The 576716-nt window shown below is 42.4% G+C and overlaps 3 protein-coding genes, 2 non-coding genes and 1 pseudogene across 7 annotated transcripts; 2 read left to right on the forward strand and 4 right to left on the reverse strand.

Moving 5' to 3' along the window:
- Positions 1-2253: 2253 nt before the first annotated feature.
- Positions 2254-188029, reverse strand: LOC126188035 (tyrosine-protein phosphatase non-receptor type 23-like). 3 transcript variants are annotated; one of them, XM_049929460.1, is made up of 19 exons: positions 187811-188029; positions 163614-163816; positions 159738-159915; positions 151019-151163; positions 113974-114086; positions 109471-109647; positions 108154-108395; positions 105085-105217; positions 100396-100530; positions 78587-78821; positions 78279-78478; positions 75619-78189; positions 69788-69991; positions 64921-65064; positions 53198-53326; positions 38116-38300; positions 24610-24914; positions 9736-9882; positions 2254-3140 (listed from the first exon to the last, which is right to left on the reverse strand). In XM_049929460.1, exons 1-19 carry the CDS (start codon positions 187895-187897, stop codon positions 2791-2793), a joined length of 5883 nt encoding a protein of 1960 aa, XP_049785417.1. In that variant the 5' UTR covers positions 187898-188029; the 3' UTR covers positions 2254-2790. The 3 variants fall into 3 exon arrangements, with proteins under 3 accessions (XP_049785417.1, XP_049785418.1, XP_049785419.1); XM_049929462.1 differs by having other exon boundaries at positions 2962-3140; positions 9741-9882; XM_049929461.1 differs by lacking the exon at positions 9736-9882.
- A 36-nt stretch (positions 188030-188065) lies between these two features.
- LOC126188039 (protein transport protein Sec61 subunit beta) lies at positions 188066-204082 on the forward strand. Its single transcript, XM_049929466.1, has 4 exons — positions 188066-188215; positions 188304-188401; positions 200630-200734; positions 203847-204082. Exons 1-4 carry the CDS (start codon positions 188213-188215, stop codon positions 203935-203937), a joined length of 297 nt encoding a protein of 98 aa, XP_049785423.1. The 5' UTR covers positions 188066-188212; the 3' UTR covers positions 203938-204082.
- LOC126189839 (small nucleolar RNA Z195/SNORD33/SNORD32 family) lies at positions 202371-202440 on the forward strand. The gene has a single exon (XR_007538244.1). It is a non-coding gene; the product is annotated as a small nucleolar RNA Z195/SNORD33/SNORD32 family (small nucleolar RNA).
- Positions 204083-204215: 133 nt separating the features above from the next.
- Positions 204216-291770, reverse strand: LOC126188036 (transcription factor Sp4-like). Its single transcript, XM_049929463.1, has 12 exons — positions 291625-291770; positions 290757-291362; positions 290381-290633; positions 288550-288761; positions 275079-275510; positions 261974-262120; positions 257790-258149; positions 244398-244804; positions 223217-223385; positions 212789-212905; positions 212599-212694; positions 204216-208012 (listed from the first exon to the last, which is right to left on the reverse strand). Exons 1-12 carry the CDS (start codon positions 291682-291684, stop codon positions 207872-207874), a joined length of 3000 nt encoding a protein of 999 aa, XP_049785420.1. The 5' UTR covers positions 291685-291770; the 3' UTR covers positions 204216-207871.
- A 210328-nt stretch (positions 291771-502098) lies between these two features.
- Positions 502099-502171, reverse strand: Trnaa-cgc (transfer RNA alanine (anticodon CGC)). Its single transcript has one exon. It is a non-coding gene; the product is annotated as a tRNA-Ala (tRNA).
- A 45226-nt stretch (positions 502172-547397) lies between these two features.
- LOC126189110 (5S ribosomal RNA) lies at positions 547398-547515 on the reverse strand (annotated as a pseudogene).
- Between the last annotated feature and the right edge of the window lie 29201 nt (positions 547516-576716).

A 576716-nucleotide genomic window follows, 5' to 3' on the forward strand; every position in this document is an offset into this window, starting at 1 on the left:
AACAACAGAGTTAAAGATCTGTGCATGGTGAACACAATTCACATGAAAGAGGAGCTTATGTTTCTGGGAAAGAAAGAATGCTTCATGTGAAATGTTATAATTTGCTGTTTGTCAGTTTTGGAAACACATGAAGACCTAGATGTAAGTTTAGAGAGCTTCAGACTACTGCACAGAGTTGCAGGGGGTTTGTCTCTATCTTCAATATAAGAAATATATAGCTGCTGTAAATAATATGTTAGACTTAGTAGCATAATACCACACAACTAAGTTACGATGAATGTTCATTACATAAATAGTCACCACTGAAATTCTGATAACATGATTTTTACATCATCTCCATTAATGAACATTTTCTCTTCATTTAAGAGCCAAATTGCATAAACAAATTGGTTGTAGGTTGGTGACATATCTTGAAAGAATGGGCCTTATGAATGTTAAGGCACAGCGCCATACAACTCACTCTTGTTCTCACCATTGTTGTGAAAAACTTAATTTTGATGCCTAGTGGGCAATCCAACCGCTTAATCCTCAGGTCCAAATACATTTTATCAGATAGGCTGCAATACTTCTCAGCATCCCTTGTTTCAAAAATTTTAAAGGAAAGCTGCTGCCATATTCAATGCAAAAGTTTGATTTGTCATATGACAGTGATGTCAGACATTATACTGGTGTTGGCATAACTTCAATCACATGATAGCAAGATGTGTGTGAGCAAATTTGATAGCTGCCAAATAATTGTGGGTTCTAAGCATATTGACCATTTAGGCCCTTTGATTGCTAGAATTTAGGATAAAGTTGTTTCCTCAACCCAGTCTAGCTCATTTGCCTGTGAGTATAATATAATTCTTTCTTTCTTTCTTTCTAGTCCCTTGTCACACGTCTGTGCTCCAAGAGGAATTTGCTCTGTGTGTGTGTGTGTGTGTGTGTGTGTGTGTGTGAGGGAGGGAGGGAGGGAGGGAGGGGAAGGAAAGGAAGGGAAGGGGCTGGCACATCGTTCAAAGACTTGGGAATCCTTGGTGGCTATAGCTCATTACCAAAGTTTTGTCTTCAATCTGGTTGTACAAGAGCTTGATACTAATACTCACATGTACAGTTTATGCTAAGACTGTGTATATTGTCCTGGTTGGATTTGTTACACTTTTGACAGCTGTAAACTCACAGACAATAAGAAAGTACATGTATCCATGTTGCGCCTAGATATCAACATAGTGTTCCAGCAACAGATTCCTATTCATCTTTTTCCTCTATCTTACTCTCTTTTTAAACAACAGTGAGAAAGCACAACAGGAGCAATATTGTATGGGCAGTCAAGAGTCACTGAGCTTTACAGGAACTCACGACAACAATGCCCAAGAACTGCAACAGTACACCCTGGATTTTAAATATGCACTCACAATATTTTTAAAATTCAGGAAATGCATACCGAACGATCTTATCTCTGTCAACAGGGGTGAATAAAAGTTTTTGTGCAGTGTAAATTTTTGTGTTGTTGCTTTAAAAGCAGCTTGCTTTAAAATTGCGTGCATTCACAGGTAAACAGTAATGTGTAAATGTGAAGTAGCAGTAATCTGATGAATGTGTGTTAAGATGTTTGTCTGACAGACCGTTACGCATTTAGCTATCGGCCAAAGCCAAAACACACACACACACACACACACACACACACACACATTCTTTCACATAAGCAAGCACACCTCATGCACAAATGACCGCCATCTCAAACCGGAATGCATTCCGGTTTGAACTGCTGCAGATTTGAGGAAGGCTTTGGCTGAAGCTAAATGTGTAACAGTCTCTTCAATCTGCCTGTCGTGAACTCAATGTGTTATCTTTATGGTGAGTAGCAATCTACTCTTTTCCTTACATTGTTGATATTAATGTGTTATCTTTGTGGTGAGTAGCAATCTACTCTTTTCCTTACATTGTTGATATTAATGTGTTATCTTTGTGGTGAGTAGCAATCTACTCTTTTCCTTACATTGTTGATATTCCAACTTGGGAGTTAACACTCTTTGAGATCTTCTGATTGTTTCAGCATTTACGTGATTTGCAGTTTGTATCACCTTTGAAACAAACATTTTCTCAGAATACACCTGAAGTTCCCCCTTGTCCACCTTGTTGATCAAAGGACTCCTCTGTGCTATCTGGTTTGTGATCTGATCTAACCCAGCCATTTCCAAATAATTCTGTACTATTCTAACATGCAGTAAGTTGTATCTACCAAGTAAATACACTTAATAATGAAACCTGAAATAGTAACAACATTAGATGTTTTAATTTCATTTGTGACAGAGAAAAAATACTTTTACAGCCTTTTACACACTCCAGCCTTAAACAACAAAGTATTAAACCTGTGGCCCCAGCTTGCATCATTCTCCTGACAGATCAGGATGATGCTAACAATATTTTTGCAAAGATACCAGGATACATTGTTAGGATAAGGAATAACTCTACAATTTAAAGAAAGAGACAGCTTTCTTTCCTTTTTTACCTTTTTTTTTTTTTTGGGAAAAGATAGTCCATGCTGTAAGTGACTGTTCTCTCGTTCCACGCAAAGTCACTAAGGAAGTACAAATACTGGTGAAACAATAAAATCAGAATAGCGTATTTATAAACTATCACATTAAAATAATTTCTACAGCTTGCCTAGATAAAAATAAATCATAGTTAGTTCCAAAAACCATGATTTGTACCTAAAATATTGCCTACATACTAAAACTGACTAGATAAATACAAAATATAAACATTATCAGGCTTTGTAACAGCTTTTAAAGCCGTGGAACTATTGTTTTACTGTCGTTTCAGAGGCCACAGTGGATCTATCTTGCTCAGTGGATCATCTGACATATCTTTCCCAATGTCCAATTCTGTTACATCTTTTGATTTCACTTTAAAATTTTCACGTGAATACCTCCTGCGCATCTTTGTCCCAGAAGCATCTGGCTTTAAGTTGAATCGAGCAGGATCAATCAAGAAGAACGGTGTTGTTGAAGGAGACGGTGGAGAGACCAAGGGGGAGATGCGACCAGAAGAATTACAAGAATTATCAACACTACTGCCAGCACTGCTAAGAGGAACTTTTCTTTCGGCAACATATGGAATCTCATTCAGTTCAGTTTCCTGTTGTTGTTTTGCTGCATCTGAAACACAATACAAAATTTGAGTAGATCAAAATATGAACTATGCAGTTAAACTCTGCAGACATATGAGAAACAAGCAAATCTCCTGTTATCTAAGTTGCATTTACTTTCTGCTTGGAAACAAGAATGCTTACTACAGGATATCATCCACATTATGCAACAAGTACATGAGATCAGCAGCCAATTGGCTTATATAATGTATCTGCATAGAAATTTGACCAGTCCGTTCATACAGGTCTGCTTGTCAACCATACAACTTCTCACCCTTATTTATTTTTCCTGACAGCAGAAACCATCAACCACATTTCCTGCAAATCACACAATTCATAGAAAGATTTAACAAAAACCTTCAAAACTGAAAATTGCTACAGCAAGAAGAAAGGTGACCATGTATTCTTGCAAAGAAAACAAAGCACCCTGAAGAGAATGCATTACAAAGAGTCATTGGGCTGTGAAGCCATCTGTTTTGTTAGAAGAAGTAAAACTAATGAACAGACCTTGCTGCCAATGAAAATGAACAAATGCACCTAACCAATAAAATATTTATCATTTGTTTTTCAAAAGCATGAACATGATAGTGGAAGGAAAAAAAGACATGCACTGGAAGATGGACCATTCCAATTCAATTTTCACGAAAATATTTGGTAGTTGTATTAATTTTTTACTGAAATTAATGCTTGGCTCAATTAATACCCAAAACCATTTGGAAAAAAACTCATATAATCATTTTTATCACACGAACATTTGTTTTTATAAGAAAGAGAATTTCTTAAACTATTTTTCTATGTAGTTGTCACCATTGCTGAGACATTTGCTACAGCAGGACACCAACTTTTCTATGCCCTCTTCATAGAAACGTGCCACTAGTGAAGACCGCCACTGCTGAATGCTGTTTCTTGCATCACTGCTGCCAAAGTAGCTTCCCCCTACATCACGCTTCAAATTCAAGATCAAATGCTAGTCAGAAGGTGTGATATCAGGGCTGCACCGGGGGTGATTGAACTGCTCCCAACCGAATTGCTGAATAAGGTTTTGAGTGACACCAGCAGAATGGGGATGCGCATCGTCATGAAGCAAAACAATTGTCTTATTTGAGCATTCCACACAATTTATTCTGAATTTTACAGTGAAGTTTTCTATGTGTTTTACAGTATCATACCACATTGCCACATTGACAGTTTCACCCTTTGGGAAGGAACCTAATACCTGTAATCAGAAAATGATGCAAACAAAATGGTATTCAGCAGTTGCTGCCTTCACTGGCAACATCCTTCTACAAAGAGAGCATAGAAAACCTGGTTTCTGCTATGACAAATGTCTCAACAATGGTGGCAACTATGTAGAGTTTAAGAAATTCTCTCTCTCATAAAAATAAATTTTCATTTCAAAAATGTTTTTATGACTTTTTATACCAAACTGATATTTACTTTCCAGCGCATTTCATAAATGGCATATCACAACTTACCAAATTGCCTTTTTTGCTGCTCAGCATCTCTTTTATTTGACAAGCAGTGATCCATCTTCATTTGTATAATGTAACTCAAGGAAAAATATTTACGGCCAAAACTAGCAATTTGTCTTGGTTTTGCATGGGCAGCACTAAGTATCTACACCTGGGAAGTTGTCTGGCATAGTGTGATAAATTATATACACAAATCTTCCTAGTGAATTAGTCTTGAGTATCATAGTAAACCATATCAAAATCCCTACAGTAGTTCCTGCAAATGTTTCAAAACATGACAGCAACGGTACCTACTCATGGGTTCTACTGCAATAAAGAAAAGGACCTGCATTCATTAAAATAGTTGTTTTCAAAATTGCACAGAATGTTCAAAAGAAACAAAGATGAACACATCATAAGCAGTTGCCTCTACAGTACCAATTTCACTTTCAAATATTTGCATACGTTTCACAATTATTCTGACACAGAAACTTTCATAATATCCTCAGAAGTTTGAAAAAATCATTTCTTACTTAATGACATGAGCATCCACAGAACCACATCATCAGTTCCAAGATAAAATTATGCAAAGAGACAAGGAGCTCTGAAAGTAAAATTAAAATCTTTGTCCAAAATATAATTTTTGTTTACCACCACAGAAGGCTGCAGTAGATCAAAATAAATGACATAAAAGGGGCAGATGGACTTAACACTTCTGAACCTGGAGGTGTTCTGTGGTTGGCAATGTTAACACATCTTTTTCTATCCACCCTCATATTCCTCTGTCTTCATATGAAGTATCTCCTTTATCCCAAAAGCTTCGGATTGACTGGCTTTTTTATGTCACACAGTTGGCTGTCAAAGATAACTACTCACCTCGGCATTATATCCTAGCTGAAAGTTACAATATAATTAATTTAATTCTATACTAGAATGAATTCTGGCAGAATGTGACAAAAACCTCCAGTGGCAAAGAATATTCCTGTTATAACATTCGCGAAATATTATCTGATCATATTGAGTTAGCAGTAAACAGGGTGAGGCAGCTAAGTCATAACACCCCTTGTATCTCCCCAACTGCAATAGATACAATGATGCCGTTTGGACAGTGAATGGCAGGAACAGGGGCTACCTGAATACATCACATTTCATGTTTGTGCTATTTTTTATTACAGGGATATGAGGCCATCTTTGGTTTTCTTAAATGGAACCTTATGTTAAATTTTAGCATAACATGATGGGCTTAAAAAGATGGTTTCAAATATGTGTATATCATCATATTTAGGCGAATAGTTTTTGAGACACAGATGTGTTCCCATATCGTATTCGTCCTTCGAAGTGGCGCTGTCCAATGTGACCTGTCCTGTTGACCACTGAGGAACTTAATGGGGAAGGCATTGTTTTCCTGCTTCTTGACAATGCCGCAAGGTGACACATGAGGTAGCTGGGGAGAAGGGTAGAAATGTGCTGCTGGGGTAATGAGACATCGCATTTCCATCACAGTTTCTTGGAGCAGACATGTACACCAACGAAGAAAAGTTAGATATGCTTCTAGTGTATGGTGAAAGCAGAAGGAAATGCTGATAGAGCAATAAAGCGACATGGAGAGCTGTATTCTGACCCTGAGTGTCCTACGCGCCAGCTTCTTGCACGAATTTTCAAGAAACTACTTGAAGGGATCATGGAATGCCATACAGAGGACAAGGCAGAAAACTGCAACTGGTGAGGTACATGAAGAGGGCATTCTAGTGTTGACACGTAACGACCCTACCGTTTCGTCGCGACGTATTGCCTCGGAATGTGGTATACGTCAGAGAAGTGTTCTACACATATTGCACCAACATAGATTTCACCCGTTTCACCTCTCATTACATCAAGCACTCTCCGGTGTGGATTTTGAATGGCACCAGCAATTTTGCCGGTTTGCTCTGCAGTGCCTACAAGATGATCCAATGTTTTTTCAATGGATGCTTTTTACTGATGAAGCGACTTTCACCAACCACGGTAATGTGAATTCGCATAATATGCATTACTGGTCAATAGAGAACCCTCACTGGCTTCGACAGGTACAGCATCAGCAACCGTGTAGTGTTAACGTGTGGTCTGGCATCGTGGAAATGTCATTGTGGGGCTGTACGTCATTCCGGGTATACTAAATGGCAATAACTATGCACAGTTCCTGCGAAACGTTCTGCCCATTTTGCTGGAAAAGGTACCATAACTACAGGTCAGAGCATGTGGTTCCAACATGATAGCTGTCCTGCTCACTCTTCCCATGTGGCTACAGAGCTGTTAAATTAGAAGTTCCCGGAATGTTGGATAGGACGACATGCTGAAGTGAAGTGGCCAGCCCAGTCTCCTGATTTGACCCCTCTTGATTTTTTTCTGTGGCGAGCAATCAAACATAAAGTGTACGCTTAAATACCAACTACGCCAGACGATACGAAGCAACGTATCACTGAAGCGTGCGCTGATATCTTATGTGACACTCTTGCAGCCGTTCACAAATCATTCGAATGGCGACTACAAATGTGCATTGCAGCAGGGGGGAAGCAGTTTGAGCACATGCTTGAGTAAACTTTTGTACCATGTAAACTATGTATTTTGCATCTTTATGTGTATTTGATTTGTATTGTGATCAATAGTAAATACACTCCTGGAAATTGAAATAAGAACACCGTGAATTCATTGTCCCAGGAAGGGGAAACTTTATTGCCACATTCCTGGGGTCAGATACATCACATGATCACACTGACACAACCACAGGCACATAGACACAGGCAACAGAGCATGCACAATGTCGGCACTAGTACAGTGTATATCGACCTTTCGCAGCAATGCAGGCTGCTATTCTCCCATGGAGACGATCGCAGAGATGCTGGATGTAGTCCTGTGGAACGGCTTGCCATGCCATTTCCACCTGGCGGCTCAGTTGGACCAGCGTTCGTGCTGGACGTGCAGACCGCGTGAGACGACGCTTCATCCAGTCCCAAACATGCTCAATGGGGGACAGATCCAGAGATCTTGCTGGCCAGGGTAGTTGACTTACACCTTCTAGAGCACGTTGGGTGGCACGGGATACATGCGGACGTGCATTGTCCTGTTGGAACAGCAAGTTCCCTTGCCGGTCTAGGAATGGTAGAACGATGGGTTCGATGACGGTTTGGATGTACCGTGCACTATTCAGTGTCCCCTCGACGATCACCAGTGGTGTACGGCCAGTGTAGGAGATCGCTCCCCACACCATGATGCCGGGTGTTGGCCCTGTGTGCCTCGGTCGTATGCAGTCCTGATTGTGGCGCTCACCTGCACGGCGCCAAACACGCATACAACCACCATTGGCACCAAGGCAGAAGCGACTCTCATCGCTGAAGACGACACGTCTCCATTCATCCCTCCATTCACGCCTGTCGCGACACCACTGGAGGCGGGCTGCACGATGTTGGGGCGTGAGCGGAAGACGGCCTAACGGTGTGCGGGACCGTAGCCCAGCTTCATGGAGACGGTTGCGAATGGTCCTCGCCGATACCCCAGGAGCAACAGTGTCCCTAATTTGCTGGGAAGTGGCGGTGCGGTCCCCTACGGCACAGCGTAGGATCCTACGGTCTTGGCGTGCATCCGTGCGTCGCTGCGGTCCGGTCCCAGGTCGACGGGCACGTGCACCTTCCGCCGACCACTGGCGACAACATCGATGTACTGTGGAGACCTCACGCCCCACGTGTTGAGCAATTCGGCGGTACGTCCACCCGGCCTCCCGCATGCCCACTATACGCCCTCGCTCAAAGTCCGTCAACTGCACATACGGTTCACGTCCACGCTGTCGCGGCATGCTACCAGTGTTAAAGACTGCGATGGAGCTCCGTATGCCACGGCAAACTGGCTGACACTGACGGCGGCGGTGCACAAATGCTGCGCAGCTAGCGCCATTCGACGGCCAACACCGCGGTTCCTGGTGTGTCCGCTGTGCCGTGCGTGTGATCATTGCTTGTACAGCCCTCTCGCAGTGTCCGGAGCAAGTATGGTGGGTCTGACACACCGGTGTCAATGTGTTCTTTTTTCCATTTCCAGGAGTGTATTTTCAAATAAAAAACAAACACATACGAAATTATTGTGACCAATAAGGGTCTCCTCATTTACATTTGTATTTCTGTTACTTAAAATGTATTAACATCTTGTAGTATTTTAATACGTATGTTGTCTACTATTTTGGTATCACAGTTGTCAAATAACTGATAATATTTAGGCGACATCACAATTAATTTTTGCGTAAAATATCGCAGTATATATTACTATTGTCGGGTAAATGGGCGTGTTTATGTAAGGATGGACTCGCGATGCTTACAATGTACTCTACACAACAGGAAAAGTTGCATTGGACAATGCCGCTTCAAAGAACTAACACAATATGAGAACATATCTGTGTCTCAAAAACTATTTGCCTAAATGTTATGATATTTGAAACCATTGTTTTAAGCCCATCATGTTACGTTAAAATTTAACATAGGGTGCCATTTAAAAAAAAACAAAGATGGCCTCATATCTCTGTAATAAAAAACAGCACAAACATGAAATGTCATGTATTCAAGTAGCCCCTGTTCCTGCCGTTCACTGTCCAAACGGCATCTTTGTATCTATTACAGTTGGGGAGATACAAGGGGTGTTATGGCTTAGCTGCCTCCCCCTGTATAAACAATGAATGCATGTGGCAACAAAGAACAAATGTGTGCAGATACCTGCTCACATACTTCCATGAGCGCTTAATTGTCTGCGGGCATGCTGAAACAGATGAAGAAAACACACACACACACACACACACACACACACACACACACACACACACACACACACAGAGAGAGAGAGAGAGAGAGAGAGAGAGAGAGAGAGAGAGAGAGAGAGAGAGAGAGAGGAGTTCTTAAGTTACTGATCTACCACACACTAATTTTATTTCATAGTCTCTACTTAAAAAAAAAAAAAAAGCGTTATATAATTGCAATCATGCTCTCTTTAAGTCACGTTATCGCCTGTGCATTTCGGTTTCCTCCCATTCAGTGAAATGTAAAGCATGATCGTATCTAATGATGTACTCTAAATGACTGCAGCTAAGCAAGCAAGGAAAGTTAGCAGGGGCTAAAGCAGGTACAGAGTAGAAGCTACCTAACCCCATTTTCTCGAGTCCTGATTGTAGCTGGCTAAGAGCAGTGGGTGGCCCGAGCAGGAAGTCTTCCGAAGGATGTCGTGTATGGCACTTTCCCCCTCGGCTGCGCTTGTCCTCAAATGTTGAACAACTTGTCAGGATTCCCCCTGAGAGCAATATGTAAAGCTAAGTTATGAATAAAGCATGATAATCACTACTGTGTATACAGGAAATACTGTTACTGGAATATAAAAGACTAATGAAATTGCTAGATTTTGCAGTCTTGGCCATCTTTTAATGTCCAAACCACATAAAAAAGGCAAGCTGCAAAAAGTAATTAAATGGCCCAGATGAAAGTAGCATTACAAAAGTTTGCACTTGGGTAATGGAAATATTATTTTCCATTACTTCATAGGTAAGCTGTTGCAAACTTACAACATTTAATTATTTTTTGCGGAAAGCCTCTAATGCAAACCATCTTAGCTACTGCCACTAAAACAATGGTCGTTTTACACATTATTAAGGGAATAGGCTAAAATTATGAAACACTAAAAGAAAACTCAGATCACATACATCATTCGCCAAACCACCTCCCAATATATCCAGGTATATTTCCAACTAGAACTCACACATGGTGCTGCATTTTATAACTGAGAACCAAAGCATATACCTGTTCAGCAGACTCAGTTACATGTGGGAAAACACACACTGTTTCCCAGTTCCATTAGAACTGCTTGTGTGAAATTCCAAACTGCACTGCTATCTCGTGGTGAGTTGTGGTGCTACGATCTTTGAAGTTCCAACAACAGCCATGTAAAAGATCAAAGCTCTAGCACTGTTGTGGCAGGGGTCCCCACCAAAAACATAACAGTATGAGTCTGACACTCATCATAAAATGGTGGTGGAGCAATGAGGCAACATCAAGTTGTGTGTTAAGTTTTGTGATTGTCAGTGAGAATTCATCAAATCTGACCCGAATACTAGGAAATACGTTCCTGGTCACTCCTCCACGACAATGCCCCAACCCACAAAGCGAAGATCACACATGTGTTCTTGGCCCGCAAACAGATCAAGTCCTGGGTCACCTGTCATATTTGCTAGATTTGGCACCAGTTGGCTTCTGGTTCTTCCCGAAATTCAAATTGGCAATGAAAGGACACCTTTACGACAAACTTAAGTATATCTAAGAAAATTGTACTGAAGCACTAAATGCAATTCCAAAAAAGGACTACAGTGAATATTTCAAAACACTTTTAAAATGATCTCTGCTGTTTACTGACTGAGGAGGGGACTATTGTGAATAAATACAGTGATTTTGTGAACATAATTCATGATTTTTTTATGTTTCACAGCCACAGTCCTAATGGAAATGGAACACACTGTGTATGAGTGTATGAAAATTTAAGCATACTCAGGAGTGCATCAGCTTGGTGGCTGGATGACAAAGGGGAAACTTTCTTCTTATTGCATGTCAGTATAACAAGAAGAGGATGTGAATTTCATTATGTGCTCTAATATTGTTGACTGATTGTTATTTACCTGGGATTATTGGAGATAGGTAATGAGACATTAATTCATTCTCAAGTGTAAATAGCAGAATAGATACAATGGCACTGGATTTGCAAGTGATGGGAACCCATTTCCAACGCCAAATAAAACAACTTTGTTTGTTTGTTGAACAAATACTCATGATAAAATGTCAGGATATTTCTTGAAAAAGACCACATCAATTACATCTTGACTCCCTGAGGCATTAATTAAACATTATCCCACATCCTCCTCATTAGTTAATAGGTAGCACTCATAATTAATAACTTCACTGTGGCTACTAAAATTCACAAGGTGCACACCTTATAGACAACATAGAACAGAAATAGCAAATACAATCTGAAAAATAAGGCAGGCCGTTTTCTGTTACATATAATGTATTTTATATGAGCACAATATAATTCGGAAATATGGGTAAGAACAACTTTCATTACATACAGTGCATTTTACATGAGCAATCAGTTTAAATAATGTAATTACCAGTAATTACATACACGACTACAGGATGGCTATGAATTTTCATCAAGCAGGGAAATTATTTACAGGGTTTATTGGAAAACATCAATACCAGAGTAATTTTTATACTTTTATCAGGTAGCAATTGTTGGTCAAGTGAAACATGTATTCTTGAAATAGCTGCACAACAATGTGGAGCTTTATTCTAGTGCAATGGTTCCCAATCTGGCATTAATTAATCCCCAAGGGATAAAACGAAATTTTCTGAGGCATAAACACAAAAGGGCTCAGTTGCATTTCAGACACAAAATGACATTATGTTGTTTCAGGTGTGTGTGTGTGTGTGTGTGTGTGTGTGTGTGTGTGTGTGTTTAATGAAGGCCTTAACGGCTGAAAGCTTTATTTGTGACAGTCTTTTTGTTATGCCTATCTGCCACTCAGCATCTCCAATATATGGTGAGTAGTAACTTTCCTTTTTACAATACTGTTGCATTCCATCCTGGGTTTTCCACTGTTTGACATTATTTTTTGGAATATCATTACTATTATCACTAATCTGTAAGGCTGTGATACTGACAAGTTACCAAAATTTACATTTTTTTTGTTTCTAATGTTAGAATTAACACGTAAAAAATGCGCTGGAGTTTCCAGCAGGTGAAGCGAATGTATGGGCCTCTTCTTCACATAGTCCACCTACTACACATACTCTGTAACATCCATCTACGGCAGTAAAATTGAGACATGTATTTCACATATGCTTAAATATCTCATGAAAATGCCTTCTCTTAATTGCAGGTAGTTTACAATGGACCATAAATAGCTTCACCACTCACTCCACAACAATAAGTGAACAAATTGACTGCACAACACAACAGTAACTATGTAATGGCTACTATTTTGCTATATGGCATTTTTAAAATGAAACTGTTCAAACAAAATTCTTTTTTTATTCTCAGTTTTGATTACATATTAATGTTGAGGATGGTGAGTGGAGAGGGGTACTAACTAATATCTGACTGCACTCAGCGGTAATGATGTGAGAAAGGTTGGGAACCGCTTTTCTAGGGGGGTACGGTTGATTATTTAGCTTTAAATAATGTTGCAAATATCCCTTCCCAAGGAAATTTTGTACAATCTGAAGCTGTCACAGTAAAAATATTAGTTATAATTATTGAGCAAAGAGACTCTTATTTTTTATTTATTTACAGAATATAATATTTAAATGGTTTTCACGAATGCACCAATGCTGCTTTTCATTGCATTCACTGTCATTTACTTGGAAACAATAACAAAATGAGAAATCAAGAGAAGAGAACAAAGTACAAAGATTATTTCAACCACTGAACACAATTCTGACATTAACAAATGAATGGGTGAAACACAAATTAATGTATCATTATATTCTGTAATGATTATAGTGTCACAGAAGAAGCTGAGTAGCACTGTGGTGTAGTGGTTACGATACTAAACTGTTGCATGGAGGGTCGTGAGTTCAAAACTCACCTGGACTGTACAATTTTAATTTCTATATTCGGTTTGAGTACATTCTAGAAGTATCCACAAATGTCAAGCACCATTGTACTGGAATGTTCTGTAGCTGTATATATACTGTATGTGCTCTGACCGGAGGCAGTTCGCTCTGTGCTCTTGTATGCGCAAGTGCTGAATAAACCTACGTTAAGTGAAGTTAGTATTCGTCATTCATCTAATTACACCATCTTCTATGTGAATGTATTCTGGTGGAGACACTGGGTATTGGAACTTGTGATAGTGCACATTAGCGATGAAACAGTGGCTCCCATCAGGCCATGACAGAGCCCCCGTTTACGTGGCGAGAAACCCGAGTTCGAGCCATATTCAACAGATCGCAATCTACCGGAGAAAGAAGAAGAAGAGGACATTACGATGGCAGCAACGGCGTGCCACCACATGAGACATCCTTCTGAGTACATGAGACATCCTTCTGAGTTCTCTGGTAACGATGGCCAAGATCCAAACAAGTGGCTTAAGGTATATGAGTGTATAGCCAAATTTAACAAATGGGATGACACCGTGTGTTTGGCTAATGTATTTTTCTACTTGGAGGGCATTGCCAAGCAATTGTACGAGAACAAAGAGGAGAAGTTCACAAGCTGGGAAGTATTCCAGGCGGAACTGCACAAGTATTTCAGCGACACACGATGACAGAAGCGCAAGGCTGAAGATAAATTAAAGTGCAGGGCACAGCATCCAGGAGAAAGTACAGCATCCTACATTCAAGACGTCTTGGAGCTGTGGAAAATAGTGAAGCCTAGAATGAAGGAGGAAGATAAGGTTGCACATCTCATGAAGGGTGTTGCTGAGAACATGTATCAAGCCCTATTCCTGAAGGAAGTTTCGACAGCAGATGACTTCATAAAATGGTGCCAATATATCGAGACAATGCATCAAAAAAGAATTACATGCAAGAAGTTTGAACTGCTTCCAAATGTCATGTAGATGTCTGTGATGGAGGAAGCAATCGATTTCACATGTGTTCTTCGTCAGATAGAGAGAGAGGAAGTTCAGAAGGCACTTTGATTGCACGGCGAGCAAAAAAACGAGATTCTTCAAGAGGTCATAAGGGAGGAAGTGGAACAGACAATGAACCCAATCTCTCGCCCTTCATTTCCCTTTAAAACAGTGAAAACATCGAGTCCAGGCAAAGTTACATTCCTACAATGCCGCATGAGGAACCTGTTTGGGCACCAAGGAAGACTGACGTCTAGAGGACCCAGGATAACCAACCAGTATGTTTCCACTGTGGACGACCGGGACATGTGGTGCACTACTGTCGAGAAAGGCAGCGGATATTTGAGGACGCTCGTGCCAAAAGACAGCAGACCAATCTTACGATGCCAAATTCGGGATGACAACGATGAACAAGAAGATATGGGTGCAGGACGACATAAGTCACCATCACAGCAAGCTATCCGCTGGAGAGGACACTCCCCAACATGCCGAGCAAGGTCTCCATCACCATTTAGAAGCTCCAGCTGATCACCTAGCCACCACAACCTGGATAACTAAAGGGTGCGACCGTCCTTGGAGGTGAGGCCCCCGAAGAGAAAATCCTCTGCCGTCGATCACTACAAAAATGATAGGAAACTACGTCAATATTCTCATGGATGGCCGACCAGTGCTAGCTTTTGTGCACTCTGGACCATCATATTCAGTCATTTCGGAGAAGTACTGTTGCCAGTTGCAGAAAACCGTATTTGTTAACAGCAAAAAGTAACTGCTGAAGGTAGCTAATGGGAAATATGTAAAACCTACAGGAAGATGTACCATTCGTGTGGTTATAACTGGCCATACACAGTCCTTAGAATTCATCGTCTTACAAGAGTGTAGTCATGAAGTCATTCTCAGATGGTACATTTTGAATGCTTCTCAGGAAATTATAGATTGTGGTCGCTAAAAGATTATGCTAGACGAGATGAGATACTGTGGACAGGAAGATACGCATCCGAGTGTGTGGAGACTATGTGAGCTGGATGAAGTGATCATTCCTGCAGTCAGCACTAGAAAGGTAACTGTCATGTGTCATGCCATGCATCAACCCATGGATCTAGTAGTAGAATGTAAGAGAAGCATACCACTGAAGAATAACTTGGTCATCCCAGACTCTGTCGTCTCGTTTAAGAACAGATTTGGTGAATTGTGGATAGTTAACTGTCGCCGAGAACCGCAGATCCTTCCAAGACGCATGTGCGTAACAAACGCTGAGCCGTTAATTGAAAAAAGCTGAACGCCTTGGCCAACATGCTATCAATGTTCATCAATGCTGAGCAGAGCAGCTGGGATGAGGTGCTACCTTTTGTGACGTTTGCCTACAACACCGCCAAACAAGACACCACGGGATTTACACCCTTCTTCCTGGTGCATGAGCATGAGGCGACTACGATGATGGACATTGTGTTTCCGTTACATCCTGATGACGTGGACAACGGCTACATTGGCCAGGTGTTAACCAGAGTTGAGGAAGCTCGGCAGTTAGCTCGACTCTGCATACTGCAGGCTCAAGAAAACGATCACCGAAGGTATGACGCGAGCCATCGCCCTGTTATTTACCAGCCTAGTGACCTCGTCTGGATCTTCACTTCTGTTTTGGAAGATTGGTCTCTCTGACAAGCTCCTCAGAAGGTACTTTGGATCTTGTAAGGTTGTAAGACAGTTGTCTAATGTTACTTATGAAGTTGAAGATTTCGACCCTGACACAAGACGACAAAAGATCAGAGATACAGCCCACGTCCTTCGAATGAAGCCCTACAAGGGTCCTGCAACCCAGGGTAAATTCAAAGCTCCAGCGACAGGCAACAAGCGGAAAGGTGATGAAGAGCGTAGCAGCAAAAGAATTCTAAGATGATCACCGCCAGGGTGAGCATCAGTCATCAGGAGCCGTGGTATGCAGGACCGATGACTTGTTCCCGGACTAGGACAACATAACACAGAGACGCTGTTCTCTTAAAGAGGGAGCAATGTCACAGAAGAAGCTGAGTAGCACCGTGGTGTAGTGGTTACGATACTAAACTGTTGCATGGAGGGTCGTGAGTTCAAAACTCACCTGGACTGTACAATTTTAATGTCTATATTCGGTTTGAGTACATTCTAGAAATATCCACAAATGTCAAGCATCACTGTTCTGGAATGTGCTGTAGCTGTATATGTGTTCTGGCCGGACATTCATCTAATTACACTGTCTTCTACGTGACAACAGCAACAACACTTTTGTAGGTGCATTTAAACTTACACTCTGCAACTTACTGTAAAGTATATGGCTTAGACTATCTGGTATCAGCAACAGTTGTCCCCTCTCCATTCCCTTCAGACATGTTGCACTGATGAAAATGATTAACACCTAAATAATGTATAGAAAGTTCTGGTCGAGAATAATGAATTTTTTAGGGGTAAAGGAGACGATCCACCTAAAGGCAGAATTGCTGCATCGTCGACAGATACACACAAAAAAGGTGTGTGTGTGTGTGTGTGTGTGTGTGTGTGTTTGTTTGTGTGCGTGTGTTTTCTCCTGTAGCTTGAGAAAGGAATTCTATTCCAAAAACTAGCAAAGTAAAGCTCCGTACATTTTGTGTGTTTATCTGTCAACAATGCAGAGCTTCTGCCTTTAGGTTTACACCTAAATATTTTCACATACTGCCCATATATAAAGTTTCACCACTTTATGCAGTGTGTGATGTTAACATAGCAGGAATATTTGTTTTTCAAGCTCTTTTGCCATTGTCTGGTTCCAAACCCAAATGAGAAAGATGATTAAGTTATGCCAAGTGAGAAAGTTGGAGAGTTTTGGCAACAAAGTAGAAAACTGCTAATGACGTGCATTGGGCAGGGGTAAATAACCTAATAATCTAAGGGAGCCAAGGGCTTCATGCAAATAGGGCCATTAGGGGCTTTGATGCTACCTCAGTTAACATTCAGTGGCATCTGTTCTCCATGTTAAAAGGCAGGGATTACAGATGACAATACAGTGTGTAGCACCTGAAGGAGATCACTGGGTTTTCGTCATACAATCAAGCAGAAAAACTGAACCAACAACTTGGCTGCACACCAAAATGCACATCATTAATAATCCACTTGTCTAGCAGAGCTGTAACAATGCCTTTGTCTGCAGATAAGATAAAAACATCATGCTCCACCATGAGAGAATGCAAAGCAGACCTCTCTGCTGCTGTAATATTGCTCTTGAACTAACATGTCCTTGTCAACACACAATATCCTCTCCTAACCTCCTTGGCAACATCCCAAAGCACTTTAAAAGCAACTGTTTGACAGAACTAGAAAATCAACAACTGGAAAATGTCTGGGCGTTAGTGCAAATTAAAACCTTTTCCTAGCATGGATAAAGCTGCACCATCCACAGATTTCTTGTGAGCTGTATCACCAAACATAGATAAGAATAAGAATCTTTATTAGCCATTCAGTATTTTCTTATACAAAGGGCTTCGTCAATAAGTTCAATTACAGTATAAAGATGGTTATATTCTCATAACAATGTATATATAAATCATATGAATGTTAGTGTGGTACAACAGCACACATTTGGTATTTTATATATTGTTAATTTTACAATAAAAAAGAAAACATTATACAGATTTATATTAAGAGGGGAGTATTCATGTTGATGACACTATGTCATTGTCATATACATGTTGATAACACTATGTCATTATCCTAAGCTATTGATACAAATATAGAGCACTCGAAACAGGTCTATTATGCCTACATGTTAGATATTGTTTTTCCAAATTTAGGTCCTACTACAGGCAGAGGTACCTTTCTCTATGTTAAAACAGCAAATCTGCCATATTACAATCTTTATATTCATCAACTGAGTAAAATGCTTTACCTTTGAGCCATTGACCCAATGTTGTCTTAAATTTATTTTTTGATACTGTTTGTACAATTTTAGGGAGCATATTAAACAGTTCGAGGCCTACATATTTATAACTATTATGTATCTTGGACAGTCTAGAGTATGGCAGATCAATTGTGTGGTTTCGTCTTGTATTGTGGGTGTGGACAGATGACCTAAGGGAATATTGAGCTATGTTTTCTTTTACGCGTAATAAGCAATAGTAGATGTACAAACAAGGAACTGTCATGATGTTAAGTTTTTTGAAATGTTCCCTGCATGTATCCCTAAGAGATAAACCCACTATACATCGAAGAGCTTTTTTTTTGGCATCTGAAAATTGATATTGAATTGGGAGAATTTCCCCAGAGCAGAATACCATATGAAAGATGGGGGTGGATATAAGCAAAATATGAATGCATCAATAAGTTTTGGCTGACATTACTCCTTTGGCTGACATTAACCTTATAAAGTAGGAACATAGCACGTGCAAGTTTGGAACAGACGTATGTAATAACTTTATCCCAGCTAATGTTATGGTCAATCGTCATTCCTAACAGTTTAACGGACTTATTTTCTTTGTTTGATACCTTCAAATTAAAGAATATTTCCTCAGTTTTTGTTTCATTTATGAATAGGGAGTTTGCACTAAACCAATGAACCGATTTTTCAAATATTATATTATTTTTTTCTCGTATAGATCCAAGAGTCTCTCCTTAATTGATAAAAGTTGTATCGTCCACATAGAGGACTGTTTTACAGGGTGTAATTTGATTATTGCCAAGATAAAGAAATTCTGCTTAGAATTGGTTTAACATCACTGGGAGAGTTTTAGTGCTATTTGATGACCTGTCATTGGTTTTTCACTGCTGGTATTGTCTGTTGTTGGTCATCTTTAGCTGTGTGATGGTGCTGACTGTTTATGTTCTGTGGTGTACTTATATGTGCACCATATTTTAGTTTGTATGTCAGCACAGCCCTACTCACTAAGGGTTTACACTGCCATGCACGGCAACCTCTCGTCACATCTATGCCTTGAAAACTGATGGGTTTCACCTATTAAAATACTGACAGTTGTCTAGGATGTTACCTAGCCGCAGTCCTCTATGTTATTTGATATGCTGAGAGCCACTGAAGTTTCACATTTTTATGGGGAGAATATGTACAGTTGCTAGAAGAAGTTAGATAAGTTTCACAACAGAAGAATCAGAGTGCAATGTGCACTTTAGTTTTTGTTGGGGTGTCACCCATAATGTTGTCAGAATGTTTGCCACAGTAGGCCATCATATTAATTCTCCTGCCACTGATCAAATGCAATGAGCTGGCTTAGCTTCTGTTCATGACAGGATGCACACTGATAGTTTGATTTTGTTTCTACAGAATTATTTCAGTTTCACTTAGGATTCCGGAATTTCACCCACTGCACCAAGAGTGAAAGATAGCAACAATACTATATGGACTTTGGGTTCTTGCACACTATTTAAAAAAATGCTAATGTACAGGCTGATCTCTGAATTTTTTTTTTAATGAACTGACACTTTTGAGGTGTGCCTCAAAAAATGAAGCAACAGGGGAAAATAAATTGTTATACTTTCAGAAGCAGATCATGTTGCAAAGTCGGATGTTTTATTGCCAACACAAATTTATCAGAAATTTGTGAATGTTTAGTAATAGTCTACTATATAATTTTCAACAAATAAGAAATGAGTGTTCAATCCAAAGGTGCCGTACATCTTTTGAAGATGATCCATGTGAAAGTCAAAGTCCATTTTTACATTAAGGATTAATTGTGAAAATAAATGACAAAAAAACTGATTTTGAGAACTCATTTGTTACAGTGCATCAGGCGTGAGTCCAAAATGCTATGCTTATAAATGAAAATAGAACTGAAAAAGTGGATGAAGATTGGTAGTTCCAGGCTATTTGTAAGATAGTATATGGCCATTTTTTTTTTTTCTGGGATGTAACAACGATTCTTCTTTGCTTTACCTTACATAGGGTTGAATAATAAATGGCAAATACTACACAAGTCTTCAGGAACAACTACATGGGGAAAAAAAATAAAATAAAAATGAGAAGACTTCAATAAAGTAGTCCATGGAGCAACAAATAGGGACATTGCAGATGATCAGGTACCACAATTTAGGGATAGAACCTAATCATTGGGAAAATTGTGAACAAAGTACATAGACCTAAAATGGGACAACACTTACAAGTGTACTTTCTATTTTTTTTAAAAATGCCTTTCACTTCCAACTTAGGAACTTTACATTTAATGTAAACTGACGAAATTACAAATTTATGAAACAATATCACTTACAAACAGGTATCAGAGGCACAGAAGATGCATTAACAATAAATGTAATGATTTCCTGATTTCAGATTCATGACAGAAAACTGATATGTAATTCAGAAGTGTATACAATACATAAAAATGAATATTAGTTTGTCTTCGTATGTGTTCCTATAGCAGTCATCTGATTACATTCAAATTTTCTTGTGTGTCGGTTTGCATGCTTACAAAGGTTTCTGTGGGAGTAAGAACTATCTATTATTCATACGGCTGTGGGTGAGAAGAGGGTGACATAGAAGTTTATCTCAGGAACACCAGGAGCAATGTCAGCCAAATTTTATACACATTTATTGGAAGAGGTGGGGCAAAGGCAGTTACATATCAGTATATCTCTGTAACACCTGAAGGAATTTCTACCAAAATTGTCACATGTATCACCTGATATCAGGAAAATTTCTTCCAATGGTAAGACACCGATAGTGCCCCTATGGGTAAGTATGCATAAAAGCCTAACTCAGGAACATCTGGAACAATTTCAACCAAATTTGGTTTACATTTCTCATTATATGAAAAAAAAACATTATTGCTAGGACTGGGGTTGGTGATGAGAAGGGGTGTCTGAAAATGACCAATTGGTATTTATTTCCTGTAACAGTCGACTTAAAATACTTTAAAGACATGAAGCACTGTCTATCTCTCATTTTTGGGTTCAATGTATCAATCACATTGTGGAAATGAGCACTGCAGTAAGTCAATAATTTTGCCATGATGTTTTCAGGCCAAAGACGATGCCACACAGTTCAAAACCACAGATACATTGAATGTCCTTTCTAGAGTTGCACAATGCAAAAGTAGCAAAGTATCAGAGTGTTGCCAGTAACAGTAATTTTTCTTGAAATGACAATGACTGGCACAATTACGTTTCCTCAGAAATCAGATGAAACTGCAGGGTAGAAATTTGTTAAAAAAATGGATGAAATATGTGCCAAAACTCACATTAAAGACCGAAATACGCTAAATCTGCAGCGCAATGCTTCATCTATATTTTCAAAATGGCTACTGGACATAGGTAATGGAAAAGTACTGGTAGATGCCGGCACAAAAGATATTTCATCTCCATTGATTTTTCATGTAACTGTTTCATTGACCAAATAATTACCGTATTTACTCGAATCTAAGCCGCACTTTTTTACCTGATTTTGTAATCCAAAAAACAGCCTGCGGCTTAGAATCGAGTGCAAAGCAAGCGGATGTTCTGAAAAATGTTGGTAGGTGCCGCCACAACTAAGTTCTGCCGTCGAATATATGTAGTGCTACACAGGCATGCTTTGTAGGCACAAAGATAAATACTGGCGCCAAAACCTCTGCGTCAGTAAATAAATTAAAAAAAGGTGGAAGACGAGCTTTTTTTTCTCCGCCCCGAGTTTCGACCACTGCATTTTCATATATTACCCAACGAAGTAAATACAAATTCTGTATTGTTCATCTTCGAATGTAACAGAATTTCAATGTACTATGAAAATCCGACTGGCAAGACTGTTTGGGATGTTTGTCAATGTGGCCAACTCTACGTTCTGAATTTTTTCCTACCTGTGAGAAGAGATGTTTGCTAATAGGAACCTGATGAAATGTGAATCATATGCAGTATTCTCTTCACCATAAGAATAATACGAATATAAACATTTTGCCATGTATTCTTTCGTGTTTGCTGCTATCTCATTTAAATCCTGTCTGCCTAATAAACTATGAAACTAGAGTGAGACAACAGCAAACGCGGAAGAACATACATATCGTATCATGTTTATATTTGTATTATTCTTATGCCTAATAGTGAGACAGTCAGAAATGACGCACGGCAACTGACTAGATTTTTAAATCTAAGATGACTCCAATTTCTGTGCAGAATTTGATGTTCTAAAGAAGCGGCTGCAAAGATTTTCAAACGGAGAAAAATTTTCGCGTAACTCTCGTTCAGAACATGTTCTATCATACGCAGTCTATTATTTTGTTCTTGTTGATAATTATCAAAGAAAGCAGCAGTGTAAGTAACAACAAATAGCAGTCTCTTGCCATTGTTTCGCTAATGAGATGATTCCTCTCTTTTTTTTTTATTGTAAGCGGCGGTAGCGTGCACAAAAGCAAGCCATGCCGCGAGCGGCGACAGGCCGTAAACACGAACTACCAGAATGCGACAAACAATGCATGACACAGTACAGTAATGCATTTTCAGCTTAGAGTGACGTAAACACCTATAACAAAGAAAATGGCACTTATCAGATCAAAGCAAAATAAGCAATCGATTCAAACCAGACGAAGCATGTGAAAAAGGAAGGGTACCCGTATTAATACGGACGGAGCGCCTGACGCATAGCAATGGCTACCTGGTAAAGCTTAACTGCTAAGCTTACGACTCGAACCAAACTACTGTGGCTGTATCATCATTCATTCGACCTAAATTGTGTCTCGTATTACAATGGACCAACTTTGTTTCGATTTGGAGGTGCGGCCTAAAAGTTCTCTCTCCCCTCGAATTTCGAGTCGCAAATTTCACGTGCGGCTTAGATTCGGGAAATTTTTTTTCCCTTTATTTCGAGTCTCATTTTTCAGGTGCGGCTTAGATTCGAGTGTGGCTTAGAATCGAGTAAATACGGTAATTCAGTAAGTTTTCCCATAAACTGTCACCAATTGCAAAACTCACCAATTGCCCAGCACAAGTACGATTTTGGCAGCAAGAAACACTGACATCAAAGTTATCAACTACACTACTTACGAACAAATTGCAGATGAGTCTGTCACCTACAAACTGATTGACAGTATCAAGAATGTGGATAAAATTTTAAAATGTCCAATCGAGTTTTTAAATTTGTTGACTCTTTCTGGTGTGCCCCCACACAGATTGTTAATCAAAATCAGTGCACCAATAATTCTTTAGCACTACATTAATCCACCATGATTGTGCAATGGGCCAGGCTTGCTGCCAAAAGCTGATCCCAAACATAATTGCAGCAACAATTCTGAATGGCAAGTCAAAAGGAGAAAACGTGTTTATTCCACGCATTCCCATCAGTTGATTCCAAATGAGTGCAGTTCCTAATTTGTCTTATATTCTTAATAACCTTCAACAAGGTATAAGGTCAGTTGCTTCTGGAAAGTCCATGGTTTTTACATATTCAATTGATATGTTGCATGCTCATGAGTGGGACAGCAAAATTTTTTTTTCCAGAATATGGGAAGATCAAATGTAGTGTGTACCCCAAAGCATGTGAGTGAACTTTTTCTTATTTAAAGTAACACACAAAAATCACTGTCTTTCATTTCAAACAATGGAAAATCCAGGATGGGATATAACAATATTATGAAAAGGAAAGTTGCTACTCACCATATAGCAGAGATGCTGAGTCGCAAATAGGTACAACAAAAAGACTTTCACAAATAAAGCTTTCAGCCATTAAGACGTTCATTAACAACACACACACACACACACACACACACACACTGGAGAGAGAGAGAGAGAGAGAGAGAGAGAGAGAGAGAGAGAGAGAGAGAGAGAGAGAGTGTGACAGTCTTTTTGTTGTGCCTGGCCACTTTCCTTTCCATAATACAGTCTTTCATTTACTTTGTATGTGTAAATGTGTCTGCTTTGTAAATGTATACCTACTTAGAAAGCAGAAGAGGCTTTGCAACACGTGCCTAGCAATAATTTTTAAAAATCATACAAGAGTTACTTTCTGAGCTAGACTTAGGGATGGTCCAGAAATCCAGACTGCATATCAAACTTCCAATTGAAGCAAAGGAAATACAACAAACATCTTAAAGAGTAAGATAATAGAGGTAGTGTTGCTGTAACATGATTTAACAAGCAAAGTGGCAATGTTTCAGTTACTGCACATTTGTGTAACTATAGGACGGAATCTCCACTGTTAGTATACAGCTGAACAAATATAAAAATAAATATGGCATAACATTAATTTTACAATGGAGAAGCAAGAAGAAACATGGGCACTGCAGTTGATGGTGTAGTGTCGAAAATAATAATCCACAATGGCTGACTTTTTAGGATGAATAAACAAAGTACCACTCTCTTCAAATGATGCAATTAAGTGATCACCTTTCTTCAGGCTCAGCACAAAAACATAATACACTTATGTCTGTTACAAAGAAAATGACAACACAGATAGAGGTACAATTTGCTGATTTATTGTTGTTACTCACGTTTCATAAGCAGATCCTGTGCATAATAAAGAACAGACTGATATGCAAATTTAAGGTGTTCACGATCGCGCAGAGAACCTTTGCGGTTAGTACTCATAATAGCGGTGGTTGCCACCAAATCCAGTAATCCATGGCCAGCTCGCACTTCACACACTGCTGCACATACCAGACAAAATAGACCTGTCCGGCCAACTCCTGAGAGACAGTGAACAACAACTGGATGAGCAGTATTACGCTGCTGTTTGTACAGGCTGAGTGTCTCTGATACAAAACTGAGGAAAGGTCCTGGTGATGCTGGAAATGAGCTGGAACATACAATCCATGTCTAAGCTGCCAAAACGTAAAGTAAACATGGTAAGTATAAAATATTATACTTAAAATAACTTATGTATGTGGTGAAATAAAACATTGGAAAGTCCAGACTGGAATAACAACTACATGGAAAGGACAGATTGTGCTCACCTCAAAGAGGAAGCATAGAGTCGCATAATATATGTACAACAGAAAAAGACTGTGTGTCCTTTATCCAAAATAGAAAACACACACACCTTCACACAAGCACAACTCACACACAAATGACCAATACCGCTGGGTGCTGGGACCCGACTGCGACAGTGTCTGATGTTAGCAGCAGTCTTCAGGGATGGGTGGGTGGGTGGTGGTGCTGGTGGTGGTAAGGAGTTGGCATGGGGAGAGCAGAATAGGGTGGGGGAAGGTGTTGTGCTTCCTGTCGGATCATGGACATGGTGGGGACAAGAGAGGGTTGCTAGGTAAGTGTCATGAGACTGTGCTTGGAAGTGACGAAAGGGGGAAAGTGGGGTGGGGGGAGAGCGGGGTGGGGGGGAGAGTGGGGTGGGGAGGAGCGGGGTGGGGGGGGAGAGCGGGGTGGGGGGGAGAGCGGGGTGGGGGGGAGAGCGGTGTGGGGGGGAGAGCGGTGTGGGGGGGAGAGCGGTGTGGGGGGGAGAGCGGTGTGGGGGGGGAGAGCGGTGTGGGGGGGGGAGAGTGGGGTGGTGGGGAGCTTCCTGTCGGGTCATGGACATGGTGGGGACAGGATAGGGTTGCTAGGTAAGTGTCATGAGACTGTGCTTGGGGGTGGCGAAAGGGGGAGAGCGGTGAGGGGGGGGAGAGCGGTGTTGGGGGAGGAGCGGTGTTGGGAGGGGGAGAGCGGTGTTAGGGAGGGGGAGCGGTGTTTGGGGGGGAGCGGTGTTGGGGGGGAGCGGTTTGGGGGGAGCGGTGAGGGGGGGAGCGGTGAGGGGGGGAGCGGTGAGGGGGGGAGCGGTGAGGGGTGGAAGCGGTGAGGGGGGGAAGCGGTGAGGGGGGGAAGCGGTGAGGGGGGGGAAGCGGTGAGGGGGGGAAGCGGTGAGGGGGGGAGAGGGGTGAGAGGGGTGAGGGGGTGAGAGGGGTGAGGGGGGGAGAGGGGTGAGGGGGGGAGAGCGGTGAGGGGGGGGAGAGCGGTGAGGGGGGGGAGAGCGGTGAGGGGGGGAGAGCGGTGAGGGGGGGACAGCGGTGAGGGGGGGGACAGCGGTGAGGGGGGGGGAGAGCGGTGAGGGGGGGGAGAGCGGTGAGGGGGGGGAGAGCGGTGAGGGGGGGGAGAGGGGTGAGGGGGGGAGAGGGGTGAGGGGGGAGAGGGGTGAGGGGGGAGAGGGGTGAGGGGGGAGAGGGGTGAGGGGGGAGAGGGGTGAGGGGGGGAGAGGGGTGAGGGGGGGAGAGTGGTGAGGGGGGGAGAGTGGTGAGGGGGGGGGAGAGTGGGGAGGAGGGAGAGTGCTCTCTCTTTTGGAAGAACGACTTTGCCCAAAAGCTTGAAATATTTTAGCAGTCTTTTTCATTGTGCCTATCAGCAACTGAACACCACCGCTAAGCAGTGAGTAGCAATCTATCTTTTCCATATTTTTTATGTATGTGATGACATACATAAAAATTGATAAAAGCTTGTTGTATTTCACCAAAAGTTTATAGTTTTCCTTTAGTTGGACACAGATCTTGAAACGTACAGAATGAATACCAGCAGCAAGGAAAATTGCATCTTCCTCTTTCTCATTTAGTTTGGAGCAATTTGGTTGCAGCACAGTGTTCAAATAAATTTCCTGTCTTTTGAAATACATCAGAGAGTATAAATAACAGTAAGGCGATAATACAAAATGTCTGCATGCAACATAACAAAGTTCATTTGATATCGATCCTGTCACATTCTAATGACATAATGATAAGAGTGGTCATCTTTGGCTTGTATTGTGTTCTTTTTAGAAAAATGTTGTTGGGAATAATAACAAATATAAGGATCATTAGTAAATAATGCCTTCTGTGTTATAAAAAAAATTAATAACATACATGTAACAGTGGAATTAGTGCAAATAACAGCCTGAACTGTCCAACCACTCAGCAGAGTCGTCAAGCATTTGTAAACATTTGCAAAATTGTTGAACCCAGGTATCAAAGCAAATGAGGAAAAATTAAGAGTTTTCCTTCTTCCCACTTTTTAATATTCTACGTGATATCCCCAGCTAAGTGCATTCCCATGCCAGCTTCATCATGATAACATACATGCCACATGTCATTTTTCACAATCTAAGTGACAGCAAAAATAGACGGGTTGGTGGTGCCTCATGCAACCTACAGCAACCTACAACCCTGATTTGGTCCCATCTGTCTTCCACCTGTTTGGGACTCTAATCCTACATGGTTACAAATTCAAAGGCTTGGGTGAGGCTAAAACAGCTTTAAACTCATGGGTCATGACGTCTGAATTCAGCGATGATGCAAATGTGTACAGCTCTGACCATGTTGAACAGTGTTGTTTAGAGGACAGTTCACATATGATCTTCACTAATTCAATTGTTACTTCAACTGTTACATGTTCATTATTAAATTACTCGATTACTTTTTGATCCACTCTCATATTTTTACATACTATGAAACAATTCTATTGTCTTAACTCTTCATGTGAAACAATTCCATTGTCTTAAGTATTTATCTTACAGAAAGACCACAATGGCAAGGGATTCAGACATGCAGTTACACAGTTACTTTTGTTTGACACATATAAGACTAGAACAGTAAATCGACTGATTAGTAATAGTACAAGTACTTGCTACTTCTAAGTTGCAGCACTTAGTTTTTGGAAAGCATTTATTTTACTTAATACAATAGAAAAGAATGTTTGGTAGCTTTTATCTGTGTGTGCTATAGCGTTTTTCTTTCCTTTTTTGGTATCTCCAAGAGCTAGCCTTGTGTGAACAAATTCTGTAATGTGGCTCCAGTCAAAAATAGGTACCACTGTACCTCATTTGGGTGTGTCAGCCTTTTCAAAGACTTAGCTCACTACTGCCTCATCTGTCAAGTAGGGCATATATAGAGCGTCACTTACAGCTGTTGCAGTGCTTAATTTGCACATCATATTTAGTTCACTAGTTTTTACAGTGTGTCATTTCTTTAGATTCTTTCAGATGTGTAGACTGTTTTATCTTATGATGCAAGATGCCAATCAACTGGATTTGTTGTATGCGGATGGATGGGAAGCTGACTGTCATCTTAATGGAGTTAGAAGCTGTATTGGTCACGGTTAACAGAATTCAGCTGTTTCCTTGGACTGTAGCAGCTATCAGGTGCATGCAGTGGCATATCATTATCCAAACGTGAATGACAGGGGGCCGGGAGGGCACATGGGTCTTAGGTCAGATAGCTAATGGGAGAACCGATTGGATGTCTGCCTCTGTATGCTGTAACTACTGACATGAAGTGTTCCTGTTGCTGATAAGATGCCTACACCACCAAAAGTCACTTTTCTTTTATGACATGGACTACCTTACAACTACATTTAGACTTAAACAGATGGAGGAAATGTTCACTATTGCGAGCTCCAATATTAAGCGGATGATGGATCCCATAAAGAAAACAGTGATCAGTAAGGAACAAAGACCAATGCGGACTTGGTATATATATGTCAGAAAAGTCTCATAGGAGAATCTACTGGCTGCTGCTGAACACAACTGATGCAACTTGCAAGCTGTGGTTCATACTACCACCAATGATAACTTTGCTGGGTTCAGGAACTATCCTCAGCTCATTTTGGCGTCTACACAAATTGATGAGGAAGGCTATCACTGATTGCAAGGTGGAAGAACAGCATACATCTCGTAATGTAATCTGTTGGACTGAATGTTGTCCTCTGGTTTGAAATTGTGTGGGAGGCTTAAAAGGTGGCACCATCAATTCTGCGACTTTCCAAAATCCAAATTCATTGACCTACACTATTGGCTGGAAAACTGTTGAGTCACCTCAACAGGACAGGTGTCCAATAGATTCAGTGTAGTAACATGACAACTAGAGAGACAGAGATAGGAAGGGCTGAGGGGGAGGGGGAAAGAGAGAGAGAGAGAGAGAGAGAGAGAGAGAGATGGGGGCGACCTCTAACAAGTCAATAAGCTGGAGAGTTAAGAGTAATTCACCTGCTGTTTCTTATAGAAGAAAACAACTTTCTTTGAAAGAAAAAAGCAACCTAATATTGTTATCTGCAGCGGTGTTTGTGGTAATTTCCCAGACTTATTCTCACTTATTAATGGTAGTGATGTCCAAATAATACCTGGAACAGATAGCTGGCTGAAACCAGGCATAAATAGCAATGAAATATTTACTTCCAAATGGAATCTGTATGTGTAAGACATGCTGAATACAAATGATGACTTTGCATTTATTGCAAAGAAAAGCCCAGTTACCGAGCAAAATTCTTGAGAGTGGAATAAACCAGGGGATGTTTAGTCCTTGATAATAACAACAATGCAGTGACAGGAAGCCGAGTAATCTCTAATATGATAAATGGAGTTAAGACGCATGACTGAGATTGGAATGAAGTAACAAAGGTATGCTGAAAAAAGTACTTGAATGTATTTATCGTCCATTCACAGCAAGTATCAAAGTAGTGAAGTATTACAGACAAAGCCTGGCACATATCGTGTACATTTACCAATTATGCTATTATAAATAGTGGGAGATTTCAATTTGTTAGTTACAGATGGGTGACACAGATGATTCGGAGCAGAAGTGAGGGGACAAAGCTTGTGGCATGGTACTGAATTCTTCTTTTTTATTATGAAAATTGCCTTGAGAATCTGGTTAGACATCCCTCACACACAGGGCACACATTGGATCAGCTAAAAGCAAAAATGTCTGTCATTTTCATGGCAGTGAATGCAGAATTAGCAATCATCAATCATAAAGGTATCATAGCATTATTGATCACTAGTGTTACAAAAATGTAAAGAAAGGTAGCAAGTAATTTATCCTTATCAAGCATGTCAAGAAAATGATAAAAAATACAGCCAGCAGCAAACATTCAACTCTTGGAAGAAGTAGTTAGATGATCTCTGGCAAAAATTCAAAACTGTTATAGGCACTGTGCTAGATATGTATGTGCCATGAAACATAGTGGATGTGGGAAGGACCCATCATGGTCAATAATATTATGAAATTATTATAAAACAGAAAGAAGTGCACAAAAATTCAAATGAAACTACATCCTTGATGACAAGCAGGAACTAAACAAAATCAACACAAATAATGTGTGTCCCAGAAGGTATAGCCAGTGTTCAGGGATATGACAGAAACAATCACTCGAAGCAGGAGGATAAAAAAAAAAACCTAGTAAACAGATGCTCTAACATGCATACCTTATGAGCTACGAACACTTGTTCAGTAGAAGAGATGAGTTCCACAGTATTGAAGATAAAGAAGAGCTCATAGCTCTTGAGGTATGCATTTTAGAGCCCATACTTACTAAACCTTTTCTTCAAATGGTCATTCCTGTCACATCCCTGAAAACTGACCATTACACCTGGGATACCTTGTATAGTGACAACTATGTTAGAAAAAGTTCAATGAATTTAAAAGCAAGAACTTATCTGCCAAGTTGCCTTTATCCTTGGTTTTTGTCCAATGTACACTCCATTAATCAACGGATCAAAAATTTCTGCCCAAATGTCTGTTTATAATAACGGCAGACAGAAATAGATCAAAAGTGTGCCTAGATGTCTGCTGATAACAACAACAGCAAAACGGAAGATAAAATGAAGGCTGAAATGTTACAGTGTGTCATACAAAATTACTTCACCGTCAAAGATCATGAAACAAGATTTTACTTTTAACTGCAGCACAAATGGAAAAAAAACAAAAGATACACAACTACCTATTTCCACAATTAGACACAACTGGAGACGCATGACAGAGAAAAGAGTATTGGCCCCAATGGTGTACCAACTAGATTCTTCATTCATATGTTGAGAAACAGGCACTCTTCTAGCAACAGTCAATCATAGGTTGGTAGAACAACACAAATGGAAAGACACAAAGGTTGTTTCAGTCTTTGAGGAGGGACACAGAAATTGTAAATTGTGGGCTTGAGAAGTATGTGCCTAGTAAGTGGATTGAGGACGGAAGAGACCCACCACAATTTAGCAACAAAATTCAGAAAACACAGAGGTAGCGTTCTCCGTTCAAAATAGAATGTGCAAATGATGACAGGGAAAGGTTAGTAAAGATTTGTGCTTCTGAGAAAAGCTCTGTGCACAAAGCATAGAAGTATTACCATCATACCTTTGCAAAAGATCTGACCAAGAGTCCGTGAAAACTGTGGTCATATGTGAAATTGGTAAGTAGGTCTAAGCCTTCCATCCAGTCACTCGTTGACCAGTCTGATGTGGCAGTTGAAGATGGCGTTTAAGAAATTGTTCACACAGGAGGATCGTACAAATATAATATCATTTGACAATCTAACAGACTCCCATATGGACGACACATTAATATGCATCCCTGGAGTAAAGAAACAATTTAAAGAGTTGAAGACAAACATGTCATAAGGTCTGGATGGAAACCCAACTCGGTTTCACAAAGTGTACTCTATGGCATTAGCTTCTTACTTAGCTTACATTTACCATGAATCTCACCCAGCGCAAAATCACAAGTGACTGGAAAAAAGCGCAGACTCCCCCACATAAGAAAGGTAAAAGAACAGCCCTCAAAATTTCAGAACAATATCCCTAAATTTGGTTTGCTGCCGAATTCCTGAACATATTCTGAGTTCGAATATAACAAATTTCCCTGAGATTGAGAATCAGCACGGTTTCATTTATGTGAAACTCAGCTTGCCCTTTTTCTCAAGACATACTGTGAACTATGGATGAAGGGCAACACACAGATTCCATATTTCTAGATATTTGTGAAGTATTTCTGTTAGTAAAAGGGTGAACGGCCTTTCAGACCATGATGCACAAATTTTAAAACTAAAAGCCTTTAGTACGCAAACAAATGTCACATTAAATTTCAAACTATGTAGGAAAGTTAATCCAACAACAATAGAGAGTTTTTTAAACCTTGTCAAGGAACAAGAGTTGCAGGATGTTTATAATGGCAATAACATAGTGGTTCATGGTGTGGGTTCCTGTAGTCATGTCCTAGTTCATGAACCACAGGCAACGTATGAGTGGCCAACAAAAGGTAATGAGATGGGGAGCTATTAATACCAATGGGGGCTACTCTGGGAAGAAGGTAGAGCTGGCAGAGGCTGCAAGTAAGATGGAACTGGACGTTTTAGCTGTTAGTGACATTCGGGTAAGGGGTGAGAAAGAAGAGGAAGTGGGAGAATACAAGGTCTACCTGTCAGGAGTCAAAGCAGGAATAGCACAATGGGGTGTAGGGCTTTACATCAGGAAAGAAATGGAACCCAGCGTAGTTGCAATAAGGTATGCAAACGAACGACTGATGTGGATAGATTTGACAGTGTCTAGCAAGAAAATTAGGATTGTGTCAGTATATTCGCATTGTGAAGGGACAGATCAAGATAAGATGGATAGTTTTTATGAGGCACTCAGTGATGTAGTTGTTAGAGTAAAGGACAAGGACAGTGTTCTGCTCATGGGTGATTTTAACGCCAGGATTGGAAATCGAACAGAAGGGTATGAAAAGGTTATGGGTAAATTTGGAGAGGATATGGAGGCCAACAGGAACGGGAAAAAACTCTTGGATTTCTGTGCCAGTGTGGGCTTAGTAATCACAAACTCCTTTTTTAAACATAAGAACATTCACCGGTATACTTGGGAAGGCAGGGGAACCAGAACTGTCATTGACTATATAATAACAGATCAGGAATTCAGGAAGGCTGTGAGGGACACACGTGTATTCAGGGGATTCTTTGATGACACTGACCATTATTTAATCTGCAGTGAAATTAGGATTGTGAGGCCGAAAGTGCAGGAGGTCAGGTCCATATGTAGGAGGATAAGAGTGGAGAAACTTCAGGATAAGGAAATCAGGCACAAGTACGTACCAGTAATCTCAGAAAGGTACCAGTTACTTGAATGTAGTCAATTACAGTAATTGGAAAACGAATGGACAAGGTACAGGGACACAGTACTAGAAGTGGCTAAAGAATATCTTGGAACAGTAGTGTGTAAAAGTAGGATGAAGCAAACAGCTTGGTGGAATGACACAGTCAAGGCAGCCTGTAAAAAGAAAAAGAAGGCGTATCAAAAATGGCTACATACTAGAACCCAGGTAGACAGAGAAAATTATGTTGAAGAAAGGAACAAAGCCAAACAGATAATTGCAGCATCCAAGAAGAAATCGTGGGAAGACTTTGGAAACAGGTTGGAGACTATGGGTCAAGCTGCTGGAAAACCATTCTGGAGTGTAATTAGCAGTCTTCGAAAGGGAGGTAAGAAGGAAATGACAAGTATTTTGGACAGGTCAGGAAAACTGCTGGTGATTCCTGTGGATGCCTTGGGCAGATGGAGGGAATATTTTGAAGAGTTGCTCAATGTAGGTGAAAATACGATCAGTAATGTTTCAGATTTCGAGGTAGAATGGGATAGAAATGATGATGGAAATAGGATCACATTTGAGGAAGTGGAGAAAATGGTCAATAGATTGCAGTGCAATAAAGCAGCTGGGGTGGATGAAATTAAGTCGGAACTCATCAAATACAGTGGAATGTCAGGTCTTAAATGGCTACACAGGATAATTGAAATGGCCTGGGAGTCGGGACAGGTTCCATCAGACTGGACAAAAGCAGTAATCACACCAATCTTTAAACATGGAAACAGAAAAGATTGTAACAACTACAGAGGTATCTCTTTAATTAGTGTTGTGGGTAAAATCTTCTCAGGTATTGTTGAAAGGAAAGTGCGAGTATTAGTTGAGGACCAATTGGATGAAAACCAGTGTGGGTTTAGGCCTCTTAGAGGTTGTCAGGACCAGATATTTAGCTTACGGCAAATAATGGAGAAGTGTTATGAGTGGAACAGGGAATTGTATCTATGCTTTATAGATCTAGAAAAGGCATATGACCGGGTTCCTAGGAGGAAGTTATTGTCTGTTCTACGAGGTTATGGAATAGGAGGCAAACTTTTGCAAGCAATTAAAGGTCTTTACATGGATAGTCAGGCAGCAGTTAGAGTTGACAGTAAATTGAGTTCATGGTTCAGAGTAGTTTCAGGGGTAAGACAAGGCTGCAACCTGTCTCCACTGTTGTTCATATTATTTATGGATCATATGTTGAAAACAATAGACTGGCTGGGTGAGATTAAGATGTGTGAACACAAAATAAGCAGTCTTGCATATGCGGATGACTTAGTTGTCATGGCAGATTCGATTGAAAGTTTGCAAAGTAATATTTCAGAGCTAGATCAGAAATGTAAGGAGTATGGTATGAAGATTAGCATCTCCAAAACGAAAGTAATGTCAGTGGGAAAGAAATATAAACGGATTGAGTGCCAAATAGGAGGAACAAAGTTAGAACAGGTGGACGGTTTCAAGTACTTAGGATGCATATTCTCACAGGATGGCAACATGGTGGAAGAACTGGAAGCGAGGTGTAGCAAAGCTAATGCAGTGAGCGCTCAGCTACGATCTACTCTCTTCTGCAAGAAGGAAGTCAGTACGAAGACTAAGTTATCTGTGCACCGTTCAATCTTTCGACCAACTTTGTTGTATGGGAGCGAAAGCTGGGTGGATTCAGGTTACCTTATCAACAAGGTTGAGGTTACGGATATGAAAGTAGCTAGGATGATTGCAGGTACTAGTAGATGGGAACAATGGCAGGAGGGGGTCCACAATGAGGAAATCAAAGAAAAACTGGGAATGAACTCTATAGATGTAGCAGTCAGGGCGAACAGGCTTAGATGATGGGGTCATGTTACACGCATGGGAGAAGCAAGGTTACCCAAGAGACTCATGGGTTCAGCAGTAGAGGGTAGGAGGAGTCGAGGCAGACCAGGGAGAAGGTACCTGGATTCGGTTAAGAATGATTTTGAAGTAATAGGTTTAACATCAGAAGAGGCACCAATGTTAGCACTGAATAGGGGATCATGGAGGAATTTTATAAGGGGGCTATGCTCCAGACTGAACGCTGAAAAGCATAATCAGTCTTAAATGATGATGATGATGATGATGATGATGATGATGATAGGTAACACAGTTCTCATGCTCTTTGAGAGTTGCTTTCAATTAGAACATTCTGAATGTGGTACTAGCAGCCCGGGTGGCTGACTAGTGGAATAAGGATATCATGTAGAACAAAGTGGGAGTTACATCAAAATGTTAGAAGTAATCACAATTAAAATACAGCAGCCCATTACAAACAGTATTGTGAGGTGCTTAAAATGTTATTAGGAAGGCAAAAAGTATGTGGCGTGCAAATAGAACAGCTAATTCACAGGATAAAATTAAAACCATATGGTCAGTTGTGAAGGAAGTGTCTGGTCAGCAGCACAAGGTATCTACATCTAAATCCATACTCTGCAAGCCACCTGATGATATAAAGTCAGTTCGCAGTAAAAATATTTCTGTTACTGATAAATCAGATATATGTACAGTTTTTAATATTTTCTAAGCAATGCTGGTGAATTAAATAAAAATTTAGTTTCTACAGGGAATCATATAACTTTCTTGGCAAATGCCTTTCCGAAATTGATGTTTGAAATATTTCTCTGTGATACAGACAAAAGGGAGATTGAGTCAACAATTAATTCACTGAAGACCAAGGACTCTCTTGGTTACGATGAAGTGCCTAGTAGAATATTAAAGTACTGTGCTGCACATGTTATCCCTGTATTTAGCCTTATTTGTAATTTTTCCTTTAGGAAGGGTCAGTTTCCTGAGCAATTAAAGTACTCCTTAGTGAAGCTGCTTTATAAAAAGGGATAAAGGGATAATTTAGATAATTTTAGACATTTTCTATGCCATCAGTGTTTGCAAAACTTATTGAAAAGCCTGCATATGCAAGAATAATTGATCATTTCATATAATACAATATGCTATCAAATCTACAGTTCGGGTTAGAAGTCTTTTAACAACTGAAAATGCTATTTTCTCTTTTCTCTGTGAGGTATTGGATGGGTTAAACAAAAGGTTTCGAACGCTAGGCATATTTTTTTATTTAACTAAGGCATTTGATTGTGTTGATCACAAAATATTGCTCCAGAAGTTGGACCGTTACGGAATATGGGGAGTAGCTCACAATTGGTTCACCTCTTACTTTAGCAACAGACAGTAAAAGGTCATTATTCACAATGTTGAGAATGGCTGTGATGTGGGATCTGAGTGGGGTACAGACAAGTGGGGGGTGCCACAGGGATCAGAGTCGGGGCCAATCCTGTTCCTTATTTATATAAATGATATGGCCTCTAGTATTATGGGTAACTCTAAAATATTTCTCTTTGCTGATGACACTAGCTTGGTAGTAAAGGATATTGTGTGCAACACTGGCTTGGTTTCAAACAGTGCAGTTCATAACCTAAGTTCAGGGCTTGTAGAAAATAAACTAACGGTAAATCACAGTAAGACTCAGTTTTTACAGTTTCTAACACACAATTCAACAAAACCTGACGTTTTAATTTCACAGAATGGCCATATGATTAGTGAAACTGAACAGCTCAAATTTCTAGGTGTTCAGACAGATAGTAAGCTGTCGTGGAAAGTCCACGTTCAGGATCTTGTTGAAAGACTTACTGCTGCCATTTTTACTATTCGAACGGTGTCTGAAGTGAGTGATTGTTCGACATGAAAATTAGTCTACTTTTCTGATTTTCATTCGCTTATGTAGTATGGTATTATGTTTTGGGGTAGCCCGTCCCATTCTAAAAGGATATTCTTGGCTCAGAAATGGGCAATACGTGGTGTAAGTTCACGAACCTCTTTGACAATAAGTGGTATAAGTTCATGAACCTTTTCTCAAATCCTGTTCATGAGACTGCGTATTTTGACACTGGCCTCTCAATTCCCAAGAATAAGCAGCTTTCACTTAGTTAATACTCGGCAGAAATCAAACCAGCATTTGGATCGCACTTCCTTAACTCTTGTGCAGAAAGGTGTGCAGTATACTGCTGCATTCGATTTTCAATAAGCTACCACTTGAATTCAAAAATCTTAGCAATAATCTATGTGCTTTCAAATCGAAACTGAAGAGTTTCCTCATGGGTCACTCCTTCTATTCTGTCGAGGAGTTCCTTGAAAAATTAAGCTGATTCTTGTTGTACTGTTGACTGCGTTTACTTAAACTTATGGACTGTCTTTTTTCGGGTTCATAAACATTTATTTTTATCTGTTGTTACTTTTATGTTGTGATTTCATGTACTGACATGTTCCATGACCTTGGAGATTTGCTCCTCAATTTGGTCCTACGGAATTTGACATGTAAATAAAATAAAACAAAATATTTGACATGATGCCTCTACACAGATTGTTAACGAAGGTGGAAGTATATGTTATAGGTTATCAGGTATGTGACTGCTCAAAGACTTCGTAAGGAATAGAATCCAGAAAGTTCTTCTCAATGGCAGTGTTGATCAGAGACAAGTGCATCATCAGGAGATGGAACCACCACATACATCTAGCTGTGGAAAAAGCACGTTAGACTGAAATTTATTTAAAGAAGCCTAAGAAAGTGTAATTCATCCACAGACAAGGTAACTTAAAAATCTCTGGTCCGCTGAGTTATTTAGAACTGTTATCAGTCTGAGACTGTAACAGAGGGAATATTCAAAGAACAGCTGCTTGCTGCATCACAAATTTTTTTAGACAGTTTAAGAGCATCTCAAGAACACTCAAGTAACTGCAATGGGAGACCCTACAAGAAAGCCTCTGTGTATTGCCTTTAGAAGGCAAATCTGAATACTGCCGATAGAAATAAATAAATGAAGAACAAATTTCTTAGGCTTCAGAACTATTAATCCCTTCCTCGGTAATGAAAAAGGGATATGAAGTTTAATATTGGAAAGGAAGGCAGGTCATTCAGACGCCATGATGTGAAGTATCTTAACATTATTAGGGCAAAGGGAGACTAACATTAAGGAGGAGGTGTCAAATAATCAACACACTTTGTTTGAGTAAAGGATAATTCATAACTTCGTTGGGTAGAGTAAGAATGGCTGCAGATTACACCAGATTATTTCTCAACAAAACATGAGGGCACATGAAAAACTGTTAAATAGTCGTAAAACTATAATTCATACTTCCCCTTACCTCCCAGGCCAAGCTGTAAACTGCAAGTGAACAATCACTCTTCTCGCTCTGGTTTCACCAAGAGACACAGAAATTATTCTTTCAATCCAATTTGGGCGAACATTGCAACTTTGTAAACTGAGCTTCATTCTTCCCATTGTCAGTTCACTTCCCTTCTCCTGTGGCCAATAAATCTGTCCTTCCAACTGGAAAAAAAAAAAAAAAAAAAAAAAAACACACACACACACACACACACACACAGAAATTAATATGCATACAAAATTACAGAAAAATAGCTTATCTGGAGTTGTAAAATATTTATTACAAAAAAAGAAAAGTAATCATTTAGCAAGAAAGTGGCCATTTACAGACAACAAAATTCTGAAAGTTTAATGTATTAACATTGTTTGTTGTAAGTGTGTCAGTTCATGACATTCAATACATATGGAAAAGCAGTAAGGGATGAATGGGTGCGTCACATTGGCTCAATACTGGACACAGGACTAATTGCATGCATTGGAAAACAACTGTATATAGCAATAAAATTATACAAGGGCTCTCAAGACCATCAAGCATAAAGACAATTCAGCCAGTACAGATAGAAAAAAAATAACGGCATTTTTTAGAGTGTAAAAAAAAGAGACATACTGTGTTTCTCCGCTTTGCTGAAGTTACATAAGTTGCAAGTACAAATAAAGTCAGCTGGGTGTAGGGGGAAAATAAAAAATAAAAACAACTTTATGAAATCATATTTTACAAAATATTTCTGAGTTAACTTATTGTCAATAATACCAGTAATAATGATACTGGTGGTGATGAAACGGTAATGATGATAATGATAATAATAATAATAATAATAATAATAATAATAATAATTTCTTTTACACAGCAAAAGTCTACACATATTACAACGATTTGCTTTACACATGTGAGTATATCCTGACTGGTTCCTCAGTGCCCTTAGCCTGCATTCAATAAGGTAACTTTCAGCATTGTTTCTTCTCACAAAGAATGTAGCAGCAGAAAACATTCCCTATCCCCGCTGATTAGAATTTTACAGTTATTTCCAAAGTGTTTCTTTAGATTACCCACTAGACTCTCAATTTTTTTTGGATAGTTTGCGCATTTAAGGCTAGTATCTCTCAGTCACATATTTCAGGACTAGAGTATGAGTTTAGTAGATTACACACACACACACACACACACACACACACACACACACACAACGCCACCTTAAAAACTGCCTAACTTGCTAAATTACTCTCTCAACTTTTAACATCATTCGCCACAATGACCATAACACCATCCCTCCAATCTCTGTGTCTAGCTAACATCACACACTCCTTATCCACATAGACCAACAATACTGTCATCAACTTGATCTTGATAACCTCAATCCTGCATAGGCTTAATTCCCATTCAAGGGCCTAACTTTTATCCTTACCTTACATTCAACCTGCCAAAGAAGTACCTTCCTTCATCTGATAATACGGCAGAAACATTTCTTTCTCACCCATCCAACAGATCACAAATAACCCCTATCTACCACCTATAAAAAAATAAATTGTTATCTCCACTGACAAAGGCTGCACTACTGATTTTGTCAATACATTAGATAGTCAGCAGACCTCCCTGAATTTTCATGGACAATGCTTCGCTATTGGATAACTGTAAGGAAACGCAGAACAAAGACTACAGTAATTACAATTGGTTTGAAAATGGAAACTCTGTTTAAGCATAAATGAATGCAAGACAATGGTCATAACAGATGGAAATATACCAGGTGTACCGGTATGAAATGAGCGTTAAGATACAAATGTGTTGATAGGGAACATTTGTTGTGAACGAGCCTTAATTATTTTTTTCTTTGGTTGGTATGACATCTGTCAAAGATATTTAGTATACATCAAGTCATGGAACAAACATCATATGTTTTCATTGTGTTAACAATGTCGAATTTTGTATCAGAAAGTGATGATTTGTGGAAAGCATTAATTTTTTGTTTTCATTTGAAAAAAAGTGCTGCAGAGTCGCATCGAATGCTTGTCGAGGCATATGGTGATCATGCTCTATCAGAAGCAACATGCAAAAGATGGTTTCAACAGTTCAGAAATAATGATTTTAATGTAAGATATGAAGAATATGGAAGGCCACCAAAAAAGTTCGAAGACGTCGAATTGCAAGCAATATTGGATGAAGATGATACTTTCTGAGTCAGAAGCAAATGGCAGCAATGCTAAATGTTGCACAACAAACAATTTCTGACCGTTTGAGAGCTATGGGAAAGATCCAAAAGTGTGGAAAATGGGTGCCACATGAATTGAATGAAAGACAGATGGAAAATCGGAAAACCATTTGTCAAATTTTGCTTCAAAGACATGAAAGAAAATCAATTTTGCATTGAACTGTTACTGGCGATGAAAAATTGATTTATTTTAAGAATCCTAAACGGGAAAAATCATGGATTAATCCGGGACAACCATCAACATTGACTGCAAAACTAGATCAATTCGGCAAGAAGACAATGCTCTGTGTTTGGTGGGATCAGAAAGGTGTGTTTTATCATGAGCTTCTAAAACCGGGTGAAACTGTGAATACTAATCGCTACAGACAACAAATGATCAATTTGAACTATGCATTGATCGAAAAAAGACCAGAATGGGCCAAAGACATGCAACGTTTTTACACGACAATGCACCTGCATACAAAGGAAAACTGGTTCAGGATACAATAAAAACACTCAGCTGGAAGCTGCTACCCCACACGGCGTATTCACCAGACTTGGCCCCTTCCGACTACCATTTGTTTTCATCAATGGGACACACATTGGCTGAGGAACATTTAAATTCCTACGAAGAAGTCGAAAATTGGGTATCTGATTGGTTTGCTTCAAAAGACGAACATTTCTATTGGCTTGGTGTCTACAAATTGGCAGAAAGGTGGTCAAAATGTATAGAAAGCAATGGTCAGTAGTTTGAATAAAATGTTTTTACTTTTCAATTCAAAATTAGTGTTTCATTTTCACAAAAAAACGCTCATTTCATACCGGTACACCTGGCAGAAATAACCCAGTAGTAATTGATTACAGAATTAGTGGTAAACTTTTGGAGGCAGTCACATTGCTTACATATCGGGGGGTAATATTACAAAGCATTATGAAATGGAACATGGCCCCCCCCCCCCCCCCCCCCCCCCGCCCCACACACACACATACGAACCATGGACTTTGCTGATGTGGATGGCTTGAGTGGAATCACAGTGGAGGGGTATCTGTATAACGGTAATGTAGGAGTATGTCTAATAATGAACAAGAAAACAGGAATGTGGGTAAGCTAGTATGAACATCACAGTGAACATATTATCATAGCCAAAACTGACACAAGGTCAACCCCCACCACATAGTACAAATTTAATTGCCAATTAGCTCCTTATACGATGAAGAGATTGAAAGAATGTATGATGAGATAAAAAAAATTATTTGCATATTTAAGAGAGAGAGGACAATCTGTTATGCGTGACGAACTCAGCAGAAGGAAGAGGAAGAGAAGAAATAGTGAAGGCAGCAGAGGACCACACAGGTCTAAAGATACACCCTAAAAGAAATCTTTGGATATAACAGGAGATGCTGAATTTAATTCACTAAAGCAGAAAATATAAAAATGAACAAATGAAGCAGGCAAAAGGGAATGTTGTTGTTGTTGTTGTTGTTGTTGTTGTTTTGTCATCGTCCTCAGCCCTAAGAAGAGTTTGATACAGCTCCTATGCTACTTTACCCTGAGCTCATCTCTGTATCTCCCAGTAATTACTGCAACCCACATCCATTTGAACCTGCTTATTGTACTCTTCTCTTGGTCTCTCTCTACAACTTTTATCTCCAGTACTTCCCTCCTATGCTAAACTGATGATTCCTTGATGTCTCATAATGTGCCTATCAACTTACACCTTCTTTCAGTCATGTTATGGCACAAATTTCTTATCTCCCTAGTTCTATCCTGTACCTCCTCATTAGTTACACAATCTACCCATTTAATCTTCAGCATTCTTCTGTAGCACCACAATTCAAAAGCTTCTATTTTCTTCTTGTCTGAAACGCTTATTGTCCATGTTTTACTTCCATACAAAACTACACTCCATAAAAATACTCTCACAAAAAGACTTCCTAACACTTAAATCTATATTCAATGTTAACAAATTTCTCTTCTTCTGAAATCTTTTTTTTTTTTTTCTTGCCATTGCCATTATACATTTTGTATCTTCTCTACTTCAGCCATCATGTTACGATAGCAAAACTCATCTTCTACTTTAAGTGTATCATTTCCTAATCTAATTTCCTCAGCACCACTGATTTAATTTGACTACATTCCATTACCCTTGTCTTGTTTTTCTTGGTGTTCATCTTTTATCCTCCTTTAAAGACACTGTCCATTCTGTTGAAATGCACTTTCAAGCCCTTTGCTGTCTCTGCCAGCCTTTAATTTCATTGGTGAAGCTCAAAGGTTTTATTTCTTCTTCCGGGAACTTCAATTCTGTCTCAAAATTTGTCCTTGCTTTCCTTCACAGTCTGCTCAATGTATAGATTAAATAACACTGGGGATAGACTACGATCTGTCTCACTCCCTTCTCAACCACTGCTTCCCTTTCATGCCTCTCGGCTGTTATAACTGCTATCAGGTTTCTGTACAAGATGTACACAGTCTTTCACTCCCTGCAATTTACCCCTACTACTTTCACAATGTCAACATGTGTATTACAATCAACATTGTCAAAAGCTTTCTCTAAATCTACGTAGGTTTCCCTTTCTTCAAGTTATCTTCTACGATAAGATGTAGGGTCAGTGTTGCCTCACATGTTCCTACATTTCTCTGGAACCCAAACTGTTCTCCCCTGAGGCTGGCTTCTAACAGTTTTTCCATTCTTCTGTAAATAATTTGTGGCAGTATTTTGCAACTATGACGTATTAAACTGATGGTTCTGTAGTATTCACACCTGTCTACACATTTCTTTGGAACTGGAATTATTACATTCTTCTTGAAGTATGAGAGTACTTCACTGACTCATACATCTTGCACGCCAGGTGGAATAGTTTAGTCATGACTGGCACTCCCAAGGATATCAGCAGTTCTGAGGGAACATCATCTACTGCAGGGGCCTTGTTATGGCTTAGGTCTTTTACTGCTCTGACAAATTCCTCTTACAATATTGTATCTTCCATCTCATCTTCATTTACTCCCCCTTTCCTTTGTATAATATTACCTTGAAGTTCATTTCCCTCATATAGCCCTCTACACATACCTTTCACCTTTCTCTTCTTTGCGTAGTACTGGTTTTCCATTGGGCTCTTGATATTCAAGTACCTACTTCTGTTTTCTGCGAAGGCCTCTTTAATTTTTCTGTATATGGTATCTACCTTTACCCTAGTTATACCATGGATCCAACAAGTCTCTCTGCATCGGCGAGCTCTGCATGTCTTGCCTTGCAGGGCACGTAAGGTTGGCAGCGTATTCAAGCCGCTGTATAAGCTAGGGGCCGGGATTCAACATTATTACAATTAAAACAATGAAATTAATTAATTATATTAACTACAATTAAATACTCTGTACTTGCTAATATCACAGTAGGTACTGGAAACGTTTTCCTCTTTCTTGAAGGCATAGTGCAACAAATTTATATTTATTTGCGAACACCTTTACCACGTCACGTGTAATCGAATGCAGATAATCAAGTATTGCTGTCTTCGGTTCACCTACTGTATTTTGGTTATTTTGATACACAAGTGTTTTAGCCACACCCCAGATGAAATAGTCGGTCAGAGGGAGATCCGGTGAGTGTGGCTGCCACAGACCTTTCATAATTACTGTGTCTCCAAAGATTTAATCTAAAAGTTGTAAGGACTGTTGTGCTGTATGGGCAGTAGCATTATCTTGTTGGAAAAATGGATGATTGACCTCATTTTCATTCAGCAGAGCAATAAATGGATAAATTATCTGGGAATACACGACACCACAAGTGATGGTAGTATTGTAAAAGATCGGCCATATAATACTCACTCGTGTTATGGCGACCCACACTCCAATTCTCTCTGCATGCAGTGACGTTTCTCTTGAGGCACATGGATTTTCTAATGACCAAATTCGTGAATTTTGGTAATAAATGGCACCAGATAGGTGAAACTAAGTCTCATCAGAGAAAAAAGGTTTGATGTAAATCATCATCTCCATGCTGGCTAACAAACTGCTGAAACCAATCATAACACGATATTCTTTTGCGTGGTCAATACAATGTAATTGTTACACAGCAGTAATTTTATATGGATAATCCGCAGCTCTTTGGTTACAGCCTTATGTGTAGTCATACAAGCGATTTTAGCCTCTTGCAATAATTTCCTCACTAATTATGTTGGACTCCGCAACACAATGTCCAAAATGTCATCAAGCTTAAATTCTGTTATATTTGTGGGTCTACCAGTTCATGGAGCATCATGAACTAGACCCTTTGCCTGGAATTCAGGAATTAAATCACGTACAGTGTCCAGAAGTGGACATTTTGAAGCAGGTAAATGCATCTAAACTGATGCGTCACATGCTCCTTAAAGTTTCCTCCTGCATGGGAAACCTCTTCCACTTAATGCTCTCTCTGCGATAGTAAGCATCCTCACTACACTCAGCTAACACAAGAACTAGAGAAGAACACTACTAACAGCTGCAACACACACATAACACTACTACCCCTACCCTATCACCGCAGGTTCATGGGACATGGGCAGACGAGACTTGGATGTGCTGCCAACCTTATGTGCTCTGCAAGACAAGACACGTGACGCTTGCTGCTGCAGAGCGACTTGGCAGATGCAAGGTATATGTCTCTACAAACTTACTTTTGTCCTATAGCTACTTTTGCTTAGTGATTTTGGACTTTGCCATCTCCTTTATCATATGTTTGCGTTCTCTTTTGCCTGTCTCATTTGCTGCATTTTTATATTTTCTCATTTTGTTGATTACATTCAATATCTCCTAAGACATCCAAGGCTTTATTTTAATCATCGTTTTTTAACTATTTGATTCTATGCTGCATTCACTATTTCGTCTCTCAAAGCTACCCATTCCTTTTCCCCGTTTCAGTCAATTGTTGCCTAATGCTGCCTTTACAACACTCAACAAACACTAATTCTTTAAACTTATTTATGTCTCATCTCTTTCATTTCCACCTTTTCGTAATTTATCCATAACCAACAAATTATGGTTAAAGTTAAAGATATCAACTGACGCCTGGAAATGTCTTACAGTTTAAAATCTTGTTCCGAAATCTCTGTCTTACCATTATATAATCAATCTGAAACCTTCCCGTGTCTCCAGGTCTCTTCCACATATAAAACCCCCTGTAATGATTCTTAAATGAAGTGTTTGTGACAATTAAATTATACTCTGCACAAAACCCTATGAGATGGCTTCCTCTTCCATTCCTTTCTCCCTACTTCATATTTTGCTACTATTTTTCTTTCTGTTCCTCTTGGTATGGCCAAATTCCAGTCACTGCTCACAATTAACTTTTCCTCTCTCTTAAGTATATGAATAATGTCTCTTATCTCATCATACATTCTTTCAATATCTTCATTATCTGTCAAATTAGTTGACGTGTAAACTGGCATGACTTTGATGTGTGTTGGCTTTGCGCCTATCTTGGCTACAATAATGAATTCACTGTGCTGCTCACAGTAACTTACCCATATTCCTGTTTTTTTATTCATTGTTAGACTACTCCTGTATTGTCCATATTTGATTTTGTATTTATGATCCAATACTCACACACCCAGAAGCCCCGTTCCTCCTGCCACCAAACGTCACTAATTCCACTACATCCAATTTCAGCGTATCCGTTTCCCTTCCCGATTAAGGGTTCTAACAGTCCAAGTGAATGCAGTCATCACTTAACCACACAGCAGAGCTGCATGTCCTCGGAAAGTAAAGGCTGTAGTTTCACCTTGCTTTCAGCCATTTACAGTACTGCATAGCAAGGCCATGTTGGCTGACATTACAAGACTAGATTAATCAAACGAGACTGTTATACCAGCAACTATTGAATATCTCTGTAATTAAAGGAGACAGAAATACAATTTTATTGGTAAAAATTTAGAAAACGGTGAAAAACACAACAATGCTTTCTTTTGTTTCAGGATTATCCGCATGGAACAATGGAAATGAGTGCTAAAGTGTTACTGAAAACAGAGACTGTAGTGCGATACGCTAACGCTGGAGAGTTGAATTTGGAACACCACCACTGACAAGAGTAACAATTACAAGAATCAGAGATAAATTTGAAGTTGAAGGAACAGTGCACAATATGGAGAAGAGAGACTGGGGTCTGCAGAAGCAGTGTTCATACAATTTTGTGGTCTCAGAACTTTGAGCATTACATTTCCAGACTCCTCCATGCTCTTAACGAGGATTATCCTGATAGGCGTACCGAATTTTATGAGTGGTTCATTAACAGATGTGAAGAAGAGCAATGTTTCCATGATCTAATTCTTTGGTCAGATGAAGTGATGTTTAAACTTGATGGAACAATTAACCACCATAATTGTGTATACTGGGCTAGGGAGAATCCATATGTAACCGAGCAAAGGCATGTTAATCTACCACGAGTCTAGTGTGGTCTGTCTTCTAGAAGCTTAATCAGGCTGTACTTCTTTAACAACACTGTCATGGGTGACTCGTACTTGAAAATGATAACTCCTGGTCTTAGTGTTGAGTTTGGAAATGAAGATTATTACTTTCAACAGGATGGGGCACCACCTCTCTTTCACCTGCATGTGAGGGCATTTCTCAATCATACATACCCCGCCAGGTGGTTAGGATGAAGAGGGAGTGTGGAGTATCCCACTCTATTTCCAGATTTCACTCCTCTAGACTTCTTTCTGTGGGGGTACTCTCAAGAACAGTTTACACTGTGAGACCACACATACTGGATAATCTTAGAGAGCAAATTGTGCAAGTCTGTGATGCCACTCCGTTGGAAACAATAAAGTTGGCATGCCACTCAGTCGTAAGTCGTCGTCAATGGTGTATTGTGATGGACAGAAACCAGTTTGAACACTTACCACCTTAAGTTGGACCATGAGGCACTTAACACCACTAAAATTGTATTTATAACCCCTTTCATTAAAGAGATGTTCAGTTTCAAAGAGTGTATACATTATTTTGGGACACCCCGTATATCTAAAAAATGAGATTGACAGAAAGTGCGAAATAACTACATAATCACATCTAGTGGGCAAATGTAAAGCTGTAGAAGCATGTATAACTAGGAAAAGATAGATGCCACCAACAAGGAAATTAGAGAGACCTTTGGAATAAAGAGAAGCCACTGTATGACTATAAAGAGCTCAGGTGGAAAGCCAGTCCTAACCAAAGAAGGGAAAACTGAAAAGTAGAAGGAATACACAGAGTGGCTATACAAGGGAAATGAACTATATTATTATATTCTAGACAGGGAATATAAGACGGGAGATATGTATAACAACAATAGAAATTACTGGATGGAACAATACACAAAATAAGCCGTGGGACTGTGCATTTGAATGCCCATGTGGTCGCATGTGTGAATGTGTGCACTTTTGCTAGAAAAAGAACAAGAGCTTTAAAGTTAGCGCGAATACTGGTTTCTGTTGTATGTGTCCATGCATTACATATAAATCTGCTATAGGTGAGTGGCTGCCTTTTCCCTTATTTTACAGATCAGAGATACGATACTATGAGAACTACGACAGAGAACTAAAAGTTGTAAGTCAAAACAAGGCCTCTGGGGTAGATAATACTTCCTTAGAATTACTGAAATCCTTGGGGGAGTCAGCCATGACAAAACTACTTCAACTGGTCTGCAAGATATAAGAGATAGGTGAAATACCCTCAGACTTCAAAGAAAAATCTAATAACTCCAGTTTCAAAGAAAGAAAGTGTTGACAGATGTGAATACTACTAAAACATTAGTTTAGATTGTAATTCACCATAAAGATGACACACTGAGTTGCAGACAGGCACAACAAAAAGACTGTTACACATATAGCTTTTGGCCAAAGCCTTCTTCAGAAAAGAGAACACACACACATTCACACAAGCAAACACATCTCACACACATATGACCGCCATCTACGGCAAGCTATGTCTGGAATGCAACTGTTGCGTTGAATGAAAGTAGCAATCTGGAGTGAGAGGACAAGAAGGGGCCATTAATCTGTGTGTGTAGTTTGCAATTGGTCACTGTTCTACAATGGTTGCAATGAAACAGCTGGGACAGTTTTTGTACTTGGGTGTTCCTCAGAGCTATAACATTGGGGTGGGGGCTTGGGAAGCAGAAATGTTTTAGGGATGGACCAATATCTGGGAAACAAAATATCATTTCTGGAGGGGTGACTTGGAATATCGTGGACGATATCCCTCATTTTGAGGCACAATGGGATTTAGTTAAAGCACTTTCACAGACTGTGGTTTCTACTGTTCTATCATTAGAGACTCTGAGTGGTGAAAGGGGCACTATTCTATGACAGATGTGTATGAATGCAGTTACATGAATTATATAAGGCCAATCCACTATGTTGTTGTTGTTGTGGTCTTCAGTCCTGTGACTGGTTTGATGCAGCTCTCCATGCTACTCTATCCTGTGCAAGCTTCTTCATCTCCCAGTACCTAATGCAGCCTACATCCTTCTGAATCTGTTTAGTGTATTCATCTCTTGGTCTCCCTCTATGATTTTTACCCTCCACGCTGCCCTCCAATACTAAATTGGTGATCCCTTGATGCCTCAGAACATGTCCTACCAACCGATTCCTTCTTCTGGTCAAGTTGTGCCACAAACTTCTCTTCTCCCCAATCCTGTTCAATACTTCCTCATTAGTTATGTGATCTACCCATCTAATCTTCAGCATTCTTCTGTAGCACCACATTTCGAAAGCTTCTATTCTCTTCTTGTCCAAACTATTTATCGTCCATCTTTCACTTCCAAACATGGCTACACTCCACACAAATACTTTCAGAAATGGCTTCCTGACACTTAAATCTATACTTGATGTTAACAAATATCTCTTCTTCAGAAACACTTTCCTTGCCATTGCCAGTCTACATTTTATATCCTCTCTACTTCGACCATCATCAGTTATTTTGCTCCCCAAATAGCAAAACTCCTTTATTACTTTAAGTGTCTCATTTCCTAATCTAATTCCCTCAGCATCACCCGACTTAATTAGTCTACATTCCATTATCCTCGTTTTGCTTTTGTTGATGTTCATCTTATAGCTTCCTTTCAAGACACTGTCCATTCCATTCAACTGCTCTTCCAAGTCCTTTGCTGTCTCTGACAGAATTACAATGTCATCAGCGAACCACAAAGTTTTTATTTCTTCTCCATGGATTTTAATACCTACTCCGAATTTTTCTTTTGTTTCCTTTACTGCTTGCTCAATATACAGATTGAATAACATCGGAGAGAGGCTACAACCCTGTCTTACTCCCTTCCCAACCAATGTTTCCCTTTCATGTCCCTCGACTCTTGTAACTGCCATCTGGTTTCTGTACAAATTGTAAATAGCCTTTCGCTCCCTGTATTTTACCCCTGCCACCTTTAGAATTTGAAAGACAGTATTCCAGTCAACATTGTCAAAAGCTTTCTCTAAGACTACAAATGCTAGAAACGTAGGTTTGCCTTTCCTTAATCTTTCTTCTAAGATAAGTTGTAGGGTCTGTATTGCCTCACGTGTTCCAGTGTTTCTACGGAATCCAAACTGATCTTCCCCGAGGTCAGCTTCTACTAGTTTTTCCATTCGTCTGTAAAGAATTCGTGTTAGTATTTTGCAGCTGTGGTTTATTAAACTGACTGTTCGGTAATTTTCACATCTGTCAACACCTGCTTTCTTTGGGATTGGAATTATTATATTCTTCTTGAAGTCTGAGGGTATTTCGCCTGTTTCATACATCTTGCTCACCAGATGGTAGAGTTTTGACAGGACTGGCTCGCCCAAGGCCGTCAGTAGTTCCAATGGAATGTTGTCTACTCCCGGGGCCTTGTTCCGACTCAGGTCTTTCAGTGCACTGTCAAACTCTTCACGCAGTATCGTATCTCCCATTTCATCTTCATCTACATCCTCTTCCATTTCCATAATATTGTCTTCAAGTACATCGCCCTTGTATAGACCCTCTATATACTCCTTCCACCTTTCTGCTTTCCCTTCTTTGCTCAGAACTGGGTTTCCATCTGAGCTCTTGATATTCATACAAGTGGTTCTCTTTTCTCCAAAGGTCTCTCTAATTTTCCTGTAGGCAGTATCTATCTTACCCCTAGTGAGATAAGCCTCTACATCCTTACATTTGTCCTCTAGCATCCCTGCTTAGCCATTTTGCACTTCCTGTCGATCTCATTTTTGAGACGTTTGTATTCCTTTTTGCCTGCTTCATTTCCTGCATTTTTATATTTTCTCCTTTCATCAATTAAATTCAATATTTCTTCTGTTACCCAAGGATTTCTACTAGCCCTCGTCTTTTTACCTACTTGATCCTCTGCTGCCTTCACTACTTCATCGCTCAAAGCTACCCATTCTTCTTCTACTGTATTTCTTTCCCCCATTCCTGTCAATTGTTCCCTTATGCTCTCCCTGAAACTCTGTACAACCCCTGGTTCTTTCAGTTTATCCAGGTCCCATCTCCTTAAATTCCCACCTTTTTGCAGTTTCTTCAGTTTTAATCTACAGGTCATACTCAATAGATGTGGTCAGTCCACATCTGCCCCTGGAAATGTCTTAAAATTTAAAACCTGGTTCCTAAATCTCTGTCTTGCTATTATATAATCTATCTGATACCTTTTAGTATCTCCAGGGTTCTTCCATGTATACAAGCTTCTTTCATGATTCTTAAACCAAGTGTTAGCTATGATTAAGTTGTGTTCTGTGCAAAATTCTACCATGCGGCTTCCTCTTTCATTTCTTAGCTCCAATCCATATTCACCTACTACGTTTCCTTCTCTCCTTTTTCCTACACTCGAATTCCAGTCACCAATGACTATTAAATTTTCGTCTCCCTTCACTATCTGAATAATTTCTTTTATTTCATCATACATTTCTTCAATTTCTTCGTCATCTGCAGAGCTAGTTGGCATATAATCTTGTACTACTGTAGTAGGTGTGGGCTTCGTATCTATCTTGGCCACAACAATGTGTTCGCTGTGCTGTTTGTAGTAGCTTACCCGCATTCCTATTTTCCTATTCATTATTAAACCTACTCCTGCATTACCCCTATTTGATTTTGTGTTTATAACCCTGTCGTCTCCTGACCAGAAGTCTTGTTCCTCCTGCCACCGAACTTCACTAATTCCCACTATATCTACTGTAACCTATCCATTTCTCTTTTTAAATTTTCTAACCTACCTGCCCCATTAAGGGATCTGACATCCCACGCTCCGATCCGTAGAACGCCAGTTTTCTTTCTCCTGATAACGACTAGTCTACTGTAAATGGATAGATAAAAAGTCTACTCAGCAAGTGACGGCATGGGAACACAAAAACAAAAGAGTTTAACTTTTACAAAGTTTTGGAGTCAATGGTTCCTTCTTCTGACAGAAGAGTTGAAGGGGAAGGAAGAGGGCTGAAGGAAAAGTACTGGAGAGGTTTAGGGAAAGGGGTAAAGTTCAGAAAAGTCACCCATATCCCCGGGTCAGGGGAGACTTACCGGACGGGATGAGAAAGAAAGACTCAATCCAGTAGTCAATGTCTTGCTGAGGCTTATGCAGATAAACTACCTGCCCACCTTGTTCAGAAACAGATAACCCGTATCTCATCTGCAGACCACAGTCCACAGTCCTTATATATCTACTGATCAGCCACACAACAGGACATCTTCCATCAGTCAAAGTGATCTAGGACTGACAATATTATACCATATTTTCCACCACGGCTCTGACAGCCTCTCATTTAGCTCAGAAGTAAGAAGTGCTCACCCCACTCATCCCCAAAACTTCCAAAGTTGTGTTCCATCATCTGCCGAATCTATACAATATTCTTGTCTATCCCTACGCAAGTCGTGTTCAAGCCCTCTTGCTCCATAGGTCTGCTTAGAAGACTCAGAAGGAAAATCTGTCACATACATGTGCCCACTTCTTCCTATTCCAGTTCTGTGACTGATATTTATTATCAGGTCACAGAGAGTCAGCAGTGATTGCAGGCACATCATATACCAATTTCTTTGCAACCAACACACAGCATTCTGCATTCCATTTTTTTCCTTTTCCTCTTTTCTCATTTCTTCCTGTCTTTGAATTTATTTTTGCCATTCTTTTTTCCTTTGACCGACATAGTTAACAATACACTTTTTGTGTTCATCATTATTTTGTTTGTATTTGCAGCTTGTATTTCCTTCCTGTTTGTTCATTCCAAATTTACTTTTTAACCATCCCCAGTTCAATATTAAGCACCTTCTTGACTCTATTGTTAGCCTCTAACCACTTCCTGTATGTCGTCTCACCGGAGTCATAATCTGACATTACTTTTTCCTTCCCCTATCCTGTCACTCATTTTCAATTATGATGAAAGAACCGATTGTCAACTCTGTCATAAATATACATTTTTATCATTCTCGTAAATAGATTCACACTTGAATAATATTCATTAATGTTGAAGAAGGGGCAACATACTGTTTAAAACAAGCTATTCCATTGCTGCTACATGGGTCATGGGCACCTGTAAGCACCTGTCTGTTTGCCCATGGCCAGGTGCAGGCTAGCTGTCAGGTAGATCTACTGCACAGTGTTCACTCCTTGTTCTGCATGTCTGCAAGTCACTTGGTCACCTCTGCTCAAGGGTGCTCAGCTGAGGTGCTACAACTGTGTAGGCTGCAGACCAGTTGACAGGCTGCCTATGGCATGAGCACACAAACAGGAACAGCCTGATAATCTTGTGGTGCTGCAGTTCTACTTATTTTCAGGCTTGCTATAAAAATTGAATGAGGAATTTTGCCTTAGGCAAGACACCTTTGCAGTTTTGTTTTACCCAGACATGTTTCAGCATTCTTGCCCAAGGAATAGCCTGGTTTAAACATCCGGGGAATATTATTATGACTGCAGAAATTACCTCTGTGTCACTAAGAAGACACACAACAACTTCAACTTGCTGTTCCCAAACCATCATCCAGAAGTCTGCATACGTAGATGGCAATGGAGCCTGTGTAGCAATAAATGATGGTGTGTTTGGTGTCAAGTCCTGCAACACAATCATCACATTTAGAATACTTTCAAATAAAACAGAAAAACTCACAGTTTTATCATACAGTTAAGACAAGATACAAATGAATAACAACATTCTTCTTGAATTAGAAATAAATTAAAACAAAAGAACAGGATTTTGTGTGAAAGGGAAAATTCATCCAAGAAAATTACAAGAATGATTTGCTGGCCAGTACTTACTTGCAGGAGGCAAAATACCTGTGTTGCCGATAGGCATGTCACTAGCTTACGTTTCAGAATAAGTAATTTCTTCCTCAGGGAGAAGACAGGGATAGGTTGAGGAGGTTTGAAATGGGAAGAGCAAGGCTCCAAGACCCCTCACAAGGATAAATACCTCAATTCACAGAACCTCTGACCCCACCCAAACCACACACCCTCACCTTTTACCTTCTTCCTAATATCCACAAACCCAATCACCCTGGATTTCTCGTGGTTGCTGGCTTCAATGTACCTATCAAATATATATCTGCCTTAGTTTAACACCACCTGCAATCTATAGTACAAAGACTTCACTCCTATATTAAAGACACCAACCATTTTGTAGATCATCTGAAATCTGTACCCAGTCGACTCCTACAATGCACCTTGCTTGTCACTATTAATGCCACCTCCCTCTACACCAACATCCCTCATTTATATGTTCTGTATGCTGCTGAACATTTCTCAATCAGCACCCACTTGATTCTGAATCTATGAAATCCTACCTGCTCATTTTAATTAACTTTATACTTACCAACAACTACTATACCTTTGAGGGTCAGACAAACAAAAGCCATGGGAACCATGATGGCCCTTCCTACACCAATCCATTCATGGGTTGCTTGGAGCAAGCCTACCGGGATCCATAAACCTTCAGCTGCTGGTTTAGTTTAGATACATTGATTGTATCTTTGCCATATGGACTCATGGTGAGGCTAAACTGTAAAAATTCTTAGACTCTCTAAATACTTTCACCTAATTAAATTTCACATGGTCCTATTCCAAATCCCATGCCATTTTCGTTCATATTCACTTGAACCTCATCAAAGGTTGGCTACACGCTTGGCATTTGAGGCAAACATATTTGTTTAGATGCATACACTTTACAGCAATATACCACCATTATTGCCTCAGCCTTCTGGACGTAATTGCCCTACCAGCCTAGTTCAAAAGCAGATTTCCAGAGACATTGCATCCAGTCCTGGTGCTGCTGATCCCTCTTGTAACTCAGTATTAAGCTAGTCTTGAAAGTATTAATAAGCTACTTCAACAAGGCTATGACTTCCTAAAATTGCGCCCTAACATGAGTTCCATTCTCTCTGACATTTTGCCCACCACACCTAGAATAGCTTTTTATTGCCCTTCCAATCTCCGCAATATCCTTGTCAGACTCTATGCTCCTCCTGCAACCATCGCCCTACCCTACGGCTCCTGTGACTGTCCCCGCTGCAAGACGTGCTCTACGTACCCTCCTACCACCACCTATACCAGCCCTGTATCTGGTGAAACGTATACAATCACGGCAAGAGCCACTCGTAAAATGACAAATGTCGTATACCAGCTGTTATGTAAACACTGTTTGGCCTTTTACAATGGCATGACTACCGCCAGATTATCTGTTAGGATGAATGAGCATTGGCAGAAGGTGTATGCTGGCAACATACTATATCCTGTTGCACAGCAAGCTCTAAAACATGACAGATTTGACCTCGATACCTGTTTCACCATGTGCGCCAACTGGATTCTTCCCGCAGACACCAGTTCTCAGAACCCTGCAGGTGGGAACTGGAATTACATCATGTGCTTGGTTCTCGCCATCCACCTGGTGTTAATTTCTTCTGTCTTAGCATTTCTTTACAGTAACCATTCCCGTATTCATTCTGTTTCATTTTCTGACCTGTCTATTTTTCGCTGCCACCCTCCCACCTTTATCACATACAACGACCAGAGCTTTCCACTCTTATTAACTTGTGCTCATTGTTTTGGCAATAATCTCTGTCTTGTGTACACAAGAAGATTTTAAATTAGAATAAATTATAGTTACAAGCGATGAACTAGCAGTTTTGGTATACCAAAGATGAAATTTAGACAGGAACAGACATCAAACAAGTCACCAGCAGAATGGCCCAGTTTCTTATTTCACAGGATAAGTAGAATATGAAAGAAAGCGTCCAGCTGGGAGGTATTATGCATCTATCTTCGATATGATATCTGCAGCACACAGTCCATGATGATTGTTACCATAATTCACACACTTGAAGTAGCCATAAAAGGGGGCCTATAAATAGTCTGAACACATTTGGTTCACTGTTGTCATCAGCAAAGCAAGGAATTTACTGAATTGCTGAGAGTGGTGACCATGGTATTTTGAGTGAAATTATAGATTTTGTGAATGGTTCGCATGTCTTGGGAATGGAAGTTATAAGGTTTGAACTATTGCCTCTATTGTGAATAACTGTCATGGAAATTTCAGATTTTCATGTCACATTGCTGTCAAAAAGGACCGCAATGATGGATTATCATGTTACATTGGATCAGCTAGCTACCTAAAACAAAGAGGACCTATCAGTTTCATGTCTTCACAACTGACAGATGTCTTCACATAGTGACAGAAAATTCTGTTTGATAAATATCAAAAGTGGATTGATGTTGACTGCTAGGTGGAAGCCACATGCCAAGAGGAATGTTTCCTGGTAGGTGGCACTGTAATCGGTGTGAGAGTTAACAGTGACTGGACGGAAGAACATACTGAAATCAGTAACCCTGATGATGAGATTCAACGGGACTGAGTGAAATCAAGCAGCCTGACGGTGTAGGGGCTCGAGCTTAACCCCAAAGGGAACAGGAAAGTACATTATGTTAAATGTAGCTTATTTGGCGGATTTTTTAATGTCTAATTGTAAAACTTTTTCTGTACAATCAAATTTGCAAAACTAAATTAAATTTTTAACAATAATATTAACTGTTTGACACAGAAAGTTTACATTTTTATCAAAAATGTAAAGTAGGATTAAGTGAGTCTGTTCTCAGTTGCAAAAATGGGAAAAATTAAATTTTGTCAATTACAGCTCCATCTGCCAAAAATGAAAGAAATGCTTTTAGTAAACTCTAGGTTTTTTGTCATAGAATGAGAATCTGCAATAAAATTGTGCGATTTCTATTTGACAATAAAAAATTGATCCCCCCATGGGACAGGGCAGGGTCAGGTCAGGGAGTGGCCAGTTTTAAACCAGACAAATGTTCCCCTTGAAAATAGTAACTTTTCATCTGCAAATTTTTTTTCATACAATGCATATTTTTGTGATATTAAGTTCTGTCATCTTAAAGAACACCATATATAAGTGAAAATGTAAATGTTCATTTGTTCAAAATCTTAAATCTCATAGTTATTCAACGATTTCTTTGAAATTTTGACACAATGGTGCATCTGAATACACATGTTTTTATATATTTATGTGGGACTCCAGCAGTTATATAAAAAAAAATGCAAATGTGAATGCAAAATTGTGTCCAAACTTCAAATAAATCAGTGAAAAACTTCCATAATTTTAAGATTTTTAATTAATGAACATGAGAATTTTGCTAGACAAAATTGTCTCTCTGACACTGAGCATTGTTTATTGTTATTGCCAACAAAACCTAGCTTTGGAAATGAAATTGCTTAAAATGAATGGGAAAAACTGATTGTGATCATTGGTATGTGTGATATGAAAGACCTCTCGCGCTGCTGGATCTGTGAGGATAGGAGCTTCATTGACAATATTTTGCAGTGTTTTAATCTGTGAATGGGTAGGATTACGAAGTTTTGGATGATCCATGTTCTGTAGTAGTATGCTAATCATAATCTGATAAGCCCTAAATACAACTTTTCCATTGTACATTAAAACACATTGTGAGAAAGAAAACAGAATAGCACATACAATAGTTGGGCGTGCAATTTTTGTTTAAAATTATGTGTAAAGGAGAAATAATGCATATAGGAGACATCAGAATGTTATTAGAGTGTCATGTAAAATATGAAGTAAGCAAGTTGAGAACTTTTCATTATTTTTGCTGCTGTTTCCCCATTATACATTATACAGGGTGTAAATATTAAGTTGACAAACCAGAATAACTCGAAAAATAAGCTTCACAGGAAAAAATGTGTAGAATCCAAAGGTGATTATTTTCGAGGGGGACATCTGCTGATGTTAAAATTACCCCGCCACCCCAGCCCCCTGGGGGTGGGGCGGGAGGCAACTTTTAAATTTCAAATGGGAAACCCCATTTTTTGTTGCAGAATTAGATTCTACATAAAAAAAGCTACATACATTTTGTCTTAAACATTTATTTTGGTTCTTGGTAGTTGGCACTGTAATTCAAGAAAGTCCATGTTCTCATTTTTGCCTGGAAAATGGTTACAGATAAATAAAAAATACTTATTTACTTTGTAAATTTTGATTTCCTAAAATTAAAACTCTCCCTCTCTCTCCACAGGGTGGGGCTTGAGAGAGAGGAATTAAAGAGTTTTACAAATGTTGACCCAAATATTAATTTTTTACGCAAATTCAGATAAGTTTTGTTTGTTTCGTGGTCAACATTTGTAAAACTCTAATTTCCCTCTCTCAAATCCCACCCTATGGGGAGAGAGGGAGAGTTTTAGTTTTAGCGAATCAAAATTTACGAAGTAAATAAGTATTTTTGATGTATCCGTAACCATTCTTCACGCAGAAATGATAACACGTAGTTTCCTGAACTATAGTGCCAACTAGCAAGAATCAAAACAAGTGTTTAAGACAAAATGTACATAGTTTTTTACGTAGAATCTGATTCTACAATTAAAAAAATGGGGTTTCCCATTTGAAATTTTAAAGTTGCCTCCCACCCCCAGGGGGCTGGGGTGGCGGGCTAATTTAACACCTGCAGATGTCCCCCTCGCAAAAATAAACAACTATGGATACTACACATTTTTTTCATGTGGAACTTATTTTTCGAGTTATTCTGGTTTGTTAACTTAAAATTTACACCCTGTATATTTAGGTACCATATACTGTGTGTTTCAAAATTAATAAAGGGATTTTAAGGCTCTGCAGCAATTATTACATTAAACTTACAATTAAAAATAAATAATACATCGTATGAAGGAGCAACTTGAACAGGTCTTAAAAGCTTGTAACAGGTATACAAGCTGGCACACCATGGTCTACAACTTGAACAGTGTTCTGTTGACCACGATTAGTGTGCCAACTTTGCAAACAAAATGTTGCTGCATGACACAGATTTTCTGGACTGTGTCATCTTCCGTGATGAACTGACACTTCATCTAAATGGAAGCGTGTTCACACATAATGTGTGCATCTGGAGGTCAGCAAATCCCCAAAAGACTGTACAGTTACTAAATTGAATGTTTTTTGTGCATTCATGGCAAAAAAGTTCATGGGCCTTTCTTTTTCTGTGAAGGTATTGTAATCGGTGTTTCTTATCTTGGTGCATTAGAACTATGGCTCTTTCCTCTGGAAGAAGCTAACCCACAGAACTTTATTTTGCAGCACGGTGGTGCCTCATTGACATAACTCAGCATGCGGTCAGTTAATGACATTGTACCTGAGCACTGGATTGGCTATAAGGGGCCAGATAACAGAATTTATTTCACATGGAGTCCATGTTCACCCGATAAGATGCAATGTGATTTTTACATTTTGTGCCTCATAAAGGATGATGAGTATGTGCCTCCTCTACTAGCTGATCTACCCAACTTGAGAAACAGGACTGAAGAAGTTGTTGCAACAATTACTCCAGACACATTGATCAAGGTTAGGGAAGATCTCGCTTGTCGACTCAGTGTGTGCCACATGATGAATGGTGCTCACATTGAATACTTGTATGAAAAATTGTTCGAATTGCTCTTTCATTTGCTGCATTATTTATAAATGTTAGTTGAATGTAATAACTGATACAAATCCTTAAAAAGTCTGATACTCATTATGAAGCACCAGGTATATTAAAAAGTATGTAGCTTATTCGTATCTGAAACTTTATTAGACTGTCTTGTAAAAATTTGTATTCAAAACACTGTTTCCCTGATATATAATCTTACATCACTCCATTAGGTATATAAAAATGTGTATATCGAATACAAAATTTTGTCATCATTTCATAGCAGTCAGTGTAAAACTTTCAGAAATTTAAGACGCTGAACAAATTAACGTTTACATGTTCATTTATGCTTGTTTTAAATTGTAAAATTTAGTAGCTCAAAAAATATGCTTTGGACAGGAAAAAAAACCTCCAGTAGTTAATGTTCTCAAAGGGGACATCTGCATGTGGTCAAATTGACTGCTCCCTAACACCCACTGGGGTGTCAACTTCTTATTTTCAAACGAGAATCCCTCATGAGCCATGGCGTGGCTCATGTGCCCGCCATCATGTATTTTACACCCTGTTTTTAACTTACTTCCACCTCACTACATTAATTTAAATTATTACTGTCACTGAGTTGCTGATTTGCATGACCGCCAGCGGGCGCTAGCAGCGCGTATCGATATATCCCCTCTCGTAGTGTCTTTGCTCAACTGCTATTACTGCCCGCTCGTTGTCTATTGTAAGAGAGTTGGTCGCAGTTCAGGTTGTGAGTTTGGGTCTGCCAGTCAATTGGAACGTGTCTGGAGCGCAGCCCGGACCTGCCCGTCGGGCACTTGCAACGCGGCAATAGTGCAGTTAGGTTGAAGCAGCAGTGGGATCTGCATTGGCATGGCTTGCCCTACCATCGCCGCCACGCATCACTTGAGCCTGGCCACGGTCTTGGTTGTGCGCACGCAATGATTCTGATATGTATTCATGTGTGCTTAGTTACTGTTGCATATCGTTCAGGTTTTTGTGCAAGTGTTTGTCACGTTGTGTGTGTAGTTCGCGTTATTTCCTTTGACAAGCCTCTGAGAGGTCGGTCATCTCATTCGGCGACGTGTAACTGGTTCTCTGAGCGCTTCTGGGCCCCTTCGATTACCTTCTTGTGGAACTTTGGTTGATCCTTTCCTGGTGCAGGGATGTGATTTTGCCAGTGGGCGTATTTCCTCAGCATGGTTGGGTCTGAGGCAGTGTTTCTGTCGTCGTGTGTCTGGAAGTGACTGGGAGAAGCACCAGCAGTGAGTTGCGATGGAGCAGCAGTCGCGGACGGGCCAGTGGGCAGTCAGTCAGTTGCTGCGGACCAGGGAAGATATCTCTGTGCAGTGCAGTCGGCTGGGTCCGCTGCCAGTCCCTGCACAGTGTCAGAGCATGTGTGGAGCTGTCCGATCGCTACAAGCTTTGTGGTTCACGGACCCAGGACGTCAAAGTTAAGTAGTAGTTTCAACTACCCAAGCCACGTCCATTCATGTTGTGTGCTTCGAAACTTTTGTGTGTTTGAGTTCTCATGTACTGATTGGTGGCAAGCAAGTCGTCATGTCGGTCGGTCCATGGCTGTCCCCTGGTTGGGTTCCGACGGATCAAGTGTAGTTGGGCTTGGCACCTGTCTCGCCTAAGTGAATGAGGGCAGACCAACCTCCCTGGAGGCTTCTGAGTGCCACCAGTGTTTAATTATCTGTTGTCAGCTACCTTAAATGCAAAGCTTATGGTTATTTTTTCTTTTTCTCAAAAATTTTGCAAAATTAATTCATCAATTTACCTTTCAATCTTAAACATTGCGGCCTTCTGCCTTTAAAAGATTATGGTAATATATTTTAAAATTTTGAAACTTAATTGTGGCCTTCAGCCATTGGTATTGCACTTTGCATATGTATGTTCTATCTGCTTAGCCTTAGGGCTTTCCACAGAGCCATGATATGTTTTTTATTTATTTGATTTGCCTCTTTAATTGCATTTTAATCTTGTTGATTTTTAAGATTTTTTTGTTGTTAAACATTCTGGCCTTCTGTCCTTAAAAGTGTATGGTAACATAGTCTAAAATTTTAAAATTTAATTATGGACCTCAGCCATTTGTATTGCACTTTGCATATGTTTGCTGGCTTATTTTTAAAATTATTTTATTGCTATCTTAATTGGATTTTTATCTTGTTGATTTGTTAAGACTTCTTGTTTGGAGGCCTTCGACCGTGAAAGAGTTGCATTTGGTAAAGGTCCAGCTATGTGCTGCTTTGGTTGTAAAGTTTATTAAATTACAATAAACGACAACTGGAAGGAGAAACTGACCTCAACCTTTGACCCCTTCCACAATCCTGTTACCTGTTCTGACCAGTGGGTTTAGTGGGCATATCACCTCATTTAAACTGCAGATTTGAATTTATGCCAAAAAATACAAAGGATTTATCTGAAAAATATTTTCCATTTGTGGTAGGTGTCACTGTAACTGGAGGAATAAACTGAAATAAGTAACCCTGATTATGAGATTCAAGGGGATTCACTGAACTCAAGCGTCCTGATGGTGTGGTGACTCTCTGAAATTAACCGTGAAGGGAACAGAAAAGTACATTACATTAAATGTAGCTTATTTGCCAGACTCTTAAATGTCTAAATGTAAAAGTTTTATTGTAATGTGTACTGAATGAGGGCATGAATGTGTGTTCCTAGATAACAGGACGCAGCATGTTATTCTCAATGGAGAGAAGTCTTCCGAAGTAAGAGTGATTTCAGGTGTGCTGCAGGGGAGTGTCATAGGACCGTTGCTATTCACAATATACATAAATGACCTGGTGGATGACATCGGAAGTTCACTGAGGCTTTTTGCAGATGATGCTGTGGTGTCTCGAGAGGTTGTAACAATGGAAAATTGTACTGAAATGCAGGAGGATCTGCAGCGAATTGACGCATGGTGCAGGGAATGGCAATTGAATCTCAATGTAGACAAGTGTAATGTGCTGCGAATACACAGAAAGATAGATCCTTTATCATTTAGCTACAAAATAGCAGGTCAGCACTGGAAGCAGTTAATACCATAAATTATCTGGGAGTACGCATTAGGAGTGATTTAAAATGAAATGATCATATAATGTTGATTGTCGGTAAAGCAGATGCCAGACTGAGATTCATTGGAAGAATCCTAAGGAAATGCAATCCGAAAACAAAGGAAGTAGGTTACAGTACGCTTGTTCGCCCACTGCTTGAATACTGCTCAGCAGTGTGGGATCCGTACCAGATTGGGTTGATACAAGACATAGAGAAGACCCAACGGAGAGCAGCGTGCTTCGTTACAGGATCATTTAGTAATCGCGAAAGCATTACGGAGATGATAGATAAACTCCAGTGGAAGACTCTGCAGGAGAGACGCTCAGTAGCTCGGTACGGGCTTTTGTCAAAGTTTCGAGAACATACCTTCACCGAAGAGTCAAGCAGTATATTGCTCCCTCCTACGTATATCTCGCGAAGAGACCATGAGTATAAAATCAGAGAGATTAGAGCCCACACAGAGGCATAGCGACAATCCTTCTTTCCACAAACAATACGAGACTGGAATAGAAGGGAGAACCGATAGAGGTACTGAAGGTACCCTCCGCCACACACCGTCATGTGGCTTGCGGAGTACGGATGTAGATGTAGATGTAGATGTACACACATGTAGTATGGGGTGTACAAAAGCCTGGAGTTATCAGCTGAAGGGAGGATAGTACAATATCAAGGCTTCCATAAAGTCAAGATTAAGCAATATGTTGTTATGGCACCATCACGATAGACAGTCCATGTTACGGTCTAGAAGCTCTCTATGGGAACAGACACTCAAAATTTTAATTGTATGACGAGTCTGTAAGTTGTATCTTATGATGAGATGTTAGTGGAGATATCAGTAGGAAATTTAAGTTTCAATTTGCTTAGTCTCTTGCACAAGATTACTTGCCGAGTGTGGTACCCCTCGTGTGACAAGAATGTGAGATTTAAATCACCAGAAGTTGAATCACACAAAAGGTTGTGGTATGTCTGAGCCTATGCTGGGGGTGATGGCTGCGGAACATTTCATGGTGGAAGCACCCTCATAATGTAGAGTATTTGCCCAGCCCTTATAAGATATACATTGAATCATGAGAGTATCTACTTCATATTACATTATTCATATATGGGAAGGGGAGGGAGGGAGAAGGAGAGGGAGAGGGAGAGGGAGGAGAGAGAGAGAGGGAGAGGGAGAGGGAGAGGGAGAGAGGGAGAGAGAGAGAGAGAGAGAGAGAGAGAGAGAGAGAGAGAATGTTGTAACTTACAATACAGGGTGAGTCACCTAACGTTACCGCTGGATATATTTCGTAAACCACATCAAATACTGACGAACCGATTCCACAGACTGAACGTGAGGAGAGGGGCTAGTTAATTGTTTAATACAAACCATACAAAAATGCACGGAAGTATGTTTTTTAACACAAACCTACATTTTTTTAAATGGAACCACGTTAGTTTTGTTAGCACATCTGAACATATAAACAAATACGTAATCAGTGCCGTTTGTTGCATTGTAAAATGTTAATTACGTCCGGAGATATTGTAACCTAAAGTTGATGCTTGAGTACCACTCCTCCGCTGTTCGATCGTGTGTATCGGAGAGCACCGAATTACATAGGGATCCAAAGGGAACGGTGATGGACCTTAGGTACAGAAGAGACTGGAACAGCGCATTACGTCCACATGCTAACACCATTTTATTGGTCTTTTTTACTGACGCATATGTACATGACCATGAGGGGTGAGGTACACGTACACATGTGGTTTCCGTTTTCACTTACGGAGTGGAATAGAATGTGTCCCGACATGTCAGGCCAATAGATGTTCAATGTGGTGGCCATCGTGTACCGTGATGTGCCTACAACCCCAGAAGATATGAAACAACGTATTGTGGCAGCCTGCGGCGACATTACACCAGATGTACTGCGGCGTGTACGACATTCCCTACACCAGAGACTGCAATTGTGTGCAGCAAATGATGGAAACCACATTGAACATCTATTGGCCTGACATGTCGGGACACACTCTATTCCACTCCGTAATTGAAAACGGAAACCACGTGTGTACGTGTACCTCACCCCTCATGGTCATGTACATATGCGTCAGTGAAAAAGACCAATAAAAAGGTGTTAGCATGTGGACATAATGTGCTGTTCCAGTCTCTTCTGTACCTAAGGTCCATCACCATTCCCTTTGGATCCCTACGTAATTCGGTGCTCTCCGATACACACGATCGAACAGCGGAGGAGTGGTACCCAAGCGTCAACTTTAGGTTACAATATCTCCGGATGTAATTAACATTTTACAATGCAACAAATGGCACTGATTACGTATTTGTTTATATGTTCAGATGTGCTAACAAAACTAATGGGGTTCCATTTAAAAAAATGTAGGTTTGTGTTAAAAAACATACTTCCGTGCATTTTTTTATGTTTTGTATTAACCAATTACACTAGCCCCTCTCCTCATGTTCGGTCTGTGGAATCGATTAGTCAGTATTTGATGTGGTTTACGAAATATATCCAGCAGTAACGTCAGGTGACTCACCCTGTATATGCAAACAACATTCCACCATTATATAATTCAAATTTAATATCCTAATTAATGTACTTATCTACATCATTATGTAAATGAATCTCAAGTATTAATGACAGATTTTAACAATTCTGTACAAAACAAATGATAAATAATCACTATTACCTTTACGAATGAAGCATTTATGTAATCATCCTTGGTAGAAGGCAATTCAACACGAGAATGATCATAGGGTAGAATATCTGGGAAACGATTTTTCATTGGATAGCACCGAGCAACTGAAATGCTTCTTTTATGAGCATCCTTTTCCTGAAATAAATTTAGTAACAAAATTATTGTTTGCTCCACAGGATCTCTTTGCAGTGTTTTACTTTACATGAAATTCAGGGAATAAAAATATGAGATTTTGTACTTTAAATCATACTCTAAAAATGTGGATTTCCTTTTGAACTTAATATGAGTAAACAGCATTTAGAACTACTCTTTGGCAGATAAAAATCTGCTTTACACTTTCCGAAGAAACAGCCTCTTCTCCTTTCCTGTTACCTTTATAAGTGTTAACCAAACTTGGCTCAAATCCTAAGAAATAAGAATAATATGAATCAACCATAAATGAATAAGAAACATAAGAGATCCCTCATGGTCCACAAAACAGGTTAGAAAATTATTGCAGAAGAAAGAAAAAACCATGGCAGATTTCACAGAATCCAACATCTCCAGGATTGGCATGGGTTAAACAGAAACTATACATTAAATAATGACTTCAACATGTGATTCTGTCTTGAGATCTAGCAGAAAACTTAAAAATATCTAGATGTATCTGAGGTATATGAGTGGTGATGACAGACCCTTACCATCACAGAGAGAGAGAGAGAGAGAGAGAGAGAGAGAGAGAGATCGCAAGCAATGGTTGTGTTATGGTAGTACCACTAAAACAGGGTAATCGACCACAGTTTTCCGAAATTCCTTCAACAAAGAAGAAGAAGCAGTAAATACTCCAGAATTTGAATAAAGAACAACCAAACATGGGTAATTTGAAAGTAGACTTTCTTGGTCATTTAATAAAGGAGAGTTTCCAGTCCACATCCTCCACAAACCACTAAACTTGCCAAAGTAGTATGACTTGTAATGCCTCAATGACACAGGTAACCATCTTTAGTTGCAAAACTCATCAGTGCGGTATCTGTGGACAGGCCACACTAATCTATTGTTGCTGACGAGACTTACAGCTACCTTTTCAGTAGTTACAATGGAAATACCCTGGGTGATGACTAATCTGTTCTATTACCATTATCCAAAATGGCCTTGCAATGTTGGTATTGTGACACAGCTGAAAACAAGGGGAAACTATACCCATTATATTTCCAAAGAACATGGCAGCTTTATTGTATGGTTTAATAATATCCTCCTGGGCAAGATATTCTGGAGATAAAATAGTCCCCTATTTGGCTCTCTGTTGTGGTCTGCTCATGAGAATTTTCACAGGAAAGATAAATAAATAAATAAATAAATAAAATTTAAAAAATCTCATGTTCTGCAGGTCGGAATATGGAACATTAGCTCACATAAGCAGGTAGCTTAGAGAATTTGTAAAGAGAAACAGATATGTTGAAGTTACGCGTAGAGGAACTTAGTGAAGTGCAGTGGCAGGAAGAACAGGATTTTCTGGTCAGGTAAGTACCGGGTTGTCACAACACCAAATCCCACAGGAGTTATGCAGGAGAAAGTTGGAACAAGACAATACGGATGCAGATCAATTACTATGAACAGTGCTATGAATGAATAATTACAGCCAGGCCACAGCCCACCACTGTAGTACAAGTATATATTCGTACTAGATCAGCAGAAGCTGTATAGCAAGTAACATAAAAAAAGTAAAGGTGTCACCTACCTTAGACTAGTTTGAATTCCATAGTGTTTTTATATGCATACTCCTATTAGAGGTGGTGTGACCTTGCCTTCCTCCAATCTTTAACCTGTCTTACTTAGCCACTTTAACGTTGACTCCGAACTATGGTGCAACTTCTTGTTTTCCCACATTAATAGATTGTTGCCAAAGGTGAAAGAGACAACAAGTGAGAGTAAAAATCCTTGGTTTGACTGGCAACTAACCCTCAGACCTTTTGATGTGTATTCAGACACTTACCTTTGGTGTCACCAAACCATATTGAAAAGTATGTATGATTAGGTAAAAGAAGTTCTTCAGTACAATTTACAAGATGAAAATTTGTGATTGGCGTCTGGAATTCAGTAGCACAAAAAGGTGGAGTAAAAAAATAATAGGAGAACATGGACTGGGAAAAGGAAGGAATGAAGGTGGGAGTTCTTGGTAAAATATTGTACAGAACATAATTTAATCATTTCTAAAACTTTGTTTAAGAATCATGAAAGAAGTTTGAGTACATAGGAGAGGCATGGAGACACCAGAAAGCTTAGACAGAGCATGTAAGACATATATTTAGAAACCAGATTTTGAAAAGCAAAGAATTTCCCATTTAGGTGTGGACTCAGCGCATATGTTATTGGTTATACAATGCAAATTGAAGCTGAAGAAACTGCAGAAAGGTTGGAAATTACAGAGATGGAATCTGGAACAAGAGGTTTGTCAGAGTTTCAAAAGAAGCATTAGACAATGACTGACAGAAACAGGCAAAAGAAATACAACAGAAGAACAATGGGTATCTTTTAGAGATGAAAATAGTGAATACAGCAGGGGGGGGGGAAAAAGATACCTTTGGATAACACACAAGGTAGTAAATGACGAAGGCATTTGTATCTTCTTTCAGATTACTCTGGCTTCACCAGTACTGACTACTTTTTAGCATGCTTTCATCAAAGTGATATCCTGCCACACGTGTGTGTGTGTGTGTGTGTGTGTGTGTGTGTGTGTGTGTGTGTGTGTGTGTTTTACCTAAAGATATTGTTAAGAAGCTTGGAAATGATGCACCAATTACACTACACCCCTACCAGTATTAATATGTGTTGATTGTGTTTTATTTACATGAAATTGTAAGTACAGTGGCAATTTCTCAAGTTTATGCCTTCCCTATGCTAACTGAAATAGCCTGCAAGTGCACCTCTGATGTATCTACTCTAACAAAGAATCCAACTTAGGCATCAGAGTTAAAGTGTTCCATGTTTTGACCATGTACCTGTCTACTGCAGTATGCTTCCTTTTTTGTTGGGCAGCTGCCTTTTCTCATGTCATTGTTACTGTACTTACCCTATTATGTACCTACTGCTGCTGAGATAGACATTTTTACAGTGTTTAATTGATTAATATAGGGGTCGTCTTATATTTACAGATGAAGCTTTGGCTATTAAGGTTTCGTATAAATTTATTTTGGAGAGCTCCATAGGGTAGAGCTTAGCACACAATACTTTCATTTGAATAGGCTCAAGATTTCCCGATACGCAGAAGCACTAGATACAGTATTGATCTTGTTCAATCAATCACGTGACTAGTGCAATGGGTGGATACATGAGAAACTATGAAGTAGAAACTACAACAATCTAATGCTCTGCTTAAAAAATGTCAATTTTGTGAAACACAGGAGGAAATAGTATTAAACTCTATCAACTCACAAACTTTTGTTGTTTTTTAATAGATTTGCAATAGAAGTTCGCATACATGTATTGACACCATATACATACATTTATGCTGCTTTTTAAGTAAATAAAGCCTTTACATGATTATGAAGCTAAGTCAGTATTTTATTTGGTTATGAGAAACTAATGATTCATGAAGTTCGTTGCAAATAAAAACTCAATAGCTATTCATGTTTTAGAATACTGGGGGAATATGTTACCAGCTTTGAATCAGCTTTAGAACAAGATGGTGACATTCAGATGAAATCTAGAAGAAAATTAATCCAGAATTAGATGTGTAACAAACAAAAGAAATCACTTTAAACTGATTGCAATTTTTATCATATAAATAAATTATAGTTGAAAGAACTTTTGTGGAGATAGTGTCAACAGACGGCACTAGATTGTGGGACAAGCGAAAGTTCATGAAATGGACTGAATTGTGATTGCAATCTTTTATTTGTAAATTAGTTGCTGTTGTTACGTATGACCTGCATCCTAGAAGATATGGCTGCCTCTGTGTTTCACTGTTGAACAAGCACAGCACTACAGAAGACTTGGAGGGGGAACAGTGACACGAGCTTAGCTGAGAACAATAAAGAGTGTTGGGAGGGGAGTGGTGAGCAGGCATCAAATTTCATCTTGCTGCCAACCATCGGAATCTTTACTGTGTGCTTTGGCTTTTTATGGACATCTACTATGTTTAAAACGCAGTTAGCCTGAATCCATTAGTACTCTGAATCGAATTGATTTCAAACTGGACAAATACACAACAACAGCTTACATTTCTGCAGGAGATGCTAAAAATCTAGCCTGGGGCCAGTAGCACACTTAATGTTGTCAATGCTCAGCGTGAGGTATGATGCAAATTTAGGGGGTTGTGTGTCAGCTGCTGGATCTACACAGGCAATGACAGAGCAGCGGGCAGACAAAGTGTTTTTGTAGCAAAAGACACTGTAACACACTGACATCAATATAGAACTGGTACCACAGACAACAGGCTAAACAAAAGAGGCAATGAAGATAAAAATTAACGTAAACCATATCTGTTGGTTTATTTTATTTCTCCTTTTACCATCAAAACATAGGCAATCAATAAATGGCATATGGTTAGATTAAGCATTTCTATCATTCTTTGAATGTATCCTGCTGCTTCTTGTGATTGCTACAGATGAAGGGTCTGGTCTGGACACTTCAGTGTCTTTTAAATAAAATTACCTGCTGCCACAATCTTTAATTTGTGCGCAAAAATGATTCACACTGTGGTACAGACATAACCAGATGAAACTGTGTATCAATAAAGAGGGAATGATCAGATCTGTTAACTTAGACTTTATATTAAGGTGTAATTTAAAACTGAACTCTTGGGAACATGCAAAGCTTAACGAGCTAAAAATTTACATTTACAAACCAATGTATTTATTTTAAAAAATCAAAATCAAACCTGTAGTTCAAGAAGTTCTTTCCATTTCATGTCAAGTGGTGTGGGCCCATTTAAGGTTTTTGTTGTAAGCCCTTCTACAAATTTTTCATACTTTTCAACTTCCAGAACAAACTGGTTTAGTACCTCTGGGTCAGCAAATGGATCTTTTTCGAGGGTTTTTGAAGGCTGACGATCTTCTGCAGAAACTTCATTCTGTTCAGGAACCTAAATGTAACACAAAACTTAAAATGAAATCACAATAATGATAATGAGGACGGTGATGATAAGTGATTTTGTAGTAAAAAAGACCACCCCAATTCCTTGTTTTCTGTCCTCAGGTTAGTTTACCAATGCTGCTTTGACTGGTCGTAAAAAAAAAAAAAAGGTGATCTTTGATAAGCACAGCCCTCTTCTGCTTATTTACTAGTGGCATTACTCATTAAGAAGTGAATAAGTTCACTTTCCCTGCAGCTTATTGTGTCAAGGTGGATCATTTCAAGAGCCATCTCATTCCAAAATTAAGTTCAGTGCTGTGAGTTCACATGACCAACACATTAACACTTTGTGTGTAACTAACATTACTGAGGAATATAAAGTTACTTTTAGTTGACTTCACAGACCATGCTTTCTTCAGTATTTGCGGCAGTACAAATAATGGAGTTACTGATAAATTTTGTTATACAAACTGAAATTCTTCTTCCAACATATGTGAAATAAACAGAGGCTTAGTTGGGATAATTTTTATGATAAATTTAATTTTAAAGATTTATTTGTAATAACCATAACATCTTTTGGCACCAATAATCTACATACACCAAATCTTTAATGTGTCCCCACAGAAAAAAAGTCACATGGAGTGAGATCTCGTGATCGAGGAGGCCATTTCATGAAACAGCTGTCCTCTTCTGTAGCACAGTCGATCCATCGATGTGACAGCTCCATGTTCAGGTATCCACGAACTTCATGATGAAAATGGGGTGGTATAAAAAAAAACTTTCAGGGTTCCTCTTCAAAACGACATACCGTATTTACTCGAATCTAAGCCGCACTCGAATCTAAGCCGCATCTGAAAAATGAGACTCGAAATCAAGGAAAAAAATAAATTCCCGAACCTAAGCCGCACCTGAAATTTGAGACTCTAAATTCAAGGGGAGAGAAAAGTTTTAGGCCGCACCTCCAAATCGAAACAAAGTTGGTCCACTGCAATATGAGACACAATTTAGGCCGAATGAATGACGATACAGCTACAGTAGTTTAGTTCGAGTCGTAAGATTAGCAGTTAAGCTTTACCAGGTAGCCATTGCTATGAGTCAGGTGCTCCGTCCGTATTTATAAGGGTACCCTTCCTTTTCCACGTGTTTCGTCTGGTTTGAATTGATAACTTATTTCTCTTCGATCTGATAAGTGCCGTTCTCTTTGTTATAGGTGTTTACGTCACTCTAAGCTGAAAATGCATTACTGTACTGCGTCATGCATTGTTTTCGCATTCTGATAATGGGTGTTTACGGCCTGTCGCCGCTCGCGGCATGGCTTGCTTTTGTGCGCGCTACTGCCACAATAGACTGTGGATGATAGAAGATGTTCTGAACGAGAGTATAGCGAAAATTTTTCTCCGTTTGAAAATCTTTGCATACGCCTCTTTAATACATTACATTCTGCACAGAAATTAGAGTCATCTTAGATTTAAAAATCTAGTCAATTGCCGTGCTTCATTTCTGACTGTAGCACTATTAGGCATAAGAATAATACGAATATAAACATGAAATAAGGATATAAATATCCTTCCGCGTTTGCTGTTGTCTCACTCTAGTTTCATAGTTTATTAGGCAGACAGGATTTAAATGAGATAGCAGCAAACACGAAAGAATACATGGCAAAATGTTTATATTCGCATTATTCTTATGGTGAAGAGAATACTGCATGTGATTCACAATTCATAAAAGTTCCTACTAGCAACCATCTCTTCTCACAGGTAGGAAAAAATTCAGAACGTAGAGTTGGCCATATTGACTAACATCCCAAAGTCTTGCCAATAGGATTTTCGTTGTTCATTGAAATGCTGGTACATTCGAAGATTTACAATATGGAATTTGTATTTACTTCGTTGGATAATGTACGAAATGCAGTCGTCAAAACTCGGGGCGGAGAAAAAAGCTCGCCTTCCACCCCGTTTTTTTTTTTTTTTTTTTCTTGTTAATTTATTTACTGACGCAGAGGTTTTGGCGCCAGTATTTATCTTTGTGCCTGCAAAGCATGCTTGTGTAGCGCTATATATTCGACGGAAGAAGTTAGTTGTGGCAGCACCTGCCAACATTTTGCAGAACTTCCGCGTACTCTGCACTCGATTCTAAGCCGCAGGCGGTTTTTTTGATTACAAAAACTTAGATTCGAGTAAATACGGTATGTATGATATCTGTACAATATTTGGTTCTTGTGCAATACATAATTGAAAATGTTACCGGGCTTTATGTACACCCTTTAGAAAGAATGCAGGTAAATTTTGTAGTGAATGAATTGTGAACCATTGGCTGGGATTTATTTTTACTTAACTTACAGTGTGATTACTGGACTGGTTATGAAGTCCCACCTCAGTTACAGATTCAGCAACATTAGGAAACTTTTACCCACTTTCACATGAATGACACTGCACATAGGCAGTTGGAGTACACACAATCCATCCTGGGAGGGGTAACTAATCATACTAAATTCATTGATAACCATGCTAACCCTGTGTTGATGCAAGGGGGGGAAAAAAAAGAACCACAAGAGAAAGAATACTCCCTTTTCCCAATTATTTTCACTAACTTCCTGATATCTATTACATTTACTACTAATGAACCCTGTAGATATTTTCTCTTGCAGTCATAATACATATTTTTATACTGTTATATTCCTTGTAGTAGTGCACACTGAAGAAATATCCTTTCTGTAGTATATGCAGGGCTGGGCCCCAGCTGCAGCCACCACAGCATTGTAGTTGGGGTGAGAATTAGGGTGGGGGTGGGGTGCAGATCATGGTAATCAGCACTGCAGTCCCAGACATATATTTGTATACGCACTGTCACATGTTCACACGATGCTGCACCTGTATTCCACTGCAAAAGGTACTTTGGTTGCCACTCAGACCCTCCGCAGCCAACTCCAGACCAACTGTCGGCCATCTAAGGTCTACACTTTGAAGTACAATGCCTGCAGCTGCTGCTGTCTATCAGATAGTGCAGCCTCATGCCTTCACCAGGATCATCAGCCGCTGGACGCTCAACAGCTGCTCTCACACTCGGACCTGCAACCTGATGACCACAAGCTCACAGCCTTGTGGTACACGGTTGCTGATCATCAACAGTACCTCGGCTCACCACAATCATGGATCTCGCCATGGAGGCACTGGCTACACATAATCAAGATAAACTTTCCAGTTGTACTTAAGTCTGGACTGTCGTCCTCTGAAGCTGTACTAAGTTTAGTCCAAGGTTAATAAATAAAGTTATCATTGCAACAGATAAGTTCAATCTTTACCAGTCACACAACTCAGCTAAGGTCATTTCAGTGGCAATGTGGCTGACTCTATGTAACACACAGTACACGTCAATACTCAGTACAGGGCCTGCTAAAAATTTGCCCTCTCTAGCACACCACTCAAGGTATGCTGGTTGCAGCACCAACTCCTGGTCTCGTCCATCATCTGCTCACCTTCACAGAAAGCCCGATGCTGCCACGCTGACCACAAGAACATGCACACATTTTCCTTGGATGTTGCAGCTATGGCTCGCCCTCTTCCCAAGGGTGTGGCAGTGTTGGGCAGGACAGGGACGATGAGGCCACTTCTTCCTGTGTATTTCAGTGTTTCTTGGTGTAGTGCTGGAACATGGTTTTGTTCTTTCAAAATTTATCGTGTGTTTTGGAAAACAAGTACATTTTTTCTTGTCTGTTAGTGTAACTTGGTGGGGCACTATATTCCTGTTTATTTCGTTGTGATAGTCTGTATTTAAATACTAGAAAAGAGTGAAATTGCTCACCATGTTCTGAACACAGTCTGTTCTTTTCTAGGTTTCTGTAACTTTGTTCAATTGTGAGGTTATTTCAATTTTGGTAGATGTTCATTGGCAATTGGTTCGTGTTTTCTCAGTAGAAGCAATTTCTTGGCATATTTGGATGGTCTGCACACATTTTGTTCAATAGTTCCTTTGTGTAACTCTTGCCTTTCTGTGTACCATGTCTTTTCAATTGCCGGAGCCATTGTTGCCTCAGGCCCTTCCTTTCCGGAATCAGGCAATTCTAGACTTGCTCACTCACATTCTATAGGTTTTCCCACAATTCTAAAGTGGGCATGATCACAACAAGTGTTCAGAGGGGGCTTCCAGGAGTTCATGTGTGGGATTGTGGGCCAGCTTCTGTCACCCTTGTTTGCAATGTTGTCGTGCCTTGTGGCACCCAGTAGTTGTCCATCCTGCTGTTTGGCGTAAGTCCCAATGGTATGGGCCCAGCCCTTCCATGTGACACCAGATGCCATCAGATGCCAAGCCTTTTGTTGTTGGCCCTGTTGAAAATGGCCCTCCTGTCCTCACCACTGTCAATGCTGAAGCAAACACTTTTGCTGGCCTTGTCACGGCCAGACCTTCAGTCATTGCCAGCATATTGTAGCCAGCCCCCGTGACCCTGTTCCTGGTCACCGCAGCTTCAGCCATCCTTGTGGCTGCTTTGGAAGTCTCCGCTGGCCCTGAGGCAGCTGGAACTCTTAATACTGTTCCTGGCCACTGCCTCCTTCATGGCCATCCTGCAGCTAGCGTGACCATCTCCGCTGATGCACCTGACCCCATTGCGTGTCTTCCCAGGCCTTGGATGGCGACTTCTTTGACACATGCCCGGCCTTCCCCATCACCAGTTATGGCAGCCACTGAGTGTTTCCCTATGCTAACATGGCATACTTCTTTTGTCAGGATCCATTTTTTGGTGTTAATTGACTGAGTGCCATGGTGTTTTGTTCCAGTCTCCTCTGGTGGCTGCTCGGTGCCTCCTCCCATGGGTGCTGCACTTGTCTGAGGTGGTTGCACCATCTCTGTTAAAGAGGTGAGGAGTGTAATCTACGCAATAAAGAATAGTTATTGTGACTGGTGAATTTAGTCTTTACCAGTTGCACCATTCAGCTAAGACTATTTCATTTCCAATGAATGTTTAAACCACCTAAACCCCAACTGTTGCTCAAGCTGACTGTAGACAGAGAACCACTGGAAAATGTTATTGCAAATAAATTCACGAGCTAAAAATAGGCGTAGAAATGCAATACACACCACTCTTATCTGTTTAGTGTTTCTCACTGTCACTTTCCTGATACAGGTCATATGTTACCATATAATGTTTTATTTGTCATTTCTATGTCTACTCATCTGTGTTCTCTGCCTTTGTGGTTAGTCTCATTAATATCCATAATTTTCCTAGTTTAATGCATGCTATTATTCTCAATATGCAAAGTAAAAATTAATATTTTCATAAATCTTGTGTTCCCAGTTCATAATTGTGTCAAAACAGTGTGCCAACAATCCTAGTTTAATCTGTAAAAAAAAATCAGCAAAATTACTTGCCAGGCTTTTGTTGAATCATCATCTACATTCACTAGCATGTGTGTCAGTAAATTTAAAACTAATCTCTAAATCTATCATCCAGTCTTTTCCTCATTAAATCTTCCTATTTCTCTTAAGGAACAGCCTTTGATAGTTTTCTATCTCAATTTTCCATTTTAGTTAGTCCTATCATTGCAGCATACAACTAAGATTTATTACAGCAAATACTTTCTGAGTGTGAAGGAATTGTCATCTCGTAAAAACAAATAAAAATTTTTATGGCTGTAGGTTTACCTGAATTGTTGGCAGTACTGGGGGTTTCTTCTCTCCAGCTCCCGAAGCCTCATTAACAACAGAACTGATTTGTGTCTGCAACATCGTCACAGACGGTTGCTGGGCAACAATCTCCTTTTTTGGTGAGAAGTTGCTACCATCAGTTTGCTGCACTGAGGAACCAGTCTGCTGTTTTGCAACACCATTTTGTTGAACTTGTTGCTCTTTTTTTGGTGACACATTTGCAGGCTGTTGAGGAACAAGTGGCTTTTGATTCAACGAGAAGTCCAGCCCTGCTAAAAGATCAATATTAGATGACACTCCACTATCACTCTTGCCCTCTACTGAAGAACTTGATGAACTTCCCTGAAGGCTGAAGGTTGTATTTGTAGCATCACCTGGGAACCGTGCTTGCATATAGGTCATTGGAGAAGGAGCAGCAGCTTGTTGAGCACTTGTACCTTGCTGATATGTATCATTTTGCACTGTTGGTTGAGATTCTGATTGAATCGTTTCTGAACCATACTGATAACCATATGGTGCAGTGTAGTAATTAACATGAGAGTATGCTTGACTTGAAATTGGTATAGTTGTGTTGTATTGGGATGCATATGTCTGACCATCCACAGCTGTTTGGAATGAGCTCGTTTGTGACGTAGCGTACTTCCCAGCATTAGTATATGACGACGTTCCAGCTCCTGCCATGTATTGGTACTGGGTTGCATCAACAACGTTGCTGCTGCTTGCCACTGAAGCCTGCACAGAATATGGAGGTGAAGCAGCATACACTGTACTATACATGTTATCATAATATGGTTGCTGCTGTGGCATGCTAGATGGTTGGGTTTGTAAGGAAGAGGTGGATCCTGTAGGTGCAACACCAGCACCTTGATACTGGACTGCACTTGAAGTAGGCCCAACATCTGAGGAATTTGCAGAATATGAAGATACAGTTTGATTTTGTTGTAGTTGCGTCTGCGATTGTGCCTGTTGCCACTGATACTGAGGATATGTCACTGGTGGTTTCTGCACAGATGGATAACTCTGAAGATGAGGTGGTATTTTCTGTTCTGTATCATATGACCCCATCACAGTTTGCTGGTTTTCTTGCCATCCACACTGGGCTGCCTGTTGTTGAGTGTTTCCTGAGTAATAAGGAACATTAACAGAAGAATCCTGTGCAGCATAAGCTGCCCCATATTGGTAAGGTTGTGACTTGCTGTAATCATATGTGGGATATGAGGTACTGTGTGCTGGATATGAAAGTTGCTGCTGTTGAACAGCAGTGTCGTGCTGGGGAGTACTTCTGTATTGGGAAGTGGTGCTATGTTGGGCAGCAGAGGAGATACTCGACTGTGAAACTCCACCTTCATTAGTTATATTCATTGCAGGTATTCCAGAAGTAGATGTTTGTTGAGGCACAGTGCTATGTACAGTTGTTGGTACTGTTGGTGGTAAATATGCTTGTTGAGTTGTTGAATAATTCTGATGTACTTGTGTATGATAGTGTTGTGGGTACCCAGCATACATTTCCGAAGTGTCTCCAATTTGTGGTTGTGGTACATTTGTTGACTGAGCTTGTGAAATTGCTGGTGTCTGCAAATGACTGTATGGGTTTTGCACTGTATCTGTACTGTGGTATGCTGAGCCATACTGATAAGCTGGGCTTTTAGCAGCATGATGGCTAGTTGCATCTCTTGACCCAACACTGGAATATGAACCAGGTCCTCTAGGAGTAGATGAAGTGGGAGGAAAAACATGAGAACCTGTTGTCTGGTGCTGATAGTATTGTTGTGTTTGACCATACGCATAGTCTGTATATTGATCTCCTGTATATGGCATTTGATGAGGTGGTTGGTATCCTGAAGTGCTGTAAGTATATTGTGGAGCACTAGAAACGTATGCAGGTGTCTGGTGACTCATTTCAGGTTTGGCAATACCAGGAGATGTAGTGGGTTGGTACAGTGTGTCCTGCTTTGTAATTGTGCCGCAAGTTTCAGTTGTACCTTCTGAGCCCACAGGAGCTGGTCTTACAGGTGGGATCCATGGTAATGGACCTGCGAGATTCTCGCTGCTCCCTGCACTTTCTGCTGTATAGGAGGCTGGAAGTTGCCCTCCAATTCCTGTTGTACTGCTTGCTGGCATTGCTGTGCTAGAAGGCAGAGTAAAAATCTGAGAGGTAGAGTAGCTTCCAGTGGGCAATGTACCCTTCATACTCTGAAGATAGTCTCTCAACTTTGGACCACCAGAATCAATACTTGGCTTCTCTATATCCTGTCTTGGTATCTTCTTATTGTTCTTTGCAAGTATCTGTTCACGTTCCTCATCCTGCACCTTGCAGGTTCCTTTAACTCTCTGCAGTAGCTTCGTAACATTAGTCTCCAGTTTTCGATAAAATTCGAGACCTTTGTTTGATTTCGCAAGTAGGTCTTCATATGCATCATAAGAAGATATCAATGCATTAATAGTGGCTTCACGTTTTCTGATTGTATCCATAGCAGCTTTTCTTGGGCCTGCACACTTTGCATATGCTTCTGTAAGTGCTTTCAAAATATTTTCTTGTGCAGCTAAATTCTGTTCAATAATGGTTTCCTGTAAACAAGATAGCAATAACAACAACACTTCGGCTACAATGCAACTTGTATTATGTTCTCAAACCTGTGGCTTGTCATATTACTTACATATTTTTGATGTTTTTGCATCTCCTGACTGAATATGGTTTCAAGTGACTCACCAGTGCGAGTAACAAGCTGACGAGTAATGTCGTCCTGACAGACTGACTCTCTCAGCTGTGCAGCTAAAGTAGCTCGCTGTTTTTTCATTTCATCTACCTTGTCAATCAAATGTTGTAATTCCTTAATAGCTGCTTCATCCTCAGGAGCTGCATCAATAATAATAATAATAATAATAATAATAATAATGTAATGACACAATTACCAAATCCTCCATATTTACTTATAAAATTTAAGCAATACTAAGAAATACATACTGTTCATATTGCTGATGGTTGGTATTTGTTTCTTAAGGTCTGGTAATGGAAGAGAGAGAATTCGCAAATTGCTAATATGTAATGTCATTGCCTTGTGAAGTGTCTGGTTTGATTCTGATGCTTTGGCATGGGCTTCATGATATTTATTTGCCTCCCGTGTGAGATCAGTTGCAACAATTGATGGCGGTCTCTTCCCCATTAATTCTTGGTACTCCTTTTCTTTCTTATCTTCAAGCTTTGGAAAAAGAAGCAAATTTTATTGAAAAGGCAGTTATGACTGAAGAAAGGTAATCTGCTTCACAAAATGCTGATATTTTTACAAAATCTAATTGTAAAGGAAAAATCAAAAGTAGAGAATAATGAGAACACATACAGTTAATCATACATCATTAACTATTAAATGTAACAAAACTGATAAAAAGTATGAAGATTTCATACAAAAATACTAACTTTTGAGAATAAATTAAAATTAAAGCATGTAACCATCAGTGCAGAAATGTGGCATTAGAAAAATTATATCATCAAAAAGATATAGTCAACAAATACAAACTATACAAAATACTTTAAATATAAATCACACTGTCAGTGTTTGCTACTAGATAGGTTATAACAGAGAAGTCCTGCAAACAAGTATCGGCTAATGTATATACGAGAAGGAAGACAGAATTGTTGCAGCTCAAATAACCAACAAGGAAATGTTTTGAAGAAATGAAAACACAATAAATAAGAGAGTTTTCACTTGTTTCATCAATGGTCTACAGCTCCTCAAAGAAGATTCAAGTAATGTCATGCAGGTACGTTTGTTGGTGACTCAGGAGTCCAATGCGGGGGCCCACTTGGTGTCCACATGTGAGTAAGTGCATGCCACCCCGAAAAAAGGGGTTCATTGTAAGCAATTGTCTACATGCTCATTTCAAAGGCTCTGTCTTGGAACTTGCTTCAGTCCTTAATGAGTTTCACCCATATGCCACAGTCTTCACAGAGCTCCTCTCATTTAATACACTTGATATTAAAAGCATTTATATCACGTTTGGTACAATCTTTCACGCACAATGCAGGTCTTCTATGTGGTCTTTTGGCAAGCGCTATATCACCAAGTCGTGTGCGTAGGGGAAGACGCAAGTAGTTCATATGAAGTTAGTGTCCTAGCCACAAAAGGCAATGTTAGTTGAGAGTGGCAGTGACAATGGGCAGCTTTATGGTGTTCAGGACTTTCTTATGTGTCACACTGTCTCTCCATGTTATGCCTAGAATATTTGTAAGCTTCACAGATGAAAGGGGTTGAGCTTAAGTTCTCGTTTAGCAGTGATGTCCAAGTCACCATAAAAGAGTGTGCTCAGCAAACATGCTTGATAGATGAGAGGTTTTTTGTGGCCAACGTAAAGTTTTTGTTGTTGTTGTTTAATGCCTGCCACTGACTTCAAAAACACGTATTTTCGCCAACAATGTGAGGGCACATTGATGACAGTGCCAACTATAATTGTATAACTGGTGTTCCTATTTAAAATGAGACTAGGGTTAGCAGACATCCGGAAATTCATGGACATGCCCTACATTTTAACCGTTTGTATGGCGTCCGGGGGTAATTTTTTTGGAAAGTCCTACATTTTCAGAAACAAACAGTGATAATTAGAAATGAACTGGCAGATGTGAAAATAGAAATGAATAATTGGTTATTAGCCACAACTGCAAGTCACTATGGCAACACAGCTATAGTGATACAGCATATACATTCCATAGTAACAAAGAATGATGGATGTGGCTATGCAGCATTTGAACTCTGGGTTAAAATGGACTTCAGTGTCGGCGGTGTCTGCATGCTGTGCAGATGTTGGTAACAGTGCGATGAATGACGGGAAATCGAGACAACAAATCATAATACAGATGTCGAGAGCCAATGACTTTATTTTCTCTCTCTTCCATTTGCAGTTTGGTTATCGAAAATTAAGAGTGTGAAAAGTCAACAGTTAATTCACAGTGCTTTTTTTTACAAGCCGAAATGCCGAAACGAAAATCCAAATTCAATGATGCATTGTCATTAATGCATAAGTGTTTCAAGGAGGGAAGAAGCGAATACAAAGCACAATGCCTTATTTGTCCTCCAGGAATGTATCTTGCACACAAAGGTAAGGTTATCAAATAGTTTTTATCTTTCGTCTTACTTTGATCGGCATATTGCTATGGCGATTATTTAAAGAGTTTTAATTTATAATTGCCAATTTTGGTATATTATCACTATATTAAGATGGAAACATTTCTCTTGTAGGTGCACAAGATTTGAAAGTACACCTATCTTCCGAGAAACATAAAACATCTCAAAATTCTGCTGGTACTTCAGATATTAAAGGTTTTTTTGCTCAGTCCACACAGTCAGCATATCGTGTTAGTGCTGCAGTAGCAACGTTTGCATTTCATGTTGTTAATCACCAAGCATCATACAAATCCATGGACTGCACACCAAAACTAAACGCAAAACTATACAATGATTCTCAAATTGTGAAGAAAGTTTTGTGTGCAAGAACAAAGACCGAAATGATTATTAACAAAGTCCTTGCACCATATTCTGTTGACATACAATGTCTGGAAGAAATTTCTTTTTTTGGCATTAGTACCGACAGCAGTAATCATGGTTCCCAGAAACTAAATAATACAAACTAAATAATACAAAAATGTACCAAAATACATGCAAACACAAGTATATAAAATAGGGAGGGTTATTAAATTAAAATGTCTTGGAGAAACCACACTGCAAAATGGACTGGAGAAATTTTCAACAGATGTGAGAGTTAATAAAATGCAAGAGCACACCAAGTGGCAGCAGGAGAAGAAATTTCCAAGTTATCTGAGCCAGTGACTCCTCCTGGTAGAAAGGATGAAGGGGAAGGAAGAGGAATGAAGAAAGAAATGGGGAAAGTTTGGAAAAGTCGTCCAGAACACCAGATCAGGGGAGACTTACTATAAAGGGTGAGAAGGAAAGACTGATCATTGGGGACAGCACCAGACAAAGATTTTAAAACCTAAGAGCTTAGAGGTGGATGATAGGGTAATAAGCAAAGCAGAGACTACTGCCAAAATATCATTCAAGGGTTAATAAGAGCTAATGTTTTGTCAGTAATCTGTGTATTGCTATCTTCCACCTCCAAGCTCTCACATTTTCAAATCTTGTCTGTTGCAGCCTCCAACAATTCCTTCTCATTCTGTCCAGTCCATCTCCCCTGACCTGGAATTCAGGGTGACTTTTCCAAGTGGCTCTGAGCACTATGGGACTTAACAGCTGAGGTCATCAGTCCCCTAGAACTTAGAACTACTTAAACCTAACTAACCTAAGGACATCACACACATCCATGCCCGAGGCAGGATTCGAACCTGCGACCGTAGCAGTCGCGCGGTTCCAGACTGCACCGCCTAAACCGCGTGGCCACCGCGGTCAGCTAACTTTTCCAAACTCCCCTCATTTTCTAAACCCTGCCAGTCCTTTTTCTTAATCCTTCTTCCTTCCTCTTCAACCCTTCTTCCAGAGGAAGGAGCTATTGGCTCCGCAAGCTTGCAAATTTCCTTAACCTTTATATGTGCATGTTCTCCTGCTGTCACTTTGTGAGTATTTTTTTATACATGCCATTACATTATATTTTCAAAAATTCATTAATTTTCTTGGATAAAGGATATGGTTTGACAAAAACAAATACGATAAGAAATGCATATCTTGAAAAACAAAACTAAAACACTGTACCACAGTGATAAGACCAGAATGTTTATATGCATATGAATGCTTAACAATGAACTGTAATCTGGACAGAATCAAGATATTTGAAAGATGCGTTATTAGAAAAATATTGGGTGCAATACAAACAACAGATGGCTGGAAAATAAGAATATCTACCATAATACACATAAAATATCAAAATTAATGGCACAGTGAAGGTTAATCATCTTTAGACATCACTACCACAAGAATGAGAACAGGTTAACGAAACAAATATTCCTGTTTTTCAGGAAAAACAAATCAACAATAGCATGGATGACAGAAATAAGAAAAGAACTAGGAACGAACACTAAAGAATCACAAATACCAGAAAGAAACCTTTTTAAGAACAAAATTCTAAGTTTAGAAGGCTTTGAAATATGCTGAAATATGCTGAAGTTAAGCCACTGTTTAAGAAGGGAGATAAAGAAATAGCATCAAATTTCCGTCCAATTTCACTGTTGCCAGCATTCTCAAAAATTTTCGAAAAAGTAATGTACAGTCGTCTTTATAACCATCTCATCTCAAATAACATACTGTCAAAGTCACAGTTTGGATTTCTAAAAGGTTCTGATATTGAGAAGGCTATCTACACTTACAGTGAAAATGTGCTTAATTCATTAGACAAAAAATTGCAGGCAACTAGTATATTTTGTGATCTGTCAAAGGCATTTGACTGTGTAAATCACAATATCCTTTTAAGTAAACTAGAATATTATAGCGTAACAGGAAATGCTGCAAAATGGTTCAAATCTTATATCTCTGGCAGGAAACAAAGGGTGTTATTAGGAAAGAGACATGTATCAAGCTATCAGGCATCATCCAACTGGGAACTAATTACATGTGGGGTCCCACAAGGTTCCATTTTGGGGCCCTTACTTTTTCTTGTGTATATCAATGACCTTTCATCAGTAACGTTACCAGATGCCAAGTTTGTTTTGTTTGCCGATGATACAAACATTGCAATAAATAGCAAATCAAGTGTAGTCTTAGAAAGATCAGCCAATAAAATATTTGTGGACATTAATCACTGGTTCCTAGCCAATTCTTTGTCTCTAAACCTTGAAAAAACACACTACATGCAGTTCAGAACTTGTAAGGGGTGTCCCAAGAGTATATGTCTAACATACGATGACAAGAAGATAGAAGAAGTGGACAGTGTTAAATTCTTGGGATTACAGCTTGATAATAAATTCAACTGGGAGGAGCACACCACAGAACTGCTGAAGCGTCTTAACAAATCTCTGTTCGCAATGCGAATTTTGTCAGACATAGGGGATATAAAAATGAAAAAGCTGGCATACTATGCTTACTTTCATTCCATAATCTCATATGGGATTATTTTTTGGGGTAATTCATCAAGCCAAGCTAAAGTTTTCTGGGCACAAAAACGTGCAGTAAGAATTATATGTGGTGTGAACTCAAGAACATCCTGCAGAAGCCTGTTTAGGGAACTAGGGATACTAACTACAGCTTCCCAATATATTTATTCCTTAATGAAATTTGTCATTTAAAATATATCACTTTTTCAAACCAACAGCTCAATTCATGGAATCAATACTAGAAATAAGAATAATCTTCACAAGGATTTAAAGTCACTTAGTCTTGTACAAAAAGGTGTGCATTATTCAGGAACACACATTTTCAATAACTTGCCAGCAGCCATAAAAAGCTTAACAACCAATGAAATTCAGTTTTAGAGAAGCCTAAAGGATTTATTGGTGGCCAACTCCTTCTACTCCATTGATGAATTTCTTAGTAAAACCAACTGATTTGTATATAAGTACAACATAACTTCTGCAAAATTTCAGTGCAGTAATGTGTTCACTGAAAATTTGTGTGTGTGTGTGTGTGTGTGTGTGTGTGTGTGTGTGTGTGTGTGTGTGTGTAAGTATAATCTAACTTCTGCACCATTTCAGTGCAGTAATGTGTTTATTGTAAATAAGTATTACAGTAGTTGTATTACATGTTTATTATCTTATAAATAAATAAAAAACGTTTTTATTTTAAATTCAGTGCATTAGTATTTGTAAAATGACTCTTAGTGTTCATTAAAAAATGACGATCATTCCACTTGGGACCTGTGGAATGGTACATTAGCTTATTTGTTTTAGTTGTAAATATTTGTCATGTATTGTTGTTTTTCTGACATGTTCCACATCCTGGAGGACCTCCTCACTACGGATCAATTGGAATGAAAGTAAATCTAAATCTAAATCTAGAAGGCAGAGTGAATAAGAAATCAGGAACAACATGGACAAAAGATACGAAACGACAGCATTTGGAGAAGATGGAGTACGGGAAAAATAGGGAACAAAGAAAGAAGAGGAAGTGAAGTTGCTATATGATCCTAGTTGGTCAATACAAAGACAAAGAAAAAAAATGTTTTTATTTATTTACTGCAAACGTATTTCCCAGATCCATACAGCGATGAGCTTGTCCAGGTGGACATGTCAGTACATTAGAGGAAGGCAAGGACATACTACCTCCAATAAGACAACACCTAGTAAAGCACTGTTTTGTTTAAACCAGTTTTCAAGATGACGGTAGCTTTAATTTTTTACATCACATACTAATTCAGTTCTTAAGCAGATTACCGATTGAAAATATCAGAATACAAAACAGTAATGAGCCGTTACACCCTTACAAGATGAGATGTGACTGTTACTGTCATGCTACAGGGTTGATATCTACCAATAATGCACATGGAAACACTATAATGATTGAACGATAATAATATGGTACACACAATACTTCCAATAACACTAGAACTGTCAGACAGATTCCCTTACTTGTTGAGCTTGAGAGTTAATAACAGGAGTAACAGTGGAACCTTGTGCTGCAAGTGACTAGGTGAGGAAATTTGTGAGTGTATTGTCAAGTGTTGCCAAAAGCCATGTGGGGAGCCGAGGGTGGCAATGTCTGCTGTGGGCTGCAGCTTTCACCCCCCTGAAGAATAGGGTACACATAGGACTGAATAGTTTTTTTAAGTGCATTATCTGAAAACTACCTTGAGCAGTTAAACATAGAACCGACTCGTGGCGATAACATATTAGACCTTCTGGTGACAAACAGATCCGAACTATTTGAAACAGTTAACGCAGAACAGGGAATCAGCAATCAAAAAGCGGTTACAGCCTCGGTGATTTAAGTCAAAAACAGAAATATTAAAAAAGGGAGGAAGATTTATCTGTTTAGCAAAAGTGACAAAAAGCAGATTTCAGAGTACTTGATGGCTCAACACAAAATTTTTATCTCAAGTACAGATAGTATTGAGGATCAGTGGGACAAAGTTCAAAACCATTGTACAATATGCATTAGATGAGTATGTGCCAAGCAAGATCGTAAGAGATGGAAGAGAGCCACCGTGGTACAACAACCGAGTTAGAAAACTGCTACGGAAACAAAGGCAATTTCACAGCAAACATAAAAATAGCCAAAGCCTTGCAGACACCCAAAAATTAGTTGAGGTGAAATATAGTGTGAGGAGGGCTATGTGAGAGGCGTTCAACGAATTCGAAAGTAAAGTTCTATGTACTGACTTAGCAGAAAATCCTAAGAAATTTTGGTCTTATGTTAAAGCGGTAGGTGGATCAAAACAAAATGTCCAGACACTCTGTGACCAAAATGGTACTGAAACAGAAGATGACAGACTAAAGGCCGAAATACTAAATGTCTTTTTCCAAAGCTGCTTCACAGAGGAAGACTGCACTGTAGTTCCTTCTCTAGATTGTCGCACAGATGACAAAATGGTAGATATCGAAATAGATGACAGAGGGATACAAAAACAATTAAAATCGCTCAAAAGAGGAAAGGCCGCTCGACCTGATGGGATACCAGTTCGATTTTACACAGAGTACGTGAAGGAATTTGCCCCCCTTCTTGCAGCGGTGTACTGTAGGTCTCTAGAAGAGCATAGCGTTCCATAAGATTGGAAAAGGGCACAGGTCATCCCCATTTTCAAGAAGGGACATCGAACAGATGTGCGGAACTATAGACCTAGATCTCTAATGACAATAACTTGTAGAATTTTGGAACATGTATTATGTTCGAGTATGATGCCTTTTCTGGAGACTAGAAATCGACTCTGAAGGAATCAGCATGGGTTTCAAAAAAGATGATCGTGTGAAACCCAGCTCACGCTCTTCGCCCATGAGACTCAGAGGGCCGTAGACACGGGCTCCCAGGTAGATGTCGTGTTTCTTGACTTCTGCAAGGCGTTTGATACAGTTCCCCCCAGTTGTTTAAGGAACAAAGTAAGAACAGACCAATTGAGTGATTGGATTGAAGAGTTCCTAGATAACAGAATGCAGCATGTCATTCCCAATGGAGAGAAGTCTTCCGAAGTAAGAGTGATTTCAGGTGTGCCGCAGGGGAGTGTCGTATGACTGTTGCTATTCACAATATATATAGATGACCTTGTGGATAACATTGGAAGTTCACTGAGGCTTTTTGTGGATGATGCTGTAGTATATCGAGAGGCTGTAACAATGGAAAATTGTACTGAAATGCAGGAGGATCTGCAACAAACTGACGCGTGGTGCAGGGAATGGCAATTGAATCTCAATGTAGACAAGTGTAATGTGCTGCGAATACACAGAAAGAAAGATCCTTTATAATTTAGCTACAATTTAGCAGATCAGCAACTGGAAGCAGTTAATTCCATAAATTATCTGGGAGTAGGCATTAAGAGTGATTTAGAATGGAATGACCATATAAAATTAATTGTCAGTAAAGCAGATGCCAGACTGAGATTCATTGGAAGAATCCTAAGGAAGTGCAGTCAGAAACAAAGGAAGTAGGTTACAGTACACTTGTTCGCCCACTGCTTGAACACTGCTCACCAGTGTGGGATCCGTACCAGATAGGGTTGATAGAAGAAGTAGGGAAGCTCCAACAGAGACTAGCACGCTTCGTTACAGGATCATTTAATAATCGCGAAAGCGTTACGGAGATGATAGATAAACCCCAATAGAAGACTCTACTAGAGAGATGCTCAGTAGCTCGGTAGGGGCTTTTGTTGAAGTTTCGAGAACATACCTTCACCAAGGAGTCAAGCAGTATATTGCTCCCACCTGCGTATATCTCGCAAAGAGACCATGAGGATAAAATCACAGAGATTAGAGCCCTCACAGAGGCATACCGACAACCTTTCTTTCCACGAACAATACGAGACTGGAATGGAAGGGAGAACCTATAGAGGTACTCAAGGTACCCTCGGCCATGCCAAGTATGGATGTGGATGTAGATGTAGATTACACTGGAGGCATGTCAATGGGGAAGAAGCAGAGTAGTTCATCCCCTAGTTTCGTAGAAATTGTGTGCTGGTGAGACACCTCCAAGGTTGACCGTGTGTCTTAAAACAAACCACAAAAGTGGACACTGTTCTCTTTCATGTGGGCAAAGGGATCATTTGCTTTAGGTGCACTTTGAGCTAAATGGATAGTTGTATTATTCACATCACACATTCTGAAGACTACAGCGATGGCAATGGAATATATGTCTTAAATGCACTATGAAGGGCCACTGCATTTTGCCATAGGTAGGTGTTGCTCACATGCTTTTGAATGAAAAAAGGGGGAGGGGGGTCCAGCAGAGCTCGTAATTAATAGTTTCGTTGTATTTCGAGCAAAACTGATGGTATTTCGGGAAGTGCCACGGGCTGTCCAGGCAATCCAAGATGCTTCTTAAAAGGGCCCACCAAAGGACATTGACTCTTCAAATGCTCCGATTGATCCCACACTTTCAAACCCAAGGGTGGAAAAGCTGGCAGAGTGCATTAGTTATCTGTGTTGTTGTTGGTGGTGGTGGTGTATTTGTTAAATACTACAGAAGGATAGGCATCAGAGAAGTGGCCCGTCTTGCATAGCTTCAAAAAGAATTGTCTGTATTGTTAACTCTGCTTGAGAAAGGCCACCCATGTAAGGTTAAAAAATGTCAGGACAAACAGCATTAGAGTGACTGTTCCCTTTTTGATTTTAAATCAATGGTCTTAGTGTCTATCAGTGAAATGTGTAGAACATCTACGTATGGAATTTTATGACAAAATTAACTCATGGTAATGGAATAATTCAAGATAACACAAGCTTCTGGATGATTAGTTCTGATAAATTTATACTGCTTGGTATCATTAAAACCAGCATTTAAATGTGATTTAGAATATAACTTTTTTTAAATTATAGTTGTTAAGGTTGGTCACTTTGGTCCTACTTGTATACATTTGTATATGATGGCATAGTGCAATGACAAAATAGATTGGTGGGAGAGGCACAGAGACTGTCAGCTAGTAGAAGATAGACTGAAGGGTATGGAGGGAATACTGCCAAGTTTAACTGGTGACTGATATGGAGACAATATGGGGACTTCAGTGGGGACTTGAGTTAGTCCACACACACCCGTTTTAGGAGTAATGATGACCCATGGATTAGCAGATTGGGGACTTCTCTTTGTGACTTAGAAGGATCATGATATTTTAGGTTCTAGCAGGAGTGAATTTGGGCCATGGACTTGAAAATGTCAAAACCATCAGTCATAGAAGGAGCTGAGTTTCCCAAAATGTGTGTGTTTCTGAACATTGCTTTTTCCCTAGAGTATACTGCGATTTAGAAGATTTCTGTGTGGTTGAAGTGTAAGAGCCTTGAGCATTCAGTGGGTTCATCTCAGCTTGGAATACATACGCCAGTGGCATAATATCTGAGCAGTAAATGACAGCTTTCAGCCTGTTTGGTAAGTTGGCCATAGCTGAAGTGACAAGATAATTAATACCATTGGTAAACTATTTATATTAAATAAACAAGAGCAATTTAAACAGGTTCATGGTGTCAGGTAGTTGTATTTGCCAAATCCAACTCCAGGTACATATATTTAATTATAACATAGCTGCCAGGTCTGCTAGGACATTAAAAATTTGAGATCATCATAAAGAGAACTATTTTGTAGTGGTGTACAATCAGTCCTAGGCATAGTCTAATGTGTCAAAATTCAGACGAAATAAAACTGTATATTTACATTTCCTTCCCCAGGAAAAGTTGGAGCTCCTAATAGGGAATCATTAGTCGCAAGCTAGCATTTACAAATTTATGCATTTGCAACAATGCATTGGATGGAGGACCAGCAACTAAGCAACTATTATTTGTAACTGTGACAGAAACCTTAATAAATAACTTTTAAATCTGTCAATAGACTAAGAGAGAAGAACTACATAATTTGGTTTCAAAAATGGGAGTTACTATTTCTTAATCATCTAGGTTCTGTGGAAAACAAGTTGAAAATTTTGATATCTGCAGGTTTAGCATCTGTTGTTGTTGTGGTCTTCAGTCCTGAGACTGGTTTGATGCAGCTCTCCATGCTACTCTATCCTGTGCAAGCTTCTTCATCTCCCAGTACCTACTGCAACCTACATCCTTCTGAATCTGCTTAGTGTATTGATCTCTTGGTCTCCCTCTACGATTTTTACCCTCCACGCTGCCCTCCAATGCTAAATTTGTGATCCCTCGATGCCTCAGAACATGTCCTACCAACCGATCCCTTCTTCTAGTCAAGTTGTGCCACAAACTTCTCTTTTCCCCAATCCTATTCAATACCTCCTCATTAGTTACGTGATCTACCCACCTTATCTTCAGCATTCTTCTGTAGCACCACATTTCGAAAGCTTCTATTCTCTTCTTGTCCAAACTAGTTATCGTCCATGTCTCACTTCCATACATGGCTACACTCCATACAAATACTTTCAGAAACGACTTCCTGACACCTAAATCTATATTCGATGTTAACAAATTTCTCTTCTTGAGAAACGCTTTCCTTGCCATTGCCAGTCTACATTTTATATCCTCTCTACTTCGACCATCATCGGTTATTTTACTCCCTAAATAGCAAAACTCCTTTACTACTTTAAGTGTCTCATTTCCTAATCTAATTCCCTCAGCATCACCCGACTTAATTTGACTACATTCCATTATCCTCGTTTTGCTTCTGTTGATGTTCATCTTATATCCTCCTTTCAAGACACTGTCCATTCCGTTCAACTGCTCTTCCAAGTCCTTTGCTGTCTCTGACAGAATTACAATGTCATCGGCGAACCTCAAAGTTTTTACTTCTTCTCCATGAATTTTAATACCTACTCCGAATTTTTCTTTTGTTTCCTTTACTGCTTGCTCAATATACAGATTGAATAACATCGGGGAGAGGCTACAACCCTGTCTCACTCCTTTCTCAACCACTGCTTCCCTTTCATGCCCCTCGACTCTTATAACTGCCATCTGGTTTCTGTACAAATTGTAAATAGCTTTTCGCTCCCTGTATTTTACCCCTGCCACCTTCAGAATTTGAAAGAGAGTATTCCAGTCAACATTGTCAAAAGCTTTCTCTAAGTCTACAAATGCTAGAAACGTAGGTTTGCCTTTCCTTAATCTTTCTTCTAAGATAAGTTGTAGGGTCTGTATTGCCTCACGTGTTCCAGTGTTTCTACGGAATCCAAACTGATCTTCCCCGAGGTCAGCTTCTACTAGTTTTTCCATTCGTCAGTAAAGAATTCATGTTAGTATTTTGCAGCTGTGGTTTATTAAATTGATTGTTCGGTAATTTTCACATCTGTCAACACCTGCTTTCTTTGGGATTGGAATTATTATATTCTTCTTGAAGTCTGAGGGTATTTCGCCTGTTTCATACATCTTGCTCACCAGATGGTAGAGTTTTGACAGGACTGGCTCGCCCAAGGCCGTCAGTAGTTCCAATGGAATGTTGTCTACTCCCGGGGCCTTGTTCCGACTCAGGCCTTTCAGTGCACTGTCAAACTCTTCACGCAGTATCGTATCTCCCATTTCATCTTCATCTACATCCTCTCCCATTTCCATAATATTGTCTTCAAGTACATCGCCCTTGTATAGACCCTCTATATACTCCTTCCACCTTTCTGCTTTCCCTTCTTTGCTCAGAACTGGGTTTCCATCTGAGCTCTTGATATTCATACAAGTGGTTCTCTTCTCTCCAAAGGTCTCTTTAATTTTCCTGTAGGCAGTATCTATCTTACCCCTAGTGAGACAAGCCTCTACATCCTTACATTTGTCCTCTAGCCATCCCTGCTTAGCCATTTTGCACTTCCTGTCGATTTCATTTTTGAGACGTTTGTATTCCTTTTTGCCTGCTTCATTTACTGCATTTTTATATTTTCTCCTTTCATCAATTAAATTCAATATTTCTTCTGTTACCCAAGGATTTCTACTAGCCCTCGTCTTTTTACCTACTTGATCCTCTGCTGCCTTCACCACTTCATCTCTCAGAGCTACCCATTCTTTTTCTACTGTATTTCTTTCCCCCATTCCTGTCAATTGTTCCCTTATGCTCTCCCTGAAACTCTCTACAACCTCTGGTTCTTTCAGTTTATCCAGGTACCATCTCCTTAAATTCCCACCTTTTTGCAGTTTCTTCAGTTTCAATCTGCAGTTCATAACCAATAGATTGTGGTCAGAATCTACATCTGCCCCAGGAAATGTCTTACAATTTAAAACCTGGTTCCTAAATCTCTGTCTTACCATTATATAATCTATCTGAAACCTGTCAGTATCTCCAGGCTTCTTCCATGTATACAGCCTCCTTTCATGATTTTTGAACCAAGTGTTAGCTATGATTAAGTTATGCTCTGTGCAAAATTCTACAAGGCGGCTTCCTCTTTCATTCCTTCCCCCCAATCCATATTCACCTACTGTTTCCTTCTCTCCCTTTTCCTACTGACGAATTCCAGTCACCCATGACTATTAAATTTTCGTCTCCCTTCACTATCTGAATAATTTCTTTTATCTCGTCATACATTTCATCTATTTCTTCATCATCTGCAGAGCTAGTTGGCATATAAACTTGTACTACTGTAGTAGGCATGGACTTTGTGTCTATCTTGGCCACAATTATGCGTTCACTATGCTGTTTGTAGTAGCTAACCCGCACTCCTATTTTTTTATTCATTATTAAACCTACTCCTGCATTACCCCTATTTGATTTTGTATTTATAACCCTGTAATCACCTGACCAAAAGTCTTGTTCCTCCTGCCACCGAACTTCACTAATTCCCACTATATCTAACTTTAATCTATCCATCTCCCTTTTTAAATTTTCTAACCTACCTGCCCGATTAAGTGATCTGACATTCCACGCTCCGATCCGTAGAACGCCAGTTTTCTTTCTCCTGATAACGACGTCCTCCTGAGTAGTCCCCGCCCGGAGATCCGAATGGGGGACTATTTTACCTCCGGAATATTTTACCCAAGAGGACGCCATCATCATTTAATCATACAGTAGAGCTGCATGTCCTCGGGAAAAATTACGGCTGTAGTTTCCCCTTGCTTTCAGCCGTTCGCAGTACCAGCACAGCAAGGCCGTTTTGGTTAATGTTACAAGGCCAGATCAGTCAATCATCCAGACTGTTGCCCCTGCAACTACTGAAAAGGCTGCTGCCCCTCTTCAGGAACCACATGTTTGTCTGGCCTCTCAACAGATACCCCTCCGTTGTGGTTGCACCTACGGTACGGCCATCTGTATCGCTGAGGCACGCAAGCCTCCCCACCAACGGCAAGGTTCATGGTTCATGGGGGGGGGGGGGGGGGGGTTTAGCATCTATTTGCACCAATGACATACTCTGTTTTAACACAGTGGATGTCATTCCTATGCTTGGTGCTGAGCATGTGGACTTTCATGTTGCTTACAGAGATTACGGTTCTTAATAACAATGCACATAAAGGAAGCACATATTAGTAAGTAGTTGTGAATATTCCCAACTGCTAAATAACTTGCGACAAGAAGTTTTTGGACTTGCTCTCGAAATAATTCTAAAGACACTTCTTTGCACAATGTTTTGAGAAGGAGAAGAAATTCCAAGAAATAATCTACTTTCTGCCACTGCTAGTTATAGTGTACAGTATCACAGTAAACTACTCTGGCTGTACTTGGTAGGAAATCTGTAGGAGAGTAAAATTGACGAGGGAATCAGAGACAGTGGTTGTGTGTGAGTTGCGTTTGTTTGAATGTGTGAGTGTGTATATTGCCTAATTCAGAAGGAGGCCTTTTGGTTGAAAGCTTACTCGTCTACCAGTATTTTCGTTGTGTCTGTCTCTGACTCAATGTCTCCACTATACGGTGAGTAGCAGTCTATACATTTCATAATATTGTCATTATTACATCCATTCTTATGACCAATGAATGATGTCCACCAATCTCTCCATTCATCTCTTCGCTTATTCCTTTCTGGGGTGAGATGGCCAGTGTTGACCTAGATTGGTTCTCTAGATTTTAATCAAGTGCATGGTAAGTTGTTGAATGTTTCATGAACTGATAAATCTCTCGGTCTTTCGAATTTCATCAATTCATGTGCTACTAGAAGCAGTTGTACCTATCATTCTTTAGAGAAGACATGGCATTCACATTTCTCACCACAGGTGGCAGTGGCTGGGACTTGTCCTGTTGAAGAATAACATGCAAATTTGCCCGAAGGAAGGGCAGTATCCACAGCACAAAATCTCGCTCATGTAAAAGTCAGTGTTTAGATTGCTCACACAGGGTATATACGCGGACAAGGAAAAAAAAATTCCCAGATTTCCCAGTTAAAAATACACTTTCTCCCGGACAAAAATACACTCTTTCCATGTTAAATGACAGGATACTTTCCCTCAGAGCTGTAAAACTTATCAATCCTTTGAAGGGTTAATGTTTCATGCACTGGCTTGAAATTTCCGGCACGTTAGTAAACGACTGCGAGCGGGAAAAAAAAATCATATGTAGCCACAAGTACGCTGCATATTTTCATATTACAAAAGTAAAAATTCGAATTCCACCAAACTTGGCAAGTTACTTTACGAAGCATTGAAATCGAGTTTACGGTGCGCTTTTGTAAGTCAATCATAATGCCACGTGATCTCGCCAGCCAATGAAGGCAGGTATTCAAAGCACAGAACATGTGTTGTAGTCAGTCAACAGCAACATCACTGTTAAATAGCATGAACACATGAGTAGGAAAAGTTAATGGTTTAAATTAATATACAAGTGTGGCTGCAAGGGCAGCTACGCTTTCACTTATAATACTGGTCTCGAAGATCAATTAGCCAACAGAAAAGCTAAGGTTTCACATATAAATTGGTCTTTTTCTACGAGTGTTATAATCCAAGAGCATCGGAATTTCGTAAACCATACTAAAATACCCAATTCCACTTAAGTGTACATTCGTATGTCCAGATTGACAATGAAGTAGGTCCCAACCTGAAATTAAGCTTTTCAGTCTGGTTTTCGGGATGTAAATTTTCTTGGAGTATCAATACTGTATTATCTCATGTTTGATTCTTTATAATCATGGTGTTGAATGAAATAAAGACTTGCACCTGGTGGCCGAACTTCCCGAATAGGGGCCTCCCGGCCAACGATGCCATACGCTCATTTCATTTTATCGATAGTGACATACGTGCCAGAAGAAGAAAACGTGCACTTATAATCCAGAAAACAGTTGAAACTAGTCAACAGTATGGAACAAAACACTTCGTTTCAAATAAATTGACTGCCTCAGCAGGAAAGATTAACAACAACTAAATTTCTTTAGTAAACCGACGAAAATAACTTCACCGTTCTGCAAGGTGATTAATGCTTGACTGTTATAAACCTGGAATTAAAATAAAACCAAAAAACTGAAATGAGTAATGTATTTTAGCCTTCCATAGTTATGTGATTTATTTTATCTATGAAATCTATGAATTGATGGCTCCCGGCCACAAAACTCCATTTTGTTTTCATTTGACGTGAAATCTGTAAACAAAGACGAAATAGCAAAATAATTAAATGTAGACACTACGTCCCAGAAAAATTTTCCAGTTAGCATCTGGCTGCTTGCTACAACCACACTTCCAAGTAGCCAGAAGTGGGAGAATGCACTGTTCATAGGCGACTGGCATCTACTCTAATGAAGCTAACGTAAACAATTGTGACGTCACGCTCATCACAAGCAGTTTGCTGTTATGAAATATTGCGTAGTCTTTCGTCCTAGTGCATTTAACACATTTTGTTGTTGGCAGACATTTGCGTGTGCAGTTTGTTTTCTTGTAAATGGCGCATTTCCTTTGCAACTTTTTAAGTTTTACTTAATTTTTTTCTCCCATTTATGTTTTATTGTTGCAATATAATTCTGCAGTAGCGAGATAGAGTAATATTCTTTGTTAGGCTATCAGTTGTTAGCAATCAAAATTACAAAAATTTAATTGAAAAACTAAAACTCTGAAAAATTCCCGAAGTTCTAAAAAATTCCCGTGTTTTCCCGGTTTTTTCCCAGATGAAAAAATTCCCAGATTTTTTCCGTATCTCCCAGGACGTATACACCCTGTCACAATATATAATAATCAAAGATGCATGGTATATTCACTAATGTCTATCATACATGGCATTTGTCCACTAATCTGTTCAAGAGTGCTGACTGCTAAACTGGAGTAACCCAGGGGGATGTCCAACATATGTAATCATTGCTATATGACAGGAGCAAATATGACTTGCCAAAAAAACACTACAATATTTCACTCAATAAACCAATAAAGGGTCACACCATTAGCAGTCTGAAGTGTTTGTGGTTTCTGGAAGATGGAAGCTATCACAATTCCAAACAAGCTCACCAAACAAAAAAATTAGTCAACCCAAAAAGCAAACAAGCCTCTACCTGAGCATACGGAAGTAGCGATCAGTGAGACACGTTTCGATTGGACATAGAATGTTAACATGGGTAAACATAAGGACATGACAGAGTGGCAAAAAGGGGCAATTGTGACTGGCTATGCCAGTGACTATGTGGTGTGTGGAGTTGCTGAATTTGTTGGTGTTTCACGGTGCATTGTTCAATGTATCCCCAAGCAGTGGTGCGACACACACGGCCACAAAACACAACATGAGAATAGTGGTCGGAAAAAGACCCTGACAGAGGGAACAAAAGACAGTTCATGGCTTGTGAATCAAAATCACTTCCAAATCTGACAGGAATTACTGCAGGTAGAGAATAAAAGTCCATCCCTGCCTGTTAGTGAGAGAACATTGTGACGGTAGTGGCATGCAACGAACATTTGAAGTCAGTCGCCTCACTAGAGGCCACTGCTGACACAAGCACATAAAGATGACAACAGCACACTTCGTTGGGCTGGAAGAATGTGTGCCCCTATTGCATCTCAAATGGCCCACAAAATCACCTGACCTAAACCCCCCACATAAAATCTGAGACACATGCTGCAACAGTGGGAAAAACACCATCAGCATCCCTGAAATTTGGCAGAATTGCACAACCAAATCCAGTGAGTGGCATAACGTGGATGTAACATACCTGAACAACATTGTGGACTCCTTTCCTAATTGAATCCAGGTGGTTATCAAGTCCAGAGGCAGAATTACACATTATTAAATGATGTCTGTAATGATTTCTCTAGGGATGACTTTTTTTTTTTTGGTCCGGTGAGTGTTACAGAACTCAAGTTCACAGCAGTGCAGTGCCATCAACGCAGTTTAGCTCACACTTGTTTTGGTGTACAACTGCTGAGCAAACACTGAGGATAAAGATTTAACCAGTTACACATGGGAGGGCACTGTGCACGATGGAACCAGAGAAAGATGGTACCTTGCTCTTCCTTCAAGTACTTGTCTGCCAAATACTCTCACAGATATTACTGAAAAGCAAGGGGAAACTACAGCCACACCTGAGGGCATGCAGCTTTACTGCATAGTTAAATGATGGCATCCTCTTGGGTAATATATTCCAGAGAGGACATCATTATCAGGAGGAAGAAAACTGGCATTATACGGATTGGAGTGTGGAATGTCAGGCTGCTTAATCAAGCAAGTAGGTTAGAAAATTTAAAAAGGGAAATAGATAGGTTAAAGTTAGATATAGTGGGAATTAGTGAAGGTCGGTGGCAGGAGGTACAAGACTTTTGGTTAGGTGAATACAGGGTTATAAATACAAAATCAAATATGGGTAATGCAGGAGTACAAGTTTATATGCCAACTAGTTACGCAGATGTGAAGAGATTGAAGAACTGTATGATGCAATATAAGAAATTATTTAGATGGTTAAGGGAGATGAAAATTTATTAGTTATGGGGGACTGGAATTCGATAGTAGGAAAATGAAGAAAAGGAAAAGTAGTAGGTGAATATGGACTCGGGGTAAGAAATGAAGGAGGAAGCTGCCGGGTAGAATTTTGCACAGAGCATAATTTAATGACAGCTAATACTTGGTTTAAGAATTATGAAAGAAGGTGGTATACGTAGAAGAGACCTGGGGCCCTATTCTGAATCTTTCCGCCATTTTGCCAATCGGTTCAGTACGCAAACTCACCAAACAGTCTTGTTTTCGAAGGTGAGCCGCAACATTATTCTGTAACCATTTCGGAAGCTATGATGAATGGTCCTAGTGAACCAAAACATTTATCAGTTCTGCTCGCTCCAATCAATCAAAAGCAATCTGCCTCAGATCCGCCCATGTGCACTGCCGTGCCACAGTGGCACGAACCCAAAGTGGCTAGCAGCCGACACAGGCGGGCTATTCTCCACAGTACTGAAAAGTGTGATTAGAGTATGTAATACTGTTCAAATTTCGCTGACCATGTGCTTTCATGAAGGAATGATAATGATAGAATATTGACTGTGTTCTGGAAACTGTCATAAATGTCATGACATTTTATTCTCATTCACACTGATGTCTTGTTTTGGATTTTACGTTTTGGAATATGAGTTAGTAATGGAGTGTAGTACCACATTGTATAAATACATGTATACAAACACCTGAAAAATTAATCATTTTTTCTGTTTTCCGTTGTTCCTTAGTTGCTTCAAAATTCATGGAGGTACGTTATGTCTTTGCAAATAATTTGAAGGCAGTCTGTGTATTGCCATACATGTTTTGCTTCTTTTATTCGTGAAGCTGCTTCATAAATAAAAGAAGCGAAGCACATATGGCAACAAACAAACTGCATTCAATAAGTTGCACAGATGGAGCACATCTACACGAACCCAAAACATTGTTTAAGAGACAGGTTTGTAGCCTATCACCGACATTACTCAATCTGTATATTGAGCAAGCAGTAAAGGAAATGAAAGAAAAAATTGGGAGTACGAATTAGAATCCATGGAGAAGAAATAAAAACTTTGAGGTTTGCCAACAACTTTGTAATTCTGTCAGAGACAGCAAAACACCTGGAAGAGCTGCTGAACGGCATGGACAGTGTCTTGAAAGGAGGATATAAGATGAACATCAACAAAAGCAAAACATGGATAATGGAATGTAGTCGAATAAAATCTGCTGACGCTGAGGCAATTAGATTAGGAAATTTGCCACTTAGAGTTTTGCAATTTGGGGAGCAAACTAACCGATGATGGTCCAAGTGGAGAGGATATAAAATGTAGACTGGCTATTGCAAGGAAAGTGTTTCTGAAGAAGAGAACTTTGTTAACATTGAGTATAATTTAAATGTCAGGAACTCTTTTCTGAAAATATTTGTATGAAGTGTAGCCGCGTATGGAAGTGAAAATTGGACAATAAATAGTTTAGACAAGAAGAGAATAGAAGCTTTCGAAATGTTGTGCTACAGAAGAATGCTGAAGATTAGAAGGGTAGATCATGTAACTAGACAGGATGTACTGAATAGAAAAGGGGAGAAGAGGAATTTGTAGCATAACTTGTCTAGAAGACGAGATCCGTCCGCTGTCCATGGTAATCAAACACCCCGTTAAAAACAATGTCCCACCTTTTGCAATGTCCAGAGGGGTCATCACGAATCGCGGTGACTTCAGTGTAATTACTGTCTTCGAATGAAATTGTTATTTCTGTTCGTTTCATTGCGTATTTCTTTTAGTTACCTCCTGTACTACATAGAAGCAGCTCTTTCTCTGTACTGTCCAAGACTCATTGACCTATCAAACAACAGAAACTCCAGGTTGGAATCTCAACAATGAAAGGAAAAAGACAGATAGCTACTTACCATAAAGTGACACACTTAAGTTTTAGACTTTCACAATTACAACGCCCTTACACATGAGTTCCTGTGTAACTTATGTACCCGCTGTCACCAACTCCACTTCCAGACTGCAATGTGACTGGTTTACTGCAGAAACTTTTCCAGCTCCTGTCAACAGCAGGCAAAGCTGTCATTGAACTGTAAAGATGATACATGTTAGGGCTCAACGGCAGCTTCTCCTGTTGTTGACAATAGCTGGAAAAGTTTCTCCAGTGAACCAGTCACATCAGAGTATGGAATTGGGCTGGTGACAGTGGGTACACAAGTTACATAGAAGCTCATGTGTAAGTGTCTTATAATTGTGACAGTCAGCAACATAAGGTGTCATCTTTAAAGTAAGTAGCAACATATCTTTTCCTTACACTGTTGACACTCATCAAGCTATGTCACTTGGCAGTGACACATCAAAGTAACCTTTAGGTTCAGCACAGCTTTCTTTTTCCACCATTAGTTTTGCACCTGAGCCTGACTTTCATGTGTGTTACCTGTTCAAAGCTCAGTACAAATAGGCAATATTAATCCCATAAAATACAATTATTGTTTGTTCAGGTTGGAGCACTAATAAACTAATGTAGTGTGTTACAAACACTCCCTCTTCAATTCACACTACATATGCAGAGTAAATGTATTACAGTGGTGTTTGCAACTGCCACCCAAAAAGCTGTCTCATAAGCTACCTCCTAATATGAAGATATTCAAACTCTAGAACTTAGGCAGAAATAACTGTTCTTTTAGAGACACTGGACAAATATTTTGTCTTCTACAATTCCACTACAAAAATTGACTCATCTGTCATTGGCTACTCACAATGAAAACAGCAGTGTCACCTAGGATTATGTGGACCTAGAGGGATTCGAGACTGATCCCACATTTTAAATATCATAAATAGCTCGCTAACTGAAGAAAGCAACTATGTGATGATTTGTGGGGGTTGAAGGGACCACACTACAAAGGTCATCAGTCCCAGCAACTATGTGAAAAAGCAATATATAACAGAACAGCGCCCATAAAATCAAATATTATTTACTAGGACAATGTGATCGGAACACATACCTCGAGCAATTCCTTCACATCCTGCAACATGGCTTCCACATCCTGGTAAGTATCAGCTAATTTGTTCATAGAATCTATCAGATTCTGAATAGCATCCGGCTTTGCACTGAATGCTGCACATCGGTCGACCAGTTCCTGCAAATATAACACCACTGACCTAACTTTTCAATTATTAAAGTTACAAACATTTTGAAAACATATCACATAGCAAGTAACATATCACAAAAATATGTTTGTGACCAGTAAAATATAAAGAAACACTAAATATCATAATTACCTGTCATATGTAAGAAAAAAATGGCTCTGAGCACTATGGGACTCAACTTCTGAGGTCATTAGTCCCCTAGAACTTAGAACTAGTTAAACCTAACTAACCTAAGGACATCACAAACATCCATGCCCGAGGCAGGATTCGAACCTGCGACCGTAGCGGTCCTGCGGTTCCAGACTGCAGCGCCTTTAACCGCACGGCCACTTCGGCCGGCTGTCATATGTAAGAAGAAAGCTACATATCTGAAAACATAATTAATACACTCCCACATATCACGCTGTCTACTGTAAAATACCCTTTCAATTCAATCCCACTTATCTTTTATTAAGAGCCTACTAAAGTATTTTGTCCCTTTAATGCACTTCTTTCCTTACACAAAATGCACTGCAACTTACCAGACAGCACAAGGGACAGTGTCAGCTATTATTAACAGGTGGATAAAATATTCGCAATATTCAAGTCATTTAATTTCAAATAAAATTTTTGAGCTCTGTTGCTATGAAAGAATCTGAGAACAAACAGTAATAAGCACCACAAACATCTCTCTTAGTCACACTCCTAATCTCCAGTTACTGATCACATTTCTCAAGTAAAGTAGGGAGAATGGATGGAAGGGAAGGTAAGTTAGGGTTAGCAGCTTGTTGATAACAATGTTACTACTCATTAGGTACACAGCACACCCATAGATTGGGGACATATAGTGAATAAAATTGGCCATATCCTTTTCAAAGGAATCATCTTGACATTTGCCTTAACCTAAATCCGACTGACTGGATGCGGATCTTCCTGAATGTAAGTTCGTGTCTTACCAATGCACTTTGTCATAAGCAAATTATAGTTTGTTTCTCAACAACACGCCCAGATCTGACTAAGTGCTTGGTGAAGGAAGAATGTTTTCATGTATGCACAGTAAACAATGTTTAGAGACATGCAAAGAGAATGCATAAATAACACTAGCATTTTCAATAATGAACAAATTACAAATCTATGTAAGCATCGTCATCTTAGCAAGGCATTACTAGCACATGAAAAGACCTTTAACTAATTGCTCATTAAGGATCTAAAAAACACCAGGAAGTGAAAGCTGGATAACAAACTGCACTGAAAAATGTTTAACTACATGGATGCTCCAAATTAGCATAGCATCAATTTACCTGTTGTATGAGATCAATTAAGTAATTAAGTCAAGCAAAGGCTAAAATGTGAAGAGAAGCAGAAGAATGAGACAGTGTATGGAAAAAATGCTGTCCTAGAAGGCTTGATGACCAGTAGTAGAAGTGTGACACATTTGATGAAGGCTGTTTTTCAAACTTATGCTTGTCTTATGTTACACAGCACAAAATAAAAGTTGACATGGTCGCAAGCTAAGCAGACATACAGAGAGAGAGAGAGAGAGAGAGAGAGAGAGAGAGAGAGAGAGAACCGATGGTGCACGAGTTGCTCATTACTGGTAATCCTGTGTAACTTCATTGCTTCAAGAATGTGTGAAGTTTCCAATGGGAGTACACAAATTAACATAGGTGACAGGAGTGTCATTTGCCACATGACAAAATGGTGAAAATAGCAAGATTTTTTTTCCCTTGTAGAACTCTTAAATCACTCATCTGGAAGACATTCCAGTAAAAAAAACATGTATCTTTCATTTAAACATATGAAACAAACTTCAGTCCATTGCTCAATGAATTATTTTATCACAAGTGCCATGTTCAAAGGCTTCTTGAAGACATTAAAGTGCCACAAAATGTGAAGATACTTAAGTGTCAGAAAACGTGAAGCTACTGGATGTCCTTACGCACAAAGGTTTTTGATGCCATGTTGGATACAATGGAATTTTAACTCACTGTATCTGTTTTTGGAATACTGGAGAAGTTCAGTAATGTATCAGTTTTATTTATTTATTCTTTTTTTAGGGGTGGAGGGGGTCGTAGCAGTGGGTAATTCTTAATAGCATGAAACATAGATTTTTTCTTTTTATTAAGCATCTAGTGTGATATTAATGATTCTGAAAACTAACATGACAGGCATTCCAGGAAAAATTTAGTGATATCCAATTTCAAGAATTTACTTCTGTTGACAACAGCATTATATGACAGTATTGTAACATCTTCAATAAACCACACAGATGATAAGATAAATGTGTTGAAGAGGAAGCAGAGTTCCTATGAAATGTCTGGTACTGGACATAGTTTGATTTATAGATATATCTTCACAGGGAACACTGAATTTACAATACTTCCCACTCCATGGCGTTTCTGGTACAGTAACCGTGTGTAGTATTTTGAAAGAAAAACATTCTTGGTTGCAGGGGAAACAATACTTTTATTGACACATTTTGCCCTTTTGAGAAATATGTGTAGACCCATAGTTAAGCTTGCTAGGTCACGTAAAAGGTCATAAAACAGGCAAAGAACGTCTTTACAGATCACAAAGTATGCATGACACATTTCAGAATTATTTCCATGTTCAGAAATCCAAGTACACAGGTAGCACAAGAACAAGAGTGTAACCATTTGTGCACTTGGATTTCTGAAGATGGAAATAATTCCGAAATGCATCATGCATACTTTCTGATCAATAAATTCATCTTCACCTGCTGTATGACTTTTTATGTGACTTAGCCACCTTAACCACAAATCTACACATATTTACTAGAATGGTTGCTATCCTCCTACGTCACTTTATGTCACAACTTTATTATTTTAGGGCAATCATTAAAAAACATAATACAAAATTTACATCTGTAAAATCTGTGGGGCACAGTGCTTTTTCAAATGCCACCAGAGTGAGTAAGGTGCACAAAATAGTCCCCACAAATGTAAATTTTGCAGTACATTAAAATTTTCTGATAATGCTGCGGAAGGGTGACCCATGTCAATAAAAACATTGTTTTCCCTGCAAAACACTGAAATACCTGACTAGCTTAACTGTAGTCTTGAATATATAGAAAAATGTGTTTAAGCATCCATGCAGAGTGAGGCAATCGACACGTGTAATTTCTCTGCTTCCAGAAAAGTTGTTTGTATATTATTATTGTAAAATGCATTTATTTCTTCTTATAATATATGAAATTTCTAATGTAAGTGTTTATTACAATTTCTACGATACCAAATATAAGTCTGCTTGTGTCTGTGTATATGCGGATGGATATGTGTGTGTGTGCGAGTGTATACCTGTCCTTTTTTCCCCCTAAGGTAAGTATTTCCGCTCCCGGGATTGGAATGACTCCTTACCCTCTCCCTTAAAACCCACATCCTTTCGTCTTTCCCTCTCCTTCCCTCTTTCCTGACGAAGCAACCGTTTGTTGCAAAAGCTTGAATTTTGTGTGTATGTTTGTGTTTGTGTGTCTATCGACCTGCAAGCACTTTTGTTTGGTAAGTCTCATCATCTTTCTTTTTACAAATATAAGTTCTGCTTAATATGTGCTTTACTCGTGGACCCTTGCAGAGCATCTGAACAATGTCTTCTTGTAAAGTTTACTTCCTTCTACTCAAGTAATGTTCAATGATGTAAAAAAAACTTCTGTGAAATATACAGTCTAACAAAAATCAGCCAACAGCCATTTTACACACTTATTGGAATGAAAAACGGTTTGATTTTAAATAGTTAAATTTTCATTAAGCAACATTTGCCTCATAGTTTCACATTTTCTGCCAAAGATCAATTGTGAATAAAAACAATACAACTACAATCCATTCACTCAATCTAATAATGCAACTACATTACACTGATTGAGCAAATTGTCTTCAATTCAATCTATCTACTGCAAAGATCTTAAATAAAGTGACTTTTCCAAATAAAGCCTCTGTCAGGCCCTGATCTTCTGACAACTGTACACTTACTGTCATTCTTCCAGTTACAAGGTATGAGGAAATGCCATAAAATATACTTCTCTCCTTGTATTCTCATCAAAACAGTGGTTATTACATATAAAATTTTGAAATATAAAAGTAAGAAGACTTCTGTGCTTTTTCATAGTACAAAATGATAATATGTGGACACTTGAACATGGCAGTTTTAGATGGTGGTGGTGGTGGTGGTGGTGGTGGGTGTGGGAAAGGGGGGGGGGGGGGGGTGTTTTAAATTATGGTTATGTAAGATACCAGAAGAGGTCAAAGCTTAACTACCTCTATGACACTGCCAACTTCAGCAAGCATCTGCAGCAGGATAGATGTCGCCAAATGCTTTACATACTCCACCTTGCTCCACATTGGGTGTTGTTCATTTTCTTTTCTTAATTTGAAATGAATTAAGAAACTATTCCCAATCTACCAAACAGTTCGAGTATGACTCCCATGACACCAGGAGGGACTGGTGATCCCTGTCATCACGTGTCAGTCCTTGTCTTTTGCTTATGCTCGCAGCAGATTGTCACCTTAAGGTATTCACACTATAGTCTGGTGCTTCTTTTTCAAACATACCTGTGGAAGTGATTCTGGCTCTGAATGCAGTTTCAAGTAGTCAAGCTGAAGTGAGGCCATGAATACATCCAATTCTTGGTCCTTCTCATCAATCTTAGTACCAACTTTTCGTAATAGTTTTGCCTTTTCTTCACTGCAAAAGACATTTTTAAAATCCAGTTGTTACAAACAAAGGCAGACAGACAAACAGACACACACAAACAGACACAGAAAAAAATAACAGGGACAAGGAGAGAAGAATTACATGTCTAGTAATACACATAGTAACTTTTTTTTTTGCTTAATTTACAAACCTGAATCTTTATCCAGATTTACCTAACTTTTTCTGTCCCTTTACTGACGGATGACACAAAACAAATTTATACAAACTTTAATAGGGGACATCCATGTAGTACCTTTAGAAGTAGGAACTACTACAAATCAATAAGTAGTATGGAGATCCTTTAAATGTGTCACTAGTGTTGCTGTTGGAGTTTTAAGTTAATAAATAAATGTCATGACTATTGTTACAACAAAAAAAAAAAATGAAATTTCAAATTAATGTTATAAAACTGAAAATGTTATTAAAGTTTAATGACAATGGAACATGACTACGGAAAATAACCACCAAAGCAATTTTATGCACACCCCATATGCCAGATTTGGCTAGTATGCAATTTCTTATGTATTTTTGAGTTTAATATTAGTATGTTTACATAGTTTATTGTGTGTATGTATTTTCAGTGCCCTTTAGTTTAATAATTTTTATGTTTCATAGATCACAATTATGACATCTCGGCATGATGTGAAACGAGTTACTTTTACAATTGTAGTTCACGTTCTCAGTGGAAAATACGGCAACATGCTGACCATTTACATGACTGCCTTAATTATGATGTTTTTAGCCGTGATTTATACTTATCTATGTTCAATATTCTCTCTCTCTCTCTCTCTCTCTCTCACACACACACACACACACACACACACACACACACACTAGTAACATTGGAAGATAACCTTGATTAAAAATTTGTCATGTCCATGAGACATCACATTATAACCATGGAAGATGACCTTTAGGCTTGAAAATGGCAACAAAGAGAATCTCCAAAACTCTCTTCAGATGTGTCATATCCAGCTGAAAATACTCATTGATGATTACATGCTGCAGATTACTCATTGTGAGAATGTCAACCGCTAAGTTTGACCCACTGTTCCAAATAGTCTCAAATATTGATTACACCTGAGAGTTTTAGAGGACCAGTTGATGTGTGATAAGAGTGCCTGAGTTTTTGGCAAAGCAGGAAAGTATGCATGTAGCACTGTGAACATGGCTGCTATCATCTTTAAACACGGGAGTGTCCACAGCATACTCAACAAGAAGATGGTCATCAAGAATGAGAAAACAAACATCCCGGTTCATTTCACAATAACTCAAAGGAGGGGGTCGAAGTTGTGGTATGAAAAATACCCCATACCATCAAAGAACATCTCTGCTCTGAACGACACCCTCCACACACTGTGAGCTGAATGGTTCAAATGGCTCTGAGCACTATGCGACTTAACTTCTAAGGTCATCAGTCGCCTAGAACTTAGAACTAATTAAACCTAACTAACCTAAGAACATCACACACATCCACGCCCAAGGCAGGATTCGAACCTGTGACCATAGCAGTCGCTCGGCTCCAGACTGTAGCGCCTAGAACCGCACGGCCACTCCGGGCGGCTGTGAGGTGAATGCTTCGATCCATTCGACACTTTGCATCATTTGCATAGAAGCAATATTGAGACTTGTTGGACTACACTAAACGCCTCCAGTCAGCTACTGTTCAGTCTGTGTTTTTTGGTTCACTAAATACATGCTGGTTTATGTGGCAATATGAGCAACAGCCTTTACCAAGATGCCCACTGCATACAGTTCACTTGACAATGTTCACTCAGAAATTGGTCGAGATGGCTGTGCATTTGCTGACAGCTGCAGTTCCTGTCAGATCTCAAACTGATTGGCTTTGACAAGGCTTTTTCAAGGTATAACACACCTCTCTGGTTTCTGTGCTTTGTAACAAGACTGGCAGCTAATTGCAAATGTACTGACAATTTATATTCAGGAACATTTAAATCTTTTTTGAACACAGGTGATAAATCACTAGAGTCAAATTACATCAATCAAATATCTAAAGCAAGTGGTCAAAGCAATAAAATATGGATTAGGTATGAGAAAGTGAATGTCAGACACTCATTCACTGACAAAATCCTGAGAAGATATAGCTTTATTTGTAAAGGATGTAGCTTATGCAACTGATTTAAAATGTAAGGGTGCTGTTCATACGGTATGGATCCTCCGAAAATATGAGTGAATACCTGCAGAATTTACAATGAAGTACAATCAGAGATTTATTCATCTAGGGGCTAGATAAGAGGTAAGCCAAGGAAACAATCACTAACACTGGTACCTGAAAGTGTGAACATAACTCAAAGTGTGGTTATGATACTGCTACACCATGTATCATCTGACAAACACAGTATTTGTTTGCATAAGGGAAAACAATGTCGTATACTGTGTAATGTGTCTAAAAATAAACTAGAGTCTTGGATGTAGAGCCACTAAGCATATTATGAACATTAGCATGTATATATCCATATCTTTGTGCCAATTTGAAGAGCCTTAAATAGATTCTGAAATAAAACACAACTGTCAATTTTGAGCATGCCACAATTAAGATAATAATATCTTTTGCCTCATTTATTTAACCAGATGACAATCACAGATTTTACTTCAACGATTAAAACTTGAAGAAATATCAATAAAGTTGAGTGACCACAATGCTGGCATCAGTCAGTACACATTTCAGCAACATTTTTGTTCTTAAACAACTATATACACACAGATGTGCTCATACAATTGCTATAACTACAATAAATGAAAACTTTATCTCATATACTGACTGGCTTTCAATGGAATACTTCGATTTTTCTGGATTCAACATAAAACACCGATGTACTTTCAGTAAGCAGATATATAGGCAAGACTAATTTTGGAACTCTATATCTACTTATGACTGAATGCACAATTTTATACAATCATACTACCTGTACAATGAAGATGCTTCATGTGCCTTCATGGGTACTAGTCGAGCAAATATGTCAGCTCCTGCTACTTCTGGATCATTAACATTAAACATAATGCCTTTCACAAGAGATGCACCTTTAACCTCTGGAAGAATGTCCAAGGGTGGGACCTCTTCATGATAGATGAACTCATTTTCATTTTTTGCTGCCTTTTTCTTTCCTTCCACAACATCATTTGTGAATGTTAAGGCTTCATTAATTGCCTATGTAAGAAAGAGTAGTAGATTTAAAATACAGCGGTTTTCAGTACCAATTTCATTACAGTATATATTACTTAGGGAGGGGAAATGTACAAATGTGTGTGCATTCTTAAGGGACCAAAATGCTAAGGTCATTGATCCCTTGACTTACACACTACCTAAACTAACTTAGGCTAAGAACAAAACACACACACACACACACACACACACACACACACACACACACACACACGTGCCTGAGGGAGGACTCAAACCACTGGCAAGAGGGGCCGCGCAATCCATGACATGGTGCCTCAAACTGCGTGACAACTCCGCTTGGCTAGGGAGGGGAGAAAAACAATAAATTATGAGACAGAATTGTTGGTCAATATTTACATTCAGGGACAAAATTGTATAGTATCGCTGATAGTCACATCATGTACAAGTATAAGGGGCAGACTACATAGCCTTCAGGAACCGTGTGTTCATTTGTTGGGGACAGGAGAGGAATTTGGTGGGGGAGGTTGGAAAAGGAAAGGCAGGTCACTCATTCCTCTCCCGTCTCATCCTGGGGACTTTCATGGGGGAGGTTAAAAAAGGAAGGGCAGGTCACTCAGTCCCCAGGATGAGACAGATCCCCATCTGTATTGAGGACAATGATGTAGGAAGCTGGCGGCAATGTTTACCCCTTTCAAGTTTACGAATATTTACATTATGTAAGTCTATTGGACATTCAAAAAGCTTCAATGACAGGTTACTCTTCTTTTACATTATTAATTTACAAGACACATTTGTAAATGTGGTAAGTGAATAACACATTCCTGCAGGTGTCAGCTGTTGGATACAGATAGCAACAATCACAAAATAACTAACTCAGACACTAATCAATCTGTTCATAAACACATTAAAAAGAAGAAGAAGAAGAAGAAGAAGAAGAAGAAGAAGAAGAAGAAGAAATGTGTTCATGCTTGGGTTAACTTCTACCTTGAAATAGTTTGCCATCTATAAGGTACAAACTCTGATTTTAAAAAAATAAACAAATCAATGCATTTTTGTTTTGGCTACTCGAGTAAATAATATTCCAATATTGACCACATACATCAATATTATCCATTCCTTTTGAAAGTTTGACAGCTTCTTCTAATTTCTCTGCTGCTGCTTGGTAAAAAGTAACTCGTTCACCCATTTTCTGCTGTTCTTCTGCCTGCTGACCACGGTACAGTAAAGATATACACGTGTGGTATACCATCTTGAATTTTACATAACGTTTCCAATTCTGTAAAAAATAACATAACAAAAACCATGTAACTGATCATTCGATAAAATTTAAAAATAATTACATAAAAATAATCAGCAAAGTCTTCTTCTATTGCACATCAATTCACATTTTCTAATAATTTATAAATACAACATATAATTTATTGTTGTCATGTGAACTATGAAAAAATAATTATGATAAGGATAGTTGCTACTCACCGAATAGATGAGATGCTATGTCACAGACAGGCATGGCAAACAGCCTGTCACAAAGTAAGCTTTCGGCCAATAAGGCCTTTGTCAAACACACACACACACACACACACACACGACCACAGCTGGCTTCAGCTGCCAGAGACTGTGTGTGTGTGTGTGTGTGTGTGTGTGTGTGAGAGAGAGAGAGAGAGAGAGAGAGAGAGAGAGAGAGAGAGAGAGAGAGAGAAGGCCTTGTTGGCTGAAAGCTTATTTTTGTTATAGTCTTTTTGTTGTGCCTATCTGCGACTCAGCATGTTCGCTATGTGTTGAAACAAGTATGTGAAATATAAGAAAAAGTTATATACCAACTAAACATCATGTTCTTTTATCTGATGCCACACAATTCAAGAATTCTCATGGTGTATCAGTGCAAACAATTTATTTTAATGTGCCATACCTCCCCTGCCAAGTATTATGTAGAACACAACCATACATCAGCACACAGTGAAACTGATCAATTGCTGACATAATTTCATTCACCGAGATGGCATCAAAGTTTTGAATAAATGTCATTTTTATGGGATTTTGTTGCACGAAATGATATTCAGATCCATCAACAAATAAAGCAAACAAGACTAAGGGAATATACACGACAGGTATGTTCACATATACTCACCTAAAGATGTCATTTCGCATTATGTAAGTACTGATTCTGTAATAGACTTGGTACAGTGAAATTGTTTGCAAGCATGATTCTTTATGGTATCAATGATACAGTAGACATATTAGGAACATACTGTAACTTAATTTATATCTAGCTGACTTTTCATTTCACAAAATTCTGTGTGTTTCTGGCATTATCAACCAGATGGCAGTGACAACCACCCTCTTAGATTTTGTTTGTTCTTTCCATTATAAAAGAATGTGGGCACTGTTTGCTTCTTGTTTCAGAGTTATCTTCAAAATAAAAACTGAACAACATCTATCAAGTAACACTATGTACTCCAAAAAATGTGTAGTTAATACAACACAGCTACAGTGAACACTTATAGCATAATAAAACAGTGTAACCAATGTCCTCATTATTAATCTGTTGTAATTAAATAAGGTAACATGCATGAAATCGATGACACTCTACTGATATGAAGTAATAGCGAAAACTATTTGGAAGTGGTGAACACACTGTGATTAATAGAAGTTTATGCCAGACCAGAAATCAAATTCTGTTTTCTTCCTTTTTGTGAGTAGTCCCCTTAATTGTTACACTATCTGGGCATCCATTCAGGCCTGATTCAAACATTCATTATCACTTATGTTCCCTCCTATTTCCTTAAATATCAGTTGTCACAACATATTCATTACATAGGAGATTCAGCACATCTGAACATTTTTTGATGTCATTATTTCATATCACAGCATCTTCAATGATTTCATTCCCACTGCCTCCATTCATTTCATTTCAGCGAGTTTACTTGAATTAGAAATATAGATCCCTTGTATCAGGGTAAGCCAAAGGCTTCCACCAAATCTGTTCTCCTGCAGCTGCAGTCCCACATACCCTGTGGAGAACTACTACAGTGGTTGATTGGTCGATTTCAGGGAGGGGACCAAACAGTGAGGTCATCGGTCCCATTTCGGTCCCATCAGATTAGGGAGGGAAGTCGGCTGTGCCCTTTCACAGGAACCATCCCGGCATTTGCCTTAAGTGATTTAGGGAAATCACGAGAAACCTAAATCAAGATGGCTGGACGCAGGTCTGAACCATCGTTCTCCCGAATGCGAGTCCAGTGTGCTAACCCTTGCACCACTTCACTGGGTCACTACAGCGAGTGAGTGGTAATTGCTGAGGGAAATATAACTAACAATGAAAGTTTGAGTCAGGTCTGGAAGCATGCTCAAATAAGTTTACAGCTAAGGCAACTATTTGCAAAATGCCCAGATGACAGTTAAAGTACTGGTATGAGAAATTTGCATTAATGCATTTATTTGCTACCAATGACTGATATCTGGTAAACCCTCATTCGAGGTAAGAATAGAAATTTTGCATTCATAAGATCATTTGTGCCTATGCAAAAGGTAATAGGATTTTTAACTGTATTTACCACTTTCTATTGCTCTAACAGTAAAACTGTCAGTCCACAGATCGTCGTCGTCGTCCTCCTCCTCCTGCACTTGTTACCACATTCACCCAACTACAATATGACACTAAATATAAGGCAACTACTTTCTTTTGACAATGCTCCCCGAGAAAGTGTATTTTTTACATATTCTGACTATCAAATTTAGAAATTGTTTCATATCAGTGAATGCATACTAGCTTTGAATTCCACGACATATGCAGTTGGAAAATTCCTCTTTATTTCTATTGCCTTCAGCTGGACAATTTCTTGCATAATCAGAAGTCTAAATTACATTTATCTCACAGATACTGAAAAACTTGCTGCTCCAATCTGTGAAACCTTTCTTGATTTGGTCTCCTGAAATATTGATGTGTGGAACTTGAATTTATTCTTCATCCGATGCCACCAACAAATATTCACTTTGGGATATCAAATTTTCTTCCTGCTGTATATTTGTTCGTGACTTTTGCTTCAAGAATAGCCAGTGACTCAAAATTAGTGTTGTATTTTCTAGATGAACCAATTGTGAACTCTGCCTTTCTAAACAAATTCACAACTGTGATTTGCATCCATTGTCAACTGTTGCAATTTACCACTCTTACAGCTTTAAGCAAACTGAATAACAACAATATGTTATTCTCTCGGCTGCCTAGTGCTGAATCAGCAGAAATGGGACCACTTTTCAGCCTAACAGTACACTTCATTCGTTGCCAACCTCAAAAATCAATACTGCTGTCTAAAGGGTTCAACACTAAAAGTTTTGGGTTGTTAGGCTGATTGGAATGAGATCTGATGACATGTCACCTCTAAAGTTTCAGTGGGAGTAAGGGTAGGAATGATCTGAGATAAGAATAACTGAAAATTAGGAGTATGAATGTCAGCCTCGACAGTATCTACACTTTTAATACTTGTGAATAAACTATTGTTGTTTTTACATGATACATGAATTTCTTTCCTTTTACTGATATATGATGTAGGGGGAGGGGAGGGGGGGGGGAGGGAGAGGAACTGGAAAATGCTGAGTAATCAGCTAGTTATGGGATGAAGTCAGTAATCAGTGAGCTGTTAGTGAATAGCAAGGCATTGCTCAGCATCTACTATGGGTCTTACCTGTTTATCCAGCGAGTTGTAGCAGTAAATATAACAGACTCAACACTGATTTAAAAAGTTTCTCAGACTTTATTCCAGATAACAAGTCACTTCCACTCCTTATTTAACACCCATATGTTAGACACACATCTGTACAACAGTAACAACATCACCACCATAATAGTGGTGGCTAAGGTGAGCGGCTGATCCAGTAAACCATGTTGAAATGCAGACATCACACAAAGACCTTAGTATTATGATCTGATACTTTTTCGTGCAGCCACGAAGTCAAACAAAGAAAAAGCCTGTTTCATAATAATATAGCAGGGTTGTAAGTAACCAGAAAGTGGGCTCAAACAATAACAACAAACAGCATTCAATTGACAATTAGCACTGAGAGGTAAGAGGAGGATGGCAGAATGCACAACGATCATGAGGGAAAAGATACCTGAGACTGCTGCTTTCAGTTTTAAAATCTGGAGAACTTAACAATCATTGAACAGATATGAATTCATTGACTTTCATGAGAAAATATTCGGCAGTCAATATGTACATGAAAAGCAGAGAACATTTTGAACTCCTGTTCTTCAGAGAAGAAAATTTGAAATACACAGACACAAAAATACTTGCAATAGCATGGTACAAAGTTCATGTGTACATTCGTATCTCCACGTCTTGAGGACGGACAAGAGTTCAAAAGCAACTACCTTTCTATTGTTTTGTGATTATTAACCTCTCAAATTTCTTTTAAGATGATGCCACTTCAAACAATCATGGCTTCTACTGTGTCTGGGACTTTTCGTAAACCAAAGATTTAGCTTTTATTGCATTCATCAATGAAGATTTCTTCTTCATTTTCTGGTACATGTTTCATTTTTGCAAATTTATTTACAAGGGCAACACAATCTTTCTTGAAGTGAACTTGCATACTAAATACAAACCTTATATATTTTTGATCCTACGGTTTCTGCAATGGAACAGTCATCTGCACCTCCTTGTTCAAGTGTGTTGAGGGCTGAGCTGTAATAATCTACTATCTGAACAGCCACTTTTGCTGAAAAAATTGAAATATAGCTGTAAGTTTTATTATTAAAAGAAACAGATCACTAGAAAGAGAAGGCAAAAATGGCTAGCAGCCTTGAGCGGCAGAGGGAAAATGGGGGGTGGGGGGTGAGGCAGCTGGGAGAAGGATTAATTTAAGACAAGTCCAAGGATCCGAAAGTCATAACGGAAAAATAAAAAACAGAACAAAATGAAACTGTGTTTCCCTGTGAATCAAAATTCTACTGTAGAACAAATTAGAATGGGATTGTGAGAGAGGTAAATACAAACATCGACATAATACAGAAATTGTAGAAATCAAATGGAAATTTGTTGATTTGTTGAGAGCAATTAGTTGTAAAGATGACAAAACCCCTCTGTGGGCTGAAAACACCTTGTTAAAACCAGTTTGCACACCTGACAAAGTCAGTTCAATAGCCAGTAAAAATAACAAAACTGAATATGAGAATAGCGTAAGTATACATTTTGGTTTCAACGTTCGCTTAATGTATGTTAATGGTTCAACGTTCGCTTAATGTATGTTAATGGTTGCCACTGTTTCCTTATACTATACATCAAAATTTGTCTGTTCATTCAGTTTCATTCTGGAACACACACACACAATGTTTCAGACATACAGCATTTACAGGGTATTCCACTCCATTTATATGATGACCACCTGCCTGTGGAATTGCAAGCCGGCCACAGAAGTTGCGCCTGCTGATTGAATGGATCCCACAGGGCCACACTCCCTTTTTTTGTGTGGTTTAGCCTGAAGGCCTTACAGACAAATGCACCCTGTTGGTCAGCGACATTCGAGCAATGAAACAGGTATCACGCATGTAACAGTGAAGTTCGTGAACGCAACAATGGCAAGAGCCACAACAAGTGTTTATTTACGATTCGTGTGTGCTTACGGAGTCAGCTCATACTGTTCAGAGGCTGTTTGAACAGAAGTTTCCAGGTGTTTGAGTTCTGAGTCATGATGCAATTCACAAATTAGTGAATAAATTTTGTGAAACAGGAAGTGCTCAAGACAAGATGCTTAAATGACAACGTACAGTGCTCACAAAAGCTTGTCTCGATGACATTGCATACAGCCTCAGGGTGTATATGTGGACAAGGAAATAAAATTCCCGCATTTTTCCCGGATTTCCCTGTTAAAAATACACTTTCTCCCAGGTGAAAATACACTTTTTCCGTGTTAAGTGACAGTATACTCTTCCTCGGCACTGTAAAAGTCATCAATCCTTTGAATGTTTATGGTTTTATATACAGATGTAGAATTTCCTGGCACTTTAGAAAATGAAACTCAGGGGGAAATACACGTTTTGAAAGACCTTTGATGTGCAGCAACATGTACACTGCATATTTTCGTATTACGAAGGTATAAATTTGAATTCTACCAAACAACGCATGCCACTTTCCGAAGCATTGAAATCGAGATTGCGATGCGCTTTTGTAAGTGTCATAGCTCATTCACGTCATCTCGCCAGCTGATGACAGCAATAGGACATGTGATGTAGTCAGCCAATAGCAAGATCACTCCTAATTAGTGTGAATACACGAATAAAAAAAGTTAATGGCTTAAATTAATATACATAGCATTCACATATAATATTGGTCACTAAGATTAATAAATTGGAAGAGAAGCTAAGCTTCCACATATAATGTTGATCTTTTTTGGGCGTGTTACACTTTAAGATACATCACAAAAATGTGCCAGTAAAATTTTTAATAATGACACAAACGTCTCATCTTCTGGGCTCGAAATTCTTCTAAATGGTCATCCTCAAAGAGTTGTTTTTGAAATGAGAGTCAAACGCTTTGTGATTTAAGAAATTCATCGTATATTCTCGCACATAGTTCATCTTGCGTAAAAGGAAATCTGCTTTGAATGTAACACTTTTCAAACCACTATTCGCAATATTTTCCCGCAACCTGTTAGAAATAGGTTCGTTTCAGCAGCTGCAAGAAAGCGCCAGATAACTGGCATCACAACGCTTGCACAGCTACGATGACGCAGGAAGCCCGTATGTTTGTACGTGTAAAACATTAAAAGATCTTACATTATGTCATAAAAGAAACAAGACATCAAAGGATACTTCAAGAGTGCCAGGATTTTGAGAACCATACTAAAATGCATAATTCGACTTAAAATGCACATCCATATGTAAATTTTCTTGGAGTACCAGTACTCATGTTCGGTTCTTTATTATAGCATAATGCTATGGTGCCGATGAGATTGACACCAGCATTGATATGCGTTCGTCTTTGGCCTCTGAGCATTGTCTTTGGGCTGTTCCGCCATGTTCAGTTCTTTGTGAGCCTTGCATGTGTTTAGGTGAATAAATGAACTACTGCTAAATAGGTGTTGTTTGGTGTAACCAACCCGAACTTCTCCCTCACTGGTGACCCCGAGTTATAATGTCTTCCGTTTTTGCCGACCTCTGCATCGGTTATTTTTGTGTGTATTACATCGACACAGCATTCGAACAATGACTTCGGCCCAGCGCCTAACGCCGGATTTTGTGATCGACATGCATTGTGTTGCGGGCGATGTACACCCACCAGGAATGCAACATGATGCCTCACACTAGATGATTCTGTCGATTTCGCCAGACGTTTTCGAGCCTGCAACAGTAAGTGAGGTTAGGAGTGCGCATAACTCCGGCTATCAAACGTCTTTGTTCCCGCCACATGTGCCCTCCCTCATCGACTGTGCAGTTACCTCTTATGGATCTCCGTGCAGTGCGGGACCAATGCCGATTTCTGCAAATGCTTCGTCAGACAACCTACTACCGCCAGGACAACGATTTGCCATGCCGAAATCCGTGCAGTACTACGCAGATACCTGCCATGTGGTCGGAACTGCTTCGTCCACAGGTCAACTTCCTCAGCATCTGACCACGCCCGTGCCTGCCTCGGTTCAGCATCAGTGCATGCCTTCCTACTTTGATACCTCGTCCTGCAACAGGAACAATTACTTGTTATCTGCGCCTGACCCCCACCTTCATCCCACCGCTATGCCTCGGTGTTTTGTGCCACAACATTCACCTTATCTGCACACTGTTTTGAGTGGAGTGACTATGAACAGTGAATTTTCACACACCCCGTCCCATGTTCGACATCATTTCCCACACTGTGCTTCTGGACAGCCCACACCTCCGCAGCCTCTCTGCAACACAGGTGGCCCCGGCTTTGGTCATACATCGAGCTTTTCGCGGACTAACATGCTTTCTCAAACTATGAACTTCTTCTCACCTGTCGCCCCCGCGCCGGCTCCAGTCGAGCTTCTGCTACTGTTCTCGGCACATCTCGGTGCCTCATCCCCATCGGTCTTCCGCAACACATCAATCCAAACACACCCGAAATGTGTTGAGCTTCCGCAACCACAACTGACACATTACAGTGTCTCACCCGCGTCGGACTTCCGCGTTGCGACGAATCGTGCTCAACCACAACGTGTCACCTTCACGCTACGACCCGAACAGCTGTCGTTGCCTCATCCACTGGAGGCACACTCTCCTGGAATACTACAGCAACAACAGCTCGATTCAGGCAGTGCCCCGATGAACTCAACTCAACCTGTTCTTCCGAACATTCTACAACACTTACCGACGCTGCCGCCGTTTAATCCTGACAGAGCAACAACCTGGTTCAAAATTGTGGACGAAGTGTTCAACCATTACAAACTCGACGTATCAACCAGTTTCTGTGCTTCATCACCCACCTGCACGACCAGAAGGACTTGATTGCTGACCTGGTCGACACCCCGGACTCATCTACCCAGTACACTCTAGCCAAAAAGACAGTTCTCCGTCTGCTTGCACGCTCAACTGAGGTAGCAATACAGCAAGTGCTTCACATCGAGGAACTAGGCAACGACAAACCTTCCCAGCTCTGGAGAAGGCTATGTGGCCTGGTCAGCGCCAATCTATCCTCTGACACAGCTCTCCTCGCCATCTGGTCAGACAAACTATTGGAACATCTGCTTTGCTCTGGCTCAAAGGTCTCCTGAACCTATCGAGCATAGAATGACAATCGCTGACAAGCTACACGATGCATCACTGCTCTATTTCGCCAGCCACTGCCTACCTAACAAGTCTCAGGTTCAGGCTCATCGCCCTGCAGCCGGACACTGGCAGGGCCGTACTGTGCTGACTGTTCCGCGAAGCAGTAAACAAGCAACTGGGACGCCACCGGCACCCCCCTCCTTCAACCAAACCTGCTGCGGCCACCGAACCTCGGCCACTGCCACTGGCAACGAACTTTCCGCAGGAAATGCAACCGCACTACCCGTAATGTTACTTCCACACACGGTTTCGTGAGGCGGCATGGAACTGCAGACCACCCTGCTACTTCCCAAACGCCAATCGCAGGTAGGTCCGGGTGCTGCCTCCTGCGCACAACATGACAGGCACCCCCCAGTGCTCCATTCTGTCTGGGAACGACCAGATAATTGCGATCGACTTCACATTAAAGACATTTTGCCGAGATACCTTTTCCTAGTGGAAACAGGCACCGATGTTCTGCCTACGTCCTTAGTGTCGTCTAACATCCGCCTTCATCATACTTCACTGCAAGCCATGAATTCAACTAAACTACAATGGTTGGGTTCAACTTCCCAAGTCATCTCTCTCTATGCAAACTGCAAACTCGAGTGGACTTTTTTAGTGCGCGAAACTGACAAACCTATACAAGGCATTGACTTCTTGCGACACCACAAACTTTCACCGGAGCTAGTGCGAAACACCGTGTTTCATCATCCGTCCAAGAGACTCACTTCCCCTGTGCTCCGTCGCGTCGAGCAAACACCCCCCCCATGCGAAACATCGGTCCGGGCTCATCTCATCCGTACATGCTCGTCTCTGTCGACGACATTGCAAGAAACCACGCACAAGTGCCTAGTCGAGTTTGAACACGTCGCTCGCCTACACAAGGAAAACTTCGAGCTCTCCCTCCGGCTCCACGAAACACTGCTCCAGCTCTCCGATGCAGCAAAGGCATTACAGACACTCCAGCAAGGACAAAGCAAGGTCAGTAAGTGCGCCGAATCTGCTTGCAATCCCAACAATCGAGCCTCAGTATGTTTACCTCCCACTACCCCTCAAAACTGTGCTATCAAGACTGCCATAACGTGTACTGACAGTTCCGCAGGGCCACACACCCCTAACACGGCAGCATTTGACACTCGGCCAGACACAAGTGCGCATGCGCGATGAGCGTCACGTGTTCCAGAACTGACGGCTCCTACCCCGCCCCTTGCGCACAGCACTCTCAAACTATGCAACTTCGGCTCCTGCGTGCTGCCGTGCGACTGCCACTGACAACACAAACAGTGAACTCGCGCCAAGTGTTTCGCCCAAGACCGTGCTGCCACAGGCCGCACCCTCGGACAATGGACTCACTAACGGCTCACGAACTCTACCGAGCTCACCCGACCACGGTGCCACTGCTTTGGGCCGGTAGCCATCTTGCCACGTTGACTCCTGGGACACTTCGCCGCCTCCGCTCCCGTCGGATCCGCCGAGTGGCTCCGAACACCACGACTACGCCTCGCCTGCCCCGCCCACCACAAATTGTAAACAAACCGGCTCCCGTGCCACCAGCAACATTTCCGTCGTCACCAACGGCACGGTTCACAGGCTTTGCCTCACGCCGGGTCTCCCGATCTCCAACAAACCACGTCAACTTTGTCCCGAGAGCCCCTCCGACCTTAAAAATCAGATTTCTGAACTACTAAGCTCCGGCGTCATTGAACCCTCTGCCAGTAGCTGGTCTATGCCCATACATATGACACCCCATGAAAGATGGGTCCTGGCGCATGTGTGGAGACTACTGTCGACTAAACGCACGAACAATCATGGACACCTACCCCATACCCAACATTGCCGACTTCACCAGTTCCCTCACAGGTGCGACCACGTTCTCTGTCACTGATTGCAAACGGGCCTACCACCAGATCCCCATGGCACCTGAAGACATCAAGAAGACAGCAATCACCACCCCAATTGGGGTTATTTCAGTTTCGATTCATGCCCTTCGGTCTGAAAAACACAATCCAGACCTGGCAATGCTTCATCAACGAGGTGCTATTCGACCTAAAATTTTGCTCTGCATATCTTGATGACATTCTTGTGTTCAGCTCCTCTGTCGAGGACAACATTCGACATGTGCAAACTGTTATGAACACTCTCGTGACAGCAGGCATCGAGACCAACCAGGACAAATTGCAGCTACATCAACCAGCTGTCACTATTCTTGGTTTTCGGGTCTCTGCTGACGGCATTTCATCGCCTGCTGAGAAAGTACAAACAATACTAAACCCACCCAGACCTCGTCATTCCAAGAGCTCTGGTGTTTTCTGGGGACGGTTAATTATTATCGCCGACGTCTACCTCGGGCTGCGGAGATTCAGGCTCCACTGATGGATGCCTTGGCAGGCACCAACACTTCTGGATCTCGGCCTATTCCATGGACCCCTGCTATGACTGACTCTTTCATTGCCCTCAAAAATCTTCTTGCCAAGGCCTGCACCATCAAGCATCCTCATCCCAATGCACAGCTTTTCATCACCACAGATGCGAGCGATACTGCCATCGGCGCTGTCCTTAGCCAGACAATCGATGGCCAAACTTTGCCTCTGCAGTTCTTCTCGCACAAGCTCACCTATGCACAATGGAAATATTCTGTGTTTGACAGGGAGTTGCGCGCGGTCTACGAAATGATTAAGCATTTTAAGACTGACGTTGAAGGACGCCCTTTCTATGTTTTAACAGACCACAAACCCCTGGCTGCGGCCATTACAGACCCGCCAGCTGACCGCCCTCCTCGCCGCTTCAGATACATGGACTTCATATCTCAGTTCACCACTGATGCCAGACACATAAAGGATGCTGACAATATAGTTGCTGATTTCCTTTCACAAGTCGACGCTGTCCATTCGCTGTTAGACCTCTCTGAACTGCCTAACCTCCAACCTGTTGACGAGGAAACACAAAACCTGATTTCAGACTCTATTTCTTCACTACACTTCGTCCGCAACACCTTCCCTGGCATTTCTGGTGAGATCTGGTGCGACGACAGTACGGGGACGTTATGCCCCTCATCCCAACCACGCTCCATTGAGCTGTCTTCAACGCATTGCATAATTTAGCCCACCCCAGTGTTTGAGCGTCCGCCTGCCTCGTAGCAGAGCTACTCGGCATTCGTGCGATCTATGAGGAAGACCTCAAAGGCACAATAGCAGAGTTCGTATATGGCCAGAACATTGTCCTCCCTGGCAAACTTGTGAGCCCTTCTGCTTCTCTCCCTCAGTCTGACTTACCTTCCTTCGTGGACCGCGTCAGACGCCACTTCATCAACCTCCATATCCCTCCGCCCACCAGTCATTCCCGCCCTAAGGTTCACGTCCCGAAATCTCTGGACAATTGCGAGTACATCATGCTCCGAGATGACACTGTCCGTGCTTCCCTCCAACCTACGTATAATGGCCCGTGCTGAGTTCTCCGGCACTCAGCCAACACCTATGACATCCAGATGAAAGATTCAGCTGTTACAGTCTCTCTCAACAGACTTAAGCCTGCTCATGTCGAGCCGCCTTCTACTCCCCTCAGGCCACGACCACGCCACTCACTGTCATGGCTCATGTCGCTCTGACCACTACCTCCATGTCGGACTTACACACTCGATCGAGTACCTTCCATCTCCAATCGTCGAGCTCTCCTCCGACCTCGCCCTCTACGCTGGTCTCACACACTCCGTCGAGTGACTTCCAGTTCCAATCATCGAGCTCTCCTCCAACCTCGCCCTCTACTCCGGTCTCACGAACTCTGTTGAGTGACCACATGCTCCCCACGTCAAGCTTACCTACGATCATGCCCTCGCCGCCGGGCCCTTCGCTGGTCCCTCCGACCTCTCCACCGTCACCTGCCTCGCCCTGTCGAGGTCTCTCACACCCCCCCCCATCTTGAACGTGCCCTTGCTCGAGGTGTTTGTGCCTGTCCCCCCGGACATAATCCACAAACCTCTCAATAATACTGCACGAATAAACACTGTTCGTTGTCTGTTTCTCTTCATCCTGTGCTCATGACACAGCCTCCACCATTCCCTGCCACCTGGTGGAATGTGTTCCCCTCCCGCCCGATGTCGACCTGGACATGCTTCGTGTATTTCGCCACGCCCACCGGAGACATCGTCGTCATCGCTCCGTTCCACCCACAACCTGCCGACCTACCTGTCGCTGCACGACCAGCACACCCAGTACAACGCCCAGCTCGCTTCAACGACTTCCAGGTTCAGTGGCCGAACCTTCCTTCACAACATCTACCCACAAAGCCAGTTCCCCAATGACGCTATCGAGCTGACCTTGGTCCGGCTCCTGTGGACCACTCCAGCCGACCCCTTAGTCACCCCCCCCCCCCTCTCCCGACCTCTCAAGAGTACTCCATACTGCGGAGTGGGGGGGGGGGGGGGGGGGGGCGCTATGTGGTGCTAATGAGGTCGACACCAGCATCAATATGCGTTCGTCTTTGGACTCTGAGCATTGTCTTTGGACTGTTCCGCCATGTTCAGTTCTTTGTGAGCCTTGCATGTGTTTAGGTGAATAAACGAACTATGCTAAATGGGTGTTGTTTGGTGTAACCAACCCAAACTTCTCCCTCAATGCCATATGTGCATTTGAAATGCAGGGAACAGTTGAAACTAGCCAATAGTGTGAAATCAAACACTTCGTTTCAAATAAATTGACTGCCTCAGTAGAAAGGATTGATAAAAGCCAAATCTCTTTAGCAAACCGGCAAAAATAACTTCATTGTTCTGTAAGGCGATTAATGTTTGACTGCCAAAGTTGGAAATAAAATCTGAAACTATTAACAGATTTTAGCCTGCCATAATTATGCGAAAGTGTTTTAATTCATTTGATAGCTCCCAGCCACAAAAATCCATTTTGTTATCATTAAAGTGAGAGCAGTAAACGAAGAGGAAACAACAAAATCACTGAACGTAAACACAGTTCACGTGTAGACGACACACCTCCCCACCACAACTCTGATTGCTCTGTGTATCAGCCCCGGATCTACAATATTTCCGAACAGGGGCAATATTAAGTAGTGGCGCTCAGCCACACTTCCGTAACCAGAAGCAGGAGAAGATACTACTCATACGCAACTCAACTGTGCATGCACAAGAGCCCGCCCGCAACTGCTCAAACCAATCTAATTTAAACAGTTGTCATGTCACGCTCATCAGAGGCAATTTGTTGTTATAAAGCATTGCATAGTGTTCCTAAAGCCTTTGACACACTTTACTGTTGGCAGACGCTTGTATGAGCACTGTTTTGTTATTGTATACGGCACATTTCCTTTGCAACTTAAGTTTTTTTATTTTCGCCTCCCCCCCCCCCCCCCCCCCCCCCCTTCCCGTTCATGTTTTGTTGCTGCAGTAGCAGGATACAATAATATCCTTTGTTAGAGTATTGGTTCTTACCAGTCAAAATCACAAAAATTTAACTGAAAACTAAAACAATGAAAAATTCCCGGGTTTTTCCCAGTTTTCTTTCGGATGAAAAAATTCCCGGGTTTTTCCAGGATCTCTTGGTTGTCCCGGGTCGTATACATCCTGAGCATGGAAAAGTCCCCTAAAAAGTCTCTTCCTGGATGTCTTTCACAGCAACCACAAATACTGTGCAGCTCTGTACAAAGAGGTGCTAAACTGCTTGGGCTAAGACTCTATAAAGTATGAGTAGTACAAGAACTTTGACCTGGTGTTCCTGTGCACAGGCTTAAGTTTTGCAAATGGGCTTTCAAACAACTGTGGGACGGTGAAATGGATGCTTACCTCATTCTGTTTTAAGACGAGGCTTGGTTCCATTTACATGGATATGTTGATTCCCAAAACTGTCGACATTGGAGTGCAGATAGACCTGCTGTGCTTCATGAGGAACCCCTCCATAATCAGTAAATAGGGGTGTGGTATGCAGTTAGTGGTGGCAGGATAATAGGCTCAATGTTATTAATGACACAGTTACAAGTGAAAGATATGTGCAGAACATTTTGCGACCATTTTTTAATGAACTGAGAGAAAGATAATGAAGCTTCGCATTTTTTCACAGGATTTGGAAAGGGCTCATATGGAAAATGTTTCTTCGCACGCAATTCTCAATGTGTTCAATGAAAGAGTGATTAGTAACAATATCTGGTCAGCAAGATGTGCATGGAAGGAGAAAGTATACAAAACAAATCCTCACACAATAGAGGAACTTAAGGATGAAAAATATTCGTGAATCACTTAATTCAATATCTCAGAGAGAATTACACGGTGTGATTGATAATTTCTTGAGTAGATGTCAGAAAAGTGTGGAAAATAATGGCAGGCATTTCCAGCAGCTCCTTGTGTGACATGGGTGAGTACACAATTTATTTGCTTATATTTCAAATGTAGTCATGTTGTAATGCTGCAATAGATGGGCAACATGGCATCTGATCGCCGTGCAACAGAGTACTCGCTGCCCGGCATCTAGTGCGTGCACAGGTGGTCATCAGATAAATGGAACACCCTGCATATACTGACTTCGATATTACAATTTCTGGGACACACAACAGAACAAAATGATAAAATTACGTATTTCTCTAGCCTTACTTTGGACAGGGCACTAAATTTCACAAAGGATCCCTCAAACTGATATTGCCTAGAGTCCTATAGATGAAGACTTAACAACTAAATGCAGCCATCCTGGTTCAGCTAAAACACAACTATCTACTTTATTCTTTAGCTCTTTCTTTTACTATGCCTCTCTGCAATTTCTTTCTTTGTGTCTATCCAGTTTCACCACTGTCCCAACACTACAACTTACGTCCTGTATTTATGTTTTCTTCCTTTTTTCGCTCCTGTAAATTTCCTTTGCAGACTTTGTGGTTCTTTAGTGGATATATGGGCAAGAAACAGATGCACTCCATGAAAGAGAATTTAGATATTAAGTTATTCTACATATAATATAAAATAGTGGAAGTAATACATAACTTAATTTGTTGTAATTGCAGAGTCAATTGCTAACAGTAAATCTGAATGTTTAAATACTATATATACAGATACAAAAGTTTACAATTCAGTCTTTTTCAATATAATGACAATTCCACACATGACGAGCTCTGACTGGTGTGAAAGTCCGTAAATGATACTAAATGGCAAACACACAAAATGGGCTCTGTGCATTGATGTTTCAACTTGAGGAGCTCTGGAGAGGGGATGCTTGGACTTTATTGGTAGAGCGTAAGCATGGTGGCAGTGCTCTCATGCCGCAGTGGTGGCTGTAGGAAACATGGTGTGACTGCGGTTGCATGTTTTAAGGTGTGGCTGACCAGATGGTGGCCAATACTGCACCTCCATTGTCTTAAAATCTTCCTTTGCTATTTCTTCATTCCATCAATTATCTTTTAATTTTTTCTGTTCAAAATTACTCACTTTTCATTCAATATTTCTCCTCACATTGCATATATCCTCCTCAATAATGACTAAAATAAAAGCTCTTAGTTTTCTTCCTTGCAGAAGCAACGTATCACCTGTTATTAAGCTGACTGCATTTTTTTGGTGTTTTTTATTTTATCAGAGCTTCATATACCCATGTAGTCATTTTAACAAATTGTAGCAATGTGTGCCAATGCCTCAATATGGACTGGCACAGCTGCATGATAATAGATTGCCTGACAAAAGAAGTAAGGCACCCATGAGGAATGGTCGGATGTCAATGTAACTATATATACATAGATACTCTGTAAGTCACCGTACAGTGGGTGATGGAGAGTATCCTGTGCCTTCCCTACTACTTGTCATTTCAAGCACTTTTCTACTTGCAAACAGAGCAAGGGAAAAACGACTGTCTGTAGGCCTTCATATGAGCCCTAATTTCACATATCTTACCTTCGTCACCCTTACGCACAATGTATGTTGGCAGCAGTAGAATTGTTCAGCAATCAGCTTCAAATGCCAGTTCTCTAAATTTTCTCAATTATGTTTTTCGCAAAGACTGTTGCCTTCCTTCCAGAGATTCCCATTTGAGTCCCCGAAGCATCTCTGTAACACTTACGTATTGTTTGAACCTACCAGTAACAAATCTAGCAGCCCGCCTCTGAATTGCTTAGATGTCTTCCTTCAATCCGACCTGGTACAGATCCCAAACACTTGAGCAGTACTCAAGAATAGGTTGCATCAGCATCCTATATGCGATCTTCTTTACAGAAGAACCACTCCTTCCCTAAATTCTCTCAATAAATTAAAGTCAATCATTTGCCTTTCCTGGCACAGTTTTCACGTTCGTTCCACCTCATATCACTTTGTGTTATGTATGGATATTTAAATGACTTGACTGTGTCAAGCAAGAAACTAGTAATATTGTATCTGAACGTTACAGGTTTGTTCTTCCTACTAACTGACACTAACTTACATTTTTCCACATTTAGGACTAGATGATATTGATTACACCAACTGGAAATTTTGTCTAAGATGTCTTGTATCTTCCTACAGTCACTCAACTTTGACACTTTACCATGCATCATGGCATCATCAGCAAGCAACCGCAGATTGCCGCCCATTCTGTCCACCAAATCATTTATGTATATAGAAAACAACAGCGGTCCTATCACACTTCCCTGGGGCACTCCTGACGATACCCTTGTCTTTGATGAACACTCGCCGTCAATGACAACATACTGTACTGTACTGTACTGTACTATTGTTTAAGAAGCCTTAGAGCCACTCACATACCTATGAACTTGTTCTGTATGCTTGTACCTTCATTAACAGCCTGCAATGGTGCAGTGTCAAATGCTGTCTGGAAATCCAGAAATATGGAATCTTCCTATTGTGCTTCATTCACAGTTCTCAGTATATCATGTACAGTAAAGTATGTATCATGCGAGAAACTACACACACATACACATTATCGGGTGAGCATGTACGACAGAAGATCAAATATAAACGAGATTTTATTTTTTATTTAAGTTCATTTATTGAAAATCTCAAGGCAATTATAATTTAGTTTTCCACACAGTCTCCTGCTTTGAAAATGCATTTGTCCCAGCATATGGGCAGCTTTTTGATGCCCTCATCACAAAAAGAACCGGGTTGTATCACCAGCCAGTTGCACACGAAGTCTTCCACACTCTCGTTATCTTCAAATCGTCGCCCTCCTAGAGCTTCTTTAAGTGGTCCAAATAAACGGAAATCACAAGGCGATAAGTCTGGGCTGTAAGGAGGATGATCAAGTGTAGTCCAGTGCATTTCCTGTAGCTTGTAGATAGAGCTGCAGCATGGGGTCGCGCATTGTCGTGGAGGAGGATGACCTATCGAATCGATTGGTCTCGTCTTTTGCAACTCTTGCCTTGCTCAACAGTTTGCAGTAGTAAGAAGCATTGATTGTGCATTGCCCATGCAAAAAATTAATCAGCAAAATTCCTCACTGATCGAAAAAAACGTTTAAAGAACCTTGCCAGCTGACAGTAGAGTCTTGCCTTTCACTGGTGCTGCCTTCTCTTTCCTCCGCCACCCCTTACTGACTTGTTTGGATTCTGGAGGGTAGTGGTGAACCAGTGTTTCATAACAGGTGGTGATCCGACTCAAAAATGCATCACCTTCTTCTGAAAACCTTGCTGTAAGCCTCTAACAGCCTCTAAACATCTCAACTTAAGATTTTCTTTCAAAAGTTTAGGGACCCATCTGGAACACACTTTATGGAACTGTACGTCGTTTGTGATGATTGCTTTACAGCTCCTATAACTGATTCTCTGACTTTTTGTGCAATTTCTGATACTATTGCCCATCGATCATTGTCAATAATGTCTTTAACCGCACAAATGTTTGTTTGTAATGCTGGTCCAAGGACGTCAATTGTGTTGTTTATTTTCCACACATTCTTGTCCTTCCTTGAACTTTTTATGACAGGCAAATACACGCGGTCCTTGATCATGTTTTATCACTGAACTGTGCAGTCAATCACTGGCAAATTTCCACCGCTGTAACTCCTTCATGAGCAATAAATTTGATAATTATGTGTTGCGCAATGGAGGGGTGCTCCTGTTGCTCAGACATCCTGAGTGTTACTGATGAAATTGCAGGAAATATCTCACAGCACACTATCCCCTCACTTCTAATGGTCCCGCCTAAGCATAGAAGAAGCAGGGCCAGTCCTAACAACTGTTGATGTTCAGGAACAAAACTCCCATTTATATTAGATCCCCCCTTCATATACGATTTAGAATTGCAATATTCTGTGACACACAGAACGGCTACCGAACTACCGGACTGTGTTAATGCTGTTCATGTTTAGTGTGGTTACCAGGCCTGGCAAGGGCCGTGAACAGCATCAGATGTTGAGTGATCACTGTGAAGGACACAGATATGCTGCAGACAAGTTCAAGATAGTGTTATCAGCACCTGACAAGAGTTTGAAAGGAGCCTCATTGTGAACCTCCATTTAATAGGCTGATCGAATTCTGGAATACTAAGATTTGTGGGGCTTTGGATGAGACAGTGGGTTGATGTTGGATGCTACAGGAATGAGAGTGCAGGAACATTTGTCATCAAGGTTTTGGTTGACCACATCTGACTACCACATGAGAGGTTCACCAAACTGAGCACCATGCACATCATAACCCCTTCACATCTGCACCTACCATCTGAAAACAAGTAATGGACATTCTGTGTCATCCCACATAATCAGTCAGAGACTGACAGCAGCTGGACTAGGGAATTACCATCCCACAGGTAGGCTGTCATTAACACCACAACACAAACAGTTATGTTTGGAGTTGTGCATGACCAGGAAGCATGGACTGTAGATGAATGGCATCATATTGTGTTCAGTGATGTATCGTGATGCTCTACAACTCTTATAACCACTGACACCGAGTATGACTGTGACCAGAGAGATCACCTCCTTCAAATGTTTTTGAGAGGCACAACATTGTTACTCGTGGTGTCTTGTTGTTGGAAACCAATGGGTCTGGCTTCAGGTCATGAGTGGTACTGACTGAAGGCACTCTGATGGCGCAACTGTATGTCACCAACATCCTCTGTCTTCATACATTACCTCTAATGTGGCAGTGTAATGATGCCATTTTTAAACAGGATAATGCTCGCCCACACATAGAACGTGTCTCTATGAACTGACTGTATGATGTTGAGTTGCCCCTGGCACCAGCAAGATCCCCAGACTTATCCCTAATAGAACATCTGTAGAAGCAGTTCGGGCACCAAATCTATATCACTGCTAGTATCCAGGATACCGAAGGCCATGTCCAATAGTTGTGGGCCAGCTTGTCTTAGGAGGGGGATACAACAACTTCATGACACCTTTCCCAATTGAATCAATGCATGCCTCCAGGCCAGACAGGGAGCAGTAGCAGACTGTTAAGTGTGGTCGTATTGATAAGTTCTTTACAAACTTAAAAAACTTGACTCAGTTTTGTAATCACTGAAATAACATTACATGCCCCCTCAAACTGTTGCGTTTCATTTCACTTCCACCTTCCCTTCCTGGTACTTCACTTTTTTGTTAGGCAGTGTACCTGCAGTTTAAGTTGAACACTAAAAAACAGTCAAAGTTGGAATTTTTCACATTTAACAAGTCACTGTCTGAGATGAATGAAGAGATAAATGATGTAAAAAGTCCTAGACCTATTGAGGGCTGAAACCTGTGTAATGTTCTGACATAAAAATTCATTATTCAGTTCTGATAGACTTTAATTGTTTCAAAATATTTCAAAGTTCATGGTAAAGGTCTTTTATTATTTGTGAAGTTAGTAAATGGTAAGCTTAGCTTGTGGAACTAACAGTTCCATGCTCAACGAGAGGAGAGGGATAAGTTGGGGAAGGTTAGAAAAAACAAAAAAACAAAAAAAATGGGAAGGTGACAAGAGGGACCCAACTTTAGTGAGGGATAGTACCATTTCCTTCTGAGAGAAAGTAGCCATTAGTTCTGAAAGCTTATGTGTGTATCCAGTTCTCTGTAAAACAAGAATTCCTTAGTAAAACTAACTACACCAAAAGAATAAAAAATAACAAATTAATGCCTGAATAACAAGAATATGGAGAACATAGCCTGTGAAGCAATTCTGATATGTACTCGATAATTGTTGCCCAAAAGTAAATTGCAAAGGGGAAAAAATTAGCATTTCTTTACATGAAGAGCAGTAGCACTATGCAATGTTTCACCCAGACCTTTGGATAGTTAGTACGACACTTACACATTTAGCCAAAAACATCTCCACAGATCAGACTGCAAATTCTGTTTAGTGTCAAGAATTTTCCTGAACAACCACTACTTGGGCTCTTTTGATGAGTTGGGTCATAGTGATCCATTCTGATCTCCTGAACAAATGGGAAATAAAGAACTTTACTCAACACCACATATGCTTCAATGAGGCTAGCATAAACGATGTGAAGCAAGTGCCTTGTTACAGAAAAAAGTTTGTCCCACCTTGACAACCAAGCTCAGAATTTCATTCCTACGATTTACAATATTTAAGACAGATTAATTAAAGTAAAGGTCTGTACATTCATTGCTATCTGGACAGTAAAACAAAGATATACATTCTTAAAATACATAACATTCCACCGTAATGTCCTTGTGCTTATAATATGAATGAATCACAATTACATTGAGTTACCTCACATAAATTATGGGGCTATAAAGTATGATGATCAGACAGGTTCAGTAGCAAGTAAAACAGATGTCAGATTTCGGTTCATTGGTGAGATACTGGGAAAATTCACTGCCTACAAAAGAGATTGCTTACAAAACTCTTACATGACACATCCTAGAACAATTTCTAAGGTTTTCTCAGTGTGACTGACTAATGGTGTACTTACAGGTATTCAGTCAAGTTATTGTTTCCATTTTATGCACAATATTTCAATGACAGAGCCAATCATCATCTTAGCCAATCATCATCTTCAGGGGCTGTAGGTTTTGCTGTTATGTGTATTTGCTGCCTAGATTCCAACCAGACAAAGAAAAGCTTCAAATTATTATGTCACTGCCTGTACTAACTTGATTTATCAATTAGCGAGTTCTTTTTGGTTCCGTTCGTCAAACAAAAAATGTGTGGATGGTAAATTTCACCATCACAAGAAAGTTTGACTCCACCTGAAATCATGTTTTTGGGTGCCAACATCAGAGTGGAAAAAGTGTTTCTGAAACTGATTACAAAACATGGTAAGTACATACATTTTACAGACAAATGTTCTGAGAAACCATAAAAATATTTGTCAAAACAATGTTTTTCCTCCTCCTCCTCCTCCTTCTTCTTCTTCTTTTGTTTCACTATCTGAGGACCACATTAATTCGTGTCAATTTTCTTTTTTTTTTTTCTTCCCCTCTCTTTCTTGTCCAATATCTTTCATCCTCATAATTTGCAACCGTCTTCACTTTTCTGTCCACAATGATTTTGTTCTGGGTTTAGTTCAGTTTTGGAAATCTGTGAAAGTCCGAGTTTTTTACTTAACAATCGCCGTGTTGCATATCTCTGGTTTCTGTAACCCATTTCTTCTAGATCCCTTTGTACCTCTTGGATTCAGCATACTTTGGTTTTCTTATTCACCAGAAACTGTATTATTTGCTGTGTTAAGCTCCCCTGATCCGTTCTTCAGATGTGTCTGAAGAACATGCTGCTCCTCTCCTTGATGATATCCAAGATTACCTCCATTTTGATACACAGTTCTCGGTTTGCTCATCTTCTAAACTGACCATTCTGTTTGAGGTCCCAACACCCTCCTGAGAATATTTCATTTCACCAATCCTAGTCTTTTAAGTACTCCTGTTGTTACTAGGTTACATGCTGACATATATTCACGCAGGGACCACGATGGTAAGATATGAGAAATTACGGCTCATATGGAGGCATATAGACAGTCGTTTTCCCCTCGCTGTATCTGCAAGTGGAACAGGAAAGGAAACAACTACTTGTAGTACAGGGTACCCTCCACCACACACCATACCGTGGCTTGCAGAGTACGTATGTACATGTAGATGTAAAGAGTTTCTGCTGCGTATAAGGCTTCATGACAGATCACTGTTTTGTAGTGTCTCAATTTTGCAGTAATTAAAATATTCTTTCTCCAATAGATGTTCAGAGTTAGTTTGTATGCAAAATTCATTATGTTTATTCAAGCTCCCACTGCTTTCCTTTTTGTCAGCATAATTTCTGTTCATTCTATCAGGTATTTAAATCTTGCCACCAACTTAATTTTCCTTCCGTCCACTATCATCCATCTTGGGGCTGCCTTGATGCTTGTCATATAATGTGCCTTCCTGACAGACAGAGGCCTGCTTTAGTTGCTTGTCTCTATAGTTGTGTGGTTTACTTAACTGCCTCTTGTAATGATTCCAACAATATCGCCATATTGTCTCCATATGCTAGCGAATCTACCAGTACCCCGATAACCTTATCAAGTAGAGAGTTAAAGAGCAAAAGCCACAGTCCATCTCCTTGTCTTGCTCTGGTTTTGATTTTGAAGGCCCCTGAAAGATTTCCTTTGAACATGACCTTGAATGTTGAATTGCTTAATGTCTGTTTAATCAGTTCACTGGATTTTCTATCCAAACTCACCACCTCTAAAATTTGTAACAGTGTTCATCTATCTACTGAATAATAAGCTTTCTTGAAGTCTATGAGTGTGAGCATGAAATTTTTGCTTTCGCATTTTTGACACGCAGTTCCCAGCTTCAGATTCAAAATATGTTCTGCGCATTGTCTTCCATTCCGAAGCTTCTTTGGTACTCGCCAATTTGTGGATTTAGTTGTTTTTCCACTCTGTTCAGCAATGCTTTTGACGCCACTGGTATTAACGATATTCCTACGTAGTTCCCAGGCTCCAACTTAACTCCTTTTTTCACATACTTCAAGAGTTCTGCAATGATCCTATCTTCCCCAGGAGCTTTATTATTCTTCAAGGCATTTATGATGCTCCTTACATCTTCTAAAGTTGGTGGTTCTGAGTCAGGATTTGGTTCTTTATCATAGTAGCTGAATGTCTCATAGGGCACTTCACAGTTCAAAGCTACTCGCGGATGTTCTACAAAAGTCTTGTGTAAAGTTCTTTCAGTAGCCATCCTCTATTTGAGTTAAGCACTCGTTCTAAAATTTGCTCCTGAGATTTCTGATAGTTTTGACAGTGTCTTTAGATTTTTTGTCTTTTCTTAGGACACCAATCAACCCATGCTTTCAGACGCTCTTCAACTGCCTTATCTCCTTCTGTTGACCATGATGTGTGTCTCCAGCTATTCTCCAGGCATGTTTCCTTTGCACCTTTTAACAGTTTCCAGCCTTTATAATCCTTCTGATTCCAGTTCATCTTATAATCTTTGCCAGTTCTAAGTTTCCCTGTGTCAAACTTCGCTATATGGATAGTATTTTTAGTTTGATGGGCTCTTAGTAGAATTCTGACCTTAATTTTGGAGAGAAAGTGATCTGAATCTCAGTTTGGTCCCCTTGGATTTTTCAGTTTCATTCTCTGTACATCTTGATATTGCTACAGGGTCAATCCAGAACTGAGAGTTGGGCGATACACATGTTTTTGGTTTTCTTGGAAGATTTTTAAATGCTGTCAATTTCATTATCAGATAAAAACTCTCACAAATTTCCAATAGTTGTTCGCCATTACGATTAGTACTGTTGTCGGCTGGATAGTTCCCAATGATATTCCTGAATTTCCTTTCTTGAGTGTTGAAATCTCCAAGAAGTAGCATTCTTGATTGGAGTCTTTAATAGTGCCTCCTCCAGGTCTTTCCAAAAGTCTTCTACTTTATCCAGAGCTGTTCATTTGGTTGACTGGTTGGCTGATTGAGGGGACCAAACAGCAAGGTCATTGGTTCCATGATCTAAGGTGGCAAAAACCAATGGAGGAACAACACAAACACCACGGTCCAGTCAAGGGGAAGAGAAAATGGGCAAACAAAGAGGTGAATGTAACATTGGGGCAGGACGAGGAAAGAACAAGTGGGGTGTGGAGGGAAACGATGAGAATAGGGGCACCCCAGAGACACTACATGTGTCAGGGCACCAGCACCACCAACAAACATTCCCAATCCCCACACTACATCATGAGCAAGACATATTGGGGACAACACCTGGTGAAGAAGGCACAAGAAAAAGAGGAAACAAAATGGCACAAAGGATCAGACAAAATGCAGGGAAAAGGGAGGGGGTGGGGGGAACCCGGCCGGTGTGGAGGCAAGCCAAGGCCTCCATAAGCAACACTAATTGAGAGACTCCAACTCCAGAAGGAAACTGCAGGACTTAAACCTGGGAGGGCAAACCACTTTTGTGAAGGAAACCAAGAACAGATGTAACATGCAAGGGTTGTCCGCTAACACCCAGGATAAGGAAAGTGGGAGGTTATATTTAGTGCAAAGGACCAAAAGGCGGGGACAGTCTAACAAAATATGGATCACCATGATGGGAGCCCTGCAGCTACAAAGGGGGAGAGAGAGAGAGAGAGAGAGAGAGAGAGAGAGAGAGAGAGGGGGGGGGGGGGGTTGGCTCAGTGTGGGGTAAGAAACCATGGTTAAAGCTAGTACGGCCGATATGAAGACAGCAGAAGATGGCTGTTTTCTGCTGGGACAGGTGGTGGATAGAATGCCACACAATGGGAGTCTCCTTGATTGCATGAAGTTTATTAGACAGACGGCAGCCTCCCAGAGTCGGCCCACAATTGAGCAAAAAGGGATTTGACATAAAGCTGAAAATCCGGCCAGAGAGTGGTCACGGAGAAGGGGGAGGGGGGTAGATGCCCCTCCCCTCAATCAGACAGCAAGTCCATTATCCAGGATACCCACAAGGCGAGAAACCCAAAGGAAATCAACCGAACAAGCAACATCGCCGAGATCGGCAAGAAGATTGTGCATGGTAGAGACCTAGGGGTGGAGGAAAAACCACTGATTAATAGCCTGAAGGGCACTCACTGAGTTCATACATAACGAAACTCAGGTGAGAGAAGACCACCCTCACCTTAAGGGGAGAGAACTGAAAACCATACCATGGAAGCATGCCCGATGGTGTCCTGGAGCTGTCATACCCCAGAGGCCACTGAGTGGAAGCTAGCCCAAACACAGAAATCATTCACATACAGGGCAGGGATGATCAACGGTATAGCGAAGGCTACAAGTCAATTAATGGTGATGAGAAAAAGGAGGACACTTAATACGGAGCCGTGAAGAACATCATTCTCCCAGGTCTGCAGAGAGCTGAAAATGATACCAACCCAAACTCTGAACGACCATTGGGACAGGAACTGGTGAATGAAACTCAGGATGGAGCCCCAAAGACCCCACTCATGGAAATTAGGTAGGATGCGATGGTGCCAAGCTGTGTCATAGGCCTTACGAAGATCGAAGAAAACCATGACAAGATGACAGCATTGAGAAAAGTCCTGCTGAACTGCGGTTTCCAATCAAAGCAGAGGATCAATCGGAGACCGTCCCTCCTGAAACGCACATTGGTAAGGAGATAAAAGGTCTCGAGCTTCAGGGACCCAACTGAGCTGATGAGCAATTCTTCGTTCAACTAACTTGCACGGGACATTGGTCAGACTGCTGGGCTGGTAACTAACAAGGGACGACCAAACCTTGCCGGGCTTAAGGACAGGAACCACAATACAGTCTCTTCATTGAGAGGGAAAATGCCTTGGAGCCAAATACTGTTAAACACTTGGTGGAGATATTACTGTTGTGGATGATGAGGTGTTGAAGCAATTGTTTATGGATGGATCTGGGCCAGAGGTTGAACTGTGGGAACAATAGAGGACCAGAAGGAGTTCCCATACAGTAAAAGATTTACTGTAGGATTCCACCTGACAAGGCATAATACATAAGGGAGAAGCTTCAGCCCACTATTTCTGGAGGTGGGAAGCAGCAGGATTGGAGGCTGACACCAATGCCATCGTAAAACGGGTCATGAGGTGTTCTGTGAGAACTGATGGATCAGTACAATGGCCACATGGAAGGGAAAGGCCCGGAATGGAAGACTGCCACTGATAACAATGCAGGGTGTGTAGTGTAGCCCACACTTGTGATGAAGGGGCAGACGAACCGAGGAAGAAGATAAAGTGTTCCCAACACATCCACTTGCTCTGTTTTGTTAAGTAACGGGCTTTGGTGCAAAGACGTTTAAAAGATAATAAGACTGGAAGGACGGGTGCCACTTACAATGTTGCAAGGCACGACAACGATCATGGATGGCGGTGACAATGGCAGTGCTCCACCATGGAACTGGCTGACAGCGAACGGGGCCCGTCAAGGGGGGAACAGCAATGTCGACAGTGGAAAGTATCATATCAGACAGATCACAAATGACTTCATCAATACAATCTCACAAAGAAGGTATAAACATTACCCGGGAGATATACTGAGGCCAATAGACGTGGTGGAAAGCCGATTGGAGTAACTTGGCCATTGGGAGACAGGAAGGGTCAAGAGAATCAACAGTAAGTGGTCACTATCACAGAGGTCAGCTATGGCAACCAGTGCAGGAAAGGAAGAAAGTGAGGGGAAGTTAGCAAAAGATCAATTACAGAGAAAGTGCCTTATGTGGCACTAAAATGAGTAGTGAAACCATCATTAAGATGGAACAGGTCATGGTCCACAAGAAATTGGCCATTGAGGAGCCCCAAACTAGACGAAAAAGCACAGGCCCACAAAGGGTGACAAGCATTAAAATCCCCAAGGAGGAGGAAGGGAGGGGGGCAGTTGCTGAAAGAGGGAAGTTAGGGCAGCAGGCGTAGGTGCCCTGTCACGAGAGAGACAGAGATTGCAAACACTGATTGCAGACTCCAAGTGGACCTGGACGGCAACTGTTACCAATATGGTACAAATGGGCATCCATATACTAACAACGTCCATACAAATCAACGTGCACATGCCACTGGAAGCCCTTAAAGAGTGGGACCGGTTCCAACAGAAAGCACAGAGCACATGAAGGGTCAGTGAATGAGCATCAGTAAAATGACATTCCTGGAGAATGACAAAAGCTGCAGGGTAAAAGGAAATAGGAGATTGAAACTCCAGGAGGTGATGCTAGTATCCATTACTGTTCCATTGAATGAGCATGGAATGGGGGTGCAAATGGGAGGTGAATGGGCTGGAGCCAATCACGTTGCTGGGTCATCAGCTGTCACCAATAAGGATGGGGTTATTTCCAGAGGTCAGACTTAGGTTGCGAAGGTGGGGATGGACCTCCAGGGGCCTTGTCCTGGGACTTATGTTTCTTCTTCTTCTTCTTCTTCTTCTTCTTCTTCTTCTCCTTCACAGGCCAGAAGGGCAGAGCTTGGAGGGAGAGCAGGCTTCTGCATGACCTGGAACTGAAAGAGAACAAGCGAACTTGGGTGCATGCACTGTGGGTCCTGTGGCCGAGTTATGGCAGCAGGCCTCTGGCCTGGGAGACAGATGAGGGCAAGGCCCAGGGATGGAGCCCCATCACCGGCTGACACTAAAAATTGGACACTTCTCTGGCTGGGGAGGGGGATCACCACCAAGAGAGGAGGGCATGGGAACTGTACGAGAGATAGAGAGGAGAGGGAACTCTGACTGGGGTAAAGGAAGGGTGGAGAGGCAAAGGACATAACAGAAGCAAAAAGTTAGATGCTGCTGACACATGGTGAAGTCGTTCATATTTCAGATGAGCCTGAATGTAGGATAAATGATCATGGGGCTTATACTCCTGTATCTTATTTTCCTTTTTATAAATAAGGCAATCTGATGAGTATGGAGAGTGACAGCTGTGGTAATTAACACACAAGGGCAGTGGAATACAGGGGTTTCCCCTCATGGAGTGGGAGTCCACGTTCACCACAAAGAGGGTCCACTGTACATTGAGAAGACGTATCTGAAACATAAGCACCAAAAACACCTTTTGGGTGGCAGGACGTACAGCTTCTCATCACACTGATAATGCATAACCCTGAATGTTGCTGTGAGGGTATCTCCCTCAAATGCCAGAATAAAGGTGCTGGTATCTGTGCGATTGTCCTTATGACTTTTCTGAACACGCAGAACAAATTGAATTTCCTGCTATTCCAGATTGGCCCAGAGGTTATTAGTTTGAAGGATGAGATCCCTACAGAAAATGACTCCCTGAACCATATTCAAAGATTGGTGAGGAGTAATGGACACTGGGATGTCACCAAGATGGTCACAAGCACGAAGGGCTGCAGATTGGCAAGCAGAAGAAGTTTTGATCAACAGCGAACCCAACTGTGTCTTACTGAAAGACTCTACTTTGCCAAACTTGTTTTCAATATTTTCCACAAATAATATCAACTTGGTGATGGTCAACATGTCCCGTCAGTCCTTGTGCAGATCACATAGAGGGGAAAGTGTTTCACCCCAAGCCAGTGAAACTGACCCTCCTCCCACGCTGTAGCCAGGGAATGGAACGCTGCAGGGTCATAACAAGCAGCATTAAATGATCTATTACCAACTGAAATGATGGTCATAGAAGAATGGTCAGGTTTTTGGAGCATAATGTTTCATACACAAAGCATCCACCCTGATACCATCCACTCCGGTCAGGGCCTTTCCTCATGGGCACCACCCAGCCACAGCAAGGGCTGTCAGTCACTGCACCCAATGCCTTGAGTTCCAATGCTCCAGAATAACAAGCAACCACTCCTAGGCATACATGGGGAGGCAACAGCTTGGGTATCAGAAGAATGTGTGTGTGTGTGTGTGCGCGCGCGCTTGTGCGCACGCGTGCGAACTAACAGAAGAACTAACAGAAAAGCACAGTGACTGGCTGACCACTTACGAAAAACTAGGGTGAGCCAGCCACCATTTGACACATTAAGAACATCTTCTTCAACACCTTGTTAAAAATGATGGGCAATTCACAAAACTTTAAAACCCTAACCACAATCATTTGATCATTACATAAAACAGACGGCAGATCCACCAGCAAATCTGCCGCAGTACGCCGGTCAGCAAATAAAATGTAGACCAATAAAATGTGGCGCACCGTGATCTGCACGCCACAAGCACCACACATTGAAGGATCCTCTAGCCGGAGTAAAAATACTTGTGCCATAGGGCTGTGGTCTATGCGAAAACAAGTAAGAAGGACATCATCCAGCCGATGTGGCTGCACGGAAGTACTCCATGGCCGAGTTGTGGGCTTGATAGTACGGAGCTTGTTATCGGTCACTGCCAGCCACTCGTCTTCCCATCAACACATGACTTTGTACCTCAACAGCGAGGTGATAGCATACATGGAGATAGCACACCGAAATACCAGAGGATCACGAGACATCTCCTTGGCTGCTCGATGCACCCTTTCATTCCACGCAATTCCCACGTGTATAGTTACCCAGTAGGAAGATACCTCCTTCCCCAGTAGCTGTAGTTGTAGGAAGGCATCCTGGATATTCTGGGTTACTGTATCTGTTGGGTACAAATGTTGGAGAGAGTGAAGGGCACTCAGAGAATCTGAGCAGACGAGCAATCTAACACCGGGAGAACGACTCATCTGTTCCAGTGCTCTCAAGATCGCATATAATTCTGTGTCAAAGACAGTAAATTCTGGGGGCAGTCTGACCTAGTGGACACGATCCGGGAAAACGGCAGAGAAACCAATGCAGTCCTCCTGCTCAGACCAATCTGTAAAAAAATAGTACTGGTTGTGGTACTCAGATAAAATATCAGAGAATATCACATTAAAAATAAAAATGGAATCAGGAGTGCTATCTCTCCTGTACTGGACTAAATCTAAAATCACTCTGGGGCTCTCCAGTAACCAGAGCGGCAGACAGTTAAAACCCTGGGTTTGGGGTCATACTGGCTCTACACTGAGCGACTCCAGCACTCGCTGCATGTGGATCCCAAATGGCATTGTGGCTGGTGGACGGTTGGAAAAAAGGCATTCCAGAGGTGGACGAGCAGCAGTACGGTGTGCGGGAGAAGTTTGACACCTGACACACCATGAGGAGCTGGTACCGGATGGTAAGTGGCAGTTCCCCCACCTCAGCACGGATGCTAGGTCCTATAAGCACCCTCACGATGGACAGCGTCAATGATCTGCAAGTAAGAGGGCCGCGCTGACTCATACACCGTGCAACCGTAGTCCAGCCATGAACGCACAAAAGCCAGATAAAACTGATGGAGACGCACCCTGTCCACTCCCCAAGACCTGTGGCTAAGGCACTTGATGATGTTCAGTGCCTTCAGGGTTCTGGCTTTCAGGTCTCACAGGTGTGGTAACCACGACAATCGGGACTCAAAAATGAGGCCCAGAAACCGCACTGTGTCTAAAATGTAGGATGGTGTCCCCCATAATCAAGGCAGACAAATTAAAAAGATGACGAGAACGATTAAAATGAACACATACATACTTACCTGCAGGAAACTGGAAACTCATCTTTGCAGCCCACCCTAACTTCCACATTGTAAGTTGCAACTGGCGGCTCGCCACTGCAACACTGGAGGAGGAACAGAAAACACCAAAATCGTCTGCAAATAAGGAGCACTGTACAGGACTCCTTACAATAGATGTGATACTGTTAATGGCTATGGCAAAGAGGGTAACACTTAAAACACTGCCCTGACTAACACAATTTTCCTGCTCAAATCGATCAGACAGCGTCACCAACTTGGGTCCTAAAAAACCGGTGAGACAGGAAAGACCATATGAAGATGGGAAGGTGGCCACGAAAGCCCCACTGATGCTGTTGTACGAGAATACAGTGTCCACAAAGTACTATCATACGCCTTACTTGCAAAGGGCGTTCAAAAAGTTTTGCACAGTCCTCTAATTTTTTTATTTTTTGCAGGAGGGGGAAGAAATTTTTTGTGAACAATCATGGATCATTTAGCTATAAGTTGGTATATAAAAGTATTTTCTTTTATTTACAGGTGAGCCATAATGGACCGCGAAGTAGATGTCAGGTTGCGACAACGGTCGGTGATGGAGATCCTCTTCAGGATCGGTGATGACATCGATTCACAGGAAGTTGCTCCCTGTTTATGAGGAGGTCACAGTGGATCGCAGCAGTATCCAGCGGTGGTTGCAGAGGTTTAAAGAAGGTGATTTCTCTCTACTGGACAATCCACAATGTAGTAGACCATCGATGGCAGTGAGTGACACGAATAAGAAAACCATTGATAAAACATCCAAAATTACAGTTGTGTGACAGCACGACAGCTTGCTGAAATGACTCATTTGTCATGGGTAGCATGATATCACTGGTACAATCACTAGGGTACAGAAAAATCTGTGCACGTTGGGTGCCTAGATTATTGACAAGAGAAATGAAAACGATGAGGAAGAATGTGTGCGAGGGTCTCATGAAGACCCTTACTGAAGACTGGAAACAGTGTTTTGATGGAGTCATTACCCAGGACGAAACATGGTTGTTTTTGTCCGAACCTGAGAGCAAAACCCAATCCATGAAGTGGCGTCATCTGGGTTCCCCTCGGAAGAAGAAACCAAGACTTTCACGAACATCAGGCCGACAGGTAATGGCCTCCTCCTTCTGAGATCAGTGTGGTGTCATTTTCATTGACTTTTTGGAACTTGACTCCACAATTAACCAGGACCGTTATGGTTTGTCAGTGGACAAGCTGCGACGTGCCATTAAGACCCACAGACTACAGCTTCAGGGTCAGCTCATCAGACTACACCATGACAATGCCAAACCCCTTACAGCCCTTATGCAGGAGAAAAATCAGGAAAATGGGTTGGAAAATTGTTCCTCGTCCTCCCTACAGTCTGGACTTGGCTCTGTCTGATTTTTACCTATCTGGTCATCTCAAGGCCCACCTGTGATGTAAAACATTTGATAGTGAGAAATACCTTATTTCCTGTGTCAAGTGTTGGTGTAAAAGTCAATCCCCAGAATTTTAGCAAAGTGCCTTTACATCATGGAAAGAAATTTGGGCCAGATGTGTCACAGCTGATGGAGGCTACATTGAGTAGGCTCAATGTGTAGCTAAATGTTCCAAGTATATTCATAAAAAGTTTCATTCCACTCCTGCAAAAAATAAAATAAAAATTAGAGATTGTGCAAAACTTTTTGAACGCACTTTGTATATCAAAGAGTATGCCGATACAGTGATGCTTATGGAGGAAAACCTGTTGAACAGCCACCTCTAGGAGAGTCAGGTCGTCGACAGTGGACCGAAATCTTCAGAATCCACACTAAGAGCAGCTAAGGAGTTGCCTGATCTCTAACAATCAGATCAGACGATGGTTAACCATTTGCTTCAGGGTCTTTCCTACACAGTTTGTTAAGGCGATACTCTGATAACTACTGGGACACGTGCAGTCCTTTCCTGGTTTGAGGAGAGGGAACAGAATTGCCTCCCTCCACGAGTTGGGGAAGTTGCCTGTCTGTCGTATTAGATTAAAACATTCGAGGATGATTTCCTTTGATAGCACTGGCAAATGTCAAAGCATGCAGTACCAGATTTGGTCGCGACTGGGTGCAGTGTCACGAATCTCAGTCAGTGCCGATTCGAGCTCCCACGTGGAGAAAGGGGAGTTGTAGGCCTCAGAACTGTTGGACCTTAAAGTCCAACTTTTCCCCCTTTACAGTCGCACGATAGTGATGAAATGCCTGATCCTGGTTTGCATTGGCAGTAGTTTGAGCAAAATGTTTGGTGGACTGTAGGATGGAGAGGTCAGCGGCACAATGGGTCTCTTGTGTGATGTGGCCCACCCATCCTTGGATGTTGTCGCAGTGCTAGAACACAGCTAGCTGGCTGAAACACATCCAGTTAGCCTTGCTGACCATTTTGGGTGTGCAACTCCAGGTGGTGGGCCATTTAGTAGGTGAAAGACAATGGTCACTGGAATGAAGGTCTTCAATGACCTCCCACCTCTGGACAGAGTCAACAAGGGTGGGAGAACAGAAAGAGAGGTCGATGGCTGACAATGACCCAGTATCAGTAGAGAAATGTGTGTTAGTACCCATGCTGAGGATGCACAGCTCATGAGACTCCATGCCCTCACAAAACCCAACCCTGAGGGCAAGTATCGGTCGAGCCCCAAAGGACATGTTGGGCACTGAAGGCTCCCAGGAGGAGGAATGGTCACAGGAGTTGTGTGATAAGTTGCATGAGAGCCTCAGAGTCTAGAGCAGCTTACGGAGGTAAATAGAGTGAACAAACAGTGATCCTTCGACATACATGAATTTGAACTGGAACTGATTGCAGGTCAGTACCCAGGGGGAGAGCAGAGGAGTGGTGCACATTAGTGACAAACACTGCAACACTTCCCTTGGCCCTTTCCCCGCAGTAGGTCATCCTTGCAGTAGAGCGTATGTCCCTGTAGCACAGGAACATCTGTATCTTTAAAGTGCATTTCTTGTATACAAAAGCACAAGGGACCTAACTGTGCTAGGAGTTTCAGTTCCTCCACATGAGTCCTGAACCTATTCATATTCCACTGTAGTATGAAAGCCATGTCATCGGTACGGTTTTAATTTACTCCTATCTTTGCACCGGGGAAGTGGAGCACTTGAAGAGAGAGGGAGAGTGGAGGGGCTGCCTGGATCCAAGGCATCTAACACCATGATATTCCCCTCATCAGTCAGACAGGAGAGAACGACATCTGACAGCACTCGGGACAGCTTTTGACCTGAACGTCGTGAGCCTTTCCCTGCACCCTGTCCCTTTGAGGATGAGGGGGAAAGGGGGCATTGAGAGGCACTCTGCTTTTCTTGCACCTTCTGGATGCTTGCTGCGGATCTGTTGTTTGTCTTTCCTGATGCAGCTGCCTGGATTGCTTTGTCCTTACTCCTTTTCCCTTGACATGTACACATGTAAGTACAGGTTCCTGTGGTGGATACAGGCACACTAGGCGTCATCTGTGTCGAAGCGACCATCTTGGGAATAGGTTTCTGCACCAAGGAAGAATATTATTTTTTGGCTTTGGTATAGGGGATCCACTTGGTCACTTTTATCTCCTGTATTTTCTGTTGAGCAAAAATAGGGCAGTCTTGGCTCCAGACTGGGTGGTTCCCAGAGCATTTGATGCAGATCGCTGGAGATGGGCAGTCAGTCCCAGTGTCATGAGCGGCTTTCCTGCAGTTCCTGCAGATTGCTTCACCTTCACAACTCATGGTAGTATGGCCAAAACGCTGGCATTTATAGCACTGCGTAGGGTTTGAAATGTAAGGCTGAACGTTAAGTCGAAGGAACCCCACCATAAGATGTTCAGGCAGTGTCGGAGAATTGAATGTGACAATAAAAGTGGCAGTATTTTCAGCTGCTACATTATTCTTGCGCGTTCGTTGCTCCACATTGACTATTCGCTGGGATGCCCATTCTTGCTACAGTTCTGCTGTCTATCTCTGTAATATCTCGGCATGTGAAAACGCCCTTACTGGAATTGAGAGAGGCGTGCATCTCAACAATGATATCATAGTCACCCACTTTCTGCCATTTCTTAAGAAGGCCTACCTGCTTTGACCTGTTAGTTTCGACCAACAATGAGCCATTACGCATTCGTTTTATAGATTTTAATGTTCCAGCAAGGCCTTCCAAACCCTTATGGATATAAAAGGGGGACCCCTTTTCAAATGTTCCCTCCTTCCTCTTTATCACCAGAAACACATTGTTATTCACGACTCCATGAGTCCTGTTACTGCAGTCCAAAGTATTCTTATTATCAGGAAGACTAGCCTCTCTCATTCTTTTGGATGAATGGGTGTGAATACTCCCATGCGGTACACCCTTCCCGCCAGGAGAAGAAGAGGATTTCGAGAGTTCCATCTTGGTCCCATGAGCAGCTAGGGAAATAAGAGTCTACTCAGACAGAGCCCCACGTGCCTGAATAAGCCTTATACAACTGAGGTGTGGCTGGTTCTCCAGAGGTTGCCAGGTAACAACTGTTCCACCTCAACAGCCATACATCCCATCTACATCTACATCTACATCTACATCTACATCTACATTTATACTCTGCAAGCCACCCAACGGTGTGTGGCGGAGGGCACTTTACGTGCCACTGTCATTATCACCCTTTCCTGTTCCAGTCGCATATGGTTCGCGGGAAGAACGACTGTCTGCAAGCCTCTGTGCGCGCTCTAATCTCTCTAATTTTACATTCGTGATCTCCTTGGGAGGTATAAGTAGGGGGAAGCAATATATTTGATACCTCATCCAGAAACGCACCCTCTCGAAACCTGGCGAGCAAGCTACACCGCGATGCAGAGCGCCTCTCTTGCAGAGTCTGCCACTTGAGTTTGTTAAACATCTCCGTAACGCTATCACTGTTACCAAATAACCCTGTGACGAAACGCGCCGCTCTTCTTTGGATCTTCTCTATCTCCTCCGTCAACCCGATCTGGTACGGATCCCACACTGATGAGCAATACTCAAGTATAGGTCGAACGAGTGTTTTGTAAGCCACCTCCTTTGTTGATGGACTACATTTTCTAAGGACTCTCCCAATGAATCTCAACCTGGTACCCGCCTTACCAACAATTAATTTTATATGATCATTCCACTTCAAATCGTTCCGCACGCATACTCCCAGATATTTTACAGAAGTAACTGCTACCAGTGTTTGTTCCGCTATCATATAATCATACAATAAAGGATCCTTCTTTCTATGTATTCGCAATACATTACATTTGTCTATGTTAAGGGTCAGTTGCCACTCCCTGCACCAAGTGCCTATCCGCTGCAGATCTTCCTGCATTTCGCTACAATTTTCTAACGCTGCAACTTCTCTGTATACTACAGCATCATCCGCGAAAAGCCGCATGGAACTCCCGACACTATCTACGAGGTCATTTATATATATTGTGAAAAGCAATGGTCCCATAACACTCCCCTGTGGCACGCCAGAGGTTACTTTAATGTCTGTAGACGTCTCTCCGTTGATAACAACATGCTGTGTTCTGTTTGCTAAAAACTCTTCAATCCAGCCACACAGCTGGTCTGATATTCTGTAGGCTCTTACTTTGTTTATCAGGCGACAGTGCGGAACTGTATCGAACGCCTTCCGGAAGTCAAGAAAAATAGCATCTACCTGGGAGCCTGTATCTAATATTTTCTGGGTCTCATGAACAAATAAAGCGAGTTGGGTTTCACACGATCGCTGTTTCCAGAATCCATGTTGATTCCTACATAGTAGATTCTGAGTTTCCAAAAACGACATGATACTCGAGCAAAACACATGTTCTAAAATTCTACAACAGATCGACGTCAGAGATATAGGTCTATAGTTTTGCGCATCTGCTCGACGACCCTTCTTGAAGACTGGGACTACCTGTGCTCTTTTCCAATCATTTGGAACCTTCTGTTCCTCTAGAGACTTGCGGTACACGGCTGTTAGAAGGGGGGCAAGTTCTTTCGCGTACTCTGTGTAGAATCAAATTGGTATCCCGTCAGGTCCAGTGGACTTTCCTCTGTTGAGTAATTCCAGTTGCTTTTCTATTCCTTGGACACTTATTTCGATGTCAGCCATTTTTTCGTTGGTGCGAGGATTTAGAGAAGGAACTGCAGTGTGGTCTTCCTCTGTGAAACAGCTTTGGGAAAAGGTGTTTAGTATTTCAGCTTTACGCGTGTCATCCTCTGTTTCAATGCCATCATCATCCCGGAGTGTCTGGACATGATGTTTCGAGCCACTTACTGATTTAACGTAAGACCAGAACTTCCTAGGATTTTCTGTCAAGTCGGTACCTAGTATTTTACTTTCGAATTCACTGAACGCTTCACGCATAGCCCTCCTTACGCTAACTTTGACATCGTTTAGCTTCTGTTTGTCTGAGAGGATTTGGCTGCGTTTAAACTTGCAGTGAAGCTCTCTTTGCTTTCGCAGTAGTTTCCTAACTTTGTTGTTTTTTCCCGTCCCTCACAGTTTTACTCGGCACGTACCTGTCTAAAACGCATTTTACGATTGCCTTGAACTTTTTCCATAAACACTCAACATTGTCAGTGTCGGAACAGAAATTTTCGTTTTGATCTGTTAGGTAGTCTGAAATCTGCCTTCTATTACTCTTGCTCAACAGATAAACCTTCCTCCCTTTTTTTATATTCCTATTAACTTCCATATTCAGGGATGCTGCAACGGCCTTATGATCACTGATTCCCTGTTCTGCGCTTACAGAGTCGAAAAGTTCGGGTCTGTTTGTTATCAGTAGGTCCAAGATGTTATCTCCACGAGTCGGTTCTCTGTTTAATTGCTCGAGGTAATTTTTGGATAGTGCACTCAGTATAATGTCACTCGATGCTCTGTCCCTACCACCCATCATAAACATCTGAGTGTCCCAGTCTATATCTAGTAAATTGAAATCTCCACCTAAGACCATAACATGCTGAGAAAATTTATGTGAAATGTATTCCAAATTTTCTCTCAGTTGTTCTGCCACTAATGCTGCTGAGTCGGGGGGTCGGTAAAAGGAGCCAATTATTAACCTAGCTCGGTTGTTGAGTGTAACCTCCACCCATAATAATTCACAGGAACTATCCACTTCTACTTCACTACAGGATAAACTACTACTAACAGCGACGAACACTCCACCACCGGTTGCATGCAATCTATGCTTTCTAAACACCATCTGTGCCTTTGTAAAAATTTCGGCAGAATTTATCTCTGGCTTCAGCCAGCTTTCTGTACCTATAACGATTTCAGCTTCGGTGCTTTCTATCAGCGCTTGAAGTTCCGGTACCTTACCAACGCAGCTTCGACAGTTTACAATTACAATACCGATTGCTGCTTGGTCCCCGCATGTTCTGACTTTGCCCCGCACCCGTTGAGGCTGTTGCCCTTTCTGCACTTGCCCGAGGCCATCTAACCTAAAAAACCGCCCAGCCCATGCCACACAACCCCTGCTACCCGTGCAGCCGCTTGTTGCGTGTAGTGGACTCCTGACCTATCCAGCGGAACCCGAAACCCCACCACCCTATGGCGCAAGTCGAGGAATCTGCAGCCCACACGGTCGCAGAACCGTCTCAGCCTCTGATTCAGACCCTCCACTCGGCTCTGTACCAAAGGTCCGCAGTCAGTCCTGTCGACGATGCTGCAGATGGTGAGCTCTGCTTTCATCCCGCTAGCGAGACTGGCAGTCTTCACCAAATCTGATAGCCGCCGGAAGCCAGAGAGGATTTCCTCCGATCCATAGCGACACACGTCATTGGTGCCGACATGAGCGACCACCTGCAGATGGGTGCACCCTGTACCCTTCATGGCATCCGGAAGGACCCTTTCCACATCTGGAATGACTCCCCCCGGTATGCACACGGAGTGCACTTTGGTTTTCTTCCCCCCCCTTGCTGCCATATCCCTAAGGGGCCCCATTACGCGCCTGACGTTGGAGCTCCCAACTACCAGTAAGCCCACCCTCTGCGACTGCCCGGATCTTGCAGACTGAGGGGCAACCTCTGGAACAGGACAAGCAGCCATGTCAGGCCGAAGATCAGTATTAGCCTGAGACAGAGCCTGAAACCGGTTCGTCAGACAAACTGGAGAGGCCTTCCGTTCAGCCCTCCGGAATGTCTTTCGCCCCCTGCCACACCTTGAGACGACCTCCCACTCTACCACAGGTGAGGGATCAGCCTCAATGCGGGCAGTATCCCGGGCAACCACAGTCGTAGTCCGATCGGGGGATGCGTGGGACGAGCTGGCCGTCCCCGACAAACCCCCATCCGGACCCCCACAGTGATGCCCATTGGCAACAGCCTCAAGCTGTGTGACCGAAGCCAACACTGCCTGCATCCGAACACAGCAGTTGCAGTCCCTATCCATGCTAAAAACTGTTGTGCAAAGAACGTCTGAACTAATCTACAGAGAGCGCAAACAAAACGACACAAAATTGAAACGGTTATTAAAATACAAGATTGCCTAGTAAATGCAGTAATGCTGCCACTTGTGCACTGCTGACACACTGCTCGGCGGCGGAAGGAGACTACGCGATTTAACACTATTCGAGTACTAAAACGCGATGCTACAACTCTCAAATACTATAATACGCCCGAAATTTATGAATTAAACAATGCAAGTACCAAAAACATGCAAAGAAATTAAGAATTAAACTATGTAACAAATGAGTGAGCTAGGAGTATATGACTTGCTGCTGCAGCTGCTTATTCAACGGCGGCAGGGAGCACACTGACTGTGACCAACCGACACTGGCCGTTCAAAACAAAAACAGATGACAGACGACTACGCGAATTTACACTATTCAGGTACTAAAACGCGATGCTACAACTCTCAAATACTATAATACGCCCGAAATTTATGAATTAAACAATGCAAGTACCAAAAACACGCAAAGAAATTAAGAATTAAACTATGTAACAAATGAGTGAGCTAGGAGTATACGACTTGCTGCTGCAGCTGCTTATCCAACGGCGGCAGGGAGCCATCAGTGTGCAGCACACCTTGAGATTGAGGGTTTTTTTTTTTTTTTTTTTTAAAAAATAGAGATTTATCCCGTCCTCACAATCCAAGTGGTCAAGCCAAGATCCCCATTCCCGGAGACACACAACTTTCCACTGCTACGCTGCATGGTGGTCACTGAAGCCTGCCCAGAGCTTACAGTGACAGGGGATTGGAGGTGCTTACCAGCCCCCAACTCGGGAATCCTGGGGTTGCCAAGCCCATACCCAGCAAATCAATGCTGAGTCCCTGAGGGCTCAGGTGTCAGAAGTATGATCACCGTGTTGTCAGGGGCCTCAACCAAAAGTGTACATAACAGCCCCACCACACAGACTGGCTAAAAGTGCTGGTGACCTATCGGGCTGGAGGAGGGCTCTACGGCAGGGGAAGGAATAGGGGCAGATGGGGTGGTGGAGGACCCGGGGGGGGGGGGGGGGGGGGGGGGGGGAGAACGCCTCGCTATAGATCCTAAGGAGTTCTTCCTCGAAAGGCTCACATTAGAGAGAAAGGTCAAACCCCAAACGGTGACCAAAAATGCCAAAATGGAAGGATGAAAAAGAAAAAGCTAGGGAAAGAAAACATAATGGAATACACGAGACAAAGCGGATAGCCAGGCTGAAATAAGTAAGAAGAGAGGGGAAGGAGGGGGCAGAGAGGAAGGAGTGAGGACAGGGAGGGAGGGGCATAGGGGCATGGGAAGGGAAATGAAGCCTGGGAAGGAAGAAAGGGCAGCAAGAGGTCACAGTCCCATGTACGCCACATGCAATCTCACCAAAGAACAATGGGCTCCCTGGGGAAGACAGGTCCATTTTGTTAGTTTTATTTGTGGAAGCTTGTGCATTCACCAAAGTGTATATCTTATTTGCTCCCTTAAAAGTAAAATGGAGAGCCTACTACTTTTGAAGCTGAAGTCAGTGTTGGCTCCCAAGATCTTTTTATTGATCATTAACATAAAGCCCGTGTTGAGCTGAGGCACATTCTTCATTACTCTTTTGCCAGATCCCTTCAGAACCTGAAATCCTTTTGCTTCATCTGTGTAACTTGTCTCTTGTAATGATTTTCTGTTTGACAAGGATATTCATAAGGTGTTTCAGTTTTCCAGTTTTGAGGAGTGAGTAAATGTTGAAAGTAGCAAAGTATGACACTTTGTTACTTTCACCTCTCTTACATGTTGGTGTGAGCTCCCCTGAATCCACTGGCGCCCTGACATTGTGGTTGACAATGGTGGATTGGTTACGACCTGGTGGTAGTAAAAACTTGCCATCGTGTTAAAATGAATAATCATGCTAGGGGTCAATGCATAGACACCAAAAGGGTCACAACTGAAGTTAGTCTCAGACACACCATGTGATGTGGCCTGGCTTCTCTTTTATGGCTTCTTTAGGTGCCTACCCTTCTTCTTTATCTGGGCTTGGGACCAGCAGCAGCACAGCTGGATTTTTCCTTCACCATATTTGTAAAAACTTAAGATATTGCCCTCACATTTACACTTCAAAATCAAAAGACTCCAAGTCACTTAGTTCTATAGAAATCCCAAAAACTCTCAGGAAAGATTACCTTGTAATATATTTCTTACCTATTATTGTAGGTTTCCTGTTATCCATCATGCTCTTCTCCAATATACATTCTTGAGCCTGAGCCAGTGAAAGATAATACATAAACTGCATAATATCTGGAGCCAAATCCACTCCTGCTGGCTGTGGGTAGCTGCCTTTTAAATGCTAACAAATGGAGAGAATAAAATTAATTAGATATTATTGTATTTCAGGAAAGTAAATACCTAGCAGATAACCCAAAACTAACTAAAGTGTACAAACGCACAAATTCAACTCACACACCCACACAAACAGCCACTGTGGGCTACATGTGTAGAGGTCTGGATGCAGTGAGCAACGATCTTGGTCTGGGTGGGTAGCTGGGTACAAGAGAGACATGGAGTGGAGACGGGGAGGAATAACAAGGTGGGGTGGGGAAAGATACTCCACTTGTGGGAGTGTACAAGGACATGGTGGGGACAGGATGGTGGATTGTTAGGTGCAGCATCAGGAGGTGGTGCTTGAGGGGAAAGGGGCAGAGAATAGTAGCAGAATGGGGAAAAGGACCATGCAGACGATCAGGTGGGATAGCAGTCTTGAGTGAGGCTGGAGTAGGAGCAGGGAAGTGGATAGAGGCAGTTGGGCACAGGGACCAGCGAAGGCTGAGGCCTGGTGGGTTACTGGAACAAAGGATATGTTGTAGGGAGAGTTTCCACCTGCGCAATTAGGTGTTGATGGCACAGGATGTGAAGCAGTTGAAGTTAAGCGTACCATGTTCAGCAGCATGTTCAGCAACTGGGTGGTCCAGCTGGCTCATAAACACACTTTGGTGGTGGCCACTCATGTGGACAGACAGCTTTTTAGTGGTCATTTTCACACAGAATGCCACACAGTTTTTGCAGCCAAGCTGCTTTCACAGATGACCCCCTTTCTGATTGTGTGGGATATGCCAGTGACAGGACTGGCATAGGTGGCAGTGAGGGGATGTTTGGGACAAGTCTATTAGAGAGAGTTATGGGATGAGGGGATGGGAAAATGAGTTTAATATGGAGGGGCAAAGATATTGCCTAGGATGGGTGGACAGCAGAGTACCATTGTGGGAGGAGTGGGGGGCTTAGTGGGCGGAATATTTCTCATTTAAGGGCACAGTGAGTGGTAGTCAAAATCCTGTGGATCATAGAATGGAAAATCTGTTTCTGAACATGGGTGGGAGGGTAAGTTCAGTCTGTGAGACCTCATACGTATTTGGAGAGTGGCTGCCTGTCACTGCGCAGGTGCAATAACTACAGGTGCCTAGGCTGTAAGGAAGGGACTTCTTGGTGTGGAATAGGTGGCAGCTGCCAAGGTGGAGGTATTTTTGATGCCTAGAAGGTTTGATGATGATGGAGGTACTGATGGAGCCATCTACAAGGTGGAGTCTGACACTGAGGAAGGTGGCATGTTGGGCTGAGAAGAGCCAGATGAAGTAGAGTGAGGAGAAGGTGTTGAGATTCTCTAGGAATCTGGATAGGGTGTCCTCATGAAAATTGAATTAAAATACAGTTGTGATTCTCAGATCATTCATTTTTCTAAACTGATCATTTGATTTTCATTTTTTTCTCATTATAAGTCTATATTCAATACAAGATTTTCCATTATCAGTAAAAATTTCACTGTTCACTGAAGGAGATGATATAAATGTGAGAAAGGAATAAGTGCGAATAGGCAATGTGTTACACCAAAATGAGTAAGGTAACCACGTGACCTTACTGCAATAAAACAGTTTGTTTCAGAGGTGCACCTTAACATATATTTACTTCTGTTATAAGGGGTTTTGCCCCTTCTTTAGTTTCACTGACATGGAAACATTATTCCTTTATCACTGTATTGTATCATCCCTGTGGTCTTTTTTTTGTTCCGTATTGTTTTAAGAAATTTTCACATTTTTTCCTTCTTTGCTCCAGAAATGTCATGTACATACTGAATTACTAACATATGGAACCTGCCATTAACCCTTTCACTACCACAGATGCGCTCTCTCTGCATTCTGTGCTGAAGGTGGCTTTTATTATGGCTGTAGTACAAGCCAAATGCTGGTGACTGTGCTGAGAGAAGGCGTTCTGGCCAATATGAAACACTTATCACAACGTTTTTTGAAAACTATTAGGTGAAAGAATTTGATTTTTGCACATCCTACAACCTAATATCTTTACTCAATGAATTTCTTTTCGTTATCTGCCATACATACTATGCCACATCAAATTAAGTAAAACATTGCACAAAATTTTAGAGTTTGCAAAGGTAAAAACATATTGCATAAACTTTTAGTTGGTTAATTTTAGTTCATACACTGAAGTGAATTAAATGTAGATAAGACATTGAAATTTAATTTAAAATTGAGAGCAGAAAGATATCATTTCATTCTCAAATTACTGGGCCTTGCATCTGATGGGTGGTCATGCATAATGTGCATTATCATACTTGTGCATCACGAATCAGGTGGTCATAACAACCACCATATCTTGTAAATGACACGAAACTGAAACTATGTTTTTTGCAAATAATAGATACAATGAGACACATATGTTGTATTATACGAGGGTTGGAACTTGAACAGTGGTAACTATTTATTCACAGCCGATACAGAAGAGTTACATGTTTGCACCTGTTAATGTCCTTCAAAGTAGTCACCAGCATTGTGTAGAGCCTGTAGCGAGTGATGTGGAAGGCGTAGTATAACGTTAGCAGAGCCAGTTCTGTTGATGGTGAGAATGGAGCGGTCTAAAGTTATGGTGATAATTGTGTTCAACTGTGATGGGGTTATCCTAACGCATTACGTTCCTCCACGGCAAACCGTCAATGTGCAGAATTACTGTTCGGTTTTGGAGCATCACCTGTGACCAGCTTTGCGAAAGAAGCAGCGACACTTTCTGCGCAGCCCACCCATCATTTTGCACTACAATGTGCAGGCGCATAAAGTGCAAGCTGTGGCTGCTCTGTTTGGTCGATGGGACTGGGAAGCACTGTACCATCCACCACACTCCTCAGACTTAAGTCCTTATGACTTTGATTTGATTCTGAAGATGAAGCAACCACTTCGTGGCATTCGCTTCAAAACTGTTCCAGAGATTCAATAGGCAGTAGACCTCTCCATTTGCACCATCAACAGAATAGGCTCTGCTAACGGTATACTACACCTTCCACATTGCTGGCAACAGGTCCTACACACTGCTGGTGACTACTTTGAAGGACAGTAACAGGTGCAAAAGTGTAACTCTTTTTTGTATTGGTTGTGAATAAATAGTTGTCACTATTTAAGTTCCAACCCTCGTAAATACTCAAAACTTTTTTTATTCGCCAAGACATAGAAGTAACTCTTCCACAGCAGTAAGAGGTCTGTGGTTCAGCATGCAGATAGACATTCACAGCACTATAGGAAAACCCAAGCACGTCCACAGCACTTATGGAACAGTGTAGCAGTATGTGTACGCATGTCCACAGCAGCGAAAGATATAACAGAACCTCCCCAAAAGTTATACCTAACCACGGACGTAGCTGATAACTGCCTGTGAAGTGTGAATACCCATATTTGGATTCCATTGCAAAGTTTTTTCTTTTATGAAGCTTCAACAAGATACATACACAGAAACAAAAGGATTGCTATGGAAATGAATAACTCAGAGTTTGAGATTCTAAGAAAATTTATGGTAAGTTAAGAACAAATAATATTATCTTCCCTGTGTATCACATTACAAGCAAGTAAAGATAGAAAAAGCTTCTACTCAGGTGGCGTAAGTAAATGCACAAGAATAAAAACTGGTTTATGCACTAGCTTCCAGAACTCTAGTTTCTTGACCTGGAAAAGAAAGGAAAGGACAATTGATCAGATAGAGTTTAGAGAAGGATGAGGCAATAATTGACATTATCAACAGAAGAAAATGACAAGAGGTAGCTAACAGAGAGGAAAGACAACAAGAGTAGTTATATGGTGTACAGCAGATGAAAGAGGGACAAATGAATATGAGAAAATAAGAGAAAATAAGTAAGAGTCTGAAGTATGGCAATATAAAGGAGTCAGGAGAGGAAATTTGGAGATGGCCCATTTTCAGGTGTATTTCAAAATTATCTGAAGAACATTGATAGTGTAACAGTGACAGATACTGTATATGGATGTAGAACAGGAACACATTATACTACATACAGTACTGCTTAGTTAAGTTCCACAGAAACTGACTCACTGTCTACAGAAAGATATAATGAAAGAAAAGTTAGTTCTGAAGGAATGACGGACACGTCATTTGGAAGTGATTACACTGAGAAATTTTAATTCCCTTTGTGACATTTACTTAGTAACACAGTATATATGTTTATCCTACAAACTTTTACATTACTTTATTAATTACCTACTCAAACATGAAGGAAAACGTCAATTTATGATGGGAAAAATATAATGAGAATACCACCTGGCACAGACATGAGTGTCATAAAACCATGAAAAATTCTCTCTTAGTCCGTCCCCCCCCCCCTTTTTAAAATGGAAACCATTGCTAATGCTTTACACTTCTTACGTACACACACACACACACACACACACACACACACACACACACACAAAAATTAGTCTTCTATACACTGTGTGACTTAGTGTGTGTGTGTGTGTGTGTGTGTGTGTGTGTGTGTGTGTGTGTGTGTGCGCGCGCGTGTGTGACAGAGAGAGAGAGAGAGAGAGAGAGAGAGAGAGAGAGAGAGAGAGAGAGAGATTCTGCCAGCTGACCTTCTATTTCGCTAGCTCCAAAAAACAGCTTCACGTAAGTATTTAATGATCAGGCCTTACAGTCAATCAGCCTCAGGAGCAGAAATCAAACACTTCCATTTGTCATTTCCAGCTCCCACTAATGGTACTCTGCTATGAGCTGCTTGCTGCCAGGAATTTCCTCAAACTGGAGAACAACAGCTGTCTTGGGGAAATCACTCATCCTTTAACCAGCAGAGTCGGCACAGAGCTTGAGACAGTCCTCTTATCTTGGACAACATTTTAATTATTAGTTTTAACAACATACTGAGACACTGCAGTTAACAAGAATAACTCACTTTCTCAAGCAGTAGTGTGGGACACTATAGTGATGAGTAAGAAGCAGTTCCCATACTCGGAATACAGGTAGCGAGATTGGCCAAGCAATACAACACTGAAGTTTGCAAGTGGAGTGAGGCACTATGAACAGGTCATGAGAGCAGATTCTACACATCAATTCTAAATGGCAGGAACACACCAACATTTAGGCACAAGACTAAGGTATTTTCGTCAGATACTAATTATTAAAAGACAGCTTTGGCATAATAAATACTTTTCGAGGTAGGTCACAAAAGCAAAGCTCTGCTACTACCATGCAGTAAACTATTTATATCAGAAAAAAATGACAGTTATTAGTCTGGCGACAATGTGCAAATAGTACTCAAGTTGAACTAAGTGTACTAGAGATTGCTGCTGTGAGCTTCTCTCTTCAGTCGACATTAGGATGCAATCAAGACTTGATCTCTGAACAAACCATGCTCTCAATTTTCTGTTACATTGAAGTTATTTGTGTCGAACTGTGTGATTGTTCACTGTTTTATGGTGCTTGTCAATAAATGCATCATAATGGTACCCTGAAATTTATTTAAAGTAGATCAGCTACCAACATTTCCCCTTGTAGCCATAAAGGCAGACTGTTTGCAAAATTCAGAACACTAGAGGAACCGCTTCAAGCAACTGTAAAAAAACTGATGGATGTTTCTCTCCTGTTATGTTTTTCTTCCTTCCAAAATTTTTATCTTTTTTTGCAAAAATCTTCAATAGTGTTATTTTTATGACATGCACAGTACCAAAAATTTTAAATATTAATTCAGGGTTGAGCCAACTCAATTTTCTTACCCAGTACACTCTTTTGGTTTCTTAGAACACATAAATGTAATTAATTTACCTAAAAACTGTGCTCTTTATAAAATACCATTAATATAAAATGTTGTTATCATTGTTCCTATGTAAATATATACGAATCTGCTAACTTTCAGATGAAGTACATCAGAAGTATACATAAATAATCAAAGTATCTACACAGTTAATGCTGGAAATATGTTAGCAACTTTTGTACTCATTTATTTTCAGAGTAATTAGCATTCTTATGTAAATTTTGTTACTCAAGGTTGAATATCATATTTTGGGAAACTAGACAACATAATGCAATAGCAGTTATTGTTTTATTTAAAAGACCTCAGTCAAACTCATCTTATTCCACTACTCAGTTTTTCAGAAATAGAAATCTTTAATTGTAACATGTAAAAAGACAGTGGACAACAATAACTGAAAGTAGTTTTAATTATTGCAGTCTTATAAAAGAGAGGCTGCTGGGAGCCATTTCAGGCAGTCCATAGAAAGTTAGGACACGAACAAGATGCGTGAATTCATACACTACGTATGCAAATTTCGTGTTTGAGAGCTTATACAGTGTTTGGAGAGAGAGAGAGAGAGAGAGAGAGAGAGAGAGAGAGAGAGAGAGAGAGAGAGAGAGATTTTGAGCTCACAATTAATCTCAAGAACTGAGTTAATTTACAATAATGCATTCTGAAAATGGTGACAATAATATTGGGCTGTGAACTATGTTATTTTAAAATGATATTTACTGTGCACATAGTTTTAATTTTGATATGACTACCTACTGGAAGGGCAGTGTAATTAGGGGCTGTGTTAATGACTACTTGTCACATGTAAACTTTTTACTAGATCATTTCAGTATTAAATTACTGCACTCAAACAATCATAACACAAGGCATCAAAATGGTCTAGGATGTGACTTCTCATTTAATTGTGCATAAGTTATAGTAAATGAGACTGAATCTGGCCATAAACAGTATGTTATTAAATATCAAAGTGCCACGAAAAGTGTTATGGACTGTAAACCTGGTGTGCGCATCATCATTTGAAATAGCCTACTTTCGCCAATTACTTTCCGGTAACTACCCGAGGCACATTAGCACAGTTAAACAGGGTAATACCACAGGACTACATCAGCAAAAGCAAGATGCAGAACAGGTAGGGAGTATTTCTAAGTAGCAATTCACTAAGTTGATCCATGAAAATGTTGACTTAAATTTTGCAGCTCGATTGGGAAGGAACAATCAGTTGTATTGAAGTTGCCTATACTACTATCTACGGACTCATGGCTAGACAGAGAAAAATTTATGGAGGTTTGTAATTGAGATGGAGTAATAAGATACCTGGCAGCTCACAGTGCTGTTGCCAGTTTTCAACTGTGAAGCACAAACGGCTGCAGGTGAAAACAGTAACTGATGCCAATGATGCTGAGGTGTATCGCAAAGACATCCCCTTCGAGTGAGTGTAGGAGGATACATGATGACTTAGAGAAAGATTCTAGTTGGTGTGATGAATGACAGCTAGTTCCAAATGTAGAAAAATGTAAGTTATGTGGATGAGTGGGAAAAGCAAACTCATAGTGTTTGGATACAACATTAGAAGTGTCCTTGGGTGGGGGGGGGGGGATGATCGTATGGCCGGGAGTTCCCAGGCAGGAAGTTCGGGGACCAAGTGCAAGTCTTACTGAATACGATGCCACATTGGGCAACCTGTGTGTCGACAAAGGGGATGAAATGATGATGATGATGATGATGATGACAGCACAACACCCAGTCCCTAATGGAAGAAAATCTCCCACCCCAGCCAGGAATCGGACCCAAGCCCCCATCCGTGGCATTCTAATGCGCTGACCATTCAGCTATTGGGGCGAACATAGGGAAGGTGAATGGTTAGCTTTGGTTTATCGTGAGAATTTTGGGACAGTGTGGTTCATCTACAAAGGAGACTGCATATAGGATGCATGTGTGCCCTATTTTTAAGTACCACTCAAGTGTTTGGGATCTGTTGTGGGTTGGAATAAATGCCGACATCAAAGCAATTCAGAGGCAGACTGGTACATTTGTTAATGTCAAGTTCGAACAATATGCAAGTGTTATGGAGATGCTTTGGGCACTCCAATAGGAATCCCTGGAGGAGAGGCAATGTTCTTTTTGCAGATACCCAGCATCTGGAGCTGACTGCAGAATGATTCTAATGCCACCAACATCATTTTGTGTAAGGACCATGAAGATAAGAAAAGCATGTAGACAGTTGCTTTTTCCTCACTCTATTTGCATGTGGAACAGGAAAGAAAATAACTAATATTGGAGCAGGGTACCCTTCACCTCATATGTACTGGCCCTGGTGAACACAACAACCAACAAAAGAGCACACTGATGTGGCCAGGAAATGATATGTTACATGCATACTCTCACTCTTAAGGGGAATTTGTCTGAAAGCTAGAAAAATTCTCAGCCTCTTTTATGCATCTATCAATGACTCATAGCTTCAATCATTCAGCAAAGTTCTTGCCTTTACTCCTTATATCAGCATACAATTCTTTACAGGTAAGTATTGAGGCCAGTATTTTTTGAAGAATCCTGGGAAGTCAGTCTATTAAAAAAAGCAAAACACAGCAGTCATAATATGCTTGACTGAAGGACAAAGTGATGCATATTTCACATTATCTACATGAAATATATTACTAATGACGTATGAGACAGATCTGCGGACTAATGGGAGGAAAAATGTATTGTACATGTTGTCTCATGACAGTAAGTCTGGCCAGTAACTCCATCTCATATTTTATTAGTTTTATCAACTGAATCTTCCTTTGATGCAATTAAATTTATTATACTGGGTTTAAAAAAAATTGCACTATAAAAATTTACCTCAAATGCCCAAGCTGCACACTGAAAATGGGTACATGACATTTTCATACCCTCAGCTGATACTCTGGTATCCAAGGCGCCTAACTGTGTGTGCAATGCTCCTATATTGTAGAGGATGCACACCATTTCAAATCGAATATCAGTTGAAGTGCAAACCATACTTGCATATGTATCTCTCCTGAAAGAGCAATATTTTAAAAATATAAGAATTGTATCAAATGTGTAGCAAATAAGATTTTACAATATAATCTCATTAAATGACTAATCTTAGGTACAGAAAGAATATTAAATCTAATAATTAAAATGAAACTAAGAAAATAATGAAGTCAGGACTAGTCTCAGACAATCTGATGATTCTTACAAAGGCACAGCAGCCTTTCAGATAAATGAGATGGTAAAGTGGACCTAAACATTTTCTAAGCAAAGATGAGCCACCCCTTCCAGTCAGAGAGATATTATATGTTTGCATGAAATGTTCATATATTCTTCTGCACAAATAAGACAGTTTTACAGCTGAGTTTGATAAGCAACTTCAGAAACACCTTTGTGGCATTCTGGTTTTGGCTCAAATAGAAACCACACAAACAAAACAGAAGTGCGTTCCTGGTTCTTATGATGGATGGGTACAGTGCAATACTATGTCTTTTGTCTCATTTATAGATTAAGCAAACATGTAGAATTCTTTAAAATAGTACATATATGCTTTTGGGGCTCAATGCAGAGAACAGATACCAAACAACTTAAAATGGCATGCCATTTAACTTCCAAGTGAATGGGTGATTAAACCTTACATATGTGAACCTATTAATTTCCTTCCCAATCAGAGCTCGTACTTGGTCACCAGTGATCTCATTCTTGATGGGCATTAATCTCTAGCTTCATAATTCGGCTCCTTCCCGCTTATCGGCATTGTACACCTGGAGATAATCATTCAATACTATTCTGTTAGCTATCTGAACAATGAAATGATACGATTTTTGACAATACGCAATCATTTCTTTCTGTTAATGCTTCTCTGGCTTATAAGTTCTGGGACTGTGGCACCAAGCTGCAACTCTCACACCACCCTTTCATGTACAAACACTTTTACTGATCTTCCACTTTTTTTTTACTTTCAAATAATTTTTGTAGATATTTTCCTAGTTTATTTGACTGTGTCTTTATTTTATCCTCATTTTCAAATTTAACATCTTGCATTGTCAAAGGAACTTTTTGCTACCACAAGTACTACGACAGTAATTATACTACTTCTTTCTTTCCTTTTCATTGCCAAGTGTAAGATCAAAATTTCTTCTCTGAAAGCAAAATGACTTTTGATCAGCATGTTCTGCATTTTTCTTTCAATTCTTATGCGTTTTATGACATAATGAGGTAGTTTAGGAATATAACAACACTGGACTAATATCATGAGGATGGCACTTCAAATCCCTGTAAGGCCATCCAGATTTATGTTTTTTTTATTATTTCACTAAATGACTTAAAATTAGTGGCAGGAGGGGTTCTTTGAAAGGGCACGATCAATTTCCTTCCCAATCAGAGCTCGTACTTAGTCACTAGTGTTCTCATTCTTGATGGGCATTAATCTCTAGCTTCATCCTTTCCTAGAAGTTTATAAGAGTGTAATATGAGAAAAATTAAAATGTGAAAACATCTCAAAGCAATGCAAATTAATAAAATGTTCAAAAACTGCCAGCGGAGCAAAGTAGTTAAATTTTTATGAGCACTCCACAAAAATTGTCATTTGGTAACTAACTGCCATATGGCTGACGGTCTCATCCTTCATGCTTCCAGAAAGAAATGCATGGGGCTTGTGAAGAATAAAATAGGATTCAAAAACCCAGTGTATGAGGCCTGTTCAAAGCATTCTGGCACATTCATAATTTCGAGCCAACGGTGTGTCGGAGCGAAATGCAGTTGGCATCCCTGCACACACCTGTGTTTAATATGCAACTGACGGAAGTTTCATTGTTGTATGTCTGTAAGTTATTTCAGTGCTGTATTGAGTAACACATTGTGTCACACAGTTTGTGAATTTCGAGATGGCAGAGTTAAAACGAGCAACGCGTCTCGATTAAGAAACTCAAGAGAACCTTTAAGAGAGACCAAATGATGCAGGAAGCTTACAGTGATGTCTGCTTAAGCTGTTCTCAATGTTACGAACAGTTCACACGGTTTAAAATTGGCCCGGACAGAAGTTAAAGATGACCCTCGTTCAGAACACCCTTCGATGTCTATCGATGTCAGATCACATGTTAAGCCAAGCTGATAGTTTTATTTGACTTTGAAGGATTAGTTCATAATGAATTCGCGCCACAGGGATACACTGTTAATCAATGGTGCTATCAGGAAATGTCGTGATGTCTGTGAGAAAATATGAAGATGAAAGGGCCTGAAAATTCACGGCTCTTGAAGCATAACAACACACTAGCCATTCATCCCTGTTGGTGTGTGACTACTGTACAAAAAATGAAATCACTGTGCTGCCTCATCCTCCGTACTCTCTGGACCTGGCTCCTCCAGACTTGTTTTTATTTCCAAAGCCGAAAACCCTGTTGACAGGATGAAGATATGCAATTATAGACAAGATAAAAGAAAATTCACAGATGGTGCTATGAATGATCCAGGAACAGGTGTCAAGACTGCTTCTGGAAGTGGAAATGGTGTTGGGAGAGGTGTATCAATTGTGGAGGGGAGTATTTCGAAGGAGACCACGCACAATAAATAAAAGGTAAGTCTAGAAAATTTTTGTGGAGAAAGTTCTGGAATTTTTTGAACAGACCTTGTATGTAATGTACCTTCTGATTGTGTGAGGAAGACAATGTACCCCACTGAGCATTGCTGGATAAAACATCAGAGGTGTTCGGCTCTGTGCCATCTAGATACACCAGACATATGTCCAGACACACACATTTTTTCTATGAGAGCATGATCAAAGAGGTGACAGAGACTAGAAAACAAAAAAATACCATAAATAAAATTGGTGGCTAGCAGCTGACTGCTACTACAGACCTAGTCACTGTACGATTTAATTGGACCGGGTTACAAAGGATGTAGAAACTGTCTTATATGATGACGAACTGAGCACTGTTGGCATCACAGCTAGTAACAAAACTGTGTAAAAACAAAGGGACCAATAGCACAGTAGTTGGTAACCAACTTAGAATAACTGAGGAATATTTTGGCAAAAGTTCTGGAAATTTAATCACCTGATACAGCTAGAACATTTTATTGGAAGTATAATAGTTTTCACATTTCTCTCATTGCACCTCCTTTTGTAGAGTGATGGTAGTGCATCAGATTCAGTCAATTCACTTAAATACAAATCAATAGTCTGAAAAATGCTGACTACGGCACTGATTTACCCATTTCTTCCATTTAAAATTACCATTGCTTTTGTATCATGCTTCTCTTCTCCATTGAAGGTTTGTGTGTATCCCTGCTGTCAGTTTGCCCTATCTTCTGCATTTAATGTTTTTCATCTGCAACTCAGCTGAAAAAATACCTTGCCTACAAAAACTTACTTTCTTTTCAGTTCAGGCCACATCATCTACAGGTATATCGTTGTAGAATTTTCTAACACACAAGACACACTTTTCGCCAGTTTTTAAATCCTTGACTAAAGAAACACATCACAGTCTGAATACAGAAAATGAGCTGCTGTCTGCTACTAATTATCTATTGAAACAGGAACGATTTTGACAGAACATAAAAGAGTTATATGAAGGGTGTACGAGCAGACTAAAAAAAATCAACTAAGAAATGGTAAAAGCAACAAGAAAGACTACATTAAATTTAGATCTATTTGTTCAGTAATAGTATTTTTGATCAAATTAATTGCTGAAAAAGAATAACAATACGGAGAAAATTCAGACTTACCATGTGAAAGAGACTGCTGCTGCACCATCTTTGGACATAGGGAATCTACTCTGCAAGAAATGAAGCTGACAGTAATATCGTTTTAGTGTTGAAACACCAGAGACATCCTTGACAGCACACACAGCTGCAGCTCTTAGCCCTTCCAATGTGTGTATTTCACCGGAGTATGATTCTGGATCTTCATGATAGAAATCTCTGATGTACTGCAAGAAGGAAAATTCAGTCATGTCACCAATTAACAAAATGAGTCAATTTTAGTTCAACAAGTTAGTGGAACATGCCATTTTATGTCACTGTACACAATCTTCAAAAGATGTGTATCAGAAAATTCTGTTTAATATATCACAGTTTTTGGTGTGATAAATGACAGCTTGCTTTAAATGACAAAAATCAAAGTTAATGCAGATGAGTAGGAAAAACAATCCTGTACAGTATTAGTGACATGCTATTTGACACATTCATATCAATTAAATATTTAGGTGTAACACTGCAAAGCAACATGAAATGGAACAAGGATGCAAAGTCAGTTGAAGGGAAAACACTATTGAGATAGTTTAGAAAATCCGCAATTGTGGCAGAATGCAGAATGATTCTACTGTCGCCAACATACATCTCTTGTAAGGATAGGGAAAGCAATATAAGAGAAATCAGGGCTCATACAGAAGTATACAGACAGTCATTTTTCCCTTCTTTCATCTGCAAGAAGATCAGAAATGGGATGATTAGCATTGATAAAACACACACCTACCACATGTACAGTATATATGCAGATGTACATGTACATAACACAAAGCACACACAATTGTGATACAGTAGAGGGAACCATGTTCCACGAACTGTGAACTGAATTCTGAAATAGAAGAGTTGTGATTAAGAAGAAAATTAACATTTGTATAGACAGCTAGACAGCACAGGTCAGGATTCAAATTTCTATGCTTCTGAATCTAATATTTGTATACATAACAATATAATGTACTGGCATCTCCAATGAGCCATCATAAAGAATGTAGTTACTGACATGACATTTGTGATTCAAGAAGAAACATATACGTTTTCAAACTTACAGGAACAGCACATCCATTAACTGACAAAAAAAGGATAGCAGACTTGAGACTTTCCTATTATACAATGAGCCATTTAAACAAGGCATTGCCCATAACTTCAGAGTTTGCCCATAACTTCAGAGTTGAAACAATCTTTTAGGTCCTGCATAGCACAGAAAATGAAACGATTTGGTATTTTGGGAGTTACACTTTTTGTTGTACCTTCAGAAATAAAATTCAAGGCAACTGATTTACAGAATTCTACTCTGCTCAAAAACAAGTATTATAACACTATGAATGTGGCAAGGTGGTACTGTGATGCAGAGGAAAAGAATTTTCCATGCTACAGAGACATCTCTCTGTGTATACCTAGTTTCTGATGCACACAACTTTTTTCTGTCATAAAAGGAATAAAATATGTGGAAAGATCCAAATTACACAATCTACCACTAAATATAATTTTTTTTTCTCCCAACACGTCAGACACCACAAGTTTCATCAATTGTAAGTGTAGAAGTAAAACAAGCAATGTGTGGCAAAATACTTGCATTTTGTCATAGTTTGAATTAACTCTGTGAAAACAGGACATGATACAATCATATTTCTCTACCAACGATCTCCTCACTGCACGGTATTATTGTGATCACAGTCTTTATTGCATCAATGGGCACTCTGTTTGCCTGCAGGTCCCTGTGGACACCACCACCACCACCACCACCACCACCACCACCACCACCACCACCACCATTTAAGACTGATTATGCCTTTCAGCGTTCAGTCTGGAGCATAGCCCCCCTTATACAGTTCCTCCATGATCCCCTATTCAGTGCTAACATTGATGCCTCTTCTGATGTTAAACCTATTACTTCAAAATCATTCTTAACCGAATCCAGGTACCTTCTCCTCGGTCTGTCCCGACTCCTCCTACCCTCTACTGCTGAATCCATGAGTCTCTTGGGTAACCTTGCTTCTCCCATGCGTGTAACATGACCCCACCATCTAAGCCTGTTCGCCCTGACTGCTACATCTATAGAGTTCATTCCCAGTTTTTCTTTGATTTCCTCTTTGTGGACACCCTCCTGCCATTGTTCCCATCTACTAGTACCTGCAATCATCCTAGCTACTTTCATATCCGTAACCTCAACCTTGTTGATAAGGTAACCTGAATCCACCCAGCTTTCGCTCCCATACAACAAAGTTGGTCGAAAGATTGAACGGTGCACAGATAACTTAGTCTTGGTACTGACTTCCTTCTTGCAGAAGAGAGTAGATCGTAGTTGAGCGCTCACTGCATTAGCTTTGCTACACCTCGCTTCCAGTTCTTCCACCATGTTGCCATCCTGTGAGAATATGCATCCTAAGTACTTGAAACCGTCCACCTGTTCTAACTTTGTTCCTCCTATTTGGCACTCAATCCGTTTATATTTCTTTCCCACTGACATTACTTTCGTTTTGGAGATGCTAATCTCCATACCATAGTCCTTACATTTCTGATCTAGCTCTGAAATATTACTTTGCAAACTTTCAATCGAATCTGCCATCACAACTAAGTCATCCGCATATGCAAGACTGCTTATTTTGTGTTCACATATCTTAATCTCACCCAGCCAGTCTATTGTTTTCAACATATGATCCATGAATAATATGAACAACAGTGGGGACAGGTTGCAGCCTTGTCTTACCCCTGAAACTACTCTGAACCATGAACTCAATTTACCGTCAACTCTAACTGCTGCCTGACTATCCATGTAAAGACATTTAATTGCTTGCAAAAGTTTGCCTCGTATTCCATAATCTTGTAGAACAGACAATAACTTCCTCCTAGGAACCCGGTCATATGCCTTTTCTAGATCTATAAAGCATAGATACAATTCCCTGTTCCACTCATAACACTTCTCCATTATTTGCCGTAAGCTAAATATCTGGTCCTGACAACCTCTAAGTGGCCTAAACCCATACTGGTTTTCATCCAATTGGTCCTCAACTAATACTCGCACTTTCCTTTCAAATACTCGCACTTTCCTTTCAACAATACCTGAGAAGATTTTACCCACAACGCTGATTAAAGAGATACCTCTGTAGTTGTTACAATCTTTTCTGTTTCCATGTTTAAAGACTGGTGTGATTACTGCTTTTGTCCAGTCTGATGGAACCTGTCCCGACTCCCAGGCCATTTCAATTATCCTGTGTAGCCATTTAAGACCTGACATTCCACTGTATTTGATGAGTTCCGACTTAATTTCATCCACCCCAGCTGCTTTTTGCACTGAAATCTATTGACCATTTTCTCCACTTCCTCAAATGTGATCCTATTTCCATCATCATTCCTAACCCATTCTACCTCGAAATCTGAAACATTACTGATCGCATTTTCACCTACATTGAGCAACTCTTCAAAATATTCCCTCCATCTGCCCAAGGCATCCACAGGATTCACCAGCAGTTTTCCTGACCTGTCCAAAATACTTGTCATTTCCTTCTTACCTCCCTTTCGAAGACTGCTAATTACACTCCAGAATGGTTTTCCAGCAGCTTGACCCATAGTCTCCAACCTGTTTCCAAAGTCTTCCCACGATTTTTTCTTGGATGCTGCAATTATCTGTTTGGCTTTGTTTCTTTCTTCAACATAACTTTCTCTGTCTACCTGGGTTCTGGTATGTAGCCATTTTTGATATGCCTTCTTTTTCCTTTTACAGGCTGCCTTGACTGTATCATTCCACCAAGCTGTTTGCTTCTTCTTACTTTTACACACTACTGTTCCAAGACATTCTTTAGCCACTTCTAGTACTGTGTCCCTGTACCTTGTCCATTCCTTTTCCAATGACTGTAATTGGCTACATTCAAGTAACTGGTACCTTTCTGAGATAGCTGTTATGTACTTGTGCCTGATTTCCTTATCCTGAAGTTTCTCCACTCTTATCCTCCTACATATGGACCTGACCTCCTGCACTTCCGGCCTCACAATCCCAATTTCACTGCAGATTAAATAATGATCAGTGTCATTCACTCAGTATCATATCTCCCATTTCATCTTCATCTACATCCTCTTCCATTTCCATAATATTGTCCTCAAGTACATCGCCCTTGTATAGACCCTCTATATACTCCTTCCACCTTTCTGCTTTCCCTTCTTTGCTTAGAACTGGGTTTCCATCTGAGCTCTTGATGTTCATACAAGTGGTCCTTTTTTCTCCAGAGGTCTCTTTAATTTTCCTGTAGGCAGTATCTATCTTACCCCTAGTGAGATAAGCCTCTACATCCTTACATTTGTCGTCTAGCCATCCCTGCTTAGCCATTTTGCACTTCCTGTCGATCTCATTTTTGAGACGTTTGTATTCCTTTTTGCCTGCTTCATTTACTGCATTTTTATATTTTCTCCTTTCATCAATTAAATTCAATATTTCTTCTGTTACCCAAGGATTTCTACTAGCCCCCGTCTTTTTACCTACTTGATCCTCTGCTGCCTTCACAACTTTATCCCTCAAAGCTACCCATTCTTCTATGATTAAGTTGTGCTCTGTGCAAAATTCTACCAGGCGGCTTCCTCTTTCATTTCTTAGCCCCAATCCATATTCACCTACTACGTTTCCTTCTCTCCCATTTCCTACACTCGAATTCCAGTCACCCATGACTTAAATTTTCGTCTCCCTTCACTATCTGAATAATTTCTTTTATACCATCATACATTTCTTCAATTTCTTCGTCATCTGCAGAGCTAGTTGGCATATAGACTTGTACTACTGTCGTAGGCGTGGGCTTCGTGTCTATCTTGGCCATAACAATGCGTTGGCTGTGCTGTTTGTAGTAGCTTACCCGCATTCCTATTGTTTTATTCATTATTAAACCTGCTCCTGCATTACCCCTATTTGACTTTGTGTTTATAACCCTGTAGTCACCTGACCAGAAGTCTTGTTCCTCCTGCCACCAAACTTCGCTAATTCCCACTATATCTAACTTTAACCTATCCATTTCCCTTTTTAAATTTTCTAACGTATCTGCCCGATTAAGGGATCTGACATTCCACGCTCCGATCCGTAGAACGCCAGTTTTCTTTCTCCTGATAACAACATCCTCTTGAGTAGTCCCCGCCCGAAGATCCGAATGGGGGACTATTTTACCTCCGGAATATTTTACCCAAATACTCTATGTTTGAGATAAAACCGGTACTTACCCAGCGCAAACAAGACGGCCAATGCCTCACATTCGTAAATAGAATATTTAAGCTCGGCACTGGTTAACCGACGAGGCGCATATGCTAATGGTTGCCTTTGACCCTTAAACTCTTGCAGGAAGACTGCCGAAGTTCCCGCATTAGATGCGTTGGTTTGGACAATAAATTTCTTATGAAAATCAGGCACTCCGAGAACCGGAGGATTGGCTATAGCCACATTACTGTGCTCCTGTCGACAATGCTGCAGATATTGAGCTCTGCCTCCATCATGGAAGCAAGATGGTCAGTCTTTACTACTTCAGACAATCACCCAAAACCAGAAATAATCTCTTCTGCTCCAAAGAGAGACACATCATTAGTCCCAATGCAAGCCACCACCTGCAGCTGGCTACACCCTGTGCTCTTCATGGCATACGGTGACCCGTTTCACAACTGGGATAACTCCCTCCAGTATGCACAAAGAGTGCACACTACATTTCTTCCTCTCCTTGGCAGCCATCTCCCTAAGGGCACCCACTAATAGCCTAACACTGGGGCTCCCAACTACCAGCAATCCCACCCTCTGAGAATGTCTGGATCTTGCAGGCCACGAGGCTTCCTCTGAAATAGGACACGTGATCGCATCTGGCTCAGGATCAGCCACAAATAGCGACCGAATCTGGTTTCTCGGACAAACTGGAACCGCCTGCCACCCCTTGAAATGATCTCCAGTGCCTATTAAGCACACAGCCATGCAAGAAATTTATGAATTAAACTACTAAACACACAGGCTAATGACAAGAAATCACTCCTCTTTGAAACTTGTATATATGAGTCAAAAACGCTGTTCTCTCCTCTGGCGCTTCCAGAAAGAGATTTGTGGCCTTACCGAGCTTTAGTAAGTTTTGCATGCTGCAGCATATCCCATGTTAACAGCAGGATATCCCATGTAACAGATCATGAATTCACCATATATGCATACCGTATTTCTTAAAGGAAACTTCAAGAAACTGTAAACTGAAATAAGATTGAGTGATCGGTTGGATCAGCTCCTGTCTTTTTGAACCATTTAGAGGATTCATAACATGGAGACCATTCCACAAGACCACACAGAGTGGTAAAGCCCCATCAGGCTAAAATCAAACACAGGATTGTTCCAACAATAGCATGCCTTACAGGATCACAATCATCAACAACAACTCATAAAGGACTGCCAATATGTTACATTTAATATCCTCACTGTACCTAACTGTCCCTGCAATATCGTGTACATTTCTATAAAAGCAGTCAAAACATCATTTTGAGCACCTGCTTTACTAAACAACATAGTAAATAGTATGTCCTGTATCATGTTTCCTAAGTACAAGAGAACAGTCTTGTCATTGTTCAGCTCACACTGCAAAATGCTTTATCTTGATGAAGTGTATATGAACTACATTACAAAATCATTTTCAATTTGCTTGTAGGTAAGAAACAGAAGTAATTTTGATACAGTGTACCTTCTGCAATACACTGTACAGTGATCTGCTGAGTATATATCTACATGACTGTGAATAAAGCTATGACAACCACTTAACAATTCGTGAGCACTTCCTCCCAAGAAGTCAAATGAAATAAATTACTCAAAAAAAGTTTTGTGTCAGTTGTGTATCTGTGAACAATCCTATTGGAAGAATATCCGCAACTGAGCATTATAGCAGAGACTGAAAACTGAGTGCTCATAGGCAGCACACTGCGCCTAGTATACGCGGCACTCGGGGACCACAGCACAGCTACGACACCTGAGGATGGGCTTATAACAGTCCGAAACCGGTTGTGTGAAAATAAAGTAATTTACAACTGAAGCGGTATTTTCAACCTTTGCTGTGTATCTGTGAAAAGAATGGTGTAAAGAATGTAGTAGAGTGGAGAGATCCAGAATATTAACAGTTCTGAGAGTTAAAAATAATTACAGGAAATATAAAAGGGACACAAAATTGGGATGGCATGTGCATCAGATGCAGATGGAGGCCTCTCATGGCACATATGCATTCAGAGCCATTACTTGTCTGCCCAACCCTCAGCCACCACGAGATTTCCAGAAAGTGTTTAACATGGTGCCCCAATGCATGAAGTACTCGCATATAGAACAGGTTCCCTGGTATGTGAATGGCTTGGAGACTTCTTCAGCAATATAGCCCAGTATTTTGTTCTTGCCCAAGTGTGATAGGACTGCTATTATTATCTACATAAATAAATGGTCTAAAAACAATTGATTTTATTATTGTCTCTATCAACATACCAACGCTTTTGTTTGGTATGTTACAGCATCTTTGTTTTTGGATATATTTTTCCCAAGTGGAATGTTTCCCTCTATCATATAAATAAATGGTCTGACACACAGAGTGAACAGCAGTTTGTGGCATGGCTGGCTGCTGTTGACTCAGTGTACTTTGGGTGACCAAACAACATCAGCCCCTCAATCTAAGAGTGGTGCATCCAGAAGTAGAAATGTCCACCGACATTTTCTGATCTAGTCAGGAGATTCATAACAGTAAAAGTAAGAAGACTAATATCTAATGCACATCTTCTGTACCATCAATAACAAAAGCAATATGAAGGAAATATATGTCAGCAGGTGGGCATCCCCAGCGGCTCTGCATGCAACAGCAAACGTCCCACTGAGAGCTGTCAAAACCCTGATCCATTACAGTGAAGAACACCCACTATTCAATAGTGTGTGACACCTAGACCAGAGTACTGGGTGCAGCACAAAGGAGGCAAACCAGATCTAAAAGCAAATCAAACAGAGTAAAAAAGGGATAAAAGAGTAGCTTGGTCAAGGAGACAGGGTCCGGGAACCCCCTGCCCTAGCATACAACAGGAGACCCCACCATGGCTCAGCTCCAAAGCTAGAATAAAATGTTATCTTGAGAATAAAAATCATTTTCACAGAGAAAACAGAGAACTACATGAACCATCCATGACTCATCCACCAATATTAGAGGCAATGAGTCCGGAAGTCCACACTTAGCGTGACAGGTCAAGAGAAGGCATTCCTCAAAGATACTAGCTACTGTCCATAAGGCTCCACAATCACAATGTTGGGATGGCTCATTGTCCAAAATAAAACTGAGTTAACCTGATAAAAGATGCGGAGATCACATATGACTGAATTCCCTCCAGGAGAAGGAGAAAGAAGAGCACCATTCTGCAGTAGTCTCCTTGATTGTGATGAGTTTATAGGATGGGGCAATAGCCCACCAGATGTCATTTCATTTATAAGTGAGCAGAGATCTTGTACGCAACCACAAATCCTCACCTGGGGACAGCAAAGCAAATAGGGAGTGAATAAGAACTCAAATGGTTGGCCAGTCCATTCCCCAGAGTACACACATGACTTGGGATCCAGAAAAAGACAACTGAGCAGGCAGCACAATGAAGGCCAATGAGAAGAACATGAACAGTGGAGATCAATGGATGGCAAGAACAGCATTGATCAATAGCCAGGAGACTGCTCATTGAGTTAGTACATATTAAAACACATTCAAGGGACATCAGTTTAATAAAATTGAATGCTCTGCCAACAGTTGTTAGCTCTGCTGTAAACACAATGCATGTTCATGTTCACAGCAGTGAATGGTGTCCGGAGACCAAGACCGGGTACCTTCAAATCTGAAGAGGGAAGGTTCCTGCTTTGGCAAAGAGACTGTCCAGAGAACTAGTCCAAAAGGCATCAGCCGACAGACGCACGTCATGATGGTGGACTGGGTTTAACAGTTTCAAAGCTGAAGGAGCTGCCAAACTATAAACCTGGCAACAGTAGTCCAGTTGGGATGAAACCAGCGGCCTGTAAATACAGATAAGAGTAGCAGTAAGGAAGCAAAGACCGTTAAGCTTTCACTGCAGCTAATCTTCAGGTGACAAAAATAGGGCAGCCAAGTCAGCGTTCTATCAAAAAGGAATTCCCAAAAATGGGAATGTACTGCAATGTCTAGCTGCTGGGTACCTAAGTAAAGTTCCGTGCCAGGATGGACTGTAGTACAATGGCAGTAACGCATGATCCACATTTTTGTAGAAGAGAACTAAACACCGTACCAAATGAGAAACTCATTGACATACAAGGAAGGGGGTGACCAGTAGCCCAACGGTAATGAAGAGTGTGACACTCAACACACAGGCCTGTGGGACAGCATTCTCTTGGACCCATGTAGAGCTGAGTTAAGCGTCAACTCTAATCCAGAACAACTGATGGATTAAAAACTGTTGAATAAAAATTGGTAAGGGGCCTCAAAAGCCCCAGCCACCGAGGGGAAGTAAAAAGTGATGACGCCAAGCAGTGTCATACGCCTCATGCAGGTCAAAGAAACTGCAATAAGGTGTCAGCATTTAGAAAAAGCCTGTCAGATTGCTGCTTCCAAACTATGCTGATAGTCAGGTATGGATCATCCCTCCCAGAACCCATGCTGAAAGGTGGACAAAAGGACCCAAGATTCAAGAACCCAGGATAATCTGTTAGCCACCATCATTTCAAGCAGCTTACCTAGAATGTTGGTCAGGCTATCTGGCCGATAACTGTCGAGAGATGTTGGGTTCTTGCCTGGCTTAAGGATTGGGACATTTATCCTATATTGCCATTGCAAGAAGGCACCTGGGAGCCAAATACCACTAGAAACCCTGAGGAGATGTTGCCTTTGGGGAATATTCAGGTGTTGGACCATCTGATTGCGGATTCAATCAGGGCCTGGTACTGTGTTGTGGGAAGAGGCAGAAGCTTGAAGTAGTTCCCAGTCAATGAAGGGTTCATTGATTCACCTTGGTGGGGAGTGAAACATAAGGCGATATCTTAAAATTGTTACTTCGTCAGTAGAAAGGTAGTTAGATTCAAAAGAGATGATGATGGTTTAGTAAAGTGGGTCACAAGGTGGTCTGCAAGAACTGATGAATCGGTACAAAGGCCACCCTGTAGAACAAGACCTTGAACAGCTGATGATCACTGACAGTCCATAAGACAATGGAGTCTGGTTCGCACCTGAGATGAAGAGGCATTCGTCCCCAGGGAGGGGAGTGAGTGCTCCCAGCATTCCTTCTTACAGAATTTGATTAGATAGCAATCAATCATTAGCACAAAGTCACTTACAAGTGGTAAGGTTGGTTATCAGCTCAGAATCCGACTGAGTGAGAGGATATGATGCCTCCAGGGGCACTGGAGGCACATTGTCCCAATTCTTATTCTTCCTCCTATTTTCCTTCATAGCCCTTGGTAGCCTAGATGCGTTCAAGGAGCTATCCACAGTGAGTGGGGGTCCAGATGAAGAGCAGACAGCCCTGGGACACTCAGGCCATGGCTCCTTCAGGCACTGTTTGGTGTCGGGCCTCTGGTCCATGGGTTTGCTGAGAAGTGAGATTCCTGTCTCTGGTAGATGCTGAAGGAGAATGCTTCCCTGGTCAGTTGCAGGAAATGGTACCCAAAGAATGTACTGGAGACGAGGGTGGTGGGAGATCCGGTTTGGGGAAGACAAAGGTAGAGGGCATGGGGTGATGGCTGTGATGGTAGCACGATTGATCATCATATCCACAGGTGGTCAATAGATTTGTATGCCTGGATCTTCTGTTCCTTCTTGAAAACTAGGCAAACTGGCGAATATGGAGGGTGATGTTCCGTGCAGTTGACACACAAAGGCGGATGTTCACTAGGACTACTTTCACAGTATGGTCATCCGCAGTTGCCACATTTTGAGTCCACCATGCAGAGGGATGACTTATGAGCAAAGCATAAGCATCTGAAGCACTTCATAAGGTCATGGGGCATACGGTTTTACATCACATCTATACATAATGACCTTAACTTTCTTCATGAAGACAGTCGCTTCAAAGGCTACGATAAAGGCCCCTGCATATGCATGATTATCCTTGGGTCTTTTTGTACATGTCTGATAAAATGTACACCTCACTGTTGGAGATTAGCTGGAGCTCCTCATCTATATGGAGTGTATGGTTTCATTGCAGTACAGGATCCCCATCAGTTTGACAAGATACCAAGTGTTTCACTCCCAGACATCTGGCTTGTTCATCTTTCCAGGGCACAGGCAGGTGAAGAAACTGCAGGGCCTTGCGCACACCAGCAGAAGGAAGTTTACTTCGTTTCATGTGACAGTATTCTGCCATAGTACTACCCACTTAGGCTTACCTGGTCAGTTAACCGTTGCCTGGAGTCCCCATACCCCAGTCATGACAGGCACATATCCCTTGGCTTGTGTGGGCTGTTGCCAGCTCAAGCCCAACTGTGCAGTCCCTATGTGGTCAGAGAGCTACCATGCAGGTACCTGACGATCCCGCCTCCCCCCACCGCAATGGAGTGGCTATCATGCTAGGTTCTGAGCATAGTATCTTTGTGGGAAGAAAGAGTGCAAAGAGAGAGAGGCACAAAAGATGGAATACATGTTGCACTGGGTGACCTCCCCTGCACAATCTGCACTTCTGCAAAATTTGGAAAAGGAATAGCAAATCAAACCCAACAAGGTGACCGACCATATGACAAGTTGTAGAATGGCGGAACGGAAGAAAATGAGTGTCTCCAGCATGTAGGAGACCATCCAATGGAAAGGCAGAGAGGAATAAAGAATAGAAGAAGGATAGACTTGCAGCACAGAATGGGCCCCATAGTGACCAAGCACATACTCTCAAAAGAGAAGTCATCACCTAGTGGTGGGGGGCAGGTGGGGGAGAGGGGCAGTTTTTTGGAGAGAGCAGAATCCCACCATGCACTGCTCAGATTCCAATTTATTGCAAGTCTCATATGTACCCTTAAATCTGTGCTTGGTGCCCCTTTACCAATAATAACTGTGTGGTCAGTTCCCTGGCTAAGTAGTTAGCTCATTCTCCAGGAAGTCCATATGGCTCAGGAACCAGAGGAAAACAGCTGAGATCATACAGAGGTTAATGGATAATGGCACTATGGTGTCATCAGGATAGCATCCGATAGTTCTGGCAACAATTTCCAGTTGAGTCATGAAGAGCCTACAGGCTTCTGAGGGGGAAAAAAAAAATAAAAATAAAAAAAATAAAAAGGTATTGTTCCTGCATCCTTAGAGCCATCAGTATAAATGATTCATATTCATGGGGACGGAGGAATCTATGTTATAAAACGAGAAGGGTGAGTGTGATGTTTAGGCCCTTGGAACAGGTCTAAGAGGACCTGTGGTATGGGTACACACCAGGGTGTAGCACGTAATGTAACCCAATGTGTACATTCAATAGAGGAAAAAAATTCAATTAGGAATGCCTGCCCTGTGTCAATTCTTCTGGGAGACTGTCAGCATAAACTGCAGGAGTGACCAATATATCCAAGGACTCTGATGAATATAAAGAAAACACCACCATTCAACATCGAGCCACGAAAAATGTCATTATCTTGAGCTTGTAGGAACCTGAGAGATTATCAAGATGACATAAAGTTGAGAATAAAAACCAGTAAAGCACCTTTGAAAACCTGGTGACACAAAATCAACAGGACCATGGGAAGTGGTTGCTGTCACAGAGATTGTCACGCACATGACATTGTATTGGCCATAACAAATATGGAAGAGCAAGTGGTCAATGGCTGAGAATTTGTCTTGAGCTGCACTAAAATGGGTAGATCTCTGAGATAACATAGTCAGTAGACTTCATCTAGATAGTAGTTGTTCTAGACCCTTAACACACTACTTGAGATTCCTCCTCAAGGGATGGCACAAATTGAAATCCCCAAGCAGGTAAAGGATAGAGAGTTTAGGGTGGAGTTTGCTAGATCATTTTAGGATACATTATTTCCCTGTCAGCTGATAGATAGGTGAATTTTATGGAGACTCATCCTAGTGGTCAACTGAACACATATAGCCATCACATGTAACGTTATGTGAAGAGGAACTCAACCACGATGAACATCTCTGTGAACACTGTCTTGGGGCTGGCATAGTTTCTGCAGTAGGGTTAGTAATGTGTAAAAGTAGGATACTGATTGGAAAAAGACCAGTGTTTCTTGTAGGGCTATGCAGCCTGCTGAGCAGAATAACAATAACAGTTGCAGTTGAGAAAAGCATAATTAATGCCCATTACAGTTCCACTGAATGAATGCTCTAGGGTGGATGTGGAGGGACTGGAGTGGTAAGCCACAGCCAAGAGCCACCATTTCTCACTGTTTGGGGTTGTATGATATCTGAACAGGCGTTCCGGACCAGATGCAGAAGGAGTGTCTTGGGTCACAGAAATCAACTGCATATTGTATTTTTTCCCACGTCTTTTGATAGTATCAAGTTCTGCACTTTTTTTATCTGTTACAAGATCAGATATGGAGGAACAACAGGCAGTCATGCGATTCACAGCCTGTGGCTCCTCAGCTGCTGTCTGGTGTTCAGTCATAGACCAGTAGATTTCTCGAAAGGGTGAGCAGCCATGAGGCACCAGAGGAAGATGTGGCTTCTTTGGTTGAAGAAGGGGGGACTGGGATCCCTTGTGTCGATGAAGATGGGGTCAAAAAGCAAGTTGTCTACACGTTAATGAGGAGGGAATTGGGGGGAGAGGGTTGGGGGGGGGGGGGGAGAGGGTAGTACAGTCCCGGTGAGTCAGATGTCTAATATCTGCTCATTTTTACAAATAGGGCACACTGGTGAGTGTGAGGGTTAGACCCTAACACAGAACAGAGGGTGTTCACTTAGTGTCACAGTTATCGCAGGTGGATTTATGAATACACTGGGACACATGGCCAAAGCTAAGGTACTTAAAACACCACACAGGTAATAAAGCTTGACAAAGTAACTGTGGACCAAAATATTTACTTTCTCCTTGAGTGTGGTCCCCACAAATGCTGCTATGATGAGTGCCATGGCTACACGGCTGTCTTTTGTACTTTTCTGAATGTGATGAGCAAAATGTATCCTCCACTGTTCCACGTCCATTCATAATTACTCATCTAGTTCTAGGGCTAAGTAAAATTGGAAAATAATAACCTGAGTCATTATACAGCTTCTGGATGAGGGGAGTGGAGTTACTTTAGCTGGAACACCACAGAGAGGTAAAAGAAAGTGAGATTTGTGACTGAGCAGGATCTGTTGCCTTAATCAGGAAAAAGCCACTATTTTCCAATGTGCCACTCCCCAAATGCCTTCTCAAGCTGTTCTGTGAAGAAGTGGGGTTCAGTTGTTAAGAAGGTATGACTATCTATTCTGGTACAAACCAGGTATTGCAGGAAATATTGTTCTCCATTTCAACAAAGCTATCCCATTTCTCTCAGAGTGTCCAAGGGCAGAATTTTTATTAATGTACCTGTTTGAGGAGAATGTTTAGGTCTCATGGCCATCACTTGGGGACAGTTTAATCCATTTCATGGTGGTTATCTGCCTTAGTGCCACACAATGTGACTGAGGAATCTGTCCATGGGTGCTATCCAGCACCAAGAGCCACTTGGTGTTATGGATGTTGCTAGTGGTGCTGGTGCCCTGAAGAAGATAATCACATACTCCATGGCTCATGTTAACGTGTCAGGATTGGCCAGGAGGGGAAAGCAGCAGGCACCCGTTGAGGTGAAAAATCAAACATATTTTAAATGCATGACTGTTTAATGCCATAAAATCGAAGACGCGCAGTTTGGTAGTGTTACCTCATCAGCAACATGTGATTTTAGCTGCTGATGGTTCAACATGTGACTTTCAAAGTGGTTATGTCCAGTTTTGGGCAACATGACTGAGACGCTGCAACTAGCTGCCAGGCAAAAGGCATTGACAAACATCAAGTGAAAAATAAAAATCAAATTTTTATACTAATCCGTTCAGTAACGGCCCCCACTGTACACTTATGTGGAGAGGTGACAGCTCAGACCCCAGTAATCATTCCTTGCTCTGCCAGTGAGTTACAGCTGTGCAGCTACACAGTGACTCCCCTCCCCTCCCCTTTCCACAGTGGCCTGGCTGCCATGATAGAACAAGTGACTCACCAACAGCTAGGTGCCAGCATGGGGGCTCACACAGGTAGGTACCAGCTTGCCGTAATGGGTGCTCTTCTCTGCACACCTGACACTTTGGAAGAATTTGGAAGAAAATGGAGGTCCAATAATGATTGGGACCATGAATAAGTTACAGAAAAGTGTGAAAGAGAAAAAAGGAAACAGGAATTAATCAAAGATGGACCTGGGTAGAAGCGAGTTTGACATCGAAGAAACTGGTAATTAAAATGCAGGTGAGAGATTAGGATAAGTAGAAGCAAGAACTGTAGTACAGAAAAAGTGGTAGTACTGCAGTGGCTCAGGACCCCATGCTCGTCATGTGTGGACTCCTGAAAGATCTCTGAAGCACTTTTCAAAACGGTGTATCTTTAAACATCTGTGATATTAAAATCCTCTGCTTGGTAACATTCAATACCACATTGTTGCACATCAGTGTTGCTGCACATGCTTGGCTCCTCCTTGGCATGTTGACCACAAGATGGTAGACACATTATTGTTCAAGCCTGTCCCATTCTCCAACAACAACCCTCCTGAGGTTGTCATCCATAAGAGGAGAGTCCTTGTGATGACACATTACAAGTTTCAATTGATCTCAAGCATGCTCAGATTCATATCAGTAGATACCACAGGTAACTCGATTCATTTGATTCCTAAATCCGGATGAAGGCTTTTTATAAGCTGGGCGCAGTGTGCTCTTGCATTATCTTGAAAGATGAACCCACTGCTACAATGCTGGATAAAGAATTCCGTTGCTGCAAAACCCTCTGATTACCCTGAAAAGTGATGAGAAATATCACACCTAAGAACATGATACCGGACAAAAACAATACTATCCACCTCCCTCCTAAACCCACCAGACCGTGTTCCTTGCTGCTTTTACACTCGTCTACAGTGGGCATTAAGTACCAGAGAAGAGCTGCAATGATCCATGAAGACAACCTGATATCACTGATCTATACACCATTCCAGGTTATCCACAGGCAATATTTTTCACATACTATGGTGATGGTAATGTTGCTTGTAACGGATACCTCGAGAATAAACTGACTTACTGCAGCTAGTTGCATATGGTATGAGTTGATGCTGCATATACAGTTGACGCTAAATGGGTAACACACAATTCTGTTGTATTCTCCTCAGGGTATCTCTGCACTACAATCTGTAAACAGATCATCAGCTGATCTTCTTGAAACACTGCAATGCATATCTTCAATGTTTGCATCTAATGGAGTCAGTTGAATGTTCAAATTATATCCCTTGGTGTACTCACATTCAGCTGATAACTTCAGATGCTGATAATCCTTCTTGCAGTAAAATGACAGTTCATGCATGGCATAATTTGAAATGACCCCCTCCAGTACATTGACAAGCTACACAGTGAATTGTCCCATTCACAATAAAAGACCCATCATACACTGAATTGCATTGAGGATGGAGATTACCTTTTACCTCAGTACATGGTGAAAAGAGTATTGTGAAGGTGACCAACAGGCAATTGTGCTGATAATTTTACAAGTTACAACATTATATGGACAATTAAGCTACAGTTTATTAATTTTTCCATACAGTCATAGTAAGGTAAACAAAAACATCATTAGTAGAAGTTTATATGCTTTTTATTCTGAACTGGCAATACTGGTACTGCTCGTCTGACAAAGCCTGGAGCACGAATATCGAAAAGTTCATATTACCGTTACGTGAAAACACATGCCTTTCCCTAAGAGCCAATCACCAGGTGTTGCACTGTTTGTGCAGACTACTCAACGATGAAAAGAACAAGCTGCTTTCCTAAATGATTCACAAGTACACAACTTGACACTCCTACAGATGATCATGTGAAACATGCTGTGCATTCAAATAGCAGCTAGTAGTATAAGGCACCAAGATGATACACACTTTTGCTGACCAACCACACGAGTAGTTGCTTCCCTCTACTTAGATTTCCTAAAAGCATTCAAAACTTTACTGCACTGTCAACTGACAAACAAGAAATGGTCATACAATAATCTCACAAATATGTTTGGCCTGCAAAATTTGAGTGAAGCAATATACTAATGCTACAATGGATTGTAACATTAAAAAGAAATGAAAGTATGGTAATGTCAGGTCTGCTTGAAGAAAGCATAACAGAACTGCTAATGTTCTCATTACATATAAATGATTTAACAGATATGGTCACATGCATCCTCTCATTGCGCTTGTAGGCAACACTGGTTGTCTACAGGCAAGTATGAGCTGGATGACCAAAGGAACTGTAAAATACTTTGAACAATATTTCCACACGGCCATTCCCTTTAAATATGGATAAATGGAAGATAGTGTCCACAACAAAGAGAAAGATCCCAATAGTAATTGATGACATGGCCACTGTAAAATCTCTGGTGAATGCTGTACTGTGTTAAATATGTAGCTATAGTACATACGGTGGTGCACCTGTGAACAAAACCACTTATGACATGGTTTTGTAACAGATTTTAAATTACTACCAAGCACTTGAGTTCTTATCAAGTAGGCATGACAAGGGACATTGAACAAATTCATTGATATGCAGGTAGTGACTTAACACAACACACAGTTCATACTAAAGTATAACAAAGATGTTGTGAGAACTTTAACGGGTATCTCTAGAACTAAGGCACAATGGTTATCGTGAAAGCCTGTAGGGTTAATTTTGACAATTGGTATTAGAGGAAGACTTTGGAATACTTCATTTCATTCCTTCAAATTTCTTCCACCGGTATCATGAGAATATGGCATGTACCAAGGTGCACATAAAATCATTTCCTCACTCTACTGGTGAAAGGAATAGGAAATTGAGAGGCTAATATTGGAATTATTTACTTTCCACAATGCACTGTGCAATGGATTGCAGAGTATATACACTGTCCAGTCACATTAATGTGACAATCTGTCAAACCTTTTGCAGTGCGAACCACTGCGAGACATGGAAGAAGGGAGGCAATGAGGTCCTGGAAAGTACTGACAGAGATGTGAAGCCATACTGACTCCAGTGTTGTGGCCAGCTGCACTAGGTCTCTTGGCTGAGAACCCATGGCGTGAACAGCCTGATCAATATGGTCCCATAGAGTCTTGATTAGGTTTAAATACCGGGCGTTTGGTGGTACGGGAAGTACAGTAAACACAAATGGCTCTGAGCACTATGCGACTTAACTTCTGAGGTCATCAGTCGCCTAGAACTTAGAACTAATTAAACCTAACTAACCTAAGGACATCACACACATCCATGCCCGAGACAGGATTCGAACCTGCGACCGTAGCGGTCACTCAGCTCCAGACTGTAGCGCCTAGAACTGCACGGCCACTCCGGCCGGCCAGTAAACACATCCTAGTGCTCTTCAAACTGTGCACATTTACTGCAAGCTGTGCGGCATGATGCTTTGTCCTGCTGGTAGATGCCACTGTGCTGAGCATAAACAAACTGCATGTAGGGGTGGATATGGTCCCCAAAGATAGATGCATACATGTGATGATCTACTATGCCTTCCAGAATGGCAAGATCACACAGGTAATGCCACAAAAACATTCCCCACACCAGAATGTTCCCTACTCCAGCCTGGATCCATCTGATGATTGTTGCAAGGTGTTTGCTTTGAGAGGTTTCAGGCCGATGGAGCATAAAATGTGATTCATCTGGAAAGGCTACCTGTCACCATTCAGTGGACATCCAGTTATGGTATTGGTGTGCAAATTCCAGCCTGCATCACCAATGAACAGCAGTCAGAATGGGTGTATGAACCAGGCACCTACTGCGGAGGCCCATATGCAGCAATATTTGCTGAACGGTCATTGAGGAGACACTGTTGGTAGCTCCTTGGTTCATCTGGAAGGTCAGTTGCTCAACAGTTCCACGTCTGTTCACCCATACACATATCTGCAGCTGTTGTTCACCCGTAATCCATGGCCCATGGTTCATCACAACCCGGTTCTGGATACACCATTTTGCCATGCACGGTATATTTCAACCATGATTGCATTCAAACAGTTTACAAACTTAGCTGTTTTGGAAATGCTTCCACACTTGTCCAATGATCATGCCATTTTGGACCTCGGATAAATTACTTCTTTTCTGCATTACAACGATTACACTGTTTTCACATCCCCAAGACATGCCTTAGAAAAACTCCTATACTCTATTGCTGTCACCTGCTCTCTGTGATTGGTTATAGTATGATTATGTCGGACATAGGCAGTGGTCACGTAAATGTGAATGTATGTACATGTAGACACAGTCAACCAACGCCTACCCAAGACTAAAATTTCGTTATTCTTTGGCTCTGTCAACTACAGTATTGTGGTAATATGGAATAATTCTAAAGCTAAAAGTCTAAAACCAGCATTTCAAGAACCTGAAACCACAACATGTTGCATGAAGCATGCCATTTGAGGAGCCACCTTACGAGAGTGAAGATTCTTGAACTTGTGGTCTCATGTTGGCACTACTGTCCTTTAAATGTCACACCACAGGCACATCAGACAGATGATTTCCCAGTCCTTATCTGAGCAGGTCACCAATCTGCTTGTTGTGAATAATTAGATTCTGAATTTAGCCATGTTTCTGGGATTAGACACTAGCATTCTCACTGTGGTTGGTTTACTTGTCATTAGTTGCCTTAAAAGTCTTATGCTAGCCTATTTCACCTCTCATGCCCTGCGTAACTAGTTCTGCTCGAGGAGCAAAATTGGCCTTCTAGTGATGTGTACCGCATTCTTGCACCAGGTCCACAGTCTGCTCACAACAGAATATGTAAATGAATAATATGTTGGTTAGGATGAGCAGCAGTCTGTGACGGTTTGCTGATGGTGCTGTAGTGTACTGGACAGTGTTGTACTTGACCAACTGTAGGAAGATACAACATGACTGGGGTGGAATTTGGTGTGATGAATGGTAACTTGCTCTAAATGTGAAAAATGTAACAGTACTCAGTAAGTTTAGAGAACAAATATTTGCAACAGAATGAAGAATGATCCTGCTACTACCAACAATCATACATCTCAGCTAAGAATCACAAAGACAAGTCTTTCCCCTGACTCCATATGTGAGTGGAAAAGAAAAGGGACTGACTGGCAATGGTACAAGGTACCCCCTGCCATGCACCATACAGTGACTTGTGGAATATGTACGTCAATGGAGGTCTTACCTCCAACCTTGGAAGGACCTGTGTCATGCTAATAACAGTCTGAGTCAATTAAAGGATGGCATCATTACCATCATCACATCTTCGTCAAGTGAGCAACTGTGATGCCTGAGCTCCAGAAAGTATCTTTTCTCATTCCTTAGGCCTATGTGTACATCTTACAGTAATGTACCTGCTACTAACTTTTGGGATAAATCTGAGTTCTTTCTGTTTCCAGGGCTGAATTAAGAGTGGCACTACTGATGTCTACTGTCTTCGAGCTTGAAAAACTCAAACCTTGTTGGATAATGTCAGCTGCATAAAGCTAGACTGAAAGGTAACAGTACGGCCACGCTATACATATGCATAAATGAGAACAGAGAAACTCCACCAAAAGGGGACACCTATTTGTTTTTATCAAATTGTTCTTGGTACTGTCTAAATTTTTGCAGGTGTGTTTTAATACTAACCTACCAAATATGAAAATAGGTGAGCACAGACATTGTAATAAGATCATACTTTATCTGACTCCTCTTGTTACTATGATACAGATCCCTCTGAGGTACGATGTAAGACATCCAATTCTATGTTTATGTCTGAGAACATATTTGTTTAAGCAAGTATAAACCCGTGTTGTGGATAAATTGAAGAATATGATACAACCTACAAGCTTTGACCAATGAGGCTATCAACCGGAATGGCAACTATGAAATCACGCAACCACAAAGATTTTAACTATCACTATATATCCATCCCAGAAGGAATATGAGCCTATTGGCTGGCAATATCTTGTTATTGAGGCCTACCAAGTTAATAAAAACCATAGCAACTGTCACCATGGGGATAAATATAGTCGGGTCAACAGAAACATCCGATCTCACGCGTCGGCTTTGACCCGTGACGTAAGCGTGTTGTGGTGTGTGACGTCATTACGGCGCGGAGTTTGGTTTGTGATTGTGGCGTGTTTGTAGATGTCGTGTTGTTGTTTGTTGTGCCCTCTGGTGGTGTGTTCATGGTTTTCGTTTGTTTGGTGTGTTGGGGTCAGTTTGCTGTTGCTCAGTGGTGAGTGCTGCGTGCGTGGTTTTGGAGCGGAATTTGTATTAGTGAGTTAACGGTTTTGTGTGATGGTTAATGTAATGATGATTGCTGTACGTCGGGTGAGTTTGTTATTAAGTGTATTCGGTTGTGGTTTTTTGTGGTAAGTTCCCTTTTTTTTGTTTTTGGCGTATGTGTTGTGTATTGGGTATAGGGAAGTGTTTCAGTGAGATTTGTGGCTGTGAAGGTTGGTATTGGTATTCATATTGGGAGATGTGTTTGAGTTCATAGGTCATGGGTAGTGGTCGATCCTAAGTTATGGGATTGGTAGCTGCTGTTGAGCTATATAGTTGGAGGGAAGTGTTCAATCTCAATGTTTGGTGGAGTATGTTGATTTTTGTAATGGGAGATGGAATCGGGAGTTGCTGTTGAGCTATATAGGTCAAGGGAAGTGTTTGATCCCAATTTATGGGATCGGGAGCTACTGTAGATCAATATAGGTCAAGGGAAGTGTCTGATTCCGGATAAGAATGCGTTTTGTGGTATTTGGTGAGTTTTGTGATGTCGATTTTTTTCGTCGTTTTGCGTGGTTTTGTATGGCGATCGGTGGCTAAATTTGTGTATTTAGTTTCTCCCCACCCAAAAACCCCCAATTTCCCACGCTTGTCCCGTTAGAGTCATTAGGCTTTTTGTGAAACCTGTGTGTGTGTTGTTTTTCTATGTATTTTCGTGTTTATGATACGTATGCAATGTTTTTATATCCGCCATATTGGAATTGTCGTTTATGGTCGTTTCCGCCATATTTGTGACGTAATGGGTCAAAGCCGACGGGTAGGATCGGACGCTTCTGTATTTCCATATAGTCACTCTACAAAAAAGATTGTCATGATATATATTGCAACTCCCAACTAATCTGTCACTTTCTAATCTAATCTATACCTCAGTCTATGGATCAGATCATCAGCACAACCATTGTCTGAAAAAAGTATTTTTTTTTATTTATTATTTTTTGAAATGCATTCACTGGTTATGGCTTCTCGCAACCTAATTACCAGTGCCCAACTTAATCTAGATCTTGGTCTATGTTACCGAGTGGTAAATCAAAACATTATTCATTTTCCAAAAACACCTTCCTTCTTGTGGCCCACTTGTTGGCTTCACCAACTCTCAATGAATCTGGCACTCTCCAAAACACCTATACCTCAGGCATAGGAACACATTAGTCTTCTGTCGCCACAGCCTCTATTTAGCGTCGACAGTGAAATTACTGGTCAAAAGAGATGACTGTATTGCAATATTCAATATAACCCGTGTAATTTTACTCTGATGTATGCTATACTATAATGAATTTCCTTGCGCCTCAGTTTTAACAGGAATATATTGAAACAGTGTTACTCATTTTTTAATTTTTAATGTTATCCTACACAAATTTGGAAGTCACTTTGGTTACCATTGAGTTGTCAGTCTTTATCAACATGCACAACTGTTTCTTTGCAGTAACTGATGGTGTAAGACTATCAAAATGACATATTTCCATTTTAGTTCTCATTGTTTTAAATACCTTTTACATTCTACAACTCATCACTTGGTGTTTAAATTTATAATAATGGAAATCCTAAAAATCATATTGGGGGGGGGGGGGGGGGGGGGGGAGCATATGAAGTAAATGAATATAAAGTTGCCTAATCCAGGTGTCTGGATAGAGCAAAATGGCAAACTTTTGTGGTGGAAAATATCACATGAAGCGGTAATATCAAATTTCTAATGCATTATGATGAGAAATCACAATCTGAGAGCAGCTTTTTTTATGTTAGTGGCTTTATCTAAATTACATAAATTTTAAAACAGCCATGTTTCAGTTACTGACAAGGAATTGGCAACATTTAAAATGATTAGCTCTACCGATTTTCGAACAGCAGACCTTCTACTGACTTGAAATCTATCTCCGCAGAACAATTCAACAGCAAATTTCAAAGATTTAGTTTAAAATTATTCTGTACTACCGATACCGAATTAAATCTCTTAGACCTGCAGTTGGGGACATGCACTGAAAGTGATTACCGATTGTTACATCTTATAGCACTAACATGAAGTAAAAATTATGTTCATCACAGTAGGCTTATTAATTGTGATCCGACAGCTAGAATGTATCTTGTCTACAGAAACAACCAACCGACTTTATTTTCAATCATAGGCTTACTACAGTAGCACCATCTCTATGCATCTGTAGGAACTTTTTCCCTTCCATTATCTTTCTACTTGGGTTTTGATTAATTGTGTTGGATGGGCACATACTATATACCATACCTCACCCTTGTGCTCAGAAAAAGGGTGATTTCTTTTAAGAACACCTTTCTTTTCTGCTATAATATTGTGAGCCTGTTTGTACAGTGAGCAAAATTTATGTTCAATGTAATTGGCAACATGTTTGGTTGCAATTTTATGGAGGAATGTGACACTAGTTATTAAACATATTACTATGAAAATTTATGAACAGTTCATTAAAAACAATCGTAACAGTTTTCAATAGGCTAATAAGTCTGTGTTTCCTGATACCGAAGGAAATAGAATTATTAAACAAAGAAGTTCATTTCATCTTGCTTTTGTGTCAGTATCTCAATAAACGGATAAACTAAGTCATTCGCCATATCACTTTAATAAAATAAACTATGAAACATTATATTCTAATTTAATGTCAGCGATACGCGTTATCATCAACAACAGTAGTGTGCACACTATTTCATGTACAACAATAACAAGAGCAAACAGTTGTCCTCAAAGTCACTGACGACTAAATCACGTGAACATGAATCTTGTTTGTGAATTCAATGTAAAAATCAAGCTGGAATTACGAAACGCATTGTGGCAAAAATTACCTGTTTCAGTTTAGGACCAAATGAAGTAGGTTCTGGGCTTGATTTTAGGTCAAAACTCATCATCGGTAGGCGTGGCACAGCCTCCATTTCGAAATATTTCACCGGTATCAGTCTTCTTAACAATCACAACAAATTCATACTACTACTCAAAACTCGTAATGTCAACCTTACTTCTTGAACTCCACTGCAGATTGCGCACTCTCCACCGTTTCGTTAATGTTTTCACGGAGGGCGACGTCATATCCTCACCGATGTGGAGGAAGTTGGGCGACGTGAAAGCGGTGTAGTCTTTGACGTGTCCACGACTCCACGCCAAGAGGTAGAAAAGTGGTGTGCGACTGATTGGCTGTTTCGTGGGAACGTGGAATCTGAACTTTTTAGAATTCTTAGAGAAAAGGCGCAATGGTGTGTTTTTGTACAAGCATTTCTTAATGTGTAAGATAATTCCACTGATAGATGGCTGTCTTAATGTATCGTTTATATTTATTTAAAGCCAGCAGCACCGAGTTCGACATCTGTTGGAGCTGGAAGTAGATCACCAACAAAAGCTGTTGCCCCCAGAGCAGGAAGCGGAGGGACAGTAAGGCAACGGTACGTTAATGTATTTATAGCAGCAAATTAATGGAAACAAATATATCCAATTTCCGGAATGTTTACATATAAGTTACAGACCTAATATGCCGAAGAATCCGTTTGTTGTTGGTATGAATACTAAATGGCGCTTCTAAATATTAAAAAACAAAATTAAAGCTCGTAATAAGGTAGATTTTTATCTACAATAAATTTTGACTAACTTACAGGCTCTTCAGTAGTAAACATCAACAAAACATTCGTTCCAATAGTAGGACCTGCAGCTATGTCAAGAACAGATTTGAAGGTTATAGTGGACACTTTCTTCTATTTGGTTCCCTAAATTGTGCCTCCCACAGACGTATGGTGCTTCATAATGCACAAACAGCTGTTAAGTCTTCACGAGCTTTCCTTGCTTTTTCAATGTCAAGATTAGCTAGAAGTACTGGTTTTGTCACGTGGACCATTACTGGTACTCTTATTAATATGTATGGTAAACGTAAGACAAGGGTCAAATGTTAATGTGATTTTGTAAACGCATTTCGTCAATGATCAGTGTAGGTGCATTTATTATGAACTTTTAAAGGTTTTCATGACATTTCTGTGAAATAATCTTTCAAAGCATAGAGAAGAGGGCAGAAGTGCAGTTATGATGTACCTATGTCTTCTGTTGCATGCTGCACTTTGTAACTGCAGAATGAATTATATCAAGTGAACACGATGAATTGCCGTATTCTAGTGTAGAGATTCCAACACAACCAGATTGCCACATTCCTACCTAACCTCTGCCTCGGCTTTGGTACAGTTCAGTTGTCACTGCATCATGTTTTCTTCCTGCTATCTGAATCAAATACAAATGCAGTCCAGCCACTTGCCATCATGCATTGCACTGTAAACTGTAATTGCTTTTTAGTCGAAGCACCATCTTGTGCCAAATACCAGGTACTTATCTATTTAGTAATGTAAATTGCCTCCCATTACTGGAAACATGTCCACAATACCATGACAAATTGTTTAATCTTTGTTTGTAATATGCTTTCTCAAAATATCACTGGTAAATATTCAAAATTCAGCCTTGATTTTCATAGTAGCGTGATCAAGAGATGAATATATGCTGTTTCTTTAACTCATTATATATAGATCCAAACAATTTCTCTAGTTGTGGTAGAAATAATTTTATTAAAGATTTACTCCTCCCCCCCCCCCTTGTGTGTGTGTGTGTGTGTGTGTGTGTGTGTGTGTGTGTGTGTGTGTGTGTTTTTTTTTTTTAACCTCTAATTTGATCGCAAACTTGGTTGCACCTCTTTCTCTTTTCACAGTAACATTTTAATGCTACCATTGGTACACCTGCAGCGCGCCAGAAATTGTTATATCCAGAGACATAAATAAACTGCAGCATGCATCCTTTCCATGAAAGCTGTCTAATATTTAACTTTGTGGTTGCTGACATCAAGTCTGTTGGGGACAAACTACAGTCACTATGTTTGGTAGCTTTACAGGGTCTTGCTGGACAAAAAAGTGAGCAAAATTGTACTGGCGCAAAAATATGGCTATGTGGCAGTCTAGGGAAGAGTAGTTATTGCCATTCAGCATTATTCAAAGCAAGAATAATTCTCATTGGCTCCTGATACCAAAAGTGTTCAAAATTGGGTAAAGCAAAAGATCGAAGTACCACCTGTTGGCTTTGACATGTGGTGATGCCAAGATGGCAAATGCTCCTATATCAAGCTGATACAATATCGTGGCAATGGCATCATTAAAAAAACAAAAAAAAGTTTGAAAATAATTTAATTGGAGAAATAGCAAGAAACTAAGGGGACAGCTGCAGGAATTAGGTGGTTTTGGGCAGGGACAAACTAAATATACTACAATCCTATTAATGAAGACATATCAAAACAAATATGAACACAAAAATCAAGCAAACAAAATCCTCAACATTCAGTAAAGCCACAATAAAAAACTGAAAAAAATACTTTTATTGGTAGTTTTATGAACACATGCATAGCTCCAAAACCCAGTACTAGGAATTTAACTTGACCTATATTGCTCACACTAAATCCACAATGCCACATACAACTACTACAAATCTGGTATCTAATACTTAACATAACCAAAATGCGCCCTTATAACTAATACTAACATAACCTCACCAATGAAGATAACACAAACTCCACAGTACTTACCAATCACTATCCAACATAATTAACAATGACTAACACATCTACCCAAATGTTGATAAAAAATGTGTCAATTCCGTTATACAAGAAATGCACAGTCATACACAACACACATACCATGCATACTAAAACAAAAGATATAAAACCATAAAAACTTATGTACCAGCGAAAGTCAGCCAACACACAAATCTAGCAATAACAAAGATAATATGTTATCAACACTATCACTCGAATGACCAGCTTTGATTTCTCAAATCAGGAACTCCTCTGAATAGACTGCTGTTCCATCAACAAAGTCACTTACACTGGTTCCTGGTCTGAGATGCAGCAGCATTGGTCAATCTTGTGCTTTCTCAAAAAATGTAATACTTAACATACACAACAGTTGAAGCAAATAACTGTAGGAATTTCTGTGGCCAGCGTGTCATCCCTCATTGCGGCATATTCATGAACTTTGTCATATCCAAAATTAACAAAAAACGAAACATAAAATTAAATCTCCAACCATAAACATACACCACACTAATAATTCTAAACATGAACACAAATCTATTACCCCTAACTACCAACGTCAGTGTAACTCGCTAACAAACTGTCGCAGACTCTTCCAGTGTTATTCTCACGAACAAGCACTCAAGAAGTCCAATAAATCACTAAAAGCACTCAAAAACAATTTAGAAACAAACATGTCACATTAGAGGGCCACTGCATACTCCAACATGCCCACTGCAAACACAGTTCATTTTAAATACTGCATGCCACAATGATGCCACACAACACAATTATGTCACCTATCAAAGCAGACAGGTGGTATTGCAATCTGCGGTTGATCCCAAAATTGGACTGCATCCTGATTTGTTGCTCGCTACTGTTTCTTTTTAGTTCATACAAAGGATCCCATGTATTAAGTATTAAACATCGAAAGTGCAGAATGTAAGTCTTCATTTAATTGGATTAGTCAAAAATCCAGTTCTGCACCAATAAATCAGTGATGTCTACATTCTACATTAACTTAACGTTAATAGATATCTGTGCCCTAGCTGCAACCATAGTGGAGGGGTATCTGTTGAACAGCCAGACAAATGTGTGGTTCTAGAACAGGGACAGCAGCATTTTGAGTAGTTGCAGGAGCTCCAGTCTGGGTGATTGGTTGACCCAGCCTTATAACATCAGCCAACATGGCTTCTCCATTCTATAATGCGAACAGCTGAAAGCAAGAGGAAATCATAGCTGCCCTTCTGTATGGTTAAATGCTGTTCTTGGGTAAATTATTCTGGAGGTAAAATAGTCCCACATTCGGATGATGATTTTCGACGCTCGATTGACTTGGCTTCCTCATCTTCGTCAGCTTAAGCAGAAGTGTTGGCAGCACCTCAATACCCTCCGTTGCCTGAGCAACACAAATTGGGGTGCAGATAGCTCTATACCGCTGCGGCTCTACAGAGCCCTTGTCCAATCCCGAATTGACTATGGGAGTGTGGTTTATGGTTCGGCAGTGCCCTCAGTGTTGCATTTACTTGACCCTGTGCACTGCGGGGTTTGACTAGCGATGGGAGCTTTTAGGACGAGTCCGGTCACCAGTGTACTGGTGGAGGCTGGGGTCCCTCCATTGCAAATGAGACATGTAAAACTGCTCGCCAGTTACGTAGCACACATTTATAGTTCTCCTGAGCATCCGAATTACCGTCTCCTTTTCTGGCCCTCAGCAGTCCATCTCCCGCATTGGCGGCCCAGGTTGAGGCTAACAATTGTGGTCTGCATGCGGTCCCTTCTCTCTGAACTGGAGTCCTTCCCTTCACCTCTGGTTGGAGTCCGTTCACATACGCCTCTATGGTGTATGCCTCGGCCACAGCTTCGTTTGGACCTTTCACATGGCCCAAAGGACTTTGTTAACCCTGCGGCTCTCCGCTGTGACTTCCTCTCAATTCTTGATGTGTTCTGGGGCTCTGAATTGGTTTACACTGACGGCTCGATGGCTGATGGTCGTGTTGGCTTTGCCTATGTTTACAGTGGCTGTATTGAACAGCATTCCTTACCTGATTGGTGCAGTGTATTCACTGCAGAGCTGGTAGCCATTTCTTGTGCACTTCAGTATCTCCGTTCATGCTCTGGGGAATCTTTTCTTTTATGTACTGACTCCTTGAGCAGCCTGAAAACTATAGACCAGTGCTACCATCGTCATCCTTTGGTAGTGTCCATCCTGGAGTCCATCTATGCCCTGGAATGGCCCATTCATTCAGTGGTGTTCGTCTGGACCCCTGATCACGTTGGAATCACAGGAAATGAACTTGCTGGCAGGCTGACTGAACAGGCTACACGGAAACCACTTCTGGAGATGGTCATCCCCGCAACTGACCTGCATTTGTTATTATGCCGCGAGGTTTTTCAGCTTTGGGTGATGGAATTGCAAAATCTCAGTACACACAATAAACTGAGAGCCATTTAGGAGACCACGAATGTGTGGAAGTCCTTGATGAGGACCTCTCACAGGGACTCCATGGTTCTCTGCTGGCTCGCATTGGCCATTCCTGGGCGACCCACGACTACCTCCTGAGCTGTGAAGACCCGCCTGAGTGTTGGTGCGGTGCTTGGTTGACAGTGGCCCATATTCTTCTGCTCTGTCCTTCTTTGGCTGCCCTGGGACTTCATCTTCGGTTGCCAGACTCGTTATCATTGATTTTAGCAGACAACGCCTCATCAGCTGATTTGGTTTTAAATTTCATCCGTAAGGGTGGGTTTTATCATTCAGTCTGAGTTTTAACGCATGTCCTTTGTCCCTCTGTGTCCTCCACCCTAGTGCTTTTAGGATGGAGGTTTTAATGTGTTGCAGGCTGGCTGGCTTTTCCTTTTTATTTTCATGGTCGGCCAGCCACTGTAATCTGCTTCCTTGTTTCTCTCTCTTCTAACTGTTTCTTGCATCTCTCTGTCGTTTTCGTGTCCTTTTGTTCCTTTTAGTGTTCGTTGCCTTTCCTTCATTCTTGTGGCCTTTCCTTTCTTTCTGTTTTGTGTTATGTCTCATCTGTTTTATTCTCACACCTGTGGCATTTTTTTATTAGGAACAAGGGATCGATGACCACATAGTTTGGTCCCTTTCCCCCTCTTCTAAACCAACCAACCCCATTCGGATCTCCAGGTGGCCACTACTCAGGAGTGGGAAACAAAACTGACATTCTACGGGTCAGAGCCATTACATCCCTCAGCCCTCGAGCAGGTACACCATTTTCATAACACAAACAGGCGCATGGCGTAATTTGTACACATGTAAAGAGTAGCTGCGATTTTGTTACCAAGGTAAACGTGTATGATCAAAATCACAGTTTAATTAAAAAGCGCTAAAATAAACTAACATTATGTGAGCTAAATCACTGTTCAGTTAAATAATAATAAAATAAACTTTCATTATGTCATTCTGTTGCTGCTTACAAGTGTTACCCCACACTAATGACTTACCCCGAACATTAAACAGCACAGTTGTATTGAATCCATGCCACCCCTTTATTTGATTAATAATTATAAATAACTGCCTCAGTGTGGGATTGTGCTCCTAGCTCGGAATCTTGCAAATTTTCTTGCACAGATTGCAAATGTTTTCTCACCTAGCTCGCTGTTTATTTTATATTACTGATGATGCTCACTTAGGTGTGTGACAAAACAACTTATCACTGTTAGAAGCAACAGGTACAGGCTTACAGTTGTAAAAGAACAATAAAATGATAGAAAACACTGTTTTTTTGTGATTAGTGCACTTTAAACATAGGCATGTACCACGTCCGCTTGAGGGTTAGTCGGGCAGGTAGGTTAGAAAATTTAAAGAGGGAAGTGGATAAGTTAAAATTAGATGTTGTGGATGTTAGTGAAGTTCAGTAGCAAGAGGAACAGGACTTGGGGTGAAGTGAGTATAGGGCTGTAAATACAAAATCAAACATGGGCAATGCAGGAGTAGATCTAATAAGGAGTAAGAAAATAGGGAAGCAAGTAAACTGCTATGAACAGCACAATGAATGCAATATAGTAGCCGAGATACACAGAGCCAACGGCCACCACAGTAGTACTGTTAAGTCTATATGCCTACCATTTCTGCAGATGAAGAATTTGAAGAAATGAATGATGAGATAAAAGAAGTTATTCAGATAGTTAACAGAGATGAAAATTTAATTGTGATGGGGGGACTGAAATTTGATGATAGAAAAAGGAATAGAAGGAAGAATGGTAGAAGAATAAAGCAAAATGACTGGAGAAAAGAAAAGCAGCTGTATTAATATCAAGATCTCAGATGAAAAACCAATACTAAGCAAAGAAGGGAAAGCTGAAAGGAATATATAGATGGCCTACACAAGGGAAATGTACTTGAAAGCAATATTATAGACAGGGGAAATGATACCACAAGAAGAATGTGACAGAGCACTGGAAGATCTAAGTTAATACACAGCCCTTTGGAGCAGACAACATTCCTTTAGAGCTGCTGATATGTTTGGGAGAGCCAGCCATAACAAAACTATTCCACCTGGTATGCAAGATATGAGATGTATACCTGCAACTTTAAGAAGAATGTAATAATTCCAGTTCCAAAGAAGGCAGGTGCTGACAGATTTGAATATTACCAAACTATCAGTTTAATAAGTCATGCTTGCAAAATACTAACTTGGATTCTTTAAAGGAACAGCAGGCATTTGACAATGTTGATTGTAATACATGCTTTGAAATTCTGAAGGTAGCAGGGGTAAAATACTGGGAGTGAAAGGCCATTTGCAACATGTACAGAAACCAGATGGCAGTTATAAGAGTAGAGGGGCATGTAAAGAAAGCAGGGCTCAAGGAGGGAGTGAGGCGGGGTTGTAGCCGATCCCTGATGCTATTTTATCTTTACACTGAGCAAGCTGTGAAGGAAAGCAAGCAGAAATTTGGACAGGGGATCAAAATTCAGGAGAAAGAAATAAAAACTTAAAGGGTTTGCCGATTACATTGTAATTCTCTCAGACACCAAAGGACTTGGAAGAGCAGTTGAATGGAATGGACATTGTCTCAAAAGGAGTATATACGATAAATATTGACAAAAGCAAATCAAGGGTAATGGAATGTAGTTGATTAAACCAGGTAGTGCTGAGGGAATTAGATTTGGGAATAACACAAAAAGTGGTAGCAATATTATGAAATTATACCATAATAAAATATTGTTACGTTCCTTCTTGGATTTTCCACTGTTTCACTAAAATTGGTAGATGAGATTTGCTACTTCGGCAGTAAAATAACTGATGATGGTCAAAGTAGAGACGATATAAAATGTAGACAGGCAGTGGCAAGAAAAGCATTTCTGAAGAACAGAAATTTTGTAACATTAGATATAGGTTTTAAGTGTTAGGAATTTTTTTTATGAATGTATTTGATTGGGGCATAGCCTTATATGGAAGTGAGACATACACAATACACATTTCAGACAAGAACAGAGTAGATACTCGACTGAAAAAAGGGATGGTAGATAGGACACATTCTGAGACATCAGGGGTTCACCAGTTTAGTATTGGAGGGAAGTGCGGGAGATAAAAATTGTAGTGGGGAACAAGAGATGAACATAGTAAGCAGGGTCAAAAGGAGATAGGTTGCAGTAGTTATTGGGAGATCCGGTAGCTTACTTGGGTTGCAGTAGCATGGAGAGGTGCATCAAACCAGTCTTTGGACTGAAAACCACAATAACGGTATGAATGAAGAAATGACCAGTGGTTAATGCAACTAAGAACACGAGAAAATTAGCAAAATAAAATGTGACTAACCAACACTGTCACAGAAATAGGGAATTTGGGCTGGAATTTTCTTTGTTGTTAATGCCTCCAAATATATTAAATTCTTGGAAATATTGTGCAACAGGGAGAAAATTGGGGTTCTCTTCAGGACATAAATGTATTCATGGAATGCGCTATATATTAAAGAATTTCGTGACACACAGCCAAACTAGCACCCTCCAACTTAACCTAGACCTCAGGTTACACTATAGTTCAGGTGGTCACTGCAGTGTCACACACAAAAGTCTAGCAAAGAACACAACCCAAAATAAATTGTCCTCAGTCAATTGCCATCTCTGCAAGAGCTATATTAGTTTAGGAAACATGACAGCCTAAGCCACCATCAACAAGCATGTTATACGAAACTTTTTACATCTAAGTAAGTGAAACACACAAACAAAAACTACCAGTATGATCCTCGTAAAATACAATGCCATTCTCCAAAGAATATAACAGTGGTTCGAATTGTTCACTAGACTGACTTACAAGAAAACCACACAGCAATCAGACATTCGTATTCCTTTATATTTATGTTATGTGAAGTTAAGAACTCAAATATCAATCTGCCAAAGCAGTTTGATGCAATTCTCAAAAATTCTTGAGAAAATCAGCTTTGAAGTTATCCGAACGGCTTCAGTTTCCTAAATGAAGATGGATTTTTGATAGGCCTTGGCTCTGTGGTAGAATTTTCTTGCAGTGTGGTCATATTCAATTCATGGGAGATGCAAATTTTTAACAAAGGTGCATTTTCTATGAACATTTTCATGAAGTGTCAAATATATAAAGAAGAAAGTTGTATTTCTATTTAAACAATTTTGTATTAACAATATTTTCCAGAAGATCATTAATCAAACATTTATATTTGCAATGAGAATAGAATTTTTGTGTGAGATGTGTTGTCAGAAATGAGATTCTGTGCCTTTTTTTAAAAAAAATGACAATTACTAGTAGGTATGTGATGATCAGTATATATTTGATGGATTGTATATGTAAACAACCTATATATTGAACTGAATGAAAAAGAAACAATAATGACCAAAATGAGGCTTGAACCGGCGATTATCAGTCTCAAGCACTTCAGATATGTTGTTTGTTTCCATCTTTATGTATCTGATGCTTCACAAAAAGCTGGTAGAAGTACCTTGGTTTAAAAATTTGCATTGGCCAGGAGTCAGACCAGTAGTGCCCAGTTGGTATGTAAGCAAGCAATGTAGATTAAGATCCTAAAATAGTAACAATTTGGGGAAGGGGAGGGGGGCATTGACATGCAGTCCGCGCCAGAGTAGCCCTTCTTTCAGACAGGATGGAAATATTGAAGCTGTCGATACTGCCCATCTGCTGTGACATCATCAAAATGGTGGATATGAGCCAGTTATAAAAATATAATATGCATAAAACACACATAACAAGAATTATAGTCATTCTAGTGACATTGTATTTGTTGGCTTCATCATCTGATATTGAAATTGTTATCTTTCAAGCAAACATACCTTGGGCCAAACAACAACTCAGTATGTCTCCGCAACTAAGATTTCATTCTCACATTCACTGGCCTAACCTACTGTAGAACTCTGCCTACACTACAGATTGACAGGTAAACACAACCTACATTTCCAGTTGAACATAAAAACAACACTAACACAACATAGGAGACGTCAGAGAATAATTTCAGATGAACTGAATGCTTGTATTTCCAGGAATGCTGATTCCTGGTTGCAACTTTTCAAGTTACCTCAATCACGATGGGATCATTTTACGGAACACATTCCCAGTGCAAATGCATTGTTACACCAGAATAAATAACAACTAGTTAGTTATTGTTTGTAGGGATTTCATTGCAGATTTCTGAAAGTCTGATAATAAGCTTTCAGTTTGACATCAGTGATAGATTTTCCTACTTGGCTTGTACAGGAAAGTAGCATGCTGAGAGAATATTTTTATAGACCAAGATAAACTTAATCAAATAAAAACTTTTCCTGTTAAGAGTGGTTTGTCTGATCGTGATGCACAGCTATTTACAATATGACATAGCACCATACAGTAATGCAAAACCATCCTCCAAAATAGTGCATTCAATTAAAGATTTAACAACCGCAGATTTTAGGGAAAACTTGCAACAGTTACACTGGGATGAGTTGTATGGGGAACCTGATGCTAATTTAAAATTTATACTATTTCATGATACATTTGTGAGTATATTTGAAAACCGTTTTCCTGAGAAAACAGTGAAACATATTTGTAAGAAACCATATAAAAAGCATGGCTTACTAAAACTTCCTTGTAAACAGAAAAGGGAAATGTATCTTATAGCTGGAAGGAGTAATGACCCAGAAACAGTCAAACATTATAAAAACTACTGCACTGTATTAAGAAAAGTTATTAAAAAGTCCTGAAGTATGTGTATGTGTATTTTGTCTGAGATTAGGTCCTCTGATAATAAAATTAAGCAATTTGGAATATTGTTAAAAGAGAAACAGGGCAGCTGAGAACACAGGAAGGCTAAGTTTCTGTCAGACTCAATGAAAAGTTTGTTAACAAAAAGTTGTAGGGAAAATAGGATCCAGCTATTCATTAGAAAATGCAAGGCTGTATATGGAAGAGGCAATACCAATGCAATGTAATAAAACTGAAATTCAACCCTCCTCTTGTACTGAAATTAGGAAAATAATAAATTCACTCAAAAGTAAAAGCTCGCATGGAATTGATGGTATTTCCAACAGAGCCCTAAAAGCTTGTTCCCAACAGGTAAGTATGAGTCTCTGCCATACTAAACTTTACAGGACACCATTCTTGATACCTCACCAGTTACAGGACTGCTGATTTTTTTTGCAGACTATCTGTACTGCTAATTTCAACCTTCTGCATTTCTCTGTCTAAATGTGAATTAAACCATTTGTGCACTCTCCCACTCATAACATAATACTTAACCTCATTTAGAAGAATTTCGTGATTCACACAGCCAAAAGCCGTTGAGAAAACAAATACATACCAGTGGGTGATGTTCAGATATTCAGAGGCTTTAATATTTGATCAGTGAATGCATATATAGCATTTTCTGTTGAAAAGCCTTTCTGAAAACCAAATTGACATTTTTTTAGTACTTCATTTTTACTAACATGCAATGCTACTCTTGAATATATAACTTTTTCAAGAATTTTGAATAAAGGTGTCAGAAGTGAGGTTGGGTAGCAACTGTTAGCATCAGTCCTACTATTCCCCATTTTTATGCAATGATTTAACAATGGCATATTTCAGTCTGCCCAGAAAAATGCCCTATTTCAGTGATCTACTACTTTCGAGTAGTTGTTGCAGAGCTTTGCAACAACTGCTCAAAAGTAACATGCTCCTGAAATAGTGTGAACATCTCGAACTAATTTATGAGCATAACTTGATGTCATAGGAGAATTGATGTATATGACATAATCTGTTACCAAAAAAATCATCCGTAAAATACTTAAAAATGGCCGAAGGCCAAAATTGTACAATCATACAGGAAATAAAGAAAATTGCAGCTGAAGGCTTCAAGAAATCATTCAAATAATGTAATAGGGTTGGGCAATTTAACATCACTGTGAGCATGTTGGTGTGACATTCTAAACCTGACAGCTGCCCCTGCATTGCAATCGGCCACTTATTCTGGTGAATTAAGCTGCATTTGGAGGACGCTGGCGGGATGTTTCTCAAATATCAGTGCTTGTAGAACAGAAAGATGTTTCTACTCTGCAGCGGAGTGTGCACTGATATGAAACTTCCTGGCAGATTAAAACTGTGTGCCGGACTGAGACTCGAACTCGGGACCTTTGCCTTTCGCGGGCAAGTTTCATCATTGCTTGTTTCAGAGGGCTCCAGTATGAATTGTATTTTGGTATAGTTACTAGTTGTAATATCACAGGCTATCTCAGTTTCAGTGTACATTCCACTTACATTGGTGTTCTTAACTCTCATCAGTGCATAGTAAATTTATTGCTGCAAGTTAACATCATGATTGAATTTGAGCTGTTTTATTTCTCATCTATATCACACCTTCCATCAGTTTGCAATCTGTTTTGTTTCTATTTTTCTTTCTCCTCCCTTTTGTTACATATCCAATAAAATAAACACCAGTTTTTGAATAAAGCTGTCAGAAGTGAGGTTGGGCAGTAACTGTTAGCATCAGACCTAGTATCCCCATTTTTATGCAATGATTTAACAATAGCATATAATGTAAACAGCAAACAGCATATAATGTACAGTTCATGTTTGTTTTGCTCTTCTACCAGTATTTCATGTATGTTTATTATTATAATTATTTTTAGTAAAACCACATCCAGCACAGCATCATCAGGACGTAGCCGAAACCAAGGACCCGGAAGTGGAGGCATGTGGAGGTTCTACACGGATGACTCTCCTGGAATAAAAGTGTAAGCAATAACACCCTAAATTTTTGTTCTTGCTGTTATCTGCTTTCTTTTCATGCCAGTCCTCTCGGGATTTTTATGTAGGTTGTTTTATCAGCCACCTTCCATGTATGTTACTTCAACACACATCATTTATTTGGGGGGGGGGGGGGGCAGGCACTCGTTGTGTGATTTCCACAATCCAAAGAAAAGGCTTCACTGATCCATTTTGCTGTAACAATCTTTCTAGTAAAAGTTCATAACAGTATTAGTTGTGGCGTCATCTAGCAGGGACTGCGAAGTTTCTAACAACAGTTCATTTATTTAATTCAGTTGCCTAGAGCAAGGACAGGTGTTCTGTAGTGATATATTAAAGTTTATCATTGACATTTCTCTTCACTATAAAGTGAAGATAATGATGGTGTTTCTTGTTTTTAATGTTGCTTTATGCTGTTTTACTGGTTCCATAAGCTCCTCCATATAAAAATCATCCTCAAAGTACACATTCGCATTTGAATCCGTTCAGCATGTCAGCTTTTTCCATTGCCATTATCTTTAATAACAGATTGGTATGCAACATTACCTATTACCGTGACATACAGCCTGTTTAAGTTCTACAATAGTTGCTCCATGAACTATTTCAGGCCTATAATGATTCATCTGCTCATAGTAGTTAATTGTTTTTCTTAGTTGCAAGCCAGGAGACACTTCTGTACAAAAGCATGCAAGACTATAATTCTTGTGCTCTTCCCCCATGGGAACAGCATTACTCCTATGTGCCACATTTTCATTTCATTGAGTCCCATAGTGTCTTCGAACAGCACTTTAACAATATTTCTTAAAAATCAAGTATGCCACACAGCGGTATCAGTATCACCTCTCTCCATTGTAATTTCGCATCCATTGATTTTGTACCTGAAGTTGAGGTCTCTAATAGCTGTAGTTAAGAGTGCAAGTTTTTTACTTGTTCTGTCTTCCTCTTTTTACTGGGTGTTTGTAGCTTAGTTGAACCAGCCCCCTCCTGTTCTTCACAGCGTTTTGCCTTACAAACTTTTATGGCATTGTTTTTATGAATCTTCAAATTGTCTGCTGTTCTTTAGACTACCTTTCTTAGAGGTAATGGAATTGCATCTCCTTCTCCCTTTCCCCCCCCCCCCCCCACCCCCCCCTCAAAACATTCCCACACTGAGCCCACAAGCTCAGGTGAATGACCATGCAAAATGTGAAGCAGATCACTGAATTTTCCTTTTATCAAGCACACTTTTCTGCACATTTCTGCTGCAAGCTTCAGACATCCTGTAGCACAAAAGAAACTCACCAGAGAAACAAAGCAAACAAAAAAAATTGAACTCAACTGTTAAGTTACAGGCCAGTCATATGCATCTGAGTAGTAACCATAGCAAAGAGATTTGAAAGTGGTGAACGGAACTAAGGTGCAACCCTGTGTGTTCTCTGATTGGTTGCCCCTATGGTAGCAGCACTGTAAACAGAGAGATGTCGGTCACTTTGTTGTTTTGATCCAGTTATAGAAAATGGTAATGTGTGGATAGTGAGGGATTTATGGCCTGTGTTAATGACTGTAAAATTTTTTTAAATTATTTATTTACTCTAAGAATAGAGAGAGATATGTATTATTCTGTGCCCTGCTACTAAGAACATTACTGCCAGTGATGAAACAGTATAATGATGTAGATGATTATATAACAACATGCACTACCACCTGAGGCAGTAATGTTAGTATTCAGTTGATGCATGAATTTCTGAATAATTTAACTTTGGTATTTTTTCTTAAGTCATTGTTATTGTTGGGAAATATGAGCGTAAGTCAATATTTATCTGCAAAGTAGTTATAAAATGCTGTTGTAATTAAATAGGAAAATTACAAGAACATCATGTTGTGACATAGTCTCCTTGCATTTCAGTGCAATTTGACCATCGTTGTAGAAGCTTCCTGATGTCCTCATAAAAGAAAGTTCCCAGTTGAGCTGCAAGCCAGGGATGCACCACTTCTTTCACTGCTTCGTCCAAGGCAAATCAACAGCCCCTTAATGCTTTTGAGTGGACCAAACAAGTGATAGTCAGAAGGGACAAGATTGGGACTATATGAAGGTGATCCAGTACTTCAAATTTGAGTTTCTGGAGCATTTCAGTAATGGGGGCAGCAGTATGCAGATGGGCATTGTTGTGCAACAATACAACACCTTTTGACAGCAATCCTCAGTGTTGGCTTAGAATTGCAGGCTTTAGCCTGGCAGTAAGCATTTCACTGTAACATACATTGTTTATTGTTGTGCCCCTTTCCCCATAATGTTCCAGAACTGGAGCTTGTGCATCCCCAAAAACTGTAAGCATCAGTTTTCCTGCGGACATTTGGGTCTTGAAGTTTTTCTTGCACGACAAATTTTGATGTTTCCATTCCATAATCTGCCATTTATCGTCCATCTCGTAATGATGGCTCCATGTTTCGTCACCAGTAATGATACTGTCTAAGACTCTAAGAAGTCGTCCCCTTCGTTACAATAGTGATCCAAATGTTTTTGCAGATATCCAAGTGTATTTATGCAACTGTGTGTGTTGTTTTGCGACCCATCTTGCAAACTTTATGAAACCCAAGTCTGTTGAGGATTTGTAGGTGGAACCATGTTTGATTTGCAGATGATGTGCCACTTCATCAATAGTTAATCATTTGTCTAAGAGAATCATTTCACGTGAATGCTCAATGGTTTCTTCATTCGTAACACTGTTCCCGTACTGTACCGGAAGTCTTCGATGAATTTTGGCCCGATATGCCTTCCGACCACAAAAAACGGATTACTAAACGTTACTCTTCTTTGGTGCAAATAGGTAGCAGAGCAGGCATGATTAACAGCATGGCAGCAATAATGAAACTAACCTAGCAGCTTGAAAATTGCAAATATATAACAACAAATAAACAAAGAAAGCATGCGTCATCAATGTAAAACAACAGTACTACCAAAATAAACAAAAGTATAACTAAATTGCAGATATTAATTGACTTACCCTCGTATGAAAGGATTTATGGTTTGGCTGTAGACTTAAGCTGAATTGTCCCACTGCCAGTAACTTGTGACTTTTTTTTCCTAACATTTGTTCATTTACAAATAATTTATTGCAGGGGCCCTGTCCCAGTGCTTGTCATGTCACTGCTATTCATTGCCTCCGTTTTTATGCTGCACATATGGGGAAAGTACACAAGAAGCACATAAAATGGGAGAGATGCAGCAAGAAGGCATTCTGTCCACAAACAATTCCAGTCCAATCATGTACTGATCATTCCACGACAAACATGTTAAAATGTTCCAGTGTTATTCCTCTTTTATATGTAGAGCAAAATAAATAAAAAATATATATTTATGTTCAAAAAGCTTTATCTGCCTATGTTCAAGAGTTAATATTTTATAAATACATTTAAGTACAAAAATAATTTATTTTCATCATTTAACAGGTATTTAGATATATTTTTTATGACTTACAAAACCTGACACCTACAGTTTTGTGAACTGCTATAATCTGGAAATTATAGAATATTTCAGCAATTAGACTATGAACAGTATATATCTCAGTACAGAAAGACACCAATAAAATTCTCATAAGACAGATAAACTTTAAATTTCTCATAAGCCTTTTCCACAACTTAGATAAAGTAATTTTTCTTTGTACTGACAAATACAGTAAAGTACTTTCTCTACAATAAGTGGTCTGGGAAAGCATTTTCTAACACACAACACAATTAAAATAAGATACTGCTCAGTCTCTTTGACTGTGACTGCTTGGTATAGTCTCACATATATTAAACTATTCATACAATACACAAGTGCACTGAAACAATCATTGCATAAACATTATAAAATTATTCAGGAACAATAGAAGTCTAATTTGCCGTTGCATGTAACAAATCTATTGCGCACATCAGCACATTAAGTGTATTGCGTATAAAATGACAAATTTTAACAATGCTTGTAACAAGGACAACATTAAAGAGCCACAATGTTTTCACAGTTCAACTAAATGGTGAATTATGTCAATTTTTAAAAAAACTTTTTCTGAAGATTGCATCATAAATTGGTGTAAATACATTGACAAACCTAGTGGTACAGATTTGACTACCTTCTATCCACTGCATTCCATGCATGGTGACAAACCATTAGCCAAACTTTCACATTCTTTCTGGGATAAGCCATAGCAGTCTTTGGCAAGAATAGAAATTCTTAAGAAAACATTTTAAAATTCTTTAGGTTGTATGAATTGGCTTTAAACCAGGAGAGACAGCATAGATAAGTAAAAGCAAAAGTTCACCAACTGAAGGATCTTAATAGGGAAGAAAATAATTTATCACATACAATGTTAAGTAATTGTAAAACATAAGTTACCTCACAATAAGGATCACCACAAAAGTAACAAAGTAAGTAGGACTGTTCACCTTCAGATTTTGTTTTCCGTGATGTATAATGATATTGTTTGATAAAGAATCAAATTTTCAGATAGGTATGTCCTCAATTTCAAGTCTATTATGGGAACGATAAATGACAATGTTTCAAAAACAATGAAAGTATCCACAAAATAACTAGATAAAATGAAATTTTATATAATTTGTGTGCCTTGACTGGTATAATAGCTCAAACTACCTAACAATTCATACATAAAATACTTGCGTAGAACACAAAGCATTTTGAAAAGGTCATGCCAAAAGGAATCTCTTGTGAAAGCATTCAGATTGGAAGGGAGAAATGGTCTAGGATAGACTGTCCGACAGACACGGCCTAATGTCTCAGTCATTGACAGCGACTTGGGAACAGCAAAATCAAGAGCTGAAGAGCACCAAATCATTGCAAAAGTAACAAAACTCACTGGTAAGACTGTTATAAAGTGCATTCTACAGACAGACTGACATATGACATTTGCTGGTGCATCATGTGGTACATCACCTTACCTCCCACATTTTTATGTACACATCTATGACCAGATACAACAGACTGACAAAAAGAATTTTCAGCTTCTTTAAGTGAAGGAAAAGAGGGTAAATAAACACTGGCACAACACAAAAGCAAGAGTGATGAAGATTAATACAAAAACTGCCAAAGTGGTTCACAGATGGCCTAAATCAAACCTGAGTAGATGAAAGATGCATTGCAAATACTTCATAAGCAATAAGAAACATTTACACTTGTTATATATCAACAGAAAAAAACAAAACAAAAAAAGGGGTAGGGGAATTTTTCTGTTCCTGTATATTCAAGTTTTGTGACAGTTTACCACATCTGGAATGAGGTAAAACCTTGTGTAATACAAATAATAAAAGCTGAAAGTCAATCAATCATGCTGCACAAATTACTCTATAGCAAACAAAGGTTTGGAAGGAAAAACCAGTTTTATGTGTAACATTTTACACAATACATTCGATGAGTAAATTTAATCTTCAGAAGTATTTAAAGATGAGAAAAAGTTAAAAGAATATGATGTACAGAAAGTTGATGTTAATGATACATAAATTAATGGAGTAACTACCAGCTAAGAAAAATTGTAGTAACTGACTGCTCAAGATATATTTAAGAATACAAAGTGCTGTCATTTGCTTAATAGTGGTACTTCATGAAACAGAACATAGCTAGCTTTGTTAATAAAATTTGTCTCTTAAGTATCAAATTTTGTTAAAGAAAAGGTTGACTTTTGAAGCTAACATTTGGACTCTGAAATATTACTGTTATACCACCTACTGCTGACAGAAATGAGATCATACATAAATACTGGGGAAAAAATCAAAATGTCACATACAATTAGTTAATGATATGAATAAAAAAGAATAAATTAGTTGCATTAACAAATTTTTCTCCTTCAATGCCAGCCCAAATATCATGTACCGTGTTTCCAAGCAAACAATTCCATCAAGGTTCATATTTCTGCAAAAAGCTCCATCACACATTTAACAGTATTACTTCCTGTCTTTGGCTGAATGAATATGACTTAACAAATGTCCAAAATAAGAGTACACTTGAGATCATCATGAAGTGGATTAGCACTTAAATGAATAATATCAATCTGTTACACTGACTCTCATTACATACTTTATACACAATAAAGATGTACTGAATGGCAATGTCAGTGATCTCTCCTTTCTTAGCATCTCAACTGCAGTAAATAAAAAACAAGGAATTTTGCTGTTTCTTTTAGTTATCTTCACCAAATTACTCAACTAAGCCTTCCTCATGATAATTCCTCAACCCAGTTTCAACTCTGTGAATTACAGCTGAATAAGGGTTAAATTTTCAGTCATTAAGTTCATTCACAATTAATTAATTCATTACAATGAGATATTCACACTTTGTTTTCATTAAAAAAAACTGAGTCTAATGCTTATAAACGTCTGCTAACTTTGCAATGGATAACTTATAAAATCTGTTGCAGATGTTGGGCAATTCCCACAATTAAAAAAATACCCTGAAATTACTTTTATTAGAGAACTGTCATTCCTTGGCCCCAATAAGGGGGGAAACCATTCTCTCTCGCATGTAACTCAGTGCTTTGTGAATGTCTTCATGCATTCATACACACACATAAATATTTAAAATTTCATTTTGAAACAATTTTATACAACTAAATAACTGTGAAAATTTCTCTCTCTTTCTGGAAACTATAGTTAAAACAGCAGCCACAACTTATATAAAGATATTATGACAATACCTCATCTACCTAACTATGATTTACAATTATACTGTGCAACACATACACAATTTCAAAACTCAGTTTTGATTTTAAAACAATATTATACAAAACAATGTACACAATGTAGGAAAGTAAAATTACTTTCAGCATTTATTTACAAACAATCTCCAACTTAACATACTTGCTCGCAGGCAAGAATGCATGTACACACACACACACACACACACACACACACACACACACACACACACACACACACACAAAACCACATTATACAATTTTTGAGGCACTTCTTGGTATCACCACCTAGTGGTTACACAATAAATCTAAGGCAGTGATTTAATCATTAAGCTCTGTCTTTACATATGCACAATCACTGGAATATCTCAGTTCACATTAACAGTCACAATAAAATACATATTTACACTTCAAGTCTCATGTACTTATAAAAAATCCTGAAAGGCTCTTGAGTTAACCATTTTAATTTGACATCGAAGAGTCCATAGCCTCATTAATTGCAAGATCAGAATGATCAGCTTCTGTCTGTAGAGTGATCATCATCTTTTCATCATTTGATGAACTGCCATCAGATGAGACTGATTGTGTTGATGTTGCAGCTTCCTATATAAAGAGATGAAAATTTATTATGAAAAAATACATTCATAATGAGTGAATTTGCCCCATGCTAGTGAACAACAAAAAAATTGCACCTGAAATTACCACTACTGATTCACTTACAAAAAGCTGACAACTGAGAAATTTCAGTGTACAGTAAACAAGCAGAATCAACAGTTATACTAGATTTCAAGTTTAATTGTGAATGTTACAAATTAAATGAAAAATACACTAGTTGCAATAATATTAATTTGATGTCCAACACATTAGAAGTTTTCACGATCCCGATGTTGTGGATCAAATGAATAGTACTGGTGTCTGTAGGCAGTGTATTTTGTGATTTAATGAACATGTTTTTCAGTACGTTAAAAATGCACGAAAGTTACACATTCATGACTGTGTCTGTTGTTAAGTGAAGTTTCATTTTTATAAATTATTTTTGTGGTAACAGGCAGATGAGCTTGTGTAACCCTCAGCTTGATTTTTCAAGGATTTGTTAACATCAGTACAATTTTTCCAGTGACACTCCTCCTTTTCCTCATATCTTGGAAACGGTGAAATGAGCACCAAGGAACTGTCAGGTCTCACAAGGGGCTTTATGGACTGGCCTCCTTTGATTTTCTTTACTCTCTTAGTATTGAAGGCCAGTGCCCAGTCATTAATTTCCCAAAGAGGAAAACCTCTACACTGAAGATTTCAAACCATTATTACACACAAAACATTTACAGTATCTTATGAAAGCTGCCTGTAGTTGAGTGCATAGCTTTTAATTCTTGTAAACATAAACTCACTGGCTCGGTTCTGGTTGTAGTAACATTTTTTTAAAACTTGTACATAATATCTTTTTATTTGTAATTAGTAATCACAGGAAAATGTGAGTACTCATAATAAATTAAAATTTGATCAAAATTGCTGGATGTCTTATTGTTAAAAGAAGCTGTATTCAATTCAATAAGACTAGTCTTCAATTCCTAGAAATAAAAGTATTATATTTTCTATTTGTTATACTGTATTTTTATACCAAATTTTCGTTTACTGCGAGTACTGCAGTTTTCATGAGACTAGTAATTTTTAAAAAAGTGTTACTTTACTAAGAATTGTGATTCAGTTTTTTTAATTAATAGTTCCCTTTGAGAATTGTTACAGAATTCAAATAAAAGTAAAAGCAAAAGTTGCTACTAGCAAGAAATGAACCAGTGACTTTGAAGTTGGAAGAGCCATATGCTACACACTCAGCTACCACAGACACTGATAAAATGTTTTACACTTAAGAGTGAAATCTTCAGTTCTCCAAAGGTGATCTTATCCTGGTTGAGCTCTTCAAACCCTATAAGTGCGAAGAAGATTGAATATGGACAGTCTGTAAACTCCTGTTGTTAAACTAAGTAATGCATGGTTACCAAGGAGAAGGTTGAGGAGGCTTCCAGAGAAAACTTTGATAAATGTGGAAGTTCAGTATGATTAAATGTAATCAACATAATAGAGCACAGAGGTACAGGGTAATTTTTGCATTAACATTTCTTACTTCCTCCAGTAATCCTACAGTGTTGCCAAAGCACCTTCAGTTGCCCAAAGCAATACTAGAATAACTATGAGACAGCAAAATTCTTAGCACTGCCAATATATGCGTAAAAAAGTATGAGGAAACTATCCTGTTTTTCAGAACTATAGTTCCTTCCATGGGGAGGAAAGAGGGATAGGATAGGGAAAGTTTAGAATGGAAGCACAGGCCCCTCTGATTCCAGTATGAGTGAGTGTGTATAGTGATTTCAGTGTTAAGTTTCACTTAAGTGTTATCTAATGCTCCAGGTATGCAAGAACAAGTTTATGTAGCCCTCAAAAATTACCCAATAACTTATCAAAATAACTTCAGTTTTGTTGCTTTTGTGATCAATAGCCATACAATGTGGCAACTCTATGGTCCCAAACATTTCAGTGCTTTAAGTTGTCTTTAAATCCGAAAACTGCCATTGAGGGAATGGTGAAGTTGGATACCAATCCTGATGGGTTGAAAAATATTAATGTGTTTGTGATTGTGATATAAAGAACCACACTGTTTTAAAAGTGTAAAAACATTGCTCATGAACTACTGTGTAAATCACAAAACAAGGTTTCAGAACTTTTTGTATAGTAGTTGCATAGCCTTTTTGCATAAACGGATGCCTTTAACAGGAAAATTCTCCTCTTGGTACACTGTTCCCATACACGTTTTAAAAATGTAAATCTATGAAATCTGCAGTAACAATCTTTGCCACCCAACTCTAAAATCTAAGTTGTAGTAGCCCGTGGATTTTGGTACTGCTCATACTTTCAAGATTATTACAGCAAAACACTTTTGTGCAGCAGGCATTAAGTTTGATGGAGATTGAGTACTTTAAAGTACGAGGGACATTCAAAACGTAAATAACATTTTGTTTTGATTTGTGACGTGTTCCCTACCACCACCGCTGCCGAGCGACCACTGATCTTGGTACTCATCCTCTTCAGTTTGGCAGCACCTATGATGTAATTAATACAGCTGCTTACTGCTTAGCTGTGCAACTTTAAAATATGTGACAAAACTGGTGATCCCGCAAAGGGTGATGTGCGCACTGTTATTCACTTTTAAACACGAAAAAAGTCTGACCCATTGAAATTGAGGTTTATGGTAATTTGATGAATTACGTGTCAGTTAGGAAGTAGTGTATTATGTTTAATTGCAGACAGAAGAATGTTCACAATGAAGAACGCTCGAGTCATCCTCCAGTGATGACTCAAAACGGGCATTGAAACAAAAATACAAGAATGCAGGCATTTCACAATTAGCGGACTGCACTCATGCTTTCCAGAAATTTCAAAAACTGCCTTGTACAAGATTGTTAGTGCAGATCTTGACTTTAAAAAAGTGTTTGCCAGATGGATTCCTTCAATTTTGTCAGACGAACACAAAACCAACTGAATGGCAGCTGCAAGAACATTTTTAGTTTCTACGAAAAGATTGGTGGTGAATTTTTGAATCACATTTTCACTGGTGATGATACTTGGATTCATATTTCACCCCACAAACAAAGTGCCAATCAACAGAATGGCATCATTTGCAATTCCCAATGAAACTGAAAAAAGTAAAACTAATTTTGAGTACAAGAAGGATTATGGCTGTGGTGTTTTGGGATTGTAAGGGTGTCCTGCTCATCGACCACAGCCTAGAGGCGAGACCATAAATGCAGCAACCTACTGTCAGATGCTTCAACACCTTTGCCTTGCCATTAAAAATAAAAGGCTCCGAGTACTAATGAGTGGAGTCGTTATCTTTCACAATAATGCATATCACAAGCAGTGGGAGGGACACAGGACTTGCTTCAGTGGTTTTGGTGGGAAATGTTTCAACATCCGCCACAAAGTCCGTACTTAGTAGCTCCTGTGATTATCGCTTATTCCCCAAATGGAAAGACTATTTTTGAGTGGACAACACTACAGAAGTGATGATTAACTTAAAGAAGCTGTTAATCAGTGGTTCAACAACTTGGCGGCAACTGAGTATGCAGAAGGCATAGCAAAGCTGGTAAAACAATAGGACAAGTGCCTAAATTTGCATGGTGATTATACAGAAAATTAGCTAGGGTATCAAATTTTTGTTTAATTATATCAAATAAAAATTTTTGTAGAAAAAACATTCTTTACTGTCCAAATGACCCACGTATAATTTCTATGCTCTACATTACATAGCAAATAGAGGGCGTTTCTCTTCTCCCCCTCCCCCAGCAGGTATCTACTGATTTCATTATGAATATTTATATTATTCCTCATCTAGTCCTAAAATATCAGGGAGTACATCAGTGCTATGTCAGTATTATTGAGAACCACTCTAGTGAAAAAACTACTGTATTTCGTTTGACCTGCCTTTTCGTAACCATCTTCTTGTGTATACCACTAGTTCCTATTTGACAATGTTAATTTGCTATGATGCAGAATGAATACACACAGCATATCACTGTGTGTTTTATACCACTGTATAACCTAGTGGCACAATGCAATTGACACAAACCTTAAATGGAGCTCAAGAAATGAGTACAAAAAGTTATTAATGTTTCACAGTGTGTACCATATATCTTACATGGACATATATTACACTGCATGCATGAATTTACATTTCAAACAATGGAATGAGTAAAGATAACTGCTCATCCTTTACTTGAGCCATTAAGTAGTATACAAGAACATGAAAAAATAAATAAATAAATATACTTTTTGGAACTTGTAGCTTAGCTTTCAGACAATGCTTTTCCTCAAAGCTAAAAAATGAATAGTCTCATATACATATGCACGAAAGTTACATGGCACTGTGGCCCAACTAGGGCATGGGGCTACAGCATTAGAACATGTGTCTGGCTGTTTGAGGATATGTTAGTCCTGAAGGTCATAGTTCAAGAGCTAAGTTACTAGTTCCTAGTCCTGGTACATGCCTGCTTGCATACTGCCCTGCGACTCGATTATACACTGAAAAGTTATTGTTACTCTTTTTCTATTCAACCCAAGACTTTTTAGTACTGATCTGATATTTAATATATAGCTAAAGAAAAAGCATGAACTTTTAGAGTTTTTCCAATATTTACCTGAGAAAACTGTATCTGTTTCAGCGAAAATATTCCATTTTGATCAACATCAGACACCCAAACTTCTTTTTCACTCATATCTGTATCGTCATAATCCTGGTTAAAAAGGAAGAAATAATTAGACAAACTGTGCCACTTCCAAATAACAACTTATAGGGTAAAATGAAAACAAATTATACAGCCTCATTACCCCAGATCTTTTAGTGTGAGTTTTTATGTGTTTGGTTAAATGGTCACTCCTCATGAACTTCTTATTGCATTCTGGGCACTGGAACCTTTTTTCTCCTGTATGTGTTCGTCTGTGCCTCTGTGAAGAAAACAAATGAGCAACTGAGTGACAAATTAAATATATAAAATAAGCTAAGAGCATAACCAGTATCACGTTAGTATTGGCATACCTAGTGCTTGATTTGGGGGGGAGGGGGGGGGGGGGGGGAGAGAAGTTCGTACTGTGTTATTCCAGGAAGTGTTTTTGAAATTTAGACTTTTTAAAATGTTATTTTAATGCATTTATGAGAATTTTAAAAGTGTGCATGCATTTGTTTTACATTGCTTCAACAACAGCAGCAGTTCTATTGTAGAAAATCTCAAAATCTATGGGTCTGATTTTTTTTGTCACAGTTACCAGTATGGAGTATCTGTCCACACTGTATCAAATCAAGCACTAGACATACCTAATGTCAATGATTTCTTGTTCCACACTGATGAAATAACATTAAAGTGCAATTAAAAGACTGCAAATTAAAAGAGACTTCTATCAACATGAAGATATTTTTGTGTATGTATCAAACAACGGAAACACCAGTAGGAGTATCAACAATGTAGGAAAAGACAGATTGCTACTTACCATAAAGAAGGCACGTCTAAGTTGCAGACAGGCTCACAGGTGAGTGTCTTTTAATTGTGCCTGTCTGCAACTTGATGTTTCTTCTTTACGGAGAGTAGCAATCTGTCTTTTCCTAAATTGTTTTTGTGTACATGAACTAATGTTTTTCATAACATTAATCCTTACAGAATGAGTTACTGAAGGGGAATATGGACTATACTGAATTTTCTTCATGCATAACTGAGCATTGGAGATGGACTCAGTCCTAGCACACCTCTTCACATCCTGACTAAAAGCTTCAATTACATCTGCTGGAAAGAGCATGACCATGGAAGCAAGGACCAGGGTTCAAGTCCCAGTCTTGCATGCCATTTTAATCTGTAAGAAAGTTTAATTACAGTGCGCTCTTCACTGCAGTGTGAAAGATCAATCTAGAAATCAGCACTTAGTGGCCAAGAGCCTTCTCTACAATATCATTGGCCCACTGAGACACTGCTCAAGTAGACGTACAGAAGCGAGGCACTGGCATAAAGAAGCTTTATGACAGATTGTTACGTGATGCTGGATTGCTCAACAGGAAAGGTCATTGTCACAGAATGCAAAGGTCTAAGATTGAGCAGTGATTCAATACACAGTATACTATAAAAAATTTGCTCGCCATGTGGCAGCAGGAGAACACATATATAAACAAAGGTTTTAAACATGCGAGCTTTTGGAGCCAGTGGCTCCTTCTTCCATCAGAAGGGTTGAAGGGTAAGGAAAAGGGGTGAAGGAAAAGGGCTTGAGAGGCTTAGGAAAAAGGGTAGAATTCGAAGAAGTCACCCAGAACCCCAGGTCAGGGGAGACTTATGAGATGGGATGAGAAGAAAAAAAATGATTATTGTCAAAAATTGATTATTTTCATTGTTAAATATGCAGTATAAACTGCATTGCAATATTGTCACTGACACATTAATATGGAGGCCTCCTACAGTGCAAAAGTTGAAATCTTAATTCAAAATTTGTTACTGCCAGATGCAATTTTGTAATACCTATCACACGTCAAATCAAGACTGCATATTGTGATTTATACAGAGCACTTGTGAAAGCAGGAATGACACATTATAAGATATTGTAACCTTCACTGCTCACAATGTGTGTGAGTTTGCAAATACTCATTTGAAGTATGCACACTGAGAGCACAACACAACATTCACTGTTTAATGGCTACTACATGTTAGACAAATGTCAGATTATAAATACGTAAATCTGTTTATAGTGTAACCTGGACAGTACTCACACTTACTTGCTTCAAGTTTGGAATAGCACCTGTGTTTATGACTGTGTGCATACTAGCACTTGTGATGTTAAATACTGCTCATCCACCATGTTTTATCTATTTGTGAATCTCTGTACACAACCGTGGCATGGTGTACTTCCAACTGCTCAAAAATGAGATATTCTCAAAATTGCAATCCAAATAAATCAAATTTTTTGGACATCCATAAGCAGTGACTACCACATTTAACAATGTGGATGGCAGTGGGCACACACAAAACACTAGGTGGGCTGAAGTCTTCCAACTTCATCACTTCCAGAACAAAGAAGCCCAGCAGTCCAGAACTGTTTGGCAAATAGCACAATTATAGACATTTCACCTACCCTCTGAAAATCACATTAGCAGCAAGAAATGGGTATAAATGAAAGAACCTACATTTGGGGTAAATAATTGTATCTAGTTGTTTTGCAGCACAAGTGACAAATTGAGTTAGACTGGGTGTTCATGTTATTTCAACAAAAACAAAGGCAATCTGACTTGTGCTCGTACTTTGAGTTGCTTTTGGCTAACACTTAAAAGAGTTCTTTAATTTTCTTCAATAAGGTGTACGAAGCATTTATTGCTACATTTGCGAAAGTGAAAAATCAACAAACAAAAGAAAGAAATAAAGTTTAAGGGGGGGGGGGGGGGGGGACAGTATTTCTACCCTGCAATTCCTTAAAGTCAATGAATGATCTTTGTGAGATCTCATCAATTCAGCTGTGTGTCCCCCCCCCCACCAATGATTGATTTAACATGAACTGGAAGTTTATTGTATACTTTTATTTTTGAATAATGTACTCCTTTCTGCTTCATGCTGAGATTTTTTTTTATCTTCGTGAAGATCTTGTTTACTTCTTGCACCATGATCACAATATTCACGATCTGTTCTGTAAATTGTATGATTATTGTTCACAAAGTACATTAGTGAAAAAAAATGTACCGGCATGGCATGGTGAGGATCTCCAGTTGTTTGAATAAATTTCTGCAAGAGCAACTGGGGTACACTGTACCCATAATTCTGATGACTCTCTTCTGTGCAATAAGACTTTATTTGCTCACAACTGATTTCCCCAGAACACAAATTAAAAGGTTAAGTAAACTGATTAAGTCTACTCCATGTAACAATGCTGAATGACGAATAAAGAGTCTGAATTTGAATCTGAACAATGCCATAAGTCATAAGAGAACAGAAATATTAAAAGTATGCTGTTTTGATTGTTTCTAAGTCACAAACAGAGGACTGCCAAAAAAATTATTTATTGATAAACAGGCAAAAAGAACAATCTGAGTATTACAAATTACAGGTAAAGTGTGTTTTTATTCTCATATCCTGTTAGTTGAAACAAATTATTATACTCAATTTTCAGATTGTAGGAATGCATCCAAAGGAATAAATGTTCAGCAATGATCACACAGATTAATCCAATTTTGCATTCCACAATTATAGTTGTTGCTAAATAGTAACTACTTGGAGATTTGACATAAATGTAAAGAGACAGTAACTGAATCAGAGGTACTAAATGCTATAAATAAGTTAAAAAATAAAATGTCATGTGGATGTGATGGGATTCCTGACAAAGTCATTAAGCAAAGTACAAGAAACATAGCCTCACATCTCACTGAAATTATAAATGAATCTTTTAAGAAAGGGGTGTTGGCATCAAAACTTAAAATGTCAACTATAAAGCCACTTTACAAGAACGGTGATAAATATGATGTTAGTTACTTTAGGCCTTTATTAATGTTGTCAGGTTTCTCAAAAATAATAGAAAGGATAATGTATTGTAGACTATACAAATTTCTTATTAAGAATAGAATATTGGTTAATGTGCAAAATGGTTTCCGTAAAAATAAATCAACTGAAACAGATATCTTCAATTTTTTGCAACTTGTTCTAAATTCCATAAATAGAAAGGAATTAAATTGTGGATTGTTTTTAGACTTATCAAAGGCCTTTGATGTCATCGACCATAAGTTACTGCTTAGGAAGTTATATGCCTATGGGATACGAGGAGTCGCTCACAAATGGTTTGAATCATATCTGTCGGACAGGTATCAGAAGGTGGAGATAAGCCATGCAGATAGGACATATTCATCAAGATTCAAGAGAGTTTTGTACGGAGTACGCCAGGGATCTGTATTAGGGCCATTACTGTTTTTAATATCTATCAATGACCTACCAAGTCAACTATCTGAAGCAGAGGCAGTACTGTTTGCTGACGATACAAGTTAGTTCGTTAAAGCAAATAGTGAAGCTGACTTACAGGAAAAAGTCACATTAGCAACAGACGAAGCAGACAGACGGTTTAATGAAAACAAACTCATTGTCAATGCCAAAAAAAAAAAAAAAAAAAAAAAAAAAAAACAATGTGGATCAACTTCAGACATATTACAAATAAAATAAAAAGTAACCTTACAGTAGAACTGGGTAAGTGTAAGATCGAACAAGCATCATACACTAAATTCTTAGGAGTATGGTTTGATAAACACTTAAGATGGGAAAAGCATGTAATATTATTGAACAAAAAATTAAGTCAAACATGTTATATACTTAGAATGCTTAAAAGCTCATGTAATATTAAAACAGTGTTATGTGTTTATGCATCATTCATGCACAGTTTATTAAGATATGGTGTACAGTTTTGGGGGAACAACAGTCTAACAAAACATTCATTTAGACTACAAAAGAAGGCAGTCAGAATAATAAAAGGTAAAAGATATAGAGACTCTTGTACGCATGCTTTCAAAGAACTAAAAATCATAACACTACCATCCTTATACATATATGAAAGCATGTGTTTCTTAAAAGAGCACGAGCAATTTTCTACATTAAACAGAGAATTTCACAACTACGAAACGAGGAATAGGAATGATTTCCACAGAGAAATTCATAAAACAGCTATGTATCACAAAAGTGTACTATACCAACCCAAAATCCTCTACAGTGCTCTCCCCAAAGAACTAAAAATAATACCAAAACTGCACATATTTAAAAGACAATTAAAAAACATGTTATTGAGCAATAGTTTTTGCAGTATTGAAGAGTTTATGAATCATTGACAATAAAAGCACAGTTAATATTTCCCTGACATAATAAATATGTGTAATTGCTCACATTTAAATACTTGCTGTTTCTATGAAAGTGTGAAACAGTGTTAATGTAAGAATGGAAATAATCTTTGATGTGAGAATCACTAGCTTTTTTTTTGTATGTTGTTATCCTACTTGTATATTTTTATGTTAATGTTCTTATAGTTCTATTAAAATTGTAATGTCGAAGTGACAAGTAAATTCAATTATAAATTTTACATTAAAAACAAAGATTCCATGACTTATCAAACGGGAAAGCGCTGGTAGATAGACACAATAAAAAAACACACAAACACGCACACAAAATTTCAAGCTTTCGCAACAAACGGTTGCTTTGTCAGGAAAGTGGGAAGGAGAGGGATAGACGAAAGGATGTGGGTTTTAAGGGAGAGGGTAAGGAGTCATTCCAATCCCGGGAGCGGAAAGACTTACCTTAGGGGGAAAAAAGGACAGGTATACACCCGCACACACACACACACACACACACACACACACACACACACACATATCCATCCACACATATACAGACACAAGCCAAGTCTGTATATGTGTGGATGGTTATGTGTGTGTGTGCGCGCGCGTTTGTATACCTGTCGTTTTTTTCCCCCTAACGTAAGTCTTTCCGCTCCCGGGATTGGAATGACTCCTTACCCTCTCTCTTAAATACCACAACCTTTCGTCTATCCCTCTCCTTCCCTCTTTCCTGACGAAGCAACCGTTGGTTGCGAAAGCTTGAAATTTTGTGTGTTTTTTTATTGTGTCTATCTACCAGCGCTTTCCCGTTTGATAAGTCATGGAATCTTTGTTTTTAATATATTTTTCCCATGTGGAATGTTTCTTTCTATTTTATTTATATCAATTATAAATTTTCATGTACATGTATTTTAAATTGTAATGTTTATTGACAAGTCCTAGGTCATTTTGATGATGTACTACAAGGACGCTAATAAACTGAATTGACAATGGATAACATACTGTCATTAGAGATGCACGAAAGATGTTTGAACATGTAAAGAGTATTGTCCATTCCAAAGTTCTCATTTAACGAAGTATGTTTATCAGAGGAAACCTCCCACCTAGATCCCAAATTTATAAGTAACTAACTAAATAATAAATCTAAAAAGAAAGATGATGAGACTTACCAAACAAAAGCGCTGGCAGGTCGATAGACACACAAACAAACACAAACATACACACAAAATTCTAGCTTTCGCAACCAACAGGGTTCCACGACTGTGGTACTTGATCGTCGGGAGTATGTGGCTGAGGGACTGCGTCAGCTTTCAGACAACACTACTTACAAACTTTTCCCAGGTAATCCCATTCCTGATGTCCAGGCGGAGCTTCAAGGAATTATCAGAACCTTCGGCCCCCTACAAAACCTTTCACCTGACTCCATCAACCTCTCGACCCCACCAACACCCCGCACCCCTACCTTCTACCTTCTTCCCAAAATTCACAAACCCAATCATCCCGGCCGTCCCATTGTAGCTGGTTACCAAGCCCCCACAGAACGCATCTCTGCCTACGTAGATCAACACCTTCAACCCATTACATGCAGTCTCCCATCCTTCATCAAGGACACCAACCACTTTCTCGAACGCCTGGAATCCCTACCCAGTCTGTTACCCCCGGAAACCATCCTTGTAACCATTGATGCCACTTCCTTATACACAAATATTCCGCATGTCCAGGGCCTCGCTGCGATGGAGCACTTCCTTTCACGCCAATCACCTGCTGCCCTACCTAAAACCACTTTCTTCATTACCTTAGCCAGCTTCATCCTGACCCACAACTTCTTCACTTTTGAAGGCCAGACATACCAACAATTAAAGGGAACAGCCATGGGTATCAGGATGGCCCCCTCGTACGCCAACCTATTCATGGGTCGCTTAGAGGAAGCCTTCTTGGTTACCCAGGCCTGCCAACCCAAAGTTTGGTACAGATTTATTGATGACATTTTCATGATCTGGAGTCACAGTGAAGAAGAACTCCAGAATTTCCTCTCCAACCTCAACTCCTTTGGTTCCATCAGATTCACCTGGTCCTACTCTAAATCCCATGCCACTTTCCTTGACGTTGACCTCCACCTGTCCAATGGCCAGCTTCACACGTCCGTCCACATCAAACCCACCAACAAACAACAGTACCTCCATTATGACAGCTGCCACCCATTCCACATCAAACGGTCCCTTCCCTACAGCCTAGGTCTTTGTGGCAAACGAATCTGCTCCAGTCCGGAATCCTTGAACCATTACACCAACAACCTGAAAACAGCTTTTGCATCCCGTAACTACCCTCCCGACCTGGTACAGAAGCAAATAACCAGAGCCACTTCCTCATCTCCTCAAACACGGAACCTTCCACAGAAGAACCCCAAAAGTGCCCCACTTGTGACAGGATACTTTCCGGGACTGGATCAGATTCTGAATGTGGCTCTCCAGCAGGGATATGACTTCCTCAAATCCTGCCCTGAAGATCCATCCTTCATGAAATCCTCCCCACTCCACCAAGAGTGTCTTTCCGCCGTCCACCTAACCTTCGTAACCTCTTAGTTCATCCCTATGAAATTCCCAAACCACCTTCCCTACCCTCTGGCTCCTACCCCTGTAGCCGCCCCCGGTGTAAAACCTGTCCCATGCACCCTCCCACCACCACCTATTCCAGTCCTGTAACCCGGAAGGTGTACACGATCAAAGGCAGAGCCACGTGTGAAAGCACCCACATGATTTACCAACTGACCTGCCTACACTGTGAAGCGTTCTATGTGGGAATGACCAGCAACAAACTGTCCATTCGCATGAATGGACACAGGCAGACAGTGTTTGTTGGTAATGAGGATCACCCTGTGGCTAAACATGCCTTGGTGCACGGCCAGCACATCTTGGCACAGTGTTACACCGTCCGGGTTATCTGGATACTTCCCACTAACACCAACCTGTCAGAACTCCGGAGATGGGAACTTGCCCTTCAGCATATCCTCTCTTCTCGCTATCCGCCAGGCCTCAATCTCCACTAATTTCTAATTTCAATTTGCCGCCGCTCATACCTCACCTGTCTTTCAACATCTTCTTTGCCTCTGTACTTCCGCCCCGACTGACATCTCTGCCCAAACTCTTTGCCTTTACAAATGTCTGCTTATGTCTGTGTATATGCGGATGGATATGTGTGTGTGTGCGAGTCCTTTTTTCCCCCTAAGGTAAGTCTTTCCGCTCCCGGGATTGGAATGACTCCTTACCCTCTCCCTTAAAACCCAAATCCTTTTGTCTTTCCCTCTCCTTCCCTCTTTGCTGACGAGGCAACCGTTGGTTGCGAAAGCTAGAATTTTGTGTGTATGTTTGTGTGTCTATCGACCTGCCAGCGCTTTTGTTTGGTAAGTCTCATCATCTTTCTTTTTAGATATATTTTTCCCACGTGGAATGTTTCCCTCTATTATATTCATAACTAAATAATAAGTAAAAAGAAAGATGATGAGACTTACCAAACAAAAGCGCTGGCAGGTCGATAGACACACACACAAACACAAACATACACACAAAATTCTAGCTTTCGCAACCAACGGTTGCCTCGTCAGGAAAGAGGGAAGGAGAAGGAAAGACAAAAGGATATGGGTTTTAAGGGAGAGGGTAAGGAGTCATTCCAATCCTGGGAGCGGAAAGACTTACCTTAGGGGGAAAAAAGGACATGTATACACTCGCACACACACACATATCCATCCGCATATACACAGATACAAGCAGACATTTGTAAAGGCAAAGAGTTTGGGCAGAGATGTCAGTCGGGACGGAAGTACAGAGGCAAAGATGATGTTGAAAGACAGGTGAGGTATGAGCGGCGGCAGATTGAAATTAGAAATTAGCGGAGATTGAGGCCTGGCGGATAGCGAGAAGAGAGGATATGCTGAAGGGCAAGTTCCCATCTCCGGAGTTCTGACAGGTTGGGAGATCCATCCTTCATGAAATCCTCCCCACTCCACCAAGAGTGTCTTTCCGTCGTCCACCTAACCTTCATAACCTCTTAGTTCATCCCTATGAAATCCCCAAACCACCTTCCCTACCCTCTGGCTCCTACCCCTGTAACCGCCCCCGGTGTAAAACCTGTCCCATGCACCCTCCCACCACCACCACCTATTCCAGTCCTGTAACCCGGAAGGTGTACACGATCAAAGGCAGAGCCACGTGTGAAAGCACCCACGTGATTTACCAACTGACCTGCCTACACTGTGAAGCGTTCTATGTGGGAATGACCAGCAACAAACTGTCCATTCGCATGAATGGACACAGGCAGACAGTGTTTGTTGGTAATGAGGATCACCCTGTGGCTAAACATGCCTTGGTGCACGGCCAGCACATCTTGGCACAGTGTTACACCGTCCGGGTTATCTGGATACTTCCCACTAACACCAACCTGTCAGAACTCCGGAGATGGGAACTTGCCCTTCAGCATATCCTCTCTTCTCGCTATCCGCCAGGCCTCAATCTCCGCTAATTTCTAATTTCAATCTGCCGCCGCTCATACCTCACCTGTCTTTCAACATCATCTTTGCCTCTGTACTTCCGTCCCGACTGACATCTCTGCCCAAACTCTTTGCCTTTACAAATGTCTGCTTGTATCTGTGTATATGCGGATGGACATGTGTGTGTGTGCGAGTGTATACCTGTCCTTTTTTCCCCCTAAGGTAAGTCTTTCCGCTCCCGGGATTGGAATGCCTCCTTACCCTCTCCCTTAAAACCCATATCCTTTTGTCTTTCCTTCTCCTTCCCTCTTTCCTGACGAGGCAACCGTTGGTTGCGAAAGCTAGAATTTTGTGTGTATGTTTGTGTTTGTTTGTGTGTCTATCGACCTGCCAGCACTTTTGTTTGGTAAGTCTCATCATCTTTCTTTTTAAATATATTTTTCCCACGTGGAATGTTTCCCTCTATTATATATATAATAAGTAACATTCATTAATCCATCATAGAGGATATTCTGAAACACAAACCTTTGTGTGGTGCATATTTCAACCATTTGTATTTTAACAATCTCCAACAAATTAAATCTTTAGGGAAAAAATTAAAATGGGAGTAAACAACCTGTATGAAATTAAGTTGGCTTACTTTTCATTAATTAGGTTATATTTATTAGTCTAATATGGTCAGTTAATTTTGGCATCTATAGCCACTATTAAGTAATTAATATGCACAGATGTGCGAGCAGTTGCTACATTTCTGCACAGTTATCGAAGTACCTGTAATTTGAATCTTGGATACCTTTTTATAAATTACTTGTACATACATATCAGAATGGCCACAAAGATGAAGATGCTGACTGTGGTACACTAATAAATGCATTCTAATTAAGGAAAAATCATTTAATATTTTTAAAAATAAATTAAAACATCATTAAAGCATAAACAAACAAACCTGGAGCTCATCTGAGCGTGTAAATCTCTTCCCACAGAATACCCAGTTACATATGAAAGGTCGCTCTCCAGTATGCCACCTTAAATGTGCTCTAAGGTGTGACGTTTTCCCATACACTTTATTGCACCCTGGTATATGGCAGATATGTTGCTTCTTACGTTCTGCATTTCTATAACAGCAAATAGAAAAGTAGAAAACTAATTTATGTTACTAAATTACGATTAATGTTGTGTGTTGCATGTAAAATTAACTGCAGACACTATTAAAAATGTTTTTTAGATATTCATCACTATTCAGCAATATGGGAAAAGAGGCTATCACTCACCTAAAGACTGGATGCCAATATTGGCTCATTTAAAACTATAATTTTAAAGCTGTGGGTTGCCTTTTATACTGATATGCTATTCAGTCTTGGTTTCAGTCTTTCAAAAGTGATAGCATCTTTCTTTATTCCTTACATCACTTTTACACAGTAATGTACTCTGAAAACAGAAAGTTATCCCCGGCATAAAACACATTACATACTCTGTAAAGATACAGAGCAAGTGATGCATATGAGGGCAAAGTGGAAAGGTCTTGATCAGTGCCCACCTCCCATCCCTCCCCCCCTCTGAACTAACCCCATTACTGATGAAGATGATCTTTGGTTTGTAGGGTGCTCAACTGCACAGCTATCAGCACCTGTACAAATTTCCAATATTTATACCGTCCAGTCTTGCCACTTTCCTGCATGATGATGAAACGATGAGGACAACACAAACATCCAGTCCCCGGGTGGAGAAATCCCTGACCTGGCCTGGAATCGAACCCAGGACCCCATGATCCAGTAGCACCATGATGGTGTAATGTACTTTATTCAGTTTCTTCCAGTGAGCAGATTTCATCTGCAAAAAGCGATGAAAAATAGCTGCAGTCCACACAGCTATGACAGCCACAGATTTTTTACAGGTCTCAAACTATTTTCCTGCACCTATAACTTTGGATGTTAAACACTTGGAAATCATAATCGGCAAATATGATGGATACTCCAGACAATCATATTTGAAATCCAGCTGTTATCAGATTTCCAAACAACCTTTGTGGGCTGATGCACTATCCTACTGAATATATTTTTTTCTTTTACAACTAAAGTGCCATCATACATTTTCCCCCACCCAGTAAACCTAGAAAACATGTGCAGTACTTGCCAGATATTGTTTCAGTCAACATGAAAAATCCCTTCTGCAGTCCATAAAACAATGACTGTAATTTTCCCAGCAGATGAAATCCTTTTTTTTTCTGATGCAGAGTAACTGGATTTCACTTTGATAACTGTTTCTCCTCTGGCATAAAGTGTTGGATTCAAATCTCATCCTCCACAACAGATTAACATACAGTTTTATTTTAACCAGTTCAAACATTATTGAGGAATATATTGCTTTTATGTTTGCTTGTGGTCAGCATTTAAAACACACACCTTGCACAAAGCTGTCTCCCACAATTTTTCATGTAAAATATACCATACACATTCTCTCGATAGTACTATGGAATCAGATACTTCCTAAACTTTTTGTTACCAATTGTTCATAATCATATTGTGATGTAATTGATCTATTTGAATGAAACATAACTGCTTTAAAAAGTTATATAAACAAAAGTATTCTACAGAAGAAGATGACACTTGACATGCATAACTGCATAACATGAATCAATGTAACTTCAATTATATTAACTCTACCTCAGTACCAGTACAAAAACTTTATCCCTTGGCCTCATACAACCCTGAACTATAAACAAGCAGAAATGGATCGTCAAGCACTCAATGCATAAAAAAAAGAACAGCATAAGAATCTAAGCGCAGTTATGAAAATAATTTCATAAACACTGAAAATGTATAAGAATCAATGAATTTAAATTTTATTTCTTAATCTGTAATTTCTTTTTTTGAGAATACAAATTGCTGCTTGATTTCAAAAATAGCTGAGGATATAAAATAGCTGTTATCTTTATTAAAAAATCATCACAGCATCCATATGTGGCCAGCTAAGTGAACAAAAAACCCTGTAATTTAGAATCAGTATGAGTAATTGGGTGAAGTTTTGGAGAATCATCATGGAGAATAAATTTGTAAGGAAGTTGGATACTGAAGAATTAAGGGTTGTTGATTTGTGTTCAAAAGTTCTCTGAGATTGCAGATACCGTGATAACAAGCAGTTCAGCTGAAAAGGAATGGAAGTTCTAAAACAGATAGCCACACAAGTAAGAAGAGAAATATATGTACAATAAAGGTTGTCAGAACAGATTCAACACACAGAAAAGTTAAGTTTGGATAATTTAGAAGTAAAGCCATCAACTTTAAAAGTGCAAAAGAAATTCCACTGTTAAATACAGGAGAGAGCAATTAGGTGGGAAGCATCTACTGAAGGCCTCAATGAAGAGGAAAATTGTCTACTAACTAGATGAAAGAGAGAAAAGAATGAGCATTGATTCAGAGAACATAAAGGATCCACTATTGGTTTCAGAATTTGACCGAGCTTTAGAAAATCTGCGACAAAACAAGGCAGAAGAAATGGATAACGTTCATTTACAATTTCTAAATTTATTGAGAGAAGTGGCAACCACATAATTACACACTTTAGTTTGTAAAATCTACAAGACAGAGGACATACAATCAGAATTTTGGAAGAATATTATATACATAATCCTGAAGATAGGAGCAGATTGGGGATCTGTTAGACAATGATCAATTTGGGTTTACGGAGAGAGGCAGTTGTGATGTTATACTTCATAATGAAAGCAAGATTACATCAACATACTTTTATAGGACTTTATTTGTCAGTGTAAAGTGTTGCAAGATGTTTGAAATTCTGAGAAAAATAAGTAGATGAGGGGAAGACCAAATCTTAATTAATACCCGGGGGGGGGGGGGGGGGGGTGATTTTTTTTTTTTTTTTTCGAGGGAGGGGTGGGGGTCAGCAGGAAAATGTTTCCAGTCCAGGTACGCTTTGAAATCTCTATGCCACAGTAGCATAGCATGCCACTAGAGGAGCCAAAACAAAATGATAAAGTGGACTAACATGCTATAATTTGTTTTCAGTATTGGAAATGTTGCAATTGTGTCAGGCCAATCCGTATGGCTTCTTTACCTATCTCGACTGGCCTGAGACAACTGCAGAATTTCTGCCACAACTGAAAGTGAATTACTTTATTTTATCAGTAGGCTGCCCCATTGTGTTTTTGTTCCTCTAATTGCATGTCAGATGTGGTTTGGGGATTCACACAAGAATTGCAGACATGTACTTGCAAGCAACCAAAAAATTAATGACATAACTTTATTTTTCAATGAGGGAATGAAAACAACACATTTTACACTACAGGAAAGGACGGGTGATATGTAATATGCACTCAAACCAAGAGGGAACAACATGAATGGAAGACCATGAGAGAAAGCTTGGATTAAACAAGGCATACGGAGAGACTCAGTCACTGTCTTTTACAGTTCAAGCTGTACTCTTTGCAATGAAAAAAATAAGAGAGAGATTCAGAAGTGGGATTAAAATTCAGGGGGTCAGCATAAAAATGATAAGACACAGTACCCTCTGAAAAAGTTATGAAGAATTGCAGGACCTGCTGCATGGAATGCACAGTATACTCCAAAAACAATATGGACTGATAGTAAACTAATGATAGACGAAAGGACTGAGGAGCAGAAGAAATGACGTTTGCAAGAAAATTGGCATTCAAGTTGGAGGTACATAGTAGATGAAGTGAAGAAATGTGGCATGATGGACAAAGTAAAGAGGGTACGACTAGAACAGGCAAAAAGAGCACTTCTCACCAAAATAAATGTACTAGTGTCAAATACAGACCTTCACTTGAGAAAAAAGTTTCTGTAACTGTATATTTGGAGCACAGTATTATATCACTGTGGATCATGGATTGTGCAAAAAATGGAAAATAAGATAATGAAAATTTTCTGAGATTCAGAATTACAAAAGGACACTGAAAATTAACGGAACTGATGAGGATCTGGGAATAGCTTCCATGGTATTAAAGGGAGCCGCAGAGCAAATAAACTGTAGAGGAAGACAGGGATGTATCAAACCAGTCACTGTGAGTGGCATTCATCAGTGGTAGGTCTAATGCTCACATACAGAGGAGGCAGGAACCAGGGAGAACTACAGCTATTACACCCACTTCCACTGTATCTGACTCAGTGAGAGATACTTCACATGTTGGGAAACCTGCAGCATCCTCTGATGGGGAAGCAAGTGGAAAAGGACAAGGGGTCAGTTAATAATCAGCAGTACAAATGCATAGTGAATAATGTTACCCCTTGAGGCAATGGCACCAAGGGAAGAGATGAATCACTTTGTTTGAACTGTCTATATAAGACTGGAGACCTCATTCAACGTGTTGAAAGGATTACTCAGGCAGCCACTGATAGAGCAGCTGCAGACTGTGGCACACATGGGAATAAACAATGACTGTCCTCTGGGGTCTGATGTCATACTTAGATCATTCCAAGATCATTCCAGCTATGACACAGAACTGAGGAAGACTAGCCTTGCTGAAGGATTTTTGAAAAATTCACTATTTGCAGCACTGCCCCATAACTGACCCACTTCCAATCCTCCTTGCAGATGTCCATGACAGGAACTGAAACTGAAGGTAGCAAAGCTAAAGAAAAAATTATGGATTCCATTTTCAAATGTTCCTTCACTAAGGAAGAGATACAGGAGTATAGCCACAGTTTAATTCTCGTACCACAGTGAAGACAAACGATACAGATATTTGTGGCAGCTGCACTGAGAAAGAGCTGAAATTGCAAAAATTAAACAAGGCTCCTATGTCAGAGGAATCCCTGTCAGATTGTACATAGAATTTGCAGTTTAGTGAGCTGTCATTTTAAGTATAATAAGTCAAAGTTCCACTGAACAAAAAATTGTGCTCAGTGACTGGAAGGAAGCGCAGCTTACACTTGCGTACAAGAAAATAATAGAACACATTGTAAACTTAAACATAATGAGGTACCTCAAACATAATGATATCTTCCAATGCAAAATGTGTGTATTTAAAAACGTCAATCAATAGATATCCAACTAGCATTTTTCTCAAATGACATCTTGAATGTCATGGGTAATGGTAATGAAATGGATGCTGTATTTCTTGACTTCTGACAAGTAACACTACCCAAGTGCCACTCGCCAATTCCTATACACTTCGAATATGTTGTAGTCTAGGTCAAAATGTGATACATGTATTTTTTTATTCATGCCCATATGGTCATCGAAGAGGGGTGAAAACCCTCCTGAATAAAATGCAGTTATCATCTTTCTGATCACATATCATCAAAAGAGTAGGAGATATAACAAAAATGTTGAAACATGATTTCTATGGTTGCTACTGTTTTTCTCAACTGTGCAATCACATCTGTAAAGATTTTGATATATTTCATAATCCTCCCCTCCCCTCACAATTTTTTAAACAGAAAAACATTTATGTGTAGTAAATCTAGTAGTATGTATAACAACAAATTCAACCATATATGATAAAGTTACATCAGGAAGTCGCAATAGTCAGATGTAAGTTGGAAGTACTCCTTATTTACAGCTATATGCGCACACTGTCTGCTGTATGATGCTTGTTATACATGGCAATAGTGTGCTTGCAGTTTTACAGTGCACCCATAAAAGATGGGCTCCTGAATAATTTAATTGAAACAATAAGGTCTCGCTCTCTGTCCCATCCGAGAAAAGCCAATGTGGAGGTAGCGACAGGCTATTTCCATTTTGCTTTATTTGTTTCTTTGGTTGTTTGGTTTTGGATATTACGTTTGACATCTACTTTGTTATTTTAAAATATTTAGGTTGTATGTGTGATAGTCAGTGCGATAATGAGGGGATGTTGTATTAACCATTGCAAAGAAGAGCTGCATACACATACGCATTGTGCACCACGCACATCTGATTATTGCAGAATTTACAGCATAATTTAACTGGATAGATAGATTCATTGTTATATCAGCTCATGTGGCCATCACTCCTGCTTATACAATTTACAGCACATATCACTATTTTTAAAGCAATAATTAACAGGAGATTCACATTTATCGGGTTTTTCTGTGATATATCCGCTATTGAACCATGCATACCTAAACGTGTTCACAAATCGAGGGGATGAAATCTGATTATGAACCAAAGATTTAATCTTCAGGATATTATTCCTCAGGTGCAGATTTCCATCATAGCAGTACAGTTGGATTACATCAGAGAACTGCTTTAGAAAATTCTTCCACAACATGAATGTGTAAACATCAACTGGCTGGATTATGCTGTTTGTTCCAGCACAAATAGCCATAATTTTTACATCCTTATTACCTTTGTCTATATCGTTGAATTTGTTTTCTGTTTGTCCTGTCCAACAATCCAAATACAGGAGAGATTGTTCAACAACAGTAGTTACACTTTGTGATCAAAAGTATCCAGACACCTGGCTGAAAATGACTTACAAGTTCGTGGCGCCCTTCATCGGTATTGCTGGAATTTAATATATGATGTTGGCCCACCCTTAGCCTTGATGACAGCTTCCACTCTCACAGGCATACGTTCAATCAGGTGCTGGAAGGTTTCCTGCAGAATGGCAGCCCATTCTTCACGGAGTGCTGCACTGAGGAGAGGTATCGATGTCGGTCGGTGAGGCCTGGCACGAAGTCGGCGTTCCCTAACATTCCAAAGGTGTTTTATAGGATTCAGGTCAGGACTCTGTGCAGGCCAATCTATTAAGGGATGTTATTGTTGTGTAACCACTCCACCACAGGCTGTGCATTGTGCACAGGTGCTTGATAGTGTCGAAAGATGCAATCGCCATCCCCGACTTGCTCTTCAACAGTGGGAGGTAAGATGGTGCTTAAAATATCATTGTAGGCCTGTGATGTGATAGTGCTACACAAAACAACAAAGCAACAAAGGGTGCAAGCCCCTCCATGAAAAACACGACCACACCATAACACGACTACCTCCGAATTTTACTGTTGGCACTACACACGCTGGCACATGACGTTCACCGGGCATTCGTTATACCTACAGCCTCCCGTCGGATCTATACACTGTGTACCGTGATTTGTCACTCCACACAATGTTTTTTCCACTGTTCAGTTGTCCAATTTTCACGCTCCTTACACCAAGTGAGGCATTGTTTGGCATTTATGGGTGTGATGTGTGGCTTATGAGCAGCCACTCGATCATGAAATCCAAGTTTTCTCACCTCCCGCCTAACTGTCATAGTACTTGCAGTGAATCCTGATGCAGTTTGGAATTCCTGTGTGATGGTCTGGATAGATGTCTTCCTATTACACATTACGACTCTCTTCTACTGTCGGCAGTCTCTGTCAGTCAACAGACGAGGTCGGCCTGTACGCTTTTGTGCTGTATGTGTCCCTTCACAGTTCCACTTCACTATCACATTGGAAACAGTGGACCTAGGGATGTTAAGAAGTGTGGAAATCTCACGTACAGACATAAGACACAAGTGACACCCAATCACCTGACCACGTTTGAAGTCCGTGAGTTCCGCGGAGTGCCCCATTCTGCTTTCTCATGATGTCTACTGAGGTTGCTGATATGGCTTACCTGACAGCACAATGCACCTAATATGAGAAACGTATGTTTTTGGGAGTGTCCAGATACTTCTGATCACATGTGTAAGTAAACATTCGCAAACCATTTAATAGCAATATATGATGTTGATTTACCAGATGTTGGAGCAAATGCAACAATATTATCGGTCTTGTACATAGTCCTTGAACAATGGGTCCAAATTGGCCACCTGTTTCCTGCAGGACTATGAGCAAAGGAGATTGTAAAATGTCACTTGCAGAGAGGACTGGCTGTATCATGTAGCTATACATTAACAAATTCAATGATTCAGCGAAACATTCAATTTTTAGTGCTCCTTTAAAGGATAGGGTATGTTGCATGTGTCTCCAAATTAAATCCAGATTGGTCAGAATTGTAAACATTGTCCTTTCCTCATGACGCAATATCTGATTTTACATTTGTCACAAATCCATTAGCCTGTTCTACTAATGTTCTTTATTGGTTAATTGCTTTTGAGTAACAAATTTATTAATCTTTCTGGAAATAATTCTATGCCTTATTTTAAAATGATGAATTCATTTCATAGATAACATGAATAGGTGGCACAACAAATTAATTTCGTCTCTCACCTTCAAAACCCTTCTTTTCACGTCCAAGTATTGAACAGGTAGTGATTTATTGCATGCCTTCTGGAATTGTTTGAATACATATTTGTAACTCTGCAATAATTTGTTGCTTCACATCCCACCTTCAGTGACATCTGTTTCCCATCTATATAGTGACTTTGTGTCCTTTAACTTTCTGAAATTATCTTCAACTGTTTTTAAACTCTTATTCCTCTTCTTTCCATGTCAAAATATAACTGCCTTTTTTATATCTCAAATTTATTACCATTTTACTCTTCTTACTGTCTTCCACTATATCCTCATAATCCTCTTCAAACACCTCTTTCACTGTGACAGCCTCAGGAAATACAGTTTCGTCATCATAGGTCAAAGTACTATAACTGTCAACAAATACATTAGTGTTGACTCTTTAATCAGATTCACTAAATGTAATGTGAATGATATTTCTTCATTGGTAATGATAGAGTCAATATTGTATTGCAGATGATCGAAGCTTTTGTGTAATAGGTGTACTACATTCTTTGGATCCATCATACTGTATTCAGAATAAACATGCAAACATTCAGTCTGTTACACTCTGTACATGCTACTCCATTTCAATCCGCTTATTTATGGGAGTGGTGATTACCGAATGACAGTAGGTGCACCTGTACACTCGCAGTTGAAGTGCATGCATACATTAATGCATACCTATCCTGCTGTCCGGTCATCCAATACTTCATCATCATTGTGTTTCCGCCGAGCGATTCGATGTCCTTTCTCGCCTTGCCACATGAGTGGCCACCCGTGTGTGCAGAGGTCTTGGGCAGACTGATGGCGTTATCCTCTCATCGCCACCCTCCCTCAGAGTACAAGGTCACAGTACAAGTCGCAATATACATGTTGCCACAATAAGTCCATATTAATGCTTCCTACATGCTCATAATTACCGCAGCCTTTGTAAAAATTTATAGTGTAGATTAGTCTCTCTCTTAATACCTTATTCTGGCAATCTATTGCCAAATATATGGAACAAGGAAATAAGGCCATACAATGTATAAAGATTCCTGCTGGAACAATCAGCATAAACCAGCCAATTGATGTTTACACATTCAGACCATGGAAGAATTTTCTACAACAGATCTCTGATGTAATCCTACTATACGGCTATTATGTAAATTTGCATCTGAAGAATAATATCCCAAAAATTCAATCTTTGATTCATAAGTAGTTTTCATCCCCTCGATTGGTGAATATGTTTAGGTAAGTTTGGTTCAAGAGTGGATACATCACAGAAAAACCTGATACATGTTAACCTCCTGTTAATTATTGCTTTAAAAATTCTAGTACATACTGTAAATTGTGCAATAATATTGCAATAATCAGATGTGTGTGGTGCACAATGCGTATGTGCGTGCAGCACTTCTTTGCAATGGTTAATACAACATCCCCTCATTATCGCACTGACCAGCAAAGATAATGCAACACAACCTAAATATTGTAAAACAACAAAGTAAATGTCAAACGTAATATCCAAAACCAAACAACCAAAGAAACTAAGCAAAACAAACAACAAACGAAATAGAATGAAGGCCATGAAAATACAAAATGGGAATAGCCTCTTGCTACCTCCACATTGCCTATTCTCGGACTGGACAGAGAAACAGACATTGTTGTTTCAATTAAATTCTTCAGGAGCCCATCTTACATAGCTGCACTGTGAAACTGCAAACAACACTATTGCCACATATGACAAGCATCATATGGCAGACAGAATGCACTTATAGCAGTATATACAGGTACTTCCAACTTATATCTGACTACTGTGACTTTGGAATGTAACTTTATTATATATTGTTGAATTTGTTGTTAAATATACTATTAGATTTACTACACACAAACTTTTTGCCATTTAGAAATTGTGTGGTAAGGGGAGGATTTCAAAATATATGAAAATCTTTACAGACGTGATTGAAAAGTTGTAAAAAGCAGTAGCAATAATGGAAATTATGTTTTTGTTGTATCTCTTATTGTTTCGACGAGATGTACTCAGGAAGATACCAACCACGTCTTCTTCAGGAGGGTTTTCACCACTTCAAGAGGCAGGTAGGCACATATAAAAAAATATGTGTCTCATATTTTGACCTACACCACAACATTTTTGAAGTGTATCCAAATCGGTGAGTGACACTTGGGTAGTGTTACTTGTGAGAGGCATGTGACTCAATATCAAACCAATGCTTAAAGAAAGTGCAATTAATTGGGTATCAAACAAAATTTGTGACTGGATTGTGGATTTAATCACAGGGAGGATACAGCATGTTGTCTTTATTGGGCAGTCACTAACACAAACAGAAGTAACTTCATGTGTACCTCAGGGTAGTGTGTTGGAACATTTGGTGTTCATACTCTATAGTACTGACCTGGCAGACAGAATTAACAGTAACCTTAAGCTTTTTGCAAATGATGCCAGTATCCCTAATGAAGTACTATCTGAAGAAGCTGCACAGTATACAGTTACATCTTAATAAGATTTCAAAGTGTTGCAAAAATTGGCAATGTGCTATAAATGTGAAGAAATGTAAAATTTTACACTTGACAAAATACAGGAAACTGCTATCCTATGGCTACAACATCAGTGAATCATCACTGGCACCATTCAAATTATACAATCTGATGGGATATGAAATGGAATTATAACACAGGCTGAGTTGAAGGTAAGGCAAATGGAAGACTTTGTGTCAATGGCGGGACACTTAAAATGCTGTCAGTCCACAAAGGAGACTGGGTATAAATAACTTTTATGTCCATCTTGGAAAACTGTCCAAGTGTGTGGGACCCACACAAATTAGGACTAAAAGATGATATTGAACAAATACAAAGAAAGGTAGCACAAATGGTTAAAGGTTTGTTTGATCCACGAGAAATGTTGGAAAACCTGAACTGGCAGATGCGTGAAAATAAAACAAGAATCATCCACAAAAGCTTATAAAGTTTCAAGAAACAGTTTTAAGTGGAGGATTTAGAGATATACTTCAGCCTCACAACATACTGTTCCTGTAGGGATTATGAAGACAAGATTACTTGGATTAAATCAGGCACAGAGCCCTTTACACCATCATCCTAGCCATGCTACACAGGCAACTGGAAAGGGAAGAGACCTAAAAGTTTGGTACAATGCTAAGTACCCTCTGTCATGCACTTCACAGTGGCTTGCAGGCTATGTATGCAGATGATTCAAGACTGATGAAAATGGACACCACAACACTTTATCGCACTTGATCTTATTGGATGTAGTAGGACATTGTCTTCCTCTGATGTTTAGTGTGACTTACCCTGCCAGTTACAGGGAGGCCTACAGTTTAAGGTGGACTCTGAGTCATAGTGTAGCTTGACATTTTTCACATTAGGTCTGACACTTACTCACATCTTGCATCATCAGCCATAAGACATTCACTGGTAAAAAAGGCCTCATATATACTTTTTCCATGATTACTTCACTTTTTCATGCCTGGAGATCAATATTTTTCAGACCAAAATTTGGCCATGTTCCATTCTTCTTTGCCATATATTATGATCATCACAAATACATGCCAGTGTTGTTAATACATCTAGGAAAAGCTTCCATGGTATTAGAGCTATGGATGGCAAAAACTGTAGGCAGAGACAGAGACTGGAATATATAAGAGAAAAAACTGAGAGCATGTGGCACAAAACCAGTCATAAGACTAATGTAATCAACCCACGTTCCATTAGTATTGTCTTGGGCTTTTCTTATCTTGGAATCCAGCAAAGAATTTTATTGGTCTATTTACCACCCATTTGCCCAACTCCACTCCATTTTCACTAGAGTTGTATTCACATCTTTCACTACTACAGTCTGTTCCCTGATCCATTTCTTTGTTTCCCTGCCTCTCCTAGTGATTTGCAATTCTCTACTGTTTGCTGCGCAACTCTCAGCTTTTTAAATCGTTTTTTGCATTCAAAGTGTGTGACTCAGTGCTGTGTTTAAAACTGTTATTGAAGCAGCACTAGAGACAAACAGTACAATGTCGTCCACGAAACACAAGCAGTTCACACGTGTTTGATTAACACATACTCCTTCTTTGTTTTCTTAGTTCATGAATCCTTTATGACTAGAGAGAATAGTTTTGGTGATGCGGACACCCCTTGTCCAATTCCTCCTCTAATTCTGAAATTTCACAACACTGATGCAATACAGTTTGTCTATGGTAAAAGCAGGCCCTTTCTATTGATTTTACTGTTTTCTGCTCACACCATCTTCTGCTCATGTGATGACCACGGTTAACTGTCAAAACTTCATTTGTTGCTTGTTGTTCAAAAGAGCTACGAGTATCTTTTCATCATTCTTCGAGTTATTCAAGTAAAGCATGCCGTATTCCGTGAATGAACAAGTGTTCACAGCTGATGCTTTCATAAGGAGTTGGTCATTTAAAGAGAGTCATGAAATTTTCAAAAACAATTCCTGAACTCCAGTTTCCCTGGGAAAAAACAGTGGTCAGAATTTGATAACAAAATGCCAGTCCAGTGGTAATGTTGCTAATTATCAGTATAAGCATAAGGCTGCTTTCGCACAAGCGACTTTGTCATGATGATACAGCCATGAAGTTCAACCACTGCAATACGCGCCTATCGCATAATTGAATTGCTGGGCACACGAATAAACCACAGAGCTGAAGCTCTGTGGTGAGAGTCATCTGTTTAGTTGTATAAGCCAGTTACGAAATATATTTTGATGAGGAAGTGTTGCTTTTCATTTTGTTATTGAAAAGAAACTACAGATGTCAATGAAAGTACCAGGTTTTCGAAGTCTGGAAGAGTTTTTTTTTTTTTTTTTTTATGTTCTTGCTGTAATCCTGACTTCCTGAGCCTCAAATTACTGGTTTGATGTCCTACTACAATGATGAAGAGTTCTACATCGAAAGTTATTTTTGCAGCAGGAAAGTACACCAAATTCTCTAAAACAACACGGGAAATACACGTGAGTCAACAATCACAACATGCAACAAACTATAAAAGTAGCACAGTCAGTGAGGCTAGGCAGCAACTGTTTACCCCCTCTGTCCCCCTGTAGTGGCTGAAACACTGCAACCAGCCATGGGGACTAGCGGGTGCACAGCAGATAGCATGGTCAAATCGCCAGTGTGGAGGGTCTTACAGGAACTGCATGTTAAATTAGGAGCAAGGCTCAACAGCGCCGGGAAGTCACACGACCAAACTGGCATGTGTAATGAGCACAACTCTTGAAGCAGTCCCAAATATGTTGTAAAAAAAATTACTGCTAGCCCAAAAAGAAAAAAAAAATTGTCTGTACTGAAGTGCATACATCTGAAGTCTTACCATATTAACATTTACAGGCATTACTTCCCAATGACAGACAAAAGAGGGTTAAGAATTGCAAGTGGTTGAATAAAAGATTGTGAATGGTGAACTTGACCTGACACTGTACTTTATAAGTGATAAAGCTTGATTTTCTGGATAGCTGAAAACTCACTTAGTGTGCACCAGAATCCTTTGCACTAAAAAGAATTGGAATTTGGTGTCCAGTTTCAGGTACTAAAATTTCCAATTCAATGTTCTTTGCAGTCACTGTCACGGTAGAATTTTCAAGAACTTCTATGCTCAGTTAAGGTAGCACAGCTTTTTCCAACAAGACAGAGCTACGTGCACAAATCTCGTCAACCACTGTCCTGAATTCATGAAGTCTTCGTGGAAGACTGCCTCATTTGTCAGACTTGTCTGCTTGCGATTTTTACTGAGGGAAATATTTAAAATGAAAAATTAAAAAAAAGTTAAAAAATGATAAGTAAACAGAAGGAAAACATGCAGGTGTAAAGAAATAACAGTCCTGTTTTAAATGTACTTGAATGTGATCTTATAAGTACAACATTATACAGAGGTGCAGGGCAGCTGTTTTCAATTCATTTTGTAATTTTTAGAAGGACTGTCTGATTTGAAGGAAAAATTTGTTTTTCTACAACTGAATGAGCAGAGTATTGACATAGGGACACTTCTATCCTGGATATATCTCATAAGAAACCCGTGGCACTGACATAGATATCTGTCAGTAACAAATGTGACCAAAGCCTTGTTTCTCAAAGACTGTTAGCACAGAAGAAGAGGAAATAGAAACTATGTTTGACAGAAGCCACACTTCATCAGTTGTCAAATGGCGCAGTAACAATTAATGAAAGAAAATTCTACAATTCCAAGAAATCTTTGAAAATCTGTATAATTCGAGAGATGATTCAGAACCAGAAAAACAGTAACAAAAATTTAATTGCAAATTTGTTTTATTCAATTCAATAATTAGTTTCAATCATTACGATCATCATCAGAATTGTCTAAAAAGGAATGTGCATGTTTATGAGTGAGATTATTGTGATAAGTCATTACCATGCAAGTAGTAGCCATTGATTCACACAATCTGAGAAGCATCTAACGAATAAAATACCTGTCTTCTTAAACTTAGTAAAAGAATTGGATAAAATTGATAGCCATGATTTGCATCACCACACGATATAAAATGTTATAACCGTGATGGACACTCATGGCTCATGATATAGAGCTGCTGTTAATACACTGTACTTCTACATCTACATCTACATGATTACTCTGCAATTCACATTTAAGTGCTTGGCAGAGGGTTCATCGAACCACAATCATACTATCTCTCTACCATGCCACTCCCAAACAGTGCGTGGGAAAAATGAACACTTAAACCTTTCTGTTCGAGCTCCGATTTCTCTTATTTTATTTTGATGATCATTCCTACCTATGTAGGTTGGGCTCAACAAAATATTTTCGCATTTGGAAGAGAAAGTTGGTGACTGAAATTTCGTAAATAGATCTCGCTGCGACGAAAAATGTCTTTGCTTTAATGACTTCCATCCCAACTCGCGTATCATATCTGCCACATTCTCTCCCCTATTACGTGATAATACAAAACGAGCTGCCCTTTTTTGCACCCTTTCAATGTCCTCCGTCAATCCCACCTGGTAGGGATCCCACACCACGCAGCAATATTCTAACAGAGGACGGACGAGTGTAGTGTAAGCTGTCTCTTTAGAGGACTTGTTGCATCTTCTAAGTGTCCTGCCAATGAAACGCAACCTTTAGCTCGCCTTCCCCACAATATTATCTATGTGGTCTTCCAACTGAAGTTGTTCGTAATTTTAACATCCAGGTACTTAGTTGAATTGACAGCCTTGAGAATTGTACTATTTATTGAGTAATCGAATTCCAACAGATTTCTTTTGGAACTCATGTGGATCACCTCACACTTTTCGTTATTTAGCGTCAACTGCCACCTGCCACACCATACAGCAATATTTTCTAAATTGCTTTGCAACTGATACTGGTCTTTGGATGACCTTACTAGATGGTAAATTACAGCATCATCTGCGAACAACCTAAGAGAACTGCTCAGATTGTCACCCAGGTCATTTATATAGATCAGGAACAGCAGAGGTCCCAGGACGCTTCCCTGGGGAACACCTGATGTCACTTCAATTTTACTCGATGATTTGCCATCTATTACTACGAACTGCGACCTTTCTGACAGGAAATCACGAATCCAGTCACACAACTGAGACGATACCCCATAGGCCCGCAGCTTGATTAGAAGTCGCTTGTGAGGAATGGTGTCAAAAGCTTTCCGGAAATCTAGAAATACAGAATCAACTTGAGATCCCCTGTCAATAGCGGCCATTACTTCGTGCGAATAAAGAGCTAGCAACGTTGCACAAGAACGATGTTTTCTGAAACCATGCTGATTACGTATCAATAGATCGTTCCCTTCGAGGTGATTCATAATGTTTGAATACAATATATGCTCCCAAACCCTACTGCAAACCGATGTCAATGATATAGGTCTGTAGTTCGATGGATTACTCCTACTACCCTTCTTAAACACTGGTGCGACCTGCCCAATTTTCCAATCTGTAGGTACAGATCTATCGGTGAGCGAGCGGTTGTATATGATCTCTAAATAGGGAGCTATTGTATCAGCGTAATCTGAAAGGAACTTAATCGGTATACAATCTGGACCTGAAGAGTTGTCCGTATCAAGCGATTTGAGTTGCTTTGCAACCCCTAAGGAATCTACTTCTATGAAACTCATGCTAGCAGCTGTTCGTGTTTCAAATTCTGGAATATTCCATTAGTCTTCCCTGGTAAAGGAATTTCGGAAAACTGCATTCAATAACTCTGCTTTAGTAGCACAGTCGTCGGTAACAGTACCATCGGCACTGCGCAGCGAAGGTATTGACTGCATCTTGCCGCTTGTGTACTTTACATACGACCAGAATTTCTTCGGATTTTGTACCAAATTTCGAGACAATGTTTCGTTGTGGAACCTATTAAAGGCATCTCGCATTGAAGTCCGTGCCAAATTTTGCGCTTCTGTAAATTTTAGCCAATCTTCAGGATTTCACGTTCTTCTGAACTTCGCATGCTTTTTCCGTTGCCTCTGCAACAGCGTTTGGACCTGTTTTGTGTACCATGGGAGATCAGTTCCATCTCTTACCAATTTATGAGGTATGAATATCTCAATTGCTGTTGCTACTATATCTTTGATTTTGAGCCACATCTCACCTACATTTGCATAGTCAGTTCCGAAGGAATGGAGATTGTCTCTTAGGAAGGCTTCTAGTGACACTTTATCCACTTTTTTAAATAAAATTATTTTGCGTTTGTTTCTGGTGGATTTGGAAGAAATGGTATTGAGCCTAGCTACAACAACCTTGTGATCACTAATCCCTGTATCAGTCATGATGCTCTCTATTAGCTCTGGATTGTTTCTGGCTAAGAGGTCAAGTGTGTTTTTGCAACCATTTACAATTCGTGTGGGTTTGTGACTGCTTGAAATAATTTTCGGAGAAAGCATTTTACAATTCGTGTGGGTTTGTGACTGCTTGAAATAATTTTCGGAGAAAGCATTTAGGATAATCTCGGAAGATGTTTTCTGCCTAACACTTGCAGTCGAGGAGGCCTGGCTGCAAGGTTTCATTAACTGTAAGCACAATTTACAATGACTTCTGGCATTGTAATGTGCTGCTGTAAACGATGCTTACAGTCAGCCTGGCAGCTAAGCCCCACGAGTTGTTTGTACTGCAGCTGCAGGTACAGTGTGCTAATGGCAGTCCTACATCGTGGGCCGTGAATGTCAATCACAGTTTTGACATGTTTTTATATCGTGATGATGCCAATCTTGGCTACCAATTTTATCTGCTTCTTTTACCTAAGAAGATAGGTATGTTATTCATTAGATGCTTCTCAGATCATGTGGATCAATGCTACAACTTGTACTGTCGGAACTTAATATTATTACTCATGAACATGCACGTTCTTTTTTAGACGAATCTGATGAAGAGCATAATGATGGGAACAGTTTATAGACTTGAGTAAAACACATCTGCGATCAGAGGCCATTTTGCGTTCCATATATTCTGAAACGTTAGATCGCTGATACCTTCAATATGACCATGACATCCCCCAGAAAAAGCAAACATAATGACATTGTAGAAACAGTGACGAAAACTAAACTGAAGTCTGTCCAAACAGGCCTTGGAAGGCACAACAGTACTAACCACCAATCATCCTCAGCAGATAGGCAGCACTGGATGTGGATATGGAGGAGAATAGTGTTAGTACACCACTCTCTCGGCCATTGTCAGTTTTCATGACCAGAAATACTGATTATCAGTCAACTAGTTCCTCAACTGGCCCTGGCCTCACAAAGACTGAGTGCACCCCATTTGCCAACGGCACTCGGTAGACCCAGGCATTCACCCATGCAAGCACTAGCCAACCCTGATAATGCTTAACTTTGGTGATTTGACGAGAAGCAGTGTTACCACTGCAACAAGGCCACTAGCTGGAAATAATGACAGATGAGTTGTATTAAGCCATTTGTGCAAAGAAGAAAAAATACAAACTTTGCACGGAATATCAGTGGAGCAAGAACATTTGCCAAAACTGAAACAATTATGTAATTGTTATATTTCATGAGAAAAAAGTTAGGAAAGTCTCAAATACTAGAGTCCTATCATCCTCTTCTCCATAATATATGTTACATCATTGCTGCTTTACATGGCATGGCTAAATTAAAAATGTCACCAATAGTCTAATGCAAGAAGCATCCTGGGGCAGGTCATATAAGGGCTGGTGAAGTGATCTTACAGGAGCAGACTATGCTGATGCCGCAAGTACTGGCATCCATGGCATGGGGTAGCTGCCATACATTCGGGACCCAAATGTAAAGCCAGAGCTACAGTAACACTGACACAGCATAAAGACAGAAGTTACTGCGGCATTGTTGGTCTGATTGAAATAGAGTCTCACACTGTGGCTCTGTTGTGGCTTACGTGATAGGAAACGATATCTTGAAAAAACAGTGATGAGCCAAACTCATATAAATACTGTCCATTTTAGGCAGACCAAATTAGTCACTGCCTGCTGCCAGTTATGAGAGGAAACCTATGCCAGTCATCTGGCTGTTGCTGCTAGATACTGCCTTCACTAAGCTGTGAGTCTGCCTGCTGTGTCTAAGTCCAAATGCTGCTGGGAGTCGAACTGATGTCTTCCAGCTGGAAAGCTAACTGGCAGCTGACTTCTACCAGCCGTGGGTCCCAAACCTGGGGGTTATCCTTTCAAGCCTTGTGCCTTGTGCAGATAAACACTATTGCTGCTGATGTACCCTATGCTGCTCTATTTAGAAATGTCTAGTTGCCCTGTGTGGGTACACTTTACCACTGCCACACATTCACTGCTGCCTATGCTGGGGTAAACAGTTAAACTGCTCGCTTTAGCATGCGCCATCACCAGCAAGTGCACGCATTTGTCGTGGAGTCTGTCACAGCTGCATGTAACAGGGCCAGAGTGCTGTCTCAGCAGGTCCTCATCACCATACTACTGATGGACACTGCCATTATGGCCTGCCCACACCGTGAGCTGGCTGCACCAGTGACATCTGTATGCTGAACTCGGCAATAGAAACATACACCGAGGTCAATGGCAGACCCCGCCAATGATGGTGACAACGCAATTCTTTAAACTGTTGAATAAACATATAAAATTGCTATACTTTTGATTTACCAGAAGACATCTACAGTCTTGATTTACCAGAAGACATCCACCCGGTTCCACCCATTGTGTCATCTCTACAAGCCCAATGTGAAGAGAACTGAACACCGACTTGCTACCACAAAAATGGCTCTTTAACAGGTCCAAGTCAACCCCGACTCTACATATATAAGAAATTATATAAAATTACCACCAATTTCAGAAGAAGAAAATAACTTTAAAAAGGTAAAGATACAAGCTCAACAGACAACTTGTACAGAGAATATGAATTTATAAAAGAGAGCAATGTGTATAAATTACAGCTTTTTTCCTATGATTCATAAATTTCAGAACATGCACAGCCAATTTATCCAGTGAGTGGACAAGAAGGCATAAAATATTATGTAGAATTTGAACTACAGTAACCCTCCTACACACAAGGGCGCACTCACGTGACACACGTGTTTGTGCACATGCATTGAGGGAAAGGGACATTTTATCAAAAGTCAATGAAGGCACGGTTGGACGATGGAATCTGGGGCCACTGGCAGAGTGTGGTAACAGTTGACAGCCAGTAGGTCAGACAAGGTAAACATGGCACTCGCAGGCACAGAGCTGCGACAGCTGTATTGCACGCACGATTTGTTTTGAGTGGTGCAGAAACGAGGCAGGAAACCGCAGCGTTGCTTGAAGTTATAGCTATGAATGAGGCGGAGCACTGGGTCAGAGCCAGGAGGGCGATTTGTAAGTGGCTGACGTGTGGGAATTTATCCATGGCATAGTCTCTGTCTCTTTCTGACACTATGTCAGAAGCGAGGGGAAAACCAGTATAAATAAGCAGGCAATTTTAGTTACAGAGAGAGTGCCAGGTCAGTCGAGTGTCAGGATGGACCTGTGCTGGTCTTCGCTAATAGAGCCCAGTCTGGCAGCTTTGTTATAAGTATTTGGCATAAACTTGTAATTTGGTTCTATGTGCTTGTTCAGGCTATATTCCGCCTCCAGGGACACAACACCAGGGCAGGACAGAATGGCACCCTGGAACTTGGAGATGGCACGGTCTGCCTGAAAGAGGCCAGTGACAGCAGTCTGCAGCCTGTCCAGGAGGGGCTCGGTTCGCTTCCCACTTGGCGTACCGGGGTCCAGGCAAGGCGTACGCTGAAACAGCGCCAGAGATGGCGGCGGGTGTTGCCATCCAGCAAGCACAACTAGCGGCAAGTTGCGGCACAGTGTCCAGGAGGGTGCGGGTTCGAGTCCAGTCCTGTCCTGGGAGCAGCGGTGGCCTGAGGGCCACAGGTGACCAGTACATCCACCTTCATCCCATGGTCGGACAGAGCAGGCCAAATAGGGCGGAGGGCGGCGAGGACCAAGGACTGTAGCAGTCTCCAGAATCATGGGCAGCAACGCAGCACAAGTCGAACGCCCCGGCGGGCGGCGACCGGGCAGAGTGCGGCCGACTTCCAGCTGAGCGGCCTTGAAGACAACAGCAGCAGCATCGGCATACCAGGAGTTGCTGAGCCAGCTGGACTCGCGGAACAGAGCTGTGGGCGGCATGCCGACACTACACTGCACCCATTGAATACTGTAAATTAGACGAATGAAGTAATGCTACTGAATACCACTGTATCACTCTGCACTGCCCCTCGACGCTCTTGAACTTGCTCAGCCTCCTGATGAAATACGGTGGGTCCTGGCTTCAGCTCGGCCATCTGGGGTCTCGGGTTCAACTCCCTCCCCGACACCGCAAAACACACACACACACACACACACACACACACACACACACACACACACAAACACACGTTGACAGCAAAATTTAAGAATCTGTGCATACAAAACTGGAACTGAGTGTGGGAGAAACTGTTTCAGTCTTACGTATAGCTGTTAGAAGGTCCTTAAAATATTACTACGGCCTACCTTTCTCCACCATCACAGCAGTTTGGGCAAGTGCAGGCTATTCTCCGCAGTCGTATCTTTTGCTGTGGTTCTGGTGTATCCTCAGCTGGAGCTGATGTGACTGTAACAGGATGAGGTGCTGTGACAACAACCTGCGCCTGTCCGACGTGCTGGTGAGGGATAACATGCCACTTTGTGCCCAGGCCAACCCCCTCCACAGTGTCAGTCTGTTGCGAACTGTGCTGGCCACCACTCTGAGCTGCCACTACCTGAGCAGGAGTGGCAGCTAGGCTCGTCCCTGTTGCTTGTTGAGCTGTTGGGACTCCCAACTGGCCCTGTGCATTGACTGACAGAGCACTGGCTGGGATCAGCTGCACATTGCCTAGACCAGGAATGTTTTGCACTGGTATTGCCTGCAAGTTAGGAACCTGCAAATATAATTGGACTAATGTCACTTCACAAAAATGCCACACAGATTATGCTAGGCAATGGATTTAAGAAACAAATGAAGTTAAAAATAAAACCTGTAATGGAATTAGAAAAATAAAATGATCAGTTCATCAGGAACTGTCATAAATTTAAGAACACAGACATTCACAAATTTTGCTTAGAACAGCATATGGAAGCATGTGCAATAAAAGTAGAATTTCATAAAAAATCCTTCATAATATTAAGTGTATATTGAGCACTTGCAGGTACTTTTATCTGTTCATAAACCATCTTGAAGCTGTACTCGACCTTTTAACAACCAAAAACAAAGAAATAGTGGTTGCTGGTAACTTCAATGTCGATTTCCTTAAAGAATCTCCCAATAAGAACTTACTTGAGTTAGTAACACTATCATTTATCTTAATTCCCATGGTAAAGTTCCAAACTAGGGTAGCTAATTGCTCACAAACAGCCATTGATAATATCTTCTATAAAGTCCAATGAACAAAATTATATTACAAAATCAATAGTGAATGGCCTCTCAGACTATGACATGCAGTTCCTTCTGTTAAATGTTAATACTGAACAGGATATAAAATCTGTTATATCTGAGCTCAAGAGGGTAATCAATAAGCCAAAAATTGATTATTTTAGGACATTCCTTAGAGACATTCACTGGAGTGATGCTTACAGTGCACATGGCATGAATGAAAAAATAACACTTTTGCTAATAAAGTACTTATCTTATTTGAACACTGTTTTCTCCCAAAACTATCCAAAGTTAGAGCAAAGTCTACAAAGAAGCCATGGACAACTCAAGGAATAGAGGTATCTTGTAAAACAAAAAGAAAACTGTATTTGTCAATCCGAAACAGCTCTGATGTTAATGCTATAGCACATTACAAGAAATACTGCAAAATATTAAAGACTGTAGTATGGACATCAAATCAAGTATATCACAAGGAAAATATAGTCATAACAGATAACAAAATAAAGAAAATATGGGATATAGTGAAGGAGGAGACAGGTAGAACCAGACATGAAGAGGGGCAAATAGCATTAAGAGTAAATGATACATTGATGACAGATGTGTATAGTGTTGCAGCACTTTTTAACAAACATTTTATAACCATTACTGGAAGGATGGGGATGTCAGGTTCTGTAGATGCTGCTAGGGGATACCGCAGACCAGATTTTTCAATTAACTTCCCAAATATGAATCTGACCCTCACAACCCCAACAGAAGTGATGGCCATTATAAAATCTTTAAAATCAAAACCATCTAGTGCGTATGATGAAATATCAACAAAGTTAATTAAAGAATGTGATTGAGTTAAGTAAATATTAAGCTATCTGTGTAACCAGTTGTTTATCAGTGGAATATTTCCTGAATGGTTGAAATATGGTGAAGTTCAGCAACTGTTTAAGAAGGGAGATAAAGAAATTTCCGTCCAATTTCACTTTTGCCAGCATTCTCAAAAATTTTAGAAAAGGTAGTGTACAATCGGCTTTATAACCATCTTATCACAAATAACATACTGCCAAAGTCGCAGTTCAGATTTCTAAAGGGTTCTGATGTTGAGAAGGCTATCTACACTTACAGCAGAAATGTACTTAATTCATTGGACAAAAAATTGCAGGCTACTGCTATATTTTGTGACCCGTATAAGACATTTGACTGTGTAAACCACAAAATCATTTTATGTAAATTAGAATATTATGGTGCAACAGGTAATGCCTGCAAAACGGTTTAAATCTTATATCTCTGGTAGGAAACAAAGGGTGTTATTAAGAAAGAGACATGTACTAAGCTATCAGGCATGATCCAATTGGGAACTCATTACATGTGGGGTCCCACAAGGTTCCACCTTACGCCCCTTACTTTTTCTTGTGTATATCAATGACCTTTCATCAGTAACATTAACATATGCCACATTTGTTTTGTTTGCCGATGATACAAACATTGCAATAAATAGCAAATCAAGTGTAATCTTAGAAAGATCGGCTAATAAAATATTTATGTGCATTAATCACTGGTTCCTAGCCAATTCTTTGTCTCTAAACTTTGAATAAACACACTACATGCAGTTCAGAACTTGTAAGGGGTGTCCCACAAGTATATGCCTAACATATGATGACAAGCAGATAGAAGAAGTGGACAGTATTAAATTCTTGGGATTACAGCTAGATAATAAATTCAACTGGGAGGAGCACAACACAGAACTGCTGAAGCGTCTAAACAAATCTCTATTTGCAATGCGAATTCTGTCACACATAGGGGATATAAAAATGAAAAAGCTGGCATACTATGCTTACTTTCACTTCATAATGTCACATGGGATTATTTTTTTGGGATAATTCATCAAGCCAAGATAAAGTTTTCTGGGCACAAAAACATGCAATAAGAGTTATATGTGTTGTGAACTCATGAACATCCTGCAGAGGCCTGGTTAGGGAACTAGGGATACTAGCTATTGCTTCCCAATATATTTATTCCTTGATGAATTTTATCATTAAAAATATATCAATTTTTCAAACTAACAGATCAGTTCATGGAATCAATAGTAGAAATAAGAATAATCTTCACAAGCATTTAAAGTCACTTACTCTTGTACAAAAAGGTGCATTATTCAGGAACATGAACTTTCAATAACTTGCCAGCAGCCATAAAAAGCTTAACAACCAATGAAATTCAGTTTAAGAGAAGCCTACAGGATTTATTGGTGGCCAACTCCTTCTACTCCATTGATGAATTTCCCAATAGTACCAACAGATTTGTGTGTGTGTTTTTTAACTTATAAATAAAAAAAATATTTTTTTAAAATTTTAAATTCAGTGTATTAATGCAGTCTTAGTAAACGAGCATTGTAAAATAATCCTTTCATATAGTGTTCATTAAAAAAAAAAAAAGAAGAAGAAGAAGAAGAAGAACAACAACAACAACAACAACAACATTCCACTTGAGACCTGTGAAAAGTACATCAGCTTATTTGTTTTAGTTGTGAATATTTGTCATGTATTATTGTTTTTCTGGCATGTTCTACATCCTGGAGGACCTCCTCAGTACAATTGGAAAGAAAGTAAATCTAATCTAATAAATGCAAAAGGATCCCAAAAATAAGTTCATTATGAAACAAGTATGTATGTGATTTGATCCTCCAGAAAAGGTGGCACTAACAACTTGGCTCAGTCAATTAGAGGTAGCAGACAAGTTTAACAGGCCCTTCTATAATAACAAGTGCATGGCCCTGAAAGAAGTTCTCTACATGTCTATGAACACCAAATACAGGAGGGAAGGAAGGAAAATCAATGTGCAATATCATGTCAACAATAAGTTCATTAGAAACAGAGCAAAAACTTGCATCAGAGAAGGATGGGGAAGGAAACTGGCTGTGCCCTTTCAAAGGAACCATCCTGGTATTTGCCTTACACGATTTAGAGAAATCACAGAAAACCTAAATTTGGATGACCTGATGGGGATTTGAACTGTTGTCCTGCTGAATGTGAGTCCATTGTGTTAACTACTGCACCACCTCACTCAGTAACACAAAATTGCTAACAGATGAAGATCTAGAGTAGGAACACACTTAAGGAGATCTTGGCACCATTCAAAGAGTTGGGAGAATATACCAGACAACCTATCTATATGTACAATGGACTGCTAAGAGACAAGATCAAAGACGTTAGGCCTATTGTAGACACATCTTAAGGAGGAACCATACCAGGCTAATAAACAGTTTGTCACTGACTGGAAAAGCAAAAAGACTGAAACAGCTTGGTTAATAAAAATTACCAATGATATATGTATACACACACACACACACACACACACACACACACACACAGCAATTAAGACAAAGGACATTCAAGAACAGGCAATTTCAAAATCCTGTCTGACCATCCAGATTAAGTTTTCCTTTAAAGAAATTCAATTTAAATGCATGCTGGAACGAGTCCTTCACAAAGGATAAGGTTAATTATTTTCCCATTCTTGCACAATCCCCAACTATGCTCAGTCTCTAACAATCTTGTTACTGATGGGACATGAAACTTTTATATTCCCACCTTTCTTCTTACTCACGTGGACTTTCCGTAGAATTAGCTTCTTGCTATGTGCTTCAATATCACCTCATTTAAGGCCGGACTAGGCACTGAGGAAGGAGGTGAAGTTGGCAGGCCCCGCAGCCCCCAATGTGGCGTGAGGATGTAGCTGTAGTGGCAAGCCACCAGCTCATCACTGGTGCACACCATACAGAGGTGGCAGCCTCAGCAGCTGTGGACCATCACTAGAATCCACTTCGGTAGTGTCCTAACCCCGAGTCCAGACCATGGAACCAGGAGGCCGTGCTGATGGGCTTCAGTGGGGTGGCAAGAGCTGATGCAGGAGGGTGTATGGCTGGTGACCATGGAACATCTCGACCAGACTTCAATCCCTTTAGGAACTCAAACAGTGCTTCAACGCATGATCCGTGGAGGAGTCCGTGACTACTTCAATTGGATTTTGAACATGGGGATTAGATTTTCTGCCTTTCTGTTTGACTGGGAGTGAGAAGAAGGAGCAATTACGTAGTGAATGTCTTGACGGGTACAGAAATTGTATACGGTCTATATACCATTATCCGCCAAGAGTGTATAAGGCCATCCTCCAACAAGAAAAAGAAATTAGAGGCGGGCCTGAATCACAGCCACATATATGATGAAGGACGTCTACATGCTGACAGGTCAATAACTTAGCATGCGAGACCACAAGCAAATATTCCTGATGTAGGAAATCGTGCACATCCCACTGTAGGGCGGTCAGGACTACATCCCTGGGTGACAACCTGTCTGCAGCTAACGGAACACCATCAAATACCAAAAGGCAGTGACAGAGGGCAAAACTATTACACAAAAGATCAGAAGCCCTGTCCAGACGCCTATCTGAACATTCACACTGAATGAGGTGAACAACTTTAAGCAAAACTGGATCGACAGTGACAGCAGCTGCAATCCAGGAGCTTGTAATCTGAAAGCCACCCATTGTACATTGCGCCTCAAAATCTAAAATAAAGGAGCACTAGCACTGGCATGTTGCACGGAGGTCCAAAAATCTATTTCATAGTTGTAGTGAGACAGAAACAGGGCCCCACCACTGGAGTGATGTGCTGCTTTATCAGGCAGTGAAGCAGAATGATTAAACAATGAAACCACGGGCTTGTTGTCAGTAATGAGGAGACTCATTCAAGAACACATGAACTTTTCTAAGGCATAGTGCTTCCTTTTCAACTCAGGAGTAGCATTGCTGAGCGGAGTTGAGTGTTTTTGACACGTAAACTATTAAACTTTCGGAACCATCCTCATATCGAAGTGTGAGAACAGCCCCTGGTCCATAACGAGAGGCGTCCATAGACAAAACCAATTGGTGACCAGGATGGAAGGTAAAAACAAGGAGCAGGGTGTAATTTCGATTTCAAAAGCATGAGCATCCATGAAAATGGAATATTCTTATGGAACAACTTGAGGGGGGGATGGGCCAAAGCGGCCCCACACGGAATAAATTTGTGATAGTAAGCAATTTTAGCTAAAAATGCTTGGAGTTTTTTGACATTTGCAAAGCGAGGCAGAGCCTCAACAGTAGCGAAATGATGATGTAAAAGCTTAACACCATCTGGAGAAACCTCAAATACGAATACAAAAAGGATGGCTGAAACAAGTGTGACATGGCCAAGTTTCATTTCAACCCTACAGTATGAAAGACTGTAAACAAGGTGCATTAAGTTACATAAATGCACTTCTGTGGATGCACCTGTCATGATGGTGTCATTGAGATTGTTGCTGTTTCCCAGAACGGACATCATCAATTGTTCCAAAAAATACTGATAATCATGAGTGCGCTAGCCACACCAAAAGGGAGGTGCTGGCACTGGTACAACTCAAAAGGAGTGTTAATAACAAAAGTCCATTCAGAATCCTCATCCAACAGAACCTGTAGATAGGCTTCAGGCAAATCAGTTTTAGAGAAAAACCAGCCCCCGGTGAGTGTAGTCAATAAATCATCTGGGCCAAGCATAGGGTAGGTGTCAATAATAGATTGAGCATTAACTGAAACTTTAAAGTTGCCGCAGAAGCAAAGTAGGCTGTATGACTCCCAATGAAGTCAGCCTTTCCAATTCCGATTTCACTCTATCATGCAAAGCCACTAGAATAAGGCACACTCGGAAAAAGTGCAGCTGCACCGTAGGTTTCAGAGCAATGTGAGCCACAAAATTTGTGGTACAACCTACCGTATTTACTCGAATCTAAGCCGCACTCGAATCTAAGCCGCACCTGAAAAATGAGACCCGAAATGAAGGAAAAAAAAAATTCCCAAATCTAAGCCGCACCTAAAATTTGAGACTCGAAATTCAAGGGGAGAGAAAAGTTTTAGGCCACACCTCCAAATCGAAACAAAGTTGGTACATTCTAATATGAGACACAATTTAGGTCGAATGAATGACGATACACCTACAGTAGTTTGGTTCGAGTCGTAAGCTTAGCAGTTAAGCTTTACCAGGTAGCCATTGCTATGCATCAGGCGCTCTGTTCGTATTTATACGGGTACCCTTCCTTTTTCACGTGCTTCATCTGGTTTGAATCGATTGTTCATTTTGCTTTGATCTTATAAGTGCCGTTTTCTTTGTAATAGGTGTTTACGTCACTCTAAGCTGAAAATGCGTTAATGTACTGTGCCATGCATTGTTTGTCGCATTCTGATAGTGCGTGTTTACGGCCTGTCGCCGCTCGCGGCATGGCTTGCTTTTGTGCACGCTACCGCCGCTTACAATTAAGAAAAAAAAAAAAAAAAAGAGAGGAATCGTCTCATTAGCGAAACAATGGCAAGAGACTGCTATTTGTTGTTACTTACACTGCTGCTTTCTTTGATAATGATCAACAAGAACCAAATAATAGACCGCGTATGATAGAACATGTTCTGAACGAGAGTTAGGCGAAAATTTTTCTCCGTTTGAAAATCTTTGCGGCCGCTTCTTATAGTACATCAAATTCTACACAGAAATTAGAGTAATCTTAGATTTAAAAATCTAGTTAGTTGCCGTGCTTCATTTCTGACTGTATCACTATTAGACAAAGAATAATACGAATATAAACATGACACGATATGTATATTCTTCCGCATTTGCTGTTTATCTCACTCTAGTTTCGTAGTTTATTAGGCAGACAGGATTTAAATGAGATAGCAGCAAACACGAAAGAATACATGGCAAAATGTTTATATTCATTTTATTTTTATGGTGAAGAGAATACTGCATGTGATTAACATTTCATCAGGTTCCTATTAGCAATCATCTCTTCTCACAGGTAGGAAAAAATTCAGAACGTAGAGTTGGCCATATTGACAAACATCCCGAACAGTCTTGCCAGTTGGATTTTCGTAGTACATTGAATTTCTGCTACATCTGAAGATGAACAATACGGAGTTTGTATTTACTTCGTTGGATAATGTACGAAAATGTAGTGGTCGAAACTCGTAGCGGAGAAAAAAAAGCTCATTTACCACCTTTTATTAAAATTTATTTACTGACGCAGAGGTTTTGGCGCCAGTATTTATCTTTGTGTCTACAAAGCATGCCTGTGTAATGCTACATATATTCGACGGCAGAAGTTAGTGGCGGCACCTACCACCATTTTTCAGAACTTCCACTTGCTTTGCACTCGATTCTAAGCCGCAGTCGGTTTTTGGGATTACAAAAACAGGAAAAAAAGTGCGGCTTAGATTCGAGTAAATACGGTAACCCATCTGAGAAAAGAGATGAGAACTTAGAACAGAGAGAATTTAACTGCTGGTAGGAGACCTGGTCAGAAACAAGGTGCACTGTATCTGAAATGGAAAAACCAAAAGCACTGAAAGCACCTAGACCAAATAAATTACCAATGCCAGCATCATCCACTACCAAAACAGTCGAGGAATGAACCGCAGATTTATACATAGTGGGAGCCGCAAATTTCCCCAAAATTGCTTGTTGTAACTCACCAAATATAGATTAACTGAGAGAGTACTAGAGATTCCAAATCCACATAAGTTTGTAATTTAGTAAAGTCACACTTGTGTCCACTTGCAGTTTGAGCACTTTGTCCATTACTTGCACTTTGATAAACAGCTTCTTATGATTCGTATGCACTGGAGACACACATTTAACACTCATGTCTATGTCCACACGAGGGTCTGTGAATGACACACGTATGTTATACATCCTTTTTTCCTACAGCTGTTGCAAGGCACCGACTGCTTTGACCACGCAGCCCCTTAATACTGCATCAAACAGTACGAGCAATATAGGAGCGCTGAGTGCTGCATTTGTACTGCTGCCATGTCGTCCTCCCTCCAAGAAATGACTGCACCCAACAATCAGGAACAGGTGAAAATTTGAAAATTTACACATTTCATCAAATGAAAGCGATACAGGTTCCTGAAGCAGGGCAAACTGACACAACAATTGGTGGATCCGACAAGAAATCCATGACAAAAGGCACCAAGCTTTACACATGTTTATATCAGTGATACCAAAAGCGAGATAGCATTGCTGAAGCTGCTTCTTGTAAGCATCCAGTCTTCAGCTGTATTGTCGAAAAGTGGAAAGGGTGGTGGATATCCTGATGCCATAGAAGCCTGCATAGTCAATGTGGCTGATAAGATTGTGATAGCAACCATTAAGAGCATGCTGCTGCTTAAGGAGGTATTGGAGCACTACCTCCATGGACAGATGAACCAAATGAACAACCAAATGGGCTGTGTGTATGGAAGTGAACACCATACCTGTCAGCAATTGTCCCATACAGCAGCAAGACACAAACAACAGCATAGCTACAATGGACAATGATTATTCTTCTTCCAAATACAAGCAAACAACAGTTGAGAATTTAGACAAAAACACAGAAACAATCCAAGTACTGAAACAAGCACTGGCTGACAATAAGTATGAATACAATATGAGAGTAAGTGTCCACTGCACTGCACTTATAGAATAGGAGGGCTCTGATAGATGGCGTGGCAGGTGCTGTGCTTTGTCAAAAGTCATGTGGCCCATCACAGGTGCCCTCTGGCGGCCAGCCCACGCAGATGCCATTGGTGGAATATTTGAAAAGTAGTGCACCAGTTATCTGGTGTCATGGCGCGTATCCAAGTATTACATATAAGTTTATATCAGATACGTTTTCCTTTCTCATGGGTCCCCTTCATTTTTATACTTCATGGATTCCTCTTTACCTGGGCTCTGAGTAATTTGGGCTCTTTGTCCTACCACCTTGCCCCCAAACTTTACCTCTGTTCTTGTCCACAAGAAGAAATTTGTGGTTCCAAAACCTTAGAACTCGGTTTTCTTTACTAATATTTTTCAGCTGCTTAACAAAGTTGCACATATGAAAGATTAACCACTGTCCAACACACCTGTCTATATTATTTCAACTCATCAATCACTTTCTTTTTCTGGTATGTTATTTCTTATTTCCCTGTGCATTACTGCCTCTACTTTCACAGTGCAGTATCATTCTTGAGGTAAAAGATTTATAAGACAAAGTACAAATCCTATAGGTGCCTGCAACATTGAACTGCAGTAAGCTGGTAATTTTTCCTCGTCTCTCCTTGGTTCAGCATCGGTTACACTGTGTTTTTTCAAAGCTAACTTGTCACATCTGGTATGTCCTAGAATAACTATTCACACACCCAGAGTTCTAGTTTAGCACTCCTCAGATAAGATTTTTTTGTCTACTCTTATTAATTATACATGATTGTTGTAAACTACTCATTTGTAACTACTATTTACCCACTCTATTTTTGATATTTACAACTGCTTAATCTACCTTTTTGAGGTCTATATATGCCATGACAGTTTCATTGGTTTTCTACGGGAGTGAGCATTTTTTGAAGCAAAATTGCATTTCACTCTTCTACTTTTCTTTATATTCCTCTGAGTATTACTTGGTCCACAATTACTAGCATAAGATTTTTGGACAACATGGTTGTGGAGAGAATCAGTGATTAGTATGATTAACCAACAATTCAAAAAGTCTTAATCGCATTTATTATTATTATTATTATTATTATTATTATTATACCGCCAACCAGTTCCAACCCCTATGTCGGGTTGAAACCGGTTGGCGGTATAATAATAATAATAATAATAATAATAATAATAATATAATAATAATAATGTATGCCATTAAGACTTTTTGAATTGTTGACTAGCATGAGACGTCAGAAAGCTTGTCCACTATTGCTCACATTTCTTCACTCATGTCTTGTTCAGTAGTGTGGCAATTAAGCTCTCTTAAAAAGATGATGGTACAAATCCTGTTTCATACAACTTTGAAATCAGGCCAAATAACTTTCTAGTTTCTACACATCACGGTGATTTCACAGACTTAACAGTTTTCATATGTTAATCAGGCACTAGAGTACCGTATTTACTCTAATCTAAGCCGCACTCGAATCTAAGCCGCACTTGCAAAATGAGACTCGAAATAAAGGAAAAAAAAAAAAATTCTCGAATCTAAGCCGCACCTGAAATCTGAGACTCGAAATTTAAGGGGAGAAAAAAGTTTTAGGCTACACCTCCAAATCGAAACAAAGTTGGTACATTCTAATATGAGACACAATTTAGGTCGAATGAATGACGATGCAGCTACAGTAGTTTGGTTCGAGTCGTAAGCTTAGCAGTTCAGCTTTACCAGGTAGCCATTGCTATGCGTCAGGCGCTCCGTCCGTATTTATACGGGTACCCTTTCTTTTTCACGTGCTTCATCTGGTTTGAATCGATTGCTTATTTTGCTTTGAGCTGATAAGTGCCGTTTTCTTTGTTATAGGTGTTTACGTCACTCTAAGCTGAAAATGCATTACTGTACTGTGTCATGCATTGTTTGTCGCATTCTGATAGTGCGTGTTTACGGCCTGTCGCTGCTCGCGGCATGGCTTGCTTTTGCGCGCGCTACAGCCGCTTACAATTAAAACAAAGAGAGGAATTGTCTCATAACCGAAACAACGGCAAGAGACTGCTATTTGTTGTTACTTACACTGCTGCTTTCTTTGATAATGATCAACAAGAACCAAATAATAGACTGCGTATGATAGAACATAGTTCTGAATGAGAGTTAGGCGAAAATTTTTCTCCGTTTGAAAATCTTTGTGGCCGCTTCTTTAGTACATCAAATTCTGCACAGAAATTAGAGTCATCTTAGATTTAAAAATCTAGTCAGTTGCCGTGCTTCATTTCTGACTGTATCACTATTAGGCATAAGAATAATACGAATATAAACATGAAACGATACGTATATTCTTCCGCGTTTGCTGTTGTCCCACTCTAGTTTCGTAGTTTATTAGGCAGACAGGATTTAAATGAGATAGCAGCAAACACGAAAGAATACATGGCAAAATGTTTATATTCGTATTATTCTTATGGTGAAGAGAATACTGCATGTGATTCACGTTTCATCAGGTTTCTATTAGCAACCATCTCTTCTCACATGTAGGAAAAAATTCAGAACGTAGAGTTGGCCATATTGACAAACATCCCAAACAGTCTTGCCAGTCGGATTTTCGTATTACATTGAAATTCTGCTACATTCGAAGATGAACAATACGGAATTTGTATTTACTTCGTTGAGTAATGTATGAAAATGCAGTAGTCGAAACTCGGGGCGGAGAAAAAAGCTCGTCTTCCACATTTTTTTTAAATTTATTTACTGACGCAGAGGTTTTTGCGCCAGTATTTATCTTTGTGCTTACAAAGCATGCCCGTGTAGCGCTACATATATTCGACGGCAGAAGTTAGTTGTGGCGGCACCTACCAACATTTTTCAGAACTTCCGCTTGCTTTGCACTCGATTCTAAGCCGCAGGCGGTTTTTTGGATTACAAAAACCGGAAAAAAAGTGCGGCTTAGATTCGAGTAAATACGGTAGTTACTAGAGCAATCTGAAGTCATATGGTAAATGAGTCAGATAACACATCTCACTCATAATGGAGACCCCACATAAATTTATTAAATGAAGCCAGCACTTTTCAATTTAGAAAGTATGGCTTCAGACTTCTTCTTGGTTGTATAACTAGTCTTGGTATTTTAAGCCATATTTAAGTGTTTAGCTAGAATGTATGAAAGTGGCAGTGTATTCGCATGTCATGCTTCCATTTGTTTTGGTTTAAAAATTAGACTATTTTTGATGCTCTGACAGTTTGAGCAAGAACAGTAACATTTATAAAGCAAAATGAATGGAACCACATCAGATCAATAAGTTGCCATTTTCATAGTTATGTCACCTTATTCCAGCAGAACACTTGATAATGGCTTATAAAGCCAAAACTATCTGTGCAATGAAGAACAGGACTAAATAAATACCGCCTAAGTGGAAAAATGGTGCCTTCATTTAGCAGATTCCGCTAGTGTTCAGTACTGTATAAATGAAACATAACAGGTGTGCCAATGCTTATCTTCTTCAAAAAAGAAAAGTGGATAGTACCAACAAAGCAAGAAAATAGGAGAACACATTGGATGCCATGTTAAAGGTTATTGAAAGATATTATAAGGAAGAAAGACTTACTACAAAAGAAGGGAAGCTGCAGGAGATGATAGCAGTAGATAGAATAAAACTAAGGAAACACAGCAATGGTACAGAGATCGTCCAAGCAAAAGCACTGACCCATTTTCAGCAGATGGGGCAGTGCTGAAGAAATAGTTTTGGCTTTCATTTGTAGTGATATGGGAAACCCACAAAAAAAGTTATTCAACAGTGGCAAACTGGTACCTGAACCTATTAATTAATGTTAACCAAACAGCAGTAAACTGATGCATCACCAATAAGTTTGTTAGTGTAAACTTATGAATGTCTTTATCCAAATCAAATTTATGAATAAAGAAGAATATTTGGCATGGGACACTGATTACCATTTACAATTAATTCAAAAGTTACTACATTAAGAGACACTTAGAATTATTCTTCAAAAGCCAAAGATGCTAACCTGTATAATACCACCTCCCGCAGATGCTCGCAGTCCTGCAAGGCTCGATGCAGGTATGACAGTCAGTTGTTGGCCTTGTGCACCAGTCAAAGTGATGGGCTGCCCCTGACCAAGCAAAAGTGACTGAGCTGCTTGCTGCGGAAGTTGTTGCTGTTGCTGCTGCTGCTGTTGAGATTGCTGTAGCTGCTGCTGAGACACTGCTGACTGCTGCTGAGATTGCTGCTGCTGAGGAGACTGTTGCTGCTGCTGTTGGTGGTGCTGTTGTTGCTGCTGCTGCTGGGAGAGTGGTTGTTGCTGGGCGGAATGCACAGCAGCACTACACTGCTCCCCTCCACTTACCAGCGTTGGTGATGGTACTGTCTGCAACAAGCAGCTTTACAGAAAACGCTTCTCCCACAATATTGTTCTAATAAAATGCATTATAAGTTTACAGAATTACTTTTTATCTCATGGCTTGAGCAATTCACTGATCTGGACTGTGTGCTTTGCAATGGAAACTTATTTATAAAAACACAGGGCTTTAAGTTAAGTCATTGTGAAAAAATGAAAAGAAGACATTTTGTTCTAAAACTCTAAAGGGATAACAAAAAAAAGACAAGTGACCCAAAAAAATAGCTGCCTTTGTAAAGACTACACGCTGGTCCAGAGTACACTGCTAAAAAATACTGTGTTTGTTAATCAAAACCTGATAATTAGCATCATAAAACTGTATGTATGTCCACACTACAGATGTCTTCATCAATATCAAGTTGTTAAAAAAGTCCTTTTCGACCATGTGGCATCCGATTTTAAAACGAAAATACTCTTTTTCAAAATGTATGGTTCACAGTTTGTGAGAAAACCTTTAATAAACTATGCAATCTGGCAACATAGCAAGACAGGGAACGTTAGTCGAGCTTACCTCATGTCTCACAAGCACACTTGGTTACTTGCTGTCAAAGTTAAACAGTAAAATTGTAGTCCCTAGCACTGAAGATTGCTACTTCAAAACTTGCCAGTTCCTGTAGGTGAACTTTTTTAAAGTTTTATATTTTAAGCCTTTTAGCATTAAATATGAAATGATTTAGGTATTTAAATTTAGTTCATTAACTATCCCTATTTATACATCAAATATAAAGATGTGGTACAATACACACACATCTATACTGTTACAACCACTATAGCTGAGCACAGAACATTATAATGAGCACACTGAAAAGCCACTAGTTAGTGCCTTAAGTGCCACCCAGTTACCATAGCAACTGCCCAGAATACAGAAGCCTCTGGGCCACAGATTTCCCAAAAGACTTTGTAGTATCAGTTTTAAGAATTTACTCTACACACTTGGCTATCTGCCAGATTCATTATCCCTCACAGAATATCAACACACACTCAGCGAATGTGTTATGTTGCCCATTAGGAGCTGTCTCGTAAGCAAGGGTTAGGATTCTGCTCACATACGAGTTGGAGGAGTGCTCACTGCAATCAATAAAAATATTATGTCTATCAAAACTGAAATTTAGTCTGACTTCCACCACAAAATTTGTACGCTCATTCAAAGAAAGTCTATAGTAGCAGTGTGGAAGTACCCTCATCATGCAATATTGGTTGCAGGCAACTTTAACCCACTGAGCAGAGACTGAGACATCAATGGATTCACCGAAGGTGATATGGGAAGACAATCTTGTGAAGTAGTTCTGAACAACTCAGAGGTAATCAAAATATTTTAAACCTTGTAGCTACAGACAGGGTTGGGTTGACCTCACTGACACTCTGTGTAGAGACAGGGATTAGTGATCATAATGTCATCATAGTGAAAATGGTTACTAAAGTTAAGAAATCCATCAAGAAGGTTAGGAGAGTTTTTATGTTGGAAAGAACAGATAAGCTGTTGTTTGCTCCTACTTACACAATGAATGGACATAATTTTGTCCCAATGTGACAGACACAGACACAGAGGAACCATGGGCAAAGTTCAACCTGATTGTAAATCATGCTCTGGAGAAATATGCACTACGTAAGTAGATTAAGAACAGGAAAGAACCACCATGGTTTAATATCAAAATTCGTAAAATGCTGAGGAAACACAGATTGTCATGTTCTCAGTTCTAAAAAGAACATCGAAATGTCAACAGGCAAAAGTTAATAAGCTGAAGGTTTGAATTTCGCATTTAAAAAGCATTCACACAGTAGAATTACGCAAACATATCATCATTTGACCACTGCACAGACTCCTATACAGAAGGCAAAGTAATCGGCATCACTAGCATAGAGAAGCAACCGATAAGAGTTGAAAACAAATAAGTTGCCTCGTCTGGATGGAATCCCTGATTGATTTTGACAAAAAATACTCTTAGGAATTGGCTCCTTACTTTTAGCTTGCATTTATCATAAATCTTTCATCCAGTGAAAAGTACAAAGCAACTGGACAAAATGCAGGCGACTCCCATATGTAAGGAAGGCATAAGAATGGACCCAAAAAATTAAAATCAGTTTATTGGAGTTTATTGCTTGCCCTTTTCTTGGACGATATTCTTTAAGCTGTGGATGAACAGAACAGCAAATTTCCGTGTTCCTATATTTTCAGAAAGGGTTTTGACTCAGTGTCCCACTGTGGGCTATTAATGAAGGTCCAATCATACAGAATAGGTTCTCAGATATGTGAATGGCTTTATGACATTTTGAGAATAGAAATGTGAACACTGTTCTAGACAGAGTGCTCATCAGAGACAAGGTTATCGATACGAGTGCTCCAGGGAATTGTGATAGGACTACTGCTGTTCTCTGTATAGACAAACAATCTGATAGGTAAAGTGAACAGCAATTTACAACTGTTTGCTGATGAAGCTGTAGTACATGGGAAAGTGTCATTATTGAGCGACTGTAGGAGGATACATGACGACTTAAGACAGAATTTTTCTATGGCGAGATGAATGGCAGCTAGCTTTAATTGTAGAAAAATTCGAGCTAATGCATATGAGTTGGAAGAACAATCCTACAATGCTTGAATACAGTAGTAGTGGTGTGCTGCTTAATACAGTCATGTCGATTAAATATCTAGGCATAACATTGCAAAGCAATAGGAAAAGGAATGAGCACATAAGGTCAGTGGTAGGGGGGAAGGCAAATGGTCAACTTCATTTTATTTTGAGAATTCTGGGACAGTGCCGCTCACCTATAAACGACACTTTGTACAGAACACTCGAGCATTCTTGAATGCTGCTTGAGCATTTAGGATCCCTAGCAGATCAGATTAAAAGAAGACATCAAAGCAGTTCAGAGGTGTGCTGCTATATTTGTTACCAGTAGATTCAATCAGCACCCAAGTATTACAGAAGTGCTCTATGAACTAAAATGGGAATCCCTGAAAGAAGACAATGTTCTTTATGCAAAACATTATTGAAAAAGTCTAAAGTAATGTCATTTGCGACTTGTGTCCTACTCCAAAACTATTCTACTGACATAAATGAGCATTTCATACAAGAAAAATAAAGACAAAATACAGGAAATTTGGGCTCGTACGGAGACATACAGACAGTCATTTTCCGCTTGCTCCATATGCTAGTGGTACGACTAGCAGTGGTATATGGTACTAGCCATCACACACCATATGGTGGTTTATGGTGTATAAGAGTATACATGTAGATGTAGAACATAGCGCTGCCAATATGCTTTTCAGGAGCAGCACATTGTAAGAGGACACATGTCACAACAATTGTTTCCACCTTTTTTGTTACAGGTACTGTGATCAATGGTGAGACCATACATCGAAAGTGGCTGTCACTATGCCCTTTCCTGTTATGAACATTGTCTATTTTCAAATTTATTTCCCCTGAGACTCCTTTTTTACCACTTATTGAATTATTTCATCCTCTACTACATCTCTTCCTACGTTGTTCAGTCTCCAATACTATCCACGTTGACTCATACAAGAATCTCACAGAATGCATAAAAATTCAGGAATTAAAGAATTCATCATTTATAGATACACAACTTTTCTTTTCTCAGTAACTTCTTTAATGCACATAGCATGCATTGCTCTCACAACTGCATGAACAAAAATAATGGGCAGAGTTCCTTAATTTTTAACACGGGAAAACTGCACCATGATTCTGCTTTGCATATACATACAGCAATGTGTAACTGGGATTAATGAATGAAAACACTTTTAAATGTACAGCTGTTGTTAGAATGAAGGTGGATACCTGTACACTAACTCCAGGTGTTGAAGCACTAGCTGGACTCCAGGAACTGGGTGTTAAAGTGCCCGAGCTGATGGTTCCTGCAGGTATCACACTCTGCTGAGCCTGGGCTTGTAGGTGGGCTTGCACCTGCTGTGCATGAGCTTGTGCCTGTTATGTAACAGAATCTGTTAGAGTGTATCCCTAATTATTTGGAGCTAATACTACCGAGAGTTATTTTTCCTAGTATGGAACTGTATTATACTCGAGCTGACACCTCAGTAAATTTTACATACTATTATTCTGCAAATAGTAACAAAAAAGTTATTTATGCACCAAACTGGCAGTTAAAAAGTGAATAAAAATTGAATATCAATCTCTCAATGCCAAAGTTTAAATCTTAAAGACCAAAAGAAAAAGTGGGGTAACATATTTGAAAGGACAAGTGAAAAGAGATTTCTTGTAGCTGACTCAGAATCAGCAAATGATGAAATAAAGAAAAATATGATCTTAAAACAAAATACAAATATAATTAAAACACTGATAGAACTGACTGATAATATTATTTTTGCCACTATAAGCTGTTGATGTGTCTATCAGTGCTACTAAACATTTTGCCTCCTGAAAGTTAGCAAAGGCCTGCAATTCTGTTTTATAATAAAAATAATAAGTCTCTGAATTGTGCGCGCAATCAAGTAGCCCTTCCAGGAATGTAGTAGCTGAACATTTCAAAGAGGAAGAACTGTTAATGAAAGAAGCGTTTTGCCAGACATCAGGGTCACTATCAGTACAATTTATTGTGCAAGATACCCTGGGCAACAACCTCATCCTTTTACAGCAGAAAAAATTGATTACTATATTATGTGATTATGACGGGTGTAAGAACCAGGGCTTCTTTTTTTTTTTTTTTTTTAATAAAAATCATGAGAACAGGCTCCCCTCCCTCTCAGCCAGTTTTCAAATTTTTTCAACATGTACATGGAAGATACAATATACCACACTGGATTTGAAAGAGGGGGCAGGGGGTGTTAAGAGGTTGAGATTGAGTGAATGAGCGAGAGAGAGAGAGAGAGAGAGATTCTAAGGGACAAACATCACAGAAATTTGCTAAGCTAAAGTTAGGCTTGGTAAAAGCCAAAAACTGAAGGCCTACAAAAAGATGTTATTGGAATGTGAAATACCTACTTTTTCCCAGGGGACTGGGAAATCCAAGCTAGGAGGATGTGTATATGCAAAATAACTTTGCTTCTCTTAATTCTTAAAAAAGTTTAAATTAATTTTTGAGGGGGGTTTCCAAAAATAACCACTTCAACAGCAGCAGCTACAAAAAACAGATGAATAAATCCCTATATTAGAAACTTCTCCCAGGCAAATAAATTTTTCAGTTCTTTGCAAAACACTACACTAATTCGCAGTTGCTAAATTATTATCACAGGCACAAACAGAAAAACAGGAGGGTACCAACTGTTGCAAAAAAGTAGATCAAAGACAAAATAATGTCATGCAATGCAGGAAAAAAAGCTACGGTAATATACAAATGAAAGATGGGAGTACAGTAATAGGATATCCTCAGGAATACATAAATATTGCATACAGCTATTTCTCTGGTATTGCTCAGAAGCTGCAACACAAAACTTCCTAAAACACATGTAGCATCCACAATAAATGACTGGAAGCACAGTGATAGTGTTCATCACAGCAGAGATTCAGAGATTTAAGTCAGGAAGACAACAAAGAAATAAAAAAATAAAATACAAAAAATAAGTAGTCAACATGAATAGACAAGGACAACTGAGTTTGAAGTAGGGAGGACAATACAGAAATAAATAAAAAATAAGAAGTCACCGTGAATAAATGAGATTCCAGTCTGTTCTGAAGGCTTACAGAGACAGCACACAAACCTCATTAGCAAACAATGAATGCATTCTTTAGTTCAGGTACTTTGCCAGAGTACCTAAAGCACATAGGAGTTGTTCCTGTACTAAAGAAAGGTAATGCTGACAGTATAAAAAACTACAGGCCAGTTTCACTAATGTAGGTGTTATCAAAAATAATCGAATCAAATATGAAAGATAAAGTACAATCTTTTTAATGACGAACAGTTTCTGAAATGGCAGAAGCACAATATATGCTGCAACACAGTTCACAAAGTGGTATATGAAGCTCTTGACAAGGATGACTGTGTTACAGGACTATTCTTACACTTGTCCAAGGCTTTTGACATTGTTCACTATAAAATACTATTAAACAAACTAGAAGCAATAGTTGCATGAGAAATAGCAAACAAATGGTTCTTGTCTTGCCTGGAAAATTGGATGCATAACTACTGATGATAAATCTTTAGTAACACAATTGGCAGACAAAAAACATATAAGTAGTGGTATGGCTCAGGGTAGCGTAAGGGGTCCAATTCTTTTCTCAACATATACCAATGACCTTCCAGACAATATAACACATGGAAAACAGCATCCTAGGTACCGATAAAACACCAGAACTCCTAACAGAGAAGCAAATTAAACATTCAGTGACGTTTACAGCTGGGTGTATGTAATAAATTAACACTGAACTTAGAGAAAACAAACAGCATGTACTTCAACATAAAGGGAGAACATCTCTGTTGCACTGAGCACATGTGATATACCTACAGAGCATGCAAGAAACGCACAGTTGTGTGGGACGACCACTGTAAAGACACTGGCAAAAAGAGTGTCATCAGCATGTTATGTTGCTGGATTCCTATCGCAATTTGAAACAGTCAGCATCTTGTGGTGACATACCATTCTTACATACTCTCAGTTCTTACCTATGAGTTTCATTCCTGGGGACAGAAAGCACAAAACATGGACACAGTTTTCAAACTCCAGAAATGGGCCATAAGAGTAATTACTAAAAGTAGTAGTCAGGCTTCTTGGAAAGAATTAGTCTGAAAATTGTGTATCCCTACTGCATCCAGTGAGTACACCTAACAATCTGCTGTGCATTTCAGGGAAAACACTGCTAAGTATTTCACTAACAGTTCTATACACAACCATGGAACAAGAGCCATTGTGGACATGCATTTTCAAAGGAAAACGAACAAAAATTATAAACAGCATTTTCTATCAGGGAGCATAACAAATTAGTTAAAGATAGAACAACAAAAATAATCAGTTTTTGACAATGTAATGTAATTGGATAGATAAAAAAATCTACTCACCAAGTGGTGGCAGACCACCACACACACACACACACACACACAGAAGGATGTACTTATGCAAGCTTTCGGAGTCAGTCGCTCGTTCATCGGGTAGAAGAGTTGAAGGGGAATGAAGAAGGGTGAAGGAAAAGGACTGAACAGGGTTGGAAAAAGGGTAGATTTCAGAAAAGTCGCCCAGAACCAAGGGTCAGGGGAGACTTACGGGACAGGATGAGGAGAAGATACTGATTATTGGAGACTGCTCCACATGAGATTCAAAAACCTGAGAGCTTAAATGTGGAAGACAGGGTAATATGTTGGGTGAAGGACAGCGAACAAGCAAGTTAGAAAATGAAAGGTATAGAAAGCTAAAACAGAGTGAAGAAAGGAGTAGTTATTGTAATGAATTGCTGAAACGGAAGAAATTAACATAAATTGCCAGTTGGGCAGCGAGAACCAAGGACTTGTTTTTGTGTTAGTACCCACCTGCGAAGTTCTGAGAAATTGGTGTCTGGGGGAAGAATCCAGGTGGCCCATGTGGTGAAAAAGGCACTGAGGTAACGACTGTCATGTTGTAGAGCATGCTCTGCAACAGGATATTGTGTGTTGCCGGTACACACCCTCTGCTGATGCCTGCTCATCCTAACTGATAAATTGGTGGTAGTCATGCGGATGTGAAAGGTTGAATAGTGTGTGATAACAGTTGGTATATGACATGTTGTTTCACACATGGCTCTCCCTTTGACAGTATAGTTTTGCCAGTTACAGGGCTGGTACAGGTGGTGGTAGGAGGGTGCATTGGCCAAGTCTTGCAGCAGAGATGGTCACAGGGGTAGGAGCTGTAGGGTAGAGAGATGGGTGCAGACAAGGATATTGTGGGATTCGGATGGCAAAGGAAAGCTATTCTAGGTGTAATGGGCAAAATCTTGAATGGAATTGATTTCATTTCAGGGCATGATTTTAGGAAGTTGTGGCCTTGTTGAAGCAGCTCACTAATACATTCAAGAACAGGATAAAACTGAGTGACCACCAGCACCTGCTCTACAACATGACAATCATGAAGTCCATGCCTGTTTCACTACACGACATCTGGATTCTCCCCCCAGATACCAGTTTCTCAGAACTCCACAGGTTGGAACTAGTGCTGCAAAACGTCCTTGGTTCTTGCCACCCACCTGGCCTTAATTTATGTTAATTTCTTCAGTCTCAGCATTTCTTCATAGTAACTACTCCTTTCTCTACTCCATTTTACTTTCCCATATTTTTCATTTTCTGACTTGCCTATTTTTCACTGACCCCCTCCCACCTCTGTTACGTACAATGCACTTAGCTTTCCACTCTTATAAACTTGTGCACTATGTTTTTGCAATAATCTCTGTCTTGCATATTACCCTGTCTTCCACCTTTAAGCTCATATGTTTTCAATTCTTGTCCGGTGCAGTCCCCAACAATCAGTTTTTCCTTCTAATCCCATCTGGTAAGTCTCCCCTGACCCATGGCTCTGGGTGACTTCTCCAAAATCTGCCCCTTTTCCTAAGCCTCGTCACTGCTCTTCCTTCACCTGTCTTCCTTCCCCTTCAACCATTCTTCTGGCATAAGTGTAACCTTCTTTTATGTCTGTATGTGTGTTCTGCAGTCGCTTGGTGACTAGATTTTTTTTATCTATCCATTTACATCAAATTATTTGAGGAGATGAAGGAAGTTACTAATATACATCTATTTAAAAAGCAGCTGCAACATACTTCATAAGTAACACATAACTACACAACTAAAGATTACTTAAGATGGCTCACAAGGGAACAGTCCAATCTGAAATGTCAAAACCTCGCCTGAAATTTTTTATTTTTTTTATTTCACTGTTTTATTTTTTTCACTGTATAGTGAAAGAAACATAAAATTAAAATTTTAGCTGCTAAGACACACTGCAAGCATTTTTTAAAAAATAGGTAAAAAATTGCCAAATTCGTAGTTTTCTAGGCAGCTGGAGAAATGTACTGCAGCTGTAGCAACACAACATGTGCAACATGGCAGGCACATGTTCTTGAGCAATGGGACATCAGCAAACAGATAACACAGCACAACACGATTGTAATTTGTAAAGTGAATTTCATTTTCCATTGATAGTTTCACTGATGTAGTCATCCGCAGTTACTATTTGTTTGAATTTGCAACTCATTTAGTACCCATTATAGTTATGAGCTGCTAGTGTTAATAACAGAGGTATAACTGGATCAATTTTCTATTGTGTTTTCTTTGTTTATGCTTGCTGATACCATATGTCTCTGTGCAGCTTCCAGACTTTCACAGTTATGTGGCATCCAATTAATGTTATCAGCCACACAAAGACAAAATAAAAAGAATGTGGTATGCAATCGAAATCTACTTCTCTTGTAGACCTACATATGTGTTATATATTAGTCAATTTCTTGGACATTCATTTGAATGATGTCAAAATTTTGTTTGAAATTGTGGAAACATTAGAAGAAAGAGGAAGTAGCTCTGATGACTCCTTAAATAAAGTTTCGAATGATGATTACTGTGCTAGTTAATTCAGGAGCAAAAGTACAGTACCTTCCTAGTACAAAGAAAACATGGAGAGTAATAGCTTTCAGTGACAAAGAAAATTCTGTAAACTTTTTGGTTAAACAAAAGAGGGCTGTCTGCAAAGCTGGTTTCATTTTGTAAAATATAAATGTGAGTTGTATAAATGGAAGAAAGATTTACACAAAGTGTGAAATAAGTGCCAAAATTAAACTTGCAATAGTGTGAAAGGAAAAACTATTTGAAATTGCCTGTGAGCATCAATGCACCATTACCACAGTAAATCTACAAGAATAGGTCCTCTGAATTGCAAGTGAGATGAACATTACTGATTTGCAAACTTCTTCAATCTGGGTAAACGGATTCAGAAAATTATACGCTAAAGGAAATTGCAAAATTACAAAGCTTGCTTCAAGTGAATGTGTAGAGGAGATTTCATTAATATGTAGCACTATAGACAAATTTGTAGCTTCTTGTTATCCCCTAAGCATTGTGTATAATGCCAATCAACTGGGTTTCCTGCAAGAACTGAGTGTAAACTGCACTTTATCATTCCAAGTGAAAAAAAAAAGACAATAGTTGCTTTTGCTGTCAATGAATGTTATGACACATTTGTACACAATAAAGCAAGTGATAAGTATTAGTGGATTACTGTTTCCGCAGCTTTATATCTGTCTTCAGGAACCACAAGGCAAAGTGGGGCCAAAAGTTAAAAAAAAAAAAGGACTGTGTATTAGTAATCGACATAGTGACATCTGGAAAGATAGGAGAGAATAATTTTCAATCCTGCATTTGAAACACCTTCTTACCAGTTGCAGAAAATAATACAGCCCTCTTGACTTGGACATAACTACTTGGTCTTTAGGAGGAGGATGAAAAGACTGTTAAAATAATTTGGATTCCACTCAAAACTGGTAGTGTGATTCAGCCCCTCCACAGCAAAATTTTTCGACAGTGTACAGCATTTTTTTAAAAAATAGTCAGACAATATAACAATTTCTAATAGCTCTTTGTCATTTCAGGTTTATCAGCATAACAGTATTGTTTAACTTCATTCATTTCTGCACTGTCAGTTTGCATCATCACATTTTATGAATTTGATCAGATATGCCTTTCATGCAGCACAATATGCAGAAAAACAGCCATGACCATTTTTTACTCCAATCCAATTCCTTATAAACAAAACCAGTAATTACTATGAAGTACCCAAATGCATTAATTTTTCTTTTATCAGATATGCCTTCTGTAAGGACCGTGTTTGTTTTCGTCAAACACACTTTGCACTTTAGTGACAATTACAGGGAATAAACAAGAAACTATTTCATTGCTAGTAAAAATTACTTTAAGAACGGAGCTACAGGAAATTTCATAAAATATTTCATGTCAAAAAATTGAAGTCTCAATTGATGGAACTCGTCTGTGAATGTAATACAATACACTATATTGATTTTGTTTTTTCTGCCAGTCATTTGTGTAACAATTACATATGCAACAGTTTAGCTGTCAATATGAACTACAAGTTATTCAAGAAATTAATGATTTGAGACATGTTTTGCATGGCTTACATCCTTTAAATTGGTATTTGTGCACTTTGGACTTCGCATCATGCGTCGCTACATTCTCTTGCCCCCGCTGTATCCATTTCTTCACTGGAGCACATACAATGTAGAAAAAGCTGTACAAACTGCTGTCATAAGTGGTTCTTCCTGTGGCAAATGTGAGTAGCTTTAATTTTTTAAATGCTTGCAGCACACCTAACTGCTAAAACATTGACGTGCATTTCCTTGGTGTCCCCTCCCTGTGCGAAAAATTTCAGTGTAGGTTTTAACATGTTGATTGGACCATTTCCTTGTTACAGTACTAGTTAACAATGAAAGGGGATAACTAAAACAGCCTCCCATATTACAATGCACAAACATGATGTAATACTCTTACGAGGTTCATTCAAGGTATAACACTAATTTTTTCCTCGGTACTACGAACAGGTGGAAATACTTGGTTTGTTTCAAAATGCACACACACTCATTTTGAATGTGTGACAGAGATGGCAGCACTGTATGACACACAGAACTCTAGTGATGGCTGCTAGAGTGACAACTCTGCTCATACTTAAAATGGTGGAGTTTTCATTACAAGAACAGTATTTACCATTCATTTTTTCCATTTGTAGGACATGACTCCAACAGAATTTCATTGCCAATTGAGTGAGATATGTGATGACGTATCTAATGTGTTTTTTTTTTTTTTTTTTTTTTTTTTTTTTTTTTTTTTTTTTTTTTTTTTTTTTTTTTTTTTTTTTGGGCGCACAACTTCAATGGTCATTAGCGCCCTGACTACTCTAAGAATGTACCGCGAGGCAAAAGTTGACAACAACAACTACAAGGGAAAACACGATAAAAGACAGACTGACAGGCATAGGATTAAAAAACAGCATCATCAAATGTCCTTAGAGAGGTTTGTCAAATTGATAAAACGAAGAACATGAGCAACTGCTCATGGGTCATCCGCTAAAATGGCATCGAAAGTACTTGGCAGGTCAAGATCTAGACGCAGTGTGTTAAAATCTGGACACGACATTAAAATGTGTCGAACCGTCAGCAATTGCCCACATGGGCAGAACGGCGCCGGCGCAGCCGTCAGCAGATGGCGATGGCTGAACCGGCAGTGTCCAATTCTTAACAGGGCCAAAACTACCTCCTCCCGCCGAGAAGGGCGTGAGGAGGACGTCCAAGCCACGGGAAGAGGTTTTAAGGCCCGAAGCTTGTTGTCTGTAAGTGCAGCCCAATCGGCATGCCACAGCGATAAAATGCGCCGACAAATGACCCTGCTAAAATCGGACGAAGGGACACAACAAGAAGCTGTCCGAGGCTGGAGGACCGCAGCCTTGGCCGCGGCATCTGCAGCTTCGTTCCCAGGGATACCGACATGGCCAGGAACCCACATAAAGCTAACCGGAGAACCGACGTCCACCAGCTGCTGAAGAGAGCGTTGGATCCGGTGTACGAAAGGGTGAACCGGGTACGGATCACTGAGGCTCTGGATGGCGCTCACGGAGTCGGAGCAGATGCATAAGCAGAATGTCGGTGGCGGCAGATGTAAAGAACAGCCTGGTAGAGGGCAAAGAGCTCAGCTGTGAAGACCGAACAATGGCCATGGAGCCGGTATTTGAAACTTTGTGCCCCGACAATAAAGGAACACCCGACCCCGTCATTGGTCTTAGAGCCATCTGTATAAATGAAAGTCATGTTAATGAACTTCGAACGAAGTTCCAAAAAACGGGAGTGGTAGACCGAACCGGGGGTAACCTCTTTTGGGAACGAGCTGAGGTCAAGGTGAACGCGGACCTGAGCCTGGAGCCAAGGTGGCGTGTGGCTCTCGTCCACTCGAAAGGTTGCAGGGAGTGAAAAATTAAGGTGTTGAAGGAGGCGACGAAAGCGAACTCCAGGGGGTAGCAGGGCAGAGACATACAACCCGTATTGATGGTCGAGAGAGTCATCAAAAAAGGAACGATAAGACGGATGGTCGGGCATTGACAGTAGCCGACAGGCATACCAACAAAGCAGTTTTATCTAATGTGTGTTCGTTTGGTTAACAGTTCAAAGAAAGTAGACTGTCACGTGACGACAAACTTAGACGATCTCAGCTTTACACCAGCCAGTCTACCTACATTGTCGAGCAATTGGAGAAAGTTGTTTTCGAGGAGCACCAAATGATGTGGAGCACATCAGCTCCAGAGTTGGCATTTTCATAACATCTGTGCACACAATCCAGCATGAAGACCTGAAAATGCAAGAAGTGTCCTCCAGATGGGTACCACAAATGTGGAAGGACATCCACAAAGCTGTGTGCATTGCATGCTTCCAGGCAATATTGACATGTGATGCCAGCATGAATGGGATTTTCTTTTCATCAAGTGACAGTGGGTGAGACACAGTTGCTGTTTCTCAGTCCTGAAACAAAGTGCCCAACAGATCATTGGGAGCACACACATTCACCACCATGAAAAGAGTTTTGGGTAAGCTGAAAAAATAATAGTCGCTACATTCTGGGAGAGCAATGGCATCCTCTTTACTCACTCCTTTCCAGAGGGCACTATGCGACAGGTGCACCGTATCAAGATCTTTCGAAGAACAAGCCTCTTCCAGAATTGCTTGCAAAACAACCAGAAAACGAGTATGTGGTCTTTCACAAAGACAATGCAACAGTACATTTGGTGAAACTAGCACTGAAGTTTATTTGTAACAACAGCTTTGAAGTAATTTCTCGTGTTCCCTACTCACCTGATATGGCTCCTAGTGACTTTTGGCTGTTCCCAATTCTGAAAGACACTCTCTGTGGGCGTACATTCACTAGCCATCCTGTTAATACACCAGTGATTTTCCAGTGGTCAAACCAGAGTCCTAAAGAAGCATTCATAGCGGCCATGGAATCATGCAATCATGGTTGTAAAAATTTGCACAGCTGCACTGTGACACAAGTTTCACAGTTTTCGTGTGATTAGTTTGAGAGAAATAAAAATTGGAAGCGTTATAAATTGAATGTACCTCGTATACATAGATATGGCAAGGTCTGTAGTGTCTGATAGTAATGTGTTGTCATTCTCATTAACTTAACACCTCACTCTTCAGTACAGATGATGACTCAAGTTTTCCAGACAGACTGAAGGGAGGGCATGGAGACATGGATGTTCATGGTTCTAGAGTCACCAACAGCCATCCAAAGAATGTGATTTAGTGCAATAAAAAATTACGTTTTATGTTGTAAGGTATTTTTGAAAATTGTGTATGATCACATTGTACAATGTGAACAACTTAATGTGGCAATGCTTATTAAGACATTGGCCTGATATTCAGGAGGATGGAGTTTATTCTGTCCAGCTATAATAATTTTGGTTTTCCTAAATCATTTCAGGCAAATGCTGGAATATTCCCTTCAGCATGGCACAGCCAACCGTCTGTCCTACCCTAAAAAAAATATAATTATATATTCAGTGTGTGTATGCATTGGAGCTATTTGTTGTATTACGATGATAAATCTTATATCACTGTGAGACAATTACTGGACGAATAAATAAATAAAATAAAATAAATGTCAACATGGAATGTGCAAATTAATTATATTTTGGACATGACTGCACCACATGAACATGGTCAAATGGAATTTAGTTTAAATTTGTAAATAATTTAAGGAGAAAAAGTAATATCTCACCAAATAGTGTAATTGCTAAGTTGTCAACAGACACATAAATGAGACTGAAAACTCTGCCTCTCTGTGAAGGCCTTACATGCCTCGAATCTTCCAACCACCCATTGGAATCAACTGCAAAGGAACACTCCTCTCATCACCCAGTGTCATCCCAGACTGGAACAACTGAATCCTATCCTTCGCCAGGGCTTTGGCTGCTTATCATTGTCCTCAGAAATCAAGAACATCCTACCTGTATACTCTTCTCATATTGTATCCCTGAATTTAAGCTCATGTCCTAACCTAACCACAACCTCGTGATGTACAATTTACCTGAGAAAACAGTGGTGAACAATAAGCAGCAAAACTAAAATAATGATTGCTTTGTTAATTGAAATTAAAGCTAACCTCTATAAGCAAATAAAAGATAGAAGAAATTCAGTTTCAGAGCTAAAAAACTAACAGTAATTTCTATCATTCATTGGTTATCTGAAACTATCTTTACACTGGCTACATTAACTGTCACTTTACCAACCTATGAGCAGTCCTGCTTGGCTCTTAGTTGTAGATTATAGACAATACTATCAGATTATAAATGAAAAATAATGATAGGAAGAAAAATAAAGCCAAATGAAAAAGTCAATCAATAACCAAAACTACATGGCAAAATTTCAGAAATCTAAAAAAAAATGCGTTTAAATCAATTAATTAAATGAAAATTATAATGAAAGTCTTTTGATTAGCTTTAGGAGTAAAAACAACTTCACTGTCCTCCATGAGTTCCGAACTTGTGACCTTTTACATGACAAGTTTCAGTGCTATGCTACTATATTACTATGATTAAAGTTGTTACATTTATGAGTCACATTCCAGTAGCAACGATGAACTGCAGCTGTCAAAGATTTGACTTCACATAATGTCATGCAAAACTTTTGTAATGTAATCTGATCTCTGTCATTACAATAACTTTATATATGACACTGAACTGTGTCTCGTGTGGAAGGATCTAGTAGTATTTGGTTAGTGCTGTGAACGAAACACACGTTTATTGTTAGCGTTGTTTGTGTTTGTGTGTGTTTTTTGTTTTATGGTTATCATAAGAGATGAAATACAAAATTAAAGGGCGCGATCCAGGATTTGGGATCTAAACTCAACAAGAAGACGAGGTGAAGTGACCAACTGTTGTGGCATTCTGGCAATGGCAAACGGTTCAGGCGTGACACTGAGACTCTAGTTGGAGGAAACCAGCTTCAGCCTGTGAAGTGTCAACTATCAAGTAATTTTAATCAGACTATAGTCGAGCTGCTCGGCCAGGACAGTGCATCTGCACTGGCACATGTATATGTGTGTATGCTAGCTATGGAGGAGGATATGTCTAAAAGCAATTAAAGCTTTTAGCAAGCAAGGTCTCCTATTTTTTTATAAGTACAGAACTCTGTGTGTGTGACAGTTGGTCAAACTGTTATGAAGAGTGCTTCACGAGCTGTGTGTAAACATGCGCACACCGTGCTAAGGTGCTCAGTCTCGGCTTGGCAACTGTCGAGAATGGAGCTCCCTTCGAATGTTACCGCCAAGTGTGAATTGTGCGCAGTTATTTGGTTTTTGAACGCAAAGGGCACTGTGCCGATTGAAATCCATCGCCAATTGACGGAAGTGTACGGTGAGCCACGTACGGATGTCAAAATTGTTCATAAGTGGTACAGAGAGTCTGCAGCTGGTCGGACCGAAATTCACGACGAACAGCATGGCGGCGAGCTGGTATGACACGGGCATACAAAAATTGCCACAGCGTCTACAAAAATGCATCAACAGAAGTGGTGATTATGTTGAAAAATAGCGAAATATTCAAGCTGTAAACTGATGTAAACCATTGTAGAAATAAAGAGGTCTATGTACTTATAAAAAAAATAAGAGACCTTACTTTTGGGATTACCCTCGTTATGTACCTACTGACAACAACACTTCAGCTACTCAGAGAGCACTCCTTAAGTTGTTTATTTACCAACAAGAGCTTTAAGCTTCCATATTTATCTTACATTTGAACAATTAGACATAAGTCAATGTTTGTGCTGTTATTTGTGTGACTATTATGGAGTTTTTATGAATACAGCAATTGCAATGAAGGATAATGCAGTCTAATGGAAAATGCAAGGCCAGGTACTACCATGACTACATTTCAGATTACAGACACATGTGCATAGCACAAAATGAACATTGACAATGACTTACCTGCGCCTGTGCTTGGGCCTGGGCTTGTGCCTGGGCATGAGCCTGGGCCTGGGCTTGGGCTTGCGCCTGGGCCTGCGCTTGTGCTTGTGCTTGAGCTTGGGCTTGAGCCTGGGCCTGGGCCTGTGCCTGGGCTTGGGCCTGCGCCTGAGCTTGAGCTTGTGCCTGAGCTTGAGCCTGCGCCTGGGCTTGAGCTTGAGCCTGTGCCTGAGCTTGGGCTTGAGCTTGAGCCTGTGCCTGAGCTTGGGCCTGGGCCTGGGCATGGGCTTGTGCTTGGGCTTGGGCTTGGGCCTGTGCTTGGGCCTGCGCATGAGCCTGTGCTTGAGCCTGAGCTTGAGCTTGTACTAAGCCACTCAGCTGCACTGCTGAAGTCAGCTGCACCTGCTGGATCTGGCCAGATGGAGTGATGATTTGGGCAACTTGCTGTGTCGGCACCTGTGTGGCAAAACACAAAACGTCAGGCAAATTCTTTACACTTTGGTAGAAACTATGCAATTTAAAAGTCAAAAACTGTATTTGAAACTGTTATACTGACAAATGGTTAACTCAATAATAACCGCCAAAGGAAAATTTAGACAAGGAACTTACCTTTAACAAGTGAAATTTTTAGCACTGTCAATATACACACTTATAAATGTTAAAGTGATGACACTATCCTAACTTTTGGAGTTATTAGTTCCTTCCTTGGGGATGAGAGTGACGTGGATTGTGAAAGGATAAAAAGAAAGGGGAGGTCACTCATACCCTAGAGTGAGAGGGACCAATCTATGGTGAGGACAAGTACGGGCCTTAAAGGCAGGATCCTCTCATCCTGGAGTCTGAGTGACATGACTTTCCTTTTTAACCATGGTCAACCTATCCTTTTCTCCTTCCTGAGAGAGAACCCAACAGTTAAAAGAAATCTAGGACAGTAGCGCCACTTTTACTTTTATATTTGTCTATTAACAATACTAAACATTTCGTCTCCTGGAGGTAGTTACTGGACAGCAATTCGATCTCAACAATAGTGTGCATCGATTTTGAGGAAAGCGATGGAATGCAAATACTTTTTAAACAACTTATGGTAAGAGTTTATTCATTCCTGCTAAAAAAGGAAAATCTAGAGTAAAGCTGATAGACAGAAATTAAAAAAAAAAAAAAACAGACGCAGTACTTCAAATCTTCAGAAAATTTAAGGAATTCCCGCAGTACGAATGGGGAAATGCACTAAATAAGTAGGTACGGCATATAGAAATTGGACAAAAGGAAAGTCCATCACAAACTTTGGACCAGGCAGAAAACAATGCACAATAAGGGAACTGTAAGTAACAAGTTCATAATAGAAATGTCACATTATTAGAATATAACAGAACTAGACCCTTTCAATCAGTACTGATGAATTCTTATATCACCAAGTGTGCAAGCTCACACCTATCTGCAAAATGGTGAAAGGAAAGAAAACAACTGGGAGTAAATTAGCAGAAAATGTGTGAGTGAGGAAACAGAATGGTGATGTGTGAATCACAAGATGACAAATAACAACAGACTGGTGTGGGCGCTTGACGGAACAATAGGAGATTCCAAGCATATATGTTGCAAGATACTTGACACACACACACACACACACACACACACACACACACACACACACATACACACACAAGAAACTGATGTACATCTTCACTTGTTCAAGATGGGCCTCAGATTATCATAATTTAATATTTATGGCAATGGAACGTCTGTGAACTGTATCCTTTGCCAGGACTTCTACAATTTATGCACCGACCAGACAAAAAGTCATTGTATACCTCCTGATATCGTGTTGAACCAGGATGTTCTTCAAACCAATCTTGAACAACTGTGGCCCAGTGAAATGGCGCATTCTCATCCATAAAAATTCCATTGCTGTTTGGGAACATGAATTCCATGAATGGCTGAAAATGTTCTCCAAGTAGCCAAACGTAACCATTCCCAGTCTATGATCAGTTCAGTTGGACCACAGGACCCAGTCAATTCCATGAAAACACAGCCCACACCATTATGGAGCCACCAACAGCTTTCAGAGTGCCTCGTTGACAACTTGGGTCCATGGCTTCGTAGAGTCTACACCATATTCGAACCCTACCATCAGCTCTCACCACCTGAAATCAGGACTCATCTGAACAGGCCAAGTTTTCCAGTTTTCTACGGTCCAACCAATATGGTCACAAGCCCATGAGAGGCACTACAGGCCATGTTGTCCTGTTAACAAAGGCACTCGTGTTGGACAATATCTGCTGCTATAGCCAATTAGTACCAAATTTTGCCTTCCTATCCTACCAGATACATCTTTAATTTATTTCTAGAATAGTACTCTGCCAACCATCCAAACTATGCTACAATCCTGGTCCATCCACATGCCACACACACTCCCAATCCCCTGCCGTATGCGTCATACCCCTGTGGGATATCCATGTGCAAGACCTGTCCAACACACTCACCACCACATCCAACTCCAGTCTCATAAGAGGCTTATGCCACCTCATTAGAGGCAGGGCAACCTATGAAATCAGTTGTGCCATATACCAGCTCTTGCTGCTGTTTCTACACAGCATTTTATGTGGGCATCACTATCAATCAGCTGTCCACCCAAATGAAATGAAATGAACTGCTATTGCCAAATTCTTGCCCAAGAACAGAGCTGATCAGCCAGGAGCAGAATGTGCTGGCAAGCAAAATGTGCTCCATATCAATGGCTAATTTCACATATTGTACCATTGTGATCCTTCCCCCAGCACCAGCATATCTGAACTGGAAGTTATCCTTGCAACACTTCCTCCATTAACTTAAGCCTTGCAGCCTCAATCTTCACTAACCTGCATCATACGTACCTACACCTCGTCTGAGGACACTAGCTTCACTCATCCTCTACCAATACCCTCTTCCCAGCAGTGTCTCATTACTCTGTTCTGTCACCTCCTAGTAATCCAATTCTGCACTACACTGTCTCTGTGTACTGTATGAACTCACTGGTGCCAGTGTCTATGTTGCATATCTGGTGCACCTGCTGCTTCCCTCCCAGCCATTCCAAAAGTCAGTCACCCTTCCCTAATCCACCCTCCCACTCCCTCTCACCTCACTCACACCATGTTCTACATCCTGGGGGATTTATCATTATGGATATATTGGAAGAAAGAGTACATGCAATCTAATCAAACAGTGTATTCAGGCAAAACAGCTGGGAAGTATGGTAAAAGGCTCATCTACACTGTAAAAATTTTCCATAAACAGAGTGCTCAGCTGATGATTTTATAGGTAGTTGGATCTAACTACTAAATTAACACTAACAATGAGTAATGTCACACAGTGTTGCACAACACTTCTGGCAATGGTACATGGTAATTTATCTTTTGAGAACATTTACCTCTACCTATTCATTTTAATGAACAACGTAGATATAGAAGTGAAGATGCTAAGCAAGGCTTGCCCATTGATATATCTCTTCAACACTTCCACACCCTGTTAATACGTAAGAACACTCAATTACAAACTTTGTAATTAACTCACACAGAAATTACGAGTTATATCTTGTAAACAACTAGCTCTGGCTTTTAATCTACATTCTGTAGACCTATTTATTTTCTTCAATATAATATAAAGAAACATTCTACGTGGGAAAAATATATTAAAAAACAAAGATGCTGTGACTTACAAAACGAGAAAGTGCTGGTAGATAGACACAATAAAAAACACACAAACCCACACACAAATTTCAAGCTTTCGCAACCCAAGGTTGCTTCATCAGGAAAGAGGGAAGGAGAGGGAAAGATGAAAGGATGTGGGTTTTAAGGGAGAGGGTAAGGAGTCATTCCAATCCCGGGAGCGGAAAGACTTACCTTAGGGGGAAAAAAGGACAGGTATACACTCGCGCGCACACACACACAGAGCGGATGTGTGTGTGTGTGTGTGTGTGTGTGTGTGTGTGTGTGTGTGTGCGCGCGCGCGTGCGCGCGTTCGAGTGTATACCTGTCCTTTCTTCCCCCTAGGGTAAGTCTTTCCACTCCCAGGTTTGGAATGACTCCTTACCCTCTCCTTTAAAACCCACATCCTTTCACTCTTTCCCTCTCCTTCCCTCTTTCCTGATGAAGCAACCTTGGGTTGCGAAAGCTTGAAATTTGTGTGTTTTTTATTGTGTCTATCTACCAGCGCTTTCTTGTTTGGTAAGTCACAGCATCTTTGTTTTTTAATGTATTTATTTTCTTGCTTATTTATGGTCTCACAAATGCCCCCCCCCCCTCCAAGTACAGCACAGCCCTTCCAACTTTACACCTAGCAGCCCTATTCAGTCTCCACCAGTTCCCTGCACAATCTCACAGCCAGCATGTCTTTCCACATCCCTACCCTACTATCCCTCCCACTTCCTATTACATACCAACTACTTATACCCACCACCAACCTCAAGACTCACGTCAGACACAGTCACAGTCCACAGTCTGGCTACAGCAGCTAGAGACAGTCTCTCTCTCTCTCTCTCTCTCTCTCTCTCTCTCTCTCTCTCTCTCTGTGTGTGTGTGTGTGTGTGTGTGTGTGTGTGTGTGTGTGTGTGTGTGTGTGTGTGCATTTTGTGCTAGTGTGAATGCACGTGTTTTCTATTTCCTAACAAAGACATTTTTGGCCAAAAGCTGAAATGTTTAGCAGTTTTTCCATTGTTCCTGTCTGCGACTCAATGCCTCCTCTATGTGATGAGTAGCAATTTACCTTTTTCCTGATATTGCTGTTATTCTAACCCAACTTTCCATTGTCTAATTGTTTCTAGTGGTTCCCATAAATAAAAGCATTCTACAGACAACTCTACATATTCAATTTGGTATAACAAATAGGTCAACTTGAGAGACAGCATCATAAAGCACTCGTGTCACGGATGAGATGTACATGACATTTCATCTCTTTAGTGCGCTATATTTAATTTTAACCATGTCACTTTAATATACAGTCACTGTTCATTATTTTTACTCAAAGTGCAGCAACAGACACTGGTACTTTCTGTACAGAACTCACATGTGAATTAGTTGCATTTACATCCCATATTTGTCATAGAACATTGATTAGGAAAAAAAAAATTCTCGGAAACTGGAAGAATGTACTTATCACACACATCTACAACAATAGCAATGGAAGTACACAACCAAATGACCACCATCTATTACTTGCATCACCTAATTGCAGAAATCTCAATATGTAATGTTGCCAAGACCAAAAAAGGAACTTTCATGGATGATGGAAAAGCACAGATGTTACAAAATAAGAAACCCCTCAGTCAAACGTTATAAGCCAAAATTGTCAGACAGTGTAGCCATGAACCAAATACACCCATTAATGTATGTTGCTAATCAGATAATGAAGATCTGCATATTCATTAGTGATATTTCCTGCTACGATTTCCCAGTGCAATGAGGTCAGCCTTGTTGGAGGACAGGGGTTCATGAAAGGTTGTACTGACAGGCTACATTACGGATTCAAAATGCAGAATGGTAAGTCATCAAGAATTTTAAGTCATTAATTTGGATGTGAAGAGTGCCAGAGAAACGCTAAAACACACAAACTGCAGATGCTCAAATATAAATATTGAATATCTTATTAAAACTTACTACTCTAATTAAATTACTTATGAATCAATGTCTGTCACTTGTGTCTAAAGTGCTGTCATCCACAGTATTCCTTGGTCAAGGCTAAGTCAGTTATGCATGAACCTCATTCTATTCAAACAATACAAATGGACTGATGTTTTCTTTCTGGGACAATGGCGACACCAGAAAATTTGCACATGACGTACAAAGCTTTGGTCGGAAGAACTCAGTTCTGAAGTGTCGCCTAACAAGAAACTTTAATCAGTCTAGTTTTCAGGTAATGTGACTTGGTGCCTAAGTGACAACCAGACTACAAATCTATAAAGACCCAGGGTTGCATTTACAAACGGAATATGATGAGGTGAAGTAACAGAGGTCAGAAACATCCCGTTGCATTTGAGCTGAGAAACTCCCTCTGAAGCTGAAAGACTCCACACTGATAAACAACATATGGATGCCTAGGGCCTGAGGAATCACCAATCTGTAGTTTCAAAGAGTATTCACAAGTGATTGTCAAATTCTCTGAGAATTATCTCTAACATACAGGAACAGCAGCACTATGAAACCACAAGGAGAGTAGGAAGATATCTGATGGACTACTTAAAGGCTCCAATACAGTGGTGACTTAAATGCTGTACTGCAATGTCAACAGACACATACATGATCACAACACAAGGAATCGGCTTAAGTTAACTGAAAAGAATCCCATAATTCTTGGGTGAGGGGGGATGTGACTCAATCTATCCAATTGGTTACAGGCTCAGTAAAACGCGCTTCTTAACTCGCGTAACATTTTATTTTCCTCGCATCAGTCAAGTCTCGGAAAAAAGAAAAATGAAAACATAAAAGAGGAATCAACAAAGTTTTTCAGTGTACAGAAATTTGACAGAGATAATTTTCAGTCATGGAAATATCAAATGGAAATTACCTTTCATGCTGAGAAATTTCTGAATGTTGATGACGGAAGCCAAGTAAGACCCGATGAAGGCACAAAGGCATGGAACATGTGGCACGAGCTTAATGCAAAAGCAATGCCTTATAGACTGTCCGATATGGAATTTACCGATTGTAAGCTGTTATGACCTGTGCCACCACACAGCAAATGGTTTGTGGAATCAACTTAAGATAATTCATAAACAACAATATGTAATAAATAAAGTGACACTGATACAAAAGTTCTTCAATTATAAAATGTCACACTGTGATACTATTGTGCAACATTGCCAAAGTTTTAGTTGGTTTGTGGCAAAGTACAGTTTCTTTGTTACAATTGGGAACTCTGTGATGAAAGCAAGCAGACTTTCGATAATTTATCAGCAAGGTTACTGAAAGAAGAGCAATGTTTGTTGCAAGTTAAAGAAATCGAAACGCATTCGCTGCTGTAAAGATTAATTACAAAAAAGATAATATTTAGTGTTCACAAAGCAATTCAAGCAAAAATTCTGTCAACAAGAAGAATGTTGAGTGCTATTATTGTCACAAAGAAGGTTACTGTAAGGTCAACTGGAAAAAAAAGAGTTAAATTATGAAGAGAAAGTCAAGAAACCAAACAATATGCTTTCAGTGTAGAAATTAGAAGCAATTTGGTTACTAATCATGACAATGTTTGGCTTGCTTACAGCACTGCATCAAAACACGACTTCACACAAAGAACTTTTTTCCACATTAAAACTATTTGGGAAGTTCAAAGTTTCTGTTCAGATAGAAGGTAATTTAGATGGATATGCTGAGAGTATTGGATCAGTCAAGTTCAATGTGCTACAAAGTAGTATATGGATACCCTGTACACTGGAGGATAAATTGTATGTACACGGTTTGAAGAAAAATAGTTTTTCACTGGGAGCAACAGCCCGTAAAATTTTAAAAAGCTTATTCAACAACAATAAGACTGAGGTATGCAGTTAGAATCCAATGGCAGTTTGTATATAAGCTGAAAATCGGTGTTAAAGAACGTTGATTTCTATGGAAAACACCGAACAAGCAAATCTTACATTGTCCAACTTAGCTTTGTTCTTGCACAAAAAGAGGGAGGGACACACAAACTTTGGGAATTTGAAGAAAATGGATGACTGATTTGATTACAAATTTAAACTCAAATGTTATTCTTTTGTGAATAATGTTAAGATCGTAAGCTGCCCAGAAAGGGATTTACATTAAATCTACCAACCCGTGTCTGTACTCCAGGAAAATTTGTTCGTGCCAATGTATGTGGAAAAATGCTACTCACTTCATTAGGTGGACCCAACTATTTTTTGTTTTCGTTTTTAAAGATGATTGTACTTAACATAGATTTGTATATTTATGTAAGAACAAAAGTGATGTGCTTCTGTATTCTTAGAGTTTCAATAGTTGGTGAGAAGACAGACAAGGAATAAGCTAAAAGTTGAAGAGGTTGAAAAACAGGTGACCAGTTGCAAAACAAAGGTTTATTAGCTCTTGACCTAGGTTTCGATATTTCTAAAAATATCTTCTGAAGAAGGACTGGGCCCTAAAACTGTATACAACCAGTTACAAAATTATTTTTACAAACATAACAAAAAAATTAATAGAAAAATATTTGTGAGTTAAGCCTACTCACTTATTACATCACATGATAGTACAATAGATTAGCTGAAGCCAAGTGGCTCTTGTCATACAAAAATTGAGAAAACAAGAATTATCCCAAGCCATGGCTTGGGACAAGTGTGTACACTTACCTCACAAATATTTTTCTATTAATATTTTGTTATGTTTGTAAAAATAATTTTGTAACTGGTTGTATACATTTTTAGAGCCCACTCCTTCTGAAGAAGATATTTTTAGAAATATCAAAACCTTGGTCAAGGGCTAGTAAACCTTTGTTTTGCAACTGTTGGCTGATTTTTCAGCACCTGCAGATCTACACAGTTGCTGTTTCGTAGCCATGTTTAAGATTTTTTCACCATATATACCAGAGCAGATTGGCAAAGCTGGATATGGCATCAGATCAACAGTGGAAAAAGCTCACACAATGCCCTTCACAATCCTGGTCTTCCAGAGACACTTTGATCACAGGCTGTCAACGAGGCAGTCTATACATTCAATTGCTATCCATGTAAGTCTACTTTTGAAAAGATGCCTTTCGAGAAATGGTCTGGGAATAAAACATCATTAAAGCATATGAGCAAGTTTGGGGCTAATGTTTCTTACATACTCCCAAACAGTTTCAATCCAAATTTCGAAGCAAATCAAAGTTGATAGTAAATGGTTCACCATACTGGTTACAGCAAAAATTATAGTGGTCTGGTCCTATAACAATCAAAATACCTATTCCACAAGATGTGATACTTAACTAAAGTATCAGAGGGTAAACAAAAGAAATCAGGACCAACAATGTTACTTAAGAATGCAACTACCTAACAGAAATGGAAGATCATTCAATAACCTGTGGAAAATGAAGATGTAGTCGTGCAATATAAAGATCCCTGTGCTACTGAGAGATTTACTCAACATGGAATGAATCTTACAAACGGTGATGAACTTCACCCCCCCCCCCCCCCCAATTCATTTCCAAAATTACGTGGCCTGCGCAGCAGTCATTGATGAACCATAAACTTTCAAGGAGGTGATGGTATCCGAAGAAGTGGTACAAAGCAATGAAAGATGAAATGTCCTCATTTGCAATAACTAATATGTGGGACTTTGTGGACTTATCTACTTCAAGTTCATCAAGCATTTGTAAGCCTCAAGCAACACCTGGTAATTACAGTTTATAGTTGCACCTGGGACAGTGCCCAGCTAATGAAGACAAGAAATCCATGGAAAATACTATATTTCAAAAGACTGTAGATGCATTGAGTTTGACCTCAAAGTGACAAGATCTGATACAATGTTTTCTGTCTGTCAAGAGCGTCAGTTTGTCAACAACCCTGGACCTGGAAAACTCTGTTAAACACATCATAAAATATCTCCAAGAGACAAAGGTATTAAATACAGTGGGAGCTGTCTTAAACTTCATTTATTTCCAGATTCTGATTTTAATGGAGGTATTGGTATTCATCGTTCAATAACAATTATGTCAACATATTTATCAGTGGACCTGTTACCTGGACATCTTGCAGGCAAATATGAGCTGCCAATCTACAATGTAAACAGAGTATGTTGCAGCATCTGACGCAACTACTGAAATAATGTGGCTGTACACTTTCTGGCAGAAGGTCTGTGTCAACATGGAACAACCACCTCAACTCTTTGTGGACAATTAGAGTGGACTGTAATTGCTAAACAATAACAAACACCACAAAAGGGCTAAAAACATAGACATAAGTTTCACTATATTCTTGAAAAGATAAATGATGGTTCTCTTCTTGTATCCCATGTCAGTTCACAAGATTAGTTGCCAAAAGAAAGTCCCAACCTAATTGCAGGTCACTATCAATAGTCTGTAAAATCAAGAAACGAGAGTGGGAGTGTTACAGAGTATAGCTTGTTGTGCTAATTATTCTGTGATGTCTGTGTGCAGGTGGACAATAGCTTATTAATGTGTCTAATATTTATACAACGGCACACTGAAAAATAGTGGCTTCAAATTTTGTATTCCATTCTCAACACTGGTCGAGGTATTACATATTGTGCATATTACTTGGCCGACTTTCCCACTTCCCTGAGGCAATTTGCAACCCTTTGCTCCTAGAGGACTCTGAACTGTAGCGTGTAGCATGACAATGTGTACAGTAACTATCTCAGTGCATGAGACACCATGCTGTAATCAAGTTTCTAACTGCAGAAAACATTCGTCCACACCTGGAGCACCTTCTTCTTCAGCATGACAATGCCAGATCACACACGACAACTGCAACAATCCAATGCGCCTTGGGTTCACAGTCATCGATCATCCTCCATACAGTCTCAACTTGGTCCCATCCGATTTTCATTTGCTTCCAAAACTTAAAGAATATCTTTGAATAGTTCACTTTGATTGTGATGAAACAGTGCACACAGATGTGAGGTTGTGGCTCTGTCAACAAAGTCAATCATTCACCAGTGACATTATCAACAAAGTGGTCTCGTGTTGGGAGAAATGAGTTCGTCGCCAGGGTGATTATGTTGAGAATTTAATGTGCACACATACAATAAAGATGAAGAATTAAAAAAAATTTTATTTAAAAAGCTGTAAGAGTTTTTCAATTAAAAAAATTCTGGAGCATTACTTTTCAGTACACCCTCACACCCCTTTGTCACTTCCGACTGATACACGATCATTTATTCCTCTGCATATTAATTTTTGTCTTGTTACCATTATTAACACTCTATCTTCCTGCGACACCACAGTGGTGCCGTGCACGAAATAGCGGTCAACGGCCGGCGACACCACAGTGGTGTCGTGTGCATAGTATCGCCCAGTGGCCACAGACAGTACTTTGGTATCTTTTGCATTCTGTTGGTGTTCTGTTTAGGTAACAATAAGGTACTCATGTCAACAAGTTTTTTGTTTGTATAAGTACTTGTGCCCTTTCATCATGGCACACGAAAGAGATGATATGATTAATTACAATGAATGCACGGAGCAAAACTTGGAGGTTGCCACTACATCGCGTATGTCTCATCACGATCCGGTTGATAGACTTTCTGGTCACACAAAGCAACACCAACTAATAGGCCTATGTATTTCTGAAATAAATAAAACGAAAACAAAGAAACAGCCTTGTATGTTCCGAAAACAAAAAGAAGAACAAACTTAATGTGCAAGCCTTGTGGAGCTGCGTTACATCTTGGAGACTGCTTTGCTGCATATCATATGAAAGAGAAATAGTAAGTACAAAAGCGAATACAAATAAACAAATATATGAAACAAACAAATTTTGTATTTACTTACGTATGTATATCTTCGAAATTTCATGAATATAGGGGAACAGAATTGAGAAATTATGAGAATTAATGATGAGATTGGTAAAACGAAACAATTTATAATCTCCCAATAATGTCGAGAAAGGACAGTCACAAGCCAAGTAATCTGAATTAGCACTGCCGGCACCAAGTGAATAAATTTGTATGAGACATGCAGACGGCAAGGTGTTAATGGAATCTGTTTTGTGCCATGTATTTGAAATGTCTTCTTCTTCATTCAAGCAAGAACACTGTTATAATCTAATTACACTTTATCCAATCAAGAAACACCACTTCAGGAGTTGAGATGTTGACAAATTAAGAACTGATGAACTGAATTCGAAATCCTGAGGTGAACTAACACATGCATGCAGTTCAGTAAGAGTGGATTGTGCTAATGATGCAAGTAATTCTTACTGGAAAATTTTCTTAAGGTGTAATATAAGACTAAATTCAGTTTCACAGGAGTAAGATATCAGTAAGTTAATGCAGACAGTACCAAAATTATATTCACCCATTTGAAGGCACACATGGAAGTTTTTAAATGTAATGATACTAAACTTACAGCAATATAAAAAAAAGTCACATGCAACTTTCAAAGTTATCAGTACTTCCACAACAGAAGTATGCATGATTTTGATTGTAATGAGGTACTATTTGAGCTCTATCTACTGAAATGTTCACTACAACTGCTACACGTATCGTTTTACTTGCTTCCTGAAGCTCAGCCTGTATAGTTAGTTTCCTATAATACACAGTATCAGTAACAGTTCACCATAATTAGGAATATAGTACTACCACATTTACATTAAGCAAGGGACACATCTGTGTATCTCACTGCTCTAGTCACTATCCTGGAAACTCTTGACAGAATAGCTTTTTTAAAAAAAAAAAAAGAAAAAAGAGGTTCATGTAGAGCATCGGATGTCAATACACACCAGATTATTAGTAAACTAGCTTTCTTTTCTATTGCTGCAAATCTGGTGACATGATAGACAAAATTCCTGGTAAATTGCCTTCCTTTCCTATTGCCTGCACATCAAAACACACAACAGTGAGTTAAGAATGTGGCAGTCTTTGTCCTCCAAATCTAGACTGTGGTGATAGACTGTGCTGTAGCATATTCCGAGATCTAGGTAAGGCTGGACGTTAACTATTATGCTGCGAGTTGGCAAAACCAACAGATGAGAATACAAAATAAAAGTAGTTGTAAAAGACAGATCCTTAACACAAGCTCAAGGACTACATTCACATCATATACAATACTCTTTCTGTTATACATAAAAACTGTGAGGTAAACTTAAAAAAATGCTGTATTCCATCATAGACAAGTCTCCACTGAATATTGTTCTACACATATATTGTTCACAAACTAAGAAAAAATGCCATCTTTTATCTTGTTATGTCAGATTATTTTTAAAACATTTTTAGATGTAAAGAAAGTAAAATGAGAATATATTACATTCCCGCAGGATACCAGTTCCATATCTGTATGTGTGCAATGCTAGAGCAGGATGAACGAAAGAAGTTTAAAGAGTGTATCTGTGTAGAACATGGTAGCTCTACTCAATATCTCCAAATGCTCAAACTGTCAAAATGTTAATCCTAACATAATTTTCAAGTAATTTTAAATGGCCTAGTTGAACTGCATAGGACTGAAAATGTATTTCATGAAACATAATACAATAAATGGTTTAAAAGTGGCTAGTGCAAAAATTATGAAGGAAGAGGCTAAAGTGTCTAAATACAGTATTACAAAAATAAATATGTTAGAAATTAAATTCATAAATAATAAATGAAATGAACATGTGTGAGATCCAAATGATCTAGGAGGAAAAATGGCTGATACACTGACAGATGCAAGAAACAAGTATGTGAAATACACATTCTACAACATCCGGATACAGTCTGACTTCAAACAGATGCACAATTTTAGGAAAGATGATATAAAAAATACAGATAAAGAAAGAATGTTTTAAATTGGTGATGTCTGACAGGTATACAATATGTGCACACAAAATTAGAGAAACAATGGCACAATTTACCTGACCAAGCTGCTGTAACATTTGCATCTGATTGCCCGAAGTCTGTACTATATTTGGAATTGCTGTTGCTATTGCTTGAACAGGAAAATGAATGGTCTGCAGTACAGTCTGTCCATTTGCAGTTGAAATGGGCACTTGCACTGGGATGGTTTGCTGCATAGGAAACTGGACCACTTGTGGCATGCTTGCTGGCCTGACTGACACATTTTGGCCTGAGACAAAATACACTGAATCACACAAACACTCAGTACACTGCATGATATTACTGAGTTCATTCAAAGTAGATGATTGACAATAGTTAATTCAAAATTGTTACTGTAGAAAGAAATATGAAATATCTTCTATAACTATATGATACAAACAAATTGAATTAATATGTGTTGCTCACAATAAAATACAATCTGTCATGCAAACGCACCATACATCTCATGTTTTCAGATGCTGAAATTTTTTTCGTATAACTAGTTAATCTGATTTCAGTCACCTCCATAAGCAGCATTAGAATCTAGAAACGTTATATTACAACTATCAGCTATATACTGCCATACTAAATATTTAAAAAAAGAGATAGCAAAATGTATATACTATCAGACAGAGCCTATGTACCAAATATAAACATCATAACAGACCACAAAATACAAATAAAATACAATGAAACCTCACATTTTGAAATAAAGTGTCCCCTCTTTAATAATAGAGTTAATTGTAGAAAGAAAAGAGGAGGCAATGTGAAAAAGTGTGTGTGTGTGTGTGTGTGTGTGTGTGTGTGTGTGTGTGTGTGTGTGTGTGTGTGTAGTAAATCAACCTTCCTGTGAGGATGCTCAAACACATAGTATGTGAAATATTATATGTGACAAAAATGGTAAAGCAATTAAAGAAATACCTTAAGCATACTACCTAAACAATAAGTTTGATATATCAAAATACAAGCAAACAAGTGATAAGGGCTGACAATGAGTTTCCATTCTGATTGAGGTGCTAGGAAATACAATAACATTAGTTTCTTAAATGACATCATATTCATCACAGACTGTACTATTTGTTACAATTTCCATGATACAATTTTGACCTTTTATCATTTTCAAATGATTGAAGGTGCTGACAATTAAGCAGTTATCAACATCAATAAAATGAATTTAAATTATGTCAGCCTCTATGGTTCATGTCAGCAGTCATTACATACACCATCAGGATGTAACAGACAGGATTAAAACTCTTGAAATACGATTCATGCTTAATGCACATGTCAATAACCATGTACCAGAGTATGATGTTAGTTACAGGTAATGTTACTGTAAATGACCTAAGTCAAAATTGCAATTCTGAAAAGTGTAATAAGTGGTACAGCCAATGGCAAATATGATGTCATTTAAGGTTTTCTATGAGATTGTGATTCCACAATATATACAACTGAATAATATTAGTGTGCGTTATTTGTCATGAATTAACCTCCTAGTAGCCTAATGCCATCAAGTTATCTGTCAAATTGGAACTGTTTAAACTCAAGGACGCCACAAACAGATAACAGCTTAAATGTAAACATTATATGAAATTGTGGAAAAAACTTAATGTACTTTAACACACACTTAAGCCTAAACCGAGATACTCTCAGCTTGTTTATGAGAGAAAGAGACAAAGCGAATTTCTATCTAAATAAACACATCTGAAATATAAAAATCACTTCACGTAAACATAGTTCTTTTCATAATCTACGTTCCAGCATCATGCTTATAAATAACATTTGAAAAATACGTACAAAACAAAAAAATAATCAATGGTGATAATGAGTACTTTCTGTCCACGAGAAAAGACAGTTCAACCTTATACATACCATTTGTCATCTGTACTGTCTGGCCCGCTACGTTCTGCAGTATGCTTGTGGGAAAAACTCCAGGTGCCCTAATAATCTGTCCTGTAGGTGTAATTAACGTCTGCCCACCAGCAATTTGTAAAGCCTGATGCTGACCTGCGGACATCGCAGGAATAAACAAAGCCTCTTGTCCATCCACTGTAACTGTCTGCATGGGCTGAACCACATTGTATGCCAGGTTCTGCCCTGCAGCTGTCACTAGCTGGGCACCCTGCTGTTGTTGATAAACAAAAACAACGGCCAATTAAGCTTGTAATACACGCACCAAGGAAGAATCGTGAATTCGTAAAATAAGAACAACAAAATATATTATCACCCTGTTAAACTTTATCCTAACCTGTAAAAACTGTCCGGGGACACCCTGCACTGAGACAACAGTGGGTGCAGCAGTGGAAGTGGTGACATAGCCCTTGACAGATGGAGAAGCCTGTTGCGTTGTTTGTTGTTGACTGTGGGCATTGTTATCCGATGGCTGAACATGGGTCACGTGATGCCCTGCCTGTTGCAAGGGAAGAAAGTTTTGTAGCTGAGAAAGTGTTATAACTTGTGGTTGCTGTTGTTGTTGCTGCTGTTGCTGGGACTGCTGCTGTTGTTGTACTTGCACGGAGGGACTTGAGATGGACAACGCTTCTCTGCTAATAGTCTCTCTCACTATCTGCTGCTGGAGGCCCGCCACGGTTGTCGCTGTATTGTTGTCAGTTTGTTGCGGCTGAGATGTATGCAACTGCTGCAAAGAGTTCAGTAGGCGCAGTTGCTGTTGTTGTCCTTGTGTAGCTAGTTGTTGCTGTAATTGCGGCGGCACGTCCAGTGTCAACACAACTTCTGGCGTTGATGCACCGTGTTGCTGCTTCTGCTCCTGTACAAGATGCGTCTCTTTACTTGCAGTATTACCAATCTTACTGCAGGTAGCAGCAAGCAGTGCGAGAGGTGACGGCTGAGTCTCCTACATCAAAAAGACCCAAAACAAAGCGTAAGTTTAACATCTCAATCATATGGTGAACAGCTGAGCTACGGTTCACGGTAACTTTGGATAGCCCTACGTCATTACGCGCGCGCCCTGTGTTTCGCGGAGAAGCTCCGAAGGAACACCCACTTCCCACCCCGCCCCAAATGGGACACACACACACACACACACACACACACACACACACACAACTAGTAGGCGCGCGCGCACTCGCATTATAACGTGAAGAAGGCATGCTTACCTGGTTCGCGTAGTTAGCCAAACTGTAATCCGCTTTTGTTTTGGAATGAGCTGAGGACATTATCTGCAAACATACCCTTCACCAAAAATAAAATCTTCACTCTTTTCAGACACATGTATAACCTCTCAACTCATGGCGCAGACGTACTGGCGTGTATTTCAGAGAAAAGGCTACAGCAAGTGTATCCTTCCGCCAATCAATATAAAACATTGAAAATTCGACAGCATTACCGGGATTTAACTGGGACATACGCATGCATACTGTCACATAGTTGCGAGATGGTGATTCTGGGAAAGTTTTGTACCAAAATAAATGGTGCTGGCGGAATTCGGCGGGCGGGGACTATTTGGGGCGGCAACGTCGGAGAAACACGTGCGTGACGCGGCCGCTTGGTGCAGCCCGCTGGGCCCACGGAAATAGCTGATTGGCAGTTGCTCACAATGCCCTACCCTGTGCCTTGTAAATTTGTTAGGGGCGACGGGGTTAGCGTGGCAGCCTCCTCCCACCTCCTCCTTCCGTCGCCAACCGCACGTTCGTGACAAAGGGGCCAGAGACAGGGAGGCGAGTTCGTCGACTAGCAGGGGGAGGAGACAGTGGTAAAGCCATATGCCCGTACATTACATCCTCCGAGCGGAGGGAACTGTTATCTACAGGAAAGAAATTTATGTTAGTCGCTCCTTATTTATGCTTCTGTTTCCTTTCTATTGCGTACTTTGAATGTTGGATATTAAAATCATAATGTGAATAGGTGGCTAAAACCTTCCCAAAAAAGACAAAAATACTCTGTTAGCTGATAACGATCGAACTTGTTCCTGTAATTTCTAGTTAATCACAATGGAATCTCTCAGAACTAGGAGCCAGTTGTCGACAAATATAAAAAGGGCAGGATTGAGTTCTTTGCTGCCGCTTTTGTTCTTAGCTGGCAGGCTAACGTGTCTGAGTGTTGTAGTGGTACAAGGTCAGTGTCAAACATGTTACACAGTCATCATCTTTCGTGAGACACGGCGTTGCGCTTGCCTGTAATGAACATGGCGTCATGCGGTATGCAGACACACGCGTAACTTGGCGAGCCCGGTTCGCTGCCATTGATCGGCTCGGCTCACCCTTGGCGCGGTCGAACATCTGCCCACCCGCCCGCGCGCTCGGCTGGGATAACGGGGCCGGGCCGGCCCGCCAGGCTTTCTATTTGCTCCGTGCGGCCGGGCGTGGTTCCCAGACCTCGCCTCTCGCTGTCTCTGTCGCTCGGGCAGCGCTCTGGGGGCGGGACCGATAGCCGCCTCGATAAGATAACCTTCCGCCCGGAGCTCTCTCACACACAGGCGCCGCACACACAGACACGCTATCCCACGCCGCCTTTCACAGCTTCGGACATCGCCGGCGATCTTCGGTCGTTGTCGGACGAGGGGGAAAGAAAGCGTTATCGTAGAAGCGCCTGACACGAGAATGCATATCTTTTGACCGACAAGTGAAGCTGACCAGCGTTTGTTTGTGAGGGGTCGGGCACGCGTTAGTAGTAACCAAATTCCTACTGAGCTACTTGGAGGAAATAGCCTCAACAATAAGAGGACGCATTGCAATTCGTACGCGAGTAGCGACCAATCTCCCGTCAAAACAAGGATACAGGCAAATCAATCAACCAATTAGTAATACAAGACAACAATTAAGGAGTTTTTGGCGCAGTGGCAGATCATCGTTACAATGGTGATTCATGCGTGACGCAAAAGAAGGAATTGGCCTGTTAAAGCGAGAACGAAAGAGAAATGCGATTCGTAGCAGACAGTGTAACCTTTTTGGAGTAAGCGATACGTTTTGTAGGTTAGTGAACGTGGTATTTTTAAAACGCGATGATGGAAAATATGCTATTGTTCCTAAAATAAAAGGAGTGCAAAGCTGACGACTTTTTCATGTAGTAAACAGCTTTGTTAAACATGTGCCGGCAAACCTGCCGCTGTGCAAGACGCGCAGCTAATCTGACAATTGTTGAGTACCCCACAAAAAAAGAAAAAAAAAATACACCAGAACAAAACTACTAGATCATGAAAGCTGAATTATAATCTTTCCTGAGTGCTGTGATGCTTTTGGCGCTTGTGTGTACCTAATTTCGAGACTCCTAATTCCTAACTAGCTGAACTGAACTACATACACTTGGGTTGGGTTGTTTGGGGGAAGAGACCAAATACGAGGTCATCGGTCTCATCGGATTAGGGAAGGACGGGGAAGGATATAGGCCGTGCCCTTTCAAAGGAACCATCCCGGCATTTGCCTGGAGAGATTTAGGGAAATCACGGAAAACCTAAATCAGGATGGTCGGACGCGGGATTGATGATGATGATGATGATTGGTGTTTTAGGGCGCACAACGCGGGATTGAACCGTTGTCCTCCCGAATGCGAGTCCAGTGTGCTAACCATTGCGCCAACTAGCTCGGTCCTAACTAGCCAAGAAGAAACATCACTCTCGTGCAAATACACCCACGAGCCATGATAGCAGCTGTTATTCGATGGACGAGTTTCTGTGCAACTACCACTACTACAACGTCGCACATCTGTCAGCCAGAAATGGCATTTCTTAGCAATAGCTTTTGGAAAAAGCACAAGAAAACATGCTTAAAGCCTTACAATCAAGTAGCAGATAATCTCGTTCATGTGTTTGCATTCAAAATGAAAACCAAGTAAGGTAAGCTGCAGTGTTTTAGAGATGCGCTCTTGCCGCCTAAGTGAATACAACAGTTCAGAATGGTGCATTTATGTGATGTCTAAGGCCTTGCCACCTCAGAAACGGTCGCGCCAAGTTCGAAAGTCATGCAACCAATGCATTTTCAGATTGTCAATAGTCGACCTACAATACATCGCTTTGGGTGAAGCGGCTGCTTGTACGGCCCACTTCTGTTGTCAAAGAAATGTATGCTTCACATGCACAAATAATACATAATTAGACGCTGAGTTACAAAATTGCATACAGATATACTTAATGCACAACAATCTCCTTCATTTGCCACAAAGAGTTGATACGGGACTCGAGCAAGTGAACTCAATCTCCTTCCTTTGCCACAAAGAGTTGATACGGGACTCGAGCAAGTGAACTGACAGATCATCAAAACTGCATGGAATACAGATCTCTGGATCTTCTTTCCTGGCAGTTTTCCACACGTGGTTTGTTGTTTGGAAAGTGTTGCTCTCAAATTGGCTGTTTTCTGTGAGGCCCCATTTGTTCTAGATGTATTACAAAGTCCCTGCTCAGTGCGGTACGGGGTCAAATGGACTCACAATTTCCTCGCCACGGACAACAGCTGTCGGACTATGTACAAACTGCTGTTTGTTGAGTTGTCTATCACTGCTCAAATTAATCTTTTAATAATCGCGTGGGTTCCTCACACACTGGTCTCGTGAACTTCAGTCACTTTTGCAGTAGCTCATAAAAGGCCCAGGCCAAAAAGGTAGTTCTCAGGTTTCTCAGAGTAGTTCCTTGTACGAAACTAGACACCTTCTCAGCATTATGCTCACCAAACGTAGGTTAAAAGTACACCAGAGAATAAAGAGCTACATATGATGTCACCTGAAGAAAACTGGTTCTTGCGGCAACTTCATGGAACGTGAAAATACTTGTGCTGCGGGGAGCTTCCCCTGTTCTCTTTCACTCTAGCTCGGAGTACTGTTCTCTCGTACGGCTGAAAAGTGCAATGTGACTATACGCATCTATGAAGAATATCAGTGGGATCGCCCGATCAACATCATACGGAGACGATACAGCGCATAGACTACTACGCAGGATTGTAATAGAGATTAAACGAACTACAGCACAGAACTTCATTCGCTATCTTAATAGTGAGCTACAACACGTGTGCAGATGCCATTTCCTTGCTACGGAAAAGATCACCTCGTAAGCGTAATTCGATGCAAGAAAACAGTGGGTACAGAGGGAAGTAAAATTAAGTAAAGTTGGGCGGAAAACGTAGCCAGTGGAATGGATGGTAAACAGGCGATGCAAGTTCTTGGTGGACTGCAAAAGATAAGAAAAGACCGAGGCAACAACCTAATGGGACGGGGGATAATGAATTAGAGAGACCCTGCAGAAGCAACACGAAATCATACCGTACGGCACGATGAAGTCTGTGGAAGCCTTTATCCAGGAATTGATGTTAAATGGCTGATGTGTATGACAATGATGTTGATGATAATGACAACAAGAACACTTTATTAGATGATCTGAGGTTGAAAATAGTTACTTGGACACACTGTTCATGTAAATACATGTTAACATGAAAAAAAAAATCGTGCCGTCATTCGTGGAATGTTTACAGGGCCAATATAAATCACCGTCGGAAAGTGTAAACATCAACAGAGTTCAGTCAAGAAATTCTCCAAACGTCAATGCTGTAGACCTGCTACGAGATGACTTCGACATGACAGAATGTTCGCATGGAGAGTGGGAAATGGCTTTATTGACAAATCCCAGAGAGATATCGTACATATCTGAAAAGCCGCCAGGGTTTGATATTCCCAGGAGAGTGTGGACCGGGCTAAATAGGATAAGAACGAACCATAGAAGATGTGCGGACTCCATGTATAAATGCCACCCAGTTAATTCTCCTCGGAGTGACTGCGGAGCTAAAAGCAAACAAATCGACACATCGTCGAGGAATGCCCTATAAAAAAGTACCACGGCGAGATTGATGGTTTCCTGATGCGACCAAAGAGGCCTTCGATTATAGTTAATAATCTGGACAAATGTCTGTGGTGTGCATCTTATTTTGTTATACACCGACTAAGACGTTTGCATCTTTATAAGTATATTTATATCTTTATTTATACTGCTGTTTATACACTGAAGCGCCAAAGAAGCTGGTATAGGCATGCGTATTCAAATACAGCGATATGTAAATAGGCAGAAGATGGCGCTGCGTTCGGCAAAGCCTATATAAGACGACAAGGGTCTGGTGCAGTTGTTAGATCGGTTAATGCTGCTACAATGGCAGGTTATCAAGATTTAAGTCAGTATGAACGCGGTGTTCTAGTCGACGCAGGAACGATGGGACACAGCATCGCCGAGGTAGCGATGAAGTGGGGATTAACCAGTACGACCATTTCACAAGTGTTCCGTGAATATCAGGTAAAACGTCAGATCTCCGACATCGTTGCGGCTGGATAACGATCCTGCAAGAACTGGACCAACGACGACTGAAGAGAATCGTTCAACGTGACAGAAGTGCAACCCCTCCGCAAATTGCTGCAGATTTCAATGCTGGGACGTCAACAAGTATCAGTGTTCGAACCATTCAACGAAACAAAATCAATATGAGCTTTTGGAGCCGAAGGTCCGCTCGTGTGCTCCTAATGGTTGCACGACACAAAGTTTTACGCCTCGTCTGGGCCCGTCAACACCGACATTGGGCTGTTGATGATTGGAAACATTTTGCCTGGTCGGACGAGTCTCGTTTCAGATTTTGTCGAACGGATGGTCGTGTACTGGTACGGAGACAACATCATGACTCCATGGACCCTGCATGTCAGCTGGAGACTGTTCAAGCTTTTGAAGGCTCTGTAATGGTGTGCAGATGGAGTGATATGGGACGCCTGATACGTCTAGATACGAATCTGACAGGTGACACGTACGTAAGCATCCTGTCTGATCACCTGCACCCATTCATGTCCATTGTGAATTCCGACGGACTTGGGCTATTCCAGCAGGACAATGCGACACCCCACACGTCCACAATTGCTACAGAGTGACTCCAGGAACACACTTCTGAGTTAAACACTTCCGCTTGCCGCCAAACTCCCCAGACACGTACATAATTGAGGACATCTGGGATGCCTTGCAACGTGCTGTTCAGAAGAAACCTTCACCCCTCGTACTCTTACGGATTTAAGGACAGTCCTGCAGGATTCATGGTGTCAGTTCCCTCCAGCACTACTTCAGACATTAGTCGAGTCCATGCCATGTCGTGTTGCGGCACTTCTGCGTGCTCGCGGGGGTCCTACACGATATTACGCAGGTGTACCAGATTTACGAATTTACGTACTCTACTGATGTCCTTTATAAATTGTGGTTTATGCCATACTTTAAAAAAATAAAGCACTGTCTGTCGTCAACGAATGATGAAGAGTCTTTCTGTAATTTCTGGCACACGCAATGGCTCCAGGGGTATGTACAAATTTTTTTCTGGGGGAGTTGGGGGGGGGGGGGAGGGGGGCTCAAGAAGGGTGAATATGGACATATAGGCTCTGTAAGACTAATATTAAAATAAAAACTCTCTCTCTCTCTCTCTCTCAGGTTCGAATCCTGCCTCGGGCATGGATGTTTGTGATGTCCTTAGGTTAGTTAGGTTTAACTAGTTCTAAGTTCTAGGGGACTAATGACCTCAGCAGTTGAGTCCCATAGAGCTCAGAGCCATTTGAACTATTTTTTTCTCTCTCTCTCTCACACACACACACACGCACCCACCCACCCACACACACACACACACACTCACACACTCTCCCTCTCCCCCTGGCTCTCCGCCTCCTTTTAAGTCAGGCTGCCTTGGGGAGGCCACAAGAGCACATGTGTCCCCTCCCCTCAAATCCGCCCTTGGGTGGCTCGTTTACAGTTTTTCACTGGGTGATGTGTATCTTAAAAAAGACAATGCATTTTTCCACTTGTTCCCATATAGCTCTACTTTGAAAAGGATTGACGGCTACCATACCATCAGTTCTATTATACACGTCTGTGATGTATGCTTCATAGACACTTTTCTGTACAATTTCCTTGAGGTATGATTTACTGGTCGTCGACCAATATCACTATTTTTGATCCTGAATCGAAAAAAAAATCAATGGTTGAAATGGTTCTAAGCACTATGGGACTTAACATCTGAGGTCATCAGTTCCCTAGACTTAGAACTACTTAAACCTAACTAACGTAAGGACGTCACACACATCCATGCCCAAAGCAGGATTCGAACCTGCGACCGTAGCAACAGCGCGGTTCCGGACTGAAGCGCCTAGAACCGCTCTGCCACAGCGGCCGGCGACCCTGAATCGGTCCAGTATATTAACTGTTTATTTCTCAATTCGAATTTTGTTTCAGTATTACATGCAAGTCGTTTTAGGTACGACGCAATCGCCACATCCGGCATTGTGAAGGAACCAGTACCGGGGAAGCGGGTACTATCACCGGTGAACCTGCGGCACATTCCTCGTATTCTGACAGGTGGCGTATCTGATTCAGCCGAACTGGATGCTTGAGGCGCGACCCTTGAAGGCCATTGAAGACTGGTATGCTACCTGAGCACAAAGATGTAACAGCAGTGCATCGAGTGACCAATGTACATACTGTTGCTCGACATCATTTGGATTTTGAGTTGACTGAGCCTAAGATGCTTCTTTTCCTCGTCTTGCCTGGTAGCATATAACTGTGATAGTGAACTCGAAAAAGAACTACCTTGAAGTTGTGAAAATCCTCATCAGTTACATTAAGAGGCTCTACATGACGTGAAAACTGGAATGTGGAGTATATTATGTTGGTGCATAAGTTCGTAGTGTTTCAGTTTTGTATGTTGGTATTGCGATTACTATGGCTTTCTTTATCGCTTGTCATTTTTCATTTGTAGTTTACTGTTGCTATTTGAGTTTACATACTGTCATTTTATCATTTGGAGGTAGTGAGTGCCAAGTGGAGAAATCGGATCATGTCCGACAAATTCTTCTGTTTGGGTTCAGTAGAGAGGTGACAGCCAGAAGAATTTGCGTCGTGTATGGCGATAATGACTTCGGACGGAGTACGGCAAGAAAGGAGGATCGTTTTGACATTAGAGACCCTCCACGTTCAGTGGGTTCTTCGGCATTTGATGAAGATCCGTTTACAAGCATTAATCCACGTCAGTGTAGTAGACAACTGGCAAATGTGATAAACTGTGATCGTTCCAGCACTGTGCCCCATTTGCATGCAATGGGGAAGGTTCAAAGATCGGGAATGTGGGTACCGCACGCTCTAAGCCAAAATCACAAAAAATCAGCGGGTGGCGATATGTGCATCTCCGCTTGCTCGTCATCAATTGGCTCGTGAGCAACACCGACCATTCTTATCTTGTATCATTGGTGGTGACATAAGGAAAACAATGGAATGGTTGGGCGCAGAGAAAGTAACAAAGACCTGCGAGCCGGCCGGTGTGGCCGTGCGGTTAAAGGCGCTTCAGTTTGGAACCGCGTGACCGCTACGGTCGCAGGTTCGAATCCTGCCTCGGGTATGGATGTGTGTGATGTCCTTAGGTTAGTTAGGTTTAATTAGTTCTAAGTTCTAGGCGACTGATGTCCTCAGAAGTTGAGTCGCATAGTGCTCAGAGCCATTTGAACCATTTGAAAGACCTGCGAGTATCCACAAATGATAATGTTATGCATCTAGTGGAACAGCGACGGTATGGTGTACTACAAATTGCTTCTCCGAAGCGTAACCATCACCGCTGACATTTATTGTCAACAACTGAGATGTCTTGTAGATACAGTCCAAGAACAACGGCCAAGAAGACTGCGTGAAGTGATGCTACTCCACAACTTCTGCCCGCGTTCTGCTAGACTGAGGAAAAGCACTCTAAAGGAGTTGGGTTGGTAAGTCATTCCGCACCCACCTAATTCACCTGGTCTTGTGCGCTCAGACTTTCACAGTTTCCGCTCTCTGTTAAACAGCCTTCAAGGAACTTCCTTTCCGGATGAAAACGCGCTCCTAGCATGGCTCGACTCAAAACCACGTGATTTGTACAGTCGCGGAATCGGAAAGTTACCCCAGCGTTGGCAGACTGTTGTGAATAATGAAGGAGAATATATTATTGATGACTGAAATCTCTGTTATGTGTATCTGTTGTGTTTATTAAACGTATGGAATAAAGCTACAAACTTATGCACCAACCCAATAGTTACTGCAGCACGAATTATTGGACCAGTCTTTTCCCATCAAGGTAGAATTTGTCATAGGAGCATGAACAATGCGCAGCATCTTCTATTTTCCAGAGAACTAACACGGAAAGACCAACGGTTTTTTCATGCTGGGCATTGCAACGGCACACACGGCCAGTGCGTCTATGACAGCACTACACTGATAGTCCTCTCATCAAAATCAACAGCGTTTCTGAATTTTAGAATGTAAATAACAGTGACAACATATACTGCAGGAAGGCAGAGCTTTGCAGAGAAATGTAATTACCAGAAGGACCACAACTAATGGAAATACCCACTGTTGAGGCAAAACTAATCGATCTGTAACTTCATTGATGGCTGACTTTTAGAGGAATGTTTTTGAGAACTGCTCTGAATTTTGGATATTGAGGAGACAGCCAGGAAATGGAAGGACGAAAAATAGGTGTTTTAAGTACCGTCGACGACGAGATCATTACAAACGGAGTACAAGCTTTGACTGGGGAAGAAAATCAGGCGTGTAATATTCAAGCGAACCAACCCAACATTTGTCCGAGTCGACGCAGGGAAACTACGGAAACCTAAATCTGGAGAGACTACCTCCCGAGTACGAGTCCTATTTCTTACTACAACACGATATCGCTCGGTAAAACTACAGGGAGTGAGCTAGTTTGGTGTTCCTTCGAACTCAGAGAGAGGGTGACAGTTTTGAAGCAAGACCTCCATTTTAAATAGACCAATTTAAAGTTTTGGTCGAGGGACCAGATTTGACTAGGTTTGTTAAGGGGCAATTAATCTGTACTGCATCAAAGAACAGTGAAGTGCAGGGGAAAAAGTCGTGGTCAGAACTGTGTTCTGTGTAGCTGTGAGTGGATTATGTCGGAGCTAAACGAATTCGACCGTGGGCAAATTGTTGACGCTCGTATGGTGAGTGCTTCCCTAACCAAGGCAGTCGAAGTGTTTGGTGTCTCAAGAGGCACCATGTCGAAGATTTATGCCCTATATTGGGAAAGAGGACAAACATCATCCGCTAAGTCACAACGCGGACAAAAATGTGTGTTCAGTGATCGTGACAGTCCGCTATTGAAGATGATTGTGGTGAAAAAAAAAGACGACGGGAGCAGCAGAGGTCACTACAGAACTGAATGTCGCCTCGCGACCAAAACAACACAAAGGGAGCTCCAGGAGTAGGGACTTGCTTGGCGAGTTGGAATTCCAGTACCACACAGCAGTGATGTAAGCCCCGTAACGGGAAAACGTAGTGCCGAAGTCATAAAATCTGGACTACGGAGCAATGGAAGGATGTGATTTGGTTGGATGAGTCTTGTTTCATACTGTTTGTAACAACTGGCTGAGTTTACGTCTCAAGAATGAAACATGGCCTGGGTTCTGTGATTGTTTGGACACCTATATAATGGTATTGCATGTGCCTCGTGGTTACTCTGCAAGGCCGCATTACTGCCAAGAATTATGTGACCATCTTGGCTGAGCAGGTCTATCCCATGGAACAATGTTTGTTCCCCATGGTGGTGCTGTGTTCCGGGACGATAGGGCCCCTGTTCACATAGCTCATATCGTCCGGAACCGATTTTGTGAACACGAGGATGAATTGTTGCCCTCTTTCATTGCCACCACAGTCACAAAATCTCAGTATTATTGAGCCTTTGCGGTACATTGTGGAAAGAAGGTTGCGCGTTCGCTGTCATCTTCCATCATCTTTACCTGAACTTGCCACTATTTTTCGGGAAGAATGGTATCAAATTCCCTTGAAAACTATACAGGACCTATATTTATCAATTCAGAGACAACTAGAAGCTGCTTTGAATGCCAACGGTTTTCCTACACCGTGTTAGGCATGGTAATGTGTTTCGGTTTTGGTGTTTCCATATTTTTGTCTACCACTTGTAATTCGTTTTGTACGACCGCTTGACTCTCGTGTTTTTCATTGCAATCCCGTTCGTTTTCGAAGTCCTGTAGTTGCAAGGAGTCAGTTTGCAAGTCAGACGGAGTTTTTCAGAGGTAAAAATTTTGATTAAAACAGTTACACAAACATGAAAAGTGGACCAGAGCCCGCAAATAAAATGCGCACTTTCCTGACCATGTGGTAATCGCGGCACGTGGAAAAATTATGCGCAGACCATTGTGTTGCCTTCGTGGACCAACGTGAGGGAGCGTTTATTGGTCTTCGTGGGTAGAGGGAACATTGTCGGTGTCTTGCGGAACTTGTATCACTACGTTATCGGGGAACATTTTGCTAGACCCTAGCAGTATGTTGTTCAAATGCTCGGCATGGTAAATTATACGGCTGCAAACGACGTGAAACTATTACGGGCACGCGTGTCAATGATTTTTGCCTCCTGTAAAGTTAATAAAGAGATAAGGACAAAACGAGAAAACTATTCTTCATTGCAAATTTGAACAGGAAAATGAAGGTGTTCGTTAAACCATTTGACAGCAGTTTACTGCAAGACTGGATAAAAATCTCTCGGTGTACATGCCGCGTCAATTCAGGATAAAACTCCAAGCTTTCGACCACTACCTCCATGGTCGTCGTCAGGGCTAAAACTGACTGTCGTGAACTAGCGAGGCTCCCACTTTTATATGCAAAGGACGGCTTCTGATTGGCTGGAATACGTCTTAGCAACAGCGATATGGCGCGTAGTGAAGTGGTGCCCTCTACTTCCATAGATGTAGTTTCTATCCCGCGTTGCTTGCAGCGCCATTCCTTGAATCAGGAGGTAAAGTGCGGGAAATTTTCCTCTGCGATTTTTCTTTGTCCCGTGCACTCTTCCAAGTGTTGCTAAGTGCATAGCCGTTGTCTCTGTTAAAGTTATTATCGCTAAGTCTAATTTCGACTGCTTCCCGGATCACAGAGTCCCAGTAATTCGATGCGTGGGCTATTACTCTGGTTTCTTCAAATAAAATCTTACGCTTGTTAAGCAGGCTATGTTCAGCCACCGCAGATTTTTCCAAATACCTGTATTTCAGGTGGCGCTGGTGCTCGATGCAGCGGTCGGCAACAGTTCTTACAGACTGGCCCACGTAATTCTTGCCGCATTCGCAAGGAATAGTATAAATTCCCGGCACTCTTAAGCCGAGATATCTTTGACTGGTCTCAACATTTCCTTAATTTTCCTAGGTGGTCGGAAAACTGGTTTTATTCCTTGCCTCTTTAGGACTCTGCCTATCTTGCTTGTTGTAGCACCGCAAAAAGGAAGCCGCGCTGTGTGTTGGTCCTCTTCTTGTATATGGCCGGCATCGTGTCTTACTTTCTTGGACAATACTGATTTAATTTCACCGGTAGAATAACCATTCCTCTTGAAGACAGTCGTCAAATGGTTAATCTCGGGACCGAGGTGGTCCTTGTCGGAAATAGTCCTGGCTCTGTGTACTAAAGTATTCAGCATAGCTCTCTTCTGAGAAGGATGATGGAAGCTGTGGCTATGCAGATACAAGTCTGTATGCGTTGGCTTCCTGTACACAGAATGACCCAGTCGTCCATCCGGCTTTCGCTCCACCAACACATCTAAAAAAGGTAACTTCCCTTCCTTCTCTACCTCCAATGTCAATTTTATGTTTGGATGTACACTATTTAAATGTTCGACGAACTGCTGCAGCGTGTCACTGCGGTGTGACCAGATTAAAAAAGTGTCGTCGACGTATCTGTAGAAGCATGATGGGCGGAGGTGAGCACTGCTCAACGCTCGTTCTTCAAAATCCTCCATGAAAAAATTCGCTATTGCTGGTGACAGTGGCGAACCCATGGCTGTTCCATCCGTCATTTCATAATAATTTCCACTGTATAAAAAGTAAGTGGTCGTCAAGGTATGCCGGAACAACTTCAAAATTTCTGAGGAAAAATGAGTAGCCAACAGTTGTAATGTGTCATCCACAGGTACTTTGGTGAACAGAGAAACCACGTCGAGGCTGACCATGATATCATTTGGGCCTATCTTCATTTGTTTTATGATATCAACAAACTTTTTGAATTCGTAATATGTGACCAACTATAGGCGCCAACAATTTAGTTGCAAGCCTATACGTAGGAGAGCCAATAGCGCTAACAATCGGTCTCAACGGGACGTTCTCCTTATGAACCTTAGGCAAACCGTAGAGTCTTGGTGGCCTAGGTGCTCTCGGCCGTATGTTCTTCACCAGTTCGTCGGAGAGGCCAGAGTTTTTTAGTAGCTCCCTTGTCTTCCTGCTGAGCGCCGATGTGGGATCCCGTCTAAGAATCCGGTATGTGCTGTCCTCCAGTAACAATCCAACTTTCTTGTGGTAATCTGTAGCATTGAGGATTACCGTGGCGTTCCCGTTGTCAGCAGGTAAAACAACTAGATCTTCATCCTTCTGCAACAATTTCAGTCCTTTTCTCTCCTCTCTGCTGATGTTTGACTTAGACGGCTTGGATGTCGCTAAAATCCGGGAGACTATTTGTAGTCCGAGAATACCGGCATTTCATTTTCTTTCATTATATACTACGTACTTCTATCGTTAGCTGAAGTAAGAGGTGGGTGTAGAGATGGATTGATGAAATCAAACTTCGCCAAAAAACGATGAGACGAAAACTTTGTGAAGTACTACATCAAGTCGGCTGTTTTCTCGGCTAATATAAGGGGTGATCAAAAAGTTTCTGTTCGACGGCTGAACAGTCCAGAATCGGTATGCCAAAATGGTTCAAATGGCTCTGATCACTATGGGTCTTAACATCTGAGGTAATCAGTCCCCTAGAACTTACAACTACTTAAACCCAACTAACCTAAGGACAGCACAAACATCCATGCCCGAGGCAGGATTCGAACCTGCGACCGTAGCGGTGTCGCGCGGTTCCAGACTGAAGCGCCTAGAACCGCTTGGCCACACCGGCCGGCCAATCGGTATGCCAATCAGGCAAAATCGCCGTGAAATGATGATGATGATGTTTGGTTTGTGGGGCGCCCAATTGCGCGGTTATCAGCGCCCGTACAAATCCCCGAACTTCGCTCAGTCCAATCTCGCCACTTTTATGAATGATGAAAATCGCCGTGAGCATTGAGGCAATCATCCCACCGACGTACCAGGTTGAAGATACCCGTTTGATAAAACACCGTGTCCTGTTGAGCGAAGAAGTCCTCAACTGTCTGCTGCACAACCTCGCCGACAGGGATCGTCGACCCTTTAAGGCCTTTTTTAAGGGATCTAAGGAGTGACAGTCGCATTGGGAGTGATCAGGACTATAGGGCGGATGTTCGAGTGTCTCCGTCTTGAACTGGATTAACTTCTGCGTTACGACGTTTGCCGTATGTGGGCGTCTTGTGTCGAATCGCGACCAACACATAACTTGGCACACCATTCCACAACAGTGGTTACCGACAGACATGCTACCCCAAAACACATTCGTCGTTCTCCGGTGGGTATCTACCAGTGTTTGTCCTTTGGCAGCTAAGAACAGAATACGAGTACGTTGGTCTTGTTTGGAGGCATTAGTAATAACATTGCTATAGTTCACGTTTCAGCATTTACCGCACGCACGTCGGTAAGACACGCATGCCACACATGTATGTTCTTATATAGCCGCTTCGGAGTCGCGCTACGTTGCATATACACTGCAGTAACATGATCAAACGGAAACTTTTTGATTGCCCCTTATAACACGAGAATACTTGATCAAAGAAACTCGTTGAGAAAGAGGGGTAAGAATTGACGCTTGGTGCACGGATTGGCAACTGACCCTTAATATAAATCTAACGCATTGCGCATAGATATGCAGAAAGACATAAACAACATAAACATCATTTCCGCCCTTTTTATTGCTCATGAAAACCACACATTACATGTTGTACCACCATACAGCGAGACCTTAAAAGGTAGTGGTCTAGATTGCTGTACACACTGGTACCTCTAACACGCAGTAGCACGTCCTCTTGTATTGATGCATGCCTTTATTCGTCGTGGCATATTATTCACAAGTTCATCAAGGCACTGTTGGTCCAGATTGTCCCACTCCTCAACGGCGATTCGCCGTAGATCCCTCAGAGTGGTTTGGTGGGTCACGTCGTCCATAAACAGCCCTTCTCAGTCTATCACAGGCATGTTATAGGGCTCATGTCTGTAAAAGATGCTGGCTACTCTAGTCGAGCGATGTCGTTAACCTGAAGGAAGTCATTCACAAGATGTGCACAATGGGAGCGTGAATTGTCGTCCATGAAGGCGAATACCTCGCCAATATGCTGCCGATATGGCGGAGGATGGCATTCATGTATAGTACAGCCGTTACGGCGGCTTCCACGATACCAGAGGCGTATGTCGGCCCCACACAATGCCACCCCAAAGCAACAGGGAACCTCCACCTTCGTGCACTCGCTGGACATTGTGTCTAATGCGTTCAGCCTGACCAGGTTGCCTCCAAGCACCTCTCCAAGGATTGTCTGGTTGAAGGCGACACTCATCGGTGAAGAGAACGTGATGCCAATCCTCAGCGGTCCATTCGGCATTGTTGTTGGGCCCATCTGTACCGCGCTGCATGGCGTCGTGGTTGCAAAGATGGAGCACGCCATGGACGTCGGAAGTGAAGATGGGTATCATGCAGCCTATTGCGCACAGTTTGAGTCGTAACACGACGTGCTGTGGCTGCACGAAAAGCATTATTCAACATGGTGGCGTTGCTGTCAGGGTTCCTCCGAGCCATAATCCGTAGGTAGCAGCCATCCACTGCAGTAGCAGCCCTTGGGCGGCCTGAGCGAGGCGTGTCATCGACGGTTCCTGTCTCTCTGTATCGCCTCTATGTCCGAACAGCATCGCTTTGGTTCACTCCGAGATGCCTGGACACTTCCTTGTTGAGGCCCCTTCCTGGCACAAAGTAACATGGCGGACGCGATTGAACAGCGGTATTGACCGTCTAGGCATGGTTGAACTACAGACAACACGAGTCGTGTACCTCCTTCCTGGTGGCATGACTGGAACTGATCGGCTGTCGGACCCCCTCCGTATAATAGGCGCTGCTCATGCATGGTTGTTTACATCTTTGAACAGTCAAAGGGACTGTGTCTGTGATAAAGTATCCACAGTTAATGTCTGTCATCAGGAGTTCTGGGAACCGCGGTGATGCAAAATCTTTTTTGGATGTGTGTATTTTACGTCTACATCTACATCTACATCTTACTCCGCAAGCCGCCGAAGGGTGCGTGGTGGAGGGTACCCTTTACCACAACTAGTCGTTTACTTTCCTGTTCCACTCGCAGATAGAGCGAGGGTAAAACGATTATCTATATGCTTCCGTAAGAGCCCTAATTTCTAGCATTTAATCTTCGTGGTCCTACGCGAAATGTATACCTGTGTTGGCGGCAGTTAGGATCGTCCTGCAGTCAAATGCTGGTTCTCTAAACTTGCCCAGTAGTGTTCTTCGAAACGAATGTCTTCTTCGCTCTAGGGATTTCCACTTGAGCTCCCGAAGCATATCCGTAACACTTGCATGCTGGTCATACCTACCGGTAACAAATCTAGCAACTCGCCTTCGAATTGCTTCGATGTCTTATTTCAATCCGCTCTGGTGCGGATCCCAAACACTCGAGCAGTGCTCGAGAGTAGGTCGCACTGGCGTCCTATATGCGGTCTCCTTTACAGCTGAACCACCCTTTCCTAAATATCTCACAATAAACCACATGGACGACCATTCGCCTGCACTACCACAATCCTCACATGCTCGTTCCATTTCGTATCACTTCGAGCGTTACGATATTTAAACGACGTGACTGAGTGAAGCAAGACACTACTAATGCTGTATCCGAACATTATGGGTCTGGTTTTCCTACTCATCCGGATTAACTTACTTTTTTCGACATTAAGAGCCAGGTGCCATTCATCACACCAACTAGAAATTTTGTTTATGTCATCTTGTATCAACTTACAGTCACCTATTTTCGACACCTACTTGTACACCACAGCATCATCAGCGAGCAACCGCAGATTGCTGCCCACCCTGTCTAACAGATAATTTCTGTATATAGAAAACAGCAGCAATCCTATCACACTTCTCTGGGGCGCTTCTGATGTTACCCCTGACCCCGATGAATAACATACTGGGTTCTATTACTTAAGAAATCTTCGAGCCAGTCTGGGGGCCTATTCCGTATGCACGTGCCTTCGTTAACAGTTTGCGGTGGTGTACTGTGTCGAATGCTTTTCGGAAATCTAGAAATATGGAATCTGCCTGTTACCCTTCACCCATAATTCGCAGTATATCACGTGAGAAAAGAGCAAGCTCCATTTCGCACGAGCGATCCTTTCTAAAGCCGTGGTGACTCGTGGATATGAGCTTTTTCCATCTCTAGGAAATTTATTATATTCGGACTCAGATAATGCTCTAGAATTCTGTTGCAAACCGATCCGTTCTTTTAGTCTTCTTACACACAGGAGTCACCTGCGCTTTTTTCCACTACTTCCTCCCACGAACATCTCGCGAAAAGACTATAAAGATTAAATTAGAGAGATTCGAGCTCAAATGGAGGTATACCAAAAATTGTTCATCTTGCGAACCACCGGAGCTGTAACAGAAGTAAGAACGGTACACAAAGTACCCTCCGCCATACAACGTAAGGCGGTTTGTGGAACATTGATTTAAATGTAGAATGTTCGTGTGGTTTTGTCTATAATAACTGCTCGGGTTTCTGTAGGATTGTTAGAAAGGTAACAATGTACACAAAAGAATGTCGATTCGACGGCCATGCCAGCTTTTTGTTTCCCGCAAAGAGCTACCAGGCAGCTCCATGTAAAGAGTCACGGCCAGCGAAAGTGAAAACGTGCACTGTACAGATAACGTTGCTGCCACTCTGTCTGTCTCCAAGTCACTGCAGTGGTGCGATATCAAGACTTTGCATGCCTAAAAATAGGATATGAGGATAGTGTCACAAATGCGTTGGTTAGTTCGAAATTCTTCCGTATCATCAGCTCACATCTAATCCTACCAAACTCAAACATGTGTGTTCCACTGATAAACAGACAGGTCACAAGAGCCCTACAACTGACCTGCGAGGACTCGCAACTGGAACACTGCGCAACCCAAAATTACACTGAAGCGGTATAGGCATGCGTATTCAGATACAGAGATATGTAAAAAGGCAGAATACGGCGCTGCGGTCGGCAACGCCTATATAAGACAACAAGTGTCTGGTGCAGTTGTTAGACCGGTTACTGCTGCTACAATGGCAGATTATTAAGATTTAAGTGAGTTTGAACGTGGTGTTATAGTCGGCGCACGGGTGATGGGACAAGCATCTCCGAGGTAGCGATAAAATGGGGATTTTACTGTACGACCAACTCACGAGTGTACCGTGAATATCAGGAATCCGGTGAAACATCAAATCTCCGACATCGTTGCGGCCGGAAAAGATTCTGCAAGAATGGGACCAACGACGACTGAAGAGAATCATTCAACGTGATGGAAGTGCAACCCTTCCGTAGATTTCAATGCTGGGCCATCAACAAGTGTCAGCGTGCAAACCACTCAACGAAACATCATCGACATGAGCTCTCGGAGCCTTGATGACTGCACGACACAAAGTTTTACACGTTGTGTTGCGGCACTTGTGCGTGCTCGCGGTGCCTCTACATGATATTAGACAGGTGTACCAGTTCCTTCGGCTCTTCAGTGTATCTGGGACCATCAACACCGACACTGGACTGTTGATGCTGGAAACATGTTGTCTGGTCTGACGAGTCTCGTTTCAAATTGTATCGAACGGATGGACGTGTACCTGTATGGAGATAACCTCATGAATCCATGGAGCCTTCATGTTAGCTGGGGACTATTCAAATTGGTGAAGGCTCTCTAATGATGTGAACCGTGTGCAGTTGGAGTGATATAGGACCGCTGATACGTCTAGATATGACTCTGACAGGTGATACGTATGTAAGCATCCTGTCTGATCACATGCATCCATTCATGTCCATTGTGCATTCCGACGGGCTTGGGCTGTTCCAACAGGACAACGCGGCACCCCACACGTCCTGAATTGCTACAGAATGGCTCCAGGAACACTCTTTTAAGTTTAAACACTTCCGCTGGCCACCAAACTCCCAAGACATGAACATAATTGAGGATATCTGGGATGTCTTGCAACGTGCTGTTCAGAAGAGAGCTCCACCCCATCACACACTTACGGATTTATGGACAGCGCTGCAGGATTCATGGTGTCAGTTCCCTCCAGCACTACTTCAGACACTAGCCGAGTCCATGTCACGTCGTGTTGCGGCACTTCTGCGTGCTCGCGAGGCCTCTACATGATATTAGACAGGTGTACCAGTTCCTTCGGCTCTTCAGTGTATCTGGGAGTCCGCTTAGGTAGGACATTCACCTACAGAAAACGCTGTACGAATACGGAACAGAAAGTTCCAGTGAGAAATAATATCACCAGCAAACTGGCAGGAACTACACGAAGTGCACCGAACCCTCGTAATGAGGACTACAATCCTCGCTTTATGCTATTCATCAGATGAGTTTGCTTGTCCGATACGGCATACGTCATGTCGTGGAAAGCAGGTCGACATAACCCTTAACGAATCATACCGTATCATAACAAGGTGCCATAAAGCGGGTGAAAATACATCCGGGTTAAGTAACAGTATACTTTCCCTCGGAGCTATAAAACGTATCAGTCCTTTGAATCGTAAAGGTCTTATACCGGCGAAGGACGTCCCACCACTTTAGGAAACGAAATCCTGGAAAAACTATGCGTTTGGAAAGTTGTTTGATGCGAGACAATTATTTTCGTATTGCGAAAGTATTTACACATATTCCACAAATTACAGCACGGTAGCTTCCGAAACTCTAAAATAGAGATTGCGTTGAGCGATGCACTTTTGTCAGCCAGTCATAGCTCATGTTATGTGACCTCGCTAGCGAATGACGGCAGTTATTCAGAGCACGAGGCCTACGAGAAAGACAGGCCGCGGCGCGTACGTTACGAAGTTACGCCGAGCTCGCTCAACTCAGCTAAGTGCGTTTCTACACCGCTTAACTCGTAAGCAGATGTGTATGTACGAACGAGAATTGCATCGTCTATTGGCATCCACTGTTATTAGTCCTACATTGATAGGAAGTCCGTAGGCCTACTAACAGGCTCTAATTTGGCAATTAAAATCGTGCCAAAATGATTATCAGTTGCGTAGAAAAGTCGAAGTGCTCTGGCATGAAGAGACTTGTGACATTGCTCAGTAACACATTATGCACATTTTTTTGAAGGTCAATTACACTTTTTGGCATCGATTGCATAATTTTTTATCTATGAAAGAACAACATTAAATATGAAAACCAACCTGAAGCTCGGTCTTTTTTTAGCGTGTGTTACATGTTAAGTCATATCAAATACAAATGTGCCGGTCTGGGTCCGACATTTTTCAAATAGCTGATCCTCAAAGTGTTACGTTTTGAATGTGAGTTATAAAGCCCTGTGATTTAAGAAATTCACTGCACATTCTCACACGTAACATAAGTCATCTTGCATGGAAATTTACTTTGAAAGTAACGCATCTCAAGCCACTATTCGTAATATTTTCTGGTGATCTGTTAGAAATTTAAACAGTTGTGACGTCACGCACATCGAATGCACGTTAGTTGTTACGGACGTACTGCATAATCTTCGACCTAAAGCCTTTGACACTTTTCGGTGTCGGCAAACTGGTCTGTGCATTGTGTAAATTACCCATTTTCTATCCAACTAAACTTTTATTTTGGTATTATTCTCTGATTTATGTTTCATTGCTGCAGTATTATTCAGCAGTAGTGGACTAAAGTTCTTTGTCAGCGTATCTGATCTTACACGTCAAACCTACAAAACTAACTGAAATCTAAAACAATGAAAAATCCCGGAATTCTAAAAAATTCCCGGGTTTTTCTCGGATTTGTCCCGGATGAAAAAATTCCCGGGTTTTTCCCGGATCTCCCGGATGTCCCGGGCCGTATACACCCTGTCCAAAGACAAGGTGCTGGTAATGCACCAGTGATGACCAGAAAGGAGAAAACAGACACACAAACGCGATGTTGCTACCTGCCAGTCCATCAACAGCTTGCATCAAGGAAAGTTTTCCGTGTATTACACAGACTCTCACTGATACACGACGCACAAGACAACACCTGCGGAAAGGAAGAAACTCACACCTCATTGGCTGACCAGCACCCGTGGAACAAAGGTCTTCGGGTCACACTGAAGTGTAAACGACCTAGAAGTCTCTCAACAGACTGCGCTCTGAAGCTGCATCTCAAGAAAGCCAATGTACGAGCAGTGGCTATAAAATAACGGGACTGATGCTGTCATAGAGTGAGTACGCATGCGCCAAAGATGAATGACCAATAGCTGTGAAGCGTGAAGCTTTCGCAGTCGAATGCGCCGTCTCTAGTATCTGTAGACAAAGCAGTGTGGCTGCGGCCACTTTTTGTATAAGAGCTGCTATTCTGTTTTGTAGGAAAAACTATAAGTTTATTATAATAACTGAGGAACGAATTATCATGAAGTTTCACGTGAAACGTGGAAAAACTGCTGTTGAAACCTATCTTTTACTAAAACAAGTGTATGGCGAAGATTGTTTATCACGTTCGTGAAATTTTAAGGGGTTCAAGCGTTTCCAATCGGCCCAGAACAAGTTGAAGTTGACCCACGCCCTTCAACATAAAAAACGGATGAAAATATCGAAAAAGTAGTTCATTTGATCGACTGCTGAAACTGTAGGAATTGTTTAATAGTGTGTAAGGCAAATTGTAGATAAATAATTTAACATTAGAGAAGTGTGTGCGAAACTGGTGCCGAAAATTCTCACGATCGAACAGAAAGAAGCTCATGAAAATGTATTTACTGCCACTTTGAATAGCATTTAAAATGGTCCTGATTTCCTGGAAAAGAGTGATAGCATGTGACGAATCTTGATTTTTCACTTATAACCCATAAACTAAGCTGCAATCCATGCACTGTAACGGCCCAACTTCACCAAGAGCGGAAAAAGCTCGAATGAGCAAATCAAGATTCAAAGCGACGATGATTTTTTTTTCGATATTCATGGAACTGCGGATCTTCACTGGGTTCCTGAAGGTCAGACTATTAACCAACATCACTATCTTGAGGTTGTTGCTGAGCTCCGTAAGAAAATAAGAAAAAACGACCCGAATTGTGGAAGAACAAGTCGTGGGTTCTGCGTGAAGACAACGTGCACCGGCTCATACTGAATTGGCTGTTGAGAGGTTTTTAGCGAAGTACGGAATCCCAGTGTTAGGCTACCCATCTTATTCGCCTGACTTAGCACAATGTGACTTTTATCCATTCACCAAGATGAAATCTGTGTTAAAAGGAACAAGATTTCAGTCCATTGAAGCAGTGAAAAGAGAAGCGGCACATGTCACTACGGAACTCCAGAGGACAACTTCCAAAGCTGATTTCATCAATGAAAAATTCACGTGGAGCTTTGAAGGGATAGAGAAGAGGTGTATATTGAGGGTGACAATAATTAAATACATACGTATTTGATATAAAATGTTTTACAGCAACAGTCCCGTTATTTTACTGGCACACTTCGTAGTCCTATACTCAGGAAATGAGTGTAGCGGAGAAGATGCAAGGATCCTTCGTCGCTGCTCATGACGAAGTCTCAATGTTGGTGGCTTGCCATTGCTTTCCTCCGACATGTCAAGTGTGTACCTGTGTCGTATTGATGACTGAGCTGAGTGCTTGCACAGTGTAGTATTGGGTTTGTGTTGTTATGGATAAAGGAAAGGAAGATGGTGAAACGTAGTGCCGACACATAACCTACTCCTCTCGAATATACCGAGCGAGGTGGCGCAGTGGTTAGCACACTGGACTCGCATTCGAGAGGGCGACGGTTCAATCCCGTCTCCAGCCATCCTGATTTAGGTTTTCCGTGATTTCCCTAAATCGTTTCAGGCAAATGCCGGGATGGTTCCTTTGAAAGGGCACGGCCGATTTCCTTCCCCATCCTTCCCTAACCCGAGCTTGCGCTCCGTCTCTAATGACCTCGTTGTCGACGGGACGTTAAAAAAAATCCTCTCGAATAGCACCAAGGGTGCCACCTAACTTAACGTCCCCATCCGACGTACGGATCACTATCAACAGCGCCCCGAGCCCTTACTTCATGTGACACTGCGGAGTGGTTTGGAATGTAACCCAGGACATTGCGCAAAGACTAGTGATCATGAAATTTACGCCTCCACTCCTTCTCCCCTTGCTGGCCAAATACCGGCAGTGAAAATTCCCCACCACTAAAATTCGAACAAGCTTACCTCCTAGTCGAGCCCCACCGCGTAGGCCTGCGTTAGCTACTTTCTCTTCTGTACACATTGTATCATAGCTGTGATTCTCGTCTAATGACCTAGACGCCGTCGAACTGTAACGTTCTCCCTGGCAGCTGCAAAGGTACGGTTCGCAAGGCTTGGGGAGCACTCACTTTCTCTTGGATGCAAGCGGCGCGGGATGAATGGGCAGCACGACGGGAGACGGGCTACAAGGCCACCCAGTTCGCCGGGAAACCCGCCCCGCAGCGCAGCGCTTCCTGCTCTTTTCGTCTGCCGCTCCAGCGCTGCAGTGTGACTTGCACACTCTAACATAAAAAAAAACAGGCAGCACATAGGAATTATCCCAACGGGACGGAAATCGGTAGATGTGATGCTCATGTAAAGACGAACAAATGATTACAATTTAAGTAAAATTGGGTGATTTATTCAAAAGAAAGAGCTTCATAAATTGAGCAAGTCAGCAACGCGTTGGACCACCTCTGACCCTTACCCAAGCAGTTGTTCGGCTTGGCGTTGATTGACAGAGCTGTCCTGATGAATATCGTGCCAAATACTGTCCAATTGACGTGCTAATACGTCAAAATCCCGAGCTGGTTGGAGGGTCCTGCCCATAATGCTACAAATGTCCTCAAATGGGAGACATTTGGCTATCTTACTGGCTAACATAGGTTTGGCAAGCACGAAGACAAGTAGTTGAAACTCTCACTGGTTGTGGGCGCGCATTGTCTTACTGAAGTGTAACCCCAGGATGACTTGCCATGAAGGGCAACAACACCGGGCGCAGAATATCGTTGACGTACCGCTGTGCTGTAAGGGTACCGCGATGACAACCAAAGGGGTCCTGCTATGAAATGGTACCCCTGACTATCACTCTTGATTGTCAGGCCCTATGGCGGTCAACAATCAGATTGATATCCCACAGCTGTCTGGGACATCTCCAGACTCGTCTTCGGCCTGGAATGTCACTGACTCGAGTAGAAGTGTCTCCACTGATGAGTCCTGCATCGAACTGGTTCCCGATGACCAGCAAAGACGTGTCTGGAGATGTCCTGGGCAGTGGTGGGATACCAACCTGAATGTCGCACGCCATACGGCCCAACTAGAGTCAGTGGTGGTCTGGAGTGCCATTCCATTTCATAGTAGGAAGCCTTTGGTTTTCATCCGCAGCACCCTTACAGGACAGCTAGACATCGACGATATTTTACGCCCCGTTTTGTCGAGTTTCATGGTAAGCTATCTTAGGCTTACATTTCAGCAAGACAATGCCCGCCTGCACACCTCGAAAGTTTCTACTGCTTGTCTTCTTGCTTGCCAAATCCTAACTTGGCCAGCAAAATTTACAGATCTCTCCCCAATTGAAGCGCTTGGAGCATTATGAGCAGGGTTCTCCAACTAAGTCGGGATTATGACTACGTAACACCTAATTCGACAGATTTTGGTACGATATCCCCCTAACTGCTTGCGTAAGGGCCAGAGGCGGAACAATGCGTTACTGACTTGCTCAATTTGTGACTCTCTTTCTCTTGAATAAATCACCCATTTTTTTCTGAAATTGTAACCATTTGTTTGTATGTACTTGAATATCACATCTACCAATATCAGGCCCATTCGGGTAATTTATTCGTGATGCGTCGTTACTATTGTCTTAGAGTATATTTTCGTTCAAATGTTCAAATGTGTGTGAAATCTTATGGGACTTAACTGCTAAGGTCATCAGTCCCTAAGCTTACACACTACTTAACCTAAATTATCCTAAGGACAAACACACACACCCATGCCCGAGGCAGGATTCGAACCTCCACCGTGATCAGCCGCACAGTCCATGACTGCAGCACCTGAGACCGCTCGGCTAATCCCGCGCGGGGTATTTTCGTTCTGGCAAGAAGCCAGGCGCTGATCCAAGAGGCGGTGATGTCCGTCTCTCAAGGAACATATTACTGTAATCGTTCCCATTTTTCCGATATTTCTTACTTAATCTCTCACCTAACTTTCGGAAAAATAAGATTCTCGAAAATGCTTTTCGAAGTATATATAGGGGTTGAACAAAATTATGGAACACCAGAAACACAACAAATTACCATTCCTAATACGATGTACGAAACAGCTTGTAGTCGTCTCGGAATGAATAAATACAGGTTCTGAATGGGTTTTCTGGGAATCTTCTGCAATTCTTCCAGCAAAATTGTGGCAAGTTTAGGTAATGGTGGCGGTAGTGGATAGCGTTCAGCACTCTTCTTTCCAAAGTAGACCACAAACGCTTAATGATATTGAGATCTGGTGAATGTAGTGGCCAGCAGAGATACGACAATTCATCCCTGGGCTCGCAAAACCAGTCCCGCGCGAAGTCAGCTGTGTAGACAGAGGCCCTGTTGTCTTGGAACACAGTATCGACAATGGGGAACAAACACTATGCCACAGGATCGACTTGATTAGCCACAATGGTCAAATAATTCTTGTCAGTACTGCGATCTTGCAGAGAAACCATGGGCCCCATGGACTACCACGATATGGATGCCCAAATCACCACTAAGCTCCTCCTTGTTTCACTCTTGAGACGTAAAGTCGATCAGAAGTTGGAAACAGTGTCAAACAAGACTAATTCGACCAAATGGCTTTCTTCCATTGCACCACAGCTCAGGTTGTACAGCTTCGGCACTCCGTTTTCCTATTACGGTCATTGTATAGTTGATGTTTGTGATTTTGCAATTCTTGCTCGCCCTGCTTTACAGTTCCCTTTGTGTTGTTATGGTGCCAACAGGGTTCGCAGATGTGACCTTCAGCCGTACAGAGACCTCTGAAGCTGTCTTATTTTTCATCACAATCCTCTTCAATGACCGTCTGTACGATCACTCAACACGCAGTTTCGTCAGTGTTGTGAGTTAGTGGATGATGTTTTCTCACGTCCCTCGCATTCGGTATAAATCTTCGATACTGCGCCTGTTGAACACCGAACACTTCGGCTACCTTGTTTACAGAAGCGCCCACCATACGAGCACTTCAATTTGCCGACGTTCGACCTCACGTAGCTCCTACAAAGCGCACTCATAACTACACAGAACATCGCTCTGACCACGACTGGCACATGCAGTTTATTGAGGACATTGCACAGGTGCCGTTCGTTGTTAAATTCGACAGCGCAATCTGCAGGCTTGGCTAGCATCTGCAATTAAGTTGAACCATGCATTTCTCGCGGTGTTCCCTTATCTTTGTCAATACCCTGTATTCCTTTGTTAGCAATTTATTGGAAGTTATGCGAAAGGAATGTATTAAGCAAAAATGTAGATGTAGATACTTTATATACCTTTATTTTTTGTTGCAATATCCTAGGCGTCTGTCACGTTAAAATCTGGGGACAGCAGCAAGCTGTATGTGGCGGGCGGTGAGCGGTGAGGGTGAAAGGGGGGGCAGAGAGAGAGAGGGATAGTCATAGTCTGTGACGATCTATCCTCTACCTTCCAAAACCAAACTCAGAATCTGCGTCTGAGTGACAAGGGGAGTCTCCGACTGGAATCTCCGCTATCTTAGTATGCAAGCACATCAGTTATTCGGGTCATAGACATAGCGTGTGTGCAAAGTGGTAATAATTAGCGAGATGTTTACATCACACATTTAGTTTTAATTGAAAACTCTTCGAACTGTCGCTCCTTTTTTCTTTCGAGGTATATCCATTTACATATCAACCTGCTACACGGGGTGTAGTGTTGCTGCCAAACTTCGATTTCGCGAATACAATAAATGTACCTGCTTTCACATACCACTTCCCTTCTCATAAAAAGAAAAGCGGCTTCTCGTCAGTTAAATAAAGGGAATGAACAATTTCCTGATTAGTTCCGTACTTCTTTTCTTTCCTTCAGCCCACAAACAATCAAGGCACATTACAAGCCGGGGTTGCCGAGCGGTTCTAGGCGCTACAGTCCGGAACCGCGCGATCGCTACGGTCGCAGGTTCGAATCCTGTCCTTAGGTTAGTTAGGTTTAAGTAGTTCTAAGTTCTATGGGACTGATGACCTCAGAAGTTAAGTCACATAGTGCTCAGAGCCATTTTTTAGGGCACACTGACATCTTCTTCCTAACATTAATCCCGTCTAGTAAGGGATCCGCTCTACTCAAGACTCGGGAATTTTATTTTTATTTCATTTCGCGGCCGGATGCCCTTCTCTTCACCGCAGTTGTCAGTTAGTGTAGTGCGCTCCACCCGTCTGCAAATTGTGTAAATTTTGTTCTGTGTGTGATCGTTTTTAACCGTTTGTGTATCGCATTTTCTGCGGCGGAGATTGGTGACCAGCCCAGTATTTGCCTAAACGAGCGTGGGAAACCGCCTAAAAACCACACACAGGCTGGTCCGTGCACAGCCGCGTGGATCCGGTAGTAGTGTGGTTCGCCTTCCCTGTCTAGCAAGTTATCGTGCTGCTTATTACGCTATACGAGCAGGTACTTGTCCGCAACTATGATTTTTAAAAGCAAAAAGCAGCCTGACCCTCCACAAGTAAAACGTGGTAGAGCAATCGCATGGAGCCGAAAACTGATTGACGGAGCTCAAATGCAGCACCAAAAACAGCATTTCCAGAATCGATTTTGGAGCGTTTACCAGAAACGGAAATGGAATATAAGTTTATGAAAAATCGGATTAGTGAGTCTTACGTAATTGTAGTGTTAGGTGTTAATGCAGCAACAAATGGTCGCTGTAGCCAGTATTGAGACAGAAGCATTTCCCACGCTGTATTCAAATCGACTCACGTGATGAACGGTTTGACTGAGCTTCATCAATCAGACACACAGCTATCCGAACTACATTCTTTTTTTTAAAAAAAATGCCTCGTCGTCTATTTATCGAACCGCGTAGCTCGTATCTGCGTCGACGCCTTATCATTCGCTTGTAAGGCGCGACTCAGTTGTCTCTGTTATCGGTTACAAGTCTCCCAATTCGACACAGCATGCCCGCTAAGCGAAGAATACCGCTCTTCTTGGAAGCCATAATACCATAGGAGCCTGATGCTAGGAACATTACAGTATCACGACTGTTATTTTCATCAATGTGATTTTACAGAAACCTGTACATCAGCCTCCGATGCTCTGTTAACGCTTCCACAAACGTATGCTGTCATATAAACACGTCGCACTGAAGGGACAGAGGCGTCTACGTTCCACGAGCAGCTGTCTGCTCAACTAAATTAACAGTAATGTGTCTTATCGCCGTCATACTTCTTCACTCCTTCTCCTTCAAAGTTCAAAGCTCTTTCACAGCCAACTGACGTAGTGGTTAAGTCAATAGGTGTCGAGTTCAAATTGCCACCCAGCAACCCGCTTTTAAGTTTGCCGTTGTTTACTTGAACCGATTCCTTTTCAAAGCCTTATCCGAAACTGATTACGAATCATCATTCACTATCTAGTTGCCATTGGTACGCTAATGACTCACCTCATGACCTACACTCTAAATCGCGCGAGATGTTGGGCGCGGATCCAGCGTTCGTTTGTTTGTGTGTGTGGGGGGGGGGGGGGGGGGGGGTCAGTGGGTGGGGGTGAAGGTTTGAAAATTTGTTTGTTGTTCTCCCCCCTCCCCTTTCCCAAATATAAATTACCGTTACCCCCTTTGAACGTCCTACAGATGAATACGATTTTAAGAGCTACAATCATAAACTGTTTGATTACAAAAAATTGTAAAGCGTTTCTGTACAGACTAATAATAATAAAAATAATAATTTTGCACTGCTCAAAATATTTTTCGATCAATGCAAAATTAAGACATCGCCAGACAGTGATCCGCCTTGATGTTTTAAATGCAGCAGAATGTCTAAAGCTAGTAGGAACAGGAATACTTAGAGAATAGAACTTGTGGAAAGAAGTATTCTCGAGAGGATAATGGGATCTCGAAGGACAGGAAACGGTCAACATAGAAGGCGAGCGAACCAAGAACTGCATACCCACGTAGAGAGAATCTCAGACGTCATCAGGAAATAAAGGCACATAGTGCGCTGGTTCTAAGAAGTACAAGAAGTACCGATGGTTATAATTAAACTGCAGCTACTTAAAAAGATCCAGGGTGGGCTGTTATTATCGCATGGCAGCGAAACTTGGCAGTCATTCTATTGTGTTAATGCGGAACCGACTTACCCTGGAAAAACTAAGTTCCAATTTTGGCCACCAGGTGCAAATCAGCTCTGTGAATGCAAGAAAGATTTATAGAAATGTTTCCATATGTAATGGATTAGGAACGGACGTGGGCAGAAAAGGTCAAACAGGTGAGAAAGGCATACTGTTGATTTTATTACTAACCGCCCCTTACACAATTTGTTCAATATGAGTACCGGAGATGTCGACGAGATGCTGCATCCGTAAAACGACGTGATCAGCAGTTGCTCGGAGCAGGTCCAGTGGAATCTGGGCATCGTGTGCCCGTATACTGGCTTTCAGATCAGGTAGATACCAAAAGTGTCCTTGGTAAACGTGTTCTTCTATATATCCCCAGAGCCAAAAGTCACATGGATTCGGATCAGAAAAACCTCTGGAGATAACACGTTCGTGGAAGGTTGCATTAAGCAAAACTTTCACTGGGCGAACGATGTAAAATGTTGCCCCAACTTGCATGGAAACAGAGATTTTCACACAGTTTTGCTCTTCCAGGGTATGAATCACATAATGTACGACACAAGGAGGTCTCGATACACCTGACACGCCGTCTGGGTGTATTCCCTTCAAAGAAAAAAGAGCGGGGATACAGGTGCTTGTGAATCCACACCACACAGTCACATACGGTGAGTGCAGTGGCTCTTTGTGCACAACACGTGCTTTAACACTACCCCAATTCCGCAGTTCTGTGTTTTCACTGCACCCTCTAATGCAAAATGTGCCTCGTCATCCCTCAGAATATTGCCCGACTACGTGTCATCAACTTCAGTCCGTGCCAGAAACCAAAGAGCAAATTCAGAACGTTGCTGCCAATCACGAGGTTGCTGTTGCTGCACGGTCTGGATCTTGTACAGATAACAGCGTAAAACAGACCGCAAAGCTTTCCGTACTGTTGACCATAGAATGGACAATTCTCGTGACACTGCACGACCCAGGGCACGTGCTGCATGGTCGTTGCAACAACCTCGTTAATAGCTTCCACCGGGATAGGAAGCCTTACTCTTCCAGGCGCTACACGTGTTTTCGAATATCATTATCATCTCCTTTAAACTATTTAATGAGATCAGGTCTTTCGTCACACTTTTAGCCGGCGAAACTCTTTCACTGCAGCACTGTTAATTGCTGCCGTTCCCATAAAATAGTTTCACTAATAGCGCACGGTCTTTCTTCTCGACAGCCATACTGTTCACTCAGGTTGCACTCACAGGGATCCTGTAACGGCGTGGATGTTATACCGTCATATAAACAGTGCACAGCGCCATATTTGCACCTGGTTAGCACAACTGGAACTAGTTTGTTTTCCAGCGTAAACCGTTTCCACATTAACGCATTACAGTTCCGTTGTCATAAGATAATTATAGCCCTCCGTGAGTACTTGCACTTCAACAATAACCACCCGGTACAAAGCAGTTTCGAAGAATGAGAATACAGGAACTAGAGATTTGCAGCTGGGTGACTTTCAAGTAAAAAATTTAGGCTGAAACAGGCTTCCAGGACAGAATTAGATCCAGGACAAAATCATCACGGACATAAGAACGAAGAAGGCTGCAATGTATGAGATTGAAAGAATACTGGACAAGGATAAAGACTGGAGCAAACGAATCTGACCCGAATTAACGTTGTTCTCAGATGGACAGATTGGAAAACAGAAGAAAAATAATAATTTGTTAACATCGCTTTGGCATAACTTCCAAGAAATTGCAGTTCAGGGATGTGCAGCATTTGAAAAGCATTCCTCCGAAAATCTGAGAACATTTGCCGACCAAGTGATTTAAAAAAGTACAACTGCAAAATGTGAGAACTTGACAACTTGATACTTTATGAAAATGTCATGTGCGCTCACTATCATCGGTATTTCACCTAGCATTACGATTCTGAATACAGGCTAAACGAGTGTGTAAATGAGAGGGATCCTGTAACTTTCAGTGGTTTACACCTATATTTGTGAAGTCAGTCGTTCTGTTACTTTTTTTTAGTGGAGAGCCTCCCATTCGTGTCTTACCTTACTCATCCACACGTGGGTAACTGGGATGAAAGGGATGGAAAGGCAACGCGATGGGAAAGAGATAGGAAGGAAATAATAACTCCCAACCACACAGGACACTGTAGCAATGCAGGGCGGTGACTCGAACCCGAACGCGCCCCCTTTCTAGAGCGGTTGGCGCCGCCTTTCTAGAGCGATTGGCTTTTCGTCAGACCCAAATTCCCAACTTCAAACTCGCCAAACCGCAAAGCCTCCCACCCATTGACTCCCTACTCGTAGATTTCTGCTTCCCGTAGGAGTTCGGACGTTGATTGTGCATCCGCACTGAAACTTTTTCATTAAGCAGCTGCTACGCCCATAGAATTATAGATATGAGTTGACATGTCCGACAGAATGGACACCACTCATACCTGTAATTCTATCTGCGCCATGGCTGTTTGATGAAAAAGTTTCAGTGCGATTGCACAGCCAACGTCCAGACCTACGAAATCAGAAATCTGCGAGAAGGGGGTTAATGGGAGGCGGTCGTTGCGGTGCGGAGAGTGGAACATCAGGAATTTTGGCCTGTTGGCAACCGTCTGGATGACCGAGGCGGTTGCCGGCAAGGTAGCTCAGCGTATGTGGCCAGAGATCTGGCTGGGCTAGTTGCCCTCCGTAATAAAAAACTGAGTAAAGGAATCGACGATCAACTTGAACGGATATCATGTGCTGTCCGCCCAGACATCGATTTGTTGTAGAATCATGGAACATATTTTGTGTTCAGACGTAATGACCTTTCTAGTCTCTGAGAAGCTCATCTGCAGAAACCAGCACGGTTTTAGGAAACAGTGGTCATGCGAGACACAGCTGGCCCTCTTTGTGCATAATATACAACAGGCTCTAGATACCGGCTCCCAGGTTGATGCCATATTTCTCGACTTTCGAAAGGCGTCCGACTCAGTTCCGCACTGTCGCTTGCTACAAAAATACAAAAATGACATATGCGGTTGGATAGAAAGTTTTCTAACAGACAGGGAGCAGTATGTCGTCCTTAACTTCGGCAGAAACAAGAGTAACTTCAGGTGTGCCCCAGGGCAGCGTAATAGGTCCTCTGATTTTTACGATTTACATAAACGATCTGGTTTATGGTATTGACAGCGGCTTTAGACTGTTTGCCGATGATGCTGTAGTCTACAGGAAAGTAGTATCACACGAAAGTTGTGAACAAATCAATGAGGATTTTCAGAAAATAAATGCGTGGTGTAAGGACTGGCAGTTATCTCTCAATATTAGTAAGTGTAACCTATTGCGTATAACAAGGCGAAAATCCACATTAATGTATGAGTACAAAATAGATGATCAGTCTTTGGAAGCGATAACATCAGTCAAGTATCTGGGTGTGACTATTCTAAATGATCTCAAATGGAATGATCAGATTACAGAAGTAACGGGTAAGGCGACCTCTAGATTGCGGTCTATTGGTAGAATCCTGAAGCGATGCAGTCCTTCAGCAAAGGAAATAGCTTACAATACGTTAGTTCGTCCGGTCTTGGAGTATTGTTCGTCTGTATGGGACCCTTACCAGTTGGGTCTGATTCAAGAGATTGAGAAGGTGCAAAGAAGAGCGGCAAAATTCGTGACTGGTACTGACGTGGGACACACTTGCAGACAGACGACGCGCGAAACAGAAGAGGCTGCTCACTAAATTCCGAAATCCAATCTTCACCGAGGATGTAGAGCATATATTATTACCACCAACGTTCAAATCGCGCAATGATCATCATTCAAAGATAAGGGAAATAAGAGCTCGTACTGAGGCGTTCAGACAGTCGTTTTTCCCTCGCGCGATCCGCGAGTGGAACATAGAGGGGGGGGGGGGGATATGACTTTGGCGCGAATTGTGCCCTCCGCAACACACCGCTTGGTGACTAACGGAGTACATATGTAGATGTAGACGAAACGCAACGAGCAATACCGAGAAAAAAAAGAGGAGTGAAGCATCCGGGTTCGAGTCCCAGTCCTGCATAAATTTATCGGCTCTCGCCTTTGCATTGGTGCAATGCCCCGTGCGGCTGCAACTAATTTTTTCCTTCCTCTCTCTTTGCCACCCTGTTCCTTTCCACTCTTTTCACCCAAATTATTCACCAGGGACCGCGTCGGATTGGTTATTGATAGCACATACGGTCACCACAAGCTTCTCCACGTGGGCTGGTCCTCATGCAAGCAACTGAAAGGCATCCTGTGTTAAACGTAGCTCGCAATTTCTAGAATTTCTTACCATTTCCAGATTTGTGGTTTTCATGCTGCTATGAAAGCTAGATGAGAAATTTATAAATTGGTATACTTGAAAATATAAAGGTCTTTAATAAACTGTTTTTTGGCGGGGTCACGACCATCATGAACACATCCCACTGCCACACCTTGAATCTGTGCCTGTAAAATGGTAAAACTTGCGATTCATATTCGGGAGGCGGCGGTTCACATCTGCGTCGGGCCATCCACATTTAAGTTTGCCACGCTTTCCTAAACTGCTAGAGGCAAATGCTAAGTTGGTCCCTTGAAAAAGACATGGCCGATTTCCTTGCCCATCCTCCCTGAAACCGAGCTTTGAATGACTCCAGTGAACTTATCGTTGACGGGACGTTACATCCCACTTTTACTTCCTTCCTATTCTTAAAGATCCAAGCAGAAACCAGGAGAAGCCATAGTCCTGTTTCTTACAATTGCCACAAACAAGAATAACTTGTACATTCTATTCTACACCTCTTTATCTACGTACTACGGCTCTAATGGCCTCTGTCTCTACGGGACTTAAACTCTGACCTTTCCTTTGTTTAATTTTTTCTAATTCATGGGTGAAAGGAAACGCATACGTTCTCTGTGTAACGTAAACATTGCTCTCTGTTGTACGGGTTTTTATTACTAACAGGGAACAGAGAACAGTGGAGAAGAAAATTGCTGCCAACCAATCTTCGGATTGAGATTTAAGTAGAATATTACCTGATGTTCACACTAACTTTCCTTTTCATTTACTTTTAATTCATGAATGAGGGAAACACTACCTCTCCCACGTAAAATAATCATTACTCTCTCTTGTACAGATTTCATTACTTGGCACTCACATACGAGTAATGAGGAAAAGCGAACGAGATTACTGGCTGTAATAGCAGTATATTAATACACGAATGTTTTCTTTCCAGTTGTTAAAAACTATTTTCCTGATATTCAATACATAATTTTGTGTGTTTATTTTATATTACTTTTGAAGGGTGAAATTGTGAGTAACACGGTTCTTCTCGGTGGTAGAAATGTTGAGCATCTCCTTCTTCACTTCATGCATTAGGCATTGATCTGGTTCTGTATTCACAAATTGTCTGTCCCTCTCTTCTAGGGCCTTCCAGTACCTCTTCTTCCTAAGGGTTTTTAAACTAAGGCTAGCTTGGGATGTCGTTTACTGTCCACTTTTTTTCGTATTCTTAACAGGTGTTGCGGTATCAGTTTATTCTGTTTTCTTCTGACTCTTCTTTTAGTTCTCGTCACACTCTTTCGTTTCTTACGTATTCAGCTGTCAACAGCCTTCTATTTTTCTTAGAAATTTCATTTCTGCAATTTGTATTTTACTTGACGTTCTTCTTGGCGGTATCCAGCAATCACTCTCATGAAGAAGTGTAGGAAGATCCATAATTTTATACAGTTTCATGGTTTTATTTTTAAATACATTATGAATTGTGCCCCATGTATTTCTAAATCCAGCCAATTTTTCCTCCAGATCTCCATTACTGTCAAGACAATTTGACATCCCAAAGGCCGGCCGCTGTGGCCGAGCGGTTCTATGCGCTTCAGTCCGGAACCACGCGGCTTCTACGGTCGCAGGTTCGAATCCTGCCTCGTACATGGATGTGTGTGATGTCCTTAGGTTAGTTAGGTTTAAGTAGTTCTAAGTCTAGGGGACTGATGACCTCAGATGTTAAGTCCCATAATGCTTAGAGCCATTTAAACTATTTTGACATCCCAAATAAGTGAAGGTTGACACTTGTTCCAAAATTACATTACCCACTCGGATCGGATCTTTAAAGCAGAAAGCCATCACTTTGCTCTTGGTTTCAGAAATCTCTACAGCGTACTGTTTACAAAGGTAGAGCGCGCTGTCAGACGTCTTTAAAATCTCATTAGTGAAGAACAGGCTGGCTTTAGAAAAGAAGAATCAATCATAGACAATGCGAAACTTCCTGGCAGATTAAAAGCGCGTGCTTGACCAGGACTCGAACCCGAGACCTTTGCCTTTCACGGGCAAGTGCTCTGCCAATTGAGCTACCGAAGCAGGGCTGACGGGGTGTCCTCACAGCTTAACTCCCGCCAGTACCTCATCTCCTATATTCCAAACGGGTTCGAGTCCCGGTCCGACACACAGTTTTAATCTACCAGAAAGTTTCATATCGTGGCATCCTCCGCGGCAGAGTGAAAATTCATTCTGGCACAGACAATGTATTAACTCTGCAGAAGTAATAGAGAAGAGACGAGACTATAACCTACAAAGATAAATAGCTTTTACAGATGTAGTTAAAGCATTTGACAGTTTGAACGGAAACAGAATTTGGATTATAATGGATAGCAATGAGTGTCTCGGCACATTTGTAACGGCGATCAGCAACTTCTACAAAAAATCCAAAATTATATTGAATACAGATGAAACAATAATAGAATAAATGTTAACAAACGACAAGACCGCTCACTATCAACTACGCTTTTTAATGTTTATTAACGTCGATTATTTTTATTAATTACTTTCCAAAGGACTTGACCGAAGTCATGGTGAACTCGGTGGCGTGTGGATAGTTGGTATTCCAAGTTCTGTTTGACACGCACCTGAGTGAGGAAACGGCTGTTACGCAGAAAGAATGGCCCTGGGCAGCAGAAAGAGCGGTGCGACGACCAGAAATGCGAAACAGGCGGACGGGCAGCGGCGCGGCTCGGGCCGGAGCTCGCGGCGGACCAAGGCGGTGTCTTCGATCATGGGCGGGGGGCGTGGTCCCTCCGAGCCGCGAGGCGTCGTCCCTGCGTCACGAACCCTGGTGTGGGAGGAGTCTGGGGCAGCAGCAGCCGCCGCCACCCAAACTCACCGCCCCGTGTCGCTGCCCACTTACGTCACTCCTCCGCAGGCTGTCTCCGAAGCAATCCCTCACCAGTTCGTGCAGCTCAATGTGCTCCAGCGCACTCGAACAGATCAGCTGTCTGCTCCGGTGTTTACGAGCGGTCATTTCGTCCAGCCTGTTGGGACGCACGTTAATCGTGCGTGACAGCGTACGTTCACGCTGTACTTCATGCATATTTCCACGCAACTTGAAAACGGAATCGAATAAGGCTTCAGTATTGATTTTCATTTTTATCATCATATCATTGACCAACTAGGGCCACGTGACAGCATCAGTTTCTGTCCTTTCTTTATTATTTCCTATTTTTCCTGTACTCCCTCATCTGCCTTGAAAGCCTTCTGAATGTAGTATTTGGCTCTTAAAAATTTGTGTTCTATTGTCACGTAGAAGAAGGTGTAATTAGACGAATCACGAACACTAACTTCATTTAACGAAGGTTTATTCAGCACTTGCACATACAAGAGCGCGGAGCGAACTGCCTCCGGCCAGAACACATACAGCTACAGAACATTCCAGTACAATGATACTTGACGTTTGTGGATACTTCTAGAATGTACTCAGACCGAATATAGAAATTAAAACTGTACAGTCCAGGTGAGGTTTGAACTCACAACCCTCCATGTAACAGTCTAGTACCATAACCACTACGCCACAGTGACTACGCTACTCATTTTCTTTTTAGTCCCCCTTAAACATCCTAACAACCACCACCACCACCACTCATTTTCTTCTGCGACACTATTATTTCCATGTCTCTGATATTATGTCTTCCTAGTTCTTTTCTGTGATAGATTATATTTTTTATTTCTTTTTTCAGAAATACAGCATTATTTGTTTCTAAATAAGCTGAAGGTGGAGAAGGGAAGAAAGGAAAGATAAGGGAGGGGATCACTGCTGTCAGCTGCATCGGGACGTTACGCTGAATCATCGGCAACGGGTGAAAATGTGTACCGGGCTGGGATTCGAACCCGGGATCTCCAACTTACGAGTCATGTGCGGTAACCACTACGCAGTCCGGAACACAACAGTAGAAAAAAAAAATGTCGTGTGACTAGGGCCTCCCGTCGGGTAGACCGTTCGCCGGGTGCAAGTCTTTCGATTTGACGCCACTTCGGCGACTTGCGCGTCGATGGGGATGAAATGATGATGATTAGGACAACATAACACCCAGTTCCTGAGCGAAGAAAATCTCCGACCCAGCCGGGAATGATCGACATTCTGTCGCGCGCTGACAATTTTTTTTAAATATAGTTCGTTGCGTTTGGTCTGGCCGGACGTCGCAAGACATTCGTTGAAGCTGATCGTTGATGGTTTGACTCTGTTTTCTTATTACAGAGAGCACGCAGCCCTCTGACTGAACACGCTAAGTTACCGTGCCGGTGCCACTCATCTACAGCGGGCGGACAATCTATTAGTTATGAACTGTAGATTAAATCTGAAGGTACTGCAAAAAGGTGGGAATTTAAGAAGATGGGACCTGGATAAACTGAAAGAACCGGAGACTGTAGAGGGTTTTAGAGAGAGCATTAGGGGACGATTGACAAGAATGGGGGGAAGAAATACAGTAGAAGAAGAATGGGTAGCTTTGAGAGATGAAATAGTGAAGGCTGCAAAGAATCAAGTAGGTAAAAAGACGAGAGCTAGTAGAAATCCTTGTGTAACACAAGAGATATTGAATTTAACTGTTGAAAGGAGAAAATATAAAAATGTAGTAAATGAAGCCGGCAAAAAGAATTCCAAACATCTCAAAGATGAGTTCAACAGGGAGCGCAAAATGGCTAAGCAGGGATGGCTAGAGGACAAATGTAAGGATGTAGAGGCAAGATAGATACTGGCTACAGAAAAGTAAAGAGACCTCTGGAGAAAAAAGGACCACTTGTATGAACACCAAGAGCTCAGATGGAAAACCAGCTCTAACTAAAGAAGGGAAAGCAGAAAGGTGGAAGGAGTATATAGAGGGTCAACACAATGGTGATATACTTGAGGACATTATTATGGAAATGGAAGAGGATGTAGATGAAGATGAAATGTGAGATATGACATTGCGTGAAGAGTTTGACAGAGCAGTGAAAGACCTAAGTCGAAACAAGGCCCCGGAAGTAGATAACATTCCATTAGAACTACCGATAGCCTTGGGAGAGCCAGCCCTGACAAAACTCTACCATCTGGTGAGCAAGATGTATGAGACCCTCAGATTTCAAGAAGAATATAATAATTCCAATCACAAAGAAAGCAGGTGTTGACAGGTGTTAAAATTACCGAACTACCAGTTTAATAAGTCACGGCTCCGAAATAATAACTTGAATTCTTTACAGACGAATTGGTAGATGCCGACCTTGGGGTGGATCAATTTGGATTGCGCAGAAATGATGGAACACGTGAGGCAATACTGAGTGACCCTACGACTTATCTTAGAAGATAGATTAAGGAAAGGCAAACGTACGTTTCTAGCATTTGTAGACTTAGAGAAAGCTTTTGACAATGTTGACTGGAATACTCTCTTTCAAATTCTGAATCTGGCAGGGGTTAAATACAGGGAGCGAAAGGCTATTTACAATTTGTACAGAAACCAGATGGCAGTAGTAAGAGTCGAGAGGCATGATAGGGAAGCAGCGGTTGGGAAGGGAGTGAGACAGGGTTGTAGCTTCTCCCCGATGTTATTCAATCTGTATATTGAGCAAGCAGTAAAGGAAATAAAAATAAAATTCGGAGTAGGAATTAAAATCCATGGAGAAGAAATAAAAACCTTGAGGTTCGCTGACGATACTGCAATTCTGTCGGAGACAGCAAAGGACCTGGAAGAGCAGTTGAACGGAATGGACGTTGCTTGAAAGGAAGATATAAGATGAACATCAACAGAAGCAAAGCGAGGATAATGGAATGTAGTCGAATTAAATCAGGTGGTGCTGAGGGAATTAGATTAGGAAATGAGACACTTAGAATAGTAGATGAGTTTTGCTATTTGGGGAGTAAAATAACTGATGACGGTCGAAGTAGAGAGGATATAAAATGTAGACTGGCAAGGAAAGCGTTTCTGAAGAATAGAAATTTGTTAACATCGAGTATAGATTTAAGTGTTAGGAAGTCTTTTCTGAAAGTATTTGTATGGAGTTTAGACATGTATGGAAGTGAAACATGGACGATAAATAGTTTGGGCAAGAAGAGAATAGGAGCTTTCGGAATGTGGTGCTACAGAAGAATGCTGAAGATTAGATGGGTAGATCACGTAAGTAATGAAGAGGTACTGAATAGAATTGGGGAGGAGAGGAATTTGTGGCACAACTTTACCAGAAGAAGAGATCGGTTGGTAGACATGTTCTTAGACATCAAGGGATCACCAATTTAGTACTGGAGGGCAGCGTGGAGGATAAAATTCGTAGAGGGAGACCAAGAAATGAACACACTAAGCAGATTCAGAAGGATGTAGGTTGCAGTAGATACTTGGAGATGAAGAAGCTTGCACAGGATAGAGCAGCATGGAGAGCTGCATCAAACCAGTCTCTGGACTGAAGACGACAACAGCAACATAGCTACCAATCAGCACTAACGAGAACCGATACAAACTACATAGATGCATAAACTTACAGATATCAATGCACTCGTGTTACTTCTCTCGTAAACACACACACGACACCCCAAATCTGTCAAATACCCACGGACATATTCAACACAAAGCTGGGAGTAACATTAACATATTTAAGTACTGGCCACAAACGTCAGGGCCAATTGGTGTGATACAGCGGAAACTCTATTAACACCTGAAAGGAAACTGAAACTGAAAATGATGCAGATTGCATTTTGCACTGGATCTGGATAAGGAAGAAGTTAGCAATGATAACAAGCACGATGGCCAAACGAATGACGTTGTGATCCTGATAGACCAGATTAGAAGTTTTTCCCTAGCTCAAAACACCACATGAACGTTTAGTTGGTCGAACTCTGAGTCTGGTGATGAGGAAAATGTGCCACAGCTTGTACCCTCTAAAGCTTTTAGGCATAACAGCACGATTATATAACAGCCCATGTTCACTAGATGTAGTTAAATTGTAGGAGAAGACAGCAATAGAATACGAATATGTATGGCTCTAAGCACTATGGGACTTAACATATGAGGTTATCAGTCCCCTCGACTTAGAACTACTTAAACCTAACTAACCTAAGGACATCACACACATTCATGCCCGAGGCAGAATTCGAACCTGGGACCTAGCAGCAGCGCGGTTCCGGTCTGAAGCTCCTAGAACCGCTCGGCCACAACGGCCGGCTGAATGTGTATGGAGTGAGAATTCAGACGTGCAGAACAGGATTTTTGTCGTCAAGGTACACTGCCACTCTGGACGAGTGACTCTGCAGTACTTATCTATGAAAAGTAACTGTTCCTCATTTCATGTAATTCGATTTTCATTTGTAGCAGCAGCAAGTGTTCGCCACTTCTAATAGTACATGTAAATTTATAAAATCAAGACAATTACATGCAAACTTAAAGTTTCGGTCTTGACGCAAACTATAGTCAAAAAGCGTTATAATTAAAACACGTGTCAATTCGGGCTTGATAGTTGGTGACATATGTGGTACGCTATCTTCATTCCACAGAGATTCCCACTCATGCGAACACCCAAATAAGATGTGATTGACCTTTTTTTGTTTTTTTTTTTTTTTATAGCAGTCACATAGTGCGCTTGTGACAAAGAAAATGCATTTAGGTGTTTCCTGTAGCATCCCTGAGTAAACGTGGGCGTGTTATAGTATTACTGAAACTTCTAGAGACTAGCATTTCTCTTGCCACAACGTAGTTACCAGTACTGTAATTATTTTGACATAATCTCTGCCTTTGTATTTGGGTAATATTACACTCTACGTTCCATTTCTGTCTGACTGCTAGTTCGCGGCCACTAAAAAGATTTGCACACAGTACTCGTGTACGTTCTCTCTCTCCGTCGTGCCAGTGTGGGTAGTGGTGAAATGTGTTGGACTCCACATCGATCCTCGACTCCGATAGAGAGCATATTTTACAGAAGCTGCCGCATGCTGCGAAAAGTCAAAACTTTATGGTCGCCTGGTTTATAGAATTTGGTCCGCTTTTGGAACATAATGGAACACTGATTCTGCGTGACAATGATTTCGACAGGTCCTTGGTGGGATTCCGGAATAATGCGACATCAAACGCCTACGCACAGGTCACGGAATTGCGTAAGTTAGAGGCCAGTGGTTTTTAGGCGGAGAACAAGCGCCCGACAACGTTCCCGGATCACGTGAATTTGGCGGCCAAAATAGCGAAAAGAGTTCACTATCATGTTCGTCAAATCACTGTAGCACGACTCTAGCCTCTTGGCAAGGACAGTTATCTGTCTGGAAGATGCCATCGCCGTTGGGGGGAGACATCAAACATTAAGGGATCATGGTGGTTCGTAATTATAGTCACGTCGTCTACAGCTACCATGGTGCCTTCGATTACTGCCACAGGTCCCGTGGAAGGCCAGGTTAATGTCCCCCATAGCATAATACTGTTCCTGCCGGTCTGCGATCATGGCGCGGTGCATATTCCGAGCAGCTGATCTCCTGGTTGACGGCAGATCCGGGCCGACCTGATGTAAAAAGGCGGCATTTAGTCTCGCTGTAGGCAGTGGACATATTATTTTACTTTACTCTTGACTGTACATTCCGCCCTATCGTGGATCTGAGATGGGGAGCGGGTGCGGAAACTGAACTAAGATTATGGAGAACATTGCGCATGTTTCTGTTTCGGACCAACCGCAGACACAATTTTAAGACGGCTAGATAAATGGTAGTATAAAGCACTTACAGTGAATCTGGTGTAAGTGAAATCCACCCCTACAAACGCTTTCCTAGTCGAGGCTAATGATCCACGTCACAAATACTTAAGTGCGAAATTTTTACTTAAACAATAGCAGGTCAAATAAGGTCAGATAATGTTGCCTCAGATAACGTCGCCTCAGATAATGTCGCCTAGTTTCAGCGCAAAAAAGTAGTTGTATTGCACAGTTCGTTTGGTACTATTGGTCACACACAGCGCTGTTTCTCCTGGTTGGACCCGAAACAGCTGCAGTACCAATGTTTCTGGTTCATCTAACCTAAAAATATGCTTCTAGTTTATCTAACGTCAAAAAAAATTACGCCCAACTTGGTGATTAAGTGACAGTAATGGAACAGGTTCTTTTTGAGTCACAACAGCTCAGTCGCTTTGCACTGAAGCCACACGTTCGCTGCTGGCAAATAAAGTAACGTATAACTGATGATGGTCGAAGTAGAGAGGATATAAAATTTAGACTGGCAATGGCAAGGAAAGCGTTTCTGAAGAAGAGGAATTTGTTAACATCGAGTATAGATTTAAGTGTCAGGAAGTCGTTTCTGAAAGTATTTGTATGGAGTGTAGCCATATATGGAAGTGAAACGTGGACGATAAATAGTTCAGACAAGAAGAGAACAGAAGCTTTCGAAATGTGGTGCTACAGAAGAATTCTGAAGATTAGATGGGTAGATCACATAATTAATGAGGAGGTATTGAAGAGGAGTTCGTGGCACAACTTGAATAGAGGAAGGGATCGGTTGGTAGGACACGTTCGGAGGCATCAAGGGATCACCAATTTAGTATTGGAGGGCAGCGTGGAGGGTAAAAATCGTAGATGGAGACCAAGAGATGAATACACTAAGCAGATTCACAAGGCTGTAGGTTGCAGTAGGTACTGAGAGATGAAGAAGCTTGCACAGGATAGAGTAGCACGGAGAGCTGTATCAAACCAGTCTGAGGACTGAAGACCACAACAACAACAACAAACACAGCCTCTATTTACTACAACTAGAAAGTATTCAGTATTTTTGTGTGTGTGTGTGAATTCCTAAGGGACCAAACTACTAAGGTCATTGGTCCCAAGAATTACACACTACTTAAACTACCTTGACGCTGAGTGCGACACTCACACCCATGCCCGAGGGAGGACTTGAACCTCCGGCGGGAGGGGCCGCACGATTAGTGACATGGCGCCTCTAACCGCGCGGCCACTCCGCTCAGCATTCAGTATTTTTACTCGTGCCAAAGCAAACGTACAAATAACGAAGCATGTACTCCGCGAATTGCTAGTTCGTTTAATACAACTACGTAATGATTATTAGAAATTGTGCACAGACGATGCTACTACTGCACCTCTGACTAGTCATGGTGCCCATTAGCACGTCTGTGTGAACACCGCCACGCAAGATTGTCTAGGGATAACTTTGTGTCTAAAGCTGCGTTTAAGAGACATCACGCGAAACTTCTCCTTCTCCCGGAGTATGGGATGTTCAAATAACTTACAAGAATGCAGCTGGGAAACGTCCTTGACAGTCGACAGTATTTCTGCAAGTGAATGTAAACTCCGCTCACTGGCCCTGGCGAGCCCATTAGTACCGACCGATCGTCATGCCATCCTCCACAGATGGGGCCATTGGACGCAGTATGGCGGGGCATGGGGTCAGCATACTGCCCTCCCGGCCGTCGTCAGGTTCCGTGATCTGACGACGGTACTACTCGGCCAAGTTCTTCCTCAGTTGGCATCACGAGGCTGAGTGTATCTTGTTTCCAGTCCTCCAACCAAAGCTCTGGAAGTACCTGGGTCCTACACATGGCAATCAGCCGCGCTGACCACTCAGCTACCGAGGCGGACCTACAAGCGAACACCTCGTTATTTTCAAGACAGAAATACAACGCGAGACCGCTTTGCATGGTAACTTATAACTCCGGTGGGCAGTGCTACCGAAACCCGAAACAAAAAGATGGCATGTGCAGCAAGGCAACACACAACATAAACATTAGCGTCATCGCATACCCAAAGATAACCAATGGCAGACGTTTCGATAATGCGCTAACTCTGCCCCCCTGTTGTTTGACCAGGAAGAAAACAGGTTTCTAGGCAGAATTTAAGCAAATACCTCTGTCTCTTTTTTTATACACTTCATCCTACGTCAGCGATCTAATGCGAATGCGGCGCGGTAAGCGCGCTACTATTCTAGCAAAGCAGCGTGGAGCGGTCCTATATGTGCGCCGCGGTCGAGATCTACTGCTGTCCGCATGCCCGCCCACTCAGCACGATACATTCATTACGGACGGACAAAATTTAATGCAAAATTCGTATCTTATATATCACATACTGAAGAAACTTGCCTACGACAAAGGTGTGAAACTAATACTATACGTTTGCAACGGTATGTTCATTGAGTGTTCCATCATTTGTATGAAGAATGGAAGTGTCAACCCGTGCTATTCAATGAGTGTGTTCGAGTGTTACCTACAGCATTTGATTATATCATGGACACTATGAGAGCTGTTGTCGTGAAAGCTGCACTGCCAAAGAAACTGGTACACCTGCCTAATATCGTGTAGGGCCCCGCCGGCACGCAGAAGTGCCGCAACACGACATGGCATGGACTCGACTGATGTCTGAAGTAGTGCTGGAGGGAATTGGCACCATCAATCCTGCAGGGCTGTCCATAAATCCGCAAGAGTACGAGGGGGTGGAGATCTCTTCTGAACAGCACGTTCCGAGGCGTCCCTCACTAATTTTAATGTCTGGGGAGTTTTTAAACTCAGAAGAGTGTTCCTGGAGCCACTCTGCAGCAATTCTGGACGTGTGGGGTTGTCGCATTGTCCTACTGGAATTGCCCAAATCCGTCGGTATGCACAATGGACGGAATGGATGCAGGTGCTCAGAAAGGATGCTTACATACGTGTCACCTGTCAGAGGCGTATCTAAACGATTCAGCTGTTCCATATCACTCCAACTGCACTCGCGCCGCACCGTTACCTGTTTGAACAGTCCCATGCTGGCGTGCAGGGTCCATGGACTCATAAGGTTGCCTCCCTATCCGTACATGTCCATCTGCTCGATACAATTTGAAACGTGACTCGTACGACCAGGCAACATGTTTCCAGTCATCAACAGTCCAATGTCGGTGTCGACCGGCCCAGGCGAGACGTAAAGCTTTGTGTTGTACAGTCATCAAGGGTACACGAGTAGGCCTTCGGCTCCGAAAGCCCATATCGATTATGTTTAGTTGAATGGTTCGCACGCTGATACTTGTTGATGGCTCAGAATTGAAATCTGCAGCAATTTGCGGAAGGGTTGCGCTTCTATCACGCTGAACGATTCTCTTCGGTCGTCGTTGGTCCCGTTCTTGCAGGATCTTTTTCCGACCGCAACGATGTCGGAGATTTGATGTTTTACCGGATTCCTGACTCATGAAATGGTCGGTCGTACGGGAAAATCCCCACTTCATCGCTACCTCGGAGGTGCTGTGTCCCATTGCTCGTGCGTCGACTATAAAACCACGTTCCAACTCACTTCTCACTTAAATATTGATAACCTGCCACTGTAGGAGCAGTAACGTATCTAACAACTGCGCCAGATACTTGTTGTGTTATATAGACGCTGCCGATCGCAGCGCCGTCTTCTGCCTATTTTCATGTCTCTGTATTTGAATACGCGTGCCTATACCAGTTCGTTTGGCGCTTCAGTGTATTAGTTTATTAAAAAACACCACACGTGACTTCGAATCAATAAACGAGACTGATGTCGCATTTTTCGAGTATGTATACCGAAATACACCACAAGACAATTTACAGATGGGAAACAATACTTCATCGCAAAGTAAGGAAAAATTTTATATTATATTTTGAACAAAATCCTTTACAAAGGATGTAAGCTCTACTGCTTAATAAACATGTTATTCAGAGTGTTCGGAAATGCCCTTTACAAACTTCTAGGATATGTCGAGTGGAGTGAGTGCAAATATTTTTAATAGCAACCCATGTCCGGAAACATACTGTTTCGTTCTACAACTATTTCAATTCAGATGTGTAACACGTCCACGTCTGCTGACGGAAAGGGAAAAGTCTCAGAGTTTCTTGTCGTGGTATGCAATAGGGTAGACAGGATGACGTTGTGACCTAACGTCGTATGCAAAGTTCAATTTACGAGACTCCAGTTGGGAGAGAAGAAAGTGCCGGCCAGTGTGGCCGAGCGGTTCTAGGCGCTTCAGTCTGGAACCGCGCGTTCACTATGGTCGCAGGTTCGAATCCTGCCTCGGGCATGGATGTGTGTGATGTCCTTAGGTTAGTTAGGTTTAAGTAGTTCTTGGTGGCCGAGCGGTTCTAGGCGCTTCAGTTTGGAACCGCGCGACCGCTACGGTCGCAGGTTCGAATCCTGCCTCGGGCATGGATGTGTGTGACGTCCTTAGTTAGGTTTAAGTAGTTCTAAGTTCTAGGGGACTAATGACATAAGCTGTTAAGTCCCATAGTGCTCAGAGGCATTTGAACCATTTTAAGTAGTTCTAAGTTCTAGGGGACCGATGACCTCAGATGTTAAGTCCCATAGTACGCAGAGCCATTTGAACCATTTGACAGAAGAAAATCTGCTGGCACGAGATCTGGCCGCTAGAAACTGAACAGGCAGCAGGTAGGATGTAGAGTGTGTACCAGAACATGCTGTGGGAGTCAGCACGGACACAAACAAGGAAGGACGGAAGTTGCGATAGACGGTGGCAGGAATTCAAAATGATCTGTACAAAACACTTTCAAATTAATAGAAATCTTTATTTCTGTTAAGGGAATAAACTGTACTTAATTTCCTGCGCTTCCTGTGCCTCCTACATGCAATTACAATGACAATCTATCACTACTCTCAGAACGCAGGGTAAGTAACGTCTTCCTACAACTCAATACTGATGCTCTCGAAGTCCGCGATCGAACTGGGCCGACCAGCGATGGGCGGCTGGTAAAATAAGTGACAGGGAGTGCTGAACTCTGTTTTCCTGGAAGTGTGGCGCTGACCGCTACTTCTGTTGGCGTTTCGCGGCGCTGCTATGGCAGGTGTGCAGTCGATGCTTTAGGGCTGCACAGTAGGTACAATGTCTGTAACTACGTTGGTGGTCCCCACATCGAGTCGCTATTGTATTGCATCAGTGTTCTTCTGTAGGTACAGCGTGCTGGATTCTTCTTTGGGGGTTTTGGTTGATTTGTGGGGAGGAGACCAAACTGCGAGGTCATCGGTCTCATCGGATAGGGGAGGATGGGGAAGGAAGTCGGCCGTGCCCTTTCAAAGGAACCATCCCGGCATTTGCCTGAGGCGATTTAGAGAAATCACGGAAAACCTAAATCAGGATGGCCGGACGCGGGATTGAACCGTCATCCTCTGGAATGCGAGTCCAGTGTGCTAACCAAAGCACCACCTCGCTCGGTGATTCTTCTTTGTTTTGGAATAATGTAAACTAGTAATGCTTAAGTGTTAATACAAACAAATGTGCTTAAGTGACAAATGAATGTTTCCTATCGAGTTGTTATCTAATAATTGTACCGCGTCACGACTGTAATTCCTCAGGCAGAAGCGTATGAGTTAAACATCTGAACTGAAGCCGTCGTAGAACGGAAGCGGATTTCTATTCTAAACATTATGTACTCATTCCCCTCTACAAGTATTAGATTGTTGTTGTTGTGGTCTTCAGTCCTGAGACTGGTTTGATGCAGCTCTCCATGCTACTCTATCCTGTGCAAGCTTCTTCATTTCCCAGTATCTACTGCAACCTACATCCTTCTGAATCTGCTTAGTGTATTCATCTCTTGGTCTCCCTCTACGATTTTTACCCTCCACACTGCCCTCCAATGCTAAATTTGTGATCCCTTGATGCCTCAAAACATGTCCTACCAAACGATCCCTTCTTCTAGTCAAGTTGTGCCACAAACTTCTCTTCTCCCCAATCCTATTCAATACCTCCTCATTAGATACGTGATCTACCCACCTTATCTTCAGCATTCTTCTGTAGCACCACATTTCGAAAACTTCTATTCTCTTCTTGTCCAAACTAGTTATCGTCCATGTTTCACTTCCATACATGGCTACACTCCATACAAATACTTTCAGAAACGACTTCCTGACACTTAAATCTATACTCGATGTTAACAAATTCCTCTTCTTGAGAAACGCTTTCCTTGCCATTGCCAGTCTACATTTTATATCCTCTCTACTTCGACCATCATCGGTTATTTTACTCCCTAAATAGCAAAACTCCTTTACTACTTTAAGTGTCTCATTTCCTAATCTAATTCCCTCAGCATCACCCGACTTAATTTGACTACATTCCATTATCCTCGTTTTGCTTTTGTTGATGTTCATCTTATATCCTCCTTTCAAGACACTGTCCATTCCGTTCAACTGCTCTTCCAAGTCCTTTGCTGTCTCTGACAGAATTACAATGTCATCGGCGAACCTCAAAGTTTTTACTTCTTCTCCATGAATTTTAATACCTACTCCGAATTTTTCTTTTGTTTCCTTTACTGCTTGCTCAATATACAGATTGAATAACATCGGGGAGAGGCTACAACCCTGTCTTACTCCTTTCCCAACCACTGCTTCCCTTTCATGCCCCTCGACTCTTATAACTGCCATCTGGTTTCTGTACAAACTGTAAATAGCCTTTCGCTCCCTGTATTTTACCCCTGCCACCTTCAGAATTTGAAAGAGAGTATTCCAGTTAACATTGTCAAAAGCTTTCTCTAAGTCTACAAATGCTAGAAATGTAGGTTTGCCTTTTCTTAATCTTTCTTCTAAGATAAGTCGTAAGGTCAGTATTGCCTCACGTGTCCCAACATTTCTACGGAATCCAAACTGATCTTCCCCGAGGTCGGCTTCTACCAGTTTTTCCATTCGTCTGTAAAGAATTCGCGTTATTAGATAGTCGCGCGATACCCCGGGCGTGTGCACTCACGTAGGACAGTTGAATCACTGGCGACTGTTTGATATTTTCGAGTTGTCGCCGAGCCGGGGTCGCAACAGCTAGCTCACGTAGAAAGGTGCATCGGCAAGAGCAGCGCGAAAGAAATTATGCGATTATTGCTAGCTACACAGGCTTTCCCGGAACCGTTTATTGGCGGACCCGGATTAAGTCTACGCACTGTTACGACATGCACTATTGGCCTAAAAAAGAGTCACCAGCCTTACTTTTTTGATATTTCTGTACTTTTGATACGATAAATAAATACTTTGATCCGCGAGAAAGAGTTAAAATAGTCACTACTCATATACCACAAATCTGTGCCCTACAGCAATTCAACTAGTTTCAAAAGTCTGTCGCATCTGACTACTGTATTGGAAAACGTGCACAAAAAAGAATCGCAACATCGTCTCAAACTGGTTTGAAGTCTCTCCCGCCAGTAACGTCCATAAACAAAGCGTGACAACAGTCGATGAAAATCAAAAAATGAGAAGGACTCACAAAAGAATACCACAATTCAAGTTTCCTCTGAAACAATCGGAATTATTGTAATCTGCACGACCTCGGTAAGTCCGCCTCTTTGTTACCAGTCACTATCTCCAGCTATCTGTTGTCTCTAAGATCTGATGACGCGGCCTCTGCCGGCCGAGAAAGTGCTCGCCTGATGAGTCACGCCTTTGCTCACAAAAGAGCCCTAGAGCCCCTGCACGAGAAAAGCGCTTGCTAACACTTTTCAGTTTCCCAAAGCGGAAGAGCAATTTCATTAATCACTGACCAAGTAAAGCATAGGTAGCAAGTCAAGTACAGGTTCAGAAATGGCTGATAATCAAATTTTCACTGACATTAATAAATGGCTTAACACTGATAACTGCCAGTAAACTTTGAAAAGACCCACCATATGCAGTTCAGAACCTGTAAGAAACTTCCTTCCAGGACGTGTATAACATATGTAGACACTCAAATAGAAGAGGTTGACAGTGTTACATTTCTGGGAATGCAACTCGATAACAAATCCAGTTGGAAACGGCACACTATAGAACTGCTGAAGTTCCGAAACAAGTCGGTGTATGAAGTGCGAATTATGTCAGACGTAGGAGATGTAAAAAAAACTTGCAAACTTTGTTTACTCACTTTCTGTTATGTCATACAGGGTCATATTTTGGGGTAACTCGTCAAACCGAACAAACGTTTTTACAGTGCCAAAGCGTGTAATAAGACTCATTTGCGGTGTAAATTCAAGACATCATATAGCAATCTGTTCAAGGAACTGGGTATTCTGACCACTGCTTCTGAGTATATGTATTCTTTAATGAAATTAGTTACAAATAATATGTCTCTATTTGCAGCCAAAAGCTCAATATATAATATCAACACTAAGAATAAGAACAATCTAAATAAGATCACATACCTTGGTCCAAAAAGGGGTCCAAAATTCAGGAATATATATTTTCAATAAATTGCCAGCAACCGTTAAAAACTTGGCTTCAGATAAAGCACAATTTAAACAGAGTTTGAAAGACTTTTTGGTAGGCAACCTCTTCCACTTTATGGTTCAAATGGCTCTGAGCACTATGGGACTTAACATCTATGGTCATCAGTCCCCTAGAACTTAGAACCACTTCAACCTAACTAACCTAAGTACATCACACAACACCCAGTCATCACGAGGCAGAGAAAATCCCTGACCCCGCCAGGAATCGAACCCGGGAACTCGGGCGTGGGAAGCGAGAACGCTACCGCACGACCACGAGCTGCGGACCTTCCACTTTATGGATGAATATCTTAACAGGGACTGTTAGATCAGCTTAAGTAAAAATGTCTATTAGATTTTAGTTTTGACAGCATTTGGTCACAAGAGTCAGGATTAGGTATTGGTTGGTTGACTTGAGTAAGGGGACCAAACAGCGACGTTCAAATGGCTCTGAGCACTATGGGACTTAACATCAGAGGTCATCAGTCCCCTAGACTTAAACTACTTAAATCTAACTAACCTAAGGACATCACACACATCCATGCCCGAGGCAGGAATCGAACCTGCGACCGTAGCGGTCGCCCGGTTCCAGACTGAAGCGCCTAGAAACGCACGGCCACACAGGCCGGCAAACAGCGACGTCATCAGTCCCATAGGATTAGGGAAGGATGGGGAAGGCAGTCGGTCCTGCCCTTTCAAATGAACCATCCCGGCATTTGTCCTAAGTGATTTAGAGAAATCACGAAAAGCTTAAATCAGAATGGCCGGACGCGGGTTTGAACCGTCGTCCTTCCAAATGCGAGTCCAATACGCTACCCACTGCGCCACCTCACTCGGTGGATATTTTGTGTATGATAACTTTATTAAAAGTGCATAACTGTGTTTCATTCTGACAGTGTATTAATTCAACAAATACACTACTGGCCATTAAAATTGCTACACCACGAAGATGACGTGCTACAGACGCGAAATTTAACCGATAGGAGGAAGATGCTGTGATTTGGAAATGATTAGCTTTTCAGAGCATTCACACAAGATTGGCGATGGAGGCGACACCTACAACGTGCTGACATGAAGAATGTTTCCAACCGATTTTTCATACACGAACAGCAGTTGACCGGCGTTGCCTGCTCAAACGTTGTTGTGATGCCTAGTGTAAGGAGGAGAAATGCGTACCATCATGTTTCCGGATTTGAAAAGAGGTCGGATTGTAGCCTATCGCGATTTCGGTTTATCGTATCGCGACATTGATGCTCGCGTTGGTCGAGATGCAATGACTTTTAACAGAACATGGAATCGGTGGGTTCAGGAGGGTAATACGGAACGCCGTGCTGGATCCCAACGGCCTCGTATCACTAGCAGTCTATATATTAGGCATTTTATCTGCATGGATGTAACGGATCGTGCAGCCACGTCTCGATCCCTGAGTCAACAAATGGGGACGTTTGCAACACAACAACCATCTGCACGAACAGTTCGACGACGTTTCCAGCAGCATGGACTATCAGCTCGGAGACCATGGCTGTGGTTACCCTTGACGCTGCATCACAGACAGGAGGTCCTGCGATGGTGTACTCAACGACGAACATGGGTGCACGAATGGTAAAACGTCATTTTTTCGGATGAATCCAGGTTCAGTTTGCAGCATCATTATGGTCGCATCCGTGTTTGACGACATCGCGGTGAACGCACATTGGAAGCGTGTATTCGTCATCACCATACTGGCGTATCACCCGGCGTGATGGTATGGGGTGCCATTGGTTACACGTCTCGGTCACCTCTTGTTCGCATTGACGGCACTTTGAACACTGGACGTTACATTTCAGATGTGTTACGACCCGTGGCTCTACCCTTCATTCTATCCCTGCGAAACCCTACATTTCAGCAGGATAATGCACGACCGCATGTTGCAGGTGCTGTACGGGCCTTTCTGGATACAGAAAATGTTCGACTGCTGCCCTGGCTGGCACATTTTGCCGATCTCTCACCAATTGAAAACGTCTGGTCAATGGTGGCCGAGCAGCTGGCTCTTCACAATACGCCAGTCATTACTCTTGGTGAACTGTGGTATCGTGTTGAAGCTGCATGGGTACCTGTGCCTGTAAATGCCATCCAAGCTCTATTTGACTCAATGCCCAGGTGTATCAAGGCCGTTATTACGGCCAGAGGTGGTTGTTCTGGGTACTGATTTCTCAGGATCTATGCACCCAAATTGCGTGAAAATGTAATCACATGTCAGTCCTAGTATAATATATGTGTCCATTGAATGCCCGTTTATCATCTGCATTTCTTCTTGGTGTAGCAATTTTAATGGCCAGTAGTGTATTAACAGTTCCAATTTACCGTGTGTATTCACATATTCTGACAGACTCCTGACAAATGATGAGGAAAGTGAGTTACATTAAAATGTTCTACGTTTTTTATGTTATGCTTTCTGAAGTGTTGCAAAACCATGAGAATCATATAATTTTTGGGTCTATGGAAAACTATCTAAACTAATCTATTCTGAGGATCACTCACTCCCGACTTCATACACTCCAGATTTCGTGAGCACCAAAGCCGTTCCAGCAAAATATTTTAGGATTCAGGCCATTAGGCCAATAAGCCTGCACAGCAGAATGTAGGCAGTCCCTATTGGCCGTTTCCTGCTAACGCTGACAGTAGTCATTGTGACGTGCTGTTTCCTACTAGGACTTTCATAAAGTCTTTCCCAAAGAGTCTTGGGAAACACCGCGATGCTGTGGAAATCACTCCCCCTTGAAAATATCGTGGTCAGTCCAGACTACTGCACATTTAACTGGATAAAGGAAAGATAGTTCATTATCTTCTAGCTGGAGAATAGTCACTGACCTCCATAAACCTGTAAAATGGTGCTGTCATTGACTATAACGGCCAAAATTAAATAATGGGCAATGCCAGGAAATGATGTTTAACAACTTGCTAACTATCTCAATAGCGTCCTTAATAGTACTGTAACTGTGACTGAAAGTGCAGCTTAATTTGGACTATGAAGTTCAGTGTAACTTTGTATTTTTTACATTAACAAAACATTGCTTGAGGTGAAGGAAACAAAAAGTGACAGAAAAACTCTAGTAGCATCGACTGAGGATCGAATACCGAGCCTTTGGATTTGCAACCTGACAAGCACCCACAATTTTTTTTATTTTGTTTACACGCCTCATTCCTCCTCTTCAGCAAATGCCTTACGCTGCCCGAAGTTCTGCTCAAGATAGTTTTCCCTTGTAAATTGATACTAAGGTCTTCTTCTAAGGCGAGGGCACGTAAACACGTACTTTCACACGTTTCCCTGTAGCTCTGCTTCTTCGTCACGGGGCAGGGAACATTGAGCATGGAGGATAATAAGAAATGAGATTATTTTGTGAGACTCTAATAAGCGATCTTTTTCATTCTTCCTCCAGTAGTATTCGCTGGTACTCTTTGCATTTTCTTATGAAATTGACGTTGCAGTATCTATTGTCACTAAAAGAGATTTTGGTACATGGTCACCATGTTGTTGGGGCAGTATTCTACCAACTAAATGTAGAGTGGTGCTTTGCTGTAGGGAAAAACTTCCAGTCTGGTCGTAGTAGCCTCAAAACATGTCTGTTGACCATCAACCCTGTTATCATTGTCTTTTATCTTCTTTTATATGCAAATCCAACAGAAACTGAACCGAAACTTCCTGGCAGATTAAAACTGTGTGCCCGACCGAGACTCGAACTCGGGACCTTTGCCTTTCGCGGGCAAGTGCTCCACCATCTAAGTTACCGAAGCACGACTCAGGCCCGGTCCTCACAGCTTTACTTCTGCCAGTATCTCGTCTCCTACCTTCCAAACTTTACAGAAGCTCTCCTGCGAACCTTGCAGAACTAGCACTCCTGAAAGAAAGGATACTGCGGAGACATGGCTTAGCCATAGCCTTTGGGATGTTTCCAGAAATGAGATTTTCACTCTGGACCGGGCTTTTATTCAACATACAAAAGTGTGCTTCTGGATGCACGTCCAGTAAACTGCTCTGTTCCCTCAGCGTCACCTGACTGTCTATTCTAACTACTCTAACTTAGCTACTGTCCATTACTCTTGTTTTACTTTTGTTGATGCTCGTTTTATAACCTCTTTTCAAGACTCTATCGATTACCTTCAACTGACCATCCAAGTCCTTTGCCGTCTACGTCATCGGAAAACCTTAAAACTTTTATCTCTTCTTGCTGAAATTTGATCTCCTTTCCAGAGTCACCTCTCGTTGCCCTTACTGTTTGCTCAGTGAGCTGACTGATGGTTCAAATGGCTCTGAGCACTATGGGACTTAACATCTTAGGTCATCAGTCCCCTAGAACTTAGAACTACTTAAAGCTAACTAACCTAAGGACATCACACACATCCATGCCCGAGGCAGGATTCGAACCTGCGACCGTAGCAGTCGCGCGGTTCCGGACTGAGCGCCTAGAACCGCGAGACCACCGCGGCCGGCGAGCTGACTGAATAAGGCGGGTGACATATTACAATGAACCCTGTCTCACTCCCTTCGAAACTACCACCTCCTTGTCACATCCTTCGACTTTTGTAATCTATAGTCTGATTTCTGTACAAATAGTACACAGGTGTGCAAAATGTAAGGGCGACACTTAACTGTCCTATGATGTTTCACTGTGAAGTAACATAGCTCGATTAAATTTCGATCGCACATGAAAAGAATTGCTACAGCATAGTAGAGAGGGTAACTGAAAGAAATAGCCAATGAGGCGAACAAATATGACATTTTTATTCGAAGACAATTTCTGTGAAGTCAATGCGATTTATAATGCTCCTCTGGATATTACAAATGGCGGGACATGGCTCTTAATAGAGCGTGTGATCACCACGGGCGGCAGTAAGACGCTGCCACGCTGGCCACAAGGCCAGTAAGAACTTCTTGTCGGAACTTAACATCTGAGGTCATCAGGCCCCTAGAACTTAGAACTACTTAAACCTAACTAACCTAAGGACATCACACACATCCATGCCCGAGGCAGGATTCTAACCTGCAACCGTAGCGGTCGCGCGGCACCAGACTGAAGCGTCTAGAACCGCTCGGCCACAACGGCCGGCTGGTTGACAACTGCTGGATGGTCGTTGGAGCATGTTGATGTGCCGCAATACATTCCTCCAATAGATCTCACACTTGCTTGGTAGGATTTAAGTCGGGGTAACGGGCAGGCCAGTCCATACACCGAATATCCTCTCGTTCCAAGAGCTCCTCCACCTGCTCTGTTCGACGCGGTCGCGCGCTATCATCCATAAAAATGCAGTCAGGACCGAAGGCACCCCTGAAAAGACGCCTGTGTGGAAGGAATATGGTGTCACAACAATGCTGACTGGTGAGTGTGCCGTGTTCAAACATCTGGAGGTCAGTACGCCTCTGCAATTTTTGCCTCCCCACAACTGGATCACCAAAACGATCATTTTCGACAATGTTCGTGAGTGTATTACGCGCTCCCGCCTCTCGTTATACGAGGGTACTTCCCGAATCACTACTCAGACTGAATCTTCTCTCATCCAAGAAGAGCACGCGACCCCACTCCTAGCTGGTCCGGCCCCTATGTTCTTGGTACCATTGCAAATGGTGCCGCAGACGTGCCGGTGCCAGCCGTACTAATGGCTGTCAGGCAAAGAGGCCACCCTCATGCACTCCAATGGCTCTGAGCGCTATGGGACTTAACTGCTAAGGTCATCAGTCCCCTAGAACTTGCTCATCTTCACTACTGTAAAATACATCTCTTCTACTGAACAAGTGCGCATAGCTCTTAAGGTATGCATTTTAGGGTCCACGTTTACTAGACACTGTTTGCTTGTTTTTGTGTAAACTACGTGTCCTCTAAATCTGTAAAGGGGATTTAGGGTCACTCTGTACACTTCGCAAGCCACTGTGCAGTGCGTGGCGGAGGGTACATCATACCAATTGTATCAATTTTTCTTTCATTTTCTATTCAGGTCATTGACGTGGGAAAAATAATAGTCTACATGATTCTGTATATGCCCTGATTTCTCTTATCTTACATTCATCATCCCTACCCGAGACGTACGATGGCGGCTGCTTCGAATACATCTTCTCTAAATTTAGCCGAACAGGATTTTTTGAGAACTACTTTGTCTTTCTTCCAAGGATTCACATTTAAGATCGCTGGGCATTTCTGTTACACTTTCGTATGGGCTATACCGACCTGTTACGATCGCTAGCAGTACGTCTCTTCATCTACGTCTAAATCTATTCTCCGGTAGCTACTTTATGGTGTATGGCGGAGGGTACTTTGTGTACCGCTACCACTTACCGCCTTTCCTGTAACAGTCACGAATGGTCCGAGAGAAGAAGGATTGTTAGTAGTCTCTGTGTGTGCTCAAAGCCCTCTAATTTCGCCTTCATCGTCTTTTCGCAAGATGTACGTAGCAGGAAGCAATATACTGGATGACTCTTCAAGAAATGCATGTTCTCGAAACTTTAACAGTAAACCACCCATCGTGATGAACAACGTCGCTCTTGCAGCATTTGTCGCTGCAGTTGGTAGAGCATTTCGCCACGTTTTCACGCTCACTGTATGAACTTGTAACGAAGCGCACTGATCGTCTTTGGATGTTCCAATGAATCTCAGTCTGGCATCTGCCTTACCTACCATTAGTGTTATGTGGTCGTTCCGCCTTAAATCGATCCGTACGTACAGTCCCATACATACAATGGACGTGACTAATTCCAGTGACTGTTCTGCAATCGTACAGTCAAAGAATAATGGATCTTTCTGCTTATTCAAGCGCAATACATTACATTCTAATTTGTTCATTGTCCACTGTCACTCCTGACTGATCTCTTTTTTTCCCTCTTCTTTGCCTGTTCTGCGTTTCCTGTACGGGATGGGCATTGTTACACGGACTGTGGCAATGTTAATGACAGTAGGTGGTGGGATGCCCTTGTCGGCGCCATAACTCCCCTTGCGACCCAATTATGCATCCCATCTGTGTGCGTCTAAAGTAAATCCCATGCTCAAGTGTGTGACCATTTTCTAAATGTTTGCGTCCCGGTATTTGAGGCGCACATGAGTACCGGCGCGGTAATTTCCTAGTTGGATGTGGGAAGCGACTTAAAACCGACGTTTAGACTGGCCGGCTCATCAGCGCTCGTCGTTAATCTGTGAGGCGGATTCATCCGGGCCAGGCTCTCTCCCCGAAGCTATACGGGAGGGTCGTTTTCTTGTTCTTTTACCTGGCCTATAACTCGTATCTTCAAGGGGTCGGCGTGTTAATTATTGGACTTGACAATGTTACTGGTAGTGGGCGGGCGGATGTCCTCCTTGTCGCCAGCTCCCATCCCGCCCCCCTCCCCACCCTCATAGGAGAAAGGAATTTGAGTAGCGTATTATCCGAAGTGTAAGTGTGCGAATGTATTCTAAATGTTTCCGAATCGTGTAACTGAGGCGGGGCATTGATACCAGCCCGGTATTCACCTAGTTAGACGTGGGAAACCGCCTAAAAACCACATCCAAGGAGCTCGGCACACTGGCCCTCATAGTTAATGCGCTGGACGCATTCTATCCGTAATCTGGCACACCTTCCCGAATCCCGGAAGTGACATGCTAATGAGCGCGCAGGGTTAGGAAGGGTTGTCATTCTTAGTAAAGACACGAAATTCTGAGGCACCATAATTACTCGCACTAGTAGTTTTTACGTGATTTCCTTTCCTTCACGTCGACGATTTGCTGAGTAATAGTACATCCGTCCTCTATCCCTTTACGAGTTCTAGCGATCAGGCAAATAGAAGAGCAGCAGAAAATTGGGATCAAGCCAAATTGTGTATGCGAGCCAACTTTTGCCCGCATCGACCTTGACGAAGGCGAATATCGTCCGCACCTGCCTGTCAAGGACACGCCCCACATAGCGATGCGGGCCGTTCCTCCGTCTCTCTCTAGCCCGCTTCCCGCACCCTCACGCAGTCTATGAAGAAGCGGTGCGGTGGGGGAAGGGAGGAGGCACAAACAGGGGGGCGGGGTAGCGGTGTGCAGTGAAAGTTTTCCCCGGCGGGGCGGCGGCTGGTGGCTGCGGGGGCGGTGCCGGGGGCAAGGTCGCGCTGGAGGCGGAGGCGGCGGCGCAGGGAGGGGCCGGCCCGCCCCGCGGTGGGCGGCGCCCCACACCCGGCTCCCCTCGTGTTTACACGCGCCCGCCGGACGCCGCAACCGCCGCCGCCGCCGCCGCCGCTGCCAGCGCGTCATAATGGAGACGCCAGCCACGCCACGGCGTCGGTGCGCGGCCCGCGGCCCGAGCGGACGTCCCTTCCCCCGCGACTCCATCGCGGTAGCCGGACTCGCCGCGCTGCTCAGCACGGTTGCTACATCCACACCGTCGCACAGACTCCCGTATGGAGGACACAGTAACAGGCATCCCCGTGATAAGGGACGTAGACTGTACGACTTCCGCCCTGACATAAGAGAGCGAGTGAAAATGAAGCACATCGATCCCAGCCGCGGTATGGTTCATTTTTAACTGGATCTGGACCTTATCTCACGCACTTAAGCCGCTTGAGTCTGACAAGGAACCCCTTGAGTGCAAGGTCGCAAGTTCAATCTTAGGTAAGGCTAATTTGAAAGTGTTAAGGATTACGACAGGGAAAGTATTAGGTACTAATAACTCGCCACGTTCATCAAAAGGGCGCCAAAAAATGAGTGCCCGGGAGGTGCAGAGATCAGTCTTCTATGGGAGGTATGTATTACACTTCACAAAATGGACATCATCGACGTTCAAGAAATTTCCAAGCAACCATTAATTTGCACCATGAACACCGAATGAAAGATGGTGCGCCACACTGATCACAAAGGTTCGCTCTATCAAGATCGAAGAAGAACTCACTGAAAGTTACAAACCGTGCAGTACGTTCAGCTAGATATCCGCTCTCAAAGAATGCATATAGAATCACATGAAGTGATGGAAGTGATGGCATGCAACCGAATTCGGAACAGTCTGACGTGGAGCTTATCATGAAACTGACTATTCTTTAAGGCGTAGCTGCAGATAGTGCGATAATAAGTTTTCTAGGCACGGAAAAAACAAACATCTTGAGGCTGAATCTGTCCAGTGGCTCCAGGTGGTATGAACTGCCATGTCACACACTTTTCAGAAGAGATAGTGTGCTCTAAACAAGTATGAGTTTTATACGCAGACCAGACATCAAACAAAAGCAAGTTATTTTGACCAGCTTCTTGCCTAAAGCAGTGCTCATACGATAATTGTAGTTTTCGTACGTGCATTTTCCAACTCTTGCTTGCTGTGACGCAAATACTCTCTAGTGCCCTTGCAAGATGACGGACACGACAAAGATCACAACCATAGGTGGAAGTATAAGCAGCCAAAGACATTGCTAGCTAGGGCATAACACCTACGGTGAGCTGACATGCACTCAGAAGCGACAACATCGGCAAGCCCCTGCACATCAGCAATACTGACTGTATATGCCAGCTGCTATCACAGCCGATCAACATGCTACAGCAGGGCAGTCGACACGCTCGCAACCACGCGGGGTAGCCGTGCGGTCAAAGCACCTTGCCACGGTTCGTGCCCCGTCGGAGGTTCGAATCCTCCCTTGGGCATGGGTGTGTGTGTTGTCCTTAGCGTAAGTTAGTTTATGTTCGATTAAGTAGTGTATAAGCCTAGGGACTAAAGACCTCAGCAATTTGGTCCCATAGAACTTACCACAAATTTTCTATTACACGCTCGCACACTAACGCACAAACAAACCGCCAACACTCCCCTACACTGTGTATCTGATACATGACCTATCGGACACTAACCGATGACGAACCCAGCTGTATGTTGATGCTGACCGAGAAGCCAACACCGGCACTCAGCTGCAGCCGCCGAGTAACACCGTTGCACAACGTCAAAGGTATCGACCTGTATGATACACACTACTAACAAAGCCTATCCTGGCATGACCTGTCGCTGGTAGCAAGAAAACCGCTACTGCTCTTACAATCCTATCCAACTATGACAGAAATTTTTTCTTTCCTTGGCTCTTGCCTTGGCACTTTTTTTTCTTCTGACTTTCAACCCTCTACTCTTCGTTCAACTTTCGCCCCAATCCATCTCCACATGGTTGTTTGATTTCGGGGAAGGGACCAAACAGAGAGGTCATCGGTCCCATTGGATTAGGGAAGTATGGGGAAGGATGTCGGCCGTGCCCCTTTCAAAGGAACCACCCAGGCACTTGTCTGAAGCGATTTAGGGAAATCACGAAAAATCTAAATCAGGATGGCCGGACGGGGGTCTGAACCGTCGTCCACTCGAATGCGAGTCCAATGTGCTAACCAGAGCGCGTTAGACTTAACCACACGTACGCAAACATAGCAGTACCCACATCCTGCGATACCTCACTTAGTAAAAACTAACCAATATGTAGAGATGGCAGTAGACCTTTTGTGCTGGCCAAGACAAAGATTCGCAGGGGGCCGAGCACCTCAAGCTTCTCTCAACGCAAGATATAACTTTCTAGCCAATTTAATATCCAGATTAACAGTCGGCATAGTTGTATATGAGTGCGTTAAGGCATTAATGTTAGTCGATCTTGATATAGCTGTTTTGAAACCTCTAATTTCCAGATTTCCTTTTATTGGAATTTCCTCTTCAAATCCCGACTGGTCGGGATTGAAAACAAATTCCTTCCTAAATGATGGGGCAAGTTGGTTTATCTCATCTACAAATTTTCTGACCGATTCCGCAGTTTGCTGTGCATCGTCAAGTTCACACTTTGTTTGAAGTTTTGTTATCTTACATTTTTCAATTCTGTAGCACTGTGCGAAGTTATGCAACCATCCACTGCTTCCCTTGAAATCATTGTATCTATTTCGCGCGCAATTTGATGTGCGTAACGTGGTAGGTCACTATTATGCACATCCTGTAAATTGTATCAAGTATCCTTGAAAAGCGCAAACACCAGTTTTTGCAACAAGTGGGCCTTGTCCTCTCTTGAATTTCTTTTTTTTTTTTTTTTTTTTTTTTTTCTATGCTGCGAATGATATTCCATGTATGTAATTATGTTTAGGATCCGCTCCTTGGATAACGATTGTACTTTACTATGTTTCACTTGAGACTCGGGTTTGTGGATCCCTGTCCGAGATGTAGAGAAAGACTTTGACAATGTTGACTGGAATACCTTCTTTCAAATTCTGGAGGTAGCAGGGATAAAAATACAGGGACCGAAAGGCTATTTACAACTTGTACAGAAACCAGACGGCAGTCATAAACTCGGGAACATGAATGGGCGGCAATGGTTGAGAAGGGAGTTAGACATGACTGTAGCCTGTCGCTATGTTATTCAATCTGTGCATTGAACAAGCAATAAAGGAAACCAAAGAAAAATTTGGTGTAGGAATTAAAGTTCAGGGAAAAAAATAAAAACTTAAAGGCTTGCCGATTACACTGTAATTCTGTCAGAGACAGCAAAGGACTTGGAAGAGCAGTTGAGCGGTATGGACAATCTCTTGAAAGGAGGATATGTGACGAATATCAAGATGGGTAGATCATGTAACTAATGAGGAGGTACTGAACAGAAGTGGGGAGAAAAGAAATTTATGACACAACCTGATTAGAAGAAGAGATCGGTTGATAGCACACATTATGAGACATCCAGGGATCTCCAATGTAGTATTGGAGAGAAGTGTGGGGATAAAAATCGTAGAAGGAGACCAGGAGATGAATACAGTAATCATATCCAGAAGGATGTAAGTTGCAGTAGTTATTCGGAGATGAAGAGGTTTGTCCAGGTTAGAGTAGCAGCAAACCATTCCTCGGACTCAAGACTACAACAAGACGATAACCAAAGAAACAAAAAGGAAGCTTAATCAGTTTTCACAAACGCTGTTGTTTGCAGTTGAACTTAAACCAATTCGGGTGTGCGGCGTCTCCTTGGAGCACTACACTCACGCTTGCTGACGGTGAAGGTTCCCCTTTATTGAAACCTATTTTTTGCGAAAACGGTATGCGATAGCGCCGGATGTTGCGCATAACGATGATGATAAAGGTGACGAGCAGCTCTTCCATTACGGTGAGCTTCGCCAGACTGAAGGACCATTCGGTGTATTCTGCAAACGTGTATTCAACCATGCTGTTCTGTCACTCACGGACACTTGAATGAGGCTCGAACCAGGTCAGAGAGGTATGATGACGTCAAATGACAGCCGATGCGACGTAAGCATCCCCCACAATAACTACCCTGTTGCGTCCCTACCTAACAAACGTGTTTTCCATCGACTGTAGCACGGAAACGGTACGCTTACGGACGTCGGTTCCCATTCAAAATATTGTCTACTCATTCCCCTCTAAAACTCTAAAAGTCCTACAAGTTTGTGTAGAGAATTTTATAGGACCCTACATACATAGCATTAAGAGACCAAGAACGATGGGCACAAGTAAATGCATTAACTGACAATGTGTATAAACAACACATGAAGAGCACCTGCGGGCACGACTTAACTGACGTGTCAATGTGCAACATAGCAACCAGCTCCAGAGGGTGAACAGTGACACCCACAGTGACAGCGACAACAGCGAGACTGAAGAGGATGAGGAGGAGGAGGAAGATGAGGTGTAACAGTAAATAAGACACCTAGAATTATGAATCAGACGTAACATGCCAAAATACTCTGACAAATTGTACGTATCAGTCAAGTAATAGTTAAGGATAGAGAATATTAGAGTAAATGTTGTGTAAGGTGCTGACAGTCTAGCCACGAAAGCACCTAATGTTGTACATGGATGAATACTGAAAGTTAATGCATACGATTAGCAATACCGTTTCTCTACTAGTATGCATAAACTATTTTGTTGTGACTGGCAGTCAACAGCTGGAAGAAACCATTCCGAGGTATTCACCGCCAGTCATGTCCGCCCCGATAGCCGAATGGCTGCCGGCACGGTAGCTCAGCGTGTTTGGTCAGAGTGTTAGCTGCCCTCTGTAATAATAAAACTGAGTCAATGGATCAACGACGAACTTAAACGGATGTCTTACGACGTCCGCCCCGAGCAGGCGCAACGAACGAAAACGAACAAAATGAGACTACAAAAGCCGGCCGGAGGGTCGAGCGGTTCTAGGCGCTTCAGTAGGGAACCGCGCGACCGCTACGGTCGCACGTTCGAATCCTGCCTCGGGCATGGATGTGTGTGATGTCCTTAGGTTAGTTAGGTTTAAGTAGTTCTAAGTTCTAGGGGACTGATGACCTGAGATGTTAAGTCCCACAGTGCTCAGATCCATTTGAACCATTTGAGATTAAAAAAAAAAAATGGTCAGCGTGACGAACTGCCGTTCTAAGGGTCCCGGATTCGAATTCCGGCTGGGTCGGGGATTTTCTCCGCTCGGGGACTGGGTGTTGTGTTGTCTTCATCATCATTTCATCCCCAACCGGCGCACAGGTCGCCCACTGTGGCGTAGAATGTAATAAGACCTGCACCTAGGCGGCCGGACCTGCCCCGTAAGGGTCCTCCCGGCCAATGACGCCTAACGTTCATTTCAATTTTTACCGCCAGTCATAATCAGTGATGGCAGTAACAAATCTCTCCTCTATCTTATCAACTTTTCACTTTCTTCTTACAACAACAAAATTTTATTTTTATTTTAACCTCAAATTATTTATTATTTTAAAAAGAGTGCCATATATTGCAGATAAAAATAAAACAAAAAGTAAAAAAAAGGTCAAACAAAAACTAGATGTGTGACCAATTTTAAAATATTAGTTAAACGTCTCAAAACCTGCAATAAATAAATCCCTGGCGTGGTTCATTTTCTGACTGGTTTTGGCCAGCGCTCCTACAGCGCTTCTCACTTTCGGCGGACAGCAACTGCGAATGTGTTGAATATGGATTCCCCGAACACATCGTTTTATATTGTGAGCCGCATTCTCACACACGGTAAAACGTAACTGGAATAACTTTAGAAAAACCTCAACTTACACTCAGGAACTTATACGAATGAGGACAAACTAAATGAACTAACAGTTCACATCTCCAATACAGAATACACCATCTAGAAACAAATGAGACCTTACAGGCATCGTAGCAGACGACAAAGAGATCACTGGGTTGGTGGATAGGAAATCCCCAGTACAACGGAGTCTTCGAACACCAGACAGAGGACATAAAACGCAAAGAAAAACAATTTGATACCTAAACATTGAAACGTCTAGCGTAGATCAAACCAGAGACTCTAGTGACATAATCTTTACCGGAATTAGTACCAGGCGCCACATTAAACCTGTTACTATAATGACATGTATTTTTACCACATGGCGTAAGTTAAAATAAGAGTACACACTTGACAAAACACACAAAGACGCACAGTACATAGCATACACAATACATATTAACGGTAGCGACTTATAACATACGAGGGTTGACTCAAAAGTAATGCTACCACATTTGTAACTCATCAACAGTTGGCAACGCGGCAGGTACTGGCTTGTTCCGTAGCCTCTTCTCTACAGCTGCAGTTGGCGGGAAGCCTTAGCATTGAACGGTTGTGTTGTTACAGTGTAAAGTATGGAACGCTGTGCAGACGGTCGGTCAATGAGGTTTAAACAACGTGCAGTCATTGAATTCTTGACAGCAGAAGGTGTCGCCCCAAAAGAAATTCATTAGAGAATGAAAGCAGTTAATGGTGATTGTGTTGACGTGAATACTTTGCGTCGTTGGGCGAGTAAGTTTAAAGATGTTGAGGCGGGAACATATGACCTGCGTGACAAACAAAGAGTTGGACGTCCTGTGTCAGCAACCACCAAGTTTCACAAGCAAAATGTTGACAAAATGATTAAGGACTACTGTCGTATCACTCAGAGAGAAACAGCTAGCACAAACGGCGTTTCACTAGAACGTGTGGGTCACATTATTGCTTTGCTTGGCTATCGGAAGATCTGTGCACGATGGTTACCCCGGATGCTGACTCCTGACATGAAAGCGCACAGACTTGAAATTTGGCAGGAACTCCTCTCGCGTTAGGAGAATGAAGGTGACGCCTTTCTCCATTCAGTTGTGACATGAGACGGAACATGGGTACATCATTACGACCCGGAGACGAAACGTCAGTCTATAGAATATCGACACAAAGACTCGCCCCAGAAAAAGAAATTCAAGACGCAGCCCTCAGCTGGAAAAATCATGGCCACAGTGTTCTGGGACGGAGATGGTGTTATCCATATTGATTTCCTTGATCGTGGAACAACAATAAATTCAGAGCATTGCATCAAAACGCTGCGAACTCTGAAACGACGGCTAACAAGGATCCGGAAGGAAAAGGGAAATGTTTTCCTGCAGCATGACAATGCAAAACCACACACTTCACGTGCCACCACAGCAGAGCTTCAGAGACTGAATCTCACACCCGTACGGCATCCTCCATACAGTCCAGATTTAGCACCGTCTGAAATGGTTCACATGCCTCTGAGCACTATGGGACTTACCATCGGAGGTCATCAGTCCCCTAGAACTTAGAACTAACCTAAGGACATCACACACATCCATGCCCGACGCAGGATTCGAACCTGCGACTGTAGCAATCGCGCGGTTCCGGACTGAAGCGCTTAGAACCGCTCGGCCACCGCGGCCGGCAGCACCGTCTGACTTCCATCTGTTCCCAATAATGAAAGACGATCTGCGGGGACATCATTACGCTTCTATGAAGCCGTTGACAGAACTGTGAGACTGTGGTTGTGGAAATAGAGTGTCGACTTCTTCCATGACGCCTTCAGAAAATTTGTTCATCGTTGGCAGAAATGTATCCAATTGGCTGGTCATTATGTGGAAAAGTGAATATTGGTAATTAATTATTTCTGAGTTTGATTTATTAAAATATTCCCATCCAAACCCAATTAACGAAAGTGGAGGCATTACTTTTCATTCAACCTCGTAGTATACAAACACCATGTCGAATCTATAACTTAGTGTGGTCGGTTGTTGTACCAAGCACCAGAGTAAACCTATAAAACACAAACCCACAATTAAGCAGATTAGCATATTAACACACGTTAGTAAGTAACCTTGGCAGGCAATGCACAAGGATGTAGGGCTCGAGGTCACATTCCGAGACCTCCCTTGGCAGTGCTGGGGAGGGACATCTACTACACAATCTATCCTCGCTTCTTGCGTCGTTACTGTTAAATCAAAATTTTTTCTTTTAGAATCTCCTATTTTCAGTTTTTTATATAACAGTTTAATAAGCATAGTATAGCTGCCAATTAAGCAAAGAAAGAGGACGAAAGACCTGCACGAGGCCCTGCGTCCGCTTGGTACTGTATGGACAACGGAGCCCGCCACCTCAGCTGCGTAGCGTTAGAGCTGCGTGGTGGGTTTGTTAGTTCTGGCTAAGTGGACTGAGTGGAGCACTATGGCCCGCACAAAAGTTGTCAGGGGAAGGCGGGAGCTAGTAGTCCAAATGCAACCTAGGAAAATACACAAAATAAATTTAAATAACCCCTGGCCTGGAGATGCACCTGAAAGAGCTGAAATCAGGTAAGTCGCCAGGTCCGGATGGAATCTCCGTTCGCTTTTACAGAGACATTGACCCTTTACTTTGCTTTCATTTATCGCGGGTCTCTCGCCCAGCTCAAAATGCCAAGTGCGGGTGAACTTGTGAACAAGAAGGGTAAAGAAGGGACTCGCAAAATTACAGACTCATATCCTTACCATTGGTATGCTGCCGAACTCTTGAACATATTCTAAGTTCGAATACAGTAAATTTCTTGAGACAGAGAGGCTTCTGTCCCGAAACAGTACGGATTTAGAAGACAAAGCTGGTCTGACACTCAGCTTGCTCTTTTCTCACACAGGCTAATATCCTGTGAACCACGGATGAAGGGCAACAGGAAGATTCCGTATTGGTTTTTAATTTGCGTGGTATGTCGTCGGTGTGTCTTTAGAGTCTGGAAATGCTTGAGACGTAACAACGATCGGAGGTGTTGGTTACCTGCGTGAAGTCGTGGCTCGAGTTGTTTACGTGTAGCGAGCAAGTGAAGGGTTTTCCTTATAGTGTCCGCACACTAGTTTTTTTTTGTTTGGTACACTTTTCTGTAACAGACTTTGACATTTGACTTTCCTCTCTGTGGCGACAAGCCACGCCATGTATAGTGGAGTATATGGTGAAGGGGGTAAATAGTCGTAGCTCCACTGGACAATATCGACGACAACCTACTGCCCGGCAACTACATCATGATGCAGTCCCCTTTCTAGCTGCTCCAACAATTACTTTGGACACTCCACGGATGCCTCCAGCCAGTTAGCTTTCATTCTATGTGAATCTGGAATACACGCTGACGAAGAGAAATTGTCAGAACAGGATCCCTACGACTTCTCCAGCGCGAGAAATAAGTGACAAAGTGAGGTAACTCAGGATTTAAGGAATTCAAAAACCTCCATTGTAGAAGCTAATCTAGTCTCATTCGCTACTAACATTTCAGATGCAGCTTTGAAGCTTCTTCTGGTTCCGCTCCCAACCAACAAAATGTTACCAACACTCCTTCTGTGGAAGCTGTAACTATCCAGTGGTCTCCTAACGTCTACAAACGAACAGACACTGGGCTGTACGTTTTTCATACGGAAAATTTGGATAAAAACGTAGGCCGTCTGCACCCTTAGGCTCTAGGGAAACTCTTGCATCTTTCCTTACTACCGGAACTTGGGAATGCTGTAATTAATTTCTCTGCTGTGGGAAAAAGCAAAGTAAATAAATGTAAATGTCGTGGTGTGACTAGGGCCTCCCGTCGGGTAGACCGTTCGCCGGGTGCAAGTCTTTCGATTTCACGCCACTTCGGCGACTTGCGAGTCGATGGTGATGAAATGATGATGATTAGGACAATACAACACCCAATCCATGAGCGAAGAAAATCTCCGACCCAGCCGGGAATCCAACCCGAGCCCTTCGGATTGACACACTGTCGCGCTGACCACTCAGCTACCGGGGGCGGGCAGTAAAAGCAAAGTGAACGTCGATTTGAAAACTCCAGATAAGGCTAATTTCTTAGTCAACAGTGAAGCATTTAAGTCTAAAGGGGGGGAGTAGTAAGAAAGGTAGGTACACAACTTGAAGAAACGGAGATTTTACAAGTCGTGCAATCTGTCTTCCCCGTTATAGGTGTTCGCACGTTTACGAAGAGATATGGTACAGAACCAGTTGTGAAACTGCAGACCTGCTTGTTAACTTTTGACTCTCAAACTTTACCGGAAGCTGTGTCTATCCGTGGAACTAGATATCCTGTAGATCCTTATACGCTAACTGTCAGGCAGTGCTTTAATCGCCCTCGTTACGGGCACACCAGTGAACAATGTCGGTCCCAGAAGAGATGCGTCAAATGTAGTGGGCCTCATTCTGTTGAATCCTGCGCATTTCTTATCGCTATTTGTGCATACTGTGGGAGACAACACCAGTCTACGGATCGGTCCTGGACAACAAATGCTGCAACGAGCCCAAGAAGTAGCTACGTTCAGTAACATTCAGGGATGTGTTGACTGTTGTTCGTATGCCAACCTATGCGTCCGTCACTGGGAGACAACAATATTTCTTGCCTGCGCCAATCACTATTACTCCGACAAATTTCAGCGTTCCAGATCTTCAAACCACACAACTTTTGCGGACGCTGCCCGCCACAAGCATGCAGGGTCAACAGCACGGAAGCAGGGACGGAAGTCAGTGTGTGGATGTGGCTCAGCAGACAAACACCGTTCATCGACCTTACCGGCGACGGACAGAAGCAAGCAACCACAACAATCGTACGCGAGTGGTCTTCGTATCGCACCTCGCGACGTTCAATCACACCTATAAGCCAGAATATCCTGTCAGCATGGTGCTCATGGGTTAGCAACTCCACGCAGGCATCTTTAATTCTCATTCTGCCTCAATTATGAAGGCTATACAAGTATTTCAGAGGAAGACTAGATCAGCGAAGTTCAACAGAGAAAGCTTGCGAAGAGAATTATTCATTTGTCACCCTGGCATCGTCCTGTTATACGAAGCATGGTTCGAGTCTCAGCAGACTGTCTGCTTTAAAAACTACTTCATAATAAGACAGGACCATTTGTATGGGAATACTGGCGTTACTAAATTGGTAGAACATTCTGTACCGCATCAACCATATTCTCTCAATGTAAGAAACAATGCCGAATTAGTTACTGGGCGGATACTATTTGCTCACAATCCTTTACAGTAGTCTCGGTGTATGAATATATTCATTTTAGTATCTTGGAGGACGTCTTGAGACACTTAATAAGCCAGGTTTGGCGTCCCTTTATAATTGGCGGACACATGAATTCCCGTCATGTAGCGTGTGGAGGAGACGTGGCAGACAGAAACGGCAGGTCTTTGAAGAATGTTATTGAAGTTATTGTCAACGATGGAGCTCCTGACATGCTATACTCACCTATCAATAGGCGTTCTGCAATGGATGTAACACTTCGTGCTTCCCATTTTGCTGAACTTCATAACGGGATCTTGAGACTGAGAAGCTTATGTCCACGAATCAGCATGATTTAGAAAGTATCGCTCGTGTGAAACACATCTTCCCCTTTTCTCACATGATATACTAAGAACTATGGATGAAGGGCAACAGGCAGATGCCATATTTCTAGATTTCTGGAGGGCGTTTGACTCGGTGTTCCATTGCAGGTTGTTAACGAAGGTACGAACATATGGAATAAGTACACAGAGACGTGAGTGGCTCGAAGACTTCTTAAGTGATAAAATCCAGTACGTTGTCCTCGACGGCGAGTGCTCATCAGAGGCAGGGGCATCGTCAAGTGTGTCCCAAGGAATTGCGATATGACCGCTCAAATGCTTCAAATGGCTCTAAGCACTATGGGACTTAACATCTGAGTTCATCAGTCCCTCAGACTTAGAACTACTTAAACCTAAGACACACGTCCATGCCCGAGGCAGGATTCGAAACTGCGACCTTAGCAACAGCGCGGTTCCGGACTGAAGCGCCTAGAACCACAGCGGCCGGCGGTATGACCGCTGTTGTTCTCTATATACATAAATAATTTGGTGGACAGGGTGGGCAGCAGTCTGCGGTTGTTTTCTGATGATACCGTGGTGTATGGTAAGGTGTCGAAGTTGAGTGTCTGTAGGAAGGTAGAAGACGATCTAGACAAAATTTTTAGTTGGTGTGAGGAATAGCAGCTAGATTGAAATGTGCAAAAATGTAAGTTAATGTCGATTAGTAGGAAGAACAAACCCGTAACGTTCAGCTACATCATTACTAGTGCCCTGCTTGGCACAGTCAAGTCGTTTAAATATCTGGGCGTAACGTTGCAAAGCGATATGAAGTGGAACGAGCATGTGAGAACTATGGTTGGGAAGGCGAATGGCCGACTTCGGTTTATTGGGAGAATCTTATGAAAGAGTGGTTCACCTGCAAAGGAGAGTGCATGTAGAACGCTCTTGAGTACTGCTCGAGTGTTTGGCGTCCGTACCAGGTCGAACTGAGGGAAGATATTGCAGTAACTCAGAGGCGGTCTGTTAGAATTGTTACCGGTAGGTTTGAACAACATATAAGTGTTGCGGAGATGCTACGAGAATTCTAATGGGAATCAAGCGACGTTCTTTTCGAGAAATACTATTGAGAAAATTTAGAGATCCAGCATTTGAGGTCGACTGCAGAACTATTCTCCTGTTGCCAACGTATATTTCGCGTAAAGACCGCGGAGACAAGATAAGAGAAATTATAGCAGTGTCCCTCCGCCACGCACTGTACGGTGGCTTGTGGATTATTGCTTCCTATACACCTGTACAGAATTCACATTTATGATTTCCCTCTATGTGAGTGAAGTCCCGAATCAGAAGCTGATGTAAACCACGTCATGTTTTCGTGTTCGAAATTTGGCAACGAACTATTGGAATTTATGAAGACTCTGATGAGTATGGGTTACTTCCTCCCTGAAGCAGCGTCTTCTCTTTTGGTTTCTAAAGACATTCGCCTGTATAAAGTGATTATCAATATCCTTAAGTGTACAGGGGTCCACCTTGGTAGCTGCGCGGTTATCGCGGCGTATTGTAAACCGAAGGGGCCCGTGTTCCATCACCGGTCTGGTCAGAAATTTTCCCCACTTGGGGGACTGAGTGTTGTATTGTCTTTACGCTCTTATCACCATTAATTGATATCTCCTTACTGAGGTGGCTGTAGGAGTGTGTTCCGAAAGCCAACAAAAGAAAGAGTATAGGGGAAAATCTGTGGAACTCATATTTTCAATTATCTCTATCACTTATTATTACATTTTAAAAGTAGTTTGAATTTATAACATAAATACGTCTACTTTACGTGTCATCCTATTTGTTAAACATTTTTCGCGGAAAAAAAATGACGGCTTGAGCTTTCAATTCTGCAGATATGCTTTTATGTATTTTATATGTACAGTTATGTATTGTATGTAAACTTCGGCTCTCAATGACTAAACAGAATACAAATCTGGAGGCCAAATAAAACAAATAAAAAAACAAAGATTTTAAAATAGATTCCAAGGGGACGCAATAATTTCCCAATAGAGTTCCACATTACTATAAACGCTGATACTACATAAATATGTCACGCTAATAGTAAGTGGAAAATTTCGGAAGCCAACTGGGAAAAATGTAAGGGCACAGTTTGATAGGCACTCGAGGACATGCGACGTGACTACTGGAAGAAGATGTGTATCAAGCTTTAACAAACGGTATGGAATTCGCAGCGGAAAACAGCATTTCTAAGAAAAGGAAAAAAAGTTTACTGCTACGAAGCAGCATTCCCCTCCTTAGTGGAATCCCGAATGTCCTCAAGGAGCTGTACAATAGAGGCTTGGTTTAAAAACCTATCGCCAGAATTCTATGTTGCATAACGTCTTGAAAGAGAGTAAAATATTGCGTAATTTGGAAAAGTAAATGCTCGTGTGAACACATTCCTGAAAAAAAAATAGACAACTGGATTAAATTTTGCTCTTCCCTTAATAAAGCAATAAGTGTGACACGCATCTGGTGCAAAACAAAGGTTTTTAGAAATAGGAGACTGTCTTCCACTCTCCCTACTACAACTGCCTGGTAAGATGAATTAATACGTTGGCTTCTCCCACGGTGCCTTTTCTAAATCATCCGCCTCCTGTTGAAGACGACCCGCGGTATCGACCGCATCTCCACCGACCGGAACCGACGCGCCGTGGGCCGCTCACAGCTCCGCGAGAGACGGCGCTTTCAAGTCTCCCGCCAGCGCAACGTCGGGCGAGGCGGCCCTTTCACTGCTCGCTGTCTCCGATGACGTGTGCCACGCGTACGTGCCACCAGAGAATGCAAACACACATGACGTCACTACTAAAGCCTCTGATTGGCCGAAACATCCTTTTAAGCAGCCGCAATTCAGAGCTCGCATCTATGGACTTAGAGACGTTAGTGTGGAAGACTGCAATGTGGAACATTACCTCGAAGTAGCACGACGCTCCTAAGTATTATTTATACGCGGTGTTCAAATAGTCTCTCTGCAGTGCCGTATGATTGTCAGCCGTGCGTGCCGTATGCCGCAGTGAATATACCAAAATGAAACTCAGTGAAATACAAGTTATTAATTTATTGAATATTCATTTTTACTTTCAAATTTTCACATTAAATGTTGATAGTGTCCCCCCTGTTGTTGAATACACAATTCAATTCGTCTAATCATGTTTCTAAGCTCAAGCTGTAATACTTCTTCTGTAACAGAAGTAGTGAAAGTGGATACTGCAGTTTTCAATACATCGATGGATTTTGGACGGTTTTTATAGACAGTTGCTTTCGCTGCACTCCAGAAGAAAAAGTCAAGTGGTGTTAGGTCAGACGATCGTGGAGGCCGAAGTCCCTGTGAAATTATGCGATCACCAAAAACATCAGCAAGCAGTGACATTGAAACGCGAGCAGTATGCGCGGTTGCACCATCTTGTTGAAAATAACCGTTCAGTATTTCATTTAGCACTAGTTAACCTTTGAATGAGTACAGAATACTGCAGTATCGTTCTGCCTTTATTGTTTCGTTGAAAAATTTGGGACCCACAATCCGACGTCTATAAATTGCAATCAAAACTCCTATGGTTCCTCATGAATACACAATGGATTTGCAGTACTCCACATACGAGAATTTTGCGAGTTCATGTACCCGGATAAATGAAACCACGCCTCATCAGTGAAAAACATTTCATTAAGAATATCCCTTCCATTTTGTTGGACGAAATATTTGAACCGTTGACAATAAAGCAGTATCTTGCCATGATCAGTATTTTTCAGTTCTTGCACAACTGTCACTTTGTATGGTAAAAGTTCTAATTTTTTCCTTATAGCTGTGTGGGCCGTGCCGACACTAACATCGATTTCCTGGGGAGTTTTCTTACTGATTTGTTCGGACTCATGGACATTTTATCAGAAACATCGAGTATTTTATCCTCAGTCAAAACGCTAGGACGACCACTTCTCGGTGCATCTCTCACTGAACCCGTACTTCGAAATTTGTTAATCAAATCTCACACAGTATCGCGGCTTGGGAGTGTTGTCTCTGGGAAAACTGAATTAAATGTTTGACGAACTGAAATTGTGTATTTACCGCCAGCTTTGAACACCTGTTCGACTAAAAACACACGTTCTTCAATGGTTAGTATTTTAACAGTGACAAAAACGAAACAAACGAACAAAGGAACTAAATTTAAACGTTCACGTCAGCACGTAACGACACACACGACGATACTACTGACGCTGGCTGAGATAGACGAAACAGAGGAATGTTGGGAGAGTCCACTTGAAGGGAAGGCAGGCGAACAATCATACGGCATGCGCGGCTAATCATACGGCACTGCGGAGAGACTTTTTGAACACCCCGTACTTACAAACTTATATAAGAGTATCAGCATTCGAGACTGTTTGGTCCTATCCAGAACACTACCATCATTTGTATATAACTCAGCACCACAGAAAAACGTACAAACTCAGCACCACAGAAAAACGTACAGTATTCGAAGTTATGTATAACTCAATTATTAAGTGTACATAGTGTAAATAAACTCGTCAATGTGTTACCTTTTTGAAGACGTTTGCTTGTGCAACGCCTGAATAATCACCTTTTGCAGCGAAGACCGCTACGAGGTGTGCAGGAGAGGCTCTGGAAGGTACCGACTGGGTTGTGGAACCATACCGATTCCATTGCCGTGGCTAGCTGAGCTGTATTTCTCGCTTGAGGGTCCATGGCGCCAACAGTCCGATCGTGGTGGTCCCACAGTATCTCGATTGGTTTTAAATCGGGGGAGTTTGGTGTCCAGGGGAGTACGGTAAACTCGTCCTGATGCTCTTCGAGCCACGCACATACACTGCGAGCTGTGTGACATATTGCACTGCTACATGCCATCCAGTCGAAGAAAAACACACTGCATGTAAGGGTGGACATGGTCTCCAACGATAGATTCATACTTGTATTGATCCATTGTGCCTTCCAAAAGTCCGCTGTGGCCGAGCGGTTCCAGGCGCTTCAGTCCGGAACCGAGTGACTGCTACGGTCGCAGGTTCGAATTCTGCCTCGGGCATGGATGTGTGTGATGTCCTTAGGTTCGTTAGGTTTAAGTAGTTCTAAGTTCTAGGGGACTGATGACCTCAGATGTTAAGTCTCATAGTGCTCCGAGCCATTTGAACCATTTTGAGCCTTCCAAAATGACAATATCACCCAGGGAATGCTACGAAAACATACCCCCGACGCTCCTTTCACCAGCCTGGACCCTTACGATGACTTTTACAGGGTGTTTGCTTTCAGTCCTGTGGAAAGAACACAAAACGTGCTTCACCTGCAAAGGCCATCAGTCACCTCAGTCAGTGGATGTCCTGTTACGGTATTAGTGTGCAAATTCCAGCCATCGTCGCCCATAAAGGGGAGCCAGCATGGGTGCAAGAACCAGGAGCCTGCTGCGGAGCGCCATATGCAGCAGCGTTCGTTGAACAGTCGTTGAGTATATACTGTTGGTAGCCCCTTGGTTCATACGGGTGGTCAGTTGCTCAACACGAGATGTGAAGTAGGAGAGGTTCTGGAAGGCCTGTTCCCTCGTACACATCTTCGCAGCCGTCGTTCACCCTTATCATCTATGGGCGGTGGTGCACTACAGTTCCTCGACACCGGTTTTCGATAGCGCCAATTTGCCGTGCATGATATACTTTAACCACGGCGGCACGCGAACAGTTTACAAATTCTGCCGTTTCGGAAATGTTTTCACCCTATATACCCTTCATTGCTAGGGCGGCCACCTGTCTTCTGTGAGTGATTATTGCACGTTGACATCGAACATAGGTGATGGACACATTAATGTGACTGGACCGTTTATTTACTGACCACCTCGCTATTGATACAACAAAACCGATATTATGTCCTACTTCGTCCTTTCTCTCAAGAAGAACTCGAGGGAGTTTTAAAATCATCGAGTGACACCTGTTCTGATATTTATTTTAGCAATACCCTGTGTTTGCGTACTTGCCCATGGAAGGGAAAGATTTGCTTTTGTACATTGTTAATCGGTATTGGATGCAACAGGAGTTCCCTGCAAGATGGACGACGCAAGTCATAATTCCTACTGTGAAAAGTGAGAAAGATCAAAATATGGTCTTTAACTATCGACCGATTGCATTTTCGTCGTGTGTTGCAAGAACACTGGTAAAACAGGAGACTGGAATGGTAGCATGAAAATATTAATCTGATGCCTCAGAGTCAATATGGATTCAGAAAAGGCAAAGGGACTGTCGAGAATCTGTGCTCGCTTGTTAGCCTTTCAAACGAAATAAACAGTCGTCGCCGCTTTTATTGACGTCATATAACAGTTATCTTGGACAAGCTACCAGAATTAAGAATTTATTGAAGGGTAATTTATATCAGTACCCTGTTCGCAAAAGAACAATCTACGTCAAACTCAAAGGCAGTTTGCTCGGACCTTTTTTTGTCTCCCATGGCTTGTTACAAGGTGCCCCGTCTTGTACACAGTGGATACTCATGATTTAAAAAGGCACCATCACTCGTCCCATATTCATACTGCAGTATTCAGACGATGTATGCGTCTATTCCACTGCCGAGTCGTATATTCAGATAAAAACGTTGTTACTCACTACTAAGGCACACATCGATGAATGGTTGTCTACTAATAGGCTGGACGTTTCGATTGATAAATCAGTAATCGTCCACTCTTACAAATCGATCGCTTTTCGTATTAATGGTCAAGTCTCGTGTGGAAAGTAAAGTTTCCAGGTAAAATTTCATACACGTTTACTAGGAATGATATCTGACTCTCGCTTAAGCTGGGCGCCTCACATTTTAACTACTGTTACTAAAAGTGAAGAAGGTTTAAATTCGCTCAGTCACACATGTGTGGTGGGGAGCGCATCAAGTACCTTACAATGTACCGGCGGATTATTCGATGTCGACTAGATTATGGCTCTCTACTGCCTCCATTGCACCTAAGATTTATCTCTCGAAATTAGATACTCTTCAATACTGAGCCATTCGTACCTGTCTTGGAGTCATGCGTTCGGCGCCCACGAGTGCCCTTATAGTAAAGACGGAAGAGATGTTTTTACGCATTAGATTCCAAATGTTGTCAGATAAATTTTACTTTCTAGACGTGGTCCTCATCATTAGTTCCGGTGCGTCCTACAACAGAACTAAACTTTGGCTTTGACACTGGTCTTCTACTACAAATGGGTTCTAATGGCTCTGAGCACTATGGGACTTAACATCTGAATTCATCAGTCCCCTAGAACTTAGAACTACTTAAACCTAACTAACCTAAGGACATCACACACATCCATGCCCAAGGCAGAATTCGAACCTGCGGCCGTAGCGGTCGCGCGGCTCCAGACTGAAGCGCCTAGAACCGCTCGGCCACACCGGCCGGCTCTTCTATTACAGATTTCATTCGATGTTCTTCTATTAACCTTTATTGAAATATGATCTTGACGCACTAGGCTGCCAGATTACAGTGTACTATTTTCATAAGACCAGCTCAGGCAGTGTTGATGTCAACTGCAGCTTTAGTTGTCTCGTTGCAGCTCTGTGGCCTGGTTATCTGCGTATTTATACTGATGGCTCCAAAATTCCACAAGAGGAGTATACTGGAAGCGCATCTTTAGACCCTCAGCTCCAAATCCGGAAAGGCTTCAAACAGTCTAAAAGCGCTTCTATTCTTACGGCGGAGACGGTGGCACTTTTGGAAGTTTGTATCTTCAGCTCCGTTCCCAAGACTATTTATTAATCGTTCTGACTCTCAGAGCGTCCTTAAAATATTCAGCATTAGACATGGAATAAAACAACTTTACATACTGAATTTGGTTTTGGGATATGTCAGGAGTATACGAAGGCGGCAGACCATCCTTTTGTTGTGGGAGCATTCCCACACTGGCATTGGCTATAATGAGAAGGTTGACTTATTAGCGAAGTAAGCTCCATCTAGAGGAACTATCTTGATCTGAAATTGCCAATACATACTACTTAAGTGAGGTAAAGAGGTCGGAAAACATCAGTGTCAAGAGATATGGAACGTGAATAAAATATTCTCGGTTTTCAAGCCGAGTCAGTTTCAATAAAATTCTCGAGTTTTCGGTGGCTAGCTCTGCCATCGTCGTCAGGAATAAAACTACTGACAGCCGGGGCTGGTTTATTGGAACTGACGCGGCTTGAAAACCGAGATTATATTCAGTCATGCTGCCGCGAAGGACTCCGACGACAGAGATACGGAACGTGTCTCAGCAAACGAAAGGTGTTTATCATGCGCTATTATAGCTTCGAACTACTACAATGCCGTAGTTAACAAGGACGCATTTAGGTCGATTAACAATTTTCATCATCATTCAACTCCGCTCCGACCACGCCTCCTTTTCTCTCTACATCGAATCATCATTTATTATAGTTATCATGCATGTGAGTGTGATTCTGAACTGGTAGCTGATGTGAACCACATCTTGTTTTCGTGTCCCAAATTTGACTGTGGAAAGTTGGAGTTTTAGAAGATATTGTTGAATATGGAATACCGCCTCCGTCAATCAGCTTCTCTCTTTTGTTTACAAAAGACATTCGCCTTTATAAAGTGACTGCTAATTTCCTGATGAGTATTGAGAACAATCTATAGGTTTTAATGGTAGGCGTTTATCATTTTTATGTCTTGCTTGCGATGCAGTTTCAGTTCTTGTATGAAATGATGAATCATAGCTGTCTAATTTACTTGTAAATCTTTTTTTTACCAACTTATGGCGGAAAAAAATTGTGACAGCCTGAGCTATCTCTGGAAATTTGCGTTAATGCATTCTTTTCATCTTCACGCGCTCAATTTGTAAATGGAACACGAAGAGGCCTAGTAATTGATACAATGGGGGGTACCTTCTGCCATGCACTTCACAATGTTATGCAGAGCATGGATGTATATGTATACACTGATTGAAATGAAAAATGCGGCATATAATCACCTCACCTGAAATCTACCAAATGGATACTACAGTATATCCATGCTCATTAAAATTCAATCCTTATGCTAGCTTATTTTCAGTACAGGCCAAGTCATTTCAACAAATAATGGTGTGAGTAAATGGTAGCTGTTGGGTGTGTCTACCGTTTCTGGAACTTTCCAATTGGAGATCTCTACACAGTGTGTCCGGAGGATGTACATGTATTCGTTATCGCCATCTTAAAGTACACTAAAAAAAATGCAAAGCACAACGTAGGAATTATCAGACACGTCTTCGCTGGTCGTTTGGGCTCAATTCGAAGTGGGACTCATCACTGAAGACAATTCTACTCCACTACTCCAGTAGATGTGTCTGGAGACGCCCCGGACCGCGGTGGGATACCAACCTGTCTGTCGTCCGCCATACTGTCCGACAGCCAGGAGTGATGGTCTGGGTGCCATTTCTTTTCATAGTAGTCTGTGGCAACCTTACGGCACAACGTTACGTCGACGATATCCTATTGCCCTTTTGTTGCCCTTCAAGGCAAGCCATCCTGGGCTTACATTTCAGCTAAATAATGCCCGCCTGCACACGATGAGAGTTTGGACTGTTTGTCTTTGTGCTTGCTAAACCATACCTTGGCCAGCAAGGCCGCCGGATCTCTCTCGCATTGATAAGGTTTGGATCTTTATGGGCAGGGCCCTCCAACTAGCTCAGCATTTTGACTATCTAACACGCCAGTTGGATTGAGTTTGGAACGATATCTTTCGGAAGAACATCCAACAACACTGTCAATCAATACCAACAGAGGGCCAGAGGTGGACCAACGAGTTACTAATATTCTCAATTTGTGATGCTCTTTCTCTTGAATAAATCATCTAACTTTTCTGAGATTGTAGTCATTTGTTTGTCTGTACATGCGGTTTACATCACATCTACCAATTTCCATCCCATTCGAACAATTCCTTCATGGTGCGCCGTATTTGAGAAACGTTGAGTCGTTGGCATGAGGGACATGGGGGCATCAAACGGACAGATCGCACTGACAGTTGGCTGTACTGCAATGACTGCAGCGTGATGACGATAGTGTATTCAGGATAACACTGTGGCAGGAAGAGCAGGCACAGTTCCTTCCAGAAGGACTATGCTAAGGAATGTCATATTAGTGTGGATGGCTCTGATTAACAGACAGATAACAAAGTCTGAAAGTCCGACAGAGGTTACAGGTCACCTCAAACCGTCAGGAACAAATTACTGAAAGCTGGATTGGGATATCGAGTTGCCAAGAGTCTTTTTTACCACTGACACAATATCACAGAAAACACCATATCACAGTCAATGCCCCATTTGACTGGCGCTACTTGCAGGTATAGCGCCAGTCAAATGGGACACTGAGTGGCATTCTGTGGAGTTCAGCAATGAGAATCACTGCTGTTTGTGGTGACCATTTTGGACCAACGTGCCCATAGATGGTCTTGTGAAAGTTCACAAGAAGCAGCGATTCTCAAGGCCCATACACTTGCAACCCCAGAATCATGAAATGGGTAGACACTGGATATGATAACAGGGCTGATAAGGGAATTGTTAAAGGGAGGCTGAATAATCGCCTCTATATAGTAATAATGCTATGCAGTGCTGCCATACTGTTTATGATCAGGGTATGAAATGGCATACCCAGCAAAATAACTCAAGACCTCGCACTGCAACCCACATCACAAACGCCCTGAGGAATGTACAGGTCGTTGACTGACGTGTTCAGTTTCTAGATTCGTCATCCATATAGCACGTCTGGGACGCGACGGAACGGATATTTTCATATCAGTCTAAAGCCAGAAGTTTCCATGTACTAACATAACATTTGTTTTGAGCAAGGCAAGAAATTCCTCTCGTTGGCATTCGGAGCTGTTCGCGTCCATGGCACAACGAATATAAGAGTGTATTCCTGACAGTGGGGATCACATATACTACTAACGTTGATGACAGAAATCAGTTCCGAATGGAAAGATGGTTAGTCATTTAATCCCCACTGTTTGATGAATGGCTCCCCGAAGTATAATAAATATCGGACAGGTATTTCAAGGTGTAACACTTTGTATTTACGTCAGTGTGTGATGGTTTTGTCTTGCTAAATTCGTGTACGGAACACGGAAAGAATGAATGCTATGCTTCTGTTAGCGCTGTAATTAGCCTAATCTTGTTTTCGCACACTTTACAGGAACGAAAGAAGGGGACTGTAGTACGGTATATTCCTAGGTTTCTTATTTAATTGTGCTTCTTGTAAGCAGGCTTTCGTCGGATAGTTGGTGTCTATTTTCAAGCGTATGAAAATTCATGTTTGTCAGTTTTTCTGGTCATCTTCCCTTGGCTCAGTCAAACTTGTCACCACGAGTGCTTTTTTTGTATGTTCAATATTGCCTATTTGTCCTATTTGATACAGACCCTACAAACTTGAGGAATACTTTAGATCAAGTCAATGACTGGTTTGTACGCAACATCTTTTTTAGACTGACCGCGGTCTCACAGTATCCTGCCAATGAACCAAAACCTGCCACCTGCTTTACCTATGATAGAGTCTATGCGAACACTACTTTTTGTATTACCACAAATCGTTAAAATCAAGTATTTGTATGATTTGGCTGATTCCAATCATCTGCCTCGTGATGACTGGGTGTTGTGTGATGTCCTTAGGTTAGTTAGGTTTAAGTAGTTCTAAGTTCTAGGTGACTGATGACCATAGATGTTAAGTCCCATAGTGCTCAGACCCATTTGAACAATTTTTTTGATTCCAATCGTGAATCATTCTTAGGCCTACTTATTGATGAGAATTTAAACTGGAAAACACACATTTTGGAACTGCTATAACAACTTACTTCAGCCACATTTGCATTTAAAATCACTGCAAATCTTGGGGAGAGACAAATCTGTAAGCTGGCATATTTCGCAGATTTTCGTTCAATAATGACATATTCAATAATGTTCTGGGGTAACTCATCTCTAAGAAAGAAAATCCTCAATACCCAAAAACTTGTTGTGAGAGTAATTTGTGGTGCACACCCACAATCATCTTGTGGGTATCTGTTTAAGGAGTTGGGCATTCTGACTACTGCTTCACATTATGTTTAGTCTCTCATCAAGTTTGTTGTAAATAATCCACTGCAGTTCAAAAGGGACAATGATGTACCTAATTACAATACCGGAAGGAAAAATGCTATTCATTACTCCACATTAAGATTGTTTTTAGCACGAAAAGGGGTGCAAAATGCTGCTACAAAATTTTTTTATAACTTACCGAGTGATATAAAACGTCTGACAGGTAGAAAAGTACGAGGTGCATTCAAGTTCTAAGGCCTCCGATTTTTTTTCTCCGGATTGGAAAGAGATAGAAACATGCGCATTGTTTTAAAATGAGGCCGCGTTCATTGTCAATACGTCCCAGAGATGGCAGCACCGTACGGCAGATGGAATTTTACCGCCAGCGGCGAGAATGAGAACTGTTTTAAATACTTAAAATGGCGACGTTTTCCTTACTTGAACAGCGTGCAATCATTCGTTTTCTGAATTTGCGTGTTGTGAAACCAATTGAAATTCATCGACAGTCGAAGGAGACATGTGGTGATGGAGTTATGGATGTGTCGAAAGTGCGTTCGTGGGTGCAACAGTTTAATGAAGGCAGAACATTGTGTGACAACAAACCGAAACAACCTCGGGCTCGCACAAGCCGGTCTGACGACATGATCGAGAAAGTGCAGAGAATTGTTTTGGGGGATCGCCGAATGACTGTCGAACAGATTGCCTCCAGAGTTGGCATTTCCTTGGGTTCTGTGCACACAATCCTGCATGACGACCTGAAAATGCGAAAAGTGTCATCCAGGTGGGTGCCACGAATGCTGACGGACGACCACATGGCTGCCCGTGTGGCATGTTGCCAACCAATGTTGGCGCACAACGACAGCATGAATGGGACTTTCTTTTCGTCGGTTGTGAAAATGGATGAGACGTGGATGCCATTTTTCAATCCAGAAACAAAGCGCCAGTCAGCTCGATGGAAGCACACAGATTCACCGCCACCAAAAAAATTTCGGGTAACCGTCAGTGCTGAAAAAATTATGGTGTCCATGTTCTGGGACAGCGAGGCGTAATCCTTACCCATTGCGTTCCAAAGGGCACTACGGTAACAGGTGAATCCTACGAAAATATTTTGAAGAGCAAATTCCTTCCTGCACTGCAACAAAAACGTCCGGGAAGGGCTGCGCGTGTGCTGTTTCACCAAGACAACGCACCCGCACATAGAGCTAACGTTACGCAACAGTTTCTTCGTGATAACAACTTTGAAGTGATTCCTCATGCTCCCTACTCACCTGACCTGGCTCCTAGTGACTTTAGGCTTTTTCCAACAATGAAAGACACTCTCCGTGGCCGCACATTCACCAGCCGTGCTGCTATTGCCTCAGCGATTTTCCAGTGGTCAAAACAGACTCCTAAAGAAGCCTTCGCCGCTGCCATGGAATCATGGCGTCAGCGTTGTGAAAAATGTGTACGTCTGCAGGGCGATTACGTCGAGAAGCAACGCCAGTTTCATCGATTTCGGGTGAGTAGTTAATTAGAAAAAAAATCAGAGGCCTTAGAACTTGAATGCACCTCGTAAAATTTGGAAACTATCAACGTTTCTCCTTGACAAATCCTTCTGTTCTGTAGAAGAATTTCTATTACTGTAATGTGTAAAAGATGGTGGATAGGAATTAGTAATCCAAATCTGTAGATTTAAAAAAAAATTGTAAATGTTCGGCATGCAGCCTTATCCAAAAGTTAAGTTGTGATGCATGCGTAAAATGACTCGTTCCACATCATTACGATTTGTCATGCAAGTGCTCCAAGGAGCATGTAACTAACTAACTAACTAACTAACAGTGATACTGTACTCGCAGCACACTCGGTGTTTTCGTTTTATAAAGTACACAAAATAATATAAAGCACGTTGCCAATCTTTCTACCGCTTTGAAATCTTATAAAGATCTACCTGAATATCTATACAGTTTTTTCCAGACAGTAGTTCGTTGTAGATGACTGAATCATTTGTAGAAAGTTTTGATGTCACTGTTAAAATTGTCCGCCTGTTATTACTGTGTACGAATAGCAAGAGTCCCTAGACACTTCCCTGGGGTGTGCCTGAAGTTCCTTCTGTTTCTGTCGGTGACTACCCATCCGAAGTAAAATGTTACATCCTCCATGCGAAGGAATCCTCACCCCACTCAGAAGTTAGATATAGCTTCGGAATCCTCTGTTACTACTTAACTGCATTCTGAACGCTTTGCCCAAATTCATGAAAAGCTGACATGGCTAGTCTGGGACTAAATGGTATCCTTATCGTTTCTGACACAATCCAGCTACTTCTAAACAATCCATACAGACCATACTATCTTAAGTGGTATACGTGAATTTGGAAACACCATGTTTGAATCGATACATATCTTATTGCCATACACTGAGGTGGCCTAAATCATGGGATAGCGATATGCACGTATACAGATGGCGGTAGAATAGTGTACATAAGGTATAAAAGGGCAGTGCATTGGCGGAGCTCTCATTTGTACTCAGGTGATTCATGAGAAAAGGTTTCCGAAGTAATTATGGCCGCACAATCGGAATTAACAGACTTTGAACGCGGAATAGTAGTTCGAGCTAGACGTATGGGGCATTCCATTTCGAAAATCGTTAGGGAATTCAATATTCCGAGATCCACAGTGTCAAGAATGTGATGAGAATGCCAGGTTTCGGCCAATATACTCTCGCCATGGACAACGCAGTGGCCAACGGCCTTCACTTTAATGACCGAGAGCAGCGGCGACTGCGTGGAGTTGTCAGTGCTTAACAGACACGTAACTCTGAATGAAATAACCGCAGAAATCAATGTGGGACGTACGACGAACGTATCCGTTAGGACAGTGTGGCGAAATTAGGCCAATGACCATATCGACTGAATCCTAGACGAGTGGGAAACCAATTCAGTTGGTAAGAGCTGATGGTAGGGGCCCAAGTTGTCAACGAAGCACTGTTAAAGCTGGTGGTGGCTCCATAATGGTATCGGTTGTGTTTACATGGAATGGACTGAGTCGTCTGGTCCAACCATGAACCGATCATTGACTGGAAATGGTTATGTTCGGCTACTTGGAGACCATTTGCAGCCATTCATGGACTTAAGGACTTAATGCTCCCAAACGAGGATGGAATTTTTATGGATGGCAATGTGCCATGTCACTGGGCCACAATTGTTCGAGATTGGTTTGAAGAACTTTCTGGACAATTTGAGACAATGATTCCGCCACGCAAATCGCCCGACATGAAACCCATCGATCGTTTATGGGACATAATGGAGAGGTCAGTTCGTGCACAAAATTTTGCACTGGCAACTGTCTCCAGTTATGGATGGCTATAGAGGCAGCAGGCTCAATATTTCTGCAGGGGACTTTCAGCGACTTGTTGAGTCCATGCCACGTCGAGTTGCTGTACTACGCCGGACAAAGTGAGATCCGACTCGACATCAGGAGGTATCCCATGAATTTTGTCATCTCAGTATAAATAACATGAACAGCTCTAGTGCCAGGCCAGTCATATGTGCTAGCTTGAACATAAGCGAAGCACACTAAGTGAGCCAAATCAGCAGTACGACATTTGCAAGACGAGATTAATCAAGTATAGTGTTAAGCATGCTGTCGCCCTTGTTATTAATATGCCCTCCTGTTACACAATTAGTGTCATGATTCACAACTTAAGTCTTTTTTTCCAGTCTATGAACTACAAGTATTGAAGGGTACTGAGAGAATGGTTCGGTGTGAAACCAACACGGCACTGTCAGCTGCTCTATTCACAAGAGTTGATTACTGCTTGTCAGCTCGTTACATTCATTCAATACAGACCGCGGTGTGACCAAACTTTCGATACGGAAGGTAAGGCAACAAAAAAACTGCAGACAACTTTGGTTTTTTACCGTTAATACCAATGGCAAGACGTGCAAATGTTATGCCAGAGTTTTATAACCTCACTGAAACCTCTGTTACGAGTTTCAAACCTCGTCTCATCATCATGCTGTTATTTGTATTACTTTTTCACATGACTATATCATGATTACAGCCAGGCAGTAACATACAGTATACTTCAACTCGGCAACGTGGGAAAGATTAGCATTAAACTATAGTGAATGTAAAATGTTAAAAGTCACGCCAAAAATTATTTTTGGGCATAACTGCAGGTTCTTTGAACTATTTTTCAATTAACATTTAGAATGTTCCAGGCTTACAAAGCATTTAAGTCAAGAACTGCATTCACGACAGCCGCGCGAGAGTAGCCGAGCGGTCTGAGGCGCTGCAGTCATGGACTGTGCGGCTGGTCCCGGCGGAGGTTCGAGTCCTCCCTCGGGCATGGGTGTGTGTGTTTGTCCTTAGGATAATTTAGGTTAAGTAGTGTGTAAGCTTAGGGACTGATGACCTTAGCAGTTAAGTCCCATAAGATTACACACACACATTTTCGCATTCACGACATGACATGCTCTTCAGCCTAATAAGACCATTTCGAAATCCTGCATGTGTCAACACATTCACGAGTAACTGAGAAAGTGATACCTGCTGCATTAGGCAGAGAGCACTGACGTCGCTACGGCATATGTTCTCAGGCCAGGGTGACAGCCGAACGCAAGACGGGCAAAACACCGATATTATCGCATTTGAACGTGGGCAGACAGTATGGTCGCGGGCAGATCGTGTTCGCCTGGCGCATTAAGTATCCCATTTCCTCGATAGGACTACAGTGTTTTTTTACACCGTTGCGAGAGTGTAGCGGGTATTTAATTGTGTAAGTATCCTTTCCAGTTGGGAACTCTCCCCACTTACACTACTGGAAATGTCCAAGACTAATTTGATAACTATGAGGATGAAGCAATCGCTTTTCACCTGTCTTCACTAATACTGATTTTGAATAATATGAAGCAATTACGTATCCCTTATTTTCTCCAAATATCTCTCAGACTGCAAGGAGTAGTATCCAACCCCTTGTCCAGTGCTCAGGATATATGTATCAGTCTCTGGGAGGATTAGGGTGTTTTGAATGCCAAAGGTGGATGAACATTAAACTAGGTAAGTGTTCATTATTGCCTAATTGTCCAGATCACGTACAAAGGAGAATAAGATATAAATAGGGCAAGAGAACATGAACCCAAAAATATTGTCAAAAGTTAACACCTTTATTTATTCAATTGTAAGTGGTACGGCATAATTGCCACACATCGCCAAGCGATAGTGTTTCATTGTCTGCCACTATTTGATGGTTATTTTATTAAGAGCAGTGGACATGCGGGCTTAGGAGGAAGGCTATGCGTTTTTCACGTTGGGAAGGTGCACTCCCAGTGTGTTCTCGGGGTCGTGTTGCCGGCAGAAGGCAGTCTATGGATCCCACTAGGACAGGCGAGCCTCCCCACAGAGATGGACAGCTTCCGCAGAAGTGAGGCTGCGGCCTGCTTCGCGCTTTTGTGGGCAACGGGCGCCATGCCGCCACTGCCATCCCCAGAGAACAACTGAATACGGCGTTTTCGTCTTTTCTGCACGAACACAAAAGATCGAGACGCCGCGGCACCGCTCGGCCAGTGTAAGAAAGACAGTTGCTTTTGTTCCAAAATTTGGTCATCCAATCGAATGGAGTCTCCCTGCCACCGTGCTTGGCTCGAAGAAGCCGACCAGTGAAGGAGACACTGTTATAGGCCAGTAGCAACTTCGTGTTTCTTAAAGTGCATTTTATAAGCCAAAGACGGGAAGTTCATGTTGTATTCCCCTGTTTTTTCATCAAATGAGCGAAATTCTCGTTCACCACATTGGCAGTAGCACTGAGTTGTCCCCTCCATGTAGAGTTTGGAAATTGGAAATTTGTGGTAAGTTCCTATGGGACCAAACTGCTGAGGTCATCGGTTCCTAGGCTTACACACTACTTCATTTAATTTAAAATAACTTACACTGAGGACAACACACACACCCGTGCCCGAGGGAGGACTCGAACCTCCGACGGGCGGAGCCGCGCGTACCGTGGCATGGCGCGGCTACACCGAGCGGCCATGAAGAATTTTTGAAAGTAGAGAGCTGAGGAGGGAGACGTTAAGTTTCGTGGTATTCGTGTTCCAGCTACCATGTCATTTTGGTCTACAAGCAGTCGTATGGTACAGATGGGCACATGCTTTGCTGATTTTGGGGAAATGTAAGTTTCGCAAATTGCGGTAATGCGTTCCATACTCTGAGCAGTTTGCTACATACTTGTTCTGGCTCATTTGATTATACACTGGTATCCAAAATTAAAGCAACAAATGGAAATTTTGCAAGGTTGAGTTTATTTTGCTACAAAACAGTGTCAACAGGTGAAAGTAAATTAGAAACAATGTAAAGAATATAGAACGTAATCAACTACAACATGCATAACGGTAGACAAACATGTTTTTCATTTTTGTTCCACCTTAATGGATTTGCATACACATTCTGACAACTGGTTAATGTGCTCAGCATGGGACGTGACCACCTCTGGCAGCAAAACAGGCTTCATGTGAATGATGTCATCCATCTCACGCTGAGCCAACAGTGCCCATTCTTCCTGAAGAGCTGCTCGCAGGTATTGGAGAGTGGTCTATGGATGCTAACGTGATGCAAGTCGTCTCCCTAGTGCATCCCAGACGTGCTCTGTGGCATTCAAATTGGGTGGGCGAGTGGGCCCCACTATGCGTGCAATATCTTCCGTTACCAAGAAAACATCAAATACCCGTGCTCTATGAGGTCGAGAATTATCGTCCATCAATGCGAAGTCTGGGCCCACAGCAACTCAGAACAACCGCACATGAGATCCCAAGATCTCTTCACGATCCATGACAGCAGTTAAACCTTGGCCAATTCACCTGTACAGTTTCATGAAGAGGTGTTCGAGTAATCAGCATAATCCCTGTCCACACCATTAGGGGTCCTCCTCGATATCGGTCTCTTTCCACAATCTTTGGGTCCGAAAATCGTGTTCCACTTTCTCTCCAGATGCGAATCCGTCGAGAATCACTCTCCAGACTAAATCGGGACTCATTTGTGAAAAGAACATTGGCCCATTGTTCAATCGTCCAGGTGGAATGTTGACGACTCCACCCTAGACGTTCCCTTTTGGGAAGACGCGTCAGAGATACACGTACAGCAGGTATCCGACAATAAAGGTCACTCTGCCAAAGCCTTCTGCATACCTTTTGCCTCGATACAACTCGTCCAGTGGAGCTGCGAGCTCAGATCCCAGATGCCGTGCAGTACTAAGGCGGTACCCTCGTGTCCTTACATTCAAATAACGGTCTTCTCTTTCTGATATCAAACTTGGTGATCAGGGATACATATCAAGCCATCAAGCCACAACAATTTGCAACTGTCCTACATTCATGCTTCCTATGGCCCTCCACAGCAGAGAGTCGGGCAGGCATCTTTTTCTGTGCCATAGTGCACAGTCTGTGACTGTGTACACAGCGATTGTGGATGTGGAACTCCGCGGCAAACACTACCCCGTTTGATAAGTGCCCTGACATCATGGTTGCCGGGATTGCCCGTTGACCGAAATGCCATCTTCCGTGCAGGACACGATCGCACGGACATCCGTTGACAGTTTGTATCGTGAATTAGACACAGGAAGTGGAAATAGTGGTTTGTTGCTTTCGTTTAGGATAGCAGTGAAGTTTGTGATTTGTCTTATTAACGTTGAAAATTCAAGCTACCCAGATGAAGATGACTTGTTGCGTTCTCTCCAGACAGTCTTCGTAATTTGGTACCTCCCCACAGCATTAGCGTCATTTTGTGTGACTTCAATCCAGACTTTTTGGAAACTTTGCTCTCTCTTAACTGCTTGTATGATGTGTCCAATAATTAGAGCAAATAAAAATCTGTTATATCTTTATAATTCCCTACAGCTTAGCCATTGTTGGGTGACACACTAATAATAAATATAACATGTTGCAAACTTAAGACAACTGTTCTCACTGTGATGGTGTTATTGTTGTGCTGCTGGTTTTGTTTGATAATAACTCTGTTTATTGCTAGGAGAGCCTTGTCGATTTCCCAGGCGATTATGAGTTTGCGTGTGGTATTTCATGACTATATGGCTAACGACTTTGCAGTGCTCAGACATAAAAAGCAACAGTATTTTATAGCAAACTTTCATACTGACCCTTATCCAGGATTTCATTTTTCGTTTCTTTTTATATTGTGCAGCCAGGACGCCAAAGTAACACATTTCTTGAAATACAAAAAGTTGTAACAACCATTTCTGTCCCATTTGGTAGCTTGTAAATTTAATCTTATGTTAGCGTGATTCAGGAGAACTACGTATCACTTATAATTTGTTTCTTGTGTGTGTGCTTCTACTTTTGGGAACTTTATTGGCTAAGTTTGCATTGTAGATTTTAGTGTTATGGGTGAAAGATCATTCAGTCACGTTAAATTTGTGATAGTGATTTTTAGCTGTGTAGTAGATTTTGATTTCATTTCTTTTGTACATGGCTAGGGCTATCCTGTGTGATCTACAGATGGAAGGAGAGTTTTAGCCAGGAGCATTCAGTGGAATGCAGGAAATTGTGTTGGACCTCCGTGAGGGGGAGGCATCCACAGCAATTTCGTCGCCCAACCCAGAAAACCACAGAGATAAACGAACAGATTGAAAGTAGCACGACTTGCGTAACGATGACGACCATGGTGCGGACCAGCTCGGATTATGGAATCACCGGGATATTCCATTCTGGACCAAACAGATATTTGAAAAAGCTGAAGCAGGCAGAAAACAAGCAGATGCTGACTTGAAAGAACTGTGTGAGAGAGATAGGAAAGCCGAGGCAGGTAGGAAACAAGCGCAGGACAGAGACAGAAAAGACGAAACAGATAGAAAACAAGTGGAGGAGAGAGATGGGAAAGCCAAAGCATACAGAAAAAGCTATTTAGGGAAGAGAAGATAGCACTCGGCAAAAAATTCGCATCTGATTAAAATTTGTGGTCGAAAAGCTGGGCGAGGTTTCAAAAGGAGTACAAAGCAAAGTGACCAGGCAGGTTCAGGCTGAGCCGAATTTGAGGAAAGTAGAGGAAACTAACACATCACTTTCTGAAAGAAGCGGATTGCAGTGCCTCAGTATCTTAGAGAATGCAGACTCTGGGAGGGAGTGCGCTGAATCTGAAGGTGCATGAGAAATTTGCAAACGAGAAATTTGCCTCGCCCGAAAGACGTCTAGAGAAACTAAGTCGCGAGAGCATTAATACCCTTAGAAGAGAGTAGGCTGGGAGACAATAGTGAACGGCATATTTGTGAGAGGTCGAAGGCGCAGTTTTGTGTCTTCAGCAATGCAAGTAAGATAGGGCCATCGCGAGCGAGTCGTATGCGACATGAGCGTCTATGGCCGTCAACGGACAGGACTTTGATGACGAATTTCTCGCTTTTACTGCAGATTCAGAGCTGCATACTAAGTTGTGGATCGGTCATTGAAGAAGAGTCTGTTGAACTCCTGGCCGAGTCGGAGGAAGCTGGAGTTCATAAGTAGCCACATGAGTGGAGATGTAATCGAAGAAGCTTTACCAGTCACAAGACATTGTACAAACTTTGCTTAATTTGAACTCGAAATTATGAAGTTATAGTAGTCTGCTGTGGAGCGAAGTAGGATGGGCATGGGCATCATAAAAGTAACGCAGTTTCAGTCTTATTCATAGTATTTTGACGAGATCCTAAAACTGATTCAGCATCTTGACCACCCATGTAGCAGTGGGGAGCTGATTCAATTGTTCATAAACACGATGCCAACAGAGCACAAGAGATTATTGCTCTGTTTTGAAAAGAGTGGTCTGGAGGCACCGAAATTAATGTTAACACGTCTCGATGAGCGTGTATGGGAAGACATAAGAGTAACTACTGCAACGGAAAGATACAAGATCAGATACTCACAGCAGAGTGAGCGTACTAGTGCCAGTGCAAGAGGGAGCAGCAGCAACAGCAGGACTCAAAATCAGGGGAATAATTAGAGAACTCAGAGACTCAGTTATTATCAGGAGAAATCCCATCTGGAGAATGTTGTGCAAGTACAGCCAAGTGAGTGGGAAACCTGAAAACTGTGCTGTGAAAGTAGCTGAAATACAGAACCCAGCTACTGACGGTGGTCGACAATCTTGACGAAAGAATGAGCAGAAAACGAGTGAAGACAGGAACCAAGCGGCGGCCGTTGTGGCCGAGCGGTTCTAGGCGCTTCAGTCCGGAACCGCCCTGCTGCTACGGTCGCAGGTTCGAATCCTGCCTCGGGCATGGATGTGTGTGATGTCCTTAGGTTAGTTCTAAGTCTAGGTTGTTCTACGTCTAGGGGACTGATGACCTCAGACGTTAATTCCCATAGTGCTCAGAGCCCAGCCGGGAACCACACTCTACGCTAAGGTATGATGAAGCCAGAAATGACCTGTTGTCTGAGATGGGCTACAGCAAAATAACAGTGTGCCAGTGTTAAGTTCTTATGTATTTTTTACGACACTTGTGGTTGCTGCAGTTGAATATGTTTATACCTCTGGGGATAAGTCAGGGGTAGAATGATGCGTTGGGCACTGGATACAGCCGCGCCACACAAATCATATTTTTTCCGTTGAACGAGAGTGTGTATATGCACACGTCTGCCAGTCTTTCGATCACATGGCGTGCTAATCGCATGTTGCATGCGTGTAATGCCTGTATTGCAAATGTTTTAGACAGTGAAAGGCAGCTATGGTCAGCGGAAATCTTCGAAGGGTACCGCCAAAACGTATTACTGTATTTGTTCTCTTTCAGAAGCATCAAGGACGTGTAAGGTAGCAAAACGTGATGTATCGTTCCTCTAAAATGGTATATTTTAGTAGTGCTTGACCTCATTTACTTTTGACGTCCTGTGCGTTATTCAACCAAACAAGTTTTGTTGTGAGATGGTAGATCTTTCTTTGGGGTAACCATTAGTTTCTACCACTTATACCGGAGTCTGGAGAACGCACTGCAGATCTTACTACGAATTTTTTGGCCTGTAATTAGCTGCGAATTACGCCCTGGAGTATTTTCCGAGATTTTTTGAGGGTTTGTCAGGTGCCAGCTTTTGCCAGCAGAACGCTGAGCGATCCTGATGATGTTTATGTTAGAAATTGTGTCGTCCTCTCTGTCATTTTCGAACGTACGCTAGCCTGTACTGCTGGAGTGTCTTATCTAATTTGGATTATTCCGCCTTCTCTTATCTTGCTATGGATTGAGCACATCTTGCTTAAACCATGACATGGGTGGTAGTGCAACAGTAGTTTGTCATACTTAAAATTTTTGGGGTAATGACCTTCGTGTAACAGATGTTCATCAGGAGCGTCTGAGGCAGGATCTGAAGTTAACTTTTGCTGGTGAAACCATATTTTTATTTGCCTTGATTTTCGATGAGGAAAATTAAAAATAGACATCAAGTTACAGTACTTTTACATTAAATTTTCCACAGTTGCACAATGACGTAGTGCAACAGTAGTTTGTCATACTTAAAATTTTTGGGGTAATGACCGTCGTGAAACAGATGTTCATCAGGAGCGTCTGAGGCAGGATCTGAAGTTAACTTTTGCTGTGGAAACCATATTTTTATTTGCCTTGATTTTCGATGAGGACAATTAAAAATAGACATCAAGTTACAGTACTTTTACATTAAATTTTCCACAGTTGCACATTGACGTTCATTCTAAGATTCACTCATATCATAATTTCTGGTCAGGATTATCATGTGATAGAGTAATGTTGTGTACACTCGCAACGCTTGCTGACTGAATCTTACGACTGTTTCAGAAGTTAGACGGACTGCGGGCAGACGTGAGGAGAGGTTCGGGCGGCAGGCAGGGCGGAGGACTCCCCCTCCTCCCCCCCTCCGTCCCTCCCCCTCTCCTTGCCTGTGACTAAACAGGTCAGCAACTGCCCCACGCGTTAAGCTACAAAGGGACCGCTCGCATGTACCTGTTGTCAACGGCGTGTCTGCCAGCACGTACAGGTGCCGATAGCAACCTTCTGCTAGTGTGAGAGACATTGCTACTATAATCAGGGCGCCCCTATGTCGGAAAACATCATTATAATGTAATTTGAAAATTTGATCATTACGTTGATCAGGCCTACGCTCCTAGTATCAGGCCTGCAGTGTCAAGCCAGGCTAAAAGATTAATTTTATAGTTACTCATGAGGAACAAATTTTTTTTCCTGTATTATGCATTAATCTTGCTAACATGTTACCCATGTACAAAACAGAGGTACCATATTCATCCTCACTTCATGTTTTTTTATTGTAAATCAAACAGGCAACATCGTGCCCTACCATTTTCTTTATCCTGATAGAAGATTGTCAGCAGACATTTTCAGGTTCTGGTGGTTATCTGGGTTAGTTAATCTCTGGGATGCCTCAGCCAGGTGATGAACGAGTCCTTCAATTTTGTGAACTTGTATTCTTTTTGAAAGTGAGTGAAGGGCCATTAGTGTCAGATATCGCTGATATTGTTTGATTTTCTGCCACTACTTGTTATTTTATTGAGAGGGCTTGGGAAGAAGGCTTTGTGTTTTTCACATTGGGAAGGTGCACTCCTGGTGTGCGCTCAGGGTCGTGTTAACGGGGCCGGAAGGCAATCAGTGAATCTCACTAGGAGACGTGCGCCTCCCCAGGGAGACAGGCGGGCTTCTGAGGAGGGGGGACTACGCTGCTTTGTGCTTTTGCGGGCAGAGCCAGTGCCTGGCCTAGTTCAGTGTAGGGGACACCTTGCTGCCACAGCTGTCCTAAGAGAATCATTAAGTACGGCATTTTTGACTTTTCTGCACGGACAACGAAGGTTGAGACACCTCGGCGCCGCTCAGCCAATGTGATGAACAGGGTTGCTTTCGCTCCAAAATTTTGGTCATCCTAGCCAATTAAGTCGCCCTGCTACTATGCTTGGCATAAAGCGGCCAACCAATCCAGGAGACACTGCTGTAAACCAGTAGCAACTTCGAGTTTGTTAATGTACATTTTGTACGCCAAGTGTGGGAAGTTTTTGCTGTATTCCCCTGTTTTTTCATGAAGTAAGCGAGATTTTCGTTCATCACATTGGCAATAGCACTGAGTTGTCTCCTCCACGTAGAGTTTTTGAAAGTAAAGAACTGCGTATGGAGACGAATATTTTGTGGTATTCATGTTCCGGCTGCCGTGCCATTTTCATCTCTCAGCCACTGTCTGGTGCTGATGGGTACATTTTCGCTGATTTTGGGGAAATGTAAGTTTCGTAAACTGTGGTAATGCATATCATACTCTGAGCAGTTTTCTACTAACTTGTTCTGGCGCGCAACTTGAGCTGCCCATTTGCTTATAATTTGTGATTTTGTCTCATTAACGTTGAATTCGCGAGCTTCCCAGATAAGAATAACTTGTTGCGTTCTCTCCATGAAGTCTTCCGTATTATTTGATACCTCCCCACAGTGTTAACAACATTTTTTTTTTGTGAATTCAACCCAGATCTTTAGAAAATGTTGCTCTCTGTTAACGGCTTGTGTATTGCGTCCAATAATTAGAGCAAATAAAAATCCGTTATACTCAGACTTGATTTAAATTACAACGCCTTTATAATTCCCTACAACTTAGCCATTGTCAGGCGATCCACTGATAATAAATATAACATGTCGCACACCTAAGCTTGTTGTTATCACTTTTCATGGTGCTATTGTTGTGCACAGTAGCCAAACTGAATGATCATTCTCTTATTACTCAGTGAAGGTAACGCGCATTGCACTCACTCATCTTCTTTGCTTATAACTCTGTTTATTGGAGAGGGAGCTGCATCGCCTTCCCCTACAATTGTAAGTTTGCTTTGTGTTGTTTCATAACTATTTTGCTAATGATCTATCACTACTCATAAGTGTAAAAGCAACAACGCTTTATAGCAACGTCATAACATAATGCAAGTCCAGGCCCGCTGACCACGGAAACAGCTTAAACTTTCAGCAGTTATACATTCTAAGTTCATTGTGATACTATTTATCTATAAATGATCACTTAACTTTATACACCTAAGTGCCAAAGAAACTGGTATAGGCATGCGTATTCAAATACAGAGGTATGTAAACATTCAGAATAGGGCGCTGCGGTCGGAAACGCATATGTACGACAAGTGTCTGGCGCAGTTGTCAGATCGGTTACTTCTGCTACAATGGCAGGTTATCAAGAACTAGGTGAGTTTGAACGTGATGTTATAGTCGGCGCACGAGAGATGGTACACAGCTTCTCCGAGGTAGCGATGAAGTAGGGATTTTCCTGTACGACCTTTCACGACTGTACTGTAAATAAACGAAGTCCGGTAAAACATCAAATCTTCGACATCTCTGCAGCTGGAAAAAGTTACTGAAAGAACGAGATCAACGACTGAATAGAATCGTTCACCGTGACAGAAGTGCAACCCTTCCACAGATTTCAATTCCGGGCCATCAACAAATATCAGCGTGCGAACCATTCAACGAAACATCATCGATATGGGCTTTCGGAGCCGAAGGCCAACTCGTATATCCTTGACTGCACGACACAAAGCTTTACGCCTCGCATGGGCCCGTCAACACCGACATTGGACTGTTTTTTTTTTTCACAGAGGGAAACGATATTGAATTATACTTATTTTATTTGCTTTCGGTTTATGTAGTTTGCAGGTTTTAAATCACTGTGTGAAGTTATGATGAAAATTTATTCCATGGATTTACTTTTAAATTAATTGTTTTGTTAGCGGCGGATCGTTTTTGATACAGTCCCTATTCTAGGACTCCAGTTATGATTTTTACACCGGTTAACATAATTTACCAGGGGATTATTAATTAGGTCCTTTATTGTGGTGGTTCATCCAAGCCAAATTACAAAAAAAAAAAAAAAAAAAAAAAAAAAACCCTTAGGTTTCTGCTGAAGTATAGCAATCGGACGAAATTCTAGGCTATCTAACGACACTTAAATAGTTTTTTTTTTCTTTCTTTCTTTTTGTACTTTTAGAAAGGATAACTTTTTAGAAACGCTACTTTCAAATAATGGCAGAAATTTACTGTGGAACATACTGAATTTCATATAAGCATCTTTTCCTGTAATTACATATACCTCATCATATACTCCTCTTTTAACTTATTCTTAAAGTAGTGTACGCTGTTCTCAGTAATAAGCCTCACTGCTTCGTATAAACATGCTTCAGAACTGTAAGGTGTTACGTTATTTCTATTCCATTATCATGATCAGATAGCCTATTAACAATATGGTACACACAAATTGTTTCAGTCTGAGCACTGCCTATAAAAATGTTACCAGGGTTGTGCTATATTGTTACATGAGAGTTGGAAAATTCACAACTAAAATCAGACTGAAACAGCCAAATAACGAATCCAATTCATTTTCCTGTCAGAACCTTTCAAGATATCTGGAGTGAAACTTTCACGAACTACTAGAGCTGATTCTTCTTGTCTGACAGGCAACTCAATAATCATCTATATTTCTCATAAATAGCTGAAATTTCCTGGAGCGGAGGCGTAGACCGTTACAGTTACAAGAGAAGTGTCCCTCAGTAACAACTCACAAGTACATCCTCGTTTCAATAGATTCACGGCCCAATCTCGATGACCCCATGTCCATCGCGGTCGTAATTGACGATGTCGTTGGGTCAACATGGGAACACGTAGGAGGTTGTCAGCTGTGGGGCCCTGTGTTTGGCAACGTGCGCTAAACGACGCGCTCAGGAACTCTATATTTAATCGCCATCCCACGAGTACCGTATAATGCCACCTATTCTGCTAGGCACAGCGGTCAGTCCTCCCATCTCTCCGTTTTTTGTGAAGAGGCGTAGGCATGCAACACCTTGTCACCTAGATGTAATTTTTCTGTCCGTCACTACTTTCCACAGATGCTCACAACAGTCAAAAAGTTTAGATTTCTCCGAACTGCTCATTCCCGGGCACCGGACTGTAGCAATCTGCCATTTGTCAGTGTAGTTTACGACTGTGGATTTCCAAATTTGCGATCCGAATTAGATTAGGAAATGAGATGTTTAAAGTAGTAAATGAGTTTTACTATTTGGGGAGCAAAATAACTGATGATGGTCGAAGTAGAGAGGATATAAAATGTAGACTGGCAATGGCAAGGAAAGCGTTCCTGAAGAAGAGAAATTTGTTAACATCGAGTATAGATTTAAGTATCAGGAAGTCGTTTATGAAAGTATTTGTATGGAGTGTAGCCATATATGGAAGTGAAATGTGGACGGGAATAGTTAAGACAAGAAAAGAATAGAAGCTTTCGAAATGTGGTGCTACAGAAGAATGCTGAAGATTAGATGGGTAGATCACATAACTGATGAGGAGGTATTGAATAGAATTGGAGAGAAGAGATATTGACTAGCAGAAGGGATCGGTTGGTAGGGCATATTCTGAGACATCAAGGGATCAGGAATTTAGTACTGGAGGGCAGCGTGGAGGGTAAAAGTCGTAGAGGGAGACCAAGAGATGAATACACAAACAGATTCAGAAGGATGTAGGTTGCTGTAGGTACTGGGAGATGAAGAAGCTTGCACAGGATAGAGTAGCATGGAGAGCTGCATCAAACCAGTCTCTGGACTGAAGACCACAACAACAACATCGTCTCTGGAACGATTCCCCATTCGTCTCTGCTTGGCTTATATACACTGTCCAATCACATTAATGTGACCACCTGTCAAAAACCGCAGTAGCCATCTTTTGCACCAAGAACCAGTGCGAAACGTGCAGGAAGAGAGTCAATGACATTCTGGAAGGTACTGACAGGGTTGTGCAACCATGCCGACTCCAGTGCCGTACCAGCTGCGCTAGATTTTTCGGCCGAAGATCCATGGAGTGATCAGTGCGAAGTTCTATGTACTGACTTGGCAAAAAAACCTAAGAAATTTTGGTCTTATGTCAAAGCGGTAGGTGGATCAAAGCAAAATGTCCAGACACTCTGTGACTAAAATGGTATTGAAACAGAGGATGACAGACTAAAGGCCGAAATACTAAATGTCTTTTTCCAAAGCTATTTCACAGAGGAAGACTGCTCTGTAGTTCCTTCTCTAGATTGTCGCACAGATGACAAAATGGTAGATATCGAAATAGTCGACAGAGGGATAGAGAAACAATTAAAATCGCTCAAAAGAGGAGAGGCCGCTGGACCTGATGGGATACCAGTTCGATTTTACACAGAGTACGCGAAGGAACTTGCCCCCCTTCTTGCAGGGATGTACCGCAGGTCTCTAGAAGAGCGTAGCGTTCCAAAGGATTGGAAAAGGGCACAGGTCATCCCCGTTTTCAAGAAGGGACGTCGAACAGATGTGCAGAACTATAGACCTATATCTCTAACGTCGATCAGTTGTAGAATTTTGGAACACGTATTATGTTCGAGTATAATGACTTTTCTGGAGACTAGAAATCTACTCTATAGGAATCAGCATGGGTTTCGAAAAAGACGATCGTGTGAAACCCAGCTCGCGCTATCCGTCCACGACACTCAGAGGGCCATTGACACGGGTTCATAGGTAGATGCCGTGTTTCTTGACTTCCGCAAGGCGTTCGATACAGTTCCCCACAGTCGTTTAATGAACAAAGTAAGAGCATATGGAATATCGCACCAATTGTGTGATTGGATTGAAGAGTTCCTAGATAACAGAACGCAGCATGTCATTCTCAACGGAAGAAGTCTTCCGAAGTAAGAGTGATTTCGGGTGTGCCGCAAGAGAGTGTCGTAGGACCGTTGCTATTCACAATATACATAAATGACCTTGTGGATGACATCGGAAGTTCACTGAGGCTTTTTGCGGATGATGCTGTGGTATATCTAGAGTTTGTAACAATGGAAAATTGTACTGAAATGCAGGAGGATCTGCAGCGAATTGATGTATGGTGCAGGGAATGGCAATTGAATCTCAATGTAGACAAGTGTAACGTGCTGCGAATACATAGAAAGATGGATCCCATATCATTTAGCTACAATATAGCAGGTCAGTAACTGGAAGCAGTTAATTCGATAAATTACTGGGAGTACGCATTAGGAGTGATTTAAAATGGAATGATCATATAAAGTTGATAGTAAGTAAAGCAGATGCCAGACTGAGATTCATTGGAAGAATCCTAAGGAAATGTAGTCCGAAAACAAAGGAAGTAGGTTTCAGTACACTTGTTCTCGTACTGCTTGAATACTGCTCACCGGTGTAGGATACGTACCAGATAGGGTTGATAGAGAAGATCCAACGGAGAGCAGCGCACTTCGTTACAGGAACATTTAGTAATCGCGAAAGCGTTACGGAGATGATAGATAAACTCCATTGGAAGACTCTGCAGAGAGACGCTCAGCAGCTCGGTACGGGCTTTTGTTGAAGTTTCGAGAACATACCTTCACCGAGGAGTCAAGCAGTATATTGCTCCCTCCTACGTATATCTCGCGAAGAGACCATGAGGATAAAATCAGAGAGATTAGAGCACACACAGAGGCATACCGACAATCCTTCTTTCCACGAACAATACGAGACTGGAATAGAAGGGAGAACCGATAGAGGTACTCAAGGTACCCTCCGCCACACACCGTCAGGTGGCTTGCGGAGTATGGATGTAGATGTAGATATAGATGAGGTGGTCCCACAGATTCTCGATTGGGTTTAAATACGGGTAGTTTGGTGGCCAGGGGAGTACAGTGAATAAAGCGTGGTGTTCTTCGACCCCTGCATGCACACTGCAAGCTGTGTGGCACGTTGCATTGTCCTGCTGGTAGATGCCATCGTGCCGAGGAAAAATACACTGCATGTAGGGGTGGACGTGGTCCCCAAGGATAGAGGCATACTTTTGTTGATCCACTGTGCCTTCCAGAATGACGAGATCACACAGGAAGTGCCACGAAAACATTCTCCAGATCCTAACGCTCCCCCCTCCGGCCTCGATCCTTCCGACGATTGTTTCAGGGTGATTGCTTTCAGAAAATTGACCATAAAGCGTGATTCATGTGAATAGGTCACCCGTCGCCACTCAGTGGACGTCAATTTGCGGTACTGGCGTGCAAATTCCAGCCTTCGTCGCCGATAAACAACAGTCAGCATGGATGTATGTGCAAGACGTGTATATTTCTATTGTCTATTGTCAAATCACAATTTATGAAAGATGTTATATTTTATTCAATCTGTATGCAGAACATGTTATGAGGAACGCGAGGCTAGATGAAGGAGAAACAGGAATTAAAATAGCTGGAATAAATGTAAACAACCTCAGGTACGCGGATGAAACGATCCTGTTGGCAGAAAGTGAAGAAGAATTGAGAACACTCTTGCTGAAGGTGAAAGACGAAAGTGAAAAGGCCGGTCTTAGGCTGAATGTGACGAAAACGGAAATTATGGCAACTGCACCTACCAATTCGTGGGATACAGCAGGAGAAACCATGGAGGTAGTGACCACATTCAGTTATCTCGGTTCCCAGATCTCTGCTGATGGCGACTGCAGCCGTGAAATCCGGAGACGCCTGTTGCTCGGTAGACAGGCGATGTCAAACTTTGACAAGGTTATAAGGTCCAGAGATATAACACTAGCAACAAAGATCCGTATTGTGTGGGTTATGGTCTTTCCAGTTGTGATGTATGGATGTGAGACCTGGGCCATTAGAAAGGCTGAACGGCGAAGAATTGACTCCATCGAATTGTGGCGTTGGAGGAAACTTTTTAGAGTTTCATGGACTGCAAAGATAACCAACAGATCAATATTGGAGCAAATAAAACCAGATTTCCCCCTGGAAGATCTAATGTTAAAACAAAAGCTGACCTACTTTGGACACACAATGCGAGTGCATGCCTCGCTGGAAAAAACATTAATGCTGGGGGAGATTGAAGGAACTAGAAGAAGAGGACGTCAGGAGATGAGATGGATCGATGGCATCACAGGAGCAATGTGTTCCAACCTGGAAGGTCTACGGGAGAAAGTGCAAGACAGGAAAAAGTGGCGTGATTTGCTTCATGGGGTCAGTAAGAGTCGGAACCGACAAAACGAATAGAGAGAGAGAGAGAGAATTAATATTTGTCATGTTGGAAATAATTGTGGTAGCAGGTTTGCACCAACTTATTGTTGACAAGAGAGACCGCAAATTGACATACTTTTAAAAAGGGCGGGAGAGACCGCGTATGGATACATTTTAAGAAAAGAGCGGGAAAGACCGCGCATTGATACATTTTGTAATGGTAGCAGGGATTGTCTGCACCAGAAAGCATTGTTGGCAGGAGAGACCGCACTTCAGCGTTCGTAGGAAGTCAGAAGTAAGCGAGATGTGAAGCGAGTTGGTAGCAGGTCTGAAGCGAGAGGTTGAGAGGAGTAGCGTGCCTGCCTGCCACCAGTTATGATTTACAAGAGATTATAAACGGATGTACAGAGACATCAACTAACTATTATCATAAGAGGAACTAATATTATTGAATTATTTTCTTTGCGAAACTCAAGACTACTGAAGGTATGTTGGCGCAATGCTAGCTGTAAGATTATTGTAGAAAGTAAGTCCCATTTGAACGTTTGTAAAATCATTTCATTACCAACAGTAAATATTTGAAGCGTTTTCAGAATATAATTAATTTTTGCCAGCACTGTTGCATTACTGATTATAATCCATCCCAAAAACCATCAACATAAAACTTTGCAAAAATTTTATTGTTGTCAAGAAAAAGTGTAACTATGAATTACGTAGCTTCAGTCAAATTAATTAAAGAATAACGTCAGCTTTGCTAATAAAGAATAACGTCAGCTTTGGTCATAAATACAGCCACTTATCATGACAGCCCACCAGCAGTTAATAGAGTATAGTAAACCAGAGTAAGTATATTCATGTCGCAGTTCGATGTAGCAGTCAGATGGCGATCCAGTAACAGTAAAAAAAAAAAGGTAAGGAACAGTTTTGGGTTATTGCAGGTAACGACTGAGGGCCACGACGACGACACGTTCTATGTTTCGTCGAAATAATCAGAAAATCACTTTTAATAAGCAGCAATTAAATTTGTATGCGAAGATTGAGAAAGAGAATAAATTTCAAATGGAAGATTTCATTTGTTATTATTAAGCAAGAGACAGAAATCCTAAGGGAAGGTTACATAGGTTATTGTAAAAGGGAAGGTTCCGTAACAAAAGATATATAGAGGAGACGGGAAGGCTTCATATGAAACGGGCACCTGCTACAGAGGCCCATAGGCACCTACATTCACTGAATAGTCGCTGAGGAGACGCTGTTGGCAGCCCCTTGGTTCATCTGGGCGGTCAGATGCACAACAGCCGTAAGTCTATTCGTCCGTACACATATCTGTTCAGCCCTGTCATCTGTGTCTCGTGGTGCACAAAAGGCCTCGGCACGGGATTTGGACAGCGCCATTAGGGCAATCCCAACATTCGCACGCCGCGCTGAGGCGCTCTGTCTTGGCTTGGCAGCCGTTGAGAATGGAGCTCCCGTTGGATGTTACCGCCAAATACGAATTGCGCGGTTTTTAAACGCAAAGGGCACTGGGACCGCAATTAACGCTGACAGGTACTGTGAGACTCTGAAAAAACTAAAACGGGCAAATCAGAACCGGAGAAGAGGAATGTTGAGCAAGGGCGTACACATTCTCCATAACAACGCTCGCCCACACATCGCTCGGCAAACCGTTGCTCTCCTGCAACAGTTTCAGTGGAACATAATCACCCACCTAACCTATAGTCCTGACTTGGTGCCCAGTGACTATCTCCTGTTCCCTAAGTTAAAAGAACATTTGGCTGGAAAGCGATTCAGCTCCGACGACGAGGTGAAAGAAGAGGTTCATAACTTTCTGAACAGCAAGGCGGCCAGCTGGTATGACATGGGCATATAGAAACTGCCGCAGCGTCTAGAAAAAAGCATCGACAGAAATGGTGATTATGTCGAAAAATAGCTAAATGTTCAAGCTGTAAACTGATGTAAGCCATTGTAGAAATTAACAGGTCTATGTACTTATAAAAAAATAGGAGACCCTACTTTTGGGATTACCTTCATACTGTAACTAGAGCCGCACGTGAACAGTTAACAAACTTAGCCCTTACGGAAATGCTTTCACGTTGGGCCGAAATCCAATGATCATGCCCTTCCGTTTTCGCATTACGACAACGACTGCGCTTCTTTCCGCGTGCCCCAGACACGCTTTGTATACTATCAACTGTTAGTGCCGCCATTTGTCGTCTGTGAGTGGTTATTGCACGTTGACGTCGAACATACGCGTTGGTCACATTAATGTCACTGGAGCCTGTATTTTAATCAAGCGCCACAACAGCTTTTATATTTTTTGTCTTCTGCACCTAGCCATTTGTCTTTTTGATTGTGTGATCATTCATTTTCCATTCATTTGTGTATACATTTTAATTGATCGAGAGCTCAGCATTTTATCTTTTAATTTATGCAACTGTCCTATTGTCTCTCTATTGCGTATGCCGTTCATTTTTTCTATTACCATGTACAATTTTTGCAATATGTTTAAAAAATTTATAATCATTTGGCTAAAGAGCGGCGAATTGTATCCACTGCCAGTACACCCCTGGCTATATGGTAGCAAGGAGAGGTGGAAAAAGAAAAGAACCCCAACCAGCTTCGCCGCAGTGATATTTGAACCACACAACATTTTCCAACAAGTCCCGTGGATTAGCTCTTTGAAGACATTTTTGGCCCCACTAAATGTAGTGCAAGTAAATTTAAATCAGTAGTATTAGGTTCAGCGAACTTTTTGTGTGAAGATTTATGTTTTTGACGTACAGGACCCTGGTGAACGTGCGGAATTGAGAGACATAACACTTCCTCATTTTATGAAATCAGAAAACTGAATGCTGTCCTCTACACGAAGGTTGATCTGAGCACCACAGTCCTTTGTTAAGTACGGGCCTACTGCAGTTTGTATGCTCTGGCCTTCCACCCACCTTTGAACTAACTCTCTTAGCTACCTATAAGCGCACATACAACTTATTGTGGACTCCGAATTCGCTGAAATTTGACAGTTTTCATATGTACTAGTCACTACCGGAGGTGAGGGAAGCGATACGTGAGAGAAAAAATCTCAGGATGGACTAAGGCTTACAGAAAACAGTCCGGAACTGCAACCAGAAGTAGGCTTTCATTCCAGTTGACAAGGATTGGAGAAGTAATAGCATATGGCCTAGTGGACGGTGTCTTCCAATCATTCACCTGAAGTAAGTTACATCTACACTTACATGACTTCTCTGCAGTTCACACTTCAATGCTAGGCAATGAATTCACAGAACCATTTCGACTATTTCGCCATCGTTCCACTCTCGAATATCTAGTGGGAAAAACGAACACATATATATTTCCTCGAGACCTCTGATTTCTCTATCGTTTTTATGACGAGAACATCTCCCTGTGTAGCTGAGAGCCAACAAAATAGTTTCGCATTCTGAGGAGAAAGTTAGAGACTGAATTTCGTGAGAAGATTTCGCCGTAAAGAAAAACGCTGTTGTTTTAATGACTGTCGTCTAACTCGTGTATCATATCCGTGGTGCCGGCCGGTGTGGCCGTGCGGTTCTAGGCGCTTCAGTCTGGAACCGCGTGACCGCTACGATCGCAGGTTCGAATCCTGCCTCGGGCATGGATGTGTGTGATGTCCTTAGGTTAGTTAGGTTTAAGTAGTTCTAAGTTCTAGGGGAACTATCACCTCAGGTGTTAAGTCCCATAGTGCTCAGAGCCATTTGAACCATATCCGTGATACAAAATTTTTAAGGCTTTCGTGGCCACATGTTGACGAACTGCCTATTGGTTCCTGTGTCGGGTTCTTCGGCCGACGTTCGGCCGAAGAACCCGAGACAGAAGCCAATAGGCAGTTCGTCATATCCGTGGTACTCTATCCCCTATTTTGCGATAGTAAAAAACGAGCTGGCTTCCTTGAACTTTTTCGATATCTTCCGTCCATTCCGCCTGGTTAAGGATCCCATACGGCACAGCAGTACTCCAGACGAGGACGGACAATTGCAGTGTTGGCAGTTTCTTGGCGTGTTTCTTGCATCTTCTAGGTGTTGTGGCAATAAAACGAAGTCTTCGCCTTCTCCACGATATTTTCTATGTGGCTGTTCCAATTTCAGTTGTTCGTAATACTGCGTTCCCTAGGAGTTTAGCAGAATCGATAACTTTTAAATTTGTGGGATTTTTTGTATAGCTGAAATTTAACGGATTCCTTTTGGTGCTCATGTGGCGGACAAAGAACGCAAGCTCACATTCTGTCATACACAAGTGGAACCTGAATTCAGGCAGCCAGAAAAAGATTCGATTAGCATTCTCCTTGCTACAACAGCGGCGTTTTATTCGCTGTATCGCGCACTCAGCAAAGAGTGCAAGGGGAATACTAAAAAAAGCGAGACAGCGCACTAATGTTTCCAAGAACCGTCGGCTGGTTGTTCCAATAGTGTCGTTGGTGTTGATAGACTGTCTGGTCCTATTGCGCACTGGGTTCCTCTGCCTCGAGTTTCAGTGGGCTGCGCGATAAGCCACAGCCGTTATCAGGCATGCGCCGAGTCACGTTCTGGGCTATCTGCCGTCGCCGGCTGCACAGGGCACAGCGTGGGAGGACCCTGCTGGCGAGGCGACCAACTTTTTATTTCTTACAGGGTGCGTCCACAAAGTCTCACCGCAGCGGCGAGCCTCACGTGCCTCGCCTTGCGGGGCCCGTAAGGTTGGCAGCACATTCAAGCCTCGCTTGCACGTGTTCCGTTTTTAGTTGTGTTGTTGTCTAGTTCTTGACTAAGCTGAGTGTAGTGGAAATGCTTACTATTACGGAGATAGCGTTTTTTAGTGGCAGAGGTTTTCCATGCAGGATGAAACTTTACGCAGAATGTGCGGCGGCAATTTAGACCGCGTTTTCCTGCTTCGAAGTGTCCGCTTCGTGACATTATACGTGATTTCGCAAATTTAAAACAACAGGTTCAGTTTATAATGTACCACGAACTGGCAGGCCCACAATTTTAATAGAACGGAAGCTTGACGACATATCGGACGTATGTTGTGGAGTTTAACAAAATCAGTGAGGAGATTATCACAAGAGGCTAAAGCCTCTCTACGACAACACATAAGGCCATAAACTAACAACTGGGGATGTATCCGTATTAAATTGTGCAACAATTATATTGTATGGATCATGCCAAACGAATTGCGTAATGGTTTCAGCGACTTGTTAAAAGATATGGAGTTGGTTTTTAGATCGAAACTTTTTCGCTGATGACCCTTACCCGTTCCACATGCTGAACCAGAGTCACTATGTTTAGAAGTGGCCCACAAACCTGCGGTCCTCACCGTTTCTGGTTGGTCAAGTAAAAATTTCAAAATCGATTCTGGAAATCCGTTCATAGCTACCAGTTTTCCACTTCCATAACCGAATTTAAGGAGATGGGACCTGGATAATGTGGTGCTACAGAAGAATGCTGAAGATTAGATGGGTAGATCACATAACTAATGAGGAAGTATTGAATAGGATTGGGGAGAAGAGAAGTTTGTGGCACAACTTGACCAGAAGGAGGGATCGGTTTGTAGGACATTTTCTGAGGCATCAACGGATCACCAATTTAGTATTAGAGGGCAGCGTGGAGGGTAAAAATCGTAGGGGGAGACCAAGAGATGAATACACTAAGCAGATTCAGAAGGATGTAGGTTGCAGTAGGTACTGGGAGATGAAGAAGCTTGCACAGGATAGAGTAGCATGGAGAGCTGCATCAAACCAGTCTCAGGACTGAAGACCACAACAACAACAACAACCGATTTTCGTTCCCATGTAAAAGCACGACCGTTTTGAAACATGTTTGGGTTGTCTGGTCACATCTTGTTTTCAAAATATTCCGGTAATACGGAGTTCAAATGGCTCTAAGCACTATGGGACTTAACATCTGAGGTCATCAGTCCCCTAGACTAAGAACTACTTAAACCTAACTAACCTAAGGACAGCACACACATCCATGCCCAAGGGAGGATTCGAACCTGTGACTGTAGCAGCAGCGCGGTTACGGACTGAAGGGCCTAGAACCGCTCGGTCACAATGGCGGGCAATACGGAGTGACTCATTTTGCAATGAAGGAGAAGCAGAAAGATTAGACTGAACATGAAGCCGTCTACCTCCAAAATTTGCGTAAAGAGAAATAGCGACTTTGTTGACTAAATCAGAAACTGGAACAGCTGTTTTCCAGAGGCCATATTTAACAGGACTAGCAAATTCGGTTCATTGCATGTAAACAGCACAGCGGATTCCGAAATTCGGTTTTCGTCTTTCGGAAGATGTGTCGCATGTAGTGAGTGTTAACGACGTACTCCCGATAGATCTATCCCATATTATTGATTCGATATCCGTCCCTAAGGGAATAGTATTCGCGTTTCACCGACAAGTCGAAATACCACAATATTATCAGTCCGCGTTCCACGTTTACGCTTTAGTGTCGGCAAGTGTAATTAAAATAAACAACGTGCTAGTCGATATTATTTAATTCTAATTTCAACATAATGATAACCCCAGAATGAATTTTCTATCTGCGGCGGACTTTGTGCTAGTCTGAAACGTCCTGGTAGATTAAAACTGTGCGCTGGGCCGGGAATCGAACCCAGAACTGGAGTCGGCGTGGTTGCACAACCCTGTCAGTACCTTCCAGAATCTCATTGACTCTCTTCCTGCACATTTCGCACTGGTTCTTGATGCAAATGGTAGCTACTGGGGTTTTTGACAGGTGGTCACATTAATGTGATTGGACAGTGTATATAAGCCAACCAGAGACGAATAGGGAATCATTCCAGAGACGATATGGATAGCAAATTGGGAAATCCACAGGCGTAAACGACATTGATAAATGGCAGATTGTTACTGTCCGGTGCCTGGGAATGAGCAGCTCGAAAAAATCTAAACTTTTCGACTGTTGTGAGCATATGTGGAAAGTAGTTACGACTAGGCGACAAGGTGTTGCATGACCACGCCTCTTCACAAAAAAAGGATAGATGGGAGGACTGACCGCTGTGCCTAGCAGAATAGGCGGCATTATATGGTACTCGTGGGATGGCGATTAAATATAGCACGTTGTTCAGCGCACGTTGCTAAACGTGGGGCCCCACAGCAAATGCCTTACCGGTTGAGCACAGTTCACAATCCTTCCTCACACCTGTACTTCCGCCAGTTCCTCTCCCCTACTTTCCTAACTTCAGAGAAGTTCTTCTGTATACGTTGCGGGACTAGAACTTCCGGAAGAAATGCAAAGGTCCCGGGTTCGAATTCCGGCCCGACACTGAGTTTTAATCTGAAGGATGTTTCAAATCAGAGAACACTCCACTGCAGAGTGAACATTAATTTTGGAACTTTCCTCAGGCTGTGGCTAAGTTAATTCTTCCGTGAGTGCTACTCTGAAGTACAGCCAGGGCTGTGATAGGTTACCTAGAGCTGTACATTTTCTGTCTACTATATTTCCCATTCTAGGTCATAACCGCGTATTCTCGTGTAAAAAACTGTGTTGTAGATTAAATTACTTAGAAAAATTAATAAAAATAAATATTTTTTTTCGTATCACGTTCACCTATTATAATTCTTTTTTTCATACGAAAGGTGAACATAAGAAAACAAATAAAATGAATTATGGTGAGCATAAAAAAGTAAATAAATAAATACATTATCAAAAAGTCCAAAAACCTTTGGCGCCACATGAAGGAATCCCCCGGAGGGAATATTTCAACTTCTCTTTTTCCTTATCTTCTCATCCACTGGTGTTTTTTCCAAGTCCTTTCCAGCAACTTCCTATCAGGTACTCTTTTTCTGGATGTGTCACCCTTAATTTTTAATTAACGGGGGAGTTCTGTGAAGTCTGGAAAGTACATATGTGGATGTCTAATTGTGATTTGCGGCTGTGTGGGGGGGGGGGGGGGGGAGGTGGAATTTGTCAGTAGTGCTCTTCTCGGATAGCTCAGTCGGCAAAGACTTTATCCACGAATGCAAAGGGTCTGCGTTTGAGTCCCGGTCCGGCACAAACTTTAAATTTGTGAGTACTTTGCTTAGTGATAACTGTTACACATTAAGCTCATTTCTTTCGCTTATTGCACTTGGAGCAAACACCACTTCTGTTTGCTATGCGACGAGTAAGGTGACGGCATTGTAAGACTTTGCACTCGCATTTGGGGCACTCAGTCTGTTCTCGGTGTCCCTCTCAAAACTTACCTCCCTTTGCCTCGTATTTATGTTGGCGGTGAGGGAAGCACTCGGCTGTTACGAGGATTTGGAACGTGCACCACTACAGTAATGGAGAGCAGAGTCTGTGCTGTCCGCCTGTTGCTTGCTATATTTTTCTGGCTAAATGTCGTGCATCAAAAGGGATACCTCAAAAGTTGTGAGCCATAACGTTTTAGCAACACCACTTACAGAAGTGAATTATTTCCGGAGACCTCTTCCATAACTGATTTGCGCAGTGTCACCTGGCCGTGGCTAAAACCACCAGTTACTACCTGCAGTGGAGCAACAGCCTACACTCTCTACGAGCAAACTTTTTTTTTGTCTGAGCCATCAGTCTTCTGAATGGTTTGATGCCCGCCACGAATTCCTCTCCTGTGCTAACCTCTTCATCTCAGACTACCACTTGCAACCTACGTCCTCAATTATTTGCTGGATGTATTCCAATCTCTGTCTTCCTGTACAGTTTTCATCCTCTACAGCTCCCTCTAGTACCATGAAGTCATTCCCTGATGTCGTAACAGATGTCGTATCATCCGCTCCCTTCTTCTTGTCAGTGTTTTCCATATATTCCTTTCCTCCCCGAAGAGGAGGAGCGAATGAGGCACTTTGGGGCGTCATACTGAAAGGTGAAATCTACCAGGATCGAAGTTAAAATGTTCAGAATTTGCTTTTAAGTAAGTCTCTTCTCATTTCCGGATTTTCAAAAACACACCAACCGCGTAATATATACATCGGACATATTTTAATTTATTTCTCCGGCTGCTGCAGCGCCGTTTTTCAACATTTCCACATCAAAATTCGCCTTTGATCGTAATGAATTAATGTTTTCTTATCTTCTGACTTTTACAAAAAATGATTCTTCTACATCCAAATATCGTTGAACTTTAATTACATACACGTAAGCAATGTCCGCCCCCGGTAGCTGATTGGCAACATCCTCATTGGAGGAGATTTTAACTGTGTCGCCGCAGCTGAAGACCAAACGCCTGTACCAAACATATGCCCAGAACTGCAAGAACTAATCCGACGATTGAAAATAGAAGATTCGTGGCGCCTTCTCCATCCAACACACACAGAATTTAAATACCATCACAAAAATGGCAAACGCAGACTGGACCGTATATATGTCAGTAGAGCAGCAACTGAAAATGTAGCGCACGTCTAAGTCTATCCTGTCATCTTTTCGGACCACTTTAGCTACGAATGCAGCTTGCATCTCCAGAAAGGAAAGACCGTGGGCACAAGAAGCACGTGGAAGCTAATTACGGAACACCTGCAAGACGCGGAACTGCGCAAGCAAATAGCGGAATCGTAGCAAGAATGTCTGGCGCAGCGCGCACTTGGTAAGATACAGCGCGGAAAAGTCATTCTGGAGGCGAACCACGGCCGAGTTCTACCAGTAGTGCCTGAAAGACGCACTCGACGCACCAGCAGACGACCAGCTACACCTGCCGAGAGTAAGGAGGATCAAAGCAAAGCTCCTGCAAATAAAGAAACATCAAATGAGAGGCGTTCTCACCAGGAGCAAAACATATGGAGAGGTGGAAGAAGAGCCACTCACCATGCAGCACCTAAACAGGGAAAGGGAGAGAGCCACAGGAAAGTACGTACGTGAGTTGAAGGACAAGCAGGGGAAGACGCTTACGACTAAAACGGAATTAACAAAACACATCGAAGACTATTTCCGAGACATGTTCCGTCGAGAGGCGACAGACGACGCGGCAACTGCTGAAATTCTGCATCAGGCGAGGAGCGTGCTGACAGACACAGACAGGGCGTTGCTGACAGAAAATGTCGATGAGGACGACATCAAAGAAACGATGAAGACCAGAGAAAGAGCACCGGGCGCCGACAGCATCCCGCTCGAGTTCTACCTCGCGTACTGGGACGTATTAGGAGTGAAATTCACGGAGATGGTGAACGAGATACTCAATGGGACGGAAATTCCACCTTGGCTGTCAGAAGGAACAGTAGCCCTCATCTCTAAGAAGAAAGCCGCCTGCCGCATTGAAGAGTTTCGCTCGATTACGCTCCTGAACGCCGACTATAAAATAATAGCGAAATGCATCTCAAATAACCTGAAATTGGCGGTGAGGAAAGTCATCAGTCCGTGGCAAACATTTGCGGTACGAGGGAAAAATATATTTGACACCACTTGCACCTACAGGGACATAATAGCACAGGCAGCCTCACCAGAAGCACAGGTGCCGTAATTTCGGTGGACTTCAACAAAGCTTTCGACAGGATAGATCACACATACCTCGTAGAGACACTAAACAGACTCGGGTTTGGCCAAAAATTTATCACAATCATACAGAAGATACTAACTGCGAGATCGACAGTAACAGTCAATAGTTTGAAAACAAAACAGATAAAACTGGAGAGATGCGTGAGGCAAGGCTGTCCATTGTTAATGGCGCTCTTCCTCATAGCACAGGACCCGCTGCTTCGGAAACTCACAAACGACATCAGAGGATTCTCCGTAGAAGACAAAGTAATAGCATGTATTGCCTACGCTGACGACCTAGGCACCTTTATTGAAGATCAGGAAGATGTTGGACGAGTAGAAACCATCATGAACACATTCCAAAATGCGTCAGGCGCCCAAACCAACCACAGGAAAACAGTACCACTGCCGATAGGGAATCAGCAACTCAAACGAGACAGGCAGTGATACAAAATAGCAGAAGGCCATAAAGTTCTTGGAATAATTATACTGTCTTGTCCACGTAGAATGGCCGCATAGAACTGGAGAGACGTGCTACAGACGTGCTACACACCATAAGAGGTCTCTCCAGACAGCACGCGAATCGGAAGATAAGAATCCATCAGAAAATAGGCCTGATAAACACGACGATCCTGTCGAAAGCACGGTACCTGGCTCAAATCTTAAGCAAACCGACAGAAATTGCTCGAGCACTTACGAGCGCAGTGTACTACATGCTGTGGCGTCGAAATATATTCAAAGTGGCGCAAGCAACGTGCTCACTTCCAACAAAAGAAGGGGGACTAGGTCTAGTTGATGTAAAGACTAAATGTGCAGCACTCCTATTAAAACGAACGCTCGCCATCCAGGACAAAAACCCTGACAGCGTCACAGCCACGGTGATTGCAAGATACAAGCCCGCATCAGAAGAAGCGCTGGTCGACACAAGGCACATCCCCTTCAGAATGCGACACGTCAGGCTGCACTATGTAAACAAAAGTTCTCTATGGACATTGTGGCGAACCCCGGCCACAGAACAGCTAAGAGAATATACTGGGCCCTGAGGGGGAAACCGGAGAGAAAGAAAATTAAAAACATTCCGCAGTACAATCGGAAACAGATACGGGAAAATGTTTCGGAAAACGTGTTGCCTAAAGATGCAAAGGAGACATGGTACAAAATAGTAAAGAGAACGGTATCAACCAACCAAATACTGGCGGAGATAAAACTCGTTGCAAGTGACAAGTGCGACGTATGTGGCATGACCGACACCCTCGAGTACCGTTTCACCTGCAGGAATGCCACCAACATATGGGAAGCGTGCCAGCAGATGGTGGCCCACATCAACAGAACGGCGCCGGGAAGCATCACAGTGGAAGCAATCACCTCCCCAGACTCCAATCCATTTCCACGGTTCAAAATGGTTCAAATAGCTCTTAGCACTATGGGACTTAACATCTAAGGTCATCAGTCCCCTAGAATTTAGAACTACTTAAACCTAACTAACGTAAGGACATCACACACATCCATGCCCGAGGCAGGATTCGAACCTGCGACCGTAGCGGTCGCGCGGTTCCAGACTGAAACGCCTAGAACTGCTCTGCCACTCCGGCCGGCCCCATTTCCACGACCCAAGCGACTGGCGACTCTCTGGATCCTCGCCATGACGGCACACGCCATCCTAGCGAGGAGGCAGACGACCATCTGGCCTTCCTGATGGATCTATGGGAGGAAAACAAGCCGGCCCAGCAGCACAGACGTTACCCCGAGATCTTCAAAAACTTCCTGCAGATTCCACTGCAGACAGCAATTAGCAGAGTCCTCCCCAGCCTGTGACCCTCAGCACCGCCACCAGCCACCTACCATTCTCACCAAAAGAAGAATGTGTGCAGTGAAAGTGAATAAGTGGACCATAAAAGAGAAAGCGTTTCTCCTTTCACCTCAAGTAGTCAAGTAGAGTTTCTAAAGTGTTTCTTCTCAGTGAAATCAGTGTTACAAAGTGCGTCCCACTAAATCTCTGTCTTGCTCACATCCAAATCAGAGTCAAAAGTACGTCCAACAGTTCTACCAGTGCTTCTGAATGTGTGTTTGTGACAAAAAAAGACAGCAGCTATTTCGGTTAAGCAGTGTTGCATGGCATCCACATATACGTCATTATTTTGTTCTATATTGTTTAGGATACAAGCATTACTTAGTGAAAAACAATAACTACTCATAAAAAAATGAAGGTTTCCCTTTACTATGTGCTTTATAAAATTTATACTCTCCTCTGCCTCTCTTATACAATATGACATTATTTTGCTTTCTTCTTCAATTTACCTTTGGTTTGTAGCATATGTAAAAATTTCTCCTACTTCTGCTCCATCTGTCATGCTGATGTTTTCTCTCATACTGTCCCACCTAACAGGGCTGATTAGAGGAAGATATCAAATCCGCATGCACATCGTGCCTGTAGCATCACAAAGTGCATCACATACACAAATATGAACTCATAATCAATTTGTGGACGAAAGATATAAAGTATTATGCCTGTTCTGCAATGGTTTACCCACAAAAAAGACGACAACTGGCCATGGAAAAACAATAAGAGAAAAATGAAAAAGAAAAGAATATACAAACGAAAACCTATAAAAAACGACAGTAATGTAACTGTAGGAATCTAATATCTTAATAGAAAGAAATGTTTTAAAAATGTATCGTTGTTAAAAATTTAAATAAATATATATGGTTACAAAAAAAGGGCTCGGGTTCGATTCCCAGCTGGGTCGGAGATTTTCTCCGCTCAGGGACTGGGTGTTGTGTTGTCCTAATCATCATCATTTCATCACCATCGACGTGCAAGTCGCCGAAGCGGCGTCAAATCGAAAGACTTGCACCCGGCGAACGGTCTACCCGACGGGAGGCCTTAGTCACATGACATTTATTTTTTATGTAAACAATATGTTTGGTTTGAGCAATCGAAAAGCTCGCATTACAGCAAGCTTTACATAAAAAACTCTTTGCTCTCAATTTATAGAGTTAACAGGTTCGTCCATGGTTTTGGTTGGTTGGTAGGTTCGGGAGGGGGCTATGTAAGCAATATGTCTGGTTTGAGCAATCGAAAAGCTCGCATTACAGCAAGCTTTACATAAAAACTATTTGCTCTCCATTTATAGAGTTAACAGGTTCGTCCATGGTTTTGGTTGGTTGGTAGTTTCGGGAGGGGGACCAAACAGCAAGGTCATCGGTCCCATCGGATTTTGAAAGGATGCGGAAGGAAGTCGGCTGTGCCCTTTCAAAAGAACCATCCCGGCATTTGCCTGAAGCGATTCACGGAAGTCACGGAAAACCTAAATCAGGATGGCCGGACGCGGGTTTGAATCGTCGTCCTCCCGAATGCGAGTCCTGTGTGCTAACCACTGCGCCACGTACTCTGAGGTTCTCCGGATACTCCGCACTATTTTGGTGGTTCCACTCGGCTCCTGCTGTGTCGTACGGATTTATGCTATCGAACTCCATCCGCCGCTCGCCGCCCAAGAACTGCCTCCAACAAATAATAAATGTACGAAACAAACATCTGAACACATATAGAATATCATGTACACAAAAATTCTGGTCTTTTGTCCCAGTTAATGATTATTAAAATTACAGTAAAAGTAGTAGTACGCACGCTTTCCCATTTATAGACGACGAAGCACAGAAAATTTCGCAACTTATTTTTTATGAGAAAGTTCCCAAATTAAATTCAGAAGAACTGTGTACCCCGCTAGTACGATAGTTCAGTTTTTCTGCATATTCCGTGAGTCGTATTTGCGACAACTCACCATGTCGTGGAACGTATCAGTACGTGAGATAAATATTCCCGGTCACATAAAGGCTACTCACTAGCACATGTACGAAACAGTTTTTTTAAATCTTAATCTACAACAGACTTTAACAAAAGTGGCGAGACCATCATCATCATCATCGTCACGTCGTCGTCGTAATCATCATCATCACCATTATCAGCCGACTGACATCCTATGTGGTAAATGGCCTCCTCTGAACTTTTCCATACATTACAATCCACAGCTATACATACCCACGCCGTCTTGCATGTTTGTGATGCCCCCTAAACAGCTTGCACTAGAAAGAATTGTTTTCTAATAATTGATTATTTTCCACATTAAAATTTTCAACAATGGATCGCATCAGAGAACCAACAGTAATTGAGCTGTCAAAGAGATAATAATCTGCATGTGGTGGTCTAATTCATAAGCAATGGTTCATTCATAGTATTTAGATAGGACTTCCAGGAAAAAACAATAACAAGATATTTGCAAATCAAGCAGTACAAATGAAAAAAATTAACTCTTTCTACAACATATTGCTACATCACTGTCAAGCCTGTTCATCGCGTATATTTGAAATGGGTGTTATACATTGAAGAGCCAAAGAAACTGTTACATCTGCCTAATATCATGTAGGGCCTCCACGAGCACGCAGAAGAGCCGCAATACGACGTGGCATGGACCCGATTAATATCTGAAGTAGTGCTGGAGAGAACTGACACCATGAATCCTGCAGGGTTGTCCATATAACCGTAAGAGTACGAGGGGGGGGGGGGGGGGGAGAGATCTCTTCCGAACAGCACGTTGCAAGGTATCCCAGATATGCTCAGTGATGTTCATGTCTGGGGAGTTTTGTGGCCACAATGAATTGTTTAAACTCAGTAGAGTGTTCCTCGACCCATTCTGTAGCAATTTTGGACGCGTAGGGTGTCGCATTGTCCTGCTGGAATTGCCCGAGTCCGACGGAATGCACAGTGGACATTAATGGATACCGGTACTCAGGATGCTTACGTACGTGTCACCTGTCAGAGTAGTAGCTAGACGTATCAGGGATCCTATATCACTCAATCTGCACACGTTCTACACTATTACAGAGCCTTCATCATCTTGACAGTCCCCTGCTGCCCGCATCTCGTGGTCGTGGGGTAGCGTTCTCGCTTCACACGCCTGGATTCCCGGGTTAGATTCCCGGCGGGGTCAGGGATTTTTTTCTCTGCCTCGTGATGGCTGGGTGTTGTGTGCTGTCCTTAGGTTAGTTAGGTTTAAGTAGTTCTAAGTTCTAGGGGACTGATGACCATAGATGTTCAGTCCCATAGTGCTCAGAGCCATTTTGAAGTCCCCTGCTGACATGCAGGGTCCATGGCGTCATGATTTTGTCTTCGTACCCGTACACGACCATCCACTCGATACAATTTGAAACGAGACTCGTCCGACCAGGCAACATGTTTCCAGTCATCAACAGTCCAATGTTGGTTTTGACGGGCCCATAATATAGTCTTGTCTTATATAGGCATCGTCGACCGGAGCGCTGTATTCTGCCTGTTTACATGTCTGTATTTGGAGACGCATGCCTATACCAGTTCTTTGGCGCTTCAGTGTAAGATCTATCACAAGGCCACATAAAACCATGGTGTGGAGTGCACGTCAACGCATACGCTCCTCTCTAATTGTTAATTACGTAGGTAAAGACTTCAGATAGTAAGTTACAAATGTCGTCCCGCGCTAAGACCATTGCGCAACAAAATTGGCGTCTTGTCTGATTAAAATACTATAGAAATGATGTCTCAGGTTTATTGTAGACAAAGTTCTGCTGCGGTACGGATCATAGGTGCATCACTGTGTGGGAGTGAAATGACGCGGCAATTGGGAACGTACACAAAAAGTTGAAGCACGATTATTGTGGATAAAACGTCTAAATTGCACGAAGATTCAGCATGCAGTTCTGGCGGTATATGGACCAAATGCAATGTCGCGTCCAGCTGTAGTGAAATGGTACAATTTAACCAAGGTCGCACAGATGTGGGTTACGCTGCTCGAGAAGGAAGGCCATCGACATCGAACACAGAGGACAATGTCCAGGCAATCGAGGGAGAGTGCTTGGGGTATGGGGGCGATGGTTCAAATGGCTCTGAGCACTACGGGACTTAACATCGGAGGTCATCAGTCCCCTAGAACTTAGAACTACTTACACCTAACTAACCTAAGGACATCACACACATCCATGCCCGAGGCAGGATTCGAACCTGCGACTGTAGCGGTCGCGCGGTTCCAGACTGAAGCGCCTAGAACCGCTCGGCCACCCCGGCCGGCCTGGGGGCGGTGGGAACAAATTTTCCGGCGATGAGAACGTTCATACAGCGGTTCTAGAATACCTCTGAGATGAAGGAGGGGATTTATGTCGTCGAGGAACTGAACGATTTGTAGAATGTTCCGACCCCTGTTTACAGAGATTTGGCGACTATGTTGAAAAATAGTGTCATGTAACCGTACCGGTTTAAAAAGTAGTGCAGCTTTCAATAAAAGTTTCTTGGCCTGCGATAATACTGTGTAACTTACAAGCCCCTTCTTATGTTCAAAGGTAGGAGGAAGACGAGAGTATACAATCTTCCACATGACCATACCTAGTAAAGCAGTGACTGTTCAAACCAAAAACTGCGTTGAGGACAGTTTTATTTTTACTTTCTGTCAAAAACTAATATTTAGGTTGACAGTGAAACTACCCTGCTACTTTAGCTCCTCATAACAAAAAATGTTCAGTCTTTTCAGTGGGAGAATAGAAAATCAAGGCGGTGAAGAGATGTAGCACCTCGACTTTGTGTGAAGATGCAAAGATTAAACTGCATGTTAGTGCAACTGAATTTTCAACTGCACATATTCGAGGGATTTGAATACATATTCCCGCTATCACCTTTTCTTCGTTTCTGACTTCGTTAATCACTCATTGTGTAAGGATTCTTAGGTTCTGTTTCTTTGTCTTCTTTTTTACTAGAAATTCTTTTGCTAGTAATATATGTCCAAGTTTTGTAAGTTTTCAGCGTTTGTCTATGAATTATGGCGGGAAGAAATGTCATTTACAGCACAATGACCGCCATGACGGCGAAAGAAAAGGGTTTGCTATGTACCACTATCGCTGCTATTTCGGGGGTATACTGCGATGTCTGTAATAATGCATAATACAAGTACTACAGAGTGTCCCACAGAAAACTGGTACGCCTCACGTACTGGTTAATCACATATAGTCAAATTGCTTGTGAAGTGGCAACACTGTCACGAAAGTTGGCTGCACTACATTTCATCGAAAAGTTGAGTAAATGGCGCACTCTGCATTACAACAGAGAGTTGAAATTGTGAAGTGTCAGAGACAGGCTCCATCAAGGAATGTAAAGAAATGTTTCAAGTAAGTCGCAGGTTCGAATCCTGCCTCGGGCATGGATGTGTGTGATGTCCTTAGGTTAGTCAGGTTTAAGTAGTTCTAAGTCTAGAGGACTGATGACCTCAGATGTTAAGTCCCATAGTGCTCAGAGCCATTTGAACTATTTTCAAGCAAGTGTCCTGGTAGGAAACTCCTCACGACCAGCGCTATTTAAGACCTGCGGAAGAAATGGAAAGCTGTAGGATCTGTTCAGAATGTGCAGAGGAGTAGGCGATCGACTGTGAGAACCCCTGAAGCTGTAGACAGAATTCGCATAGACATTACGAGAAGTGCCCGGAAGTCGGTAAGGAGGTTATCGTAGCAGGTTGGTGTATTTCGTACATCGTGTCATCGTGTACTAAAAGGCAAGAAATTGAAAGTCTGCCGTGTGAGTCTGGTGCAAGAATTAAAATATGAGGATCAGGAAGAGAGAGTTCATTATTGTAACTGGCTGTTAACTTCAATTGCTCACTGTTAACTTGGACCCCTTGCTTTACTCCATGTCAGCTTGCTCGCCAGGTTTCGAGAGGGTGCGTTTCTGGATGAGGTATCGAATATATTGCTTCCCCCTACTTATACCTCCCGAGGAGATCACGAATGTAAAATTAGAGAGATTAGAGCGCGCACAGAGGCTTTCAGACAGTCGTTCTTCCCGCGAACCATACGCGACTGGAACAGGAAAGGGAGGTAATGACAGTGGCACGTAAAGTGCCCTCCGCCACACACCGTTGGGTGACTTGCGGAGTGTAAATGTAGATGAGGACTGGTTACATTTGTCAGGTTACGTAAATTCCCAAAGTTGCAGATAATGGGCGCAGAACGACCCAAATATTCTGCTCTCCACGAGAAAATAGGAGTTTGGTGTGCATTGTCCGGCATGCGCATTATTGGCCTCATATTTTTCAATTACACCTTTACCAGTGCCAGATAACTAGAGATCTTTGACTCTTACTATGCGCAATTAACAGATGCAGAGAGCTTTATGGCGTTTTCCTATAAGATGGAGCAACCGCTCACACACAACCAACGCATGGCCCACATCACCAACATCTTTCCCAAAGACTTGGCAATAGAGGCCTCTGGCCCTGAAGTCACTGGACTTAGCGTCGGGTGATTTTTATTTATGGGGCACACTAAAAAGCCAAGTGTGTACTGAGAATCCTCTCACAATAGACGATCTTAAATAAAATATTACTAGAGAAATTAATAATATCACTCCTACAAAATTATAGCGTACTGCACTTGCTGGTAAGGTCATCACACGAAGTCGCCGGTGACCGCCACTTTCAGTACCTATAATAAACAGGTAACTACATGTTTTTTAACGTAACTGTTATCTATTCTTTTTTTAGTTAGTTTTTGGTTAGCTCATTGTTACTTGAATCTCGTGCGTGAGGTGTACCGGTTTTATGTGGGACAACCCGTACGCTTCCAGACCGCCGCACGATCATACGACACTTCAACGGCTATATGTTGTTTTGCAGGATTAATGGACCAAATAGAAGCGCTGTATTATTCTTTCAGTTTGCGCATGGGAAATTATATTCAATGTTTATCCTCACAAGGAACAGCTAAGGCACAAAATAAATTGCGCACCTGCGCGTGAAGATAAAGGGACGTACTTGGTTATGCTTATAGCTCGCTTCTTTCAGAAACCAACAGCGGCTTTCATACTCACGAAAAGAAAGGTATGATTGCATCAAGAAAGTGTGCAGTATGTGTGTGTGTGTGTGTGTGTGTGTGTCAGTGTGTGTGTGCCTGCTGCAGCGAACGATCGTACACCGTTAGCAACGGCAGTATTCTGACTCACTGCCTTGCCGTGGCCGCGAGCAGAAACCATCAACCCTGCGGAGAGAAAACCTGTTCTTAATGGGTAAACGAGAATGGAATTTATTCAATTACTGTCGGGCCGCACGGGTACAGGAGGCCAGTGGGCAACCAAATATGGCTTGCTGGGAGAGAAGAGGGCAGCCTGTTAGCCGTCCGTTATAAGATAATAATGCTATCAGGACACACGCCTCACATAATTAGTGCAGAAGCAGGATATACTAAATTCTCAGACTAATAACGGAAATTTGAATGAGGAATATGTCACGTAAAAAGAAATGCCATGCTTTGCACGGAATAACTAGAATGTATGTTTAATAAATGTTAACATGGTCCGCAGTGGACTGTAACGTGATTTTTTATTTAATCGTGCGAGTAGCTAATTTCGACTACTTCACATTGTCAAGCATTTGTAAAACCAACATGGAAAAGCATTACATTGTTTGCTTGCATCGCATGTATAAGATAAAACAAGTATGCGAAGCATGCAGGCAGTGTAATGCTTTTCCATGTTGGTTTTGCAAATGCTTAACAACGACAAGTACTCAAAATTAGATAATCGCACAGTTAAATAAAAATCACGTTACTGCCTACTGCGGACCATGTTTACGTTTATGAAGCATCTGGAGGCTGTGTATTCCCACAAATACAAAATTTTATGGAATATATGTCTCTGGATGACACACACTTTCGGTAAGAATGCACACAGCGATGACGTATGCAGCACGCGTGACGTAACACATGTATGAAAGAAAGGAGGAAAGAAAATATTGACTACTATACACAGGATCTCCGGCATACGGGGCTACTATTTCAGTTTTCTGACACGATGCCAACGTCTTTCTTGGGTGGCCGTTTATTATGGTTTATGGTTCCAAATAGTTGCTATTAATAGCTCGACTGGTCTACTCAGTCTGCTTCGGCCGCCGCAGACGGCGCCCGGTCTGAAGGCACTAGCAGCTACTCAGGAATTAATAAACTATTGCCAACAAAAATCATAGCTGATTCTGCTTCCATTCGCTTACAAAGGTTCTAGGATACTGCTAGTAATTTGGGGGGGGGGGGGGGGGGGGACACAGATAGATGAAACAGCATTTGAAGCCGATTCCTCCCAAAGGATGAAAGATTGGAATTGAACATTCAACTGATGTGATTTAACGAAAGGACGGGAGATTTAAATCTGATTTACCAGACGAGGCCTTCAATACGCCTCCTCGCAAATGCAAGTGCAATAGCTTAACCACTGTGCCACCTCGCTCAGCAAGCTTCCTGCCGAATATCAGTCCAATTAACTTAGTCTCTTGGAGTGCACTAATGTTATTAATAGTGTAAACAGTACACTATACTGTTTCTGTACTCTCGGTCACGACAACACCTATGGCCTTAAGATCTTGCATTCATTGATGAGCAACTGCATTAGAAACAGCTCTCATATGACGAGTTGGCCCTTTTGTCTTCCAGGTTGAAGGAACCGTAGGCGTGACATGTAATAGGCAAAGAATGGACAAGGCAAGGGATTTCACGGCATGGGATTGCAAGCCAGATAGGTAGGCCCCGACACACGAAACACACCTCTGCTGTCGGGCAGCACGCTGATGTTTCCGCTTTACAAAGCCGCTATGTGAAGGTGCAACTGTGAACATAAACAGTCGCGTGAAACCGGCGCGACCTTGGTCAGCTACCATGTTCAAACCGTGTGGACAACGAGAACACAGTTGGCTGGCTCTGGCTCTTGAATTTGGTTGGTTGGTTGATTTGGGGGAGGGGACCAAACAGCGCGGTCATCGGTCCCATCGGGAGAGGAAAGGATGGGGAAGGAAGTCGGCCATGCCCTTTCAAAGGAACCATCCCGGAATTTGCCCTGAGCGATTTAGGGAAATTACGGAAAGCCTAAACCAGGGTGGCCGGATGCGGGTTCGAACCGTCGTCCTCTGAATTTGAATTTGAGAGACACTGTATTGAACTTCCTAGAGCTTGTATTGTTCTCGGAAGAGTCCCCTTTCAATTGCGATAGTGTTTTCAACCATGCTCATCTCAAACAGCCAGGAACGATTCTCTGTTAAATAGTGGCATGGAACTTCATAAGATCAACTAAAGTAGTTGTTGTTGTCTACAGTACGAAGAATAGTATAGTACAAATCTTCACGCTAGTCTATCCTGTAAATATCTTTTCGCTCCCTGTTTCGTACTCCCGCTATCATCAGAATTTTAAAGATTGTATTCAAGTCAATAGTTTCAAAAGTTTTCTCCAAATTAAAATGTATGGATAAAAATCCTAGGTCAAAATCGCAAAATTCTCTTTATTGATAACTAGTTACAGCTCATTGGCGAGCCATTTTCAGATCTAAAACACAGAAAACTACATACAATAGATGAAAAAGAACAAGATATACCAGTATTTAATAATAGAGCTTCCATTACACGATACATACTGTTGCATGCCAACCTTGTATAAGGGAGTAAAACGGATAAAATTTTTCATGCCCCTGAACGGCCGCAATCAAAACATTTCGCCACAGAGACTGGGAGAGGGCAAAACACAACATTGGCGTTTCTGGCGAGCCAGGCTGCAGACTTCAGCAGAATGTAGTGAGTCCGAGCAGCCAAACAGGGTTGCGTCACCTTCGTTATGTTCCGAAAGAAAGGCTAGAATGCAGCAAACGGTACCAAGAGCTTTGCGAAACAGTTCTACGATACACTGAAGAGCCAAAGAAATTGGTACACCTGCCTAACATCGTGTAGGGTCCTCGTGAGCACGCAGAAGTGCCCCAACACGACGTGGCATGGACTCGACTAATGTTTGAAGTAGTGCTGAAGGGAACTGACACCATGAGTCCTGCAGGACTGTCCATAAATCCGTAAGAGTACGAGGGGGTGGAGATCTCTTCTGAACAACACGTTGCAAGGGATCCCAGATATGCTCAATAATGTTCGTGTCTGGGGAGTTTTGTGGGCAGCGGAAGTGTTTAAACTCAGGAGTGTGTTCCTGGAGCCACTCTGTAGCAATTCTGGACGTGTGGGGTTGTCGCATTGTCCTGCTGGAATTGCCCAGTCCGTCGGAATGCACAGTGAACATGAATGGATGCAGGTGATAAGACAGGATGCTTACGTACGTGACACCTGTCAGAGTCGTATATAGACGTATCAGGGGTCCCATATCACTCCAGCTGCACACGCCCCACACCATTACAGAGCCTCCACCAACTTGAACAGTCCCATGCTGACAAGCAGGACCCATGGTTACATGAGGTTATCTCCATACCCGTACACGTCCATCCGTTCGATACAATTTGAAACGAGACTCGTCCGACCAGGCAACGTGTTGCCAGTCATCAACAGTCCAATGTCGGTGTTGACGGACCCAGGCGAGGTGTAAAACTTTGTGTCGTGCAGTCGTCAAGGGTATGCGAGTGGGCCTTCGCCTCCGAAAGCCCATATCGATGATGATTCGTTGAATGGTTCGCACGCTGACACTTGTCGATGGCCCAGCATTGAAATCTGCAGCGATTTGCGGAAGGGTTGCCCTTCTGTCACGTTGAACGATTTTCTTCAGTCGTCGGTGGCCCCGTTCTTATAGGATCTTTTTCCGGTCGGAGCGATGTTGGAGATTTGATGTTTTACCGGATTCCTGATATTCAGAGTACATTCGTGAAATGGCCGTACGGGGAAATCCGCACTTCATCGCTATCTCTGAGATGCTGTGTCCCATCGCTCGTGCGCCGACTATAACAGGTTTAAACTCACTTAAATCTTGACAATCTGCCATTGTAGCAGCAGTAAACGATCTAACAACTGCGTCAGACACTTGTTGCCTTATATAGGCTCTGCCGACCGCAGCGCTGTATTCAGCCTGTTTACGTATCTCTGTATTTGAATACGCATGCATATACCAGGTTCTTTGGCGCTTTAGCGTATAACAAACTCGTTAAGCAAGCACGGCAGAAGGAAAACGGCTGATACCTTTGTAATAGCAAGCCCAATGCAGTCATGACGAGTGACGTCAGGTAAAAATTAGCCACTATTTCGCTCCGTAAATACCCCAGCAGTTTAGTTCGGTGATACGGATCGATGGCGTACATGACGTTCGTACTAGATTTCCTGACTGCAGCGAAGTGACGTCCGGCCCAAGTCTGTTGTAGATTTCCTGCACGCTACGGACAACAGCCGCTAGTGGGAGAGATGGCTACCTCGCCCTAATCACCAGTCGCAGAGTTCAACACGACAATCTGCCTCAGTCGCATATGGGAGGACCTTATGGTCTTTCCTTCCCACCAGGATCAGGACACCAGCGTTCCTGACATTCCGGCGGACTGACTAGGGCCTACCTGGACGGCTGGCCAATATCGTCGAACTTCGCGGCAACCGTTATCGCGGTACGACGAGTGACGAAGAAGGGTGGTGGGCAGGAGGGGACAGAGCGCCTCCCAAGCCTCCCAAGTCCTCGTTTGTAAGTTTAATACACGCACCGCCGTCACTCCCTGTCGCGGCGTCGTGGTACAGCCGGAGCCGAATCCACCGCAAGCGCCGCTGCCAGTGCAGCAGCAGGCTGGAACGAAGTGTGCCGTGTCAACTGCCTCGAGCGCTCTGAAGGCCACTTGCGACGCGATTCCTCAGCGGGCACTGACAGACGATGCCACGAGTCAAGACGCTACCCGTATTTTTATGGAAATAAGTAACTACTTCTGAATATTCTTTCACGGCGCCTATTAGCGACGACAGGTCACTACCATCCTTCCGAGGAAAAACTGGCAAGAAACGAAGTGGGTGAGTGCCAGCCGCGGTGGTCTAGCGGTTCTAGGCGCTCAGTCCGGAACCGCGGGACTGCTACGGTCGCAGGTTCGAATCCTGGCTCGGGCATGGATGTGTGTGATGTCCTTAGGTTAGTTAGGTTTAAGTACTTCTAAGTTCTAGGGGACTGATGACCACAGATGTTAAGTCCCATAGTGCTCAGAGCCATTTGAACCATTTTATTTGAAGTGGGTGAGTGCCTCCAGACACAGAACCATTTCTTGCAATACCAATACAAAATTATTATTTTGTACAGTATGTATCAGCCAACAGGCATTACACATCACCATAATGTGCTGAGCTGAATCACCATAATGTGCTGAGCTGATTCGCTGGTATTAAGTGCAGGAACTGGATGGGCATGTACATACCAGAAAATTACAAAAAATGGTTCAAATGGCTCTGAGCACTATGCGACTTAACTTCAGAGGTCATCAGTCGCCTAGCACTTAGAACTAATTAAACCTAACTAACCTAAGGACATCACACACATCCATGCCTGAGGCAGGATTCGAACCTGCGACCGTAGCGGTCACTCGGTTCCAGACTGTAGCGCCTAGAACTGCACGGCCACTCCGGCCGGCTCATTACAAAAATATAGATATACAGTAGTATACTTGGTAAGTGCTATCCAACTATTATCTTACCCAAAGTAAAAGATTGCCATTGGTTACAAAAATTTGTAAGAGTTGGCTATATGTGATACATAGATCTAGTGTTTATACTGACGCCGCGCGGGATTAGCTGTGCGGTCTATGGCGCTGCAGTCATGGGCTGTGCGGCTGGTCCCGGCGGAGGTTCGAGTCCTCCCTCGGGCATGGGTGTGTGTGTTTGTCCTTAGGATAATTTAGGTTAAGTAGTGTGTAAGCTTAGGGACTGATGACCTTAGCAGTTAAGTCCCATAAGATTTCACACACATCTGGACTCATTTTTTGTTTATATTGCCACACTTGTGTGTTAATACAAAGCGACTGACAGCGGTAACAGTTACATAGTCCACATGCGGATGTAAACAAGACCTACGGCTCGCAACGCTAGCTACAGAGACAAGGAAGTACCTGTACTATGGCTGGCACAGAACTGGCCAATCTGTTGCGTCATGACTACTCGAAGGCACTAACTGCCAGATGGCTGTAACTTTGTGAGGTCTTGATTCTATAATAAGATAAAGAATGGCCATTTAACGAAACTTTTACTCCATTTACACTACATAAGATGCAATAAACTGTGTTAAATTTCACTAAATCTGTAGCAAATATATACCGAACATTACCTGTTCGTTAAGTAACATAAAAGCAATAAATACTGAATGAGATGGAAAACCGTACAAAGTCTCAATTGAAACAGTACAGTTTTTTTTATACAGAAAAGTATGAATAGAACCCATAATAGAAAATATATCTGTCCAAAATATTGACTATTAAGCGAAAGTAATACTGTAAACTCAGGGTCTAGGTGCCAAATACAACCAGCGTTGTATCGAGCTGTTATTACAAAGCAGTAAATTACTGGATAAAACCTAAAGTGGTACAAATGAGCTATTAGATGTTACATTAAAGTAGGTTACAAAAACCGAAATTCGTGAGTATAATCATAGTACGTTATGCCTAAGCATTTGCTATAAAATATAGCACCAACTGATAACGCAGACGATTCATGTCAAGTTATTTAATGACCAATAAGCAACATTTTTGTGAGTTCATCACATTCACAGACCACGATCGAGGAGACTTAGGAAGTATATAAACCAAATGTAGCTTAGGGTCTAGGCGTTACATACATATCGAGTAGGGTACCTCAAAATTTTAATGCTTCATAATTGTAAGAAGCGAGCAGCTGAAAGTTACATAATGTTGTAATATAAAGTCTAGGAGCAAAATACAAACGGCAGTTATATGTGTCCACTATTAAGAAACCAATAAATAATAAAAATGAATACATAAGCGACACACTAGAACCATTAGCTGTTAACTACAGCCATACTTAGCCTTATGCCTGTGTATCTGATACAGAATAAGATGCGAACTGATGGTGCTTGTAAAGATGCAAACTGTCTAATACACATTCAAATGGTTTAAATGGCTCTGAGCACTATGGGACTCAACTTCTGAGGTCATTAGTCCCCTAGAACTTAGAACTAGTTAAACCTAACTAACCTAAGGACATCACACACATCCATGCCCGAGGCAGGATTCGAATCTGCGACCTTAGCGGTCTCGCGGTTCCAGACTGCAGCGCCTAGAGCTGAATACACATTCCTGAAGCCAAATGCATTCGACGAGGCACAGGAGACTTTCTCGAAATCTACAAATGCTATGTACATAGGTTTGCCTTTGTTCAGTCTATATTCTGAGGTAAGCTATAAGACCAGTATAGTATCACAACTTCCTACATTCCTCCGGATCCCAAACAGATCTTCCCCGGAGGTCGGCTTCTACCGTTTTTCTATTCTTCTGTAAATCAATCGAATCAATATTTCGCAAACAATGCCTATTAAACTGACGGTTCAGTTGTGTTCACACCTGTCAGCTCCTGTTTTCTTTGTAATATTAATCATTACATTTTTCTGGAAGTGTGAGGGCATTTCGCCTTTCTCATATATCATACCCACCAGACAGAACTGTCTTTGTCAACGATCTCAATAATTCCTCAATGTCATCTACTCCATGTGCATTGTTTCGTTTTAGGTCTTCCAATTCACTGACAAATTCTGTTCGCAATGTCAAATCGCTTATTTCATCTTCATCCACTTCCTCTTCCCTTTCCATAATAAAGTCTTCAGGCCTCTCCTTTGTGTAGCCCTTCTATGTATTCCATACACCTTTCAGCCTTCCCGTATTTGCTATTTATTGGTCTATCATCTGGGCTCTTGATGTTAATACAGAGGTTCCTCTTTTCTCCAAATGTCTCTTTTATTCTCCTACAGGCAGCATCTGAACTGCCTGACAGAAAAGGTGCAGTATCCAGAATGTGAGGAGGAAACGAAATGAAAACTTCCCGGACTGAGAAGGTGCGTGATGTTATTTCAGTGATTAGAAACTTGAGGCAAATGTACGAAGAAATTGGTAGTATGACTCAATTTGTCGATATGACGTTGCACCCACTCTGGCCTGGACGCATGCACTGTTTCAGTTAGGAAGGGTGACATAAAACCACTGTATCTTCTTTTAACCCAAGCTTGCCCACAACTACTATAACTGGTCCTTGACATCTTGGTAACTGGGACTGTCACAGAGTTGACATCTGAGCTGAAGCCACTCAGGTTTAATAGGGGACATATCTGAGGATTTTGCAAGTTATGGGAGTACCTCAGCATCACCCAGCAGTTCACAGAGACATGTGGCATTTGTGGACAACCATTGTCCTGTTGAAAAATCGCCCCACGATACTGACGCATGAGAGGCAACATACGAGGTGAGACAATAAAGTAATGAGACTGATGTGAAAAAAAAGTTGCTTACCATTTTAATCAAGTTTAGTGTTGTCTCCTTCAAGGTAGTTCCCTTCTTTTTCCAGCGCTTCTGCCATTGATGGTAACATTTCTGGAAATCATCTTCTGTAATATCCTCCAAGACCCTCATCACAGCTTTCTGGAGAGCTTGTGTTTTTTGAAAATGGTGTCCCACGACCGCTGTTTTGACTCTTGGAAATAGAAGAAAGTCGCACGGAGCGATATCTGGTGAATAAGTTGGCTGTGGTAGTACTGAAATTTGTTTTAAGGTTAAAAATTGCTGTACTAGCAGAGCAGTTTGGGATGGCGCATATCGTGACGCAGAATCCAATTACCAGCAATGTTGGCACGGACACAAAGAACTCTTTTACGAAGTCTTTCTAAAATTTCTTTGTAGTAGTATTGGTTAACTGTTTGTCCAGGAGGCGCCCACTCTTTATGAACAATTCCCTTGGAATCAAAGAAGCACACAAGCATGCATTTCACTTTTGACTCTGACATGCGAGCTTTTTTTGGTCTGGGTGATCCCTTTGAGCACCATTGCGAACTTTGGCGTTTTGTCTCTGGATCACACTGAAAAAACCAACTTTCATCACCAGTGATAAAACGGCTCAACAATTCTGGATTGGTTCTAGAATGAAATTTTCACTCTACAGCGGAGTGTGCGCTGATATGAAACTTCCTGGCAGATTAAAACTGTGGGCCGGACCGAGACTCGAACTCGGGACCTTCGCCTTTCGTGAGCAAGTGCTCTACGAACTGAGCTACCCAAGCACGATTCACGTCCCGTCCTCACAGCATTTACACTCCTGGAAATGGAAAAAAGAACACATTGACACCGGTGTGTCAGACCCACCATACTTGCTCCGGACACTGCGAGAGGGCTGTACAAGCAATGATCACACGCACGGCACAGCGGACACACCAGGAACCGCGGTGTTGGCCGTCGAATGGCGCTAGCTGCGCAGCATTTGTGCACCGCCGCCGTCAGTGTCAGCCAGTTTGCCGTGGCATACGGAGCTCCATCGCAGTCTTTAACACTGGTAGCATGCCGCGACAGTGTGGACGTGAACCGTATGTGCAGTTGACGGACTTTGAGCGAGGGCGTATAGTGGGCATGCGGGAGGCCGGGTGGACGTACCGCCGAATTGCTCAACACGTGGGGCGTGAGGTCTCCACAGTACATCGATGTTGTCGCCAGTGGTCGGCGGAAGGTGCACGTGCCCGTCGACCTGGGACCGGACCGCAGCGACGCACGGATGCACGCCAAGACCGTAGGATCCTACGCAGTGCCGTAGGGGACCGCACCGCCACTTCCCAGCAAATTAGGGACACTGTTGCTCCTGGGGTATCGGCGAGGACCATTCGCAACCGTCTCCATGAAGCTGGGCTACGGTCCCGCACACCGTTAGGCCGTCTTCCGCTCACGCCCCAACATCGTGCAGCCCGCCTCCAGTGGTGTGTCGCGACAGGTGTGAATGGAGGGACGAATGGAGACGTGTCGTCTTCAGCGATGAGAGTCGCTTCTGCCTTGGTGCCAATGATGGTCGTATGCGTGTTTGGCGCCGTGCAGGTGAGCGCCACAATCAGGACTGCATACGACCGAGGCACACAGGGCCAACACCCGGCATCATGGTGGGGGAGCGATCTCCTACACTGGCCGTACACCACTGGTGATCGTCGAGGGGACTCTGAATAGTGCACGGTACATCCAAACCGTCATCGAACCCATCGTTCTACCATTCCTAGACCGGCAAGGGAACTTGCTGTTCCAACAGGATAATGCACGTCCGCATGTATCCCGTGCCACCCAACGTGCTCTAGAAGGTGTAAGTCAACTACCCTGGCCAGCAAGATCTCCGGATCTGTCCCCCATTGAGCATGTTTGGGACTGGATGAAGCGTCGTCTCACGCGGTCTGCATGTCCAGCACGAACGCTGGTCCAACTGAGGCGCCAGGTGGAAATGGCATGGCAAGCCGTTCCACAGGACTACATCCAGCATCTCTACGATCGTCTCCATGGGAGAATAGCAGCCTGCATTGCTGCGAAAGGTGGATATACACTGTACTAGTGCCGACATTGTGCATGCTCTGTTGCCTGTGTCTATGTGCCTGTGGTTCTGTCAGTGTGATCATGTGATGTATCTGACCCCAGGAATGTGTCAATAAAGTTTCCCCTTCCTGGGACAATTAATTCACGGTGTTCTTATTTCAATTTCCAGGAGTGTACTTCTGCCGCAGATTCGCAGGAGAGCTTCTGTAAAGTTTGGAAGGTAGGAGACGAGGTACTGGCAGAAGTAAATGCTGTGAGGACGAGGCGTGAGTCGTGCTTGGGTAGCTCAGTTGATAGAGCACTTGCCCGCGAAAGGCAAAGGTCCCGAGTTCGAGTCTCGGTCCGGCCCACAGTTTTAATCTGCCAGGAAGTTTCAATTCTGGATTGATTTGCGTTTGCTCTAACAGATCGGCTGCCACATTTTTCCGTATTTCTCGCTGTTGTGGTGTGAGATTTTTGGGGACCATTTTTGTACAAATCTTTCTCATACCAAGATCTTCAGTTATTATTAGACGAACCGTTTCTCGATTGATGTACAGTTCTTCTGCAATCATTTTCACGGATAAACTTCGATCAGATCGTTCGAGTTCACGCACCCTGACCAAGTTGACATCCGTCCGTGAGGTTGATGGTCGTCCACTGCGGTCTTCATCTTCAACATTCGTTCTGCCTTCACTAAACATTTTATGCCAACGAAAAACTTGAGCTATTGACATAACCTCCTCTCAAAAAGCCTTCCCGAAGCATGCCGTAAGTTGTCGTCACGTTTTCACCCAATTTAATACAAAAACAAATGGTATACCGTTGCGCAATATTATGCGGTTCCATTTCCGTGAAGAGAGACACAAACACGTGTTAACTTATTACAGCACAACTCACGAATGAGCAGTTGCATAGATATGCCGCGTGGACTAGAAGCAGCTTATAGACCAAGGTCAAAGATATTGTGCCTATGCAAGCCTGCTAGTTTGTCACATCTTGCAAAGAAAATCAGTCTCATTACTTTATTGTCGCACCTCGTATGTGGACGCACGATCTCCATCACGTACCATTGTGCAATGTGAATTCCCTCAATCAATGACCTGAAGCCATTCCCGATGGCTACCCACTTCACGACGCTAAGAGTAATACCGCTGTGCCTCTCCAAAACATTGGAAGAATTGGACCCCTTCTCAGATCGCCATGATATTCGCCAACGATGGTCATCCAGGGTACTGCGGAAACGCTATTCATCGCTGAACACAACGCGACGCCATTCATCACCACTCCATGCTTCCCGGTCACAGCACCATTTCAGATGCAACCGTTTGTGTTGTGGTCTTAACGGTAGCCTCCATATGGGACAGTAATTCCCTCGTCTGAGTGCTACAGGCACTTAGTGTTCCAGGGAGTCCAATACTTGTCATTTTCCCATAGTCATGTCTGCCTCTGTTGCCTTGCATTTATCCTTTAGCCATTACGGCTTAACTATTTTTCCACTATCCGTCAGTATTCCCTTTTACCTTCTCCATTTGCTGTGTTTTTCTGTTTTCTCTTTTCGTCAATTAAATTCAATATTTCGCTTATTATACAAGCTTTCAACGGACCTTGTCTTTTTACCTTTTTCATCCTCTGCGGCCCTTCACTATGTCATCTCTCAAAGCCATCCATTTGACTTGGTGCGCAAACGGCGATCTTCCCATGTGGTTGTCAGACGCTGTTTGACCGGAACCTTGGCGAATATGCCTGCCCTCACGTTCCCATGCACTCCAACATCGAGCTTCCGTCACGTCCGAATGCCCCAGAAATCTGGATATTGCAACACGACCAACCAGCCAGACAGAAACACACAATGAGGCCCCTTTCAAGGTCTGTCGGGTACTGACAACGTTGTCCCACACGAGTGTACGGCATATCCGTATCCCTCACACACTCAATGTGTGTATATGTTCACGTTTCTTATATACCATACTAGGCATGGTAACAACAGTAAACACGAACAACATTAATGCAGTCAGTCACAGAGAATTGCAGTTTACATACCCACCGATGGTGTGTATGTGTATGAAGTTACGTTGACATCAGATCGTATCTTCTGAGTGCCTTACGTTCATTTCCTCACAATCATGTCTCCTTCTACTACCTTGCATTTAGCCCTAGCCATTACGGCTTAACTATTTTTCCACTTTCCATCTGTTTTTTTTTTCTTTTACGAGGGTTGGAACTTTAATAGTGGCGACTATTTATTTACAGCTCGTACAAAACAGATACGCAATTCAAAGTCTTACTGACCTTCAAAATAGTCACTAGCATTGTGTATAACCCGTTGCCAGCTATGTGGAAGTCGTAGGATACTCTTAGCAGTGCCAGTTGTGTTGGCAGTTCGAGAGGTGCGGTCTACTGCCCGACGAATTAGTAGCATTTCTGAAGCGAATGCCATGAAGTGTTCCCTTCAGTTTAGAAATCGAGTTGAACTCACCAGGGCTTAAGTCAGGGGAGTGCAGTAGGTGGTATAGCACTCAGCAGCCCCATCAGTCAAACAAATCAGTAACAGCTTGTACTGTACGCGCTTGACCATTATCCTGCAAAATGACAGTCAGGTCCTGCAGAAAGTGTCATCACTTCTGTCTCTGTGCGGTTCGTTTTTGGAACACAACCTACGATCAGCTTAGAGACAGAAGTGATGACACTTTTTGCAGGACCTGACAATCATTTTGCGGGACAGTGGTCAAGCGCGTACAGTGCAAGCTGTTATTGATTTCTTTGACTGATGGGACTGCTAAGTGCTATACCACCTACTGCACTCCCCTGACTTAAGCCCTCGTGTGTTCAACTCGAGTTCTTAACTGAAGGAAACACTTCACGGCATTCGCTTGAGAACTGCTACACATTCGTCGGGCAAAAGACCGCGCCTCTCGAACTGTCAACACAACTGGCACTGCTAAGAGTATCCTACGACTTCCACATCGCTGGCAACGGGTTATACACAACGCTGGTAACTACTTTGAAGGTCAGTAAAACTTTGAAACACGTATCTACACTCCTGGAAATGGAAAAAAGAACACATTGACACCGGTGTGTCAGACCCACCATACTTGCTCCGGACACTGCGAGAGGGCTGTACAAGCAATGATCACACGCACGGCACAGCGGACACACCAGGAACCGCGGTGTTGGCCGTCGAATGGCGCTAGCTGCACAGCATTTGTGCACCGCCGCCGTCAGTGTCAGCCAGTTTGCCGTGGCATACGGAGCTCCATCGCAGTCTTTAACACTGGTAGCATGCCGCGACAGCGTGGACGTGAACCGTATGTGCAGTTGACGGACTTTGAGCGAGGGCGTATAGTGGGCATGCGGGAGGCCGGGTGGACGTACCGCCGAATTGCTCAACACGTGGGGCGTGAGGTCTCCACAGTACATCGATGTTGTCGCCAGTGGTCGGCGGAAGGTGCACGTGCCCGTCGACCTGGGACCGGACCGCAGCGACGCACGGATGCACGCCAAGACCGTAGGATCCTACGCAGTGCCGTAGGGGACCGCACCACCACTTCCCAGCAAATTAGGGACACTGTTGCTCCTGGGGTATCGGCGACGACCATTCGCAACCGTCTCCATGAAGCTGGGCTACGGTCCCGCACACCGTTAGGCCGTCTTCCGCTCACGCCCCAACATCGTGCAGCCCGTCTCCAGTGGTGTCGCGACAGGCGTGAATGGAGGGACGAATGGAGACGTGTCGTCTTCAGCGATGAGAGTCGCTTCTGCCTTGGTGCCAATGATGGTCGTATGCGTGTTTGGCGCCGTGCAGGTGAGCGCCACAATCAGGACTGCATACGACCGAGGCACACAGGGCCAACACCCGGCATCATGGTGTGGGGAGCGATCTCCTACACTGGCCGTACACCACTGGTGATCGTCGAGGGGACACTGAATAGTGCACGGTACATCCAAACCGTCATCGAACCCATCGTTCTACCATTCCTAGACCGGCAAGGGAACTTGCTGTTCCCACAGGACAATGCACGTCCGCATGTATCCCGTGCCACCCAACGTGCTCTAGAAGGTGTAAGTCAACTACCCTGACCAGCAATATCTCCGGATCTGTCCCCCATTGAGCATGTTTGGGACTGAATGAAGCGTCGTCTCACGCGGTCTGCACGTCCAGCACGAACGCTGGTCCAACTGAGGCGCCAGGTGGAAATGGCATGGCAAGCCGTTCCACAGGACTACATCCAGCATCTCTACGATCGTCTCCATGGGAGAATAGCAGCCTGCATTGCTGCGAAAGGTGGATATACACTGTACTAGTGCCGACATTGTGCATGCTCTGTTGCCTGTGTCTATGTGCCTGTGGTTCTGTCAGTGTGATCATGTGATGTATCTGACCCCAGGAATGTGTCAATAAAGTTTCCCCTTCCTGGGACAATGAATTCACGGTGTTCTTATTTCAATTTCCAGGAGTTTATTTCGAAAAAGATAGATGGTATACATATGAGATAATTAACTGCACATTTTTCCTTTTCAGAAAGCAGATAGAAAACAGAACAATCGAAGAGTGTCATTTTCAGCTAGGGAGAGTCCGCCCCCGGGAGCTGAGCGGTCAGCGCGACAGAATATCAATCCCAAGGGCCCGGGTACGACTCCCGGCTGAGTCGGAGATTTTCTCCGCTCAGGTACTGGGAGTGTGTTGTCCTTATTATCATCGCTCAGGTACTGGGAGTGTGTTGTCCTTATTATCATCATTTCATCCCCATTGACACGTAAGTCGCCGAAGTGGCGTCAAATCGAAAGACTTGCACCCGGCGAACGGTCTACTCGATGGGAGGCCCTAGTCACACGACATTTACATTTTACATAGTGAAAAGTAAATTTCATCCATTTGCTGAGCGGTCATTGCTGGGACTCCACTGTGGCTGCAAAAAAGGAAGATCATGCATATATGTAACGTTTCCAATTAAGCAGATATTAGAAAAACGCAGAGAACAATCCTACCAGTCTATTTGCTATTTTTCAATTATGCCAAACGTAAGCTTGAGTGAGACGAGCTAAATTATCTAAATTGTGATATATACTACAAGATTTAATTTAACGAACGCTATGAGTTTTCTACGTTATCGAAAAGTCATAGATATGGAAGCTCCTCGTAGTTAAGTGGACTGTCAGATTTATTATATGACCAGTGATAAATAACATTCTGCAAGAATGGCAAGAGACGGATCAGTAGGGAATATATTGCGTAAATAAGAATGGCATCACGACAGTCTTGTTTGCAGACTGTCAGATACCAAGAGCGGATTTAGAAGACAACGTGCAATTGAATGTAACAAAATTGGATAAAGTTCTAAGAAAGTATAAGATTAAAATATCGCAAATAATTCGAAATCAGTGGCTGTGCAAGGAAAACATGTACAGAGAGGCTAAAGCAGCTTATAATGAGGAAATAATCCAATAGGTAATTCCATTTAAATATTTGAATCGCAATATATCTGTTAACAGGGCTAACGCTCACGTAGAAGACAATACCCAGAAATACTAGAAATTGAATTGGCTGCATTAATAGGAACTCTGAAGAAAGGTGACTAAAGTTCTCAAAATTAGAACGCGTAACGTCATTTCCAAATGTGCTCTGTTTAGGACATGATAGCAACAAGACAGGAGAAAACAGAAACATCTGAAATGAGATTTTTACTACAAACCAAGAAAGTGACTCTACAAGATAAAATTACAAGTGATGACATCTGTAAGAAATTTAATATTCGTGCGGTTCTGGCGCTGCAGAACCGCGGAACTGCTACGGTCGCAGGTTCGAATCCTGCCTCGGGCATGGGTGTGTGTGATGTCCTTAGGTTAGTTAGGTTTAAGTAGTTCTAAGTTCTAGGGGACTTATGACCTAAGATGTTGAGTCCCATAGTGCTCAGAGCCAAATTTAATATTAATACTCTAACCTGTGAAACATTTAACTACCAAAGGAAATGGATGTCAAATTTATATCGGATGACTCAACACCACCTCACGTGACAAGCATACTATTACAAACACAAATGCAGACGAGATATACAACGACAGCAAGCAAGAGGCAGTCAGCATTTTCGGTACTTTTATTTTATTTTGTTTATCCGCTAGTCAACCTTGTCTAGAAGAAGAAGAAGTATACAATGACGGCACACTACCTTTTTACGGGTGGGCCAAAAGTCACTGCTTATCTTAACCCACTGAAAACATTAACGTAATCTTGCTTGTTTGTGATAATTGTAGATACAAACACCAGAGTGCAGTGCTATATTTTTTCCGATAATTATTGATAGAAACACTGCTATTAGATAAAACGTTTCAGACATTGTTCATTATTGATTCTGACCTGTCGTAAAGATGTTTTCTAACGAAGAAAGAGTTTTTCCTTCTCTCGAACAGGATGTTTCTAGAACTTCTATGTGGAAAATTTTACATAAGGCCAATTTCAAATATCACATACCTCGTCTCACACTTGGGCTATTGGCAAACAATCCTGATCGTAGGCTTGATTTTGCGAGACAATGTTAAGTGAACTGAGAGAAGGTGATAGATAATGGGTTGTTTTCTCAGGCAATTTCAAACAACCAGGCCGTCTCAACAGACACAGCAGTTCCTATTGGTATACAGAGAACCAAATAATTGTTTTTGAGAGGCAATTAAATCTACCTAATGTTACGATTTGTGGTGATATCTCATGTCGTGCAGTAATTGCTCCTTGATGGGATAGTAACAGGAAAGAACTACCTGGAAATGTTGACAACTTATGCCATTCTGGGACTAGAAACAATCTACGACGACTCACTTTACTTTCAATATGATGGGGTTCCATCGTATTGCGCAACGCTGTGCGAAACTACGTTGACGAAGTATTTGGTGGGAAAATTATTGGACGACAAAGGGCAACAGAAATGTCACTCAGGTCTGCCGACCTTACACCAAAGGACTTCTTCTTTTGGGGCTATGTTAAAGTATATGCTAGAACAGCGTAAACATTTGAGGACTTGAAAGAAGTTATTTGCAACGCTTTTGAAGACACTGATTCTAACAGACTGTGTAAGCTAGTATGAGTAAGCGTCCCAGGCCATGTGACGATATGTATCAGCAAAGATGGAAAACAATTCGAGAAAGAATGTTATAAATAATATTGTAGCTTCAGTAAAGTGTGCAGTTATTTCGGAATTCCAGTTGTTTGTATTGTACTCAATTAATTCACGATGGGTAATGAGTTTTAGGCCATCCTGTACAGTCCCAAAGTAGACAAATTACAATTTATCCTTCATTTGCTCAGCAGTGATGCCGGAAACGCCGCTGAAAGGCACTCTTATTTGTTTTATCTCAATAATCTAACGACCGTTAGGTCCACAGTCCCTTGCAGCTTTCCTTTAAACAGTTGCAGAAACAGATGAGACACTCATATCGTCTAGATAGTAGTGCGGCCAAAAGTCAAACTGTGTAATCAGCCAAATGTACCTAACGAAGGCATCCATCACGAGCACTGATCGTAAATACACTCCTGGAAATGGAAATAAGAACACATTGACACCGGTGTGTCAGACCCACCATACTTGCTCCGGACACTGCGAGAGGGCTGTACAAGCAATGATCACACGCACGGCACAGCGGACACACCAGGAACCGCGGTGTTGGCCGTCGAATGGCGCTAGCTGCGCAGCATTTGTGCACCGCCGCCGTCAGTGTCAGCCAGTTTGCCGTGGCATACGGAGCTCCATCGCAGTATTTAACACTGGTAGCATGCCGCGACAGCGTGGACGTGAACCGTGTGTGCAGTTGACGGACTTTAAGCGAGGGCGTATAGTGGGCATGCGGGAGGCCGGGTGGACGTACCGCCGAATTGCTCAACACGTGGGGCGTGAGGTCTCCACAGTACATCGATGTTGTCGCCAGTAGTCGGCGGAAGGTGCACGTGCCCGTCGACCTGGGACCGGACCGCAGCGACGCACGGATGCACGCCAAGACCGTAGGATCCTACGCAGTGCCGTAGGGGACCGCACCGCCACTTCCCAGGACACTGTTGCTCCTGGGGTATCGGCGAGGACCATTCGCAACCGTCTCCATGAAGCTGGGCTACGGTCCCGCACACCGTTAGGCCGTCTTCCGCTCACGCCCCAACATCGTGCAGCCCGCCTCCAGTGGTGTCGCGACAGGCGTGAATGGAGGGACGAATGGAGACGTGTCGTCTTCAGCGATGAGAGTCGCTTCTGCCTTGGTGCCAATGATGGTCGTATGCGTGTTTGGCGCCGTGCAGGTGAGCGCCACAATCTGGACTGCATACGACTGAGGCACACAGGGCCAACACCCGGCATCATGGTGTGGGGAGCGATCTCCTACACTGGCCGTACACCACTGGTGATCGTCGAGGGGACACTGAATAGTGCACGGTACATCCAAACCGTCATCGAACCCATCGTTCTACCATTCCTAGACCGGCAAGGGAACTTGCTGTTCCAACAGGACAATGCACGTCCGCATGTATCCCGTGCCACCCAACGTGCTCTAGAAGGTGTAAGTCAACTACCCTGGCCAGCAAGATCTCCGGATCTGTCCCCCATTGAGCATGTTTGGGACTGGATGAAGCGTCGTCTCACGCGGTCTGCACGTCCAGCACGAACGCTGATCCAACTGAGGCGCCAGGTGGAAATGGCATGGCAAGCCGTTCCACAGGACTACATCCAGCATCTCTACGATCGTCTCCATGGGAGAATAGCAGCCTGCATTGCTGCGAAAGGTGGATATACACTGTACTAGTGCCGACATTGTGCATGCTCTGTTGCCTGTGTCTATGTGCCTGTGGTTCTGTCAGTGTGATCATGTGATGTATCTGACCCCAGGAATGTGTCAATAAAGTTTCCCCTTCCTGGGACAATGAATTCACGGTGTTCTTATTTCTATTTCCAGGAGTGTATTAAGCTACTATACACAGTTCGCGACAGAAACAAAAGCTACTTGTATATGTTTGCGCAAATAACAATGCAGTCGTTATTTCACGATTTAGGCAAACAATGAGCTGTGTTGAGTACGAAAGAAGATAGTAAGGAGATACCCAGCAGCCTGTTTCTCGAGAAACAGATCACGAACGATTTAAAAGTTGAAACTTTCGGACAGATTAAAATTGTGTCACATTTCGGGATTTTATCCAGAATCCTTACATTTCACAAGTTGTGGTTTTACGAAAATTTACAGGAATTCGAACAAGGCGGAGGAGGAAAGAGGCGTGTATTTTCTGATCGCCGGATACTGTTTCCCGTATTAAATTACGAGCCTCTCCACGATGTCTTACGGAAGAAGATGGGAAAGTCGAACTCAATAACGCCTGGATATCTTCTGAAATGGAGACGCTGTGTGCCCGCTGTGGATTTTCCTTCTTCGTAGCTTTTACTTCATATTTATTTATAACAAGGAGAATACATTAAGTGCATGATCAGTCATCAGAGACATCAACGCGACTGAGCTAGACATTTCATAGACAAGGCAGTGTTCACAGACCAGCAACCTTGGATACAAATATAGTCACCAAAACCAGTTAGTGAACATAAAGATCTGTTTTTCCCCGTATTGGAAACAATGGGTTTTAGCGGTGTAACGTCTTCTTTACTTCACGGTACGGGAAAAAATTGGTTGTTCCAACTTCATCCAGATAATTTTTCCCTTCTTCGCCGATTTCTTCCACAGTATCTTACTCCTTCATGTTTGTATCCTTGTATTCGCATAACAATTTTTCTCTCACCCATTCTATCGGTGTGATCTTTCCATTTCTTCCTATTTATTTTTATTTTCGTTCTAATTTTAATAAACTTGAGTTCTGTTCTTTTTTTATGATTACTTATCAATAAAGCATAAAGCATCTTTTGACTTTCTTTAGACATCACATTTTCGTTACTGAACATTGTTCAAGTACTTCTGTAAGTGAACCAATGTCTCACAACCATATGTCAAAATCGGTACCGCCATTATCTTATTATTTTGTGTACTCGTATCTTTCCTCGTCTTATTATTCACCGTTCTGCTGATAGTGCCACGTACTCATTCAAGCGTTGTATATTCATCAATCAAGCTCTGTCTTTGAAGCAACTCACATAAAACTTTTAAGATTGACATATGTTTAATAGGAGTGTAACGGATAACTTTGGATTCTGGATATGGTATTTCCAGGATGCAGACTTTTCGAGAGTGGAACAGTAGAGAAGTAGCTTAAAGGTAGTTCGATTAACTGGCACTTAATTGTGAATTTAAGAGTAATCATGAAGACGTAGATACAAATGTAGATGAAAACACACTCGGAAATTAGTGTATTTGCGTGCTTAAATGTTTACGATCCTTTTTTATGCCCGCTAGGTAACGGTAAGAGTTTCCCATTTGTGTGTGTGCGTGCGTGTGTGTGTGTGTGTGTGTGTGTGTATAAATGTGTGTGTGTGTGTGTGTGTGTGTGTGTGTGTGTGTGTGTGTGTGTGTGTGCGTGTGTGCGTGTGTGGAAGAATGTTTTAATGCCCCACGTATAATATGATTTCAGAAGAGACATAAAATCATTTTAACAAATTTAAAGGTGAAACTTCTTGGCAGATTAAAACTGTGTGCCGGACCGAGACTCGAACTTGGGATCTTTGCCTTTCGCGGGCAAGTGCACTTGACACGAAAGGCAAAGGTTCCGAGTTCAAGTCTCGGTCCGGCGCACAGTTTTAATCTGCGAGGAAGTTTCATATCAGCGCACACTCCGCTGCAGAGTGAAAAATCTCATTCTGGAAATTTAAAAGTGATTTCCCATACATTGAATTTTAATGTATTTCGTGCAATTCTTCTAGCTATAGTAAAGACCTCAGCCTAGATTTCAAATAGACCAGATTTTACTAGAGAGTTCTTTACAGCACAGTACATTATATGTATATTCAGTAATATTTTGCCCATTACATATATTCAGAATGGGCCAAAGTTTGTTTCAGTCAACTCGTTGTAACATACCAGTGTTATTTTCGGCCATAATGGCTACGTTTGTGTTAAGTGTATAATCTTTACATGTATGTCGAAACAATTTGTGCAGTGAATTACGTCTGAAAACAGTGGCAAAATACAAGGGCAATAGTGTAATGTTACTCAACAGCTCCGCCATTATATCAGTGATGCAAGTGAAGCTACAAGGCGATGAAATCACTGTGATGTCATACATAATTAATAACAAGAAAAAAAACTTGCAGAAACATCACTGACATCAATTTCTGACCATCGTCTGCACCCCTCCACAGAGCGAGGTGGCGCAGCGGTTAGCACACTGGATTCGCCTTCGGGAGGACGACGGTTTAGATTTTTCGTGATCTCCCTAAATCGCCTCACGCAAATGCCAGAATGGTTCCTTTCAAAGGGCACGACCGACTTCCTTCTTTAATCAGATGAGACCGATGACCTCGCTGTTTGGTCTCCTCGACCAAATCAACCAACCAACCAACCAACCAACCACCCCTCCCCCCCCCCCCCCAAATGCAACACCAGCCATTATAATAACGAACAATGGACAAAAAGTTCTAGGTTAATGTAGTTTAAGACAGTTTATTTTTAAGTAATATTTCTCTGTGTGTAAATGTACACTCCTGGAAATTGAAATAAGAACACCGTGAATTCATTGTCCCAGGAAGGGGAAACTTTATTGACACATTCCTGGGGTCAGATACATCACATGATCACACTGACAGAACCACAGGCACATAGACACAGGCAACAGAGCATGAACAATGTCGGCACTAGTACAGTGTATATCCACCTTTCGCAGCAATGCAGGCTGCTATTCTCCCATGGAGACGATCGTAGAGATGCTGGATGTAGTCCTGTGGAAAGGCTTGCCATGCTATTTCCACCTGGCGCCTCAGTTGGACCAGCGTTCGTGCTGGACGTGCAGACCGCGTGAGACGACGCTTCATCCAGTCCCAAACATGCTCAATGGGGGACAGATCCGGAGATCTTGCTGGCCAGGGTAGTTGACTTACACCTTCTAGAGCACGTTGGGTGGCACGGGATACATGCGGACGTGCATTGTCCTGTTGGAACAGCAAGTTCCCTTGCCGGTCTAGGAATGGTAGAACGATGGGTTCGATGACGGTTTGGATGTACCGTGCACTATTCAGTGTCCCCTCGACGATCACCAGTGGTGTACAGCCAGTGTAGGAGATCGCTCCCCACACCATGATGCCGGGTGTTGGCCCTGTGTGCCTCGGTCGTATGCAGTCCTGATTGTGGCGCTCACCTGCACGGCGCCAAACACGCATACGACCATCATTGGCACCAAGGCAGAAGCGGCTCTCATCGCTGAAGACGACACGTCTCCATTCGTCCCTCCATTCACGCCTGTCGCAACACCACTGGAGGCGGGCTGCACGATGTTGGGGCGTGAGCGGAAGACGGCCTAACGGTGTGCGGGACCGTAGCCCAGCTTCATGGAGACGGTTGCGAATGGTCCTCGCCGATACCCCAGGAGCAACAGTGTCCCTAATTTGCTGGGAAGTGGCGGTGCGGTCCCCTACGGCACTGCGTAGGATCCTACGGTCTTGGCGTGCATCCGTGCGTCGCTGCGGTCCGGTCCCAGGTCGACGGGCACGTGCACCTTCCGCCGACCACTGGCGACAACATCGATGTACTGTGGAGACCTCACGCCCCACGTGTTGAGCAATTCGGCGGTACGTCCACCCGGCCTCCCGCATGCCCACTATACGCCCTCGCTCAAAGTCCGTCAACTGCACATACGGTTCACGTCCACGCTGTCGCGGCATGCTACCAGTGTTAAAGACTGCGATGAAGCTCCGTATGCCACGGCAAACTGGCTGACACTGACGGCGGCGGTGCACAAATGCTGCGCAGCTAGCGCCATTCGACGGCCAACACTGCGGTTCCTGGTGTGTCCGCTGTGCCGTGCGTGTGATCATTGCTTGTACAGCCCTCTCGTAGTGTCCGGAGCAAGTATGGTGGGTCTGACACACCGGTGTCAATGTGTTCTTGTTTCCATTTCCAGGAGTGTATATAAACGCCTGATGATGAACAGGACATGTTCGAAACGCGTTGTATTGCGTTAGATTAAACATAAAACAAAAAATTAAAAAAGTGACTGGTAGCAGAAATTACAAATAAATAAATATACCCGTGTATTTCAGTTCATAGAATAACAAACGTTTTGGTACACCGTCTCTTATTGCTTTACAATTTGTTCGTTCTGAACTACTGTAATATCTTCTCAGCGTACAATCTGACACTTTTTATGACAAATTTATTTAGATCTTTCAGTTTTCTTCGTTTCAGCATATTCTGACGAATCGCACCGGCGCAATCGGAGCCAGTCGGAAAGCAAATCTTTTACTTATTAACTTAAAGCATCCGGTAAACTTTCTTGCTTTCTCAGTAAGGGCACAATAAGGACCTTGCCTGAGCTAATTATCATACAGCGTCAACACCACTAGAAGACTGTTCGCTGATGATGCTTTTGTGTACAGGAAAGTATCTATGTTTGAAAGGAATTACACAAAGACTTTCGCGAACTTTCCACCAGGTGTAACGAATGACAGACCTCTTTAAATGAGGACATACGGGTTGATTCCGTGATGATGTCACATACTTTTAGGGATTATCGTGAAGGATAAATATATTAATTTGATGTAAGGGCCCTGGTACGGAACCGACCGAGTCGAAAGTTACAAGCAAAAATCGTGGTTCCTCTGACATCGCAATACGTGTAACGGTATTGTCGTTGCTAAGACTGTTAAGGTGGGTAATTTTTAGGGTTAGAAGTTTGGAACAAAACAAGAAAAAAAGTCTAGTAAACATAGGCTCTAAAATGCACAGCTTAAGCACTGTAAGCACATCTTCATCTTCGAAACTGTGAGACAAATCTCTTCTACTGCAAGCTCTTTGCTTTCTGTATCTTTGGAGGAGCTAGGATGGATCAAAGCAAGGAAAAAATGTCCAGTAAACATAAACTCTGAAGTGCATATTGTGGTGTCACCGACAGACACCGCACTTGCTAGGTGGTAGCCTTTAAATCGGCCGCGGTCCGTTAGTATACGTCGGACCCGCGTGTCACCACTGTCAGTGATTGCAGACCAGGCGCCGCCACACGGCAGGTCTAGAGAGACTTCCTAGCACTCGCCCCAGTTGTACAGCAGACTTTGCTAGCGAGGCTACACTGGCAAATACGCTCTCATTTGCCGAGACGATAGTTAGCATAGCCTTCAGCTACGTCATTTGTTACGACCTAGCAAGGCGCCTTTACCAGTTTATATTGAGATTATATAATGTATCAACAAGAGCGATGTTCACCAATTATGGAATAAAGTTAAGTATTACATCAACTACGTACTTTATTTGCTATATTAACTACTTTACACTGTTCCAGACCTCATGCAAGCCTGCGTGAGCTAAGCGCGTGCATTTCGGCATCCTCGCATAGCGACTTGGCTGTCTTGCCAAGTCACAACAGATTGGCGACGAGCTAAATCGAGTTTGTACCAATTGCTGCACTAATTTACTTGTGTCATGGCTTCCCCACAATCTCCAGATGTACTATCCGAATTTTATCGCTTGCAGAATCAGCAGACGCAGGCCTTATTGGATGCCCTTGGACAGCTCGTCCAGGGTCAACGTGCACTGCAAAACGATGCAGCAGCCGCAGCTTCACCACTACCGCAGCCACAACATGCAGTTGCACCACCTTTTCGTCCATTTGATGCTGCACTGGAAAGCTGGACGGAGTGGTCACGCCAATTTGGATTCCATCTCGCCGCCTACAGAATTCAAGGTATTGAGCGGCTGCCTTTTTTACTTTGTTGTGTAGGTGTGTCCACCTACCATGTGATAGTGAAATTGTTTCCCCGACGCGACGTAGCAACTCTGTCCTACGATGACATTTTGTCTGCATTAGATGCCTATTTCAAAGAATCAGTCAATGTCACTGCAAAAAGGTATACCTTCTTTCGTACAAAACATACGGCCGGTCAGACTAATAGGGAGTGGGTTGCAACATTGCAAGGCCTTACTAGGGATTGTGCTTTTGAGTGTGAATGTGGACTCCCTTATTCAGATACAATGGTTCGTGATGCAATTGCACAGAACGTTTCTGATGTTCGTATACGGGAACAGATTTTGAAACTAGTCAGTCCCTCCCTTCAACAAGTGATGGACATATTGGATAGGCAAGACACACTTGACTTTGCTCAGGAATCATTTGAAACTTCGCCAGCCGTGTGTCACATTAACCGGCCCGCCGGGCGAGCTGCACGGAACTGTAAACAGCCCTCGCACCCGTCTGCGCAGCCACGTGTGCCGCGTAAGCAAGCAAATGCAGTGCTAAAATCATGCCCGCGGTGTGCAACTAGACATTCACGTGAGAATTGCCCGTCACGCCAAACTATTTGCTTTTTCTGTAATAAAAAAGGTCATGTTCAAAGTGTTTGCCAGAAAAAGCTCAGATCGGACACTCACAACCATTCCCGGCCCTTTGCTTCGCGCTGGAATCGAACCAAGAATACTCGGGCTCATGAACCTTCGCCCATGGACATTCATGTCGTTCATGCCACTCCGCCCAGTGCTTTTCTCTCTAACAGTGACTGTGTTCGTCCCACAAAAAGTGTGCGTCGACATCGACGGAAATCCCGTCAAGTCGAAAGTGATTCTGTACCAGAGTCAGTTCACGTTGCACGAGACAGTCGCTCTTGTCGTCAGTAGGACAAACTTTTTGTTGATTTGGACTTTAACGGCACAGTAATACCATTCCAGCTCGATACCGGAGCTGCAGTTTCACTACTCAATCACGACACGTACACACAGCTGGTCAAACCTCTGTTGCGTGCCGCAAATGTTAAGCTAAATAGTTATTCAGGACAAGCTATCCCTGTGTTAGGACAGTGCAGCCTTCTTGCAACATACAAGGGACAAACAAAACTTGTGTCATTTTACGTCCTTCGTTCTTCTTCTGCAGTGAACTTGTTTGGTTTAGATTTATTTCAGTTGTTTAACTTGTCTATCGTAAATCAGGTCCTATCAGTGAACCAGACTGTGCCTTCAGCCAGTGTTTCTCGTCTATGTGAAGAGTTTGCAGACATTTTTGCACTGGGCCTTGGTTGCGCTAAGAACTATTAAGCACGTTTGGAAATGAAAGTAAATGCGCAACCGAAATTTTTCCGAGCGCGCAATGTTCCCCACGCATTGTGTGATGAGGTCGCAAGAACATTACACGATTTGGAATCACAAGGTGTAATTGAACGTGTACAGGCATCTCTCTGGGCATCACCCTTAGTAATTCTGCAAAAACCTTCCGGAAAATTGAGACTTTGGGTGGACTTCCACAACTAGTGACTGCAACTTTTCCTTTACCCTGCCCGGAAGATCTTTTTGACAAACTGTGCCCGGGTAAGTATTTTTCGAAGTTGGACCTAGCAGATGCGTACTTGCAAATATCGGTGGACGAAGAATCCCAGCGCGTCTTGGTGGTTAACACGCATCTTGGTTTATATCGTTTCAAAAGACTGCCATTCGGGTGTGCATCCGCCCCTGCATTGTTTCAGCAACATTTACAAACTGTTTGTGCGTCGGTCCCTACTGCAGCAAACTATCTGGACGATATTGTGATCTCCGGAAAGACGGAAGAAGAACATTTAGCCAATCTCAGAACATTATTTCAGGTCTTGCGACAAAATGGTCTTCGCTTGCGGAAGGACAAATGTGTGTTTTTTGCTCGGGACTTACCCTACCTGGGCCATGTACTCAGTGCCCAAGGCATACGAGTCCAGAGCACCTCCGTGCCATACAAGACTTGCCTCCGCCACAGAATTTGAAGCAGCTACAGAGTGTGCTGGGAAAAATCAACTATTATCATAAATATATCCCCCATGCCTCTTCCATTTCAGCTCCGCTTCATCGCTTACGCCGTAAGGGTGTTCCGTTCGTCTGGACGACGGAATGCGACGCGCCTTTCGCCAGTTGAAATCGGCGTTGCTTTCCAATACTTGCCTTACGCCCTTTGATCCCCAGAAACCCCTTTTGTAGATGCATCGGATTTCGGGATCGGTGCTGTGCTTGCACACAAAGATGAATCGTATGATCGCCCTATTGCCTTTGCGTCCAAATTGCTCTCGTCTGCGCAATGAAATTATTCACAGATCGAGAAAGAAGCTTTGGCTCTCGTATTTGGTGTTACAAAGTTTCATGATTTCTTGTATGGTCGTCACTTTACCATCATCAAACACCACAAATCTTTGACGTCGCTTTTTCATCCGAACAAGCCTGTACCTCCACGTACAGCGCAGAAATTCATTTGCTGGTCTATTTTCCTCTCGCAGTACCGCTACGATATCTTGTATCGGTCCACTGCTAAGCACGGAAACGCCGATGCGTTGTCCCGTTTGCCTGTTGCTGAGGGTAGAGCATTCGATTCCTCCGAACTTGCTTGCATGTACATTGATGCGGAAACCGATGACGTGGTCGAATCGTTTCCGATTGATTTTCGTCGTGTAGCTACAGCCACAGCTGCCGACCCTGTCCTTGCTACCGTTTTGCGTTTTGTTGCTACGCAATGGCCCTTGTCAAAGTCACGGATCGAGGATCCGTTGGTTCGCCGATTTTTTGCTAACAAGGAGAGACTTTTTGTACGACGTGGTGTTTTGCTGTTGCGTTCTGATAATGATCAGTCCAGGGTCGTGGTCCCACGTTCCTTACAGTCCTCTGTCTTAAAGCTTCTCCACCAAGGACATTGGGATATAGTGAGAACGAAACAACTTGCTCGTCAGCACTGTATTTGGTTCGGAATCGATGCTGCGATTACGCATATGTGCTCTTCTTGCATGGCGTGTGCCGAACAACAATCTGCACCACTGCGGAAATTCTTTGCATGGCCAAAAGCCACTTCCCCTTGGCTACGCTTACACATCGATTTTGCTGGTCCCTTCTTGAATGCTCGATGGTTGGTTCTGGTCGATTCATTCAGTAATTTTCCTTTTGTTGTCCGGATGTTTTCCATGACATCTTCTGCCACCATCCAAGCGTTATCCGCTATCTTTTGCATTGAAGGTCTTCCACAGACTATTGTTTCCGACAATGGCCCACAATTCATGTCCGCAGAATTTCAGTCCTTCTGCAAGGCCAATGGTATTCAACATCTGACGTCCGCGCCGTTTTCGCCACAGTCAAACGGTGCCGCTGAACGTTTGGTCAGGACTTTCAAGTCACAGATGTTGAAATTGAAAGAGTCGCATTCTCGGGAGGACGCGTTATTGCTCTTTTTGTCTTCGTATCGCTCTGAGCCCCGAGATGGTCGCTCGCCGGCTGAGTTGCTCCATGGTCGTCCTCATCGAACCTTGATGTCTTTGCTACATCCGCCGCATCAGGTTCCTGTGCAGCGGCAGACACTTGCTTTTGCTCCCGGCGACGTTGTATACTATCGCAACTATCGCGGTTCAAGGCGTTGGCTCGCAGGGCTCATTCTTCGCTGTCTCGGCCGCGCTATGTATCTGGTTTTGGGGGCCTCTGGTGCGTCGGCATCTCAATCAGCTGCGCCGCTGTCGTCGCCCGGGTTCTGCCGTCCCCGCCTGCTTTCAGCGACGGTGCCGTCCGGTCAGCGCCCTGGGGACCCATCTACTGGCTCGCCTCATCCCCAGGTGTTACCGACGCTGCCTTCCATTTTGCCCCATGGCGACGCGCCGCCGCCGCTGCCTGTTCTCTCGCCGGCGACGCCCGCAGTGGACGCGTCGCTGCAACCGCCGGGCGCCTCCCTGGGTCACGTGCCGCCGATCGCTTCCCGTGACCAGTTGTCCTCCGCCATGGGACTCTTGCCCGCTCCGGACCATCTGTCGTCTTCGCCCGTCGGGTGCTCCGACTCGATGGAGGTCGACCCTTCGGCTCCTCCTGTCTATCTTAGGGCGCATACACCGCATGTTGGCGTGCACCCTGGACTAGGTTTTCAGGCGTTTCCTAGCTCCCCTCGGACCGAATGGCTGGGTGCGGGTGGCACAGCCTCGCCTGTTGTTAGGCTCCCCACCTCGTCGCATACGTCAACATGGGGTCCTCCCCACGGCGGGTGGAAGCCTTATAACACAACCGTACGCCGATTTGCGGGGGAGGAATGTGGTGTCACTGCCAGACACCACACTTGCTAGGTGGTAGCCTTTAAATCGGCCGCGGTCCGTTAGTATACGTCGGACCCGCGTGTCGCCACTGTCAGTGATTGCAGACCGAGCGCCGCCACACGGCAGGTCTAGAGAGACTTCCTAGCACTTGCCCCAGTTGTACAGCAGACTTTGCTAGCGATGCTACACTGACAAATACGCTCTCATTTGCCGAGACGATAGGTAGCATAGCCTTCAGCTACGTCATTTGCTACGACCTAGCAAGGCGCCTTTACCAGTTTATATTGAGATTACATAATGTATCAACAAGAGCGATGTTCACCAATTATGGAATAAAGTTAAGTATTACATCAACTACGTACTTTATTTGCTATATTAACTACTTTACACTGTTCCAGACCTCACGCAAGCCTGCGTGAGCTAAGCGCGTGCATTTCGGCATCCTCGCATAGTGACTTGGCTGTCTTGCCAAGTCACAACACATATCTTACGAACTATAAGCAAGTGCTCATCTTCGCTACTGCGAAACACATCTCTTCTGATGAATAAGTGTCCATAGCTCTTGAGGGATGCATTTTAGAGCCCATGTTTAGCAGACTTTTTTTCTTGTTTTGGTCCATGCTACCACCTTTGAACGTTTGTCGATGGATTTCTGGTTCACACTATTTATCTTATAGGACATGAATTTTGAATAACACTGCATATAGACCATCATCTTTTTCATGTACCTAATGTGTCCCGGTGGCTCAGTGGTGAAAAGAAGGAAAATTGGCAAATTACAAATCCAAAAATTTAAGATTCTATCCTCGGTCGACCCTAAGATTTTTTATCTGTTATTTTTCACTTCTTTCGCCTCTGGTATTGTTTGCTAATGTGAAAAGTTTCGAGTTGCACCTTGACTCGGAGTCCACGTTAAATAGTCTGTCCTTACATAACAGTATGTCCTTCCATAAGGTCGGAGGAAGGCAACAGCATACCACCTCCAACAGGATCATGCTAGTAAAGTACAGCGGTGCTCAAAACAATCTTCATGTCTATGACAGTTTTACTTGTTTGTTTTTTAATTGCAATACCATGACAAAAGCCTATACAGCATCCTTATAAAAGTGATCCTCGGATGAATGAAACTGCTACTACTACTACTATTGCTAGGGAACCGCGCTCAAAACAATAATGCGACCAATTCTAAACACTGATCTAACGACTGAAGTCATGCAGGCTTGGAATGAATTCAGATGTGCTCTGCTAGAGTCGTAACAGGCCCGTAAAGCCCATTCGAAAGTTTAACAGTAATCCTTGTGGGGATTAAATGAGAATTCTGCAAGAGAGTCTATGTTGCTCTCGTGAAGCTGCGCTGGGTAAATTATGAGAACAAGTATTCTACAGTTCTGTTGTCCTCATGTTATATCTCGCGTAGAGATGGTGAGAACAGGTTGACAGAGAGTAGGGCGTGTGGTGTGGCATACAGTCTGTCATTTACCCTCGCTAAATACGCGAATGGAATACGACGAAACTCCCTAATATTAGCACGATATAACCTCCGCCATGCAATATACAGAGTGATTCCATAATGATGTTACGAACTTTCAGAAATGATGGAAAAGGGTAAATGTATCATTTTGTGATAAGGGATCCCAGACCGAAAACGACTGAGTCGTAAGGTATAATTGAAAATCTACTCAAGTTCCGCTTTAGCCTAGTGCAGCGCTCAAACTAAAGGCATCTACTTCCGAATCCTGATTATGAAGTACAGAATTTCCGCTGAATACTCCCTAGTACAATGGCATCATCGCACAAAGTTATGTCGTAACTATTCTAATATCCCTGTATCGTTCGAACGGTGTGGCGGGCAGCGAGAATTTTTACCTGGGCATCCTCTTTAGTCTCTACAGGTACCTCGTTTTTGAGACTTTTCACATGGCCTCACAAGAAGAAGTCAAGTTGGATGAGATCAGGTGAGTGTGCTGGCCACTAAACACGACTCCCCTGCTAATCCACTTGTCAAGTAATGTCTGATCCAGGTATTTACGAGCCCTCAGCCCACAGTCAGGTGAGGCTCCATCATGTTGGAACCACATCTGTTGACGAATAACAAGTAGGATATGTTCCAGAAACCCATCAACCTTAGCAACAGCAATGTTCGTACATGTATTTTACTGTCAAAGGTGTCAGATTTTCGTTTATAGTTTTCGACTCAGTCGTTTCCGGACCGGACTCAGACTTCTCCAACCCCGAAAGTTTGTAACATCTTCACGGAATCACCCTGTACATTGACTTGAGGAGTATATATATATATATATATATATATATATATATATATATATATATATATATATATATATATATACTGACGAATCGATTCCACGGACCGAACGTGAGGAGAGGGGCTAGTTAATTGTTTAATACAAACCATACAAAAATGCACGGAAGTATGTTTTTTAACACAAACCTACGTTTTTTTAAATGGAACCCCGTTAGTTTTGTTAGCACATCTGAACATATAAACAAATACGTAATCAGTGCCGTTTGTTGCATTGTAAAATGTTAATTACATCCGGAGATATTGTAACCTAAAGTTGACGCTTGAGTACCACTCCTCCGCTGTTCGATCGTGTGTATCGGAGAGCACCGAATTACGTAGGGATCCAAAGGGAACGGTGATGGACCTTAGGTACAGAAGAGACTGGAACAGCACATTACGTCCACATGCTAACACCTTTTTATTGGTCTTTTTCACTGACGCACATGTACGTTACCATGAGGGGTGAGGTACACGTACACACGTGGTTTCCGTTTTCAATTACGGAGTGGAATAGAGTGTGTCCCGACATGTCAGGCCAATAGATGTTCAATGTGGTAGCCATCATTTGCTGCACACAATTGCAATCTCTGGCGTAATGAATGTCGTACACGCCGCAGTACATCTGGTGTAATGACGCCGCAGGCTGCCACAATACGTTGTTTCAAATCCTCTGGGGTTGTAGCCACATCACGGTACACATTCTCCTTTAACGTACCCCACAGAAAGAAGTCCAGAGGTGTAAGATCAGGAGAACGGGCTGGCCAATTTATGCGTCCTCCACGTCCTATGAAACGCCCGTCGAACATCCTGTCAAGGGTCAGCCTAGAGTTAATTGCGGAATCTGCAGGTGCACCATCATGCTGATACCACATACGTCGACGCGTTTCCAGTGGGATACACTCTATTCCACTTCGTAATTGAAAACGGAAACCACGTGTGTACGTTTACCTCACCCCTCATGGTAATGTACATGTGCGTCAGTGAAAAAGACCAATAAAAAGGTGTTAGCATGTGGACGTAATGTGCTGTTCCAGTCTCTTCTGTACCTAAGGTCCATCACCGTTCCCTTTGGATCCCTACGTAATTCGGTGCTCTCCGATACACACGATCGAACAGCGGAGTGGTACTCAAGCGTCAACTTTAGGTTACAATATCTCCGGATGTAATTAACATTTTACAATGCAACAAACGGCACTGATTACGTATTTGTTTATATGTTCAGATGTGCTAACAAAACTAACGGGGTTCCATTTTAAAAAAACGTAGGTTTGTGTTAAAAAACATACTTCCGTGCATTTTTTTATGGTTTGTATTAACCAATTACATTAGCCTCTCTCCTCACGTTCGGTCTGTGGAATCGATTCGTCAGTATTTGATGTGGTTTACGAAATATATCCAGCGGTAACGTTAGGTGACTCACCCTATATATATATATATATATATATATATATATATATATATATATATATATGTGTGTGTGTGTGTGTGTGTGTGTGTGTGTGTGTGTATTTATATCCTCTGTTACGAATAATACAAACATTGACCCAAAAATATCATTATTTCTCTACAGTCGTATCGCGGCTGTGTTTCGACAGACACAGATTTGCATCCTAACTTTAATATAATCCTACGAGATTGTATGTATAGTTACCTGTACCACTTTATCAATAATATGGCACAAAACCTTTCCTAACTGTTTTATATGAAATACTAGTGCCCGCCCGTGTGCCCGTCTGCGGATACTGTCGATCAAGTCGGATACGGGTAATATTCGGTAAAAGTGTAGATTAGAAGTGCTTCGTCTTTAGACAGCCTCTTATATCGATGAAACTACGTTTGTTTTTTTGCCCAGTGTCTCATGTTTCAAACTATCGTAGCCAAACATTTAAATCGGAGTTGTTTTTTATTTAATGGTTGCTCCCAGCATAGTTCAAACTCAGTCGAAGTTTCGCCTTTCCAGCCAATAATTTGCAGTCAAGCATTTCTGATGGAGAACAGTCCTGAATAACAGCGAAGGAGCTCAACAAGATCCAGCATGGATAAAATTTCCTTTTTTTTCATATTACCAAATCCACTGATAAACTGAAAATAATTTGAATAATGTCTATAGGGACTATATCAAATTTTCATGTGTTTCTTGTCATTACGTTTGTTATACGGGGGGGGGGCCACGGGGGGGGGGGACGAGGAGGGGGTTTTGACAAAAATATGGAAACACCAAAAACATAAACATTGTCAAGCAGAATACGGTGAAGGAAAACCGTTGGCGTTGAAACAGCTTCAAGTTGCAATAGAATGAATAAATACAAGTCCTGTGTCTTACATCACATGTTCCTGTAAAATATTGGCAAGTTCAGGCAACGATGGAGGAGGCGGATAGCGATCACGCGCGCTTCCCTCCAAAATAGACTACAAAGGCTCAATAGCATTGAGATCTGGTTACGGTGGTGGTCGGAGGAGCTGCGACAATTCAGGCTCGTGCTGACAAAACCAGTCCTGTGTGACCAGTGTCCTGTTGTCCTCAGACACAGCATCGCCATTGGGGAACAACCATTGTACCATGCGATACGGCTGATCAACCAAAGCGGTCACATAATCCGTGGCAGTAACGTGATCTTGCGGAGTAAACATGGGGGCCACGGAATACCTCTATAGGGCCGCCCAAATCATCACAGAACCTTCGCCATGTTTCACTCCTGGGGCGTAAGCTCGGTCAGAAGTTGGAAACGGAGTGCAACGAGACTCATTCGACGAAACAACTTATTTCTAGTCCAAGTTTTACAGCTTCAGCACCACGTTTTCCCGTTACGGACATTCACATCACTGATGAGTGGTTTTGGAATTCCAGCTTGCCCTGCAATTCCCAAGTTGTGGAGCTCCCTTCGCATTGTTTTGGTGCTGACAAGGTTCGCGAGTGCGACATTCAGTTCTGCACTGATTTTGCAGTTGTCGTCCTCTTACTTCTCGTCACAATCCTCTTCAATGACCGTCTGCCACGATCAGTCAGCACACCCTTTCCACCGCGTTGTGACTTAGCGGATGACATTTTTCCGCTTTCTCTGTAGGCGGTATAAATCTTCGATAAGGTGCCTCTTCAAACAACAAACACTTCGGCTACCTTGATTACGGAGGCACCCACTATATGAACACCAGCAATTTACCCACGTTCGAATTCACTTCGCTTGGACATAATGCACTCATAACTACACAGAACATCGCTCTGACCACGACTGGCACATGCATTTTATTGAGGACATTGCAGAGGTGCCGTTCCTGGTCAAATACAGCAGCGCAACCTGCAGGCTTGGCTAGCATCTGCATTTATATTCAAGCATGCATTTCTTCCCTTGTCTCCAAATTTTTGTCCAACCTCTATACACTTTCGTTGCATTGCTGGAGGAACGATTTACACTACTGGCCATTAAAATTGCTACACCAAGAAGAAATGCGGATGATGAACGGGTATTCATTGGACAAATATATTATACTAGAACTGACATGTGATTACATTTTCACGCAATTTGGGTGCATAGATCCTGAGAAATCAGTACCCAGAACAACCACCTCTGTCCGTAATAACGGCCTTGATACGCCTGGGCATTGAGTCAGACAGAGCTTGGATGACGTGTACAGGTACAGTTGCCCATGTTGCTTCAACACGATACCACAGTTCTTCAAGAGTAGTGACTGGCGTATTGTGACGAGCCATTTGGTCGGCCATCATTGACCAGACGTTTTCAATTGGTGAGAATGTGCTGGCCAGGGCAGCAGTCGAACATTTTCTGCATCCAGACAGGCCCGCACAGGACCTGCAACATGAGGTCGTGCATTATCCTGCTGAAATGTAGGGTTTCGCAGGGATCGAATGAAGGGTAGAGCCACGGGTCGTAACACACCTGGAATGTAACGTTCACTGTTCAAAGTGCCGTCAATGCAAACAAGAGGTGACGGAGACGTGTAACCAATGGCAACCCATACCATCACGCCGAGTGATACGCCAGTTGGCGATGACGAATAGACGCTTCCAATGTGCGTTCACCGCGATGTCGCTAAACACGGATGCGACCATCATGATGCTGTAAACAGAACCTGGATTCATCCAAAAAATGACGTTTTGCCATTCGTGCACCCAGGTTCGTCGTTGAGTACACCATCGCAGGCGCTCCTGTCTGTGATGCAGCGTCAAGGGTAACCGCAGCCACGGTCTCCGAGCTGATAGTCCACGCTGCTGCAAACGTCGTCGAACTGTTCGTGCAGATGGTTGTTGTCTTGCAAGCGTCCCCATCTGACTCAGGGATCGAGACGTGGCTGCACGATCCGTTACAGCCATGCGGGTAAGATGCCTGTCATCTCGACTGCTAGTGATACGAGGCCGTTGGGATCCAGCACGGCGTTCCGTATTACCCTCCTGAACCCACCGATTCCATATTCTGCTAACAATCATTAGATCTCGACCAATGCGACCAGCAATGTCGCGATACGATAAACCGCAATCGCGATACAATCCGACCTTTATCAAAGTGGGAAACGTGATGGTACGCATTTCTCCTCCTTACACGAGGCATCACAACAACGTTTCACCAGGCAACGCCGGTCAACTGCTGTTTGTGTATGAGAAATCAGTTGGAAACTTTCCTTATGTGAGCACGTTGTAGGTGTCGCTACCGGCGCCAACCTTGTGTGAATGCTCTGAAAAGCCAATCATTTGCATATCACAGCATCTTCTTCCTGTCGGTCATCTTCGCACGTCATCTTCGCACGTCATCCTCGTGGTGTAGCAATTTTAATGGCCAGTAGTGTAATATTATCGTGAAGCTGTTTCGAGAACCCATGTAGGCCGATGCTCTGTTGGCTGGGCTGATACAAAACATGCGTATTCCGGGTAGGACAAAGAGTTTACAAAAGACCCACCTCATCCACTGTTACGCCACCAAACTGTTTCGTTTTCAATCTGCCTTGCCTCCTGAGAGCAATTCTCCTCTCACCGTGTACGAATATGATTTTCTAACATTCTTTAATATTATCTGTGCATGTGTTTGCGCTTTTCTCTTCGCAACCTCCACACAGTAGCAATTTTTTAAATATATACGATGATAAAACTATGAATGTGTTCACTACATCTATACGAGACGCAGCACTACTTTTTTGTTTAGCTATGCCGTCACTTTTGCCTGTAAAGTTTCTTCCTGAATGCCTTTCACATCGTTAGTACAACAGAGTCGATTAGATTACCTATGTTATGTAAATGCTGTTAACCTGTCCTCGCAGCCGAGGTCGCTAACGCACGAGAGAACGGCGCTGAGGTCGCTGCTTAGAATAGCGACAGAATAGAAAATTCTTCGCTATTATTTGGACACCAAGGGGGAGTTTAGGTGATGGCTTACAATTCCTGAAACCGAACTGTGCTCTGATATCTAGTATTAAACCCCAAATCCCTGCGGATTGCCTGGTGGCGTGAGAGCATGTGACACTGTTAGCTGACACAGGCTATCATCCAACACCGGAGTTTCACACCCCTCCATCCTCTCATTTCGGACTATAGCGGCAAAGTAACACACCTGCACACTACTCCCAAGAAAAAAGAGAGAATCTACCTCAGTACTTCAGTATGTTTTAGGAACATACGTGAAAATAGGTAGCTACATTCGATTTCAAATTAATGACTCAACACGTTAAAAACTGTGCGGATAGAACATTCCGAAGCCTTTATTGGATAATTCGTGGTTTGTAAGCACGATAAGGGAGAGGAGAGGGGTCTGAATGTTTAACATTACGAAAAACTTATCGTAGATATTATCTTTTTACAATATCTCAGGTGCACCAAATTGTGATACTCGAGTAGCTCAAATGAATGTGCTGTTTAAATGGTGGACTGAACGTCTGTGGAATCAGAATTAGCAGCGCTCTTTAGACTGTTCGCTGATTATACTGTTGACTACACCAAAAGTTCGACTCTCGACGGTTTTAGGCAGATGAGGAACGACTTTGAGAGTGTTTTCAATTCACGAACTGTATCTCTCTCTTTAAAATGGATAAATGCTAGGTTATGCATTTGAACATGAGAAATGAGACGATAGCATCCGGTTATAAGATTAGTCTGCCCCAGTGTATAAACACATCTACATTTTTAATTTGGAAGTTTGTATCGGAATGTTCACTGTGCGCCAGAATCATTTTCCGCCACTCACATACCATTCGCACATCAACTAAAATTATGGCTACTGCTCTATTGTATGGCTACGGCTCCACTGTAAAAAAAAAAAAAAAAAAAAAAAAAAAAAAAAACCGGCATCGATCGTGGGCTAGTGTCACGCCTTATCAATAGCCACCGTTTCACACCTGACAGGAAGTGCTACTATCAGTGAATGCGAGTCCACATTAGTTAAAATTACGAAAGAACACTGCGAATGGAATTGCATGCAAAGGGCATTTAAGAGTCAGATACCCAGAAAAAGCCAACGGCCTTGCCGCAGTAGTAGCACTGGTTCCCGTCTGTTCATCGAAGTTAAGCGCTGTCGGGCTGGGCTGGCACTTGGATGGGTGACATCCGGTCTGCCGAGCGCTGTTGGTAAGCGGGGTGCACTCAGCCCTTGTGAGGCAAACTGAGGAGCTACTTGACTGCGAAGTAGCGGCCTCCGGTCTCGTGAACTGACATACGGTTGGGAGAGCGGTGTGCTGACCACATGCCCCTCCACATCCGCATCCGGTGACGCCTGTGGGCTGAGGGTGACTCGGCGGCGGGTCAGTACCGTTGGGCCTTCATGGCCTGTTCGGGCGGAGTGTAGTTTTAATACCTACAAAAAGGCAATTGCTCACAGCTGCACATAAACCTGAACGGCAAAGGACCAAACATCGCAGATAGTGGGCAGTAGCTGACTGGAAGCGTGTAGTGTGGTCTGACGAGTCCAGATTTTCCCACTTTTTAAGTGCCGCAGGGTGCAGAGTGTGCCGACGGTTGACTAAGGACTTTAACCCGCGGTGTAGGGAGGGTGTAGTTCAGGCTGGAGACTGTTCTATGATGTTTCCTGATTTTTTTCTCGTACCAATACTCGTTCCCACTCATTCATTATTAACCAGAATATTTGTTTCAACACTTTCTGTGGCCAGTGAGGGAAAAAATGAGCCGTGATCTCTTTGAATATGCTGTCCTACGATTCATCTGAAGCGACTTAAGGAGTAAACGCTAGACCTTAAAAACGATGGACAGTTCGGAAACGGAAACCGGAATCTAGAAGTTCTGCTCTAACGGCTTGCAGGTGGCATGTAGCTGGGCGTGTACTGACAAAAGAGCTAATAAAATGACACATCGGCCCTTTGGAATGACAAGGTGTCAACTAACATTTCATTCGTTTCGTTTAAATTTATGTCAAAGCTTCATTAAATCATTATTCACTCGGCCTCCACCTTCAGTAACGATCTATTGATATGAAACAAGTCAATGATTGTCACAACGAACTGTAAAGATTTTCAAAAACGTTATAGTAAGAGTGCAACATGAATGTGTTAACCTTCCCCTATCTCATTCTTTGTAAAACTGCTGCTGCAAACAACCTCTGAAAACTACAAGAAATTGTTATCGGATCATGCTGTTCAAGCTCTCAAGCATTTTCATGATTCCCTTACCTCTACGCCTTTTCTTCAGTCAGTTTATAAGAGCGGATTTCCTTTTTCTTGTTTTTTCCCTTCCAAAAATGTATAATTTATATGGTAGATGTTTCACCGATTTAAATCCTATTGTTTGTTAAGAAAAGAAGATTCGATTAATAAAAACTAAAAATTATAGAAATATTAAACTTTATTTGTCATTACTTAGAAGAAAAATAATTCAGTAATAAAAAAATTAAGTTCCATGTGTCAAATAGAGCCTTGCATTGCCAACGAATGAAACAAAGTGATATCAATTTGAACTTCGGCGTTCTTCTAACTCGGCTGCTTCTCCACAAACTGCAGCATGAGTACGTTCTGTTTACAGCAAAGTCAGATTATAACCTTGTTACATTAACAAGTCATCTTCTTCGATCTTCTCAGATGGAACCTTGTCATCTCCAAGGGCCTCAATGGCGCTTCGTATATTGATTTGGCATCGGCTCTACGACTTGCTCCTAAATTTTCCGCTTTTCGTCGACTAATAAATGCAGAATTTATGAACTGAGTTACGAGACTCAAGCTTCGCGACGATAACAGGAAAACTGACAAAAGCTGGTGGATGTCTAGCTAATTTATCGCAGTTTTGTTGCAACTAGTAGCACTGTACGAAATGCAAGACGACGATGAGCACTTTTTGAGCAGGCTGATCGTCGTCTCACCATTATTATGGAATATGATTATGTGACACACATAGAATAAAGGCTTTTTATTTTAGCAATAAAATGTCGCAGTTCCTTAAGGCACTGAATTCTAAGTCGGGTGAAATGGGGTTCAAGCTTTCCTTTGTCCTTCACTATTCTGGTTTCTTCCAGTTTCCTTAGACCACTCCAGGTGGATGCTCCAATTGATTGGTTCCTTAAGCAGAACACAGTCGCTTCTTTCACCAACCATCTCCAACTGAAGGATGGATTGTTAGAGGTCATTCCCATTCTCGTAGAAGTAGTGGATTATTCCACTAATTGGAATAGAATGTGAAAGAAACAGGGCCACAATCCTTTCGAAGAAACCATCCTCCTATTCACACGAGTGTATTTAGAAAGATCACGTGAACCCTAAATCGGGATGACTTGACGGTGATCTAAATCGTGTTGATTTCGAATGCTAATCTAGTGTGTAAACCACATTTCGTCGTTCAGTATCCATCTGAACTCCGTCTTTAATGACCTCAACATCGACGGGGCTCCAGGTTCTAATCTTTTCCATATAAGTAATAGCCTGGAGAAAGACCGAGTAGGGTGGCGCCGTGGTTAGTAGACAGGACGCGCATTCGGTAGGACGACGGTTCAAACCTTCGGCTGGCCACACAGATTTAAGATTTCCGTGATTTCCCTAAATCGCACCAGGTAAATGCCGGGATGGTTCCTTTGAAAAGGGCTCAGCCTTTCGTAATTTTAGCTCGTGCTCCGTCCCTAAGAACTGCACTGGCGACGGGACGTTAAACTCTAATCTTCCTTCCTTCCAAAAAAAGGACGAACCTTGACGGTAACCTTGAAGCCGACAACCAGCCGCTGTGAATTATGCGAGAATGTTCCTACAGATTGACTCCCTATGTAACATGACAGTTTTTCATTTCCAAAAAGATATTTCTGTGCTCTTCAGTTCCGAAGATGATAACAAAATTTTCACCTTCCTATCAATGGTTGATATTCCTAGAAGACCCATCATGCAGACCACGTTATCACAAAGACCTCATTGACAAGCTTGTCTCACGCCTGTCCCAACGTCTGCTTAGTTGCCTTAAAAGATACAACGCGTGGCACCTTTCGTTTCTCACGACGCTGACTTCGACACTGTTTGCAGTAATAGCTAGAAATTGTCGCAACAACACTGCATAAAAGAATTAAAGAGCTACTTTTTTTTGAAGCCCCGTCATTTTCCCGTATTGAGACGCCGAAGTGTGAAATTCCCCCCGGGCTCGGCGACACTTCTTAAAAGCAGAGTGTCAACACAGGCGGAAAAAGGGGCAAGAGTTCAGAAGTTTATATAAGGATTAAAGTGGGTTCAAGAGGTCAGATTGGCACAATATTTCACCAAAATTCTTCCCAGTGCCACTGTTGACGTATCACACTCCCCTCTCCCCCTTAACCACATCCCACCCTTTCTCTTGACGCCTGTGCGATGGAGAATAAAACCGCGATGCTCAGCATTGAAATCATGCAGTTTTCTGACGCGTGACTGGGAAAACATTTCAGACTCGTGGCCACACAGAATCGACACGTAAAGGTCTCCGGAGCACGCGTAAAAGGCTTCAACGAAAACACCCGTTTCCTTAGACCAATCATTTACATACATTTAGCAGTGGAAAACGACAGTTTGCAGTGCGATGTGCAACAAAACGATGTCCACCTCCCGCCCCCGAAAGTCCAGTCGACTGACCCCTTCTCTGAGAACATAGTGAGGGTGCAACTACATCTAACGTGATTTGAGCCGTCCGCTGTGGCCGAGCGGATCTAGGGGCTTCAGTCCGGAACCGCGCTGCTGCTACGGTCGCAGTTTCGAATCCTGCCTCCGGCATGGATGTGTGTGATGTCCTTAGGTTAGTTAGGTTTAAATAGTTCTACGTCTAGGGGACTGATGACCTCAGATGTTAAGTCCCATAGTGTTTATAGCCATTTGAACATTTTTTTGAACGTGATCTGACTGCTTTGGAGTGTAGCGCAACCACAGTTTTTGCTCTGGTATACAGTACGGTATCATTGGGACCATTCAAAGCCCTTCGACGAAATTTGAACAAGATCCAAATCAGCCATGGGTGATTACAGTTTTCCAGCTCTCCTGTTCCATGCCCTCCTGTGGCGTGATCACTGGGTGAGGCTGCATGATTAAAACGCCAAAGGCTCCCTCTAAGCCTACACAGTTTGACAACATCCTCGGTACAACACGCACACCTTTGTTGAGCACTTAAAATAACGTATCTCGACAGAGACAACCAGTAACCGCGTCCTATGCGCCAGTGGGCAGGAAAACCTTCTACACCCTAAAGCTGAATGGCGCTACACTGCTATTCTAGTGGCTGCTTATGGGCATGCGAAATCTGAGGGGTGTTCAAATGGCTCTGAGCACTATGGGACTTAACTTATGTGGTCATCAGTATCCTGGAACTTAGAACTATTTAAACCTAACTAACCTAAGGACATCACACACATCCATGCTCGAGGCAGGATTCGAACCTGCGACCGTAGCAGTCGCGCGGTTCCGGACTGAATCGCCTAGAACCGCTTGGCCACCGCGGCCGGCTCTGAGGGGTGTCGCCACAATGTCTTTAAAGAGCGTGACTCGTCCGGGTAATGTCTGCAGTGTCAAATGTTGTCAAGAATGTTGTTCTGTTGCACATCGCATTGCGAACTGTCGTTTTAGACCGCGAAATGTGTGTAAATGAACGCGCCGAAGAAAATAGTGATTTCACTGGCGTCTTTTATGCTTCCTCCTCCTGACGCCTTTTTGTGTCGACTCTAAGCTGCCGTGTATCTGAAATGTATTCCTCACCCACAAGAAAATCGCGTGACTTCAATGCTGAGCGTCTCGATGCTGTCCTCCATCGCAGAGGCGTCAAGAGAAAGGGTGAGATGTGTTCAGGGTGGGGTGAGAATAACTTCCCGTCGTGTGATACGTCCACGGTGACGTTAGGCAAAATTGTGGTGAAACTGGTGCGATGATCTCGTTAACCTACTTTACACTTTACAAGAGCTTCTGAGCTCTGGCCTTCACATGTGTCGACACCTTGCTATTTGAAGTGTCGCCGAGCCTGAACGTTACGTCCCACGGCGCCACGCTTTTGCACCGTCACAGAGGAAGGTTATAGCCACCTTCGTGCGAAATTTCACGCTTCGGCGTTGCAATGGGGAAAAAAGTGACTCTTTAATTCTTGTGTGCACTGTATGTACAACATACGAGGGTTGCCCAGAAAGCAATGCACCGCAGGTTTTTGAGTCGAAAACAATGCTAAGAATGCGAAGCGTTACGTATGTATTATCTGAAGTCTCCTGAGTGATCACGTCAAGTTTCCGTCGCTTCCGACTAATAGCATAGCTGCAGGACAGTTCCAAAATGGCGTCTGTAGGTGATGTACGTTACAAGCAACGTGTCGTCATTGAATTTCTCACTACAGAGAATTTCTCACTATGGGGAATATTCACAAACGCTTGTGCAAAGTCTATGGAGCATCTGCTGTCGACAGAAGTACAGTTGTTCGCTGGGCATGGAGGGTGAGGTCGTGAGAAGGTGGTTCGGCGGAGCTCCACGAGTTGCGGCGGTTGGGGAGACCATCCGCGGCTGGCACACCTGACACACGTGACCTAGCCCACATGGACCTGCAATTGTTCGTGCCATTAAAGGATGCCATTCGTGGAAGACATTTTGAGGACGATGAGGAGGTGATTCACACAGTGAGGCACTGTCTCCACCACCAGGACAAGGATTGGTACCAACAGGGCATACACGCCTTGTTTCACCCAGGAGGAAGGCCATTGAACGGGATGCAGATTACATGGAAAAATAGGGTGTGTAGAACATTCTTTTGTGTGTGTAATTGTCATTGTGTTCAATAAAGAGTTGTTGAAGGAAAAAAGGCGGTGCATTGCTTTCTGGGCATCCCTCGTACTTCGTAATTACATGGAGGTTTAGCCGCCCGGGGTGGCCGAGCGGATCTAGGCGCTACAGTCTGGAACCGCGCGACCGCTACGGTCGCAGGTTCGAATCCTGCTTCGTGCATGGATGTGTGTGATGTCCTTAGGTTAGTTAGGTTTAAGTAGTTCTAAGTTCTAGGGGACTGATGACCTCAGAAGTTAAGTCCCATAGTGCTCAGAGCCATTTGAACCATTTGAACATGGAGGTTAATAACCAAATGAACATCAGAGAACACAGTACGCGAAAGGGACATTTTCTGTTTCACACACAGGGAATTATGTTTCTTTTCTCGTTGAGCGGAAAACTGAATATAATATGTTGATTCAATTTTTAACCGATGAAACCATTTTCTGGTTTGGTTATCCGAATTTGTGCCTACTGAAACGTAACGGACAAACCTGATAGATATTCCTTGGAAGTTTTGCCATTTACTCCTGTTGCATATTTATACAACAGTTGGCAAAAAAGTGAAGAACGAAGACGATATAAACAGATGTGAATGTAGGCCTACCTTTATGCACATACACATCATGAGCAGTTATGTATATCATTAGAGTTGAAATTCCCTGTGATGGATAAAATGGCTACCAGAGAGCATTAGTGTTGTATGTATTTAGTGTTGTTATCAGGCTCGACGGGGATGTAAGAGGCTTGGACACTGTCAGATGCTGAATGATCGCTGTGAAAGACACGGAGACAGTGCATACTTGGGTGAGACAGCATTGACAGCACCTGACATGTTTCGAAAGGGGCATCATTTGGTCGAATGATCGTACTGCAATATCCAGATTTGTGAGGCATTCAGATCTCGTAGTGGCCAATGTTGGATCGCATGGGACGTCAGGGCAAGCATATTCACTGTCAAGTTTTCGGCCGATCACATCTGACTGCCACACTCTGCACCAAGCACGACAGAACCCCTTCACATTTTCGCCTGCTGTCCGAGAACAAGTAATTGATTCCCAGCAACATTCTGTATCATTGGTTGGAGACTAACTGCAGCAGATGGACTAGGAAACTACCATCCTATACGTAGGCTACCGTCAACACCACTACAGATATGATTTCGTTTGGAGATTGGTGCAGTGACCGGAAAGCATAGTCTACTGACGAATGGTATCGCTTTGTGTTTAGCAATGAATAGTGGTTCTGTGCTGCCCAGAATGACCATCGTCAACTTGAATGGTGGTAACCTGGGGAGACATCCCATTCTTTCAATGTTTTGGGGAGGTACAGCAGTTTTACTGCTGATGTCAGTGGCTGGAAAGTCAAGGGGTATGACTTTACATCATGGCTGATAGTGTTTAAGGTAGCTCCGACGGCACAATGGTACATGACGTACATGCTGCAGCCTGATGTGTTACTTCTCTTGCAGCAGTATCGTGATGCCATTTTCCATCAGGAGAATGCTCGTGCGCACACAGCAGGTGTCTCTATGAACTGTCTGTGTGATATTGAGGCACTCCTGTGGCCATCAAGATTCCCAGTCCCGTCCTCATAGAACATGAGTGGCATCAGCTCGGGCACCATCGCCACCCCACTACCAGTTTCCACCATATTGAGGACCAGTCATAACGCTTGTGGGCCAACTTGCCTAAAAAAAAAAGGATAAGACGGCTTTAATGTCCCTTCCAAAACGAAACAGTGCGAGCATCCAGGCCAGAGAAGGTGTAACGTCTAACTGCAGTGGGCTCACATTGCTAAGTCCTTCCTAATCTGACTCGTAATCACTGCAGTAATGTCACATACTCTCTAAAGCCATGAATTTCCATTTCGTTTTCTCCTCCTTTAGTGGGTGCTTCACGGTTTTGGTCAGACTGTGTATGTTGCACACATCATGGGCACGATCAGCCTTATTGCGTCGAACGCGTCATTTCTACAAGTCACAATGTATTAAAAACTACATATTGGTTATTTCTATAATGCATTTGATCTCTGTTCTTCTAAACATTACACACTGAAATGCTGTCGTTTGTGGATAAAGTTCCCTCTTCTAGTGACACTGTAAACTAACCTCAAGCAATTTTTTCCTATTGTGATGTTAGGTTGCCCTATTCTTCACCTTTCGTCAAATCGTGAGGTTCTTTGTTATTTTAATTTTTAACACTTCCGTTTTCTGCATCTTTTATTCAGTTGGATCCCTGTTAACTCACCACTCTGTGTCCAACCATAAACACGGGACCACCCACAGAACTGTGCCAAACACGCCTTATAAGTAAGGTTCTGCAGTCTGTTGTATACAATACTAGTTGAGAAACCTGGCTTTTAATCTAATCTTGTATTAGTCCATGAAACCCAGCGTTAATTTCAATCCTGTATTACTCCATCTCCTCCTCTCTCCTTTCTCTGAGCATCTCTTCCTTCCCACTCTCTCTGTCCATCTCCTCTTACCCTTCTGTCTATCTTATCCTTTCCCTCTCTCTACCCACTACCTCCTATCTCCTCTCTCTACATGTCCCCTCTCTCTTTACCCACCTCTCCTCCAGCCTCTCTCTATCCACACCCCCTATCCCTGTCCATCACCTCCACCCCTCCCTCCCTTCGTCCATCTCCACCACCCCCTCTCTCTGTCCATCTTTTCCACCCCCACTCTCTACTACTCCTTCTCCCACTTTCTCTGTCCATTTCCTCTTCCCCCACCACTCAGTCAGTCTGCTCCTCCCCCCTCTGTCCTTCTGCTCCTTCCCCTTCTGTGCATTTCCTTCTTCCCCTCTAATTTCATCTCTTTCTCCACTTCTCTTTGTCAATCTCGTCCTCTTCCTCCACTCAGTCCATCTCCTCCTCCACCCTCTCTCAGTCCACCTCCTCCTCTCTCTCTCTCCCTACTCATCTCCTCCCCTCCCCTCTCTCTGTCTATCTCCTCCTCATTCCTTTCTCTGTCCATTTCCTGCTCCCCTTTGTCTGCCTGTCTCTTCTTCCCCCTGTCTCGACCCATCTCCTCCTCTTTCCTCTCTCTGTCCATCTTCTCCTCTCCCCTCTCTCTGTCCATTTCCCCCTCCTCTATCTGTATTCATCTCCTCCTCCTCTTATCTCTGCTTACCTCCTCGTTCCCACTCGCTGTCTATCCATCTCCTCGCCCTCCTTTCTTTCTGCGTGCTATAACACTCATCCCAATAGGAGGCTGACCATTTCTTTCCAGATTGTAAATAAAATGTGTAGCAAATCTGGGTGAGCACTTTACCTGTAGCTTTGCTCGCTTACACACATGTCAAACAAATTTCACACACGTTTAACATATTTCACGGGTATTTGTACAAATATTTCACCTGTATGTCTACTGAATTTCGTCCTGCAGTTTCATTTTCACGCAGCTTTGTATTTATGACGTCGTATCTCCTGAACAACGTGCTGCACAGCGATAAATTTTTCAGATACATCCAGTGGTATATGTGCCTACTGCCTGGGAAATGTGTTCTGAATAGAATTAGTTGTAAAGAAGTAATAGATTAAAACGTCATGCATGTGTCAGTTTAACTGCATGGACAGCGATAATGTAGTGACAACACTTTTTTCTTTTCATCATTTTGTGGAGTCGTCACCAGGCCATTCTCAAATATTGGATGAGTAAAGTATGGCTAGTCTAGCGTCGTAGGTTACACTGTTTTTTCACCCCCACTCCCACCCCTTTGATAGGTGGGTGGTTCTTACCCCCACAGTGATTCTTTCCAGACAGTAAATGATATGTGTACCAAGGTTGGTTGAAATCGGTCCAATGGTTTAGGTGGCGATGTGGAACATACTTACTTATATGCATACGTACATCCATTTTTATAAATTCTATAGGTTTCCAACTCTTCTTACCAAACTTGATATAATAGCTCCGGACAAAGGGCTGAACTTATCTTTACCCTCGATATAAACCATGTTTCATGTAGTTTAAACGTCACATTTCATGGACTGGTGAGGAAGTAGTCTTTCCATGCTCTTTGAAGCATGTCGATTATTCGCAGTTTTTATTTCAAGCAATATGTATTCTTCCCTGGGCGAGTTGTATGATCAGTAATCACAAAATCCTTAACTTTTGATGCAGACACTTCATATTAAAGACTGTGGCACAATATTTTGCACACCAACAGTCAACCTGAATTTTTCGCATAGAATGGGGCAGCTTCTGTAGTTGATTCTTTGTTGCCATCTGTTAGTTTTTGTCCTCGCGCTAACTGCTGAGCAGTGCGATAGGAATGGTTTTCAAATGGCTCTGAGCACTATGGGACTCAACTGCTGTGGTCGTAAGTCCCCTAGAACTTAGAACTACTTAAACCTAACTAACCTAAGGACATCACACACATCCATGCCCGAGGCAGGATTCGAACCTGCGATCGTAGCGGTCGTGCGGTTCCAGACTGTAGCGCCTTTAACCGCTCGGCCACTCCGGCCGGCGAATGGTTTTCCTTTACATGCACATGAAATTTTGTCTTGCCGAACTAAGCTATAGCCCAGGCAACAATGAGTGTAGGAAGTTTAACTTCATAGCATCATGAACTAAGTTGCACTGTCATTCTAGTGGTGTATTAATACATCTAAATTCCTACAAAGTGTTTCTTTGTGCATACAAATATGCAAACGCGTAGTACGGGACTAGTTTACGCTTTGTAAGTGGGGTAAAACTGTGCAGTGTCTAATACACAGCTGATGCTGAATCTCTCTACAAATGAACCACAAACAGGGTTAATTGTTTTCTTTCCCCCAAATTAAATAATATCTTTGGGAAGAGGAATATCACTAAAAAAACACAGGAAGTGAAGAAGTCACTATCTGGGATACTATTCAAGGAGCAACTGGAGTCAGAATTAAGAGAATAAGAATGTAAGAAGCCAAAGAGGAAACTGTTTGACTCTGCCCGGACAAGTAAAAAGAAAGCAAATCTACAAAGTATTCATAGTTCATCCAGTTAGTTTGATATTCCATGGATCTTTTGCATGATAAATTGTAATGGAAAATGGAAATGAGCGTTTGGCGCCATTGGCCGGGAGGCCCCTTGCGGGGCAGGTCCGTCCGCCTTGGTGCAGGTCTCATTACATTCGACGCCACATTGGGCGACCTGCGCGCCGGATAGGAATGAAACGATGACGAAGACAGCACAACACACACTCCCTGAGCGGAGAAAATCACCGACCCAGCCGGGAATCGAACCCGGGCCCGTAGCACAGCAATCCGTTAGGCTGACCACCGAGCTATTTTTTTTTTAATCTCGTTTTGTTCGTTTTCGTTCGTTGCATCTGCTCAGGGCGGATGTCGCAAGACACCCCTTTCAGTTCGTCGTTGATCCATTAACTCAGTTTTTTTATTACAGAGGGCAGCTACCCCTCTGACCGAACACGCTGAGCTACCGCGCCGGCTATCGTAGCGGACATAAATTGTAATGATGTGGAACGAATCATTTTACATTCACATTACAAATTAATATGTACATAAGTTATTTGCTGAACATTTCTGTCTTTTTCTTGCATTTAATAAGAAAAAGGATATTTATAGATGTGAGTTATAAGCTCCTATCCATTACCTTTTACGCATTACAATAATAGAAATTCTTCTACGGAACAGGAAGGAGTTGTCAAGGAGAAACTTTCTCAGTTTATTTTCAAATTTTATTTTGCTGTCTGTCAGATATTTTCTATCATACGGTAAGTGATCAAAAATTTTTGTTGCAGCATTGTGCACCCCTTTCTGTGCTATAGACGACATTAACGTGGTGCAATGAATGTCATTTTTCCTTCTCATATTGTAATTATGTACATCATTTTGTTTTTGAACTGCAGTGCATGTAGTAGGTGTAATGAAAAAAACATAACACCAACAAAAGACTGTTTTCAATCTGTAAAGTGAGAGATGTGGTAGCATCACTTTTGCGCTTGTTATCGCTGTTCTGGACACTTAATCTGTGATCTCTGTTATGTATAATTTCCTCTGATTGGAATATTTTTGCAGGATTTTATTATTTTTTTTATCTTTTTCTCAGGCTTAAAAAAAAAAGTGGTTCAAATGGCTCTGAGCACTATGGGACTTAACTTCTGAAGTCATCAGTCCCCTAGAACTTAGAACTACTTAAACCTAACTAACCTAAGGACATCACACACATCCATGCCCGAGGCAGGATTCGAACCTGCGACCGTAGCGGTCGCTCGGTTCCAGACTGTAGCGCCTAGAACCGCTCGGCCACTCCGGCCGGTTCTCAGGCTACAGAATTAGTCGTTAAATCAAATTTTGTGGAGATAGTAAATATGGTACACTAAAAAACAAGGTACAGTATACACGTACAAGCGTATACTCGAAAACAATAAAGAAGATAAAATTAATAACACGGACGCTTTGTCGTTTCAATAATAATTTGCTAGTGCAGCCCACTAGAAACGTTCTCTTGCCCCATGGACGGTTAAGATTGCGCATTTGCATAACTTTTTTATTGAATGCGCGTTTAATTTTCGAACTAAGTTATCTACGAGGTGTGTTTTTTAAGTAAGTATCGTTCCGAAATAAAAATAAAACAAGTAGACTTTTTTTATCAATTTTATTTTTACATGAAAGTCTGTACTTTAATCTACTTTCTGCATAATTCCCACCAATATTGACGCACTTGCCGTTAGCTTTTGAATACAACCCTCGTAGAAATCTGCCGCCTGGACATAACTTGCGATAATTTAAGCATTATGCAACAGTTACAAAAAGAACACGTGTTGGCACTTATGAGCGATGGGTTGGTATCAGATTGATGATTTGGTGCAGTAAGTTGACGAAAAAGCGAGAGAGAACAGACGCTTTACGATTTCGGCGTTATGTGACGAGTTTCCTGAATTGTCAAGAAGTGTGCTTTATGCAGTTGTTACAGAACGTTTACAATATCGAAAGCTATTCTCAGGCGGCAGATACCTACGAGGGTGGTATTCAAAGCTGGTTGTACGATACGGTAAGTTCCTTAATATTGATGGCAGTTATGCAGGAAACTAGATTAAAGTACCGGCTTTCATCTAAAAACAAAATTGTAAGAAAAGTTTTGCTGTTTTACCTTTATTACAAGAGGGCATATAATTAAATAAAAAAAAAGAACACGCCTCGTAATTGCAGAAATTCAGACGAACTTTCAGTTAAAATATTTTTGCAGTTCGCTAGGTTTCCTACAATATATCGTCAGTTAAACGATAAGTGCGCGATCTTGCTCAACTTGATTCTACTCCAGCGGAAAGTCCCCTTTAAACGGGAAGCTGTATGGTTCCCGGTTTCACTTGCTTGAAAAAGCTGGAACTACCGCCCTACGTCGTCACTCGCTGACGCATTAGCGCTCTATCGATCAGCCGTCAGGGTATAAATAGTGTTGGGTTGTTTCTCTCTTTCCTGTTTCACAAACCGGAGTAACTTTCCAGCACATCCCCTTTACTCCCTTTGGCGCAGATAATTTGTACTTTTTCATGGATTCCACTATTGTTCCGCAGTAGAAATACGGTACGCAATATTTAAGGCTAAAGCGCAAACGAACCGCAGTTGTTCTATTATCTACTCATTACAAAGTGCCTGTTTGGCAGTTGTTGGGGCCCCGTCAGATGTTTATTACCAGACGATGACGTAATAAATAAATACTTGTGGAAATTTCTGTGCTTTTCTCCCTCCGAAAAAATTATACTTTTTCTTTATAACTTATTTACTCTTGTGTTGCAGAACAAGTTAGAAAGTTAGCAATCTCTAGCTGTTTAAATAATCTTTCTGCAGAGATAGCTTGGACTCTAAAATGATAATTATTGTACTTTGCACTTAAGAATAGCTACAGCAGTAAGATTCTTATATGTGCGCTGACCAGAGCAAAGATTGTCACCAACTACCTCCAGTATCATCACTTTGGTGCTTTTGGCATGCAGGGTAGTTGAAACTGTGTCATTTATTTTGTATATGTTTGGCGCGTGGACAGCTATGGCTGGCACAAATTCAGCTCACCCGAATCGCTCAGTTCCTAAGGATCAAAAACTGGGAGGGATGATGCAGTGGTTACTTTTGATTTACTTTTATTAGAATTCGGAGCAAATACCATGGGGCCAGAGCGGCATTAAATTAGTAATAAACCTAATGATTACAACAAAGCTATGTCAATAATACAGAGCACATATCAGCTTATACACGCAGGGAAAAAATTTGTACACCCTTCTAGAGGCTTCCAATTCACTCCAGATTTATTGTTGAAACAGTGCATATGGAGTACATGAAATGATTACATTTACAGATCAATAGCACAAGTGGGTCTGAGGTATCAGGTATCGACCCATGCTGAAACACCAATATTAATACGTCATGTATCCACGCTGGGTCCGCAGCTCGTGGTCTTGCGCTAGCATTCTCACTTCCCGCGCACGAGGTCCCCGGTTCGATTCCCGGTGAGTCAGGGATTTTTCCTGCCTCGAGATGACTGGGACTTTTTGTTTTATCTGCATCATCAATATTCATACCAATTTCGGTCGGAGGAAGGCACTAGGACTTTGCCTAGTACGGCATCGTCCCCTACGCTCCTCGGAGTATGGGACCTCATCATCAGCCTCCATGAGTGTCAATGCAGACACTGACACTGGCATCCAATTGATCGTACAGGAGGCGAATTCTGCCCCGGGATACATTATGCTACGCCTGCTCGACCTGTTTATGTAGATCTGTAGAGTTGTTAGTTGACAAGCTGCACGAGTCACTTCTCGTCCCATCATATGCCACACTTGCTCAACTGGAGACAAGTTTGGATATCGTGTGGGTCAGGGAGCTCGTTGAGTTTCACGGGCAGTGTGTGGGTGAGCATTACTCTGATGGAAAAACACGTCGCCTTCCTGTTTTAAGAACGGCAAAGAAATGGGCCTAAGAACATTCTGCATGTACCGAGAGCTGGTTAACGTCCCCTTCAGAAACATCAGAGGTGAATGAGAGCTCTAACTTACCTCTCCCCAGACCATAAGGCCTGAGCCGGTGCCAGTGTGTCTTACACGGATGTACTCTACGAGACAGTGGTCACCAGGTCTACGTTGTATGCGCATACGACCATCACTTGTGTGCAGATAGAATCTGCTTTCATAGCTGAAGTCCACGGCGCGCCATTTCATCTTCCAAGTGGACCTCTAACGGTACCAGTCGAGCCGTGCACGTCGATGATGTGGCGTGAGTGGAAGACGGGCTAGATGTGTGCGTGCACGTAGTCCCACTGCTAATAAACCGTTCGCAACAGTTCGTTTTGACACGTCTTGGCACACAAGCTTCCTTTATCTGTGATGTAATAGCTGTACGAGCCTGGCGGGCGTCTGTGCTACGTGGACGTCCAGAACTTCGTCTACAAGTGTGAGAATGTTCACGTGACCACTGACTCCAGAATCGTTGCACAATCAACTTAGTGTGGCAATTCTCTTGAAGGACCATCCCGCAACTCGGAAGGTCACATTTTGACGCCTTTCAAACTCGCTCGATTGGCTCTAGGAGCACGGGTACGTCTCTGTGGCATGAATGCCGGCTTGCTTCACACGTTTGCCCCATATTAAGCCTTCTAGCTGTGAGTATTTCCTGTTAAAGTGTAGGCACAGATGGTGCTCTGGTAGCTACGCCACTACGCTATCTGTTGGCGCACTATGTTGAATCCATTATGAGTACTTTCTGCTATCACCTCGGATCAAAATCGACGTCGTCTTTAGAGAAGTCTATGATAGTTCTGTAAACACTTTTGCATTTTTTGGTGCGAAGATTGTGGTTATATAATTGAAAAATTGGTGTTTCAACTTACTTGGTCTCTTACTCAAATTTATGCGCTTATCACCACTCCACCCACACGAAAGCCGGCCGGAGTGGCCGTGCGGTTCTAAGCGCTACAGTCTGGAGCCGCGAGACCACTACGGTCGCATGTTCGAATCCTGCCTCGGGCATGGATGTGTGTGATGTCCCTAGATTAGTCAGGTTTAATTAATTCTAAGTTCTAGGGGACTGATGACCTCAGAAGTTGAGTCCCATAGTGCTCACAGCCATTTGAACCATTTGAACCCACACGAAAGGCGTAGACTGTTTAAATCACCTTCTGGTATTGACTCGTACAAAATCAATTGGGGATCTGTAACATCTACCTGTGGAGGTGACGGGGAAATTTTCCATGGTATAAGCGAACCGTTATCATTGGCATTAGATATCATCTGCTGCACGTCCAAGCCATAAAACACTTCTCCTGAGTGGAACATGTTGTACGTTGTACACTTTGTACACTGTCTGCCAAAAAAAGTGAAGCATCCAGTAGGGGAGGACGAAATGAAATGAAACTTCATGGTTTGAGAGGGTATGTGGTGTTATTTCAGTGATTACAATGCCAAGTGAGATTTACAAAGAACTTGGCATGATGGGCCCTCTTTTCAGTATGATGTGCGCTTCCTCTAGCCTGATTATACGCACTGATTTGGTTAGGAAGGGTGTAACAGGATCGTTGTATCATCTCCGGAGACAAGCTGGCTCACAACTGTTGTAACTGGCCTTTGATATCCTACAGATTAGTTCTGGTAAGGAGATGACGTCCGACCTGGTCCCAAATAGTTCTACAGGGGACAGGCCTGCGGACCTTCCAGACCACGGGAGTATCTCAGCATCACGTATATAGTTCGTAAAGACACGTGCCATGCTCTGACGAGCGTTGTCCTGTTGAAAAATGGCACTCTGATACTATCGCATGAGAGGTATATGATGACGCAGGATGTACGTGACGTACCGCCCTCGAGTTCCCTTAGTCACCACCAGGCAAACCTGAAGTCATTCCCAATGGTTCCCTCAATCATGACGCTAAGGGTAACAACGATGTGCCTCTCATCGCAAGAATGGGATCTCTCTCCAGGTCTGCCGTACATTGGACACCGGCGTACTGCAGAACAGTGATTATTCCTAAAAATATGTAACACCATTCATGACCAGCCCGTGCTTCTCAGTCACAGCATCACTCCAAACGCAGCCATTTGTGTTGTGTTAACGGCAGCATGCAACGGTAATTCCCTTGTCCGAGTGCTGCTACTCCCCGAACAAAGGTGCGAGGTGGCAAGAATGTTTCTGGCAGTCCATTACTTGTTCTCGGATGGTCGGAAGAGACATGAATTGGTTCCGATGTGCTTGGGGCACATTAGGGTGACCCTCCCTCGTGACGGTCGTACGTGGTCGACCGGAACGTCGACGAGTACCCTTGCCCTCAAGTTCCCGTGCAGGCCAACATCGGGGAATTGTCACATCTGAATTCTCCACAAATTTGGATATTGCACAATTCGACCAGCCGGCCAAATAGAGACCTACAATAAGGCCTCTTTCAAACTCGGCCAGGCGCTGATAATGCTGTCTCACATGTGTACGCAGCGTCTCCGATTCGTTTACAGTGTTTACTCAATATTTGACGCGGTTCACGCGTCTTCTAAACAACACTAATGCACTCTGGTGGCCCTTCTATCTGTCACAGAGAATTGCAACTAAGTCATTTATATATTTGGCGATGGGGTATATGTGTACGAAGTTACCCTGACGTCTGACCATTGTCATTTGGTTGCTACCGTTTCTGCCAGACAGTGTACCACTGGCAGTTTGTCTCTGACAACATATTTCTTTGCCCTCTGTCTTCAATACGTCATATGCCTTCACTAAAAGTACAGCATAATGCGGAATGCATTGAAATGTGGGATAACTAACTTCCCATTACGAGTTGGTCCCTTTGGGAATAGGTCGACTTCCTCGTTTCGTTGGAGGCATGCGTGGAATGAAATCCAGACAAAATTCAGCAAGTTTCATTCTGCTACAACACAACCATTGTCTGCAATATGTTTATAAGATGGAAGGTGATGGCCCTGCTTACTGCCAGAGTGTTGAGAGGTGATAGTGCACTTATTGAGTCAGCCGTGATAAATATCTTGCTCCGTCCAAATGCTTTGACGAACTGGAAAACTCGCCCGATGGTCAGTCTTTCTGCGGTAAACACTTCAGTGTTCTGTGAAAGGGTGCGTGACGATTCTGCACAGAGATTAGAATAAAAGAAGACGCTACCCACACACTCTTGATCAATTCTTTTCAATTCATCAGTAAATATTCTAATCACATCCGGCTACTGCATATGCACGGTTGTCGTGAATAGATTATTTATGTCTGGTTTTCATTTTTGGGAGTACTTGGATGTTGCACGAACTGAGTGGCTGAGAAAAATCAATTTCGCAGTGCTGGTCGGCCCTGTGAATGGATAGTAAAGAAGTATGCTTGATTAGTAGCGGTTATCTTTCAGGCAGCGCGGTTATCGTTTCAAAAGAGAGACAATAATCGTGCCAAAGTTAATTTCTGGACAATGAAGGGCCCCAGATTTCGTTAGTTCTCCTCTATAGCATAAATTTATTCGCCGGGAACTGGTGCGGAATGTGTAAATGCATCTCAGCTGCTTCCAAAAGTAGAGATTTGATTGGTGTTGATGGCATCTCTCCAATATACGTACGCTCTAAAACAGCGGTGCTGTATTTCGTATAATTAGACGGGATCTAATAAAATATAGGTTCAGGAGTGGGCTTAAAGTTACGGGTGAAAGAATATCGCTGAAGACGTTCGCTTATGGCACTGGTATCCTCAGTGGAAGTGAGAAGGAATTACGGACATTTTTGAATGACCCCTGATTATGGACTGATAGTAAATCGAAGAAAGACGAAAGTAATGAGAAGCAAGAACAATGAGATTAGCGATAAATTTGAAATCAGAACTGAGTACCAAGAATTAGAAGTAGTGAAGGGAGTCTGCCACCTTGAAAGCAAAATTAGGCACGACGGGCGGAGCAAGAAATATATAAAAGTAGAGAACCAGTAGAAAAGAGGGAATTCCTGATCAAAAGAAGTTTGCCGGTATGAAATAGAAGACTTAACTTGAGAAAGAAATTTTCTGAGAAGGATCACAGAATGGAAGGGAAGCGAGTCGTGGATTGCGGTAAACCTGATAAAGAAAAGAACTGAAGCGTTTGAGATGTGGTGCTTTAAAAATATATTGAAAACTAGGGGGGACTGTTCAGAGTAATAAATGAGGGAATTCTCTGCCGAATTAGCAAGGAGAGCAATGTGTGGAAAACATAGACAAGAAAAAGGGACGAGATGACTGGATTTGTATTAAGACATTAAGAAATAACGCCCATGGTGCATGAGAAATCTGTAGTAGAGGGCAAAGGGGATGACAGATATTGGAATCGTGGTGGCATGCATCAAAGTACTCAAAACACCGAAGGTCCTCCCCACATAAAAAAATTGAACCGTTTGTGGTAATAGTTCTGGTCTTAATACAGCTGAGATCGCAACAGTAAAAGGTACAGGTTGCAACGGCGTACCCAGTGAGGGGCAGGGAATGGTAGCTGCCCTGCCCCCCCCCCCCCCTTTCCTATAGGAAGAAAAATTCGTAAACTGAACAAGCATACTGCCCCGCCATACCTATATACGTACCAATTCTGTGTCAGTTTGAAGAAAGCCAGATCGAGTCATGGATATTGACAACAAGCACGTGCAAATAGAGCTATCGTCGTCGTCATTCACTTTCCTGTGCCTTTCTCTCGCATTGGCGCACGGTTGTCATCGTTATGAAACGGATTTGGCTTGGTTAATTCAAGGAGTGGCGGGATGCCCTTCCTGTCGCCACCCTGCTGCCCTCTTCCAACGCCCCCACCCCCCACCCCTCACCACCATCAGCTGCCTTACCTTGGGTAAGGTACCCCAACCGTCTGCGTAAAGTGTTATCCATGTGAAAGCCACCGGAAGTTTTCTAAATGTTTGCAAAGCGTGTAACTTAGATGAGACTTGGGTACCTGCTCGGCAGTCAGCTTGTGAGATGTGGAATACTGCCTGAAAACCATATCCATTCTGGCCAGCACACCGACCCTCGCCGTTAATCCGCTTGGCGGATTCGATCCCTTGCCGGCACACCCTCCCCGTCCCGGAAGCGGCGCCTCAACACGCACGGCTATTCTCGTGGGTTAATCACATCCATTCTCGTGAAATCTCAAAACTATCTCGGCATGAGTCCTCCTCCACCCCCCACACACACCAACATAGAAAGAGGAAGACGTCTGGTGTAAACATACCACATCAGTTGTTAGGACGCCGGGTCAGTATTCAGGTGGAGCAGGGTTCAGCAACGTGTCTCCCACACCCTCCACCCGCCCGTTTTGTAAATTTCTATTTACACCTACCGAAGGGATTGCCATATCTCTTGAGGCACTTTCAGGATAGTTCATTCAGCGAAGTCACAGTCCACTTACTTCCCATTCCATTCCTAAGGGTGCTTATGCTCCTTCTCCAACAACCCCGATGTCAATGGGACGTCAAACTTGTAACCTCCAGTCGTCATTCGCTGATAATTACAAAGAAGTGGTCTGTGGATTAAGTGTGCTAGACTGGACTAATAATATCTGGTGGCTTCGAACGCTAGGACCGTAGTTGGAATTTATCCTCGTGCTCCATATCGCATTGTAGTCGATTAGTGAACTGGTACCACATACGATAATAATTACTGTGCTACTGGAAAGTTCTGCGGCTGTTGGGGGCAAATATGAGCCACGAAAGGAGTGATCAGAGGAAATGAGGAAGACTGTAATAGAGATATTGGAAAACTATCTGTCCCTCATTGCATAATACTGCAAGCACTGCGTTGTGCACATAACAGGCGGTGGGGGGGGGGGGGGGGGTGAGTCAAATCAGTCATTTTCCCAGAATACTAAATACATGAGCGTCCGCTGAAATTTTTTCAGGGGCAAGGGCAAGACTAAAATTGTCGTTTCTGATGTGAGTTAGCCGGTTTTGATACGTGTCATGCCATAAGCACTACATTTTATAGGTGACACGAGAAAAGTATTATATCCCAGAGAAATGAAGTGTATGATAATCCTGTAATCAATAAAAACTCTGTATTCTAGTCTCCAGGGGAGGGGCAACTGCCCCCTCTCACCTCTCTTTGCGTACGTCTATGACTCTACAGGGTGTTTCACAACTCCTATTACAAGTGATTAACTTGTACACACTGTGCTTCGTTTTTGTGTTGAGGTAACTTTTGCAGTGTTACTTGATAATGGCCCTAAGGCCGAAATTGCAATCGTAATAATAAATATTTCATACAGTCAACGGCGACTATGATGTCTTTTAAGAAAAAAAAGTCCTATTACAAGCTTCTTGCGATTGTAGAGGGGACGTAGTAGATGAAGTTTTGATAAGGAACCTATGTCCGGAAATGTGCCGTTTGGATGTAAAAATAAGTTTGAGATGGGATAACTTCCAAATCTCCGGCTTCACCGTACGCAGACAGAGGAGACAATGACCTCTGACCTACGTTCTCTACAGAAGTCCGTGGCAACGGCAGTGTTTCGAGTGCTCATCGTCAGAGGTTCTTTTCTACGTGACGAAGGACGCCCCTTTCTAAGCCAAATGTGCGCTGAGTCCGTGGCCCACAGGAGTAAAACCTCCTAGTTACGAACGTACCCGTTTACCAGCTTCTTGCAGCCGTTCTTCTAGTCGGAAGACAATGGTTTGTAACGTCGTAATTACAACAGGGACTGACAGCGGCGTCCTCTTCTCAGTTTGTGTGTGTACCATGAAGCGGGATATTTGAAAGTGAGCCGATCTTCAAACTAATTTTACTTCCAAACGGTACATTGCCGGACATGGGTCCTTTATCTAAACCTTATCTACTAGGTCTCCTTTCCTTATAATAGAGATTGTGAAACACCCTGTATCTCTTGGTTGCTATAATGTGCAAGCAACTGCGTTTAATTTAACCAGGCGAGTTATTTTCATTGGTCTGTAGTCCAGTCACGATAAACCGTGTCTACTGATGATGTCGTATGGAGGATCAAAATATGTCTGTGACGTCTGCTGCAGCAGTGCATTTGCGACAACCGGCGAGGAGTCTTGTATCTTGAAAGACAGCGGTGCCGCAAGTTCTATTTTTGCCAATAGTTTCCAGTGGTTCCATCACATTCTACGTTTTTTTTTTTTTAATAGCTGAAATAAGCATACTATCTCTTTACGGTACACAGAGTCGACTCAGTGACTCGTCAGTATTTCCGCCGGGTAATACTTTGCAGACTCTCAAGGATCCTAGAAATAAAACGTATTTCACCAGCTCGTTGTTTCTATGCCTGAAACGCCAGCATATATCTCTTCTTGAAAGAGATTTCAGCAGTCTGAAAAGTTCTGAGTAACCTAAATCTTCATTCCGACTTTACAAATGGTGTTAGGTGGACACTACGAGCCGCTGTCGAAGTAAGCTATTGTTCAATTACACGCAACAAAGTAGTTTCATTTTTCATTACGGTTTGATATCAACATTTGCAATGAAGTTATTTTCTGAAGTTCATTGGAAAGGAACACTTACCTCAAAAATTGTACGATAAAACTTCTGACACCACGAAGCGGTCTAATGCTTCATCAGAATGAGATTTTCACTCTGCAGCGGAGTATGCGCTGATATGAAACTTCCTGGCAGATTAAAACTGTGTGCCCGACCGAGACTCGAACTCGGGACCTTTGCCTTTCGCGGGCAAGTGCTCTACCAACTGAGCAAGCAACTGCAAGCTCAGTTGGTAGAGCACTTGCCCGCGAAAGGCAAAGGTCCCGAGTTCGAGTCTCGGTCGGGCACACAGTTTTAATCTGCCAGGAAGTTTCATATCAGCGCACACTCCGCTGCAGAGTGAAAATCTCATTCTGGAAACATCCCCCAGGCTGTGGCTAAGCCATGTCTCCGCAAATCCTTTCTTTCAGGAGTGCTAGTTCTGCAAGGTTCGCAGGAGAGCTTCTGTAAAGTTTGGAAGGTAGGAGACGAGGTACTGGCAGAAGTAAAGCTGTGAGTGCCGGGCGTGAGTCGTGCTTCGGTAGCTCAGTTGGTAGAGCACTTGCCCGCGAAAGGCAAAGGTCCCGAGTTCGAGTCTCGGTCGGGCACACAGTTTTAATCTGCCAGGAAGTTTCATAATGCTTCATCGTCTACATCCACGTACGTACTCTGCTAGCCATTTCTGTCGCACTCGCAAATACAGCGAGTTAATAACGGCTGTCTGTGCACCTCCGTATGAGCTCTTATTTTCGTGATTCTTAGGCGACATGTACATTGACGACAGTAGGATCGTACTGCAGTCAGCTTCAAATGCCGGTTATCTAAATTTTCTCAATAGTGTTTCATGATAAGAACGTCGTCTTCCGTCTAGAGATTCCCATATGGTTCGTGAAGCATCTCCGTAACACACGGTAACAAATCCCGTAGCACGTCTCTGAATTGCTGTGATGTCTTCCCTTATCCTACCTAGTGGGGATCTCAAACACTCGAGCAGTACTCAAGAATGGATCGCACTGCTGTTCTATACGCTGTCTCCTTTATAGATGAGCTACATTTTCCTATAATTTTCCCAACAAACCCAAGTCTACCATTTGCCTTCCCCATCACTGTTCTTACTTACTCGTCCTATTTCATATCACTTTGCGACGTTACGCCTAGATATTTAATCGATGGTTACTGTTCACGCAACACACTATTAATGCTGTATTCGAACATTACAAAATCGCTTTTCCTATTCATCTGCATTAACTTACATTTTTCTACGTTTAGAGGAAGCTGCCATTCATCACACCAAAAAGAAAATTTGTATACGTCATCTTGTATCCTCCTACAGTCACTCAACGACCATAAAGTCCCGTACACTATAGCGTCAACAGTAAATAACCGCTGATAGCTGCTCATCCTGTCTGTCAGTTCAGTTAAGTACACAGAGAATAAGAACGGAGAATAAGAACCGTATCATCACACTACCCTGTGGCACACCTGACGATAACGCGTTCCGTCGTTTTTCCCTCTCGCGATCCGCGATTGGAATAGAGGGGGGGGGGGGATATGAGTTTGGCGCGAATTGTGCCCTCCGCCACACATCGCTTGGTGGCTAGGGGAGTATACTGTATATGGCCGGCCGCGGTGGTCTAGCGGTTCTGGCGCTGCAGTCCGGAACCGCGGGACTGCTACGGTCGCAGGTTCGAATCCTGCCTCGGGCGTGGGTGTGTGTGATGTCCTTAGGTTAGTTAGGTTTAACTAGTTCTAAGTTCTAGGGGGCTTATGACCTAAGATGTTGAGTCCCATAGTGCTCAGAGCCATTTGAACCATTTTTTGAGTATATATGTAGATGTAGATAACCTTGTCTCTGACGAACGCTCGCCGTCCAGGACAAAGTACCGGGTTCTATTGCTTCAAAAGTCTCCGACTCATTCACATTTCCGAGAACCTGATCGGTATGCTCGGATCTTCGTCTACGCTGTGCAGTAGAGCACCGTGTCGAAAGCCTGACAGAAATCTATGGGATTTAGCTGTTGCCCTTGCCCTTCATCCATAGTTCGTAGGATATCATATGAGATAAGGGCAAGCTGCGTTGCACACGAGCGTTGCTTTCTAAAACCGCTTTACCGTTTCAAGGAAATTTATCACCTTTGAAATCACGATATGTTACAGAATTCTGCAGCATATCGACGTTAAGGACACTGGTATGTAATTCTGTGGGTGCGTTTATTTACTCTTTCATATACAGCAGTAACCTGCGCTTTTTTCAAGTAGCGCTGGGCGAAAGATTCGCAACAACTGCAAGGTAAGTAAGTGGCCTGTGCCATAGAGTAACGGAACAGATATTCCATCCCCAGCTGGTGACTTATTTGTTTTCAACTCTTTTAGTTGCTCATCTACGCAAGGGATGCCTTTTACTGTGTCCTCCATATGAGAGTTTGAGTGACGGTCAAACGCCGGTTGTTTGTACTATCCTCCTACGTGAATGATTTCTTAAACGCGAAATTTAAAAGTTCAGCTTGCCTTTTGCTGTCTACTATTGCCACACCAGAATGGTCAACGAGTAAATGGGCAGAAACCTCCGAGCGGCTTACCTGTTTTACGTAGGGCAAGAATTTTCTCGGGTTCTCGGGAAGACCTTATGCTAAGGTATGGAAGTTTGTGCATCCTTCGCGCATTTATCATACGCGCCTGGATATACGTATGTATATGAAAAAATTGAAAAAGCTTCTTTCGGAATTGTACTATAGTACTGCAGTGAATTTTGAACTATGTTTCCAGAAGAACTGTTTAAGGTTCGCCAGAACGTGCAGCGACTAAACACCGATCATTAACGTGAGCGACCGACCCAGGAAAAGTATTGAAGTACATCCATATGTTTGTTACATCATGTATGAGTATTGTGAAGTGTTTCATCTTCTCGGTACACAGCATCCGCTATACGGAAAAATATATGCAGTCAGAGGATTTACCAGGTCAACTGAAATATTCACGTGTCTTCGTTCGTAATGAATTGGCAGTTGATTAACAGAATACCATAAGACTGCAAGCCACACCATCCCAGTAAATAAAGAAAATAAGGGCTTAAGATATAGAAGTGCTAGGGTATATATCCGGATTGGGGAAAGGAAAGGTAATCGGCCGTGGTCCTTTTCTGTAGTGTCATTCCAGTAACTTCCTTAACCTATTTAGTAAAATCACGGAAAGCGAGAAATCTGTGTGGGTGGTGGGAATTTGAACCGCCATCCTGCGAATTAGAGCCCTGAGCCTTTAAACACTGCTCCACACTCCGGCACACAATCTCCAAGAGCAATGATTAGAAATCTGCAAAGCACGTAAACTTTTCTGGACGTCTGCCAGACACAAAGCCAACGTTGGAAACGGTGAAGAGATATATTCTTTGCCAGTCACAGTGGTCGATGTTGTGACGTCCCGACATCATTTGCGCCGTCAGTCAACTTGTTATTACCTTAAGACGTTTCATGATTGCGACACGATCATGGGTGCTATTTGTGCAGCTCACATGTGACTGCGCTGGAATCGCCCTATGCTTTTCAGTGAAGCCTTCTGCTTGTTCTACGTTTCCAAACTCAACGTATGTTATTGTATCGTGTTAGACAAGTCGATGTCAGGAAAAAACGGTTTCGTATTAAAACAGACTGTTTAGTGCTCTACCTCGTAGTCGTAGGGCAATTTTAATGGCTGGGAGGCCGAAAGGGACACAACCGTTGAAGATTACCGGACGTCGAAGCAAATGAGACAAGTAGCGACACTTTTGCGTCACCCTGTACAGCCTTGTCGGCAAGCGCTTTGGGGAAATACGACAACGTCGGAACAAAGGCCACCCGGTCTGTTCGTTTCGTAACTACAGCTTGCCTTGAACGCATTGGCATGTTGCTAAGCAACAAAGTACCACAGCGGTTAGGACATGCTATACCATTTCAAAGGTGTACAAATTAAAAAGCCAGAATACCGTAAAGCTTAATTACACGCAAGACGTAAATCTTTTCTCTCACTTAACTGTTTAGAGTTCGGATGTAATTGTGTGGTTAAGAATATAATCTCAGAAGCATATTAAACTGGGCATACACAAGCGTTCGGCTTTGAACCACTGCAGTGTTCAACGAACTAGTGTCGGCCATACACGTTTGAAGTTTGACTGAAAGAAAGGAATCCCGGCCTTCCAGTGCCTACGCTCACAGCGCGTGGAGGACGCCACAACGCTTCTTCCGACATCTAGCGCTCGTAATCAGAAATACAGGACAGCATTAGTGACGTCACTACCAACGTCAGATTACGGCACGACAGCGCAGCATACACAGAGAGACGGCGGTAGAGAGCCGTCTCCTGACATCTAGCGGTCATTTGGAAAACAACTAGCGTCATCGCATGCGAGCAACAAAACTGTAGTACGATACAAACGTTTCTGCAAAACGGAGGCACCCAATGTAACTCTGTAAAGAAGCGGAAATATCAACAGTTATATTGTTTTTAACTGGGAAACAGCCTATAATAGCCAAAGGGGTCATCCGGCTTGCTACAAAATTCTCGTAATTTCTTGGTGTCACAGTTTAATAAGACAATGAATTGCATGTAATTACGGGACGCTAAAAGATTTTAACTTCTCTGAGGATGCTAGTCAAACATGTATCCTGCACAAAAAATGCTTCTCTGATGCTGAATGTATGTGTGTGTAGCAAAAGTACAGCTTCGGTCCATCCATAATCGTGACAACGCGCAAGGTCACAGCTGATTCTTGTTGACCCGTGTCAGTCGAGGACAATCATTTTAATATTACTGTCGGCGCGAGTTAAATTCCTTGCTAATAATAACTGTCTGGCTGTGGATATGTAATGCTAGTGTAACTAAGGCAGGGTTCGGTACTTCAGTCGGTAAAAACGAAACTCTTATAGGATCACTTCGTTGTCCGTCTGTCTGTCCGCCTGTTAAGACCCCTTTTTTCAAGAACGGATAGAGGAATCAGGTTGAAACTTAGTTGTTCAAATGTTCAAACGTGTGTAAAATCGTATGGGACTTAACTGCCAAGGTCATCAGTCCCTAAACATACACACTACTTAACCTAAATTATCCTAAGGACAAACACACACACCCATGCCCGAGAGAGGACTCGAACCTCCGCCGGGACCAGCCGCACACGAAACTTAGTCAGATAATGAAGTCTAAGATCACTTGGTGGCGTAAAAAATTTAAGCTTCTAACTCAATGCACTCAAAAGTTCCGAGCATTTATATCACATATTTTTATACTCACAAACTCACTCATGAAAATCTATAGGGTATTTCTCGTTGACCTAGAATCATGAAATTTACCAAGAAGCAAGGTTTCACAGCATAAGTAAAGGAAAAAAATCCGAAAATTGTCAAATATAATTATGCCACTTGTTTGCCATTTGTTGTTCGTCTATTGAGACCCCCTTTTTCTCAGCAACGGATAGAAGTATCAAGTTGAAATACATGTCACGTACAAACGTCTACGGTCCCTTGTCAGTGTAAAAAGTTGAGCTTCTGAAGTCAATGCAATCAAAAGATCCGGCTATTTATGTCACACGCGGCGTCCTACGAATTCCTCTCCTGTGAAATCTCAGTTAGTCATTGGATGTGTTCCAGTTTCTGTTTCCCTCTACAGCTTTTACTCTACAGTTCCCTCAAATGCCATGGATGTTATTTCTTGATTTTTAATACATGTCCAGTCATCCAGTCCCTTCTTGTTGTCAAAGTCTTCCACAAATTCCTCTCCTCGCCTATTCTGCGTAGGACCTCATCATTTCTTGCCAGTTCACCTTTTATAGACCCGCATCTCAAACGCTTAAATTCTTTTCCTTTCCTGTTTCATCAGAGTCCTATATTCGCTTCCATATAATATTGTGCACTAAGTGTCTCGTTCTCAGGAAGTCCACAGCTCGTGGTCTAGTGGCCTGCGTTGCTGCCTCTGGATCACGGGGTCCCGGCTTCGATTCTCGGCCGGGTTGGGTATTTTCTATGCACGTGGACTGGGTGTTTGTATTGGCCTCATCATTTCATCATCATTCTTGACAGTGGCTCGATTGGATTGTGTAAAAATTGAGAATTTGTACGGGCGCAGACGACCGCGCAGTTGAGCGCCCCACAAACCAAATATCATCATCGTCCGCAAAAATTTCTTCCTCAGATTAAGGTTGATGTTTGATATTAGTAGATTTCTTTCGGCCAGGAATGCCTTTTTTATCTGTGCGTGTCTGCTTTTCATGTCCTCTTGTCTTCGTCCGTCAGAGTTTACTTTGCTTCCAAAGTAGCTGAATTCCTTCACCTCGACTACTTCGTAGTCCTCAATTTCGACGTCAAGTTAACTTTGATGTTAAGTGCTTTGCTACTCTCATTTTTGCTACTCCTCGCCACTTTCTTTCTATGGTTCAACCTTAAATCCATATTCAGTGCTCATTGAACTGTTGACTCCATTTACCAGGTGCCGCAATTCTTCCTCGCTTTCACTGCGGATAATTATGTCGCTAGTGAATCTTACAATTGATAGATACACTCTCACTTTCAATTTTAATGCTGCTCCTTAGCCTTTCTTTATTTCCGTCATTGCTTCGTCGATGTACAGAGTATTTTCCTTGTCCATTGCAAAAAGCTGCGCGTGTCCTGGACACACAAATATCAACTGAAAAGCAGTTTACCAGATCAGACTTTACGTAGTACTTCGTTCTGCTACTAGAACGTACTCGGAAAACGAAACTCAATATCAATTACTGGGTGAATTCAATACCAATTACTGGGTAAACTGACCAGTTACTGAGTGATGGAAGTTATATTCCAAGGCTTTCTCTCTCACCCAAACATGTTTCACCACTGTTGTTCCAGATTTCAGTATGTTAATGATTACAGTTCATTTGCATCATAGACATTTATCTTATCAACGATATTTCGAATTTTTCATATATATTCTTGTCACTAAACAACAGTAATAGCCTTTTCTTTGGTCACACGGTAAGCGAATCCGTTACCACAGTACCATTAACCTATAATTTGTCGCCTGAAAGATGGAAAAATTAATATAGCTCTAGTTAATTGAAAATGAAGATAATTTACGTAGTTTACCAAATCGTATGAACTGATATGCCTTATAACAGAAACAGTAAACCTCCGCCCTGATTATTTAAAGAATCGAACTGCGACGTACAAAACACCATATCTTCCGAACTATGTGTCGCACAATCATACAATTTTGCTGGTACATTCAGTGGTATATCTGGACACTGTCTGCAAAATGTCAGAGTCAGTAGTAAAGAAGTAATTAATTAAAATGTATCGGCTTATGCTGTAGTTTTACTGTATGAAGAGCAAAAATGTAGCAAGCGATAAACTTTTTCCTTTCATCATTTTGTCGGATTGTCGGCGAGAAGAAGATTCGCAAACGTTTGAGATTATGTGTAAAGTATGTTGGAAGTCTCTCTGTGTTCTCATTCGCAAAAGCTGGATGAATATAGTCTGGGCAATATGCGCGTCATGAAGACATATACTCAGTTCATAAATCCAGTACTACACTTACTGCGTTAAACTTTTAAGTGTGCTTACAGCTCTTAATGAGTTCTTTATGACAGGAGTTCAGTCTTTCAAATAGATCAATAATTGTACAAAATACTGAAAATCTTTTTTTTTTTCACCTGAAAACCGTTAGATAGGCAACCTATAACTGAGATAGGCCATGAATGAACCCTTCAGTAACACAGATAATCTAAATGGTACCATTACAATGTCGTGGTAGATTTTAGACGATATTGCATATCTAATTATGTGGCAGATGTTGACAATTAAATTGATAACTTTAATTTATTATTATTCCCCTATCAACTTTGACACTGCCCTATTCCATTCTTAACTGGGCATGGGAAGGAGTGTCGGCTAGCACCTGTATGAGGTCCCTTTGCTCTGATTTTACCGTCATTGTCATTTCGCGACATAAAGGCTGTAACAAATCGACGATGAAACTTTCAGGACATGTTCCGAACACAGAAGATAAAAAGTGTTATATGGATACATGCTTTAGTTATATGTAGAGTGTCCGGATAGCCGTGCGTGTTAAAGCTCCGCTTACGTGACGGGGAGGTGCGTCTACCCAGGATCGAATTAACGAAGAGGGTCGGTGTGCCGACCAGTCAGAATGTGTTTTTTAGGCTTTTTCCACATCCCACTCGATAAGTACCGGGATGATACCAAAGTAGCGCCTCTGTTACACCATTCGGAAATATTTAGACAACATACGCCCATTTTCCCAAGAATCGCGCTGCATGCAGACTGCTGGCCACCAGTTAAACTAACCATGCCAAACCCGGAAATAACCATGCAGACCCTGCACCGACACTGGACAAGGCACAAGAAATTAAAGAAGAACATGCTTCATGTACAAGTTGGAACTCATGGTTCAAATGGCTCTGAGCACTATGGGACTTAACATCTGAGGTCATCAGTCCCCTAGAACCGTCATCAGTCCCCTAGAACTTAGAACTACTTAAACCCAACTAACCTAAGGACATCACACACATCCATGCCCGAGGCAGGATTTGAACCTGCGACCGTAGCAATCGCGCGGTTCCGGACTGAAGCACCTAGAACCGCTCGTCCACCGCGGCCGGCTTGGAACTCATATTCTACATCTCTTCTTCTAGGGAAACATACAGGGACAGAACTTACCAGCAGGCCACAGGAAGCTCTTATAAAAATGCTCCTCTTTAGCGCTTATACACTATCCGATCAAAAATTTCTGGACACTCAAATGTAATGCAGAATTGATCATTTGATGACACAAGTATAAGGGAGGTGGGGAATACTGTGTTATCGGTAGAGAAGCATGATCCACATAATGGATACGTCTGGAGAACTCTATGACTTCAAAGTCATCATCATCATTTATTGTACATAACAGGCCATAAAGGCCCATGATAGAAAGCAAAAGAAATATTACAAACTAGAATAACACACTATACAACGATCAATAACATAATCAATGACACTGGAAGGAGCATTGTCCTGATCACAAACAAAAAAAAATGGTTCCAATGGCTCTGAGCACTATGGGACTTAACATCTATGGTCATCAGTCCCCTAGAACTTAGAACTACTTAAACCTAACTAACCTAAGGACATCACACAACACCCAGTCATCACGAAGCAGAGAAAACCCCTGACCCCAGGCCGGCCGTAGTGGCCGTGCAGTTCTAGGCGCTCCAGTCCGGAGCCGCGCTGCTGCTACGGTCGCAGGTTCGAATCCTGCCTCGGGCATGGATGTGTGTGATGTCCTTAGGTTAGTTAGGTTTAAGTAGTTCTAAGTTGTAGGGGACTGATGACCACAGCAGTTAAGTCCCATAGTGCTCAGAGCCATTTGAACCATTTAAACCCCTGACCCCGCCGGAAATCGAACCCGGGAACCCGGGCGCGGGAAGCGAGAACGCTACCGCACGACCACGAGCTGCGGACTCCTGATCACAGTTGCAGGTATTTCCGGCTGATGTTGTTCCACTTTCTTCTGTCCATTGCATCTTCCAGGGATACTGTTGGTTCTAACTTCTGCAACGTCCTCATCACCCTATCTTTCCACATAGTCCTTGGATGACCTCTTGGACGTCTTCCAATCTGCTGGGCAATGAATACTCGTTTGGGGATTTTCCAGCTCTTAAGACTTCTCTACTCGTTCAAAATTGTGTCCACCTATATTGATAGTGGTAGGGAAATCCTGTCGGCGTGAGATGACCATATTTGGTTTTCTCGTCGTTGATAACTAATCCCACTTCGCTTGCCTCTTTCATGAACCTAGTGGTGTCAGACACTATCTGATAAAATGAGTCTCCCATAATCACAACACCATCGGCAAAGGCCAAGATTGTGTCTTGTCTCAAACCGTGTTGAACAATGAAAGGCTCTGATTTTTTGTTTCCACTCCATACTTGGCAGCTTGTATCTGTATAACATGCTTCAATCACTTTGATGTATTTTCTTGTGATGCCCAACTCCTGCATTATCCTCCATAATACCGTCCGCTTAATGCTGTCATAGGCCTGTCGGAACTCTACAAATATGAGGTGTAATTCTCAATCAAATTCATAGTACTTTTCCATTGTCTGTCGTAGCCTGAAGATGTGATCTATGGTTGAGCGTCCTGCCATTAATCCACACTGATATGGTCCTATGATCTTTTGTAGAGCAGGTTTCAGGCGACTATGTAAGAGGTATGTTAAGACTTTATGACCTATCTCAAGTAACGAGATTCCTCGATAATTATCCACTTTTGTGGCATCCACTTTTTTAAAAATTGGGCATATAGTTGCTCTCTTCCATTCAACTGGGATCTGCTCTGATGGCCAGATTTTGACAATAAGCTGTCTTAGCGTCTCCAATAAAACTTACCCTCCGTTTCTAACCAGTTCTGCACTAACACCACTACCACCTGGCACTTTATTGTTTTTGAGTGACTCTTCAGTTGTTCTTATCTCTTCCATTGAATGTTTATGTTCTTCCTCTTTCTCTGTATTTAACTCCCATTCTTGAGCTATACTTCCTTCTGGAGTTTCTACATTTAGCAGCTTTCTGAAATGCTTTCCAATCTGATCTGCTTGCTCCATAGGAGGTACCACATTCCCTTCTTCATCTGTTAGGATTAAAGTTTGTTGTTTATAATTGCCTCGAGCAAAACCGGCCAACTTGAAAAAGGAGTGCGGTGTTTTCTTCGATTCCTCAACTGCCACCAATAGTTTCTTCCCATATTCGTATCATCTAAGTAACAAATGATCAGGGACATTTCGACTCCTCAAAACTGCCCAAATCGACTGTTGATGATGCGACTGTGAAGTGAGAACACGAAGGAACAACCACAGCTACACCAAGACCAGACAGTCCTCATGAACTGACGAACAGCGGGTTCAAACATTTCAGACAGTGGTTGTAAAAAAATCAGCTGAAGGAATCACTCATGATCTGAAATGTTGGGCTTACCATGTTTTTTTGTATCCAATCCAGGCCATATTTTTGAAACTAGTCAAAGCAGTTCACAGAAACATTAGCTTTGTTTGTATAGTTGTATTCTCACCAGAAGTATCATTTTCCGAAATAGTATTCGTGTCTAGCAGTGCGGTATGCCTTTTTGGCAGCACAAATGGTTCAAATGGCTCTGAGCACTATGGGACTTAACATCTGTGGTCATCAGTCCCCTAGAACTTACAACTACTTAAACCTAACTAACCTAAAGACATCACACACATCCATACCCGAGGCAGGATTCGAACCTGCGACCGTAGCAGTCGAGCGGTTTCAGACTGGAGCGCCTATAACCGCTTGGCCACCGCGGCCGGCTTTGGCACCACACTCCAGATCATTGTTATTCCCATCTTTGGCTTAAAAAAATTCTTACGTTTGGTGACGCAGTAGCACCAATAGCACTGCTATATTTAGCTGTTTTCACGAGATCTTTAATTCTCAGTTTTTTCTTCATGTGCAACAGAAATTTTCCAGTATATGGTGTGTAATACACACTTTCATTGATACTGTCACATACAGTTTCAAAAATTGGTTTTCCTTTTACAGGTTAACATTAAACATAGACTTTCTTTTGTCCATCGCTAAACGGCGAGACATAAAACAAATAAACTGAGCCAAATCGTGTAGACGAGTTCTTTCACAAAGGATTACAACATAACGCATTGCCCCTGTTGCGTTGCCTAACGACAACGCGGAAAGTCGTGGCCAAACCGTTGGCTACCTTTCCCATCAACATCAGTGCATGCTCCTCGGTCGATGAGAGTGGTTCGGCCATAACAGCATGTTTAAAATCGCGATGTGGAACATGTAGCTCTCATATTTACAAAAAATCCTCGCCAGTCACAAAACATTCAAACCCTGGACATTTTTGCAACCCCCGGAAATGATCTCGGACTGCACTTTTAACCAGGACTGTCCGAACGTACGGTAAGCCTATCCAAAGTGCTACAAGCAGTCCACCTAGCACAATGACTGCGTAAGGTCTTAAAAAAGAATGACGTATAATGGTCAAGCAGCTCATAAGCCACACAGTTCTGTATTCAGTGATGATTAGCGACGCTTGAGATGGCGTAAAAAGCGACGCCACTGGACAGTGAATAACAGGAAGTGAGTGATTTAGAGAGATGAATCACGCTCTACCCTGTGGCAATGTCATGTAAGGGTTTGGTTTGACCAATGCCAGGAGAACGTTACCTGCAATCACGTGTAGTGCCAACAGTGAAGTACAGAGGAATTAGTATTACAGTATGGAGTAGGACTGTTGATAAAATATCGCTATTTGTAGTAAAAATATCGATATACATCGGCGATACGATTATCACAAATATGTCGGTATATCGATAGAAATGGCAATATCGAGTGCCAATATTTTTATTTTATATTATATTTTTTCGCAAATTTTCGATTAATATTTGAAGTTGTTTCGAAACTGTCGTAGAACTTAATTTCACTTTCGCTGTGTGAAGGAGTCTTACTACTTTTTGAGCTTTCATCACGTCCAGTCTATCTCATTGACTATGTGGAGCAAGTACAGATGGCACAAAGAAGTCCGATTGCATTAGGGGGGAGGGGGGGGGGGTGGCGGTGTGAATGGAATAATGTTGTTATCTGATGTGAAGAAAGAGCACACCAGTTGCGTCAAATGACAATTTTTAACGCAACTAGTGTGCTATTACTTCACATCGGCGTTCTTCAAAAACAGTTGTTGAAACTGATGGACAAAACTCCAAATGACAAGACAGGTCATTCTGCTGGGTGGAGATGTGTGAGAGGAAAAGCTGACGTAACCGGTGCTCGGCGCTACCGACAGGATCTGCAACGTTTAACTTCACCAGGCAATTTTGACACTACAACTGCAAGGTCACTGGCGTTTGCAGAAATGAAAAAAACAGGGAAATCGACACAAAATGTTCTAGACAAATCCTATATGTGACGAAACAGAACTGCGGCCCGAACGGACACCTGCTTTTGTGACACTTACCTGCAGTTACCATTATCAAAGTGTATATCGCTAAGCATGAACGTGCATCGTTTTCCTTTCAGTTGTTGCTCTGGGGGTGGATAAGCAGGGTGCTTGCTTGTTGATGTACAGAATATCTAATAATAAATCAATGCTTAAATATGCAGCTGTGAAATTGGCAGTAGATTTATAAAGTGCAGCCGAGATTTTTTTTGGCTGGAACGTCGAAACTTTTTACGTCGACGTATCGATAACTTTTTCGGTGTATCGATGGCCGATACTGATATTTTTTTTAATATAGATTTATCGGATTGCCGATATTTTTAAAAATATCATCAGTCCTAGTATGGAGGTATTTTTCGTGGTTAGGGCGTGGTTCCCTTATCGCGCTTAAGAAAACGCTAAATACAGAAAGATATGAAAACATTTTATAACATTGTGTACTGCGTACAGTAGAGCGGCAGCTCACTGACGGTGACTATCGGCATGACACTGCACCCTGTCATAAAGTAGTATCTGAGGGGCAATGGTTTGTGGACAATAACATTCCCAAAATCGATTGGCGGGGCCAGAGTCGCGACCTGAACCCAATCTAACACCTTCGGGATAGGTTAGAAGGTAGAACGTCAGCTTCGTTCCAGATCCCAGCGTCCAACGTCACTACCTCATCTGGCTTCGATTCTTAACGAAGAAAGGGCTTCCACTCTCTACGGATATTCAGGGACTTCATTGAAAGTGCTCTCAGCAAACTTCAAGCCGTCATAAAGGCGACCGGTGGGCATACCCCATATTAATGTCCACTACTAGATATCCGGACACTTTCGACTGCGTCAGTCAGCCGTCGCATTGAACCCAAATGCATTAATGTACTCAAGGAGTACTGCGTATGATATCACATCGCGCAATTAGGACACGGATACACACTTGCACTGTTGTTCGGCAGACAAGGGTTGCGAAATGCCGCAAGTAAAAATCTATTGTGGTTACATCCGGAGAACGTAAAGGGCAGGGAGCTGGTCCACGTTTTCCGAACCACCTGTCACAGTATTTTAGATGCATTAGGACATTAACACTGAAGCCAGACGTAACTAAGAGGACACTTATGCTATACCATACCAACGATTATAAGTGAAGTACAATGATATGGGGTACCAACCAAAATCTGTAACTTGACTGAGGTTAGCTTGTTAGGGAGGACGCAACATAATTTTGGATAGAGAGACTTCGGCAGATGTAGAAGTATCATCAGCAGCGCCTCAGAGAAGTGTGTTGGTATCTTTGCTGTCCATGTTATACACACTCACGTTCAGAAAAAAAGAAACAGAATGCCTTGAACGACTAGAGATAGGACGTTCATATTTACAGGACATGTACATTAGTATGTTCTGCAGAAATGATTAGCATTTTAACCATGTCGGCTCGCGGGTTCAGGGTCAACATCGATATCGCGGTGCAACATCACCCACCGGTAAATTGTACCTGCGGCTCTCGTTGTCGCTATAAACCGAAGGTAATGCATCAGTATGACTTGAGCTGACGTGCAGGATGCCTCGCAGACGTACGCGCGAAACGTACACTCACATCAGTGAGTTTGAAAGAGGGCGCATTATTGGCATGAGAGAATGTAATGTATTCATCCGGGAAATTGTTGCTCGTGTGGGACGAAGTGTTTCGGCAGTGTAACAGGTGTGTGCAAAATGGTTCACGGAAGAGTGTAGAACATGAGGAGATGGGTCAGATCGCACAACTCAGATCCTTCCCCCCCCCCCCCCCTCCCCTAGCCCCTACCCCAAGAAGGTCGTTTCCTCATCTGAATGGCATCTGCGTCCTCCTCGTCTCTGGCGCAACAGTGGCACAAGTGGAACAGTGTTGGTGTGACAGTCCGTCGCTGTTTATTACGGCACACGATAGTGCGTATTTTCCACTTGTCCGCCTACGTTTGACGAATGTGCAGAAACATGCTAGACGGCAGTGGGGTATGGAACGACGCCACTGAAGTCTGGAATGGCATCAGATAATGTTTCGAACGAATCCAGATTCTGTTTGTTTGAAAATGATAGCCGCATTTTGGTTCCTCGCAGACAGGGGGAGCGGCATCACAATGACTACATTCGCACAAGACGCTCAGCGCCCCGCAAAGCCTTATGGTGTGGGGTGCTACTGGGTACAACCATAAATCACAGTTGGTTCGTGTCCAGGCACTGTGGCTAGCGTGACCTACGTGAATGACATCCAACGATCCATGGCCATACCCTTTCTGCACAACACCGCAGACGCCATTTTTCAGCAACAGAATCCACGACAACATGTTGCTGCACGAACACGTGCGTTCTTGGTGTGACAGGATGTCAGTCTTTTGTCCTGGCCTGCAAGACCACCAGACTAGTCGCCAATCAGAAATGTGTGGGATACGGTGAAACGACGGGTGCAGCGTTGTGACCCAATGCCAACCACCACAGATCAACTATGGAACCAGTTGAATGCAGCTTGGATGGCTACACCACAACACACAATTCCTGTCTTATACGCGTCGATGCCATCACACATAGGACAAGTTATCAGGGCCCATGGCGAACCCTGTGCTTACTGGGCAACAGGACACATGCTGAACTGAGGTGAATGATATGCTAATCATTTCTGCAGAGCATACTGATGTACAAGTCCTGTGAGTATGAACATCCCATCTCTAGTCGTTCGAAGCGTTCTGGTTTTTATGAGTTTGTGTGTATAACCGGTTGGCAGACAATAGTAACATCAGACTTCTTTGGACATGGTGCAGTTCTGCACAGCAGAGTACTGTCTCAAAAAAGTTTCTCAAATATTCTTTCAGATCTTGGTAAGATTTCTAAGTGGTGCTAAGAGTTGGAACTCGATTAAGCGCTCAGGAACGTAAAATTGTGTACTCAACAAAATGAAAGAAAGATATTATCCTGTGACCACGCTGCTGCAGAGTGGTCAGGCATGTGAAGGACCCAGGTTCGATTCCTGATACTTCCAGCTATATTCCCTTGGTGGTAGGGCTGGAAGGGGATGTACTCAGCCCTGTAATGCCAACTGTGGAGTTACTTGACTGCGCAGCAGTGGCTCCAGACGACGAAACCTGACAACGCCCGGGAAGCGGAGTGCTGCCCTCTTGCTCCTCTATACTGCATCCAACGTCGTCACTGGCGGAAGATGACACGACGGTCGATCGATGGCGACGGGCCCGCCATGGCCTGTGGACGGAGTTTATAGTATCAATAAGTCGCAGCTGGGACTAGATAATTCATATAAACATACTGTCCAGTCACATTAATGTGTCAATCTGTCAGACGCCTGAACAACCACCTTTTGCAGGGCGGGAATCTGCGAGACGTGCGGGAAGAGAGTCAGTGAGGTTCTAGAAGGTACTGACAGGCATATGGAGCCATGCCGACTCAAGTGCCATGGCCAGCTACCCTAGGTTGTGTGTTGTGTATTGTGTGTGTATTGAACCAGGGACCTAGAAACGACGGAGAGGCTTTGTCCTGCCATAGCCCTCAGTGGTTCACAACCCCACAAAAGGCCACAGCAGTCCACCCACCCCACCGCCGCCCCACACTGAACCTAGGGTTATTGAGCGGTTCGGCCCCCAGTGACCCCCCCCCCCTCTCCCCCAGGAAACGTCTTATACCACACGAGGGTAATAGCAAATGTTTGTGTGGTAGAGTAATTATGGTGTACGCATACGTGGGAACAGTGTTTGTGCAGCAATCGCCGGCGTAGTGTAACTGGGGTGGAATAAGGGGAACCAGCCCGCATTCGCCGAGGCAGATGGAAACCCGCCTTAAAAACCATCCACAGGCTGGCCGGCACACCGGACCTCGATACTAACCCGCCTATCAGATTTGTGCTATGGACCGGCACACCTTCCTGCTCGGGAAACAGCATGTTAGATCACGCGGCTAGCCGGCTGGGCTGCGCTAGGTTTCTTGGAGGTGGACACATGGCACAAACAGCTTGATTGACTTGATCCCACAGATTCTCCAATGGGATAAATGTGGGGAGTTTGATGGCCAGGTGAGTATGGTAAACTCCTCCTAGAGGTCTTCAAACCACGCACATTCACTGCACACTGTGTGATACGTTGCATTGCCCCAATGGTAGATGCCATGGTGCTGAGGAAAAACAAACCGCATGTAGGTTGGGTGGGTTGTTTTGGGGAAGAGACCAAACAGCGAGGTCATCGGTCTCATCGGATTAGGGAAGGACGGGGAAGGAAATCGGCCGTGCCCTTTCAAAGGAACCGTCCTGGAATTTGCCTGGAGCGATTTAGGGAAATCACGGAAAACCTAAGTCAGGATGGCCGGACGTGGGATTGAACCGTCGCCCTCCCGAATGAGAGTCCAGTGTGCGGCATGTAGGGGTGGACATGGTACGCAAGGATATACGAGGGCAGTTAAATAAGTAATGCAACACATTTTTTTTCTCGGCCAATTTCGGTTGAAAAAGCCGGAAATTTCTTGTGGAATATTTTCAAACATTCCCGCTTTGTCTCGTATAGTTCCATTGACTTCCGACAGGTGGCAGCGCTGTACGGAGCTGTTAAAATGGCGTCTGTAACGGATGTGCGTTGCAAACAACGGGCAGTGATCGAGTTTCTTTTGGCGGAAAACCAGGGCATCTCAGATATTCATAGGCGCTTGCAGAATGTCTACGGTGATCTGGCAGTGGACAAAAGCACGGTGAGTCGTTGGGCAAAGCGTGTGTCATCATCGCCGCAAGGTCAAGCAAGACTGTCTGATCTCCCGCGTGCGGGCCGGCCGTGCACAGCTGTGACTCCTGCAATGGCGGAGCGTGCGAACACACTCGTTCGAGATGATCGACAGATCACCATCAAACAACTCAGTGCTCAACTTGACATCTCTGTTGGTAGTGTTGTCACAATTGTTCACCAGTTGGGATATTCAAAGGTTTGTTCCCGCTGGGTCCCTCGTTGTCTAACCGAACACCATAAAGAGCAAAGGAGAACCATCTGTGCGGAATTGCTTGCTCGTCATGTGGCTGAGGGTGACAATTTCTTGTCAAAGATTGTTACAGGCGATGAAACATGGGTTCATCACTTCGAACCTGAAACAAAACGGCAATCAATGGAGTGGCGCCACACCCACTCCCCTACCAAGAAAAAGTTTAAAGCCATACCCTCAGCCGGTAAAGTCATGGTTACAGTCTTCTGGGACGCTGAAAGGGTTATTCTGTTCGATGTCCTTCCCCATGGTCAAACGATCAACTCTGAAGTGTATTGTGCTACTCTTCATAAATTGAAGAAACGACTTCAGCGTGTTTGTGGGCACAAAAATCTGAACGAACTTCTCCTTCTTCATGACAACGCAAGACCTCACACAAGTCTTCGCACCCGAGAGGAGCTCACAAAACTTCAGTGGACTGTTCTTCCTCATGCACCCTACAGCCCCGATCTCGCACCGTCGGATTTCCATATGTTTGGCCCAATGAAGGACGCAATCAGTGGGAGGCACTACGCGGATGATGAAGAAGTTATTGATGCAGTACGACGTTGGCTCCGACATCGACCAGTGGAATGGTACCGTGCAGGCATACAGGCCCTCATTTCAAGGTGGCGTAAGGCCGTAGCATTGAATGGAGATTACGTTGAAAAATAGTGTTGTGTAGCTAAAAGATTGGGGAATAACCTGGTGTATTTCAATGCTGAATAAAATAACCCCTGTTTCAGAAAAAAATGTGTTGCATTACTTATTGAACTGCCCTCGTACTTGTATGCATATTTGTGTTGATCCATTGCGCCATCCAGAATGACGAGATCACCCAGGGAGTGCCACGAAAACATTCCCCAGACCATGACGCTCTCTCCTCTGGCCTAGGACCTTTGCTGTCCGATGGAGCATAACATTTCATTCATCTGAAAAGGCAATCTGCCGACACTCAGTGGACGTCCAGTTACAGTATTGCCGTGTAAATTCCAGACTTGGTCGCTGATGAACAGCAGCCTGCTGAGGAGGCCCATATGCAGCAACATTCGCTGAATGGTCATTAAGGAGACAGTGTTGGTAGCCACTTGGTTTATCTCGGCGATCTGTTGCTCAGCAGTTGCCATTACACATCTCCGCAGCCGTCGTGCACCCCTGACATCTGTGGCCTGTGGTGGACCACAGTTACCTTGGCGCTAGTTTTGGTTGCGCCGTTTTGCCATGGACGGTATACGAGTAGTTTACAAACTTAATCGTTTCGGAAATGCTTCCACGCTTGGCTCGAAAGCTAATAGCCATGTCTTTTGGACGTCATATAATCGCTCCATTTACGCAATACGACAACGACTGCACTATTTCCGGCGTCACCCCGACACGCGTCATATACCCTCCAGTGCTAATGCTGCCACCTGCTTCTGTGTTTGCTTATTGCACGTCGAGTCGAACATTGGCGGTGATCACATTAATGGGACTGGACCGTGTATGTGGGTATAACAAAGTGAAGAGATGTTGTTGTTGTTGTCTTCAGTCCTGAAACTGGTTTGATGCAGCTCTCCGTGCTACTCTATCCTGTGCAAGCTTCTTCATCTCCCAATACGTACTGCAGTCTACATCCTTCTGAATCTGTTTAGTGTATTCATCTCTTGGTCTCCCTCTACGATTTTTACCCTCCACGCTACCATCCAATACTAAATTGGTAATCCCTTGATGCCTCAGAACATGTCCTACCAACCGATCCCTTCTTCTAGTCAAGTTGTGCCACAAACTCCTCCCCAATCCTATTCAATACTTCCTCATTAGTTACGTGATCTACCCATCTGATCTTCAGCATTCTTCTGTAGCACCACATTTCAAAGGCTTCTATTCTCTTCTTGTCCAAACTATTTATCGTCCATGTTTTACTTCCATACATGGCTACACTCCATACAAATACTTTCAGAAAAGACTTCCTGACATTTAAATCTGTACTCGATGTTAACAAATTTCTCTTCTTCAGAAACGCTTGCCTTGCTATTGCTAGTCTGCATTTTATATCCTCTCTACTTCGACCATCATCAGTTACTTTGCTCCCAAAATAGCAAAACTCCTTTACTACTTTAAGTGTCTCATTTCCTAATCTAATTCCCTCAGCATCGCTCGACTTAATTCGACTACATTCCATTATCCTCGTTTTGCTTTTGTTGATGTTCATCTTATATCCTACCTTCAAGACACTGTCCATTCCGTTCAATTGCTCTTCCAAGTCCTTTGCTGTCTCTGACAGAATTACAATGTCATCGGCGAACCTCAAAGTTTTTATTTCGTCTCCATGGATTTTAATACCTACTCCGAATTTTTCTTTTGTTTCCTTTACTGCTTGCTCAATATACAGATTGAATAACATCGGGGAGAGGCTACAACCCTGTCTCACTCCCTTCCCAACCACTGCTTCCCTTTCATGTCCCTCGACTCTTATAACTACCATCTGGTTTCTGTACAAATTGTAAATAGCCCTTCGCTCCCTGTATTTTATCCCTCCCATCTTCAGAATTTGAAAGAGATTATTCCAGTCAACATTGTTAAAAGCTTTCTCCAAGTCTACAAATGCTAGAAACGTAGGTTTGCCTTTTCTTAATCTAGCTTCTAAGATAAGTCTTAGGGTCAGTATTGCCTCACGTGTTCCCATATTTCTACGGAATCCAAACTGATCTATCTGAAGAGATATGAAATGGAATAGACATGTAGGCTCAGACCTAGGTAAGGCAGGTGGCAGATTTCAGTTCGTTGGCAGGATACTGGGAGAAAATAATCAGTTCACATAGGAGATTGCTTACAAAACACTTGCGCGACCCATCCTAGTACAGGGTGGGGCAAATAAAAGTGGCCCAGACGAGTGGATACTATTGGACATGAAAATATGCATATGGAAAATGGAAATGAGCGTTTGGCGTCATTGGCCGAGAGGCCTCTTAGGGCAGGTCCGGCAGCCTTGGTGCAGGTCTTATTACATTCGACGCCACATTGGGCGACCTGCGCGCCGGATGGGATGAAATGATGATGAAGACAACACAACACCCAGTCCCTGAGCGGAGAAAATCACCGACCCAGCCGTGAATCGAGCCCGGGCCCGTAGGACGGCAATCCGTCACGCTGATCACTCAGCTATCGGGGCGGACAATATATGCATATAACCACACACCGTGACGCTCACACCAAGTGTGCGACCGCTACGTGATCCACACCGGTTCAGAGCGTAGTGCCGGCTGTCACTATGAGTGAAGCAGTGCAAAGGGGATGATGATACAATGGAACAGTGGCGCTAGCTGGCCCCCAGGTCACCTGATCTGTCAGTGTGTGATTAATTTGTGTGGGGAGCCCTCAAGTCTGAATTGTATCGCAACAACCCTAATAGTCTGAGGTGGCGTAGTGGCTAGCACGCTGGACTCGCATTCGGGAGGACGACGGTTCAATCCCGCGTCCGGCCATCCTGATTGAGGTTTTCCGTGATTTCCCTAAATCGCTCCAGGCAAATGCCGGGATGGTTCCTTTGAAAGGGCATGGCCGACTTCCTCCCCTGTCCTTCCATAATCCGATGAGACCGATGACCTCGCTGTCTGGTCTCCTTCCCTAAAACAACCCCAACCTAATAGTCTTCGAGAAATGCAGCAGAACATTTCCGACGAGACTGCACCAATTACAGCAGTCCAGCTTCGATCCGCCTTCAGCAACTGACCAGGTCCCAGAACTGCCAGCATTTGCTATAGTCAGGTTAGTACCGTCTTTCCTTTCCTCTGCTGTGTTTCTTTGTACCCTGGAATTCTGTTCTCAGGGCCACATTTATTTGCCCAACCCGTATATTTCTCAGATGTGTTGGGCCTGTACGAGATAGGGTATTGAATGTACGCAAAGAAGGGCAGCACATATGGTCACAGGGATATTTGACCCATGCGGGAGCGTAACGGAGATGCTGAAAAACGTGGACAGGCAGATTCTTGAAGACAGACGCCAACTATTCCGCGAAACTCTGCTTAAAGTTTTAAGAACCGCCATTAAGTGATGTTACAAGTCCCTACGCATTGGTCCCCTAGGGGCTGTGGGGATAAGACTGAACTGATTACAGCAAGCATGGAGCCATTTAAGCAATCATTCTTCCGTGCTCCACACGCAAATGGTACGGAAGAAGCCCTAGTAAGTGGTACAATGGGCAGTATTCACTGTCGGTCACTTCACAGTGCTTTGTGCAGAGATAGATTTAAATGGAGATTAGAATAAGTAAGAGTTTGTATAGTATGCTAGTGTGTTCTGTTTCTGTGTATTTCCCTTGTTTTATGTACTATGAAGAAGTGTAGAAAGTAAAATGTTTCCGATCCATGTTCATATAAATTGATACACTGAAGAATCAAAGAAACTGGTACACCTGCCTAATATCGTGTGGGGCCCCCGCGAGCACGCAGAAGTGCCGCAACATGACGTGGCATGGATTCGACTAACGTCTGAAGTAGTGCTGGAGGGAATTGACACCATGAATCATCCAGGGCTGTTCATAAATCCGTAGGAGTACGACGGAGTGGAGATCTCTTCTGAACAGCACGTTGCAAGGCATCCCAGATATGCTCAATAACGTTCATGTCTTGGGTGCCCAGCGGAAGTGTTTAAACTCAGCCGGCCGAAGTGGCCGTGCGGTTCTAGGCTCTGCAGTCTGGAACTGCGAGACCGCTACGGTCGCAGGTTCGAATCCTGTCTCGGGCATGGATGTGTGTGATGTCCTTAGGTTAGTTAGGTTTAATTAGTTCTAAGTTCTAGGCGACTGATGACCTCAGAAGTTAAGTCGCATAGTGCTCAGAGCCATTTTTGTTTAAACTCAGTAGTGTTCCTGGAGCAATTCTGGACGTGTGGCGTGTCGCATTGTCCTGCTGGAATTGCCCAAGTCCGTCGGAATGCACAATGGACATCAGTAGATGCAAGTGATCAAACAGGATGAGTCGCGCCGAGTGGTCGCGCGGTTTGAGGCGCCATGTCACGTATAGCGCGGCCCCTCCCGCAGGAGGTTCGAGTCCTCCCTCGGGCATGGGTGTATGTGTTGTTCTCAGCATAAGTTAGTTTAAGTAGTGTGTAAATCTAGAGACCGATGACCTCAGTAGTTTGGTCCCTTAGGAATTCACACACATTCCATTTCATTTCAGACAGAATGCTTACATACTCGTCACCTGTCAGAGCCGTAACTAGACGTATGAGGGGTTCCAAATTACTCCAAATGCACACTCCACACACATTACAGAGCCTCCACTAGCTTGATCAGTCCCCTGCTGACACGCAGGGTACATGGATTCATAAGGTTGTCTCTATACACGTACACGTCTATCCGCTCGATACAATTTGAAACGAGACTCGCCCGACCAAACAACATATTTCCAGTCATCAACAGTCCAATGTCGATGTTGACGCGCCCGGGCGAGGCGTAAAGCTTTGTGTCGTGCAGTCATCAAATGTACACGAGTAGGCCTTCGACTCCGAAAGCCCATATCGATGATGTTTCATTAAATGGTTCGCACACTGACACTTGTTGATGGCCCAGCACTGAAATCTGCAGCAATTTGCGGAAGGGTTGCACTTCTGTCACGTTAAACGAACCGAGCGGGGCGGCGCAGTGGTTAGACACTGGACTCGCATTCGGGAGGACGACGGTTCAATCCCGCGTCCGGCCATCCTGATTTAGGTTTTCCGTGATTTCCCTAAATCGCTCCAGGCAAATGCCGGGATGGTTCCTCTGAAAGGGCACGGCCGACTTCCTTCCCAATCCTTCCCTAATCCGACGAGACCGATGACCACGCTGTCTGGTCTCCTTCCCCAAACCAACCAACCAACGTTAAACGATTCTTTTCAGTCGTCGTTGATCCCGTTCTTGCAGCATTTTTTTCTAGCCACAGCGATGTCAGAGATTTGATGTTTTACTGTATTCCTGATATTCACGTTACACTCGTGAAATAATCGTACGGGAAAACCTCTGCTTCATCGCTGCCTTGGAGATCCTGTGTTCCATCGCTCGTGCGCCGACTATAACACCATTTTGAAACTCATTTAAATCTTGATAACCTGCCATTGTAGCAGCAATAACCGATCTTACAATTGCGCCAGGCACTTGTTGTCATGTATAGGCGTTGCCGGCTGCAGCGCAGTATTCTGCCATTTTACATATCTCTGTATTTGATTGCGCATTGCTATACCAGTTTCCTTGGCGCTTCAGTGTACATTTCCTTCTTCTGTTTGTATGTATGTACACGTTGCTTGGTTCTTCTGGGAACTTGTCCTCTTGGACTTTAAACAGTAAACCTTACGGTGATGAAGGACGAATGTTCTCTTGAATTTAGTATTTTTCTCTCGCTCCGAGTAATAATATTGTCATTCGGAATCTTTGCGTCATTCTATAAGAAAAAAAGTACCCAGTGTTTGCGGATTCACCTGTGGCGAGAGTTAATGTACCTTCAGATTTCCTGGATACGTGAGGACTACTCAGTAAAATATGAGGCCCTGCTGAAAAATAATGAGTCCGAATTCTTTATGTGAAAACTCATAAAGCTTTTTCAATAAAACAAACGTTACTAAAATTCTACATCTTTTTTCTCCGTTTCTAAATATTTATTTCTCAACATAAGGTAACTTATGGAGGTTGATCGATGGCAGTGAATCCAAGGTGCCAGATTGTTGCAGATGGCACAGCGCTCCTATGTGGTCCTATGTGTGGACTAACTGTTCGAATTCGAAACTCGATAATCGCAGGCTGTTTCTCACGAACTTGACATAGGTATGTTGCACGCTACAATACGGAGCCTTCTAGCGCAGAGAGCTGCAAATTACGTAGACATGAAAAATGAGGATGTAGAATGTTAATAACATTTGTTTTATTTAAAAAAATTAAAAGTCTTCACAAAAAAAGTCGGAGCCATTTGTATTTAGCACGCCGTCACACTCTGTATTCCAACTATCGAGAAATAATTATAGCTGTCAGCAAACTAAGCACGTTCTATTCAGAATAGTTTTTCATTTATTAACGCACGTTGTCGCTCTCAGTTAACTGAAACGACAGTTAAAGTGTCTTGAGTGTGGTACTTTTTACTAAGGCAATATTTTCAACTAAGACAGAGGATGCTGCCTGCGTTGACAGACATTCACTCTTTCCAACCAGAACACTGTGATGACGGCTTTAATGCTGTGTTGGTTCACCACTGGCCAAAACCGCTGCAAATAATCTGATATAAATTTTGTAATAAACCCTTGATGTAGGATTGGAAAACACTCTTGGGCGCTAAGAAGCCGCAGCGACAACACTGACTTTACTAGAGGCGACCGCATGAGGACTAGTCCGCCGGAAATCCAGAAAGACTGGTATTGCCTCAGTTCTTGTCAGGCAACCACCTGGCTTCGACCTGGCAAGAAAAAACTTGGACATTGCTTAATCCTGTCTCAGCTGGCCACGGCAGGTATCTGTTGGACATGCTAGTGGAAACCCATTAGAGTGACTGCGTGAGGTCAACTATGTATGTTTTAGCATCTTGTAATGAAATGGTTGCGATGGAAATTTACTGGGACAGTATACGATATCAACCGACTGCGAAATAAGCTGTCGGGTGGAAAGAAGCACTGGACATTTAGCTGTGCAGAGATCTCTGTTTTGATGGCCAAATCAGAGATTTGTGTGTGCCATAAAAAATTTTGATTTGTGTTGTATAGTGCACATAGTTTTCCATTTCATTTCAATTTTTTCTTCACTTATTGTATCCTCTGTAACTACAAGAAAAGCAATGAAATACACGAAGGGTTAGAGGCAGTGGCACTTGATGTCTGTGCATAGGTCACACGATTTCTGTAGATCACAAAGAAGTTCGTTGGTGAATAATCAGATTGCACTACTATTTTTTTTCCTTATGGAAACGTAATTGTGAAGGCTGTGTTGACGACTGTATGCTGAATTGCTAAGACAACAAAAATACAATGTAATCAGCCACTGTAACTTAAATTCATTCCACTTCGGAGAGTTAGTGCTATCTTCAAGCGAAAAACTGGCCCTTAATTCCAGTAGCTCCAATGAATACTACGCTGGAGAACATTTAACAACGTTGGGTTTTTGAGAATAATGTAGACGAAATAAACTCCAGTATCATCACCTGAAAATAGAGCTAGGTCTTGGAAACGCGGCGTGGCTAATTAAAGTAAATTTTAGTGATTGTTTACAGGATTTTTTGTTTTTTTAATAGACTAACTTTGAGTCATATAGTCACGGTACAGCACTCGAAAATGTATTTATGCGTAACAAAAAGCAGTACCAACAGAATCCTCACAAACTGCATCTTTATAATGAAAAGAGCAACATGCCACTTTAACGTCTGCGCCACGCGTCGCTTCGGTGCGCCACTCGTGACTAGAAAGTGGCGTGGCACGGACCGCGAAGCGACGCATGTCTGTCACGCTACCTCTGTGTGAATTGCTCATTTGTTAACATAGAGGTGGCGTGAAACAACGTCACGTCCCCGCCAGACGTCTGCGCCACGCCATTACTCTGTGAATTAAGCCTAACCCGGCTGGACATCGAATCGAAAAAATGATTCAAATGGCTCTGAGCACGATGGGACTTAACATCTGAGGTCATCAGTCCCCTAGACTTAGAACTACTTAAACCTAACTAACCTAAGGACATCACACACATCCATGCCCGAGGCAGGATTCGAACCTGTGACCCTAGCAGCAGCGCGGTTCCGGACTGAAGCGCCTAGAACCACTTGCATACAGAAGTCGGCGACATCGAATCGAATTGAGCTTGAGTAATAGATATGGGTACTTGAGCTCTGCACCATAGTTGATCAATCATAGTAGCTGTCAAGTGGTGGCATGACAATCTCACGACAGTGGGTGAGTGATCTCTAGAATATCCTTACCCGGGCAATAGTCCAACACCCTCTGTATCGTGGTAGGTTAGGACAGCACGGATAACATGCGGTCTTGCCTTACCTCGTTGAAATATACCGTCACAGAGAAGGAAAGCTTCAGCCAACGGCTTTAATACGTTAGAAACCCAGCGCCTGCAGTCCAAATTAATGCCAACGAGAGACAATCGTGTTTTGTGGCTGAAGTGTGTAGTTATTCCTGCAAAACACATGATTTGACGGTGATGAAGCTTAGTATTATCATGCTCCGTAAGTCGAAAGAAAGAGAAACTAGTTCCACGGTCACTGCCAATGAAATGCAGTTAGCAGAAAAGATAGAAGAAAGCCATGTTTGTTTTGCTGTAGCAGCTTGATTGCCACAACAGCAATAGCTTATGTACGTAGTGAGTAACAGCGTTCCACTTGTTAAAGGATAGGTCTGTGCGTGGTTTATATTTCAGTCTCCATCTCTCTCTTGAGCGTAAATACGGCGGAGCTCCCATGCAGGATGCAGCAAGAATTTTATTTCTTAGGAAATATCTCAAAAATATGGCTGACATAACTTACAAAGACACAAACAGTCACACTGGCTTATGACGGAACTTACAGGCAAAGGTGTGTCTATTGAAGCTGTCAAATTATTCAGAATACGTTTCAAAATAACAGACTCTTCAGTCCCACGGCGTCAAATGATAGTGTGAGCAGTGTTCATCATGAAATAATGTGTGTGTAGTACGTGCATTGGTTGGTATAGAGAAATAAATTAATAATGTAGCATTTGCTGCTAAAATTAATAAACAACGCTTGCAGTAATGTATAAACAAATATGTATTGTACCCAGGGATAATCAGAAAAAGGCTGTGCTATTTTAAACAAACGGGCTCTAATCTTCATCTGGCCATTCTGAGTTAAGTTTTCTGTACTCTCCGTAAATTACTTCAGGCAATTGCCAGGACAGTTTCTACAATAAAGCTAAGGTCGACTACCGGTGAGTCTCTAAAATGAGTAGGTACAACTCGCGTTCTGCTGAAATCGGTCGGTATGGCTGTGGTGACAAGAATGATCTGTGGCGTAGCCTGAAGTCTGGGTGATAATTTGGTTGTGAATTGGGGAAGTCAACGAGTGTGTATGCCAAATAAAGCCTGTGCTATCAGATTGACCTGTACAGTGTGTTTACTGCATGCTGACCAGAGGGAGGAAGCCCCCCCCCCTCCCCCCACCCCAACATACACTACTGCTGGAAGAGAAGCCGCGCAGGTGGAGCAAACTCCACATGCCTTCCGCAGTGTAGCACAGTAATCTGATTCATGCTTCTGCGTAAGCACAAGCCACCCCCAAAGGTAAAAGTTCTTTTAAACGTTGCTCGTAATCAAAACTGAAATCGTCTTATAAATATTTTTAGGTTCGCACCGTATTTAATCAGTATATTTCAGCCGAACGCCGATTTACCGTACCCATTTCAGTTCCTCCTGGTTATCGTACCTGCACCGTCCTAGCCAAACTACTCCTTTAAGCATGTAAAAGCCAGGATACATGACTTAAACTGTAGTACCACGGCGTGTCCAGTATCCTTGTACAAGGGTCATTCCACGAATCACGGCAAGTGTGGTGTAGGCCTATCATGCGAACGTATGGAATAGGTGTTATGGAGGAGGAGGAGGAGGAGGAGATTAGTGTTTAACGTCCCGTCGACAACGAGGTCATTAGAGACGGAGCGCAAGCTCGGGTTAGGGAAGGATGGGGAAGGACACCGGCCGTGCCCTTTCAAAGGATCCATCCCGGCATTTGCCTAAAGCGATTTAGGGAAATCACGGAAAACCTAAATCAGGATGGCCGGAGACGGGATTGAACCGTCGTCCTCCAGAATGCGAGTCCAGTGTGCTAACCACTGCGCCACCTCGCCCGGTGATAGGTGTTATGGCAGTAAATATCTTCGACAGCCCGGGGCAAACAGTAGCGGAATCAACACAAATTGCTGTCGCATTCGAGGGTGGCTCGGTACCAGCGCCTGTAACATTCAGTGTGAGCAGAATGGAACAGCAAGCATACATGGAAATTTCCTTTCTCGCAGGCAGAAATGCTACTCAGTCATGCGGAACTACGAGCAGTTGTGAGTGATGGCTAAAACGTCAGCCACTGCTGGATAATGCAGTCATACTGGATGATAACGCTACAGCCCACACAGCAGACATTATCAAGAATTGTGTACAGTGTTGGGGTGAGAAATCCTCCCCCACCCATCCTACTTACCAGACCCCAATCCATGCAACTTCGACCTCGTTCCATAACTGAAGAAACTATTGTGTTGGAGGCACTCTGCAAACAGGGCAGATATTCTCACGGCATTTCGGCGACAGGTGACACCAATGATGGCCATTCTGACGTTCAACGCCTTCACTATCGTTGGCAACGCTGCCTGGATCCACTGAGAGACTATTTTGAAGGGCAATAGTTGATTTTGATTCATTTTTGATCTCGTGCTCACTAAATTTAAGAGTTCCAATGCTTGTGTTTCATTTCAGCCATTGCCGCGACTTCCTGTACTGGAATCTTAATTGTATGCTGGCATTCAGATACTCACTGCCTTACAGGTTCAACGCACATCGTGGAATTGTCATGTTGTCGCAATATCGTTTAAGTTAACCGTAGCTGCCTTAAGTTGTGGAATGACCTTCGTGAAAGTGATCCACGGATGTCTAAAACTACTACTATTACTACTATCGTGGACGACTGTACAGTTTCGCTAAGCCAGAAGTCAATAAATAAAACGTTTCGAATAAAGTGGGATAGCAACGATTGCTGCACCCGCTACTTCTGATAACTGATAAACGGAATACATCACAGATGGTTTTACCCCGAAATTTTTCAATTGGACGCCACTTCGACAACTTGTGTGTGCCTAATCCACCCCAGTAATCCTATACGGGAAAAGAAACAAACTGCTTCAAGTGCAATTCGAAACTTGTATCACATTCCAACATAATTAGACAAAACTACATGTAATTATTGGTATAAGTGGAACACTTTTCTTGAGCAGTTACGTGAAGTATCAGTTCTTTGTTCTTGTTGTACCTATTAAACGAAAAAAATACGATCTATAATATTAATGGGACAACCATTAACTAAACTGCAACCAAAATATCCATCCCCTGCAATATTAGGATTGCTGTTTCATTACACCGGCATCATTCATAGGTCTACTGTGATTTGCCATTTCGACATTAAGCAATTAACTAAATTTTGTATATGCCTAGTCACACTATCTACTCATTGAGAACATTGGAACACTTAGACATTATGGATAGTTATATCTTTTTTAAATGTAAATATCTACGAAATAGCTTTTCTATAGCCGCAAAGGTGGCAACATTCTGATCATTGTTGTGTCCACAACAAGATATACAAACTGTTAAGTAATTATAAAGTGAATACATTAGATTACAAGGATTTTACTCTATAGGCACTTATGGATATTCGTAAAGCCAGATATTACAACAGGTCATTATTAAAATATAAACTCACCTTTCGTGACCACTTCCGCCGGTGTAAACAAACCGTTATAACCAAATTCTTTTTCATTGTTTTGCTGCTTCGTTTCTTGGCTTCTGTCATTCTCTAAGTACGAGGGAAATGAGACAAATGGAGACTTATTAACAGAATCGAGAAAAATGAAATTATGATCACTCACGTCGGCAACAAGGTAACGACACTCGAGCTAGGACGAGAATCTCATTTACAAGTACAACTATCATCTGAGAAATGACCTACTTCGATTAGTGGTCACGATGCATACTATCGATCGGCTTCGATATTGATATAATGTCGACAATAAACAAAACACTCACTTCCTAAGACCCCTTCAAACGATCAAACAATTTGTCAGATTTCACTAGTTTGTTAAATTATTAGGCAGTGTGCAGCTTTGTTTCAGGCGTTTGTCGAACGCAGACTGTGTTAGCGAGAAAATTCGATTGATGGCCGGTTTGACAAGATATCGGACGTTTTTTTGTTTTGTCTGGCCGCGCATTTTTAGCGAGGAAGAGTTTTTACTACTGCATCGTGAGTTTAACAACTGTGGAAACTACGATCGGAAGAGTACAGGGATAAAAACAAATGAGCACTGGTAGGCATCAAAATGGTAGAAGTGTTAGGTCTTCCCCAGACACACATTACACAGGAAGAAGAAAATGAGTGTTCTATGTACAACATACAGGCGGAAGTACAATAAGACTAAAGGAAAAAAATCGGAGCACTCCGATTGTTCCGCGGATGTACAGGATGGTTTGAAACAGTCTGGAAAGCTTGTAAGAGTGTTGCATGGTAGGTTGTGCTGAAAAATAACTGTTTAGAAAAAGATCGATACGTTGCGCCATTTCCTAATTAATTACCATTGAATTTAGCAATCAGATCGTTGCTCGCGGAAATTTAAGTGGCCCGCCAGATACAAATGTATCAATTGTTCTCATAGCATAGATGAAGCACAATTATTGCTTAGTGTTTGGATCTGGTTCGATTCCTACTACTGCCACGTGTCCAATTTTTGTATTACTCTCTTGTCCGGTTTCAGGAAATCAAACGAAGAACACGTTTGGTGACACCGTCTCTGTTGGCCCACTTGAATTTGCGCGCGCAACGGCCGATTGGCCAACTTTATTGCTAATTAATTTGGAAGCCGCACAACCTATCGAATTTTTCGCTTAACAATTATTTCTCAGCAGAACCTACCCTGCAACACCCTTACAAGATTTTCACGTTGTTCCTGACCTCCCTGTACATGTTCCCTCTTCATTTTAATGAGCTTTCGTGAGATTTTAATTGGCATATTTATCTATCAGTTTCAACTATTCCCGGACCAGCTTCTCGTATTCTTCTTTATACACAGTGCTAAAGTCAACGCAGGAAATGCTTCTTTGTTTTCATTGGTAGCCATTCCCGCCAAAGCCAAAATATTTCGCGACAAAGTGACAGCCGCTTCGAAAGTGAGGCTAAAGTTAACAAACACTGTTGGTACGTCGGTGCGCTTATTTGACAGATGCGTAAACATGAAACAGCGATATAACGAACCAATTATCGAGTACAGGTACCTTACGACTCCACACGCACGAACGACGGACAGCAAAGATTCGTCACCAGGTCGTACGATAGCTCGGAATTTCCATGCAATCTGATAAGCCGCATGCGACGTATGACACTAGGGCTGCCTGGCTGCGACTTGTTTGTCTAGTTATGAAACGTGGTTGTGTAGTTTCGCCCACGTTAAGTAAGAAATTTACGTTAGAATTTACAGTTATTTATGGGTCACAAACTACTCTGAGATACGAAGTTGAGGCTGGAGTTGCCATTAATGTAAATACAAAAACATTAACATCCTCAGATAGATTTGCAGTGATTATGATTTTGAAGCTTGTGCTGTAGTAATAGAAATTCATCTTAAATTCGTAGTAATAGCCACAATATACAACTGCACGAATTATTAGAGTTTTTAACATATAACCAGAACTATGTAAGTTTACCACGAAATTAAGTGGACCATTTCAATTTAAATTTTTTAATGAACCTATTTATTCTACAGCTATACTCAAAACTATTGTCATTTAATATCATTTAACTGTTCATCATACAATTTATAGCAAGAGTTATGGAAATTAGCTGTGCTGCTATGTGAAACATTCACGGTATTCTTGCCGCGTCAGTTCTGGATAAAATCTCGACCTTTCGACGATTACCTCCATCGTCATCGTCAGGAGCTGACTGTCTTCACTGCGCGCCACGGATCTTCAGTGGGGGTGGACTTCATCAACCCGTGTGTTTATGGAGTGACCAGCCTTGCGGCTTCTCCTCCCGAGTCTGAGTTGGTGAGAGATAAGGACTTCGCGGTATGTTTGTCTTCTGGGCGATCCGTCAGTGGAGGTCGTCACTGGCTAACCGATCCTGTCGACTAGCAGGTCTGGCCATCGGGTGGATGCTCGAAAGTGAATTTTCCTCCCAAGCGCCCGTATCTTCGGTCTGTGCGAAACTAGCGCCTTCTGATAAAAGAGTTGCCCTGTCTCGCGGAAACGTTCGCGTAGTCGTCGTACTCTGGCCATCTGGTGTGCAACCGCCGAAAGAAAGTTGCGATCCACGTGGAGTGCACGCCGGAGGGCTCGATTTTGCAGGGTCTGCAGCTTCTGGACGTGATCGTCGGCAGCATTCCCCCGTACCACCGCGGCGTGCTCAAGGACAGGGGGGAGCAGCGCCTTGAAGAGAGTCACCCCGAGGTGAGGAGGTAGCGATGAGCTCGGCTTGAGGAGGGGATAAAGAAGACTGAGTCTTCCTGAAGCCCCCAGGGACCTTGAGGCGAGATTGCCCTTAACAGGGCGCATCATCTACTTAATTTTCTTAGGAGGACGAATACTCGGTCTTATACCTCGTCTACGCAGGACTCTTCCTATTCTGCTGGAAATCGTGACACAAAAAGGAAGAAACGCAATCTGTGTTTCATCCTGTGAGTGTGCAGTATTTTCACGTTTCCTTTTTTTTTTGGAGAACGCTGCCTTCATATCGCGTGCACCATAGCCATTCTTTTGGGACACGTACTTCAGATGGTTAATTTCGGACCTTAAGTGGTCCTCGTCAGAAACATTTTTTTTTTTAATGGAAAATTTTGAGGAACGTGCATTAAATTCGGCCCCCCTCCGTCCATCCTATCGTTACGTTTACGATACATTTATGAACTGGCCACATGGCGCAGAAGCTCTCGAACAATTCATGGAACACATGAACAACATACATTCGAACATCCAGTTCACTGTCGAGATGGAGAAGGAAGGGAGACTGCCTTTCTTAGACGTTTTAGCACAACGATAGGCGAACGGGCGTCTTGGCCACTTTGTATACCGTAAGCCGACACATAACCGATTTATACCTGGATGCACAGAGTTTCCATCATCCTGCTCAGAAGAGAGCCCTTTTGAACACGTTGGTATATAGAGCAAAAACTGTTCCTGGCGAGGACCACTTAAGGTCATAGATTAACCATCTGAAGTATGTGTTCCGAAAGAATGGCTATGGTGCACGCGATATGAAGGCAGCGTTCTCCAAAAAAAAAAAAAAAAAATTAAGTAGATGATGCGCCCTGTTGAGAACAATATCGGCCTCAGGGTCCCTGGAGTCTATAATATACCCTGTGAGTGTGGAAGCAATTATATAGGCCAGACGATTCGTACCGTTCCCGACCGCTGTGCAGAGCACCAACGCCATATTAAAAATAGAGAACTGGAGAAATCGGCAACTGCGGAGCAGAGTCTCACGAACAAACATAAAATACTGTTCGATGAAACAAAAATTCTGGCCCATGCCTCCACATACTGGGATTCTGTTATTAAGGAGGCTGTTGAAATAAGAATGAGCCAAAAGAACTTTAACCGCGATAGCGGATACCATCTGAGCTGTGCATGGAAACGAGCGCTTGATGCAGAGAAGCAGCAGAGACGTTCCTTCCAAGGTTTACGTTCCAACGGAAGCGGTGGCGCCACCGGCGCACACAGTGACATCGTCTGCGACAGGAGTACGTAATCGCCGAGCAATCATAGGCCGACCAATCAGAAGCCGTCTTCGGGCTATATAGAGGCTACCACAGCAGCAGTGAAGACAATGTAATCCTGTCCACCGGTTACTACCCCGACCTGTGGAAAACCTCCCGTATCCTCATGTTCCTTAAACCTGGCAAACCGCCGTCTCCTCCTACCGTCCCATCAGTCTTACCTCGGTCTTCAGCAAGGTCCTGGAATCTATCCTCACCCGCCGCATCCACCAGCATCTCCGCCAGCACCGCCTCCTTCCGTTACCCAATGTGGCTTTCGGCCGTCCTTCTCTTCCGACGACCTTCTCCTTCACCTCACTCATCTCCTTTCCGACCAGCTTAACTCCCGTCGCTCCGCCATCTTCGTCTCCCTGGACCTCGAACGTGCTTATGACCGCGTATGGCATTCCGGTCTCCTCTTCAAGCTCCAAACCTTCGCCCTTCCCATTAACTACGTCCGTCTGATCGGCTCCTTTCTCTCCCGCCGTCCTTCCTATGTCACCATCCTTAACACAGATTCCTACACCTTTTTCCCCTCCGCCGGTGTGCCCCAAGGCTCCGTCCTCTCCCCCCTTCTGTATCTTTTGTACACGGCGGACATGGCGCCGCCGTCACCCCCCGTCCACCTTCTCCAGTTTGCCGACGACACCGCCTTCCTTGCCCTTGCCCCCACCCTGCAGCGCTCCCAACACCTTCTCCAATCCCATCTTGACCGGTTCACCGCTTGGTGCAACCAGTGGTTGCTCAAGGTCAATCCCTCCAAAACCCAGGCGATCATTGTAGGCAAAACCACCCCTTCCTTCCGCCTCCTTGATTTCTATCTCACCATCTACGGCCGTCCTATCGCCCTCACCCCCACCCTTAAGTACCTTGGCGTCACCCTCGACCGTTGCCTCTCCTGGACTCCCCACCTCCGGACAATCCAAGCCAAGACACACTCCCGACTCAGTCTCCTCAAGCTCCTCTCCGGCCATACGTGGGGTCTGGACCCCTCCACCATCCTCCACACCTATAAATCCCTCATCCGCCCTATCCTTTGTTATGCCCATCCGGCTTGGATCTCCACCCCCCCTACCTTTTACAAATCCCTCCAAATCCTTGAACGTCATGCTCTCCGCCTCGCCTATCGCATCCGTCTCCCTTCCCCCATGCGGATCCTGTACGATCTCATCCCCTTCCCCCACCTCCTCCTTTTCCTTGAAAGGATACGGATCCTGTACACCTCCCGAAAACTCGATCCTCCTCACCTGCTCGTCTCCCCGATCCTCTCCCACCCCCTCCCGCTGCCGCGCCTGTATTCCCACGTCCCACCCGGTCTCCATCTCTCCACCCTCCTTACCCTCTCCCATGGTGGCTTCCGCCAGCTCCCTCTCCCTGATGATGCCCTCCTCCCCTCCATCTACCCCTCGTACCAACTTTGATCCTCCCACCCTCCTCCTGTGCTTGCTCCTCTGGGCACCCTCCCTCCCTTCTCTCCCTTTTCCCTCCCTCCTCCATTTCTCCCCGCTCCTCCCCCGGGCTTCCCCTCTCCTGTCCCTCTCCTCCTGCCCCCGTATCCTCAGCTATTGGCATCCTTGCTCTCCCCTCTCCCCCACCTCACCCCTGTTCCCCTTCTTGGCAGGTCCCCGGACTCGCACACGCTACGTGGACTTTCGCGCGCCGGAGATCACCGCCATCAGTGTCTCGTGTGTGCCGTCATGCTTAGTGTTCAGAGTTCACCGTCACACTCCATCGCTCACCAGTGCCATCGTCTTCTTCAGTGTTTGTGCGTCGTATCAACAGTTTGCAGTGTGGATTCCCGTCGAGTGTGAACGGCTCCGTGTTTGTCTTTATGTGTCTCCTGTTTTATTGCCCACCGTTCTGTAACTTATGTGTCTTCTTCGTGTTTATCGCTCATTGTGTATCCTATGGCTGAAGAGCAGCGTAGAATGCTGCTGACAGCCTGCCTGTTGTACAGGTTTAAAATAACAATAAAGAAAGAAAAAAGCAGTGAAGACAGTCAGCTCCTGACGATGGACGATGGAGGTAATCGTCGAAAGCTCGAGATTTTATCCAGAACTGACGCGGCAAGAATACCGAGAATGTTTTACATGTAAGTGTCGTCGCGAAAAACTTCGTTCCCATATAGCTGTGTTGCTATTGACATTTCGCAACTCAAATCGAGACTGCAAAGTCATTTTGTAAATACACTGGTGTGAAAAGGACGAAAGGAATTTCGCATGATTTCACGCAAAGTGATGTAGCTCGATGAAACTTAGAACATTCATAGAAAGAACTGCTAGAGTATAATGCAGAAGGTAACTCAAAGAAACACGCAATCAGATGAACAGAAATGACATTTTCATTCGAAGACAATAATTACACCGAAATCACCGTTATTCATGATGGTCTGACGGACGTTACAAAAAGCGGGATATGGTTCTTAATAGCGTGTGTAATCACCAAGGAAAGTGATGAATTCTCTGCAACGTGCCCCCATGCCAGCCTCAAGGCTCGTACGAAGTTCCTGTGGAGAAGCGTTTCATCAGCCACCACTGCGGATAACAGCTGCTGGATGGTCGTTGGTGCATGTAAACGTGCTACAATATGTCTCTCGAATGCATCTCACAGCGCTCGATCGGATTTTCAGCGAGGGGGAGGGGGGGGGTAGGGGGACGGGAAAGCCAGTCCAGTCGCCGAGTACCGTCTCATTCCAAGAGCTCCTCAGCTGAAACGACCATGTTAGTACGTGGTGTAGCATACACGGGCGGCAATGCAGGTGCTGACACTGGAATGCAGTCGATCGTATACTGTCTTTCAATACAGTATGCCACGCCTGCTCTAATTGTTCATGTAGTTCTATAAGAGTTGCTAGATCACAAGCCCTTAAGTCTCATCATGTCCCACACGTGCTTGGATGGAGATAAGACCGGAAATCGTGTGAGCCAGGCAAGTTTCTGCATGACTTGCGGGGCACGCTGAGTTTCACGGGCAGGGTGTCGGCGAGCATCATCCTGTTGGAACAGCACATCATCTTCCTCATGCAAGAACGGCAAAAGACTCCAGAAACACGAAAGGTGAACGAGAGCTGTAGCTTATCGCACCCCAGATCATAAGATCTGGGATGGGCTGAGTGAGCCTTGGACGAATGCACTCTACAAGATAGCACTCACCAAATTTACATATTACGCGCAAACGGCTATCACTTGCGTTCAGGCAGAATATGTTTTCATCACTGAAGCCCACACCGCGCCGTTCCGTCTTCCAAGTGATCCTCTGACGTCACCAGTCTAGCCGTGCACGTCGATGCTGTGGCGTGAGTGGAAGATGGGCTAGAAGTGTGCGTGCCAGTAGTCTCACTGCCAATAACTGGTTCGCAACACTTCATTTTGACACGTCTGGACTCACAAGCCCTCTTTATCTGCACTGTGGTAGCTGTACGGTCTGCCACGGCTACCGTTACAATACAACGATGCTGGCGAGCGTCTGTGCTGTGTGGACGTCCAGGACGTCATCTGCGGGTGTGAGAATGTTCACGTGACCACCGATACTAGCATCGTTTCACAACTGACGCATCACGTCCAACTTGTGTGGCAGTTCTCCGAAAAAAAAACATTCCCCCACATGGAAGGCCACCAGTTTGAACCCTTTCAATCTCGTTCACTTGTCTCTAGGAAGCATGAGTGCATCTCTTTGGCATGGTTTCCTGCTTACTTCATAGTTTTGCATCACACTGAGCCTTCTCGCTGTGAACATTCCCTATTGCAGAGTAGACACAAATGACGCTCTGTTAGCCGTGCCATTATGTTATCTGTTGGCGGACGACGTTGAAGCCGATATCAATACATCTACAAGGTCTACAACTTTGCTTCCGCCCTTTTTCCTCGAAGTTCGTGGCTTTATTGTGAAAAACTTAGAAAAAAATTATGATTCATAGTATTGCCCATCGCTGGCCACTACATTCTCCCATCTTTCGGACAGCATATGAATCCCGTGGCGGAAGTACTGGGCGTCTTTTGTGGGGATCCATGAATCGATTGAATTTTGCACTTGTTCATATGATCGGAAGTGCTGGTCAGACAGACTGTATGCCACTGATAGAAAAAGGGGGTAGTCAGAGAGAGCAACGTATGGAGAATACGGCTGGAGGGATTGGACTTCTCATTTCAACGTTTCCATGTATATTTTGACGGGTTTTGCGACATGGAGTCGAGCACTGACCTGCTGCAAAATTACCTTTACGTGTCTATTGCTGTATTGTGGCCGTTTGTGTTTCAGTGCTGAGCTCGAACGCATCAATTGCTTTCGATAATGATGTCCTGTAACTGACTTCGTCTGTTTCAGTAGCTACGAAAACGTTCTGTCTTCCACCGCCATGCCGGTCTTAGACATCAAAAGGCGTTGAAAACATTCTCTGCACGTTCTTCCACTAACAGTTCTCACAACATTGGTCTTACCTGGCATTTTAAGAGCCACGGCCGCAGATTTCTTCATGTTAAAGCAGACCAATTAAAACTTCCCGCAAATGGCGAGAAATGAGTACGTAAGTTGATGTACTTAATCGAGAATAACCTTATGACGCAATCACAAATCGACTAATATTTTTATGGCATTATGTTTACATATGCCTAAGCGTATTGTATTACACCTGCACCCCACTTGCCGCTACTGACGTACAAGTACTGCAAATGTGACCAAGGTATTTCTCCCAACAGTAAATTAAAGTCAAGTTTTCCGAAGATAATACGTGATTCCTGGTACTAAATGACTGCATGTGCCAATTTTTACAACAGAGGTGTGTAAAACTTGACCAATAATGCATGTTGAGAATAGTGTTCTTAATGATTGCCAATTTCCTGCGGACCTACACACTTATTTCTCCCTGTCAGTTTTAATTTAAGGTAAACACGACCCACTAATTAGGCTTTAGGCCTGTTCTGACGGGCCGACTGCTGTCTACGAGGCAGTATGGGGAGCGATCTATGAACGTGGGACATGTCATCAGCCATCCCTAGTGCCGTTATTGCCAGTAGATGAATCGTGCTAGTTCCGCTGCTTCTTTATTCAAGCAGCTCCTTGTTTGGCTTCACGAGGCTAAGTGGACCCAACTCCGCACCCCTCTACCTTACAAGGGAGTTAGCGCAAGTTGCTATCGCAGTTGAGTTGTGGTTTGTACGAATATGTTTGAGGTGCTGACCACAAAAATGTATAAACTAAGTATCAACGCCAATTACTCTATAAGCTATGAAGATATGCCGCTCACTGTGGACCATACTTAAAGATATCGTGACTTTAGTAACTGTAAACAGTGTTCCTCTAGCTAATGTAGTTATTTGCAGTGTATGCTATTGTCGACACACGCCCCGCCGTACCGAATGTCACGAGACGAAATGTCCGATGTGACGCGTAGGGGAAGCAGACAGACATTACGTATAAGAGCAAGGAAATCAGTATAATGGTAACCCCCGTGCCTGCCAGGATAGCCGAGAGCGCTAACGCGCTGCTTCCTGGACTCGGGTAGGCGCGCCGGCCCTGGATCGAATCCGCCCGGCGGATTAACGACGACGGCAGGTGTGCCGGCCAGCCTGGATGTGGTTTTTAGGCGGTTCTCCGCATCCTTCTGGTGAATACCGGGCTGGTACCCACGTCCCGCCTCAGTTACACGACTCACAGACATCTGAAACACATTCACACTATTTCACGATCTACACACGACGCAGACAGCTGGGGCACACTAATTCCGTCCTGGGGGATACGGGGTGGCGGCAGGAAGGGCATCCAGCCACCCCTTAAAGTTAACATGCCAGATCCGGTTAACCGTGGGCGATCCTGTGTAACCTCGGCAACTAATCCGTCCGTTTGAGGTGTTACCGATTTCGTTGTGCGTCAAGTTACTCTCATTGTCAACGTAATCGTGTGATAATGAACCCTGCAAATATAGTGAGCATGATTGTAGGCCATTACAAACACAAAGGAGATCCATAGAGATTGTAGAAAGGGGAGACATGCAACTGCATCCACAATCAGTTATTAATTTTACGTTAATGAAAATAAATTTTGAAAATGAATAAAGTTTAAACAGTGATGAGGGACTACACTGCGCAATTTTGCTACACGATAGGTTGTGGGAACAAGTTCACGAGCCCTACTGATGCATCTCACCTTTCTGTCTCCAAACCTTTGATATCTGAACGTTTGTCGTCAATTCATGGGAAACGTGGAGCCATTCTGAGTCACCTCGAGTATTAACGATATTTTATGTTATCAGGCCGCGAGGCATGACGGTGTTCACACCATAGTCCAGGCAAATAAGGAAAAATTGAGGAAAAAATTTACGAAATTTTGAAACTTTGTGAAAACACTCTTAGGGGATGTCCGCCGCTTGTGGTCTCGCGGTAGAGTTCTCGCTTCCCGAGCACGGGGTCCCGGGTTCGATTCCCGGCGGGGTCAGGGATTTTCACCTGCCTCGAGATGACTGGGTGTTTGTGTTGTCCTCATCATTTCATCATCATCCAGGAAAGTGGCGAAATTGGACTGCGCAAAGGTTGGGAAATTGTACGGGCGCTGATAACCGCGCTGTTGAGCGCCCCACAAACCAAACATCATCATCACTCTTAGGGGATGTAGAAGTAAAAAACAAAAAAGTTCCTTCCCCGATCGGCGGAGCTTCCCCCTTCCCCACACCTTAATATAATTTATTTTCCTTTTTTCAAATTTAACGAAAAACGGTTCATTTAACGACGTCATCTGTGTGACAGAAAATATTCCTGGTAAAATTCTGCCTAGGTAAGGTGAAATACATGTTTAAGCAAGGCAATTAGTATATGAGTGCTAAAATTTGAAGGTAAAAAAAGTGAAATCTCTTTTAAAACAGACTTTTATTTATACAGTACAATTCTACTTTATTATCTTTTACTTTAGATTTATGCATATTAAATTATTGGAATGAAAATCATTTTTCATGCAAATTAAGAATTACTGTAAAACAAATCCACAATTACTTTTGTTGTGATATATTTACAATCATACATGCAGCATGTAGACAATGGAAATACCACAATATCTAACAAACAAATTCTTATAATTTTATTTTACGTAGAACCATCATCCAAATCTTCTGTCAAATCACTGCAAGGCACATTAGTGCAGCTTTGTCCACGACAGTTTTTGCAAATTGTTGTGCAATGTAGGCCAGCCTTCACACATCCGAACTTTCTTCTACAGCCTTGAGTGCAGCCGCATTAAATCAGTAGCAGTATTTTCACTGGAGCGGGTGGTCGTTTCATGTGAATCGGGGAGAGGGCTGAATTTGATTCCCTCCATCCCCAGTTTCTGGCATCCAAGTCGTTCCCCAGCCATAGCTGGAGGCGTTCTGCATCAGTAGTGGGCGACAATGGAGAGAGTATTCTTGTCTGTATTATAATATTATGAAGTTGGTGATACTGGTTTCGGTTTCTCAAAGAGTACGCTATGGCATTGGCCCCTTATCACGAATCTCTCGCCCCGCGCTGTCATAAGCGATTGGAAAAAAAAAGCGCAGGTGACTCCTGTGTATGAGAAGGACAAAAAAAGGACCCGCAAAATTAGACACCAATATCCCTAACATCGGCTTGCTGCAGAATCTTGAACATATTCTCAATTCGAATGCAATAAATTTCCTGAGATTTCCACAAATCAGCATGGCTTTAGAAAGCATCGCTCGTGTGAAAGTCGACTTGCCCTTTTCCCACATGATATGCTGCAAACTATGAACGAAGGGCAACAGGCAGATTCCATACTTTTATTTTTCCAGCACGCCTCTGATATGGTGCCACAATCATCGCTTTTACAGAAGGTTTGAGCATATGGAATAAGTTCTCAGATATGTGAACGGCTCGAAGGTTTATTAAGTTATAGAACCCAGCATGTTGTCCTCCACGGTAAGTGTTCGTCACAGACAATGGTATCGTCAGGAGTGCCCCATGGAAATGTGACAGGACCGCTGTTATTCACTATATACATAAATGATTTAGCGGACAGGGTGGGCAGCAATCTGTCTGTCTGCTGTCTGCTGACGATGTTGTAATGTACGGTAAGGTGTCGAAGTTGAGGGACTGTATGAGTATACAAGATGTCGTAAACAAAATGTCTAGTTAGTGTGATGTGTGCCAGTTGGCTCTAAATGTAAAAACAAAATGTAAGTTAATGCGGATGAGTAGGAAAAACAAACTCGTAATGTTCAAATGTGTGTGAAATCTTATGGGACTTAACTGCTAAGGTCATCAGTCCCTAAGCTTACACACTACTTAACCTAAATTATCCGAAGGACAAACACATATACCCATGCCCGAGGGAGGACTCGAACCTCCGCCGGGACCAGCCCCTCAGTCCATGACTGCAACGCCCGAGACCGTTCGGCTAATCCTGCGCGGCTCGTAACGTTCAGGTACAGCATTATTAGTGTTCTTCCCGACACAGTCACGTCGTTTAAATATCTTGACGTAATGTTGCAAAGCGATACGAAATGGAATGAGCATGTGAGGACTATGGTAGGAAAGGCGAATGGTCGGCTTCGGTTAATTGAGAGAATCTAGGAAAATGTGTTTCGTTTGTAAAGGAGACACATGTAGGACGCTAGTGCGACCTATACCCGAATACTGCTCGAGTGTTTGGGATCCGTACCAAGTGCGTTGAAGGAAGACAACGAAGCAGTTCAGAGGCAGGCTGCTAGATTTGTTACTGGTACGTTAGAATACCGATCAAGTGTGACGGGGATGCTTCGGAAACCCAAATGGGAATCCCTGGAGGAAAGGCGACATTCTTTTCCAGGAACGCTACTGACAAGATTTAGAGAACTCTAGAACGATTCTGTTGTCTCCATCACCCACTGTCCATAAGGACCACTAAGATAACATTCGAAAAATTAGGGCTCGTACGGAGGCACAGAGACAGTCGTTTTTCATCGTTCTGTTTGCGAGTGGAAAAGGAAAGAAAATGTCGAGTAGTGGTACTGGTGGATTGCGGAGTATCCGCCATTAAGGTGGATTGCGGAGTATCGACCTTCACTCATGCTCATAAATTAAGAATAATTGCAGAATGTAGTGCCACACAACGTGGCATTACACAAAACTAGCGCTAATAGCATAGGCACATAGGGAACACACAAGACACAGATCTGTAAGTCCACGGTATTGCTGCTAAGTTGAGAAAACCGTCCAGAAACACATATGCCACAAAACGCCACTGTTTCCTTCGCATGTACTCCGACATCAATTTGGGATATGATCACCGTGCACATGTACACAGGCCGCACAACGGGTTGGCATACTCTGGATCAGGTGGTCGAGGAGCTGCTGGGGTATAGCCTCCCATTCTTGCACCAGTGCCTGCCGGAGCTCCTGAAGTGTCCTAGGGGTTTGAAGACACGCTGCGATACGTCGACCGAGAGCATTCCAGAATTGCTCGATGGGGTTTAGGTCTAGAGAACAGGCAGGCCACTCCATTCGCCTGATATCTTCTGTTTCAAGGTACTCCTCCACGATGGCAGCTCGGTGGGGCCTTGCGTTATCATCTATCAGGAGGAAGGTGGGTCCCACTGCACCCCTGAAAAGGCGGACATACCGGTGCAAAACGACGTCCCGACACACCTGACCTGTTACAGTTCCTCTGTCAAAGACATGCAGGGGTGTTCGTGCACCAATCATAATCCCACCCCACACTACAAACCACGACTTCCATACAGGCCCCTTTCAAGGACACTAAAGGGTTGGAATCTGGTTCCTGGTTCACGCCAGATGAAAACCCGGCGGGAATCACTGTTCAGACTATACGCGGTCTCGTCCGTGAACATAACCTGTGACCACTGTTCCAATGACACCATGCTCTACGGGCTCTCCTGTGACCAGGGGTCAGTGGAATGCACCTTGCAGGTTTCCGGGCGAATAAACCATACCCGTTCAGTCGTCTGTAGACTGTGTGTCTGGAGACAACTGTTCCAGTGGGTGCGGTTAGGTCCTAATCAAAGCTACTTGCAGTACTCCGTGGCCGTCTGCGGGCCCTGATGGTGAGATATCGGTCTTCTTGTGGTGCTGTACACTGTCGACGTTCCGTACTGTAGCACCTGGATACGTTTCCTGTCTGCTGGAATCGTTGCCATAGTCTTGAGATCACACTTTGTGGCACACGGAGGGCCCGTGGTACGACCTGCTGCCACTCGAGCTAGTATTCTACCCCTCATAACGCCGTCAATATGTGTTCTCTGAGCCATTTTCAACACACAGTCACCATTAGCACGTATAAAAACGTGTGCACACTTACTCGCTGTACTGTACTCTGACATGCACCAACACACCTCCGCGTATGTGGACTGCTACCAGCGCCACCGTGCGACGACCGCAGGTCAAATGCACCGCATGGTCATATCCTGAGGTGATTTAAAACCGCAAACCCGCCACCAGAGCGTTGTTTCACCATGTATCGGCATTATCCTTAATTTATGAGCATGAGTGTAGATGTAGAACATAACCACAGGTTAAATCAGGTTAAATCTTAATTCACTGTGATGTGTATCTAGTTGCAGTCTACTAGTAATGTACTAATTGTAAATACATGGGGACTGATGACCTCAGATGTTAAGTCCCATAGTGCTTAGAGCCATTTGAACCATTGTTGTAAATACATCCTCCACAAAAAGACTAGGGTGTTACCAGTACAAATATTTCACAATCTGTAATTGCATTGTCTATACTGGTTACTGTGTCATAGGAGATACTATCTGAGAGAAAATTGGTTTTACATTCATACCACTCAGGGATATAACTGTTCAAATATAATTTTTTTTTGTCATGGTTTCCCTAAATTTAACCAGACCATTGCTATGTGAAAAATCTGGCCACGTGCGACTAGGAGTCATGCACTGATTGTTCCGCACAAACTTAATTATTCTTAGAGACAGTTTGTCCATTCCGGGACTCGATACTTTCGGCCATTTTTGCCTGTCATCGACATTGACATTTGCAAGATATCGGTCCCATCGATTCCAAGATCTCCGAGGAGGTTTAAATTTGAATAATATAAATGTGTCATAAAAGTCATGGAGGAGGCAGGCGACCATTATTACAATAATCAGTAATTCTCCATTCAGGCTCATTGGGACGCAATAGTAACAGCTAAACCTCAGGCAAGGTATGACTTTATTGCTCATATGACGCGTTTCGCGATTTAGCCATCATCAGATACCCAGAAGCGATTACTGCACATGGGTATGGTGTTCCAAGTTGTATGTAAAACATACATTCGCAGCCTGACTGTTTTAATTTAAAGTGACGTCGCTTAACAAATCACAAGAGAAATATTTTTCGTGTGATGTAATTACAAATTATCAATTTCTGAATTTTTTACTTTCCTTGTACTATGAAACCTTGCTTCTTGCCAAATTTCACGATTCTAGGTCAGCGGGAACTACCCTATCGGTTTTCATGAGTGAGTTTGCGAGTATCGTAATGCGTGACATAAATGGCTGACTGCATTGACTTAGAAGCTTCAACTTTATACACCGCCAAGGGACCATAGATCTCAGTATGTGACATAAATTTCAACTTGGTATATATACCAGTTCCTGAGATAAAGGGTTGTTAACAGACGGGCAGCAGACGGCAACAGAGCGCTCCAATAAGTGTCCCGTTTTTATCAATTGAGACTCGGAACTCTAATAAGATACCAAACTGAAAAATTCTGCTGGAAAAATTTGAGCACTCCAAAAAATAACGAAAAAAGTGAAAATCAGTGATTAGAAAAAACCAGTAGACCCCTGCACACCAAATTTTTAAAGGATCGAAGTTCTATTTATAAAACAGCATCAAACATCTCCTTTCTTTACAAATGAATGAATGTATTAAATATTTGACATTAAGCACGTAAGCGAGACACAGTTTAGAGAAGGTTGGAAATTATGTTTGAATTTTGTTGGAAGTCGCTAAGTGTTCTTATTACCAAATACTGTTAACTCTGAGTCGTACAATGATACATTTTTCCACATACAGGAGTTGGACGAAAATATAAAAACACCACGAGAAATGAATGCCTGAACAAAAATGCAGATGCTAGCCAAGCCTGCTGGTTGCGCTGGTGTATTTGAGACTAACGGCATCTGTGCATCTCCTCAGTACGTTGCCAGATGTTGGCCGTGGTCAGAATAGTGTTCTACGTAGTTGTACCATATGTCGGAACTGAGTAAAGTCGAACGTGGGAAAATTGCTGGTGCTCGTATAGTGGGCTCTACCGGGGGCAAGGTAGCCCAAATGTTCGTTGTATCAACAGACACCGCATCGAAATTTTTAACTGCATACAGGGAAAACGGGAAAATATTGTCCACTAAGTCACAATGCGGACGAAACTGTGTGTTGCGTGATCGTGACGGGCCGGCCGCTGTGGCCGAGCGGTGCTAGGCGCTCCAGTCCAGAACCGCGCAGGTCCTACGGTCGCAGGTTCGAATCCGGCCCCGGGCATGGATGTGTGTGGTGTCATTAGGTTAGTTAGGTTTAAGTGTTGTAAGTCTAGGGGACTGATGACCTTAGATGTTAAGTCCCATAGTGATTAGAGCCATTTGAACCATTTGATCGTGACGGATGGTTGCAGAAGAGTATTGTGACGAAAAATGAGTGGACCACAGCTGCAGAAGTCACTGCAGAAATTAATATCGCGCTCGCGAGACCTGTCAGCAGCCAAACAACACGAAGGCGGCTCCATAAGCAGAGAATTGCAGGGGGAGTTGGAATTCCAAAACCACATATCAGTGATGCAAATACCCATACAGGAAAACGCTTTTACTGATGCCACCTGGAGTATAGAGCAATAGAAGAAAGTCATTTGGTCGGATTGGTTCACATTGTTTCTAGCTTTTGGCAGGGTTTACGTCCCAAGAATGATCACGGTAGGGGTGCAGTCATGATTTGGGCAGCCATACAGTGATATTCCAGGGCGCCATGGTTACTCTGCAAGATCCTGTTACTGCCAAGGGTTATGTGACCAGTCTGGCTGATCAAGTCCAGCCCATGGTACAATGTATGTTCCCTAATGGTGAGTCTGTGTTCCAAGACGACAGGGCCTTTGGTCTGCTGTGGCCGAGTGGTTCTAGGCGCTTCAGTCCGGAACCACGCGGCTGCTACGGTCGCAGGTTCGAATCCTGCCTCGGGCATGTATGTGTATGATATCCTTAGGTTAGTTAGGTTTAAGTAGTTCTAAGTCTAGGGGACTGATGACCTCAGACGTTAAGTCCCATAGTGCTTAGAGCCATTTGAACCATTTTGAGCCTTTGGTCACACAGCTCTCATCGTCCAGGACTGGTGTTGTGAGCACGAAGACGACTGTCGCAGCACTCCTGGCTACCAGATCTAAATATCACTGAGCCTTTGTGGACTACTTTGGAGAGAAGGGTGCGTGATCGCTGTTCATCTCCATGTCACTTGAACTTGCCACTATTCTGCAGGAAAAATGGCATTAGATTCACTTGAAAACCATAAAGGAACTATAGTTATCGATTCCGAGACGTCTGAAAGCTGTTTTGAATGCCAGCGCGTTTCCTACATCACATGAAGGTAAAGTTCTACATTCTGCCCATAGTCGGGCCAATCGGGTCCGACCACTCTGTCATTCTCGTCCAAAGGCGTCATTGGATGTGGTATGGGAGGCATGTGGGCAGATCACCGTTCTCCCAGTCGTTGTCTGGTTCCTTGGTCTTGGAACCGCTGCTACTCGGCCTAGATTCTCCTCAGTTGGTCTCACGAAGCTGAGTGCACTCCGTTCCAGTCCCGTCAAGAGCAAATCCCTGGCAGTAGCGGGAATCGAAACCTATTCGTGACTGTCGGCCGCGCTCCGACCACTCAACTACGGAGGCGGACAGTGTATGAGGATAGTGTCTGCAAAGTGTACTGCGGATGGAGTTAGTAGTAAAGAAATTATGAATTATCACGCCTGACATCGAAATTTTACTCCGTGAACGGCGTAAATGTAGAAAGCAATAAGCAATCAGTGAGAAAATTTTTTTTAGTCGTTTGAAATTATGTGTAAGCGCTCTCATTCTCAAATACTGCATGGTTATAGTCTGGGTAATTTGCACGACGTGAATTACGCTGCCGCAAGACAGATACACAGTTTCCATCTGCAGTACTCGACTTATTGTATTAAACCTTTTACATTACATTATAGTTATTAATGGGTAAGTTATGACAACATTTTAAATTTTGAAATCTGATCAATAACTGTGTGAAATGTTGAATATCAAATACACTGACGGAAGAAAAATCACAACACCAATAGGGAGTTGTTCGACATAATGAAAGCTGGTAGGCGTGTTTCTGTTCAAATTTTGCACCAGTTGCATAAGAGTGGTGCTGGTGGTGCCACTGTGAGGATGCAAATCAGGTCTGCTTTAAATACACGCTGTAATGGTCGTGAGCGTTAGTCACCTTTCAGATTGGACATGGTCTGTTGATGTTAGTCAAGAATGCCTTTAAAGCGGCAAAGAAGCCATTATCAGTGCCTCACTGACTGTGAACGAGGTCGTGTAATATTGCTACGAGAATCTGGACGTTCCGTCTGCGATATTCCAAAAAGACTAGGCAGGAAAGTAGACACTGTACACGATTGCTGGCAGTGGTGGCCAGGAGAATGTACAGTCGCAAAAAGACCGGGCCTCGAACCGTCACGTGGTACTATCGAGAGGGAAGACCATCGTGTTCTGCATATGCCTCTATCGCATCGTATTGCTTCTACAGCAGAATTGGAAACGCAGTGACACAACGAGCTGTTACACAACCGTTAATTCAAGGTCAGATCCGAGCCAGACGCCCTATAGCAAGTATTCCACTGGCCCCAAACCATTTGCGACTTCAATGGTGTCATGGGAGAGCGAGCTCATTCGAGGCCACGGTGGAGCTGTATTGCGTTTTCTGACGAAAGGTGGTTCTGCTTCGGTGGCAGTGATGGCCGTGTGTTGGTTAGGAATAGGCCAGCTGAGGGTCTGCAACCAACCTGTCTAGATGCTAGACACACTGGACCTACACATGGAGTTATAATCTGGGGTGCGATTTCATATGACTGCTGGAGCACTCTGGTAATTATCTCACGCAATCTGACAGCAAAACTGGACGTCGATCAGGTGATTCGACATGTTGTGCTGCCACTCATGAACAGCATTCCAGGGGTCTTTTCCAACAGGATAACACTCTCCTACATACCGCTGTTGTAACCATACTTGCTCTACAGAGTGTCAACATGTCTCCTTGGCATGCTCGATCATCAAATCTGTCTCCAATGGAGCACATATAGGACATCATTGGACGGTAACTCCAGCGTCATCCACAACAGCATTAACCGTCGCTGCATCGAGAGGTCTGAAGAAGGGTATTCTTAATATCACTCTCTTCCTGCGATGGCCGCTTGAGAAGCTGCGACATGTTCCTCATTTGTTATTATGTAAACAACGTCGAACCACGTATCATTTCAGTCAAGCAGGACATATTCATATACTCATACAATTAAGGCTTTCACGATCGTATGTTTCAGCTGCTGAGAATTCTTTCGGGTTGTATGGCCGTGGTCCATGGAATTCTTCTATCTCTGACGTTTCGTCCAAAGCTACGTTGGACATCTTCGGAGGTGCTCCTGGTTGTGCTGAGTCTTGCTGACTGGCCAGTCCGACGTCGAAGAACGGCCTAAATACCGTGGAAAGCGGGCGTGGTCTGGATTTCACGTGATAGCAGATATAAGCGTTGCCAAAGATAAAATACAACTATCGATCATAGTACCTCAAAGGTAAAAACTTCTCATCGATTCTGTAGCGCCACTGTCCAGATATCTCTGAGTTTCATAGCTTCTTCTTTTCTGTTAAAATTATCCCCATGTTTATATATTTCGTTCGCTTCTCTACATAGCCAAGGATAATAGTTCGTCATAGTACATAAAACTTCAGTTTCCGAAAATTTTACTACATTGGAACTACTAAGTGAAGTGTGAATACACAGTTGAAGGAATATAAAAGTCTTTGCCGACTAGGGAAAACATACAAGTCAGCCGTGGCGGAACATGCTCTTCAGTCGGGTGATCACGTAGCCGTAAACGGAGAAGGTACTGATATTGACCACTGAGGTGTGCAGCAAAGTCGACGTTCCATCACATCCTAAAGGTGTTCCATTGTGTTCAAGTCGAGACACTGGCAAGCCGGTTCATTTCAGGTACGGTACATTACTGTCTACAAATCACAGCATCACAGACGCTGCTTTATGAAACGGTGCATTGTCTGCTGATACAAAAACTCGCCGTATCCGAACTGTTCCTCCACTACACGTAGTACACAGTGTTGGAAAATGTGTTCATATCCTTCCGCATTTAGCGTTTCTTAGGCGCAGTTAGGAGATCATAAATAAGCACGAAAAACACATACCGTAACACTATCTCCTCCGTACTACGCCGCTGGCTCTACGCGTTACGGCAGTTAACATTGTCCAGCCATTTGGCAAACCCAACCTTTTCCATCGGAATGCCACAGGATAAAGTGTGATTAATCACTCAAAAACAGGGGCTTCCAGTCGTCCACTACCCAGTGGCGCCAACCTTTACGCCACCCCAAGCGTCACTTAGCACTGATTGCAGAAGTTTGTGGCTTATAAGGAGCTCCTCGACCGTTGTACGCCATTATTTTTAACGCCGGACGAACAGTCTTCGTGCTAGCTGGACTGCTGCTAGCACTTCGCAGCTCACGAAGGATTTCTTCTGCTGATTTGGTGCGAATTTTTGCAACCACCCTCCGCGATACTCGACGGTCCCTGTCCATCAGGACATCAGGTCTGCGTGGTATCGGTCTAGCTACGGTTCGTCCTTCGCGTTTCCGACTAACAATTACAACCGGCAGTTGAGTTAGGGTTGAAATGTCATTGATGGATTTGTTACTCAGGTGACATCCAATGAGTAGTCCATGTCCGAAGTCACTGACTCCCAAACCTCCAGATCTCAGACAGTCAAATCAGTACCAAATGACAGAGTATCACCCAAAACACTGATATAGTTTGTCTTATGTTGTGTCGTCCAGGAGAATGTGCGTAAACGGTAAGTAATAAATACCCCATGACCTACAAAGCACAGGAAAAGCATATCTGTGAATATCTGTCGTGTGGAGCTCCAGTGGTGAAGTTGGTAGAGTGTTGGTTCACCGTACCAAGGTGACTGGGTTCGAGCACCGGTTATGCCAGGTTTTGAATTGTAGTACGTGTGAAATTGTGATATGGGACAAAACGTTCCTGACATGTAAAAGGACTGATCCGAGTTTATAGATGTACTTCGGCGCTGCCGTCTAGAAGTCAATTAGTATTCTTATTACTGTCAATATTATTGTTATTATTATTAATACTTCTGCACGTGTGATGCAATGTTCCTTTATTATTCAGTTCCATTTCCTTGTGTCTGTTCTGTGAAACTAAAACTAAAAATTTACCCAATAGGTCTTCTACTTTCCAATAAACAAAGTGAAAGCGGACTGCTAATAGAACATTACTGTAAACTCCTAACAGTACATTTACGTGTCAGGAACATGTTATGCCATATAATAGTTTTACATATACTGCAGTACAGAAACTACTGGTACCAGGGATCGAACTAACGCTCTACCGACTTTCGCACGTGAGCTCCACACAACAACTGCTCACAACTCTGCCTTACCTGTGGTCCGTAGGTCATATGGTACTTATTACTTACCGTTTACTCGCGTTCTCCTGGACGACAGCAGATAGCACAAACTATGTCGGTATTTTCGTTCATACTCTATCGACATGCAACGTCTGGTACCGACCTGAGTGTCTGACATCTGAAGGTGTGGGTGTGAGCTCTCCTGGTCGACCCAACCAGCTTCTACTGCCTCTCTACTGATCGCCTTCTCTTGTACTGGCGGATCCGCCTTTCGTGACATCTGGTGGTCAGTTCCTCCTTACAAATACGTGTCTGCATACTTTTGAACAGATAGTATACATTTGTCACTAAAAGAGCCTCTAAACACGAAAAAACAGGTGTGGTACGATAAAGAGAAATGAATAATAAAAATACCTCTTCAAGTACCTTGTGGATAGTTAGGTTACCACTTTATAAGTTTCCAGAGAAACTTGACTGCGTTCTTTATTCTGTAGCAGTAGTGCCTGCTCACTCTTTTGAAAATTTCACATTCATCCTGAATTTCCTTACGAAGTAATTTGTGTTCAGAGCTTTAGGCACTTTTGGGAATGAGCTGGAGCTCCACATAGTGATGGACTACTAGCCTACTGTCTACCATATTCGTTTCCAGGATGTTCAGCTATCGCCTTCTAAGACTACGCCATGACAGTTGTTTGTCTTGGGTCTTACGAGGAGGACTGCTATTAATGCCTCAATAAACAGCAACCTTAATTTCAGTACAAACTATTCAAAAAGTTATTTAAGCGTACCGCCCTCATAACTTGTGCAGGTTGTGTGTGTGTTTATTCCGTCGGAAAAATCTTTTTCAATATTCTTTTGACCACAGGAAATTGCTACGTAAGGTACCTGTGTAATGGAAGGAAATATAAACCTCCACTCTTAGTGTAGTTCGATAAAGTTTATTGTGTCTCCTATCCAGAGTGCGGTTTGTGTACGCTGCTCCGTCTGTCAATATCGTACATCAAAGAGTGGTTTCAGAATCCAAGCTAACACCCGCTCTCGAAGATCTTGCTGTCTGCTATGACGACAATCACTTGAAACCCAATCCGGATAAAACTCAAGTGTGTGTATCCCGCCTACTCAATAAGGAGGCAAGGGGAAAGAGGAACATCGCCAGGAAAGGACGCAGTTAAATCACTGTGTTCCTTCAAAGTACCTAGAGTTAAAATCGGATCGTGCCTTAACTTACAAACAAGACTGTATAGACACCAGACAGAACGTATGCACCAGAATAATCTCGTCCGCAAACATGCCGTGGGAAGAGCATCCCAAGCGGCCTCCGTACATCCGCTTTGCTCTGTGCTTAGGTTTACCATGTGTCCAGCTTTAACCGGACATGTCCGGCTTTTTACTGTCGTGTCCGACCAAATATATACAAGTCAGCCTTTTTACTGACGAAACGGAGAACGCACAACTAAGGTCCGCCCCAACCTCATGACGTAAGCGCGCGGAGTAAGTAAAAGTAGCAGTAAGGAGATATACCATAAGGATGTACAGATATACTAACAAATGCTAACCAACAATCATGCATGTCTGAAGGAAGAGGCACTGCTGCGATCGGCAGCCACGTGGAACGTGACAATCATATTCGCATTTTCTACTAAGGCTAAACGTTGATTGCACTATGCACTGGTGGCTCTGAAAACCTATGCCAGCCCGGCACTAGTACCTGGATCTTCCGTTTGACGTGAGCGATCGCATCAACCTTTCGGCTACCGAGCATGCTTCCCTGGACCGACGGAAACTTCTATACAAGGTGTTACAAAAAGGTACGGCCAAACTTTCAGGAAACATCCCTCACACACAAATAAAGAAAAGATGTTATGTGGACATGGGTCCACCGGCCGGAGTGACCGAGCGGTTCTAGGCGCTTCAGTCTGGAACCACGCGACCGCTACGGTCGCAGGTTCGAATCCTGCCTCGGGCATGGATGTGTGTGATGTCCTTAGGTTAGTTAGGTTTAAGTAGTCCTAAGTTCTAGGGGACTGATGACCTCAGATGTTAAGTCCCATAGTGCTCAGAGCCACATGGACATGTGTCCGGAAACGCTTAATATCATGTTAGAGCTCATTTTAGTTTGTTCTTCCACCTACGCTCAATGGAGCACGTTTGTGTTTACATTCTGCGCTGACCAGTTGCAGCTGTAGCGGCGCATCGAAAGCTAAGTACTAATTAATTGTTTGTGCATAGTGGTTTATTTAGGAACTTTAGTAGTCTTCAATCGGTGTTCTTGGTGTTTTCTGGTGAAATAATTTCAGAAGAACCTTTTGGGAACTGTTTACAGCTTCGTACTGTGTCATTAGACGTTTGATTCACTTTCTGTATTAGTCTTTTGTTATATTCACATTTGTTGTTTATTAATACTGTTAATAATAGTAGTTACTTCCCTTATAGAGTAAGTTTGTGATTATTGTAGTCAGGTTTTTACCATCTTCTTATTGTAGTAGCGGAACTTAGAAAAAGTAAAATTTTACCATGAGTGAGAAGTGTGGGCTTTGCCGTAGGTTCGTGAGTAGTGGATTGCGGTGTGAGACTTGTTCGAAGTATTTTCACTGGGGGGAATGCAGTGGGGAAGCCAGTGGGCATTCTGGTGAGATCCTCTCCTGGAACTGCAGGTTATGTAGCAAGAGTAAATTGATAGAGGAGCAGGAGCGTAAGATCTGTGCCCTTCAGGTGCAGTTGAAAAACGCACAGGAGGAGCTAGATAGGATGAGGAGGGAGAAGGGGTTGGGGAATGGGAGCTGGCTGTTGGCAAGAGATCTGCTAGGAGAAGAAGATTTTCAGATAGTTTTACTATTGGTGTTTACAGTAGATATGACCAACTGTCAGAGTCTAGTGGAGAGGAATCTCTAGTAGCTGTAGATGTAGGAAGTATGCAGCAGACCTCAGTAGTTACTGTGCCTAGAACAGTTGCAAAGTCGAAGAGGAAGAAGATGGTTCTGCTGTTAGGTAGTTCTCATGGCAGAGGTGTAGGCCAGCAGTTGCAGGAAGTGCTGGGGAGTGAGTACCAGGTCACCAGCATTGTGAAGCCTAATGCAGGGTTGGCTCAGGTGACTGTTAACATAGGGGGGTTATGTAGGGATTTTACTAAAGAGGATCAGGTAGTGATTGTTGGTGGGGCTGTTAATAGTATTGATAGGGATGGGGAGTATAACATAGATGGTGACCTGGAAAAGATAGCCACTCAGACTGGCAACAAGAATGTGCATTTCGTGGAACTGTTTCAGCGTCACGATCGGCCTCATCTTAATACAGCCGTCAGGCGTAATAACATGAGACTTGGGGGTGCGCTGATGACAGAAAGCATGGGTCACATTTCAGTGGTGTCGGTGGAGTCTATCAGCAGGACGGGTTTCCCTAGACACGGCCTGCACCTCAACAGGTATGGAAAGGGGAGGTTGGCAAAGCTTATAGGTGACAGCATAGGTGGGGTCGGTGGGATCACTCATGGGAAAATTCCTGCAGTAGTGGGTGTTAGAGCTGCACCTTTTTTAGATTGAAGTCAGCTGATAGGTATTCCTGCTTAAGGGAAGTCTCTCTAACAAGGGAATCACTTTTGACAAAGCTTAGGTATCCGAGTAATGAGGGAATTAGTATATTTCATCAAAATATACAACGTATTAGAGATAAAGTTAGTGAACTGCTTATAGATGTTGACTCTGAAATTATTGGTATATCTGAACACTTCTTAAATAAGGAGATAATTCAGAGGCTTCCTTTACCAGGATACAGGTTGGCTGGCTGCTTTTCGAGGAGCTCTTTGCGGTGTGGGGGAGTAGCCATGTATGTGAAAAACGGCATCGCATTTGAGTCAATTGATGTTTCAAAGTACTGCACTGAAAAGGTGTTTGAATGCTGTGCAGGTGTGGTTAAATTTAACGGAGCTAAACTTGTAACTGTTGTTATTTATAGATCCCCAGACTCCGATTTCACAGCATTTTTGCTAAAGCTAGAGGAGGTTCTTGGTTCACTTTATAGGAAATACAAAAAGTTAGTTATATGTGGTGACTTCAATATTAATTGTATAAGTGATTGTGCAAGGAAGAGGATGCTGGTAGACCTCTTTAATTCATATAATCTTATGCAAACCGTATTCTTTCCAACGAGAGTGCAAGGGAACAGTAGAACAACCATAAACAACATTTTTGTTCATTCCTCATTACTAGAAGGGTATTCTGTTAGCAAAAAGGTGAATGGCCTTTCAGATCATGATGCGCAAATTTTAACTTTAAAAGATTTTTATACTGCAACACGTGTTAAATATAGTCATCAGCTGTTCAGGAAAGCAGATCCGGTTGCTGTAGAGACCTTTGTAAACCTTATAAAGGAACAAGAGTGGCAAGATGTTCATAGCGCTGATACAGTAGACGATAAATATAATGCTTTTCTCAAGACTTTTCTCATGCTCTTTGAAAGTTGCTTTCCGTTACAACGTTTAAAACAGGGTACTAGCACAAACAGGCAGCCTGGGTGGCTGACTAGAGGGATAAGAATATCTTGTAGAACAAAGTGGCAATTATATAAAAACGTTAGAAACAGTCAAAATCTAAATGCAGCAGCCCATTACAAACAGTATTGTAAGGTGCTTAAAAATGTTATTAGGAAGGCAAAAAGTATGTGGTATGCAGATAGAATAGCTAAGTCTCAGGATAAAATTAAAACCATATGGTCAGTCGTAAAGGAAGTTGCTGGTCTGCAGAGACAGGTCGAGGATATAGAATCAGTGCGTAGTGGGAATGTCAGTGTTACTGATAAGTCGCATATATGTACAGTATTTAATAATCACTTTCTGAATATAGCAGGTGAACTAAATAGAAACCTAGTCCCAAGAGGGAACCATATAGCGCTCTTAGAAAAAAGTGTTACGAGACTGTTACCTGAAATGCTCCTCCATGTTACTGACAAGAGGGTGATTGAGTTAATAATTAAATCACTAAAGACCAAGAACTCTCATGGATATGACAGGGTATCTAGCAGAATACTGAAGTATTGTTCTATGTATGTTAGCCCAGTACTTAGCCATATCTGTAACTTTTCCTTTAGGAGTGGTCGGTTTCCTGACCGATTAAAATACTCGGTAGTGAAGCCACTTTATAAAAAGGGAGACATTGATAATGTTGACAATTTTAGACCTATTTCTATGCCATCGGTGTTTGCTAAAGTTATCGAGAAGGTTGTATATACAAGGTTACTGGAGCATTTAAATTCACATAATTTGCTGTCAAATGTTCAGTTTGGTTTTAGAAATGGTTTAACAATTGAAAATGCTATATTCTCTTTTCTCTGTGAGGTTTTGGACGGATTAAATAAAAGGTTGCGAACGCTAGGTGTTTTCTTTGATTTAACGAAGGCTTTTGACTGTGTTGACCACAAAATATTACTGCAGAAGTTGGACCATTATGGAGTAAGGGGAGTAGCTTACAATTGGTTCGCCTCTTACTTTAAGAACAGAAAGCAGAGGGTAATTCTCCGCAATATTGAGAGTGTTAGTGATGTTCAGTCCCAATGGGGCACTGTTAAGTGGGGCGTTCCCCAAGGGTCGGTGCTGGGGCCACTGCTGTTTCTTATTTATATAAATGATATGCCTTCTAGTATTACAGGTGATTCAAAAATATTTCTGTTTGCTGATGACACCAGCTTGATAGTGAAGGATCTTGTTTGTAATATTGAAACAGTAACAAATAATGTAGTTCATGAAATAAGTTCGTGGCTTGTGGAAAATAATTTGATGCTAAATCACAGTAAGACTCAGTTTTTACAGTTTCTAACTCACAATTCAACAAGAACCTATGTTTTGATCAGACAGAATGGGCATATTATAAGCGAGACGGAACAGTTCAAATTCCTAGGCGTTCGGATAGATAGTAAGCTGTTGTGGAAAGCCCATGTCCAGGATCTTGTTCAGAAGCTAAACGCTGCTTTATTTACCATTAGAACAGTATCTGAAATAAGTGACACTTCAACACGAAAAGTAGTCTACTTCGCATATTTTCATACGCTTATGTCGTATGGTATTATTTTTGGGGTAATTCTTCTGATTCAAAGAGGGTATTTTTGGCTCAAAAACGGGCTGTTCGAGCTATGTGTGGTGTAATTTCGAGAACCTTTTGTCGACCCCTATTCAAAAATCTGGGAATTCTGACATTGCCCTCACAGTATATATTTTCTTTAATGTCGTTTGTTGTTAGTAATATTAGCCTATTCCCAAGAGTTAGCAGCTTTCACTCAGTTAATACTAGGCAGAAATCAAATCTGCATGTAGAATGCACTTCCTTGACTCTTGTGCAGAAAGGAGTGCAGTATTCTGCTGCATCCATTTTCAATAAGCTACCACAAGAACTCAAAAATCTTAGCAGTAGCCCAAATTCTTTTAAGTCTAAACTGAAGAGTTTCCTCATGGCTCACTCCTTCTATTCTGTCGAGGAGCTCCTAGAAGAGCTGAAAAATTAAGCAAATTCCAGTGTTACGTTGTTGATTGTCTTCATTTAAACTTACGACTTGTCACCTGAATATGTTTTTTTTATATTTCATTTTATCTGTTTCTAATATCGTGTTATAATTTCATGTATTGACTCGTTCCATGACCATGGAGACTTCTCCTTAATTTGGTCCCACGGAACAATAAATAAATAAATAAAATAAATAAATCATGAGTTCATACGGGATACTGTACCTGTGCTGCTAGAACATGTGCCTTTGCAAGTACGACACAACATGTGGTTCATGCACGATGGAGCTCCTGCACATTTCAGTCGAAGTGTTCGTACGCTTCTCAACAACAGATTCGGTGACCGATGGATTGGTAGAGGCGGACCATTTCCATGGCCTCCACGCTCTCCTGACCACAACCCTCTTGACTTTCATTTATGGGGGCATTTGAAAGCTCTTGTCTACGCAACCCCGGTACCAAAAGTAGAGACTCTTCGTGCTCGTATTGTGGACGGCTGTGATACAATACGCCATTCTCCAGGGCTGCATCAGCGCAAGAGGGGTTCCATGCGACGGAGGGTGGATGCATGTATCCTCGCTAACGGAGGACATTTTGAACATTTCCTGTAACAAAGTGTTTGAAGTCACTCTGGTACGTTCTGTTGCTGTGTGTTTCCATTCCATGATTAACGTGATTTGAAGAGAAGTAATAAAATGAGCTCTAACATAGAAAGTAAGCGTTTCCGGACACATGTCCACATAACATATTTTCTTTCTTTGTGTGTGAGGAATGTTTCCTGAAAGTTTGGCCGTACCTTTTTGTAACACCCTGTATGTCACTGCTCTCGTCTAGAGAGGACATTGAAATATCTCGAAAATTACATATCGCATCAAAACCAGTTATAATTCTAATTCCTTTGTCTCGGAGGGGACATCAAACGACACTACACTCGACTCGCCACTCCACCCCGTGCGTGGGTGGCGGGGAGCAACTTTGAACTCTTCAATGTGAACCCCCGTTTTTGTTGCAAATTACGATTCTACCGCAATATCTACATACGTTTTGACTGAAGCATTTTCTTCGTTTCTCCAGAGATGGCGCTGTAATCGGAGGAATAGAAATGGGTACACAAATCTTAATTTACGACATGCATATCAACGGCTCTTGAATATCCAGTGGCATGTCGGACTCCACCTCCATGCTGCGAGGGTAGGACGAGCCAGTATTTCATAACTTCTAATTGGAAGTCCCATTCCCGCCGTTTTATTCCCCCGACATATCGAACAAGGGACTACTTGACGCGCCACCATGGTCGTGTAACGAATTACGAAGGTGTTCACATATCGTGCAGACGTAGAACAGATAGCAGCTGTAAAATTTGCAATACTTGCGCAGTGCTTGTTGCTAGCACACCTACTTGTCATTTGGAGAACAAGCGTGCGGCCGGCCGGGGTGGCCGAGCGGTTCTAGGCGCTTCAGTCTGGAACCACGCGACCGCTACGGTCGCAGGTTCGGATCCTGCCTCAGGCATGGATGTGTGTGATGTCCTTATGTTAGTTAGGTGTAAGTAGTTCAAGTCTAGGGGACTGATGAAATCAGATGTTAAGTCCCATAGTGCTTACAGCCATTTGAACCGTTTGAACAAACGTGCAAGAGGACAATGAATGTTGCAACCACGGAAGAATAAATTGTGCCTTTATGTCTGATGGAAGCGTACGGACCGACAAAGGGAAACAAAGCAAACGTGTTACACGAGAAGCTAATGAAATAGCTATACTAGCGGCAGTGCACCACAACCCATGGATAAGCGCCCCATACCCCCTGGGACGGAAATAGCGTGCCCCAACTGCCTGCATCTAGTGCAAACCATGGAAGAGAGTGAACGTGTTCAAATGTCTGCGAGTAGTTTAACTGAGGCCGGACATGAGGACTAGCCCAGTATTCAACTGGCAGGATGTGGAAAATCGCCTGAAAAGCACATACAGGCTGGCCAGCACGCCGGTCCTCGTTAATCCGCTCCGGGGCCGGCGCGCCTACCTGAGTCTAGGAAGCAGCGCGTTAGCGAAAAAAAAAAAAGGTTCAAATGGCTCTGAGCACTATGGGACTTAACAGCAATGGTCATCAGTCCCCTAGAACTTAGAACTACTTAAACCTAACTAACCTAAGGACATCACACAACACCCAGTCATCACGAGGCAGAGAAAATCCCTGACCCCGCCGGGAATCGAACCCGGGCGCGGGAAGCGAGAACGCTACCGCACGACCACGAGCTGCGGACGCGCGTTAGTGCTCTCGGCTAACCTGGCGGGTGATTATTATAAAGTCTCTCGTCAAGAAATTAAAGTCTCAATTGATGGAAGTCATCTGTAATGTAACGTTAGGCACTGCCTCGATTTTCTTTCCTCTGCTAGTCAATTGTGTAACAATTACAGTTGTAACATTTGAACATAGCTGCAAAGGTTCAGTGACCGTGTCAGAATTATATTGTAACAAATAAGCCCTCGGTCACAAATATTAAGTCAAAATTGAACAGGTTTCGACGCTACTATGAGCGTCGTCTTCAGAATTAGACTAACTGTACTAAAACATTAGGTATATAGTACATTAATAAAATTAAAGTGTGTACTGACTCGAAACGATGCAGTACTTACAAGTCACATATTAAAAAAGAACTCGGCCAGAAAGGCGACGTCATGAACCATCTGACGTCCGCCGCTCGTGGTCGTGCGGTTGCGTTCTCGCTTCCCGCGCCCGGGTTCCCGGGTTCGATTCCCGGCGGGGTTAGGGATTTTCTCTGCCTCGTGATGACTGGGTGTTGTGTGATGTTCTTAGGTTAGTTAGGTTTAAGTAGTTCTAAGTTCTAGGGGACTGATGACCATAGATGTTAAGTCGCATAGTGCTCAGAGCCATTTGAATTTGAACCATCTGACAAGTGTTCATGACGTCACCTTTCCGGCCGAGATCTTTTTTAATATGTGACTTGTAAGTACTGCATCGTTTCGAGTCAGTACACACTTTAATTTTATTAATGTACTATATACCTAATGTTTTAGTACAGTTAGTCTAATTCTGAAGACGACGCTCATAGTAGCGTCGAAACCAGGTCAATTTGACTTAATATTTGTGACCGAGGGCTTATTTGTTACAATAACACTTGTAACAGTTTAGCTGTCGATATGAACTGCGAGTTATGAAAAAATTAATAATTTGAGAGATTCTGCTGTGGTTTAGGAGCATACAATTCGCGTGTGTGCAAATTGGACTTCCCGCGATGCAGTGCTGCTTTCCCTTGTCACAATTGCGTCTGCTTATTTGCCGATTCCGCGCTAGGCAGGTAAGAACCACTAATATAAAAGCTTCTTCATCTGGCAAAAGTGAGTAACTTTTACATTTAAAAAAATGTAGTACGCCTTAGCAGCTAACAATGACAGTACAGTTCTATTGGTATATTCTTTCCATGCCAAAAATTTCAGGGTAGTTTCGACATGCCGGATTGGAACACTCCCAAGTGACACTAAGTGTATCTGGCGGACAGCTTGAATCTGTGAGCACAGCGGCCTGATTGGCTAACTTCAATGCTAATTAACTCAGAAACGGAGTAACGTATTGAATTTCTTTCTTAACAGTTATAGCTCAGCACAACTTACCTTGCAACACCGTTACAAGCTTTTCAGATTGTTTCTGACCAGTCTTTATTGTTGCCCGTTATGACACCCATAACAACAAGCAAATAGTACACTCTCACTTAAAACAACAAAGCAGTCCCAAGAATAGACAACATACACCATAAACAAGGGCTAAAAGTAGTCTACAGGACAGACAACTTAATACAGAGAAAACTAAGGGCAACCAGTACAATTACAGACAAAGACAAAAATCTGATATTTATCAACTGACATGCAAATTAATTTATGTAGGACGGACAAGCAGAAACTTTAATTCCAGATCACAGAACACAGAAGAGCATTAAAAAGTAACAGCTGTCATTCTACATTTGCTGAACGCCTTATGGACACGGAACACAGCCCAACAAACATCAACACTGACTTGAAAATTCTCAAATGCAAAAACAGTCTCCCTCCCTCCCCTCACAAAACTAAAAACTGAAGAAAACTATCAAATACAAAAAGACATAGTAGATAGAAAATAAATAATAAGTGAATATACAGTTCTCTGCAACGGAGCTTTGTTTTCTTCCCTCAAAGAACTATCAGACAACACCAACACATAACCACCCCAAATCCCCTCCCTCTTTCCACACACACACACACACACACACACACACACACACACACACACACACACACAAAAGTAGTAATTAAATTAATAATATTCACACACACACAAACACACATACATACATACATGAGTACATACACAAAATGGCAGACACATTTCGTACAGATTCAAAACTTCTACCCAAACGACATTCAATTCTTCAGTTATCCGGAATCTTGTTTCTGTAGTTCGTAAACAGTGCATTGACAGTTATTTAGTGTAGATCTTCACAGTGAAGATAATAGGGAAACCAGAAAAAGTAACTGCAACATAGTACGCACACACACACACACACACACACACACACACACACAATCTTCCACATATAATTAGTTATTGTAAGACATAGCCGTAGCATTCCCAGTCGTAAAATTTCGAAGTAAATAACTGTTATACACTAAAGTTGAATATGGTTTCAGACTACAAATTAGGAAAAGGACAGCTGCAACAAAAACATAATAATCAAAGAAAACCACAGAATATGGCAACAAGATATATATACAAAACTTTGTTTTACAAATTTGTAAATACTGTCTTAAAACCCGAATTTATATTTGTGCAAGTGGTAAAGAGCACTCTTCTAGTTTTATAGAGACATAATAGTAAAAGTCCGCTGGTGATGTTAAACTTCATCAAAACATGTCTGAAAAATAAAAGAAAAGATAAAAAAATTATGTTTTGCTCAAAGCGGACCCTCTCTAAAAACAAATCTATCTGCTTCTTTCGATTATAAAATTTTGTCTCACCCCTTGCATTCCCCGACATAGCAATGACTTCTTTCTCTTTTCCTGCATGAAGAAACCATTGCATGCAGGGCATTTCCAAAATGGTGAAGAGGTGATTTTGGATTAAGAACGTTTCCGGAACAGCCAAAATGCATACTTTTGCAAGGTTTGAAGGAAAAATATGGGAACACGTCCAGAAATGAATGCTTGAACATAAATCCAGATGCTATCCAAGCCTACAGATTGCGCTTTTGTATTTCACCACGAATAGCTCCTGTGCATTGTCCTCGATACGTTGCCAAGTGTCAGACGTGGTTCAGAACAGTGTTCCATGGTTTGAGTGCATTATGTCGGAGCTAAGTGAATTCGAACGGGGGAAAATTTTTGGTGCTAGTATGTTGCGGGTTTCCCTAGCCAAGGTAGCAGAAGTGTTTGGTGTTTCAAGAGGCACCATATCGAAGATCTACTCCGCATACAGGGAAAATGGAAAAATATCATCTGCTACGTCACAACGCGGACGGAAGTGTGTGTTGAATTATCGTGACAGACGGTCATTGAAGAGGATTTTGACGAAAAATAAGAGAACGACAGGTGCAAAATTTGTCAGTGCACAACTGAACGTTGTACTCGCAGATTCTGTCAGCAGCAAAAGAACACGAAGAGACCTTCATGAGCAGGGAATTGCAGGGCGAGCTGAATTCCAAAACTCATCAGTGATACAGATTCTTGCAATAGGAAAACGTGGTGCCGAAGCCATAAAACCTGGGCTATAAAGCAGTGGAAGAAAGTCATTTGGTCGGATGTGTCTTGTTGCATACTGCTTCCAGTTTCTGACCGAGTTTACGTCCCAAGAGTGAAACATGGCAGGAATCCGGTGATGATTTAGGCAGCCATATCGTGGTATTCCATGGGATCCATGGTTACTCTGCAATGTCACAGTACTGCCAAGGATTATGTGACCATTTTGACTGGTCAGATCCATCCCATGTCATACTGTTTATTTTCCAGTGATGATGCTGTGTTCAAAGATGACAGAGTCTCTGTTCACACAGTTCGCGTCGTCCAGTTCTGGTTTTGTGAGCACGAGGATGAACTGTCTCACCTGGCCAGCTCTACATATTATTGACAATTTGTGTTCTACTTTGGAGAGAAGCGTGTGTGACCGCTATCCACCTCCATCGTCGTTACCTGACCTTGAGCTATTTTTCTGGAAGAATATTATAAGATACTCTTGAAACCATAGAAAGCCTATATTTATCCATTCCGGGGCGGCTGATAGCTGTTTTGAATACCAATGGTTTTCCTACATCTTATTAGGCATGGTAATGTGTTGTGTTTGCCACATTCTTGTCCACCCCTGTGCGACGAATGTCTCAGTCAAGGAGAGACGGAAGGCAAGTGGGCTTCATAAAGTCGATTTTAGATTTTAGCATATTTGAAATGCCTGGTCTTTAATGCGTGAAACACTTTTTGTTTTATGTAAATACGACATTTTTATCGTGAGATGATAGTTTTCCTGACGCTCTGTGCTACCTGGCATTTAAATGCGACGCTTTCCTTTTTGCGCCATGCAGAGATAATTCACAGTATTCTTTTACTCGTTGTATATTATTTCATGCTTCTAGTGTTTTATCGTTTCTATGTTCCCTACCCTACATCTACTATCGATATACTAGCAGCCGCGCGGGATTAGCTGAGCGGTCTCAGTCGCTGCAGTCATGGACTGTGCGGCTGGTCCCGGCGGAGGTTCGAGTCCTCCCTCGGGCATGGGTGTGTGTGTTTGTCCTTAGGATAATTTAGGTTAAGTAGTGTGTAAGCTTAGGGACTGATGACCTTAGCAGTTAAGTCCCATAAGATTTCACACACATTTGAACATTTTTTTTTATATACTAGCAGCCACAACTTTACGCAAACGTCGCTGCTCTCGATCGTTAAGTGCAGGCCGTCAGCCACTGTGTTGTCCTCGTGAGAGGTAATGCCTGAAACCTGGTATCCTCGTCTTGGCCATAAGAAGAAGTGTAGGGAATTTAGAAAACATGAAAAAAGCTGTATAGGCTATCTTTTTACATAAGCTTTCCACAAATGAAAATCCAGTGCACCGTCTTTCCCCGAATGATTCTGACACTTGGTGCAAGTACAGGAGAAGTGCCAGATATGACCACAAACATTCTTTACCTGCATCAGTAATGAATGAAATTAAATCCGTATTTAGAGACCTTTGTAAAGATACCTTGTTGAAGAAATGTCTTCGTGGGAGAAACCAAAATTTAAATGAATGTGTGAATTCTGTCATTTGGAACTGGTTACCGAAAACTGTATTTCTTCATCTTACAACCCTCAAATTTGGTGTTTCTGACGCTATTTTATGCTTCAATGATAGTGTACTTAGAAAACTGGATGTTTTGGAATTATTGGGCATAAAATCTAGTGGAAATACTGCAAAATCCTTGGTACAAATAGATAAAGAGAGAATCCACATAGCAGATACTGTTAATTTAAAATGCACAAATGAAGCCAGATAGAAAAGAAGAGGGATCAAGAGAAGAAAAGATCAGTATGATTCAGATGATGCTCAGTATGGTGCAGGAAAATGTTAGTGGTAAGTAATTCTCATCAATAACTGTACTAGAATTGCAATATTAAACTTTAAATGGATTTTTCTCAAAACTACATTTTTCTTTACTTTTGGGTACCATTATTTGACAAACTGATAGGGTTAGAAACATGAAATTTGGCAATTTCTACTGCAGATGGTAATAAGTTATTACAAGTAAATTGAGAACCACCACACAATCAGAAACTGTTTTATAGTAATTAATGTACAAAAAAGTTAAATTTTATTAGTGAAAGAATAAATTTTTTTCTTCAAAACCATAAGAGGTATTAAGTTCATTTTATGTGTAAATTGAGGCATATATGTTATATATATATGCAGTAAAAATTTCATTGTGTTAACACTTATAGTTCTTCTGAAAAGTGTACCTATTCAAAGGGTAAAATAGCATTGGCAGAATAGGGATAAAAATTGCCTTCCGTCTCCCCTAAAGTCAAGTATAGTTGAAAAGAAGTATCGCAATGAAGGGCGAATGTCTATAGAAGGACTTTATATAATCGTTAAGACTCACGGTTGCAGTTTGAGTCTTTCGGAACATGATCATTCGATGTACGCATTCAGCATTCATTCCTTTTGTTTAGTAGGCTTACGTTCCAAACCATTAACGCAACACTATTAACTACAAAAAATTTAATCTTGTGTTAGAGAATATTATGATACTTACAATCATTGATCACAAAAAATACGAACTGGTGGTATTTGGTTTCTTAAGATTGTAATATTTGGAGAGTAAATGTATAAACTCTTATTCTTAGTCGACAAGTACTTTCGAATCGCAAACTGTTATGCATTAGTTCAATAATTTCTGCTTAAACGTGGTACTACAAACTCACCCAGATAGCCGAGCGCATCAACCCACCGGTTCTGGGATACAGCGAGGCGAGCCTGCCCCGGGTCGAACGCGCCTCGTGGTTTAACGACGAGGGCTGACGAGCCAGACAGACTGAATGAGGCTTTCAGGCGGTTTCCCACAGCCAGCTAGGTAAAAACTGGGCTGGTTCCCATTACCCACCTCAAATACACTATACACAAACATTTAGAAAACGCTACCACACTTGAACACGAGATTTTCTCTACTGCAAACAGCTGGGGTACACAGATCCCGGCCCTGACGGAATGGAGCCCCCAGAAAGAGTATGCGGCAACCCACTACTATTAACAAAGCCACAACTCATATAAAAAATGACGACCCCATCTACTGACAGGAAAAGCCAAAGGAGAAGAAATTTTGCATGTTTCTAGGGCATATTATTTTCTTGAATATTTTGAAAAGATGTGAACACATCAAATGATCATGTTCCGACAACCCGCCATTCTGAGTTCACCGACAGTACTACAAACGCTCTACTTCATCTACTCGTATATCTGTATCGGCATATAGTATAGTCAAAACAGCCTTCGGCGAAATTAAAAGCAAGGATGGTAACATTAAGAGTGCAGCCGAAATTTCACTGTTAAATGCAGAGGAGAGGGCGGGTAGGTGGGAAGGGTACACTGAAGGCCTCTGTGAGGGGGAAGATTTGTCTAGAGTCATAGAAAAAGTAACTGCATTCGATTTACAAGAGATAGGGGATCTAGTATTAGAATCAGAATTTAAAAGAGCTGTGGTAGACTTAACATCAAATAAGGCATCATGGATAGCTAACATTTTATCAGAATTTCTAAAATAATTGGAGAAAGTGGCAACAAAACGACTATTCACGTTGGTGTGTAGAATGTATGAGTCTGGCTACACACAATATGACTTGCGGAAAACTATCATCCACACAATTTCGAAGACTGCAAGAACTGACAAGTGCGACAATTATCGCACAATCAGCTTAACAGCTCATGCATCCATGTTGCTGACAAGTGTAATATACAGAAGAATGGAAAAGAAAATCGAGGACGTATAGATGACGTTTAGTTTGGCATTAGGGAAGGTAAAGACTCCAGAGAGACAGTTCTGAGGCTGTGATTCATAATGGAAGCAAGACTAAAGAAATATCAAGACACTTTCATAGGATATGTCGAACTGGAAAAAGGGTTCGACAATGTCAAACAGTGCAAGATGTTCGAAATTCTGAGGAAAATATAGGTAAACTATAGAAAGGGGACGGGTAATATAAAACGTGTACAAGAGCCAAGAGGGAATAATGAGAATGGAAGACCAAGAACGAAGTGCTCGGATTAAAAAGGGTGAAAGACAGGAATGTAATTTTTCGGTCCTGTATTATATATTGGCCCTATATTATATGACGAAGAACCAATGACGGGAGTAAAAGAAAGGTTTCAGGAGTGGAAATTCGAGGTGAAAGGACATCAATGATACGATTCGCTGATTACATTGCTATCCTGAGTGAAAGTGAAGAATTACATGATCTGCTGTAGGGGAAGAAGAGTTTAATAAGTACAGAATAGGGACTGAGAATAAGTCGAGTAAACTCGAAAGTAATGAGAAATAAAAGAAATGAGAACGGCGAGAAAATTAACGTCAGGATTGAAGATCACGAAGTAGATGAAGTTAAGAATTCTGTTACATAGGCATCAAAATAACCAATGACGGACGGACCAAGGAGGACTTCAAAAACAGACTAGCACTAGCAAAAATGGCATTCCTGGCCATGAGCAGTCTACTAGTATCAGACATGGGCCTTAACTTGAGGAAGACACTTCTGAGAATACACGTTAGGTTCAAATGGCTCTAAGCACTGTGGGACTTAACATCTGAGATCATCAGTCCCCTAGACTTAGAACTACTTAAAACTAACTAACCTAAGGACATCAGACACATCCATGCCCGAGGCAGGATTCGAACCTGCGACCGTAGAAGCAGTGCGGTTCCAGACTGAAGCGCCTAGAACCGCTAGGCTACAGCGGCCGGCTGCACGTTAGGAGCACAGCATTGAATGGCAGTGAAATATGGACTGGGGAAAACCGGAACATAAGAGAATCGAAGCATTTGAGATACGGTGCTACAGACGAATGTTGAAAATTAAGTGGACTGGTAAGATAAGGAATGAGGAAGTTCTGCACAGAATCGGAGAGGAAAGGAATATGTGGAAAACACTGACAAGAAGAAGGGACAGAATGATAGGACATCTGTTAAGACATCGGCGAATAACTTCCATGGTAGTAGAAGGAGCTGTAGAGGGTAAAAACTGCATAGGAAGATAGAGATTGAAAAACATCCAGCAAATAATTGAGGACGTAAGTTGCAAGTGCTACTTTGAGCGCGTCAAACCAGTTAGAAGACTTATGACTCAAAAATAAATAAATAAGTAAAATAAAATAAAAGAAAATCTCTACTCCTCAAGCTACTTTATGGTGTATGGCAGGAGAAAGCTGTATGTGACACGAGTCTTCTTCGAATATACATCTTGGAATTTCAACAGTAAATCTCTCCATAACGCACAAAGCCTCTCACGTAGTGTCTGCCACCCTATTTTGTTGAGAATGTCATGACGCTCACACCTCGACTATTGCAATCGTGACGAGTCGCACCGCTGTTCGTTCGAGCTTCTCTCTCCTATTTATCCAACATGGTACGTCTCCCAGACTGGTGAACAATAATCGATTTATAAAGCGTTCTGCAACACACCTCTTTCGTAGATGAACAATATTTTCCAATTAATCTCAGCGTAGCATCTACTTTTCTTACCATGTGGGACAACTATTTTCTTTGCCCTGGATATTTTGGAAATAATATATCAGTAACGTAAAAACTTGGGTGAATTTCAACTTGATCATGTGGCGATAAAATGGAAACACCATACAGAAATACAAAATGTCAAAGTACTCAGAGGAGCAAACTTGGATTCTGATCACTATCTTTCTAAAATAAAACTCAAAATTATCCCCAAAAGGAAAGATAGAAACAGTAAACCCAAAAGCAGAAGATACGATCCAGAAAAGATAATGAATTCGAAGGAGTTTCCCCTCGCGACTCAAGATATAAGGAACCAAAATTGGGATCAAATGAAGGAAAGCCTACTAACCAAAGCTGAACAAATAGCACCTATAACCAAAATCAAAAAACACGCATGGTGGACAGAGGAATGTGACAAACTTATTGAGCAAAAAAAGAAAGCATGGCAACAGATGCAATCTCAGAAAAATGAATATAATAGGCAAAATTTCCTGAGTGTAAGAAAACTAGTGAGTAAAAACCTCAAAAGAATTAAAAAAGCACAAGAAGATCAACTCCTTTTGCAGATCAACGAAGACTTCAACAAAAACAAGACTAGGAGCTTTTACAGAACTTTTAAACAAAAAATAACCAAGTACAGCCCACCGACACTCCAATTACAAGATAAAAATGGTAATATTGCATACAACAACAGGGATAATTGCAAAATTTTGAGGGAATATTTCAGAAACCTTCTCAACTGTAAAGAACCAATTGAAAAAATGGATTTCAGCAACTCAACTTCAACAAGTCCTAACTCAGAACCACCCACCGTCGAGGAACTACAATCAATCATTTTGAATCTCAAAAACTATAAGGCTTCGGGAGAGAACCAAATTACAGCTGAACTGTGGAAAAATGTCAATAGAAATGCCATAGAATCTCTCCAAAACATATTTGAAGAAATAGGGAAAACAGAAAGAATTCCGGATGAATGGAAGATGGCCCTCATTCACCCAATTCATAAGAGGGGATCCAGAACAGACCCCAACAATTACAGAGGGATTTCGCTCCTTGACGTAACATACAAAATACTGTCTAAAGTCCTTTTGAACAGAGCAGAACCCCAGCTAGACTGTCAACTTGGAGAATACCAGGCAGGCTTCAGAAAGGGAAGATCCTGCCCAGAACAAATTCTAAACCTCAAAAATCTTATGGCCTACCAAAAATCGAGAGCAAAAGCGTATGTCATCACATTCATTGACTTTCAAAAGGCGTACGACTCCATAGACAGGGAATCTCTAATCTCCATATTAAAAGAATTGAACCTAGACAATAAAACTACAAACCTAATTAGAGAAACCATCACCAACACATACTCCAAAATTAAATTTATGGGAGAACTCTCAGACCTATTTGAGATAAAAACTGGAGTACGACAAGGTGATGGACTCTCTCCATTGTTATTTAACTGTGCCCTAGAAAAAATAGTAAGAGAATGGAACAAGAAAATCAATTGTGGAATCCGACTAGGAACAAAAAACAAAGGCATCAAGGTTAATTGCCTAGCATTTGCAGATGATATGGCCCTACTAGCTGAAACATGGGAAGAAGCCAAAGAACAGATCCTCGAATTACAGAAACAAGCAGAGAAAATAGGCCTTAAAATTTCTTTTGAAAAAACCAAAATAATCACAAATATAAAAAAGCCAATGAAATATCTTAAAGTAAGAGACCAAAAGATCGAAATTGTTAAAGAATTCAAATATCTTGGTGAATGGATTAGCTGGAACGCCCTTGAGAAAAAAGCAATAGAATTAAGAAGAAACAAAGTTGAACTAGCCTTTCAGCTTACTAAAAATACTTATAATAAAAAGTCCCTCTCATGGAATTCAAAAATAAAACATTACAACACTGTCATTAAACCAGAAGCACTATATGCAGCTGAGACATTATCTATCACTAACCATGGCCCAATTGAAAGGCTAGAGATCAAAGAAAGAAAAATATTGAGAAAAATTTTAGGCCCCAAATTTCATAACGACAAACTAATTCATACCAAAAATGAAACACTCTACAAAACCACAGAAAAACTTTCGGATACAATGAGGAAAAGAAGAATTGAGTTTTATGGGCACATTCTCAGAATGAACCCAAATAGACTTATAAAAAGAATGTTTGACTACTTCAGGAATAAAAAATCCAAACCAAATTGGTTTATCCAAACAGAGAAAGACTTAAGAGAACTACACATCACAGAAAAAATGCTCACAGACAGGACCGCAAAAACGATAAGCAAAGACAGAAAAGAGGGATTCCAGCTCCAAAATAGAAAGAAAAGAACGATTGTCATCTCTGATGAGGAAAGAAAAGCAAGATCAGAAAGAATGAAACAGTACTGGGCGAAAAGAAAGGCACAGAACACACAGAAGTGATTGATTCAACGTACCCCAAAGTTGGGTGAAACGAAGAAGAAGAAGAAGAACGTAAAATATAATAGGAATTTCCAACAAAGTGTGAGAGACTTAAATTCGGGTGAGTACGTAGATAAGAAGTTTGAAACATGTTCGTGAGTATCTGGTTCCCGGCCTCTTGCGTTGTGACCGAAAAGTTGCAGCCCTGAGCCCTGGCAACAGAGCTGTTGGCGGCAGACAGTGTACACGGCCAAGGTCAGCTCGAGCCGTCACTTGCTGCCCGCGCATGCGCCGTAGTCGCTCGGGGCAAGGCCGACCTTCCGCACGGGTGCACATAGGTTATGCCGCGCACGCAGCAAAGACGAATGCGGGAGTGTCCACACTGCTTTCCAGAGCTTCAGAAAGGCCCAGAGACAACACAAGTTCTGCCCACTGTGCGAAAGACAGCAGCGTCTCAGCACAGCACGGCAGGTTCATTCTTCCACACAAGCAACATACATGGGACGGACAAAAATTTGGAAACACCAGAAACACAACACATTAGCATGACTACGGTGTGGGAAACCCGTTGGCATTCTAAACAGGGTCCATTCGTCTCGGAGTGGGCCAAAACAAGTATACAAGTTGTGCATTGTTTTCAAGGGAATATTATACCATTCTTTCTGTTACATCTACCGCAAGCCAATGGCTCTGAGCACTATGGGACTCAACTGCTGAGGTCATTAGTCCCCTAGAACTTAGAACTAGTTAAACCTAACTAACCTAAGGACATCACAAACAGCCATGCCCGAGGCAGGATTCGAACCTGCGACCGTAGCGGTCTTGCGGTTCCAGACTGCAGCGCCTTTAACCGCACGGCCATTTCGGCCGGCTACCGCAAGCCACCCAACGGTGTGTGGTGGAGGGCACTTTACGTGCCACTCTTTTTTAAACTTGCAGTGAAGTTCTCTTTGCTTTGCAGTAGTTTCCTAACTTCGTTGTTGAACCACGGTGGGTTTTTCCCGTCCCTCACAGTTTTACTAGGCACGTACCTGTCTAAAACGCATTTTACGATTGCCTTGAACTTTTTCCATAAACATTCAACATTGTCAGCGTCGGAACAGAAATTTTCGTTTTGATCTGTTAGGTAGTCTGAAATCTGTCTTCTATTACTCTTGCTAAACAGATAAACCTTCCTCCCTTTTTTATATTCCTATTTACTTCCATATTCAGAGATGCTGCAACGGCCTTATGATCACTGATTCCCTGTTACACAGTAGCAATTTCAGGTAGCGATCACCCACCCTTTTCTGCAATGCAGACTGCAAAACTTCGGTAATATTAGATGATGTGATTTTAGTGGCCAGGTGAGATGCAACAACTCACCCTCGTGCTTCCAAGCCACCCCTGGGTGATGTGATGTGAACAGCGGCCCCATCGACTTGGCGCACACCACCATCATTGGGAAGCAATTACTGTCCCATAGGATGGACCTGATCATTTAAAACAGTCCCATAATTCTTGGCAGTGATGCGGCCTTGCAGAATACCGATGGTTGCCTGCCCACATCACCACAGAACTCTCGCCATGTTTCACTCTTGGGAAGTAAACTCCCTTGTCGTTCCACTCCTGTTAGTTGCCTTTCCTTGTTCTCCTGATAAGCACTTCGTCCTACCGGGACCATCTGACCGCCGTGTCATCCTCAGTGGAGGATGGGGATGGGAGGGGCGTGGGGTCAGTACACCGCCCTCCCGGTCGTTATGATGGTATTCTTGACCGAAGCCGCTATTAATCGGTCGAGTAGCTCCTCAATTGGCATCACGAGGCTGAGTGCACCCCGAAAAATGGCAACAGCGTATGGCGGCCCGGATGGTCACCCATCCAAGTGCCGACCACGCCCGACAGCGCTTAACTTCGGTGATCTCACGGGAACCGGTGTATCCACTGCGGCAAGACCGTTGCCTCTCTTGACAAGACCTTTAAAAATTAATAATACCTTTAAAAATGAATTCCTCTATTGTGGGAATGGGTTTGTGTTTTCTTTGAAGAAAACTCACCAATAAATAGTTAAATTGTAGAAAATTTGTCGTGATTGTATTTGAAAATTGATGAACAAAGTCAAAAAATGTATAATGTAACTCAGATGGAAAACAAAAATATGTGAATGATTTGAAAGAGAAATATTTTATTAATAAAGTAATGTGTAGTTCCTATATGTACTTGTACATGTAAATACGATTTGCCCCTTGGATGAAACTCTTTTAAAATAAAATTTGAGTCTGTTGATTATGAGGTATTGTTTTCAATTGCTAGAGCTGACATTCTCCACAATCGTTCTTGAGAAAGTGTGAAAACTAAGGTATGTCATTGACAACTAGAGTTTTGAAAAGTCCTTTCACCACTAGCTATCTACAGACACGGGTTAAGTCAGCAGTATTCGTAACATGAGCGGAAGTATTGGAAAAAAAGTCAGCAAAGCTGGTTTTTGCAATATAAAATAACTAGATCTGTGGAGAACTACCCGCAAGAAGAACGGGCGCTAAGAGCAAGACGTCATCGCTTAGTTACTTCCCATTGATGTCACGTTATCACCATCACTTAACACAGTCTCAAGAACCATGCATGCAGCTTTTAGTTTTCCATCATACCACGTCTGCAGATCATAAATAAGTTCAAATCTCTCTGCTAGTAAGCAGACAGCTGTATCGGTAGTAAGAGGGAAAATATTACATCAAAGAAACTGTCTGCTTTAAGTTCTTCAGTTATTTCGGCGTTAGACTCATAGGTAAATTGGTTTTTCACTTTCCTGGGAAGAACTTCCTTTTTATTTTCAAAGACGAAACGAGATCCATTCAAATTTGTTAGCGAGCAGCTTTTGCATCCTCTACCACGCTACTAAAAAGCTCTTCTGATCTCACCTTCTTAAAAAAAAAGTTGCCAACACTTTGTATTGGATCCACAGTACTCTGGATTTTTCCAACACCTCTTTGGAGAGCGTTGGTGACCTGATTGATTCTGTACATAACGTCATACCAGACTTCGGTGCAACAAATAAATTAGAATTCTTGTATCTCTCTTGCAAAACAAGTCGCAACCGCGGCATCATATAGGCGTGGTTTATCCTACAACAGATTAATGCCGTCCGTCGACATTCCTGGGCGTTTGGACTTCATGACGCGCTTCAACTTTTGCCAAGTGCCCTCGTACTGCTGCGCGTTAATTGTAGCGCCAAGGTTCAGGAAGTCAATAAGCATCGGGCAATTGCGGTCAAAGAAAAAGGTCATCATGACTTTTTCGGAACTGGCGCACGTGTTGTTTCGACTACGCTGCAGGAGCTCCGCTTGGAACCCCTTACACATCCTCCATAGTGTCCCGATCTCTCCCCATGCGATTTCCATATTTCTGGAATCCTGAAGAAAGACATTCGTGGTTGTCAATTTGCTTCGGTTGAAGAGGTGCCCGTCTAGGTGTAATCATAGTTCTATAGGCACCTGCGAACGTTTCTCCATGACGGCACTGAGATGAAGAGGTTGGAACAGGAGAGGAATTCGTAGCGTGACGCATCAAACCAGTCTGAAGACTGATGACTCTAAAGTAAATAAGTAAAATAAAATAAAATCTATACTCCTCAAGCTGCCTTATGGTGTATGTGGGACAAATGAATTAACAGTTATGGCGATTATTTTTTAAATAAACAGTTCATTTCGTTTTAATCATTTGCCTCGTTTTCTGCAATTTTGTCAAATATAAACATGGTTGGAGATCGTGACTTTTACGTGAATAAAGTTTCTGATGGTGTACAAGAACCAGCCACAAACTCGTTTTAGGTCACTTTATTCAAAAAGTACCGTTATCGATTTCCAGTATTTTACAGTTCATCATTAGACGGTTTTTTCATGTTTTCATCAAAACAAATTATGCATTTTTTCCCTGTGACTTGCCCTAGGACAAACAATAATTAACAGATACTAACGCGTAACCAAAATGGTTGCCATACACATCTGTGCAACTTACGTGAAACTTACATCTGGCACATATTTTTTCGCAGTTTTCTTGCAATGGAATACATTCTTAAGGATGTTTGTGTTTTCACAGTCACAAACGTTGCTTTGCATTGTAAACCAAAACGAATTTTCAATGTGCACCACACGTTTTGATTTACGACATACGAAGACAAATACACAGTTTACAAAGTACATGCGTGTCAAAAATGCTGCATTGCAGTGATATAAAGATATGGCATTTGAAACTTCCTGGCAGATTAAAACTGTGTGCCCGACCGAGACTCGAACCCGGGACCTTTGCCTTTCGCGGGCAAGTGCTCTACCAAATGAGCTACCGAAGCACGACTCACGCCCGGTACTCACAGCTTTACTTCTGCCAGTACCTCGTCTCCTACCTTCCAAACTTTACAGAAGCTCTCCTGCGAACCTTGCAGAACTAGCACTCCTGAAAGAAAGGATATTGCGGAGACATGGCTTAGCCAAAGCCTGGGGGATGTTTCCAGAAGAGCACTTGCCCGCGAAAGGCAAACGTCCCGAGTTCGAGTCTCGGTCGGGCACACAGTTTTAATCTGCCAGGAAGTTTCATATCAGCGCACACTCCGCTGCAGAGTGAAAATCTCATTCTGGAAACATCCCCCAGGCTTTGGCTAAGCCATGTCTCCGCAATATCCTTTCTTTCAGGAGTGCTAGTTCTGCAAGGTTCGCAGGAGAGCTTCTGTAAAGTTTGGAAGGTAGGAGACGAGGTACTGGCAGAAGTAAAGCTGTGAGTACCGGGCATGAGTCGTGCTTCGGTAGCTCAGTTGGTAGAGCACTTGCCCGCGAAAGGCAAAGGTCCCGAGTTCGAGTCTCGGTCGGGCACACAGTTTTAATCTGCCAGGAAGTTTCATATCAGCGCACACTCTGCTGCAGAGTGAAAATCTCATTCTGGAAACATCCCCTAGGCTTTGGCTAAGCCATGTCCCTGCTATATCCTTTCTTTCAGGAGTGCTAGTTCTGCAAGGTTCGCAGGACAGCTTCTGTAAAGTTTGGAAGGTAGGAGACGAGGTACTGGCAGAAGTAAAGCTGTGAGTACCGGGCGTGAATCGTGCTTCGGTAGCTCAGTTGGTAGAGCACTTGCCCGCGAAAGGCAAAGGTCCCGAGTTCGAGTCTCGGTCGGGCACACAGTTTTAATCTGCCAGGAAGTTTCATATCAGCGCACACTCCGCTGCAGAGTGAAAATCTCATTCTGGAAACATCCCCCAGGCTTTGGCTAAGCCATGTCTCCGCAATATCCTTTCTTTCAGGAGTGCTAGTTCTGCAAGGTTCGCAGGAGAGCTTCTGTAAATTTTGGAAGGTAGGAGACGAGGTACTGGCAGAAGTGAAGCTGTGAGTACTGGGCGTGAGTCGTGCTTCGGTAGCTCAGTTGGTAGAGCACTTGCCCGCGAAAGGCAAAGGTCCCGAGTTCGAGTCTCGGTCGGGCACACAGTTTTAATCTGCCAGGAAGTTTCATATCAGCGCACACTCCGCTGCAGAGTGAAAATCTCATTCTGGAAACATCCCCCAGGCTTTGGCTAAGCCATGTCTCCGCAATATCCTTTCTTTCAGGAGTGCTAGTTCTGCAAGGTTCGCAGGAGAGCTTCTGTAAAGTTTGGAAGGTAGGAGACGAGGTACTGGCAGAAGTAAAGCTGTGAGTACCGGGCGTGAGTCGTGCTTCGGTAGCTCATTTGGTAGAGCACTTGCCCGCGAAAGGCAAAGGTCCCGAGTTCGAGTCTCGGTCGGGCACACAGTTTTAATCTGCCAGGAAGTTTCATATCAGCGCACACTCCGCTGCAGAGTGAAAATCTCATTCTGGAAACATCCCCCAGGCTTTGGCTAAGCCATGTCTCCGCAATATCCTTTCTTTCAGGAGTGCTAGTTCTGCAAGGTTCGCAGGAGAGCTTCTGTAAAGTTTGGAAGGTAGGAGACGAGGTACTGGCAGAAGTAAAGCTGTGAGTACCGGGCGTGAGTCGTGCTTTGGTATCTCAGTTGGTAGAGCACTTGCCCGCGAAAGGCAAAGGTCCCGAGTTCGAGTCTCGGTCGGGCACACAGTTTTAATCTGCCAGGAAGTTTCATATCAGCGCACACTCCGCTGCAGAGTGAAAATCTCATTCTAGATATGGCATTTCTTGGGAAATAAGCTTGAATTACTGTTCTGTGAGATGGGGAAACGATAAATACATGGGACTTTGTGAATTACAGCACTACAAACTTATTTTATACAACGATAGAGGTACAAATTTGGGCAAGAAGTGTGAGAAATCTTCATGTGATGTCTGAAGATCGATGACGATAATACATTAAAATTTGTTAGTATTTAGTGCCACAGATAATATTGACTGTTGTAGGTACATAAAATATTGTAAGATTAGTTATTTGTTCTGCAGAGAGGTGTACACATTATTTATATTACACCACAGAAAGTACTTTCTGGAAGTTTTTCGGGGAACGAACGTTAGCCAATTCAGTCTGCTTGTTAAGGACAGTATCAGACGAAGTATTTTGTGTGTCTGTATTTCTGTTTCTTCTAACATATTCATAGTGGACCCTTTTTATGCTACATGTAATATTTTCATGTTGCTTTCAGTCTTCGTTACTGAATGATTTTCTTCTGCAATGTGGGAAACAAATGTAGATTTGTTCAAGTTTCCAAGCCTTAAGGCATCGAGGTGATCTTAGCACCTAATCTCAAAACTTCTACCTGTCTGACAAATGTAGATTTTTGGACATGTATCACTTTTTGCTGTTATTTTTTATTAGTAGAGAGGCTGAAATTAATATTCTTCCTTTTAACTAAGTTTGCAGTTTGGTGTGATATTGCGCCTATGTATGAGATAACAGTATATTTAGGTGGCTAATTTGTTTTGCATTGAATCCTATGTGAACTGCTGTTCTGTGGCTTTTGTTTTTATTTTGTTGTGGAGTTTGTCTATCATTGTAGGATCATAGCCACTATTATGAGCAACTGCTTTAATTAAACTGATTTCATTTTGTTGATCTGTGTGACTAGCAGATACTTTTTCCATTTGGTGTACCATTATTCTGAAATATGACATATTGTGTCGGCTGGGTTGACATGAAGAGTTGTTAATGCTGACACCTGTGGTGGTTAGTTTCCTGTAGATGCTAAACTGATGTTTATGATTAATGTTACGCCGGCCGAAGTGGCCGTGCGGTTAAAGGCGCTGCAGCCTCGAACCGCAAGACCGCTACGGTCGCAGGTTCGAATCCTGCCTCAGGCATGGATGTTTGTGATGTCCTTAGGTAAGTTAGGTTTAACTAGTTCTAAGTTCTAGGGGACTAATGACCTCAGCAGTTGAGTCCCATAGTGCTCAGAGCCATTTGAACAATTTTTTTGATTAATGTTACAGGTTTTAAGATCAAGAAAATTTATGCTTTCTTTTTGTTTCATTCTCAACTGTGAATTTAATACTTTTATACATTTTGCTGATGTCTGTTACCAGTGCATCAATTTTGCTGTTTGAACCACAAAAAGCAGGATTGTATCATCGACATATCTTCTGTAGTATGTTGTTTTGTTTGTGATTTGTTGATTAGTTGAGAAGTATTTGATGTAAATGTCAACTAATAACCCAGCTAAGCTACTTCACATTGCCAAACCATCATGTTGTTGGTAAAGCTCGTTGTTGAAACTAAAATAATTGTGCTCTAGGATGAGTGTGAGTATTTCTGTGAGTTCACAGGTCTCTGAAATCCTAATTTTCTTATACCTAAGCTCATTTTTGCTAATAAAGTCAGTATTCTCGTTAACAGGAATGTTTGTGTACAGATTGACTATGTTAAGTGATGAAAATTCAGCTATGGGTGGAATGTGGATGTTTTCAATCGAGGCTATAAGTTCATGTGTGTTATGTATGGTGTAGCTATTTTCAGAGGTATAATATTTAGCTCTCAGCTTACGGCTTACAAAATATACAGGGCTGTTTCTCAAGTTAGGGTAACTACCAGACGAATAGAACAGCTTTCTGTACGTATCTTTCCACATAGTTTTGGTGCTGAGGGATTCATTGTCGTACAACTGTGCGCTTCATATGTGTTCCATAAAAAGTTATAATTATTTAGAAGTTTACAGAGTTCAGTTTGGAATTTCATTGTGGGATTAGACTTTATTTCAGTAATGTTTTTGTTGTGGAAAAATTATAATGTTTTCTCTATGTATTCCTTTTCATGTAATATGACAATAGAGCTTCCCCTTCAGCATTTGCTATGAGGGCTTTACTTTCAGATTATCTGATGTTGATTTTTTCAAATTTTTTAGTTCAGTATTTCTATTGGTAGCATTTTTTAAATGTTTCATTATCCATTTATTTTACTTAAAAGCCAGTGTAATTTTCTCACAGGTGTCTAGTTTAGCTGTGTCACATGCAAGTTTTGTACAGGCTATCAGATTTAACACCACTGACGTCCAGTTAAGTGACAGTGAACTTACTCTATTAAATAACGGGTCTGAAATATCATCTTACAACAAAACTTGTTGTGATGTAAGTAGGCAAAACTTGTGGACTACATTCAGCACTAGAACATCTAAAAGGCAGCTACTGAACTGGCAGTGGATGCTGAAAATACCAAAATAATATCCAACAGATCACATGAGGCATTTCCTCAATTATAGATAAATTTAATCAAGAGAAACATTAACACACACGCGCACTCACACACACGCGCGCGTGCGAGCGCGCGCGCTCCACACACACACACACACACACACACAAAAACATATATATATAAAAATTAATATTAAGAAGAAGAAGAAGAAAAGAAAGAATGCTATGGCCACCCACACAGGTATTCGTAGACTCGAGGATTGCTGTGGCACGCATATACCAGTGTGGGTGATTTAGAGTGTGTAGCAACAACAGGTTTAGAAGTAGGTATAATTGTAATTAGTCGGCAAACACTCGAGTTATTCTGAGTGTGCTAGTAACATATCTAATAACATAACTTGAGGTAATTACTTTTACATCATTTTTTAAACAGATTCTTATTTTTTGAAATGTTCTGTTTTATTTCTACATTAATATTACCAATGGTTGCTATTATCATAATTTATTATTATACAAATGATATAAAACTTTGTATGTCACCAAGGTTATTGAATATATACGGCCTGTTTAGGCTTTGCAGATAATAGGTATAAAATTCGTGGCAATAAATTGTCCTCACCATCATTTCATCATCATCAACACAGAAATCGCCTAAATGGCGTCACCTAATATGAACTGCACCTTGTGGCGACCTGTCAAGAGCTGGAAGGGGAGGGGGATGGTACGGACTATTTTTAATATTTTGGAAGGAGAATGGCGATTTGCAAGCAGCCATAAAGAAGTTACAGCTATAATCCTGTTAAAAGCTGCTAATGCCGACTTTTAAATCATTTTTTGAGAGAAAAACATCTGTGTAGTATATTTTTTCCTTCCCCTGAGAGCTAGAGGGAGCGAGAGGTCACGGCGCCCCGTTGCCCCCCCCCCCCCCCCCCCACCGAGTGTGGGCATCCCTATAAGAGATCGCTATATTGCCAACAGCCTAATAATGTGGTCCTAGGAAGTTTGCTCTGTCGAAGCAAATTAAACTTATTTTTTCGTTTGAAGTGGATATAATTTCCCAAAACAGTTTACTGTATAGAGGTTTTGCTTGCCAAGAGCAAAGAATGCTTTAAATAGTTTGCCGTAGACTTCCCTCTTAAACAGTATTTGTACCGAACGGGTGACGTGCTGATGTAGCTCACCACAAGATACAGCCGTCTCAGCCCGTATGACTGTACACCTCCGAACCAGACAACTCTTTCGAAAAGCTGAATGCGCAGTTTTAAATACGATGGCTGACGGTAGACACAAAAAAATATTTATTGTCAACTAACCTTGTATCATGTTTTTTCTCATAACGCTGATGCGTATATGACTATAAACTACACTTCAGTAATGAAAAGTACACGGGTGTGCAAAACTCAAGGACGAAAATAGCTTTCGAACGATGTGTCACTTCCAAGCAACATAGCTCTATGTTACTTGGACCATACACAGAAAGAACTGATACAGTATAATACAAAAGGTAAGTACGAGGGTCACTCCAAAAGAAATGCACACTTTTTGTAAAAATACAGTTTTCATTATGCATATGGCAAAGTTTTACAGTGTGTGGATACATCCGTCACAGGATTCCTTCAAGATGGCTGCTACACTTGACGTTCATCAGAAGCAACGTGCTATCATAGAAATCCTGTGCTGTGAAACGAGACAGTGGGAAACATCCACAAGAGATTGAAAAAGGTTTATGGAGATGGTGCTGTCGATCGCAGTACAGTTAGTCGGTGGGCAAGCAGGTTACGTGATGAAAGCGGGCACGGCAGTACTGAGGATTGTCCTCGCAGCGGCAGGCCTCGTACTGCACACACTCCAGACAATGTGCAGAGAGTTAACGAATTGGTGACTGCTGTCAGACGCATCACAGTGAACGAACTGTCACGCTATGTTGGGATAGGGGAAGGAAGTGTTTGCAGAATACTGAAAGTGTTGACGTTAAAAAAAGGTTTGTGCCAGGTGGGTTCCCAGGATGTTGACAGTGGCTCAAAAAGAAACAAGAAAAACGGTATGCAGCGAACTTTTGGAACGGTACGAGAATACTGGAAATGAATTTCTTGGAAGAATTGTGACAGGTGATGAAACATGGCTCCGTCATTTTTCACCAGAGACGAAGAGGCAATCAATGGAGTGGCATCATGCAAATTCACCCAAGGAAAAAAAATTCAAAACCACACCTTCTGCTGGAAAAGTTATGGCTACGGTGTTTTTCGATTCTTAAGGACTCTTGCTTGTGGACATCATGCCAAGTGGAACCACCATAAATTCTGATGCATATGTGACGACACTGAAGAACCTTCAAGCTCGACAGAGTCGTGTTCGACCACATCGGCAAAAGCAGGATGTTTTGTTGTTGCACGACATTGCACGGCCACATGTCAGTCAAAAAACCATGGAAGCAATGACAAAACTCGGATGGACAACACTGGAACACCCGCCTTACGGTCCTGACCTGGCTCCATGTGACTATCATCTCTTTGGGAAACTGAAAGACTCTCTTCGTGGAACAAGGTTTGAAGATGATGACTCCCTTGTGCACGCTGCCAAACAGTGGCTCCAACAGGCTGGTCCAGAATTATACCGTGCGGGTATACAGGCGCTGGTTCCAAGATGGCGTAAGACAGTTGAGAGGGATGGAAATTATGTGGAGAAATAAAAATATTGTTCCTAAAGGATGTATCTACACACTGTAAAACTTTCAAACATGTAGAATAAAAGATGGATTTAAAAAAATATATTGTGCATTTCTTTTGGAGTGACCCTCGTAACATAAATACCTAACGGAAGGAACAGGAATGATACCTTCGTTGAAAGACAATAATTACACTAACGTCACGGCGATTTACGGTGGTCTCCTGGACATTGCAGAAGGCGGGACATGGTTCTTAATAGAGACTGTGATCAAGACAGACAGCAGTGCTTGCTCTGCGAAATGCTTCCGCGTTGGCCACAAGCCTGGTAAGGAGTTCTTACGTAGCACGTTCCATTCCTCCACTAGTGCGTCTCGCAATTGCTGGATGGTCGTTCGTGCATGTGGAGGTGCGCCAATACGTCTCCCCATCGTATCCCACCCGTGCTCGATGGTATTTAAATCGGAGGAAGGGGCAGGCCAGTCCATTCGCCGAAAATACTTTCGTCCCAAGAGTTCCCCCATCTGCGCTGTTCGATGCAGTATTGTAATCCATAAAAATGAAGCCAGGGCCGAATGGACCCCTGAAAAGACGCACACGGGAAAGGAGTTCAGTGTCACAATAACGTTGAACTGTCAGTGTACCGTGTTCAAAGATTTGAAGGTCAGTACGCCCATGCAACATTATTCCTCCCCACGACATAACACCTGGACCACCAAAACAATCATGTTCGACAATGTACTTTCCTGCATTACGTGTGACCTCTCGTCATATGAGGGTACGTCCAGAGTCCCTACGCACATTGAATGTGCTCTCATCCCGGAAGTTCACGAAATCTTACTCCTCGTTAGTCCTGTCGCTATGCTCTTGGAACCGTCGCAAACTGCCAGCCATGTGCGGTTGTCAACGAAACGCAAGTTCTGGTCGTCAGACACAGAGACTACCCCCATGCAGACGCCATGCCGCTGTGGAGCGCGATACTGCATGCCTTGAACTCCAGTTAAACGTGGTACCGATGGCGTCTGTTGTTTGACGTGGGTACTTTCTTGGCCGCTGCATATTGTAGCGGTTATCTGGTGCTGTAGTTGATGGTAGCCGACCACCCCCTCTCCTTTGGACAGCAGTGCCCGTGGTTCCCATTGTGCCGCTCCCACCGTTGTACAATTAATCACACCGGTTATTTCTTAGGCGAGCGTTATCTCTGGTCTCCGATAAGGAGAACAGCACAAGAATGGGTACAGTCTTTAAATGAATTTGTCACTGTAAGGTAAAGTTCCGTAGCCTGCGTGTATTCGCTATGAAACGCACGTAAACAGCAATTCCAGCCTTCGTCTCCAGCATGGGTGCATGAACCAGGCGCCTGCAACGGAGGCCCATATGCAGCTACGTTCGCTGTCGATGAGGAGGCGCTGTGGGTTGCCCCTTAGTTAATCTAGGCTGTCAATAGCGAAACAGTTGCACATCTATTCGCCTGTACACATTTCCGCAGCCGTCATTCACACCTGTCATCTACCGCCCGTTGTGCAGCATAGTCGCCTCAGTTCCGGTTCTGGATGGTGTCATTTTGCCATGCACGATATACAACCACGACGCCACGCGAACAGTTTACAAAATTAGGCGTTTCGGAAATGCTTGGCCCGAAACACAGTGATCATGCTCTTTAGGACGTCAGATAAATCCCTCCGCATTTGCATTACCACGACGACTGTACTGTTTTCCGCGTCCCCCACTACTGGCATGAATTATATATACTCCATTGCTAGTGCTGCCACCTGCGGTCTGTGAGCAGTTACTGCACATGGACGTCGAACATTGGCGGACGTCACAATATATGAATGGACCGTATATGTCCTTTGTCTAAGGAAACGGCCTAGTGCTACTCTTGTCCTATTCGCTGTTTCTTGCGTTATTGACAGATAGCAATGTTGCTGACCTGAGATAGCCTGCAGATATTTGCTAAGGTCGGTTTCTGAATTTCATGTAAGTTTTTCATGGTACTGTCTCGGACACATGCGCATAACTTTGTAAAGGCACCTGTAGTTGTCATCGATAGCGAGCTGCATGCTAGGCCGGCGTCAAATTTCACGTATGGATAGTCAGCGTTCCTTGGTTCTGAATGTGTATTCGTCTGTCAACATGAATTAATCTAGATTTTTGTTCGTTGAGCATTGCCACAATTATGAATTCATAATTCACTATTCTGTGGAGGGCTTCAACATCCTTTCTTTGTAGCTACGAAACTCACGTCGTCCGCATATGCCCTGCGTGTGGTATTTCGTCCATCTGTATACATTGAAGCGCCAAGGAAATGGTATAGGCATGCGTATTCAAATACAGAGATACGTAAACAGGCAAAATACAGGACTGTTGTCGGCAACTCCTATAAAAGACAAGTGTCTGGCGCAGTTGTTAAACCGGTTACTGCTGCTACGATGGCAGGTTATCAAGATTTAAGTGAGTCTGAACGTGGTGTTATAGTCAGCGCACGAGCGATGGGACACAGCATCTCTGTGGTAGCATATAAAGTGGGATTTTCCTCTACGTCCATGTCACGACAGTATCTTGCATATCAGAAATCCGGTAAAATATAAAATCTCCGACATTCTGCTACAACGGGACCAACGACAACTGAAACGAATCATTCAACGCGACAGAAGTGGAACCCTTCCGCAAATTGCTGCGATTTCAGTGCTCGGCTATCAACAAGTGTCAGTGTGCAAACCATTCAACGATATGGACTTTCGGAGCCGAAGGCCTAAAACATGTTACCTGGTCGGAGGAGTCTCGTTTCAAATTGCATCGAGCGGATGACCTCATGAATCCATGGACCCTGGTGGAAACTCTGTAATGGTGTGGGGCAATAGTAAGGAGTTGGGGGTTTCATCGCAATTTTGACATCAAATTAATATGCAAATTAATTAAATTGATCAATTACTCACCGCCACCACCGCCCACCACCGCCCCCGACCACGCCCATCTCCACCCCAGATGACATCACGTGTTTTACCAGCTGAACGTGTGCCCCAACCCCCTCCTCCCCCCTCCCCCCTCCGCCCCTCCCCCCTGCCCCCGAACTACCCTATTGGCGGATATTTTGAATTTTGGTGGGAATTTCAAATTTTGGCGGGAATTTCTTTGTCCCAGGGCTCTGCTGACATCCCTCCCCCCCACCCCCCACCATCCACCCCCATCCACGGTCTGGAGGGGAAAATGGCGGGGAAAGGACTTAGTCTGTTATGGGCTGCTGGAGAGAGGAAGGAGAGTACTTTATTTTTGGAACAATTTATTTAGGGACGGATTTCACATAGTTTATTTATTACGCTGATACAAAACAGTAAATAGTCTACAGATCTGCAAGCCACTCGTACATAATGCAGTACACTGACGTGCAGAGACGCAAACAACTTGTAAATTACCGAAATAATGCAGTACACAGCATACAGACATGCAAACTTCTCGTAGATCACCGAAATAATGCATGTGTAATGCTATGCAAACATGCTCGCAACGCTTAAACACCCGAAAATAATTCAGTGCACGTAAAAAAACGCAACGTATCAGCGACTCGAACCCTGGTCCTCCTGGGCGGAGAGTGCAAGTGCAACACCCATAAATTAAACCAACAGAGGTGCTTGGAATTCATGGGAAATTAAAAATGGCGGTGCCCTTTCCTGGACTCGAACCCTGGTGCTCCAGGATGGAAAGCCCAAGTGCACCCTGTAACACAAGGAAACTGTCCAGATGCGGGAGAGGAAGGTTAAGTTAGTGTACGTTATTTATTTTGGTCGGGAAACTGACGCAAATCGAGCCCTGGTGCTCGTGGATAGAAAGCCCAAGTACACCCCCTAACACATGGAACCTGTCGAGATGCGAGAGAGGAAGGTTAGGTTAATGTACTTCATTTATTTTGGTCTGGAAACTGACGCAAATATCGATCCTAATTACGTAATTAATCACAAAAGATACGGCCTAATTGCACAACTATATGCATAGCGCTACACAAGGACGGCAAAAAAGCGCAATACGCCGAAAAAACTGACGATGGCATATAACTGGTGTTATCCTGCTGTGAAAAAATGTCGCAATACCACTCAAAACCAGTGACATAAACACTCAGACTCTACACTACACCTACAAGCTGGCTGGAAAAAGGCTGGGGTGTAAGGTACTATCTTTATTCTTTTTCGTGGGAAATGTGTTCAACTGACGAGATGCTAATGTTGGACAGAGAGGAGTTTAAAAAGTATATTACTTGTAAGCATACATCATCTATCGCTGTTTGACATCGGAGTGCACTACAGACACCTACTAAAAATCACCCTACAACCCAGCTAACCGAAGCCAATACACGCAATCACAGCCGATGGAAAAAATCTGCGACACTTGCACATACACAGACATGCAAGAAACAGAGCAAAAACAGTGCAAATGTGGAATGCAGTCGAGTACTGTGCTATACTACGGCTCCCGATAAGAAAAATAGTGAATTTGCGCTATGTGTTGGCAGCTGTACTACATTTACAAGCATTTTTAGAACACGGAACGAGAGGTTGTATCATGATTGCATGGGTAGAAGTGACATAAAAAATCTAAGGAATTGCGAAAAATGATGGAAAATACGAGGGCTACCCAGAAAGTAAGTTCCGACCGGTCGCGAAATTGAAACCACTGTAAAAATCCGATGAAGGTTTGCACAGATGTGTTGGGCCGTGTCTGTAGAACGCCCGTCGATCGCACCACGTCGCTCTTTTCATATCTGAGCACACATTGAGCACGTAAATGTACCTAGAAAATAGTGTCTCCCGCCAAGTACGAGGGCCTGGTGAGAAATTTTGCCTGAAGCTATGCAACCCACGTAACACAACTGTCACGCCGTTCCTCCTTCATGACAATTTCCAGCTGCACTCTGCAGGGGCAATGAATATCCTCCTACAGCGTTTTCAGTGGGAACTGTTTGATCATCCACAATACAGACCGCAACTGGCCCCCTGAGTTTCATCTCTGCTAGCACGAACTGCTAACTATGAAGACAACATTTTGGCACAGACACTGAGCTGTAGACCTGCGTAAAGAATTATCGGAAAGCACTGGCGGCTGCCTTCTATGACAAGGGTATTGAAAATTGGTACAACGCCACGACAAATGTCTAAGTCGGAGCGGCGATTATTTATATAATTAGCTGGGAGTTGTGGCCGGCCAGCTGTTGCAAATAAAACTATTTTCTTTTTTTCGGTAGTGCCCATTTCGCGGACGACCGGAACTTACTTTCTAGATAGACCTCGTCCTTTTAAATTGAGCGAAAATACGCTGAAATCCGGGGAAATTAAGGAAGTTATTGTGTATCTTCTGTCTGGCGCAGAATAATTCTTGTACATGGGAACAAGCATGCGACAGCAAGAGGAATCCGAGAAAATGTCGACATGGAAGCGAAGGGTCCAGGGAAATAGTAACTTTTTTTCCATTGAGGCAGCATTCTACCGTATGTCGATTGAGGTAAGAGTGATACACGCGAATTGACTACTGTATTTGACGCTTTTCAGGAAAATAGAGAACCATCTGCCTCTAAACTTACATTATCTGTGTTAAAGGAGAGTGGACGGGGTGATCGATTGAGATGGAGCTTTAACGAGGTACGTTTTAATGGCAGACTGATGATGCATTCTAGAGAGGAAGGGAGATGTTAGCGGAGATTCAAAAAATGTTCAAATGTTTCTAAGCACTATGGGACTTAACATCTGAGGTCATGTCCCCTAGACTTAGAACTACTTAAACCTAACTAACCTAAGGGAATCACACACATCCATGCCCGAGGCAGGATTCGAACCTGCGACCGTAGCAGCAGCGCGGTTCCGGACTGAAGCGCCTAGAACCGCTCGGCCACTACGGCCGGCTTGGCAGTGGTCATTTGACCATTTTTTCGGCTGTTCTCTCAGGATGCACCAGTTGTGTGACATAGCTGCGTTCGACTCATGTACAACCATCTGTTCTGTGTTTGACTTAGGGCACTGTCTACTTGTGGTCGTTAACAGCAAACCTCTCCGTCATCAGAGGACTTCCATCTCGTGTGGTGAAACGTGACCATCCTGTTTCGACGAATTCCTCTAAATGAACGAAGATTTATGCGATGTACTCCATTCCCTTGTCGCATCTTGGGTATAAAATCGATATTTCAATTTCATAACTAAGATGATTCTAAGTTAACGATAGGTGTTTGTAAGACACTGCAATCCCCATGTGTTCATCAGGTTGATGTCCTGTTTACAGAGTTAGTGGTGGCATGACGTGTAATTTCACATGTCGGACGTCGCTGTTACGCGTTTATCTGTTTCCTTGTAAGAGGTATTCTCCATGACTAACGAGCATTTTATATAGGACTGATGCGAGCATAGTATAATTTCTGAACCGTAATGGGATGTGAACAGTGGATGCTATACATCTCTGGAAAGCTACATTGTCCATGTATCACACAGAATCGATATTTTAAGGAAGTGGTTTTTTTCATTTTACAGTTTGTTACCACAGTTAATTGTAGAGAAACCTACAGGAAGGTTGTATGTCATGCGCAGGAAATATATTTCTTACAATGGAATGATAACAGCGCTGCATTTCACATGACTGATAGGTCGGAAACCGAAGTGATCTAACATTATAGCCTGCTGTAAATGGAGAACCGTGTAGCCTTAGGAGTGTGTGTCTTTATGTTCACTCTTACCAATACCCTCCTGATACTGATCCCAGACACTAGAACAATACCTTAAAATTGATAGCGTAGTTGATTTGCGTAAAATGCTTCTACCTCCCATAAAAACGTCCATTTCTTGTTCTTCTTAACCATCTGCTATTACATCACAGCACTTTCAAATCTACTACTATACATCAATAAAGGGTGCTAACCTCCTCGACATGGGAGCATCTGGAGAAATCTTGTGCACTTGGATGGGCGAGGACTCGGCAAGTTCCAGTCATTCACGAGATGTGGAATGTAGCAGTCTACTTCTGGTCAACTGCAGATTAAATCGGTAATGGTTCTGCAGAGTGGATTGGTCAAAGACGTTGCTAAGGGGTCTTTTAGTCTCTAATTTTATCCTAAGACTGCCCGCATCTCGTGGTCGTGCGGTAGCGTTCTCGCTTCCCACGCCCGGGTTCCCGGGTTCGATTCCCGGCGGGGTCAGGGATTTTCTCTGCCTCGTGATGGCTGGGTGTTGTGTGCTGTCCTTAGGTTAGTTAGGTTTAAGTAGTTCTAAGTTCTAGGGGACTGATGACCGTAGCAGTTAAGTCCCATAGTGCGCCGACACGGTAACTCAGCGTGTTCGGTCAGAGGGTTAGCTGCCCTCTGTAATAAAAAAAACTGAGTTAATGGATCAACGATGAACTGAAACGGGTGTCTTGCGACGTCCGCCCCGAGCAGATACGACGAACGAAAACGAACAAAATGAGATTAAAAAAAAATAGTGCTCAGAGCCATTTTTTTTTATCCTAAGACTGTGAGAATGCTCTCTGACTCCCATTCGCATAGAGATAGATCGTAAATTATGCAGTATGCTCAAGGTGCTAGAAATATGTAGAGCGCTGTCTGGTATACTTTGATGTATATGTTCGAGAATTAACAATGAATAGACATACTGCACAGTCATCTATCCACATTCGCAATGACACTCGCAAAGTAGGGAAGGGACGGTTTGGAGATTATAAGGAAATTGGGAAACAGGATGTTGCATCATTGGTCGGTGTTGAAATTACTGAAAAATTGCTAAAATTGTTCGCACTATCAACTGTAATGCTTATTACTACAGTACATCGATGGTGTCTTTCCACCCCATCCATCCACTGATACACTGTTGGTTACCACATAATGATTAACTGACATCGCTTGATTGAGATAGAGAAAGAGTTTTGTGTATGGGTGGCACCTTCTGGGGATTGCTAGCATCGAAACAGTGATCGCTTACATAACTGCAATATGAGGAAGCAGACAAAATGGAACGCTGAGCCACCAGCTATTCCATCACTGTGACAGATGAGTTTAAATGTAGAAGTCATCAGTCACCTTCAGACAGCAGTTTGGAGACTCTACACAACGCTGCCAAACTCTTCTAGTTTCCTTATGTTGTAACTGTTATTTATTCAAAATCATCCAGTGTGTGTGTGTGGTGTGTTCTGGTAGCAGCAGTAGCAACATGATTTATACTGTGTGAAGTCTAGTTTTCTGCAAGAAGCAGTGGATCAGAACGTGTTAATGTCAGTACAGAACCTGACACAGACCTCGAAGTCGTGGCGGGAAAAAACAAAATGTATGGCGGTGTAAAAAGCATGTTACAGCAGAAAAAGCAATGTTTCAAGCAACGACACAGGGTCTCTTGCGACTTATTGTATAGTTTGTGGGATACGGTCAGGGACGTGGATCTGCTTCGATGTTGAGTCTTCCTAATTTTCCCAGCAAGAAACACCACCATAACTGTTCATATTGTCGTTGTGTTGCTGGAGGAGGCTTCATTTGACGCTAACTTTACACATCGTACACAGGTGTTGGAGCTACGAGAACATGTTCTCACTTCCACCCAGTTGTCAAAACACACTCGTATAGCATTAACTCAGTTCACTATGTTTCAAAACAGGTTGCAGTATGTGGTGGATATTGCTCTCTCCGACTTCCGGGTAAAATTGCTAAAATTGATCTCGCTATCAACTGCGGTGTGTATTATAGTACATGGCTCCATATCAATGGTGTCTTTCCAATCCTGACCATCCACTGGGTACGCTGTTGATTACCACATAATGATTCCCCCCGCTGTGATGGAGGGAATCTTGATGGAACACTGGATATCTACTACTTGTCGCTGTGGAACATGGGATTAAATGTAGAGGTCATCACCTTGATACAATTGTTTGGAAGCGTTCCTCATTCCTACAGATCCGTTTTATTTACATATGCTGCGAAAAGTACCTCTTTTTATTTGTGCTACCTCACACATGCTCTGAACAGCACCTTCTGGTAGAGTAATCATGTACATGACTGCAAAACGAAGGAACAATGCTTTTCGAAATGGAGCACCGAGACATCTGCTACTCTTTTGATGGGAAGAGATTAACTGTACAGGTAATCACCTTCGAATAGTTGTTGAAGTACTCTACAATACCGCAGACTCTTCCAGTTTCCATATGTTGCGATGTCTTCCACATTTTTGTCAATGAGAAACATCACATCTGTGTTTTGTTTCTACCAGCCTGTGGTGTGGTAGCTGTACCGTTTATGCCATGCGATGTTCAGTTTTCTGCGAGAGCCAGGAGATCGAAGCATGTTAATGTTGGTTTAGCAGCAGCTGACACGGGTCTCTAAGTCACGGTAGAAAAAACAAAGTGCGTGACGGTGTAAACTGATAGGATGTGTTACAATAAAAAAAATGTATTAAACTTCTTATCAAGGAGCAATGTAGTCTGTTGGATATGGTCATCCTACAGTACAGGTGATGAAACCTTACACCAGTCTGTGGAAGCAACTTCGATCACGAACCACGTGTTCCAATGAACCAATAGCTGCATATTTAATAGGATCACCAGATGGATGATAGACATGAATGCACCGTGAGAGACAAAAAGTGACTCATCTCAAGGTATGAGAGTACCATGAATATGATTCACCAGTGGCTATAATCATTAAAAGATGTCTCTACAGAATCCAATGCAAGTAAGTGGTTGAATGGATAGACTTGATTGCAAATTGTGGACAGAATTTCTACCAGAATGCGTTACACTATCAGTGGCTCGTGTGTGTACCTGTAGACTCAAGACCACTTTTTACACAGGGTGATGGTAGTGTAGCCGCGACGATCGTGTTTTTAATAGCACGATATGTTTTGGACTGTAAAATCCCTCTATAGTCAGCTTCAGATGTTATTTCTCAATAGTGTTTCTCGAAAAGAACATCGTGTTCCCTCCACAGATTCCCATTTGACCTATCTGGTGAGTGTAATCCCGCTAAATAAAAAAAATAAAAAACAAAAATTACTCACCATGCAAAGTTACTCTCATGATCAATTTAATTTCGAAATAACGAAGGCATTCTGCAGTGATCTGTAGTTTTCACATCTAAAGAGTTGAAGTTTGTTTTTCCTGATTTTACGCAGGGTGGGTATGTCTGCTGATCATTTGTGATATAAGAAGGGCAGAAGGACGGATCCTCAAAATTACAGACCAATATCCTTAACATCGGTTTGTTGCAGGATTCTCGAACATAATCTCGGTTCGAATATAATGAATTTCCTTGAGACAGAGAAGTTGCTGTCCATGCATCAGCATGGCTTTAGAAAGCATCACTCCTGCGAAACGCAACTCACCATTTTTTCACATGATATCTTGCGAACCATGGATGAGGGGTATCAGACGGATGCCATATTCCTTGACTTCCGGAAAGCGTTTGACTCGTTGCCCCACTGCAGACTCCTAACTAAGGTACGAGCATATGGGATTGGTTCCCACGTATGTGAGTGGCTCGAAAAGACTTCTTAAGTAATAGAACCCAGTACGTTGTCCTCGATGGTGAGTGTTCATCGGAGGTGAGGGTATCATCTGGAGTGCCCCAGGGAAGTGTGGTAGGTCCGCTGTTGTTTTCTATCTACATAAATGATCTTTTGGATAGGGTGGATAGCAATGTGAGGCTGTTTGCTGATGATGCTGTGGTGTACGGAAAGGTGTCTTCGTTGAGTGACTGTAGGAGGATACAAGATGACTTGGACAGGATTTGTGATTGGTGTAAAGAATGGCAGCTAACTCTAAATATAGATAAATGTAAATTAATGCAGATGAATAGGAAAAAGAATCCTGTGATGTTTGAATACTCCATTAGTAGTGTAGTGCTTGACAGTCACATCGATTAAATATTTGGGCGTAACACTGCAGAGCGATATGAAGTGGGACAAGCATGTAATGGCAGTTGTGGGGAAGGCGGATAGTCGTCTTCGGTTCATTGGTAGAATTTTGGGAAGATGTGGTTCATCTGTAAAGGAGACCGCTTATAAAACACTAATATGACCTATTCTTGAGTACTGCTCGAGCGTTTGGAATCCCTATCAGGTCGGATTGAGGGAGGACATAGAAGCAATTCAGACGCGGGCTGCTAGATTTGTTACTGGTAGGTTTGATCATCACGCGAGTGTTACGGAAATGCTTCAGGAAATCGGGTGGGAGTCTCTGGAGGAAAGGAGGCGTTCTTTTCGTGAATCGCTACAGAGGAAATTTAGATAACCAGCATTTGGGGCTGACTGCAGTACAATTTTACTGCCGCCAACTTATATTTCGCGGAAAGACCACAAAGATAAGAGAGATTAGGGCTCGTACAGAGGCATATAGGCAGTCATTTTTCCCTCTTTCTGTTTGGGAGTGGAACAGGGAGAGAAGGTGCTAGTTGTGGTACGAGGTACCCTCCGCCACGCACCGTATGGTGGATTGCGGAGTATGTATGTAGATGTAGTGGCTGTACACTGTGCTGGACATCACAAAATAATGAGATGTGAGTGTAGTCGAACATAAAAAACTATACCGATTTTGCTCATAAAACTAAATGAAAATGGACTTTGTCTATTTTCTTGGAAAGAAGACATTTAGTATTGTCATGAATGCTTTTTTTTCCTTTTTTTATATTAGGAATCGAGTTAATGTTAAATAGTCCAGTACAGAAAGGCGGACTTCTTCCCTACGAGACTACGCCTTTCCTTCAGTCCCATCCGGAGCATCTTACGTGACGCTAAACAAAAGTGTTTTCCATCGCACTACGAGAGGGCGATTGGAGGCGTTGGGGACCTGTGTAGTCTGTGACAGCTCGTCACCGCAGGTGCGCCCCCTAACCTTTAGGGGCGGCTGTGTCAATATACTTTAGACGACCAAGTTGCGTTCGGGACAGTGGTTCTTTTTCTAGTATTGTTTAATGAACTATACCTGCTTTTGTGTTGGCGATGGACCGTCGCCTCAAGGCGGACAGCAGCCATCATGTGCCGTGAGGATGTCGGCGGAGTAGCTCCCTCCCTCCCATCCATCCCCCTGCGGGTCCGGCGTAAGAATAGGCCCGAGGTATTCCTGCCTGTCGTAAGAGGCGACTAAAAGGAGTTTCAACCGTTTTGGCCTTACATGTGACGGTCCCCCTTGGGGTTTGACCTCCTTTTCTCAAAATTCTACATAAGTACGAGCCTTCTGGGGAAGGACGCCTTACGTGGTGTATCACTGGTCCTCAGTGCACTAAGACCTTGGCACTCAGCATTGTAACGGCGTTGTAACCACACCCATTATTCCTCAAATTGGGCCTAAACGCCTGATGGGTTGCACAGGTTACGCCCATAGTGCGTCTCCATCTGCACCTACGATCATGATGGACTTTCCATGGCATCCGAAATCCAGCACGGTAGCCAGCCCATTGTGGTGGGGTCGTCATGTACCCCTGACAACACAGGGATCGTACTGCCGATACCTGAGCTGCACCCTCCCCACGTCGGCCAAGGAGTAGATGCCCATCTCCTTGGGGAATCAGGACTCCCGGCAACGGTCATCCTGCCAGATGGCCCTTGCTGAGGCTGGGTGGCGCCCGTGGGGAGAGCCCCTGGTCGGAGTGGGTGGTATCGGGGCAGACGTTTCGCAGATGAAGCGTCAACATGTATGAGGTCGATCTGCGGCCGAGTCTTTTAAAAAGAAAGGTACTGTCTCTGGTTCTGGTTCTCCTGCCCTTTCCCCCTTGGCCACTCCCTGGGAGGAAGGACAGGCCCGCCGGCTTGGGGCGAAGTACTTCCCCCGCTATTTAGCCTGTTCTCAGACCGATGGGGGGATGTTCGCCACCTCCAAGCCCATGTTCTTTGTCCAGCACATCGAGGACATCTTCGGGGAAATCGAGGCTCTCAGTAAAATGCGTTCGGGGTCCGTTCTTATAAAGACCACTTCTGCCACACAGTCGGCGGCGCTCCAGGCGTGCGACCAACTAGGGGACATCCCAGTGTCCATTGTCTCGCATCTGGCACTGAATAGGACGCAGGGGGTTATTTTTCATCGGGACCTCCTGCTGCAATCTGATGAGGAGCTCAGGGCCAACCTGGAGCGCCGAGGCGTGCATTTCGTCCGGCGAGTCCAGCGCGGCCCCAAAGACCATCGCATCGACACTGGGGCCTTTATCCTCGCCTTCGAGGGAGACGTTCTCCCAGAGAAGGTAAAGGTGATGTGCTACCGGTGCGACGTGCGACCTTATGTCCCACCTCCTATGCGCTGCTTTTGGTGTTTGCACTTTGGGCACATGTCGTCACAGTGTGGGGCTGAGCCCCTTTGTGGCGATTGTGGACGTCCTCTTCGTGAGGAACATACATGCACCCCACCACCTCGGTGCGTCCATTGTCCTGGCATCCACTCGCCTAGATCTTTAGACTGCCCTGCATATCAGATGGAGAAGAAGATTCAGGAATTAAAAACTTTGGATCGTCTCTCTTATTCTGAGGCCAGGAAGAAGTATGACCGCCTCCATCCCGTGACGTTGACAACTTCGTTTGCCTCAGTCGTGTCCACTCCTTCCTCAGTATCCTCACCCCTATCCTGTCCCCCCTCCACCTCCTCACCCCATCCGGGGTCTATGCCTCCGCCTCCCAAATCCCTCCCTTCCAAATCCTCCTCCCTCGCGGCCCCTGCCCCCTCTGCCCCAGGGGCCACCCTTCCTCCTCCTTCTCCCCCCACGCCACCTGATAAGCGATCCTATTCTCAGGCTTCCATCGGGGAAACGTTCCGGACCCCGGCTTCCGAGGTCTGGCGTTCCAAAACGGACCCCGCGCGTGAGGACCTTCTTCGGGTCCAGCCCACCATCCCTGTGCCTCATTGGACTTCCAAGAAGGCCTCCAAGAAGAAGTCTTTATCCCCCTCTCCCCCGGCGCGTTTCGTCTGATGCTCCATCCGTGAGTCGCTGCTCCCGGCCGTCTTCAGTTTCGCCGGGATGCTCTGCTGCCAGGCGCTCAGCTGGCCTCTCGTCGGCGAATGTTCTGCCCCTCCTACGCAACCCGGGAAAGCGGCCGCAGCTGGCGACGACTCGATGGAACAGGATCCGCCTCCCGCCGGTTGTAGCGTTGTTCCCTCGAAACCTGGCCCTCCGCTGCCGTCGAGGTGACCAGCTCTTCACCCGTTTCGTTCCCCCTCTTTTCTGACTAGCGATGGCTTTGTTACATTGGAACATAAGAGGTATTCGATCTAATCGGGAGGAATTACAACTGCTCCTCCGCCTGCACTGTCCGCTCGTCCTTGGTCTCCAGGAAACCAAGTTGCGCCCAACTGACCGTATTGCTTTTACCCACTATACCTCAGAGCGGTCTGACCTCACCCCTGTGGACGGTATTCCCGCTCATGGTGGGGTCATGTTGCTCGTTCGGGACGATGTCTATTACCATCCCATCCCATTGACCACCCCACTCCAAGTAATAGCTGTCCGTATTACTCTTTCTGCCTTTACTTTTTCTGTTTGTACCGTCTACACTCCATCGTCATCCGCAGTTAGTCGGGCTAACATGATGCACCTGATTGTTCAGCTTCCTCCGCCGTTTTTATTGTTTGGCGACTTCAATGCCCATCATCCCCTTTGGGGCTCTCCTGCATCCTGTCAGAGAGGCTCCCTCTTGGCGGATGTCTTCAACCATCTCAATCTTGTCTGCCTCAATACTGGCGCCCCGACTTTCCTCTCGGACTCTACTCATACCTACTCCCACTTGGACCTCTCAATCTGTTCTACCACTCTTGCCCATCGGTTCGAGTGGTATGTCCTTTCTGACACCTATTCGAGCGACCACTTCCCCTGTGTCGTTCATCTCCTGCACCACACCCCATCCCCACGTCCTTCGAGCTGGAACATACCGAAAGCTGACTGGGGACTTTACTCCTCCCTGGTGACCTTTCCGGACCACGATTTTCTCAGTTGTGACAATCAGGTCGAATACCTCACGGCTGTTATCATCAATGCTGCCAAACATTCCATTCCTCGTACTACCTCTTCTTCATGTCACGCTTCTGTCCCCTGGTGGAATGAGGCTTGTAGAGACGCTATCCGTGCTCGACGACGTGCTTTACGCACCTTTCGCCGCCATCCTACGTTGGCGAATTGTATTGATACAAACGACTCCGAGCGCAATGCCATAGAGTCATCAAAGACAGCAAAAAAGCTTTTTGGGCCTATTTCACCAGCTCCTTTTACTCCCTCTTCTGTCGTCTGGGGTGGCCTGCGCTGGCTGTCAGGCATTAAGGCCCACTCCTCGGTACCTGGCCTGACTTCAGGTAATGAGGTCCTTGTTGATCCTGTGGATGTCTCCAACGCCTTCGGCCGCTTTTTCGCGGAGGTTTCAAGCTCCGCCCATTACCTCCCTGCCTTCCTTCCCAGGAAAGAGGCAGAAGAGGCTCGGCGACCTTCCTTCCACTCACTGAATCTGGAACATTATAATGCCCCCTTTACTATGCGGGAACTCGAACGTGCACTTGCACTGTCCCGGTCCTCTGCTCCGGGGCCAGATGCCATTCACGTTCAGATGCTGGCACACCTTTCTCTGGCAGGCAAAAGCTTCCTTCTTCGTACCTACAATCGCGTCTGGACCGAAGGTCAGGTCCCCATGTGTTGGCATGATGCCGTCGTTCCTATACCCAAACCCGGGAAGGATAGACACCTTCCTTCTAGTTACTGCCCCATTTCTCTTACAAGCTGTATCTGTAAGGTGATGGAGCGCATGGTTAACGCTCGGTTAGCTTGGATTCTTGAATCTCGACGGCTACTTACCAATGTTCAATGCGGCTTTCGTCGCCGCCGCTCCGCTGTTGACCACCTTGTGACCTTGTCGACATTCATCATGGACAACTTTTTGCAAAAGCGTCAAACGGTAGCCGTGTTCTTCGATTTGGAGAAGGCTTATGATACCTGTTGGAGAGGAAGTATCCTCCACACTATGCACAGGTGGGGTCTACGCGGTCGCCTACCCCTTTTTATTGATTCCTTTTTAACAGATCGTAAGTTTAGGGTACGTGTGGGTTCCGTATTGTCAGACGTCTTCCTCCAGAAGAACATAGTGCCTCAGGGCTCCGTCTTGAGTGTAGCCCTTTTTGCCATAACGATCAATCCAATTATGGATTGCATTCCACCTAATGTCTCAGGCTCCCTTTTTGTCGATGACTTCCTACTGCAGTGCCCAGAGAACATGCCTCCTGGAGCGCTGCCTTCAGCGTTGTCTAGACAGCCTATACTCATGGAGTGTGGCAAATGGCTTCCGGTTCTGAAGAGAAGACGGTTTACATCTACTTTTGGCGATATAAAGCGTTCCTTCCATCTCGGTCCCGTTGTTCTCCCATTTGTGGAAACAACTAAGTTTCTAGGGCTCACACTGGACAGGAAACTTTGTTGGTCTCCGCACTTCTCTTATTTGGCTGCCTGTTGTACATGTTCCCTTAATGTCCTCAGAGTTCTTAGTGGTTCATCTTGGGGAATGGATCACACTGTCCTGCTTCGCTTGTATCGGTCCATAGTCCGATCAAAGCTGGATTAAGGGAGCCTCGTCTACTCGTCTGCTCCGCCATCCCTCTTACGCCATCTCAACTCCATCCACCATAGGGGGTAGCGTCTTGCGACCGGAGCATTCTACACTAGTCCCGTCGAGAGTCTTTATGCTGAAGCTGCCGAATTACCATTGACCTACCGGCGCGACGTATTGCTTTGTCAGTATGTCTGCCGGCTGTTGTCAATGCCCGACCACCCCTCTTATCAGTTCTTCTTCGCCGATTCTCTCGACCGTCAGTATGGGTTGTATGTCTCTGCCCTGCTGCCCCCTGGAGTCCGCTTTCGTCACCTGCTTCGACAATTGGATTTTGCCCTCCCTACCACCTTCAGAGAGGGTGAGAGCCCGACACCACCTTGGCTCCAGGCTCCGGTTCATGTTTATCTCGACCTCAGCTCGCTCCCGAAGGAGGGTACTCCGGCTGCAGTGTATTGCTCACGGTTTGTCGAACTTCGTGCGTGACTTGCCAGTCACACCTTCATTTACACTGATGGCTCCAAAACTGACGATGGTGACGGCTGTGCCTTTGTCGTCGGGGCCGTCACCTTTAAATACCGGCTCCTCGACCAGTGTTCCAGCTTTACAGCCGAGCTTTTTGCTCTCCATCAGGCCGTTCAGTATGCCCACCGCCACCGCCATTCATCGTATGTACTCTGCTCTGATTCACTCAGTGCTCTTCAGAGCCTTGGAGCTCCATATCCGGTCCATCCCTTGGTGCAACGGATCCAGCAGTCCCTCCATTCTTTTGCTGATGGTTGCTCTCCTGTCAGCTTTCTGTGGGTTCCTGGCCATGTAGGAGTGCCTGGGAATGAGGCTGCTGATGCTGCGGCCAAGGCTGCAGTCCTCCTGCCTCGGCCAGCCTCCCATTGTGTCCCGTCATCTGACATTAGTGGGGTTGTTTGTAAGAGGCTTGTGTCGTTGTGGTGGGACACTTGGTCATCACTTCAAGGAAACAAGCTCCGGGCAGTAAAACCGTTCCCAACTGCTTGGACAACCTCTTCTCGACCATCTCGGCGAGAAGAGGTCCTTCTGACCAGGTTGCGGATTGGGCATTGCCGGTTTAGCCACCGCTACCTGCTCTCCGGCGACCCAGCCCCACAGTGCCCTTGTGGTCATGCATTAACAGTGCGCCATGTTTTATTGTCGTGTCCCCGTTTTTGTCAATCTCGTGTTGTCCTGTCACTGCCATCTACTTTACAGGACATTTTAGCTGATGACGCTCGAGCAGCTGCTCGTGCTCTTCATTTCATTACTTTGACTGGCTTGTCCAAAGACATCTAACTCTTTCACTTATTTTATCTGCATCTTTGTAAGAACTTTCTGGTGTCCCCCTCTCCCCCCCCCCCCTTGAGTTTTACTAGATTCTATGTGCTCTAACCATTGTGACTGGGCGCTAATGACCTCAGTAGTTGAGCGCCCTTAAACCCCAAACAAAAAAAAATCCCTCCCATCCATCCATCCATCCATCCCATAGGTGGTTGGAGGGAGGGACGGGAGAGATCCTCGATTTCCGGCAGTTTGTGATTGTACATGGAGGAGGACGCACGTTCAACTACCACCCCCTCTGCAATTTTTTAGGATGACAATTTTCCCGAATAAATGTGCTGCATTATGACCTGTTCATTGCAAGTGATTGTTTTTTATGGCAATTTCGAAGTGTAATTAAAACTGTGACGCATTTTTTCCATAAGTTGTGACTGTGTGTATTGGCTTCAGTTAGCTGGGTTTTGTGTGTAGCAAGCTCCGATGTCAAACAGCAGTAGATACTGTACGCTTACAGGTAATATGCTTTTTAAACTCCTCTCCGTCCAACACCAGCATCTCATCAGTTGAACATATTTCCCACCAAAAAGAACAAAGATAGTACCTTACACCCCAGCCTTTTTTCCGCCAGCTTCTAGGTGTAGGGTAGAGTTTGAGTGTTTCTGTCGCTGGCTTTGAGTGGTATTGCGACATTTTTTCACAGAAGGATAACGCCAGTTGTACGGTATCATCAGTTTTTGCGCTTTATTGCGCTTTTATGCCATCCTTGCACAGCATTGTGAATATAGTTGTGTAATTATGCCCAATCTTTTGGATTAATTACGGAATTAGGATCGATATTTGCGGCAGTTTCCGGACCAAAATAAATAAAGTACACTAACCTAACCTTCCTTTCCCGCATCTGGACAGCTTCCATGTGCTAGGGGGTGTACTTGGGCTTTCCACCTAGGAGGACCACAATTTGAGTCACTGATACATTGTGTTTTTTACTTGCACTGAGTGCTTGTGCACTGCATTATTTTCTGGTGTTTAAGCGTTGTGAGTGTGTGTGTGTATTGCATTACACATGCATTATTTCAGTGATCTAAGAGTAGTTTGCATGTCTGTATGCTGTGTACTGCATTACTTTGGTAATTTAAGAGTTGTTTGCTGCTCTGCACATCAGTGCACTGCATTATTTACGAGTGGTCTGCAAGTCTGTAGACTATTTACTGCGACCTCAAGCACGTCAGGGTGTTTTGTATCTGTGTAACAAATATACTATGTGAAATCTGTCCCTAAATAAATTGTTCCAAAAGTAAATAAAATGCACTCCTTCCTCTCTCCAGCAACCCAGAACAGGCTGAGTCCTTTTCCCGCCATTTTCCCCTCCATCTTGGATTATGTCATGGGAGTGATGATGGTTCCCTCTGATGGCAGTGCTGTGTACTATGTCAGTTGGACTCCAGACCACATTGTGAGCTGATGGAGGCACTGCCTCAAATTGTTTAAATAAAGACATATGTCCATCCTATCTAGCACAGGCTGAGTCATTTTCCTACCATTTTCCTACCATTTTCCAGGTGGGGGTGGGGGTGGGGGGTGGAGTGGGGTGTGATGTCAGCACAGCCATAGGATGAAGAAATTCTTGCCACAATTCGAAATTCCTACCAAAATTCAAAATATCCGCCAATAGTGTAGATTGGAAGCAAGGACGAGGGTGGAGAGGGAGAGGGGGAGGAGGGGGCTGTGGCACAAGTGCAGCTGGGAAAACACGTGACGTCATCCAGGTGTACCAGTTTCTTTGGCTCTTCAGTGAATAATCATTGTAATTTTCTCGTCGTGGTTGTGAGCAATAGTTCTATTATGACGCTGAATAGCGCCACTGACAAGACAGCAATTCCTAATCGAGTTATGGATCTGTATTTCTCTGCTTAGTTGGCCATTGATCAGTATTTTGGACACGCTATTTCGTTAAGATGTTGCATACTGACGTGTAAAACGGTCGTAGTAGCCCATTGTTTCCTTACTATAGGGAAAGAAAGAGTATTATACTCTATAATATGCATTATCCAGATCTGTCGAAACGATAGCAATTCGATTCCCGGCCGGGTACGGGATTTTCTCAGCCCGGGGA

This window comes from Schistocerca cancellata, chromosome 5 (genome assembly GCF_023864275.1).
Source record: "Schistocerca cancellata isolate TAMUIC-IGC-003103 chromosome 5, iqSchCanc2.1, whole genome shotgun sequence".
Classification (NCBI taxonomy): domain Eukaryota; kingdom Metazoa; phylum Arthropoda; class Insecta; order Orthoptera; family Acrididae; genus Schistocerca; species Schistocerca cancellata.

Coding starts and splice junctions, on each gene's coding strand:
- LOC126188035 (XM_049929460.1), bottom strand. CDS start 187,897: ATGGAGGCTGTGCCACGCCTACCGATGATGAGTTTTGACCTAAAATCA. Junction 109,648..113,973: donor TAGGATCAAAAATATATAAG/GTTTGTATTTAG, acceptor TATTTTTTACAG/AATTGGAAACGTTATGTAAA. Junction 53,327..64,920: donor TAAATGCTTCATTCGTAAAG/GTAATAGTGATT, acceptor ATTGTGTTGCAG/GACTTGACACCAAACACACC.
- LOC126188039 (XM_049929466.1), top strand. Junction 188,402..200,629: donor GGAGGGACAGTAAGGCAACG/GTACGTTAATGT, acceptor AATTATTTTTAG/TAAAACCACATCCAGCACAG. Junction 200,735..203,846: donor GACTCTCCTGGAATAAAAGT/GTAAGCAATAAC, acceptor AATTTATTGCAG/GGGCCCTGTCCCAGTGCTTG.
- LOC126188036 (XM_049929463.1), bottom strand. CDS start 291,684: ATGTCCTCAGCTCATTCCAAAACAAAAGCGGATTACAGTTTGGCTAAC. Junction 290,634..290,756: donor TCCCCGGACAGTTTTTACAG/GTTAGGATAAAG, acceptor TATCAACAACAG/CAGGGTGCCCAGCTAGTGAC. Junction 223,386..244,397: donor TGCTGTGATGGTGGAGAAAG/GTAGGCCGTAGT, acceptor TTGCTGTTATAG/AAATGCAGAACGTAAGAAGC.